Source organism: Rhineura floridana, chromosome 8 (genome assembly GCF_030035675.1).
Source record: "Rhineura floridana isolate rRhiFlo1 chromosome 8, rRhiFlo1.hap2, whole genome shotgun sequence".
In the NCBI taxonomy this organism is placed as follows: Eukaryota; Metazoa; Chordata; class Lepidosauria; order Squamata; family Rhineuridae; genus Rhineura; species Rhineura floridana.
Genome location: NC_084487.1, coordinates 22,896,865 through 23,372,520, shown reverse-complemented (window position 1 = coordinate 23,372,520; position 475,656 = coordinate 22,896,865). Strand labels below are relative to the sequence as shown.

General features: G+C 42.5%; 6 protein-coding genes and 1 long non-coding RNA gene across 34 annotated transcripts; 5 read left to right on the top strand and 2 right to left on the bottom strand.

Moving 5' to 3' along the window:
• Nucleotides 1–4,483: 4,483 nt before the first annotated feature.
• On the bottom strand, nt 4,484–277,598 carry MICAL3 (microtubule associated monooxygenase, calponin and LIM domain containing 3). Of its 23 annotated transcripts, none has more exons than XM_061638558.1 (43): nt 241,674–241,735; nt 237,521–237,636; nt 166,453–166,841; nt 156,459–156,666; nt 152,858–152,974; nt 152,515–152,616; nt 144,597–144,752; nt 142,807–142,907; nt 139,601–139,858; nt 131,999–132,114; nt 129,891–130,017; nt 129,254–129,347; nt 128,720–128,867; nt 128,320–128,516; nt 126,604–126,716; nt 125,772–125,834; nt 124,775–124,948; nt 123,180–123,272; nt 115,605–115,703; nt 113,928–113,984; nt 112,266–112,379; nt 110,350–110,457; nt 104,551–104,658; nt 103,627–103,813; nt 102,106–102,194; nt 100,796–100,883; nt 79,349–79,544; nt 74,122–74,333; nt 71,345–71,434; nt 69,050–69,187; nt 64,164–64,226; nt 61,786–61,878; nt 61,099–61,221; nt 59,372–59,463; nt 53,873–55,706; nt 51,837–51,931; nt 46,929–46,979; nt 43,964–44,071; nt 42,780–42,873; nt 20,882–20,947; nt 18,147–18,246; nt 11,340–11,413; nt 4,484–11,246 (listed from the first exon to the last, which is right to left on the bottom strand). In XM_061638558.1, exons 3-43 carry the CDS (start codon nt 166,714–166,716, stop codon nt 11,062–11,064), a joined length of 6,795 nt encoding a protein of 2,264 aa, XP_061494542.1. In that variant the 5' UTR covers nt 166,717–166,841; nt 237,521–237,636; nt 241,674–241,735; the 3' UTR covers nt 4,484–11,061. The 23 variants fall into 23 exon arrangements, with proteins under 23 accessions (XP_061494542.1, XP_061494543.1, XP_061494545.1 ...); XM_061638559.1 differs by having other exon boundaries at nt 237,544–237,636; XM_061638561.1 differs by lacking the exons at nt 237,521–237,636; nt 241,674–241,735 and adding an exon at nt 277,510–277,598.
• On the top strand, nt 150,780–157,107 carry LOC133390278 (uncharacterized). Its single transcript, XR_009764359.1, has 3 exons — nt 150,780–150,836; nt 155,121–155,191; nt 156,420–157,107. It is a non-coding gene; the product is annotated as an uncharacterized LOC133390278 (long non-coding RNA).
• Nucleotides 277,599–327,479: 49,881 nt separating the features above from the next.
• PEX26 (peroxisomal biogenesis factor 26) lies at nt 327,480–337,290 on the top strand. Of its 2 annotated transcripts, XM_061638553.1 has the most exons (5): nt 327,480–328,244; nt 328,770–328,910; nt 329,480–329,799; nt 331,721–331,867; nt 334,330–337,288. In XM_061638553.1, exons 1-5 carry the CDS (start codon nt 328,015–328,017, stop codon nt 334,431–334,433), a joined length of 942 nt encoding a protein of 313 aa, XP_061494537.1. In that variant the 5' UTR covers nt 327,480–328,014; the 3' UTR covers nt 334,434–337,288. The 2 variants fall into 2 exon arrangements, with proteins under 2 accessions (XP_061494537.1, XP_061494538.1); XM_061638554.1 differs by lacking the exon at nt 328,770–328,910 and having other exon boundaries at nt 334,330–337,290.
• Nucleotides 337,291–352,237: 14,947 nt separating this feature from the next.
• On the top strand, nt 352,238–363,214 carry LOC133390274 (tubulin alpha-4 chain-like). The gene is made up of 4 exons (XM_061638551.1): nt 352,238–352,319; nt 354,017–354,165; nt 355,880–356,560; nt 362,921–363,214. The coding sequence occupies exons 2-4, from the start codon at nt 354,139–354,141 to the stop codon at nt 363,212–363,214; spliced, it is 1,002 nt and encodes a 333-aa protein (XP_061494535.1). The 5' UTR covers nt 352,238–352,319; nt 354,017–354,138.
• A 16,528-nt stretch (nt 363,215–379,742) lies between these two features.
• LOC133390272 (tubulin alpha-8 chain) lies at nt 379,743–400,143 on the top strand. The gene is made up of 5 exons (XM_061638547.1): nt 379,743–379,841; nt 386,977–387,199; nt 390,174–390,322; nt 392,728–393,408; nt 399,674–400,143. Exons 1-5 carry the CDS (start codon nt 379,839–379,841, stop codon nt 399,965–399,967), a joined length of 1,350 nt encoding a protein of 449 aa, XP_061494531.1. The 5' UTR covers nt 379,743–379,838; the 3' UTR covers nt 399,968–400,143.
• Nucleotides 400,144–412,013: 11,870 nt separating this feature from the next.
• USP18 (ubiquitin specific peptidase 18) lies at nt 412,014–450,785 on the top strand. 3 transcript variants are annotated; one of them, XM_061638548.1, is made up of 11 exons: nt 412,022–412,245; nt 417,172–417,342; nt 428,621–428,717; nt 431,915–432,060; nt 432,397–432,476; nt 433,180–433,326; nt 434,542–434,637; nt 435,172–435,342; nt 439,924–440,055; nt 445,949–445,998; nt 448,850–450,785. In XM_061638548.1, the coding sequence occupies exons 2-11, from the start codon at nt 417,180–417,182 to the stop codon at nt 448,902–448,904; spliced, it is 1,137 nt and encodes a 378-aa protein (XP_061494532.1). In that variant the 5' UTR covers nt 412,022–412,245; nt 417,172–417,179; the 3' UTR covers nt 448,905–450,785. The 3 variants fall into 3 exon arrangements, with proteins under 3 accessions (XP_061494534.1, XP_061494532.1, XP_061494533.1); XM_061638549.1 differs by lacking the exon at nt 412,022–412,245 and adding an exon at nt 416,111–416,195; XM_061638550.1 differs by lacking the exon at nt 439,924–440,055 and having other exon boundaries at nt 412,014–412,245.
• Nucleotides 450,786–455,260: 4,475 nt separating this feature from the next.
• LOC133390271 (aldo-keto reductase family 1 member C1-like) lies at nt 455,261–466,801 on the bottom strand. 3 transcript variants are annotated; one of them, XM_061638544.1, is made up of 8 exons: nt 466,719–466,801; nt 465,243–465,359; nt 462,973–463,050; nt 462,719–462,841; nt 459,051–459,160; nt 457,896–458,061; nt 456,797–456,879; nt 455,261–455,380 (listed from the first exon to the last, which is right to left on the bottom strand). In XM_061638544.1, exons 2-8 carry the CDS (start codon nt 465,279–465,281, stop codon nt 455,287–455,289), a joined length of 693 nt encoding a protein of 230 aa, XP_061494528.1. In that variant the 5' UTR covers nt 465,282–465,359; nt 466,719–466,801; the 3' UTR covers nt 455,261–455,286. The 3 variants fall into 3 exon arrangements, with proteins under 3 accessions (XP_061494528.1, XP_061494529.1, XP_061494530.1); XM_061638546.1 differs by having other exon boundaries at nt 455,288–455,535; XM_061638545.1 differs by lacking the exons at nt 465,243–465,359; nt 466,719–466,801 and adding an exon at nt 465,423–465,513.
• Between the last annotated feature and the right edge of the window lie 8,855 nt (nt 466,802–475,656).

Below are 475,656 nucleotides of genomic sequence, written 5' to 3'. Positions count from 1 at the left end.
TTGGACCACGCTCATAAGAAAAATATTAACCAACGTTGCTTCCCTTCTCCTATGAAGTTACCAAAGGGGGAGGAGGGAGATTTTTCATCAAGTACTTTCAACCTGTTTCATCAGGCCAGCAAGTTACAAGCTGATATTTCTCCTGTAAAGGCCAAGTTTTTTATTCTTCATTTGCCTTCGCTTTGTGCATCCATTTCACTTGGATGAGAAGCAAGCCATCCATGCCCAGACTCACGTCAGAGTTGGGAGCTGTCAATTGCCCAATCCCTTCCAGCAGTTGCAAGGTTTCCATCCTGTTCTTCATCCAAGGGGGTCTGCAGCAAGCTACAGAGACTTGTCTGCAGAGCAGTTTGTCCTTGTCTTTGATTGCAACTTTTGGCTACTTGACAACAAAGCCAATCCCTGAGGCCAAGGACAAAGACCCTCAGGACCTGTGCATAAGAATGAAGGAGTTCTGCGTTCAGACAAAGATTTATCCACACCAACAAAGAAATAAGGGTCAGAATAAAACCCTAAAACACAAAGCTGGCTGTACGCCGAACACTGGCCAGTCCCTGGAGAGTACGAAAGCCCCTCAGGGTCTCAAATTTGTGTCACAATTTGTTGTTCTTTGAATCAACTGGAAAATTCAGAAGCAGTAGGAGGACTCTTCCTCAAGGGCCTAACAATCCTTCTGGTTTCCAATTGCGTGGAGCAGAGGGTAGCCTGGGAGAGGGAAAGTTTCAAGACTGCAAAGATTTGGACTCTGAAATATTGTAATCCTTTGAACTTCCAAGAGTAAGGTCTAGGTTGTTTGGTTTGGGTAAGGGTTAATGACCTGATGATCCAAATGGGCGAGGGTATATAACCTGAAGCTCTCACTAAGTATGTGAGTTTTGCTCTGAAGTTATAGGTATGCCCTATGTCAACTAATCTGGCCTTAATCTAATAAAAACTACTCTCATGGGAGGGGTGTTTGGGTTGTGCAAGGCAACGTCCCTTCCAACAAGCTGAGGGATGCGGGCCTGGTTGCAACACAAGGACTTCCGTTACTTCCCTTTTACTTCCCACTCACAGTTGTTTCTCTTCCCTAGTGTGATCCACAACAATTAATAAAGATGGAACAGCCTCTTGATCTGACTCAGACACTACCAGAGGGAATGAATGGCAGGGCTTCAATAGCCTCAGCCCTGGATCAGGCCTCCGAGAATTTGCACCTCTCGATGTCCTATGCCCTACAACCTCCCCTTCGATGTGACAAGACCACTCAGACAGAACCAGTGAAGATAATACCAAAAACCTCCCCCTCCAAAAGAAATTATAGTCAATTTACTCTGGTATGTACTGTTGAGGCTGTGGTCAACGATACCAAGAGTTTGTCCGTAGCCTCACAAGCTTTTGGGGTACCACAGTCCACCATATGGCAATATGCTCGTAAGTTCGAGAATGGAGGGAAATTTAAGACAGACAATCCACCTAAGAGATCCTGTAAATGCACTTCCAATAAAACGTACTAAATATGCTTGTGTTCCCTCGATGAGTTATAAATCCTCGGTTGAAACTTAATTTCAAAAGGGGGGTCTGAGGAATAATTTATAAACTCATCAGGTCAATAAGGCCTATCAGGCTTAGCCAAAGCCTCTGCTTATGTTTCTACTATAAATCAGAAGCCTGAAATATTAAGATGCAGCATAGCTCTGCCTAAAAGTGAAAGTAATCTGGAAATGCCGTGAAAGACGGGAACAGGGAAGTTGTGGTCAAGCAGAAAGATTTTACATCAGGAAAGTCAGTTTAGGTAAACAGGTTGACAGCTGTCTGTGGATAGCTGCTTTTGAACCGGTTCTTTCCTTACTGGCACGTGGATGGGCAGGGCAAAAATGTGAAAAGTGACCACCCAGAATGTGTAAGATAATGCTATACATGGTTGTAAAGTGTGCTTTTTGACTATGGCATATGTATGATGTGTAACCCATTTATAAAGCTCTGCTTGGCATGTTTTGGGTAGAGAAGGTCTTGATGGCCCCTCTCCCAATGATCATTGGTCTTTGTATTTCCAACAAACTCTGTCCTTTGGAGCACAAACAATTGATTGGAGAGATTCCTTCCACACAGGCACTCCTAGATGCAGATGGCACAGGCTTAAATAAGCCCACCTGCCCCACCTACCTTCTGTGTCACTGTATCAGCACACTGCATGCACATGCCTGCCATCACCTGAGATGGTGGCAGGGATGTCCTTAAGGGATTGACACCCTCATTGCCATCTTGGGTGATGGCAGGCATGTGTGCACAGCCTGCTAATGTGCTGATGCAGTGATGCGGAAGGTGGAGCAGGCGGGCCTATTTAAGTCTGCACCACTTACATTATGAGGGTGTGTTGGGGAGCATGACAACCCAGGCCCAGGGCAGTCTGGTGCCCAAGGGCCCAGTCATGTTTGGTGCAGTGGCCCAGTCTATATAATAGTGGGCTGTAGTCCATCAATACTTATGCCTGCAATAAATTTGTTAGTCTTTAAGGTCCCACAAGACTTGTCTCAACAAGTGTCGTCGTTTGGGGAGGGGGGAATCAGAGTATTGCAAGAGAGGCCTTCAACCTTCCCAAGGCCCAGTTCAATGTGTGAACCCCCTCCCATCTCTTTTGCAATGTGAAAAGATGAAGACACAGCCCCTTACTTCACGAGGCTCCTTGGATCAGGTATACAAAGGGGAGAAAGGGCTTTTGGAACACTGTGATGGAAAGGGAGAATGTTAAATGCACTCCATTGTTTCACATATTGCACTCCCTTCATTCCTTATGGATCGAAGGGGCTGAAGGGTCTTGCTCAAGGGGCCTATAAATTGTGGGACTGGTCCTAAAAGCTAACCTTGCAGAGGTGTCCATGCAGTTTGCAGCAACCCAACCACTAGGATATGTTAAGCAGACTCAGTTCTGAGAATGGGATGGCTATTGAGTAACTAACCAATTTGAGCACGCACACTTTGAGGAATGAATTTATGGGTGCATATACACATTTATTGTGTACTAGTTTAAATTATATTGTCTACAATATTGTATGTGTTTACTATACACATTTCTCAGTATCGACCATCTAGGATCCTATGAACAACAGGTAAGGATGATGTTGCCACCAAGTGCTGCCTGGTTGTCGTTGACCCATGACAGGGCCTTTGCAGTGGTGGCTCCACATTTGTGGAATGTCCTCCCCAGTGAGGTGCATCTGTCTCAATTACTGTTGACTTTCAGGATGAATTTGAAAACATTCCTGTTTACTCAGACATCTGATGAGTGATGAAAGAATGTTTTAAGCTGTTTTATCCAGTATTTTAAACTGTTTTAAAATATTTTAACAGTGTTTTACAATATTTTTAATTGTAATTGTATTTTGGAGTGTTGGTAATTTTCTTCCTTGTTAAATTTTGTTTTTGTTTGTTGCTCTGGGGTCCTTTGGGAGCAACAGCGGGATATAAAGTCAATAAACAAACAAACAAATAAATACCTTTCCTCTATTCTCAGAATTCTTTACATCATCTCTGCCTTAAAAATTAACAGAGTTCTATGCTGCAGTACCACCTACTGGCTGAGGAAAGAGCTGCAAGAGGCAGTATTCATATGCCACTCATTTGGGTGTGACCTAAATGACAGACTCCTAGCATCATTTGTCAAACATCAAAAACTGTTCAGTCATTAAAAAATGAACAATGTTTCACCATCCTCTTAAACATGTGTACTAGTACCTCTAGTTTCACTGGAGGAGAAATTGCACAGCTGTTTTCATCTGACACATAAATTACAGGCAGTATGAGTCAATGTTAAAGATTACTAATGTTTAGCCTTTAGGATTTCCCCACAATGTTATGATTCCCAGCTGGGCACTGACAATTTTCTGCAGAGTGTATAGGGCGTGTGAAGTCCAGTGACTCCACATCTGTAAAATCAACAGCATACTAAAGGTCAGCAGTGGTCAGTGTTTGTATATTCAAGTGCCGCTCTGTCATCCAGAGAGTGGTCTGGGGACTAGAGGTGTTATTTGCCACAGAGATGACCCTCCAGCAAGTCATCTGGCTTAATAATAAAGTCAGCGCCATTTCAAAAGCGGAAAGACTTCAAAATGATAATGCACACAACTTAGGGAGGCAATTCAAAGGTGAAAGTGTGATAATGCGTAATGTCAATTACCCTCTTACCGATTGGGTAAACACAAGCTTGTGTCAGGCAGAGGCAAAATTTCTAGGTTAACCAAAATGATGATGCCTTACTTTGTTAAAGACTGAAGCGGATTTTGAGGGGGGGTGTAGGGGAGAGGAGGAGAAGGGGACATTCCCTTGCACAAGTATAAGTCTTGCATGAACAGAATGGCAGCCTTGGATCCAACACCACTGTGTATAGATAGCTCTGTTCGCCACATCTCAAAAAGGATTGTGTAGAACTGGAAAAGGTGCAGAAAAGGGCCACTGACTCAATGCCATTGGGGTGAACTGTGAAGCAAATAAGAATCTAACAAAGTAAGAAAAAAATTAATGACTTTTATTTTTTTTTCCTTTTAGTTCTGCTGGCGGCCTGAAGTGCTAAACTCTCAACACCAACAAAACAAGTGTGCATAAGAACATACAGAAGGAAATGCAATCCAAAATGGGAAGTAAAATGGGGGAGGGAGAGGTTGGGCTGGAGACATGAAAACAGGTACGGTACACAATTTCCTGTTACGCTGCACACACGCCAACAATAAAACAGTCTGCGTATCAGAGTTCCCACCTGTCCCAAAGGGAAGATACCACAGTTCCTTGGGACTGGATTTCACATACGAACTTTTTTATATATAAAAATGAAATTACTGCAATGCCATCAAAACATGACATCCCCTCCCCCTATTGTTTTATTGACACTCATCTATCTATCTTGCTTATGAAATATCCTTACAAGTGCCGCAATGGCAGAAATTCTCGGGAAATGATCTGTCCTCTTATCGTGCCTCAAGAGAGAGATTCCCTCCCCTACCTCTTCATATCAAAACAGGCTGGTATTTTTTGTTTTATTGCAAACACAGCATTTCCTCTCTTTTTTTAACATGAGGTTGAAAACTAATACACCACTTTCCTTTCAGTGTTCAAACGTAAACATTCTGTTCTATATGTTTTCTTAAATTCAAACTAAGGGAGTGGGGTCATCAACTTTTTTTTGCCTTAAAAAGAATTTATGCTAGTAGATCAGGCAACTCTAGACATAATTGTGGATGCTCTAAAATGCTCTCAATCTGGTGCATATTTTTTTTTTAAGTTTAAAAACCCAGAGGGTGCAACAAGTGTGCTTCTTACTTCTGCATTAGCACCGTGTCATAAAAGGAGGGCCAGACACTGCATTTAAACACACAAACCTTTTGATTGACTGCAAGGCTAAGCACAATGAACACAAAATACTACAGGAAATGTTAAAAGTAGAAGAGCAAATACAATTAATGCTCCTGGTACCATCATGCAAGAACAGTAGACACCGAATTATAACAACTGAAAGAGTAGCCCCATCCTAGACAAAGGGAAGCTTAATTTTTATTCTCAGCTTTTTACCATATCCTTCCTGTTGGTCTTCAGGGATGTAGAACATGCTGCCTAAGCTTCCATCAAGACAACTGAAGTAACATGTTCCTTTTCCTTCCTAGATTAGGGCTGGCTAACCTGTGGCTCTTCAGATGCCTGTAGGACTCCAACTCCCCCCAGCCCGAACCAGCATGGTCTATACTCAGGAATGATGGGAAATGTAGTCCAGTAATAATAGAAAGGCCAGAGGTTAGCCGCCTGTCTGTCCTAGATGCTAAGAACAGGCAGCAGTTCTCCTAAAAGCCTCCAAAGTCTCATCCTAGAACCACCCATGAACATACAAATCCTGCTTGCTCTAGGATTATATGTGGTGTGAATTCTGCCAGTGTAACATCAATATCTTTCAATCTCTTAATATTCAACAAATGCCTTGCATGGTATCCTTTCGCCATCAAATCTTCTCAAACAACATTCCAGTTCATGCTTGTGCTGTTTTGATAGCTTTCTGTGCAGCTTTTTTAGTGCTGACATTTCAATAAGCTTGTGAAAGGAAGTGGATGAGGGTTTTAAAACTTATTACCACTTTCTACCTCTAGCCTTTCCTGTTTTGAAATGGCATTTTTCTAATGTGGGCATCAGCACTCAAATCCAAGATGCCATTTCACAACACTTCACCCAAAGAGATGCACACACTATGCATATTGCCACCAATATAGCTCCATTTCCTCAGTTCATAATCATGGTCAAAACAAAATAAAATTTTAGTGACTCTTCTGCATTCAGATATGAAGGGATATCATGTCACATTTCAATACCCTATTGCTGTAGATCAGTTTATTATTGGGATAGGGATGATGGGGCAGTTGTCAATTACTCGAGGAATGAAGGTGGCGGCTTTGGAAGATGTGCCCGGTTCTTGGGATCACAGCTCCCCTAAAAAAAAGGTCAGTTAAAAAAAAAGAATTAAGCCTGCACTTTCTGGGAGGAACAGAGTTTTTTTCCAGGAGTGCAACTGAGATGCATGTTTTGAAATCCCTAGTCCCTTGGAAGGAAACTATGGATAACAGCAGGATATATTTTATACTAAGAATTTAGGGCAACACCAGCACTATTCACACACAAATTAGGGGTAGGAGAGAAGGGTTAAACTCCATGCATAACCTATTGATTGACAGAGCTGCCATTCCACATCAATGTATACTTTGTGGTTCAAACTACCCTTCACATTTATGGTGCCCCATCCTGCAAAGCCTACTTTGAACCATGTTAAGTATGAACTGGCTACTGGAAGATGAAATAAATGAGATCAATAGGGCTCAAAAGATCTACCAGAAGGACAGAGAAACTACACAAATTTACATTTTTTTGTTTCATGAAATAGCTTAGAATTTGGATCTAACACTTTCTAGTAAGCAAACAAAGTCTGTCACCTCTTAATGAGCACAGAAAATACTGTTCACAGGTGACTTTCAGAATAGCAAGATGAAGAAATAACCAAAAACTTAAAAGACCTGGCATGGAACTTGAATATTTTAGTGGCCAGTCCTACAAAGCAGCTAGACTCAAAATGGATTAATTACAAAAGCCTGAAGGCAGGAAGCAGGAAGCCATGTAAGCCACTGCTTGTGAGACTAGGTCTTATGGTTGGACAGTAAAGCCAAAAAGCAAATGCTCCATTTCAAGATTAACCTCAAAATGGGCTGACGGGACTTTTATCATCTCCCTATCACATAACGTCAGAAGAACCTATGCAAATCCCTGAAGAAAAGGGATTTTGATTTTATGGCTGAATTAAAGTAAGAAAAACTATTATTCAAATATGGCTCATTTCTTGAATTTAGCAATATTGTCTACAGAACAGTAGCTAAGACAATACCTCAGAAGGTTTCTCTGTGCAAACCCCAGAGAAGTTAATGGGGATTATGTAACCGTGCTGTGGCACGGCTCCCATTTTCTGTAGTGGGTCTGGCACAGGAGAAGTTCCCAGGGAAGAATTGTGACTTCAGTATGAATACAAAGGTCACAGAGTTCACTGTATTAATTCCAGGAGTTGGCATGACAAGGTTATTTGAATATTATGAATGCTGGTCCAGATGTTTTTAGGAGAGTGGAGTAGCTGCCCTTTTCGTTCCTGAAGGCAACATTTTCATTGTTAAACAGTGGAGAGAAAAGAAATTAAAGAACAAGAACTGGAGGGAGTGCACCTTTGACTACCATTTATGACATTAAAAGCCATGTGTTTTTTGAAAAATAGGAAGTATCAGGTCCCCCTTTTGTCCTACCCTCTTCTAAAAGGAAGCTAAGTTTGGGGCAAAGTAATCTTTTAAATTACAGATAGGAAGAAATTAAAGTTCAAATTCTCAGCAGGTACTAGGGACATGGATTAATGTTCTTAACTGAATAGAGCAGGGAAATTATATTCCTGATATTTAGAAAAAGATTTTTTCAACATTTAGAAAGGAAGCACATCACAAATGAGAAGAAAAGGGTACATGTTTTTTTCCTCCCTTTCACGGCTCCTTCATCATCCCTGCTAAAATAGGCTACCTCAAAAAGGAGATGCCCTTTTCTTGCATCTACTTTTTCTGACCTAGATATATGAAAATGCTGCCAAGACCTAGCACTTGTAAATGGTTTGTAATGTTGTGAAAAACTCTCACCTAGATCCTTTTTTCTCTTTATTTTTTAAGCATCATTATGGGAAAAGTTTTTACTTTTTACTTTTCACATGCTAGGTTATGAAACCTTTGCCCAGGTATCTTAAGATGCAACTGGTAGGGACAACTTGAACAACAAGGTCACTTTTTCCAAGCGCAGCACTTAAATGGCAGGAGGCAGAGAGAGTTGTACCTGCTGAGCTCTCCTTGCCAAGCTGCTATGAAAGGCACAGGAGAACCAATCACAGACAGGTGTTTCCAATCTTCCAGGTGAGATAGAAGTGACCTAGATACACCTTTCCCAACCTCGTGGCCTCCAGATGTTTTGGACTACAACTCCTATCGGCCCCAGCCAACACAGTTGTAGCCCCAAACATTGAGGCCACGAGGCTGCGGAAGGCTACCCTAGAAGGAGAGGGGTTTGCCACTCTCCACTGCTTTGTTGAGACCTGGGGTGGGAGGGCACTGCTTGCAGAAATCCAGTCCATTGGTTCATGAGCAGAGCTAGGATGGTTGCAGATCCGTGCTAAATGAAAGTAAGAAAAAACATGCTCTGAAGCAACCCTTGCACAGCTTCCTGGCGAGTCTAATGTCCATTCCTCCTACAAGATAGCCAGCTGTGAAGCTCCTTTGCAGGCTAAATGCGTAACAGTGAAATCCATGGGAAGAAAGACCTATTGAGGAATCCTAAAAAGCAGCAGCCATATTAATTTCTACTTTCCTTGAAGTACAAAGAGTGGAAATTTAGGCTTCCTTCAAAACAGAAAGAAGTACAGGTCCTTACAGAGGAAGCAGCTGCCAAAAACAGGAAGGAAGACCTAAGCTCTGCTGAATCAGGATTTGCCTAGCAGTCTCTAAAGTGCTAGTACAGTTGCCAAACTGGTAGGGCTCCTGTGCCTTTAAGAACTGTACAGAAAGGGAAACCTTTTCCTGTCACATTACTGCAATGCTCTTAGGAGAAGCAGTCTGAGAAAACTCTTCCTTCAACACAATTAAGAGCATAGGAATGGTGCTCTGTATTCAATCTGGCAACCTAAGGTGCTGCAAAGGACTTGTTTTGGAGACAGGCACCCGCCCCTCCTTTGCCCAAGCCCAACTGGAACTAAAAAATTAAGGATGGAAAGTTTCGTAAGCTGCAGGTCGGCACCTTTGAGAAAGTTATTGTGAAGGATGTAGTGTGCTTATGGAACCTCTCTCAGCTGGTGATGGACAAGAGTCTATTCTGTTATGTCCTGTTTGCTACTGCATCAGGTGAGAGCCACCAGCTCCCTTCCTGAACCAACCAGAAGCAGGCCTGAGACAGAACCAGTTAGACTTGTGCTAATCCCTTCCCTTGGAGGCAGGTTTTTATGGTGCCAGTATGGTTTTTTTATTATGGGGAAAAGTGACAATGCCACAATTCTAATTACAAAACCTTACATAGCAGTAGTTACAACAAGAACAGGTTTGTCATCATTCAGGAACAGAAGATGTGCAGGAGATAGATCACCACTCTCAGTTTGTGAGTTCTTCCCATGAGGAGGCAGAAATTTGATCGAGAAGACATTCTACTTGGAAATCCTGCCTGCATATTTCCTGGGATTGTCCCTTCAACTTGGTGCAGGGACAAGTCCAAAGGAGAATTGATAGGCTGGGACTTAAAACCATCTCCACATCAAAAGTAGCGTGTAACAGTAACACCATTAATAAGACCTCTAATAAATAGGCACAGGGAAAACGAGACCAGCAAATTAAAAACAAGGACAGAAACACAGGACGGGGAATGCAGCAGGCACACAGATTTACCACTCACACATCTGCACACTTCTTAAAAAGGTACAAAACCAAATCTTCTTTCAAGTATTATTAAAAAAATAAGTTAATGGATATTAAAGGTTCAAAAGTGACTAAAGGGCCTGGGTAAGTCTTTTGCTTCATTTCCGACGTGCAAAAAAATAATAATAAAGAAAATTTAGATAGACATATATACCCTAAACGCAAAGAACAAAAACCCACTGAACAGTCTTCGAGGGTCCATTTGGGGAGGGGATTTTTGAAGCAAGGGGGTGTCATCCAAGAGTTCCCTTAAAATGCTTCATAATTAACCTGTTTTCATAGTCAGCACTTTCCAGTGTCAAAATGGTCACAAGGTTCACAACAGAACAGTCTTAACGTCAATGGAGAAGGGAAAATGGCGCCTTTCAGTTCAGAGCATTGTAGGACAAAGAGGGGATGGCTTACACACAGTTCTTAGAAAAAAAGCAATTTGTGGAGGCTGCAGCAAACACAGCGACTCCGGCTGGGCCTGTATCTGTTGTACAAACCACAAGGCGCAAGTATTTCAAGTCAGTCAGCCTTCCAACTGTCCTTTCCTCTCTGAATTCAGGGTTCCTCCATGCCCAAACAATAATGGCAGCTTCAGGCTTCTTTGGTGAGGAGGAACTTAACATAAACACAGTGTGCTCTGGGGGTACTGAGTGGTTTGCTCTCCGAAGGACTTCTTCTCGCCTTTGTATTTTTTTTAAAAAAACAAGAACAGGAACACAACAAGCAGAGTAAATGTGAAACAGACAAGCTACAACCCACCTGGATTGGTTAAAGTTTTTAAAAAATAAAATATTTTCATCTCATTTTTAGCCGCTCTCAAGAGATCACAAAAGATCAATGGGCTCTTTGCAGAGGTCCTTTAGGAAGGCACACAACCTCAGGTCACCACCTCAGGCTTCGTGTTTGTAGACCTCACACAGGCCTCAGCACTTTTAGACCCAACCTGTCTCAGGAAGAAGCACTCAGGTACTGCAAGAACCCTCAAAAGGCTTCTATGCCAAGATGTCTTCTCCATCCAGGCAGCTTCAGCTAACTTGGCACATGCCAACTAGACAACACACATCAGCAGATGAGTGTGGTGCTAAGCTCAGGACCAGTTTAAGTTGAATCCCTTGGACAGCATGACGGCCTCTAGGTCCTTGTCTTCTTCCTTCTCCCGGAGTCGCTGCTCTTCAAGGAGGGCCACAAGAGAATCTCTCTGCTCCACCACCTCTAGCATTTCATTCAGGATCCTTTTCTCTTCTGACAACTCTTCATCTGTCTTTAGGTGATCTATGGAGAAAAAAAAGGACACACTTGTGAAGACACCCCAAGGATGTAGCTGGGGCTTTCTATGGAGAAGCAGAGTACATCTACAAGAGTTACCTTCCACTGCCATTCTCTCCCGAAGTTCTTGCTGCAGCCGGCTTTGCCTGTCCTCCAGCTCCAACTCCCGAGCACTGCAAGGAGAACAGGCACATTTCTGGTTTCAGCAGGAGTCTAAGACACTGACTGAAAAATCTAACATGTCCAGGTAAGTGCAGTGTTCCACCTTTTTTTCTCCCTTTTCAGTTCTGATTGTCAAACAACCCTTTGTCTGTACTAAGAATATGTTGGTTTTCCACGCTCAACCCATTTTGTGGAATGGTCAAAAAGGCAGATGAGAGAGTAACAGGAATATGCCAAGTCATTCCATCTGTACCCCATTGCCTGCCCCATATCAGGGCTGAAATGTAAGTAACAAAATTCTCTTCCTTATAGTAGTCTTGTCTGGAGCCTTGAACAGAAAGGAAATTCCAAAAGAACCAAGTCTCAGCAGCAGACCACTGCTGCATTTTAAAAAAAATAGTTTATGGGCTCTACTCTTTATCACAGGGATGGGGAACACGTGGCCTTCCAGATATTGTTGGACTCCAGCTCCCATCATCCTTGACCACTGGCTATGTAGGCTAGGGCTGATGGAAGTGTAGTCCAACGACATCTGGAGGGCCACAGGTTCCCTGTTCCTGCTTTAGTATGATATTTTTAATTCCAGCTGTCTTTTGCCCTCCTCTTTGCTTTTTCAAGACCGGGGGGGGGGGTCCTCCAGGTGTTGTTTGACTCTAATTCCCATCAGCCCCAGCCAGCAGAGCCAATGATCAGGGATAATGGGAGCTGGAGTCTAGCAACATCTGGAGAGCCAGAGGTTCTCCACCCTAGCTCTAGACTCAACAAAACCAATAGCTTGTTTAGAACACACTGTGCTCTCCTTAACATAAAATACTATTTAGCATTTACCTAGCAACATTTCCAGGGTTTCAAGACCTTCAAGACCTTCATGAATACAAAATCTCAGTCTTTAAAAAAGAGCCTTGTAAAGATAGGCCAGTACAATTATTTCCATTTTACAGACGAGGAAGAGGCACTGAGGCAAGCTATGATACTTTTATCCCAAGGCCACTTTGTGAACTAATGGCTGACATTTGAATCAAGGCCTTTTCCACTCTTAGCCACTTCACCCCACCAATTCTCTTGCAGGCCTGGTCTATACATGCAGGAGAATGACATGACACTGAGAAGACAGACTGGACTGTACCACTTCAGACTGTAGGTGAGGAATTCCTGTTTTAAATGCTCTTTCATAAGAACATAAGAACATAAGAAGAGCCTGCTGGATCAGGCCAGTGGCCCATCTAGTCCAGCATCCTGTTCTCACAGTGGCCAACCAGGTGCCTGGGGGAAGCCCGCAAGCAGGACCCGAGTGCAAGAACACTCTCCCCTCCTGAGGCTTCCGGCAACTGGTTTTCAGAAGCATGCTGCCTCTGACTAGGGTGGCACAGCACAGCCATCATGGCTAGTAGCCATTGATAGCCCTGTCCTCCATGAATTTGTCTAATCTTCTTTTAAAGCCATCCAAGCTGGTGGCCATTACTGCATCTTGTGGGAGCAAATTCCATAGTTTAACTATGCGCTGAGTAAAGAAGTACTTCCTTTTGTCTGTCCTGAATCTTCCAACATTCAGCTTCTTTGAATGTCCACGAGTTCTAGTATTATGAGAGAGGGAGAAGAACTTTTCTCTATCCACTTTCTCAATGCCATGCATAATTTTATACACTTCTATCATGTCTCCTCTGACCCGCCTTTTCTCTAAACTAAAAAGCCCCAAATGCTGCAACCTTTCCTCGTAAGGGAGTCGCTCCATCCCCTTGATCATTCTGGTTGCCCTCTTCTGAACCTTTTCCAACTCTATAATATCCTTTTTGAGATGAGGCGACCAGAACTGTACACAGTATTCCAAATGCGGCCGCACCATAGATTTATAGAACGGCATGATGATATCGGCTGTTTTATTTTCAATACCTTTCCTAATTATTGCTAGCATGGAATTTGCCTTTTTCACAGCTGCCGCACACTGGGTCAACATTTTCATCGTGCTGTCCACTACAACCCCGAGGTCTCTCTCCTGGTCGGTCACCGCCAGTTCAGACCCCATGAGCGTATATGTGAAATTCAGATTTTTTGCTCCGATATGCATAATTTTACACTTGTTTATATTGAATTGCATTTGCCATTTTTCCGCCCATTCACTCAGTTTGGAGAGGTCTTTTTGGAGCTCTTCGCAATCCCTTTTTGTTTTAACAACCCTGAACAATTTAGTGTCGTCAGCAAACTTGGCCACTTCACTGCTCACTCCTAATTCTAGGTCATTAATGAACAAGTTGAAAAGTACAGGTCCCAATACTGATCCTTGAGGGACTCCACTTTCTACAGCCCTCCACTGGGAGAACTGTCCGTTTATTCCTACTCTCTGCTTTCTGCTTCTTAACCAATTCCTTATCCACAAGAGGACCTCTCCTCTTATTCCATGACTGCTAAGCTTCCTCAGAAGCCTTTGGTGAGGTACCTTGTCAAACGCTTTTTGAAAGTCTAAGTACACTATGTCCACTGGATCACCTCTATCTATATGCTTGTTGACACTCTCAAAGAATTCTAATAGGTTACTGAGACATGACTTTCCCTTGCAGAAGCCATGCTGGCTCTGCTTCAGCAAGGCTTGTTCTTCTATGTGCTTAGTTCATCTAGCTTTAATAATACTTTCTACCAGTTTTCCAGGGACAGAAGTTAAGCTAACTGGCCTGTAATTTCCGGGATCCCCTCTGGATCCCTTTTTGAAGATTGGTGTTACATTTGCCACTTTCCAGTCCTCAGGCACGGAGGAGGACCCAAGGGACAAGTTACATATTTTAGTTAGCAGATCAGCAATTTCACCTTTGAGTTCTTTGAGAACTCTCGGGTGGATGCCATCCGGGCCCGGTGATTTGTCAGTTTTTATATTGTCCATTAAGCTTAGAACTTCCTCTCTCGTTACCACTATTTGTCTCATTTCCTCAGAATCCCTTCCTGCAAATGTTAGTTCAGGTTCAGGGATCTGCCCTATATCTTCCACTGTGAAGACAGATGCAAAGAATTCATTTAGCTTCTCTGCAATCTCCTTATCGTTCTTTAGTACACCTTTGACTCCCTTATCATCCAAGGGTCCAATTGTCTCCCTAGATGGTCTCCTGCTTTGAATGTATTTATAGAATTTTTTGTTGTTGGTTTTTATGTTCTTAGCAATGTGCTCCTCAAATTCTTTTTTAGCATCCCTTATTGTCTTCTTGCATTTCTTTTGCCAGAGTTTGTGTTCTTTTTTATTTTCTTCATTCGGACAAGACTTCCATTTTCTGAAGGAAGACTTTTTGCCTCTAAGAGCTTCCTTGACTTTGCTCGTTAACCATGCTGGCATCTTCTTGGCCCTGGCGGTACCTTTTCTGATCTGCGGTATGCACTCCAGTTGAGCTTCTAATATAGTGTTTTTAAACAACTTCCAAGCATTTTCGAGTGATGTGACCCTCTGGACTTTGTTTTTCAGCTTTCTTTTTACCAATCCCCTCATTTTTGTGAAGTTTCCTCTTTTGAAGTCAAATGTGACCGTGTTGGATTTTCTTGGCAATTGGCCAGTTACATGTATGTTTAATTTAATAGCACTGTGGTCACTGCTCCCAATCGGTTCAACAACACTTACATCTCACACCAGGTCCCGGTCCCCACTGAGGATTAAGTCCAGGGTTGCCGTCCCTCTGGTCGGTTCCATGACCAACTGATCTAGGGAATAGTCATTTAGAATATCTAGAAACTTTGCTTCTTTGTCATGACTGGAACACATATGCAGCCAGTCTATGTCCGGGTAGTTGAAGTCACCCATTACTACCACCTTTCCTAGTTTGGATGCTTCCTCAATTTCATATCTCATCTCAAGGTCTCCCTGAGCATTTTGATCAGGGGGACGATAGATCGTTCCCAGTATTAAGTCCCTCCTGGGGCACGGTATCACCACCCACAACGATTCTGTGGAGGAGTCTGCCTCTTTTGGGGTTTCGAGCTTGCTGGATTCAATGCCTTCTTTCACGTATAGAGCGACTCCGCCACCAATACATCCTTCCCTGTCCTTCCAATATAGTTTATATCCAGGGATAACCGTATCCCACTGGTTTTCTCCATTCCACCAGGTCTCCGTTATGCTCACTATATCAATGCTCTCCTCTAAGACCAAGCACTCCAGTTCTCCCATCTTGGTTCGCAGGCTCCTAGCATTAGCGTACAGGCACTTGTAAGCAGTGTCTCTCTTCAAGTGTCTTTGGCACTTGTGGTTAGGCCTGTGGTAATTTTGCTCTTCTGAATTTATATCCTGTGCCCCTGCTCTCACAATGCCTACTTCTAGGCCTACCCCTTTTAAAATTTCATCATTTCTTTGGTTTTTATCCCGGGGGGAGGTTTATTCCGAACCAGACCTTTCTCAGCTCCTGTCGGGTTTCCCCCCTCAGTCAGTTTAAAAGCTGCTCTGCTACCTTTTTAATTTTAAGTGCCAGCAGTCTGGTTCCATTCTGGTTCAAGTGGAGCCCGTCCCTTTTGTACAGGCCCGGCTTGTCCCAAAATGTTCCCCAGTGCCTAACAAATCCGAACCCTTCCACCCGACACCATCGTCTCATCCACGCATTGAGACTGCGAAGCTGGGCCTGTCTGGCTGGTCCTGCTCGTGGAACTGGTAGCATTTCAGAGAAAGCCACCTTGGAGGTCCTGGCTTTCAGCATCCTACCTAGCAACCTAAATTTTGCTTCCAGGACCTCACGGCTGCATTTCCCCATGTTGTTGGTGCCAACGTGCACCATGACCACTGACTCCTTCCCAGCACTGTCTACCAAACTATCTAAACGACGGGCGATATCCGCAACCTTCGCACCAGGCAGGCAAAACACCTTGCGGTCTACACGCCCATCACAAACCCCACTGTCTATGTTCCTAATGATCGAATCACCCACTACAAGGATCCCTCCACCCCCTGGAGATATATCCTTGGCACGAGAGGATAGCTGCTCATCCCCCAAGGAATGGGTCCCTTCTAAGGAATTGTTTCCCTCTTCCTCAGCTGGATGCTCTCCTTCCCCGAGACCATCGTTGTCCATGATAGCAGGAGAGCTATCATCGTTGGAGTGGGACACAGCTATAACGTCCCTGAAGGCCTCCTCCACACACCTCTCTGCCTCTCTCAGCTCTTCCAGGTCCGCCACCTTGACCTCAAGGAAATAAGTCGTTCCCGGAGAGCCAGGAGCTCATTGCACCGAGAGCACACCCACGACTTCTGTCCAACAGGCAGTAAGAGGCTCATGTAAGAGACTCCCTGGAAATAGAAAATTATCACAGCAAACAGCAACAGGGCTAGGACAGAACCTTTTGACTGTACTATATTTCTATTTGCAGAGAGTTTTTAACATAAGGGAGGATCCAAAAACATGACCACCCCACCTACAGACTGAAGTGGTACGAGTCCATTCTACAAAATTAGTATTCTGCCATGTCATTGTGCAGAGGGATAGATCAGGTCAAAGTCTGGCATGATCAGAAGCTTGTAACAATGCATTATCAGACATCAGTGTTGAGGATTGCTGACCTGTGCTTCCAACATAGAAAGCCACCTTAAACTGAGTCAGGCTACTAGCCCATCTAGCCTGCTACTTGATTCCAAGCTGTCCATGGAGGCTCAGATTTCGGCTGTGAGCCGGGCAGCTTGGTACCAACTACACCATATACGTAGGCTGCAACCCTACCTTCCTGTTCATCAGCTCCCACTGGTAGTACATGCCCTGGTCACCTCTCGATTAGATTACTGTAATGCGCCCTACGTGGGGTTACCCTTGAAAACAGTCCGGAAACTACAACTTATTCAAAATGCGGCGGCTCGATTACTCACAAACAGTCGTCGCCGGGACCACATCACGCCAGTGTTGTTCGATCTACACTGGCTTCCAGTTGTTTTCCGGGCCCAATTCAAGGTGTTGGTTTTAACCTTTAAAGCCCTACACGGTCTCGGCCCAGTTTATCTAAAGGAGTGCCTACAACGCCACCAATCATGCCGCCTGACAAGATCGGCCACACAAGGCCTTCTCTCAGTCCCGCCAACCAAAGCAGCTAGGTTGGCGGGCACTAGAGAGAAGGCCTTTTCAGTGGCGGCCCCCACCCTCTGGAACTCCCTCCCACAAGATCTTCGGCACATCTCTTCCCTGAATATGTTCCGCAAGGCCTTAAAGACCTGGCTTTTTCAGCAGGCTTTCGGGCCTTCTGGGGAGGCTTAATATTCTTCTGTTTTAAATGCCTCCTATTATGTATTGTTTGCTCTTATAATTTATATATTTCACTGTATTTTTATATTGTATTCTGCCATATTTATTGTATGTACGTCCCCTAGAGTGGCCATTGGCCAGATAGGCGACACATAAATTAAATTTATTATTATTATTATACCTACTCCAGGGATAGCCAATAGGGTGCCCTCCAGATTTTGTTGGATGACAAACTTCCATAATATCTAAACAATGGCTATGCTGGCTGCAGATGATGGGAATTGTAATCCACCTTGGCTACCCCTGGTCTGACTGGCAAAGAGTTTACGACACAGGTCTTTCCATAACTTTCAAACTTTCCATTCACCTTTTCAAAAGTAGGCTTTCTTCTATAACATATGTGAAAACAATAGGATTCCCATTCCCATCATTGTCATAGCCAAGGCAAAGGTAGAGATTGGTTCCACAACAGTATGCCTGCCTGCAGGCAATTGCCTCCTCCTCTTCCCCCTTCTCGGCGTAAACCAAAGGTGCAGAAATTTCTCTCCTCACTTACAATATCATCAGCTCCGACTCATAGCGCACCAAGGCATTCTTCTCCTGCACCAGCTTGAACCACTCCTGCATCAGCTTGGGGTCGTCCTTCTTCCCCATGCCTGCCAAGAGAACAATTTGGGTCAGCTTTGAGAAAGATTCCCCATCACTTCCATAAGCCCAACAGGCAGGCAGGAACAAAACTGGATTGGGGAGAGGGGCAAAATGTGCAAAGAAAGCCAAGCTAGATTTGCCAGAGCACTCTCATCAAATCTGCTTGTTTAGTTTGTCTAAGGCACACAGGAAGAAGGGTCACCTCCAGTTAAAAAAAAAAATCCACTGGATCCATGCATCCTGTATCTCATTTTCCCACCACACCTCCCACCAGACCAGACAGACAGAATTAGTCTTTTACTCAATATTTTCTTCTGTTGTCCCTTGCACAATCTGAATACTTTCAATCATTCAAACACAGCTCTGAACTGGGTCCAACACAGCTGACCTATTTCAAGCCATGTTTTCTCAATCATCACCCAACTGTCGACCTGACATATAACTATGGAGCAATTAATGTACATGCCGCTGTATGAATTCAGCTCCAGCAGTTTCCTGCTGGGCTGTTTCAGAGCTGATTCTGGCCATCTGTATATTGATATGCTCCTACCAGTTTTGCAGTCTTATGTGCTGTGCTCTCTCCTTTTTAAGGCATCTCTATTATCTTAATTGACCGAAAGCAACCAGCCACTGCCACCAATACTTTCCTTTCCCCTTGGCCTGCCTCAATATGTCCCTCACTTTTAAAAAAAAACACCATGAAGTCTTGTGCGGCAAAAATACAGGTTCAGTCAGCTGCAGTTCACTCGCTCTAGCCTACTCCTCAATGGCAGAATGGCAGAAGAACAAAACTTGCTCACATAATCAAAGCTTAACTGAAAACCAAACCAGCTGACGAAATATCAAAACCTGACATGAAATAAACAGCATAGCTTTTTTTTTTAAGAAAGCCATATCCACAACCCATACCTAGTAATGAAATAGTGCAGTTCCTTACAGGCAACTGTAGGGGCTTGGATCCTGAAAATCAGTTCAAAAGCAATGTCTTGGCCCAACTACTGCAAGCCCAGGGGGTTCCGGTGATGCTCTAGAGAAGCAGTAATTCTAGCAAAACATTTCCTGTGCCAATAAGGCTTCATTATCCCTATTAGCAAAAGTGTCAACAGTTTAGGAAACTCATATATGGAGATCACTGTCAAATTGCAGACCATACTGGGAGATTAAGTCCTAGTTCTCATCCACATCATAGGTGAATTCCCATCTCATATAAAACCAATGTGAATTGGTATTCTAAGCAGAATGCAAAATCTGTGCCTGTGTAAATGGCAAAACACCTGTATTAGACATTGTTCAAAAATGTAGACTCTTGTGACGTTATGGAAGCCCAAGTAGGTCACTCTAGATAGGGACAATCAACTGGCAAGTCGAATCCAGCCCCCAAAGTATTATTATCTGATGCCAGTAGTGCTTATCTGTATAGGATGGCAATGACTAACATGTCATTTGTGACTGAGGGCGTCTTTATGCAGCAAGACACACTTCCAGTCACAGTCAAGAAAACAGAGTTGTCAAAAGTTGATCAGCCCTGCTCCAGAGGTTTTGTACCTAAGGCCTGCTCCAGAGGTTCTGAGTGGCCTTCTTTCAACCCCATATCTTTCAAAAACACAAACACAGCTCTGCAATGATAGAACTGTATGTAAACAAACACTATGAAAACTTCACTCTAGCCCATCATGGTTGTAGATAGCTGTACCTATGCATTATTCAGTCCCCATCATGCCTCTCTAAGCATCTCTGCACAAGGTGCCCTCATAGCCATGGTGGAAAGAAAAGAAGCTTATACATGCAGATGCCCAGTGCAGTGGAGCCATGAAAAGCACTGGAGAATCTCCCCACCCTTTCCACTGTGAGGATGATAAAGAGAAAAACTTCTATGTAAAATAGCCAAATACACGTTACTACTGATCTATGAAAGCTTTTGTTCCTTTGTGGGTTTTTAAAAAATTTAGACACCCAATGAGCAGAGGGAGACGGCAGGGGTGGGGAGGAAGGATGAACAATTGATGAAAGTGCACCATGGAAAGCAGACAGAGTGGTTAGCAGAAGTTACACACGGCGGTCACATCCCACCACTTTCCCCCATGCTTTGGGAAATGGAAACACTACAGTGGGAATCTGAGTCCACTTGGGATAAATTAAAGAATATAGCAAGATATGGAGGACAGGAGACCAGTCTGGATTATGGTAGATCAGGAGATTGGCTTTTCAAAGTCAAGAGAAGTTGGACAAACGAGTTGTTGCAAAAGACACAGTATTCCTTTAATCTATGTGTATTTTTTTTAAAGGAAGTAAATTCACCTCCTCACTCCCGCAAAGTTTCCTTTGGGAAATTCAACAAGCCAAGCAGGAGTTTTTAAGGTGTGAAACTGTCACCACTACAGTCATTTCAGATAAATGGCTCCCATGAACTTCAGGGCTATCCTTACCTCCACAACTCACAGCTGAAAAAAAGGATACTGTACCTTGAAGATATTGCCAGACACACTTCATAACAAGGTTGTTACAGAGGGTTCCACTGAGATTTGAAAGAAAGAAACGTTTGGAGGTGAACCTCCTGATATGTCATTGGCTGACTAGTGTCTCTACACCAATCCAACTGTGGTTTGGGAAGGGAATGGGAGGGAATGCAAGAAATTACATTACCTTCATGGGCACAGCAAGGGCAGAACGAGAGAGGTCTACGGCGTGGTGTCCCGGCATTGGGCTCAACTTCAATAGGACCAAAGATGGGAGAGGAAGAAAGGAAGGGGAGAGAGGAAGTTGGAAGTGGAGAGGAAGAAAGGAGGAGAAACAGGGTGAAAATAAACAGACAAGCAAAAAGGACAAAAAAGCACAAGAGTGAGAAAGAAAGGAAACAACAAGGAAAGTAGAAAATAGAAGAGAAATACAAGAAATGGAGAAGCAGGAACAAAGGGAACAATCTACAGATGGAACATCCCTTGTCAACATGAAAAATGGAGAAGTGCAGACCGTGGCACTGGCAGGGAAAACAGCGTGGGCCACAACAGTTACTGGGACAGAGGAAAACTGCCAAGATTCAACATTTCTTGTGCTGGTTGACTTTTTGCCCTCAATGCCACATTGCGAGGGTAACAGATCAAAGAGGAAAGTGGACAACATCAAGTTTCTAAGAGACCAGCGTAACAAATAGGTTTTGAGAGCCCATCTTTAAAATTTGCTTGGGTTTTCAGACTTGACACATTCCATGTGTTTTTTTGTGAGGGCACCTTGACGGTGGCAAGTATTACGTGATCACAAAACAAAGGCAGATCTCCAAGCAAAACAGGACTGACTACCTATGAAGGGCAAACAAACCTAGGTCTGAGTCAGGGAAGGGGAACCTGTGGCCCCAATCATTTTTGGACACCATCAGCCCCAGTCAGCATGGGCAACAGTCAGTGATGATGGGAGCTGTACTGTAGCAACATCAGGAAGTTCCCCACCCCTGGTCTAAGCAAAGCCTTGACTGGTATTTTACATACATAGTTTGTATTTATGCCAATGGGAAGGATAGGCAGAATGTTGAGGAATAGGCTCCATTAATACGTTCTATTAAAAATAAAGACATTTGGGTGTGTGCCACTTAGCTAGATATTACACAATAAACCAGCATTTCCCAAACTTCTGATAAGAGGTACTTAAAAAAAATTAAACTGGGAGGCACACTTCTCGTATTTATACACTCTAAACATTTTCAGGTGCAATTATTTACCCAACCTCAATGGAAGCCATCCACTAAGGTACTGTGTAAACCGCCTGATGCAGACGACCTCAGAAGAACCCCATCTTCTGTGGGTCAGCACTTTGAACTTGTCTTAACCATCAATTATTTAATTTATTCCTCACAGTTTGGGAATTACTGCAATAGATTACATGTAAAGAGATGAAGGATCCATATAGAACAGTAGTGGGGAACCGGATGGTGCTGTGTATGGAAGCCCCAACAATCAGCTGATCATTGGGGCTTGTGTAGTGCAGCCCTTGGTGTTTTGCAAGTGCTGATGATCCATATTATATAGAAAAGCCTGTGGCCTGTTGGCTAATCTGTAAATAGAACCGAAGTGAAAGGAAAGCGCCTCTGTGTAAATAAGGAGCAACTGAATTAATACAGATAAGGGGCATTCACAATCCACCGGAATCAGAGCTACATGCATACATAATCGAGAAGGAGGGCTCCCCCGTTCTTGTTTGTAAAGATAAACTCTGGGAAGGAAATGGCTTTTAGAAGGGACCATCACAGAACAAGAGCAGTAACACACAGGACAGACCAAAGTGAAAAGGAGGAAGGCACATCTGCTTGCAAATAGAGTGTGAATAGCAATGTGCATTTCTCAATAGGAAGAAACATTTACACTGGGTGTGGAAAGGGTTAAACATAAAAGTAAGTGCACGATCAATCACATATACACATTTCATGGCACCCATCTGTAGGTGAAAACTAAAATCAAGAGGTTCCATGGAGAACTTTTCTCTCTTTTTTAAAAAGTTTAATGCCTTTAATATGTGTTGCTTGGATGAGATCCACAAAAACCTATGTAGGCTAACCATGCATACAGGTTTTTCTTTAAATTGGTAAGTTTTATTTACTTCACAGGCCTCTTTTCAAGATCCAGCCTTGGATATGTATTTCATTCCCAGTATGTGTAAAAGAATACAAGACTCTAAGAATTAGGTAGTTTGGATTAAATGGTTCTAAAATGTAAAGTCAAGTTAGTACATTAAGAGCAATGCTCTCCGGACATTCTCGCCTTCTTTCATGAAGTTCTTCCTCAGTCATGATTAAGGGCCAGTTAAGATGACCACTGTGAGTTGCTTTAAACTTGGTGGATTCCTTGGTAACAAATTGGGAGCATCCTGGGCTGCAACTAGGCCATGCTCCTATGCAGATGCCGTGTATTTGCACATCTACATCAAGGCTATATATGCAGCCACTCCCATTTTGATGATCGCAGCAACCTTGCACTGTACCTGCATAGGCTGCCACACTCACAGATATGGGTGCTACCTCAGCAGTGGGGAACTTTTGACCCTCCATAACCCCTGATCATTGTCCATGCTGGCTAGGGCTGATGGGAGTTGTAATCCCACAAGATCTGGAAAGCCATAGGATCCCCATCCCTGTCCTACACGGAGGCACCAGTTCATACAGTAGTGCCTCCATGCAAGCACAGACCCTGTCTCAAGATGCTTGAGCAGTGGCCACCAGTATGAAGAAACATACCCTATGGTAAACTGCACAAGCACAGTTCTGTTATTCCTCAGTCATCATTGTCATCGTTAAAGTGAAACTTGCACTACAGTCATATGAATTGGGCCAGATGCACATGTTAACTAGTTATCACCTTTGCCACCACACCCAAGAAGACTTGTGACACAAAATGTGGAATAATGTTATATTTATTAAATATAACAAACTAAATCCAATTACATTCAGCCAATTGTTCAAATCCAAATTACTTCAGGCAGGTGAGGCTAAGCCTAACTATGAGGGAATACTCCCTCCCTTTCAAAAGGTAAATAATTCTCCTCCGACTGTAACTCCATATTCAAGGCTGTGGGAGAAATTCTCCCTCCTTGCTATTGGAGACAGGTGTGTGGTTCCAACCCCTGCACCATGGCCCTGCCATACAGGCATTCTCCATGATGCGCAAGCTGGTCCCCACGAGGACACTCCCCAGATCCCCACCAGACATTAAGCCCTGATGGTTCGCTAAGGAGTGCCCTTTACCAGAATGCCTTAACCACCTCAGTTTAACCCCACTATACCTCACCTGCCCGAATTCCATGCCAGCCAAGCAGACACCACAACCCAACCCCACAAGCCAATTGAATCAAACCTGAGCAGTATGGAGTAGGCAAAACCAAAGGGATTCTGAAATCAGAATCCCCCCCAAAAAATTCCTACTCAGCCCCATTGTGGCGACCAGCTTAGCCCATACTGACAAGGGAGGGAGGGAGGGTGCCGCAAGCCTTATATCTGCTGCTCAAACCCCTACCTGATTGGTAAATCAATCCCACGTGACACAGACTCAGGATTTCGAGAACCTTCCCGAGTCTCCTCTTAATATTAGGGTGGCGGCAAACACGCCCCTGAACAGGAACGCCATTGTTCTTGGCAGAAGCTCTGCCGGCTGTACTCAGCTAAGTTCTACTCAAGGAAGACTTGTTGAAATTGACAAGCCTTAGTCATGTTAATTAACTTCAATGGGTCAACTCTGACTAGTACAGCCTTTCCCAACTAGTGGGCCACCAGATGTTGTTGGACCACAACTCCCATCAGCCTCAGCCAGCACTGCCAATGGTCAGGAAAGATGGGAATTGTGGTCCAACAACATCTGGTGGCCCACTAGTTGGGAAAGGCTGGACTAGGACAAGCACTGCTTTTTGGGAACACAGCTACGTCGATTTTATCTCCTCCTGACGTCTTGCCCTCCCTTCCATCTTGGCCCGCAGTCACCAGTGCGGACACTGGTGAATTAATTTCGACCCTCCATCCAGGGAAGGCTCCTGGTGAGGATATGCTGCCCCCAGAGCTATTCCTTTCAGAAATTACTTGGTGGGGGCCCCTTTTAGCCATACTCTTCTCACATATCAACTCCACCAGCACTATTCCCATAGGTTGGCATACTAGTATTGTAGTGCCCATCCTCAAGAAAGGCGACCCCCGTAATTATAGACCCATCAGCCTACTAGATGTGACATCTAAGCTGTACGGGCGCTTTCTCTTAAACAAATTAATAGAGTGGGACTCCAAGAACTCTATCATTTACGAAGAACAGGCTGGATTCAGGAAAGGCAGGTGTACAGTAGACCAAGCTTTCGTACTCCATCACTTAATAAATAAGACTAACACGGGGCAAAGTAAGTCCTTATACGTGGCATTTGTCGATTTTACCTCTGCCTTTGACTAAATTGACAGAGATTTGTTGTGGCGTAAATTGGGGCAGTCCAGCATCGATAAAAGGCTATTGTGGTTAATTCAGTCCCTGCACCAGGCCAACTTTTTGCGGGTTCGCCTTGGTTTGAATGGAACTCTCTCCCAAGCCATTCCAGTCAAGAGAGGAGTCAAACAAGGGTGCATACTGGCCCCCTTCCTGTTCAATTTTTATTTAAACGACGTCATTCCCGCAATGGCTTCTCCCATTTTTTCCCCCCATCAGTTGGGAATAGGAAGATTTCCTCATTGCTATATGCAGATGTCCTGGCCCTATTTTCTTTAAATAAAATAGGGCTAAAAAGAATGTTGACCCGCCTGGAAGAATACTGTAAAGACCAACGGTTGCTCGTCAACTATTCTAAAACTAAAATAATGATCTGTGGGAAGCATAGGAAGTCCAAATTGAACTGGACCCTAAATGGACATTCACTTGAACAGGTACAGACCTTTGAATATCTAGGCTTATGTTTTAATGACAAGCTCTCGTGGAGTCACCATCTGGAGGCTACCAAATTATCAGGTGCTAGAGCCAGTGGCCAATTAAGAAGGTTCTTTTATACACATGGTGGACAATTAATCAACCCAATGCTAAAAATCTTTGTGACTAAAGTCCTGCCAAAAATTCTTTATGGGTCCGAGTTATGGGGCCGCCTAGTTAAATCTAAACTCGAGGTCCTACAAAATACATTTCTGAAACAGATCTTGGGGCTCCCATGTGGAGCTCCGTCAGCCCATATAAGAGCAGAACTTGGCCTCTCCTCTCTGGCAGCTAATATAGATCTGGCATATTTAAGATACTGGAGAAGGATTTTCATCATGGACGATAGCTCCCTTACAAAGCTCTGCTGGCACGACCAGCGGATGGGCCCAAGGGTATCAGGAAATACTTAAAATTTATAATCTTACTCAAAGGAAATTTTTAAGCCTTAACCCCTCTGAGCTCTGTAACTGGGTTTTTGCTTACAATGCGACCCAAGATAGGGCATCAATTGTTGCAGCCCCTTTTTCACCTTGGTTTCCTTTATTTAAACTCAACCACGCAAAATCAAGCTACTTCGATATTTTGACACATGCCCCCTTACGAAGAGCTTTTACAGAACTTAGATTCCATACGATGTCCACAGCCTACCTTGAAGGCAGATATTCGGGAACCCCGCCCGAAGAGCATCATTGCATTTGCGGCTGTAAGGAACCCGATGATATAGTCCATTACTTGCTTTTCTGCCCCTTGTATAAGAACCCTAGAATGAAACTCCTGGCCCCTCTTATTAATTCTAGAGGGGAGATTTTCTCTGGCGATTTGGTGGTGGAGCTCTTGGCTGACAAATACATCCAGGTTACAATCGCAGTGGCTAACTTTGCCTTGGCCGCAAAAAAACTGAGAGCAAATTACATAAAAGCCCAAATGACTACAAGTCCGACATGACTGTATGTTTTATGATTTTAAACGTGTATTCTCCAGCTGTGCGATGGCTTATGGCTAAATGCAAATAAACAATTTGACTTTGACAAGCACTGAATACAACCCTGAGCCTCTAACAGATGTAAGAAATTCAACAGATGCAGCTTTCCTCTATGGCTTCATCCCCAGCCCATGTCCCGCTACCATTACAAGACTGCTCTCCTCCTTATCCCAGTTTGTCCTTCCCAGTCAACTCATAAAAAGCTGAGCACATGAACCCACATTTCCTTCACCACCACGCACAAAAGTTGTATAAAGTCTACCAAACAATTACAGTTAGGCAGACCTTTTAAATTTGCATAATTTATTCCCACCCCAAAGGCTTTTGTAATGGAGTTTCCCATTCATTCCTTAAAATAATACCTTTTCGTACACTGTATACAAACACCTCATAGCTATTTAGGGTTTGGGTCTATAGCACAAAAGGCAAGAGAAATTTCATGAAATGGTTCTGATGTAATGCTGCACCATAGTTTGTTGTGAAGTTTGAACCAACAGCATCTAAGAAACGCTGGTTTGTGAGCAGCTACCAAACCAGGATCTGAAAATAGTTTGAAGTTGGTTTACAAACTGCAGTTTGGGCACAGTGTGGTTTGGCATTATGTATGAACTGACACTAGGGTTTGGGATACTGCTTCAATTTTGGTGGCTACTGTTTGGTACAGCATCTGGAGATTTCTCAGGGAAGGTGAGCGAAGAGTAAAACACAAATTAGAGTTTGGAGTCTAAACCACAGTTAGTACAAACCTATGGCTTGGCATCACGTTATAAGCATGTTTCCATGAAGCCCTCCAACAACCCTCAGTGACTATGGTGCAACCACAGGGTTCCCTTGCTGTCAGAATTGCACTTTAATACTGGACCAAGCAAGTACTGGTTTCAAGATATAAGGCAGACTGAATGATCAGAGGGGAAGGGTGGAATTTCTAGGACACATTCCATACCAATAGGCCTCTTCCTACTATTATAAATAAACCTATATCTAATAGCTATAATTTTTTCCCAGCAACAACACATGCAGCAGAACCATTAATAGAACATCTCAACCAAGCCCAGGGAAAATCCCTGCAGCATATTCACAGCATTAGTAAAGGCTGCATTAGTAAAGTGCACACTGATGTGAGGGTCTTTTCTTTGCATCTGGTCTCTCCCCCAGGCAGTTTCTGCTGGCCACAGCGGAGGAAGAAGCTTGGCAGGGCCCAGCCCATTAGCTCATTTGGCTCCTCACCACCCCAAGCTGTCATCTATTGGCTGCCACCCCACCTGACTGCAGCAGAGGGAGTGATAGGGCAGCAGGGCCATTCCATTGGCTCAGCTGAGAGACCTGCTCTGTTTTGCTCCCATCAACTATTAACTGTAGCAAAAACAGGGCTCTTGAGAAACACAAAGGAAGCATTAGCATGCTCAGGGGAATCCCAAGGCTTGCAGAGGTAGGGGGAAAAATCTTCAGGGGGAAAAAAAACTTAAGGGGGCAGAAAACCCCAGGATAGCACAATGAGGAATAAGCATACTTAGTGGCCACAGAATGTGGAATTACTGTCGAGGGATGAGAGGATAAATGGAATGGGCTGTTCTAGAAGGGCATGGCTGGCTGGCTTGAATCCTGGACAGAAGCACTGCACATGTTCTTGCAGGCCTCACTTACAAGCAGTTATATGTTTTCCCCAGAAAATTTTGAACTGGGAAATTTTCCTATGTGAATTTGGGAGAATTTGCATCAGGAAATGTTCAATTTGTGTTGGGAAATTTTCTGTTGCCCTCGAGCGAGGTCTAATTCACCGTGTTTATTTTACTAGTGTCCAGTAAACAAAGCCAAAAACCTTTTGACACTTGGCAGGCTTGCCCACTGAATGTATTTCCAGTTGGCATTCATTCTATGATGTTTCAATAATGTAACTGAATAAATCATTTTCCTGCATCTCTGAACTTAAAGCAATCTAATGTTGCAAAAAAGTCCACAAAGGCTGTTAGACCATAAGCATTTCTACTTGCTGGCTTTCACATAGCTATATGCATAATGTGCAGCACATTGACCACCTGGAAGTACACCCAGAACCAAATCGCTACCAGTATATAAAAGCTTCCTTCTGGTTGCCTAGCAACAAATCATTTACCACCACTGGTGACTGACTAGGCAAAGAGACTATTTATAAGCCTACAGGAAGCTATGAAGTACACACTCTATTTAAAAATTAGATTGATTCTGAAAAACTTTTTGACAGCTAGGCCACCTAGATCAAACTGCAGCCCAACTCACTTTTGAATTGGTCATGAAATGCCTCCATCAAGCACCACAGAACAAGGCAATGAATGTGACCACACTGTGCTTTTTGTTTTGCTTAGACCATTGTTCTTCAACCTTGGGTCCCCAGATGTTGTTGGACTACAACTCGTCATCCCCAGCAAGCATGGTTCATCACATCACAAAAACAAATATGATGATGATGGTATTTATTACCTGCCCGTCACCAGAAGGTCCCAGGTTGCAGCAATATAAACAACTGTTAATAAATTTTGAAGGAAATGAAAGGAAAGAGATAAAAGAAAACCACTCAGAGTAGTGAACAGAGCCTGGTAGATGCCAGGGCTTTTGGTCTCTGATTTTAAGTGTTCCACCTGTATACAATGATGCCTCCTCTTCAGCACTTGGGTCAGGAAGCTCCATATGACAATAATAATAGTAATGATAATGATAACAACAATAATGTCTTAACAGACAGAATGTTTTCTATACTTGGCAGATTAGGGCCTTCTGCAGATCCCATCTTATCAGGAGGTCCGTTCCACACAACACAGGAAGCAGACTTTTAGTGTAGTGGCACCTACCCTTTGGAATTCCCTCCCCTTAAATATTAGACAGGCACCAATATCTGTTATCTTTTCAGCACCTACTGAAGGCCTTCCTTTTTCAACAAGCCTTTTAAGTAGAGACCTTATCCCAGTCTGCGTCTGTGTTGGAACTGCTTTTTCATATGTTTTTAAAGCTTTTTTAAAAAGATGTTATTAAATATGTTTTCATATGTTTTTAAGGATGTTGTAATATATTTTTAGTCTCTTTTTATGATGTTTTAGAATGTTAATGGTCAGGGATGATGGGAGTTGTGGTCCATTAACATCTGGGGACCCAAGGTTGAAGAACACTGGCTTAGACCATCCAGCACTGAAAGAGATCCTATGTAGCTCAAACGCTTGCAAAGTTTCAACACCAAAAATGAGTCCAGCAAAATATCATTTTTCAGTTTGTATTTCCCCAGGTAGAAACAAATACTACCAACGCTATACAAATGCTTGACTCCAGTTCTATGCACGTTTGCTTGGAAGCGTAGATGTATACGTTTTGGTGCAGTATATAGCCATTTTGCATTAATCAAACTATTTCTGTTGGAAAGAAGTTGAAGGTAAATCAATCAGAGCTTGGAAAAGTTACTTTTTTGAACTACAACTCCCATCAGCCCCAGCCAGCATGGCCACTGGATTGGGTTGATGGGAGTTGTAGTTCAAAAAAGTAACTTTTCCAAGCTCTGAAATCAATGAAGGCACAATGAGAGTTTTGTCCAAATGGTGAATTAGGACTCATTCTGGAACTTGAGAATCTTGTGGATGGATTCTAGGGTACTAGTAGTGGATATAGGAAAAAGCAGCCCAAGGGGGATAATGAAGGATCGCCTTCTAGTTGCAAGGTAGGCTGAGACATGAGACCCAAAGATGTTATTTTATTACCACAGATGTCTCCCCTTTGTTTAAACGCTGGGTACAGCTTCAGCTTACATCGTGTTCTTGCAACAATAAAATAACTTTAAAACACATAAACCCATTGCACATATACACACACATATGTGTGTGCATGTGTGTACACAAGTGCTGGATGCTTACCCAAATCCGATGTATTTTGCTGGAGTTAGTCTTCTGCATATAGTACGGTATGTAATAAACATCTCCACCTTTCCTCCTGGGCATTAATTATCATGCTATACTCAAGTCACCATGTATAATTACATCATATGAATACTTAGGTTTGGCATCAGATGCTCCAAAACTCAAGAATTCACCCAAGGCTCTCTATTCTGACTAACAGGCACAAAAGTCAAATGAGGGAACTGAAGCAAGGGTGATTGGTGAACCACTGTGTGAGGGTGAATCCAGCAGTAGAGAAATGTGGCCTTCTATATGAGCCGAGTTCCTCTCTCTGCTCAATAGTCCAAACATCCCTCTTGTGAACATCTGTCAGACCTGCCCCTCCACCCTTGATAAGGCTATGCTGTATGATCAATTATTCCTCCCCTTTCTTCCATTGCTGGATTATTCAGCAATAAGCCTAGCATTGACATCACCTGTTGATAACAATGCTTTTTTTTTCTGGCATGATAACAATTTCAGATCCCTTGGAACTGACCCTTTACTCTCTAAGAAACCAGGACTGCTTCTACATTCCTGGATATTGTTGGCTAGACCACTGCATTCTTTTCTTTTGATTCTAGTTTGCTAGCGCTTACAGTAGTGATTCTGATAGCACTTACAGACGTCCAAAAGGATTCTGGCATTTTGCGGTTATAGAATAAAATTGTAAATGAATTTGATGGTACCAGCTAAGAATACAATCAACATGCCAACAACCCAGCATCATCCAATGAGGACGCAAATCTCATGTGAATAGATAAAGCCCCCACACATTCCGATGCCGGCACTGAGGTCCCTCGTATAACGGGAAGGATCTCTCCAGGCTGATCACCAGGGACGCCCTGAAAGGACCCTTGGGGTGGGTTCCTGACCCACTTCTGGCAGAGGAACCCCCAGGCAAATCAGAGGAGGATGTCAAGCATCCCCCCCCAGCCCTCAAGAGCATTGGCGCCAGAAGATCCACTTGAGGGTGTAATGTTGCTGTGTGGTTCTTGAACAAAGGAGTCCCTGTAACTAACAACACTCCTCAAAAGTAAAGGCTCTTACAGCAGACATAAACACCTGCAGCTGGTGTTGGCATCTAGCTCCTTGCTCCTGACTACGTTGTCTTGTCCTGCTATCTTCTAGATCTCCTCAGTTGCTAAGCATTGGACTCAAGTTAATCCACGCTGCCCCGGATTATGTTTGAATGTAGACCAAATCTTTTCTGCCTGTCCTATTTGTTGTCCTTGACCTTGCTTTCTGGATTCTCCTTGCTAAACTCTGGCACTGTGTGGGTTTCATTGCAGGACCCACTCGCACCTAGCTCACTGGCCCAGCTGGAACTTGGCACCCCTAAACAAGCAGAAAATGATCACTGGCATGTTCCTTTCAAGGATGAATATTGAGATACAAATTAATAAGCAGTCACTTTCATTCCAAGCACCCAATTATTTGCTGCTGGTGCTAAACACCTAATTTGGGGGGGAGTATGGTTGAGTGGCAAGTGAATGTGTAGAACTGAGCCCCAACTGAGTCCAGAATCATTTCCTCTCCCCTTCAGCACAACCGCCTGTTCCTACACTCAACAGGTAATCAAGCCTTGATTGTTAATCATTTGTTAGGCCATGCACATGTCATACAAGAACATTGGGCAGTCATCCCCCGGTGCGGCACAGGGATTTCTCTCCACCATATACAGCAACTTCTTCTGCAAGGGTCAGAAGAGCGCATCTGCAATCAGAATCTTCCACGTATCAGAGCAACAGCATTTAGTGGCAGGTTCGTAAGTTAACATATGCCTTAGGAACAGCAGGAACATGGTCAGAACACATTTCCTCTTTTAACCTGAGCGGAACTCAGTGTGAATGCAGCCGTTCATTTGGGTTGGGACCCAACAGCGACATTTGTTGAGAAGCTGACGAAGAGGGACTTTCTGCCACACATGATATTTTGCTTTTATACAATGCTCTGTGAAGCCCCCTGGATATTCAAACCTATTATCCTATTATGATTATAAACAGGCATAGTAACCTATTATACACAGCTGGTTAAGGTAGACGTTATTATGTTTATATTGGGGATGGGGAAGCCTTCCCTAAGACCATTTAATGAGCCTGGCAGACTTGTGATTTGAACCAGAAGCTCCCTTGGTTCACAGCTCAGTCAGTCTCTTAGCCACCAAGCTACTGTAGCTCTTGAGCATTCTGGCAGCCCTGTGGGGAAGTTGCACATACATCAGTCACAGAGGAGTACAAAAAGAACTAAAACTACAAAGCCACAAGTTGCTTTTTCTGCACATAACATTGCACTTTATTTAAAGGGATACTGACTGGTAGAGACGTTTTTGGTTGGGGGTTAAAAAAAATAATGAAAAAGAAAGACAGTTTAAATAATAATGCCCTTCCATTTGGAAATGTGGGTTGTCAGTGCTTATCTGGAGCTGTAGAAGTTGATTGGAAATATAAAATACTGGGTCATTCATAAACACATCATTGTTGAAATTAGTAAATAAATAAAATTTTAAAATAAACATTAAAATAAAACCCCCTAAAGTATAGGGAGGAAATAATGTTGACTAGTATTGCATACATTTATCCAAACAGTAAATGTAGGGAACAAAAGAATACAGTTATGAAAAGCAAATCAGATTTAAGTATTTATGTTTAGCTTAAGCAAGTTTTTTTATGACAGAAAGTGAGGTTAACATGAAAAATGACAGTGTCCCTTTAAATGACTCTGATTACTACTTTTTTAAAGCCACTGTTAGCAAAAATAACAAGATGGCTGCTTTCAAGGAAGAGAAGGAAGGAAAAGGAGAAGGAAATGTGGCAACTGCATCAGCCAGTGAGCAGGACCTGTTAGGTGTCACTTAGCATTAACCCTTTTACAGCTCTGTCTGTAGGCACACAATGCCCCCTAGTGGCATGCTCGAGAAGAGCTCAAGGACCTGAAACCCCACATAGGCAGAGTGCCAGCTTCCAGAGAGGATCCATCCTGTAGCCAGCAACTCATTTTCCCAGGGATGTGTCATTTTGCAGTGAGCAAGGACTAGAGGGAAAATAGCATCGGCCCCACCTACTTATTGACTCTCAGGTGAGCAGACACATGAAGAAATAAATCTTTCTGTTCTCTCCCACAACAGGGAAAAAGCAAGAGATATATTGGTGGCGGAGCCCTTGCCTTATTATGCACCTCAGCTGCTTAACTCTCCAAACCTGACTGTGTCTTGGCTGCTCACAGAGCCCAAGCCAACTGCTGAAGTATGTAACAAGAAAACCCAGCAGAGCCTTTTGCTGCTCACACTGGGAAGAAAAGGTTTAAAGAGCCTTTTGCCTATGTCTTGCTTGCCTGGAGGAAAGATGATGAGGTGCAAAATAAGGTAAGGGGTAACCTTTGAGATCTGGAGCTATGCTAGGGGGCAATTAGGAAGTCCTTGGGGGGCCGTGATCTCCTGGTCTGCCACTTATCTCTTCCTAACTATAGCACAGTGGGGAGGAGAGCCTGGCTGGGAGTCCAGAGTCTGAGTTCAAATCCCTGCTCCTGTCTCCTGGGTGTCAAGGGCCAGCTAAAGATCACCCCCACAGTGAGTGGCTTAGGGGTTCTGTGCACTGCCACCTGTGCAGCCGTGGGCAAGCTGCATAGTCCCAAGGAGCCCAGTTGCCCCCCAGCTGGCAGTTGCGGACAAGGAAGGGGCTGGCTTGTGCAGCTGTGGCAAGCTGAGCAGGCCCTAGCCAGCTGGGGAGGACTAGCATCAAGAGGGAGGCAATGGTAAACCCCCTCTGAATACAGCTTACCATGAACACCCTATTCATACGGTAGCCATAAGTTGGGATCGACTTGAAGGCAGTCCATTTCCATTTTTTTACCAACTATAAGGACAGATATCATAAAATGCTACTGATCTCCTTTATTTTGTAGCTTGCTTGATCTTTGCAGAAGAGGTACAGCCACAGTTCATAAACTTTAGTGATGTACGAAAATAACTTTAGTGAGACTTAGCAGTACATCCTTCCACAACTGACTCCCAAGAAGTAAAGACCAGAATATTAGATAACTGGGAAAACAGCTATGTTTTCAAAGATGTGCTAGACATGTTCTGCACAACTGGTAGTCTGCCATGCCAAATGGAGCCCATTAATCAATTTCTGATGTTTTGATTTTGGCCTGCCTCAGATTGCAAAAACAGGAGAATTATCACGTACCTGGAAGACCATCATACATGGCCAGTAGGTTTGATAGGACACAATTTATGCAGGCCTGTGTTTAGTTTTAATATTACTGCATGGGGGGGGGGTCATTCATAAGACACAAAGAAGAATAGGTTAGGAATTGTATCATCTTGAGGTGATCTTTGAGGGTGAACTTTACACAAGAGAAGGGAATTGTCTGTGAATACCATCTGAGGGCTTTTTTAAACTTCCTTTTTTTCCTTTTCTTTTGAGAAATGACAGTGCATGCATAACATCTGTATTCTCTCCTAGGCTCTAGGAACCCTGGCACTCACACTGCAGTTTGGTAGTGCTGGTTAAGTGTGATAATATGTATAACTCCCCCTAAAATAACAGGCAACATTATACATTTTAAAGGAACCCACAGCATTTAAAAAGAAAAGAGGCAGTCCTTATAAACTCTATCAAGTGTGCTGAAGGGGCCATTACCACTACTTTGAGGGTTTGGGATATTCTGCAGGATGCATAAAGTATAGAATAGGGAACTGCTATATATTAATGATATAAAGTTAAACTCAAGGAATAGGGCTTATGCTTTTGAAGTGTATTCCTTATAGCGATGGAAGGATCAGTGAATTTCGGCTCGATCAGTTTCTCATTTTTCCAATCTTAAATTCAGTTCTCCACATTTCTGCGGCAATTTGCAATTTTTTAAAAAAAATCTTCATGAAAGTTTCTCCAGCATTTTTGTGAGAATTTCTCTTACTAAACACATTTTTGTATGCAGTTTCGACTAATGTACACATTTTTGCAAGCAGTTTCTCCTAATATAATGCACTTTTTGTATGTTATTTTCAGTAACATATTCATTTTTATGCACATTTTCCCCTAATATAGGCATTTGCAAACATTGTTTAGTTGGGTTACACAAAATTTGGGTAATTGCGAATTTCGAAGGAAGGCCATGTTTCAGTTCTCATATTCTTTCAGAAAGTTCTGATTTGATCAATTCGTCTTTAAATGCAAACTGAACAGAATTTCTTGCCCATTCCTAATACCTTATAACCCTGGATATTCCTCAACGAAAAAACTCAGTAGTGACACATTAGGGGCCTAAAAAACAGATCGTTGCTGAGTTCTTCCCCTGAAACCTAGGGTGCATCTATCCAGAGTATGCTCTAAAATCTTCAGTAGTGAACAGGGATTCCTTGTCAGGCAAGCTGACGGGCAAAGGGACACCTGAAAGTAAAATATTTTAATTGCTCTGTGCTACAGAATCTTGCCAGAATCCCTTTTAATGGCACAAGAAAACTGAAAGGTTGCACGAAGTACTTCCTTAGTTTGCTATTTTCTTTAGATGAGATTTTAGTGGCATTTTCAAAAATGTTGGTTTTTTTATTATCTTGCTATCATTCTGTTTTTACAGGGTAAATGGAATGATTTTCTTAATGGGAAGTCACCAGACTGGCCTGTTCTTTTCCATGGAGAAACTAACATTTCACAGATTTTGTTCTGTATAGTTCAGCCTCTGCAACTCTAACAGGAAAAGAACTAAATTATCTTTGAGATAATCAACACCTTCCACATGTTGTTAGACTCCCAACTATCATCAGTCCCAGCCAGCATGGCCAATAATCAGAGATGATGGGAGTTGTAGTCCAACAACATCTGGAGAGCCAAAGATGTACCACTCTAGGTTAAACAATAAGGGTGGTATTCAACGCGAGTTCTACTCAGAGTAGACCAATTTAAGTTAATGGACACAACTAACTTAGGTTCATTAATTTCAACAGGTTTACTCTGAGTACGACTTAGTTCAATACAATCCTAAAGCTTGAGAAGACATGATCCAGAGAGGCCTTTAGGTAAGGTCTTGTATATGAACCCCAGAGGTCCCCCCTTTTTTTGTTACAACAGTACCACCTCAAGCCACCACTCCACATTTTACAGCTGACATGACTCTCTTTCTCCTCCTCCTGGCTCCTGCAATGCTTAGAAATGTGTAACATGCAACTTGACACCACCTTAGGTGATCAGGTTGCACTACCCATTTTTAAATTCCAGAGGGATTCCATGTTAGAACACAGTAGCAAAAACAGCATCTTGTGGCATCTTAAGCTTTCATGGCCTTAAATTCTTAAATGTTACCAATGGAGAAAAGAGGAGATGACTGAGTAGCTTCTGAATTACCATCATGTTTCAGGAATAATTTCCCCAGTATCACGGGGGGGGGTTGAGGAAGGAGAGAGAAGACACCTAGCTTGAGAGAGAATCCCGTGTCTGCACAGAACTCACCACATGACAATCTGGATCAGGCCTACAGTTAATAAAAACGAAAGGGACCTTGAAGGTGGTACAAAAGACAATTTGTTTCCCAACACATTATCCAGGTAGGTCTGAAAGAGACCCCTGTCTGAAACCCTGCAGAGCCACTGCCAGTCAGTGTAGACAATATGAGATGGACTAATAGCCTGACTCAGTATAAGGCAGCTTCCTATGCTCCTATGAGTATTAAAAGCTCCTCCAAATGAAAGGATATTTTGAGATGGTGTAGTTTATATCTTAGAAAAGAACTGAATCAGAATCACCTCAAGGGAAAGTTATAATACTCAAAACAGGCTGTGCAATAACTTGCCTTCTCTCTGCACCCTGGGATGCCTCTTCCCCTTTTGTTCCTGCTCTCTTCCTACAGGTAACTTCAACAAAAACCATTTCTGCTGCTATTGGGAAGTTCTACCAAATGGACAATGTAACAAAACACTGCTCGTTAAGGATTGCTAGACATAATGCAGCCTTCTCCTTTGAGCTGGAAAAGGGGTTGTGCCCTAGCCATCAAATTAGGTGCAAGACTGGTTTCATCTCATTGCTTGTGAGGAGCCAAGAATGGAAAGACGCAAGTGAAGGGAAAGGGTATCAGAAGCGAGTGTCAGCAGGGTTAGTGCCAGCAAAGAGGTTCTGCCATACATACCACCCAGGTGCAAGTCGATGAGGTCACTGTAATAAGACTCTCCCCAATAGTCTATAACAAGGAATCGGTGAAGAGACAGAGTTATTGAATCAAGTACCCACCCTTGCTAGCCCTCCCCACTCCCTGCCCAGGATTCAGAGCACCCTGTAAAAGAAATTGCATACATGAGAGGCAGACAGGGAAAGAGGGGGAGAGAGAAAGAAAAAGAAACAACAAGAAATCATGCAACTTTGCAATAAATATATACACATACATATATACAGTATATGCTATAAAGACAGGGTGATGATATAATAGTCCCTGGTAAATAGGCTGGGAGGACAGAGAGGCATGGATTTCCAGGCAGAGAGGGGGAGTCTTTCTACAAGGATTTGTTCACCTACAGTGGTTTGCACTAGTATGAAGCATCACACTGTTGTTTTGGGGGGCATTAAGGAAGGGTTCACAAACATTCTCCAGTAGGGGGAAGATGGGTCTTCATTCAAGGGAGCAGGAAAAGGGAGCTGGGATGGGCATTGTTCATTCTTCCAAGGAATTGTCTCCTCATGTCATCCTCTAATTACTCAGCTATATTGTCTTGTGTGGACTAAGCAGCCAGGAAAGCACTAGAGTCTTCACTCCTGCAACTTCTTTTTGGTAGGTTTTTTTTTTATCCTCTAGGGCTAAATCCACAAATAAGCACAATGGGATTTAGGATCTTGCATACGAGATTGACCTGGAGTAAGTGAAGTGTGAAACCAATTCCATACATTTGCATTCATGCAATCACTTTCCATAACAGGCAAATATTGTATCATCATTTGCCTGCTGTAGATGTGTTGTCAGAACCAGCAAGCATGTAATGGCCACATGGGCCAAGGGAGTTGGAGCAAAAAACTAAAGAGTTGCCATGTCTCTTCTGTAGAATGCAAGAGCCGTTTCCCCAAAAGAATAGCCACCAGGTTTTACGAAGAGCCTACATTGTAATCCAACGGAACTCTCCTGCAATTATGAATGGGACATCCAGTATCACATGCCTAATAACCATGCTAATGTTTCTTGGAGTATAGAACATATAGGAAATCTAGCTTACAAGTTTAAAAAAACCTTATTAATGCACTAATGATGTAGGTAAAAGGAAATTCATGTCAAGTATGCATCAAACTTTAGGGTCACTTACTTAGTTTCCTTGTGTTTCCAGCATAGATAGCCCTTATCAAAGCAATTCTAACTTTCACCCAGAGTTCCCACTCTTATGGTAATAAAGAGGGGAATGAGAAATAAAATGCCAGTTGTTATTTTACCTTCAAGCAGCACCAAAATAGGATCAAGAAAATGTGCATCAGATCTGGTTCAATGCACAAAACTTTCTCAAGACCAACACAGCACTGGACCGTCTATTATGCAGGCTGATTTGGTCTGCTTCAGGTGCCAGATTTTTTGGGAAAAATAAATTGCTGCCAAGTTGGAGGAAGCACTACTTGGATTTTCTGCCTGTACCAGAGTACCTTGAGCTGTCTCTGGAGTGCATAAGGTTTGCTCCCCATGACACGTCACACAATAACAAGCCCAACAGAGTTTTTGATATATATGGAGAAAGCAGTACAGGAAGCACAAAAATTTGCTTCAGGCAGAAGATCACTTCCCACACAAACACAATGCCTGGATAGGACAAGTGCATCTATTCTGTGTGTACACCACATGATGAACACGTGGTGTCTATTTCACCACACGTGGCAGGAGATAATATGTGCATTTGCCTCATTAGGGTGTGCATGCAATATTCCTAACAACGTAGAAAAAAAAACTTAGGTGAAATGGCTAGAAAATTCTAGTTCACTCAAACATGAGGAAGCTATTTTAACATGTAGTCAGCCAATGAAGAATGGCTAGTTTGGGGAGGGGCACTCCTATCCCCACCTGCATGACCAACACAGAGTCTCTATTTCCCCACAAACCTACTATTAGCCGTTAAGAGAATCAGGCTTTGCAGCTGAAGCCTGCAAGGCATATCCATTTAGCCAATACTCAGTAGACTGCATAAGACAGACAGACTGCTTGGAGGGCATATTGCAAAGGGATGGAAATATGTTACTGCCAATATTGAAGATGTGATACAAAGAGGTTTAAGGCACATAAAAATCTGGAAATGATGTCTCTCATTTCATGGAATGAGAGCCAGTCCCACTCCCAGACTATTTCTCACAGGGATACTGAATATGAATATTTTTCAGCAGTGCCAAATGATTATATATTATTAGGTCTGAGTTCAGAAGACAATTATTAATACTCACAGGCACACCTGACTGTGAGGCTCTGAGAAAAGCCAAGCTTTTGGTTTGTCCCTTCCTCTTCACTTTTCCATCTTCCCCATCACACTCTGTTTATCTAAAAGTCATCTCTAATAGTTTTCTAGGAACGTAGGAAAGCTGCCTTATACTGTACTGGCTGGACATTATATGGTCCAACAGCTTGGTGTTCTCTACGCAGACTGACCAGGGCTTCAGGCAGAAATCTCTCCCAGCCCTACTTGGAGATGCCGGGGACTGAACCTGGGAACTTCTGCATGCAAAGGAGGTGTGATACGACTGAGCTTCTTCTGCTTGCCAACACACCGCCTGCACAAAGTGTGTGGAAAATAATGCCCTCACTTGTTTGTAAAGCTCCTCAACCACTGATGATAGTGCCAAGGATAGGGTGACAAGGAAAGATGTGTGTCAGCTCACAAAAAAGTTAGTATTTATTGGTTGGCAAGTTTTAGGGAAATCCATATATGAATGCACAATGATACAGTACCTACTGGTGATCCGTTAATCCTATGACTACAGACAGATAGAGTACTTTCAGATATATCTTCCCATGACCTCTGTGGAGTGGAAGCCCTGCTTTTTTTTGCTAATTATTGTTTTAAATTTAGGAGTGATGCTAGCTCTAATGCTGGAGATTTTTTAAAATACGGAAATGAGCTTAAGATGTCAGAGCACTGTTGAGTATATTGCACAATTCTTACCCCTCCTTTAAAAGTATGTATCTGCATTCTTCTTATTAAAAGCTATTTTAAAAACACAAACCCCATCTTAAAATAGTTGCAAAAGTATTCCAGGGATTTAGTTGGATGGAGTTTATTAGCTAATAGATGCACTTTCAGCCCTACAAAAATACATTTTTAGTCAGGGTCTCTCCCTTCCAAATTGGAGAGAATCAGATTATCTCTGATGCAACAAGAATTGCTCTGAAAGCCTGCAAAAACAGTTTAAACTGGATAGAAAAAAAATGTTTGAACAGCAGATAGTGATGGCACTCAAGAACGTCAATATCTGTCTCCAGCTTTAGAAAGAAGATACAATGCTCAGCTTGCAACAAGGATGGGGTCTTCAACAATGCATTGCGGTGGTGCACCAAGTGTTGTGGGTTTTGACCCAAACAGACTGAGCCCCACACTGTTTCTTCCTTAGGCTCCATTATGGATTCCAAGATCACAGTAACTGTAAATGGTGAGGATACTCAAGACTTCCCAAGGGCTAGTACACAATTACGGAACTCCTAATCTTTTAAGATTCACCAAAGCCTGGACATCTACCAAAGGAAGGTAAAACCTCCTGTAACTGGGATGACATTCAGTGGCCAAGAAAAGCAAGCAGAGTTTAAACTTAAATTCATCCTGTGATATTGTTAAATTTGTGTCAAATGGGCTTTTATTTACCAAGAGATTTCAGAATATATACATTGAAAGAAATAAAATTCATTCTAACATTTAAGTGAAGCGCTGAGGTAATAATGTTTGCTCTTAGCACACTAATCAAGTGACAGCAATGAAAATGCCTTGTCTGGCCAATGATAATCCTGCCGCATTCCTATTGGAAATTTCAATGTGTCAAGCCAAGCTTCGAACAAAGGAGAAAAAATTATTCCAGGTTCTCTTGGGAAATCAATTTAGTTACATTTCCCTCCTAAAGTTTAGTGCAGTATAACAAACAGTTATTGTTTGTACTTCTCAAATTAAGGTGAATTAATTTTCACCAAGTAGGTAGCCTCTTACATCTCTGATACATGGAGCATATTATAAAATGACCTGGGTCAGCAAGAGAGTCACATACTGTGTTTGCCATCATTTGCTTCTCAAGGAAGGAATGGTAGGATGTGTCATGAGGAAAAGCATCATGTAACTATGCTCCCATAGGTGAAATCAGATTGTGGCAGACACGGGACAACAGGCAAAACAGGGTTCTCATGATTACTTCTCCCTCCCTCCCATATAAAGTCTAGTGAAACTCACCATGTGATGCAGAACAATCATGATGTGAGTTCTCTCACCTCTGCCAATGGTATCCAATGAAGATGGAAGGAGGCAGGGAAAGTCACAGACATGTTGCATGGCAAATTTCATTGGACATTAAAAAGGTGTGGAGAGGAGGACTAGACAGAGATATTGGTTTTCAGCAGCAGTCATGCGTCCGCAATAATGTCTAGTTTCACTCTTAATGTTCTTGTTGTTGTTATATGCCTTCAAGTACCATTCGTTAGACCAGGCCATGAAGAATACAGACTCATTCCACTGACAGCAGAAGACAATGACAACTGTTTCTCAAGTTGTATGAATTTCTGTTCTGTTCTACACAACCTGGAATTTGCGCAGGATTTTGCAGAGAGCATGTGGTACTTGCTGGGGATGTTCTGTGATGGTCCCTTGAGAGGGTGCTAATGTCAGTTCAAGGCACAGTGAATGAAAACCACAAACTCCTATCAATTACTCTCTTTTATTTTTCATCTTGCTGGGCAAAGTGGAGGCTTCCTTGCTATGACACAGTTGTATTTCCTAAATTAATGCCAACAGATGGGTAACTCATGTGCATTGCAACTTTTTGCAAGATGCAACCAATAACTAAGCAAAACTTTGCCCAGGACATATTTTCAGAGCAAATGCAGCCCAGCTAAGGGATCTTGCCGTGAAAATAGCTTCACAGGCAGAGGAGCCCAAAGGATGATTGAGAGGAAAAAGTGATTTTTTTTTCATTTGCTGAAGCACTGATAAATAACTTGCAGCTTAGGAGGGAAACCAATCTTTATATGTAGCAAGGAACTGTTATGAACCTTTGCACAAAAATTTAATAAGCAAAGAAAACACAATATTGAATACTGGAAGGTACCTGCTTCACCCCTAAGAGCCTTCTCAACAGCAACCCCCCTCTCCTCCAGTTGCCTTTGCTTCTCTTCTACTTGCTCCAGCTGCCGTTGGATAATCTATGGAAAAGAGAACATTCTCATTCTCCTAGGTGTCCAAATGGTAGGATGCTAATTTCAAGAAACTTCAAATGCTCCCAAAGCAGACCAATGCCACCTAACAGCTGTCCCAGAGACACCACAGTGTCTTAAGGCTTTGTAATCTGCAATCAGCTCCTGGGGAAATTAAAGCACTACTGTTTAAGGTGGTGGCCTGTTTTGTAAACAGTGGAACACCTGGGAGGGTGTCTTCCCATTTGGTAGCATACATGTGACCCTGCAATGGCAGGTGAAATATCCAGTGTATATACAACATGGTGGAGACTGGATGTGTGAAAAGTACTCTCTCCCTCCGCAAAACCCTCCCCAACCTTCAAAGAATTTTGTAATCTTTCTTCAGATCCTACCTCTTCGACATCTCTTAACCATCAGCCCCTATTACATTTGTGTAATGTTAATTTGTGCATTTTCTTCCTGCTGCCCTTGTGTCCACCTTCCTCTCCCCCTCTGTTGTCTCCTCTCTGTCAAAATCTAGACTGAAAGCTCCTCAGGGCAGGGGCCTGCTTTTCGCATAGGCTACTGTGTAAAATGTCTTGCAGACTTTGATAGTCCTACAATCTCTATCTCTTTGGATAACTGCAAGGCAGAAGGATACATATCTATGTCTCTTACAGCGGCAAGAAAGCCTTTCCATACAGACATCTTCAGTAAGTGACATTCCTGGCAACAACAAGAGAATAATATGTGCTCTTGTCAAGTAAACCTTAGATGTTGAAAAGACAGGCAATCCATCTTGTGAAAAGCCCAGTCCACCTACTCAGATTGCTCCCAGGAGGCAAATCCACAGGTTTTGGCCTCAGGTCTTGCAGGATTCCTACCTCAGCACAGATGACATATCATGATGCTCAATATAAAGCAGGCAGTGAGAAGTTAATTAAGAGGAAATGTCAGGACCACATCATAAGAAAGATCCAGGTAATCTGCTCTTCCTCCAGATAATGCTGCAAGGTTTTCTGACGCACACTGCAAAGATGTGGGCATGAAACGGTTCTCTTCTCACAGACTCATTAAAAGAATTTCCTGGAAAAGTGGACAAAATGTACAGCTCTACCTGTGCCCTGTGTAGCCTCTTCAACTCCTCCTGCTTGGCTTGACGGCGAGCAGCTTTCTGCACTCGCCTGGTCAGTTTGGCGTTGAGCTCATCCTCCGTGTATGCTTTCTGTAGTAACAAAAAAAGGAATGTGTTTCAGTGCCTTACAGCAAAGTTGCCAGTCCAATAAGTCGGAACAGAATGTACTACTGGCTGGGCTTTTTGCTCAGCAAGCAAGCTGCCCATCAGGGTGCTAACTGTGCAGGGGGTGGGCCTTGGTGGAAATTAAGGTGTGAAGGTAGAGGCGTGAACCAGGTGCAAAGCAGTGATCTCATATACAGCTTCAAGTTATGGCTGCATCCTTCTCAATGCTCCTTGTGGTTTGCCCTAAATATAGGAAGTGCCCCTGATTTCATCAGCTTTCTTACTAAGGACATAGGCTTCTTGGATTATTGGGTTATTTCTTGATCTAAACTAGGTAATACATAGATCCTCATAACCCAAGCTGTGTGCACACCATACATTTAACACACACTGCTTCCCCCAAAGAATACTTTTACCATCAGAGCTACAATTCCCAGCACCTTTAACAAACTACAGTTCCCAGGATTCTTGGGGGGGACATCATGTGCTTTAAATGTGCAGGGTACATAGCCCAAACCATGTTAAGAAATGGGCTGATTGCGCCTGTGCAGAGTGTAGCGCATGGTGTAGTGTCTGTTTGTGCTGTCATGAGTCCAGGTTGCAACTCCCACCACATTTGCATATAATCACTTAATCATGTACTAAGCAGGGCATTGATCCAATCAAAATTGCACTTTCAACATAAAGACAGAGAAAACTCATGATCTGCAGGGCCTATGTCATGTATCTGCTGCTGGACCATCACAGCAAATGGGAATAATGGCTGTTTGAATTCTCTGCTATACTAAAAAGTCTAGCATGTAAGTCTCAGTGCATATAAAATCTTGAACACTGGGGAGAAGGTTATACTAGAACTCTTCCGTCTGACATACAAACATTCCAGGAAAGCATACAATTGTGAGATCACTCTCACAACCGTCTTAAATAGTCCAGCAGCAGTTACATCACATAGGCTTGTCAGATCATATAGCTTGGCTGTAATTTTGTGGCATGAACTGGCCTTATGGGGTTACGAGCCCACCATACATCTTTATACATTCTAACTTTCTGGACAAAGGCCCGAGTGCTTTTTTAAACATCTTGTCAAAATGATTAATATACATAACTAGCTCCAAGACAGACGTGCAACTTACAGGGTTGTTTTTGGAGCTAAGGAATTCACATCTATGTTGAAATGAAATGTGTGGGTCATGTGCTTTCTTAACCTAACACATCTTCCTGTCTTTAAAATTCAGAGTAGCCTCCCATTAACACAAACATCCCAGCATCCATCATTACTTTCATAGCATTAAAAAAATCAATTTAGCTAGATCAGTGTGGCTGAAGCCCTGATTAGATTAGAGAAAGACACTGCAGTTATCACCAGAGTTTATTAGTGCTAAAAAAGATGCCGCATCACCAGAAAATCACTTTAGTGTTGCACCAAGCTTATATCTTAAAAGTTTCACTGGTAGTTTATATAAGTACTGAACTACAGAAGATGTACAGAAGATGTGTTTGTCATGAGAAAAGCAAATGAGTGCACTGCCTTTTTCATTTTTCTATTCTTCAAGATTCAAACCTGAAACCAAGTGCTACTTCTCATGTTACCCTTTTTATGTTAAAATCCACACTTCTGCAGGAAGACATGTATTTCCTAACATGAGAATGCTTGCACAATTGTTTTTCATTTGGCTCAAAGCATACGTCTGGAGCTGAAGCATATACTAGGCCAAAAGCATTTTCATCACATTGCAAAGTGCACACCTTCATACATGTGTAGGTTTCCACATACAAAATGGTAACATGAGAATATAACCTGTGATCAGAGTTGGAGGGCATCACCGCACAAAAATCCTATATTGGTTTTATAACGGTTTAACTGTCACGGCTTCCCCCAAAGACCCTTGGGAACTGTAGGCTGCTGAGAATTCTATTTGACATCTCTAGATACTCTTATGGGACTAGTACTCTCAGGATTCCCTAGGGAAGGGGAATCGTTATAAAACCAGTTAAAGCCTGTGGTATGAATGTGCTCAGAGTGAGAAGTGAGGTAATTGATATGATACTGTGATACTTCCAAAAACAGTATGTTCTCTTGGGCTGCAATTTGGGACTAGTTTTAAATCAAGAATTCGGAATTAAGTAAGTGATTTGAAGAGCTGCATGAATGAACACAAGTATTTACAGACTTTTTAAAATTATGTTTTGTGCACTACACATCTGTGTATGCTTATGTTTTCATACTAATAGATATACACTGATAAAAAACTATCTTTCCATCAACTATAATGGTCAAGGCTACTGTGGGCATGGGGTTTGGAATGGAGGACTAAGACCAGGGAGATCCAAGATCAAATCTCCATTCAGCTCACTGAATGACCTTGAGTTTGTCTCTTCTTCTCAGCCTAACCTACCTCTCAGGGTTGTTATGAGGATAAAATGGGGAAACCTTGTAAACCACCTTGAACTCTTTGGCAGATGAACAGAATAAAAAATGTAATAAATAATAAAATTCAATTTATATCATCTATTTTACAGCTGCAGATAGATATCCAATGTGTCCAGTGAAACACCCTGTATGGGTCTTTAAAACATTTTTTAAAAAATCAAAGAGCAGAAGATTCTCTGTTGGATCAATGATGTACATATTGCATGCATTTCAAGTGGGCATGAAGGTTTGGCATTTGACATTTCCTTGAAAATGATCTGCTGCCATATTTTTAACCATTCTGTTCATGCATAGTCAGGGATTACGTTAGTACAAATGAAGGCAGGGAGATGGGAGATGGACTACAGAGCTGGCAGGTTAGTAATGGGAATGCATGCAACTGTGCCCAGTCAATGAGAATGGAGACACTACCTTTGATGCGCATGATCTCTTGAACGCCAAGGCATGTGGTACGTAAATCAACTTTAAGAGGGGGAGGGGGAAAGGAATGGCAAAGGCAAAAAATAAAATAAAATAGAAGACACACATAAAATGGAGCAAAATCAGTTCAACATTAAAATGCTAAAAAAATGGTAATAAACACAAAGTCTGCTTGAAATGCAACATGACATTATGTGGCGGGCAGGGGAGGGGAGGGAATCCTTCGGAATGAGGAAACAAATAAATACTAGACCCGTGCTGCTTGTGACTCAAAAGTCAAATGCAACCTACAGGTCAGATATACAACCCTACCAACCCCCCACCCCATTTTGGCAATAACAAGCAGGTACAATTGGTACACTACTGTACACGGCTTGTGCGTGCTATTCAGCTTGGAAGCTGGGGGAGATCATAACTTGTGCAGGCCAAGGCCAGACCAATTTAGGTAGAATGCAGCATCAAAGCAGCTGCTTTTAAAATATGGGGCACATTCTTTACACAAGTTGTTCTACCTACTGATTCCTTGTCAAGCTTAGAAACAGGCAAAAGCTTCCTTAATCCTCCTTGTCTGAACAGTAAGAGCGGCTTATATAGAGCCCTCTCCTTATTACACACCTCTGCTGCTTGCATTCTTGCCTAGGCCATGACAGAAGGAAATGTAAATGTACAGCACCAGTGGATGGTAAGGAAAGGGCTCTGGAAAGCTTCTGTCCCTGTTCATGCTAAGGGGAAGGGGTTTAAAGAGAATGTTGGCTGTGAGTTCACATGCGAGAAAACACATAATATACACACGTTTGTGTGTCTCTTCCTCTTGGAATCGCCACAGAACTTGTCTGATAAAAAACGTGTTTGAAAGCTTTTCCTGACATTCACGTCTAATCTACTACTTGAATGAAATTTACTTTTACAGAATTTATGGCTTTATTTTGAGGTTTTTTTCCCTTTTCTTTTATCTTGGGTAGAGCTGGGCCAGCACAAAACAAAGCAACAGATGTCCAGCCACATCACCGTCTACCCTTCTTTTCCCAGAATGCTTCTGGGCCAAGAGACATTCCCCTCAACAAAATTAAGAAGGGTGAGGAAGCTGGAAGCTGGTGCTTGACCTCCCAAGTGACTGTTAAAACCTTTTATTTCTTTTTTTAAAAGAGGCTCTGCTGCTGCTTGGTAAGCTTGGGGAACTGGGGAGGCAACCCACGGGGTCTTTTGCTTATTTTTCTGGGGGCAGTGCAAAGCCTGTGCTTGTTATGTTTTGCTGTGTACACTTGACTGTTTCCTGTTTTTTGGAGCAGTGTTGCATGGCTTTTGCCTTTGGGGCAGTTGCCTGTTTCTTGGGGGGGGGTGAGACTGTGGAGTTTTTGGTAGGCAGGCTTTGCCTTGGGGGGGGTTACCCATTAGGGTGGGTGAGTAGATTTTGCCTGTTTGTGGCTTATATCAGTTTTTTTGTTGTTTTGGGGGTGGACGATCTGTCTTGCCTTGTTTTTCCTCTTTCTTGCTGGCTTTTCAGATGGGCAGGTGGATTTTCCCTGGGGGCATTTTGAGACTAGTCAGTGCCCCTCCCCCATAACAGCCATTTTATGGTGGTGTCCACAACAGTTTCTCAGTTTTCCAAATGTAGCTCCAGACCCCAAAAGGTTGGGGACCCCTGATATAGACAAAACCTTAGTCTTTAATCAGGATAACACAGAAGAAAACACATACAGACAAAAGCTCCTAGGAGCACACAACCCACAGGAAGCTATATCAGCATATATTTAGAAGCACCTTCTAGTGTTATACATCAGACAAAACTAAAAAGCTAATCGCAAATATTACAGTAAGCCACACCAAACCGGACAACCTTTGGGAAGGTTAAGGTGCTGCAACAAGAGTATTAGCTGCTGGGTTTCAGTCTATAAGCAGTTCAAGATCAGTCATGTAGCAGAGAGAAGAAAATAAAACGACTGGCTCAGGGGGTACACACAAGGTCGTGCTCTCCGATTCCAGATTAGTAATCAAATTGAAGTCATCCCACACCACCCTGCATTTCCATTCTCACAACTCACCAGCATGGAAAACATCACACTGGGATCATATAGAACAAAGGAAGCTCTCTCAGTTGCAACTAGGAGATCGGAAACAGACTGCAATTGTGTGCTTCTTCCTCCCCGCAGCCCCTCCCCTCTCTCCTTCACCACAGTCAAGCCTTGTATTGTCACAATCCTGCAGCCTGCTCCTCATTTCTCAACTGGGTTAAGGGAGCCCCTTTGTTATATGCACACCAGCTCAACAGCAGAACATCTGGAGAGGATTATTTAGTCCATTTGGATGTTCAATCATCCTTTCCTTCATGCAAGTTGGGGAGTTAAGAGTGGCAAAATGATCGATTACTTCCACTCTTTCAGTGCACATTAATTTTTGATGCAGCTCTGGATGCATATTAATAGCAGATCTTCTCTGAGGATTAAGAATGTTTGCAATACTCTAAATACAGAGCAGAACAACCAGTATGAACTCCAACTGCTCTTTAGCATGTAAGCCAACTGTGTGACTCAAATGGGGTTGAAGTGAACATTAAGGCAGCTTTAAGACTCTAAAGCCAGAGAATCGGAAGCTGTGGCCTTACAGATGTTGCTCAACTCCCATCCTCCCTGCCCATTGACTATGCTGGGTGAGGCTGGTGGGAATGAGAGCTGGAATCCAACAACATCTGGAGGGGAACAAGCTCCCCTCCCTTGCACTCAGCAGACATGAATAAGTAACTGCTTCATGACTTATCAGAACCCGCTACTCTCAATGCTGCCCCTTCCCATGATACTGTTTCCAGCATCTCCAGGTACCTCCTCTTTCCTTTGCATCCCAAATGCAATGTGGAACCTGCCATGAAAAGCCTGAAGGCAAGTGTGTGGGAAGGAGGGAAGGGGTAAAACCAAAAAAAGTACAGTTCAACAGGAGTGGCTATAAATACATTTAAGTGTGGGGAGAAACTCAACGATTGAGAATGCCAGTCACACCATTGTCTTCTTCAAGGACAGCTGTCTTAGCTGTGTTTTAACATCCCAGATAAAAGTGGCTAGGCAGGAGTTTACTCACAAGCAGAACTTGTAGCAGGAAGAGCTACAGACTTCTGCTTGACATGCTAATAAACTTACTGAAGACCTCCAGCTTGCCATTTCTAGCAGCACACTTGCAGGACATTCTTCTGCCTCATCAAACAAAAAACACAGCAGGGAACTTAGCACCTTTTTGATAAGGTAGTGACTTTCCCACAAAACCTGGAAATTGAGTCCTAACCAGGGACCTGACTTGTCATGAGGTTTAAACCACACAAGCTGTTCCCAGTATGTATCAAAGGAAAAATAGCTCGTATTACAGCTTTGCAACCTGTAATGCGCTCTATGTGGGGTTACCCTTGAAAACGGTCCGGAAATTACAACTTATACAAAATGCGGCGGCTTGACTACTTACGAATAGTCGCCGCCGAGATCACATCACACCAGTGTTGTTCGATCTACACTGGCTTCCAGTTGTTTTCCGGGCCCAATTCAAGGTGTTGGTATTAACCTTTAAAGCCCTATACGGTTCCGGCCCAGTTTATCTTACGGAGCACCTTCAACGCCACCAATTATGCTGCCCGACAAGATAGCCACACAAGGCCTTCTCTCAATCCCGCCGACAAAAACAGCTAGATTGGCAGGTACAAGAGAGAGGGCATTCTCAGTGGCGGCCCCCACCCTCTGGAACTCCCTCCCACAAGATCTTCGGCACGCCTCTTCCCTAAATGCATTCTGTAAAGCCTTAAAGACCTGGCTCTTTCAACAGGCCTTTGGGATCTCCGGGGAGGGTTAATTGCTAAGAATGAAATGCCTCCTACCCTGTTTAAATATTGATACTGTATTGTTCTTATATTGTTTTTATATTGTATTATTGTATTTTATCTTATTGTGTTTTAACTGTTTTGTACGTCGCCTAGAGTGGCCTCTGGCCAGATAGGCGACACAGAAATTAAATTTATTATTATTATTATTATTATTATTATTATTATTATTATTATTATTATTATTATTATTATTATTATTATTATTATCTCTTTCTCAACAGCAGCACTGTGAAATAAATTGCTACTACAGATTGCACAACTGAGGCTGAGACATGGCCAAAAGGACTATTTAGGAAATACATCAAACATTTCAGACCACATGTGACGATTCCTCATGACAACCTATAGTTCTGGATCAATTTGTTGGTTCTGTGTACCGAATGGGTCAATTAAGTGGGCCAGCGTGCTAGATATGCATGTCACAGATCCAGACACCTTTGCTAAAAAAGAGAGAGTGTACACAGACCATTTGACCTGTGTAGATAGCATTTATAGTTACTACGGGATGTGAGAAAATAATGCTCTTCACACACAGTGCTTTTTTGCAATTTAATCTGGGTTATATCCAAAAGTGGGCTCTTGTCTGCAGTTTTCTTCCAGCCCAGTTCACAACACTAAAGCAAAATCAGTAGGAAACATTAAACATGTGTATGTAAGAAATTGTTCTTTTAGTGCTGCAGCACCTACTTCTTGGAACTCCCTGCCTATTGTCATCAGGCAGACACCTTCACTGTATTTATTTTGGCGCCTGTTTAAACCTTTCCTGTTTAGGCAACCCTATCCAGTTACGCAGATGTTGATCTGCTTTAATTTTTTTTTAGTTAGTACCTGTTTTAAATAAGTCTTTAATTACTTTTAAAAACTGTTTTATTGATAATTTTATTTTTGTAAACCGCTTAGAGGTCTTTGCAGTCAAGGGGTATATAAATTTTATTAAATAAAAACAAAACAAAATAAACTTCAACCTTGCTAAGGTTTCAGGATCCAACTTGGCTTTGAATGAACAGAGCTGTGTTGACATTTTCCACCTAGTTTAATCTTACCTCTCGCTTGGATCTCTGTGAAGAGCGTTCTAAGACATCATCGTTGGAGAGGTCAGAGTCCTCAGAGAAGCTTAAATGTCGACGCAGTTGCAAATCTGAGATGGTAAAGAAACAAATCAGATGGCAAAGTCAGAGAAGTAGCTGGCATCATAACGAACTCTTGAAGTCTGAAACAGTACCTCATTATCTATTGCTGCAGCATTGACTAGAGCAGTTACCCCTTTCCCCCAGAGCTAAATACCCTGACAGCTCATTAAATTTTGAGTTTCATTTTAAATTATGTTCTTTGATAGCTATGTGTTCCATCTCTCCTGTGCTGCAGCATACATTTCTCCTTCCCACCCCCTGCTAAATTTCTTTCTAATCACATCAGTGAAAGCCACTATGAAGTGGTTACAGTGTTAGACCAGAACTGGGGAGACTCATGTTCAAATCCTCACTCAGCTATGAAGCTCATTTGGTGACACTGGGCTACTTACTTGGCCTCAGCCTATAATCTACCCCACAAGGTAATTGTGAAGATAAAAAGAGTGTATGTTTACAGAACCACATATGCTGCCTTGAGTTCCTTTGAAGAACAAGCATATCAATCTGTCCCTATTCTCCCCACAGTAAGACTACTGGTACTGATTCTAAGAAAATCATGCCTCACAAAACTGGGCCACAAAAGGGAGCTTTTGTAGCCCAGAAAATCAGGACCAAAGAGTGTGAACTTTTTGTACCTCCTCCAATACCCCCCTGGAAGCCTTGATTTATACTTCTAAGCAACTCTCATTCTAAAATCAGTGTACAGCTTTCTTGAACAGCAGCTGGGACTTATCCTTCCTACACCAAGCAATTCTGAAGATGTGGCACCAATTACAGCAATACTATTGCAAGTGGGAAGAATGTTTATAAATTGGGCAACTACATTTGGCCAACAACATTTTGCTGCAAATCCAGAGGAATGTTGGTTGGTTCTGATTTAGCCTGAGGCTCCTTTATTGCTCATTTCCCAGATCATCTAGCTGCTATTTTAAAAGTTCTAAACTGGGCCAGATGGTATATGAGAAACAAAAGCATCAGATGACTCAGGATACCACCCTTCAAATTAATTTGTCAAATCTGCCTGAAAAAGGAAGAGCAGGGCATGGAACCCAATTCACCTAATCCCAAATCCTCAAGTCTGGTTCATGATGAAGAAGACTGTACGAAAAAGATGACTTCATCAGGCTTGAAATGGGAACTGAAAGCCAAGGATGAGTAATCAGTCAGGCCTATCACTGCTGCTGATCCAAATCTCTCAGGGGTCTGGGTGTGGTAGCAAAATGGAAACTCCTGGATGTAACAGTCCATGACCAAGAATACCTTCATGCCTCACAAAACTGGGCCACAAATGGGAGCTTTTGTAGCCCATTTGGGGCACTTCGAACAACAGCTGCTCCTGATTAGGCAGTGATGTCACTGGGTAACTGTCTACACTCCCAAATGTGCATGCCTGTGAATCTGCCGCTTAGGAGCAGGAGGCTATTCTCAATCATCAACACAGCAATTTCCTCCAGCCCCAAATCAAGAAAGCTGCTTCAATAATTTCATTTTTAAAAGGGAAAGAGGTTGCAAGAACTGAAGAAGTCAAGCAGCCAGAGAAAATACACACGTGTCTTGCAGCCATCACTTCCCCATGGGGCTTGGGCTATGTCAGGGGTGGGAAGCCTGTGGCCCTTTAGATATCATCCCAGACTGTTGGGAGCTGGGATCTAACAGTATCTGGAGGGCCACAGGCTCCTATTCCTTGAGCTAAATCTACAACTCTCATGCTTTTGAAAGGGATTATTTTTCCCTGCCTTCCTTGTTCCTGTTTTCCCACTTTTTTTTCCTCCTTAGTCTTCCCGGAAACCACAGAGGGCTGCTGCTAGGTTACATTGGTCAACAATCTCTTGATTGGGGGAGCCAAGGAGCAAATCCGAATATGTGCTTGTATCCTGTGTATGAAAGACATCTGGAAAAGGTTTCTGGGTACAGTGGAATACTACAGGATGCAGTCAGTGGCACTATACCTGCTGCTCTAATGAGTGGAGAGGCCTTATGTTTCCCAGAATCCACTGTGGCCCCACTGGAAGGTGTGCTAGGGCAGGATTTGTCATCTGCCTTTTTCTTCTTGTCTTTCTTATAACCAGAGAACACAGACTTCCACAGTGATTTGGGCTTTGTGGCTTCCTCAGCTGCACTGCTGGATTTGTCAGAGAGCTTGCTGTCATTCTTGGACTTCTTCTCCTTTTTGTTCTTACGGGGGGAGAAGAGAGAAGTCCTTTTCTTACTCTTCCCTCCAGAGCCTTCCGAGGACGTGACCGATCCATCACGCCCACTGACGTCTGTAAAGGGTGAGAAGAACCTTTCACTACTGGCCTCGTGTTTCAGTGTGGGGCCTTCACCAGCTTTTGTAGCCAAATGTTTTGGTGATTCAAACAACAGCTCTTTGGTCTTTGAAGGCATGGCAGATGCCTTGCGCAATTTGGCAGCGCCAGCAGCATTAGCCGTCTCCAGATCTTTCATCTTGCATAGCTGCTTAGCCATGGCATCGCGCAAGGCCTGGCTCTTGACAGACTTCTCTCTGGCTCTCATTCTTTCCTCAGCTAGCTCCTTAGCTTCTGCAGAGACTTGAGGGAGGCCTCTCTTTTGCTGGCTTCCTCCTTCCATTGATGGCAGCCCACCATTCTTTTTAACTAAATGTAGGTGAAGAGGCTTCTCTGGCTTCGGCCTGCTGGGAGGGGTGTAGTATTTTTCATGAAGGCTCGTATCCTCAGTCCTCTCATCGTAAGTGTCCTCTACATCATCCGCAAATGGAATCTCATCCACACTCTCCACAAACGACTTCCGCACCTCCTCTCTGGAGGACTGGGATGACTCCCTGGCTGGCCGGATCCGTTCGCTCGCTGGTGGCGGGCGAGGTGTTTGCATAGAAGCTGGCTTAGACTCTTCCTCATTCTGCCAAGTTGCCTGGTGCCTTTTTCTTCGCAATGTTGCTGGCTCTTCATTTTGAGGTGGCGGTGGTGGAGGGCTGGATGGGGGAGTGAGCATGGTGGAATCAGAAGTGTTGAAACTCTGGCTGGCCAGTGTTCTCATGTTTGATGAACTGCCCTGAAGACCCAGTCCCGAACTGCTGGACAGCTCTCTCTTAACATCACTGGATGGCGATTTTGGCGTAAGCAAAGAAAACTGCTCGTTGTCTAGCTTTGGTGTGATTGGCTTCTTCAGGGCTGACTGGGGTTTTACAAGGTGGATCCCCTTTTCTTCTGAAATATGCTCAGGAGTGTATATTTTCAGGGGGGCAGACTCAGGTAGGGGAATGGTAAAGTTCGATTCTGGTCCCCTGCTTCTGTTCACAGGGGTGAGCCCCAAACTCCTCCGGATTTCAGCACTCTTCATCCAGAACTCTTCCACAAGGTTATTTCTTTTCAAAGCTTCTTCTGCTGTGGTAGGGCTCCCCAATTTTTCCATCTCTCCATCTTGGCTTTTTAGGGCAAGCTTGGCCAAAGGAGTGGAGGTTAAGGCTGGGACTGGTTGGAAACATACGGGTTCCCCTGGAGATGGAATGGATGCTTCGCTAGAGGGTAAAGGTTGTGAACAAATAGGCAAGGGGACAGCAGGTGGAGATGTAGGTACTGCAGGCGTTGCTGGTTGTGATTTCACGGGTGATGTTGGTGTGATAGCCTCAGGCAGTGCAACTGGCTGAGACCGTATTGGAGAAAGCGGTACAGGTGGGCTTTCAACTTTTTGGTCACTGGGGATCTTGTCCTGTCTCTCCTCTTCTGGGAGGAATGGTTCAGGGAAAAAATGTGCATCTGGGGATTTCTCTTTGCAGGGCACTGTTCCAAGAAGGTCCTTTGAGTCCTGGAGACACAGATATAAAACACAGAGTATCACCAATGAGACAAAACACCCTTTAAGACATTCTAGAGCAGCCTTTCCCAACTAGTGTGCCTCCAGATGTTGTTGGACCACAACTCCCATCTTTCCTGACCATTGGCAATGCTGGCTGAGGCTGATGGGAGTTGTGGTCCAACAACATCTGGAGGCACACTGGTTGGGAAAGGCTGTTCTAGAGCAATGGGTTTCAATCTACCTTCAGGGAGCCATTTCCACACTAGCTCAGAAGCTGCCCCATGTTTGCCCCAAAACCCCAGTCTGTCATGAGGATTCTGGGAAAAATTATTGGGTTCGCACTCATTTAATCTGAGTCACTGGCCAGGCTTCACTATTGCCCTGCTTGAACAAAGAGCATTACCTAAAATAATATATTCTCTAAATGCACATTGCTGTGGAAGATCAATAGTGGCTGGCCTCACATCTAACCCATTTGTACCTTTAAAAGGCGTAATGTCTCCTGCCATTTCCTCTATTCTTGACTTAAATACACAGGTGGGGGAAGTATTGTTGGAACCAGCTGTCATCAACAGTATTCTTCCCTGGAACCTGCACTCCTAGAAATGATCTCAGGAAGACCCATCCCCTCCCTCTACCAGTACTTTTTTCTTCTACAGCCAAAGAGCTCCTTGAAAGTGCGATGGGAAAGGAGATGAGCAGGTATGAGAGACTCTAAAGCCAAAGTCCTCATGCCCTAAGGTTGGGATATAGCCCATTGAACTACCTCAGACTTGTTGTGCTCAGGCCCCAAAGCAGATGCTTCAGGCAAGAAAAGAACAGAGTTGTATAACACCGGCTCCATTAGCAGACTGTATCAAGCCTTTGGATTGGCCAGGCCTGGAATTAATATTAGAAACCTGGACCTTCTGTCCTTGCCTGGTAAACAGAGGAGTAACTTTTGCCCTTCAGTTTCAAACAACCTATCTTGCCTATGGCTCCAGCAACTGAGCTCCTGATATGGATTTAGGTATGGCTGACCATCGACATAGCCTTAGTCTTTCAGTTTAATAGATGTGCAAAGTCCATATAGCTTTGTGCTGTTGTAAAAATCTAGAGGAAGCAAGTGCGCTAATTACTCTAGGTCAGAGAGAGAAATAAATGTCAATGGCTATTAATTAAGATATTCAGGGTGTAAAGTTTCTGGCAGTCACTCAAACTTAACTGACAAAGAAAGTAGAGATGACAGCTAGAACCCGGATTCTCCTTTAGTGCCTGATGTGTTAAGTACTAGATATTAAAGCAGCCACTCAATTAAAGATGGAGACAGAACCCAAGAAAGGTGAGATATAAGAAAGGTACAAGCTGCCCTTATTCTTATGTTTTATATTATTAATACTGAAATAGCACTAACCTCATGACCAAACCTCATGAACTAAATCTGTTAAGGCAAGGGTGGGGAACCTGTGACCCTTGATATGTTGTTGAACTACAATTCCCATCATTGCTGACACTTGGCCATACTTGTTGGGGCTGATGAGAGCAGTGATCCAGCAACATTTCAAGGGTCGCAGGTTCCCCATCCCAACCAAGAACTCAACACAATATGAGGGGGCTCATATAAGCAGACACAACCATAAAACTGCTATCTGCATCACCATGAAATGGAAAGGGACAGAGCAAGCCTTGTGTCACAAGACAAACGCTGCAGTGGAATATAATCCACAACCATAATTCTCCACAGATCCAGTAATGTAATACAGATGATAGGGTGTGACATACAGGACTTTTACTGTGGCAGCCCATTCTGTGGAATTGCCAAGGGGTCCACTATCTGCACTTTCCCCAAACAATTGAATACATTTTTATTCTGACAAGCTTTCTCAACTGGATGAATAGGTCTCTGCCATGGCTATCTACTCTGTATTGTTTTCAAATTTCTCTGCTGTTATTTTCTGTGTTGTTTTTATCCATTTTTATTTTATCTTGTATATCGCCTTGAAACATATAGGTGGAAGGCTAGTAATAGTAATAGTAGCAGAAGCAGGGGTACTGCAGACCAAATACTTACAGCTACAAAACCCACAAGATGCAGAGGGAGGTACCATCAATAAGGAACACTAGCCAGTCTGAGCTATGCTGTGTTCAGGCACTTTGGCAGCATCACTTCTATATCCATTTAAATGGATGCAGCAGTTTTGGAAGTTGCATCACTGATTATTGTCATTCTTGCTCTTTGTTTTTAATCTAATCATCTAATCTGTTTAAGAATTGTTACATCTGTGGTAACAAAAAACCAAGACACATAGATCATACTCTATAAAACTAGTTCAGGCTAGACATGCCAAATAATTATGTTCAAGTCACACAAAATGCTAGCAAAGATGATAGTTGGATGACTCTTGATTCCTTCTCAAGGAATGACTGACTCAGCTCTGAATTAGTTGGGGAATTGCCCCACAACTGACTGAAGTAAAGAAGATTCCAGAAAATGAGTCTTTCATCTATGAGTTTATGGGGAAAAATAAGGAAAGGCCTATTTTTTACCATTTGTCTCAGAATATAGTCAATTAAATTACTGCGTGATACAAGCAAGCAACTTCAAAAGTCAAAAGTAAATCAGTTTTTCCAAAAGTTAAGAAAATGCTAGACTACAAGTACAAAAGAAAACATGGCTATCACCTAAGGTATCAGTTGCTTCAAGTATTGTATTATGATGTCAGAAAGGGCCTTCTCTGTTGCCCTCCTCTCTGTAATAAGGCTGGTGTCAAACTTCCTTGCATAAACGGCATTGATTTACTCAGGTATTTAAATGGGGGGGTCATTCTGAAAGAGGAGTCTGCTATGTAGTTCTATAGCTATTTAATGTGCTTGTGCTCCTTGCTGATGTGACATGGAACTGAGGAATTTATCATCTTAAATGGATTATTTCACTGTGCTTGTAGCCCATCCTGAGATCAATTTCAATGAAGGATGGGATAGAAATATTTACTTGGGAACCAAATGCAGAGTACCATTGTCTAAATACATATGCATCGTGTAATTGCAGAACGATATACTGACACATACTTTGTGGGATTTGCTTGCAAAAACAACCACAAAGTGAGTACCACCAGGGATAAGATCACACCTTCTAAAGTAAGTTTGTGTTCATTGAATTGCAGGCGTGAAGGAAGGGCCTGTCTTAATTTTTACAGAATGCTTTACATTGCTGAGGGACTTTATAAATAATATTATTAAATACTGTGTCTTATACGTGATCACAAATGATGCCTCAGTTCTGTAGTCTGGAATTATTTCCAAGTACTAAATATAACTAAGAAGCACCCTCACAAATTTAGCGGCTTTAGCTGCCTCAAGTAATTTTGTAAAGTGCATTACCACTTAGATTTCAGTGAACGTTTTACTGATTTTTGTTCTAAGCATATTGATGGCAAAATATCTGAAACTGTTTTTTTACACAGACAGCCCAAACCAGTTATTTGCTGGTCCTGTTTCAATTACAGAAGCACTTTCATGTGCATCTACATGGCAAGCCAATTTACTAAAAGGACGACAAATAAAAAATTAACATCCACTTACAAATATTTTGTGTATGGCATGAACGATCTGGGATCAGGTTGCTCTTTTAACATTGACTCAATTGGGCACATAAGCATTAAGCATCTAAAGAACATCACAATCTATTCACTTACTTCTTTTTCTTCTTCCTTGTGGTTATCAGTTGGAGTAAGCAGAACAGTCTTCTCACATGGCGACTGGTCAGGCAGACAAGGTTTGCAAGGATCTGAAGGAAAACCAATGAGTACGGCTATAACCATCTTAAGGCTATGTAAGGTTCATTTAGTTTACTGCCTCCTTCTTACTTATTTGTAGGTAGTCAATTTGGTACTTAACTTGAAAAGTACCTTTCCTCCCAGGTATACAAGACAGTCATAATACTATGTTTTGTGCAGCCTGAGCCTATGCATATTACTTGGAAACAAGCACTATTAAGTTCAGTGGTGATTATTTAGAAATAAGTGTCCAAAGGATTGCAGCCTTAGATGTTAAAATATTACACAGCTTGTAGAGATGGTGGTGTGACTCATTACTGGTCTGAAAGAAATGTGTTCAGCAGCAAAGGGCAGAAGAACCACCTTGTTGGATCAGACCCTAGGTCAATCTAGTCTAGTTCACCATCCTACTTCCCATAGGGACAAATCAAAGGCCTCTGGCAAGCAAACAAGAAGGATCTGAGGCAATATTCTATTCAGCTATTGGGGCTAATAGCCATTGAAAAGGCCCGTCTTCCATGAACTTGCCTAATCCCTTTAGACACATATGTTAGTTGCTGCCACCATATTTTGTGCCAGCAAATTCCATACATTAATTATGCACGGCATAAAAAAGATACAAGACAAACTTGAAATTTATCATAAGCTACAGGGCTGCAGCAAACATGGTCCTCTTCACCTGTGAGAGTATCTCCTCCATCTGAAGCAAGGCAGATGTCAATTAGGGATATGGCTTCTTTCTGCTTTGTTGTCGAGGTTATGCAACATCCCTAGGGATGCTTGCTTGGCATCAAAGTTGGTATCTTTAAGGCACCAGGTGAAAAGCATTGAAGGCTTTTTAATGATGATGGATTGTGTCCAATGTTAATCTAAGTCGGAGTTGACTTACTGAAATTAAATGACATGACTAACTTAGGTCTACTCCTGAGTAAAACTTAGTTGGATACAACCCTATACAGTAATATCTCAGTTAACCAATCCTCCAGAAACTAAGCTCCTTTTAAGGAAGGCTTTTTTTTTAAGGTGAAACTGACCAGCTTTGCTTTGCTATGGAAAAACTTTCAAACCTGTGCCTTTGCTGTAAGGTGAAACTGACAAGCCTTTGTGTGCATTTTGCATTAAAGAGATGTCTTGCTTTCTCCCAGGGCTAGAGAGGGAAGGATCCAATACAATTCAGAGGAGGAAGGGGGCAGGGAATGGGAGAGTGCCAGGTAGGCACCCTTCAAAGCCCCTGTTGAAGCTGCCCCCACCTTCTATGAGCAGGTGTAGTAACCTATCCCTATTCTTTCCATGTGATTCCTATCTCTGGTAACAAAGTTTCTGTTAAAGACATAATGTCCAGGAATGCATCTACTTTGTTAACTGAGGTATTAATGTATACCTGTAAGCTTTTATCTACTGTTTTAAACTGTGCTTTATGTTTTTTTGGGAGGAGGGGGCTGTGTTTTCTAATAGTTGTATTATTGTGAATCATCCTAGAATCAATTTTCGATAAAGGTCGATATAAACAAATACACAAGCATGATTTGGCCACAGATTTCCTTAAATAATGATGAGAACGTATTGTGTCAAAAATTAACAGATGCCTGCAGTGTAGACTGCTCAGAACTGCTTGGGGCTGCAGACTTCGTGATGAATTTTGGTACCTTCTGCCTCAAGGGAAGGGGCAGCTGTCTCTGCTTCTTCCTTTTCTGAGATTTTCAGCTCTAGTTCTTCCACCTCTTCTTGATGCGGGTGGCACTCCGCTTCTGCATCAGATGGGATGTCATCTGATCCCCATTGATTTGTGCAAGGAAAGGAGAAAAACAAAAACAAAGAAGGATCTGAGGTGCAAGTCTCAAGAGTGACTTCCTGATAAGATTTCACCTTGCCAATCCAGAGGCAAAAGAGATGCATAAAGGGACTGTTGGCTCTGGCATAAGATCTGCTGGCAATCAATTGGAGGGAGGGAGGCCCACCACTCACATCCCACCCTCAAAGTGACCCTCCCTTAAAGCTATCCAGTGGCAAGGGACTTAGCATATTCCCTAGATAATGAATTTATCATGTTTGACTTTTGTACAGCTATATAGCATGTGGCTAGCTCTAAGTCAATATTAAATAGCAACAGGTTCTCTCTGCCCATCTCAGAGGCCTTTTTAGAATGTTTTCTTCAGCACTGTTACTCCTCCAAATGAATAAAACATGGCAATTATTATTACCTTGCAATTCTTTCCCCCTCTGCACTTATGCCACTAAAACAGCACATGCTATCTCCCCCACTCTTTTGAAGTATGACTTTGTACTTCTGCAATTATGATTGAAAACATAACAGGGAATTCATAGTCCCATACCATCATCTAACTCGGCACCTGTGTCCCCATCTTCAATGGCTTCTGCAGGCTCTGTGCCTGCCTCATCCTCGTAGTCATTCTCCTCACACAGTGCTAGAAGAAATTTGATACACAGATAAAAAAACAGAGGGAGAGAGAAAACAGATATATGTAAGCTCAAGCTCTGAGGTGAACTGCGATCTGTTTAGAAGTCCACTTTCTTGTGAGGCACATCTAAGCTCCAGAAACAGCAAAATCATATGATGCAGGCCTTGCTGGACTATACCACTAGTGAAAAGTGGGGTGTGTTATATGTCTGTACACTTCTCCCATAAAACCACATTCTGCACATTGAAACCCAGGATAACAGAGAGAAAACTACACTAGAACAAAGTTGTTTGTTTAAATGCGTGGGGGGCATTCAAGCACTGTAGTTTCCACCTACTTTCATCTGAAACGCATGAGCTGCACCATATTTTACTACTGATCATGCAGCTCGCCTCGCAGATGTTGTATAAATATACAAATCTCAGATCTCCAGAAAGAGTTAATTTGAAAGGGGAATAGTACCCAACACATGATACTTGTTTGCACTGAAATTGCCTGGATGATCTCTTAGATCGTATCTGAAAGTCTATTACACCATACCTGTCTTCTATTGGACCCATTTTGTCTTGCAAAGCAGTATAAATAATAGTTTCAAAGCACAGATATCTTTGAAATGGTTTGATCATCTTTGCAATAGTTACCAGGTTTTGGCTGGTCTATGCAACTATCCAAAGCAAGCCTAGATAGGCTAAGTTGGAATATAGCATCTCAGAGAATAAAATAATTGGCATTAAACGCTGAGTGATGCAACAGTTTGGAACATCCTCTAAAACCAGGAAATTATGTAACTGCCTAAGCTATCATGCAATTTCCCATAAATACCCTGTAAGCGTCATGAAGAGGTAAAGACCCCAGAATTCTTTACCCAGTGACATGTTTAATGGAGATACAGATTAGAAACACATTGGAGCAAACATAAGTTTGGGGGTGGGTGGGAAACCTGTACCTATTCACAGCTATTGTACAAGAATGCATTTATACACAGTATGCAGTGAAAGATGAAGTGCAAGGGGATAAAAGCTGTCACACAGAAACTTGTGAGCTATGCACTATTGTAGCCAGAAACAAACGGAGACAACATTTTGTCCAAGTTGGTCAGCAGCCACAACTGGAAAAGGCGGTATGCAGCCGTCCTGTAAGCTCTGCTGTCAGAAGCAAAAAGTTTTAGAAATGCACTAACTACATTCATGCAAAACTTAGATGCCACATCTCAAGTGATGATTTTTCTATTGTGTAAAATTAAGTTTCTGTTTTGTAAGAACCCTGTTCACCTCCCCAAGAATGCCCCCCAATGACAGGGGTCATTCTGAACAGTAAGAGCAGGGAGGGAGTAGGACAGAGTAGAGTTGCCTCCACAATGCAGATTTCTTATACAGAGTGGGGCTTCTCTCCTGATCTGCACATCACCTTAGAACAGATGTGGGGAACTGTTGGTCATCCAGATGTTGCTCAATTATAAATCTCATCAGTCCCAGCAAATATAGCCAATGATTATAAGAGTTGTAGTTCAGCAACATCTGGACAGCCAAAGGTTCCCCATGCTTGCTTTAGAAAAGAAGTATTTTTAAGAATAATTTGCCCCTTTAGGAGGGACTTGATCTAGATCAGGGGTAGCCAATGGGTTTGTCTTTCAGATGTTTTAGACTGCAATTCCCATCAGCTCCAGCTAGCATGATGATGGCCAGGATTGATGGAAACTGAAGTCCACACCATCTGGAAAGCATCATGTTGGCAACCCTATTTGGAAAATGGTCTGGCAAGAAGAGCCAACACATTTCATCTCTCTCTCTGACTTTAGGACTGCAATAAGCCTGTTTGTTATAGCAATTATTATTATTAATTATTATAGAAAATGGTGCATGAAGCAACTTTCAAAACATAAAGGCACCTGCATGGCTTATTTGCAGTGGCGCAATCAGGAAGTGTTAAAATCTAAATTGAACCTAATTGCCTAATGCACACAAATGCAAAGCCTACTTCCTCTTCACTGGCATCCGCATTTCCTTCACTATCTACAGGAATCTCTTTTCTGCTTGATCTTCCTTGGAGAAGGTTAAAATGGAAGCCTAATTCATGCAAGGTTGAACCATCTCAGTGAGACATGCAGCCCCCCTCCCTTCCCTTCCCTTCCCTCCCCAACTCAGCATGCGGTAGTAGCGCGCCAGAGGCATAGATAGCTCCATGGTTAAAGGGGCCAGAAGCTGGAGCTCTAAAACCTGGGCGGGTGGCAGCACCAGCAGTGGCGGACAGGGTTACTTGTGAGCTGTAAAACAGAACATCACCACAACTACCTCCTGGGACTGCATCCAGCCACGCCTGCACTGCCTCGTGGCGTATGGAGGGAAGGTCGGATGCTGAATTAAAATAAAATAAAATGATAATAAATTTCAAAGCAACAAGTCAAATACTTTGAAGGTGATACATGTGAAACTGAAACACCCCAGAGGGAAACATCAAGAAAAGAAGACAGACCAAGGAGACATCAAACAAGGGATTCAAAAGCCTCCTTCCTCCCCTGCCAAAAAGGGGGGAGGAGAGAAAGATGAATCTTTAATTCCTGGAGCCAGATACCTGCTGCAGCTGCTTTTGCTACCCACCTGCAGGCAAAAGTGGTGCACGGAAGTCCCTTTCTGCATTTAAAAGATAATGCTCAGGTCAAGCAAACGTCATCTGGACTACTGCTGGCCAGCAATTTCTTTTCAGTCAAATCGCAAAAGCCGTATGAAATGTATCCTTTTCCCCATGGCTATATGTCCCCCCTCCCCCCAGATGGTTGAATTGATTCCCCAATTCTCATTCTTCTATTTCATACAAGTGTGTGAAGTGCTATGTCAGCCATCCCCAAACCAGTGCCTCCAGATATTTTGGACTACAATTCCCATCAGCCCTACCTGGCAAGGCCAATGGATGCTCAGGGATTGTGCGAACTGTAGCTGAACACATTTGGAGGGTACCAGATTCAAGGAGGCATTGCTGCACAGAGTCCAAGGCTCAATGGCCTAAATCCAGCACAGAGTTAGTCATACTTAACACCATGGATTTCAATAGGCTTAAGTATGCCTAACTCACTGTCAGATTTAGGCCAGTGTCCTTACATCAAAGGCTCTTCAGCTCTTCTGCCAAATTCATCTATTACAGATGTCTTTTTTCCTACCACGTTCATGTCTGCATGACCCAGAGTACTGTTCCCCAATTTCCTAGTAACCCTTAAGAGCAATTAAGTTCTTTCCCTTCACATCAAACAAAGCCTTTCCTGTACTATAAACAATGGAAAGGAGGAATATTATACCCAGTTTATCATCCTGTACATGGTACTCCTTTATCAAGTCCTAGTCTCTCCTTTTACCATTCTCTGGCATCTGTTATCTTTATGACAAGTAGGGGTCCTTTTATGCTACATTAATTTGGAGACAAAAAAAGGTCAACCCACAGTTTACAAAATTCAAGGTGGTAGACAGGACAGGAGAAAGGGAAACTCAAACAATTCCTAGAAGCAAAGGGCACACAGACACAGAATCTAGATCACCAGCAAAAGCTTATGCAGAATACTCATGTGGAATAAGACAACAAATAAGCACACATCTACTCCTAATATGAAACTTCCCAGGTCTCATGATCAACTGGAGCTCCAAGCACCCTTTTTATTTTACTTTATTTTGAGAGATAAGATATTCCGGTGCATGGGACTGGGCCTTCTCAGTTTTGGCACGTCAACTTGAGAACTATGAAAGTGTTGGATGTTGTATCTGGCGCAAGCAGATGCCCAGGATGCAGAACAGTATAGTGACAGGCTAGATGCCAGTTGAAGCAATGAGCCGGACAAGCAATAAGTTTTAAGAGTCACTTTACTGACAATATATCACAAGCTCTCTCTGTACAAACTCCTCGACCCCTACACCAACTGGCCAGATCTGCCAAGTCTTATAGATAAGGCCAGCTGGTTGCCTTGGATACTTGTCCTTGAGATCTGCACGGACTCTGAGCGTCTTGGCCTTGTAACTCTGCCATGGAAAAAATACTCTCAGGAACCCTTTACTTGCCAACAGAAAGAACCGTTCCCTTGACTGAAACAGGCTTACTATGACAAAAGTTTGAGACTTCGTACAACAGAAGCCAGACAGGTAGAGTATGAATGAAAACAGACAAAAGACGAAGGGCATGACCAAAGCCTAACAGTGCCTATGTGGGGCTTCCAAAGAACAGGTAGATTCTGGCTGGGATCAGTATACAGCCAGAGGTTGGAGGCTTGGCATTTCCTGACATCTGAAAAGTGTAGAGCGATAAGGGTGAGTGAACAGAGAAACCCTTCTCTTGCAAAGAGCATTTGCATGACCTGTTCTGCTTATAATATATTTTATATATTAATCAAACACAGAACATCACTACAAGTTAGTTCTATATTAGTGGGAAATACATGGAAGACAAGACATTGCAAATTATTTGAAGATCAATGAACAACTAGATCAAAAGGGACTGGAGATCTTGATTGCTTTGTAGCAGCAACATACTGCTACTTGAATACTAGGAACACGATATATCTTTGCAGCTGAAGCATTACCCAGAGAGAAGAAGTCTGGAGTAACTAAGTGCATAGTTATTGTGCAAAGGAATTACTTTTTGAGAAGTCCTTTAGTAACAAAGGCCTGGGATGACATAACATTAGCTCCAGAGGACAGCAAAGTTGGGCATTTACTGGGAGCTCCAAGAAGAGGAAAGGGCCCATAATCCCAGCAGTAATAGGTTTAATTTGCACAGAGTACCCAGGAACGTCAGAAGGAATGCAAGAGAATGTTTAGCTTTGCATGCCCTGCTTCTTTTGGGTTAAGGAGGCCCACAGAGGACCCCTTGTTTGGAGGCCCCCCAAATCCTGCACAGAAAAAGTAACACTGAGCAACACCCCTTTGGCCACAGCCAAGACATCCAATTGCCTTTCAGCTTTAAAAAAAATCCTCCAAGGAAGAAAATTCTAGAACTGCTATAACCAAAATCTATCTTATACTTAGAACACTTCCATAACGTTTAAAAAAAACAACTTTCTTATAGATGTTGAGCCCCAGCTCTCCCAGGAGGATCATGAACGGGAATCGGTCAAGCCTCAGCTTCCCCAGTTAGAGCAGGAAGAGGAATCAGAGGTAGATGAGGCTTTCGAGGACAATGAGGGAGGGGGTGTAGTTGACAGTCTGCCAGCTCCCACGGACAGTTCTCCCGCCGAGGCAGACCTCGCTCCACCTACAGACGCCCCAACAGAGCCATTGGGGGATGACCTGGTGCATGCGCCAACTCCACCCCCCCAGGACTCCCCGCCTGGCACTTCAAACGCTTTCCCGCCTCCTGAAGCTGAGCCTATCGAGCCTGTACTGTCAGATGAGCCAGTGGAGGCTCACCCCCCTTTGCCCCGCGCAAGAGGCCGCGAGAAGTGAGTCAGCCAGAAGGTGGGACTTCAGAGGAGTCAGAGATTATGAGCAAAGACCTTCCCTACTTGAGGCAGAGCCCCACTGATTGGGGTGCTGAGTCAACTTTCTTCACACGCTGCAAAGTATGCCTAGGTAGCTTAGTTAGGGATAGTAGTGAGTTAGCATAATTAAGTCTATGAAGCGCACTGCTTTTGATGTAACCGTTACTCTAATAAAACAAGAATTCCAGTCTCGCCTCTGTTTTGTCTCTTGCACTCTGGGCATGACAATAATTTAAGTTAATTGTTTAGTGTTCTCTAATGCTCCTCATATATTCAAAGTCACCTTTCTCAGGGCCTTACAGGGAAAAGATAAAAATGTTTTAAATAAATACCCACAAAGAAAAATAGTTTGTTCTCTTTAGTCTGAATATACCCAACTCTTTCAGATTTTTCACCGATAATTTTGCTTCCATGCCATTCATCATTCTTGACACTCTCCTGAATCCTTCTAGATTATCAGTATGAATCCTGTACTGAGGATCCTCCTAGAAATGAACCAAATATTCCAGAATTCCAGCTGAGGTCTCCTCAGTATGGAGTAAAGATGCACTATTATTTCCAGGGTCTTTAATGCAATCCTTCTGTTAATCCAGTCTAAAAGCTTTCACTTGTATATAGCTAGTTCTGTTTGCTTTAGGAAGCTCAGAACACTTAAAGGCCTGCTCAGATCATTTTCTTCCACTATATCCCACATGCGCATACTCACGGACATCAGTAATTATGGACCTTAGGGGGGAGGGGAGAGAGAGAGAGAGATCTCCTGGTCCCGTACTTCTGCCTTATCCAATGACATATTTTCAAGTTCATTCACAGCCACTTCCTATGCCTGGCTGCCAAAAATGTCCTTGAACAAGCTCCTCAAGGACAGGATCATTCCTGGCCATGACGTCCTTGTGAAGCTCAGAGTACAGGGACAAGCAACACATAACCATAAGTGCCCTGACTTTCTCTTCTAATCATCTTCTGCATGAATGGAAGCACCTTATTGTCATTTTCCCTCTATTTTAAGCTTAGACAGTCTTGCTCATATTGAAGCTGACTGGAAGAAGAAACCAAGACAGTTCCTTCTCTCATGTCATCCTCTTCTGTACTTGAAGCCTAGCAGGGCACTGAAACATCATGGTAATAGATTGCGACAGTTGGACAAAATCACACTGCAGATTACTAACTGGCTATCCAAGATGATTAGGTTTCCTGAAATCACCTCCTTCCCACCTAATTTTAAACAGTGCACTACCAGATACTAACTGTACTGCAGAAAAGCAGCTGCCAAATTTAGTCAGGATAAAGTTGTGCAACCTTAAGAAAATTGACATTTCCTGCTTTTAGTCAAAACTGGAAGATCCATATGGCTGTTAAGTTGGAGATACAAAAAACAATAATTTATTGTAAGAGTTCAATAAAATTCCTCCAACACTGTACTGGTGAGCCACACCAAGGATTTATCAAGTCCTGTATTCTGATATTTCTCCCTCTGCAATTTCATTCTCATACATAGGTGGGCATCCAAGTACAAATGTAACCAGTGCCTGGAACCAAGCATGGAAGATGTCCTTCTACTGGCCTTTGTAAGCAACAACAAATGGAGATCAACCTGAAATCAACACTGCTAAAAACAACATGAAGACACTCTCAGGAAGAAGAATTGGCCTTTCTGGAGATGCCATAATAGGGAATAAATGCCCTTGTGATGTAAGGGGTCAGCATAGCAGACATGTTTACCTCTGGAGGTGGAGGACTTAGAAGAAAGGCCCAGTTTTTCCTCCTCCTCTTTCTGACGGATGTGTGTCCAATGCACATCTGCCAAGATCTCCAGGGGATCAATCGGATTTACTATCTGCTGCAGCCTCAGGTTTCCAGCTAGCAGACAAGAGGCCAATGGTGGTTCATGTTGATGGAGTGGCAAGGTAGAACAAGGAGGAAAAGGAGAGGGAAGGAGAGAGCACATACAAAAGGAAATAAGTGCAGGGAAAGGGAGGGAAAGGGCGGGAAAAATGAAAGAAGTTACTTGCTGAGATCAGCTGGCAAGAGAAGACAGGTAAAAATCAGCATCATGCATGCATATGCTCCCCTCCAGACACTCACTTACACTTACACACACACACAGAGAGAGAGAGAGAGAGAGAGACAGAGACACACAGAGACAGAGACACACACACACACACACACACACACACAGAGAGAGAGAGAGAGAGAGAGAGAGAGAGAGAGAGAGAGAGAGAGAGAGAGAGAGAGAGAGAGAGAGAGGTTTGCAGTTTGCATATTTCACTCCATGCCAAAAAGTCTTCCGTGATGCATACAATTCATCAAGGATCTGTCATAGCTAAGTTTTCCTTTTAAGTATTATTACAGAAAAAGATCACATTTTACTAGTGACTGCAGATCAATACGCACAGAAAAAGTACACAAACCTGTTCTTTTCAGCATTCCTTTCTTAATACTAACAGAAGAATGAGACATTGAGTTTACCCAGAATGGTTTATAATAAAGGTAACTTCTGTGTTCCCTGTCTTCTTTTCAGTACAAGGACACTTCAAAAAAGTAACAGCAAAATGACTGCCCATTATGTATGTCTCAATCAGTAAAAAAGGAAACAAAATACAGTTTTGTCCCACTCTTTATTAACTCTATTTCAGGAAATACCTTTCTAATTTGACACAAATTGTGTTATAAAACTGAACTGTGGAAGAGCAATTGATTCAGAAGTGAGTGATGGATCCTGGCTTCCTGGCGGACACATGGCACCTCGTGCTGCCAAGTTCCCTTGATGCAAGTCTTTGCGTAAGTAAAGTTAGTGTTTACACAACATCACACAGCATTAGGAGTTAGAAGGATGAGTTTTAAACAGCAAGAATTGATAGTGGAAGGGAAATTCATAGAAGCTTAGCAAGGCTCCCAAAGAGCAGGCCTCACCTGATCATCCCAAATTGTACTTCCTTATTCCACTCCAACCAAAGAGAGGGAGACCCTCAAGGTGCCGAACCAGCAAACAGCAGAGAGTGGGGAATGATATTTTTTTATTGCAGTCCCAGCTCTCTGCTGTTTGCTGGTTCGGCACCTTGAGGGTCTCCCTCTCTGTGGCTGGAGCATTTTTGGGTGCCTCCCTACTTGCTTTTTTGTTGCCTCCTTATTCTGGAAACCATTCCCAATTGCATCTGGCCAATTAAAACCTTGAACAAATATTTCTCCCACAAACATTTGGATGCAACTTCTCTTTGTTTTTAAAAGAGTGTCATACTGAAGTTTAACTGAGGACAGCTAATTGGCCTTGTTAGTGCAGTCATTAGTACTGTCTTGTTCCCCTTTTGCACAATAATAATGTCAACTGCATATACACACTGAGGTCTTATGTCTCAGAATGGCATGCATGCTGCAAAAAAAAGGGCAAAAAAGTAATATAGTTCAGGAGAATATGTGATATGATGGTGATGATGATGCACCAGAAAGAGCACTACAGTTTCTGGTCTTTTAGCAAGTCTGAAACATTTATTTTCACATTGTCTCCAATAATAATAATACTAATACTACTAATAATAGGAATGTTAACTTATGGTTCTTGTTGTGGTACAAATAACTGAAACAAAAATGACAGACCACGTACACACAAAAACATTTTTGCAGTGAGACACTCAGGGCTATAAAAACAAGCGTCTCAGCATTCCTGTTCTCTAGTTCTTTGCCAGTTTGACCTCTCTTCCCAGAGATTCAAAACAGGAACAACAGCACACACACCCTTCTACCACAGCAAGAATTTTAAAATGATTAAAATGCATATGCTCATAACAAGCTGTTAATCTGACACATTTCAATTTATGCATTTGATGCAAGGAAGCAAACAAGCAGAATTTGGGTTTTAACTTTACAAAGTTTGTTCCTGACCTGGAAGTTAACAGTAATTTTAAATTACCACTAATTTGGTGAATGCAAATTTTAAAAATATGCTGCTTTGTATGAAGCCTGCTCTTTGTAAAATGCCCCACCCCTTCTTTAGGGGAAGAGGCAATGGTGCAAGGGTACCTTTAAATGTACCCGTGTCCTCTTCATTTGAGAGATGCTGAAGCCAGAGGCCTTGCTGAAGTTCTCTCTCCCAAGGGTAATACTCTCCCTCTACAGCAGGGGGAGTCACACACCAACGAATAGCATTGATATGGAAATTAAAAATGCGACAAAGAAAAAAAGGACAGAGAATCAGAAAGAACACATTGATGGTTTGGGGAAACCCAGACAGGTCCAGGGCTGCTTCACCTATAAGAGGCCCTACACAGATTTCACTTACATGTAGGAAATTAAAATGAACTGTGTATGAACACCATCCAATGTGATAAACACAAGTCTACTCTGCGGTGTATACATGTTGCAAAAAACTTTCCATCAGTTGGTATTTCCCTCTGTTAACAGGAAAATTAATCACAGGTGTCTATAGGGTTACAAACCATTTCCTTGACCAAATGCAATATCTGTCTAAAACAGTTTTCATGGCTGGAGGTAGTCCTCTTTCTGACATGCAAATTTAAGTGGGCAGGTGACAAAGGAGTTCTGGGAACTTCAGATCTGTAAGTCTACTTTTAAGCAGAAGGGCCAGATTATCTGTCTCTGAGCTGCAGCTTTACAATATCCAGATAGAGAAATATTACCTAGGAACAGCCCAATGGCAAGGCTCTTGCTCTGTTTCATACAGCACCACAACTGCAGCTGTCATTAATCCAGGCCTGTATTATTAGATGCTTTGATCCCGGTTGTCTTTAACTTGTCAGCGGACTTTACTGTTGTGCCTAAGCAGATCTTGCAAGCAGAGCTTGGAAAAGTTACTTTTTTGAACTACATCTCCCATCAGCCCCAGCCAGCACCATGCTAGCTGGGGCTGATGGGAGTTGTAGTTCAAAAAAGTAACTTTTCCAAGCTCTCCTTGCAAGAGAGATGGATGTTCTCTGGCGAATGAGGCCTATTTTGAGAGCTAAACACCTCATTTGGAATATGCGCTCCAAAAGGTATGTCTGAAACAAATCTGGTGCAGTTACCAGCTGCTATAAAACAGCTGGTACAGCACAGTGGGGAGGAGAGCTTGGCTGGGAGTCCAGAGTCTGTGAATTCAAATACCCGCTCCTGTCTCCTGTCTGTCAAGGGCCAGCTAAAGATCACCCCACAGTGAGTGGCTCAGGGGTTATGTGCCCTGCCACCTGTGCAGCTGTGGGCAAGCTGCATAGTCCCAAGGGCCCAGTTGCCCCCTAGCTGGCAGTTGCGGACAAGGAAGGGGCTGGCTTGTGCAGCTGTGGCAAGCTGAGCAGGCCCTAGCCAGCTGGGGAGGACTAGCCTCAGAGAGAGGCAACGGTAAACCCCCTCTGAATACCGCTTACCATGAAAACCCTATTCGTAGGGTAGCCGTAAGTCGAGATCGACTTGAAGGCAGTCTATTTCATTTCCATGAAAAAGAAAAAGGACTTGTGTAGCAAGGAAGCGATTCTGTAGCTTTCTATAACCACAAACAACCCTCAAAAAAGTAACTTGAAATGCCAACACCCTATATCCCTCAAGGCTGAATATTCTGCAGATCTGTGGTTCTCAAACTTTTCAATAATTGAGAAAATGCCTGCCTGTTCTGATCTGTAATTTATACTCCCTTAAGCAGTTAATACTCTAGTGTCCCAACTGAATGTCCGCATAAATATGTACACATAACGTTGTTGTGACTCACTGGTGATTTCCCAACTACCTTAGGTGCTAATCTCTAGTTTAGACGTGTGGCTTTTTGCCCTCAGTTAATACCATGCCTGAAGCAGCCATAAAGGAACTGAAGAGGGAAAGCATAATTCTTGATCCATGTGCAGAGCCCTAGATAACTAAAAGGAGGGATCCTTCCAGTCTGGAGGCAAAGGCAGGAGACAAACACTGTCTAACTTTTTCTGCTATCTGCAGTTCTTTGTTGGCTCCTATCTCAGAACTGTGCTGGACTGTAAACCTATATAAACAGTTACCTCCAAATCAAATAAAATACCACCCCATAGCATTTCATCAGCAACCACCACAGAAACATGCCAAGATTTTTCTACCATCAGATGACCTATCTTCTGAGTCACAGTTCCAGTCCTGACTTGCCTCCTCATCCTACTGCTGAACCACCTTCTTGGGCTGCAAATCATTATTCCATCAGGCTTGCCTAACCCTGGCTTGATTTGACAATGAACCAGTTGATCCCACCCAGCTGCCAGCACACAGAACCATAAGGAATTGCCTACAGATGACTGGTCCATCTAGCTCAGTATTGTTTACAGTGGCTCTCCAGGATTTCAGGCAGGGGTAGCCCTACCTGGGAGTAGCTACGGATTGAACCTGAGATCATTTTGCATGCAAAACATGTGCTCTACCGCTAGGCTATGGCTTTTCTCGAAGCCTCTTGCTATGGAGAAGTATCTGTCTGTTGGCCTGGCTCCTCAAATTATAATTCTGTCTCGTGCAATGCAACATGTTTATTCCCAGACCTATGTTTGCAGACAGAAAAGTTCAAACCTAGCACTGTGTTCCATAGATTAAAACCAGAAAAAGAGCAAAAGATGCGTTAGAAAAAAATACAGTCTGAGGAACTGGCAAATTGAGGAAGACTACCACCTTTGACCCAAGTGCTTCTCCTAAAGGAGAAGTAGTCCATAAACAAGAGTCTGCACCAGGTTCACAGCCTTTGCAATGGCTTCCAGGTCTTACACAAAAAGAGAGAGATCCCTTATATTTATCAGAATATTTATTCTGGTGATCATCAGAATCCATACCCAGAAAAAAACAAAATAAAACTATCTACTAACCTTCACTAGAGACTTCTTCCTCTTCCTCTTCCTCCTCCTCCTCCTCATTGTCATGTTTTTTCTCTGCCTCCAGCTCTTCCTCACTCTTGCCCTTTAGCATGGCATGTATCCGCACAGCCTCTTTCCAAGGAACACCTCCCAGGTCAGAGGTGGGCTGTTGTGGCTGTTGGTCTTCTTCTTCTTCTTCTTCCTCCATCTCAGATTCTGAACTACTGCAGAGGAAAAATAAGCAAGTTGATGCATCGCAAAAGAATTTGTGTAGGTGCCCACACACACGTGTGCAACTGATGATGTATTTAAAATAAGCATAGCCAGCAAAGGCAAGGGAAACTGCCTCAACTACAGGTCAGAGTATTTGTCCATCTACCCTAGCACTGTTGCTGCACTGATTGGCAGTGATTCCATGAGGTCTCAGGCAGGTTTCCCCCCCCATCACCGGCTTCCTGATCCTTTTAAACAAGAGATACCAGGGACCTTCTGGGCTGTATTCAGCTAAGGTTTAGTCAGAGTAGACCAACTGAAATTAATAACCTTAACTTAGTTTTTTCCATTCAATGGGTCTACTCTGTGTAGAGCTAGCTTTGGATACAACCCACTGCATGAAAGCATACATTCTACCACTGAGATACGGCCCATGCTACTCTTTCCATTTCACTAAACTTAAGAACAAAAGAGCCTGCTGGATCAGGCCAAAGGCCTATCCCGATGCACATCTTGTTCTCACAGCAGCCAACCTTGTGCTATGGGATGCCCAAAAGCAGGACCTGAGTGCAAGAGCACTCTCCCCTCCTGCGGTTTCCAGTAACTGGCATTCAGAGGCATATTGCCTCCAGCACTGGAGGTAGAAGACAGCCATTGTGGCTAGTAGGCATTGATAGTCTTATTCTCCAGGAACTGGCTTTTCAAAAGGAAAGCATCCACAGCCAGCTGGAACTCTCTTTACTCTATAACCTCAAAATGTCACTTGTAAAAACACAGTAATATTTAAATGAATTAACAGATGCACTTAGTTAAACACAGAAACTCAGATAAACTAAAATCTACACACTAACACAGAGATCTAAATAATATATCAAAAAATATTGTGCAGCTATACAGAAATAGCCATCTGTATTACTTGAATACAAGACATCACACGTGACAGAATACATGGTTGTATTCCGAAAGTTAATAGATCCTTGGGAAAATACGTAAGACTTTTAACAAGCTGAACTCCAGATCTGTGTCCTGAGCTCTGTACTCCTAGTACAGGAACAGGAGCTAAATCTGCTTCCTTATGTTGGTTACTCAAGTGCAGCTTTTCACAACCTAGTGCCCCCCATATGTTTTAGTCTACAACTTCCATCAGCCCCAGCCAGCATAGCCAAAAGGCAGTAATTATGAGAGTGTCCACAGCATCTGGAGATTATCAGATTGAGGATGGCTGTCCTAATGTCTAAAGCAGGGAAAGAGTTTGCTCCCTCCTTCAGTATTTCTACTTCTTACCCATTTATTTTATCATGAAAAGCCGGAGCCACTGAGAGAATTGAGCAATTTCCCCAGTCCTGCCTCAGGCTTAGTTGCTTTGTTACTCTAGAGCAAAAAGTGGGGAACCTGCAGTCCTCCAGATTTTGCTGGACTTTAACTCCCATCAGCCCTAGTCAGAATACTCAGTGGTCATGGATGATGGGGGTTGTAGTCAAACAACATCTGGAGGGTCATGGGTTCCCCATCCCACTCTAGTCTGGACAAATAGGTTGAAGTCAGGAATTAGCTTAGATAAGCTGATCCACCTAGAGTGTGGGGGATATTCAAAACATAACAGAATTTAGCACTGAAATTTAACCTACATCAGTGGTTCCCAACCTTTATGAGCACGGGACCCCCTTTATAAGCTGAAATTTTTTTGTGACCCCCTCCCCCCAGGGAGGCAGGCTAGCTGCCAGGAAGGAAGGGGGAAAGCAGCCTTTCTTTGCAGGCTTGCTTCTTTTCGCTTCACAAAAAGCCCTCTCTTCTCATTCTAGGTAAGGGTGCTGCCAGTAGCGGCAGTGCAAGGAGACAGGAATCAGTGATAGTAATCCCCTCTTCTTCCTGGTAGCTCCACCCTCAGCCTCCTTTGGCATCTGCCATGTATTTTATAGGCAGATGCCTGCCCTTAGTGCTCCTGAAAGATGCTCTGGCGCTTCAGCAAAAGGCCTCCCCTCTTGTTTGGAGCAAGGGGGAGGTGCCATCTGCAGCGGCAGTGGGAAGCATACAGTGTCGAGGGAGTGAAGACTTCTTTAAAAAATTCATAAATAATTCATTTCTTTACTGTTCACGGCCCCCTCTGGATTACTTCGCAGCCCCCCTGGGGGTCCCGGCCCCCAGGTTGGGAACCACTGACCTACATGTTAATTGTAGCTTTAAAAAAAAACCAAAATTTCAGCCTAAAGCAGCTTGAAGCCATCTACATCTGAGCAGAATAAGAGTGCACAGAGAGAAGACCCCTCTGGTCCTTTTCCAGCTCAAAGTTACCTTCCTTGGTTTGTTTTTTTACCCCAGGGGGAAAATATATTGTGTCTCTGTAATCCCTTTTGAACTGAAGAATGACAGCCATCATCAATGGAACTCCTCATATTCATGGAGTTATGATCCCATTATTGAGGGGGGGGCTCTAATCTTTATAGACCTGTTGCATATTCCTCATAGATGAGCAAGGTCTTCATCTCCTGGAGGCTAAGGTTGCAATCCAATACACACTTACCTAAGAGTAAGCCCCACTGAACCCAATGGAGCTTACTTTTGAGCAGACATGTCTTGGATTGCGGCCTAAATTCCCAGGAAAGATGTGTATCTCCAGCTCATTTCAATTAGATTTGTAGCAGCAGTAGTTTACACTATTCCCCCTCCCCATTGTTTTTGCTTGGTTTGTTTCCTAGCAAGAATCCTTTTTACTCTTGTCGCAATTAAGAATAGCACTGGGATTCTGACTTTATTGACATAAACTGTGAAACCTTCCATTTGTTGCTTAGCCATTTATTTTCACAAAAGAAGTGTGGGAACAGATTTTTCATGACTTGTTCCTTTTTCTGTTTTTTTTTTTACAAGACTGTTAAGTGGAATTATGGGCAAACTTCACAAATGCATAATCAGTTTGGGAATTTTATCTAGACAAAAAAGATAATTGTGGTTTTCTCAACTCCCAAGAATGTGCTTTTCCAAACATTTGTGTTAAGAATTATTTTTAAAAAGCTTTTTATTTTTGTACACTGCTAGACAGATAGCGAGGCCCTCAAAGAGGAATGTTGGCTTTGCTTTGTTGGAAGAAGGAAAAAATGGTTTTATGCTTAATGTCACTTAAAAATAGCATGCAACTCCCTGTCAAAGTATAAAACTCAGGCTCTGATTACAAAACAAGTGGATCTCAGGTTCTTTCCTCTGCAGGATATATTTAACCCAAAGCAGACTTACACAGGCTGTGCCCAAGTGGAAGAAAGATGAGGTGAAGCTGCTTAACCCTTTCTCACCTTGAGAGGAATTGAGAAAATAAAGTTTCCCTTCCTGCCATTTGTCAGCTAAAAATCACCCTCCTTTCATCCTCCCAGGGGATGAAGGTTGAGAAAGTGAGTCCCAGCCAGTCCCATCTCTAAGGACCATGCACCTGCAAGCAAACTCATTTTTATGTAAGCTGATTTATGATGTCATTGTAACTGACGTAACTGTTTTCATTATTATTGTTTTACCAGTCATGTTTTTACTTTGCATTTCATTATTTTATTTTGTGATACTTTGTATTATTTCTGTTAACTGCTTTGAGTACTATTTGGTGGAAAGGTGGAATATAAATTTAGCAAACTACAGAGTCCCTATATCTATTCCACAAAGGTGAAAAAAAACAGCTTTGCAAGGAAGATTTTTGAACTGGAAAACCACCAGAAGGGAAAGGTTTAAACTCTCTTTTGGTGTACCCTCTTCCTTCTCAGAAACAACCTGACCCATGCTGCTTGGAGTTAAGAAAAGGTGAAAGTAAAGCCTCCTTCCACTCCATTTAACATGTAGCTTGAGCTCAGATTGATAAAATTCCAGTGCTGCAAAAGTCTGTCTCTGAAGGCGACAGATTATCTTATCTAAACCAGGTTCTGTCTTCAGCCTGTCCACAACCCTGAATGTTCAGGTACGATGGGATTGTAGTTCTGGAACAACTGAAGGGCCAGAAGTTTTCCACACCAGAGCGTCCAACAAACGTAAAGAAGAACTATATTGCCAGAAATGGACTCAGATCTCAGTGGCACCTATTGAGTTTTACAAAATGAAATAAATAGCAACCTGAAAGACTACTGGGGGAGAGAAGCAAAATTTGTCCCCTGGACACTGGAGTCACCAACAGCAGATTTAGTTCTTACTTCAGTATCAGTGAGTACATAGTTTTTTTAAAGGTTTTATTTATTTATTTATTTATTTATTCATAATATTTCTATCCTGCCCTTCTACACTATAGTAGGGCACTCAGGGTGGCTCATACCACCTTGTGATATTTTATATGAAAATTTTATATGAAAATGTGATTTATAAAGATTGATTGACTGATTTAAATGTGTCCCTTTATTTCTGCCCTTACAAGTTAACAAAAATCACTGCACTTAAAAGACGCATTTGTGATGGGGGAAGGAGGTGGGTTTTGCACCTAACATGGTCTGACCCTCCAGTGAGAGCATGACATCTTTGACAACAGGCATTTTGCTAGTCAATTTTAAGAAGCATTCTCTAGATTTCAAATTTCCCCCATGTAGATTTGGGTGCACATTATAGGAAACACACTGCAAGGTCTGTTAAAAAACAGGGGTTAGAAATCTATACAAAGCTTTTTGATAAGACATCAACACCCTATTAAGTTGAGGGAGACCCTCCTTGTGTGCTGACCTTCTCGGTGGCCACAAGGGAGAGGAGCTTTTTCTGTACTGGCCCCATGGCTTTGGAATGCCCTGCCAGTAGAACTGCAGTGGGCTGCCACATGACAAGATTTTCAGAAGGCTTTAGAGACATATCTTGTCCGACTTGCCTACTCCTGATTAATGTTTTCTAGCTTGGTCGCTAGAGCTGTGAAAAAATATTTTAACTGCCTGGCTGAGAATGTTTATTGGTTTTAAACGGTTGAAGGTTTTAGCCTTTTTGTGTTGTTGATATTTTGTAAACCTTTACTGCTGTAAACTGTCTTAGACAGGCACTGTCTGGACCTATTTTAAACACATTATTTTGAAAAAAATATAACCTGCTGGGTACATCTTCTTCGGTTCCTTTGTCTAGCACGCTGCTTAGGTTGTGCTCTGCCAAGGTTTCCTCAGGGACTTCTTCCAATTCTTCTTCCCGTTGTACAGAGAGACGGTAATTCTCCAGCTCAATCCGCTCCGGTGTGCCACGCAATCTCTTGGCGACGCTGGGTTCCTCTAGGCCATTTACACTGGGAGCTGGAGAACAAAAATTAACAGGCCAAAAAAAGGAAAAAAGTGCATTATGAACATTGATCCTGAATGTGAAAGCAAGTTCTGAAGAAGTAGAAACGAGACAATGCCTTTGCATTGTTTCCATCAAAGAGCTAAACTTGATTCTGGTTGACTCTGCTGAGAAGAGGTAAAACTACTATTGAAAAGCAGGGTTTGAAAAGGAAGTTACAAGAGGGAAATGCTGCTCTGAGGAAATAGGCTTTCAATGTCTGGAAAATGTCCTCAAGCAATGCAACAGAGGTGCAAGGCTTAATTTACACATGTAGCCCAAAGAGCAGGTTCTGTTAGGTACAGCAACTACCTCCAAGGAGAAAACTGAACTAGAACCAGTCTCTTTGCTGTGCTGTATTTCTTACTGCTAGAGCTTTTTTGTTCTATTTTTAAGCATAGGGGAGCATTCAAAAATGGTATTTCCCACCTAAAGTGATACAACTCTGCTCTACCCACCTCAGTCTGTTACATGCAAAGAACCAACCTCAGTGGACTAGCATCATATTAACACGGATTTGAATCCCCTTTTTACCCATAAAAAGAGCACCAAGTGAATCCACTGACTACTCTGATGATGAAAAAGGTGATTGATTAAAGCATATCCAGGGCTAACTACTCCACGATACACAATTGGTGATAGCGGCCCTAGGCTACATAAAAGGGGCAAGTATCAAGCTAAAAAATAAATAACTTGGATGTATCAAGCTAAAAAATAAATAACTAGCTCAACCAAAAGCTAATTTTGTCATCTGTGAAAATTCACAACAATGAGCATATAGAACCAGGCAACTTGGTCTGGAAAAGTGATCTATCAATCTTGGTTTACATAGCAAATACAGAATGAATGCTGGGTAACTGAAGAACACTGAGGTGATGCAAGAAAAAGATTTAAAAAAGACAGTGAACCTCCTTTTCCCACTTTTTCTGAGACTTAATATTAATGTGACATTTCAAAACAACTTGCAATGTAACTAAATTCATATTCCCACTAATATATACATTTCAACAATTGTTTCTGTTCTGCTCTTTGTTCTGACTCATTCCATATACCTAGCAATAGGACTATAAAATTCAGAGCAGGAAGGCAAGTTGGTGTGGGGCATGATAAAAGATTTTGTTAACTGTTATGGCCGTGGCAAATCCAACTGCACTGCAGTTGCCCAGCTGCAATTATGTTCCTTTGTTTCCAGAACACATAAAAACAGGACTGTTGACAGGATATATATTCACTGATAGGCAAACAACCCTTGCGATTCAAGAACGTACAAATAGCTAAGAATTATTTCTATCAAACATTAAAAAGCAGGGAAATTGGGAAGCTATAGTGAATGCACCAGGGGAGCACAAGATCAGACTTCCTCTCTGAGATATTGTACTACCCTACACATTTGAAAAAATGCAAACACAATTTGGGTTGATCTTTCACAGTCCAATCCACTTTCTGTGTAGCTTGGATATGTTTGGTAACATGTGCCTCTGAGAAGGGGGAGGCGAAGGGCAGGAGGGAGGGGATAGGAGGGAAGAGGAGGGGGAAGGCAGCTTTGATAATTTGCATGCTTATTGAGTTCAATGCAATTTATTCCTGTGCAACCATGCTTAGGATAGGTGAAACTGACTTGGAGGAGGGGGACGGGGAGGGAGGGGGGAAAGGAGGAGGAAGGGGTGGAGGAAAGGAAGGGGATTGGGTGGGTGGGCACAGGAGAAGGAAACCCCCTTTGCTTTCCAAAAGGAAAACATTGTTAACAGTACAGTAGGGCCGCGCTTACTGGCGTTCCGCTTTTGCGACATTCCGCTGATGCGGCAGCTTTCAATTCAGGGAAATTCCCCGTTTTAAAGCCGATTTTGCGATTTTACGGCATTTTGCGACATTTTCGTGCAATGCATCCCATTATAGTCAATGGGTTCCGCTTTACGGTAGGGGCCTGGTCCCTAACCCGCCGTATAAGCGGAGCCCTACTGTATCATTATCTTTTGTGGTTTCCCCCACCTTTTTATTCTACAGCAGACACATATAGTCTCCCACCCAAATTTAAACCAAAGCTGTCCCTGGCCACATCCACACCAGGCATTTATTCCACTTTAAACAGTCATGTGAAAGGTTCTGAGAGGAGATGCTTTATTCTCCCCACAGAGCTACAATAACAGAATTCTCTGGAAAGAGGGGCTGACTATTAAAGCACTCTGGCCACTGGAGTTCTGTCAGGGGAATAGGAGTTTCCTAACAACTCCCAGCACCCTTCCCAAACTATACTTCCCAGGATTCTTTGGAGGGAGCAGTGACTGTTTAAAGTGAATTAAATGTCTGGTGTAGGTGTGGCTCCCTGATTAGCCACGCCAAACAGCTGTTACTCTGGTTTTTAGAACAACGACAGTTGGTTCTTACTGAGTATGCATGTGCATCTGATTCCAATGTTAATCTACTTAAATTAATTAAAAATCAGCCATGTATTTTTTTTAACTTTCAAACTGCATAAGATGAAGGTCAGAGTATGGGGCAAGGCCAATAGGATTACAGGTACCCTGTGAACATGGCTGGTTTTTAATAGTCATGTTAAAGATCATGAGATAAAAGTTTTTCATCTGTTGATAAGTGGAGTTAAATACACAGATTAAGAAATAGATTTTAATAGTGTAGCAGCATGATCTCAAGATGGGTTAGTCTGAACATTGAGCCTTTTATATTACAATTTTGGCTAATGTTATGTGTGTATGTTAAGAAAAGATTCCTTGTAATATATGAATTGCATTTTTGATATCCTAATAAAATCAGCATTCGTATCTTACACAGCCTCTGTTACCACAACAAATACCCGCAGCAAATTACTTGGTTAGAATTTACATATCCGAAAGATATTTGTGGTTGGAAAAAATATGGAACACTCAAGGGGAGAGCATAGCTGATTGTCAGAGCACATGCTTTGCTTGTAGGAGGTCCCCTATTTAATCCACAACATCTCCTGTTAAAGGAATCGCTGGCAACAGATTTGGAAAGACTTCTCTCAAAACCTTGGATAAATGCTGCCAATCTGAGCACTGGGCAAGATGGACCCACACACATAAAGACCTCCCTCTACCAGTGACTAAGTTTTGCACCCATGACAATTTACTCTCTCAGCTCCAGTTTGTTATTTGTAACATGAGTACCTATCAGGGCTGTTGCAAAGGCGAATTGAGAAGATAGTATTTAGCAATTTTATATGAAAAAGTATTCATGAGATTATCGCTATCACTCCCTATACCCACAGAAGTTATACAATATATTGTCACATTTATCATTAAAATCAAGCAGATGCAGTACTGTACCAGTAGTGCACATGCTTCATCTAAAAATTCCATCATGCTGTAGCGGTAACTATTTTACTGGTAAAGATGCTAATATGGTGGTCAATCTGGTAGTATGATATAAACATCCTTAAATAGACAAGTATTTTAGTCCTCGACTAGACAGTTTTATGTTTTGGAAGCATTTGGTGATGACCAGTGTACAGGTCAACCAAAGGGAGCTGCTTTTCCTAAGTATGCAGCCTGATTAGGTGTTATGTGAAAGCTGACAGAGGATTTATTTCATTCCTTGACAGAGCCAACTTCTTGGTAGAAGGAACGCCAGGGACAGAGATAATATCACTTGTCTGACGTGCCCTTTGACTTTTCCCCTTGTATGGAATATTCCTAAAATAATATCCATTTTCTCTATGTGTGTGTTTTATTATTTGAGCAAATTGTTCAGCTATTTGTATGAACATCACCCACACCCTTATCCACAAAGTCAACCATCATTCTCCATTAGAACTTTCACAAAAGAAATCAGAGATTGACTTGATAACTGCTCCCTGTGCAATTGGTTCTGCAGGAAGGGTATCCAGCAACTATAGTTTCTGCGAGGTGTGTAGATTAGGATGGGCAAAAACTCTGTACATAGATAGTATTAATAAGCATATTATACAACACTTGATGCTGGCTAAAGCTGATAGGAGCTGTAGTCCAAAATAGCTGGACGGCACCCAGCTGTGGAAGCCTGTGTTAGAGCATCCTAAGTGCTTCATGTACTTTGTCCAGGATCTAAAGAACTGAGAAACTAATTCTGTCACCCCAAAGAGACTTAATGCTTGTTCTCAAATATCAGTAGGACATTCAGCATTGCTCTTGAAAATGAGGGGAGATTCAAAAGCAGTTTGCAATATCACAAGAGAATTAGCAATTATAAAAAAAATGAAGTCTGTGTGAGTAAGTCTAACTGAAGAGTAGGGAGAAGAATACTGGATAATTTGGTGTAGATCAGCAAGAGTTTCTGAGCCCCAGTTGTTCAATAACCACAACAAACACCTCTCCATAAACCAAATTAGGCTATTTGAATCCCTGTTCTGTACTCAGATGTATAGTTGTATCTGTACATGCAGATTATCCCAGTGTATGTGGTTTGTGGGTGGGTAGGTAATTGGCACTGCCATTTTCCTTCTAGCTCTAGCCCCCCAGCCACTATTTTGTACCTGGGTCTAATTGGCAGATCTCAGGGTTTTAGTTTTAGAAAAGCAGATCCCTCAAGTCTGAAGTCTGCCCATGCTTGGCCTAAGGTTTTTTTTTATTTAAGCTAACCGTTCTTTCAGCAATCCTTACAATAGACCTATAAGATATGTCAGTATTATCCAGAAGTGGCTGGTGGCTCCAAGTCAGTGGGACACTGGAATCCACTCCAGGTTTTAGTCAAACTTCAAGCTGTCCAAGCAGATTCCAGAGCGGATTCCACTGGCTCACTGACATGAAGCCACTAGCTGCCACTGGTATTATCTATCTATATATCTCTTTTTACAATAGTTGACCTTTATTTTTACTGTATTTGTAATGGTTTTTTACTCTGTAGGGTTTTTTAAAACCACTTTGGTTTTTTAAAAAAATGAAATAGCAGTATGCATAAACAAAATAAATAATATTTTTAAATAAATAATAAATATTGTAGATGTGGAGGTGGGCAAAGGCTAGATAGATCTGAGAAGGTAACAACTTGTTTCAGTCCCTCCCCTTTAGTTCATGGTGGTGACTGAGTTTTGAACCAGAGTCTCTCTGGTTCACGGATCAGTCTTTTTAGCCATTACATTTGGATTCTGGGAATCAGAAGTGCAAATCAGCATTCAGTATCTGAAATGAGCGCCATCGGGACAAGCCTTGGTAGAGGGAAAACAAGCCCTCAGGGAAACTAACCATAGAATTTCCAAGTCAACTGGTCAGATTCCATCTTTGCAGCTTCAGACTAGGCCACTGAGTTTGATGCAAGACCAATCACAGAGAAGCAAGCAAGGCTATGGGAGAATTCTTTATTTAATTTTTAAAGATCTTTTCTTGAGAGAGAAAGAACAACTAGAAAGAATCTTTCCGCCAGCATCAGGCCTGTGAGGGATTTTTTACAAGTATTGTTTTGTACCACGATAAGCAAAATTCTTCACCAACATAATTACGTGGGCTTTTGAATAATTTATTGTTTGTGCTGGTGATGGAAGGGTAAACGGATGCAAGGCCCTAGAGCCCCACAACCATGACCACACAGCATTCTGCTCAGAACCATCTCTAGCTTCTGATATTTTACAGGCACTGTCCAGTTTCCATATATTTTGACGTCTACATTGCTCGGTTTGAAGTAAATCCCAAAATTATTAGGATGTTCAGTTTTGTGCTAAACAACATGTGCATTTGCATGGTGGTATCACAGAATGCCCACACCCCACCCAGTTCAAGATTAAAAGGGTACAAATACATGGAGTTAGTGGGAACTTCACCTTTTTCCTGGGAGAGCCATTGCTTGGCTATAATCACAGGTTAACAGGACAATTCTTCCCCCGCTCCTTCCTCTCAAAGCATCTCCGTAACTGGCTAAGCATTTCTCAGTTTCCTACCATGGGGAGTTAGGTGACATAGGGTTAGTGGGTAAAAGGGAGAGGGATCTCATTGCTATGAGATCAAACCGTGGAGCTATTAAATCAGCATGAAATCAAGAAACAATAAGCCACAGCTCAGCTGACAGGGGTCATAGCTCAGTGGTAAACCACATGCTTCACATGCAGAAGGTTCCAGGTTCAACCGCTGGCATGTTCAGGTAGCAGGTGATGGGAAAGTCTTCTGGCCTGAGACCTTGAAGAGATGCTGCTAGTCAGAGTAGCCATTCCTGAGCAAGAATGATCAACGATCTGACTTTGTATAAAGCAGCTTCCTATATTCCCAAATTATAACCACATAAGTCTAGCCAAATTATGTACCTTCAAGTCACTGGCTTCAACAGGTGTCCAATCTAATTCCTTGAACCAGGGTGGCTGCCAAATAAAACTATGAATGGCTACATTTACATCAGTAGAGTCATAGAAGTTTCCAATCCCCTTGATTAATTAGAATACTTAAGACATTTAAAAAAAGTCAAGCAAAGCAAGTATCTGAGTGCACAATTCCACTTTGTATGATTGGCAGAGGCATCCAAAAATATTACTGGATTCCATGAAGATTAACAAAGCTTTACTGGAAAAGTCACCTTCATCATCTTGTGATTTCAAAAAAACGATCCACATCCAGGAAAAGCAAGTAAAGGAATCTAAGTGTGCACCAGGGATGGGAACCTCAGGCCAAGTGACTAAATGTGGCCCTCAGCCCTCTCTGGCTGGCTCTTGAGACTCTCCCCAGGCCACCTCTCCTCTCCAGCTACACACTGTCTCTGCCCAGTCCACACCCCTCACTGGTCTTACTTCACACTTCCTTTGAGTGCTTTTACCTGACCAGAACATGTCCTTGAACTCTTGATAATGAGTCTTGCTTGCCTGAATGGAGGAGAGAAAGGAGAGTACGGATGTGTGCAAATACTAGCCTACTGTATTAAGGTAAGATTACTCTGCTCACTTTTGCCTCTGATCCCACTTGCTACTGGCATGCAGCCCTCAGAAAGATGCCCAGAAAAAAATACAGCCCTTAGGCTGAAAAATGTTCTCCATCCCTTACGTACATGAACACCACTTTCATTTCAAGGCATGCAAATGATAATCCAGGAGCAGGATTGTCAGAAAGTATGAGGAACCATCTGAATTTCACATAAACCCTCTTCAGGTCTTCCTAAAACCTATCTGTGTAAGGCAGGGATGGGAAACCTGTGGCCTTCCCAAACTTGTTGGACTACAACTCCCATCAGCCCCAGCCAACGTAGCCAGTGGACAGGGATAATGGGACTTGTAGTCTAACATTAGCTTGGAAAACAACAAATTCCCCATCCCTGGTATATGGGCTAAGGGCATGAGCTGTGCCCCTCCGCTCCCTGTGACTGGGAACCCTGAATGCACAGGGTACTTGATCATAGGGCAGACTAAGCACATTCTGCTGAATGCACTTACAAGTTCCCCTGCAGATCTCCCACTGAATGAACGGTGTTGCAGGGAGGAGCCAGAACACATGGCACCACATGGATAAACATTAGGAACACCTGAAGAGGGCTGTATATTGTACCGGCATGGCGATGTCATCATCTCCTCTTCAGTGTCTTTATATGACCATGAAGCCTCCTATTTGCTAGGTGAGGGGTAGGCAGACTTCAGGCTTGCAAGATGTACTTTGTACTTGACGAGAATTCCAAATCCACCAAGCCTGGTGAAAAACACATACACTTAAAAAATGTTGAGCTCAGGAATTTGTTTTGAATACCAGAACAGGACTGAGTCATAGTCCTTCCACACAAAAATCCACACCTCCTCTTCCCAACACATTTCCTTTTATATTCAGTATATTGAACAAGGGGGAGTCATTTTGTTGTTGACATCTATTAGAAGTCAGATCTGTGCCGATCTAATTTAAATTACCCAGAGATCTATCAGCAGATCCTGATCTACCTTCTGCCCATCCCTATGCTAGGAGAGAGCAATTTTATTGCAGAACCTGACCACTGTGTGGCAATACACTACTCTACACCATGCAGACCAATCTTAGCAGAATAGAGAAGCCATGCTAAACAGAAGATGGCCATCCCTGGTTTACATGATCACTTACCCCAGGATGAGAAAGGTGCGTCAAAAGCTCTTGATGCTGACTCATCTTCAACCTCTGGTGCACCCAATCTCTGAACTTATAAACAAATTAGACTTGAAGAGGATTCAGCAATTGTAGTACTAACATCACAATCCTATCCATGTCTATTCAGAAGTTCTGAATTAAATCACACTTACTCCCTAGTAAGTGTCTATAGGATTGCAGCCTCAATTAGTCCTACTCAGAACAGACTATTGAAATTAATGAACCCAAGTTAGTCATGCCCATTAACTTCAACAGGTCTACTCTGGGTAGGACTAGCATTGAATACTACACACAGGGCTTGAATTCTAGCCTCTGTACCTTTAATCTTCAACTGGTGAGTTGTGACCCACAAATGGGCACCACCATTTTTATTTTGTTATTGAGTTGGAAAAAATAAAAGGAAATTATAAATTAAAAATAATTTTTTACTTTGCAGATTGAGTGCAAAGGTGAGTTCCAAGTTTAAAAATGCTGAAGACAACAGTAGCTGGATTATTATGCCTGAAAACCCAGATTCAAACATCTGCTCTGCTATGAAGTCACTAATGACAAATGATCCTGACAAATCATTCTCTGTCTAAATTCACAAGATTGATGAGAAGCTAAATCACCACTCTAAACACTTGGGAAGGATAAAAATATGGCAGATAAACACATGCTTTTACATGCAGCATTCACAGTATAGGGCTTAGCTGCAAATGTGAAAGGTTGCTGGCCTTATCTGGACAAGTAGATGCATTTGGCAAGACAGTTTCTGCACTGTACCTATTTTAGACTTCTGTGTGGATGCTTGCACAATCCCCCACAAAAGAACTTTTGAACACTAGCATGACAAAGACGACTAAATCTGCAATCATATGCACACTTACATGAGAATGTCTCACTGAATTCAACAAGACTTGCTTTTGAGTAAACTTGAACAGAATTGCACTATTACTCAAGAACCTCTCTCTTTCATAAGAAAATCCCTGCTGGATCAAGCCAAAGGCCCATCTAGTCTGGCATTTTGTTCTCACAGTGGCCAGCCAGATGCTTATGGGAAGTCCACAAGGAAGACCAGAGTGCTACAGCACTCTTCAATCTAGTTCTTTTGGTATAGGAAGTGGGGTTTTTTTTAACTATGGGGAAAATTCAATTATTTTTTCAACAGCAAGAGATACCAAAGGCTGATTAGCTGATGTTCTATATTTAGACCATGGAGAGTCAGGAGACTGTGCTGAGGCAACATGACAAAATGGCTTCTTGGTTCTCCTAGAGGCAAGTGGTGGTACTCCAGCCAGGATGTTGCGATTTTTGGCCACTTGGGGGAGCTTCTTTACACCACTAACTCCTTCCCCAAAGATTAAGCTAAGAACCAGGAAATCTAGGGTTGTTTGGGGTCTTGAAAAAAGGCAGCCATGAAAACACAGAAAAAATACTCAGTATTGCACAGTTCATGCCACCATTTTTTAAGGGGAAGAAATGTTACAAGCATACCCTGCTATATGGACCTGCACTTTACGGACACTCGCGAGTACAGACATATTTTCCATAAACCATTCCCGTTTACGTATGCTCACTTCGCAAGAATGGACACTTAACGGCATGACGCCACCGCCCGATCAATGCCACCGCCCAACTACAAACTTGCGTACTGTAGTGCTTCACTTTAAGTACATTTTCGGTTTACATACTCGCTCTGGACCCATTGAGTACATTAATGCGGGGTATGCGTGTACATCAGAATCCCACTAGGATTGAGGAAAGAGACAAATTTTATGCTGGAATTTAAGAACCTATCGTAACATTTTAGGTGTATAGAATTTTCTCTTGCAAACCTGGCACCCAACTTTGCTTTAACTAGAATTTTGACATAGTTCAGTGAATACTGGTCTGAGCATAAGAAAGTTGACAAAAACAAAAGCATTATCCCAGCTAAAGGTAATCTTCCATGGCAGGAATGATTCTGATTTTTAGAAACCAGCCCCATTAAATGCTCTAAATTTTATGCCAAGTTTCCAGGCAACGGATTTGTAGATATTCAGGTGTGTGGGGTTGTTGACATTCTGCCCCATCCAATTCTGTCCTCCCCTCCCTCCTGATAGCCAGGTCAACACAAGCCCTGTTTCTAAAGTGAAGGACTAAAGAATGAATGTGGCTGGTTGCCTAAGCAACTGTTGGCTGAGCTTCCACTCTGTGACCTAGTCCTAGATGCCAAGACCTTTAGTCTGAGAGTATGAGGAGGAAGTGGCAATCATTAGCACTGTTTTAACATTTGCATCCCTATTTTTATTATATTTTTATTGTTTTTATGTTGTATTTTTGTCTATTGCTTAGAAATGTTTAAATATTAAGAGTTTTAGAAATGCTTTTAAATAGATATACTGCACCACGGTGCATATCTTTTGTGTGTGTGTGTTTCTCTATTTACAATACACAGATGACTTTTTATACGGAACATGGAAACCTGAAGAATTTCCCATACTCTAGAACCATATGATATTTATCCACTGTTTCTTCATTGTATATCGATTCTCAGGATGTCTGTTTTGTACTGACACAGGCTATCAAAACAGCCTTGTCTATAGGAACAGTGCGGGCTTTGGATTTTATTAAAGCTACAGGGTTAGAGTGTATGCATGTCTCCTCTTTAATACAGTACTGCATTTAACTTCAAAACTGAGTCAACTGAACTGGCTCCATTGTTGCTTTTGGGCCCCATTCCAAGTGCTGATATGGCCATTTAAAACCCTAAATGGCCTGGGGAGCAGGATATCTTAAGAACTGCCTTTGCCCATATGAAACCTACTTTCTCACTTAGGTCTTCAGCTGGATCCCAGGCTCAGTGGTCCCTCTCCCTTTTGAGGGAACATAGCCTTAGCCATAGCTCTGCATGCAGAAGGTGACAAATTCAATCCCTAGTGTTTCTATGTAAGACTGGGAAAGACCCCCATGCACCATTAGCAGGCAGTTCTGAGCTAGTTGGACCAATGAATGGTAAGGCTCAGTGTGAGGCAGCTTCATATCCGTTCTTCTGAGGTTAGATGGATGTGCGTGTAGGACAGAGCAATTGAAATCAAGCTTTGGAATTCTCTTCCCTAAGATCTTCATTTGGCCCCCTTGACTCCTAACCTTCTACACGTTGTGTAAAATTTTTATTTCAGAGGGCTTTGGAAATGGGACAGAGTATTTGCAGTTGCTACATTCCTTGTCCATGCTGGTGGTTTTATTTCTCTCTGCTGTTTTACGTGTTTTATTATTGTTTTTAGGTTGTGCATTTTTTAAAAAGGGGTAGTAGATATTTCTGGTAAGGTGTTTTGAATATTGTTGAAACAGGAAAAGTATGTCATAAGCATAAAATATATAATACAATGTTCTCAAGATGGGATGCATTTTGTATTTAATTCACAGTGCTCCTTTCAAACTTTACTGTAGAAAAGGTGGAGTGAGAAAGTGGTGTTAGGATTTCAAATTTTATGGCAGCATCATGAGATGCAACCACAGGGAAGAGGTTCTGTGTCACTATAACAACATGTGAACGGTGTTCACCTATATAGTACATGATGTATCCATTCTGATAGATCGTCCCCCTTTGTGTTATGTATTTAAAAGGTTATCCCAGAGTTTTTGTTTCAGTCATCAAACTAGGCCTTTCGTAATGCTCAGGGAGAAAAATGGGAGGGAGAAAAGAAAAGACCATAGAAAAGGAGTTAATTTTTATTCATAGAAGTTTGTCTGTTCCTTATTCCCATTCTCAGAAACAAGCTATAAAAGGTGACAATACTAAGGTACAAGAGGTTTCCATAAATTTCTTATAATGCAGATTGATCATTATGAGATGAAACATATTTTATTTTGAAACTAGCTACTAAAACAGGCCTAAATACAGGCTTCTTTTCACATTGGCTCAAGTTGAATTGGGAGGCACCAATCCTCAGTGGCAGTGTGCATGCTTTGCATGTAGAAAGTCCCAAATTCAATCCCTGGTATCTCCACTTAAAAGCGTCAGGTAGCACATGATGGGCAAGACCTCCTTGCCTTAGGTCTTGGAGATCCACAGTCATATCAAGCATACAGTACTGAGCTAGATGGACAAATAGTCTTGACCTGGTATAAGGCAGATTCCTCTGGTTTTCAACTGGCCAGCAGTCAGAATTGGAAATCATGGTTTGGGTTGGGCTGGCAAACTATGGTTTGAGGTGAAGCTGGAAACAGTGGCTTGTGCTATGGTTTGGCACGATGTCTGAATTGGCAAACCATCGTTATGCCTAATGCCTACATCTCTACCTTTAGAAGCCCCTGTGCCATGGAGATGGAAGTGAGCTTAAGAAGCTGAGAGGGAAGGAAAGCAAAACTACTTGTACGTTTGGAATCTCAAATCATGGCTTAAACAGGGCCATAGCTCAGTGGCACATACTCTGAATGCAGAAAAATCCAGGGTCAATCCCTGGCATCTCCCAAGCAGGGCTAAGACCTATGTGTGGTGCTAGTCAGTGTAGACCAGGAATGAGGAGCCGTGGCCCTCCTGATTTACTGGATTTCAACACCCATCGTCCCTGACCATGTTGAGTGGGGCTGATGGAAGGGAGTCCAGGGTGACAGGTTTCCATCCCTGGTGTAAGCAATACAGCCAGATTATCCAAATTCAGTATAAGACTGCTTTCTATGGTTTAGTTGTATCTTTAAACAGCATGTTGAGCATCTTTAAACAATGTGATAATGGATGAAAGAGAGACAATATTCCACATCCTCGTGAGCACGGTGAGGTAGAGAATACATACAGCCCCTACTGTGAATGTTTCCAGTACAGCTCAGCTTCCAAAGTCTAGTGCTAAATGCACTGGACTTAATCAGCATAGATTGCTAGTTGAGTATTTAAATGAAACTTCCTGGTTTTATTGCTAGCTTTTGTAGCATTTGGCATAACAATGCTATTTATTTGATGGCTGTCATCCCTCATGTGCAAAGTATTTTGGCTTTCTCAATGTTAAGTATCATGGCTCAGTGACAGCAAAGTTCTCTCTAGGACATGAGGTGTTCCAGGAGTTCAGTGATCACATGCCATTTATTGCTATTATGGAAAGCAATTAGAGACGCTTGACAAAGGAAAAAGATTTCCCAAGTTTGTTTATTTAGTTTGCATATCTGCAAGGAAAAACTAGGTTTTCAAGGACTATGAATGTTTCGAATGTTAATTTGAACCAAAAATATTAATACAGCAATGCCTTCCAAAGTCGAACACTGCCAAGACCAGTTCATTGCTGCATCCTGGCAGCCTTGCCATATTTGAGAGAGAGAGAATGAACTGCCACTATGAGAAAAATATTATCGGTTTTGTGAAACAAAGGTGGGACAATACCTTCAGTACAGAAGCAACTTTAGAAATATACCACAAGCAAAAGAACTCCACAAAATTCTCATTGGTCAGATTATTAAAATGCAGTGGGTATATATTTATTTCTGTAGGGTATTCTTAATGTTAAAGCTGCAAATCAACCCCTGGAAAAAAATTAACTGATTAGCAATTGGGGTTCTCTTTCACTTGTCTTCATGTTCCAGTTCAATTTTAATCTACACATCTCTTCCTCGCTCTCAAAGAAATGCCTGGCATTATGACGCTTGGTATGACAGTATGAAGGAAGGGCTTGTGCACTGGAAGGACTGTGCATGTGCACACGCACATGCTCACATGTGAATGCACACATACAGCTGTGTACTTTGTGCACAGATCCACACTAAGTTGCATGGAACCCCAGTCAGAAAGGACCAGGCCATTAGGTATCAATAGTGGAGGACAGGTTTGGGCCGCGCTCCAGCTGGGTCCCCAAGGACAATGCTTTACTTTTCTCAAAAGCAGTGAATGGTACTTACACATACTTATTTAGAATGAAGGGGTGCTCTCAGGAGAACACTAGGGAGGAGGTTAAATCCGTTCCCTACCTTTGATTACTCTGCTTCAGGGGTAGCCAACATGGTGCTCTCTAGTTGTTGCTAGACTCCAATTCCTATCAGCTCCAGCCAGCATGGCCATTGGTTAGGAATAATGGGAGTTGTAGTGCAACAATATCTGGAGGGCACTACATTGGCTATCCTTGCTGTAGTCATTTAGAAAAGATTGCCCCTATCTGTATAGTTACATATTAGGTTCTCTTTCTCAGGCATGATAAAGCATTAGGGTTAGAGTGTAAGCAGCTCACTACCTCCTGCTCCTCCTCCTGAGCTGGTAAAGTAACACAATGTTCACAAGCATTCTAACTGTTCAGAGTAAAGTTAGCAGTTAACAGCAATATAGTTTTTAACAGGAATAGAGAGAGGTAATTAGGCTGGAAGAAAACTCCCAACCTTGGCACTTGGTGACAGGAAGAGATATGTGGTATTGACAGCAAGTGTGTCCATGTAAGGGACCTAAGGATATAGATATGATATTGGGAAGCAGGGTACAAGGAGCTGAACAGAACAGAGCCAGAGGCTGAATTTTATATATTGACTTGAAATCACTGAACAAATCTTTGGCTGCTGGTCTGTAGTTCCCGTGTTTTCTCTAGCAAGAGCCCATGGACTATATTGCTTTAAGGCATCTTATTGCCTTGGGACTCTATGCATACTATAGAACCACAAACTAGAAATGCAAGCTTTGAATTATGTTAAGCAAATCCTTGTCCTGCCAAATCTCACTCTAAAGTATATTTATCTTAGCACTAGCCAACACTTAATTTCAATTTAATGGGCCAACTGCAGAATCCCCATCTCCTGGAAGTCTTCATTCCCCATCCCCCGTAAGTCTCAATCCCATCAAGAAGAAAAATAAGGGAGTAGAAAAGAAAAACTCAGAAACATTTGAAGCCTCATAAAGATTGTTTGGAATTTATTCCCTTTTTTAACGTGAGAGGTAACATTTGCACAAAAATGTAGTTTTCACAGCAAGAAGACTTCCAGAGTTACAGAATTTAAACACGTGCACATACCCTCACCCTGCACCACAATAAGTACAAGAAACAAAAGCCCCAAAAGGTGCAACATCTTAAGTTGGAGATGTGAGGCTTTTCAGAGCATGTTTCCCGTTCTTCCCTGAGCCATAGCTTAAATCTCAAGGGGATTTATTTTTTCCTCAGATTCTGCATTTCAAAACAGGAAGTGTTTAAACACACCCCAGGTTAATTGCTGGGAGGGAAAAAGACAAACCCCCTTTTTGTAGAGATTTAAGGCATTTTACACCGACACACAAGTAATATTGCATACTGTTTAAGAACATGCTCAGAATAACTCACATCGTCCTTCAGGAAATGTGTGTACATACAAATAACAAAGCATGTCACTTTAACCTACAAGGTTTGAGAAAAGATGAAAGGGCAAGAGAACGGAATTTCATCTCTCTCAGGAAAAAAGTGTTCTCAAAAGGATTTTATGGTGGATCCCCAACCACTGTAGAGTTTTTATATCTCTTTTCTCATCTAGGGATTTCCTCCCTGTAGTTAGTAGCTATTTAAAAGTTATATTTTTGCTTTGAAAACACAGAAAATTGCATTTTCTGTTCTGCACCTGCTACTTCCCCTTGATGCATCATACTGAGACTCCTCATTTCTCTCTGTGTTCATGGATCCCATGACAGGACAAATTCTTCCCTCCATATCAATCCAACCATAAAAACCTAGTAAGAACACTGGAGGGGAATACAACAGGGTCTAGGAACAGTCTCTCAAGACAGCATCCAAGCTAAGCTCTGGAAGACTACTTTTCACAGGGTGGGGACACTATCCTTAGCCATTCAACATACTAGCTGAACAAGTACACCTGTTTACAGTAAACCAACAGAGGGCCTTTGATTTCATACTAAAAGTGTTTTCATATATCATGGCAGGTAAGCACAGAGCACCAAGAAATGCACCTGTACAGTGGTATTCCCCTTGTAATGTATGTAAGTCGCACTTCACCACATGGAATGGCTGTTCACATGAAGATTGTTTTTATGGCAGTGCCTTATGTGGGTAAGACTATGTACTCTTTGCAATACAGCTCATCCTCATATTACACTACTAACACAGGTTGGGCCTCTTGTGGAGCAGCTCTCAAAGCAGTCTACAGGTGGCTACTTTAATATATGAAGTAATTCTAAACCTCTTTGAAGAGACAGACCTGTTTGAGTCTTTCTGCACATAACCTGGCATAAATCCTAGAGTACAGCTGTCCTACTCACCTTCAGGTCCACAGTAATGCTAAGAAAAACATGTGCTGTGGATTCTGAACATGCTGGAGTGAAACTATTCACTCCAGCATGTTCAGAATGCATAGCACATGTTTTTGACTGGGCTACAGATTTTTATAAAATAGCTTGGCTTACAAGGGGAACACTTTAAGAACACTATCTAACATATCTCAAAACAGGGTCAAACTTCTCAAATGCTGCCTTGATTGTGCAAGGTAACCAAGACCAACTCTACACTTTTCAAAAGTATTCTTTCACAGGTGGAAGACAGCACCGCATCAGTTCAAATGTTTGCAACCTTATTATCAAATTCTTTAAATCACATATTTTGTTAAAACAGAAATTGATGCCACTTCAGTACTGGCAAAGTAAAGTTCATGTTGAAGTTTGAACAAGCAAATTTTACATGATCTGAGATCAACAGCAATGCAGGTGACAGTTGGGCCTATTTCCATGACATGGAAATATCTTAAATCTGGATTCAAGGCTGGCAACTGTATTTTAAACCACAGTAACAGCCAATCATCATTAAAGAACTAAATTAACTGAGACCAAGTTTAGCACATTTGTAGATAAGCTCAGTTTCAACAACATACCTATATATAAATTACCATGTCAAAGAACAAAGAACTACATTCATACCGTGAATTGTTGAGGCTAAGGAAGGCATACTAGTTTTTAAAATTTATGTCCAAAAGACATATAATTATAACATTATATTAAATTGCATATTTATGGGCATGCTTCACTGATTCTATATTGCAGGTATGCTGTTGTTACACTATCCTTATCACAATCTAACACAGAGCTTAACCATGCTTACCTCTTATGCTGAATTGTGGCCCATAAGCGCATGTGTTTAACTTCTCCCTATAAACCCTTCTACTTCTCTTTGGTTATACAGTGGATGAACCAATGAACATGCAGGACTCAACATTAGGATTGTTACAACCATCCAGATAATTTCTGTAATTTTTTTACATAAATATTCAGTGCTCTGTTGCTAGAAGAGACAAGTAAAACATACTGATCTGCCTTTTTATGTAGCAAAGAAGAGTCTGCCAAGATAGTATCAAAGTGAATAGGAAAGCATAGAGCTCCTCTAATCACTGACCAAAAAATGCACTCTCTCTGCCTCTTCCCATATTTTAAAAATTCACTCACAAGCAAATTCATCCTGGGTTCTGCAAAAACAGATATGTGCTACTAAAAACCCATCAAAAGCGCCTTCGAGTATATAGAAGAATCACTGAATTCCTACAACCCAACTCCATGTGAAATTTTGAACATTCCATGGTGGAGTGCCGGCCTCTATTTTAAAGGTGAGCTATGTATCCCAAGATTTGACTGTTAGTCTGCAAAAGGGACATTATTAATTTCCTAGCGATTCAGGATTACTTGCCACATCTCAGCCATCTCATTATTGTGGAATCAGCTTAACTTTGTTAGGGTATAATGTTAAGGAGAGGTATACCTCATAGGTATGCTATTTACTCTCTCTCTTTCAAAGGGATATTAGTACAAACTCTCTCAATTTCCCATGTTTTTTTGAAATTGGGATGCCTTCAACTATGTGTGCAACATTCCAGTGATCTAGCTCATGGTGAATTACCAAAATATCATCACCCTTATAAGTCAGTGAGAGCCAGCTGCTTTTAGATATATAATTTTAAGGGCAAAATGCAAAGAGACTGTTCCAAGCCCACTGGACCCATAGAAATACTAACATATTCAAAAACATTTTACAGACATTTAGAACAAAGAGCAGAAAGAACCACCCTTGTGTATTCAAAAACCACATGTATAAAAGCAACACTCACTGTAACACATTCCAAAATACAAGAGACATACAATTATTACAGAATACAACAGTTGAAAAGCAAGGAATTTTCCCACCCGCACCCCTAACCCTTTTATTGGCAACAGCAGCAATTGTGTCACATAGGCAAATGCAGAGAGTGCTTGACACAAAATCCTAGGAAGACAGTACATGGAAAAAAAGGCTTAATACAGAGTTTGGCAGAAGCATATCAGAGTTCAGCATGAGAAAACGCCTGCCACCGCTTTCACCACCCTTGCACCAGCAGAAAGTGTTGCACCCTTTGGAGACAGTTTGCAAGAAGCCTCTCCAGACACAGCAGCAACATCAAACACTACTCACTTAAAGCATCCTCATGTGCCACACACACACACTCCTTGACCATTCAGGAGACAGCCATCAAGAAAAGTGCGGCCTACTCTAGTGGCTAAATGCTGAGCTTTGAGATCTGTGAATTTCCCCTTTGTAACAGAATACATAGTTCTAGGGACAATCACAAAACACCTATGATGCAAGAGCTGCACATGCCAGAGAGTAATATTATCTCACAGGAAAAAGTGCTTATTGTTCCCTGACTATTACCTAATGCCTCAGTATAATAGAGTTGTCTTCTCTACCATTCAAGTTAGTTAACAAGCAGAGAAGGGAGGTGACACAATTCCATAGGAAGCAAGCAAATACTGGTTGCAGATTTGCTTGAAACATGCAAATAGAGTGCAAATAGAGTAAACACTGCACCACTAACATGCGTTTATCTATTGAACAGGAACCAAGAGCCAGCTTGGAATGGGCAGCTGACCATGAACACATTTATCAATGGAACATGCAAATTTCTACTCACTCCAAGACTGTACTTCTCTGCTTCCCCCAATACCATCCAATTACATTTTATTAAAATCAGTTTTTCTTTTGAAATCACCATCATGTTCCACATTATGAAATGCCAATTTCTACATGAATCCCAGTATCCTAAATATAGAAGCATATCTCTACCCGCAGGGGCAATTCAGTCTGCAAGAGGATTGGCAAACCTTTACAAGGCTGGCCTAAGTTTGAAGTCTCAGGTCTCTTGAATTGGAATCTAGGGACTGAAGCATTTTATCAGCTCTGAACACATTTGAACACATAAAATGCTGGCTTCCAATTATTTGAAATATTTTCCAGCATTGTCTTTAACTATCACCATAATTCATGGATCTTATATGCCACAAAGATCAGGATTAATTAATGCTTTGATTATCAATGGACTCTACTTTGTAGAGAGATTACAGTATCATTTTTATACAAATAAATAAGTATATGTAAACATACACACGTTGAGTCCTGATCTCAAGCTATATACGCATAGAGATGCCTCCAGTAGCATCCCACTGACCTACTTACATTAATTTCCCATACCCTTTCAGGGATTAGCAAACATGTACATTCAAGTTAGCTTTGAACTTAGCGGACAGCCATAAAACATGGTATGTCTGTGTCCTGCCCTGGCCAGCAGGGAACAGGAACTAAAAGGTAGATGGCTTATAGAGAATACAGGCCAGGTTTTAGTGCTACATTAGGCCAAGAATAATTCACACTAAACTGAAATTAACAAAGTAAAGAACAGATGAAATATGCTACTCTGGAGGCTACTTGGCTATCAAAAATAAAGTTTGCTATTCCACTTGCAAGCAACCTCGCTGATTGTCAGTCCCAAAACAAAAGAGGCAGAGGCTCAATTCGAGCAATATTTCATAATCTGCATTTTAAAAGTTACCTAAACAGCCACATCCCAACTTTGTTGAAGCTATTACTCCAAAATGCCACTTTAATTACAACAACTGATAGCAAACTAATATGCTAGATAAAGGGTAGCCTTCATATTTGGCTTCTATAGCCACACAAAAGTCTCTCGTCTTCCACAGCCAAATATCTCCTATCCAATAGTTATAAGAAGCTGTGTTTTCATATTTGAAAGGCTTGCTAGATATATGATGTTTTTCACAGAACAAGATATCTTACATTTTTTCATTTTGCTGCTGGGTGGAAGATGTCTTACAAATGCAGAAACTGTACAGCGCTATAGAGTGCACACAATTAAAAAACCCATGGGAAAAAACATATCTCCGATGATCCTTCAATTATAACTTCTCATACTATTTAGAAAGGTTTACATTATTTTAAAATATCCAATGGAAGGGCAACAATTTCGTTCCTTCACACAACTACAGTTATTAAATTCTATCCAAAAATTTAAAATCAAGCCAATGTGGCTTGGAAGATTCCGCAAAGTAAAACCCAGCCTGGGCCCCTATCAGGTTCTATTCAAATTTAATCAGTAGTAGGTCAAAGGAAAAGTCAGTCCAAACAAGAGTTTGTGGCACAAGTTGAGTCTCTCACACAGGAAAGAATCAAGTTTAAGATTAAGCAGGATGCCCTCAACAGCACACAGCTTGGTTTGTCAGCCCCATTCCAAAACAGCAAAGCGTGTAGTTTGGCAGAAAATACCACAACTTGCCAACACCAAGATCACCCAGGTTTAAAGGCTATGGCTTTCCTAGCTGTGAAAGAATCTATAGCAGGCACAGTTCACAAGATGTCAACAAGGTTTTGATGTTTTGCTATTTAAAGACCATGTCAAGTGAGTAGTAGAGGATACAATTTTCAGAGTTCACAGAGCACAGAAATCCAGTTAATGGACTCTTTCAAACAATGCTAGTACTATAATTAATTCACTTCCACAATGTAGGATCTACAGACTAGTTTTTAAATTATTTGGACCCAACTCCAGGGAAACCTTGAACTGGGTGTCTGTGTTTACTTGGACCATATTCAGAATAGTACCATTGTTAAAATCCATTTTATGGAGGAGCTTTGTCTCTCAAACCATAAGTTGCCCCCCCCCAAAAAAAACTCCAAACTCCCTCCTGCACACAAGTTACACAATGTTACAAACGTTGTTAATGCTGTGTTAATATCCTAGTGCTGATAAAAACTCTCCCAGTATCTGCACAAGAACCTCTGACTGGACATAGAGAAAGGGGACCCCAAAAGCCATCAGCTGGCACATGAAAAAGGAGTCCAAAGGATTCTGGGCTATGTGGTGCCCAACTGAGGAAACAGTGCCTTGCAGGAGCTGGTTTGCCACCCTAACTCGGTCAAAGAGGCGGAGTGAGTACTGCATCACCCTGCCAAACAAGGAAGCAGAGCTACCTGGGGTCCTCTCTGATAATGTTGAAATGGCGTTTGCACGTCCTGCGCCGTCAGCTGCCATGTTGTCCTGCTGGGTCCCTTTGTTGTCCTAGGGGGAAAACAGGTGAGGAATTGTCCAATTTTAAACTGTAGGTAATTTGAAAGTGAGCATATGCACATGAACAAAAAGTGGTTTTATTTATTTAGATCTAAGAGAGACAGTAGTCCTACTTTATTCTGGTGGATTCCAAATCTGAACACTCATTCTCAGTATATCTTTATTATCCAGCTACTACTTCTTCACATAAAGCTATATGGAGGACATGTCTGGAGCTAGCTCATTTTAACAGAAAATATAGTCTCATATGCACTGTTTTTTCATAGCGCTGCCTTGAAGGGCTTGTAAGGCCTAGGGAGTGGGTATTTTACACCATCATCCTGCCCCGCCCCCAAGCCTTTAGTTACCACTCCCTTTTTTAAAAAGTGTATTGTGTATTAATATTTGCTGATTGTCAACCACCATGGATGCCTATTGTCAAGCAAGGAGGCAGGCTATACATGTTTAAGAAAATAAAACATTTTGTTGTTGTTATGTGCCTTCAAGTCGATCACGACTTATGGTGACCCTATGAATCAGCGACCTCCAATAACATCTGTCGTGAACCACCCTGTTCAGATCTTTTAATACATAACATGAAATCAAGCAAGAGTTAAAATATAAACATCAAAAACACATCTGTAAAAACTTAAGACTTCCACTTGAAAACAAAGAATATTATATGCACGTAAAAGAAAATAATATAAAATCAGCTGGATATATAAAATAAATGCATGTTGCTTTTCGAAATTTAGTCCTTGTCCAGTTGATCAGATATTATATGTATTCATTCTCAAGTGGCAGAATCTACTTTAATGTATATGTCCATGTTTTAATTATTGAACCACTCTTTGGGTTTGAAATAATTTCAAATAGTTCCCTAATTTTAAAAAAGAGCCTGCTTTATTATCTTTCATCATAAATTGGATTTTGGAAGTAAAAACAAATGATTTAGTGGATTGGCACAATTTTCATCTTCTCTCTCTAATCATACTGCCCTCTTGGTTTTTGTGAGACTTAAAAGTTACTTCCACAAGAATATGTAACAGTTACCATTACGTGTTAGATCCAAAAGCCTATGAGCTAATAAAATCAACTAATAAATGAATATGCAATTCAGAAAGATTCTGCAGCCTTCTGCAACACCGCTCTCCCAAACAACCCAAAGCCACTTCCCAATATAAAATGGCAAAGAAATATCATCAGGGAAATGAAAGGAAAGGAAACAACCTACCTTTCCTGATAGATGACCCACTGCTGGTCTCTTCCTCTGTGCATAACCTGAAAGTCTGTAACAGTAGTGCGGCTTGCAGTAGAATTTTCCTGCAAACAGAACAAGGGGGAGGATGATAATGTGAAAGACGAAAGCTGGAATTTGGTAATGCTGGGCAACGCCACAGTTCCTCTCTACCTCCTCTACCCTGTCACATCCAATATACATGGAGACAATTGTACCTCAAAGTTTTAATTCAAGTTAATTTCCTCCTTTTCTGAAAATAAATGGATTTTCCATAGGGTGCCTGACAGCCATTTACCCAACACCCAATCAACTACCACAGCGTCCCAGGGGAACTTGTGTGGTATCTCACACAAAGCAGCACTGTGCAAGGAACAAAGGCTGCATCACATGAAAATCTGGCAGAAGTGCTGCTGGAAAAGGCAAGAATGAATGCAAAGAAGGAAGGGCTGGGCATTAACTGCAAACGGGCTATTGCTTACTAATGCACTGACCAAGCCAAAAAGAAATCCCTGAGCCATGGCAACCCAGGTGATGTCCATTTACAAATTTCAGAAGTTGTGAATATTCTCCTTTTCACAGCTACAAATGGCCAGAGGAACCGCTAAAGAAATGAAAGTATTCACTAAGTCCTAGTCAGAGTAAATCTGTTGAAATGAATGGACCTAAGTTAGTCATGAAGTGAAGTCACTTCAATGGGTCTACTCTGAGTAGGACTAGCACTGAATAGTACTCATGGAGTTGCAAGATCTTCCAATGTGATATTGAACCATCTGAACAGTCTTCAAGGAGAGCCCCATTTACAGGAAGTTACAGATGTCTAGCCATAAGATGCAAATGCATGAGCAATGGCTTCCCATTCTGAGTTTTCTATCATCTCTGGCCTCACACACACTGAGGAGGGGGAGGACAGTTCAACTCCCAGTTCAACCAGCTTCAGATTGCACTATTCATCAATGTTTTGAAAGCTTTTTTTTTTTTAAAAAAAACATTTTTAAAGATATTTTGTTTTAATGTATTTTAAAGTCTGTTTTTATGATGTTTTAAAGTGTTTTTAGTGCTTTTGTTTGCCACCCTGGGCTCCTGCTGGGAGGAAGGGCAGGATATAAATCAAATAATAAATAATAAATACATAAAATGTGAGTTTTAGGTGAAACAAATTCTCCTTGCAGAAGGACAGCTTTGGATTATGTATTTGAGTTGGGCTAAAAAGTGATGTAATAACAACCTGACTGTACTAAGGACTTATGGAATCCTGAAGTGTATTTCTCAGGCAAAGGGTTGAATCCAATGAAGTCTTTGTGCAAGTACAACGACTTCTGCTTGCACAACCGAACTTCCCGTGCATGACCCTGCATTCCTCCAAAAAAAAATCTGCTCCAGAAGATACAGGGGGAAGAGAAGGAGAGGAAATTGTTGCACAAGTGGAAGTCACTCGCACAATTATTTTGTTGGATACAACCCATAGGCTGAAGCTCTTTCCCAGTCCCTACAAGGCAAAAAATAAATTTCACTTACCATCTATCAGATCATAGGCATAAGACGACAAGCGCAGGGTTGTGGCACAGTATTCACATTTGAAGCAGCTGCGATGGAAGAACTTGCCTTCAGCACTCAGTCTTTCCATCACATAGACACGCTTGTGGCAGAAGTAACAGACATCACTGCCTCCCACGTTTGGGGGGAATTCTTTTTTCAATGAACCCTAAAGTAGGATGAAAAAGGATTGGTCTAGAGTTACTGGCTTGCTTTCACCTCCATGGTAATGTCTTCTGTTTTCATTAGATTGTTTTGAAGTCCTCGAAAAGGGAAACAGAGAATGCTTTAGCAAAAACACCGAGCTGCACCTATGGATAATTCAAAGGTTCCAACATGGGGAAGAAACTGTCAACCAGAGAACACACTCCGTAAGCCGTAGCATCAAACCACCTGAGAATAAAGAGTCTAACAGCATGTGGGGGACTAAAGGATCTGAAAATAGTTCTCTCAGCCTCAGCTTACCCTGGTCTCTGATTGCGGGAATAATGGTGACTTACCTCACAGGGCTGTTGTGAGATACAATGTGTACAGAATTTTGTCACTAAACAGCCATGGAAATGATTACACAATTATGACAGTACAAATCCTCCACCCATATCTAGGTGAGAGAATTACCATTGAAGGTAGGCTCTGAACAGTCATGGCCAAGTGACATCGCCACATGTTAACTCCAAAGACACTATCAAGCTCTGAGGGGCAAAGTTACCCCTCAAGTGATCTTCTGCGTACTATCCATTTTCCTTATGGCAAAACTCCAAGAACCCACAAGATCAGGTAGAGGAACAGGCAAGGAAGTACTAAGCGTTGAGGGAAAACTAGAGGCTGCATATTATAGAAGATCTAAGAGAGCTGTCTAACTTCTAATCACAAACATACATCACTTTCTGTACATCATTGTCTTACCAGTTCCTTCTTGTCTAGAAGGGTTTTGGGTTGGTCTTTTCTTTGGAGCTGATTGGCTATCTGCTCAGCCAATGAGCTCACGCCACCTGTATACATCTTTATATACTTCTACCAGATGAAGGCAATGGGTGTGGAGAAGGGGGAGGTAAGATGGATGGGGGTGGAATGAGGGAAAAGAGAAACAACAAAAACACATGATGAAAACTAGGAAAGACAAAAAGGTGCAAAAGGGAGAATCAAACCATGCCAAGACAGTGGACAATACAAGTGTGTGTGGTACCAGCAAAAACAAGTGATGTCAGCAACGACTGGCGTGGGCAGCACTAAATATAACCATTAACAGTTTGTAATCAGCCACATTAAGAACCTGGTAACAGACTTTTTTTCTTTTTTGCCAGCAAGTCACTTTGAGAAGTGGGTGAGAGATTAAAGGCGAAAGTGTTCCCAACTCCATCTCCCCAAAGGGTTTCCCTTCAAGTTCCTTAATATCCACCATACTCTTTCCATAGCCCACATCTGCCTCTAAATTGGCAACTGAACAAGACCCTGTCATAGGGTCAGATCTAGTCAATGAGCTGCCAGTTGCTGACCTTCCCCCCAAACAGAAATCCCTATAAACAGGAGGTTAAGAGGGCTATGGCTCAGTGTGGAAGTAACATGGAAGTCCTTTGTTCACAGGGATCACCTGACTGGGATATCTTGAGCTTTTATGATATACAAAATCAAACTGGGGAATTGCATAGTATGGGGAAAGGATTCCTCGGAGGAAATGATAAAGATGGGAAAGAGATATTTAATACATTTACTGGTATATGAACCATTCTCAGGCAGAAGTTCTCCCTTGCAGGGCCGCAAAAAAATTGCACAATCTTCAGCCCTTGTGTGCTTCATCATCCCAGGATCCCTAGATGTAACCTGAAAGCTGCATAGCCATATCTATTAAGTCTACTACCTCTTCCCAGACTCCATCTTATGTCAGAGGCCAATGCAGACTTTATGGTTTCAATATCAAGCCAGCTTTTTTCTCCCCTACACCCTGAGTGACAAAAAACGGTTTTCTATGCTTTTGTATTGAAATGTTATGTTATTAATTTGATAAGTTTTAATTGATTGGTAGCTTGTTCTATTAGGTTTTATGATGACTTTAAATGTGATCATGTTTAGGAAACCAACTGGAGTTATTGTTGGATTGTTATGTTTTGAAATAATTTGAAACTGTTGTTTTTGAATTGATTGCTATTGATGTAGTCATTTGCATTTCTGTAAGCCACTTGAGCATATTCGCATAGAAAAGTGGCATATAAATTCAAGTAATAAATAATAAATCTGCTTAACACACAGCCTATACAGAATTGTGGAGAACTTGAATCCTTGTTCGTTATTCTGTGACATTTGGGTTGGCCTAATAAATGTATTGCCCTACTTTTGGGGGGAGGGTATCTTATGGACCAACACAGCTGCCTTTGTTTTTTGTTTTATGCAATCAGTCACTGTTTCAGCTGCTGTTTAAGAAGCAAAATGTATGACACCAAGCAAGTCGTATAATTGCACCCATCCATCCCTAGTTAGGTAATGAGGAAGGGAAGATGGATAGGGGTTACATGGCCTCTCTGCAAGGAAACAGAATATCAAACAAATTGGGCTTAAGGCACTTCCACCAGTTTACCCATTTCAAAAACAATAGATGTTTCCCTTAATTTTTAAGTGAATCTGCTTTGTACTGAAGAACAGAGGATCAGATCAGCAAGCCCTTCTAGTCACCTAAGTAAGAACACAATAGACCTAGGAAAGGTCTAATATGTGTTGATAATGTAAGAATAACCCTGAGAGATCAGAACAATGCCCAGGTAGAGGGCATGAAGGCAACAAGCCTCCCATCTACCCTCCTGCACCCCATAAATAACATTCAGAGCTAAATGAAATAGAGCTTCCATTTGGCTGTTGCAGCTAATTGCTGCTGACAGATCTATCACGTTTTGACAGACCCATATCCCCCATGAATGTGTAAATTCTCATGAATGTGTGTCTTTTTTTAAAAAAAAGCCATCCAGGCCATCACCACATCTCGTGGCAGTGAATTCCATAAGCTTATTATATATTGTGTGAAGAAACGCTTTGCTTCATCTGTCCCACATCTACTGACAATTTCAGTGGGTGACTAACTTCTAGTTTTATGAAAGGAAGAAACATTTCCCCATTCTCTCCACATCGTGTATACCTGATGGCACAGGTGTTGTGGAATGTGCTCCCTCCTGAAACACCCCATTGCTATTGGTGTTGCACTGTCTTCTGAAGACAAGACCTGCTTACACAGGCATTCCCTTAATCTCTTGACCCATGTCTCCTGTTTTAATTGCTTTGATGTTTTAATGGGATAGTTTTAGTGCATATTTTAATCACAGATGCTTATATTGTAATAGAATTGTTTTATTGTGCATTTTAATTATGGTGTATTTTTAATTATTCTATATTTTAACAACGTTGTGCAATTGGTCTTTATGTTTTGTAAACCGCTTACATTAAGTGGCAAAGGTGGAGTGGTTTAGGGTCTCCGGGGGGGTCTTAGACCCTTTACTTTTTTGAGAGCAGGTTCCCAGAAGGGTACCTATGTCTCCAGCATCCCGTGAGTTAATCAGCACCAAAGAGGAGTGTGTTAGCCACTGAGAAGAGCCTTCTGCTTCCTTTTCTTTTTCCTGCTGATTGGAACCAGAGTGAAAGGAAGTCAGACAGCCACAGAGAAGACTCTTCTCAGTAGTTAACACTCTCCCCTTTCATGCTTTTTGATTCCCAGGAATGTTGTGGATGAAGGCATTAACAAGGATCTCATTCTCAACCCCACAGCAAAAAAAGGGGTGCTGGTGGCTGTGACTATCATGAAGGGACCCTGCACTACTTAATTTGCCACTACGCTACTGTTAAGTGGTATATAAATAAATAATTTTGTAATGCCCTACTATGTTCCCCTTAAAATTTCCCCCCTAAATTAAAAAGCCCCAAACATGCTAACCTTGATTGGAAAGTCCCCCAATTCACTGACTCTTATTTTGGTGCCTCTGACACCAATTTTCCATCTCTACAATACTGGGATTTCATAGCTGCTGCACAAAGTTTTGAGCTCTCCACCACAGTTCTTAATCAATGTTGGGATTTTTTGATCCAATATATATCACTTTACACTTATCAACCCTGTACTTCATTTGCCTTTCTTTCTTTTTTTCTTTTTCTTTTGTCCATTCAACTAACTTGTCCTTTTGGAGCTCTTCGCAATCTGCTCAGTTTTCAATATGAGCAATATTGGAAAGCCAATGAGACCAGGATCCACTGTTGTAAGTGAAATACCCAAACAAAAGAGAGGACGGCCAAGAAAGCAGCCCCAGGAGCCTGTTGGACCATTGCCACCAAAGAAACCTCATGGAAGGCCAAAAGGAAGCAAAAAGCTGAGTGCTGGGAGTGGACGGATGGTACCAGGGGAAGACCTCGAAAATGGCTTGCTGTCCAGGAGGAAGAATTACAGAATGCTGGCATTCAAGGGAGAAGCAACCCAAGCTCTAATACGTCATGCCGTGCCACAGAAGGTGTGTGGCTTTAGAATACTGCTTTTGCAAATAACATGAGTATCAGCGCTTAAATGAAACTGGGATAGAGGCATCTTAACACATTGCAGGAAGCAACTTAACACATTGCAGGACTGTATATTGTTTTTGTATATTGTATATTATGTATAGCTTTCAGCTAGTGTAAGTCGCCTAGAGTGTCCACTAACCTGGACAGATAGGCGACCAATAAATAAAATTATTATTATTATTATTATTATGCTCAATAAATAGGTGCCATCTGCAAATATGGCTCTTGCTGATCACCTCCAGATCATTTGAGGAGAAGTTAAATCTCATCTTATTGACTCCAAGACTGCCTCTTCTTTTCCCTTTTTGTGTGATTGCGTGCAAACCAACCTGCCTTCTAGACTGTCCCAATACAGATCTTTGGGAAACCCCACTGCTTATCTCCCACCTGTTGTGAGAATTTTCAACTTATTTCTGCTCTTTGCCTTGTTCACATACAAGTACAGGGGGCTTGTAACGGGCAGTGCAATTGCTCTGCCAGTAATAGGTCTCTAGGGTTGCCAGCAAGCTGTCTCTTGAAGAGCTTTTGTGAAGGGAAGGCTGTGGCTTATGACTGCTTCTCTTTCCTGTTCTACGGGCAGAGAGAGGAGACTGTGTGATCGATAGGATGATATTCGCTGCTTTCTAGCTCTTCTCCAGACTAGCTGGAATGGGAGGCAATGCAAAGGAGGCCTTACCAAAAGAAGCCAAAGTACTTCAGCTATGGCTCATGGGCTGTTTCACGCTGTGGGAAAGACAGGCAGAAATCTCACAGTGGGGAGCCCTGCTTCCTGTTCTCCAAGGACAGGACTAGTCTTGGAGGATGGGGACCATTCTCACAGCTAAAATTAGAAGATTATATGACCCCCATTTTCTGACAAGAAGTATCCCTTCAGCAGATGACCTGCCCTCTGGACACCTTGGACAGAGGCAAATTCAGTCATTAACACAGACATGACGTAAATTCGAATCCAATCTCCCATCCCCCCCACCCTCCAAAAATAACTCCCAAATGAAGACTACATTGTTTGAAAGAACTAAATACCTATACAAAAGACTGACATGCTCTCTGTTCCATCTTGCAGAATTAGGCAACATTTAGTGTCACAAGCACCAATATAACACTTCCTACAGACCAATCAGAAACTCCTTAAATCTTAGTCTGGATAAGGCAAGCATCAAACATTTCACTATTCACTACACTGCTCCAACAGCCAAGCGCAACTGCTCTGTTATGCTATAGGACACATAAAGCAATATGGTGGCTTGAATCGCATCCTCAAAGTGAAGCAGCAAACAAGCATTTACTCATTATGCAGACTGTTCTACGGCCACACATAACCCATTGCTAGAAACCACTGATAAGAGAAAGGCGACACAGTGAATCCCAGTAATGGGAACAAGGAAGCCTCATTGGTGGAACCACAGAAATGGATATTTGGAACTTTGCCCCACTTCACACACCACCATGGTCTGTTGGTCAGTAGCAGTCTGCATTCTTCCCCTTCCTTTCCCTGCTTAGCCACAGATATCCTGGGAAACCATGGCTAAACTAGCACATCTTAATTACCAACTACCCCAACTCTCTCCTCATTTGATCTTGGTTTTAATCTAACTTGAGAACAAACTGGTTAGAAGTAATTACAGTAGCACCAGTTCAACACATCACAATAAAACAAAGATACTGCTATGGAGAAAATGAAAGCAAAAAAGTAAATGAGCCAAAGAAAGATGCAGGAGAAAGGAGAGGGGGAATAGCTCAAGCCCACAGAGGATTCCTCATGATCAAACTATTGTTTGGAAATTTGGGCCCCATGATATCCAACCAGGTGAATGCACGGCAGGGGAATTCCTTTAATGATCTGAAGGTAGAATGAGGTAGTTCTGGATAAGAAACACAAGATACTTTGTGAAATGTTTGGAAGTTACTGTCCTCTCTCCTACCAGACTTAACAAGTAACTCTGAAGTGTATAGGATGTGCATTGTTTCCAAATTCTACAAGGCTTAGGAAAACCAGGATACAAGGGCAGCCTAAGCCTTCCCATTTGCAGGCATGTAGGCTAAGCTCAGCCACACCCAAGGCAAAGACAACTTATACACCTAGCTTTATCCAGTGTGACATTCTCAAGTGGCAGGTGATGGAGTTGGCCAAAGATGTGCAGCCAGCTGCAAGCTTCAAGCCCCACACCATGCTACCTGTCTGAAGGAGTCAGAAGAGGGAGAAGAAGGACGGCTGGAAGAGCGGAGGCTACACGAGAGCTCCCACTGCTCAACAACAGATCGACGAGCTCGCTCAATTTCTGGCTACAAAATAAAGATAAGAAAATCAGAAGATGGCATTTTTAGAAGCCACATAGATAGGAGCCTGGTGGGCAAGGGTGGGTGGAAGGAAGGTAGAGATCTCCTTGCTTGCAACTGAGGCAGGAGAACTGTGGCTATGATCTACTACTCCTAAACTCCTCAGCCAGAGTTCCGCACATTGGATATTTGAAGGAAATGGGGAAACACCAAATCCATGGGCTAATTTCGGCCATAAGGACTTTCCTGGTGCTTATTCTTTTCAAAATGAAGGGTTTGTATAAAGGCCTGTTGGCTAGATGTATCCTGGATTTAATATGAGGAATTCTACTGAAGGTTTACAAACAATGGAAAAAATATTCCAATCATGAACCAATAACTAGAGTTCCTAATCAAAAGGTAGAAAAGAAAGCATTTTCTAAAATTACTGCATGGTAAAAGAGACTGTAAGACTGCTGGGCAAGGCACATGTCAAAATGGTTATGCTTACATGCAACCGTCTCTTTTTACCCCATCAGTATTTGTATTTGACCAAATCAACAGAAGTAATTGGTATTTGAAGGTCCATAGTTTAAACAAAATGAAAGAAACTGTTCCACCATATATGGAACTAGAAAATATATTTTGATCAACAACTGATCATTCTTGGCACTGAGATTACCAGATTAAAAATCAGAGCACATATTTTTAAAAGTGTTGCAATATACACACAGAGAGTTTTCAAAGCCCATTTAGTGGTTTGGATTTACAAACTGTTGTAGGGTTAGGCTACCTCCTGGTTTAATTTGTTTTGGACTACTCTTCAGCAAGCTAATTTTATAAGTCCTTGGTTCCAAAGCCTAGTTACGTACCACCAGGACCGGCTCCAAAGGGCAGCCAGGTGGGGCCCTGGCTGAGGGCCACGCAGCCCACAGGGCCCCCTGAAGGGCCCTCCATTATGGTAGGGGAGTAGCACTCCCCTTCTGTGGCAGGGAGAGAGCCGCCCACTGCTCGCTCACTCAGCCTGCCACCCACCTCCGACCCGCCCACCCGCTCACTCACCCTTGCCCGCCCCCTGCCCACTCACTTGCTCTCTCCCCCTGCTCCCTCACCCTTCCCCCACCCACCTGCTCACTCGTTCACCCTCTCCCGCTGCTTGCTCGCTCCCCGCTCTCTCCCACTCGCTCACTCACCGTCCCCCCTGGCCCCCATTTGCTCACCCCCTCTTGCCCTCCCCCTCTCACTCGCTCACCCACCCACCCACTTCCTGCCCCCTCACCCACTCGTTCACTTGCCTTCCCGCCTGCCTGCCCACCCTCCCGCTCCTCCGCCTGCCTTGTAGGTAGGTAGGTAGATGTTGCGTGTGTGCTTGTGTGTGTGCAGGTGCCAGGGCAGGCTGGCACCACAGCCACTCTTCCTCTCCAGATTGGCAGAACAATGCTCCACCAACACTTTGAGAATCTAGCTGAATCTTCAACACAGACTCTATCTTACTCTATGGAAGTGCAAACTCTACTCTTGATCAAAAGCCCTTTTAAGTTTAGCGGCTTCTTCCTCGCACAATAAGCCACACATCTTGTATTAGTGCTAGGAGCATCTATCGAAGTAGTAAGTGTTGATTCCGCAAGTAGGAACAGTGTTAACAGGAAGCGTGGAACAATGAGAGGTTGCCCAGAGTGCTTGAAGGTGTTCTCTTACACTGTGACAGTGTACTAATCAGCCATTAAAACACGACATCTGATGCCAGCCATGTTACAGCTCAAGCAACCTTTCATTTCCCATTCTATGGAACTGTACGCAGACACAAAGCACCAGACAGACAGGAAGGCAGTCACCTGATGCCTGGTTGTTGGCCTTTGCTCCAGGAGGGCAGCCAGCTGGCTTGCCCTCTGCTCAATGGTAAGTGTGCGCTCTGGCACACGGTCATCTGAAAAGAACTGGTGAGATCTCTGCAGAACAACATGGGAGAAAAAATGAACAAAAGAGCACCAGAAAAAATATTCATGGGAAAAGCATGGCAGTATGAACAGGAACAAAGCTGAAAATAAGGTCAGTGGCAGTTAATTCAATGCCTGTATAATTAAAAACAAGAAGGTAGACCTCAAAAATCTTCTGGACAGAAGTTACTTCCCCCAACAGATGCAATACACATATATAACATAAGCCATTTACAATGCCCCAGTCCTATCCATGTCTATTCTAGAAGTCACCAATTTAAATAGGTTTACTCCTTAGTAAGCATGTGGAGGGCTGAGACCTTAAAAAGCTGTCATTCGTACCCCACAGCAGTGGGAGAAGGAAAAAAATGGTACTTTCATGCCTCCAAAGCAGCACCACAGTCTAGCTGATATGAAATGCAGCTGAGTCACAGGGCACTGGGGGAGGCCGCTTGCTCTCTTCCACACTGTTGCCTGTAGAGATGGACACTACTGAGGGGCAGGGGAAGAACAGATAACATGCGGCCAGTCAGATGCAATACCAGTGAAGGAACTGAAACAGCTGGGCTTCCTTCCTCACTTCCCCCATTCCAACATTTTAACCTGGTTGCTTCTGAAACTGGATACGATGCCAAGCAAGTGAGGGGAACCCAATAAGGTCATGGAAGGCAAAAATGGCAAAGTCATGATTTTCTGTGAGGGGCTAGTGACGTGTTCCAATACAATATTCTCAGTATCCTCAAAAAATGTATTGTGTAGGGTTCCTTTCCAAGATTGTTTCTCTTACTGTGATGACAAGGCTAGCTTTTCAGAGTTGCTTTTAAAAGTATCTTGAGCCAATAGACTTCAGCATCAATTCATGCCTTTATTGTGTGCATTTCATTCACTTTCCTCCAATGTTCCACTCCTGGTTCATGCTTATTTTTGTTAGTTTTGTGGTGTTTTTAAAAAATGCTTAGAAATGTCCTTTCCCCAATACTGTCTTGATTTTTTTGAGCCTTTCATCAGGCAACCCGAACGTTTTCCATCCCAGCAGGTCATCTAACAACTGGTGCCTGAATTTTCTTGTTTTCCTCATTCCTCTTCATTCCTTTTTCCTTTTGTGTCATGTCTTTTAGAGTGTAAGTCTGAGGACAGGGACTGTCTAGCCTTTTATTGATCGGGAAGCTTTTTGGGCTAAAGAATGGGGTAAACATGCTTTAAAAAAATAAATACATATACTTCCCACACAACAGAAGGCTCCTTCTGCTCCACTAGCATCTCCTATTAAACAGAAAAACAGGGGATGCCAACCCCAGAATGCTAATATGCGCCAAACTGAAAAAAACACTGCATAATGCTCAAAGTGGGCAAAAGCCTGTTAAGCAAATGCTTCCACAAAATGCCACACAGACACAAAATTACAGTTTTTTAGAAATGTTTTCAACAGAGTTGAGATATTAGTATTATGCTAGCATATTGATAGTTCTGCATCTTTCTCTTCCCCACCCCCAGTTTGCACAACATTCCCCCCAAGACCACACACCGCCTATTCATGCTGTTTTGCTCATGCTATTTTACCCGTTGCTGGCTGGGACTCTGTTCTCCAGCTGGGTCTCCATGAGGATCCCTGTTTGTCTGCAAGCAAAACAGTGACCTTAACAAACCCCACACACACTCACAAAAAGATATCATCATTCAGTTAAGAGTCACCTAGAAGAGAAATATTAAAACCACAGTTCTGGAAAAGCTATGGGAGTTTTGCAAAAACCATATCGCTACTGTGAAGAATATATTTATACAGTTTTGTGCACAGCAGTTAAAAATAATACTTTATACAAACTGTATTAGTAAATGGTGACACAGCAATACATATTCACAGTGATGCAAGAGGTGTCAGAAGAAGGGACAGTTTCCAAGAAATTGTAACATTAGTGCACTAAACATGTGCCTTGAAAAAGTCCTAGTTTTATAAATAATATGGGCAATTAACTTTAGAGACATAGCAAAGTAAGCCTGTTGAGCTGAGGTCATCAAATCTATTTTTCACTCACCAGTTATTTTGAAGAGCCCACGCTCCCCTCAGCGTGAACAAGAAACAAGGATTCTGGCCCAGCTAAATCCATAATGGTATCCTGTAGTAAAGATGGACCATAATGCACCCTGCCCTAAGAAAACAGACACCTGGGGCACCTCTGGTTATCCACCACACACAAAAGTGCCACTTCCAGGAACTCAAGAACCTGCCCATACTTCCGGGGGGGAACCGACATATCTATACTATAATTTCCAAGTGAATTCCATTATTCTGCCTTAAATTTACTCATTCTGATATCCTTGGTCATAAGGCAGAATAATAGAATGCTGTTTTGGCCCCAACAATATGGAGGGATCTCTTGTGGTAAATTGTATACCGTATTTATTATCTTATGAATCCATACCTAGCTTATTCATATCATGATTGGAACTTTATTTTTATTCTTCTACATGATTGGACCGATCAGATATGTAACTGATATTGATATGAAATGTACAGCTGTTCTTTATTATATTGCTATATTTCATACTGTTATTTAATGTTATCATAACAACTGGGGGGGGCGGTTGTATAAACTGACTCAAGGTCCCAGTATATGCAATGCAATAATATAACTAGCGCTTCTGATTTGAACAAATTATTCAACAAGAAATGATCTGGGAGGAATGTTTTAAGAACATCAATGAGGAACAGTGACCAAAAAAGGTGTGGAGGGGGCTTCCCAAGGCCCCAAAGCCAGATAACACGGCTGGATCCAGGCATTCAAGATGACTGCCATGCTGATCAGTGGTACTGTGGTCAGTTGGTGAAGATCAGTGGGAGTTAGCACAGCACACTAGAGAAAGGGAAACTACAGCAGGCTAGAATCAACAGAATCTGTAAGCCCTTTCAGCAGGGCTGTGGAGTCGGTACGCCAAACCTTCGACTCCAACTCCTCTATTTTTCTACTGTCCAACTCTGACTCCAACTCCACCCAAAATATTGTAAAAATAACAGAGCATTAGAAGTTCTACTTGCACTACATTAAATCAAAGGATGATAAAAAGAAATCTGGGTCTGGCTTGTGTTATTTGTTTTGGTGAGAGGAATATCAATAGGTCTGCTGTCTCTATTTAGTTTATGGAGAAAACTCAAAACAGAAAGGGCATGCGGCCTAGTCACTTGTGGAAGCAGGAAGGAATGAAGGAAGGGAAAGGACAGAGCATGCAGAACAAAATCACCTGCTGACTGGGGTACGATGGAGAAGAAGTGCAAATGGAGGAAGAAGAGAGCATGATCACTTTTTTGGGGCAGGTCCGAGAACGCTCCTTTTTCCTCATCTTTGTTTAAAAACAAGGGAGAAAAAGAGAATCATAATAATAGAACAAGAAGAAACATGGTCATTGATGGTGGTATTAGTTGTGGCAAGGCCACAGACTACGCTTACCCAAACAGCAAATGACATAGTAAAATTATTTCTGGATTGTACCAGTTCAGGCTACCTGGGGGTAGGTGAGTAAGGAAGAACCACAGATCTGAATGGCCCCCACTGCACACATAAAACTAAGTTCCATTGAGTAGCATAGCCTTCTCCTCAACAGAAAGCCAGCCTAGGTGCAAGGAATTTATCATTCAACCATACGATTGCCATTTTAAAGTTGTCCAAGAACAATTTTGCCACCACTTCTGCATTTGTGTGTGAGCTAGGCCTCTAGATGACACTGACCTTGCTCCCCTTTCTCCATTGACAAGGAGGAACCAACATTGCTGCAGATCTATATAGATGGATCGTTTCCTCATGTGGTTGGCAATGCCACTTGAAATTCCTCTGTCACTACCATTATATGGTGCCTCATTTATCTGAATGTGTCTGGATACCCCTAATGTGGAATAAACAAGACTTCTCTAGGCACACAGATTTTTATTAACATGGGGGACATAAATTTGGATAAACAAGGTTCAAATGTAAGTTCAATTTAGAATCACAAAAAACTGCTCACCTCTACACCTTGCAATATTTACAAAATTTCAAGCAGCTCCAGTTGATCAACAGACTATGCTACTTCCAATGCATTTATGTCAGACATAACATACACTAAAAGGTGCTGGACTTAATGTTTTAATGTTAATGTTTTGATGTTTACATGTTCTGCTTTGTACGTCGCTTAGAGTGGCTAACAATTCAGCCAGATAAGCGACTAATAAGTCAAATAAATAAATAAATAAAAATAAAAATAATAAAATACAGAAATCTTACCGAAGTTTTACTTATTGCCCACCAAATGCTAGGAGCTAAATGCTGACTACACAAAAAATGCAACTCTTCCCTCATTCCAGGTACTCAAATTTATGTGTACTGAGGGTAGGAATAGGTATTCTCTCTAGAACAGCCAATTGTGCCTTCAATTTTGTATCTTCCCTACTCTTGTGTGTGGGATGTAAGGTTGGTGAAAGCACTTCTTGATTCTCTTAGCTTGGTTTGTTGGTCCTTTGCTGTGATTCTGCTGTCTCATATTGCTTTGATGATTGATTTACACCATTTTATTGTACTTTACCATATATCTTATTGTATAAAATGCTGTTTACCTTTTGGGAGCCTTTGGACTGAAAAGCAGCATATCAACAAAACAACAACAACAATAATGTTGTTTATTTTAAAAATCTTGGTCCGGAGTTTCAGTTTGGGTTCTTTTTACTATGCAAATCCCAAAATCGTTCTGAAAAATGAGCCTTCCGCAGTTTTAACTCTAGGCACCAGAAGGAACAATTTTGTTTCTTTTCCCTGTAGGTGAACACTTCTGCACATCTGGCAGAATCCACAAGGAAAATTGGGAATGTTTTCCATCACTGTTCAAACTGAGGGGAGGGGAGAGAGAAGAAAGCTAGTGGGAACCCTTAATAAAACCCAGAAGCCCCACCCACTGATTCCCATGAAATTTAGCCAAATCATGTCCTGTTCATATAGCCTTCTGAAAGGAGTTTGATGTTGTTAAGTAGTTAAGATGACTGTCACACAACATGCAAACGGTGCTGGGGCACCCTTCTGGTTTCCCTATTAGAACTTTGTATTCCATCTTCAAGTATGATACATTTCTGAGTTCACATAACACCAGCAGTAAATGATGCTCACATTAATAAGTATAAACTGGAAGGCGATTCCACTTGACAGAAACCAATGTGGCCTATGTTCTGTCTTCCATTTCAGTGTCTGATTCAAGTCATTTTGAATCAAAGAGATCATTTCAGTGTTACAATTATCAACAAAGAGTGTTTATTGCATATCTATATCTCTCTCCAAGGAGAACCTCAGGCCAATACATTTCTTGCCAACACCAAACTTCAAACATGCACCTTTCAGTTTCACAGCCCCCCCCCACGGTGTAAGTATACAAATGAATGATGTAGTTATGAGATGAGGAATTACAGAGAAGATAGAATTATTCCTTCCATATGTAATAAGCTAGGATTTCCACCTCCCTTAGCAAGACAGCAGATTCAACTCTTTTTAATGAGATAGCAATCCAGATATCTTCAAAGCAGTAACCATCGGAGGCCAATTGCATTTTATAATCATGCACAGACCTCCTACAGGCAATTTATTCCCATCTCTTTGAGAGCTTAACTCATCATAGCACGGCCATGGGTATTTTCTGAGGTGTATCCACAAGGAGACACATAAAAAGGTGGACCAATTTTCTATGTGCTCATGGAACAGTAAAAAAACCCACTACATTTTCACATAGTTTCTTTCTTAATTCACATACCCATGACATGAACAATATAGCCACTCCTTTTTGTACTGTATAATCCCTTTGTGGTGCTAAAAAATTAACGCAACTAGTACTGAAGCAGCAAACACACTTAATGGGCAGAGCAATCCAATTTGCCAGAGGCAGGCGGGAGCAAAACTGGCGTGAGTGAAACTGGGGGAAGGGGCTGCCACTTGGAGGCCTTTTGGAGGGGAGGTCACTGGCTGTGCCAGCAGGGTGCAGCAGAAGGAAACAAAATACATTTCCTTCCACCACTCCTTTTCCTGGCATACCAGCTGCTGAAACAGAGGGCCATGAGAGGGAGCCAAACGGGACCCTGATATTAGGTAAGGCCTTCCCGGCCCCTCCTCCAGCCCCTTTTGCAAGCCTTCCACCAGCTTCCATTGACTCCCCTTACAGCAGGATGGGCTTCTCCGGCAGACCTCCAGGTTGGGATGAGGGGCTTATGGCAGCGTACCCCAGTGTAGCCCAGCTGAGCCAGGATCCAGCCTGCTCAGCTGGAGATCTGCCATATCCACCTCCCCTCAGCCCAGCATAAATGCAAGTTGGATTGTGCCCTAATTTCTTAAGACATTGTTTCTCAATCTTTAATCCATGCCCCCTTTCAACTAACATAAAAATCCCCCACACCCTTCAAATTTGGCTCCCATAATAATACTGAACTAATAGGCACCTGTGATGACATACAGATCACATAATAAGCTGAGCATGATGCTCTCTGTGATGTTCCTGTATTAATGTATATATGGTAAGTGCTGTTTGTATAGAAGATATGTGGTAAGTGGAATGAAAGAGGAGGGGGGAGTAAATGAGCAGTAGAATGCTGGATGATTGGCTGGGTGTTTGGATGGCTGAGAGTATAAATGGAAGGATGACAGTTGAATCTGGGTGGACGTGAGTGGGTTGTTTGAGAGGTGTTTGGTGGACATTAGTGTGTTGTTTCGGTGGAGTTTGGAGGTGGGTGTGAGTTGGTGTATGTCAGGAGAGTGTGGAGAAGGAGGGAGGTGGAGTTCGGATTAGTAATAAGTCAAATATCACAGTAATAGATGAAACCATAAGCTTGTAGATCATTATCAAAGTTATCTTGTTATTAATGTTATTTAATAAATACTGTTTTGGTTTACCGAAGGCCTGATCCTTGGCTGGGGTTTCACAGACCAGAAGGGAGGGTAAGGTAATAACCAAGGCTGAAGGGAAACAGTAACAAATGGTGGCAGCGGTGAAGAGGAGAAGATAACATTATAAGTATCCAAAGCAACCCCGAGTTATGAGTTATCTGCATTGATACAAGGGGGTTGGGAACAGCATAGGCACGCAGTCACGAATGTAACCGGATAGAGAGACTCAGGCAAGGTCTCTGGGAACATTGGTTGTAGAACGTGACTGGTGGTGCTGCCTAGCAGGGGGATCTATTGAGATCTGTGCTAGAGCGGGGAGAGAAACCATAAAAAAGGACAGTCTGGACTGGTGGAGTCCCTGGTGGTGCCTAGTGAAAGGCAGTAGCCACGAGCAGGTAGGAACCTGACAGGGAGAGCCAGGGAAGGGCATCACACTCTCATCTTCCAAAAATATGATTTCATACTTCTATATTTTAATAGTATTAATTTTTTACTTATATTGCGCATATTTTTGGGAAACACACACACACACACAAGATCTTCATTTCTTCCCCATCCCCTGCCAGTTGAGAAACACTGTCATAAACTAATAGAGGTAGTCGGCAATCTATATGATCACAAGCAAAATGAGGGACCAGTTCATCAGGTACAGAAATTAACGGGTCAGCAAGAGAGAACAGATTTTCCTGGCTACATCTTTCCCTGGAATACTTAAATTGGCACAGTGGGCAGGAGAATTATGACTTGACAAACAGCATGTAAAGAACAAATAGTTTATTGCCCCTGGATAACAGCCCTAAGACCGGGGCTACCTTTTTATGCAAGTGTTTCCTAGAATTTCTAAATACCAACTTCTGTCATGTTTTCTCAATAAAGAAACCAAAGGATAGCGTGTTTCCACGTGCTTGAGCCTGCTAGGCAAGAGAGACAGAGGATTTCTATCTGAATTGTGGGATTTAAGCATGAATACAGGGCGAACGGAACAAACGAGTTAAGCAGAAGGCACGTCAAACGACGACCATCTTCCATCTGGAAACCTATGTCCTCACTGTGGGAAGCTGTGTGGATCCAGAATTGGCCTCCATAGTCACTTATGGACCCACTGTTAAAGACCTTATCTTGGAAGACAATCTTACTCAGCCACGAGTGATCATCAATGAATGACTTTAGAAGAATATCCAGGTCTTAAGCAGCAGTTCTGAGAAACCACTCATTCCGCCTTTAGAAAAGTTCTAAAATGGCTCACAGAAAATACCAACAATATGTTGTTAACTGTACCTGAAAAGCTGGTAATATTGAAATTAATCAAGAACAAGCCCAGCCATAGCAGCTTTGCCTACCTCTAAAATTTCTGGCAAGGACAACAGTAACCTCTGGCCAAAACTCTCTGGGGATGACAAGATGCTAGTAAGAGTATTAAAGAGGCACTGACTCTAAGCCTGCCTAGGTAGAGAAGAAAATACATGTAAACAGTGTCACCCATGGACAATTACTCCATACCCAGTCTAAGGAAAATTAGGAAAGAAATGTGATAAGGACCTAAGATGTATCTTCAACTGATTTTAGGCACTGTCCCTGTTTGCCTATTCCTGTGGCCATGTCTCTATCAGTGTGCTACTTCAGAAAGTTCTCAACAGGCTGGAATCTTTCCTGATGATTCATCCTCTCCCAATGGTTCAGTTTGGCAATTTGTTCTTCACTGATCAAGATTGCAGCATTCTCTTCAGAGAGGACAGCGTTATGGAGATTGAGATAAAATGCCAAAGCACAGTTCAGCTTTGGCAAACTGAATCATACCAGTCACAGCTTTTAGATGTCTTCTTTCCCCATGGACACACCAGAATTTAGACCAAATAAAACTACCGGTCTGGACAAACAGAAAGTGGCAAGCCATATATGTACAAGAGTTGTGTGAATCTAGGGCTACAATCCTATGCACACTTACATGACAGTATGACTAGTTCAGTTTAACACATCCAATTAAACATGCAGAGGATTGTGTTGTAAGAGTCAGGGACAGTTATAGCATTGCTTCTGTCAGTCAGTGGATCCCAACCTGAAAAGCCAGAGCTTTAGGAAATGGCAAACACCCCAATTACCTTCCTAGGCATTATTTTTTTCAAACTTTGTGGTATTTGTAAGACAACTAAAAACATACCATGCAAAGAATCAATACAACAAATTAGTAAATGAACAATGTGTGTGGCACTAGATTGTTGTAACTGCATAGTAAACAGACATTCATACAGTATAATTGTCCTTTTGAAAATCTCTTTTCTTGCAGATAGGTTCCCATGACTCTTGGTACTGAACCCAGCACATGATTCCTAGTTGCTGGATAGCTTCAGCTGAATTATTGCATTCAAAAGTATCCAAATGGCTTGGATGATGTGCCTTCACCTCCATTCCCCATTATTTTCAAAAAGCATGCACAACTTTGGCCAGAAAAAGATGGAAGCATATGTCTTCTGGTCCAATGATTGCCATCCAAAGTAAAAGCATCTTTGTGAACACTTCATGGAATGGGATGGACTGTATGGTAGACTATTCTAGCTGACACAAGCAAAAAGAAAACTGTCATGGACTTACTAAGATCAAATTCACTTGATCAGCTAGGTTGCAGGCTGGAGACCTTAACACATTTTTACCCCCACTTCCATCTCTGTGCCAAGCAGATGCATGGTGAGGAAATAATATTAGAAACAGTATCACTATCACTCTGATCCCATTTTCCAATCCGTGTACTCCTGTATTATGTGAAACAGTTAAAAAAAAGAGTACTGATGCACAAGTAATTCTTACATTAACTTCCTAAACTGATCTTATTTGCTTATGTCAACACATCATGGCATAAGAAAACTTTCCTGCCATTACATTATTATGAAGAATTTATACACTGTACTAAAAATGTTTTAAGTAATACTAGTATAGCAACCACAAGCCAGAGCAGAAGATGAAAAAAAATCTGGATCCTAAATTATCTAGTCCAGTTAGACAAATTCGGGCTTTCTTTTTACTTGCACTACAATTAAAGTCCCTTTTTAAAAAAGAAAAGAAAATTATTATGTTGGGAGTGATGAAGAGGATCTTAGAGCTTCTAAAAAACCGTTTGCAGACAGTTTTCTGATACATAAATAGCAGTCAATATCTCATCTGTTCTGAATGGAATAGTTATTTCAAAGAAAGCAATGCCTGTGAAGCTGACAAATAATCCACTGCAAGAATAGCAAAAGCTTGTGCCAGTTCCAAGGGAAATGGACAGTTCACAGTTCTTACTGTCTATGCTAGAGCAATGACCTCCACCTGCTAATCACCAGTAGAGAAGGTACCTTCCAAGAACAAAATATGCTTCATTGTTAGCTTTTTTTCAGAAAAAGGGCTTATTCTCCAATTCTGTTTTCTAATTTTAGAATCTCCCCTCTGAGTGACCCTCATGGATATTAAAACATGTTATTAATTTGTCTAACTGCTTCCCCAACCCACTCCCGAAGCCTCCAGAAATCAAATCTGGATTTCACAAATTGGATAGGTAAGCATACCCAGATTGAGTTTCATAAGGAACATTCACAGAAGTGAACCCATAAATAGACAAGCTAATGTGAATAAGATGTATTTCTGAGAGTACAATTTATGCTCAAATATTCACCAATGACCAGATGCAGGAAGAAAGTGAAACCTGTTATAGCTCTTTGATGTGAGTCATATTTACTATCAAGCTACTTACAGGCTTCCAATTTTAAAACAGGGCCACAGGAATAATAGAGGTGATGTGGAATGGAAAAGCAGCAGCCAATGGGGTGATGGCTTATTTTATTACTTACTGTACTTATTTATTTATTAGATTTATATCCCACCCTTCCTCCCAGTAGGAGCCTAAGGCAGCTTAGATGGGGTGAGCATCATAGTCATTCATCCAGTTTTGTTTTACCTGTTTCCACTGAGGCATTGGGGCAAGGCGGGCCTGCTCTCGCTGTTGGTAGGCAGGCTGGCTGAGAGCACGGTCTTGATAAGGCTGGGCAGACTGTTGCACGCAGGTCATAGAATAAGCAGGATGGAGGCCACGGAGCACATTGACACAAAAGGCAAAACAAAACACAAAGAAACCCACAAGGGAAAGAGGTAAATGTTGGACAGGGTTGTTAGCAGACAGACATTTAGGAGAAAAAAATGGAGTAAGGAAAAATTAGTTGGCAAATAAAACTCTATGAAAGTGGAGAAAAGTAAAGAAAAAAGGAAGATGGGAGCTTAAAGAAAGATGGCCATCTTTCATTCCTATCTCTTACTGGTAGGAACAGTTATTTGTAGCTGAGACTGAAAGGAACTTAACTATTAGAGAAGTGAGAATTCCTAAAATTCTCTCCAGAACAATCATGGGAGTAAAGCAGTTCATTAGTTCTAAAATTGTGATAGGTATAGCACCAGAATTTTACATTTTTGCCAAGCTTATTGGCTTCAGGAAGGATTCTCTCTACCATAAGGTTTTTGTTGGCTTTCCACCCTTCTTCCTGAAGCACTGAGATGGACACAATTGGAGGACAGATAAAAGAGCAGTCACCTATACTAGTGGGCTAAGAACATTCTTTCTGAAAGCCCCTTTGCTTTGTTTTACTTTCACATTCAGAATCTGCCATATTAAAGGGACAGAAAAAAGGTTTTCCTTTGGCCTGTTTGGAGCTTTTGGTCTTTCCTTTGAATGTGTAGCATGGCATTCTTGCCTTAGCCATATGAATTTGTTTTAGTCCACATACACCTTGCCCTGAAGGCATTCCTAATTGCAAATGAAACTGTGATTCTGCTTGCAATAACTTATAAATGGATTGTCCGTGTTTATAAAAAAAAATTAAAAAACTTTTCTACCATGCTCAAGCAAGTTAAAATTACACATGGTGCCAAGGTGATGAGCACAATCCTCCAGCTACAAGGATCTGCTTTTCCAAACAGGAAATCTGGTTATGTATGAAGTGAATCACATGGCAAACTATGGGAAATCTTCCCCCATATGTTTAACAGATGGCAATATACCAAGGATTAGCTAACAGATGACTCACTTGAAGGACACACACAACATATGCAGTTTCATCTCCCAGGATGGGGCACAAAACAGGGCATATGGAACAATGGCAGTGGTGGAAGCCAACTATGTCATCAAGCAGCAGTTTGCATGAACTGGTAGCCTGATTAGACCTCCAAAACTAAAGCACCATTCTAAACCTTCGGCGAAGATGGAGCAACATGCAAGCAGCTCTTTGTGTCACAATGCTGCCTCTATCAAACTGGCACACACACTCAAAAAAACCCCATTAGAGCTGCAACAGTAGTGCCAGATGATGGATCTTCCCCTCTGTCCTGAAGACAATCTATGGAAGGCATATATGATTTATTTGGGAACAGGGAGGTACCCTGTTACTCTCCTGGTCTAAGTTAAAAGGCCTCCAGGTTATCTCTGCCAGAAAAAACCCATCCTGGGAGCTAAGCCATTATGTGAAGTTCAAAAGGTATCCTACATGAAAAATGTCTTCCTACCTGTCTCCGGATACCTGTGGACGGCACAGGGGCGTTCTCCTCAAATTTGGCCAGTAGCTGTGTTGCCATGGACTTCACTTTATTCTGATTCCCAATGGTGGCATCAATTCTTCTCTCTGTCAGGGCACTCACCAGGGTGGGCCTCTCCTCTCGGTAGCTTCGGGAAGTGTCCTCCTGGCAAATCAAAAGGCATTAAACAATAATCGATTCCTTTCAGATACACTTCGAAGACTTTCTACATATCTCCAATTTTGTGCATGTCTCTTGAGTTTTGAAACAAGTTTTCCGTCTTGCCAGTTTATCCTGCTACTTGCACATTCACATAGATCAATCAATTTGACAATAAACTGAAGATAAACAAAGTGAAGGGACCACAGCTCAGTGGTAGAGCACATGCTTTACATGCAGAAGGTGCCCAGGTTCATTCCCCATGTTCCAACTGGAAGGTTCAGGGAGTAGGTGATGGGAGAGACATTTACCTGAGACCCTGAAGAGTTTCATATATTCAATAAAGGTAACATGAACCTGGCAATCTGAGCTAATTGACTGCACCTCCCCTTCACACAAAGTATTAACAGGAATTCAAGGAGCAAAACTCCACTGCTCAAGATTACAAATTTCAAGGCACATCTCTCCCGTCAGGATGAACTGCATATTGTTTATACATTCTTGAAAGTTCATCTCCAAACATATCAAGGCAACATTGCTCAGGTTTAGCTGAGAACATCGCACAATACATTACACCATAAACTCAGAGCCTTTTATAGTCAACACAATTACACCTCTCTGCCAGTTTGGGTGGATTATTTGATTTCATAAATGTCAGATGAGGGAAGAGGGACCCATTTCTGAGCTGAAATAGGTGGGAGTTCACATGACTGAATCCCCTCCCCCAAAATCCCTGCACACAGAAAATTTGACAAAGCTGCTATCAGAAGCAACCTGGCATGAAGAGAAAGACGGGGGGAGGGAATTCCTAGGTGAATTTATCACTTACATCTTCTGACTGGCTTGTTTTCCTTCTCTTTCCTGCACCATCCAAGTCTTTCTCCTTTTTATCCTGAGCACAGAAGGGGAAAAAAACCCTACTGTCAGACTGAAAAGACACAGGGTGGCTCAGATACAGAATGGACTACTTTCTAGAGCTATAGCTACAGATAGATACAAGACTAATCATGTGGGCGATGCACATCCTTAGCATACGCAGACATTGGTAACAGTCTAGAATATGAGTTTAATTGCCTTTTGTTACTACAGTTAACTTGTTATAAAAAAAAAATGCTATTTTTCCTTGCTTTACGCCAATTTGTAACTGGCTATTTGATGCATATATTTACATTATTTCCAACTCCCCAAAACTAGCAAGTTACCAACCAACTTATGGGAACCTTCCCACAGAAGAAGCAAGGAAACAACTTTTAAAATCTGACAAAGGCCAGCACTTGGTTAGAGGGGTGGGAAGCTTTTACCGGGAGGCCCTCTCCATCCCAACTGATGGGCATTGTCAAAACTGACCTTGTCTTCAGAGCTGTACACATGGATCCCAACACAGCACTGCAAATGACATGTATATACTGTAGCTGTATATCAATATGCAGTCCTGGGAATTACTTTTGTGTGTCCTATCCCCAATCCATTAGGAGATACATGCATGGAAGCCTGTTCTCACATTCTTGGTACCCTCACAGGTCGGGGACAAGTATAAGCACATAATCCCACTTCCTACAAGCTTTCATTCCAAAGCAACTATAGCTACCTTTGCCACCCTGGGCTCCTTTGGGAGGAAGAGCAGGGTATAAATTGAATAAATAATATAATAAATAATATACCTTTGGTGTTCGTTTCCGAGAGATGCTCTGCCCCAATTTGCTAAAGAAGGAGATAGGAGATTTGGTGCTTGCAATTAATGAAGCTTTTTCTTCTGCATTCAGTTCCAGATTGTCTGTGAGCAGAAATAAGTATGATCAGTGGAGACATAGAAAAATTGTAGACTTAAGACCCTAAAAGTCCTATTCTTTCTAAAATCTGAGCATTATTATGATTTATCTCTTCCTTTTCCCCTGCCTTTACACTTTTCCTTTGCCTACACTTTCTGCCACAAAGCACCAAAATCAACCTTCCATTCAATATCTTTTCCATTCCAGAAAAGGATCAACCATTTAAGATCAATCAAGCCATGTTTGGCTGCCTTCCTTACCAAGTCAATCAATGGCAGTACAGCAAGGAGACGAAGAGAGAACTGGGAATATTCACCCTTCGTTTTAATGATTAGATACCATCACTCTGTGGTCAATTTAAAATGCTTTTTGTGGAATGAATTCAGCTTCCACAACAAGCACAACTGAACCTTCAAGGCATTGCTGCTACTATTATTAAATCTGTTTAGTGGCTCAAATGCTTAGTATGCCACACCTGCTTACCCCAGTGACAGCACCTTCTTCACTCAAATGGGTTGGAGTACACGGAGTTCTTTTAAGAAGAAGATCCCACCATTCCACCTGAAGCACTTGCCTGTTTTTCATATTAAGCCTTAGTTTTGTCTGGGCTATGACATCCAGCTATGGACAGGACAAGTCAGAAGAGTCTTGCATTGTCCAGCAATACAGCAAAGGTAGTATAGAGCTGAAAGGGCAGGACTTGATGGAACATTAATGGGACTGTGATAACAGGGGCAGGGTCACTCCTCTCACCCCAACAACTCAGAAATTCCCCTGACTGGTGTGCTTTGCAAAACAGGCTTCCATCTACCCTTGTGGGTCACTGAGTTGATACACTGCATGCACCTTTGCTGCAATGATCAGAACATAGGAAAAGTCTAAATATGGACTTCAAGGCTTGGTTTAAGCTTCAGGGATGATAAAAGCAGGAGTGGGGAACCTTCAACTTATGGGTCAGATAATCACACACACAAAGACAGACAGACAGACACACACACACATCGTATTTCCAGATAACTTCTTTCCAGAGAGCAGCCACTTTGGCACTATTCCTGGTAGGTGGCCCCAAGAGCATCCCAGCAGCTGTATGCGTACAACACTATCTGCCCCACCAATCTTTCCCAAAGGAAGAGCCACCATGAAGAGTGGCCAGTTCAGCACTATTGATGAAAGTTGCTCAGAGCACCCTCTTTCAGTAGCATCCAACCAGTCCCTGACTCCCTTTCCTGTTCCAGTGGAAATATTACCAGGAGGAGGAGTATGTGCATGCCTTCACCTCCATCCCTCTCCAGGGACAGTTATAGCATTGCTCCTGTCAGTCTGTGGATCCCAACCTAAAAAGCCAGAGCTTTAGGAAATGGCAAACACCCCAATTACCTTCCTAGGCATTTTTTTTAATTTGTGTTATTTATAAGACCACTAAAAACATACAATGCAAAGAACTGCTATAACAAATTAGTAAATGAACAACTGTGTGTGGCCCTAGATTGTTGTTGCTTTCTTCCATTGTAGATCAATAGCCCTTGAAAGAAAAAAGTTTCCTACCCTCACTTACAAAGTATTCGAGAACTGACACAGTTTCTAGCAAATATATCTTAGGCCTCTTACCACCAGAAGGGAGGGAGTCCTTGAACATTTCATAGAACTGGGTGAGATACATGACCATAGACAGCTTGTCTGGTTCACCAACCGATGCCATATCTTTGCCAGTCATGATGGGAGAGATTCCAAACTCTTTCTCAGCAATGTCAAATGCCAGCTGGTTATTCTTCTCCACATTGTGTTCATCTAGAGAATCAAAGTCTCTGGAGGGAAGGAAAGATGTTGTCCAAAGGTTATGACAGGGTTAAGTTCTCTCCATCTGCTAATCCTTGGGAAATGACAAAATCCACCCCTACCCACTAATGCTGCAGCCATCAATTCTTCTTATTATTCCCCCTTCCTCCACCCCCTAGTCGGACACTCTAGCGTGAGAATGTCCTCCTCTATTTAAAGTTCAGTTTCTTACATGAGGTCAGGGCGATATCGATGGATAATGGCACATAGCGCTAAGCCACTCTTCCAAGACATTGTAAGATCCATTACGTTTACACCAGCATATCCATCTGTCTGTCTCTGACACCAGCCCAGGAGTTTGCTAGAGCGAGCCACTGACTCTAAAAATGAAAACACACACATACAAAAACTGATATTCCAGATGCTCAGCATTGTTAAAAAAATAGTTTCTGACAAAACAAAAATTCAACATTACCTTCTATCCACCACCACACACACAACTTCAAATCAAGTTTTCCATTTTCATGTCTGCACATGAAAGTTAAATAATGCAGATTGTGTTTATCAAAGAATGGTAAGCGTCAAAGGGCCTTGAAGTCACCAATGGCCAAGTAGGCCGTTTAACTCTTCTAAAATGTAATGTGGCAACCTCACTACTGATGACCACTGACAGAGTCTGTTTTCAAAACTCAAAGAAAGAACTCAGAGGAAGAAGCCAGGAAAGAAGAAAGTGCCATTAAATAAATAGGAAAGAATGCGAGCTTACCATTACGTGACAACTTTGGTGTTCTGGAATTCACCAAACTTTCTATTTCCAGGTGAATGTCTTTCAAGTCTCCTGTATCATACAAATGACGTACCTGTACCAGTTTTAAAAGATGCATTATATCAAGCTTCAGAGAAGGATGCAAAAAGAAAGCATTTGTTTAATGACAAAGATATGACTGAACTATATGAATATATACAGAAGAGTCACTCCCACAACTGCAGGGGTGACTAACCTGTGGCCTTCCAAATGTTGCTGGATTCCACCTTCCTAGCCAGCATGGTCATTAGACAGGGATGATGAAAGTTATAGTACAACATCATCTAACAAGCCAGATATTCACCACCCTCAATTCAAAATGTTTCCAAGGGTATACAGAAATCAGCATCCTTGCTACGGTTTAAAGGGGGCTGTAAGCATTCTCTTTTGCAGCAAGCTTTTGGTTGCTTCTGTCCTGTATCTGTCCCCCTGCTACCCTGTGTTTCAGACTCCCAACTCCCCCAACCATTTCCCACGACTTGCTTGCTCTTCTTGCAAATCCTCTCACATCTGACCCACGATACAGTACACAGATAACAAGAGATAAAGGCAGTTACATCAAAGAGACATGGGATTTACAGTGCATTTAAATGGTTACCTGGTTTGGCCGCAGGAAGTTGACATTGATGTTTGGATACCGTGTGACAGGATCAATACTGTACTGGCTAAAGTTTTTGCTCACATTCTCAGGGGTGGTCTGAGGCAGCAACCTATAGATACTCTCTCTAGGAAAAAAAGAGACATTGGTGGTGCAAAGCAACGCCTTCAAAGACATAAAACAGTGCCCAGGCAATGCCTTTTACAGCAGATATCACTGGGCAAGTTTATTTTGCCCCTTTTGGATTGCCATCTAGGGCATCAGGTTATCATTTTTGTTGGATTGTAGAATAAATAACTGTCCTATGCATACATTAACAGCTAAAAGTGTGGCCCTCTGCAATTTTTAATTAAAATACAATGCCCTTTCTGTGAGTATTTCAAGTCATTCTATCATTTAACATTATATTTAGGTTTCAAACAACCCTTATGAGCTCGTTGGCTAGGTGCATGAAGACTCTTTTGTTTATTGTTCAATAAAAAAAGAAATATTTACCTCATGTTAAGTAGGAGAGATAATACAGAAACAGCCAACATTTCTGATTCACCTAATCTATCTTAGATTGAGCACTAGTATATGAAAAGCCTACAATTGCATATGAAAAGCCTGGTGGTTATATCCTTGCCATGCTATGACAAAAAACACAACTAACTGGTGAACTTTACTCTGCCATACAGCTGTTGTAAACACAGAAGCCATCTTTTAAACTAGTATAACACCTGAGTTGTTTTTGGAATGTTGGGAGGAGCTGATTGTTGAATAGCAGCAGCATTCGAAGTCAGTTAGAAAACTCAGGAGAGTGAGATTCAATTAAAGAGAGGGTGAGGAGTGAGTGAAGGCAGCTAATGAGTCTGTGAGAGATGGTTAGTCAGAGTAGGAAGGAATTTGTGATTAGTAAAACAGCATCTGAATAATTTGTTACAATTTCTTTAATAATCTCTCTCCTGTATGTATGAAGTAAATTTCTACCATAACCTCTGCCTGTGGCAAAGCATGACACCAGAAGTTAACAATGCTGTTATGCAATCGGATAAGGAACAAAATGTGACTCAGAAAAGAACAATTCTGAACTTAGAAGAACAGTTCTAAACTTAATTACATTGCTGTTTGACTCCAAAGTCTTTTAAGGCAGGTAGGTCCACAACAGCTCGTTTTTCAGGTGATCTGTCCCTTGAATAGTGTGGGAAGCAGGAAGAAGATGAGTCTGGACCTCATCTTATTCCTTTTTCCTGACTACACTGGAATTAGCCCCCATCTGCACTATATATTTAAAGCAGTATCATACCCCTTTAAACAGTCATGGTTTCTTCTAATCCTAGGAGCTATAGTTTGTAGAGGGTGCTCAGATTTGTTAGGAGACCCTTATTCCACACACAGAGCTACAATTCCAGAGTTCCCTGGGAAGAGGGATTGATTATTAAACCACTCCCTCTTGCTCCATCTAACCTCCCTCATAAGATGATTGCAAGGACAAAATTAAGTGATCCCACTTAAGCCACCCTGTGTTACTTGTAGAAAGAGAATACTATGCTACCTTGAGCTCCCAGGAGAAAGGTGGGATATAAATGCAATAATAAAATGAAAAAAGTTCCACATTGCTATTTATTAAGCTGATTTTGTGCATAGAGAAACTAGCTAGTGAGTCTGGGTGAAATTACACAAATTTAACAGAAAGCACACAAAAATAGCACAGTGACAAAGCAGGAAAAAACTGAACTATAATGCAACAAAACAGGTGCAAATTTAACACTGGCCCATATTTGCATATTAAGCATGATTTCTGCACATATATGAAGGAGCCACAGCTACTTCCATATAACGGCCCAGCGTTTCTCTGCAAACAAATCATGTGCAGTAAGCCAAGAACAAACCTTGGTTACTTGCTTATGGCTTGTTTTGGGGAAAAACAAACCACAAGCCCAGGTTCAGAGTACACAACAAACCAGACTGTGGCTTGTTTCATCTGCAGCATAGCAGCAACAGGGAACTACAGGTTTAATGTGATGTATGAACCAGGCCTCTCTCACCTCTGGAGAGAATTCACATTTGTTCTCTACCCCTTCCCCTTCCCCTTCCCCACCCCCACCTCCACATGGGCATTTCATTACCTTTCTGCAAGAACCTGCAAGGGACTGGTTCCCAGAGACCAGCTTCGTACCATCCAGGCAGAGTCCATGGCAGCAAGAAAGCCCCTGGCTATTCCAGTTCCCATTGGCCAGAACGGCTAGCAGCAATCATCAAGATGCAATTCAGGGTGGAGGGAGGGGGAGAGAGAAAAGAGAATAAGCTTCCTGAAAAAACTGGAGAAGCGGACATATTGCAAGGTTGTTTTGGAACCCACAGGCTCCCTCTGAGTCTCTGCAGGACCAGCATCTAATGGGATACCCAGGAGATTTTTTTTTTAAGAGTCGAAAGAATTTAATCTCCATTTTGGAAGACTGAAGCTTTCACAGCTCTTTTTTTTTTTATCAGGTTCAAGAAAAATACTCCAGCTTTGAGTGGATTAACAGTGCAGTCCTTGGGAGCTGCTTTAGAAGCGTTCATCCCTGAAAGGCATCCTGGGAAACAGGTTGCTGGGTGTTGCAATAGGGCTTCTTGTATGACTGGTTTTCATGCTGAGTTCATTGCAGAAATGGCCAAGCAAAGGATTTTCCCCATGTTGGATAAACTGTGATTGATTGATGGGTGACATACTGATGGGTGATACATCACCCTGGAAGCGTGCCTCTTCTCTCTCTGGCGCCATCATGGCTAGAAGATCTTGGAGTCTTAGGAAGCCCTTGGAGATTTCAATGAACCCTTATCCCCTGAGCTGCTAGAGTAGCTTCCCAAAGCCAGAGTTTAAGTGAATTACCCAATTACAGCATCTATAAGGAATGCTTCTTTACACAGTTATTGCGCAGCAATTAGGAAAAAATGATGGACCTTCTAATAGTTTCTAATCTAGCTTGCTTCCCATGTCATATGCTTCAAGTCACAAAAACACTCCTGCACTCACGTCTGGATATGCGTACATGTGCAAGAGTTACAACAACAGTCAGCTACCTCCATGTGAACCCACAACACGAGAACTGCAGAAGCAGCAATGTTGGCAGGCACCAAAATGGTCTGAAATGCAAGTATGCTCATGTAATGACCGCTACCAGGCTAGGGTGGACAGGCAGGGGTTAGACAGAGGATGAGGACACGGATTGGGACAAATCACTCGGGGAGGAGGCTAGCAGCAGAACAGATTTAGAGGGCGCCCCGACACCTGTCTTGGACCCCACAACCCTCGTAACTCCAGGCCCTGATGCGGGGGCTCAGCCAGGCCCATCAGACTCTTTCCAGCCGGGAACACCTCCACTTCCAATGTCTGAACTGACGGTTAGCAGCCCCCCTCCATCAGAAGGGGAAGATGAAAGACTGGCCAAAGCTCCACCTTCGCCTTGCTCTCGAAGATGCTTGAAGCAGAAAATTCAACAGATTCAGCTAAGAAGAAGTCTCCATTTGCACGTGCACTCCCAACTGACTTAAGCAGACTCAGGTGGAGAACTCAGTTGCTGAGTCAACGTCTGTAGTCGCGAAGTCATGCTTAGCTATTGCTAGAGAGAAGCTGAGTTCCTAGACAGAGTAGCTAGGTTCATGAGGTGCTCTGCACTGCAACTGTCTATTGCTGTTGTTGTTATGTGCCTTCAGGTCAATTACGACTTATGGTGACCCTATGAATCAGTGACCTCCAACTATAAACCACCTGGTTCAGATCTTGTAAGTTCAGGTCTATGGCTTCCTTTATGGAATCAATCCATCCCTTATTTGGTCTTCCTCTTTTTCTACTATTTATCTATTTTTTAGATATTCTAAATGACTATTCCCTAGACCAGTTGGTCATGGAACCGACCAGAGGGACGGCAACCCTGGACTTAATCCTCAGTGGGGACCGGGACCTGGTGCGAGATGTAAGTGTTGTTGAACCGATTGGGAGCAGTGACCACAGTGCTATTAAATTAAACATACATGTAACTGGCCAATTGCCAAGAAAATCCAACATGGTCACATTTGACTTCAAAAGAGGAAACTTCACAAAAATGAGGGGATTGGTAAAAAGAAAGCTGAAAAACAAAGTCCAGAGGGTCACATCACTCAAAAATGCTTGGAAGTTGTTTAAAAACACTATATTAGAAGCTCAACTGGAGTGCATACCGCAGATCAGAAAGGGTACCGCCAGGGCCAAGAAGATGCCAGCATGGTTAACGAGCAAAGTCAAGGAAGCTCTTAGAGGCAAAAAGTCTTCCTTCAGAAAATGGAAGTCTTGGGACTTCCGGGAAGGGTGACTTAGCCTGTGCCTGCTTTTGAGACGGGCTCCTGCCTCAAAAGAAGCTTATTCAGATATATCAGTCAGATTTTTTTTTTTTTTGACTGATTAAACTTCTCCCGGGTAGGGAGAAACGAAGAGATTAACCTCAAAGCCTATTTTTGTTGGGACGACCAGATCTCATTAATTTATGGGACGAGGTCCAGCCGACGAAGGTGGGACGGATTTTCAACAACAAGCTCTATCTGATAAAGCGAACGTTCATCTTATCTTCTAAGAGAGAACGCACTAACAGGCAAGCACCCTTCTTTCTATATTTTTCTTTTACTTGACTTAAATTGTTGCTGTTTAAAAGAGATTTGCCAGATTGATCGGTTTTTGACATCTCACTGGGGAGCCATAACTTCTCTCTGCTACTCACTAATTAATAGCTTATCTCTGTTTTTGTTGCAAAAAGCTGTCCTGGATTTGCATTCTAAAGATATACACAGAAGAGGGATTTCTATTCCAGATTTTTATTTTGAAGAATATTATATTGTCTGAGACTACTCTCTTTTTGGTCTATTTTATTTTGACGAATCTGTTTCCTGACGACCGCCATTAATTGTTTCGATCCTGGGAACTGCATTTTGTTTACTTAAGCATGGAGAGATAAGGCTGTCTGCTCTGTTTATACTGTGATGTCACCAAGTTTGGAGTATTAACCCAATTGTTGCTGAAATAAGAAGTGGTTTTCCTATATTTTTCTTTTAAAATGGCAATTAAGAAAGTGGCTGAGAAGCTGGAAATAACTATGTTTCAGAAAATAATGGATGAGATTGAGATAACGAAACAAAACCTGCGACAGGGTTGTAAGGAGCTGAAAATTGAATTGAGTAAAATGAAGCAGGAGATTAAAGATATAGGGGTCCCTGTGAGAGAGGTGACCCTGGAAGGGGTCCCTGTGAGAGAGGAGACCCCGGAGATTGGAACAAACGTGGAACAGGAAAAAGATTTGGAGTCTATGGACTTTAGAAACAAAATCTATTGTTTGGAGACACAGGAGATTAAAGACATAGGGGTCCTTGTGAGAGAGGAGACCCTGGAGACTGGAACAGGGGTCCCTGTGAGAGAGGAGACCCTGGAGACTGGAACAGGGGTCCCTGTGAGAGAGGAGATCCCGGAGATTGGAACAAACGTGGAACAGGAACAAGATTTGGAGTCTATGGACTTTAGAAATAAAATCAATTGTTTGGAACTCAATGTTATCTCTGAAGAAATTAATGAAGATTCTAGAGATAAAGTTATCAATGGCATGGATAATCTTCTGGACTGGAATGATGTGATGGAGCCCAATATAGAGAAAATCTATGGAATTAACTGCAGCCATGTGACAATGGAAAAACTTTCAAGAGATGACCCAGTGTATTTTGAAAAAAAGAACAGAGATATGATTTTACAGCAGTATTTCAGCAACCTATTCAGAATGGATGGCAAGAAAATATTTGGGATAGAGGTAATTCCCATCAGACTCTTACTATATGACTATGGCTTTGACAGCAAGATTATTATGGAATACTGATAATGGAAGATTGGATACTGAAATTACTGGACTTAACAAGACTACTGAAGATGGAAGATGGAAAATGGAACTAATAGGGATAATAGAACAATGGCTACTGAAATTACTGAACCTAACAGATTCTGATGTGATGGATTAATTGAAATGTTTATTTTGACTATGGTTATGACAATAAGATTATCATAATTAGTAATGAGATGGATTAATCGATATGCTTATCTGGAAAAAAAAATTGATAGATATATTTCTTAAAGAATTGAAACCTCTCTTTGACTTTTTGTGGAAAGAATAAAGTAATGTTTATGAGATTTGATGATTAAGTAAGATAACTACTGGAGGAAAGTGATTTTATAATATGACTTAAGAGACAGGATTGTTATATATTATAGACTTATAACTGATTTGATCTTTGACAAATGGGAAGTCAATATTTTACTCTTTATTTTTTATTTTTGTTTTTTTTTTCTTTTTTTCTTTTTGTTTAACTATTTTTGATTTTGTTTTTTGTCTTTGAATGTTTTATGATTTCGTCTTGTATGTTTTATGAAAATCTGAATAAAAATTATTGAAAAAAAAAAAAAAGAAAATGGAAGTCTTGTCCGAATGAAGAAAATAAAAAAGAACACAAACTCTGGCAAAAGAAATGCAAGAAGACAATAAGGGATGCTAAAAAAGAATTTGAGGAGCACATTGCTAAGAACATAAAAACCAACAACAAAAAATTCTATAAATACATTCAAAGCAGGAGACCATCTAGGGAGACAATTGGACCCTTGGATGATAAGGGAGTCAAAGGTGTACTAAAGAACGATAAGGAGATTGCAGAGAAGCTAAATAAATTCTTTGCATCTGTCTTCACAGTGGAAGATATAGGGCAGATCCCTGAACCTGAACTAACATTTGCAGGAAGGGATTCTGAGGAACTAAGACAAATAGTGGTAACGAGAGAGGAAGTTCTAAGCTTAATGGACAATATAAAAACTGACAAATCACCGGGCCCGGATGGCATCCACCCGAGAGTTCTCAAAGAACTCAAAGGTGAAATTGCTGATCTGCTAACTAAAATATGTAACTTGTCCCTCGGGTCCTCCTCCGTGCCTGAGGACTGGAAAGTGGCAAATGTAACGCCAATCTTCAAAAAGGGATCCAGAGGGGATCCCGGAAATTACAGGCCACTTAGCTTAACTTCTGTCCCTGGAAAACTGGTAGAAAGTATTATTAAAGCTAGATTAACTAAGCACATAGAAGAACAAGCCTTGCTGAAGCAGAGCCAGCATGGCTTCTGCAAGGGAAAGTCCTGTCTCAGTAACCTATTAGAATTCTTTGAGAGTGTCAACAAGCATATAGATAGAGGTGATCCAGTGGACATAGTGTACTTAGACTTTCAAAAAGCGTTTGACAAGGTACCTCACCAAAGGCTTCTGAGGAAGCTTAGCAGTCATGGAATAAGAGGAGAGGTCCTCTTGTGGATAAGAAATTGGTTAAGAAGCAGAAAGCAGAGAGTAGGAATAAACAGACAGTTCTCCCAATGGAGGGCTGTAGAAAGTGGAGTCCCTCAAGGATCAGTATTGGGACCTGTACTTTTCAACTTGTTCATTAATGACCTAGAATTAGGAGTGAGCAGTGAAGTGGCCAAGTTTGCTGATGACACTAAATTGTTCAGGGTTGTTAAAACAAAAAGGGATTGCGAAGAGCTCCAAAAAGACCTCTCCAAACTGAGTGAATGGGCGGAAAAATGGCAAATGCAATTCAATATAAACAAGTGTAAAATTATGCATATTGGAGCAAAAAATCTGAATTTCACATATACGCTCATGGGGTCTGAACTGGCGGTGACCGACCAGGAGAGAGACCTCGGGGTTGTAGTGGACAGCACGATGAAAATGTTGACCCAGTGTGCGGCAGCTGTGAAAAAGGCAAATTCCATGCTAGCAATAATTAGGAAAGGTATTGAAAATAAAACAGCCGATATCATAATGCCGTTATATAAATCTATGGTGCGGCCGCATTTGGAATACTGTGTACAGTTCTGGTCGCCTCATCTCAAAAAGGATATTATAGAGTTGGAAAAGGTTCAGAAGAGGGCAACCAGAATGATCAAGGGGATGGAGCGACTCCCTTACGAGGAAAGGTTGCAGCATTTGGGGCTTTTTAGTTTAGAGAAAAGGCGGGTCAGAGGAGACATGATAGAAGTGTATAAAATTATGCATGGCATTGAGAAAGTGGATAGAGAAAAGTTCTTCTCCCTCTCTCATAATACTAGAACTCGTGGACATTCAAAGAAGCTGAATGTTGGAAGATTCAGGACAGACAAAAGGAAGTACTTCTTTACTCAGCGCATAGTTAAACTATGGAATTTGCTCCCACAAGATGCAGTAATGGCCACCCGCTTGGACGGCTTTAAAAGAAGATTAGACAAATTCATGGAGGACAGGGCTATCAATGGCTACTAGCCATGATGGCTGTGCTCTGCCACCCTAGTCAGAGGCAGCATGCTTCTGAAAACCAGTTGCCGGAAGCCTCAGGAGGGGAGAGTGTTCTTGCACTCGGGTCCTGCTTGCGGGCTTCCCCCAGGCACCTGGTTGGCCACTGTGAGAACAGGATGCTGGACTAGATGGGCCACTGGCCTGATCCAGCAGGCTCTTCTTATGTTCTTACTCCCTTCTGTTTTCCCCAGCATTATTATCTTTTCTAGTGAATCAGGTCTTCTCATGATGTGTCCAAAGTATGATAACCTCAGTTTCATCATTTTAGCTTCTAACGGTAGTTCTGTTTTAATTTGTTCTAACACCCAATTATTTGTCTTTTTCACAGTCCATGGTATCTGCAAAGCTCTCCTCCAACACCACATTTCAAATGTGTTGATTTTTCTCTTATCTGCTTTTTTCACTGTCCAACTTTCACATCCATACACAGAGATTGGGAATACCATGGTCTGAATGATCCTGACTTTAGTGTTCAATGATACATTTTTGCATTTGAGGACCTTTTCTAGTTCTCTTATAGCTGCCCTCCCCAGTTCTAGCCTTCTTCTGTCTATTACTTTAATAAAAAGAGGAAACACCACTGTCAAGTCTGAGTCTCTCCACTTCAGGGAGGACAGCTCACCTTATTAGAGTATGCAATTTGTTTTAAAATTATTCACTCAAAAAGAAATTATACATTTGTTTCTTGGAGAAGGATTCAGAAGCAGTTTGTGGATAAATAGAGAGCAACTAATGTGCCATTCCTATTCAAAATGACTAGATGGTGATGAAAGCTACCTTTTACTACAGCCCTCCGCTCATTTGCAGAAAAAATGTATTTATTCTCTATGCACACTGGATTGTATCCAACAGAGTCTCTCAGCAGGATAATGCTTCTGTCAGTGGAACTGGGGGGGGATTTTCTGCGATTCCCCTCCCCATACCTGTATCCCCCCCAATCTGCTCTGGAGGGTGCCCCAACTCCCTATGGCAGACTTACAGAGTGTGTGGAAAGGGTACAGGCAGGAAGAGGAACCACAGAAAATTGCTTCCCTTGCCATTCCACTGACAGTAACCTTACCAACTGACCACCGTTTAATACAACCTATTATTTTCAAATATTGTTTTTCTTCACCCATTTTTCCCTCCAGATTAATTTTTCTGATCTACATCTATGGCAAACCCCTCAACCCACATGAAACCATTTCTATATTTGACTGCAGAGTCTTGCAAGGACCTTTCTTTCTGTTGCAAAGTGCCATGCACACCAACAACACTCCATTAATAATACAAAATGTTGCTCACTGCCCTGAGTACCTGTGATGTGAAAGGACATAAAAACAAAGCCATTTAAAAACAAGAAACAGTGAAACCATTTAAGGAAACAAACCTCTAACAGACTGTCCCCAACCAACGCCACAAGCAGCTGGTGGCCATTTACTTCTCGAACCATAGCTGCGTTCTCTGAGGCATACATGCATGTGAAGTCAAACATGGCAACGTCAGGCTGTCCGTAGTGATTGATGGCAAAGTCCAGCGATGGCAGCTGCTGATTAGTTGAGAAGTCGGCTGCCTCCCTGGCATAACTGAGCAAAGCCTCCTGGTCCACATTCTCCCGTGAAAGCAGCAGCTCTGTATCTGCATAGTCCTGCCAGGCAAGAAAAAAGGATCAGAGACCGTGGTACAGCCAGAAGGCACATGATGCATTCTTACTGCTTAAACCGAGTAGTCAGTTGCCTCAACAGAAGACCACCTAGGAGCCTTTTCTAAGCTGTTCTAACTTTCTTAGCAGTAGAGCCAAGTAAAACAGACTTTGCATAAGAACTGCGCAGGTGGACGAGCTTGCGATGCAGTGGGCCAACATCTGAGGTGAATTTTGGCATGTCAGTGAAATGGATTGTCATCAGCACTAACAGTTTCCATTACAGTTGCCCTGGGGCTACAGAACTGAAGTACAGCAAACCCTGGCCTCTACTATTAGCCAGAAGACTAAAGACAACTGGGAAGATGCTCCTTAGCTTCCCAAAAAGAACATCACGGAGAGGGGGGGACCAGCTTGGCCCCATCCATCAACCAAAGGAGGAGCAGCTGCAGGGGACTTCTTCCCCTCTCCCTGCTAGAAACAACACTTATAAGGACTTCATAGGTCAGAAGTAGTACCTAAGTGGCTTCCTTTGCTCCTCCTTCCCAATGCCTTTATCTGGCATCCCACTCCTTTTAGAATGTGAACCTGAGAACAGGGACCATCTTATTGATTGTTGTAAGCCACTCTGGGAGCCTTTCAGCTGAAGAGCAGGATAAAAATACTTCATATAAAATAACAAGAACAAATACTTATTTTGGCCTCAGTAGCATTCACACAACAATATGTACTAATATAACTGTTCAATCCACATATTGGTGGTTAAAAGACACAACCCTCTCCTGACGCACTTTTCATGGAACAGTATAGATGCTTTTTTTTCCTGGATAGAAGTTTACTCTGCACACAAAGCAGCAGCACCTATTTGCCTGTTTACTGAGTTCAGTGACACAGTGGTGAAACAGATATGGCAGCACATACAAAGCAAACTCTACCACCACTGAGAATTAAAGCTACTAACAGTGTCTTTCAGGACCACTGACAGTCATATTTACCAGGGCTGTGGAGTCGGTACGCCAGGCCTTCGACTCCGACGCCTCTATTTTTCTACTGTCCGACTCCGACTCCTTCAAAAATGGCAAATGTATATTAACTAGTAATAACTAATTTACTGTAGTAAAATGGTAGCACAAGGCATTTCATCACCACCATGTGAATCCAGAGCTTGGAAAAGTTACTTTTTTGAACTACAACTCCCACGAGCCCAATCCCTGGGGCTGATGGGAGTTGTAGTTTTAAAAAGTAACTTTTCCAAGCTCTGGATTCACATGGTGGTGATGAAATGCCTTGTGCTACCATTTTACTACAGTAAATTTGTTATTACTAGTTAATATACATTTGCCATTTATGAAGGAGTCGGAATCGGAGTTGGTACATTTCTACCGACTCCGACTCCACCCAAAATTGCTCCCAACTCCAACTCCGACTCCGACTCCACAGCCCTGATATTTACAGTAACTTATATACAGGTGCAATTAGCTCCTGATTTTTAATGAATGTTTCTGGGAGTATTTTGACAGCCACACTGCTTATGAACTTTCATTTGACAACCTAGTGACCTCTTTGCTTCACACTTAGGATAAACATTCATCTGATTCAAACATTGTCCTAGAAGAATGATGTAACAATCAATTACAAGTCAGCAGAACAGTAAGCAAGCATTATAGTGATAGAATGATGGTGCTAGAGCAGTCTCATGCCCATATTTATTTAAATATTTTGAAGTATTTATAGTTTTACCCTTTTTAATCAGAAAACCAGGGTAGTCAAACAATTGAAAACCAACAAGTAACATTAATGAAACCACAGCTTCAAACACAAAATAAACTTCAAACATAAATCATAGTTTATTAAATCCAAACCATGCATTATGCAGTGACTGTGCTAACACAAAGCCCAAGCACTTCAAACAAAACTATGCAACCAGACTAACTATACAGCAAGGACCCCATCAGTGGATACTCTACAACATCAAACAATTTTTTTAAGTTATCAAAGAAGGAGCAAAACGGAATACTTAGAGAACAAAATATTAAATTACTGCATTTCCAGGGACTATTATATTTTCCAAATAGCAATTTGGGACAGAATTCTGTTTTGGCATGCAAACCAATCCTTTAATGAGTGGTCTACAATAGATGCAACACCATCAAGCATATAGTGCAGGGATGGGGAACCTTTGGCCCTGCAGATGTTGCTGAACTACAACTCCCATCAACCCCAGAAAGCATAGCCAATGGGCAGGGATTATAGGAGTTCTAGTTCAGCATCATCTGCAGGGTCAAAGTTTCCCTATCCCTGAGTTAGTGTAACACAGGGAGAGTTTTGGGGCATATATCCTTAGGAGTATACGCCAAAATAAAGATTCAGTGTTATAGTTGGAATCTCTTCGTTGCATCTTTTAAAAATATTTCTTTCCTTACAAATGAAACCATCAACGAACCTGTTACCACACCTAAATGCTATCTTTGGAAAGGGTGCCAGATAAAATTCCTTCAGGACCCATAGCCTGTAAAACACCAGCTGGCCATACCTGATCAAGAGGGAGGTTGGGAGAACAAAGAGTCAAACACAGAAATGAGCCACAGCTAACTGAACATTTCAGGTAGCACCCCCAAAACAGTAGGACTTGGTGACCAAAAATTTCTGCTACCAAAAATTTCTACTACCAAAAATATTACACTGCCCAGAGCATTCGGGCATTGTTTTCTTAAAACATCTTCCTCCACCTCCCAAAAAAACAAACAACCAATCCCCACACAAAGCAATACTACAACCCCATGAGCTTTTCTAATAGGCCTGAGACAAAGTCTTCCATTCATCAAGACTTAAGTAACGTTTACATAAAATGTATGTAAGTTTATGTAAAATTTAGAAAACAGATAAACCATTTGCTCAAAAAAATTCTCCAAGCAGTATACAGAGGTTTCATAGAGGCTTAATACAGCACTCACATGTAATATTACTCCTTTATCCAGTAAGCTTTGCTTTTTGGCAGTCATGACAAAGTAGTGGGTGTCATCTTTGTAGTAGACAATGTTCTCTAGATCAATGCCTGTTAGAAGAAAGACAGAATCAAGCAGTGGCAGGGTAAATGAGCTAGAAAACATTATACCACCATTAACAGGATATATGTCAATTTAACAAGTTTGTTCACCTGATTCTAAAGACTATTCAAAATTTAGTTCATGAGCCACAGTTATCCAGGGAGTCCTCCCTACTCCAAACTGACATGTTTATTACAGCAGCAGAAACTATTTCAGATTGTTTAAGGAAGGAAATACAATTCACAGAGTACCAATTCACTAAGGATGTGCAGAATTCTGAATTTCAAATTTACATCCAGTAGCAAAATAGAGTACAGCAAGAGATAAAGGCAGATAAGTTATGGTCTTTTACTGGACCTGTATTTAACTGGACCAGCATAGTTACTCCAATCCTCACACTAATACATATATTTGCAACATACACAACCACTTCTTCTAAACAAGGACTGGGATTCTGAAAAGTAAAAAAAAAATGAAGTAAGCATTCAAGACAATATTTTTAAATCCATCAGTTGTAACACACCGCAATGGAAGAACACAATTCCAAGTAATTAGTACTGGCTTTAACACTGTTATTATTCATCTGCAGGACCACCAAATGTGCCAGGCATCCACAGGAAAAAGCAAAAGATTTATTTGGAGAGCAGTAATTGTATAACAATGCATTGGCTAGCTCCCTCTCCAAAGGACATCCTGTGCATGAAACTGCTCTGGGCAGTTTATCTTCTGAAATTCTCATTTCACTTTATTTTAAGCACCATTTTAAAAGTTAGATACTGCAGAATGTATTGCATGGGGCCCTCCCAATGACTTCATCTTATAGGTCCTTGCAAGATCACCTCAGGAGAGTACTCATAGGGGGAAAAACTGCCATAAAGATGCTCCCCACACTACTACAAGGTGCTGGTTAAGAAAAGGACTTACGTTTTCAAAATTGTAAATGCCCAGGATGCAAACTTCTGCCAACAGGAATACAAGGCATATAAAATTTTTGATCTCAACAGATGCCACCCAGAACTTCTATGTCCATAACTGAACAAGCAGTCCTGGAGGAATGTTCATTTCTCAAGGTTCTACAACACTGAGCCAAATAAAGGGGTGCCACAAGACAACACATAACACAGAACCTCTTTAGATGTGCATACAGTTCCTACAGCTGCTCCCAAAATCAACAGGATAATATCTGAAGTGTTCCATCAAGTGGGCTGCTAAGATGCCACGGTTAGGATCCATGTAGGGGACATAGTTCCCAAGTGTCCGGGCATCACCTGTGTGGTTACTAACCATGATGGTCACAGCATGATCATGAGATCTTAGACACTTACTTGCCAGAACTGGAGCAACTGCAGGACCAGCAGCACCACCACCACCATTAAGCGGACAGCTAAGTGGATGAGTGATTTATTAGCACAGAAAGGAGACTATCATGAGAATCAGTCACAGTGAAAACATACCACAGAAAGTCGTATCACCCTTTTCTTAGCTTATACTCTCTGCATGTGGACTGTGAGGCCACACTAACTGCTCCAGAAGTAGTGCAATCAAAACAACTCCAGATACTACTTCTGGCACCCAAACTCCCAACCACGATCGGCCAGCAGCCACCTCCAAGTAGTACAAAGAAGTCAGAAAAACCGAAGTGATCAAAGATGTGGGCAAAAGTGCCACATATTTATCTTAGGACCATTTCTACAAACCTGTGGCTTCTCGCAGATCCTGGAAGAATTTCTGATTAAATATGAAGGCTACACCGCTGATCTCTTCAACTTTGGCTTCTGCGGTAGTATTGCGGTTGATGAAGTTTGCCGTGATGGCAATTGCCAGCTTGCCACGGAACTCTTTTCGACGAAACCCTACAGAACAGAAAAGGGAACAATGAAACAGACCTCTGGTTCAAGGGTCTCAGTGTGACAACAGAAGGGCCAGCTGAGCAGACAAAGGAGGGCTCAATGACTATGGGAGTGCCTTGGAGAAGCCACTGTTTAAAAAAAGGTAGCAGGGGCAAGATGGAGCAGTAGAGACAACCGGATTAGAACACAAGACCCAGAATTTTACTAAGCTGCAAAAAACGGGGGGGAAACTAGCGCTGTTTCATCTACCAAAGTTCGCACATACAGCAATATACCTAATGTATACCCTATAAGGGACAGACCCTCTGATTTCACTAAGTGTGCAATAAAACATATATATTCGCCTTCCACAGTACATTCTGGATATTTACTTAATATGCAAGGCATGTAGCAGTCCTCAAAGTTGCTTCCAATGTTACTTTGCCCCTGACCTATGGCTGAATGCAGATAATGCACCAAGTAGTAACTCAGGACAGTGGGTTTACTAGTAGACAGCAAGAAGGTCAATCTGCCCATCTGGGGAGGGGAAGAACTTTTGCACTCTTCTTCCTGTGAAGAAGAAGTGCAATAAAATGGAAATTTGTCTTGCTGTGACTTTCTGTTTACTGGGGATCATGGATGACATTCTTGATAGGGATGACGCCTCCCACTAGAAGGAACAGGCAGGGTTCACTAAAGCCTTTTGCCTCCTCTCCAGGGGAAGTAGTCATCTCTCTCACCAGACTGACTGGCAGAGCAGACAACTCTTCGACCCCACGGCAACATTCCAACTTCAACACTGTTGATCACTGAAAGCTAACCTTTTGAGAAACTGTATGAAACAGAAAAAGAGAAACCAACAGGGAACAGAGCAAAATAGGGCTTAACCATACCAAAGTAGAACAGCCACCCCCAAAACCCAGTGGAGCACACACACGGAAAGGACAGAAAAATGCCTACCATATGTACAGCAGCGGTGGGAGCCATAAACCCCACCCCCTCAGGTTGCCACCATAGGAAGGAGAGGTGGGCGGAATGTGATCCATCATTCCCAGTAAACAGAAGGTACAGTTTGTACTTACCGTAAACGCTAGTTCTTCATGAATGACAAGAGGTCTCCACGTGGGTTCTACAGCTCCCCCTACAGCTCGAAGACAGGAACACTGCAGGAAACGTTTTTTGCTCCTCCCTCCTTGCTGAGGCTCAGTTTTCATTCTTGTAGAGCTCTGCCAACAGCCTCAGCTCATTATTTTGAGAAGAATATAGTAAAAAACACAACAGGTGTTAAGAACATGCAAACGTAACAGTAATGAAGGAAGTCAGAAATGTGCTCAGGTGTGGCACTGTAACTATAATCCCATATAGCCACTCATTTTAGGGAGGGCCGTGGAGACCTCTTGTCAGTCATGAAGAATTAGCGTTTACGGGAAGTACAAACTGTACCTTCTCTCATGAATGACAGAGGTCTCCACGTGGGACGTACTAAAGCTACGACCTAGGGTGGGTCAGCTGGAGGCAAAACCTGTTGGAGAACTCTGCAACCAAAGGAAGCTTCCGCTGATGCATAGAGGTCAATTTTATAATGCCGTGTAAAGGTAGAAGGGGAGGACCATGTAGCTGTCCTGCAGATCTCATCTGTGGAGGCATTGGTGGAAAAAGCTGCCATAGTAGCTGCTGACCTAGTGGAATGATCAGTAAGATGTAATGGAGAGGGCAGGTGTGAAGCCTCGTGTGCTAGAGAAATACACTCTGCGAGCTGATGTGATAGCAATCAGGAATATCAGTTTGAATAACAAGATCCTGAGAGGGACTGAACATAGCAGCTCGAAAGGAGGCTTCGGAAGAGCTGTGAGGATGGTGTGCAGACTCCAAGATGGAAATCTATGCTGTACTGGAGGACTTAGCGCGACAGCCCCTCGAAGGAACCGTTTGAGAAAAGGATGTGCTGCTAGTGAGGTATTGTTGTCGGGAAGCAGGATAGATGAGAGAGCCGATGTTTGTCGTTTTAGAGTATTTGGCCGCATGCCAGCCTGGAGGCCATCTTGTAGAAATTGCAGAACTTGAGCTACCGCAGCTGTCTCTGAGTGGATATTTTGTTTGGCGCACCATGAGGAAAAGGCTGTCCACATAGATTGGTAGCTTTTAATGGTAGAAGGGCGCCTTGCAGACAGGATGGTAGACACTACCTCAGGGGAGAATCCTGATGCTAGCAGCCAGTTGCGCTCAATCTCCATGTGGCTTATCTGAGCCATTGTGGGTTCGGGTGCAGGAGAGGACCCTGATGAAGCAGATCATGGCGTACCGGTAGGTGAAACGGCGGGTCTTGCGCCAGGCGCACTATGTCCAAGAACCACGGATGTCTCGGCCAGTATGGTGCCACTAGGACTACATGAGCCGTTTCTGACCTGATTTTCTTCAGTACTCTGGACAGTAATGGGGTCAGTGGAAATGCATAGAGTAGTCCTTCTGGCCAGGTTAGTGCTAAGGCGTCCAGTTCTTCTGCTGTTCGACTGCTGAATCGAGAGAAGAACCTCTCCGTCTGGTGATTGTCTTCTGACGCAAACAGGTCTACTTGGAAGTTTCTGAACTTCGTTTGGAGAGACTGAAATACCTCCGCATTCAGAGCCCACTCGCCTGGGAAGAGCTGTTGTCTGCTCAACCAATCTGCCGCTATGTTGAGACGGCCTTGGATGTATTCTGCTGAGACCGATGAGAGGTGTTTTCTGCCCATAGAAGCATTGAGGTGGCCTCGAGATTCAGAGCTCTGGAGCAGGTACCTCCCTGTTTGATCAGGTAAGCCCATGTCAATGTGTTGTCGGTACGTATGAGGACGTCTGGAAAGGGAAAAATTGGTGCAAAGTATCGGAGGGCCAGATGTGCTGCCCTCAATTCCAACCAGTTGATGCTCCTGGTTGCCTCTGTTGTCGACCAACGGTCTTGAACGTGTTGTCCCTGGCAGTGCGCTCCCCAACCCTGGAGACTGGTGTCGGTGGTGATGACTGTCCTGGGAGGGTCTTGCAGTAGAACCCCTCTGGATAGATTTCAAATAGCCGTCAACCATATGAGGGAGCGTTTGACTGGAGCTGGAAGGGAAATGTGACGATGGGTGCATAATGCAATGTCTGATTGAAACTGAAGTAGGAAGGTTTGGAGTGGGCGGGAGTGCAGGCGCGCCCAAGGAGTAATCCCTATCGCTGATGCCATCATGCCTAGTAGTTTGGCAAGCAACATCACATCTGGAGATCAAATCCATAAGAGGGTCGTTGCTAGTGCTGTAATGTTCTGAACCCTCTGTGGTGACAGGGAAATAAATTGCTGAGCTATGTCTATAATTGTCCCGAGATGAAGCAGTTGCTGAGAAGGTGTTAGGTGGCTCTTCCGATAATTTATAAGGAAGCCATGCTCGTGGAGGAATTTCAGTGCAAAGTGGACGTCCTGTTGGGCTTGACGAACGGAGTTGGACCAGATCAGGAGGTAGTCTAAATAAGGGTAGATGTGAAGTCCTCGCATGTGAAGACCCGCAACTAGCATCACCATGGCTTTGGTAAATAGGTGTGGGGCTGACGCCAGGCCAAATGGTAGGGCCTTGTACTGAAAATGGTGACCATTGTAGCAGAAGCGGAGCAGTCGCCTGTGGGACGGAAATATGGGGATGTGGAGGTAGGCCTCCTTTAGGTCTATTGACGCTAGAAAATCATGTGGTAGGAGGGCTTCTCTTATGGACATCAGTGTCTCCATCCGGAAGGATCTGGGGGTCACAAATTGGTTTAGGAATTTGAGGTCGAGTACCCCACACCAGGATCCGTCCTTTTTTCCGACCAAGAAGAAGATGGAATAAAGCCCTGAGAATAGCTCTTCTGAGGGAACTTCTTCTATGGCTGAGATATCCAACAGGTGAAGAATCTCGTCTGATATTGCTAGGTGCTTTTTTATGGACTTGGCTATGGGAGAAGGAAGGAATCTGGTGGGTGGATATTCTGTCAGTTCTATCCTGTATCCGTCTTTGACAATGGAGAACACCCACTTGTCTTGGGTCGTGTCTTGTCAGCGGGAGGCAAAATGGGCTAGACAGCATCCTACTTGCAGGGGCGGCAGTGAGTCAGAAACGTCTGTTCTGACGTCCCTGTCTGGTCTGGTTAGTGGAGGTTCTGGCGGAAGGGTTTTGAGGCTTCTGTGTAAACCTCTGCCTGGTCCAGCAGGAGCGTCCGCTTTTGAAGTTACGGGCTCTATTGCTGAATCTGGATCTCCGAAAGGACTGAAAAGAGTAGGAGGGGGTGGCAGTGCATTTAAATATGCGCTTGTCATCTCGCTTTTGGGATCGCATCACTTTCTTCTTATCTCTGGTCTCTACCAGAACTTCATTCAGTGCCTCTTCGCCAAAGAGCTTGGCACCTGAGAAGGGGACAGAAGCTAAGTTAGCCCAGGAAGCTGCATCCACATCCCAGTGGTTGAGCCAAATATGCCTTCTAGCAACTAGTGCTGCTGCCATTGCCCTGTGGGAGAATTGGGAATAATCCATGGTGGCATCCGCTATGAATGCCAGTGATCTAGAAACTTTGAGAAGGGTTTTTCTGACTCTAGCTGGATTTCTATTCACGTCATCCAGAAGGTCTTCAGTCCATAACAGTGCTGCTCTCGCAAATACAGAAGCTGAAGTGGATGCTCTAATTGATAGCGCATTAGCTTCGTGGGAGTGCTTCAGGGCCACGTCAGATTTACGTTCTATGGGGTCCTTTAACTGGGCATCCCCATCTCGCGACAAAAGGGCATGGGATAGTAGAGCAGAAACAGGCCCATCCACAGCCAGAATGCAGAGTTGGTTCATCACTTCAGCATCTAGAACATAAAACTTATTGGCATAGTTAATACACTTTCTGCACTGGAGGGGCAAGTCCCACTCTAACTTCATAATATTTTGGAAAGACGTGGGTAAAGGCATGGACCTAGTGGAAGGTTTAGGGACAGGCAGAACCATGGAGCTCTTAGATAGGGGCTCCTGTTGTTTCTGCGTGACCTTTAAATCCAGGGCTGCCACCACTTTACAGAAAAGGGGGGCGAAGTGAACCTCCACGAACAGTCTGGCAGAACCGATGTCATTTAATCTGAGCCTTCGCTCCATTCCCCTTCCTCCATATTAGGATCTCTGTCCTCATCAGAGTGGCCTGCGTCTAGGGAGAGGCCTTGCTGAGTGCTGTGGCCTCTGGCCACATCATAAGGGGAAGGACAGGGCACCCTATCAGGGTGAAGAGGCTCAGGAGCGGGTCTCTTGTTTGCTGGGGGGGGGGGGGAAGCATCAGCATTTTCCCGCATTAAAAGAGAAGGCTGCTTAGGGGGCCTGCCGCTAGCCAGCTCTGCAGCCAGTTCTCCAATCATGGCCTCTTTAAGTTGTTGCAGTATGGCAGGGGATAGCAGGTCCAATAAAGACAATTGCTGCTGTTGAGGCATTACATTTGAGGCATGTTGGGAGGGGGGAGTGTGCATGCCCTGACTAGGAGGAACATACCTTCTCTGCCCCTCATTTTTGGATGACAAACGCTCCAGTTCCCTAGGCCTGGCGGGGGGGCAGGAGTGGATCGCGGAGGCTGAATAGCAGATGTGGTCACAGCACTAATTTCAGGCAGAAGTAAGGGCATATCGGGTGAAGCACCCACTTTAGTAAGCGCCTTTTGCGATTTCTGTGCAGGAGCGGCCTGAAAAACGGAGGGCAAATGGCGATCCAAAATGGCGGCTGCAGTGTGATCCTCCGACAAAATGGTGGGCGCCATATCGCAAGTGGCCAAAGACGGGTCCGCAAGAGGCCTTTTTACTAAAGAGGTAATTTGGGGCGACTCACTGTCTCTGGAAAGCGTGCGGGGAGCCACAGAGTCCATCTGATGCAAAGTCCCTTCAAGAGGATCGTCCTCGCCAATAAGCAGCTGCTGCTGAGCATTGGCAGGAATCTTAGGCGCGAGGGAGCTGACTACAGCTGAGGCTGAGTACTGCCCTGCTTTTTTGGAGTATTTCTTCTTCTTTGAAGTGTGAGACGCTGCTCTTTCCATGTCTTGCAGGGAGCGGAGCAGGAAAATTAAAGTGAAAGCACAGAAAGGTGGTAGAAAGAGAACTACCAAGGTAAGTAAATAGGTTAGTATTATTTTTTTTATATAATAAAATGACAGATGATTGAAAGGACTAGAAAGTAGGTAGTCAAAAGTTTGAAAGATCTACTGAGGGAGGAGAAAGCTAGGGTATAAGGGAGACAGCCAAAAAAGGTGTGCTCCGAGCTGAGAGAGGAAAGAAAACTGAGCCTCAGCAAGGAGGGAGGAGCAAAAAACGTTTCCTGCAGTGTTCCTGTCTTCGAGCTGTAGGGGGAGCTATAGAACCCACGTGGAGACCTCTGTCATTCATGAGAGAAATTCACGGCAAGACAAATTTCCATTTAAATCTGAGGATGATGGCTGACATTCCTGACAGCGATGTAACAGTCTTCAAGACCTCGGTGAGCTTCCTCTGCTCCTCCCATTGCCTTACAGCTTCTAAAGGACATTTCTATCAAAGGTTATAGCTGATAACAAAAATACACCCAGTTTGTAGCATCTCAATGAAGTGTGGTGGGAAGCCCAAATTGCTGGTCTAGAAATTTCCAGCACAGGAAAGCTACCCTTCAACGTAGCTGAAGCCGCTGCGCCCCTACGGAAATGGATCATGATACCACTCGGCGGTTGACTGTGCAATGTCACACAGGCCTGAGCTATGCATCTCTGAACCACCTGAAGAAGAAGATGTGCAATAAAAGTCTCCTCTCAGGGCTTAATACAATGCACAAACTGCCTGGTTATATGCCCAACATGATTAAGTGGCAACTTAATAAGAACAGCCAAGGCATGTCTCTGCAGCAGAAGATAAAAACCACTGATGTATCTTACAAATTAACAAAACTGGGGGGCATCAGCACTGGTAGGCTAGAGCTTCCTTAGTCAAATCCCAAAAAAGCTAAGTAAACTACATCATATAAAGCAGGGGTGGGGAACCTATGGCCCTCCAGATACTGCTAACTACAACTACCATTATGCCTGCATTGGCCACTGCTATCTAGGGCTGATGGGTGTTGGAGTCCAACAACATCTGGAGGGCCACAGGTTCTCCATCCCTGATATAAAGGGTAGTAAAAGTATTTTTTGCAGCAATTAGACTGTTTAGGAGCTATTGAGTATAAAAATGCTGTAGTAGAGCATAAGTAATACAATCCAAACAATCCAGGTCTAGCAACTTAGCTTCCTTATAGTGAATCATACCACTGGTCCATTTAGCCAGGGTTGCTTACCTAGAATGGCAACAACTCTTAGAGATCTTAAGAGAAGATGCATGTCCCAGGCTTGCTTCCTAAATGCAATTTGGAATCTTCACCCCAGGGCCGCCCCTACCATTAGGCAAGGTGAGTCAACCACTTCAGGCAGATGATTTTTAGGGTGGCATGAAAGGGCAGCAAGTTAGTGGTTTAATTTATCATTATGGTATTTTTAGACCTGCCTCAGGTGCCAAATAACTTGACTAGCCTTGGACACTATGCACCTTGTCTTGGAGGGGCGCATCAGCTGCTCTGCCTCAGGCGGCAAAATGTTTCGGACTGACCCTTCTTCTGCATAAGGAATGTGCTCTGTCACTGAACCAAGGTAATGATATCCAGCAGAATTTATTTTAATTAAGTGTCTCCCGGGAGGACTTGCAAGAAAGACAGGAGGTGGGGTGCAAAGCTGAGCAGAGGCGAGAGGGACTAGCTCCACATGGCGATCAACACCACAGTCGTTACCTTCCAAAGTGTTCCGCCTTCCATCTCCTCCAATGATCACATCAAATTCGTACTCTGACACAGGATGTGTTTTCGGGTGGACTTGCGCACGCCAGCCTATCCCTATGGATAAATGCAAAAATTTAGATAACATTTCATTGAACCTAGCAATACCGGCGTGGAACATTAACTGTGGCACTTGCCTCCCTCAGGAGGTCTCCCCATTAAGGTATTACTATAGCAGCCATAACAGCACCCAGACTGCTAAGAACTATGAGAACCAGCTCTCAATTGCCACTAGCAGAGCAATACAAGCGTTCATCTTTACTCTTCTAAAACTGCTCTTAATCTCAACTCTACTTACTCTCATTCTCCTGGTCCTCAGGAGGGTAGAGGAGCCCCTGGAACTCCACATTGACATGGATCTCAACACCCAGGATTAAGGAGACCTTCAAAAGTATTAGCTGGAGCTGACGAATACCTGCAAAGCAGAAGGACAGACAACGATAATGACAAGATGTGTTTCTCACATTACACTTGCTTTGGCACTAGCGCATCACCAAGGCCTGACGCTAATATTACCATCAATCTCTTAAAAGGACTTTGAAACCTAAAAGCATAATCAAATAGTCAATGAAGTGACTGCAAGCGCTCCTAGATGCTTCCCAAATTTATCGACAGAACTGATGGATTTATCAGCAGTAGAACTTTAAAGATAAGCATCTGGGTTGTAACAGAGGAAAGCTGACAGGGAATCAGAGGGGAAGAATTATTTCAAATTCCATTATGTTTAGACAGGACAGTCACTAAGAGACAGCTATTCCCCATTATTTTTCTATGGTGAACTTATTTCCTGAATGTACCCCCATCTGGTGTGATCTGATATTTATCAGATTAGGGAGACTCATAAAAAAACTTCTGTCTCATCTGGCAACAGCATCTCTCCCCACATGAAGAGCAATCAAAAAAAGAGTTATGCAAAAACTCACCTTGTGGCAATTTTTATAATCATGCAAATAACTACCCACCTACTTTCCAGTGACTTATTATTACCTCTCAACAAACATACAATGCTCTTTAAGAGCAACAGCCTAAGTTTTTAAAAGTGCAGACTTGGTTTGCTTGCCTGTCATTCACTCTCTTGTGGATATTTTTTTTAAACAGCCTGCTTGCAATCCCCTCCTCCCCAGGGGTGGGTGCAACTACAGCATTTTGGCAGAAAAATTCTCCACTTCCAGTTGATTGACACAGACCTGGCTCACATGACATGCAGCTAAATCAAACCTTTGCTTAGCAAGACTGCACAAATATGCAGGCTTCTCCCCGGTCTTTTTTGCTGCTATGTCACACACAGAGCTAAGCCAAGGTTTGGTTTAGCATGTCCATCCAAACTGGGACTCACAACCACGAGCTGTAACCAGGAACATATCTTGGCCACAGCTTGTGGCTGGGGAGGAGAGAACTTAACAACGAACCCCCGTTTTGATGGACATGCTAAACCAAACATTAGCTTAGCTCAACACAGCACAGGAGCTAAAAGGACCAGGGGGCAGCAAAGCAGCTGCAAGCTCCTTTCTGGGAGCCTACATGATCTCGCTAAGCCAACGTTTTGGCTTAGCATGTTGTGTGAACCAGGCCAGAGACAGTGTAGCTACCATGCAGGAGCAAGAACAGCATTAAATAAAATGCACATGAAAGGGGGGCTTTAGTGCTGTTATTCTGCGGGTTGGTCCACATGTAAGGAGGCTAGACTCCTAGCAGGGGCACCCATGGCGGAATGGTCAAAAGCTGAGACACCAGACTAAGATGCATCCAGACTCAGAGGAAGGCAATGGTAAACTACCTCTGAGTGTCTCTTACCACGAAAGCCCTATGAACAGAGTATACAAAATGCAACATGCAATGTTACACCATAGTTAAAATAAACTGTGGTTTAAATTGTGGAATGGTCTCTACAGGGAAGCACGGCAGCCACCATTGTCTGTTTTTAAGAACCAAGTGAAACAATTTACCCAGACGTTTGGTTTTTGATTAGGAGGGTAGTTAGATGTGTCAGCCACCTGTGGCGCTCATCCTTTAATTGAGTTGGGTACGACTTGTTCCTTTTAAATTTATTTTTAATTAGTATTTCTGTTTTTGTTTATTATTGTGTTTATATCTGATTTTCAGGTCTTTGTTATTTCTATTTTTATTGTGTAAGTCACTTTGAGACACCTAAGTGCAAAAATGCAACACACACATATATATACTGTATATATATTTTTGGTAGGAGTGAAACAAACCACAAGCACTGGCCCACAAGTAATGCTTAGCCAGCACTGTTGTTTTTTCCCTCCATGTTCAGCATAGGCAGAAGCAGGGGAGGAGTGTGCACCAGCATGGTGCTTCTTCACATTAAGCCATAGTTTAACTTATGGTTTAATCTTATGTGTGAACTGGGCCAATGGGCCAATGGATAACTTAACAAGGTGCAATCTAGATTTTTGCAAATTAGCAAATTAAAACTTTGCAGTGTAATTGAAGGCACCCTCTCTGCAAAAAACAAAGGTCTCAGTTACAGACTTGTTTGTATTTCTGCTCTGTGTTCATTTTATCATTTGGGTCCCTGTTTGTTGTACCAAATGCAGATTAGTTGGTGCTTAACTAGAAATTGAATGAAGGAGGCAGGAAGAGGGGAGCACCTAGCCACAATCTAAAGGTAACATTTTTAGAACTAAATTTTGGAACTTCTCCCATTTATTTTTAATAGTTAGGCTTTTAAAATAGGTTGAAATCCATTATTTAACAATGGACAGAAAAGTATTAAATTTTTTAACAATAAATCCTGGAAACGAGATATTGAGATAGGATCCTATTAGTGGAGAAATATTTTGCAAATCAAAATGACTAAAACCAGAGGGCATTCTGCATATGTGGTTCCTATCCTAACAGAGCACTAGGAATCTGGTTTTATTCTGTTGTGTTTAGAAAAACAAAGAAGCCTGTTTGTTCTACATGTCTTCCCATGTTCTACAATGAGGCTCTTTACATAAATATTCTGATATATATCACAGAGTATTACTTTTGTTCTCCAGTTCCATCACCCTCAAGTGCCCAAAAGGCCTCCTGCTCCCTCAAACAACTCCCCACTTTCTCCTTTGCTGTCTCGTATGCCTGGGACTGTCTTCCACGATGACTGTATGATGGCCATCTCCATTTCTTCCTTTTAATCCCTTCTCAAAATCAGCCTTTTTTATGAAGCCTTACAACCACATTAGACTTCATCCTTTACTGATATGAAGCCCCTGCATTCATGAGGCCAACATGGTGCCCTCAATAAGTTGCTGGACTCCAATTCCATCAGCCCCCCCCCCCAGCCAATGGTCAGGGAAGATGATAGTTGAATCCAACATCTGGAGGGCAAAATGCTGACTACTCTGAATAGTTGAACTAAATGCATATTCTTCTCATTTACCCATGCCTCCATCTTCTCCTCCCTCCATCCCTTCCCTTGTAAGCAGCTGTAGGCTTCTTGGGGAAAGGACCTGACATTTTGTTATCTGTGTGTGCACACTGGTTGGTGCTATATAAATAAGTAAAAGATAGACATCTTATGCAAACTTTCTTGGAAGTAAGTCCCACTTAACTCAGTGGAACATCTGAGAATACATGTGCATGATAGGGTTTTAAGAGTTGTAGAATGAGTAGCCCCTTTCTGGTGAGAGGCTTGCTGCTTCCATGCCCACTAATCTCAATCCTCCCCCACCCACCCACACACTGCTTTCCTTCCTCCACCCCAAATCTAAATATGAGAAAGCTAATAAATATACTTGTGGGCTGGGAAGTATCTTTACCTTATTTGCAAAGCCAATTTGCTATGACAAAATTATCCAGACCACAGTCATCTCATACATCCCTTTTCTCTCTACCCTCCCCTCCTCTGTAAGGATGCATATACTGAGAAAACCAAGAGCAGTGTCACTTACTGATATGGTCGATGGCTCCTGCACAGAATTTGCCATAGAATTTTTTGGCGCCAAGGCCCCGCAAGTCATGTATGGTAAATGGCCACAGATGCAGAACATTGTTGCGGGAGAAGGCATCACGCTTTTCTATCACCACCACCTTTGCTCCCAGAAAGCATAGGTCAATGGCTGTTCGCAGGCCACAGGGTCCAGCCCCAATGATGAGACACTGCAAGAGAGGCAACAACTTTACAGATCTTGGTATAAAGAGGATTTTAAAATTTAAACTTTAAGAGAGGACATTAGCATGGCCCTAACATTCCTTGAAATGCACCAAAAGCCAGGATGACACTGAAAGACACCCATGTCATTGAGATGTGTTTTCTACAGTTCTGCCTGCAGGGATACCATCGTAATTTTGGTGGAAAGACACCAGAGTAACACGAAGCCAGTCTTTATTAGGATTCACCTCAGATTTGTGTCAGGTAACTTCAAGAATTTAGAACAGTCATATTATTTCCTATATGAGATGGGTTTGCTAAATTAAATCAGGTAGGCTTTATGACTGTATGTCTCACCTACATTAGAAAATAACCCAACACACATTTTGGCTTGCATTTTTCCAAAGCAGTTTTTGTTTACTGCTCCGCAAAAGCAGTGCTTAGATTCCCCAGATAAAGTACGCCCTGTCAATGACCGACATCAGAATATTGAGAAGGGTATGCATCAGGGTAGACCATGCACTCTGCACGCAGAAGGTCACAAACTTTAATCCCTGGCATCTCCAGCTAAAACTGCCTCATGTCCCAAGTAAGACCTGAGTAAGTTTCCTTTCTAATTCCCTTCTATGCCCAAATCAGATTTATTAATGCTCCGTTACATTTATTTCCCACTTTTTCTCCAAAGGGCTCAAGGTAGTATATGCAGTCCCCTCCCTATTTACCTTTACAACAACCGTACAAGTTAAGCTACACGGATTATCCCAAGGTCACCCATTGAGCTTAATGGATTTGAAACAGAGTTTCCCCAGTTCCAGATAAGCACCAAGCCTGTGCTATACTTCAAGGCACCACCAAGAAACAAAAACATCCCTGAACAGCGGCTGTAGAATCTATGTCCATATTTCGAGATGAGCTTGGGAAGAGGGCCATGTTGCTACCACTGCACATATTCTAAGCCACCTCATTCCCTGTTGTACTAGTTTCTAGTTGCAGATTATTTTTCATATAGCAGAATATTAAGAAATCTGAAGTGGTACAACTGTCTCAGAAGTCTATCCCCTCTTTCTGCTACATATGTAGACTCAATGGGTTGCCCACAGAAAGTCCCTTTTTCTTTCACCCTCACTTAACTCACAATGTTGCAAGCATAAAATAAAACTGAAAAAACAAACAAAACCAAAACACCCACACCTTCATCCCCAAGTCCTTTGGAGGAAGAGCAGAATACAAATAGGGCTTACAAATATTCACATTAGTGACAACTGGCTGTTGGCAACTGTTGTAATCCTGGCACTGGTGTGGCAAAAATGGAGAATCACTCAGTGACTACAACAGAAATTCTCGGTCCAGTCCAAGACTTATATTAGGAAGTGATATTACAAAGCCACCGAACAGCCAGGGTAGAAGGTCAACGCTGGGGAATCAAGAGATGAAACAGAGGCAGCGTTAACAAGAGATGGAGCTTGCAAAGCACACTTTGAACTGTGTTAATCTTTTGGAACAGGCTGTTTCTGAAGATAAAACAGCAGAACCAAAAACAGCTGCCAGCAGCTTCCTTGCCTCACAGAATATTGCAAAATACAAGTTTATGTTAATTATTTAGTGGTGATCTTTCTTTTTAAAAAAACACCAATCATTACCAGATGATCAGCTGACAAAATCAGGACTGTTACAACAAGAAGGTCAGCAATTTTAAGAAAATAACTGGGAATTTAAATAACTGAAGACCCAGGGCCTGCAGGAAGAGAACATCGCCGCCCAGGGAAGGAGAGTCTGCTGCTGCTGCTGCTGCGGGATCACCACCTCCACCACCCTTCCCAGTGGGACTTCTGCCTGGGAGACCTGCATCTTGCAGGACCAGGCCCCAGGTACCCAGCCAGCTGTGACTGATTGCTACCACCTGTCCCTCTTTGGAGGGATACATAAGCTGGCTGGCTGAGGTGGCCTGGGTGTTTTTTTGTGTGTTGGTTTTTTTTCCCCCCCTTTCTCTTTTGGGGGGGTTGTTTTAAGGTAGGGCGGTGAGAGGTAGGGGGGTTCTTGGGGTGGAGGCCCAGGAGTGGTGGGAGGTGAGAGGTAGGGGCAACGGCCTGCCTGACTAGTGAACAGGGAGGGAGATATGTGTAGACCGGGAGGGGATACTGTGAGAAGGGTGGGGAGCCATGATATTGAAAGGCTGGGCGGCAGATCCTGGAGAGGCGCCACTTCGCCAGCATAGGGGAACAAGGGATAGATGCATAATATCCATCCCTTGTTCCGGACCTGTCCACAACCAGAAGATAACTGGGGGATGCAGTACTCCATCCAATCTTCGACTGCTGTTGTGTAATGCCAGGTCTGTGGTACAAAAAACAGCACTCATCCATGACATGATCTTGGATGAGAACGCAGACCTGGTATGTATTACGGAGACCTGGCTGGATGAGGCCTCAGCTCCTATACTTGAGGCCATGTGTCCAGCCAGTTTCCGATACGCACAGCAGCGGAGAATTGGTAGGCAGGGAGGGGGAGTGGCAGTCATCTATCGGGGATCTCTGGTTTTCGCCAGACCCCCTCTCCATGAGACCAAGTTTGTTGATTGCATGTACTGGAGGTTGGGCCCAAAGGGCAGTTTAGGGATTCTACTTGTGTACCGCCCACCCCGCTGCACAGCAGACTCCCTGACTGAGGTGCTCGAGGTGATCTCGAGCGTGCAGTTGCTTTCTCCCAACCTAGTGGTTGTAGGGGATTTCAACGTACACGCCGAGACTGCCCTTACGGGAGCCCCTTGGGATTTCATTGAAACCATGACTTCTTGGGATCTGCACCTTAGTAATACGGGGCCCACCCATGTAGCTGGTCATGCTATTGACCTTGTGTTTGTCTCAGGAGGGGAGGGAAGTGTTCTGAAAATGGGGGCTGTTTCTTCTAACCCTGTGTCATGGTCAGATCACTCTCTGGTGAATATAGATCTCTCGATGCCACACACCCTCCGCAGGGGACAAGGACCTATTAGGATGGTCCGCCCCAGACGCCTGATGGAACCGCAGGGATTCCTGAATGCGCTGGGTGATTTGGAGCTGACTGAAGGACGCCAGGCTGAAGCCCTGGTGATGGAGTGGAACAGGGAGATCACTGGGGCTTTGGATAGGGTGGCTCCGAAACGTCCTCTCCCCCTGAATAGAACTCAGACAGCACCCTGGTATACACCACGGTTGCGGGGTCTGAGACAGGAGGTGAGACGACTTGAGCGCCGGTGGCGGAAATCTCACACTGAAGACGATCGGACACTGGTTAGAGCGGCAATAGCTGCCTACCAGGTGGCAACAAAGGCAACAAAGAGGGAATTCTTTGCTGCCTCTATTGCGTCAGCAGAGTGTTGCCCCAGGAGATTGTTCCAGGTGGTCCGAAGCCTGGTCGGTCCAGTTGCTCAGGAACCCATGGAGCAATCTAAAATCTCCTGTGACATTTTTGCTAAACAGTTTGCTGGTAAAATCGAGTGCCTGAAGAGCATGATTCCGTTCGCCGTGGATACAGGTAGTAGGCCAGGGTCGGCCAGTTGCATTCCGGTCCGGTGGGATCGGTTTCAGCCTCTTCCCTCTGAGGAAGTGGACAAGGTGCTCAGTACTGTGAAGCCAACCACCTGTCTGCTTAATCCTTGCCCTTCGTGGCTCGTCACGAGTTGCAAAGAGAGACTGAGCGAAGGGATCAAGGCAGTAGTAAATGCATCCTTGAAAGAGGGTGCAATGCCATCAGCCCTCAAGGAGGCGGTGATAAAGCCCATCTTAAAAAAACCCTCCTTGGATCCCCAAGAGCTGAATAACTTCTGCCCAGTTTCTAATTTACCATTCTTAGGCAAGGTAATTGAGCGAGTGGTGGCCAGACAGTTACAGACACACTTGGAGGAAACGGATTATTTAGATCCATTCCAATCGGGTTTCAGGACTGGACATGGAACTGAAACAGCCTTGGTCGCTCTGGTGGATGATATGAGGAGGGCACTGGATAGGGGAGAATATACCTTCCTCGTCCTCCTGGATCTCTCAGCGGCTTTCGATACCGTTGACCATGGTATCCTGTTGGATCGCCTAGGGGGATTAGGAATAGGGGGCACTGTTTTACAGTGGTTCCATTCCTATCTCTCAGATAGGCACCAACGGGTAGCTTTGGGAGATGAGGTATCAGACCCTTGGCCTCTTAATTGTGGGGTGCCACAGGGCTCTATCCTCTCTCCCATGCTGTTTAACATCTATGTGAAACCGCTTGGGGCCATCATCAGGAGTTTTGGGCTGAAGTGTCACCAATATGCGGATGACACTCAGCTCTATCTCTGAAAGTTGGCTGTGGATACCATGTCCAAGTGCCTGGAATCCGTAAGTGGATGGATGGGAGAGAACAGGCTGAAGCTGAATCCCGACAAGACCGAGGTGTTGCTTGTGGGAGACAGAGGAAGGCTGGGTATTACGGACCTGATGCTTAATGGGGTGAGATTACCCCTGAAGGACCAGGTCCGCAGCCTCGGGGTAATTCTTGACTCCAGGCTGTCCATGGAGGCTCAGGTCTTGGCGGTGAGTCGGGCAGCTTGGTATCAGTTACATCTGATACGGAGGCTGCGACCCTACCTTCCTGTTCATCTGCTCCCACGGGTGATACATGCCCTGGTCTCCTCTCGCTTAGACTACTGTAATGCGCTCTACGTGGGGTTACCCTTGAACATGGTCCAGAAGTTACAGCTGGTACAGAATGCGGTGGCACGCTTGATTAAGCACAGCCGTCGCCGTGACCATATCACGCCAGTGTTAATAGATCTTCACTGGTTACCAGTTGTTTACCGGGCCCAATTCAAGGTGTTGGTGCTGACCTTTAAAACCCTATACGGTTTCGGCCCAGTCTATCTGAAGGAGCGCCTACAGAATCACCAATTATGCCGCCTGACAAGATCAGCCTCACAAGACCTTCTCTCGGTCCCACCGGTTAAAACAGCTAGGCTGGTGCGGACCAGAGAGAGGGCATTTTCGATTGTGGCCCCCACCCTCTGGAATTCTCTTCCTTTTGATCTCAGACATGCTCCCTCCCTGATGGGTTTTCGCCAAGCCTTAAAAACCTGGCTATTCAGGCGGGCCTATGGGATCGGGGAGGATTAATTTTATAAGGTTTCAAATAGAAATTGGTTTTAAATTGATTATGATTGTGTTTGCTTGTATTTTATTTTGTATTATGTACTGCTCTCTATTATTGTAAGTCGCCTAGAGTGTCCACTAACCTGGACAGATAGGCGACCAACAAATAAAATTTATTATTATTATTTATTATTATTATGTGTCATTTAAAAAACTTTAAAAGACTTGCATTAAGATCAGAATGCAATTTAATTAGTTTGTATTGTAGGCACTGGAAAAAAATCAAAATCCTAACGTTAATTTGCCATAATGCTTACTGAAAACTGATCAACAATTCCCTCTTTCAAACAACCTCTTTCTTCATTTCAATCAACCAGTGCAGAATAGGGTACTGCTAGAGACCATGTTGTTGTTGTTGTTGTTGTTATGTGCCTCCAAGTCGACTACGACTTATGGCGACCCTATGAATCAGTGACCTCCAAGAGCATCTATCATGAACCACCCTGTTCAGATCTTGTAAATTCAGGTCTGTGGCTTCCTTTATGGAATCAATCCATCTCTGGTTTGGCCTTCCTCTTTTTCTACTTCCTTCTGTTTTTCCCAGCATTATTGTCTTTTCTAATGAATCATGTCTTCTCATTATGTGTCCAAAGTATGATAACCTCAGTTTCATCAATTTAGCTTCTAGTGATAGTTCTGGTTTAATTTGTTCTAACACCCAATTATTTGTCTTTTTCGCAGTCCATGGTATCCACAAAGCTCTTCTCCAACACCACATTTCAAATGAGTTGATTTTTCTCTTATCAGCTTTTTTCACTGTCCAACTTTCACATCCATACATAGAGATCGGAAACACCATGGTCTGAATGATCCTGACTTTAGTGTTCAGTGATACATCTTTACATTTGAGGACCTTTTCTAGTTCTCTCACAGCCGCCCTCCCTAGTCCTAGCCTCTTTCTGATTTCTTGACTATTGTCTCCATTTTGGTTAATAATTGTGCCAAGGTATTGATAATCCTTGACAAGTTCAATGTCCCCATTGTCAACTGTAAAGTTGCATAAATCTTCTGTTGTCATTACTTTAGTCTTTTTGACGTTCAGCTGTAGTCCTGCTTTTGTGCTTTCCTCTTTAACTTTCATCAGCATTCGTTTCAAATCATTACTGGTTTCTGCTAGCAGTATGGTATCGTCTGCATATCTTAAATTATTGATATTTCTCCCTCCAGTTTTCATACCTCCTTCATCTTGGTCCAATCCTGCTTTCCGTATGATATGTTCTGTGTACAGATTAAATAAACAGGGTGATAAAATACACCCCTGTCTCACACCCTTTCCGACTGGGAACCAATCGGTTTCTCTTTTTTTTATCATTAATTTTATTCAAATTTTCAAACACAAAACAAAACAAAACAAAAAAGAAACAGATTAAACAATAAAATAAAATGTTGACTTCCGATTTGTCACAGATCAGTTATAGGTCTATGATATATAACAAAGCTGTCTCTTAATATATTACAAAATCACTTTCCTCCAGTAGTTATCTTAATTAATCATCAAATCTCATTAACATCACTTTATTCTTTCCGCAAAAAGTCAAAGAGAGGTTTCCACTCCTTGAGAAATATATCCATCGATTTTTCTCCAAATAAACATGTCAATTAATCCATCTCATCAAGTCTGCTAGTAATTTCAATAGCCATTTTTCCATTATCAGTGTTAATTCCATCTTCCAACTTCCATCCTTGCACCCATAATAATCTTGCTGTCATAGTCATAGTCATATAGTAAGAGTCTGATGGGAATTTCCTTCATCACAAATATTTCTTTGCCGTCAATTCTGAATGTGTTGCTGAAATATTGTTGTAAAGTCATATCTCTGTTCCTCTTTTTTAAGAAATGCACTAGAACATCTCTTGAGAGTTTTTCCATTGTCACATATCTGGAATTAATTCTATAAATTTTCTCTTTTTCAAGTTCCATCAAATCATTCCAGTCCAGAAATTCCATCGAAGCATTGATAACTTTATCTCTGATATCTTCATCAATTTCTCCAGGGACAACGCCAAATTCCAAACAGTAATCTTTATCTCCAGGATCCACAAACTCCAAATATTTTTCCAGTTCCACACTTGATATATCTGTTCCAATCTCCAGGACTTGCATCCTCCCTTTAATTTTTGCCATAAAGTCCAAATCTTTTTCCAATTCCACATTTAATATATCTGATCCAATCTCCAGAATTTGCTCCTTCCCTTTAATTTCTTTTTCATCTTCATCTGCTCCTTTTCTATATATATAATCCTTTATTTCTTTCAACTCCTGTTTCACTTTACCAAATTCAGTTGCCATCTCTTGTCTACTCTGTCCCAGTTCTTGTTTCGTTATCTTAATCTCATCCATTATCTTCTGAAACATATCCAGAGGGGAAAACCCTTCCAGGGATACATCCAGGGTCTCTGCCACTTCTTTGATTGTCATTCTTAAAGCCGAAGAAAAAACCCTTCAAATTTCCAATATAGCCACAATTCCCAAGCAAAGAGTAATTTGCTTCTTTTTCCAGCAATAAGGGGGTTAATATTCCAGGCCTGTTGACATCATCTGGCCAGCACAGTTCTTATCTCCCACACATCCAAGAATGCAAAACAAATTTGGTTCACAACGCCGAACAATTAGTAACATACACAAACAGCAGATTCATCTAAAGAAAGTAGTCCAAGAAAAAGTAGTCCCAGACATATATCAATCAAATAATCATCTAGATCAGATTTTCTCTTCGGGTAAGTTGCCCCTCATCCGTTTTAATCTTTATAGTTTCCAAATTCAGGCCAGCTTTTTGCCATAAAAAATAAGATAAGCTTTTTAAATTTTCTTTCCTCCTCCTTAATTCCTTGTATAAAAGAGAGAAGTGTAACTCACCCAGGTATCTTGATTTCTGATTCTTAAACAAATCTCTTTTACTGTAGTAATTTAAGCCAAATGATAAGATTAGACAGAAGGAAGCTCGCCCGTTATGGATCGTTTAAAAGAAAAACGTCTCGCTTTTTTCAGCCCAGCTTGCTGGAAGTCCTAACTCCATCCTCGGCTGCCAGGTATGCCCTCCTTTCCCAGGGAATTCCTGATCGATTCCAGCCACCGACAGCCTAACGAAGTTTCTGTGGATAATCTTCGGTTCACCCTTGCCTGGGTGAACATTTACACCAGTCAAAGTTCCCTTTTGACTGATTTTAAACTGAAAAAAGCTTCCTCTGAGACAGAGCTCATCTCAGAGGCAGCCACAGGCGGAGCAATCCTTCCGGGAAGTCCGGAACCAATCGGTTTCTCCATATTCTGTCCTTACAGTAGCCTCTTGTGCAGAGTATAGGTTGCGCATCAGGACAATCAGATGCTGTGGCACCCCCATTTCTTTTAAAGCATTCCATAGTTTTTCATGATCTACACAGTCAAAGGCTTTGCTGTAATCTATAAAGCACAGGGTGATTTTCTTCTGAAATTCCTTGCTCCGTTAGAAAGACGAAATAGGGAACATGGAGCATATTTGGAATATCCCAAAATTGCAGGAAGGATAAATTAGTTCCTATTTTACAAGATGCATAGTGGATTACCCTGAAAGCTTCGAGAGAAGCGCATTACCAAAAATGCATAGGCTCCATCATTCTTAATCCTACTCATAACCATAAACTCCTATAAAATGAGCCCTTATCCTCCCCATCCCATTTATAGACAAAGTACTGAAAGTGTAATGCGCTGTTTGTCCTTAAGGCCACCTACTAGCAGATCTGGATTTAAAGCCAGGTTCATTATCAACCTGAAAGCACTGACTCTATGCAACTCAGATTTCCCAATCAGAGAGATGGGGGCACCTGCAGCTGAAATATTCATTTCTGGGCTTCCACCTAGTAAAGAAGTTCTGATAGGATTGATGTAAATTGCAAAGGATTATAACCAGCCATGTGTTGCTCAAAACCAAAACACTGAAATCCCTAGGACCAAAGCACTGAAATCCTCAATGTTGGGTTCCAAACATCTTCCTTAACAGAAGTGCTGCAATGGGTACAAACTACAAAAATATACAAAATCATTAAGGGCTGTATCAATGTATCACCCATTCCAATACATTAATTGATAACTAAAACTATCTCCAATAAAAATAAATTATATATGAGTTGGTATCCAATCATATGGACCTTCTGTGATAGTTCTGTCACACATATTGTTTCTTTCTGGACTGTAAAATTAAGTGATTTAATATGTATATGTTTGAATAAGCCCTCAATCGAAATATCTGTAGATCCAAAAATCTTGAGATGTTTCATAAAAGTAGACATTTTCTATCCTAGTATTTGAAAGTTCAGGTTTCTGAATTGCTAGTTAAAATTACCATAAACAAGAACCATAAGAAAAATAGTAAGTAGCTTTTTTCCTGTTTCAGGGGGCAATTCCTAACACTTTCAGGCAAATCTAGAAATAATCCTACTTAAAATGTAGTATAATCATGCCGGTTACGACAGTCTGTGTAGTCCAGATGTATATTGCATTGTGGTTATTGCTCAGATTTTTGTAGCAGGGATAAACACCAAGAGCCGTATGGGAAATACCAGTCAACATCTAAGGCTCATCAGCATGTAACTACACACAGTTGGAAGGCCCTTTTTGTAAATACAGGTAAATCTAATGCAAGTCTGTTTGTTAATGCTCACCTTCGTGTTGGTGCATACTTTCCCCTTCTTGTAGTCTTTGTGGCACCCTCTCTTATCCAATTTGGCCCAAAGGGCTTTGGCTTTCCAGTAATTAAGCTTGGACTTGAGCTTATGGTAGAAAGTACGATAGTCCTTGGGCTTCAGTTCTAGATAATCACAGAGCTCCTGGAAGGCTTTGAGAGTCCCTTTGCAGGTTGAGGCCTGGACAAATCGGTCAAAGAGGACATGGGCCTGGTTCATCTTCTCATTACTCCTTTCCTCCATGCTTCCAGCTGAGCCACTGGCTCTCCTTGGTGCATTGGCAGCTGTCCCCTTCCAGTCTGCCTGCCTTCTTGGCTGCTATTTTGCTCATCAACAGTCACTTGTTTTAATCCACATATATGATTAATCTAGAAAAGCAAAGTAAAGATATAGCTTTCCATAAAAAACTTCAAAGTAATTTCACAATAAAAAATTGGATTAGGACCATGCAGCCACCCCTCTGCCACCCCAAAACCATGAACAATTACTGTGTTGATAAGACAAAATCACCACATTCTCTAGTTACTATATAAACAGCAAATCTGGACTGAACGTAGCCTTTTCATTTACCATTATTCATTCCTGAGCTAATCTACTCCTATCAGTGGAAACCATACCAGGTGAAGCATTTACTTCTGAACAGATGTACAATCATGGATTGTACTATCAGATGTACTATCATGGATTGATTACAGTCCTTAGAGCATGACAAGGAGGATTACCTGAGCTCATTCCTTCCCGGGATTTTACAGAATTCTATGAAATAGAAACACTCAGCACATCAAACTATCTGAAGAATTCCCTGTCCATCACCACTCCCCCTAACCAGAGCATTCCAGCCAGCCTGAAACAGGACCCTTGTACTGATTATGCTTGGTGCTCGCAAAGGATACCTCCCCCCCCCCCACATCCCTCATGAAATCTTCCCCACTGTGCCATGCAGTACTACAGGAATCAGGATCAGGACTGGCTCACAGCCCTAAAACTGGGCAATTTTTTTGATTAACAGCATAGTGGGTTAATAGCATGGGGAAGATAATGTTTTAATTTCATAACACATGTCCCCACCACCACCACCACTTGCCTGCGGGATACTATAAACTGCTAAGGGCTCAAGCAGGCCAATTTTCTTTCTCTCTCTCTCTCCATTCCCCCCCCCCAGTATTGTTCAGCTGACCCACTCATCATCCCATGGCTCAAGTGTCCTCACTAAATTACTAGATTCTCACCTGCCCTCTTCAGACATTACAAACAGGAGACAATAAACATGCAAGGGGGACTTAGCAGGGACAAGTGCCCAAGCTCCATCACCCTTCATTGCAGTTTTCGACTTCCAGTTCGGAAAGAGACTGCCTGGAAGTGGGAAGACTTTTGTATCCATGGAGGCTCCCTGCAGATTTTAGTTCTGCAGCCCCAAAACGGAAAACCAATTTTTACATAAAGGGAAGGTACAGTTCACTGAGACTCCTCGTTTCCTCGCTCATGAGAAGAGAGAAGCAAAGCAGGAAGAAAAGAACTAAGTAAGGATGCACAAAGCTTGATCATATTCTTGCTTATGAAGCCAAGCTTTTATCATGTGAATACAGCCTCGTGGTGGAAATTGATCAGCACTTAAGTTTGTCCTGCAATGATCTTTAAATGAGTTCACACTTAATTTTCCTATCAAGAGATTATATCTATAGAAACAATAGCCACAAATTCTGGAGACAGAGCCTATGGTGTCGACTTTGTCCTATCCAGAGCCCAAAATGTCCCTGATGGGGCAAGTTTGCCAATGAATTCTACTCCCTAAAACTGTTTAGAAATACAACATTGTGGAATAATATTTGCAAGATAGCAGTCATACCATTAAAGCATTATTCCATGCCCACTCCAACCCCCCAAAAGTGTACAATTCTTTAAGATATATATAGGGTGTGGACATTCATTAATATCGAAAAAAGAGAGGGGATGTCCCCAGAATGTCAAGGAGGGAAGTTCCAAACTGTATAGATTTATTTGTTTATTTTCTTTAAAAGAGAAAAAAATTCTTCTTAAAATACCCAACGCGTTTCAGCCTTATAACTAGGCTTTCATCAGGGGCTACAAATCAAATACCAACCAGGAGCACCTTTGGTATCTCATTGCCTGCAATGTTCTGGATATATAAAAGTAGGTTTAAAATTTTGGGTTTTACAACGAATACAAGGATCATTTCCCAGTTCTCTTTTATATAAAAAAGAAATAGGATGGATCTTAAGACTCAAGACAGTGACACCTAATGGTCTAAATGAAGAATGTTCATTTCTTCCTTTGTTGTAAAGGTTTTCTCAAGTCCAAAAAAATTTTTTTACTCATAAGTATCCTACAGGTGTTTTCTATTATACTTCTAAAAGGTTAAGAAAATTATCCTTCTGGTCATATGGTAGTTCAATGAAAAAAAGATTTAAACAAGGGTTTTCATTGATTTGAAATAGTCATAAAGATATTGAAGCCATCCATAGTGAAAGTGAGAAGAAATACTCTATTGAATAAAGCATTTCAACAACATAAATGTAAGTGTTTCTGATAATATAAAATCTTTTAGATACTGTATAGAAAGATAAGGTATCTTATATGGATTTGTGCACCTAGATATATATAAAGTCTATAGGTAAACAAAATGATATTTTTAAGGAGTTGTTTATAACAACAAAAATTTATTTGTGCATATATAAAGATTATAAGTGTCTCAAATGAAGAATGTTTTTCAAGATATTTTAACGAAAATTTATACCTACATATGTCTGTCAAAATGATGTTCTTTATATTTGATTTGTAGCCCCTGATGAAAGCCTAGTTATAAGGCTGGAACGCGTTGGGTATTTTAAGAAGAATTTTTTTCTCTTTTAAAGAAAATAAACAAATAAATCTATACAGTTTGGAACTTCCCTCCTTGACATTCTGGGGACATCCCCTCTCTTTTTTCGATACAATTCTTTAAGGCCAAAAATATAAGAACAGGCTGTTTCTTTGCCAGCATCCTTACGATAAAGACAATTTTATTTCTCCCTCAGAATTATTTCTGAGTGGATAAGCCACCTTTAATTCACAATGTATCGCAAGACCTTTGCCTGGTCACCCACCCCATACCCTTTCAGCTTTCTATGGAACAGAGAAACATGAAGGTGTTAAAGGAAGGGTTTAAAAAACAAATCACACAATTGTATCATGAAACTTTAGCACAGTCTACAGCACCTGGAGAAGAACAAAGAATACATATAAGAGAACTACTGAACAGAGAAGTCCTCAAGTATGCTGCCAAAACCAATACACCATGACCCAGTGGCCCAAAGTACAAAGCCAGCTACTCCTGGGCTCCTGCTGGGAGGAATACAAATTAATTAATTAATATTAATTAATACTCACAATGGACAGGCCTATGGATACACCATGACCCAAGATATTTGTGTGGGTATGTTTTTTAAAAAAACTGAATTCCTAGCCTTTAAGGCTGCAAAGATTTGACTGAAAGTGAATGGAAGTCTCAAAAACAGTGAGTAAAATTGGCAGTGGTCAGGAGAGAGAGTTTTAATCTCTTATAGGTAGTACAAGGGTTATTTATTTATTTATTGGCATGTATAGCCGGCCCTTCACCATGCAGTCCCAGCGTGGGTTACATACTGCTCAATATAATTAAACCATTAAAACCTTGCACCCAAAAGGCCTGTGCAAAAAAAGGAAATCTTCACCCAATATTGAAAGCTTAACACTGACAAGCCAGATGCACCTCAGAAAGGAGGATATTCCAGTCTGAAGGCCAGCACAGAAAAGATCCTCTCCTGCACTGCCGTCCCATGACCTTCACATGGTGATGGAACTGCCAGCAGGGCCTCCCCTGCAGATTTCAACAGATATTTGGGGCCCAAGTCATTTAAGGATTTGTCTGTCAATATGAGCACCATGACCTAGGCTCAGAAACACACTGGCAACCAGTGCTAGTCTTTAAGAATGGGTGCAATCTGTGTCCCGCCAGCACTGCTCGCCAGCACCCTAGCTGTTGCCTTCTGCACCAACTGCAACTTCCAAACTGTCTTCAAGGCCAGTTCCACACAGAGTGCATTACAACAGTGCAGTCTTGAGGTTTCCAGAGCACCATTCACTATAGTCAAGCCATCGTGGAAAGGCCATAGTTGACAAACCGTACAGAACTGGAAAAAGGCACTCCTTGGCACTGAACTCACCTGGGTCTATATATTTTGGAAAGCTGTTTGTTCAATGTGCATTTGGACACCTCTTAAAACACCTTAACCAGACTCTTCATGAGGGTTTCTGAGATCAAAAAACAGTTTTTCATCTACATCTGGATACAATTGGACACCATTTTGAATCAAGATGGCAGGCTGAATCTTTCAAAATTGCACTGATTTTTTTGTTTCTTAGAACTCCCAAGCAATGCTGGGTACAAGGTGCTAGTATACAATAAAAATAAGCCAAATTTTAAAGTACAGTATAAACACTAAATTATCAACATTCATCATAACAACAGATGTTTTCCATGTGAAAGAGTACCTCCACCACTAATCAAGGGCAATCCAAAAAACCCATCTGGAAATAGACTGCCTTGGCCTGACAACTAAAAGCCAACAAGGAAAAGAATGAGGCCAGTGCCAGTAGAAATTGGGGGGGAGGGTGGCACACAAAGCAGGCCTCTGAAGATGAGTAGGTTCATGAGTAGGTTCTAAAGGAAACACTTTAGAGATCATAATAGCACATTAGGCTCATGCCAATTGTGTCTTTTATGGCTGAAACCAGCATTTTCAAATTGTGCCCAGAATACCATAGAAAGCACTAGGTTCTAGATATCAAAGGAAGGCCAAACCACGTGGAACTCATGGCCTACCCTTTGGTTTTACAAAAAGGATTTAAGTGTATCTGATATAAAGAGTCACAATATTTTTATCAGGAGGAATTGGCCTAAGAGCACCATCCGCTTTGAATGAGCAGTTTCCTACTTGAGTGTGTGGGTTTGCACTTAATGGCCTTTTAAAAATATGTAAAACACTGCAGCATAGAAATCACATTACACCCATTACACACTGCACCATTTCAATTCTTTTCATCGGCACCCATGTCTATCTACATCCATCAGCAGACCTTATCTTTCATACTATAAAGTAAGATTCCTATCCATGCCAAAGGATGAGAGCTCCATGTCCCATCTCTTGATTAAAAAAGGGTGAGGACAGATAGAAAGTACACTTCTACCAGAGCACAGAAGCCATAAGGCAGCACAGCATCTACAAGCCAATATTATTTTTTAAAAAATAAAAACTAACAGGTATTTCTTCTTTTTTCATTTCTTCTGGAAACGAGGGAGGGCTTTAATTCCGATGAACTTCTCCAAATTCTTGCTTGTTTTTCTATCTCCTGACAGGGTGTAAGCCAAGGCGAATCTTCACAGCTTATGCTTCTTGCCGTTCCAATGTGTCTGTGCTCTCTGGAGTGTTTTGCTTGCTATGCATTTGCCAACACTATGTCAAGTGACATTATTTAGGATTTGAAGCAGTGAGCAAGAGCTCCCTTGGTGCTTTGCTTACACAATAAGGGCACATTCACACAGGATGGTGGCCCCCATAAAATAAGTGTGGGGAACCTTTGGCCCTTCAGATGTTGCTGAACTACAAGTCCCATCATCCCTGCCCATTGGCCATGCCTGCTGTGACTGATGGGAGTTGTAGTTCAGCAACATCCGGAAGGCTGAAAGTTCCCCCACCCCTGCCATAAAACCTCCACCCTGCAACAGGGAGGAGAGAGGACAGCCAGGCTGACACAAGGAGGCCCCGTTTGTGTGAAGTACCACCATCATATACAAAGAGGATAATGCCAATGCTGCAAGTTACACAATGGGCATGAATTAAAAGGCTCATTACCATCACAGAAACCTGTTGCTGCATATGCACATTGTCTGCTTAGAGCAGGCTTTCCCAACCTGGTGCCCTCCCAATGTTTTGGATTACAGCTCCCATCAGCCCCAGCGGGCACAGCCAGAGGGCACCAGATTGAAGAAGGCTGGCACAGAGGAACAGTTGACCCAAACAGCACCTCCATGGAAGCATGTGTATGTCTAGCCGGAAGCCCAGCAGCAGTCCTGCAGCCTCCCCAAGGTTATTGTGTGGTGGCTGCTATTGTGTGAACTATTCCATAGATAAAAGAATTGAGACAGGTATGATGGACCACAATGAATCTCATCTCAAAAACAGATGGTAGTAAAAGTTGTGAACAAAGATTAACTCAAGTTTTTTCTATATTCATTGCTGTCTGAAGTGCCACTTTAGGCAGACATTAAGATTTTTTTTAAGCACTTGAGAAAAATATTGTGATAGCATGCTTTTAGAGAAGACTATTGGGGGGTATAGTAAGTAGACAACTATTTTTTGAAAAGTACTATGGATACAGAACATGAAATAATTCATTGTTTACAATGTTTGATTTGTTATGTGCCTTCAAATCGATTACAACTTATGACGACCCTATTAATCAGTGACCTCCAAGAGCATCTGTCATGAACCACTCTGTTCAGATCTAGTAAGTTCAGGTCTGTGGCTTCCTTTATGGAATCAATCCATCTCTTGTTTTGGCCTTCCTCTTTTTCTACTCCCTTCTGTTTTCCCCAGCATTACTGTCTTTTCTAGTGAATCATGTCTTCTCATTATAAGGCTGATTGGCACTGTGACAAATGCTATGTTCTAGTACAGCTCACTAGAACCACCTGGAGTTTCAGACCCCCACCATGAAATATGAATAAGCATATCCTGGCCTTTGTCTCTGAACAAACATCCAGGAGTTATGTTTTTTTTTCCCTCAGTGGCTCAACAGGTCTCAACAAGCCAGTCCTAATTTAAGTTCGGAGTCATTAGGGAGGTGGAACTAGCCTCTTTAATTTTCGGACTGGCCGAAAAGACTACTGACATCAGAGATGGGGCTTATTTTGCCCAGAACAATAATCCTTCTTTAAAAAGAGGTGGGCTTCAGCTGGTCTCAGATTCCCATAAATATGCTTTACCCTCAGCTTTTGTTTTCCTGGGAACATATGATCAAAGTCTAAAGATGCTCCCTCTCTCAGAACCCTTCTTCAGTAAGAAACTCCAGGCGATTCTTCTCAATAAAATTATTCTTCTCAATAAAACATTTTCACATATATAAGGCTGCTGGGACTAAGCTACATTTTTATAGCATTCAAGGTTCTACACAATTTGGTATTTGGGGCTTCAGGAAACTAAGAATAAAGAATCATAGGATAGTAGAGTTGGACTTGATGGCCTTATAGGCCCCTTGCAACTCTACTATTCTGTCATTCTGTATTCATGGTATCACCCCCATTGCTGAGATTATGTCAGAAAGGTATTGTTACTCCAGCATGATTTGTCTGTGAAAATATTATCATAGTTTTTTGTTGTTATATGCCTTCAAGCTGATTATGACTTATGGCTACCCTATGAATCAGCAACCTCCAATAGCATCTGTTATCAGATCTAGACCCATGTATTATCACTATCAGAGTGCCTCTAGACAACAATCAGTCTTTTTTGCTATGTTATTCTGCATAATTACCACCATCACATAATAAAATAAAAATAGTACTTATGAGCAACATTAGCCATCATCACAATTGAGAGGCTTGTTTCCCCTCACTCCTACAGGGATACTGTTTCAGGGTGTTTTTGGTTTTTTTAAGTATATAAGTAGCAACCAGTCATTATTCCTTGATCAACCACTCCAGAATAAAGGCTGTGTCCTCTCAAAGATCCTTCCTTATGTCCCCTCAGAGATACTCTCTGCACATATCCACAAATCACTTCAGTGTACCAAGTTACACTTGTGCCCCCCAGCTGATGACAAAATGCTTTTTATAGTAACAGGGAGCATAAACCAAAGAACACTCTGCAGTGTAGTGCCAACAGAGGTCTACAGAGCAAGGCTGAAGCTAAACTTAGCTCATCAATGTCCTCTTGTTTTTCCACTTTGCCAGACTCATGAACGCTGCAAGAAGATCTTTGTAGTGTCAGGGGAACTTAGAGGAAGAGGGTTTAAAACAGAGAAAATCCAAGAGCGGTCTCAAAGGGACCAAGGACATTGTATATGCACAGCCTTTGGAGCCCACTGTTTACGATCTTTTCCACTGAACTTGTGGATATGTACATATCTGCCAACCAAGGATAACACTTCAGGCATTTGTTGAAGTAGGCTCTATTCTATAAAAGTTTCTACCACAAATAAGCCTGTTAGCCTTCGAGGTGTCACAAGAAATACCTGTATTGTCACACATTCACTGATCTGTTATTCTGCACAGGCTCTCTCAATCTCCCCTTGCCTCTTAACAATGGGGTATGAAGCAGGGGTGTGGACACATTCGAATGGATGTGGGTGCTACCCTTTTACTAACGCGGAGGGGAAGAGAGGAAAGAACAGTAACATTACTAACATTCAGAACTTCCTTCTGCCTGTAAAAGCTTCGGTGATTTCCATCTATCAACTCCTGCTGGGAATAGTTGGACCCCTAAAGCCCTTGAAACCTGGAGACAGCAAGCCAGAGAGCACAGGAACAACAAGGGAAGACAGAGATGCCTGCCAGGTTTCTAAGGTATTCGTTTCCATGCCTGTGCCTTTCTTCAAGCCGGCAGGATCTTGCATGTTTTTGTCTTGAGGCAGCCAATGCTGACTCAGAACCCCTGCACATTTCTTGGTTAAAGCACTGTGTGTTGCTTGGGGGGGGGTTACAGGAAAGGGGGCGTATATTCTATGAAGAGGTATGCAGAAAAAGGGCTTGTGTTCCTGTGTACAACACTGGCAAGCCCTTGCCTTTTATGTCTATGTGTGCAGCTCAGCATCTTTTAACACATATCCAGAACAATAAAAGCTACTGAGAAAGAGACCTGAAAGTGGAAAAGCCCTTAAAAGATTACTGCTGGGTGCTGTTCTCCATGCCCCCCTCCATGAACTGCTGTTATTTTCAGCCTTACCTAGAGAAGTGGTTCCGCAACTCCCCCCCCCAACCACTTGAAAATTGCTGATGGTCTTAATGTACTACTTAATGATTTTCCTGTCTGCTGTAGCAACTGTAATGCACCATGCTAGTTGCAGTATGATTTTTATCATATTTTTATTGTTTATTTTATTTCTTTTATTGTACTACAATTTGCATTCCATAGAATTCAAACTGTAATACAATAAAGTACAATATAAGAAATAAAAGAAGCAATAAAAACCAAGATGCCTATTTAATGCAGACATGCCACGGACCACCTGAATGAAGCTTGCGGATCATTGGTTGTTCACAGACCACAGTTTGGGAACCCCTGACCTAAAGCACTGTAAGAAAAGTGCAGAGTGCTGACATGTTCCAAGCCCTGACTCAAGAGTAGAGGGGATCTTCACACATTACATTAAAAAAAATGTGAAGCATGAATGAATACAAAAAAGGTATGCCTGCAAACACACTCACACAGGTATGCTCATTAGGGAGCCAAGATTGATTATCGCTACCTGTTTAGAGTAGACTTAATAGCAGACTTATGACTGCTGCTGCATAATGTCTGAAACTTCACTGAAAAGCAACTAGATCAACACGTAGGTCTTAAAAGTATACAGGTCCACAGTGTTCCAGTGAGATCATTTATAACAAACTGGCAGGGATCAAAAGATGGGCACCATCCATTCACTTCACAATAAGGCAAAGACATCCACACCATCAACTTTCTACAGATCAACCCACATCATTCATCTTGTTTTAGATAGTTGTTGAAACAGCCTTTTAATCCAGCGGTGTGTGTTTAGGCACACACCCATCTATGCAAGATTTCCAGTTAGTATCTAATTGCACAGGGCAAGGACCCAGGTTTACAAAGAAGAGACCGACTAATTTTTTCCACATCCAACTACATCTCTATGACAACTTCTGTAGATTATAAATAGTAAATACAGAAGATGTACCACCTATAATTACCAGTGCAAAAAAAGGGACACTGTTTAAAAAACACCATAGTTATGGGTGGCAGAAAGTAGCAGCCTGGCACAAACACAGCTCATGAACTCTGCCAGCATACAGGGTCATATCTCTATGAAAATTTAAGGGTAAAAAAACCTCTCATCTCAAGGTCCATCCTTGTTTTCATAAATATCCTGGCTCTCAACTTCAGGGCCACAACCGAACTGAAGAAGGAGTGCTGATGATACCAGTCTTCTTTATCAGAACATGGCAAACAATGGGTCTGTTCAGATGGCTGCCTCCAGGGAGCTGACATACCATCTTTCTCTGCTCCCTACCATATGCAGACTGAGCCAAAAAGATTTTTAAAAAAGCATTTCCCATTCTCCACTTCTATTCTACCTGCCATGAGGGAACAGGGAACAATGCTAAGAGGAAAACAATGTCTGAGCAAGCCAAGCTGTTCAGGGAAAAACTGACCTACACCAATATTTTTCAGATCAAGTGGTTGTTAACCATTTGATACTTGGTCAATGCATTCAATCATTTGTATTATTTATTTATTAGATTTATATCTTGCCCTTCCTCCCAGTAGGAGCCCATAATACTAATCATTCCTCAGAAGGAGCCCATAGGAGCTGGCCTAAATTTAGTGTTCTACACTGAAAGGTTTGTGTTATTCTATACCTGTGGCCCTTAGCCAAGATCCTGTATTGTTTTCAACATGTGCTACTTTGGCAAGCTTTGCTAAAAAAAATCAAGAATCTGAGGAATGAACTGAAAAGGGAGGATCTTTCCTCAGCAACTCATTACCTCCACAGATGCACCCAAGATGCTAGTTTGCATTTTTCCTGATATCCTGGGTTGCAAAGATATGAGCAAGTTCCTGTAATAAAATGTCCAGCTGAAAACAGTTTGACAATGCAGGTGTGGCCTGCTTACCCTTGTTCCATTTATGTAGGAGGAGCGTCAAAATCTGGACTGTGTGTCAAATTTGCCTTCCAGTTCTGTATTGCAAAAGAGAACAGGTGAACTCTTCACCAACTCTCCTGTGGATTTTGTGCTTTAGGGCTCACTTTAACCAGCTTGCGCGAGTCACATATTAAGTAGTCATAACCACAGCATGTACAAAGACTATACTGATCCATCCAAGAAGAATGGAAAAAGCTGCCTGAGGTTAGGACATCTCTTGCTGCTGGACATTGCCTTATAAGAAGAGATGGAAATCAGTTAAGAAACCAAAACTAAACACAGGGGGAGAAAGCCAGCATCTACCAGTACACCAAATGACAGATTTAAAACTAATAGTGCAGTAGATAAGGCACTAAGCTGTAAAGAAGAGGCTTCTTAGTTGAATTTTCTCTCTGCCATTTGGGTGAATTATGCCGAGATAGGGAACCCATGATCCTTCAGATGCTGTTGGACCCGCAACTGTCATCAGACACAGACAGCCTGGATGTAATACCACACATATGAGTGAGCAGGCTGGTGAACGACAGATGGAACTCTCAGTCCTTCCTCTGAGCCCAGCATAGAAACCAAGCAGACTGCTAGAGGGGGGAAGTCCTTGCCTCTGCATACAGCACAGAAACGTAGCTCTCTGTCTCTCCTCTGCCAGCCCCCAGCAGGGTAGTAACTTTAAGAAGGCTAGTAAATGTTGAGGCTTATTTACTAGGCCACTGTAGCCACCTAGCAGAAAGAAAATACTGAAGAATCAACACAATGTAGACAGAAGAAAAGTAAGGTATGTCTGGCAGGCTGGCCCTATGAGACTTGGCTTGTTTCTACTTCAGCACAGCTTTGGTTTAGAGATAATATGTGACTGGAATCAGACGACCATATGTACCTTAAGCACAATAAGTATTCTAAAATTATAAAATTATAGCACTAGGCCAAGGCAGCAGGGCCAGCACCAGCCTGCCCTGGGCCCTGGCACCCACATGCACACCCCACCTACCTACCAGGTGGGCGGAGGAGCGGGAGGTCAGGCGGCAAGCGAGCGAGCAGGGAGGCGGGATGGCAGGCAAGCGAGCAGGGAGGCGGCAGGGGGTGGGACGGCAGGCGAGCAAGCAGGGGGGCAAGTAAACGGGGGGAGAGGGCGGGCAAGCAAGCGAGCAGGCGGAGAGGGGGGGAGAGGGCGGGCAAGCAAGCGAGCAGGCGGAGAGAGGGCGAGCGAGCAAGCGAACAGGCAGGGAGAGGGCGAGCGGGTGGGCAGCTCCCTCCCTGCAATCTGCAGCAAGGAGCCTGCTGCGGAAGAGGAGCGCTACTTCCCCACCATAACAAGGGGCCCTTCAGGGGCCCCTGTGGGCTGCGGGACCCTCAGCCAGGGCCCCACCTGGCCACCCTTTGGAGCTGGCCCTGCAAGGCAAAGTCAAGCCAGATATTGTTTCCTAGCTCTACCATGTCTCTCTCACACACCCATCTTGGCAGACTCCATTAACTGTATAGCATTATGTGGTCCAGACAAGGAGGAAATCATCTTCATCTGGATCAAGGGAGCTGCCTGAACACAACAGGTGCTATGGCTATAGATATTTAGAACTTCATACCCCTCCCCATTGTATTTTAGCACCCACTATTTAAAGATGGTTAAGTGTATGACATTCAAACCTTACTCTCTGCCATACAGTGCTGCATGCATGAGCCTGTTCAATAAATTCTCTTTGTGGAGATACATGGCTTCAATTCCTCTCCATCCCATTCTGAGTTTGAGCAGAGGGTGGAACGTACATACAGCCCTTCCAAATAAGTCCTCCTAAGTGACTACACAACTGGCTGTTTACAAACCTGAGAATATATACCAAAGGAAATAGCAACATTTGCATTTCAATGAAAACTTTAGAGTAGTGATGGGGAACTTGTGGCCCTCCAGATGTTGCTCCCACCATTCCTGACTAGGGGCCATGCTAGCTGGGGTTGATGGAGTTGGAGTCCAAGAACATCTGGAGGGCCAGAGCAGTAATGTGGGTATCTTGGAAATTTTTGAACTGGAAAATTTCCCTATGCAAATAAATTCAACTTTGAATTGAAAAACCTTCTGATGCCTTCAGAATTGCTCTAATTTAACATGTGTGCTTTACTTGCATTTAGTAAACAAAGTCAAAAATCTGAAACTGCCAACCCTTGCCTAACATTTTATTTGCAATTGGCATTCACTTATTGTTACTACTGATCTTATGAAATCAAAACAATTCCAGAAGTTCCCCATCTCTGGCTTGGAAGGTGCTTTAGGACATTTCAATTGTTGCCTAATTTTACTGTGTAAACTGTTTGAAAACTTCTTTTGAAATTGGTGGAAAATGTAAAACATTCTAAATAAAGGAACATTTTGCAGATCTAAAGCATGACAAGTCAGTTTCAGAAATCAAGAAAACCATTTCAAACCTGCAGCACACCTGAACCTATGATGATAGCCATCCATTTACACAGCCCAGTGACACTTGCACAGTTCATGATGAAAGCAAATGCTTTTGCATTAGAAGATCCCAGGTTCAATCCCCTGCATCTCCAGTTAAAAGCATCTTTGATAGCAGAGCTAGGAAAAAATTTGCCAGCAGGCAGTTTCATTTATTCAATTTCTGCACTAACCCAAAGAAAGATAAGCCCAAAGTCATCTGATATGTGAGTCTGGTTTACACCTTGATTACAATTTTAAATACGATGTTTCAAAGAGATTTTATTATCTCCTTATGATGAGCCAATGTAGTGAAAGATCAAGAAGACCCAACTAGCAGCAAAAAAATAAATAAATCCCAGACGTAAGAATGTAGACAGAAGATTGACACATCAGGCTCCATATTATTTACACTGACTGGCAGCAGTTCTCCAGGCTTTCATGCGGAAGTCATTCCCATCTCTACCTGGCCATGTTGGGAACTAAACCTAGGACTTTCTGTGAGCAAAATGGGTGCTGTACCACTGAGCTACAGCCCTTCCTCAAGAGCCACCTCTCTGCATTTTCAACATTAACTGTTTAATTTAGTTCTGCTGCATCTCAGCAATAGTAAGCAACATCAAGTGCACACATTACCAACTCTTATATCCAGCTTTCCAAAGTCATTCTTCAGACCTCTGTTCACAGCTTATCGACTAAGAAATGCAGAGCAAACTAAGTCTCACAATGGAACTTAAAAAAATAGCATGACAACAGCCAAGCTATGCAAGAATCAAGTTCTAATAGGGGTGAGCATGAAAAAACAAGTGTTTCATGTTCTTCTCCAAGAGCATTTATACCCTAACTACTAGAGAAGTAGAACCTCTTTTCTGCTGCCACCTTGGACTAATTCTGGCATTTTTCTATACTATGTATTACAGCCTTTGCACTTGCAGAAAGTTTTTCTACCACTCATTCTTGCCCTCTCCTCAAAAGCTAAATTATTCTGTCATAGCTCCTGGCCATTAATATTTAAATCAAAGCTGAAAGAAAGGCACCAAATGTTTTAATAGATCTAATTCCATCCAGTACAGAGCAGAAGTACATACATACACCTCCAGCATGTTATTGATTTTGCCAACAGAACTGCAACATGGGAACACATAGGCTGAGGACAGTCAAGCTGCATCCAGCACATTTTGAACTAGGCAAATGTGCTCAGCTTAACAGATCAGGAATCAGGATACACATTTTAATCTCCACATCTGCATCAAGGTTCTAAGGACAGTCAGATCCTGCATTGTCAAGGGATCTACAACTGCATAATTGCAAGGGGATGGTGGGTACCTTAACTGAAGATGACATATATAGAACATTTGAGAATATTAAATCCTAATGACAACACACACGTGCCGCTGGTCAGACTGGTCAGCATTAACCCAGTATTGCCACTGGTGGGGACCAAGGTCAACAGACACTGGCTTGCCTAAGACCAACTGATTTGTTTAATAATGGGCAGGTAAGATCTAAAGGGAAACAACTATATCTGCCAAAACATGCATCCCTAGCTGCACATGCAACACAAGATCACACTCTTGTATTCTGTGCTGATCAAGGAAACCATAACTTCTGATGGATTAGGATCCATATTACAACCTGCATTAAGTGACCTTGAAAAATGCATCCTGAAGACACTGTGGGTCTTTTTACTTGTTAATTCCCATATTTTGCAAAGAGATAACATCCTTTCACTCCAGTTTTGAATTCCTAAGGTACACCAAACCAAGCTTCAACCTATCTGAATTTTTATTATTCTTCAAAGCTAACATGCCACTACAATATAATTTAAACCAGAAGATCAAGCAATTCAAAACAAATTAGCTAACTTCCCACACAGTCCCATTAGAAGCTTCACACCCTACCCAGCCACACCTTACCACGTCTCCTTAGTGATGGGAGAAACCAAGAGCTCCAGAAAACAAAACTTGTTCCTCTTAGGTTGCTGCACCAACACTCCCCACTAAGGAGGAGAAGATTATAAAACTTTATAGCACAGCTAAACAAAAACAAATGGCTTTTCCATGAAGCTCTCAAAGAGGATGGCAGAGTATAGAGCAATTTCTGTTTCCTAGGCAAAGGGTCTCATGCAAGCAGTTCTCTACAGGAACAATGGCCTAAATTCTGCAGAGCAAACAGCTGATTAGGACCAGAGCTTCTGCCTTCAGGGGACAGCTTCCATCTTACAAGCTAACAGTGTTTGTGTACTGTTCAAGCACTTAAAAATAGCAACTGGGCAAAGTGTTCCCCTTCTGGCGGGACACCTGACTCCCACTTGAGGCTGGAACTAGCTTTTAGTAAAGGGATTTGCCTCAAGACATGAAGCATGTTGAAATGTCTCAAGCCAGAGAGGATGGATCAAGTAGGGTGCTGTTAAGAAATCAGTTTCATCAAGAGGCAGCAGCATTGGTAGTGTGGGGTACAATTTGCTCTTCCCCTCTGAGGCCATGGCAATGTCGCTTCTTAAGGAATGCATCATCCATAGCTTCCAGAGACACCAGCAGTCATGAATTCAAGATTCTGCCACACTCCAGAGGCTATGAAAAGGTTTGGTGGAAGTGATCTGAGTGCTGTGGATTAAGAGAGTTTTAAAGCAACATCTGCTTTCTAGCAAGAATTCAACAAAAAATATGGTAGATCTGCTTTGCAACCTCTCTCTAGTCTCTGCCCAATTCAGTTTCCAGATGCCCGATGAGCCTTGCCCCTATTTTCCTATTCCTTAAATCTTTCCGTTAGTGGAGTTTCAAACTGCCCTGTAAAGATCCACATGCTCTCACAATATAGAATTGAGCTCTGTACCAAAGAAAGAGATTTTATCAGTTTTAATTAACTGGCCTAAACCAGGGGCAGGCAGCCTGTGGCCCTGCAGGTATTGCTAGACTACAACTCCCATCATCCCTGACATGAGATATGGTGGGGGTGGGACTGATTGGAGCAACTTGGCAATCCAACATCTGGAGGGCAACAGGTTCCCCACCCTGCCTTAAAACTTATGTATTTTTTCTAGTTTATTTATTTATTTTATTTATTATTTGATTTATATCCCGCCCTTCCTCTCAGCAGGAGCCCAGGACGGCAAACAGAAGTGCTAAAAACACTTTAAAACATCATAAAATACATTAAAACAAAACAACGTTAAAAACATTAGTTGCAATATGTAGCACTTTTGCATACTATAGATTATGGAGAGAAACTGCATGGGCAGAGGAGAGAGGTAAGCAGTCCCTAAGAGCAGAGCAAGGATAATTTGGGAACCTTGGAGAGACAGAGAAAGAAGCACTTTAGGGCAAAGAACCCTTGCCCCAAAGTCTCCCTGTTTCATGTTCACTGCTAGAACATTTTAAACATTTCTTTATAACTATCACAGCTCTGAATTTGCTTTTTGTTTTAAAAATAAATGCAAAAAGTGTTTAGAAACAAGCTGCTGTACTAGATTGTTTTGCCCAAAGCAGATTTCCTATAAGAAAAGGTTGTTTCACTTTTATTTGATGGACACTGCAACTGGATTTTTTTAATTTTTGTTTTGGAAACGAAACGTTGTACTCATCTGTGGAGGTGGGGATGTTTATGTTGTGTTACTTGAAATTAAAAAAAATTTTTTTTTAAACTCTGTGTCAAACTATCTTCCAAAGCCAAAGTAAATAAGCTTCAGTGAATTTGCTTCAACAGCTGCATTATGCCACAAGTACCAACAGCTCCTCCAGACAAACAAATGGGTCTTTACCCACGAACTGACAACATGGGCCAACAACAAAACACACACAAAAAAACCCCACTCCTGTTAAATGCCTCACTGCAGATAGAATAGGGATCCCATTACAGAGATGTAAGCTAGCTTACATTTAGGTACCCCACCATCTTTAGTTCCCTCTTGGAAGTCAAAATCCCTTTTACATGAAAAAGTGAGTGCAGTACATCAACACCCACCAGTAGCCTGACTCCCAGGTGGCCCATAGCTCAGCAATATGAGCCAGTAGCAGCAGCAAAAGGCCGTCTTGAGCTGGCAGCATGCCATGCCACTATGTTTCGGTACAGTTAGTGCAAATAGGAAAATATGAGTACTGCTCTTAACTTTTTTGGATTAAATATTAGGAAGTCAAACACATTCTCAAAGGGTGACACGACATCAGAGGTAAATGAAGGTCATCACAAGGAACCAGGGTTTGTGCTCCCACGTAACCGTGCTTGAAACAACTGAATGATAACGGGCTCATATAGACAGCATGCAAAGTTGACATAAGAGATTGAATGTAGTGAATACATACACATATCAAGGGTCATAAATTCAAAAGATATGCTTAAAAAGCTATAAAGTGACATTTGTTTTAAAGGAAGTATGTGTAAATTCATGTGATATATTCCCATTTTATTTGCTGGTGGTGCAATCATTTTGTAGAGGATTAGCCTGTTGTCGAATCAGCACCCCATTTGGTTCACGATGTCCAGTGTTGAAGTGTGTCAACTTCTTTCAGCTTAGGATGGCAGTGAACAGTTCATGTTACGTGTTTTACTGATGGTACTGGAAAACCTGCCTGAAGTGTAGGATGCACATGTGAATTGTATCAATGAACTCTAAAAGGATTGAGTACACATGTTCTTGAGAAAGAGATTCATGGCTACAACAAACTGTTATGCTACATACCCCTCCTGGTTATCAAGGAATGAGAATCATCGGAGGGCGGGGGATCAGAACGCTGTCAGTCATTTAAAAAAGCGAAACATGCATGCAAATTTAAAATTAGTACCACTAACTGGGGAAGGATGTAATAATTCATAGAAGAAAGTGGAGTCGACAGAGGAAACTGTCTTTTCCCCTCTTTGAGACCCTCTTCCATGGAGAGGCCTTTAGTGGACGCCAACACTGCAAAAAACCCTGCTCAAACAGAGGCAAGCCCACAGCCCACTAATACATCACAAGTTTTGCATACAAGAAATTCCAGGTTCAATCCTGGAAATCCTAATTAAAGACTCTCAGATAGCTGGAGGAAGTCTTCCTGAGACTGCTGCCAATTGGAGCAGAAAATATTGGGCCAGAAGATCAATGGTCTGATTCAGTATAATACAAGTTCGCATAGTCATAAGATAGGAAATGCTGTCCTGCCCAGAGCCTGAGACACGAGACAAAGGCAAGGCTTGGTTTAATTCCCAGTTTATCAGGGTGATGGTTACATCCAAAGCAGTGCGCTTCATAAGCCTGTCTACTCTAGCTCACTACTTTCCCTAGCTAAGCTACCTAAACAGTCTCTGCAGCGTGTGGGGAGAGTTGACTCAGCACTAGTGTCTGGGTGGGCACCTGCTTAAGTAGGGAAGGTCTTCCCTCATAAATGATGGCTCCTCCAAAGTTCCACCCTCTGAAAGTCCCTCTTCTCGCGCCATCTCACATGGGTGAGGCGGGCAAGCCTCCGGCGGCCCATCCAACAGCGGGGTTCGCTAGGTGACAGCTCGGTTTTGGGAAGCAGGAAGCTGGTTGGCGGAGAAGCGTTTGAACTGCCAGGCGGGGATTCCTGTGGTGGGGGGGTTGGCGCATGCAAGGTGTCACTTCCCAACAGCTCAGGCAGGGAGCTTGCAGGCTGAGCAGAATCTGCCTCGATGGGGGGGGGCTAGTCTGCAGGCTGGCAGCGCTCCCCCCTTCCTTCAACGCTCCCAGGGACCTCGTCCTCAACTGACTCCTCTCCCTAAGCTAACTCCTCTTGTGCCTGGGTTTGAGCAGGGTTCTTTAAGCAAGGGCAGCACAATACCAAGGCAGGCAGAGGAACCAAGAGGACTCCCTACACTGCAAATTCGACTGCATCTGTGACACCTTCTCCGAGGCAGCCCAGCACCTAGAATGCATGTCCAGATGGCATGAGGCTAGTGAGTATGCTTCATGAACAAGAGGAGTCAATGGCCCTCCGCATTTTGTGACAAGTTTCATGGATTGCTACTGACTAAGACATGCAGAAGAATGCCTCCCTCCCACAAATGCAACACACACGCACACAGGAGCACAGGAAGCTGTCTTTTGTCTCAAGAAGTCTTTCCCATCATCAGCTACCCAATCCTACTCAAGGGTGGGGAACCTGTGGCCCTCCAGATGTTGAACTACAACTCCCAGCATCCCTGACCATTGGCCATGCTGGCTGGGGCTGATAACTCTTAGAATCCAATAACAGGGCTGCAGGTTCCCAAGCCCTGTTTTAACTAGTCATGGCAGAAACTGAAAACACACACAATCAGCAAATTATGGTCTCTGTTTATGATTTTTATGTAGGTTTATGACGTTTGTAATAATACTTAAAGCTTACAGAATGTGCTATGAAATGTTATTGTATTTGCTTTCACAAAAAAACCATGAGATGTCCCATTGCTCAGTTAACTTTACACAAGAGAAACCTAACCATGGAATCCATCTATGACAAAGATATGAATGAGAAACCAAAGCATGGAATGAGTCTATGACAGAGATGTAAACCTTTGAACTCAAGTAATCTTCTGCCATCATAAGGCTGAAGGGGTTGTTATGAGCCACAACAACTAAAAGACTTTCAAGAATCAAACAGCCATAAGAGGGAATTCATCCAGAGTTTAGGGAGCAGTTCCTGGTAGAAGAACTAGAGCAGATAGTAATTCAGCAATCAAGAAAACAAACTTGAATGCTTTAAAATAGTTCAAAATAACCTAAGCCAGTGATTATGTTCTAGTGTAATTCCCTACTTGTTAGTGCTAAACATACCCGAGAGCAAAGGTTTGTAATGATGTGTGCAATATAACACAGAAATGAAAAATGTCATCTGTACACTGAGTTCTTTGCATGCTGTACCACTGATGATTTATTACACGTAGGAGGCCCAAACAAGAAGGAAGACGGGATTCAACAAAATAGGCAGTTCTTGTCTGCACAAACATATGCTAGGCTCTAAGTAATTCATGGAACCACAGTCCAGTGTTAGTTCTTGGATTTTGAGAGCTCTTTGGCAATGCATTCTTAATGGGGCCCCTTGATCCAGAAAGAGTGGGGTGTGTAAATGAGGAATTCTGACACATTATTTCTGAACACCTTGGCTACTCCATGCAATGAGGTGGTGCTGTGGGGTCCTGGTAAATGCAGGGTACAGGACAGGAAGGGAAGCATTCATTTTCAAACTCAGACTCAAAGGGGCAAAACTGAAAGGTGGTAAACTTTTATTTATTTGCAGAAGCATCTCTAGTTTATTTTCATATCTAATACATGTGACTGTTTTAACAATAGGAGTTAGCAGTTTCACTGAGGAACATCACAAGATCTATCAAAGCTTGGTATATTTTATTCTATTGTTTCAAGCCCTTGCTTCCTTACAGTGATCTTTACAAGTAATCAAATAAGGAGTGGGTCATTCCCCTCCTTTTAAAAAAAGATAAGTAGAAGCAGTAATGCCTTTTGACAATGACAGTAACAAAGTTTATTACACAACAGAAGTGGAGCTGGAACACATTTATGGTTCTGATCTATATTCATAAGTCACTTGAAAGAATTAGGCATAATAAGAAACTGATTTTTTTCTTCAGAACTTTTTGCAGTTCCCCTTTGTTTTTTTAGGCCTAAGCAAATGTCCTCCTCTGGAATCTGATCTGCTGTATGTCACTTACAATGTAATGTTGTTGTTGTTGCTGTTATGTGCCTTCAAGTAGATTACAACTTATAGCGACCCTATGAATGAGCAACCTCCAACAGCATCTGTCATGAACCACCCTGTTCAGATCTTGTAAGTTAAGGTCTGTGGCTTCCTTTATGGGATCAATCCATCTCTTGTTTGGCCTTCCTCTTTTTCTACTCCCTTCTGTTTTTCCCAGTATTATCGTCTTTTCTAGTAAATCATGTCTCCTCATGATGTGTCCAAAGTATGATAACCTCAGTTTCATCATTTTAGCTTCTAGTGATAGTTCTGGTTTAATTTGTTCTGACACCGAAATATCTGTTTTTTCCGCAGTGTGTGGTATGCGCAAAGCTTTCCTCCAACACCACATTTCAAAGGAGCTGATTTTTCTCTTATCCACTTTTTTCACTGTCCAGCTTTCACATCCATACATAGAGATCGGGAATACCATGGTCTGAATGATCCTGACTTTAGTGTTCAGTGATACATCTTTGCATTTGAGGACATTTTCTAGTTCTCTCATAGCTGCCCTCACCAGTCCTAGCCTTCTTCTGATTTCTTGACTATTGTCTCCATTTTGGTTAATGACTGTGCCAAGGTATTGACAATCCTTGACAAGTCCAATGTTCTCATTGTCAATTTTAAAGTTACATAAATCTTCTACTGTCATTACTTTAGTCCTCTTGACGTTCAGCTGTAGTCCTGCTTTTGTGCTTTCCTCTTGAACTTTCATCAGCATTTGTTCCAAATCACTACTGCTTTCTGCTAGTAGTATGTTGCAATGAATCCTATGAGCAATGCCGTCAGGAGTCATGTACTCCCAGCAGGGTCACCCACGGCGGTGAGGTCAAGGGAGAGGAACCAGACAAAGAACAATCCAAGAGTGTTGTCAATGGCAGAACAGGCAGAGGATAATAATGTGTATGTTACAACGGCTGTGAAGACGGATGAAGGCTGCAGCACATAAAAGACGTCCAATCATCATGGTACCCATGCCATTGGATCAAAGTCTTTTTCTGACAAGATTGTGTGTTGATCGTTGTGCACCGATCTTCCCACATGAAACAAATTCACGCACAGGCGTTTTCCAACCAAATTTTCTTGGAAGACAATCTTACTCGGCCACAAGTGATCGCCAATGAATGAGTATGACATCGTCTTCATATCTTAAATTATTGATATTTCCCCCTCCAATTTTCACACCTTTGTTTGGAGTACGGTATTTAGGCACACTGAATGAACTATGCACTATCCCCTTAAGCACAATCCACACCTCCAGACTGCACCACTTTCTCTTCCCCAGGCACCCTGCTGCAAGCATGTATTAGGAGTCCTACCAGGGAGCTGTTGTTGTTATGTGCCTTCAAGTTGATTACGACTTATGGCGACCCTATGAATCAGCGACCTTCAAGAGCATCTGTCATGAACCACTCTGTTCAGATCTCGTAAGTTCAGGTCTGTGGCTTCCTTTATGGAATCAATCCATCTCTTGTTTGATCGTCTTCTTTTTCTACTCCCTTCTGTTTTTCCCAGCATTATTGTCTTTTCTAGTGAATCATGTCTTCTCATGATGTGTCCAAAGTATGATAACCTCAGTTTCATTATTTTAGCTTCTAGTGACAGTTCTGGTTTAATTTGTTCTAACACCCAATTATTTGTCTTTTTCGCAGTCCATGGTATGCATAAAGCTCTTCTCCAGCCCCACATTTCAAATGTGGTGTAAAGCACTCCTATTAATGAACTAGTTAAGCTACCATACCTGTATGGATTCTGTATTTGTAAAGTTTCAATACACACCACCATATCTGGAATAAGGGCATTTCTATCAACTCATTAAGATGGACCAATCAAGAAATGCTTGATGGACTTCAATACCAAAATAGTGACTTGGGGATGACTGCAAAGCAAAAAGTAATTGTGTGTTTTTAAACTTCTTTATTCAAGTTATTCATATGCCAATGAAACTCCCTTCAATGAGAATGGGAACTGTCGGTACTAACATGAAAATCCAAGGAAAAACAGACTAAAAAAGTCTAAAGCGCAGAAGAAGCAGACTAACAGCTACTCCTCTGGAGATTATGATAATCTGAGGTAAGGTTTGGTTGATAAACTGTAAGCAGGTATGAACAGTCCCCTTCCCCCCCTTAAACTGTAACAGATAATTCAATGGAAGAGCAAAGATTTCCTAAATTTACTGCACTTATTTTAAAATTGTAAATTCCTAACTACTACCCCACCACACAGCACTATCCACTGTGCATTTAGAAAACTGATACATATGGCAAATGGGAACACGTGAGCAGGTCAAGTTTCACTTGCCTCCATCACCAACACTGATGTTAGGTTACTGAATGAAGTATCTCTATCAGTCCCTAATCAGCTCCCCCATTTGCTTTAACAGGCCTGGCTCCAGCACCGCACATCCTCAGGGAGCTGCCAACCCATCAGCACAGCCTATGACTGACACTTGCCTGCTTGCCCTGAGCTCCCCTTTAAAAACCAAAACCAAAATAAGATGCTTTAATGCAATGAGTACCAAGCTAGGACTGGGGGAGGAGCCATTTTAATTCCAGCGACACCTAGGAATGATGCTATGTTGGGGGCATTTGGGGAATTAACAAAGCTGCTTCCCCATACACAGGAATTCATCTCGGCATCACTTGGTATTGCCATCACCCAGAACACCTGCCAGAGCATCCCTGCACGATACGCAAGTTGCTTGATTGTGTTTTTATCTGTGGCGTTATTTTCATTGCTGCTTGTGTCATTTTATTCTCCTAGCACTTTATATTCTTTCAATTTTTATTATTTTATTGTGTGGCATCCTGGGTTTTTTTTATTGAAGAGCAGCATTTCCATTTTCTAAACAAATAAATAAAACTTGCGCAGGGAGCACAGAGGGCACCTGCTAAATGTTCATGTGGAAATTCTTGGGGGTCAAACTACACCAATTTGTAATACAATTATAAATAGCTTCAGTTGTTCACGAAGGGAGATTTAAGCAGTATTTTGAGGCACATTTGATAACAAGGCTCAACTGAAGTCCTCGTAAGAATGAATGAAGATCACGGGGACCCACCTGAAGCACTTGTTAAGAAAAGGGGGGGGGAATCATACAAACACACAAAGTAGTAAATTACAAACAATACTACATGCTCAGAGAGCATTTCCTTTGTTGTGAGGAACAAAACAAAACAGTGTTATCCATACGGTCATGCTGATGCCTAATTCAACTGATGCAAAAGCTGAAGAACATAATTTAAAAAAGAACAGGATGGAGGGCAAGTTCCCACACAAAAACACTACATGGCAGTCATAAGTCATCCTCTGAGCAAACAATCAGAATCAGAAACAATTGTATAGGTCAGCAACTGAAAGCCTTGAAAGCTTTTTTTAAAAATGTTTTTAAAGATATTTTGTTTTAATGTATTTTAAAGTCTGTTTTTATGATGTTTAAAGTGTTTTTAGTGCTTTTGTTTGCCACCCTGGGCTCCTGCTGGGAGGAAGGGCCGGATATAATCAATCAATCAATCAATAAACAAACTGAAGGCCCCTGTACCAATTTCTGGCCCGTTGGGAAGTACTGCCTGGTTCTAGAGTTACCCGATTAGGGGTCAAAAATGTGGAGAAAGTGACATTTGTTACCACATAACTTGTCAGCAGGCCACTTTATAATCAAATCTCACTGCCTTTCTACAGTGGTCCTTCCCTAGAAAATTAAGTAACAAATTGTGTCCAACTGGACAGCATTCAGCAACATTGGCTCAACAATGTCTCCCTATTCATAGATTGGATATAGTCAGCACTGATAAGGCACTGACAAATAACTGTGCTTGATTAGAACCAAAGTACAACGTACTGTTCCAAGATTTTCTGCATCCAAAGGACTGCCAAGCTTCCATGTTGGCAGCAGCCTGGAGACTCTCCGTACAACAGGGGGTCTCAACAGGGAGAGTTGTTTTTGTGTACTCTCTCCCCTCATGCCAGCATGGAGTGCCTTCACATGGAACAGATTTCTAGCAGTTGTCATATAGGAACAATAATATTTTAATCAGCTCAGGAAAAGGGGAGTGGGGAGAACACAACAAAAGATTTTGTGAACGTGACCAAGTTTTGCAATTTGTTTAAAGCAGGCGTTATTTCCTCAATGCATAGATTTTAAATTTCACTTTGCAATTTACATGTAAACTGCTCTGAGTGTCTACAGCCAGCTCCTGTTTTCCTGTAACATACTACAAGGAGCTAGCAAGCTGTCTCGTCCAGAGCAACCAAGCATAATTTAAAGCTACTCAAAAAGATACATGATGTTAAATTACTAAATACAACAAAGGAAATATACAGGACATGCATCATTTCTTTTGCTTAAGGAAATCTTGAAGCTACAAGGGAGAGGGGAAAACCCTGGCACATATCCAGAGTTTGTGCCAATTTTGGAAGCTTTTTACTGAAATAGGAAAGGCAGGATGAGGATGGCTCACAATAAAGAATTGCAGTTCTTTAGTCCAACTTTTATCACTAGAAGCTAAAATGATGAAACAGATGTTATCATACTTTGGACACATAATGAGAAGACATAATTCACTAGAAAAGGCAATAATGCTGCAAAAAACAGAAGGGAACAGAAAAAGAGGAAGGCCGAACAAGAGATGGATTGATTCCATAAAGGAAGCCACATACTTGAACTTACAAGATCTGAACAGGGTGGTTTTTAACAAATGCAATTGGTGGTCGCTGATTCATAGGTCACCAGAAGTTGTAATCGACTTGAAGGCACATAACGAGAAGTCCACCTGCTGTAAATAGCACAAATTAACGGGAAGCAAGTCAGCTACCTATTTCATAAAGATTTAATGGTGCAACTAGACATGATGGGGGAGAACAGTGGACAGGATCTCCGGTGCTGTTGTTTTTCAAAGTGGTGTTGTTTTTTAAGAATTAATAGCACCTGCAGGGAGGGGGGGATTTAGATCAGGACCATGAAGGTACGGGGTTAACCATGTCATTTTCCCAATTAAAATGGCCCCCCATGCTGCTCTTTCCCCCACAGGGCAAAACATATAAGCACCCATGTGAGTATAGTCATAAGTACAAACAGTACTTGAAAAGGAACCCGATGTTGCTATTAAATATTGAGGGAGTTACTTCCCCACTAATAAAGTTGTGTCTTTTTAAAGGAACACACAGCACGCACTCATCTCTGAATTAGCTCAACTTGCCTTCAGTGATATTGTCACATAGCCAAATCTAAGAAGGCATGCCACTATTGCTTGGAAAAAGGAAGAACTGAAATGAAAAATGGCCATGAAGCAGCAGCCAATCAGGGAAGTGAAGCAGCACAAAAAGGTAAAGATTTTACAGGTTTTATGGGAAACACTTTGAGGCACCAAATCCTCATTTCATCCTGAATGTTAATTTGCGCTGACCTCCTCAACTTAACGACACTGATTATATTACAGGTTTACTAAAAAGAAACACCCAGTTTGTTACACTTGCCAAATGCTGGAAGATGCAAAAGCAGGCCTGGACAGGAATGCTCTGCCAACGTCTACTCTTAAAATAGAGACCGTCAAGAGGGATAGAAGGAACCACACACACCTTTTTCGACCCTTCGTCTAGATTTGGCTACATACCATCTACTGACAAAGGAGGAAAGCAGCACAATCCTTTCCAGTGCCAAACTACCTCTTCCAGATGATTAGCAAGGATAGCTTCTAGCTTCCTGGTAAAGAGGAGGCACAGGTCACCTTCCTTCCCACTGAAGTCTCCCCCTTTCCCAATCAAGAAATGCCACAAGTATACCAATACTTCATCTGGAAGAATATTAAAACTAATACTCGGAGCAGCTTTCCACCACCTCCAGGAAGGTTTGCTTTCCTCTATCAATCTAGGATACAGATTATTTCCAACATATATCATATTACAATTACAATGAGAGAAGAATTTTAGATATGCTTTGTTCAAAGGAAACTGCTGTGGTAAACCCACTAGCGAAAGTCAATGGTTCATCAAAATCCTCGGACAGATGAGGGAGAACAAAATCTAGAGAATTACCCCAAATAGAGAAGATACTTGCTATATTTAAAAAAAGCTGCCTGGTCAGGGCAGATAGTTCACAGCAAAATAGTAAATGAGAGTTTCAACAAGCATTAAGAATTTCATATATTACATTTATTTATTCTTGTAGCCCTTAAATAAATGAACATCCTAATTATTCTTCAGTAGGGATGGGTGAATCTGTCAATTTGGTTTTTCTCAGCTTCTTGTTTTTTTCCAGTCTTCAGTTCTCTACATCAGTTTGCAATTTACTGCCTTCATGAAAATTCATCAGCATTTTGGCGCAAATTCCTTCTAATATACACATTTCAATGCAATTAAATACATATTTTTGTAAGACATTTTCCCTAATGTATTTTTGTATGTTATATTCAGCAATATAGAGTAGGGCCCCACTCACACGGCGGGTTACGTTCTGGACCCCTGCCGAAAAGCAAAAACTGCCAAAAAGCAGAACTCATTGAATAGAATGGCGTGCGACACCCGAAAACCACCGTAAAAGCAGAACAAGTGCCGTATGAGTGGTGCTTTAGTCTAATTGCGTCTAATTGAGACTGCCACATTAGCGAAGCGCTGTAAAGCGGGGCCCTACTGTAAGCAAACCATGTGCACTGTTCCCTTAATGACCCTTGGCCAACAGCCATATAGGGCTGATAAGGGCACCAGTGACATCACCATTTTCAGTGAAGAGAGGAGAAATAAGCAGATGACAATACAGTAAAAAGGTCTGTTGCTGGGGCAGAGGAGAGGGAATAGGGCTGTATTTCCTGCTAAGAATCTCCCCATTTATAACCCACCTCCTACTATCCAAGATAAATATAGAAGTAGTAAGAAGTCTTTTCTATCAAGCCAACTGTAGTCCTGGCAAAGCAATGAAGAGTGAGAACTGATGTGCTTGCTTACTATGCCATTTGGCTTCTTAATGCATGTAATACAGTGCATGAGTGAGTGAGTGAGTGAGTGAGTGAGTGAGTGAGTGAGTGAGTGAGTGAGTGAGTGAGTGAGTGAGTGAGTGAGTGAAAATATGCTCTTAAGGAAGAAAACAGACTGAACTCTCTTATACAGGCATACCCCGCTTAACATTGCTTCACTTAACGTTGCCTCACTATAACGTACATGCTCTATACACCACCATACTCCGCTTAACATACACGTGCTTCGCAATTACAGACACTTAATAGCATGATGCCGCTGCCATCTAGTGGCGATTTCAGTGCAGTACATGCATAGATAATTGCTTCACTTTAAGTACATTTTCACTTTACATACACGCTTTGGTCCCATTGCGTATGTTAAAGCAGGGTATGCCTGTATATAGACACCAGAATTCAGACCATGTGGTTTTATTGCTGAAGACTGCTTCACAACCTACTGTGATGGAATGGAAATGGAAAGGGGTCAGCTTAGCGACCCAAAACAGCTGTTGGAAAGTCTGTTTTAGCTGTGTACTTCTGGCAAAATGCATTAACCACCATGCGGTACCATTAAGAGAAGAATACTAACAAAAGTTAAGGGTAAATATCCTAGCTACTATTTCTCTTTAAAAGATACGTTTCTGCTTCTCTCTCTTTATCTCTCTGTACCTTAAGTATGTATGGATGTGAAAGTTGGACAGTGAAAAAAGCGGATAAGAGAAAAATCAGCTCCTTTGAAATGTGGTGTTGGAGGAGAGCTTTGCGGATACCATGGACTGCGAAAAAGACAAATAATTGGGTGTTAGAACAAATTAAACCAGAACTGTCACTAGAAGCTAAAATGATGAAACTGAGGTTATCATACTTCGGACACATAATGAGAAAACATGATTCATTAGAAAAGACAATACTGCTTGGAAAAACAGAAGGAAGTAGAAAAAGAGGAATGCCAAACAAGAGATGGATTGATTCCATAAAGAAAGCCACAGACCTTAACTTACAAGATCTGAACAGGGTGGTTCATGACAGATGCTCTTGGAGGTCACTGATTCATAGGGTCGCCATAAGTCGTAGTCGACTTGGAGGCACATAACAACAACAATAACACCTTAAGTCAAGTACCTGCTCTGTATGCTCCCAGTGACACAACTGAAATTCAATAGATGGCTATTAGATCCGCCCCTCCCCCAGTTTTGGCACTGTTTGTTATCTGTATTTTATTATCATTAATTATCTTAATTTATGAATCGCCCTTTACATCAGTTTCAAAGTGATGTACAATAAATAGAACAAGTAAAAATAGTTTTAAAAACAGTACAAAAACATCTAATTATAGGTTTTTTTAAAAAAAATACAAAAACAAGCACATAGACCAAAGACATTTTCACCCAGCTTGAAAAGCTTGTAAAAACAAAAGTGTCTTCAATTGTTTCTGGGAAGTACAAATAGTGGGTGCCTGTCTTACCTCAACAGGGATGCTGTTCCACAAATCCATTTGCAGAATTTTCTTGCCCAAGGAGGCTTGCCTGGTCAGCTTGCTTTTGGGAAATAGTTAACCTCTTCCCATTAAGAGCCAGTGCGGTACAGCAGTTAGAGCATTGCACTAGGACCCAAGAAACCAGGGTTCAAATCCCCACTCAGCCACGAGGCTTGCTGGGCGAACTTGGGCCTGTCACAGACTCTCAGCCTGACCTACCTCATCGGGTTGTTGTGAGGATAAAATGGAGAGGGAGGAGAACCACATACACCACCTTGAGCACCTTGGAAGAAAGGTGGGATAGAAATGAATACAATAAATATTAAGAAAGGCATTTGTTGTGTTGTGAGATTGTTCCAAGCAGGTTTTAGGATGGAATCTGTAGACCAAGAGCGCACAGTCTTTTTTTCTGTCAAGGGCTGCATTCCCTCACGGGTAAGCTACTGGGAGCTGTATGCTGATGGTGGGAGGAGCCAGAGGCAATGATGGGCAGAAGCAGAGACAAACTGTTCAGGTTAACTAATCAGGAATAAAGATCAGCCTGTTCCAGTTTTCAGCATGTCTGCCTCAGATCAGAACTGCCAATCCTATGGAGTTTGACTCAGAAGTAATCTCCACTGTGCTTGATAGGGTTACTCTTAACCAAGTATACAGAGGATTTTTTTAAAAAAAACAACCCACAGCAGTTCAATACAGCTACTGTTTCAGAAAAGTGAAAATAATATCTTTCTGATTGTAGAGTGACACACACATGCACACACAAATATTTGGATGGTAGAAGCCTTATTTATTTGTTCTTTGACAGATTGGGGGGGGGGATATTTGCCTGCAAGCCATCAAAGAAAATGCTGTCGCTTGCAATTGTACTGAACCTAGACAAAAAGAGGAAAAAACTTTTAAAAACCAAGAAAAATAAAAGAGAAACGAGAAAAGAGGGAACTTTTATAGGATGGAAGAGATTTGGGGCCGCATGTGATCTCTGGGCCAGGCCATAGGTACGTAGGTAGGTAGGTAGGTAGGTAGGCAGGCAGGCAGGCAGGCTGCATTTGTATACCACCCCATAGCCGAAGCTCTCAGGGCGGTTTGCAATTAAAAACATTAAAAATATACACATTTAAAAACACATTTTAAAAAGCAATTTAAAAACACATGCTAAAATGCCTGGGAGAAGAGGAAAGTCTTGACCTGGCACAGAAAAGATAACAGGGTTGGCGCCAGGTACACCTCGTCAGGAAGATCATTCCATAATTTGGGGGCCACCACTGAAAAGGCCCTCTCCCTTGTTGCCACCCTCCCAGCTTCCCACAGTAGGCTCCTGCACGAGGGCCTTGGATGTTGAGTGTAGTGTACAGGTGGGTTTGCGTCGGGAGAAGCATTCCATCAGGTATTGTGGTCCTAAGCCATGTAAGGCTTTATAGGTTAAAACCAGCACCTTGAATTGAGCTCGAAAACATACAGGCAGCCAATGCAAGCAGGCCAGAATCAGTTTTATATGTTCAAACCATCTGGTCCCTGTTACCAATCAGGCCGCTGCATTTTGCACAAGCTGCAGTTTCCGAACCGTTTTCAAAGGCAGCCCCACGTAGAACGCATTGCAGTAATCTAACATGGAGGTTACCAGAGTATGGACAACTGAAGCCAGGTTATCCCTGTCCAGATAGGGGCATAGTTGGGCCACCAACCGAAGTTGGTAGAAGGCACTCTGTGCCACCGAGGCTACCTGAGCCTCAAGTGACAGAGATGGTTCTAGGAGAACCCCCAAGCTACGAACCTGCTCCTTCAGAGGGAGTGCAACCTCATCCAGAGCAGGTTGGACATCTACCATCTGGTCAGAAGAACCACCCACTAGCAACATCTCAGTCTTGTCTGGATTGAGCCTCAGTTTATTAGCCCTCATCCAGTTCATTGTCGCAGCCAGGCACCGGTTCAGCACATTGACAGCCTCACCTGAAGAAGATGAAAAGGAGAAATAGAGCTGTGTGTCATCAGCATACTGATGGCAACGCACTCCAAAGCTCCGGATGACTGCACCCAACGGTTTCATGTAGATGTTGAACATCATGGGGGACAGAACCCCATACTGGAGAGTCCAGGGTGCTGAGCAATGTTCCCCAAGCACCACCTTCTGGAGCCCACCTGCCAAGTAGGAGCAGAACCACCCCCATGCAGTCCCTCCCACTCCCCCTGGGCTGCAGACTCTTGCTGGTTGTCTTACTATTTCATTGTTTTACTTATTTCATATTTTAAGTTGCATTTTAATGGACTTAAAAGAACTATGAAAGATGAGCAAGTGACACATTTTAGAAACATCATACACATCAGCGGTTAACATCTAACCGCAGACACACTGAACTGATCCAAGTAAGACTCCAGAAAATATATCATAACATGTAGTAGTTGTATATTTAAATAAATCTGCTGCATGGACACCAATGTTGGCAGTGACTGAAGCAAACCAAAGCTATATTCCAGAAATGGGGTATTTTGCTACAAAATAAAATAGAAACAGGGACTTCAGGTTTGTTCAAAATTAAATCCTGAATTGGCAGGACTTCAGCTTCAGATCCCTACTTGCTGAGTTACAAATCAGATAAAACACTGCAAGTTCTTTTCCCCAAAGAGCTATAATTCAATACCATTCATCTTACAGTCAAGATGTATTTCAGAAGGTCATATGCAAGCAGATTGTCAGATTTTTGTCTCAAGAACAATTTAGAGATACGGATATGCAAAATTCAGAACTGCAGACCCATCAGCCTTTGGAATCTCTGTGTTTGTAATGGAACTATAACTGTGAACGAGTAACAGTGAAGGGTGAAGGGTTTGACTGGAATCGGCTAGGTAATTATGAGCTCTCTCCACAAGCGTTTTACACTCACCAAAAACAACCCAAAGAAGTTTGTTCAAAGGGTAGCTACTTTTGCCTTAGCACTTGTTAAAACTACCGTAAGCAAAAAGGTTGGGATTAAATAAATTCTAGATTGGCCCTTCTGGATTAACACAAGATGTTCTGTGGATAAAGATCTGATGTACTCTTTTTTTCTTTTCTTTTCTTGGCCAATTTCATTACTTTTTTAATGTCTTGATACATGTTATGTCTAATATCATACTTACTGCTGTAACGGCCAATGGCTACAACAATAAAATTTTATTATCTTATTACTACATGCAGTTGTTATAACTATTATGTTGATTGGCTGCATGCACAGTCCCAAGAAGAAGTAGAGTCAAGCACCATCAGTGTTACACCATCATTATAAGACCTTATTAATGTCAACTGCACACCTTATTAATGTCAATCAAATATTGATAGCATACATAAGAACACCCATGCTGAATCAGACCAAAGGCCTATCTAGTACCGCATTCTGTTTCCACATTTGCAAACTGTAAGCTCTGGGAAACCCTCAAGCATGATAGAAGGGCAACAGCATTTCCCCCCACTGTTGTTCGACAACTGCTGATACTCAGAGGCATATTGGAGTCAGCACATATCTGTCATTACTAGCAGTTATTGTACTTGTGTGCAGCATTTATTTGAATGAGACAACACTGCTCCAATTACATGGCAAGAGGGGATCCAGCCCACTTACTGTTTTGAGAAAGCTACTGTGGACCATGATGTGATTCCAATTGTAGAGAGTCAAGGTTGATTTCATTAAAGGCACCCCTACGTCCCCCACAAGAATTTGAGTACTGGGTTGCATACTAAAATACTTGGAGCACTTTACCAAGACAAATTGGAACTGCTTTTGCTTTTAAAAATGTACTGAAGTGTAGGGTGGGGGCTAAGATTTGTTTTTAAAGCACACAAGATTAGATGTGAATTCCAGTCTCATGTGTACAATGGAACCAAGTCATCCTTCCAACGCAAGGGGTGGGGGAAGCATTTGAACAACATTTTCTCAATATACATTGCAAGGGCATGCAAAAATCATAACTGCTTGAAGGAAGAAGGGATATGATGCTGCAAAAAGAAGGGAAGTCAACAAGAAAACTTGGATAGGAAATGAAACTTCTGTGGCTTAATTCAGCCCAACATCCATCTGGTCTACCGTTCAAGAGGTAAATTTTTAAAAAGCAAAGATCAGCCAACTGGACAATTTTGGGGGGTAGGAAGAAATCTATCCTAAGTGGTGGTGAATGAGACAGCTACTTTGTTAGCAAGAGTGTGTTCCACACAGGAAAATGTAAACCACTTGCAATATTCTATGTGTCCTGAGGTAAAGTTAAGCCACAAACTGACTAAAGATAGCCCAGTGATTGTATGTTTGCTGAAAAGCAAAGAATGAAGCATTGCCCTGGCAGCCAAAAGATCAACTAACTGCAAGTGCCTGAAATGCTTATTCAGACCATTCAAAAATCCAAAACATAGGGTCTTGGCTCTTTCACATTGTGCTCCATGCATGGTGAGTCTTCCCCAAAGTCCTCTTCTCCCAATTGCACATCAGATGGGCAGACTTCCACATGCTGCGATCTTGAGGGAGGTGCACAGCAAATTCCAGCAGAAAATTCTCCCTACCACATCTTGCCATAAAATTCTAAAATGCACACACCTTTAACAAGCTGTATTCACTAGCTCAGTCACTGCCATAACACTAAACAATGATGAAACAAAACCATGGTTCAGGGGGAAAAACCACTTAGACCCATGACATCTCTTTCGCAGTGGCAGCCAATCACAAATCAAGGCTTGCCAGTTCAGACATGATAGCCAATAATAGTTAGGCATCCTTAATTATAAACTCAGTATGCAGTCTGAATCTTCCCATACATCAAAGATGCTAAGGAATAAAGTAAGCAAAAACAGCACAAAGCAGGTATTTTCCCTTATATTTCTGTTCCTTGTGCAAAGATACTGAGACAATGCATCTCCTGGCTAAATTCCTGCTTTCCCTGCATATTTATTCTTCATACCTATGAAGCACATCACCTTTCCACGAAATACTCCAGGTGATTTGTACTATAAAAATATTAGAAGTCTTATAGGCTATCACAATAAAAAATTAAAATAATAAACTAATACAATATGGCACACATCAGCTCCAGTTTCATATTCTCCTGGGAAAACCGACTGCTCAAATATGGGCAGTTACCTCACTACCAACCAACGATGCAGAGGTACAAGTTTGCTTCATCTGTACAACTTGTAAAGCACTCACAATGCAAGGCAATACCCATTATGTAGCAACAACTGCCAAAGAACCAGAGTTTAGTTTTGAAAATGTGCACTCCTGGGCCAGACAAGCAAGAGCCAAGATCACCAGTTGATTTTTATTATTATTATTGCCATGCCCCACATGGACTGAAATAGAATCATAGAACAGTAAAGTTGGAAGGGGCCTATACGGCAATCGAGTCCAACCCCCTGCTCAATGAAGGAATCCAACTTAAAAGAATACCCAACGGGTAGCTGTCTAGCTGCCTCTTGAATGCCTCCAGTGTTGGAGAGTCCACCGTGTCCCTAGGTAATTGCTTCTATTGTCTAACAGTTAGGAAGTTTTTTCCTGAAGTTCAGCGAAATCTGGCTTCCTGTAACTTCAGCCCATTATTCTTTGTCCTGCATTCTGGATGATCAAGAAGAGATCCCGGCCCTCCTCTATGTGACAACCTTTCAAGTACTTGAAGAGTGCTATCATTATCTTTCCTCAGTCTTCTCCAGGCTGAACATGCCCAGTTCTTTCAGTCTCTCCTCATAGGCCTTTGTATCCAGTCCCGATCATCCTTGTTGCCCTCCTCTGAACCTGTTCCAGTTCGTTTGTATCCTTCTTAAAGTGCGGTGTCCATAACTAGATGTAGTACTCAAGATGAGGGCTAACCAATGCCAAATGGGGGAATTAGTACTTCACACGATTTGGACATGTGACATATGCCTGTAACGAGCAGTGGTATTTATTGCAGACAAATTAATGAAGAAACCAATGTATGAAGGTAGAAAATTGGAAACCCCTGCAATAAACCACTGATCCTACTGCAAGTTTTCAAAATGCCTCGTTTTTGCAAGTGGAATGGCAGATTCTCATGGGCAGCAGATCAAGAATGTTGAAGGCAAGCTAAGCCTCAAGGTATTGGCCTCCAGTTCTACCTCTACCCCATTTCTACCCTCAAAGCTCATTACTTCAGAAATCATTAACCTGCATTCCTTTTTTGCGACTGATGTGGAATGAATGGAGCCAACTTAACTAGATTCATGATACATTGGGGGCTGAGGAAAGCAAGGAGTGGTGAAGGGGGTGGCCCACAAAGGAAAATGACAGAGCAAATAGTAGGTTACAGACACTGAGCCAAGCTAATGCAACCTAATTTAATGTTATGCTTGAACAAATCCCAAACAATAAGGCAGAAATGAAGGCAGGATGGAGAATGGCATCACCTCATCCTCCATGCTTTTGCTAACTGGAGCTCAGGCCAGGATTTCAAGCTAAGCTTATGAGCACAGTAGCCAAAGCGATAGAAGCCTCAGAGCTTCTGCCTTGGCACAGCTGACTATTCCTGGGCAGCCAAATCACATGTGAAATTTATTGGCAGCACGAAGAGGAAAAGCAACTCACCAATTCCTTTTAGAATTCTGTTGCTGCACGCTCCTCTCATGGCCCCCAATCAGTATCTAATGGATTCTCTTGATGGGCCTCTAACAACCTTACATTCCAGGGCAAGAAATTAACCCAGTGTAAGTTGCTGCAGGATTCCACGCCTCCCCCACACCAATGGCTGCTCTCAATGCATAGGACCTCTACTGCCTAGCTTCCCTTGCCCCCAAGGCCAGTCCTGCAAGGTCAGGAAAATCAAGAGGGAAAACTAAAGGCACAGGATCTGCTCACATGAAGGTAACAAATTCAGACCCCTATTAGGTTTTGAGCCTCCTGGCCAGTACAGTTTATTTATGGCAATTTTGAGAGGAACCACTCTCCTTCCTGAACAGAAGGCAATCAGAACAGGCTAGATACAGGCATACCCCGCTTAACGTCGCTTCACTTAACGTCGCCTCGCTATAACGTACATGCTCCATACGCCACCATACCCCGCTTAACGTACATGTGCTTTGCAATTACGGACACTTAATGGCATGACGCCGCTGCCATCTAGTGGCGATTGCTGTGCAGTACATGCATAGATAATTGCTTCACTTTAAGTACATTTTCACTTTACATACACGCTCCGGTCCCATTGCATATGTTAAAGCGGGGTATGTCTGTATAGTCCTGAGGAGCTGCTGAGGATGGGGCCTGAAATGAAAAAACAAGCATTATACCTATTTTGTTTCAATATAATTTTGGGTCACATCCACACCATACATTTAAAGCACATTTGTTCCCCCAAAGAATCCAGCTTCCTATGATAACTTCACACATTATTGCTATCCTATACATGAAATCATACAGCTGGAGGAGGTCTTGTTAAAAAAAATAAATCTCTAGTTCATCTACTTGCTAGATACGCAAAATCTAGATATAATTTTTATACAGGAAAATACACGTTTATTTAATGTGCAAATAGTGGCATATTCTTGCCTCCAAGTACATACAAGTGGACAATACAAGCAACTCTTATTTTCCTACACAGACTTGCTATCTTTCTGTAGGAAAATACTTATCTAGTATGCATGCTGTATGGCCATGCTTCTCAAAGTGACCCACCTATAAACTAGCACCACTTTTCAGGCTCTGCTTCTCCCTCTACATCAGAATACACAAGAATTACATAAGTGATTAACACTGAACAATCCATTCTATTTTTTGCTTTTCATTATTAATGTTAGTAGTTGGAATACTGTATATGGGCAATATGTACTTTAACAGAATTTAAGTACTACATATAAGGATGGGAAAAAACCTGTCTCTTTAAAGGCCCAGACAACAGTAATGGTCTACTGTCAAGCATGATGAAGCAAAAAAGCCCATCATTGTGCAACACACAGAGGAACACATCAGGAGGACCAACAGTTCAGAAGACTGCTGTATGAGTATGATATGTACTCTGGCACTAACACTCATATACAAAAAGTAAATGGAAAGATTAGGCCTCTGTTGCAAAATTAACCATACTGAAGAAGGGCATTGGGGAAGCAATGTTATAATAGCATTTTAAGCTTGTCACAGATTACTCTGATGAAAGGTCCCTTGAAGAACAAACAAAACACTCATTTGCTTTCTGCAGAGCAGCCACATTACATATTTTGACAGAACAAAAGAGGCAGACTAACAGACCTCCAAGTTTTACTTGAAATACATTCAGGCTCTCAGACTGGGGTGGGGGACTTGAAATCAGTATGCTAAAATAGGCAAGCAGACAATCAATTGCTGTCAGCACACTAACATTATGTTTGATGAGAGAGAGAGAGAAGCTCTGGAATATATTTTTATCTAGAGATATGTCTGCACTGAGGTATCTTGGAGACATTCCTATGATACATCTGATGCCCACAGCCTACACGTAGTTCTTCAGCCACTTTGAAGAAGGCACAATTCACATGTAAAATAAACTTGTCTGATCCATGCAATTCTGTGCTAAATTCTAAAGATGCAGATTGTGCAAGTTTAGATTATCATATCTCAGGTTGAATGACTGAATAAATTTATTTTGGTCAAAGACCAGCACATACAAAATATAAAAATCAAAATAATAAAAAATACAGTACGATACTATAGTATAAAACACTCAGACCCCAATATAGAAACCTTTCTAAAATATTATTATTGTTTTATCAACAATCTACAGCAGGCAATGGCAGCTGCACAGAAACTGGCCGCTTCAGCTGTAACCTGGGAAATCTGATCAGACAAAAGATAAATAAAATTCATCAGATCTGCCAGGAATTTTCTGCAGAATTGGGGTGATAAAAATGAATCCAATGTCACAATAAAAGCATGCATCCATCCATTCATCCATGCATCCATGCATCCATCCATCCATCCATCCCCATTCCAGTAGGAGTCCAGGGCGGCAGTAATAAAACATGTCCAACTGTTTCTGCCACCTCACAAGGGAATAATCACTCTTAATCAAGAACCCTCCTAAATCTTCCTTCCAGAAGCACAAGTGGCAAACACTGGAACTGGCTAATGTAAAATGCTCTTCTGAATTTAGGAATAATCAGTTTTGCCAAGTAACTTGTGGGCACACATGCCCTTCCATTGTCCCTGAAATCAGGATGTATTGCAGCCATACTTGTTCTGTTATATCCCAAATTTGTTGTTGGATAGTAGTTTTAGCCTTGTTGTATCCAAGAACTAGTAGATTTCTAGGAGTGAATCCAAGGTTCCATAACTTCTCATTCAATGCCCTTTTCCATCTTGTCTGAAAGACATCTGTTAGAGTCAATGAGGACAATCCCACAGGAGGAAAAATTTACCTTCAACCAATATCTTATGAACCCACTAATGGGCTCCTACAGAAATTTGCCCCACCTCTAGCTGCAAAATTCAATTGGGCACACATCCTGGAGTTCCAAATATGGCTCTCAGAAATTTAGTTTGTGTACCTTCAAAAGGGGCATAATTGCCATAGGCAGATAGCTGAGCTTCAATCTTGGTTGTAAATACTTGCTTGCATAGCTGAAGGGATATACTGACCCTCTTTGGTGTTAAAAACAACAACAATGAAGCAGTGCCTTTGCACTCCTCTGAGCATTCTCTATGGCACTTTTAATTTGGGTTTTCCAGGAGTCCAATGAATGGAAAATTGCCCCCAAATATCTGTAGGTTGTAACCTGTTCAACAGAGTGCTCATTTATCTGCCATCTGTGCTTAATCCTCCTCCTACTGAAAACTTAGACCTTAGACTTAGCATAATTAATAATCAGCAGTTTATTTTTAAAAGAATCCAGGGTTCATGGAAGGTGCCTTAGATCAATACTCGTCAATGACAAGAGCACTGAATCATCAGCATACAGGAGGATTGACAGCAGTCTATTTACCAATTTGGGAGGATGGAAACTTATTTGCTAAACTTTTAACCAATGAATATAAAAATTAAACAAAGTGGGAGCTAGAATATACTCCTGTTTAACTGCATTAAAAGTTGGAAAAGGTCCAGACAAATGACCAACACGATTCCATCTTACCTGCAAGTGAGTGTTTTCGTATATGTGGGTAAGTGTTAGTAGTCATCTATTGATGGCCTCTATTTTTCCCCACAATCTATCCCTTGAAATAATTATTCAAATATTGATTTGAAATCAATAAAAGCTGCATGAACAACAACAACACCCCCATTTTTAAAGCACATTTTGCAACAAGATGTTGGAGGACAAGGCCCTGGGGTCAACAGTGGAACATCCCAACCTAAAACCAGCCTGTTCATCTTCCAAAGTATTTTCTTGCTCCAACCAATTCAATTTCTCATGGAGGTGTTGACATATAGTTTGCTAATAATACTTAACAGACTAATTGGTCCATAGTTGGCAGGATCAGATCTTTTTCCTTTTTTATAAATCAGGATAATGATAGCAAGTCTCCAATCCTCTGGAATACATGCTGAGTGATCAATACAAGTATCTCAGGTTAAGCCAAGGTATGAATTAGTATTTTGGCTGAGTGTGTAGCCCCTTCACTCCTCACTTTGCATGAATAGACAAACCAACCAGCAAGCCTTGCTTTAGCTAAAGTTTCCCCACCGCCCAAAACATGAAAACTATAGTTAACAGCTTCCAATCAAGTTAGGATATTAAAACCACAAACACAGCTGAAAGGCCTGGTCATCTCTCGGCTTATTAAAACAGTCGAAGTGTCACACTAGACTATGTGAACAGTACAGGTCACCCTGTGTTCCTTTCAGTCACTCCCCCACAGTATTTAGGGTGCTTTTGTAATGCATGAGACAGGAGGGAGGAGACAGGTGGTGAGAAGAGAATTTGGGTCCAAAGGTTGGTAACTACCAAGAGCAGACATACAGGTGACCAAGTAATTCAGCAGCATGAAGGGGATAAACTGTTGCCTATAACGAGCAAATGCAGCAGATGGGGAAACTTTTACAGCAGGCCATGGCACCAGATTAGCTCTCTGCAGTCACCCTATTACCAGCACCAGAAGGCTTCTAGGCTATGACGGAATCCTTCCTGACTCAAGCTGCCTGCAGGTCACTCACTTCAAGCTCAGCTGAACTTGATTAGCTCCTTTGGGCTGTGATCTCAAGAACCCCTTTAAGTACATAACAACAAAGCAGGGTATTATTGTTTTTTCAAACACAACCCATTTCTTTTCTTTGTCCCCCTCCCCAACTCCAAGAGCAGCACCCAGCACTGTAGGGGAGACCCAAGTTTGAATCCCCACTCAGCCACAAAGCTTACTGAGTGACCCTAGGAACTCTCTAGAACCAGCCTACCTCTCAGGTTTGTTGCAAGTATAAAATGGGGGGGGAGGGGAACAATTTATGCCTTGAATTTCTTGGAAGAAAGGCGAGGTAATAAACTCCTTACGTTCAACGGCCACTGGTCAAGCAGTATAGCAAACATAACAGTAAAGCCTTGGTGCATGCAGAAGCTAACCCATGCAGCTCCCTAGATCACAGCTTTAATATTAGCATCTTTAAAGCCAACATTCCTTAAGCAGCTTACATAGGCTGACATGTCTAAGATCTGTTACACATAAATGCACTTGCAGAAAGCAGCCAGAACTCACCAGACTTTCGAGGAAGGACTGCCATGTTCTTCCTTCTCCCACGGCTTGAGCAGCCTTCCTTCAACTTGGTGCTCTCCAGATGGCCATGCAGTCTGGGACTGATGGGAGTTGTAGTTCAAAAGATCTGGAGGACACCAGGCTTGGAAAGGTATGCTAGAGTGACAACCAGAGCAGACCAACACCAGTTGGAAATGCCACAAAAAGCACAGCAATACAGGCCAACTTTTCTGAATAAGGCAGAGATGCCAACAAATAGCTAAGACAAAGAACCTACAGCCCATTTGACCCTACAGAATGCAGAATATCCAAATATACGCATCTATGTGAACAAATGAGAAATAGGACATAAGATGCATCAGGAATTCAATCAGTTTGAGTCTCAGATATAAGAAGTTCTACTTCAGGCTACAAATACACAATTTAAAACACTGAAAGCACATTCCCACCCCACCCCCAAAGAATCCTGGAAACTGTAGTTTACCCCTCACAGATCTATAGTTCTAAACACCCTTAAACTATAGTTACCAGGATTCTTTGGGGGAGAAGGTGCTTTCAGTGTGCTTTAAATGCATGGTGCATATACAACCTAAGTGTTTCTCCAACAGCTGAGGAACACAGTTTGTGTAAGTCACTGTTCTGAGCGTGCCTCTTCTGCAGGCAGGCAGTTTAATTTAAGCGTTTATTAAGAACATTTATATTTTTAGATTTAAGATGAATTTAGAAGATTTATTTTGACTGAATGATCTCCAAGGAGACTTACAACGGAGTGTTAGTATATACACACAAACCCTAAACCCAGACAATCCTGAGGCCCTTAGTCTCCTGACTGACAGACGGGGCCTGAACTTGTGCTCCCCTTCAGTTCTGCAGTTCCAGGGCACTGTCTGTTGCATCACTAAAGAACCTGATCACACCCAATGCAGACACGCACCAGAATTACTCACTGCCAGGAAAAACTTACTAGAAACAAGCAAGACAAAAGCAGCCCCATCATGCGGAGAGACAGCATGCAGCCTCCCCTGCAACCAAGCGGACAAATAGGCTTGCAGGAAGCTTTTTTATTGTATTTCCCCAGGCACACTAGCAGTTCTCTCATGACACACAGCTTGGGAATTACTGTTCTACATTAATAGTGCCCACTTGAAATTTTCAGGATAAATGTGAACAAAGAATGGGAAACTACAGCTAATATAACATAACAAGACTTCCATTTTTGCTATGTTCTATGAAGCCTACCTTATTAAGCCTGATCCTACCCATTTTAGGCAAAACAAGAAACGTAACTGCATCAGGGATAACATGAAATAGCTTACTTAAGTTGGGCTGAATAACGGCTGTACAATTCTCTCTCTCCAAGGAATACTCTGCACTCTCATTCCAGTCTGCGTCAGGGCTCGCAAAGTGCTGCATTATCTTTAACTGTTTTGAGTACCAATCCCAAGTTGCTTCCAGGACCAAATGTTTATGTAAAAATCCACCCATCTCACTTTTGCATTACTCACCCTGCCAGCTTGGAAAGTTGGACACTGAAATATAGCGACATTTCCAACACAAACAGATTCTGCCAAGTCCCAATCTTTTTCTTTTCATCATATGCCATGGTGGGTTTTTTCCCTGAATTATGATACACTAAACCAGGTGAAAAGATGGTTTTTATCATTTTAAATATAGAAAGATAGTGGTTCCCTGGCTGGCTGAAGTGAAAGAATACAGTTTTAAATCAGTTTCTTTTTTTAAAACAGTACCTTACATCTACTTTACTTACCACTGAACAGGACAGGAGGCACATGGGACAGATTCATGGGACAGATTCATGGTTCACAGAATATGGCCCATTGTAACATTTAATGCTAGAGGGAGCAAAAAACTGGACAGCAATTGCAATCTACAATCCCCAACAAGTGACTGGTGATGATGGAGCATGTAAGAGTGTCAGGGACAGAGCATTCATCACCAGATCCAGGTCTGTGTAAGCTCCCCAATCTAGTTTTCCTAAGAGGATGAATGCAGCACTGAACAGGACAGGAGGCACATGGGACAGATTCATGGTTCGCAGAATATGGCCCATTGTAATATTGTTTCTTACAATGCAAGACAGGGTGGTTTAGCAGACACAACACTGATCTGGAATGGGGGAAGAGCCAAGTAGAAACCTCTGTTCAGCAATGAAGCTTACAGTGTGATCTCAGAGTGCTACTGTCTTTGGCCTACCAGACATCATGGGTGGTTACAAACAAAGCTAAAAAGAATCAAAGCATATTGCTAGCAGCAGAAACCAAGGTCTGCAACTAAGCAGCCACTAATCCTTCTTGGCACAAAGGTGGGCCAATGGAAATGCTACCCTTTGTTAGTGTATTATGCCACCACAAATGTGAAGGATGGACAAGAGATTCCACCCCTGTAACAGCTGTTTTGAGAGGATGGCCAGTTGGGAAAGCAAACTTGTACAGTAGAGTGTCAGTCATAGCGCTAACTCTTCAGTTGTACTGTCACCACCCTCCTCTTTACTAATGGGAAGGTCAGTTATTTCGACACCAAGCTGACACACCTCCTCTCCCAGGCATTTGAGGGAATATGATTAACATGCTTATTGTTGTTTCTACAGTATTTGGGGGGGGAGGGTAATCATTTTATTGTTAAACCTGATGGTTGTTTTTAAGCTATGTAATGATAATTGCCTAGAGAAGATTTGTATTAGTTAACTCGTAAATTGAATTATTGAATTTATTATTATTCGCAGCAGCAGCAGCTCTGAATGAGGGGTCATCCAGCTACCACCTCTGTCTCCACTAGGTTGCCAGGCTCAGGGCCTGAGAATGATTCTGTATCTTTAAGAGAAGAGAAAATTCAGGCAAGTGCAGGTGTTCTTGCAACAGTGTAATGGGAAAAACCACAAGGTGAAATTCTCCCTTCCCCCTGCATAACTTTTAAAGATACAGAAGACCTCTTGGTTGCCAAGCCCAGCCTCCAAGAGGTCTTCTGTATCTTTAAAAGTTGTGCAGGGGGAAGGGAGAATTTCACCTTGTGGTTTTTCCCATTAAAGTGTTGCAAGAACACCTGCACTTGGCTGAATTTTCTCTTCTCTTAAAGATACAGAATCATTCTCAGGCCCTGAGCCTGGCAACCTAGTGGAGACAGAGCTGCTTGCTTTCCTTGATTACCCCTGTGGGCACATGCGTGTAGCAAAAGACCAATTGGCCTAGACGTATAACAGGAACTTTGTACCTTGAGCCTGTCATACATCAACCCCAAAGTGATATTTAATAATGGTCTTCAACTTATTCTTAATAAAGCCTAAGGGAAAAGGCAGAATGGTACTGTAAGAGGAAAAAACAAAGACCTAGCTACCCTATAGACACCTATACTCAGACAGGAAGAGTCACCTCAAGTGTAGCATCTGTTGAGGTATCTCTTGATGGTCATAGATGAAGCAGAATGGAATAAAGGCACTACATTCTGACTTCCGGGAAGGGTGACTTAGCCTGTGCCTGCTTTTGAGACGGGCTCCTGCCTCAAAAGAAGCTTATTCAGATATACCAGTCAGATTTTTTTTTTTTTGACTGATTAAACTTCTCCCGGGTAGGGAGAAACGAAGAGATTAACCTCAAAGCCTATTTTTGTTGGGACGACCAGATCTCATTAATTTATGGGACGAGGTCCAGCCGACGAAGGTGGGACGGATTTTCAACAACAAGCTCTATCTGATAAAGCGAACGTTCATCTTATCTTCTAAGAGAGAACGCACTAACAGGCAAGCACCCTTCTTTCTATATTTTTCTTTTACTTGACTTAAATTGTTGCTGTTTAAAAGAGATTTGCCAGATTGATCGGTTTTTGACATCTCACTGGGGAGCCATAACTTCTCTCTGCTACTCACTAATTAATAGCTTATCTCTGTTTTTGTTGCAAAAAGCTGTCCTGGATTTGCATTCTAAAGATATACACAGAAGAGGGATTTCTATTCCAGATTTTTATTTTGAAGAATATTATATTGTCTGAGACTACTCTCTTTTTGGTCTATTTTATTTTGACGAATCTGTTTCCTGACGACCGCCATTAATTGTTTCGATCCTGGGAACTGCATTTTGTTTACTTAAGCATGGAGAGATAAGGCTGTCTGCTCTGTTTATACTGTGATGTCACCAAGTTTGGAGTATTAACCCAATTGTTGCTGAAATAAGAAGTGGTTTTCCTATATTTTTCTTTTAAAATGGCAATTAAGAAAGTGGCTGAGAAGCTGGAAATAACTATGTTTCAGAAAATAATGGATGAGATTGAGATAACGAAACAAAACCTGCGACAGGGTTGTAAGGAGCTGAAAATTGAATTGAGTAAAATGAAGCAGGAGATTAAAGATATAGGGGTCCCTGTGAGAGAGGTGACCCTGGAGATTGGAACAAACGTGGAACAGGAAAAAGATTTGGAGTCTATGGACTTTAGAAACAAAATCTATTGTTTGGAGACACAGGAGATTAAAGACATAGGGGTCCTTGTGAGAGAGGAGACCCTGGAGACTGGAACAGGGGTCCCTGTGAGAGAGGAGACCCTGGAGACTGGAACAGGGGTCCCTGTGAGAGAGGAGATCCCGGAGATTGGAACAATCGTGGAACAGGAACAAGATTTGGAGTCTATGGACTTTAGAAATAAAATCTATTGTTTGGAACTCAATGTTATCTCTGAAGAAATTAATGAAGATTCTAGAGATAAAGTTATCAATGGCATGGATAATCTTCTGGACTGGAATGATGTGATGGAGCCCAATATAGAGAAAATCTATGGAATTAACTGCAGCCATGTGACAATGGAAAAACTTTCAAGAGATGACCCAGTGTATTTTGAAAAAAAGAACAGAGATATGATTTTACAGCAGTATTTCAGCAACCTATTCAGAATGGATGGCAAGAAAATATTTGGGATAGAGGTAATTCCCATCAGACTCTTACTATATGACTATGGCTTTGACAGCAAGATTATTATGGAATACTGATAATGGAAGATTGGATACTGAAATTACTGGACTTAACAAGACTACTGAAGATGGAAGATGGAAAATGGAACTAATAGGGATAATAGAACAATGGCTACTGAAATTACTGAACCTAACAGATTCTGATGTGATGGATTAATTGAAATGTTTATTTTGACTATGGTTATGACAATAAGATTATCATAATTAGTAATGAGATGGATTAATCGATATGCTTATCTGGAAAAAAAAATTGATAGATATATTTCTTAAAGAATTGAAACCTCTCTTTGACTTTTTGTGGAAAGAATAAAGTAATGTTTATGAGATTTGATGATTAAGTAAGATAACTACTGGAGGAAAGTGATTTTATAATATGACTTAAGAGACAGGATTGTTATATATTATAGACTTATAACTGATTTGATCTTTGACAAATGGGAAGTCAATATTTTACTCTTTATTTTTTATTTTTGTTTTTTTTTTCTTTTTTTCTTTTTGTTTAACTATTTTTGATTTTGTTTTTTGTCTTTGAATGTTTTATGATTTCGTCTTGTATGTTTTATGAAAATCTGAATAAAAATTATTGAAAAAAAAAAAAAAAAGAATAAAGGCACTACATTCTATATTTAAGTTCCTTTCATCCACAAGACTTTGACCAGGAATTTGCTTGGTGCAGTCAATGGGCTCAACTACATGCATCCCTAGACTGAGTTGCAGGTACACAGAAAAGCACTCTAAGCATGTTTTGCAAAGATGGCCAATCAAAGTGTTGATGCAGAAGTTGCTCAGCTTTCCTGCTTAGAGAGCATCTCACAATAAGTTGCTCAGCTTGTTAATTCAAAATGGTGATGGGGAGATGTAACATCCCCACTTAGAAGAAATGGAATCTCAAGAGAAGTAGAGACATACCTCTGGCAGGGCAGATCTGCATCACAGGGCTGAAGAAATTTATTATGTTTCACCAGAAGTGTGTGTTTCGACAAAAGCAGATATAATATGTCTCCTACATATGTTTATCATGAGGAGGCTTAATTTGTTACTTGCCTTGAACAAACTATTTCTTCTCTTATTAAAAGGGAAAATGAGCTGAGAATTATATGACTCTGGACCATGAAAGTACATTAGAAATAATGAACATTTGGATTCCACATTCATTGCTCTATTTATTGCACACTGAAAGCCATTTTCACGGAGAACACTATCTGTTCCATTTATTATTCAAGCACTAGCACGCAACTAGGAGCCCCACCAACACAGCCTCAGCCCTCAGAGGTTATAGTCTCTCCATCTGGAGAATCTAAAAATCATAGAAAGGAAATACTTTGCTCACACCATATGCAAGTAGGCTATGGAGTACACTGCTACAGGATGTGGTAGAAGCCAAGAATTTAAGATTTAAGAAGGATTTTTTTTGAAGTTCCCTGTGGAAAGCAGGAGCATTACAGGAATGCAATGAATCAATGTGGCCCAAAAATATTTTATTTACAATTTGTACATCAAGGGCCACATCATTAGAAATATACCAGAAACTGCAAATAATTTACACATTTAAGCAAACTTGCCAGAATAATAAAAATGAAAACATGCCTACACTGCTGGAACTTGCCATTTGATAAGCACATGAAAAATATAAAGTGTTGGCTAAAATACACAAATTAGCAGCTGCAATCCCCTCCCCCAAGCTCATATGCTCCCATGCAGCTGCCTACCGACAAGTTAACTGTTACAGGATAACTGATATCAAGATGTTTCCTCAGGCAGGAAGGGTGCCCGTCCTGTATTATGAAGCCAATGCATATAGACACTCAGAGTAGTGACCTATATGGACAAGGTGTAACAAGAACAGGGTTGCTCACTAAGAAGCAGAGTTTGAGATCCTTGCAAGTTAAACTCTGGGGAAAGTTACAATTGCCTGGTCTGTTTAGAAAACAGGAGAGCAGATTTCAGAAAGAATTGGCACTCCCCCCTTCAGTTGTCAACATGTCACAAATAATTAAGAGAATATATGGGCACTCAGGCTAGTAAAAGTACCTATGGGCTGGTAACTTTCATACACTTATTTGCAAGGGGGAGAGGATAAGAGTGTTTCAAAAGCACAGATCTACCAATCTAGATTCTGAGGGGAAGCTCCATTGTTTAGCAATGGAAGTATGAACTAACAGTAACATTTCTTTTAATAGAATTTTATTTTATTGTATAATTTTTGCACATAAAACATCATAAACAACAAAAAGGTAAAAGAAACTAAGTTCAAACCCAACAGTTATTAGGTATGCTAGATTAGAAGTAATATCTTGCTACTCACAGTTACAATGACAATTTGTAAATCAAACACATTTCTATCTTTCAGGTAACACATTATCACAAAGTACGCCAAAACTGACAGGATTTTAACAAGCATAATTTTTTTAAAAAAAGAAAAGAACTATCATTGACAAACAGTTGTTATGAGGTCCATATTTTTAAAGCTGGGGATAATGAAGGCCAATATACAGCAACTCGATTTGTGAATGAAATAAAATTTCGCCAAATGGCATACAAAGCATCCAGTTTGCCTATGCCCCTTATTAGTCTCATTTGTTTAATTTTTTTCCACAATTGCTATTCGCCAAACTTTCTTACACCATAAAGCCACATCTAGTCCTCTAAAGATTTCCATTCTGGAACCATAATAGGTAAATGTGCTGCTAACAGCAAGATTTCTGTTTAACAAATACTCCTCTTCTGCTCTCTCTGTCTCTCTCCCTGGGAAGCTTTATCCCTTTGTCTCCTGCATCAGGGAAGAGGATACAACTGTTGGCAGCAATTCACAGGATATGTGGTCTCAACACAGAGGAAATGCCGTATTCCGGGATGAACAGATAGGGAAACTGCACAGAACAGAGCAGCTCAACCCAGAACACCAATTAAGTGCTTGAATAGAAATAAAACACCACTCTCAAATTTTCTTTCTAATTTATCGCTATCATTATTTTCATACTCTCACCAGGGAGACACCTTATTGCTAGAAGCAGAGACACTTTCTGTTCTCCTCAGATTGCCTCTGTCAATAATAATCTCTTTGCAAAACTGCCATGGCCACCTTGCCACAACCAAATCCTTGACAGAGGAGAATGTTTCACTATGTGAACAACTGGATGCTGCTACTTCAGTTGCAGATTTATTCATCAGATCTGCACTGTAGCCAGTTTGGACAAAGTACAAGACAAAATCCAAGGAGCAAACTTTACTGTGGTGCACCAAACTTGCCTTTATGGAGTTACTGCAAGGCCTACGGGAGTGTAGAGGCCTAGCATTCTTCATTTGTTCTTTAAACAAATACAGCTATCTAATCATATTGGGCTTGAAGCCAAGGGTGAGCATGCTCTGTATATATGTAACCCTATCATCAATTTCATAACTGGAACAGAATTTAGCAGCTCATATTTAATTTAAATCAAGTTTCTCATATAACTAGAGATACACCTGGCCTCCTTTACCAGGGATATATTAAACCTGTGGCTCTACAGATGTTGCTGGACTCCAGTTCCCATTACCATCAGCCATGCCAGCTGAGGACAATGGGAGTCCAACAAGACCTGGAGGTTCCCAATCCCTGCATTAAACCAGAGTTAAGCATTATGTGAACAGGCTAGCTGCATTAAAGCCTCAGGGCTTGCCTTCTTCTTCCTCCAACATTGCTATGAGGTGAATTTTGGGAACTGTCACGTCCACTTTAGTTAACCACCATTTCTCATTTTGTTCAAACCAACAAACTGTGGTTAATGCTGATGGCTTGTTTGAAACCAACCAACCTGAAACCATGATGAAACGTATGCTCAGCTATGATCTTCACAAACACATGATTCATATGGTCTAGTTGGACTAGACGGGAGAAAAAAACTGTTGGTCTGCAAATTAAAGATGCAATATTTTTGCACGCTTAGATGCTATACGAAAGAAACATCACAACTTTATATCCCAAACTGATCTTTAAAGTGACACTCAGCATATTTATTCACTCATTCATTTTTATCCTGCTTTTTCTGCCAAAGCTGCTTTTTCTGCCAAAGCTACCAAAACATACAAATATGTTAATATATTACAAAATAAAATTGAAAATAAAGGATGCAGCAAAAATGTCACTGCAACATTCAGAAAAGCCAACTAAACAATGAACTAAATACATGAGATGTCTGTCAAAACAAAAAAGGTTATAAAACCCATCGGAAGTAAAAAGAGAAGAAGCCTGAACAACTTCCCCAGAGGGGTAACTCCATGGCTCTTGCACCACCACAAAGAAGGCCCTGTCTCTGGTAACTGCCAATAAAAATTTCCAGTAAATATTAAAGTCCTGCTTCTGGCGTTTCCCAGAGGCATCTGGCCAACCCTGGGGACTAGCTACTATAAGCCTTTGCTCTGATCAAGCAGGGCTCTTCTTGTGCCTTTAAAGTCAGTCTTAGGGTGTGAACAGATTCACATGGGCAAAGGCGATTCTTAAGGTAAGCTGGTCCTAGGATAAAAATCCATGTTCCTGAAGCAATAGAATCAAACAAATAGTCTGAAGGACCTGACTTCCCACTCACTAATTTGCATTGCACTGCTTGATTTTAATAGTGTTTAAACTGTAAGTCACTTTGAGCCTGTTGGTGTCAAGGCAGAATTGAGCTGTAGCAAAACAAACAGATGGACAGATGAAACTAGCCTTTAGCAGGTGCAAAGTGAATTCCCTGCACCTGTGAGAAACTATGTTCATAAAGGATTGAGAAAGGGGGCTTCCAGATCAGAAGGGAATATTTCCAGATCAACACCAACATTTTTTTTCTTTTTAAGAAACTAAAGAAAGAGGGCAGTATTTGAAGGAAGAAGAAAAGAAAACCACATTTATGTCTGAAACCAAATGCACTAGATTTGAATAACTAATCTGAAGGACTCAGACCCTGATGGTTGAGCACTCAAGACCAACAATGCCTCCATCAGATCTGGTGATAGAAGACTGCTTACAATGACATGTTCCCCATAAACATAGGACACCCTCTTTACAATGTCATCAGTGCTTAGTCGGGCAACAGACATCTGTTACACAAAGAATGAGCTCCCCATATGCTTTATCAGTCCTGCAACAATCACCAGCCTAAAACAGGGCAGCAACTTCCAGCGACAGAACCCAACACTCTTCAGAAAACACCCAGCCCAGGAGTTATCTTTCTGATACAGAGACAGGCTTTGTGCCTCCTCCAAGTATGGTGACTGCCCAACTCACACACACACCACACTCAGTGAGTGAGATGCAAAGCAGCAGATGTTTGGGGTGTATGCCAGATTGCTGCTCTTTACCAGCATCAGCAAGCTAGATAGCCACCACACTTTGCCCAACAGCAATCTTCAAAAGAAAAGCAATTAAGAGGGTAAGCTGTTGCCGTTGCTATGGCTGGACAGAGACAAGATTTCTACAAGCGATTCAAACTGCCACAACCTGCAAGCTAGCTAGCTAAAAAAGCAATAAGCAAGAGCTTTTTTTCAGTTATTTGAAAAGAACATAAAAAGGAGACTACCCAAATTAACAGGGCACAGTCCAAATGAACATGGAGGTTAAGATTTGTTTTTATTAAATCCTGTTGCCTGTATGCTGAACTAGTCTGAATTCTATCCCAATTATACCACGCTTATAAGCACAGTCTATTAATGTGATATACTGGTATTTTCCAATACAGAAATACTTTATCAAGAAGGTCCGGGCTCACGACGTGAGAACATCGTGTGGAGCGGCGTGGGAGGCGGAGAGAGACTCGGCTGGGGCGCCGTGTGGAGCGGCGCGGAGGCCCGGGTGGACGCCCAGGGGCCTTGTGGCGGCCCGTCGGTGGTGAGAGCGCTGGCGAGGCTGGCTGGGCTCTGGGCGCGGTCCGGGACGGCTTGGCGTGGAGTGGCGACGACAAGAGGGCGTCGCACGGAACGGTTGAGTGTGGGGCTGTGTTGGGGACATCCTGGCCCGGCGGTGGTGAGAGCACCGCAGGAGGAGGCCAGGTTGTCGTCGTGGCCCGGCTGGCGGCAGAGGCGGCGGCAGGAGAACGCTGCGACGGATATTTCCAAAGTACTGTTGCTATATTCCCTGTAGATAAGGCTTGTTATGGAAAAGGGTTTTTAATTGCTGGCTGTCGTTGTTGTTGTCGGCTGTATTTTAAATTGTCTGTTTACTGTCTGTTTGCTGTGGTGTGAATGAGATTGAGTAGATGTGTATGTCTGTTTGTGTCTGTGTTGTTTTTAAGTGTTTTATTGTGCTAGATTTATTTTAGGATGTGCCTGGGAGAACATACCTTGGGTTTTGCAAGGGGTTTTTCGGGGGCCCCAATCAACGTAGTGACGGGTAATGGGAGGTATGGTGTTGGGAGGAGAACGTGCCAGGTAAGGGGAACTCATCCCAGACAAGTTGTGTCTGTGCCTTGTTCCGGTTCTCCTCATATCCGCAGGATTGCTGGTTGTACTATCAGTCAGCTCTCGGATCTCCAGGTGCTGCTTTTAAATGCCAGGTCAGCCCTTAATAAAAACCCCCTTATCCACGATTTGATTGTGGAGAAGGACGCTGATCTTGCGTGTATTACTGAGACCTGGATGGGTGAACAGGGAGGGGTTGCTCTTTCCCAACTTTGCCCACCTGGGTATTTGGTGCAGCACTGTGGTAGATCTGAGGACCGGGCAGGCGGGGTTGCTATGGTCTATCGGAGTTCTTTCTCTCTCACCAAGCACCCTGTCCAGGTGGCGACTGGTTTGGAGTGTCTTCATCTTGTGCTGGGCCAAGGAGACAGACTGGGAATACTGTTGGTGTACCGACCACCTTGCTGCTCAACGGCTTCCCTAGCTGAGCTGACGGAGATAGTCTCGGAGGTATTGTTGAGGTCCCCCAGACTTGTGGTACTGGGGGATGTCAACATTCATGCCGATGCTGTCTTGTCTGGGGCGGCTCAGGACTTCATGGCCGCCATGACAACCATGGGGCTGTCTCAAATTGTTTCTGGCCCGACGCATGTATCAGAACATACTCTTGATTTGATCTTCGCCACCGGTCATGGAGATGGTGGGGTATTTTTCATCTACTCCGTTGTCATGGACAGATCACCGCTTGCTGAGCTTTAGACTCATGGCAACCCTTTCCCTCTGCAGAGGTGGGGGACCTATTAAGTTGGTCCGCTCCCGGAGGCTTATGGATCCTGTTGTTTTCCAGAACGCTCTGGGAGTTTTTCCGGCTGATAGCACTGGCGCTCCTGTCGAGGCCATGGTCGATCTGTGGAATACGGAGATGACCCAGGCCATTGACATGATCACTCCCGCGCGCCCCCTTCGGTGCAGAGCTCATACAGCACCGTGGTATACCCCGGAGCTGAGAGTGATGAAGCAAGAGAGAAGGAGGCTAGAGTGCAGGTGGAGGCGAACTCCTGACGGATGTAATCATTCTTTGGTAAGTGCTTCCACTAAGTTGTATGTAAAAGCGGTTAGGGCGGCAAAAAAGTCTTATTTTGCTGCCACCATCAGATCATCCCTTTGCCGCCCAGCGGAGCTTTTTAGGGTGGTACGAGGGCTTTTACATTCTGGCCCTCGTGATACCAAGGAAACATCAGAAGCCAGCTGCAACGAATTTGCGGAGCACTTCCAGGATAAGATTGCAAGCATCCGTCGGGACTTAGACTCTGATGTTATGACAGTTGATTCCATTGAAGTGTCCAGAACACGGTCTTGTCCTTCATTGTTGGATGAATTTCAGTTGGTGCAGCTCGAGGAAGTGGACAAGGTGCTTGGAATGGTGCAGGCGACCACGTCTGCTCTGGACCCTTGCCCATCTTGGCTGGTGAAGGCCGGCAGGGCTGTGACCACCAGCTGGGCCAAAGAGGTGATAAACGCCTCCTTGAGGGAGGGAGTAGTCCCTGGCAGTCTCAAGGAGGCAGTAGTAAGACCGCTTTTAAAGAAACCTTCTTTAGACCCAGATGTTTTGAACAACTGTAGACCGGTGGCTAATGTCCCTTTTTTGGGCAAGGTTTTGGAGCGGGTGGTCGCCGGCCAGCTCCAGGCACTTTTGGATGAAACCGATTATCTGGATCCGTTTCAATCCGGTTTTAGGTCCGGTTTTGGCACTGAAACAGCCTTGGTCGCCCTGTATGATGACCTTTGTCGGGAGAGGGACAGGGGGAGTGTGACTCTGTTGATTCTCCTTGATCTCTCAGCGGCGTTTGATACCATCGACCATGGTATCCTTCAGGGGAGGCTCACGGAGTTGGGAGTTGGGGGCACTGCTTGGCAGTGGCTCTGCTCCTACTTGGCGGATCGTCGCCAGAAGGTAGTGCTTGGGGAACATTGCTCGACACCCTGGACTCTCCATTGTGGAGTCCCTCAGGGGTCGGTTCTGTCCCCCATGCTTTTCAACATCTACATGCAGCCTCTGGGTGCAGTCATCAGGAGTTTTGGAGTGCGTTGTCATCAGTACGCTGATGACACGCAGCTCTACTTCTCCTTTTCACCTTCTTCAGGTGAGGCTGTTGATGTGCTGAACCGTTGCTTGACCACGATAATGGACTGGATGAGAGCTAATAAACTGAAACTCAATCCAGACAAGACCGAGACACTGTTGGTGAGCCCTTTACCTGCCCAGATGGTGGATGTTCATCCTGTTCTAGATGGGGTTACACTCCCCTTGAAGGAACAGGTTCGTAGTTTGGGGGTCCTTTTTGACCCTTCCTTGTCGCTTGAGGCTCAAGTGGCCTCGGTGGCACGGAATGCGTTTTACCATCTTCGCCTAGTAGCCCAACTACGCCCCTATCTGGACAGTGACGATCTCGCCTCAGTTGTTCCCGCTCTGGTAACTTCTAGATTGGACTACTGTAATGCGCTCTACGTAGGGCTGCCCTTGAAGACTGTTCGGAAACTCCAGCTAGTGCAAAATGCGGCAGCCAGGTTGTTGACGAGGACCTATCGGTCTGCGCATATAACACCTGTCCTGGCCCGCTTGCACTGGCTACCCATCTGTTTCCGAGCTAGATTCAAGGTGCTGGTTTTGACCTATAAAGCCTTATACGGTGTGGGACCGCAATACCTTGTGGAACGCCTCTCCCGCTATGAACCTACCCGTTCACTTCGTTCAGTATCTAAGGCCCTCCTCCGGGTACCAACTCATCAGGAAGCCCGGAGGACTGTTGTTAGATCTAGGGCCTTTTCTGTGGTGGCCCCCGAACTCTGGAACAGCTTACCTGAGGAGATACGCCTGGCACCTACGGTACTTTCTTTTAGGCGCCAGGTTAAGACCTGGCTATACTCCCAGGCATTTTAATGTTTTTACGTTTAATTTTGTTAGTTAACTTGCTGCTATGTGTTATTGATTTTATTATATTATTGTATTTTAATCCAGTTTTGTACACCGCCCAGAGAGCTACTAGCTATGGGCGGTCTAGAAATGAAACGAAATAAATAAATAAATAAACTTTTTAGAACTGAATCGAGGTGGAGGGGAGAAAGAAGATAAGAGAGATGGGATTGAATTCAAGTCCTACTCAGAGTAGCTCCAATTAAATAAATGAACCTACATTACTCATGCCCATTAACTTAAATGGGTCTACTCTGAGTAGGAGTAAGAGTGAATACCTCCCATGGTGGCATTTGATATGCAATGGAGTACTACAGCGGCTAAAGCATGGGTGGCCAACTGGCAGAATGCCTCAAAAACCAGTCCAAGAGGCTGCATGAATGAATGGAAAGCATGCACTGCTAAGTGCAGGTATTTTGGATTTGTGGCACGTTGACCCAAAGCTTTGCCATCGGTGTGCTAAAGCACTTGGAATAGATCTAGACAACCTAAATTCATATCATTAAAATCAAGTTTCACTGAGAAACTTTTGGCCTTTGACCCTCATAACTAACCTACACAAAAAGGAGTCAATGGCAGACATCAGAATGGAAAAATAGCTTTTTGCCAAAGTAGAACAATAACCCACGAAGAGGGAGCTCTATGGAGCACAGAAGTGCCAGTGTCAACTCAAGTGGTTCATTATGGTCACAGACCAATACAATTCAGTACAGAAGCCCCAGTGTGTATCCTATGATGAGAGAAAGAAAAATACCAGGGGGTCAACCCTGTCTAGAAATCCAGCCTTTACCCATTTGAACCCTTCCTGCTACACCCCCCCAGGGTTGACCAATACAAAGGGAAACCCACTCTGCACATTCCCACTAGTACTTTCACCTCACCGGGGTTTATACCGGGGTTCAGCATTATAATTCATTTTCAATACAAAAGCCTAGACTCGGAATATGCACCTCTTGAGCAGCCTTTCTCAACCAGTGTGCCTCCAGATGTTGTTGGACTACAACTCCCATCTTCCTGACCATTGGCAATGCTAGCTGGGGCTGATGGGAGTTGTGGTCCAGCAACATCTGGAGGCACACTGGTTGGGAAAGACTGCTCTACAGCATGTGCGAAATCCCTTCTCTAATCACAAAGCAGTCATCCTGCCCTCACACACATATAGGCTTAAGAAGCAAAACATCAAGACAAATGGCACCATTTTTATGTTCACTGAACCCTCATTATCTTTATAAATGAATTAAAACAATGTGTCTCTCCAGGACTTCACATATCCCAAGGAACAAGTGCTAGGAATAAAAACAGGTCCTCTGAGCCAGGTGTGTTGGCTCAAATGCGGATCTGCTCTGCTCTGCTCTGCTTAAAAATTTCAGCCTACAAGCCACTTCTAATCTTAAACACGTTTTTATAGTTTCCTTATACAAATCAAGAATGACACCACTTGCTGCCGTTGCTTAATAGAGCCGTGATTTTTGTGGGGAACTAAATTCTCAGTGTCTTAACTGTGCTATGCGGGAAAGGAAGATCACAACTAGTATTAACAGCACATTTATGATGGGAACAAAGATGACAGTTTGGTTTACTCAGGTAAAAAAGAAAAGTACAGCTGTGTGCCCCTTTTCCAACAGCGACCACAAATATCCTTCAGCAAATCGTTTAACATTTCCATAAAATAAAAGAAAATTGCAAAAGCAGTACAGAGGGCAAAGCAAAGCAGCAGCACAAGGAAAGGTTCTTTTATCTCAGAGATGCCATGTGGAGAGTTCAAAAGGGCCCCTTTGATCAATGTGGTCTACCCTTTCCATGCAATTCTATCTTTCTTTAAAAGAATCTTTTTCTCCTAACCCTAACAATACAAAACCTATACTCATTTACTTAGAAACAAACCTCCTGCGCCCATTTCACTCTGTGTGAAGTATTATGGGAACTTTTCAGCAAGAAGAAAAAATACACAAGATTATATTAAGCTTGGAGACACATAAAATCAGCTGAATATTTCCTAAAATCATGTTTGTGCAATATTTCCCATCAGAAGCATTTTCTTTCACCCAACTATCTCCCTTTAAAGCCAGCAAACCAAATTAAGCCATTCCTTCCACATAGGAAACATGCAGGGCGATTAGACCTTCTTAACACATTCCATCCTGTGTAGAGAACTAAATAGCTTGCTCTAGCTCCTATTGCTTAAAACTACATATACAACTGTTCTATCTATATGAGGGATCATGGATTCACTTAAATATCGCCAACTTTTACAATGTTCTGTTTCATTGGCGGGATATAAATTTAATTAATAAACAAACAAACAAAGTATCGATCCCTTGTAACCAGAATGGCACCATCCACAGACAACAGGGAAATATAAGTAGGCTCAAGGGAACCCCAAGGTTTGCAGAAGTACAAAAAACATTAGGGGTGAGGAAAACCCCAAAAATAGTCCATTAAAGACTGTTTGCTCAGTGGCCACAGTATTATGACTGAGTGTTAGGAGAGAACAAACAGAAAACTTAGGATGAGGGAAACAGAATGGGCCATCCTAGTTGGCATGGTTGGCCAGCATCCTGAGCACTCTTACAATGCAATATTTTGTTGCAGTCCCACTTATCCCTACTGAAGGGCGGTCAAATATCTGAGCCCCACCCAGGCTGCACCCACTCTGCAGCTCTGGTAAAGCCCTCAGGTCAAGTCTTTGTTTATTAAGGTAATGAGCATGGCATCTACCTTCCCGTATTTAATAAGAGAGACAGACAATTGTGTTCCTTTAAGATACCACAGTCTAGCAGTAAAAGTTCAGAGTATGGTTACTTTGGAGAGTTCAAAATAAAATCTATCCACATCACAGCCAACAGAGCAGCTAAACCTATTTGCATCCAAGATATGACCAGATTGGCCAATTTTAAATTTAAACTTAGAATCCAAATGAAAGGGTAGTCTTGCTTATGTTTACTTGCTGGATGCATGCTGGCTTTGTACTTCAATTTTGTTCCAGCTGCCAGCAAGAGAGGCCAAAAAATAAGAAAACCCTGAACTGGGGTCATTGAACTGAACCGGGGCCCAGACATAGCTGGACTACCACTCCCGTCATGATGGGAGTTGGAATCAAACAACCTCTGGAGGACCAGACATTCCCCACCCTTGCTCTAAAGCATTGTGAAGATTAACCACAGTTTGTCTAGGTTCAGACAAAATAAACCATAGTTAACTAGATATGAAAATGAGGGGTCCTGTTTGGTCCCCACCTCTCATCCACTCCAGCAAATTAAGAACCTCATGTTAAAAAAAACCACAGAAGCACATGCATTATAAACCTCCTCCTCATAGTCGTGCCATGAAGCTCACCGAGTGACTGAATTTTTTCTTCTTCTTTTGCTGACCTTATCTGGAAAAAAAGGGGGGGGGAAATAGGCAAAACCACTTTTTTCCCTGCAAAGCTACATGTAATACTTATTCTGGCGCCTCATTTGACTTTCTTCTATGTTGACAGAAAGTACACTAAAAGACTGTCCAAATCTAGCTTTGATTTCAGAAACAGAAATACAAATACAAGAATAAAAATTGTCCACTCTAAAGAGGCATGTGCCTAAAGGAATAAACGAATCAAGTAACATATCCATGCAGTCTGCTGCATGCAATTCTCAAGGTTTGCAACTGCTGATTGATCCTTTAAATTAACTAGCTCCAGTGTTCCAGAGTACTTAATGTGCTCTAGTTCTCTGATATCCAACATATTTCAAATAGAACACTCAACAGATTCCATACTAAACATTAACAGATGGGGTTACATGGTGCGGGAGGGATGCATTCTACTATGAAATACTAGGGTGGCTGTGTCAGATTTAAGTTGCCATCTTTTAAAGTATGAATCAAGTAGCACTTTTACACTTATTTTTAAAATACAGAACAAGCTATACAGTCAGCTACACATTTCAGAAGAACAGCTACCAACCACTACATCCTAGGATAGCCCGAAGGAGGACTCACAATAGAGCAGTGATGCCTACTGAGCATAACAGCAGAGGCTTACATCCAGTTATTGGCCAGAGGGAAAGAAGGAAAATTAGCCTACAGTTTAACGTAAGAGAGGGATACAAGCAAAGTCGTATTTACTCGTGGCATTTCTATCACACCTTTATCCAGGTATCTTGAAAGTGATTTACAAAATTGCACACTAAAATACAATGAAAATCAACACCACCAAGAAAAAACACCAGAGGCAGTAATTAAGCACCCACATAAAGACAGCATAAAGTCAATTATTTATTTCATTTATTATATATTCTATTTAATATCCTGCTCTTCTTCCTAAAGGAGCCCAGGGAAGTAAGAGGAATTCCATACCATTAAAAGTGTGGATGAACAGAATGTAAAAATCACTCCTTCTGGAACATCCCATCTAAATTGAATTTTGCATTGCTTAAGTTTTTCTGTAAAGAAAGCATATTCTTTTCTCTTACGTAAAAGTCTAATAGGAATTTCTTTCATCACCAGTATTTCCTTACCATCAATTTTAAAGGTATTGTTAAAGTGTTGTAATACCATATCTCTGGTCGTCTTCTTTATAAAGTGAACAAGCACATCTCTTGGAATTTTTTTCATTGTTGCATATCTGGAATTAATTCTATAAACTTTGTCTATTTCAAATTTCATCCGATCTTCATTCAAATCCAGAAATTTTACTAAAGCATTAACAATTTTATCTCTGATGTCTTCACCTGTTTCCTCAGGGATTGCACGGAATCTCAAACAATGTTCTTTATTTTTCAATTCAGTCACAGCCATATAGTCTAAGTTTTTTTCTAATTCCAGATTTAATATATCTGTTCTATTCTCCAAGATTTGTACCTTTTCTTTAGTATTTTTTGCATCCTCCTTTATTTGCCCAATTGTCCCTTTAATCTCATCCACTTGTGTTTTAATATAGTCTTTTATATCTATCAATTCAGTTTTCATTTCCTGTTTTATATCACTAATCCCTTCCATTATTTTTTGAAACATATCTGGGGGTATAGCCCCTTCCTGTGGATCAATTGAACCTCTTAGCTCCTGGGCCTTAGCTGCTTTTTTAGTTGTCATTCTCGAAAGAAGCCTTTAATTTCTGATATTAACCACTGTTCCAAAACCTAGAGGCAGTCTATTTCTTTTTTTTTCCTCCACCAACAAAAGAGTTAATATTCCAGGCCTGTTATTATAGCCTGGCCAGCACAGCACAGTTCTTATCTACGTCCAGGAATGCAAAACAATTCTGGTTCACAACACCAAGCGATTAGTAACATATACGAACAGCAGATTCGTCCAAAAAAAAATAGTCCAAGGAGAAAAATAGTCCAAAATATATTTCCATCAAATAATAATTACCTCTCAATACCTACAATTTGGGTATTACCACCAAGGTGGCCCTCTCCCACGTCCAGCCTAACTCTTAACCTCCAAGGATAGGGACATCCAAGGAAGGGCCTCTTAAGATCTCAAACCTAAGGGGAGGTTCATATGGGAGAGTAATGTGGTATAAAATAATCTACTAGGAGGATATAAAAGCATATTTAGGAAAAAGAGTAAGAGATATGTTTCCCACCATTAAAAATGTGTTTGTAAGCCACTTTGTGCAACTGGTTTGACGAGGTGGAGAGCAAGGTATTCATTTTTAAAATAGATTCCAACTCGCATCAACCTAAATTACAGGCATTATTAAAGTGACATACACGTCCATATATTCACCAATGCAGAAAGTAAGAAAGCGAAAACTAAACTATGCAGAACACTGAAATCCTGCTCAGCTCCCCTATAGGGCTGAAGCTACACTAAGTGCCAACCAAAAAACTGACCACTGCAACCATAGGGATTAGAAAATTGATTTAGTTAACTTTTAGTTAAGTGTAGATTTCCCAAAGAATGTCCCCACGAGTGCCCCATTTCAGCTTTCACACTATGCAAATACTTAGAATGGAGGGGGGAAGGGAGAGATAGGAACGACACATTTTGTAAAGTCCAAAGGCCTACCCTTTGATACACTGAAAGTTAAATTGTGTAAAAGCAGTAGATTGACATAACTTCAGCAATGTTAACATCCCAGGACAAACATGCATTATCCTTTCAAAGCAAAAGATTTGCCCTTTTGCATGCCTACTTAGTACATAATTTATAATAGGTGTAAGATACTTGAATCAGCCAGATATGGGTAATCACAAAACAATCGTGTGCACTTTAAAGAACTGTGAACAGAATTCTTGGTTGATCGAAAGAATCTGCCTTTATTTATGTGCCACTTCTTCCAACATACACATGGCCCTCAAGGAAGCTTGCAGCCCACAAATATAAAGCAAAACTTCAATAAATGGAGAATTACAGTATAACCAGAATAACCAGAAACCTCTAAAAAAAACAGCAGCATACAGGAAATTGTGACAAATTAATAACTGTAATGTTTCCAATATCACGAGAATCTCAATTTCAGATTTTTTGTTGTTGTTCTATTTAGGAAATCTAGCATATACAGAAAAAAGAAAAAAGAAAAAACTACTCACTGTTAAAGAAAAGCCATCTTTAATGTAGTCCATACTACAGTTAAGTTTTATAAACAAAATAAACATTTCTGCCTTTAGTTTTAATTTGCAGCACCACAGATGAATATTTTCCCAGGAATCTTATCTCATTTAATTTTAGGAAAGCAAATTTCTAGTTCTTATTGACTCAGAAGATAGACTTGGAAATGCAATCTCAGAATGGAGATGATAGAGTAGGATTGCAAGTGCAAACCATGACTGGCCTTCCACATGTCCTTGCTAGCAGCAGCAGAATAGGTTGAGGAAAATAAGAAAATATATGGAAAACAGCTTACTTGAACAAACTATGCACAATTAATGCAGAATTCCAAATATCAAACAGAAAGATAAACAAATCATCTTGACAGTTTCGCTTACTAAAGTGTAGCCTGGCAGGCATTCACCTAATATTAAATACTTAGGGCGCAAACCAACTTGCATTTACACTGGGCTGAGGTGACTTGGATATGGTGGACCTCCAGCTGAGCTAGCTGGGTCCCAGCTCAGCAGGACTATGCCGGCATAACTCCCTCATCCCGACTCAGCCAGAGGTAGGCCGGAGAAGCCCAGCCCAGCATCTGGGAAGCCAGTGGAAGGCCTCCAAAAGGGGCATTTCAGAGGGATGTCTAAGAGGGACCAAGAGGGTGGACTTACACAATCTCCAGGTCCCATTTGGCTTTCCCCCCCCCGCAGCCCTCCATCATGGCAGCAGGTACACCAGCATCCTTCCTTCTAAGAGGTCTCTGAGCGGCAGCTGGATATGGTAGTGTCCTGTCCAGAGCCAGAAGGACGAGGATGAAACCTGGGAGCAAGTAAATCTCGTTTTATTAGAGTAATGGATACATCAAAGGCATTGCGCTTCATAGAAAACCCTGTGCTAACTCACTAGAATCCCTAACTATACTCTAGACATGCTCTGCAGCGTGTGAAAGAAGTTGACTCAACAACTCCCCACTGTGAGCGGCAAGCTTAAGTAGGGAACGTTTTCGAAAGTAATCTCTGACTCCTTCGTAATTCCTGTCTTTGCCCTGTCCGTTTCTCATGGCGGCAGGAGCGAGGGGACGGGGGCGTGTTTCTAACAGCTCATCAGAAGACACCTGCTCCTGAGCAACGGGCTCGAGGTCAGGTGCTGTGCCACACTGGTATCCTCCTGGGAACTGCTTGGCAAGGGAGGAGCTGGCACTGTCTCTGGAGCTTCCCCCAACAAGTCCTCTGCATCAGCTGGGGGCAGCGTGCTCTGTTCCTCGGAGAGTGCGCTACCCATGGGAACTGGCTGGAGTGCAGGCTGACCCCCTCCCGCAAGGTCCTGTGCAGTCTCAACAACTCCCAACTCTGCTTCTTCTGGCAGCGGAGGTGCCGAAACTCATGCCTCCCCCCTCCCTGTCCCTTCTGGGTTAGCTGAGGCTCAACAGGTAGCTCCTTCTGCAAGCTCCATCTTCACCAGTTTTGCTCCTGCCGGCCTCCAGCAAGTTGGATTGCTCTGTTAAACTACTAGTGGCTAAATTCTATAACTGGTTAAAAAAATAGAAGGGAGAAAAAACTATTTAATTTTTAGAAACCAATTACTCGGACTATAGTTAAAACTGCTTTTCTAAGAGACCAGTTTTCTTTCAAACCATCATTTAAATCCTTAAACATTTAACTTTTATTGCTTATGAAGGCTATGAACAGATTTTAGAACCAATTGCACACATCACAATGAAGCTGGCATTTTGAAAAGCTACCTTTCAACCACTTGCATTACAATCCACCCCGACAGCAACAGACGATAAAAAAAACCAAAATCCCTGATCACAGATAAACAGCAGTCTATTAATCATTTATCACTTAATTTCATCATCTCTATATGACTCCTATAAGGAAGAACATGATAGTACCCTTTTTACAGGTAGGAAACAATAGCTGAGAGCATGGAACTTGTTTAATGCCCAAGTAAGCTGGTTCTTCCACCTAGCCACACTGGCACTTTCTTTAAATGCTAGATTGCAATTCAACAGTGACAAGCCAGCACAATAGCCTCACAATAGCTGCAGCCCTACTAGTCAGAGGACATGATTTGGAGAGTCCCACAAATTTAATACACAAGATATTCTTGAGCTGGTGCATCAGTGGCTAAGAGACTGAGTTATGAGCCAGGCCAACCACAGTCCAAATCTTGCCTCAATTCACAAGGTGGCTTTAGACAAACAGCTATTCCCTAAGCCTCAGTCCTCATCAGAAATAGGAGGATACTACTACTCTTTGGAACTCCCTAACTACTGACATCAGGCAGGCACCTTTGCTGCATTCCTTTCAGTGCCTGCTTAAAACTATTTAGGCAAGCCTTTCCAGACACATAAGTGTTGGTCTGTTTTAATCTTTTACTTATTAGCTGTTTTAACTGTTTAAAGTATGTTTTTAATTACTTGTTTTCAACTGTTTAATTGATAATTTTAATGTTTTTATAGACCGCTTAGAGGTCTTTAGATTCAAGCGATATATAAATTTTGTTAAATAAAATAACCTTACAGGATTGCTGTAAGGATAACAAAGCGTATTATGTGTTTTTAACACTCAAGAACACTATACAAATGATAAGTGTAGTTCCACAACTATAGAGCCTATAGCTCTACAGACTACAAAGAGTAGATCCACAGAGCACAACAGGATAAGTCTCTGCTATGTTGTATAATGGGGAATGCTTACAGCTCACAGTTTGTCAGGTTTGCTATGTACCTCATCTAACTGCAGACAGTTTACTTTAATTTCATAAATGTAACAAACTGCTCAACACAGTGAGGGGTAGCTGAAGAACGGGCAATATTTTTGGCATGGTGTGGGTCATAAAGAAGGAAACCACAAACCTTGTACTTGCCAAATATTGGTAACCACTTCTCCACAGATGGCTGTGACTAAGACTCATATTACTCAGAATTAGCTCACATTAACATGCCTGGTGTAAATCCAGCCAATGTTATTCTGTGGACAGAGAGCTGGGCTTGGGTTCAAATCCCAACTTTGGCTATTAACTCAGTGGGTGGTTTTGGACAAGACATTCACTTGTGTCTGCAAAATGAGAACAATGGTCATCCCCAAAGGCCTCTCATGAAAATGCATAAAATGCTTGCAAACAGACTTGCAATACGTAAGTGATAAAAAACATCAATAATAATCCTCAGGATATATTACAGTAACCTGAGTTCTAGTTCTACAATGCATATATCATTAGTGTAGTACATCACTTGGACCCAAGCAACAGTGAAGTACAGCATTCCTAACATTGCTTTTCTTATCATGGCACTGTACACACAGTATTCAGAAAGCAAAAGAAAATAAAAAGGTAGGCAATGATGGTATCTATAAAAATAAGGAATGAATTCATGCTCAAGTAAAACCAGAGTTTAAAAAAACCTTTGGTCCTATGTTCTTGAAGTTGCAAAAATACTATTTCTCAATTCCTATTGGGATATGTTTTAGAAAGCCAGAGGTCAGATTTTTTTTAATAAAAAGACACTGTGCTTGTCAAGTAATAAACATAATAAGCTGTTGAATAACAGCTTGCTATTTATTTTTTTAAATGTTGATACTAAACACAGACCCATATAAGACAACACTCTCTTCAGCAGGTCCTGGCAATGGTATATTATCAGGTGACTTAAGGATGGTCAATTTGTGAAAAACAAGGCAATGCCACAAAAGGAATTTTGTTTGCTTGTTTCTAGGAGCGTTTTTGCAAACAATGGAAAAAAGCAAGATGAAGTAGGCAGCATTGACCCACAGCTGCCAAAAGAGCAAGGGAACCCTTTACACTCATTTTACTGTAGAAGAAAAAAATGATCTGATGTACAGACACCAAAGCTCCCTTCAATGCTATCTATTAGTTACCAACAAGCCACAACTGAAAATGCTTAGATATCCATCTTTGCATCCATCCTTGCACCCTTCAGGAGTTTAAGCTGGGCACCTACCAAAACCTAAAAGGTAACTACAACATATGTAAAGATACACAGAATGGGAAAGGATCATTGCCCAACGGTATAGCAGATGTCCCGACATCTCCAGGCAGGGCTGAGAAAGACCAGTCTGAAACCCTGAAGAGTTGCTATCACTGTAGACTACATGTGGGGAACCTTTGGTCCTCCAGATGTTGCTGAACTACAATTCCCATAAGCCCCAGCCAACATGTCCAATGGCCAGGGATGCTGGGAATGGTAGGTCAGCAACATTTGAAGGTCCAAAGGTTCCACACAACTGGTGTAGACAATACTGAGCTAGATGAACCAATGGTCTGATCTGATATAAGGCAATTTCCTGTTTTCTTGAAGGAAACCCTGAAGGAGAGCATCAGCAGAATCAGAAATAGTCCCAAGAGCTACACCACTTGTCATTTAACCCTTTTTGTGATGCGCTAAGAGGGTGAGGGGACAAGTGAGGAGAGATAAAAAGTGGCAGTTCTGCCACCACAAAAGGAAAGCAGAAGAAACTGATAGCAAGCCAAAGAGAGGTTAAGTGGGAATTGCTTACTGAAGGTCTATTAGAAGGTATGCAGCTGGGCTTTATTCCTGCCTTACCCCAGTGAAATATTGGTTGTGTTGTTTTGAGCAAAGAGGTTAACATCTGAAGCCATTCCACATACTACATAACAACAGATCTTAACTTTGTCACTCAGTGTACACACCCAAGAAGGACCTGAAGCCAATCCTGGCTCTCGCACGGACGCTTGCAGTTGATTTGCATGGTCCAATGGCAGCCCATCTTGCACAATTACCATATATACTGTACATGGGAATATGACCAGAACTTTCTTCCCCAAAAGCATACTGCAGGGATGTCAAACCAGATCAGCCTGGTTTCCCCTCATGTCAAAGTTATGTGTTTCATGCAACTGCATGTAATGATAACCTGATGGATCTTTTAGAAAAACTGCTTTCAGATGGGGCACTCAGCAATGGAGATGCAGTGGGACACTTAAACCACAATACTTCCTCAACTGGCTTCCCCACCCCACTACACAAAGGGTTTCAGATGCATGCTTGGAGGATATGCACATACTTTAAAGCAGTGTTCCTTTATCCTCGGCCCTCTTCCCATCACAGCCAATGAATCCATCCATGTTCCTTCCCTGCCACATACCCACTGTAAAGAAGGTGATATTACAATTACTCACCATAGTGTAAATATACCACTATTTATTTTAATGACTGCAAACACAAGAGTAACTTTAAAAAAAAATGGAGCAATTACCATATAAAACAGATTACTCAATGTTAGTCCAGCTACTGATAGTCCATTTAAATCTCTAACATGCTTCTTTGTGTACTCATTGTTAAAATCATGAGAAAATTGCACTCAACTACCTAAAGCTTAAATTTAAAATAGGAAGTTCTACCTGGAGTCTATGCAGACACTGAAGCAATCACTCAGCATAAATACTAGCTTACATTGTTTGGCCAGTCCAGATTATGTGTTGAATTTGAGCAATTCAAATTTATCTAATTCATTTCAATTATGAATTAAAATACAATTTAAAAGTATTTATATCTAAAATCATATTTAAAACAGTTTAGATCAATTATTCTGGAATGAAGATTATTTTAATGTAAAAAAACTATTTGGCAAAACTTGTTCACCCTGTTTCACTGCTTTTACTTCTGCTCTGGGAATATCAGCTTTTAAACTACACAGATTGCTGAACCCAAAGTTCCACCCATTGCCACATCAGTCCTCAACACCCCTAACAAATCTATATGCTACAAAACCATACGTTTTGCATCCAGGATAAAGTAGCAGACATGCAAGCACATCCACTTCATTCATACTACAAAACTAGAATGCTTTTATACTGCAGAAACTGAATTTCCTTCTTCCTTCTTTCCACACCCCAGAAAAATGAGCATTTATGTATTTAAAAGACTGATATCCTTCAACCCTATCAGATGATACTTGAGGCAACTTAGATAATAGATTTAAAAACTAATAATGGAATATAAAATGATTAAAATTATAAATGGTACACTGTAATTTCGTTCTGTGTGATATTTTATTTTCAAACTCTGAAACTCAAAATCAAGTATTGTAAGGTGACATTGGTTTTATGTTGAGAAATGTTTGTCTCATGGAAATGGCCTGCCTTCAAGTCGCTTCTGACTTATGGTGACCCTATGAATAGGATTTTCATGGTAAGTGGTATTCAGAGGTGGTTTACCATTGCCTTCCTCTGAGGCTGAGAGGCAGTGACTGGCTCAAGGTCATCCAGTGAGCTTCATGGTTGTGTGGGGATTCGAACCCTGGTCTCCCAGGTCGTAGTCCAACACTCTAACCACTACGCCACACTGGCTCTCAACTGAAACAGGTTGCTTGCATAAGTATTCAACCTCTGTGCTGTGGAAGCTCCCAGTTTACACAGATGAAAGAAATTGCCCTATCCAGGACAAAATTACCTTATCATTGGCCTCCACCTGTGAACCATTAAAGTTGCTGTCACATTGTCAGGGTAAAACCCCACTGTTGAAGGATTATTGGTCAGGCTGTGGATCTGAAGGAAAATGAAGACCAAAGAGCCTTCTACAGAAGAGATAACGTAATACAAATGCACAGATTAGGAAAAGGGTACAAAGTAATGTCTAAGTGTTTGGATATCCCAGTGAGTACAGTTGGATCAAAAATCAGAAAGTGGAAGCTGCATCACACCACCCAGGCACTGCCAAGAAAAGGCCGTCCCTCAAAACTCAGCGCTTGAACAAGAAGGAGACTTGTGAGCGAAGCCACAGAGAGGCCAACAATCACTTTGAAGGAGTTACAGAGTTCAGTGGCTAGGAGTGGAGTAATGGTACACCAGTCAACCATATCAAGAGCTCTGTATAACACAGGCCTGTATGGGAAGGTGGTAAGAAAGAAGCCGTTACTCAAAAAGTACCATCTGAAAGCACAGAAAGCATGAGAGTACCCCAGCTGTGATGTGGGGAAAAGTTTTGTGGTCAGATGAAACCAAGATAGAGCTTTCTGGCCAAAAGTCAAGCTATGTGTGGCGTAAACCTAACACTGCCACATACCTCAAGACACACCATCCCTACAGTGAAGTATGATAGTGGCAGCATCATGCTGTGGGGATGCTTCTCATCTGCAGGGACTGGGCATCTTGTTAAAATGGAAGGAAGAATGGATGGAGCAAAATACAGGGAAATACTGCAAGAGAACCTGCTTTAGTCCGCTAAAAACTGAAGCTTGGGAGGAAACCCACTTTTCAGCAGGACAAATGATCCCAAGCACAAGGCCAAAGCAACACTGGAGTGGCTCAAGAATAAAAAGATGAATGTCCTACAGTCACCCAATCAAAGCACTGATCTTAATCCTATTGAGAATCTGTGGCGCTCTTTGAAAATTGTGGTCAACAAGCAATGTCAAACCAACCAGAATGACCTGGAGTGAATCTGCCAAGAAGAATAGGCCAAGATCCCTCCGACACTGTGTGCAAAGCTGGTACATACCCACCCCAAAAGACCTAAAGCTGTTATTGCAGCAAAAGGTGGCTCTAGCAAGTATTAATATGCGGGGGTTGAATAATTAATGCAAGCAACATTTTTATATTTCTTACAAACATTTCCCAGCATAAAACCAATGTCAGCTTACAATAATTGATTTTGAGTTTCAGTGCTTCCAAATAAAATATCATACAGAAGAAATTTACAATGTACCATTTGTAATTCAGTAATATGAGAGCATTGGTGAGGGATCTGATTATTTTTGCAAGGCACCGTATATTGTTAAATTCTGCCAAAAGGATAAATAAAGCCTTATTTTAAAAGTTGGTGCCAGGAAGATGTGTTTGGAGACGGTGTTCCACAGTTCAGACACCACAATAGCCCATGGCTAACCATCTACCTAGCTGCCAAAGATTGGGGGAGGATCCAATTTAGAGCCACAATCTTAGTAATGGGCAGCATGTTCATACAGGAGAAAGCAGTCCTTCAGACAGAGAGCTGGAAATGGCCTGAGGTCAGGTAAAATAAAAATAGCACTTTGAACAGCCACAGAAAGAAACTAGTAAAGGTTTTTCAATCACGTAACTGGAGACCCTAGAGTACCTCACAAAATATTAAGGAGGGCATAATGAAGAGAGTCCATATTTATCCAAAACGTAAAGGACATTCATATGTTGTTTGAAGCTCAACAACAACAAAATCCCTCTTACTTTCTTTTCTTCCCTCCCATTCAATGGGCAGGCGAGTGAAATGAATTAAGTCTTTTCCCTTCCAGAGATTAACAGCCAGGTGAAACAAAACAGTCAAAACTGGCAGTTGTGTTCAGAAAGCTACAGCCCTGGTACCACTGCCACAACTTTTCTACCATATTGTTGCTGTGTGCTTTCACTTTTAACACACTGAAAGTGCACACAATGAAAGTTAATAGCCAAAAAATAAGTAACAAAGACTACTACCATAAATGAGGGAGCTATATAGAGCTAAAGCAGCGAAACTCAGAATGAGAAGCCCTTTTGAGAAGGCTGTCCTGCCAACGCACAGGACACCCTAAGGATAATAGGGGGATTCAATTTCCTAATAATTCCCTACCAAACACAATCCAAAGCAAAATCATCCCCTTCTAGGCTGAGCAGCTCCTGTGAGGTGACACATTTTGTGAGAATAATCCTCCCATAATGAACAAAGGCCCCAAATGACACTGTCCATGCAGATTATTATTATTACAGCTGAGATAACAGCACTTTAAAACTAACAGAAAGTGTGTCCTGTTGCTATCGTAGTCATATAGAACAACAGACTAGCTAATCTGGTTAATCCAGGTCAAATCCACTTCAGGATATACACTAGTGAATTCAATTAGAATTCATTCCATGCCATCCATTTGGGGAGAAAATATACATTTATTCCAAGGCAAAGAGCGATCCTATTTCTTATTCACATGAATGTTTCCCAAGAGTATATAAAGATGCCAAATCTGTATAGATTGTGCTAAACAAAATCAAAATAGGCTCCTAGACAGTGCTGGGAAAATATTTTGAATTCCTAGGTACCAACCTGTCAGACAAGTGTCTTCAGTTGCTAGCTACCAAGTTGCCTTTGAGATTTCAATTAGAATTGCCCACTTTCTACCACTGAAATCACAAGGCTCAGCAAACTGCTGTTTTTCCAATATGTATGTTCTCAGGATACTGAATTCTGGACTCACCTTCTGTGACATGAAATACATACCGATTACCTCTGGCTATCTGGGAACTAAGAGGCTTGACATCATGGGGAGCTTCCTGTACTTCTAGCTGGGAAGTTTCCTTGCATAAAGATTTCCTACGCAGACGTTCAAAAAACAGGGTGGCCCACAAATAAGTTGAAAGAGAATAGATTTTTTAAACATTGGTGTTTTTTGTTTTTAATGTTAACATATAAAACACATTATATAACAATATATGCTTTATATAACTAGTATAGAGAGACTGATGTTCAAGTCATTCCCTTCTCCATTTCCCACATTAACCATACAAATTCTGTAAGTTTGGACATCAAAACGACATACAATATTTTGTCAAACTCAAATTTTTCCAGTGGGCATTATCACTGTGCACCATTTTGGGGACAATTTAACATATTTGCTGTTTGTATTAATAGTCAATACAAATCACAACACATTTCAATAAATGCCTTAATCAGGGGCAACCATTTGAAGTTTATATAATAGAACTTTAAATGGCTGCTCTCATGAAGGCATTTATCGAAATGTGCAGTACAACTTAATTTTATTAAGACATGCTTCCTAAGAGGTTGAGTTCATGCAGAACATGCTTTCTCACCATTCAGCCCACCACAACTGCCATGACAGCATGTGCAAGATCAACTGTGCACAATGTCTGTGTGGATGGAGGGAAGGGGGCTTGGGTGCACTGAGCATGCCCCAAACTGCATATGGGCATGCTAAAAGAAATATAAAAAGCAATCGAGGATGTTCCTCCATCTAGTGCAGCACCATCTATTTCAATTGACAATGAAGAAAAAAGGTCTTTCCCAACACCTACTACCAGACCCTTGAGGCTTAACATGGCAGAAATTGAACCTGGGATCTTTGCATGCAAAGCTATACCACAACTCACAATTTCCCCTTTAAAAATGCCCAACCCATATACTACTAACAAACCCAAGGGCTTAATTTTCATTCTAATCAGGCACTTAGGTCTGACACTTCTTTTAACTTCCCTTGTTCCTCATTCAAAATTTCTAGTCGTGCTCTAATATCAACACCTGCACGTGGAAAATACTTTACAGTCTCTCTTATCCTTCCAGTTTCCCAACTGCCATTCAAAGCGATGCTCCTTTCTAAACTACACATGTTCAATCTATTCTTACTGGCTTCTCAACACAGAAGTCAAAGGTCCATCATTGCCCAATGGAACAACTTGTTATTTGAAAAAGGTCAACCTGAGGCAGCCATTTCATATTGGGTCTGTCAAGGGACAAAGGTTAATAAAAGAGCAATTGTTTCCAGTGTTTGTAACAAAAAAATAAAGTTACTTTTTTGTTGTTGCTTGCTCAGAACTGTAGCACTTTCCTTAGGCATTTTGTGTTGACACCTACAAACAGTCACTATATACCTCCAAAAAGATATTGTGATGCTGGACAAAGTGCAGCAAAGGGCAACCAACCAAGATGATCAGCAAGCTGGAGCAACTCCTCTATGAGGAAAGGTTACAGCATTTGGGGCTTAGTTTTTAGGGGGAAGAGAGTAAAGAGAGACATGATAGAGGCTGGTATAAAAGTATACATGGGTGAGGAAAGTGGATAGAGATGTTTTTCTCCCACTCTCATGATGCAAGAACCTGAAGTCATCCAGTGAAGATGAATGTTGGGAGATTCAGGACAAACATAAAATACTTCTTCACATGGGATATAGTTGTACTATGGAATTAGCTCCTACAAGATGCACTGATGGTCATCAAATTGGATAACTTTAAAATGGGATTAGACAAATTAATGGCTATGTTCCAGTATCAGAGGCAGTATATACCTCTATACCAGCTGCTAAGTATCAGAAATGAGAAAAGTGCTGTTGAACTCATGTGGGCTCCCCATAGCAATCTGGTTGGCTGCTGTGAGAACATGATGCTAGACTAGATGGTCCTTTGATTTGATCTTTTTATATTCTTAAGAGGTTTCTTTGTTTGCTGACCTGCAACTTATGCATGGATGAGGATAGCAAAATTGTTCTTAACTTGGCATACAACATGCAGCTTCAACATTGGAAAAACCATCTTCACGACTCCACTCAGAGAGGCAGGTAATGTGTGAAGCGGTCATAAATGGCTCATCTCTCTTCTAAAATATATTGTAAGTTTATCTTGCAAATGCAGAGCCTGAAAGAAGACACTTTAAGCTAGCTACATGCTTTGAATTGTGAATGGATTTTTATACAGTGTTGCCAAAATGGGGAAAATTGTGGGCAATTCCTAACTGCTAGATGTCATTTATTTTATTTATTTGTAAAATCTCTATTGTAACACAATCTCAGGGTGAGTTACAACACATAAAATCAAGCAATAAAAATATTCAAAATATACAAATATTTTCTTGGTTTTTTACTTGTATGTTCAGTTTTACATTAAAGAGTCTCCATTTAAACAAAAATATCAGCAACTTTATTTTCTTGAAGCTGTTCTTCTCAATGCAATTGCAGAAAAAGGGATGGACTTGTCCATTCCTCTTCTGCCAGTCCTCTTGTTATCCATGCTGGTTGTGGAGGGCGGGAAAGCCAACCCTCAGCTCTGTTCCTTCTCTGTCCTCCTATTTGGTACAAAGCAGGGGAGCTAATGAAGGTGTCTCATTCTCACAAGTACCTCCCCTTCAGGGGGCGTGGTTTGGCTAGCAACCAAGATGGACACATGAAGCTTTAGCTCTCCTGACTTTGGGGCCTAATTAGTTGTCAAACGCAGAGCTTGGAAAAGTTACTTTTTTAAACTACAACTCCCATCAGACCCAGCCAGCATGACCACTGGATTGGGCTGATGGGAGTTGTAGTTCAAAAAAGTAACTTTTCCAAGCTCTGGTAGATGAAACAGACACGCAATTTACAATATTTGGGTAATGAAGCATGGTGCTGATTTTCTTTGGATGCAACCCAGCACTAGTGCTTACTTCTCAGAGCACCTCAGTTCTGAGTCTTAGATAGCGAGGATGATATTCAGATGGGCAAGGGAGCAAGCCCCCAAAATCGACAAAAATGGTGCAGCTTGGAGAAGCCCCTAAAAAGCTGCCAGATTATCTCCAATAGTTTCAGAGGGAGCTAAACGCTGACTGGGCCATTAAGATGCAACCAACTAAGACTCAGCTGAGCAAATTTATTTCATAAGTGAAGGAAGTGGCAGTCACTGCGGACCCAGCCATGGAACTCAACCTGAAGCATCAGGAAAAAATGAGAAAATCTTGACCGTGATTCGCTGAAGAATGAGGATGAGCAGAATTGCAATAGTAAGCAGAACATTAGGATCCATGGGGTGAAAGATGGTCTGGAAGGGAGAAATACAGCTGCCTTCCTCATTCAGGTGCATAAATGGTGCTATAAAGAACCTCCGCTTCCTCTCCCCCACAACCTCTGCACTCCTCTAAATCTGCTCCAGAGGGTTGCAAGAGCCCCTAGAACAGATTTGAGGGGGGTATGTGGGGGAGGAGATGGAGGGGAAGTTCCCATGGCTTTTAACTAACCTATTAAGGCTTCCTCTTCTTGTGGCCAACCAAAAAAAACACAGGGTGCTAACCTCTTAGGCGAATCCCTGTGTGCTAGTAACCCTTGTGGGTAAATGTACAAGACTACAATAAAAGCTAACTCACCTGCTTCGACTGACTTTCAGCTAACTCTTTCTCTGTGCCACATGAAACCACCCTCAGACAAATTCTAGCACTCCTATTTAAAATCTTCTCAGCTTTTACCTTCTTTTTCTTCAACAGCCACCATTTTACCTCTCACTTTCCTATTAGTAGGCAGAACTCTGAGCCATAAACCACCTTTCACCTATCACTCATTTCAAGTACTATTTCCCCCTGGAGACCCCTCTATAGCTGATCAAGAAACTGACGTGTTGCTGTCCTCATCAGTTCCAAGATCTTTGGCACTGAAAGCCAGATGGGATCTCTTACTAGATGAGAGAAGACTGATATCTTCTCAGAAGTAAACACACTTCCTGTTCTAAAACTGAGGTTCTGAACTGCTGTAGTTAACCTTCATGCTTTTTTAACAGAAAAAGCTAAACTTATAATCATGATGCTACAAAAGGTCATATTAGCTCAAAACAGTATTTTCATCATGTTAGCTGAAAACAGTCAATCTAACCATTTTTACTTACAGAAATCTATATTGCTGGGGAAAAAACTTGCTCATGTTTTTACAGATGGCCCATGGCAACAACTGGAAAGGAAGGAGAAAATGGTTTCCATGTTATTCCTGAGCTCACTAGCAACACAGATCTTGCTGTGGAAGCAGAACACTCAGGTCTTTCCTCCTTATGCTTTCATGTTCAACCAGTTTTTTTACACACAATAGCAGAAAAAGGAGGAAGATGGCAGTGAAGCACACATTGACCTCTATTCCATCAGTCTTCTTGTTTTTGCAGCCCTGAATCTTAATGAGTATCTTTGTTGCTTATTTCTGCTGTCCAGATTCCAACATCAATATCAGCCTGTATTTAGATAGGTTCACTACTACCCACAAGCCAAAAAAGAGTCAACGTTCAACCTAATTGCAGGTTTCCTGCTTATCTTCTGCTGCTGGGCTTATCTCAGTACAGCACCACAGTCCTCAGTACAGCACTCCTTTTTTCTTTTTCTTTTTAAGGAAACAAGAAATCCATGCAGATGTTCAGTGTCCACCTGGCATAGCTCTGGTCAACAACTAACAGATTTTTCCCTACAGTTCACTATGGTTCCACTGTTCTATACTTGCCAAGAAAATCAGCTATTGTAGCCGATTGTCTGCCAAATGTGTGCAAAAATATAATTTCAAAGCCTAGCCTGAAGTATACCAAATCAAAATGTTTTTCAGACTTATGCATCAAATTTGAAAAGGATTAGAGTTCTGAATTCACTGAGGTGTGCCAAGATTTACATCACCTGCAATTACAGAACCACACTAAGAAAGTGGTAGGTAGTAGGTATTTACAAGCAGGTTTGAATACAAATCTGAATGCCAATTCAGAAATATACCCTGCGCTGTACAATGATCTCTCCTCTCTGACAATATTTTGCTTTTATATAGCAAATTATGTGTTCACAGAGCTTCAGATTTCTATTGTTCCAACAGCCCTATAGGTAAGTATTAAATTGGAAATGAAGAGCACTGGTGAAACTTAAAACAGGAGCTGCTTGCATAAGGCAACTGAGTGAATATGTGGCTGTGATAAGATTTCTTTTTAACCAAGGTCTTCCTAACTTTTACTCTTTGCCATTATGTTAAACAGACCTGATCTCTTCAAAATCAGAGACATTCCCATTGTCACTTAAACTTGCTTCACCTTCCCCCTCACAGAGATCCTTGGGGAAAGTGATAAAGGGTGGTATTCCATGCAAGTCCTATACAGAATAGATATGACTAACTTATGTTCATTGATTTCAGTGGGTCTCCTCTGAGTAGATCTTCACTGAATACAACTCAAAGAGTCTTTCCAAAGAAAATTCTCTCATGTTTTACAGACAACAACAAAAAAAGCAAACCACATTGTCACAGCACAACAGAGTAACAAAGCAAGGGTAGAGTTAAGGTCAAGGTTAGGAAAGCCTACAATAAAATTAAAATTAATATTTACTCCCCATAAACAAGTCCATAGCATAAATAGTCTAGCAAACCTAATTAATCCATATATTTAATTTAGCATTGGTTATTTTGCAGTGTTTACAAACACCAAGCCTTATGCAGGCAATTAAGAAGACGCTTTTCACAACAGTTTACCTTTGTTTCTATTGTATTTTTAATATTTTTAATTCTATGGTAGTTGTTTTTAACGTGTTGTAAACCACTTTGATTTTTTAACGAAATAGCGATATACAAATATGTTTACAAATAAATAGAATGACTGCTCATCCACCACATGAATTCCCCAACACAATGATTCAAGTATGTCATGAGAAACAAATCTTAGATAATGTGAATATTTCTTCTACTAATTAAGAGCCACGGATTAAGATAGATTTTTGCAAGCATCTGCTGACTCACTGCCTTCAACCTAACTTGGCCCAAAATATCCAAATAAGGTGATCTTATTGTACCTAGAATAGTAGTTATTATCGTAAGATAAATTTGTTTCAACATCTATGTATCTATGAAACCTACCCAGAAATATTAGCACAAGGATTGAATTTGCACTCCTGAAGCACAAGTATATACAAGTCAGTTTTCCACTATACAGAAGAACCTTTAGATCTATCACTGAAGCTAGTTTATTTTTCTACTGTTTTAAGGAGACTATGCCAACTCCTGTTTTGTTTTCAAAAGCTGAATGTGGAACAAGTGTCTTGATTATGTAAGAACCGACAGTATTGCTATTTTAACCTTACATTTTGAACCCTAAGGAAAATATTTGTTATGAACGTGCATCTACATTTTGCAACTCAAAAGCAATGTGAAAGTAGGTGAAAAGGGAAAATGAGCCAACAGCAAGACAATGCACTGATTTTCATGTTTAAAACTAACAGAACCAGCCCATATACAGCTAAATCTCCAGATGTTCACCATTTTCATGTTCCAATTAGTTTGGAACCTGAAAACAGTGATAGGTTAAGATTCAACAACCTTCTTTTAGTAAGTCGCATGGAGCCGGGCTGGAGCTGGGGCCTTTCGGCGGGTCTGGTGCCGCGGCCTGTCCCTGGGAACACCATGCTGTTGCGATGATCTTTCGGTGAATGCTGAGGGCGGGGGAGCGCCCCTGCAGCCGCCACTATCTTACCATCTGACCTCTGTCTGCTTGCCCTTAATATCGGCAGTATTTACATCTTAATGCCTTTGTTGTTGGCTTCTGAAGAGAACTTCCCTGTTAGTCCGACTTGAAGGGGTTTGTTTGCCGCGCCCCCCCCGAATGTACTGGATGTTGGATGCTGAGATCAAGAGGGGGTGTTGTTTTTCGGTCTTGCATATGGACTATCACTCACACCGGTCTTTGTGCAAGGGTGGGAAGACTCACATCACGAGTTTCCATCTGAAGGCGCACTTCTTGGACTAAACAGATGAGAAGCCTTATTGTAACTGAGTTAGTCTCTATGTTATTGTTTAGCTTTCTTGCTTAGTGTTTGGTGTTTTTGATGTTTTATATGTTTTTTGCTTTGTACGTCGCTCAGAGTGGCTGGGTAGCCAGCCAGATGAGCGACTAAGAAATCGAATAAATAAATAAATAAATAAATAAATAAGAATAACTGTGATAGCTGGTAATTAAGCCTATGCCAGATACTGTTTCTCACTTGCTTTTCCAATTGAGTAATCAGAACTTGTTCACAAATTTCATTCCAGATGAATGACATGTTAGATATGACATGTTACCTAAACCATAATCCGCTGCATTCTTGTGTTAGTGAACTCAGTGGCTTCTTTCCAATGAATAGTTCTGTAATCACCACCGCAGGGTTCCACGATGAACAACTTTTATCATACCTACAACAAAAGTGCATGTAGAGGACAAGAATTCTCAGATGATAAACATGATCTATAGAATCCAAAGAGGATTCTATAGTGGTAGCACAAAGCTTCTGACTCAGCTGCCCTATTGTCACAGGCGATGGGCACATGGAGTCTCTTGGCTGCCACTGGCTAAGCTGTTTAAGTTCTAGAGATAGGGAACATATGGCCCTTTAAAAGCTGCTGGACTACAACTCCCATCACCCCTGACCAGTGGCCATGACAGCTGGGACTGATGGGAGATGAAGTCCAACATCAGGACCACAACTTCCCCCCATGCCTGTTCTAAAAAGAGGCACAGCAGGAGTCAGAAGGGTGTAGGAAAGGAGAGGGAAGCAACAACATTAGCCTATAAAGACCAGAGGCAGGAGGCAGAGAGAGTAGCAGGCCATGGCAAGCAGGGGGATTATAAAACTGGGAGGAGGAATGAGAGGAACAACTAGGAGAGCAAACAATCTTTAAATAGAGAGCTGTACATAGGTAGAGGGAGAAAAGAGAAATTATAGGAAAGGTCCTTCTCTCTCTGGCCATGGCCAGATTATAGAACATCTTACCATATTTATTTCAGGGAACAACTTGCCTCGTGGCATCCGTCTGCCCCACTCTCTCACTTCCCCCCTCCCCCCCAATCTGGTATTTATTTATTTTTATTCCAACAGACATTTGACCTGGCAGATTGATTGTTTTTTCATGACAAGCCCTCATTTTTGGATGTCTTTTTGTTATTTTTGTTTGCTTGTTTGATTTTTTTTTCTATTATACGAGACTCTGAGTGATGCAAATACATAGGAAGAGTGAGTGGGGTATACATTTTCTGAATAGTAAATGAATCACTTATTGATTGGCAATAACCTGCCAAATTACTGGCTACAGGCCTCTAATACATTTTATCAATAAGCCCTCAAGGAAGATGAGATAAGAGTTTACCATCCTCAGATTAGAAAAATTCATTTTGTATTCTCTTCAGGCAGAGAAACTGAAGAAAATTGTAAGAGGGTTGCTCCTTGTTCATGGTAAGATGCTTTCAATTAACTGAATGAGCTAAGAGTTCCAACCTTCATAATAAAAAACAACAGAATGCACGAGAGAGGCATCACGTTTAAACTTGCCCAGAAGCTATGTTCAGATACCTTGTGCACAAGTTAATACTAAACACTTTGCCTGCAAAATTCAAATCCTGAGGAACAGATTGAGAGAATTAATATAATCAACACACAGGCATACGTATGCTTACGTAAAAGGAAATATTTATAAATGACATCTTTAGCCTCCAGCAATTCTATACTCAGAGTTTACAATGGAAAGCCTGAAATTACTTTTATGAAGTCAGCATCATCAGGTACTACTATTAAAAACCTTCTTGCTGCAACTTGCAACCACTACGTGTAACATGGGTTTTTAAAGAAGCAGAGCATGGCAACAAAGGAAGCACGGGCTCCAATTCTATAGAAGGTACGTGAATGAGACTTTTTGTCTGCATGTTAAGCAGGTTTAACCTGCCATTTTTAAAAACCCTTTATATGTGGTGACCAGGAACAGACTGTTAAGACCAATGTACCTACAGATAGGTACTGCGCTGCAAAAACAACTCCCCCTCCAATCTATTAGTAGGAACTTTCCAAGTGTTTTTGCAAGGCATATCTCAAGTGGAAAGGAAATCACTAGGCTGCAACCTGCTAGACCTAACAGCTGTTCTTTTACAAAGGGTACTGTTCTGGCTACCTGAGACTGTCTCTCATGCCTAGTTCTTATAATCAGAGAGCGGTAAACCTATTGCTGGATTTTCTCTTCACACCACAAATTGCTCTCAAAGTACTGTGTCAAGGAGAAGATAGTCCTTTCCCAAAAGAACTACTTTTATATATTTATATATATAAGGATTTTTTCTGTAAAGAGAAGCATTCAATCATCCAAGCCCTCCACCTGCAATCTGGAACAACATAGCCCAAAGGTTTACTGTGTGATACTGCAGCTGGGTGGACTTAAGACATGAGAATCTTGGATTCAAATCCCTGCTCAGTTGTAAAGCTCACTGGGTACCTCTGGATAAATAACAGTATCTCATCCTAAACTACCTTACAGGGTTTTTGCAAGCCAAGAACATCACTGAAGAAAGGGAAGGATGCAAAAGTAACCAATACATTAAGTCCACCACCACGCCGCTCAGTAATCAAAGCTACAGATGGCAGTAATAGGTCCATGGAGGAGGACTGGAGTGGGGATGTCTCCGATCAGTAACAGATGTATTGGCAGAGAGGATAAAATGTGGGACCTTCCAGGGCTGGGGTATCCAAGGAGTTAAGTCTGATTTATACAAACGTGAGGTGAACTTCCCCCTCCCACAGATGAACCATAATCCCAATTTTCTTTTTCTTTTTTTTATAATAATTTTTATTCAAATTTTTCCAAAAACAAACAAAAGTCAAAAAAACATAACAATACATCAACAAAAAATGAAAATAAAATAGTTGACTTCCGATTTGTCGCAGATCAGCTATAAGTATATAATATACATCAAACCTGTCCCTTAATGTATACATACAGAGTCCCTTTTCTCCGTAGGCTGTCTTAATTAATCGTCAAATCCCAGTATCATCATTTTATTTTGATCTTTCAACAAAAAGTCTAAAAGAGGCTTCCATTCCTTAAGAAATGTATCTGTCGATTTTTCTCTAAGTAAACATGTCAATTTGTCCATTTCTACTAAATCCATTAATTTCAATAGCCATTCTTCCATTGTTGGTGTTGATTCCATTTTCCACTTTTGTGCATATAATAATCTTGCTGCCGTAATCATATATAATATTATTCTTCCATATTTCTTTTCTATTTGTTTATCCATAAAACCCAATAAAAAAAAATTCTGGTTTTGACTGAATATTTATCTTTAGAATTTTTTGCATCTTCCTACCTATCTGTGCCCAAAATGATTTTGCCTTTTTACATAACCACCACATATGATAAAATGATCCTTCTTGTTGTTTACATTTCCAACAAACATTAGAAACATTACTATACATTTTTGACAACTTTTCTGGAGTCATGTACCAACGGTACATCATTTTATAAAAATTTTAAGATTATAGCATAGTGTAAATTTCAAACCTTTTTTCCACATATTTTCCCATTGATCCATTTGTATGTTATGACCAAAATTTTTTGCCCACTTTACCATACACTCTTTTACTTGTTCTTCCTCCATATCCATTTTCAATAAGAGTTTATACATTTTCGCAATTATATTTTCATCATTTGTACACAATCCTATTTCAAAATCAGATTTACTTATTTCAAACCCATACATTTTCTTGTCCATTTTATATCTTTCTAACAATTGTAAATAGGCAAACCATTGAAAACTATATCCTTCCTTTGTCAGTTGTTCTCTCTCTTTCATTGTATATTCTCCATGTACATTTTCTAATAGTTCTTGATAAGTTAACCATTTCTCTTTTCCAGCCATTTCTCTTCTATAAAACGCTTCTTGACTTGAGACATATAATGGTATTTTCGAATAAAACCTTGGTTTATATCTATTCCATATTTTCAACAGAGGACGTCTTATAAAATGATTGTTAAAGTCTACATTTACTTTTACTTTGTCGTACCATAAATATCCATGCCATCCCCACTTCAAATTATGGCCCTCCAAATCCAATAGTCTTTTATTCCTCAATAAAATCCATTCCTTTATCCAGACTAAACAGCAGGCAGCAAAATAAAGTCTCAGATTTGGTAATCCCAGTCCTCCTCTTTCTTTGGCATCTTGTAGTAGTTTAAATTTAACTCTTGGTTTTTTTCCTTGCCATACAAATTTAGAGATATCTTTTTGCCATTGTTTAAAAGGTAAATCAGAGGATATTACAGGTATTGTTTGAAACAAAAACATCATTCTCGGTAATACATTCATTTTTATCACAGATATTCTACCCATTAATGACAGTTGTAGTTTATCCCATCTTAGCAAGTCTTTCTTAATCTCTGTCCATAATTTTTCATAATTATTATGAAACAACTTTGAATTTTTATTTGTCATAATGATACCTAAATATTTCAACTTTTTCTCTATTGTAAAATCTGTCTTGTCCATTAACTCTTTCTGTTCCCTTAAAGTTAAATTTTTCACCAACATCTTTGTTTTTTGATTGTTGATCTTAAATCCTGCTAATGGTCCAAATTCTTTTAATTTGTCCATCAATACATTAATTCCTTCCAAAGGATTTTCTAGTACAATTATCAAATCATCAGCAAATGCTCTCAATTTATATTCTTCTTTTTTTATCTTTAATCCCGAAATACTTTTATCTTGCCTTATATCTCTAAGCAGCACTTCTAAGACCAGAATAAATAAAAGGGGAGATAAAGGACATCCCTGTCTTGTACCCTTTTGTATTTCACATGAATCCGTTAAATCTCCATTAACAATTATCTGAGCCTTCTGAGATGTATAGATCGATCTAATCCATTTTATAAAATTGTCTCCAAAATCCATTTGCTCCAAAACCTGGAACATAAATTTCCAATTCAAATTATCAAATGCTTTTTCAGCATCTAAAAAAATCAAAGCTGCTTGTTTATCATTTCGTTGTTCTAAATATTCCAAGACATTCAAGACATTCCTGACGTTGTCACGTAATTGTCTTTTAGGTAAAAACCCTGATTGATCTTCCTGAATAAATTGTTGCAATATTATTTTCAATCTTTCTGCCAAGATCATTGTAAAAATTTTATAGTCATTATTCAATAGAGATACTGGTCGATAATTTTTTGTTTTAGTTAAATCTTGCTCCTCTTTAGGTATTAATGTTATATTAGCATTTTTCCAACTATCCGGTATCTTTCCCTCTTGCAGAATAAGATTCATTGTAGACTGTAAAGGTAGTAAGAGTTCTTCCTCCAAACATTTATAATACATTGCAGATAACCCATCTGGTCCTGGTGCCTTTCCTAATTTAATTTTATTTATAGCTTCAGATATCTCTCTTGACGTAATAGGACCATTAATAGCTTGTCTCTGAAAGTCTGTAATTTTAGGCAAATTCTGTTTAGATATATACTCTTCTATTCTTTCAGATGGAATTTCCTGACATTTGTACAATGTTGAATAATATTGATGAAAAATCTTTTTAATTTTTACATTATCTGTCAACGTCTCATCTCCTTCTTGTATCTTTAAAATGATATTTTTTTGACGTTCTTTTCTTAATTTATATGCTAACCATTTCCCAGGTTTATTTGCAAATTCAAAAGTCCTTTGTTTAGCAAAATTTAGTTTTCTTTCAATTTCTCTAACTGTCAGCATTGATACTTGCTTCTGTAACATTTTGATTTGATTTACAATAGAAACTTTAGTTGGATTCTTTTTCAATTCTTCCTCTTTTTGTTTTATTTCTTCCAAAATTAATTGCATTTTCTGTTGTTTCTTTTTTTTTAATTCAGAGTTACATTTAATAAGATATCCCCTCATAAATGCCTTACTTGTATCCCAAACGATATTTTCACTTGTTCCTTTATGTAAATTATGTTCAAAAAACTCTTTTAATTTCTTCTTACATTCTTGTACTACTTTGTCATTCTGTAATAAAGATTCATTTAGTCTCCATCTAAATCCAAGATTTTTCTTTTTTAAAGTTAATATCACAGGGTTATGATCCGAAAAAGTTTTTGGTAATATATCCATTTTAAAAGTGTCCTTCACTAAAATTTTAGACATCCAAATCATATCAATCCTCGAGAATGTTTTGTGTCTTTCTGAAAAATAAGTAAATTCCTTTGCATTATCATTTATATATCTCCAGGTATCCACCAATTCTAAATGTTCCATCAGTTCAAAGCAAATCTTCGGTAATTTACCCTGTGTCTCTTTGATATTTTTTTCAGAAAGCCTATCAATTTTTGGTGAGATTACCCCATTCCAATCACCCATAACGCACCAATGGTCATATGAAAACTCTGACAATTTTTCCATAAGTCCTGTGTAAAACCTTGTTTTATCTTCATTGGGGGCATAAATACCCACTATCAAAATGTTTGTACCCTGTAGAGTAATTTCGACCCCCACAAATCTACCACTATCATCCAATAATACCAATTTAGGAAGCAATTGTGGGTTAATGTAGAGAACAACTCCATTTTTTTTTTGGTCCAGCCGAAATAAATTCTTCACCCAAATTTTTACAAATCAAATATTTGGAATCTTTCTTCTTAATATGAGTTTCTTGTAAACAAATTATATCCAATTTTAATTTTTTCAAATAATGAAACACTTTCTTTCTCTTCTGCGCCGTATTGGCTCCATTTATATTCCAAGTTAGATATTTGTAATCCATCTTTAAGCGTGTATTTTAAAATGTGCCTGATGCTCCTTTTAATCCCTCATCTTCCTTCCCTTCCTCCGCATATCTTGTTGACTTTGTTCCCCAGGAATTATATCCATATCTTTGAGTTTATCTTCATCCATATCTTTTGAAGCTTTTCTCAAGAAGTCCCTTGCTTTTTGAACAGTATTCAATCTACATTTCTGTTGTCTGAATGTAAAGTTCACTCCTTCTGGAACATCCCATCTAAATTGAATTTTGCGTTGCTTAAGTTTCTCTGTAAAGAAAGCATATTCTTTTCTCTTACGTAAAAGTCTAATAGGAATTTCTTTCATCACCAGTATTTCCTTACCATCAATTTTAAAGGTATTTTTAAAGTGTTGCTGTAATACCATATCTCTGGTCGTCTTCTTTATAAAATGAACAAGCACATCTCTTGGAATTTTATTCATTGTTGCATATCTGGAATTAATTCTATACACTTTGTCTATTTCAAATTCCATCCGATCTTCATTCAAATCCAGAAATTTTGCTAGAGCATTAACAATTTTATCTCTGATGTCTTCACCTGTTTCCTCAGGAATTGCACGGAATCTCAAACAATGTTCTTTATTTCTCATTTCAATCACAGCCATATAATCCAAAAAATTTTCTAATTCCAGATTTAATTTATCTGTTCTATTCTCCAAGATTTGTACCTTTTCTTTAGTGTTTTTTGCATCCTCCTTTATTTGCCCAATTGTCCCTTTAATCTCATCCACTTGTGTTTTAATATATTTTTTTATATCTGTCAATTCAGTTTTCATATCCTGTTTTATATCATTAATCCCTTCCATTATTATTTGAAACATATCTGGGGGTATAGCCCCTTCCTGTGGATCAGTAGAACCTCTTCGCTCCCGGGCCTTAGTTGCTTTTTTAGTTGTCATTTTCAAGAGAAGCCTTTAATTTCTGATATTAATCACTGTTCCAAAACCTAGAGGCAGTCTATTTCTTTTTTTTTCCTCCACCAACAAAAAAGTTAATATTCCAGGCCTGTTATTGAAATCCAGCCAGCACAGCACAGTTTTTATCTACATCCAAGAATGCAAAACAATTCTGGTTCCCAACACCAAGCAATTAGTAACATATACGAGCAGCAGATTCGTCCAAAAAGAAATAGTCCAAAGAGAAAAATAGTCCAAAATATAATAATTACCTCTCATCCGTTTTTAAACTTTAAAGCTCCAAATTCAGGCCAGCTTTTTGTCGTAAAAAAAGTATACAAGTTGTTTACATTTTCTTTCTTCCTTAATTGTATTTAAAAGAGAAAAAGTATGACTCACCCAGGTTTCTCAGTTGCTGGTTCGTAAACAAATCTCTTTTATTGTAGTAATTTAAGCCAAATGATAAGATTTAGACAGAAGTAGGCTCGCTGGTTAAGAACGTTTTTTTTTAAGAAGAAAAAAAAGAATGCTTCGCTTTTTTTTTTTTTTTCAGTACAGCTTGCGTGGAAATCCTGACTCCGTCTTCAGCCGATCGGCATGCCTTCTTATCTCAGGGATTTCCTGATCAATTCCAGCCGCCGACAGCTCAACGAAGTCTTGTGGAAAATCTGATCGGTTCTCCTATACCTTGGAGAACATTTAAGCCAGTCCAAGATTCCTCTTGGCTGGCTTTTAACCTGAAAAAAGCTTCCTCTGAGGCAGAGCTCCCTCAGAGACAACCACCAGCCAGCACTCCTTCCGGGAAGTCACCATAATCCCAATTTTCATGTTTTTTAAAAAAGTAAGTTTCTAGCATTTGTAGAACCTGAGATAGTAGATAATATATAATATATACAGATACAACTCTCATTTTTTTTAGAAATTAGCCTGCTCCCTCATTTCAGTGTTTTACTTTGCTCCCCCCAACTTCCAGAAAGACTTATTTCCTGAATGTAAGCCAAGGTGAAAGCCCTTACCTATGGTTACCACCCAGGTAGCACCCAGTTACCACACACACACATACACTTATCACACACAGCCGTCCACTAACATGTTAATGTTAGCATGCCAGCTAGAAATAGGCCAGGTGGGGGCACCACTAGCATGCTGATATTACATTTTTCATCTTGCCCTCAATGCAGCATACATGATTCTGCTACAGTCAATATATCTTCACAACAACCCTGTGAGGTTAAGACCAAGAGCTAGCGATTACAATGACTTCCAAGTTCTGTGGGGATCTGCACCAGTCTCAAACAGTGCTCCACATTCCCTTCCAGTGGTGCTTCTTTCTACTGCCAAGAAAAGGAGTCTTTTCGTCCAGATGGAGAGCACTTTGGGATGTCTTTCACAGAGTACAGACTTGCTTGTGAGGAAAATACTGTGTACACAAAGAACCATTCTTCTATCAGGCATTGCCTTCTGAATATCCCCTCAGGTTGTTCCATGTCATTTATGAGAGTGCAGCAGGAACCTAATGTCAAGCTTGAGCTTAGAGTACCTAGTAAATCTAGCTATACATTATCGGATAAGAATATCCATCTCTGTAAAACTGCATGTTTTGCACCCATAACCAAATCACCTCTAGAAACAGTCATGCCAGCTAGAACACACTGAGAACCCTCACACTGTAGAGATTTCAAAATCCTAGTTTCAAATTTTGGAGAGGTGTAAGAAAAAACTCTAGCCCTCCCAATCTGAACTTCAGCCATAATTCCCCTAGAATATGCAGCAGTCCAAAACAAGATGGTGCTTAAAGACTCATTTGCACACTCCAGGATTTAAACAGCTATTTGGCATAATTCACTGACTTCAGTACTAATTTCTCTAAATAGTTTGCCACACAATAGAACTGGCAAACCCTAACCCTTCCCTCTCTCACAGGATTAATGTATTGATCACATTAGGATTAATCACATTAGGATCCGTAAAAAGATAATCAATCTTAACTGGTTGCATCTCTCCCTGCTCAGAGTGAAAGGCATAGTGAGACACCTCCTGTAGACTCATCTAGACAAGGTATCTTCCACCCATTAACTGTATGAAATAGAGAGTGTGAGCACATGCGCCACAAATTTCTCAGAAAAAATATTTTTCTGTGTAGTATAAAAGTGTTTGGAATAACCGTGGGAAAAAATATACTCAACAATTGGGGGGGGATGTTGCAGATAAAAGAAGTTTTACTATTTGCAAGTTCCAAAAGTGTCATTCCCTAAAAATCCTGACTGCATTTGAAGAAATACAACTCCATCAAGGAGCCATGCAAAAATAAATCCATCAGTAAGTTACAAAACCAGCTTGCCTGCTGCCCCTTTCCAATTCCAAAAACACTCCTGATGCAATTATTTTCTCGCCATTCTAATACACTTTGGCTTTAGCCACACTAATAACACACAATGGTTTCTGCTGCCTTTGGGGCTTTGGGCATGTTCATACATTTTCCACATACCAGAATCCAAACAGTTGCTATTGCAGCAGATCAAACTCTTGGAAACAGATCAAGCTCTTCCCCAATTACATGTGGGCCTAATCCACTATTCTTCACCTCTCTCAAGTCTGTAAAACAAAGAGCACACTTGGACAGGATATCTGTCAAAACCATAATCGGCCTTTGAGCCACCCTAATGGGCTACTCTAGTCTCTGTCCAAGCCTGGATTGCCAAATACTAGGGTTTGGTTTCAGGCAGAGTTCATGAGCCCAGGAACCTCTTGCTGCACCCAACCTCAGGTCTCATTCACAGGACATGGATGGTAACAGAGATGGAAATTGCAGACAGAGTTCCTTTCCTTAACACCATAATTACCCTCCACACAACCTGGATTTAGGGCTCCCATAGTCAGAGCATGGAAGTAATTAGTTACAAGTAACAAATTACTTGTAATTCATTACTTTTTTGAGTAACGAGTGGGTAATTCCTTTACATTTTGATTGTAATACAACTAGGAGTAATTTTATTACTTTTGTGGAGTAATTGTAATGTTTACAGCATTACTTTTGGGCATTACTTGGGGGGGGTAAAGCAGAGGAAATCTGCTCCTCTGATTTGTGGATGAAAATCATGTGCCTCAAACTGGGCTTCTGTGCAGCATCGCTCTTCCCTCATGCTCTGTGGATGGGTAGGAGGCAACAAGGGAGGAGGTGGAGAGTGAGACGGAGTGGAGTGGAGAAAACAATTGTTTAAAAAAAAGGATGGTGGTGGTGAAGAATGGAGTGGAGGGAAAAAGGAGCCAGAGGGCAAGAACATGGATAAAGGAGAAGGAGGCAGCAGCAGAATGGAAATAAATAACTGTGGAGGTGAAAGATATGTGACAGAGAGAGAGAGAGAGAGAGAGAGAGAGAGAGAGAGAGAGAGAGAGAGAGAGAGAGAGAGAGAGAGAGAGAGAGAGAGAGAGCGTGCACGTGTGAATACTGTGTTTGCACTTGGCACATAAAGTGGCCTCCACCACCCTCTCTGGCTACTGTGCTGCATTTGCAGTATTTTAACTTTTTTGCATCTCAGGGAAAAATGTTTACTTGGGTGAGTGTCTCTTAGTTGGTGGCACGGCAGGGTCTGGGAAGGTGGTTAAGTGAGAGAGATTATGCTTGCTGGCTGAGTGGGGGGGTTGCACTTGGTTTGACGTGCAAAGATCTGAGTAGTGGCCTCTGCCTCCCTCCCCACCTCACCAGCAGAGAGACCACCATTGCTATCTTATGGATAAAAAGAATTATTCTATTACCTCTGTATGTGGCGTTTATTTTTAATGTTGTTTTAGGCTACTTAGATGTGCAGCAGCCAAGGGTAGCACCTTATAAGCATTTTTAAAAGTAACTGAAATGTAATTGTAGTGATTACTTTTGAGGAAAAAGTGAAGTAATCAGTTACTTTCAGAGCAATTGTAATTGTAATGGCAATTACTACTTTTGGGGGCCATGTAATTGTAACTGTAATTTATTACTTTTTAAAAGTAATCTTCCAAGCTCTGCCCACAGTAGATGAGCAACAACCTGGCAAGCTTAAGCCTGGCTCATTTTAGAAGTCTAACACTGCCTGCTAAGTACACCAAAGCTCTCTCACTCCCACCCCCAATGCCGGTGAATGCCAGTATATGGAAAGCAGTAAGGGGAGGGAACAGCACAAAAGGCTGAGCATTTCTGTATTTGCATCTTATCCCACACAATCCTTTAAACATAGGACACTCTTGGCTGCTTGCCTAGGTCAGGGTTTCGACTTCACTGCAGCGATTCAGGCAGAACAGTCACACACGTTTTTGTTGGGGGCACCTAATGCGGATCAGTTGCCCCTTATCTTCCAGCTACCGATCACAGGTAATAGGAAAGAAAAGGGTGGGCTTCTCTTATGCTATCATATGTGAAACGGAGGTTTCCCAGGCCACTTTTATTGATCACATACATAGGAAATGCCAAAAGATTGTGGGGGTTTTCTCGATTAATTAATGCGGAGACCAGAGGTACGTTTCCACATTATGGAGTACACACGGACGCCCTAAATCCAGTCTTTTTCTTCCCTCCTTCACCCGCAGCAAAACGCATCACATCACAGCCGGGTAAGAGTTCTCCTCTGAGCAGCTCCGGGGGAGGGTGCTCCTCCTGCTATTATCTAAGGGGGTGGGAGAGAACAGGGCTTCCTGCTCCCATTGAAAAAAGGAGCCCCAATACACCACTTCCCTCCATTTTAAAAAAGAAGGGGAAGGGAACGCAACCACCGTTTTCCGCAGCCAGTAGAACCCAAAACCTTCATGCAGAAGACACCTACCGGTATCACCTTCCCCCAACAATGAAGAGTGAGGCCACCCCAACAGAGCCCTCAATTCCCGGGACGTGGGCAGAGTAAGCGATGCGCGCCTCCTCAGGCTCCCCACCTCCTCTACCAACCCCACAGTCTAATCCCTGGAGCTGGAATCCAGCCACGGGAAAATGAACTCTCCCCTCCCTCCCTCGGGCCGGTGCATTGCAGCCTCCCGTACTTGCCCTCCGTTCATGACTGCTGCTTGCTGCTGGCGCTCCGTTCCAGTGAAAGTCCGCGCAGCGCGCGTTAAGCCATGGACAAGCCCTACTCCACAGCGGCGGGTCAGCTGCCGCGCGATCGCCCTGCTCACTCCAGCTTTCTGCTCTCTGCAGGGCGCGCTCAGTGTCCTCGGCGTTGCACGCACCGCTCCAGGCTCTCCTTGCCGGGCGAGAGAGTGATAGAGTAGCACCAGCCCCGCCGCGAGTGGTTTGCATACACCTTGGCAGCAGTTACCCGCTGCTGCTGGGCACGAGGGACGGAGACGGGGCCAGTTTGTCCTCTCTGCTTCTTAAAGAAACACGCGCGCTGCCACGCTCCGAGGTTAAGGGAGTGAGAAGGGCAACGGGGACAGGGAGCGGCGTCCAAATATTGGTAGCCTCCGGTCGCACTCCTCTCTTGGGAGAGGCGATGGTACGTTCCGAATTATGATACAAACTCAAGTGAAATGGTTGGTTGCAGCGCGGAGATGCGAAGCCAGGCGACCAATGGGAGGCGCGCAAAGGGCTGCTCAAAAGGCTGTAGCAGGGCCAAGGCGCAATGCATTTAAAGCGATAGCGAGTAATGGTGAAGGGCAGTTCAGGTGTCTGGAGAAGTCCCAAGGAAATAAGGAGAGAAAAGGGAGAGAAAGCAACACACGCCCTGTTAAACGTCACAGCCTCTTACGTGGGAAGACAGCAACCTTGACCTCCAGCTATCCAATAATTTGCAATGCTGTTTCAATACAGCAGCTGCAGCCGCCAAAAAAGCACAAGAGGGAGCAGGAGAGGCGGCTGTTCTAGAACGCGATCTTGGGATTACCGCACGGGTAACGGCTCTGTTTTGCGAGAGCCGTTGGGCGTTTTGTATCGGGAACAGTTAAATTTTATGAAAGGATTTCCGAATATATGCTGTGCCTTTGAGAAAACCACCATGCTTCATGGGGAAAGGTCAAAATATTCTGAGCATAGCATTCTCCGAGATACATACATATATATAGGATTGCACTGTAAATTGTGTGTGTGTGTGTGTATGAGAGAGAGAGAGAGAGAGAGAATCTTCTGGAACCTTAAAGGCTAAAGGGTTCTAGTGCAATTCTACACCCATCTTACTCAAGCAAGTCCACGAGTTTATTGGGACTTGCACCTAGATGAAGTGTACATGGGAGTGTACCTTTAACCTGCCATAAACTTTCGTGGACTACTTAATCAGATGCCTGACTCAAATCCACAAAAGCCTACATTACAATAAATATGTCGGTCTTTAAACTGCTGTAAGAGTCCTGTTGAGTGCTGCGAGAGACTAATATGGCTTTGGAAGAGTTATCAATATATAAACAGGTGAAGAATCACACACTCTCTACATTGATAGATTAATTCCTCTCAAAGCCCGATCCTATGCACACATTCAAAAGTAAATACCAACGAAGCTTACTCTTCAACAAGCGTAGGACTGCAGCCTTACTGCTATAATCAGCAAGCCGGGCGAGTAGTCCGTTTCCATAGAGGTGTTGGTTACAGGAAAAACAAACCTAGAAGTCAGAATTCTTTCTTCAAGGGACTATGGGAACTGTAGTTTGTGGGGGGTTGATAATTCTTTGTTAGAAACCTCTCCCACAGGAACTACAAATCTTAGGATTCCTTTGCTAAAAATCCAAATGCAGTAGACCAATTAAAATATTGGTTGCATGCATACTTATTAGATAGACAGTTTATCAATTAACACTTGTAAACAACATGGGTTTTTTTTACTATAGGTAAACTGCCAAACTATCCAAGAGGCCCATATACAAGCCATAGGAATGCTTTGGACAAAAAGACAGTGTAAGAGTGATTGTAGTGACAGTCAAATTTCAAACAGCTTGTATATCTTTTTCAAATTGCTTACTGTGTCTTCACCTAAAACCACGTGGAGAAAATAGTTTTAAAAATTATTCCTTTCTGGGTTCCACTTTTATCTCATGGGGATGCCACAGCATCTGATTGTCCTGATGTGCAACCTATACTCTGGACAAGAGGCTACTGTAAGGACAGAATATGGAGAAACCGATTGGTTCCCCATCGGAAAGCGTGTGAGACGGGTGTATTTTATCACCCCATTTGTTTAATCTATACGCAGAACAAAGCAGGATTGGACCAAGATGATGGTGTGAAAATTGGAGGGAGAAATATCAATAATTTAAGATATGCAGACAATACCATACTACTAGCAGAAACCAGTAATAATTTGAAATGAATGCTGATGAAAGTTAAAGAGGAAAGCACAAAAGCAGGAATACAGCTGAACGTCAAAAAGACTAAAGTAATTACAACAGAAGATTTATGTAACTTTAAAGTTGACAATGAGGACGTTGAACTGGTCAAGGATTATCAATACCTCGGCACAGTCATTAACCAAAATGGAGACAATCGTCAAGAAATCAGAAGAAGGCTACCATTGGGGAGGGCCGCTATGAGAGAACTAGAAAAGGTCCTCAAATGCAAAGATGTATCACTGAACACCAAAGTCAGGATCATTCAGACCATGGTATTCCCAATATGTATGTATGGATGTGAAAGTTGGACAGTGAAAAAAGTGGGTAAGTGAAAAATCATCTTATTCGAAATGTGGTGTTGGAAGAGAGCTTTGCGCATACCATGGACTGCGAAAAAGAAAAATAATTGGATGTTAGAACAAATTAAACCAGAACTGTCACTATAAGCCAAAATGATGAAACTGAGGTTATCATACTTTGGACACATAATGAGAAAACATGATTCACTAGAAAAGACAGTAATGCTGGGAAAAACAGAGGGGAGTAGAAAAAAAGGAAGGCCAAATAAGAGATGGATTGATTCTATAAAGGAAGCCGCAGACCTGAACTTGCAAGATCTGAACAGGGTGGTTCATGACAGATGCTTTTGGAGGTCACCGATTCATAGGGTCACCATAAGTCATGATCGACTTGAAGGCACATAACAACAACAATAATCCCGTAAAACCTGCCAATATATGTGTTTGACTCAGCTAAAGCATTAAAATAATAGTGTTATGAACTGATTACTATAATGACTACTAGATATTTTTTAAAGTAGAGTAATGTGCCTTGATAGCTGGGAAGCCCTCTTCAGCCTTTGATATGCAATACCAAGTTTGGGAAATTAATGTCCCCAAACTAGTTAGAGTAGGCAAGGAAACAACTTGGAACCTGTTTTGTCATTTTAATTCAAAGGTGGGGAGATACAAGAGAGAGGGCAAAAAGCTTTAAGCTGAACTTAGCTAAAACAAAGGTGCAGCCTTGGGAGCTGTAGCAATGACTTTGGGAATCTGATGCTGTTAATATTCTTAATTAAAAATGAGCATGTTCCTTAAGGTTAAGAATTTCTGGATAATAAACTTATTTCTTAGCCATTCAGAAAAATAGAAGTCTACTGAACTAAGAACATTAAATTGAACCTTTCAATTGGTTGGGGGAAGGGGAGATAAAAAGGAAAACCTGGAACACATCTTCCAGCGCTGGAAGTTGTCCAATATTGGTTGATTTTCAGCAGCAATTAAAACTTTATCTCTTTAGGCAGGCTTTTAATGATGTGGGTTCTTGGCATGTAAGGCAACTGACTTTTGTATTAAAGTAGCTGTTATGCCAATTGAGTTTATACTAATTGATTTTAATGTTTATTGGAATTGTTGTATTGTTAGTTGGATTTTATATTTGATGTATCCCACGCTAGAATCACTTGTTTGATGAAGGGCAGTTTAAAAATGAAATCAATCAATCAATAAAATCTTATTTCTCTAGAGTGGGACAGAATATGGCTGTCTTGTTTCTTTTTCCTCACCTTTTATGGTGTCTATACATTAGAATTGCCACATGGAGGCTGCTGGCAAAAAAAACAACCTACATGTGATCATGTCTCCCCATGTTACATTATGGCCATTATAGGTAGAGTGCCTTGCCATATGAATTATTCACGTTACATTGAGAATTTCCATAACGCCACCAGATGTTCTTATTGGCCACAGGGTTACAGATACTCTTCATACAGTCATGGCAAGTTATTCTGCACATTATACCCATTTCATTATATTGAGTGGCTGTTCTCAATTCTCTCACAAGTGTACCGGGATAAATAGTTATGGTAGGTTTTGTTGGTGGGCTCTTGTTGTGTCCATATCATGTGTTTGGGAGGAGTCTTGGTAAGAAGGGACATGGGTGATGCCACCCCAGTTTTAGTGATCATGGGTGGAGGTATAACCATGGGGAGGTGATGAGCTACCATAGAAGTCGGAGGGCAAGTCTTCCTCATTCCCACTCCTCCCATGGACAGGTTCCTGGTTCCTCATCTGCTGTGCCCACTGGCCTGTGTGTGCTATTGTTTAATGCCAGATCATTACACAATAATTTGTTAATGGATGAGGATGCCCATTTGGGGGAGGGGTTGCTGTGGTCTACAGAACTTCCATCTCTGTTACCAGGAAACTACTCTTTCTTGGAGCTGGCTGTGAAGGCCTGCGCCTGGTGTTGGGCCAAGGAGACAGGAAACTAGGGTTGCAGCTGGTGTACCATCCACCCTACTGCCCAGCAGCTTCTCTGACCAAGCTGGCGGAGTATTGGAGTGGGATTGGAGGAGCTCAGAACGATAGTCCTGGGTGATTTCAATGTCCATGCTGAGGCTGCCTCTAGTGTTCTGATTAGGACCTCATGGCCTCCATGACGACCATGGGGCTGTCTCAAGTTATCACCAGTCTGACACATAGGGCAGGGCACAACCTCGTCTTGGGTTTTGTTCCAGATGGAGGAAGGGGTGTTCTGGAGATGGGGGGGTGGATGTCACCCCATTGTCAGGTCAGACTGCTTCCTGGTGAATTTTCAACTTATGGCTCCAATCCCCCCCTGTAGGGCTGGTGAACAGATTAAAATGGTCCGCCTCCAGAGACTAATGGAATCTATTAGATTCCTGAATGCCCTGGGGGAGTTCCCAGTAGATAGAGCAGGTGACCCTGTTGAAGCCCTTGCCATGCTGTGGAACAATGAGACATGTCGGGCTCTTAACATGGTTGCCCCCGAGCACCCTCTCCGGCATTGTGGAGCCCGGTTTGTACCTTGGTACAAACCAGTGAACTAAGGGCAATGAAACAGGCTGGATGATGGCTAGGGCACGTGGTGAAATGCTATGAGGCTGATTGGGCTCTAGTAAAACATCATAACCATGCCTATTATATGGGGGTGAGGGCAGTGAAGAAGGCCCAGTTCTCTGCCTCCATTGCATCCTTTAGTAGCTGTCCAGTGGAGCTTTTCTGTATTGTCAGGGGTCTGTATTGTCAGGGGTCTGTTGACATCAACTCCAGGAAATGGAGTTTTAGACCCTTCAGAGGCCCACTGTGAATTGTTTGCTATGGAGGTGAGCAAATTTCCCCTCAACATGCCTTGCAGTCTTGATGCCCCACCCACATCTACTGCAGTCCCCAATGAGGTTTCCAGTGCAACATCCGCTGCAACTTCTTGGGATCGGTTTCAGTTGATGCAGCCTGATGAAGTGGACAAGGTGCTTGCAACAATGCGGCCAGCAATGTGTCCTCTCAACCCTTGCCCTTCTTGGCTTATTAAAGCTTGCCAAGGAGTATGACCAAGTGGATCCAGGATGTGGTCAATGCTTCAAGGGAGGGAGTGGTCGCAGCTGCCCTGAAAGAGGTAGTGATCTGACCGCTCCAGAAAAATCCCACCCTAGACCCATTGGTTTGTGACCTGGTCACAAATACCCCCTTTTTAGGGAAGGTGAATGAGAAGGTTGTGGTGCAGCAATTGCAAGTACTCTTGGATGAAACAGATTATCTTGACCCATTCCAATCTGGGTTCAGGCCTAGTTATGGGACTGAATCAATCTTGGTTGCCCTGATGGATGACCTTTATCAGGAGGAGGACAGGGGGAACACAACCCTGTTATTCTTACTTGATCTCTAAGCAGCTTTTGAGACTATTGATCATGGTATCCTTCTGGGCCAGGTTGGTGAGATGGGTATCAGAGGTACTGTTTTATAGTGTTTCTGATCCTATCTCCAGGATCATTTTCTGAGAATAGCATTGGGTGACTGTCTTTCGTCCCCCTGGCTGTTGTGCTGTGGAGTGTCATCTTGTCCCCCGTGCTGTTTAATATCTATATGAAGCCATTGGGAGCTGTGTTTTTAAGATGTTTTGCTTTAATATATTTTAAAGTCTGTTTAAGATGTTATAGAATGTTTTTAGTGTTTTTCTTTGCTGCCCTGGGCTCCTACTGGGAGGAAGGGTGGAATATAAATTTAATTAATAAATGATAAATACATGGAGCAATCACCCAGAATGTTGCCAGCAGCATTTAAGCACAATTGTGATTTATAGACCAGTGCTTCAATTCTGTCTCAAAGTGGATATAAATTAGCTTAACTCCTACTATACTCCAGTTTAAATCATTTGTGACCAGACAGCTGCATAATTGTGTAATTAATCCCAAGATTAAGGTGTGGTGTGTGTGGTGTGTGTGGTGTGTGTGGTGTGTGTGGTGTGTGTGGTGTGTGTGGTGTGTGTGGTGTGTGTGGTGTGTGTGGTGTGTGTGGTGTGTGTGGTGTGTGTGGTGTGTGTGGTGTGTGTGTGAGGACTCTGGGTCCTGCTGCAGCTGTTCCCACTTACCTACCCTGCCTTCATTTTGTGTCTTCTGCTCCACATATATGAAGGGGAAGAGCTGCCTGAGGCAGTGCCTCAGTGCCACGCCAAGTGCAACTCTAAGCACTTAGCGTCGCACTTGGCGTTGTCTTGGGGTTGTTTTGGAGAAAGAAGACAATGGAAGAAATGTTTATAGTCTATTTGTTATGGAAGATGGGGTTAGGTGGGGAGAAGCACAATGGGACATTGGAGAATATGTTGTAGATATTGTTATAATTGCTATGTTTGGTTTGTTTTATTTATTCTGTTATTATGTTATATATATTGTTGAGATTTATTGTTTACTTATGTTTATATAAAATGTGATGTATTGTTTTTTCTTTTAATTGTATCAAATATGAATTGTATATTATATTGCATATTGATTTTTATGTTGTAAACCGCCCAGAGAGCTTCGGCTATGGGGCGGTATAGAAATTTAATAAATAAATAATAAATAAGATTAGGGTTAGCATTCAAGTGTTTGACCCCCTGCTGTGAAATGCCAGATTGTCTGAAAGCTAGAGAACAAGATAGAGATTACATATAGGGGAAGACCAAATAAAAAATTAATAATGCTTTCAAAAACAGATGCAAGTACTACTGATTGAGAGATGCAGGCGTTGTTCTACCACAGCTATGGAAGCAGGGCTTTGTCCTAACACGCACACACACAAAAATACACGCACCTATCAGCAATCACAATAAAGTGCTAAGAAAGAGCAAAGCATTTCCCATCAGAGGAATGACAGCCTGAAGCTGACAATTAAAGTCAAGAGGAACCTTACACTGCAGCCAAGGTCTTTAAAGAGTGCTTTATTCTCTGGTTTTAATCCTACGGCAGGATTGTTTCTATCAATCTTCTCTTTGAATTTCCATAGATATTTTCACACTCCATTGTAGTGAAGGGGAGGCCTTGATTAACACTGCAATCAAATATGGCTTTTATCTGTCTCCTGCATTCATTTTTCACAAAACAAAGCCAGACACATTTAACCCAATTTGTCAGTGAGACCCAGGAAATATTGTAGCTCAGTAAGAATTGTCTAAGGCAGTGGTTCCAACCTTTATGAGTACAGGACCCCCTTTAAAAGCTCAAAAAATTTCATCCCCCCCCCCAATCTAATTGTAATTTTAGCCTCTGTTAATTGTGCGTGGCAAAATCACATCTCCAAATATCCCTTTCCATAAAAAGCTCCCTGCAGACAGGGAGGTGTTGCTTTCTTTTCTTAATGCAAAAGTTCATCAGATTGGTATCTCCCTCACACACATACAATGTGAAGTTGTACAGTCCTGGCTCCCAACACCAGTGGGTTACAGTGTTGGACTAAGATCCAGGTTCAAATCCCCACCCAACCATCAGTTTAAATGTAATAAAACATCTTCTCATATATGTAATCACCCTTTGACTCAGCTTCAGATTCTTAGTACCTGTTGGAAGGGAAACAATCTAAAACGACTACAATAAAATGATATAAAGGCAACCCCTGCTACCTAGTATAATTAACCTTCTTAAGGGAAAGTTAAACTCCTTTTGCACTTTTAATTGATCCACACAAGCTACCACTTTCAGGGTGGGGGGACTCACCTGTGGTTTAGAAAGACTCCACCCCTTTTAAGAAATGAACCAATAAACATTATCCAGCCTCTAGGGGGTGGATAAGGTTACTGTATTAAAGAAACATGTTTCCAGTTCTGAAAATTAGAAGTCATACAAAATAAGTACTTTCCTATAACCTTTCCCACTTCACAGAGAGCAAAAAGCACACATATATGCTTGTAACACGTCCAATAAGCACCCAACACCAATTCACATTGCTAAAGATATTGTACACCAGTGGTTCCCAACGTTTATGAGTACGGGACCCACTTTATAAGCTCAAAAAAAATTGTGACACCCCCCCACGCTAATTGTAATTTTAGCTTCTGTTAATTGAAAAATGGTGCATGGCAAAATCACATATCCAAATATCCCTTTCCATAAAAAGCTCCCTGCAGACAGGGAGGTGTTGCTGTCTTTTCTTAATGCAAAGGTCCAGTCAAATTGGGATCCCCACCCCCCCAACAGTCTGAAGATGTACAGTCCTGTCTCCCAACACTAGAGGGTTACAGTGTTGAGCCAAGATCCAAGTTCAAATCCCCACCCAGTCATGAAGCCCACTGGGTGACCTTAGGCCAGACACAGTCTCTAAGCCTGACCTATCTCATAGGGTTGGTGTAAGGATAAAATGGAAAGGGGGGGCTATGTGCACCACCTGGAGCAACTTGGAGGAAAGGTGGGGTATAAATGCAATAATAAATAAATAAATTTCAGCTGCAGTATGTGCACCCCAGCCTCAGCCAACCTGCTGAGCTTTTTTAAAAATATATTGATGATGATGATGATAGAAGCAGCAGTGTGGTAGTGGTGGGGATTCTAGATTGTGAACACAAAAGGGTGGATAGATTGAGTGAGGGTGAATGCTTTTAGGCTTTGGGGTGATCATCGGAACTGATGACTTGGTTAGCGTGCACTTGGAGAATGAGAGTGAAGCAGAAGACAGATTAGCGCATGCACACACACAAACACACCTGCCCCTCCTGGAAGCACCTGCAGGTGTGCATGCATTTGGGCATGCGGGAGGGGGGACACCCTGGAGTGCAGCAGCATCTTGGAGAGAGAGATTGGGGGCTGGAGTGCAGGTAGAGAAAAGGGGGAATGCTGGCACACACACTTAGCCTCAGAGATGGGGGGCTAGCAAATCCTGAGCTTCCTCACTGCTCCTTGGTTCTGTCAAGATCTGGGTGGCCTCACAAATAAAAATAATTTTTAAAAGGAGATGGCAGTGAATCAGGAGCCAAGAAAGGCAGTCAGAATGGCTGCCAGGAAGGAAGAGGGAAAGCAGCCTTTTCTTGCAGCCTTGCTTCTTTTTGCTTCATGAAAAGCCCTCTCCTCTCGTTCTGAGTAAGGGTGTCATCAACAGTGTGAGGAGACAGGAGTCTGTGACAGTAATCACAACTTCTTCTTGGTAGTTCCACCCTCTGCCTCCTTCGGCATCTGCCATGTGTTTTATAGGCAGATGCCTGCCCTCAGTACACCTGAAAGATGCTTTGGCTCTTCAGCAAAAGTCCTCTCCTCTCATTTAGAGTAAGGGGGAGGTGTTATCTGCAGCAGCAGTGGGGAGCAGACAGTGTCAAGGGAGTGAAGACTTTAAAAAATAAATAAATAAATAATTTGTTTCTTTACTGTTTGCAGTCCTCTCTGGATTACTTCATGCCCCAGGTTGGGAATCATTGGTCTAAGGCAATGTTTCTCAAATAGAGCATTCTTTAGGACCCACTAGTGGGCCCTGGGCCACTTTCAATTTCCTCACTTTCCTGCCCCCTAGCCTACCGTAGCCTTTTGGTTGAACCAACGCCCTCACCAGCAACTCCTTGCATGAGTAAAATAATAATAATAATAATAATAATAATAATATTTAATTTGTTTGTCGCCTATCTGGCAATTAGCCACTCTAGGCGACGTACATTAAAAGAGATAAAATACAATAATAACAGATGTAATCACATTAATAACAATAGGTAAAATACTGGACAGTCATCAATACATATAAAAGCAATTATAATAACAACGTACGATAAAAGTGGGTGGGAGACAGAGTGTTTGTAGGTGGACGTAGGAAGGTCTCAGGGAAAATGCCCAGAGGATGTGTTGAAAGAAATGTTCCTATGTTCCATCTCGATCACTGAGATATTCTGATGGGGCACTCTTAACAGTTCTTCACCCTCCTGAGGTTCGGTTGGCCTCCACCACAGACTAAGCTTTTTGTGTGGCAGGCACTGTCCTGTGGAACCCACTGCCAACAGAGGTTCAGCAACCATCTCTTTTTTCTTTCAGGCATCTCCTGAAAACTGAACTTTTTAAACAGGCCTTTTAATATGAATTTTCTTTTCCAACCAATGCAGTACCTATGGATGCTTTTAATATTGTTTTTAATTGTTTTCATTTTATTTTTAATTCTATGATATTTTTATATGCTGTAATGCTACCATGATATATTTTTAAGAAAGTGTGGCTGATAAATATTTTAATAAATAAATAGATTAGAATGTGAGCTAAAAGCATTAATATAATTAATTACCTGGGAATAGAAAAGGGGATAAGGGAAGAAAACTTTTATAGACATGAAGGACTAGAGAAGAAAGAAACTGGCAGTTGCGGGGATAAGGTACAAGCTGTGTATAAAAGGAGAATGGAGAAGAAATTACAGGAGATGGGTAAAATATTTTGATATGCATACGGGGAAGAGGAAATATGAAAGAAAACTTCTTCACTTAGAGCCTCTAGATCAGGAAATTCTGCCCGAAATGGGGAGTCTGTCACAAATAACCCTAGAACAAATGCCTGTACTTAGATGGAGAAAACTGACCTTGGACCTCCATGCCACAAGGAAAGCACCGTGGCAAATAATTTAGCAACTTCCAAAGATTAATTAGATATCATTTCCAGACGATTATGCCAAACTGCCTCCATCTGCCACCATTCTGTGACTGGCTCTGCCCCCATACCACTATTTTGGTGGGTCTCTGTAATTTTCAGCCATCTTGAGTAGGCTCTGGAGGCAAAGTTTGAGAACCCCTGGTCCAAGGTTCAATGTGGGACAGTGGTAAGAGTGTCAGACTACGCCTGTGCAAACCTAGCTTCAAATTCCCAACTCAGCAATGAAGCTCATTGGTTTACCTTAGGCCTGTAACTATCCTAGCCTAACCAGCCTCACAGGGTTCTTGTAAGGATAAAATGGAGGGGGAAACCATTTTATGCTCCTTGAGGAAAGGCAGAATAAAAGTGTTACAAGTCAATAAAATAATTTTATAGGGAGGCCATTTTGAGAATGTGATGTAGGCTTCCCACCAGCACTATTCTCCAGAGCAGCCTGTCAGCCAAATCCCATCCCCACACAACCACTAGGCCCTCCACATATCTTAAGTACACTGATGTCCCTTAAAAGGCCAGATTTGGCCTAGGGGCATCCAGTTGATGAGCAATAGGAGCATTAGAGGAGAAAGAGTATTTGTATACGTATAACGCTTAAGGTGTTGGACTACAACCTGGGAAACCAGGGTTCAAATCCCCACACAGGCATGAAGCTCACTGGGTGACCTTGGGCCAGTCACTGCCTCTCAGCATCAGAGGAAGGCAATGGTAAACTCCCTCTAAATACCGCTTACCATGAAAACCCTATTCATAGGGTCGCCATAAGTCAGAATCGACTTGAAGGCAGTCCATTTCATTTTCATGTGATAAGGGACTGAGTGCTACCATGATTTTTATTTTTATTACTCTCTACACAGCTTATGATTTATTGCAGCATGAGCTGCTACAACCTAACTAAACTACTCTTCTGGAATTTGTCAGAAACCACAAAGTGATTAATGCAATCAACTGCATGCTTTTTGCCTTCCTGCTGAACTAGTAATTCCAATGAAAAAAGCACAGACCAGCAACCCACTGCCCTCATTTCTGGCTCCCTATTGCTACCACCACAAAATCTTTTGCACTAACTATGTTCTCAAAGCCAACACTGTTAGCGGCCACATCCACACAACCTATGCCAAGTTCAACAGGATGGGCAACATGGTGTCCTCATTCAGCTCCCTAGCCTTGTCTCACTGCAGTAAACAACATACAGCAACAGATACACGGAACTGGGAGAACAACAGCCAAGTTCAGAAGAGATGCAAACATAATACAGGGGGGAAAGTACCGCTGTCAAATTCTAAACACCCAGCACAATGAATCACTGTGGTAGCAGTAACAAGGGATCCTTTGATGGTGAATACTTATGCAGTTACTTGGAAAAGTCCTCTCTTGTCATCTGCTATCATAAACTTCCCTTTGAAGCCTGTGGCACTGTTCACATTCGACAGAATATATCCTATGAATTCTGCAGCACAAGTGTCCAGATTTTGTTTATTTTTTTCAACTGAGTTACCAGGATTGTCAGCTTCTGAAGTCCAAGGAACTATTTATATTAATTACTATAGGATACTTTGTTAGACGAATAGGAAAGTTAATCTATAGCAGGAAAGAAACAACAAAAATCCGGTGTGGCACCTTTGATGATAACTACTATGCCACATTTCTGGAGGGAATATGGAAGGTTGTCAAAACAATAAATCCCATTATTTCTAACTATAAACTTCATATTAAAGTTTCCTTGTTTGTAATTAAAAATCAAGCAAGGACACATATCATGTTTCTGGGTCCATTAATAACAAAGCAACAGGAATGAGGAAAAACACAACTATAATCTGCAAAGCCTCCTCATAGTGATTTTGAATCTCCTCCTCCAACAGCCCCATGTGATATAGTTAGGGCTTGCCTCTATTCATTACAATTATTAACAAATACTGTATATAAGGGGACATCTATAAATTATCACTACAAGAAGTGCACCTTAATATTTGAAATCAGGAAAGGAAGTAAGTTGCTATCACCCAGGTGTTATCATTTCTCCTGAAGAACAACCAGCTGTAGGCCCAAATATATAAGGCCTATGTTGGTTGCCCTTGGTTACATACCAGAAGGAAGGAGTTGCAGCAGTAAATAATTGGGACTCTGTGCTTAACAACTCTTGAAACACCAATATAGATTTGACCATGTCAAAAAGTAAATATTATAAACAAACACATTATGAATAAAATCTACAGTTCTAGTTCGCCAGTACCAAATTTGTCATTGCTTTGTTTTATATACGTTATCCAAAGTTAATCCAACAAAGTATGAACGAGAAAATATACAGTACACAATACAAAAATCCCATTAGAATCTAGATATTTTTATTTTCTTGGTTCTATGTGAAGTGCCAGCCTCAACTTTACTATTCCCAATACACCTTTTATTTTATGCCATCACATCACCTTAACAGATTCAAGCAGTGTTTTTTTGTGAAGGTACTTACCAGTTCGGAGTACCGTCACCTCTTCTTTTGCTGCCCATGACAACCATTTTGTGCTGGCACCCATGTCACTTTTACCAAGGTATCAGTACTGACACTTAATATTTAACCAAAAAAGCACTGATATAAGTACCTGCTTTTCTCACTTTGGACTTCAGGATGGTTGTACACTGAGAACATACCAGTTACTGAGGATTTACCTTGCTGGCTAACCCAGGACAGTTATACTTGTCTGGGGCTTTGATCTCACACATTTCTATTTATTAGTCATCTCTCTCCCCAAAGGTGCCCACACCAACGTATAATCTTAAAAACCAATTCAGTTCAAATAATACAACCAACAACACTCAGGTTTGTTTACTTGTATGTATTAGTTTTTAAACTCTTAAATATTTTGAATGTTGACAAATCTACATTTTAAAAGTAAAAATATACTTTGATGCCTGTAGGGAATGGCATATCTTGAAGTCAGTTCTTTTTAATTAACAGGCAAACTGCCAGGGCCTATAGAATATTTAGTTTTGCTTGCTTATTCACTTAAGATACAATGAATCTCTTCTCTGCATCACCTAAAGCAAGTAAACTTTTTACCTCCCAACATTTCAAAGGAAATTATTATTTTACAATATCCAAGCAGTAATGTATTTTCTTACTCCTTTGCTGCCACTTACTTCTGGAATTTCCTCCCACATCACCTGTGCATGATGGTACCTTTATTACCTCCTTCAAACCCTTCCTCAAAATCTGCCTTTTATTTATTTACAACATTTTCACTCTGTTTGTCCAGCCAGAAAAAGACTCCCAGAGTAGCTTACAATTATAATAAGCCAGTTCCTGCTCTCAGGCTTACAATCTAAAAGACACAATGCAAAAGAAAAAGGTATTGGGAGAGTGGAGAAAAAAAAGCAAACTCAGGCATAATCCTTAGTCATAAAATTCTTATGTGTTTTTTCTAGCAGGGAGGAGCAAAGCATAAAGCCTTTTGTCACAACCCCTCCTTCCCATGTCCTACTGCACTAAGCCTGCAACCAAACATGAGTATATGTAATTAGAACAATTGCATATTTTGTCCTCGTTTACTCTTACTTCCCCTTCCTCTATTTTCCTTGTGTCAAATTTTAGATTGTAAACTCCACAGATCAGGGACCAGTCCTCATGTCCACTGTAAATTGCCACACACACTGATGGCTCTATTTCTCTAAAAGAACTATACATTTGAACCAAACAAGTATGTATTTCAAGTTACTTAATTTAGTACCTATCTAAATTCAGACTTTAAGGCTGTAATCCAATACACACTTATCAGGGAGTAAATTCAATTGAACCCAATGGAGCCTTCTTCTGAGTAGACATGAACTGGATTATAGCCTTAATCAGTTTTATGCACATTCACACACAGGACAGGTATCTTCAATTACTTCTTGCTGGATTTATTCACAACATTAGGTGATCTGGCACAAACTCTTTTACTGTAATCATTTTGTCTCCTTGGAATAAGACTCCTACAACTGGCAGACACATTTTTCTTTCTTTTTAGTAGAGCAAGGTTTTCAAATAGCTTTCTGGGATAAATTCTTTTTTGTTACAAATGCAATGACTCATCACATCCTAATTCATGTTCAATAACAGGAAGATACTGAATGATTAAATCATAGGATGCGTGCTCCAGACTACAATAAGGAATTCCTACTGACTAAGGCTGCAATACAAAGCATGCCTACTCAGATGTAAGCTCCATTGGGTTCAATGGGGCTAACTCCCAGGTAAGTGTGTATTGGATTGCAGCGAAAGGTTATTTTTCTATGTTCAAAGCAAAAAGAGAGTTTGATACAAAGAAATCTGAATACCTCTGTACAGGAGCCCCCTTTGTTGTTGTTATGTGCCTTCAAGTCAATTACGACTTATGGCAACCCTATGAATCAGCGACCTCCAATAGCATATGTCATGGACCACCCTGTTCAGATCTTGTAAGTTCAGGTCTGTGGCTTCCTTTATGGAATCAATCCATCTCTGGTTTGGCCTTCCTCTTTTTCTACTCCCTTCTGCTTTTCCCAGCATTATTGTCTTTTCTAGTGAATCATGTCTTCTCATGATATGTCCAAAGTATGATAACCTCAGTTTCATCATTTTAGCTTCTAGTGATAGTTCTGGTTTAATTTGTTCTAACATCCAATTATTTGTCTTTTTCGCAGTCCATGGTATCCGCAAAGCTCTCCTCTGACACCACATTTCAAAGGAGTTGATTTTTCTCCTTATCCACTTTTTTCACTGTCCAACTTTCACATACACAGAGATCGGGAATAACATGGTCTGAATGATCCTGACTTTGGTGTTCAGTGATACATCTTTGCATTTGAGGACCTTTTCTAGTTCTCTCATAGCGGCCCTCCCCAATGGTAGCCTTCTTCTGATTTCTTGACTATTGTCTCCGTTTTGGTTAATGACTGTGCCGAGGTATTGATAATCCTTGACCAACGTCCTCATTGTCAACTTTAAAGTTACATAAATCTTCTGTTATTACTTTAGTCTTTTTGACCTTTAGCTGTAGTCCTGCTTTTGCACTTTCCTCTTTAATTTTATTTTAAACATCCACATAACTGCAGCAGAAAAAACTCTGTTCTGAATTCAGTTTTGCTCTTAAAAATGTTTTTACTTGGTCAGCATTTTATTGGCTTTAATATTTTTATTTATTATAGATTTTGAAAGTTAAATATCAGTTCTGTGTTAGATATCAACTCACACAGAATATAATTTTACCCATCACTCCTTTCTGCAAACAGTCAGTCTCGTTTATCCACACCCTCCAATCTTAAAACATCACTCTTAAAATCTACCACGATGGAAAATAATTCTTCTTTGGTATATCAATTAAAGTTCTATATAGAATACTTTTTGTAACCCTACAGTTTTGATCCAACTGCTCTTGGGTAACAAGCACAACAATACTTCGTGTGTGACAACCAGGACATATTATTCCTAGTTTAACTGTCTAATTGGGAGAGGGAACAAATCTTTACTAGTCTCAAGATTTGCATGGGTGCTGCCTATTTTGAAAGAGCACAATATTATTACCAGTAAGTAATAAAAATAAGGAGTCATATTAGTAATATTCAAGAGCACAATGTTTGCACCAGACAGAAAGGGTATACATACAATGCTACGCTAAAGGTTATCAAACATACCTAAATCTGATAAACAAGCTAACAATACATGGTTCATCACAGATCTGACCAAAACAGGAGTAAACCTGAAAGTTAAAGCTCCAGGTTTTGGAGGATCCTGGATAAGATAACCTTCCTTCAGTGAGTCTACCTCCTTGTTGTGGCAGATCCAGCAGACCCCTTGTTGGGGTGTAGGCTCACTGCAAAATGCCCAACCATACCAACCCTTAGCACCTGAGTTAAAGATACGAAGCTAAGGTAGCTAATATATGATACTGAGCCAAAACATTTTTTCAGTATCTAATAAGACAATCAACAGCCACAGAATAAATGTTTTGTTTTAAAAATAATTTTACCTTTTTTTAAAGCAAAGAACAAACTACTTTTGAAACAAATTCTTCTGGATTAAACAGAAGTTTAAATGTAATAAAATGTCTTCTCATCTATGTAATCACCCTTTGACTCAGCTTCAGATTCTTAGTACCTGTTGGAAGGGAAACAATCTAAAACTACTACAATAAAAAGATATAAAGGCAACCACTGCTACCTTAGTCATCAACACTAGTGTAATTAACCTTTTTAAGGGAAAGTTAAACTCCTTTTGCACTTTTAATTGATCCACACAAGCTACCACTTTCAGGGTGGGGGGACTCACCTGTGGTTTAGAAAGACTCCACCCCTTTTAAGAAACAAACCAATGAACAGTATCCAGCCTCTAGGGGATGGATAAGATTACTGTATTAAAGAAACATGTTTCCTGTTCTGAAAATTAGAAGTCATACAAAATAAGTACTATAACCTTTCCCACTTCACAGAGGGCAAAAAGCACACATATATGCTTGTAACACGTCCAATAAGCACCCAACACCAATTCACATTGCTAAAGATATTGTACACCAGTGGTTCCCAACGTTTATGAGTACAGGACCCACTTTATAAGCTCAAAAAAAATGGTGACACCCCCCCACGCTAATTGTAATTTTAGCCTCAGTTAATTGAAAAATGGTGCATGGCAAAATCACATCTCCAAATATCCCTTTCCATAAAAAGCTCCCTGCAGACAGGGAGGTGTTGCTGTCTTTTCTTAATGCAAAGGTCCAGTCAAATTGGGATCCCCACCCCCTGACAGTCTGAAGATGTACAGTCCTGTCTCCCAACACTAGAAGGTTACAGTGTTGGGCCAAGATCCAAGTTCAATTCCCTCCCAGCCATGAAGCCCACTGGGTGACCTTAGGCCAGACACAGTCTCTAAGCCTGCCCTATGTCACAGGGTTCTTGTAAGGATAAAATGGAAGGGCTATGTGCACCACCTGGAGCAACTTGGAGGAAAGGTAGGATATATAAATGCAATAATAAATAAATAAATAAATTTCAGCTGCAGTATGTGCACCCCAGCCTCAGCCAACCTGCTAAGCTTTTTAAAAATATATATTAATGATGATGATGATGGAAGCAGCAGTGTGGTAGTGGTGGTGATTCTAGATTGTGAACACAAAAGGGTGGATAGATTGAGTAGAGGGTGAATGCTTTTAGGCTTTGGGGTCATAATTAGAACTGATGACTTGGTTGGCGTGCTCTTGGGGAATGAGAGTGAAGCAGAAGACAGATCAGCGCATGCACACACACAAACACACCTGCCCCTCCTGTAATCATCTGCAGGTGTGCATGCATTTGGGCATGCGGGAGGGGGGACGCCCTGAACTGCCTCAGCATCTTGGAGAGAGAGATTGGTGGGTGGGGTGAAGTGGAAGAACAGGGAGATGCTGGCATACACAGCCTCAGAGACGGGGGGGGGGGCGAGCAAATCCTGAGCTTCCTCACTGCTCCTTGGTTCTGTCTGGGCCGAAGATGAGATCTGGGTGGCCTCACAAATAAGAATAATTTTTAAAAGGAGATGGCAGTGAATCAGGAGCCAAGAAAGGCAGTCAGAATGGCTGCCAGGAAGGAAGGGGGAAAGCAGCCTTTTCTTGCAGCCTTGCTTCTTTTTGCTTCATGAAAAGCCCTCTCCTCTGATTCTCAGTAAGGGTGTTTTCAACAGTGCAAGGAGATGAGAGTCTGTGACAATAATCCCCTCTTTTTTCTGGTAGTTCCATTGGCATCCGCCATGTGGTTTTATAGGCGGATGCTTGCCCTCAGCACACCTGAAAGATGTTCTGGTGCTTCAGCAAAAGTCCCCCCCTCTTGTCTGGAGCAAGGGGGAGGTGTTGTTTGCAGCAGCAGTGGGGAGCAGACAGTGTCCAGGGAGTGATGACTTTTTTAACAAATTAATAATTTGTTTTTTTTACTGTTTGTGGCCACCTTTGGATTACCACGGCTCCCAGGTTGGGAACCGCTGTTGTATTAATTGTGGTCTGCAATAACCTGTACAGCCCTGGCTTCTGAAGCAGGGAGTGTTGGTAAACTGACCATAACAGTTTCCTCCTGTTTAGAATGAAATAATGTTTAACAGAATGCTCAATCCCACAATGTTTCTGATTGTAGTTATTATAGAATAGCTGTGACTCAAAACACATTCAGCAATAACAAAGAAGAGTCTTGTGGTATCATAAAGACCAACACATTCAGCATAAGCTTTTGTGGAGTACAGTCCCCTTCATCAGGGCATGAAGTGTTATCCAAAGTTGGCAGGTATAAATTGGGGCCAAATGGCAATGAAATGCAAAAAAACACCCTGTTCTTTTTTATTTTCTTTTTTTGCATTTCAATTACTACTGTTTCAAGTATTCACTTTACTTATCTTAAGCTTTACATTGAATTGCCCCCAGCTGTTTTGGTTCCATTTCATTACCATTTGGCTCCATTTTACCCCCACCCCATGTGCACATCTGATAAAGGGGAATCTAGGTCCCCAAAGTTTATGCTACAATAACAATGCAATCTTTTACATGTCAGAAGTAAGCTCCACTGAGTTCAATGGCAATTGTTTATAAGTAAATGTGTATAGAATTGCAGTATAATTTAGGGCAAAGCCACACCATACATTTAAACCACATCCAATGCACATTTAAAAGACATACCTTCCCACAAACATTCCTGGGAATGGTTGTTTTCCCCTCACAGAGCTACAACTTCCCAAACCTCTTACCAAACTACAGTTCATCTCCACATATGTGCATTTATATGCATGAGGGCTTTAGTTAAGATGCCATTGTCAGAATATCAAGAGATTTACAGAGCAATCCTTTGGATGTCTGTTCAGAAATGTTCAAATGAGTTCAATGAGACTTACTTCTGATTAAATGTGTATGGGATTGCAGCCTTAGCTTCTGGAGACTAGGAGGATGGAAGCTGAAACCTGAAAAACCGTAGCTGAAACACAGGTGTGCACTAATAAACATTTTATAAAGCATCACCAACATTGCTGGAAAAGGCAAAATAGGGACAGGAATTCAGAAACATACTTTCCATTTTAGTTTGGATGAGTTATTTTTTCTATAGCTCTATGTTAACCTTAGTACTTTCTACCCAATAGACTTTGTAGCAATTTCATGGCTAGTCACATACAGGAATAATACCTTTATCCTTGACAGAAGCGCTATGCCTTTGATAGCTACATGACAGACAGAAATGCAGCAGGCTAGATTTCCTTATCATTGCACCTGCATATGAAGAAAAGCAGAATCAGGTGCATTTGTGGTTGTTATGCAGTTCATAAAGGTATACTAACTAATTTGTCAAGAAAAGAAGGTGGCACCCACAGAACCATATGCTATAGTTGAGGGATGGTGAACTTGTGACCCTCCAGATGTTGTTAGGACTCCAACTCCCATCGTCTTTGAGATGACACAGTTTGCAGCATGGAGTTCCCCCAACTGTTTCTGAATATGAAAAACTGATCAGGAGAGGATGCATTGGGCATGCCTTCCCCTCTGTAAGGATGGTGTAATCTAGAGTGGTGTACACTCTATACTTTTAAAACCTATTCAAAGCAAAACATTTCCTTCAAAGAATTCTGGGCACTATAGTTTACCCTCACAGAGTTACAATTCCCAGAAATTCTTAACAAACTACAGTCTCCAGAATTCTTTGGGAGGGAAAATACGCTTTGGATGTGCTTTAAAGGTAATATAAACTGCATATCTGTGTCAGGGAGTAAGATATAGTGAGAAAGACATAGTAGCCTGGTTCATACAACACACTAAACCAGAAACCATGTGAATGTGCAGGCTCCTGAGAACAGCTTCCAGCTACTTTGCTCCTCCCCAGTCCTTTTTCCTGCCGTACCACGCAAAGCTAAGCCATGTTTTGGCTTAATTTGCTGTCCAAACCAGGACTCATTATTAAGCTCTCTCCTCACTAACCACACACTGTAACCAACCTTGATTTAACCAAATTATAAACCATAATTAACCTAAACTAGGCTATTAAGAGAGAGCTGAGATGTAAGTTCTAGAAGGGTTTGGGGGATTCTGGCTGCCTCTTTCTGGAGATCAGATGTGACTCGGAGCAGAAGATAATGTTTTGGAGTATTTACATCAGAATGGAGAAACCTATGGCCCTCCATATGTTCTTTGACTACAACTCCCATCATCCTTGATCACTGGTCTTGCTGGCTGGGATCTGCAAGGCTATATGTTCCCCATCCCTGGTTTACATTGTTTTCCCCAACCTTTGCTCAACCTGAATATTTATAAATAAACTGTAACATTAAAAAAGGCCATAAGCTTCTAGTGACCTCCGTCCAAAGGAAATCAAAAGGGTAATTGCTGCATCCCCAAATCTTATCCCTGGAAAAGTGGGGGTATTCTATACTTATACTATACTAAAAGGCCCATCTTCTTACCACATGAAACTGCCCGTTCTTTCAGATCTTCTATGGAGGTCTCTCTTCTTCATCCCATGGACATCTGGTTTACATTTGGCTCGGACTCAAGAGGGACTTCTCTTTGGGCATGGAGGCCTGTCATGTCATCTCTCTAACAGCTTTCTGCCACCATGCCAATAATAATAATAATAAAATTTTATTTCTAGGCCGCCTATCTGGCCGCGTGAGCGGCCACTCTAGGAGGCGTACAAAATCAAGTAAAAATACAACATATAAAATACACATGTAAACCAAGAACTTTGATATAAAATTAAACTAAAACCACCCACAGCTATAGCCGATAAAGTCAGGCTACCCCAGGGATCTTGTAGGCCTGCCTGAATAGCCAGGTTTTCAAGGCTTGGCGAAAACTTGGCAGGGAGAGGGCATGGCGAAGATCATAAGGGAGAGAGTTCCAGAGGGTGGGGGCCACAATTGAAAATGCCCTCTCTCTGGTCCGCACCAGCCTAGCTGTTTTAACTGGTGGGACCGAGAGAAGGTCTTGAGTGGCTGATCTTGTCAGGCGGCATATTTGTTGATGCTGGAGGCGCTCCTTCAGATAAACTGGGCCGAGACCGCATAGGGCTTTAAAGGTTAATACCAACACCTTGAATTGGGCCCGGTAGACAACTGGTAACCAGTGTAGGTCTTCTAACACTGGAGTGATGTGATCACGGCGACGGCTGTTCTTAATCAACTGTGCCGCCGCGTTCTGTACCAGCTGTAATTTCCGGACCGTTTTCAAGGGTAGCCCAATGTAGAGCGCATTACAGTAGTCTAAGCGAGAGGAGTCCAGGGCATGCACCACCCGTGGTAGAAGATGGATAGGAAGGTAGGGTCGCAGCCTCTGTATTAGATGTAATTGATACCAAGCTGCCCGGCTCACTGCCAAAACCTGAGCCTCCATGGACAGCTGGGAGTCAAGGATGACCCCGAGGCTGCGAACCTGGTCCTTCAGGGGCAATTTTACCCCACTGAGCACCAGGTCTATATCTCCCAACCTTCTCCTGTCTCCCACGAGCAGCACCTTGGTCTTGTCAGGGTTTAGTTTCAGCCTATTTCCTCCCATCCATTCACTTACTGACTTCAGGCACTTGGAAATGGTCTCCACAGCCAACTCTGGTGAGGACTTGAACGAGAGATAGAGCTGAGTGTCATCCGCATATTGGTGGCACCGCAGCCCAAATCTCCTGATGATGGCTCCCAGCGCCTTTACATAGATGTTGAATAGCATGGGGGAGAGGATAGAGCCCTGTGGCACACCACAATTGAGAGGCCAAGGGTCTGAAACCTCATCCCCCAATGCCACCCGTTGATGTCTGTCTGAGAGATAGGAACGGAACCACCGTAAAACAGTGCCCCCTATTCCCATTCCCTTCAGGCAATCTAAAAGGATACCGTGGTCAACGGTATCGAAAGCCGCTGAGAGATCCAGGAGGACGAGGAATGCATGTTCTCCCTTATCCAACGCCCTCCTTAAATCATCTACCAGAGCGACCAAGGCTGTTTCAGTTCCATGTCCAGTCCTGAAGCCCGACTGGAATGGATCCAAATAATCTGCTTCATCCAAGTGTGTCTGTAACTGTTCGGCCACCACTCGCTCGATCACCTTGCCCAAGAATGGTAAATTAGAGACTGGGCGAAAGTTGTTCAGCTCTCGGGGATCCAAGGAGGGCTTTTTCAGAATGGGCTTTATTACCGCCTCCTTGAGGGCTGATGGCACTGCACCTTCTTCTAAGGAAGCATTCACCACTGCCTTGATCCCTTCACTCAGTCTCTCTTTACAACCCAAGATGAGCCATGTAGGGCAAGGATCAAGCAAACAAGTGGTTGGCCTCACAGTAGAGAGCACCTTGTCCACTTCCTCAGAGGGAAGAGGCTGGAACCGATCCCACTCTGGCACACTTCCTGTATCCGTGGTATACGGAATCGTGCTCTTCAGGCGCTCAATTTTATCAGCAAAGTGTTTGGCAAATATGTCACAGGAGGCTTTAGAATGTTCCATGGGTTCCTGCACAGCTGGACTAACCAGGCTTCGGACCACTTGGAACAACCTCCTGGAACAACACTCTGCAGACGCAATAGAGGCAGCAAAGAAATCCCTCTTTGTTGCCTTTGTTGCCACCTGGTAGGCAGCTATTGCCGCTCTAACCAGTGTCCGATCGTCTTCAGTGTGAGATTTCCGCCACCGGCGCTCTAGTCGTCTCACCTCCCGTCTCAGACCCCGTAACCGTGGTGTATACCTGGGTGCAGTCTGAGTTCTATTCAGGGGGAGAGGACGTTTTGGAGCCACCCGGTCTATTGCCCCGGTGATCTCCCTATTCCACTCCATCACCAGGGTTTCGACCGGGCGACCTTCAGACAACTCCAAATCTCCCAGTGCATTCAGGAATCCCTTAGGCTCCATCAGGCACCTGGGACGGACTATTCTAATAGGTCCCTGTCCCCTGCGGAGGGTGTGCGGCATTGAGAGATCTATGTTTACCAGATAGTGATCTGACCATGACACGGGGTTAGCAGCAGCAGCTCCCATTTTCAGAGCACTTCCTCCCCCTCCCGAGACAAACACAAGGTCAAGAGCATGACCGGCTGCATGGGTGGGCCCCGTATTACTAAGGTGCAGTTCCCAGGAAGTCATGGTTTCCATGAAATCCCGAGGAGCTCCTGTGAGAGCTGCCTTGGCGTGCAGGTTAAAATCCCCCAAAACCAGTAGGTTGGGGGAAAGGACCCGCACACCAGCGACAACCTCAAGCACCTTTTACCGTGGCTTTTGACACCTGAGATATATATTGTATAGGTGTAATCTGCCCTGTGACTTTATGATGAAGAGCCAACAAGAAATCAATTACAGAAATAAATAATTTCTTTTCCAGCAGGTATTTGGACTCCCAAATTGTTAATTTTAATCTCCCCGGCATGTTAGCTGAAGTGTTTTATCTGCTGCTGCTTCTTTCTTTTAATGTTATTATTTTGTGTTTTGCTGTTACAATATGCTGATGAGATTGTAACCTGCACTGAACTCTTATGTAAATAATATGATGAAATAAAAGAGGGTGTGGGCGTGTACACAAGTTCAGATACCAACTGTGTGCTGAAATTCTAGCAGGGATGTTGCGAGGATCAAATGGGACAACCCCATATACACTGTGCTAAGCTCCTGGGTAGAACAGCAGGATACAAAACGTGATGAATAAAAAAAAATAGGGCTGCAGAACAAGGCAGGAAGAAGAGACTTGGATTCAATCATAATTGGCTTGCAAGAGTATCTATTGCCTTGGGAAAGTTCAGTTTTGTATGTGTGTTTGTTTAAATACTGAGTGGGCAGAATTCACCAAAACAGAAAGCAGAGAATAATTCTGGAGTGATTTCTATGGGGATGGGCAAGATGAACAAATAATTCATGTCCATTTCTGATGTGTTATTCTTCCACATTAGGCCCTCAACCGTGCCAATACACACACACAGACACATCTTTATGCTGCTTCCACATTGAGGGGGCGGCTTTGCCTCTCAGTGCTTAGGGAATTTCATCTCGTGACTCCCATTAGCATCTACAGGAGTTATGTGCATGCATTCTCCTTTTGTCCGTGGACTGGGTTGAGCTAGCCAACTCATTCTTTCTTTGCTGATTTGAAGTCTGTTCTGTTCCAAACACGGTGAGGTTTTCATCTCTCACAGCCTCAAACTTAGTTCATCCATGACCTCTTTTTTGTTAACTAATGTATTTTTATCATTTGGCTGCACATTTGGGATACAGTCCTAAACACATCTACCAGGGAGAAAGACCCATTTAAGACAATGGAGCTTATTTCCAAGTAAACTCATTTAGGATTTCACTGCATATTTTGTAAACAACTCTGGAACCCATTTTTGGCACTGAGAATTCTTAGGAGACCCCTATTCTCCTCACAGACGTACAATTCCCAGAGTTTCCTGGGAAGGATTTATTGTTAAACCAATTTGCGAACTGTAGTTCTGTGAGGGGAATAGGGGTCTCCCAACAACTCTCAGTACCCTTCCCAAACTACAATTCCCAGGATTTTATTTTTAGAAGACATGACTGTTTAAAGTGGTATAAAACTGCTTTAAATGTACACTGCAGACGGGGCCTGTCTATACTTGCATTTGTTCACAGTCAACCTTTGTCTCTCCCTTCTCTTTGTTATCTCCCTACCTTCCAAAATTTAGATTGTAATTTCTTTGGAGCAGGGTCCTATATTTTTTTTTCTGGGCTACTCTGGAACTATATAGGAGGTGGGGAGTCTAGTTAGTATGATTGCCAGCCTACCAGAAAACAACCAGCTGGCTTGCTCTTGTGCCTTGATGTGCTTTTCAAGGCATAGAAATTAGAAATCATCACCTTCTAACATTTCTACCTTAAGTAGCTCATTGGTAGAGCACCTGCTTTGCACACAGAAGGTCTCAAGTTCAATCCCTGGTGTCTTCAGTTAAAAAGATCACTAGAAAGTGATGGGAAAGAAAACTGCCTCAGACCCTGGAGAGCTATTGTCAGAGTACAACATTGTCACATTTCTCAATGCTATCCCTCCTCCACACAGAATCTTTTAGTTTAGGCTTGAGTATTTCTCAGATTGGTTTAAAAGCTCTGACTATGGTTTGCTGATCACGTACCTGCAGCTTAAGGTGTGAGCAAGTTTCACGTCAAAACATTCATCTGCATGTCTGACTGTTTCCCAGTGAAACATGCCCAACAGAGAAGGTGTAAAACTCCTGTCTTTCAGATCTCACATTACGGAACACAATGAGTTTCACTGAAAGACTCATAACCACTGTGGATAGGAAATTAACATATTCTGCCTTAGATCATCACAGGGTTTTTCCTTTGCTTCCCAGTAACCATCCTTCGCACATGCAGCTGTTAGAGACAAAGGGGCTCTCCAGATTGTGGCAGGGCAACACCACCTGACCTAATCAAGTGATGATAAGAGCAGATGGATCAGATCAGTGGCCCATCTCTAGCTAACCCAGCATCTCGTTTCCCACTGTGGCCACGCAAATGCTTTCAGGCAGAGCTTGGAAAAGTTACTTTTTAAAACTACAACTCCCATCAGCCCCAGCCAGCATGGCCACTGGATTGGGCTGATGGGAGTTGTAGTTCAAAAAAGTAACTTTTCCAAGCTCTGCTTTCAGGGAACCCACAGACATGTCATTAAGGCAACAAGCCCTTCTCAACAATTAGCATTCAGTGGCAACTTATCTCTGCTTGTGCCTCTGTGTCCAATAGCCATAAACAGACCTGTCCTCCAGCAATATGTCAAATTGCTTTTCAAAAACATTTAATTAGCCAGTGGTCATCATGGCATCTTTGGAAGCAAATTCCCTACAGTAACTATACATTTTGTGAAGAAAATGACTGCAGCATAATGGACCAGAGGGGTGTGTGTGTAAAGAAACTTTTACTCCCTTCCTTCTGCCACTGCCAGTCTAGGTAGGCCACTTGTGCCAAAGGATATTAAGTAGGCTGCCACAATACCCCTTATGCTCCTTCTAACTTTGGACAGGAATGCCTTCCAAGAAACCAAGGCAAATACTTACAAGGGGAACCAGAGATAGTATCCAGCTTACCTGTCCCTCCCCAGAGGTGAAGACCAAAGTTGCTTGCTTTTCTCTGTCAAATCCCACATAGCATGAACTTAGGCACACGAGAGGTTGGAATAACCCTGCATTTTGGCACCAATGCACCCAAGGCCCCAATAGCCAAATTATATGAAGTTTATTTAAAAAGAAGAAGAAGAGGAAGAAGCAGAATGTCGCTTCAAGAAAATAATGTAAACAACCCTTTAGTTCAAGTCTGTCTGTCCTAATAAGCTACTTACAAACAGGCGTCTGGTCTTGAGTGTGGCAAGTTAGATGGTCAGTTGAAGGACTTTCAAGGACCAAGGACTGTCTGGCAACAGTCAACACTTTTGAAGAGTTTCTGACTCAGGTGGGTCTTGATTGACAGATGGCTGGGTCCAGCCAATCACAAGTTAGTCATGTCTGTCAGGGATACAGTCTGACACCTTTCGAAAGTTGGGAGATGGGCTGTCACGGTATGAACAGAACCTGTTCTGAACTTTGTTTATTCAAGAAAAGACATGACCTCTTTGCTGAGGCAGAATGAAGAACTGGGCCCCCCACTACATGGGGTGTTAATAGGGGGTTAATAGGGGGTGGTTCAGAGAACCAGAACCCTGAATCTCCTGCTCCTTCACTCTTTTAATTTTTTTTAACTTTGCTTTCAGGATGGCTGGGCACCCTGAGCCAAACCACCCACCATCTTAATTTGCCCAGAGACAAATGAAGCCCTGACTGCAAGAGACAGAGGTGCAAGCTGTTGTTTTTTTCACAATTTGAAAGTCACCCTAAAGTTGCATATTTAAATATAAATTGGGATACATTTACATATTAATTAATGTGGGCACATTTGTGGCATGGGCCAATGCCCCTGTCTTTCAAGTACCTAGCAACGCTCCTGAAAACAAAACCTCTCTACAAAAGCACAATGTCCCTCCCCAGAGATGTTCCTCTCCAGAGTGTGTACAAAAGAACCCACATACCCAGGATTAATATACCTTGATACAATGCCTAATGCAGAGGTGGGGAACCTGTGGCCCTGGGTCTAAACACAGACCTTGGCCTAATTCCATGCAGGTGGGGAGAGCCCAGAGGGAGAGAAGGAGGGAAAGAAAGAACCCCAAGACAGACAAGAGCAATGAAAGTGCGGGGAAGTCCTCTGTGAGTTCTCACTTTGCAGAACTATAGCAAAAGCAATACAGTAGGGCTCCACTGATATGGCAGGTTATGTTCCAGACCCCCGCCTAAAAGCGAAACCCGCCAAAAAGTGGAACTCCATCAAGAAAATTGCACCCGACGCCCGAAAAATGCCCTAAAAGCAGAACAAATGCCATACGAGTGGGGCCTTACTCTAATTGAAAGCCACCATACTAGTGGAATCCCGAAAAGAGGACCGCTGAAAAGCGGGGCCCTACTGTATGTCCCTCCCCCAAAGCCTGCTGGACAGGGAGGAAGAGGCGGAAAGAAAGCGGGAGTCAGAAAAAGAGAGAGAAAAGGGGTGTGGCAGAAAGAGAGAGAGAGAGAGAGAGAGGGATGCCCTGTCAACTTTGGACTGTGGCCCCAACACTTTTGGCTCTGGCCCTGCCCACCACCAGCATGTGGCCCCCAACTTACTACCCAGAGGGGAATGTGGCTTTCAACAGAAAAAAGGTTCCTCACCCCTGGCCTAAAGCCTGGATGACCAGCTTGCAGCACAAGCGTCACAAGGAAGTGCGATTTGTGGCACAATTGCCTATGTGTAGTAGGGGCAACACCCCAGACCCAGCCATAGCACAGGGTTAGGCCTACCCCACTGTCTCAGGGTCTGTCTCTCCCATTTCGTACTGACCCTTGATATTACAATCCTCAGCAGGTACATCATCCATCTGAAGCTTTTGCATGTGTACGAATCCATACCTCTCTGTATATGTGTGTGTGTGTGTGTATGAGAAGAACAGTGTGTGCTGCTCCTAAGAACAGTTGGCATGGATCAACTCTAGCATTGCTGTGTTTGTAAGGTACAAGTAAGGTACAACCTGAGGCTCACTGTAACCTTCTCGGGCGGACATGAAGGCAACTTCAACCCTTTGTGCGTCTGTTCCAATGAGCTGCTTTATGTACTGTTACATTAACTCTTTGATCTCACAGAACAGGAAACAAATAAAATGTGTACAATTGAGGCTGAATGTGTGAATGCCAGTATACTATGTACTTTGATCTTTGGAGCCTGACATACTTCCTGTTATGCTGGGACATGCAAATCCTATAGTGCTGAGGTCCTACAGCTGAGTGAGTACCACAATGATTCTGCTTTCATAAGGACCCCAGAATGGAGCTTCATGGTACTTAGTCCTGACAACATATAGAAAACTAAGCCTAACAATGCAATTGTTTACATGCTAACTTGGAAATAAGTTCCACTGTGTCCAAAAGGACTTACACATAATAAGTTTATTTGTTTAGGATTGCAGCCTTTACCTAAACACACTTACTATGCAGTAAGCCCCGTTAAACACAATGGAATTTCCTTCTGAGTAAGCATACATATGATTGTACTGGCTTGTAAGTGCACTGTAACAGCATTTGTGCATATATTTTAACTCTTATAGTTGCTGCTGTCTCCCCCTTCCTCTGCTGTCTATTTGAAATTTAGATTGCAAGCTTCTTGGGGCAGGGATTTGTCTTTTGGCTTAAATTACTGTTTAAGGCACCACACATACTGATGTATATAAACACATGCATACATACATGCTACTAATGAATGTCCTTGCAAGACTTCCTCCCTTTTGTATGCTGTTTCATGCACTGCTGTAATGTGAATTGTATGTAAGCTCCTCAAAATATATATTTGCTTATTAAACTCTGCAAAGCACAATTGATAAGAAGAAGATGAGGAGGAGGAGGAGGAGGAGTCTATCAATTATCCTTATCAAGCAACCAACTCCAGCACAGACCTCTAGCTTCTGTTGGCAACACTGATTGTATGCCTGCCCCCACCCAGCCCTTACAATGTATTTGCAGAGTTGCTCTGACAAAAGGCATTTCCCCCCGATTATTTTTCTCCTAAAGTCACCAACAAGAGAAATCTTTTTCAGCTTCAAAATACACATGACAAGGTCAATACTCACAGAACTGTGATGAAATCTATTTTTTTTCTTCTCATAGGCTAAAATCCTTGTCAATAAGCAGAGCACTGACCATTTTAATAGCCCCTTGAATTGGTGAATCTCCAAAATCATAAATTCTCTTGTTGCATGCTTTTGTCCTCAGGCTCCAGCCCTGTGGAGGTTCCCCTTTGGAAAACCTACAGGTACCATTTCCTTCCCTCGCCCCTATTTGTGGATGTGGAGGATGTTGAAAATCAGGGAAAGGGAAAGCGAATTTTGGATTCACATCTCCTTCCGTAAGCTTTTCCCAAAGCATCTCATGAGAGCATCTTGTGGAGACGGTGCAATGATGCAGCAGGCTGCCTGTTCGTCACTGTTGTCATGACAACCAAGATGTGGTCCCCTGTGGTAGAATAATGCAGATGCAAAGGTAGAACAGAAATTATGTGCTGAGCATCCTTTTGGAGACCACCAGAGGCTTTTCCATTTCCATTTATTCTTTTTTTTTAATGCATCCCTAGAAAACAATTTTTTATCCCTTGCCAGTTGTCCTATTTTTGAGGCTCTGGAACATCTAGTATAATTCTCTATGATATGATACACAGAAATCCAGGCTGCATCCTAAGTGAATTCACCATTTCCTTTGTGAGTATGTTGCAGGCATCTGGGGACATATGTCTAAATATCTCAGGAAGGAGGGTGAGAGATCCCCATCAGATTAGAAGAACAATTATGAACACACTAATAACATCGGCACTGGTTGCTAATTTGCTACCGGGCCAAGTATATAGAGCCCTTAACAGCTTGCAGTCAGTTTACTTGCAGGCTTGCCAGACCCCATATATGCCCACTCGACCAGTTTGATTAGCAGAACTGGCACTGTTGCAGGTGCCACAAAATACTCATTCTGCAGTTGTAAGAAATCAATATTTTCGTGTGGCAGCACCTACACTTTGGAACTCCCTGCCTACTGACATCAGGCAGGCCCCTTCGCTGTGCTTTTTCTGGTACCTGCTTAAAAAATTCTGTTCACGCAAGTCTATCCAAACATGTAGATGTTACATATGTTTTAATTTGTTTTTAGTTTATTGTTGATTTTAATTAGCTTGTGAATGTTTTAAAACCTGTTTTAACTGTCTTTTATTGATTATTTTATTTTGTAAACTGTTCTAAGGTTTTATTACAATCAAGCAGTGTATTATTTTTGCTAAATAAATAGGTAATAGCATATGAACATAAGAACAGTCTGCTGGATCAGGCCAATGGCCCATCTACTACAGCATCCTGTGCTCACAGTGGCCAATCAGTTGCCCATGGGAGGCCTGCAAGCAGGATCTAAGTGCAAGAGCAGTCTCCCCTCCAGTGGTTTCCACTGCAATTGGCATCTAAAAGCATACCGCCTCTGACAGTGCAGGCAGAGTATAGCCATCATGGCTAGTAGCCATTGATAGTTTTATCCTCCATTAATTAATATGACTGCAACCGTTGCTTGGATGTAAGCCACAGAAATATGTGAAGCTTACTTCTGAGTAAACATTCAAAGTATCAGTCTGTAACACTGCAATTAGCCCACTTTTTTAATAAGTAGTACTCCTATGCATAGATACCTGGAAGGAAATCCCACTGAAATCTATACAAATACTTCTAAATAAAAATGGTTAGGATCAGGAGGGAAGTGCAAGAGGAAACTTTGAGATTAAAATAAATCTGACCAAGGCAAGAGCTGATGACATCATGTGTTTGTACCTCTGCCAGAAAACTACCAGAGAAAGTCTCTAGAGAAAATAAGAGGGTGGTTAGAAGAAGGCTAGGACTGGGGAGGGCAGCTATGAGAGAACTAGAAAAGGTCCTCAAATGCAAAGATGTGTTACTGAACACTAAAGTCAGGATCATTCAGACCATGGTATTCCTGATCTTTATGTATGGATGTTGGTTTTCCCAAAGAAGGTTATGCTCCTCTTTAAATCTCTTGTAGGATGGACACTTATGCATCTCCAAAAATGTGGACACAGATTTGCATAATTTAATTTATATACATAGATGCAAAATCAGAAATATTTACTATAATTTAAAATGAAATAAAATACATCCCACTATAGTGGGGAAGAGTATGTCCAGGTGCCTTGTGTGCTGCTCCATTTACTGTCCCAAGCATTAATGGGCAACTTCAAGGCCCCGATCCTGTTCCTTCTTTTGGCTGCTTATCTTTAAACTTGGTCAGGACAGCCCCTCAAACTGAGGATGCCCTCAAGTAGAGGACCATCCTCAGTAAGGTAGGACACATGGTCAACATAGTTTAGTTTGTGTTAGCTGGCATCTCTGCAGTAGAGTTATTTGCTTCGGAAGCACAGTATTAGGATTACCAACTTCTTTATCATCCCCCATTCCAGCTCTTTTAACAGCAACTTGATCTGCAGACATTAACAGGTGACAATACTTATTAACATGTTTAAATGAAAGTTCAGATTTCAAAGGCACACAGGGCAGTGTGACCTCAGTGACTGCCCGCAACTGCAGAACATCCTTTTTCTGAAGGCAAAAGTGCTTTAACAAGATTTCCAGTTTAGTGAAATGGCTAAAAGTATGAGCTCACTAGGTAACTTTAGAAAAGCCACTATTTTCTTAGCCTCAGTCTCCACATCTGTATTATGGGGTTAAGTACACTGATCTATCTTACAGAATTGCTGCAAGGATTGTGAGATATGCAGAGCTTGGAAAAGTTACTTTTTTGAACTACAACTCCCAACTCCCAGCCAGCATGGCCACTGGATTGGGCTGATGGGAGTTGTAGTTCAAAAAAGTAACTTTTCCAAGCTCTAAGTGAGGTGCACTGAACACTCTAGCACGGTGTAATCCTATACATGTCTACACAGAAGTACTTAACATCCAGCTTGATGAAGAGTTCTGAAGAACTCAAAAGTTTGTTCATCATTTACTGGCTTTTAGTTGGCTCTCATTAAGGTCTTGCGTGACTATGGATTTTTGAAGTCCTTTGTTTGTTTGTTTAAAGCATTTTAGCCCACTCTTCAGCCAAAAAAGGCTCCCATAACAGCTTACAAAATCAGTACTAACACAGTCCCTGCCTGCACACTTTTAATCTAAAAGATATGACACAAAAAGAAAAATGATTGGGAGGGAGGAGGAAAAAAAGCAAACTCAGGTAATAGTTCTTAATTACAAATTTCTTAATCAGCTGGAAGAAAAACAATAAATGAAAGAAGGCGCAAAAAGTATGGTAAATATTATCTGTATTTTAATCCTATAGACCACCCTGATCTAGTAATGGGAAACTTTCATAGAAAGTACAGTCCATGAAGGACATTGAGAATGAGTGCTATTAGAAAGCAATGTTTTAAAGAGTGAATCAATATTTTTCAGTTCCAAGTCTACATAGCTGAAATATCTTAAGGTCCTGTTACAATATCTCACAGACTTGCCTTAACAGGTTTGGATTAACTGAAGTACAATTAATTAATCTATAAATTGCTTTCAGATTCTTACAATGCATCTTAAATTGTGCTGTGAGCCACTTTGTGTGTCCTGGTGACAGGTCAGAAAAGCAGATATACATCTTTAAAATTAAATAAATAATGCATAAAATATATGTTAAATGCATAAAATATATGTTTCCCATGAGGAAAAAAAGTAACAGAGAGCTGGTGTGTTTCCAAATGTTCATTCATGCATATGTATGCAAATTTAAAATTGTGAATCACAATGAGCTAAAAATAAAAACAGGTAAATATACAAATATAAAACCCTCTTCGGTAAAGACAGATATAGTATGGTTTTACAGTTGTAATTGAACAGATAGAAGGCAAAGTGTTTGACTGTTTAATAACATGTATTGCAAACACCAATGTCCAGCTGCTGGGAATCACCAGTTGGAATGAGGACTGTTGAGCAGGTCCTATTTGCAGGTTTCCCTTGGGCATCTGGTTGGCTACTGTGACTACAGGATGCTGGATTAGATGGGCCTTTGGGCTGATCCAGCAAGGCTCTTCTTATGTTCTTACCTCTTTGTCATATTCACACATTACTTCTTAGGTATACACTAATAGTTTTTTTAATGCATGCCTAAGAAAGTAATGCATTGACATAACAAACAGGTGTTTGAAAAAGCCCATGATCATATACACATGCACTAATCAGAGATTGTTTGTGGCTCCCTGTTAAGCATATATGTAATGGTGGCAATTATGGGGCTTGTTGCTGTGCAATAACCCACTTTTGGCCCTGGGAAATGTTCAGAGTTCTTCAGCGGGTGGCTGGTGCCTGTAGCTCCCACCTGCAGCACTCTGTGGATGTTTTCTTGGCAGCGACTGCTCCTTAGCAGGCCCAAGGACCTTGCGGAGGTGGTTAATGGGATCAGGAGGCCTCATCTGCTCCATCACTCACAAAGGAGAGCATAAAAGTGACAGCAGCTAATGGCCAGCAGCATTCTCATCAACTGCCTCATCAGCACGATTTCCCAAGCAAAAGGTTGTGATGGCTGAAGGAGTGACAGCGTCATTGACATGGCTGGCTCTGTGCCAGCATACAGAAAGTGCACTGCCCTGAATACATACATGCAGACGTGTTTGCAGCCACAGAATAGAAAAGCAGGAATGCTTCAAAAACTATTTTCCTTCCTTTCCAAATTCTCTGTCACCTCCTCAGCTTCTGCCCACATGATGGAAACTAAGTGTTGGGGCTGAATCTGAACCAGGCCAAAAGCTCAGCACAGCTCAGCTTACTTCATGCAGGATGGCCCATCGTTCAGTGGGAGAGAGCACAGACTTAACATGCACAAGGCCCCAAGTCCAATCCCTGGCAAAGCCAGTTAAAAGATTTTAGCTGGCTAGACTGAAAGTGATCTAGCTCTCTGTACACACCAGACATTTAAAGCACATTTTAACCATGTTTAAAGCACGTGACTTCCCCCAAAGAATCCTGCTCCAGCACTGCCCTGGGGAGCGAAAACATCCACACCATAAAGCACATTAAAGCACATGGCTTCCCCCAAAGAATCCTGGGAATGGTAGTTTGTTCAGGTTGCTGGAAATTGTAGCTCTCTGAGGAGTAAGCTAATTATTTGGGGGAAGTCATGTGGTTTAAATTGAGTTTTGCTGCCACTCAGGACTTGGGGCACACACTGCTGAGGTACATTGGACCACTGAACTGACTCAGCACGAGCAGTTTCATGCATAATCTCAGTAGCAGGCCTTATTTCAGATGTGAATTCCAGACATGAGGCATGAAACCCTAACCCTTTCCCAACCTTTGAGTCCCCAGATGTTACTGGACAACAATTCCTACCATTCCTGACAATTGGCCCTGCTAGATGGGGCTGATGGGAGTTGTAGTCCAATAATGTCCAGAGACCCAAAGGTTGTGAAAGGCTGAGGGCAAAACTGCACTACCCATAAAAAAGAGAGAAGTATCAGCAGACTCAGGGGAATCCCAACTTTTGCAGAAGTTATTCAGGCTGGGAAACAGGGAGGTAGTTTCTGAAGGCAGCAGGCACCTTAAGCACTCATGAGCCTTTTCCAAATGCTCACCAAATGCCGACCCTTTTTGGAGCTGAACGTCAGGATGCTCATGAATCTCTGCTTTCACAATCGCTTCTTCTCCTGAACCAGGCTGCATAATTTCTCAGGCTGCCCCCCTTGCATCCATCACTGGGTCCCATCTGGCATGAGTCAGGAAGTCTGGAAAGGGAAGATGATTCTTCTGTACTATTAATGATGGAACTAGCTTGGTGATAACCATTTCAAGATGTGTGATAGTTTGTTCTGCTAGAAGGATGAGTGAATGTGTTAAACAATTGGGCCAAGGATGCTTTGGACTGCACAGAGAGACTGAGTGCAACTGAGCTCTGCTTATGGCTTGTAGCTCTAAATAATAGGAGACAAGCTCCTCTATCCTATGCCTGTCTCTAGCGTCATACAGCTGTACAAATATTTTATCATGTGATTCTTGAAGCACAACACAAAAAGTCTCTGAGCTGTGCAAGAGGAAAAATGCCCTGAGAGAAAACCCCTGGATGAGACCCAGCTGCCAAGATCCTCCATCCCCAGCAGAGCTTGGCTAGGGGTGAGGGTTGGAACAGCACTGCACGTTTTCCTTGCTCTTACTGCAAGGGCTGTCCCCGATGAGGGAGGGAATGAGCTCTCACCCACTCTCATAAGAAGAGTTGTGGCAGGCAAGGCAATAAGACAGGACAACCAGCTCTTTGTTATGCTGCTGTGTTATCCAGGAAAGTTGGCACCGTCTGTACCACCATCTGCATGTATTGGTACTGCTTAGAAGGTCTTATTCCTGGAAGGCAAACTGAAGGGCCAGTTCTAAAGGGATGCTGAATCAGCAACAATCTTGGGAGCCTCAGATTTTCCCAGAATATGGAAAAAGCACTCCTGCTAAGTTGGCCTGGTCTGGCTTTCTAGAGTGATACATATAATATCCTCTAAGGTATCATACATAAAAATAGGGACACACTGAAATACAATACGTCTATTTTCACACTCAGAATCACTCAGAGCCAAACCGGACGCTGCGCAGGTGGTCCTGTGTAATGTTCTCTTGACGCATTTTGAAATGGAAATGGACTGCCTTCAAGTCGATCCAGACTTATGGCTACCCTAAGATTAGGGATTTCGTGGTAAGCGGTATTCAGAGGGGCTTTACCGCTAATCAGATGCCTATGGGAAGCCCATAAGCAGGACATGAACTCAAGAGCCCAACTCCCAATGGTAAGCTTTTCATTTCAGTAAATAAATACACAAATTAGGAGAACGTCGCACATGCCTGCATAACGAACGTAGTTTGGCTCTCTCCTTGAAGAGCCTGCAGCTCTTATATGTTGTATTTGTTAGCTTTGCAATAGCCAAATCTAATTTGAGAGCAAACAAGGTATTTGTCTTTTTGGTTAAAGATTTACTAGAAAAATATAATTGTCTTATAATATATAGGTTATCAATAGTTCACAATGAATCTCAACAGCTGTAGTGTCTGAAATGGCAGACTGTGTACTGACATGACATGGGAGGTTGCAATCTTTTGTACATTTACCTGTGAAATAAAGTAAGGCGTATCAAATGTAGTGGGACTTCTGGGTAAATGCTGCACTCTTAAGAGTTCATGTGTGTGTATCACATTTACATGCATGCCCTATAAAGAAAATAATAACCTATCCAGCAGTAAAATATTCTACTTCTAGAGATTTGGTGACTGCAGACAGACAGGTATAGCAACTAATTCGATCAACATTTAAACAAAATGCTTCCTAAGATGCCAGGAAATTTGGTCAGAGTATTAAAAAGTTTGCTAAGCTCTCAGCAAGTCTCATTGTTATTTATCAATCTCCAGAATTACATGATGTGCAAGTGCAAAAGATAAATAAATAGGATGAGCTCTCTTGACCTGCTCACAAAGAAAGGGAGAAACAATGGAATTCAACAGGGCAATCATATCTACTTAGAAGTAAGCCCTATTGAGTTAAGTGAAGCCTACTCCCAGATACGTATGAATAGGACTGCAGCCTAAGATACTAATGCCCAGACATTTATTTTCACTAAATAACTGGAAGGGATCCTATGAGTTAGTTGGTGGATGACGGTTTCAAGGCTTCATCCTCTGTTGATATTGCAAAGTATATTTTCAAAGCACTTGAAAGCTCTAAATGAAAAGGCCTCTTGCCCAGTACTACTGATTAACAATATTTCCATCCTGCTGCCAAGCTCAGGTTCCAGTTTTAGAGAAGGTATCTGTTTTCAGAATCTGCACTTTGGTGACCAACAACAGGTGGAGAACGTCCCTACCTAACTGCAATGACAAAAAGTAGGAGTAGCTGAACTCTTTCAGCATAAGATAGTCCTAGCAGCCATTCAGGCTCTAAAATGAAGTCTAAACAAAGCATTTATTACCTATATTGGGGATCTACCAGGGCTAGCAGAAACCAACTTATACTGATGTTTTCCACTTTGTATATACAATAGGACTCAAAATTATTTTCGCCTATATCTCAGAATGGGCATGGAGGCTTTCACAGAATGCTCACAACATTCTCAGTGGGAAGGACCAGCCATTAGAAAGGGAAAGGTGCAGGCAGTGGAATTCAGTTTTCCTAGGAGGAAAACTTTGGGAGCGGGGAGAGGCTAGTGACAGAAAGGACTGTGTAGGAAAAAAAGTAGGAAAGGTGCAAAAAAAGGGGGTGGAAGTTGACATATGGATTCAAAACTGGCAAGCAAATATTGCATTGCAGTCTCGAAGCTATTTCAATTAAAATTACTTACAACTTTTGCTCAATTATCTCCACTCAGTTGAGGAAAGAACAACGAAGCTGTTATCTCCTTTTCTAAGGTCAAGCATTATAAATATGGCACATTAATATTGCAAGTCTTAACCCTGCTTACCTGGGAGTAACCCCACTGAATTCAATACTTCTGAGCAGACATGGATAGGATGACACTGTAAGTCATGCACTATATCAGTGTGAGCTTGATGTTGGGGGCCAGAGAAAGGAAAGCCGTAAGTGTAAGAATACTTCTGGACCCAGGAGATGGCAGCTTGCATCTCATTAATATATTTAATTGGAGCCTTAACTGCACTTTGCATTTAAAACAGTATTATACCACTTTAAACAGTTATGGCTTCCTGCACATAATCCTGGGGACTGTAGTTTGTTAAGGGTGATGAGAACTGTTAAGAGACCCAATTCCCCTCACAGAGTTACAATTCCTAGAGTAGTTGATAAATCCTTTTCAGGGAACTGTGGGAATTGTTGTTCTGTGAGGGGAATGGAGTCTTGGAGGTCACTGATTCATAGGGTTGCCATAAGTCATAATCGACTGGAAGGCACACAACAACAACAACAACAACAACAACAACAGTTCTCAGTGCCCTTAACACACTACAGTTTCAGGATTCTTTGGGAGAAGCCATGACTGAAGTGGTATAATACTGCTTTAAATTTATGGTGCAGATGAGACCTGGTGCTCTACTAAAAATGGAAGAGAGACCAAGTGTTGACCAGAGACTTGTGGCCCCTGATCAAAATTTTACCTCATAGAAGTAACTCCATAGAAAAAAATGTACTTGTTGTAGTACTGTAAAGATATCCCACGGCCCCTGTCACAGCATACTTGAAGGATTAAATTTGCAAAATGAAAGGAGTGATCCAACTTATATTAATCCTTTCTGGGAGAGTCTGAAAGGGTCCTGGTGGGAGTCTCTCAAAGGCGCTGAAGCATTGAATGGCAGTTCCAGACAGGATGAAACCTCTTAAAGCTGCTTTCCTCCTTGTCTGGCTCACTGCCGCTAACCCAAGATTAGTTCTGAGTTGAGGAGTCAAATTGAAAAGAAATGAGCCAGAGCTGTCATTTCTCACTCTTTCAGAAGGGAGAGTTACCGCAGGATATGCAGCACACAATTCCTGAGCTGGCATAGCACACAGAAAAGGGTTGAGGCCACAACAGCCTAGGAGGTTGCAAGAAAAGGTTTGTTCTAATAATATCCTCTTCCAATAACACTATAGCTTTGGTCACACATAAACTGTACGCTTGTATGAGCTGTCTCTATTCATGTACAGGTGTTTGTATAAAAGAATGTACACTTGCTTTGTAAAGTTCAACTATTATTTATTTATTTATTTTATTTTATTTTATTTGTATCCCGCCCTTCCTCCCAGCAGGAGCCCACAGGTCCACAGACTGGACACTCATTGAATATTATATGTGAATAGCTGTATAAGTGTACAGTGTATACAGGTACACAGACTGTACACTAATTGACTGTAACATATGAACATAGCTACTATCTATCTCCCTTCAAGGCACAAGTACTGTAAAGCACAATTTATTTCACTCCATCACAGTGCCTGAGGATGGTATTTCGCTTGTTTCGGTTCTCGCAGTTTCTCATTTTTCCAATCTTAAATTTGCTTGTCCACTTTTCTGCTGCAGTTTGTGAAAAAAACTTATAATGCATTTGTATCTTATTTGCACTCGTACATTCATTTTTATGTGCCCTTTCTCCTAATATAGGCATTCTTGCAAACATTGCTTAGTTGGAGAACTGCTTCACAAAATTTGGGTAAGTGTAAATTTTGAAGGATGGCCATGTTTCGGTTCTCATGTTGTCTTGGAAAGTGCGGATTTGATCAATTTGGCTTTAAATGGAAACTGAATCGAATTTCTCTCCTATTCCTACTGATCACACAAAAAGAGCAGGCCTGATTTGAGGGCTGAACAAAGACCATGGACCTTTCTCCTCATACACATAACAGCCTCACAGTCAATGTTCACACACATGGTGAACTGTACTTTAAACTGACCCTTTGTACATTTTAGATCTGTAATTCTCACTAAATAGGATGGGTGGGTGGGTAACATCATCATCATAAAAGCAGAGACTCAGAGAGGCTACATAACTCTAGTACCGAAGGGAGCATTATCAGAGTAGAACCTAATCTAATGCGTGTGCTAGGATGCCCCTGTTCCCCATAGAGAGCGCTACATAATTCTGGACTAGGGTTGCCAGGTCCATGGCCTGAGACTGATCCTGTATCTTTAGGAGAAGAGAAAGTCAGCCAAGTGCAGGTGTTCTTGCAACATTGTAATGGGAAAAACCACAAGGTGGAATTCTCCCTTCCCCTTGCACAACTTTTAAAGATACAGAGGTCTTTTGTATCTTTAAAAGTTGCGCAGGGGAAAGGGAGAATTCCACCTTGTGGTTTTCCCATTACAGAGTTACAAGAACATCTGCACTTGGGTGACTTTCTCTTCTCCTAAAGATACAGGATCAGTCTCAGGCCATGGACCTGGCAACCCTATTCTGGACTATCTTTCCAATGACTTAATTAGACACAGACTTCATTATAGCTGGGAATATACAGAAAACATAGAACAGGGGAACCTGCCTTATACTGAGTCAGACCATTGGTTTATCCAGTTCAGTATTATCTTCACTGATTGGCAGTGGCCCTCCACAGTTTGAGGCAGGGGACATTCCCAGTTCTATCTGGAGATGCCAGGGATTGAACCTGGGACCTTCTGTATGCAAGGGCAATGCTCTACCACTGAGCTATGGCACTTAGAATCATAGAATAGTCGAGTTGGAAAGGGCCTATAAGCATATTGAGTCCAACCCCCCTGTTCAATGCAGGAATCCAAGTTAAAGCATACGTCATATTATGTGCAGAAACTGAATGAGGTTCTGTAGCATTCTGCCAAGGGTGTGTGTTGTAAGCAATATCAAAATCCCAGGCAGTCAAGAAAACCAGGCGTTCTTAGCCAACTGTGTTCAACCAATCCAGGGGCTTCTTCCTCCTTAGTCTCACAGTCTTGCCCTTGTAGATCTGAGCAGAAAGGAGGATGTGGACAAAACTAGAATTAGTTGGCTCTGCCTGCCATTGGCTCTGGCGCCACCTTCAGTTGAGCCTTCCTGCGTTCTTCTCTACCAGCCCTAATAGACTCAAGCCACTATTGGTTCAAGGGTAAGCACCCACATTTCAGCATGCTGTAAGCAACTGCCTTGCAGGGATATCTGTTATGGTGTTTCCTGATAAAGGGAACTAGTGCACACAAGAATGTTAAGTGCCACTTGACTGTTGGAGTGAAGCAGACATTGAGCGTGAGCTCTATGGAGTATTCTAAAACAGAGCCAACACCTTTAGGCTATTCCGAACACTGTTTGAGGACTTAGTGGTATGCCCAAACTGCATCCACCAAATGACCTGTTAACCTTCCTCTCCTATTTAATTCAAGGTGCAAAAGAGCTAAAGCGTTTGGGCTGCATAAGGAACATAAGAAGCTGTCTTATGGTGAGTCAGACCATTGTTCCATCTAGCTCAGTAGTGCCTACTCCGATTAGCAGCAGCTCTCCAAGATTTCCGGCAGGGTGTCTCTCCCACCCCTATCTAGAGATGCTGGGGATTGAGCCTGGGACCTTCTGAATGCAAGGAAAAGCTATGGCCCTTTGACCACTGAGCTACAGCTATTTCCAGTTCCTTCACCAGACTATTGCAAGCACAAAAATTGTCACTAAGCGCATCCTGAGAATCACAGACTTCATTTTTATTAAAAACAACTCAGAAAGTTTCCAGCCCTTAAGACTGCAAATATAAATTTGGAACTGTTTGGATAATAGCTGATGAGATTTCAGAAGAGGGCAGAGAGGATTGAGCAGGATTTTAGTGGACAAGGGTAGGGATTGCAGGCTGTATGTAGTATAGGGATGGGATCTGCATTTTGGTGCTGGTTCGATTTTTGCTGTCAAACTTCCTTCCGGTACCACTTTGTCAGGGTTCAACGTTTGCTATTTGCTATAAAAACTGATTCTTTTTAAACTGTTTCTATATCAATGTTTTCATAGATTAAAAAAATCAATATTTTAAATTAAATATCAATATTGATATTGATATTTTGAGGAGGGAAACTATTTTTGAGGTGAAATTAAAAAAAATATCAGCTTCAGCCATGGAAAACCACTACAAAAAAATCCCAATCCATGAGGACAAAAAAAACCCTGAATAAATAGGAAATCCAGTGTCAAATTCAAATTTTGCAAAATTCGAGCACATCCCTAATGTAGTAGCATTTGGCTCTTCCTGTGCCTAGCAGAAGCAGTATACATTATGCAAAACCAGCACTGTTATGCAAATATGCTTCATTTGTATAATTTAGATGAGTCATAGAATTTGGCTTCTCTTCAGAGGTTAGGATATTCTGCACATAATTTATTCTGTTTTAGTACAAAGTACATAGAGAAACCTGCCTAAAGGTATGTAGAAACTATTAGAGCTCAGGTTCTCTTACAGTTGAAAGGTAGAGGAATAAGGTCGGAGTCAGATTCCTTGTCACTACAACCCCCCCCCCCCCCGAGAAGCAACTCTGCCTATATACAGTTAACTAATTAGCAATCTAATCCCAATTTCATCTGTATCCAATTTTGCTCTACCATCTCTTAAGAAAGAAGACTTGGGTAGTAAGGAGAAAGAAATAATGGTTTTATATGCCTAACAATGCAATCCTTTAAACGTCTACTCAAAAGCAGAGATTGGAAGTACTGTAATTTGTTACAAAAAACAAATTACTTGTAATGTATTACTTTTTTGAGGAACGAGTGGGTAATTTCTTTGCATTTTGATTGTAGCAGAATGAGGAGAACTTTTATTACTTTTGAGAAGTAATCATAATGTTTCCAGCATTACTTTTGGGCATTACTTGTGGGGGGGAGCAGGGGAAGTCTTCATAGATTAAATTCATATGCCTCAAACTGGATTTCTGTACAGTGTCACTCTTCCCTCATGCTCTGTGGGTGTTTAGGAGGCGATGAGGGAGGAGGTGTAGCGGAGAAAACAATTGTTTTAAAAAATGGACGGTGGTGAAGAATGGAGGGAGAAAGGAGCCGGAGGGCAAGGATGTGGATGAAGGACGAGAAAGAGGAAGCAGCGAAATGGAGATAACTGTAGAGGTGAGAGATGGCCGTGTGTGTGTGTTAATACTGTGTTTGCACTGGCGTGCAAAGCCGACTCTGACACGCTCCCTGGTTAATTTGCTGCATTTGCAGTGTTTTAACTTTTTTTGCACCCCAGGGGAAAATGTTTGCTTTGGTGGGTGTGCCTTAGTTAGTGGCAGGATCTGGGAGATGGTTGAGTGAGAGAGATGGCACTTGATGGCTGAGAGAGAGTGGGGGGGTTGCACTTTGCTTGATGTGCAAAGATCTGAGCAGTGGCCTCTGCCTCCCTCACCAGCAGAGAAACCACCACTGCTATCTTATGAATAAAAATGATTATTCTACTACCTTTCTCTCTGTGTGTTTATTTTTAATGTTTTAGGCTAAAGGTGTGCAGCAGCCAAGGCCAGTACCCTGTAGGCAATCTAGATTTTTAAAAAGTAATTTAACTGTAATTGTAGTGATTACTTTTGAGTAACGGTGAAGTAATCGATTCCTTTCAGAACAATTGTAACTAATGGTAATTTATTTCTTTTTGGGGCCATGTAACAGTAATTGTAATTTATTCATTTTAAAAGTAATCTCCCAAGCTCTGCTCAAAAATAAATCCCATTAAGTTCAGTGGGTTTTACTTGCAAATAAATCAATATAGTATTGCAGCCTAAAACAGAAAAGTCCTGTGTAAAATATTTTACTTTCAAATAAATATGCATAAGGGCTAGAAACCTGTTTTGTTTTATATATATATATATATAATTAAAATGACAGCCCTGAGATTTTCAAGATGTACTTAGCAGAGTTCTGTGCTTGCAATAGCCTTTATAGGGTCAAATGCAAATCGTGACTTTAAAAAAATTGTAGCATAAAATACTTAAGCATCTATTGTGTCCATTGGTAGAACACTACAAATTTTCAACCTGTAATCTATTCCTTTAAGGCTGAAATCCTAAATTAGCTTTCTTGAAACCCAGTGGGGCTTGCTTCCAAATAGCCAGGTTTATTAGGACTGGGATATAGGGACCAAAGAATTAGCAACACAGAGCAGACACATCTGGCTAATTCCAGAATTCCACCCAGATACAGTATTCCCCAACTAGAAACTGAAGTGACAGTACCATTGACCAATGGAGCACAGAGATAGAAAAATTTCATCATCAGAGCAGCCTTTAATTAGTTGATCCTTCCTTGAGAGCCGGGCAAGGTATCCTAGCAACCACAGATAACTGCCAGCTTTTGCAAAACAGCATTTCATTAACTGTCTCGTGGGTGGCAGACAGCAACAGAAACTAGAAATGAAGGCAATAGTGGTTCCTGGGTCCTTCTGTTTCTGGGTTCTTTTTAGCTGTTCTGACCTTCGGTCTGTACAAAGTAAATGAAGTCAGAGTGCTAATTCACGCAGCCTGCTGAAAGATCTGAGTTTAAAAAAGGACATAGGAAGCTAGCTGCCTTATACCGAGTCAAACCATTGGCCCATCTAGCTCAATATTATCTACACTGACTGGCAGCGGCTCTCCAGGGTTTCAGACAAGTAGTCTTTCCCAGCCCTACACCTGGAGATGCCAGGGGCTGAACCTGGGAACTCTGCATGCAAAGCAAATGCTGTACTACTGAACCACAGTCCCATCCCCAAAGGACCAGTGATGAATTTAAAGGAAATAGCAAAGAAGTGCAGAATTGTATATTCAAGATAGGATTTAAATAACGATGGCCATTGGAGGTTAGAAAGTGTTCTCCTTAACAACCAGGCAGAAACTGGAGTAGAACTGTGGCCAATAAACAAAATGGAATTCTATTTCCACCACATCAAATGGACTAGAAATTCTAGAGGTTTTTTAACAGACATATATCTTGGTTCTGTCACTCAAGCTAACTGGAGCTATTTGCTCTGTGGTTATCTTTCTATGATGCACCCACTCTCTGCTTGTTGCAGACTGCATTCTGGATTGTATAGACATGCTGGTAAGTGCACAATTTTTCCTTTGAAGAAGGAAACTGGATTAGATTACCTTTACAGTGCAATGCTATGGAAGGAAGCCCCACTCTGTTCAAGATCCACACTTAGGCTGCAATTCAGTACACACATACCTGGGAGTAAGTCCCATTGAACTCAGTGGAGCTTATTTCTGAGTAGAGCTGTATTGGATTGCAGATTCAATCTGGAAGTAAATGCCATTGAATTCACTTCTGTTTAGACATGTTGTGGCTTGGCCCTGACAAGGATCCCACAGAGGAGAACACTACATCTCTATGTGCAGAGAGAGATGTTGCACAGGGGTCCTTCACATGCACCTTGCTCTATACAACTTGGGGCATATTGCTAGTACAATAATAAGAGCTGGAAGAGACTAACAGCACAGTCCTGTTACCAGGGCCAGATTATCCATTAGGCTTAGTAGGCTGAAGCCTAGGGGCCTGGAGCTCTTGGGGGCCCGCGATCCGCGGAAGCAGGACAGGAGCCGCAGATCGCAGGACAAGAGCTTCCAAACCGCCTGCCATCCCCCCATTTCACTTACCTTGCTACACACGCACATTGCTGCCATCAACCAAGATGGCAGCAGAGGCTTCAGCCCCTTAGGGAAACCTCGGCCGCCATCTTGATTGATGGCAAGCTTGTGCGCATAGTGCGCGCAGCTGCAAAAAAAGCGGAAAGGTAGGTGAAGTGGGGGGGATGGGATGGGATGGGACAGCAGGCGACTCAGAATCAGCCTAGGGGCCCTCCTCAGATTAATCCGGCCCTGCCTGTTACAGTTAGAAATTTGCCCTTATTGTAACGCTGTTCCCATTGCAGTTCTCCACACCCACCTCCCATAGGAGTAAATGTCAATCAGTTAGGGTTGCCAGGCTCAGGGCCTGAGACTGATCCTGTATCTTTAGGAGAAGAGAAAGTCAGCCAAGTGCAGGTGTTATTGCAACACTGTAATGGGAAAAACCACAAGGTGGAATTCTCCCTTCCCCCTTGCACAACTTTTAAAGATACAGAAGACCTCTTGGTTGCCAGGCCTGGCCTCCAAGAGGTCTTCTGTATCTTTAAAAGTTGTGCAGGGGTAAGGCACCATTGCCACCACTCACCATATGCTCAGAGGCACATGTTACTAAATTCTTCCAAGCTACACAGCAAGCGGATTGGACTGTGAAAGACCAACCCAAATTGTGTTTGCATTTTGACAAATTTATAGGGCAGTCCGAGACTTCCGGGAAGGGTGACTTAGCCTGTGCCTGCTTTTGAGACGGGCTCCTGCCTCAAAAGAAGCTTATTCAGATATATCAGTCAGTTTTTTTTTTTTTTTTGACTGATTAAACTTCTCCCGGGTAGGGAGAAACGAAGAGATTAACCTCAAAGCCTATTTTTGTTGGGACGACCAGATCTCATTAATTTATGGGACGAGGTCCAGCCGACGAAGGTGGGACGGATTTTCAACAACAAGCTCTATCTGATAAAGCGAACGTTCATCTTATCTTCTAAGAGAGAACGCACTAACAGGCAAGCACCCTTCTTTCTATATTTTTCTTTTACTTGACTTAAATTGTTGCTGTTTAAAAGAGATTTGCCAGATTGATCGGTTTTTGACATCTCACTGGGGAGCCATAACTTCTCTCTGCTACTCACTAATTAATAGCTTATCTCTGTTTTTGTTGCAAAAAGCTGTCCTGGATTTGCATTCTAAAGATATACACAGAAGAGGGATTTCTATTCCAGATTTTTATTTTGAAGAATATTATATTGTCTGAGACTACTCTCTTTTTGGTCTATTTTATTTTGACGAATCTGTTTCCTGACGACCGCCATTAATTGTTTCGATCCTGGGAACTGCATTTTGTTTACTTAAGCATGGAGAGATAAGGCTGTCTGCTCTGTTTATACTGTGATGTCACCAAGTTTGGAGTATTAACCCAATTGTTGCTGAAATAAGAAGTGGTTTTCCTATATTTTTCTTTTAAAATGGCAATTAAGAAAGTGGCTGAGAATCTGGAAATAACTATGTTTCAGAAAATAATGGATGAGATTGAGATAACGAAACAAAACCTGCGACAGGGTTGTAAGGAGCTGAAAATTGAATTGAGTAAAATGAAGCAGGAGATTAAAGATATAGGGGTCCCTGTGAGAGAGGTGACCCTGGAAGGGGTCCCTGTGAGAGAGGAGACCCCGGAGATTGGAACAAACGTGGAACAGGAAAAAGATTTGGAGTCTATGGACTTTAGAAACAAAATCTATTGTTTGGAGACACAGGAGATTAAAGACATAGGGGTCCTTGTGAGAGAGGAGACCCTGGAGACTGGAACAGGGGTCCCTGTGAGAGAGGAGACCCTGGAGACTGGAACAGGGGTCCCTGTGAGAGAGGAGATCCCGGAGATTGGAACAAACGTGGAACAGGAACAAGATTTGGAGTCTATGGACTTTAGAAATAAAATCTATTGTTTGGAACTTAATGTTATCTCTGAAGAAATTAATGAAGATTCTAGAGATAAAGTTATCAATGGCATGGATAATCTTCTGGACTGGAATGATGTGATGGAGCCCAATATAGAGAAAATCTATGGAATTAACTGCAGCCATGTGACAATGGAAAAACTTTCAAGAGATGACCCAGTGTATTTTGAAAAAAAGAACAGAGATATGATTTTACAGCAGTATTTCAGCAACCTATTCAGAATGGATGGCAAGAAAATATTTGGGATAGAGGTAATTCCCATCAGACTCTTACTATATGACTATGGCTTTGACAGCAAGATTATTATGGAATACTGATAATGGAAGATTGGATACTGAAATTACTGGACTTAACAAGACTACTGAAGATGGAAGATGGAAAATGGAACTAATAGGGATAATAGAACAATGGCTACTGAAATTACTGAACCTAACAGATTCTGATGTGATGGATTAATTGAAATGTTTATTTTGACTATGGTTATGACAATAAGATTATCATAATTAGTAATGAGATGGATTAATCGATATGCTTATCTGGAAAAAAAAATTGATAGATATATTTCTTAAAGAATTGAAACCTCTCTTTGACTTTTTGTGGAAAGAATAAAGTAATGTTTATGAGATTTGATGATTAAGTAAGATAACTACTGGAGGAAAGTGATTTTATAATATGACTTAAGAGACAGGATTGTTATATATTATAGACTTATAACTGATTTGATCTTTGACAAATGGGAAGTCAATATTTTACTCTTTATTTTTTATTTTTTTTTTCTTTTTTTCTTTTTGTTTAACTATTTTTGATTTTGTTTTTTGTCTTTGAATGTTTTATGATTTCGTCTTGTATGTTTTATGAAAATCTGAATAAAAATTATTGAAAAAAAAAAAAAAACAAATTTATAGGGCAGTCCAATATCTCAGAGAGGAGGTCAGGTCTGCTGCTCCCCTGGTGCATTCACTATAGCTGCCCAATTTCCCTGCTTTTTAAAGTTTGACAGAAATATCTGTGGGCTATAGGTACGTTCTTAAACCACAAGGTTTTTTGCTTATTAGTGAATCATATTTTGGCTTAATAAGATGAATATGAACAAGCCTTTTGTCCAAATACAGAGCCCCTCTGCATAAGCCAGTAAACAAATCAAGAAATGTTCCATCAACTGTAGTTTTATCTGACCCAGAAAACTATAGTTAACAGCTTCTGAACAAGCAAGGATATTAACCAAGTTCAAACCATAATTTATTATTCTGGGTTGTTCCAGATCCATTAATGATAGTTTATTGGTTCAAAATAAAATGCAAAATTATAGTTAACGGAAGAATTTCTGGTTTGTTTTGGCTCACACAAAGGGAGAAATGAAAAGGCTGCGGTCGGGGTGGGACAGGGGAAGGCGTGTTCCTGCCTTGGCTTATTAAACCAATATATGATAATCTGAACAAGGTCAATGCCCTGTTAATTAGAAGGAAGTATAATATACTGTATAATATACTAACTGTTTTGTTATTTTGCTGATGTAGTTAAATTTTGGTGCTTCTTCCTAAAATGTCGTATTGTTCAGAAGCACAGAAAAAGACTTCTTTGAGGTACTCCATGACTACTCTGCTGCTGGGGGTCTGGGTAGCTTTTGTGGTGAAGAGTGCTTATGCCCAGCTATCATTTGCTTGCTAGCTATAAATGCTCTAGAGCAGAATAACAGTGATCCATGCTCTGATAACCCCGTTTGGATTACTGCAACACAAGTTACATAAGACTTCCCTTTAAGACAGTCTAGAAGCTGCAGATAGTGCAGAATGCTGTTGTAGGGTTATTAGATGGGACAGCAAAGCAGGATAATTTGTCTCCTGTTCTTGAAGCACTGCACCAGCTGCCAGCGAGCTGCTGAGAACAATTTAAAGTGCTGTTACTAGTGTACAGAGTGCTGAATGGCTTGGGACCCAGGTTTTTTAAAGAATGCCTTCTCAAATGCCTACCAGCTCAGCCTCTAAGATGAGCAGGAGGAGTGCACTCATGGTCTCATGATAGGAATAGCCTGTGTGGTGGTGATGCATGGCAGGGCCTTCTTGGTAGCAGCTCCCTGGTTGTGGAACTCCCAGTTGAGATCTGGTTGACCCACATGTTGTTTTCCTTTAGGTGGTAGCTTAAGAACTGTTTGTCAAGGCCTCTGGTACATAACTCAGGCGGAGTTTGAATGTCCAATTGTTCACTGTCTGCTGTTATTATTACATGTGATGGATTCCCAATTCCCATTATCCCTGACCATTGGCCATGTTGGCTGGGGTTGGAATCTAGCAACAACTGGAGGTCTATCACTTCCCCATTCCTGGTGTAGACTGACTGTCTTCCTGTGCACATGTAATATTTGTCACTAGTTCATATACTAAAGAAAATTTTCCCAAATATTTTTATTACGTTTTCAGACCATAACAACAAAGAAAATGTAAACATTACAATCAATATACCTGGTGACTACAAAATGCACTTGTGAGCAGTACAGTTTAAGCATATAATTTCCATTAACCAACCGACAGATACCAAGTAGAAACTAGAGTTCCTGCACAGCCTTTTGCTAAGCATCCAACTATTGTTATTTATTAACACAGTTACTAAATGGAGACCAACAGCTCTGTTGCTCCAGGCTCTTGACAGGCTTCTAAACACAAAGTTAAAGGAGAGGGAGATTTACAGCCTTTCCAGATGTGCTTTTTAGTTTGCATTCATGATTATTTATGCTCATGATAATATCAGGCCAGTAATATGCAATCCTGCTTTCAGTACTATTTCTGCCTGAAAAAGTTTTGGGGTGGTCATACTGCTTTGCTCCCAATCAGTGCATGTTTCATAACTTCATGCTGAAATCCTATAACTTTATACCACAAATGGCCTGGTTTATTTTTTGTCCTGCTTTTGTTACACTATGGTGCAAGAATGCCTCTCCAGATTGCAATAATGCAATAACACGGGAAGCATAGCTGAACAACTCATAAAGCAGAATTGTGTGCAGACGGTACAGTATAAATCTACCACTGATGCAGTATTGTTGCTTTAATTATATATTGCAGAATACACCTGCAGAAACAACAAAACCACCCCAGTCTGGAGGCCCCCATACATAGAGTGGAAAATGCAATTCCAAACGCTGCAATCATTGGCTGCATTATTAGCACACAACGCTAAACTATGGTTTAGCGCTTCATGGGAAAGCCTTATCAACCTCGAGTGAAGTATGAGGCTTGCATACTCCCCTTCCCCTCTCCTCGTCCCATATGCCTGGGAGAACCTCTACAAATTTGTTTCACTTCTAGAGAATCTCAGTGCACCATTACAGTCAAACCAGGGATCCTAGTTTAAAAACAAATCCTAGCCAGTTTAATAATAAGCCAACAGTGTTGATTTTAACTGTTTTTAATTATGCATTTCAAAACGTAACCCGCCCTGGAACCTTTGGGTGAAGGGCAAGTAATACATCATCATCATAAATTTAAACCATCAAATGTGAATTTGACTAATGAAATCAGCTAGGAGGAGGGGAGCAGTAGCATGTAAGCCCATTTTGTTCAGGCTCATTGAGTTCAACTACATAATGTTAAAGTTTAGTAGTTAAACCATGGTTTAGTGTTATTTGCAAACCAGGCCACTATCATAGCAAAGAAGGGAAGACAATCCAGGCCTATTAAATAACTGATTCTAGCCTGCTGGTCCATTACAAGCTGAAAAACACAGTTGTACACTAAATGTAAGCATACACTAATCACAGTATTCCCTTGTAATATCTACCAATTAATAACAATTATGTTGTCCAATATGCAACTTCATTTTAAAGAGCCAGAACTTTCCAATAAATCAAAGGGGAACATTGCATTCAGGGAGATTTACATAGGAGAATGCCTACAACTACCCAATTCTATGATCCCTACCTGTCCTGCATGCTGCTGTCACTTCTGGTGTGTACTATCCCATCTGAGGATGCTGATATTGCCTCCTCTTCTTTTCAACTCGAGAAGCTGTGACTACTTTCTCTTAGCTACATAGGCTTGCTGCTTCCAGTTCAGAGTCTTATGCTGCTAATCTCTAATTAACAGCCCACAAACACAGAAGAGGCCAGGACCTAGAAAAACTGTTCACCCACAGCTCTGTGAGCCTATGATCAGGTACTGTTCCAATCTGGATTAATGTGTGAGACTATGTGCCCTGGAGGCCTTGCTGTAGGTGCCTGTCTAACTGTCTTTGAGCTGCACTGGGTGACAGGGGCACTGGAAAAAACCCAAATGATTACTTAAAACCATATGCAACAATTGCAGAGCAAAGGGTTCAGCTTTTTTCCCCTGCTCACTGGTTTCCTCTGTTACTACACCTAATAACTACTCCAGTTCAAAAGGTATTTAGCAAAGATACAGAGATGCTCAACAAAATGTAAGCTCACAAAATGTGCTGGGAGCAAGGAATGCCTTCCATACATGGCAAGATGAATGACTCTTTTCTGCTTTAAAAAAAGAAATAGCTAAGTGGAAATATGATAGAGGAATATGAAACCAATAAAAACAATAAGGAAAGACGTATTTGCTGCCCCAGACAAACCCAGAGGACAACCAATGAAATGAATGTATAATATATTTTAAAGCTTCTCCCACAAAGCCCTGCTCATTGGAACTCACCATCACAGTATTTGGAAATAGTAAACACTATAACTGGGTGGGGGGGAAATGATCAGAAGAGAAAAATACTAGCAGCTATTGTGAACATAAGAGAAGACCTCCTGGACCAGGCCAAAGGCCCATGTAGTCCACTATTCTGTTCTCATGGTTGCCTATTAACTAAGGCCTATTCTCACTGAGGTGTGTCTAGACCAGTGTTTCTCAACCGGTGTGCCTCCAGATGTTATTGGACCACAACTCCCATCAGCCTCAGCCAGCATTGCCAATGGTCAGGAAAGATGGGCATTGTGGTCCAACAACATCTGGAGGCACGCTGGTTGGGAAACACTGGTCTAGACTGTACCACATCAGACTGCAGGTAGGGGCTCACGCAACCTATTAAGGATAACTTATTAAGTCCTCTGATACAAAGGTTTCCTTCCCCTGTCAAAAGAAACAAGAAGGGTTCTAGACTATCCATCTCAACATGCTGGTTTTCTATATTGAAGGGGAGTGTAGAAGGAATCGTCAAATTTATGAGCTCCTGCCTGCAGCCTGAAGTGGTATAGCCCAGACACAGGATTTTAGTTTTTCTTGTAGTACAGACACAGGTTTGCCACGTCAGTGAAAACTAGGTCATCCACATATATGTCTTTTTGCTGAGGAATGGATCTCTTGAGGTAAACTGGGAGTGACTGAAATAAAGTGTTAAATTAGTTCCTTTCACTATGTATTAGATTTCTGCTTTGGACTGGAATCTCACCTACTCTTAATTTTTATGGATTGTTCAGTTTTCAGGGGACCATAATTCAGAATGTGCAGAGTTTGCCCTTATTTTTTGTGAAGGCGGAAATAGGGTGTCCAAACAAATTTCCTTCTGCCTTCAGTTTCAAAAATATGTGTTGGGGTGGGGCGAAGGAGGAGGGAATCTGGATGCAGTAAAAAGCAATAGGTTGTAAGCTCTCAAAGCGTAATAAATAAATGTTGCTTTTAAAAATAAAAATATAGTGCATAATTATATTTTGCTTTTCATACCCTGTATGAAAAGTTGGGATTGCAGGATATGTGAAAACTGCCTTAAGCTGAACAAGACCACTCTTCCATCTAGACCAGAGATAGGGAACCTCAGGCCCTTCAGATATTGTTGGACTTCAGTGTCCATTGGCCATGCCAACTGGGGTTGATGGGAGTTGAAGTCCAGGAACATTTGGTGGGCCATAGGTTCCCCATCTCTGAACTATACTAATCCTGTCTGCTCCAACCTTTCCCAAGCTAGTGCCTTCCAGATGTTTTGGACTCAAACTCCCATCAGCCCCAACCAGCATGGTGAGTGTTCAGGAGTTCCCAAACTGTGGTCTGCGGACCATCAGTGGTCCAGGAGCTTCATTCAGGGGGTCTGTGGCATTTCTATAAATTTGTGGTTGAAGACAGGAGACAGCACGTCCATCACATTCAATAATCATATTGATTTTTATTTGTATTTTAATTATTTATTTTATTTCTATGGAAGACAGTAAAATACAATATATAAGAAACAAAAGAAGCGATAAAAATACAATTAAGACTCCTATAGCATCTAACACAGCACATTACAATTGCTACAACAGGCAAAATAAACCATTAAGTGGCCTGCCAAGACCCTGAGCAATTTTCAAGTGGTCCATGGGGGAAAAGCTTGGGAACCAGTGGCCAGGAGTTGATAGGAGTTGTAGTCCCAAACATCTGGAAGGCACCAGGTTGGGGAAGCCTGCTCTACTCCAACAGACAACAGATCTGTAGGCCCTCCAGCAGAGCTTTTCTCCCAGCCCTTAGCACCAGAAATCCACAGCTGGTATAGCACAGTGGGGAGGAGAGCCTGGCTGGGAGTCTAGAGTCTGTGAGTTCAAATCCCCGCTCGTGTCTCCTGGGTGTCAAGGGCCAGCTAAAGATCACCCCCACAGTGAGTGGCTCAGGGGTTACATCCCCTGCCACCTGTGCAGCCGTGGGCAAGCTGCATAGTCCCAAGGAGACCAGTTGCCCCCTCAGCTGGCAGTTGTGGACAAGGAAGGAGCTGGCTTGTGCAGCTGTGGCAAGCTGAGCAGGCTCTAGCCAGCTGGGGAGGACTAGCCTCAGAGGGAGGCAACAGAAAAACCCCTCTGAATACCACTTACCATGAGATCCCTATTCATAGGGTTGCCATAAGTCGGGTCCCACCAGAAATCCTATTAGTTGGAGGCAATCAGGGAACTGGACCTGGGACACTCTGCAAGCAAATCATATATACTACTAATTGGGTTTAGAACAAATTAAACCAGAACTATTGTAAGAAGCTAAAATGATGAAACTGAGGTTATCATACTTTGGACACATAATGAGAAGACATGATTCACTAGAAAATACAATGATGCTGGGGAAAACAGAAGGGAGTAGAAAAAGAGGAAGGCCGAACAAGAGATGGATTGATTCCATAAAGGAAGCCAGAAACCTGAGCTTACAAGATCTGAGCAGGGTGGTTCATGACAGATGCTATTTGAGGTTGCAGAGTCATAGGGTCGCCATAAGTCATAATTGACTTGAAGGCACATAACAACAAAACGAGTTATGGATTCAACACCTTGTCTGGATAGCCATTTCAGCAAGTCAGGATGTGTTTGCAGTGCCTATGGCGAGCTTTGAATTCACATGAGGTAGCCATCTCATCAGTACTGGTTAGGTCTCATCTTTAGTATTGCATCCAGTTCTGGATACCGCACTTTAAGAAGGATGCAGACAAACAGGAACAGGTTCAGAGGAGGACAAAAAGGATGATCAGGGGACTGGAAACAAAGCCCTATGAGGACAGACTGAAAGAATTGGGCATGTTCAGCCTGGAGAAGACTGAGGGAAGATATGATAGCACTCTTCAAGTACTTGAAGGGTTGTCACACAGAGGAGGGCCAGGATCTCTTCTCGATTTTCCCAGAGAGCAGGACATGGGCTAATGGGCTCAAGTTACAGGAAGACAGATTTCAGCTGAACATCAGGAAAAACTTCCTAACTGTTAGAGCAGTATGGCAATGGAAACAATTACCTAGGGAGGTGGTGGGCTCTACAACACTGGAGGTATTAAGGAGGCAGCTGGACAGCCACCTGTCAGGTATGCTTTGGGTTGGATTCCTGCACTGAGCAGGAGGTTGGACTCAATGGCCTTATAGGCCCCGTCCAACTCTACTGTTCTACGATTCTGTGATTCACTGCTTCATTCATTGTGGGTTGTTTCTCACATAACTTTTCCCTCAACACATTTTGAAAGTGTATACGGGGAAGTGGTAAGAAAATGGCTAAATGAGCATTTTTGTTATGTGAGAATGGTATGACTGAGGTCTGCGAGCTGAATCTGCAAAGCTAGCAGTGATGAAGGTTGGTTATTGTAGACTGTAGGCTCAATGGTCTTGGGGGGAGGCTTTAGAAAGCCATGTGTATTACTTCAGTTGTGAAGCACACAATCAGCATTTCTCTTCTCTCCCCTCTCTGCCATTCCATGCTTTACAGCTACTTCTAAAATCATGCTATGTTAGAGTGGTGGGTGTGTGGGGACTTTTTAAGCCCAAGGGCCACATTCTCTTCTGAATAACCTTCCAGGGGCCACATTACAGTACTGAGCATAGCCAGAAGTAAAAGTGAATGCAAATTTTACCTTTGTGTGCACAGTTTCTACACACACCAACCAGGTAGTATGCCCCACTAAACACAGTAGGCTGTATTTTGAGTAAATATGCATAGGATTGCACTGCAAAAGGCATTATTGTTGCATTATTGATGGTTACCTGTTCAAATTCAAATGAGCCTCTAATATCAAATTACTGCTCCAGGTGACAAAATAAGGAAATTGAAGGCAAAAGGTTGGTCTTGCACAGTTCCACACTGCACCCTACAGACTGGAAGAGGAAAGTATAAAAACATGCTACTATTTCAACAACATTTTAAGTTTTCTAAACAAGAAATAAAAATATTATTTTATTGAATAAACTGGTTCAAATTATTGAAAGCCAGCTTGTAAATTACAGAGCTCTGTACCTGCTTTTCTTCATTAAATGTTTGAGGGATGTTGCTATACCTAGGCTGAAATCCTATAACTACTTACCTGAGGATAAGTCCAATTGAACTCAGTGGGACTTACTTTTGAGTGGACACATTTAGAATTGTGCTGTTAACATGCAGACACAGGTCATAATCTGTTTCAGTCGAACTTGCAGTGCAATCCTATGAGGGTTTACTCAGAAAAAAAAAACAATCCAAACATTGGAAGCCAACATAATGTACAGTGGCCTAAATTAAACCAGAGTAAGTTACTCCTGTTCCAAACTCCTGTCAGGAACAGGGCAACTGCTGAGCTGACACTGAGCTTGGCAGAGGGAAAACAAGCCTTTAAAACAGAGTTTGATTTACACCACCCTTTTTGCCAGGTATCTTCCTTTGGGTTGCTAGGCCATGTGACCGAGCTGAAAGGAGTCTGGCATAGAGGTAAGTCTCCCCTGCCACACCACCAGAGTATTCCTTTTTCTGGACTTACCAAGACCTCAGCTTTGCTACCTTTGGCTAAGCCTCAGCTGAGCCAGGATAGAGGGCTTACATGGGTCCTGGGGGGGCTTAGACCCCTTGCTTTTTTGGGAGCAGGGCCCCTATGTCTCCAGCATCGTATGAACCAATAAGCATGAAAGGGGAGTGTGTTAGCCACTGTGAAGAGTCCCAGTAAGTGTCAATTGCAAGCAAGCCTTTAATAGTTCCTACTTCTAAAAGCCAAGACGAGTTCTGGAGAGTGAGAATTCTGCATCTGCAGAAGAGATAGCGAATCCTGATGATAGCATCCCATCTACATAATCAAGCAGTTTGGTAACAGCAGGAGATAAATGTGTAGACAGTGAATTCAGTAATTCAAGCAACATCTCTGACAGTGAGAAAGAACAGTCAGATGGGGACAGTGACAGAGAAGCAGAAGGCAGTATTCAAGCCTGGCCAGATTATTCTATAATTTTAGAAAGTTGTATGATCTTAGACGGGGGCATGGCTGTAACTATCATGAAGGGATCCTGCACTTCTGAATTTGCCACTACACTACTGGGTCTATCTCTGGATGAGCTGGCATGGGTGTCTTCAACCAGCTAGTCCCAGCTGAGCCCAGAGTCAGCCAGCTCAGCTGGTGCTCTGCTTATTCCAACCCTCCTCTTCCCATGGGATCTTGGGTTTGGATTGCTCCCTAAATCCCTCTGTATTAAATAAGACTTATTCCCAAGTACCCATATTCATAAGATTGAACTACCTTGAACGCTCTTCCTGGTCTCTCATTGAAATCCATGGACTAATGCGTGCAGGGTTCCCCCCCCCTTTGCTGAGTTTAGCAACAGCTGAAATACATGTCCAATTATTATTTTGTGCCCTTGTTCTTTACTGAAAGCTGTTTGGCTGAAAACAGAGATGTGATTAATTTTAGGGCTTCTTCTGCTTCCTGTGGTTGTATTTCTTCCACCTGGAAAAAACAGCAGCCTTTCAAAATCGAGACCAGTTTCTAGATCAACCAGTCCTCCATGCAATCGTGCTTTCTTCGGCTGCTAAACAATCGGCCCTGGCGATCTTCCAAGCAGAAACACACTTGTGTCCAACGCTTGCAGGCTCTAAGCTTATTTCATCTTCAGCTCCTCCTCGCCCTCTTTCTCTTCTTCATTCACAACAGAGGAAGATCAGTTCAATAGTTAACAACTTCCAAAACTGAATCTTTCTCTATGGGAATTTGCATCAGGGCACAGGCTGGTATAACTAAGGCTTCATACGAAGAGTGCGTACTGGGAATTGTAGTTCTCAAGACAGAACCCCTGGCTCTTTTTAAGCGATGTTTAGTGGCTGTACTCTAGTGTTGAAGCTTACCTCCTCCTCCTCCTCCTCTCCCTTTTGCATATATTAAACAATACAAAGACGGTGGGCCCTGAAACATCTTAAAATTCTTAAGCTGGCTGATACGCCTCTCTGTTACTGGTTCTGATCCCGCAAACGTGATCTTGGAGGGGTCCGTTTTCCTCTGGGGTTGGGACTGGTACCAACTCCTTTTGGATAAACTTGGTGCATTTATTTTACTAATCGTCCAGATCTAATTGATTGCCATGTTTGGGGTCCGAAGGTAATTCTGGTCCAATCGGTTCATAACCCGGCTGCAGAGAAGGAGACGTTGCCTTCCATATAGGGTGTGGTTTGACTTGACAGCGGTTCCTTGGCCGACTCAACCCCGCCCACACACTTCCCACTTCGCGTCCCTGAAATACAACCTGAAACACACTACTCCTTTTTATTTTCCCAGGCTTTTGTTTAAACTATTTCTGGCTTTACTGATTATTATTGCTGGTTTTAATATTTTCTGGTTTAATTTTTTACACGTATTGCAGATTGTTTTCAGTTGCTGCTTTTTTTTTTGCTACGTGCAACAAAAGTGGGGTATGAATATGAAAAAAGTTGGTCCAGCAAATATGCATTGCATGAGCGACACCTTGTGGCTCAATGGAAGAAATGCATCTCCTAATGATGCTGTCTCACTCCAATTTTCGGGAACTTTTCGGGAAAGGCAGACCGGCAGGTGGTTTGCCAAAGCAGATTCTGTTCCAGAAAAGGGATGCATCTGACATCACTGTACCCTGTCCTGTATTACTACCCATGGACCTTCTATCTTCTTTAGGTTATGGGCCACAGGAGGAATTTCTATATCCATCTATTACAGTATTTCCTAAACTTGTGAAAGCTGCAGTTTATGATTCCCACTCTCCCAATTCACACACACACAGGCTCACACACAGATACAGACACATTCATTAAAATTGCTTTTTGCTGTTACAGTGGATCTCACAAATCAATAAAGGTTCATAAATACTGTAAGGAACAAGCAGCTAGCCTAGAAAAAGCAGTGCTCTCATAACCTACAAATGGTTAGAAATGAATACTTGTCCCCTAACACAACATTTCGAGTTCAGCACATGTGAGCAGAGAGTGGCGTCTTAGCTGTCAGAAATGGCAAGCTCACATCTCCTACTTGTACAGCTTCTTGTTCTGCGCTTCAGTGCTGGGGAAACTAGATAAGGTTAACTTTTGCTTTTCTGTTTATGGCTAAACAACACATTATGTACTGTGGAAACTGGGCCAGTTTATTGTTTGCATGTGACTTTCCAATGTGGGGAATGTGGACTTTTGGACACAAGCATGAGCCAGTGTGGTGTAGTGGTTAAGGTGACGGACTACAAGCTGGGAGACCAGGGTTCGAATCCCCACACAGCCATGAAGCTCACTGGGTGACCTTGGGCCAGTCACTGCCTCTCAGCCTCAGAGGAAGGCAATGGTAACCCACCTCTGAATACCACTTACCATGAAAAACCTAGAATCATAGAATCATAGAGTTGGAAGGGGCCCTGTAGGCCATCGAGTCCAACCCCCTGCTCACAGCAGGAAATCCACAGCTAGAGCATCTTCCGCAGATAGCTGTCCAGCCTCTGCTTGAAGACATCCAGCGAAGGGGATCCCACCACCTCCCTAGGCAGTCGGTTCCATTGCTGAACTGCCCTTACTGTCAAGAAGTTCCTTCTAATGTCCAATCTGAATCTACGCTCCTGCAACTTAAAACCATTAGACCTAGTCCTACCCTCTGGGGCAGCAGAGAACAAATCTGTACCCTCCTCTATGTGACAGCCCTTCAGGTACTTAAAGAGTGTAATCATGTCGCCCCTCAGCCTTCTCTTCACCAGACTGAACATGCCAAGTTCCTTCAACCTTTCCTCATAAGACTTGTTCTCCATACCGGCTATCACCCTCGTCGCCCTCTTCTGAACCTGCTCTAACTTGTCTATATCTTTCTTAAAATGAGGCGCCCAGAACTGAACGCAGTATTCCAGATGAGGCCTGACTAATGCAGACTATAGTGGGACTATTACTTCCCTCGACCTGGAAACTATAGCTCTGTTTATGCAGCCCAAAACCGCGTTTGCCTTTTTTGCCACAGCATCACACTGCTGGGTCATGTTCATCTTGCGATCCACTACAATTCCAAAGTCCTTCTCACACGCACTACTGCTAAGCTGGGTATTTCCCATTCTGTACCCGTGCATTTTGTTTTTGTGGCCTAAATGCAGAATCTTGCATTTGTCTTTATTGAATGTCATTTTATTAATTTCAGCCCAATTTTCTAGTCTATCCAGGTCCCTTTGGATTTTATTCCTGTCTTCCATTGTGTTAGCTATCCCTCCCAGTTTTGTATCATCCGCAAACTTCATAAGGCTTCCCTCCACCCCATCATCTAAGTCATTGATAAAAATGTTGAAGAGTATCGGCCCCAGGACAGAACCCTGTGGCACTTCACTCGAAACCTCCTTCCAGTCCGAAGCAGAGCCACCAACGACCACTCTTTGAGTAAGGTTTTCCAACCGGTTGTGAATCTACCTGACAGTATTTCCACCTAGTCCGCATTTGACCAGTTTGCTAATCAAAAGGTCATGGGGGACTTTGTCAAACGCTTTGCTGAAATCTAGATAGATGACATCTACAGCATTTCCACCATCTACTAAGCTAGTGACCCGATCAAAAAAGAGATGAAATTAGTTTGACAGGATTTTTTCTTGACAAACCCATGCTGGCTCCTACTAATCACAGCATTGTCATCTAGATAGTTGCCAATGGACTCTTTTATTATCTGTTCTAATATCTTTCCCGGTATTGAAGTCAGACTGACCGGCCTGTAATTCCCCAGATCTTCTTTTTTACCCTTTTTAAACAGTGGGACGACGTTTGCCCGTCTCCAATCCTCTGGCACCTCTTCCGTTCTCCAGGATTTCTCAAAGATGGTGGCACGAGGTTCCGAGAGTACATCAGCAAGTTCCTTCAATACTCTGGGATGCAGTTCATCAGGCCCTGGAGATTTGAACTCATTTAGGTTAACTAGGTATTTCCTGACTATCTCCTTATCAATCTTGAACTGCAATCCCGACCTCTTACTGAGATTGCTTCCGATGCAAGGTTGCACACTGTTCCGTTTTTGGGAGAAAACGGAGGCAAAATAGGTGTTGAGCAGTTCTGCCTTTTCCTTGTTATCTGTCAACATTTTGCCATCCTCATTGAGCAGCAGTCCCACCGTTTCCTTGGTCTTTCTCTTGCTTCGAACATATCTGAAAACCCCCTTTTTGTTGTTCCTCGCTTCCCTCACCAGCCTCAGCTCATTCTGGGTTTTAGCTTTCCTTATGCTATTCCTGCAAGCCCGAGCCGCTCGTCGGTACTCTTCCTTGGTGATGCGTCCTTCCTTCCATTCTTTATACATGCTCTTTTTTATTTTTACCTTCTCCACCAGTCTTCCGTGTAGCCACATTGGCTTTTTCCGATGTCTTCCGTTTTTCTTCCTCTTCGGAATTGTTTGCGATTGCGCTTTTTGTAATACATTCTTCATGAACTCTCACGCTTCTTGGGCTCCTTTTTTCTTTAGTCTATTTAGCCACGGGATCCTACCCATCATTTCCCTGAGCTTGCTATTAATAGGGTTGCCATAAGTCGGAATCTACTTGAAGGCAGTCCATGATGTGTCCAAAGTATGATAACCTCAGTTTCATCATTGTAGCTTCTAGTGATAGTTCTGGTTTAATTTGTTTGAACACCCAATTATTTGTCTTTTTCACAGTCCATGGTATGCGCAAAGCACTCCTGCAACACCACATTTCAAATGAGGTGATTTTTCTCTTATCCACTGTTTTCACTGTCCAACTTTCACATCCATACACAGGATTGGGAATACCATGGTCTGAATGATCCTGACTTTAGTGTTCAGTGATGCATCTTTGCATTTGAGGACCTTTTCTAGTTCTCTCACAGCTGCCCTCCCCAGTCTTAGCCTTCTTCTGATTTCCTGACGATTGTCTCCATTTGGGTTAATGACTGTGTTGAGGTATTGATAATCCTTGACAAGTTCAATGTCCTCATTGTCAACTGTAAAGTTACATAAATCTTCTGTTGTCATTACTTTAATCTTTTTGACATTCAGCTGTAGTCCTGCTTTTGTGCTTTCTTCTTTCATCAGCATTCGTTTCAAATCATTACTGGTTTCTGCTAGTAGTATGGTATCGTCTGCATATCTTAAATTATTGATATTTTGTTGGCAGAACCAGAGCCAGCGGTTTGCTTCACAAGGAAAGGAAAGAAAAAAAACCAGTAAGGAAAGAGTTAAACCAAGCAGAAATAGAGCCAGGGAGCTAACAAGGCTTGTTTTGTGGGGGGGGAATGGCTTGGAGTTGTTTTGTGTATGAATCGCTGTCGGAATGTATATTGCCTAAATAACGAAGTAAACATATTTAGAGCATTAGAGCTCTATCTCCTGTGTTCACTACGTATCCTACCAGATGCGTTCAACAGAGGGTTCTGGGCCCAGACGAACAGTAGGGCTACAGTGCACCCAGATGGTGAGGATGCGGTAAGAGGCAATGATGTCGTCGTATCCAGCATTGTTGCCCCTAGAGCGGCTCCATGACTCCCAACTATGCCAGCTGGAAAGTCCGGATGGAAATGTATTTACGCCGAGAGGGACTTTAGTGTGTCATTGAAAGGAATCCCCCCACAGACCCACCCTCAGAGGAATGGCTACGTCTGGACGAGAAGGCTAAAGCCTGTGTGATTTTGGGACTGCAGGATAGCCAGCTTCTTTACGTACGAAACCAGCACACTGCTAAAACAGTATGGCAAGCCCTTCGAGACGTACATGTGCGGAAAACAGCAGGAAGCAAGGTACGGATTGCGAGGAAGCTGTTCCAGACACGTCTCAAGGAAGGCGGCTCCATGCATGAACACTTGCAAACGTTAAGCAGCCTGTTTGCAGAATTGCAGGAGAGGGATGTTACTTATTCACCTCAGCAACAGGTGTACTTGATCCTCTCTACGTTACATGACTCCTGGGATGCGTTGGTATGTGCTTTAGAAACTATGGATGATAATAATCTTACTGTGGAATACGTGTTGGGGAAACTCATCCAGGAATGGGAAAGAAGGCGAGAGAGAGGACAGAAGCAAGTCACCGGCAGCGCAGCGCAGATAGACGAAAGAACAAAAGTATATGCTGTAAGAAAATGTTTCAAATGTGGTTCGGATAAACATCTATGTAAACGCTGTCCAGCGACAAAAGATAATTATAAGAAAGGACAATACTCAGTGCGTGTTGTGCAGGCAAATGTGAACAAAGCTGGACTTCAGGACGAAACGCTGTGGGTTATTGATTCAGGCGCAACCCACTTTCTTGCAAAAGAAAAGACAAAGTTTCGAACACTTTCCCCTGTATGTGAACATGTAACCTTTGCAGACGGCACGAAAAGAGAGGTAAAGGGACGGGGAACATTGTATATGACCTGTATCAGTACTCTGTTAACAAATGTATTATACGTGCCGCAACTTGAGAATAACATAATGTCTGTTATAAAATTGAACAAGATGGGATACGATGTAACATTCTCAAAAGGTACATGTGAAATAAGTAAACAGGGCAAGATGACCGCCAAGGGAACCCTAGAAAACTCCCTATACGTGATAAGGCAGAACCCTGAGAGCATAGTAAACGTTATGATGAACAGGCCATCTCACAATGGATGTATCCATATGTATCATAGACGATTAGGGCATGCTAGTTCTGCAACTCTGCAAGAAATGCCCAAACACAGCATTGATGTAAGCTTTCAACGCTGTACTACATATGTGGACTGTGATATCTGCAAAGAACATAAATCAATAATGGCACCTATACAAAAAAGATGTGACATTAAGGTTTCTAGAGAATTTGAACTACTCCACATGGATTTAGCCGGTCCATTCCGGAAGTCAAAGGGCGGCGCCAGGTTTTATTTAATACTCGTAGACGCATTCACTAGGTTTGGTTTTGTGTATCTGCTCACGCATAAAGCGGAAGCAGAATCACACATTAAACATTTCATCAAATGGGTTGAAAATAAATTCGATAGCAAAGTGACGCAACTGTACTCCGACCATGGAGGTGAATTTTTGTCAAAAGGGCTGCAAGTTTTCTTAACAGAAAAAGGGATAAAACATACCCTGACAGCTCCTTTTTCACCTTTTCAAAATGGTTTGGCTGAACGCCGAAACAGATATCTTCAAGACATGTCACGTGCCATGTTATATGACTCCTCTTTGCCGTCGGGTTTTTGGAGAGAAAGTCTTATTTACGCCAACTATGTGCAAAATAGGTTATATGCGAGCGCAGTGCAGTGCACACTCTATGAAAAGCTCTATGGCTATAAGCCAAAATTGAATCATATATGAGCTTTTGGTACGCCCTGCTGGACACACATTCCCAAAGCCCAAAGGAAAGGTAAATTAGCCCCAAGGGCACTAAAAGAGTACATTATAGGATATCAAAGTGCAGCATATAGAGTGTGGGTACCAAGTAAGCAACGGGTTGTATTAAGCAGAAATGTATATGCAAATGACAAAACATGGGAGACTATTGAAAGAAAAGATGTGGTTGATTTGGAATGTGTAGCTCCTCAGGAAGACATAAAAACACCGCAGCAACACCTCGAGGTAGGAGAATTATGTCAACCTGCACTAATTAAGCAGGAAGATACTGGAGTAGACTCAGCTATTCGCAGCGGAGAAAAGAGCACCTCAGAAATTAGTATAGAAGAACAGCAGGTAGACCAACAAATAGAGCCCCGAAGATCACAAAGGACTAATCTAGGTAAACCACCGGACAGATTCACAGTGTCCGTGGTAACCTCAAAAGACCAAAGGGCAGAGCCCGTCACTTATGAAGAGATGAAAGAGCTACCTAGTACAGAAATTGAGAAATGGACTTTGGCCATGCAAGAAGAAATGAATGCCATGATAAAAAATAACACATGGGTAATGGAGGAACTCCCACCTGATAAAAAGGCTATAGGATGCAAATGGGTATATAAAATAAAAAGAACCAGTACAAGTGAAGTACTCAGATATAGAGCGTGATTGGTGGCAAAAGGATTTCTACAGAAATATGGTGAAGATTATGATACTGTCTTCGCACCGGTAATACAGCATGAGACAGTCAGACTGATCTTAAAAGTAGCTGCCATAAATCAGCAATTGGTGTTCCACTATGACATTAACACGGCATTCCTGTATGGAGAACTAGCTGATGTCATTTATATGGAACAACCTAAAGGGTTTAATGATGACACAGGGCGAGTATATAGACTGCATAGATCATTGTATGGTTTAAAACAAAGCGCTAAATGTTGGAACACAAAACTTAACGACGTGCTACAAGACATGGGTTACAAACGAGGTACAGCTGACTCATGCCTATATGTAAAAGATGAAGGTGATTCATTTAACTATTGTTTAGTCTTCGTAGACGATATTTTATATGTGTGTGCGAATGAAACACAGGAAGCAACGTTCGGCAACCAATTGGAATGCCACGTTGACATAAAACGCCTAGGACCGGTAACACAATACCTAGGCATGGAAATCTATAGACATGCTGATGGCAGTTTCTATCTACACCAAGAAAACAAAATAAGCAACTGCTTAGCGAACATGGCATGGCAGGCTGTAAGCCTGCAAAAACACCAATGGCTGTGGAGTTCCAGAAGGAACATAGTACTGTTCCTAGTGACCCACACAAATATAGACGCATTATTGGCCAACTACTGTACCTTGCCAAAACAACACGGCCAGATATATGTAACGCCGTGAGCATCCTCAGTAGGAAAGTAGAATGTCCAACCCAAAGGGAATGGACAGGAATGAAAAGAGTGTTACGATACTTACAAGGTTCAATAAGAAAACGGTTAACCCTGTCATCTGAAAAGGATGTGGCAGGACACACTCTGGACCTGATTTTTGCTATGGGACATGATGATAGTGATCTGTATATAGGGAGCCTTACATCAGCTCCTTTGTCATGGACAGATCACTGCTTGTTGAGGTTTAGACTCGCGACAACCTTCCCCCTCTGCAAGGGTGGGGGACCTATTAAGATGGTCCGCCCCCGGAGGCTGCTGGATCCTGATGGTTTTCAAAAAGTTCTGGGGAGTTTTCCGGCTGATAAGGCTGGTGCTCATGTCGATACCCTGGTCGATCTGTGGAATGCGGAAATGACCCGGGCAGCTGACATGATCGCTCCTGTGCGCCCTCTCCTTTGTAGAGCTCATACAGCTCCATGGTATACTCCGGAGCTGAGGGCGATGAAACAATATAGGAGACGGCTTGAGTGCAGATGGAGGCGGACTCCTGACGAATGCAACTCTGCACTGGTGAGTGCCTATAACAAGACGTATTTTGGGGCAGTGCAGGCAGCAAAGAAACAACACATCACTGCCTCTATTCAATTTTCTATCTCCCGTCTGGCGGAGCTTTTTCAAACTGTCAAGGGGCTTTTACACTCTGCCCCTAAGGACGTGATTGAACCTTCTAAAGCACGCTGTGACGAATTTGCCAAGCACTTCCAGAATAAAATCTCTTGCATCCGTCAGGACTTAGACTCTAATGTTACAGCAATTGAACCAAATGAGGTCTCTGGAGCACAGTCTGGTCATGTTTTGTTGGATGAGTTTCAATCGGTGCAGCTTGAGGACGTGGACAAGGTGCTTGGACAGGTGCGTGCAACCACCTCTGTATTAGATCCTTGCCCCTCTTGGCTAATAAAAGCTAGCAGGGATGGCACTGCCGGCTGGGCCAGGGAAGTGATTAATGCCTCTCTATGTGAGGGGGTGGTCCCGAACTGCCTTAAGGCGGCAGTGGTGAGACCACTTTTGAAGAAATCTTCCCTGGACCTTGAAAATTTGAATAACTACAGGCCGGTAGCAAATGTGCCATTCCTGGGCAAGGTTCTGGAAAGGGTGGTTGCATCCCAGCTCCAGGCTCTCTTGGATGAGACCGATTATCTGGATCCATTTCAATCGGGTTTCCAGCCCGGTTTTGGCACAGAGACGGCCTTGGTCGCCCTGTATGATGACCTTTGTCAGGAGAAAGACAGAGGGAGTGTAACCCTGTTGATGCTCCTTGATCTCTCAGCGGCTTTTGATACCATCGACCATGGTATCCTTCTGGAGAGGCTTGTGGATTTGGGAGTTGGAGGTACTGCTTGGCAGTGGTTCCGCTCCTATCTAGCAGGTCGTCTCCAGAAAGTAGTGCTTGGGGAGCACTACTCGACGCCCTGGGCGCTCCAATATGGAGTTCCGCAGGGATCAGTTCTGTCCCCCATGCTCTTTAACATCTATATGAAGCCGCTGGGTGCTGTCATCAGGAGTTTTGGAGTGCGTTCGCATCAATACGCTGATGATACGCAGCTCTACTTCTCCTTTTCATCTTCTTCAGGTGAGGCCGTCAAGGTGCTAAACCGATGCTTGGCCGCGATAATGGACTGGATGAGAGCGAACAAATTGAAGCTCAATCCAGACAAGACTGAGATGCTGTTAGTGAATGGATCCCCTGACCAGATGATGGATGTTCGACCTGTTCTGGATGAGGTTACACTCTCCCTGAAGGAGCAGGTGCGCAGCTTGGGAGTCCTTTTGGACCCGTCCTTGTCGCTTGAGGCGCAGGTGGCCTCGGTGGCACGGAGTGCTTTTTACCAACTTAGGCTGGTGGCCCAGCTACGCCCATATCTGGACAGGGTGGTGGCCCCTGAACTTTGGAACACCCTTCCTGACGAGGTTCGCCTGGCGCCTACACTACTATCCTTTCGGCGCCAGGTGAAAACCTTCCTCTTTGCCCAGGCATTTTAACATTTTTTAACATCTTACTTCAGTTGTTCATGCTCTGGTAACCTCGAAATTGGACTATTGCAATGCACTATACGTGGGGCTGCCCTTGAAGATGGTTCGGAAACTGCAGCTCGTGCAGAATGCAGCAGCCAGATTAATAACTGGGACCAAGTGGTCGGAGCACATAACACCGATTCTGGCCCGCTTGCACTGGCTGCCTATATGTTTCCGGGCCCGATTCAAAGTGCTGGTTTTAACCTATAAAGCCTTACACGGCACGGGCCCGCAATACCTGATGAAACGTCTCTCCCGATATGAACCTACCCGTACACTGCGCTCAACAGCGAATGCCCTCCGGGTGCCTACTCATAGAGACGCCCGGAAGGCGATTACAAGAAAGAGGGCCTTCTCGGTGGTGGCCCCCAAACTTTGGAACACCCTTCCTGACGAGGTTCGCCTGGCGCCTACACTACTATCCTTTCGGCGCCAGGTGAAAACCTTCCTCTTTGCCCAGGCATTTTAACATTTTTTAACATTTTTTAATATTTTAGTATTTTGTACTTAATGTTCTAACAGACAGTTAAATTGTAATCTGATGACCAGGTCGTTTTTTTAAATTGTATTTGCTGTGTTTTTACTTGATGTGCACCACCCAGAGAGCTTGCTATGGCCGTATAGAAATTGAATTAAATAAATAAATAAATAAATAAAAATGGAGGTCTAGTCTGTTACACAGATGCAGACCACGCATCAGATCCAACCACTCGAAAGTCCACCTCAGGTATAGTCATAATGTATAACGGTTCCACTGTGACATGGCACAGTATGAAACAAAGCATAGTAGCATTATCGAGTACAGAAGCGGAATATACAAGCCTATCGCTGGCGTGTTCTGAACTAGATTGGTTTGACCAGCTGTGCAAAGATGCGCAACTGCCTGTAAATAAACCACATACTGTCTTCGAAGACAATCAGGAATGTATACAGCTTGCGCTGTCAGAAGCACATACAAAACGGACAAAGCATATTAGTGTACGTTTTCATCATGTGCGTGACAGCGTTAAACAAGGACTAATCCACTTGGCCTATTGTGAAACCAACAAAATGGTGGCAGACGTTTTTACTAAACCACTGCCTGAGGAAAGATTCCAGCTACTCATAAGTGAACTAGGAATGATTTAAACGAGAACAGAGTGTTCTGAACGATGTACTGTAATGTATATATATATGTATATGTTTGTTATATATGCTTGTGAATCAAAGTGGGGAGCTGTTGGCAGAACCAGAGCCAGCGGTTTGCTTCACAAGGAAAGAAAAAAAACCGGTAAGGAAAGAGTTAAACCAAGCAGAAATAGAGCCAGGGAGATAACAAGCCTCGTATTACAACACGCACACAGCTGCAGCCGCTAATCCCCAGAGGAAAAAAAAAACCCACAGGGCTATAAATCGGAACGAACGTTAAGTCGGTTTTGTGGGGGGGAATGGCTTGGAGTTGTTTTGTGTATGAATCGCTGTCGGAATGTATAATGCCTAAAGAACGAAGTAAACATATTTAGAGCATTAGACCTCTGTCTCCTGTGTTCACTACGTATCCTACCAGACGCGTTCAACATATTTCTCCCTCCAATTTTCACACCTCCTTCATCTTGGTCCAATCCTGCTTTCCGTATTACATGATCTGAGTATACATTGAACAAATAGGGTGATAAAATACACCCGTCTCACACCCTTTCCAAATGGGAACCAATCGGTTTCTCCATATTTTGTCCACATTACTTCCTGTAACGAACTGCTTTCTGGGTGTTGTAGTGCGGACTTACACAGTCACCGTGTCCTGTGTTGACTTCTCTTCCCTCTGGCGCACACAAAACTACAGTTCCCATTATGCTTTATTGCAAGAGTGATTGCGCGCGCCAAGGAATACGTCTGTTTTGCAGCTAGCCAGATAAGACAGTAGTTGGGGGGCTATCGCGTTTTTGTCGTTTATGTGCAGGGTGTATAGGAAGATGGTCTTTGCTTCCTAGCTGGTTCTGCACTGTGTTAGTTTTATAGTCTACAAAGCCCATGCTGCGCCGGATATGCACCCTCGTTACGAGCGTGAGAACCGTAACGTGATAGATTTGTACGGTGTCTGACTGCAAAGGGAAATCTCCTATCTCTGAAGGGGGAAGGACAGTTAGTGGGCTAACAAATAATACACAAACAACAACCCACAGCGAATGAGGATAACATTGTGTCCTGTGCAGCTGTTCTCGGGCAAGGCGCTAATTTGTTCACAGGCCTATAGGACAACTGAGCTGGAGTAGCTAGTCTTGGGACTGCCCTCTAAGGATGATGAGGAATGATTTGTCCGTGGCGTTTGCTGGAATCGGCGAGGCAGGGAGCCTTTTAAGAAGCAGCGAGCCCCCGTCTGTGTCTCCAGTGGCGTCCCAAGCAGCTGTTTTCGTGGAGGAAGCTACAGATCTGCTGGTGATGCACAGGGACTTTGCTGCTGCCCTGGACAGGTGTGAGAGGGGCTGCCAGAGCCTCACTGGAGAGCCTGAGAGTGAAGACACGGACAAGTATGTGTTGAATTTAATTGGGGTGGGGGTAGGAGGAGAACTGGGAAGAGAGAGGAATTGATGTTGCTCTGCTATAGGGGATTTTAAACATATAGCTTTATTTCCTGTGCACTTCAGTACTTGTTAAGTGCACATGGCAGAGGAGAGCAGTTTCTCTCTCACCCCCCCACACAAAGGTTATAATTTTACCAAGATACAGCAGAGGGAGGGAAAAGAGCCGGCCACTCCCATTGGCTTTGCTGAGACCAGAAAATTTTGGCTCCCTCACTCCTTGAACTGCTCTCATTCAGGCTGGCTGTTATTTAAAAAATGTAACTAAGAACTGGAGCCCATGTCTGCTTTTTGTCCCCTTCTCCCTCCCAAATCCTTTTCCTTTTGTGTTGTGTTTTAGAGAGTCCCTGGCCTCAGGCTTACAGTCTTATTACTGATCTTTGTGTGGCACTCTGGATGCATTTTTTGGCAACAGAGTGAGGCAAAGAAATACTTAAAAAAATAAAAAATTGGTGCATCTCTTTGCTGAACCAGCTCTGAAGAACTGAAATGTTCCTTATGCGTTGTGGGTATCCAGGCCTTGGCTGAGATGAACCGATGGAGAGAAGCCCTCCCTTGGATCCTTCAGTATTACCATGATCCTGAACGTTGGCCTTCCAAAATTCTGGAGCTGTGGTGGGTTCCCCTCTTCTATATATGCTGTTGTGATGGGGTGGTAAACCTGTACCACTTCAGCCTGCAGGCAGGGGCTCACATAGCTGAATGCTCTTCCATACAAAACATTTCCCTCCACGCAGAAAGATAGATATTGGGGAGAAGGAAAAATTGTAGCCTAGCCTTTCCCCAGACATGCTAGCTTTCTATGTGTATGGATTTTTTTTTTTGTATGGTGATGTATTCAGTCCTGTGACACCTCCTGTGTCTGGGGAGGAGGTGCGGTCTGGACAGAGTCCTGGGACAAGGCTGTGCTCAAGGGCAGATCATCTGCTTTGCACGCAGGAGGTCCCAGGTTCAGTCTCTGGCATCTCCCAGTAGGATTGGGAGAGATATCTGCCGGAAAGCCTTGAGAGCTGCTGCCAGTCAGTGTAGGTGATACTGAACCAGATAAAAAGAGCTGCATTTGGCCCTGGGCCTGAGGTTCCCCACCTTTGCACTCGCTTTGAGAACGCATAAGAAAAATACTATGCAAATGTGTCCTCCTGTCATAACATTAAAGTGGTGGTATTGTTATGTTTCCCTCTTAGCATCCTCCTACATGGTAAAGTGGAAGAACCTCGTGTGATGCTAGAAGTCAGCAGGGACTGGTTATGTTGCTCAGCCAATCAGCACCTGCCTAGCTATGGCCTCTTGGTTCAACTGCACCTGTTGCATGTGCTGCTGCCACTTGGACACTTTGCAGAGGCGGAGGAGCTAATCCGAGGCTGTAAGGCATTGAGCAAGGAGCAACAGGTGGAGGCACATGAGAGCATTAAGGAGAAGAAGCTTCAGTGGCTGCAGAACGAGGAGGAGGAGGAGGGCCGAATTCCTGAGGAGCACTCAGAAATGGGGTGGAAGCAACAGCTGGGTAGGCTTACTTTTTAGCAATCTTATGTATTCTGCAGCCAAAACTGTGGATGCCTTGAGTATACCTATATGCTGCAATGAAGTATTTTGTGCACATGCACGCCTTGCAAAGTAGCTCCCTCAGCAACATCTGTTAGAATATCTCTGACAGGCGGGTGGGCGCAACCACCCGTCAATCACCTGATGCTATTAGGACCACCGGTGACAACTGCAGAGGAGCTCGCTCTCAGTGATTATCAGCTGATCGGTGCTGTGTGAGCTCCTTAGAAAGTGTGCTGTCAGTGCCAATCAAAACGCACCTGCAAACAGACTTTGAAAGCAAGTGCCGACAATCAGTTGATTGTTGGTGCTTGCAGAAGCCTGTTGTGTCTTTGTAAGCAATACTGACAATCAGCTTATGCTTGCAAAGGCACAGCTAATCAACAGTGCCTACAAACCCCACTATGATGCATCTTTACATGCCTCATACCTGATACCATATATGATATCAGGTGTAGGATATGTGGGCATGGCTTAGCAAAAATGACCTTGGGCCAAATGGGGAGGCCTGCTGAACCTAATTAGGCCTGTGGGCTGAAGGTTCTCACCACTGTATTAGAGCTTGGTTGGCTTGTTCTCTTAGGGCACATTCACACCGTGAATATAAAGCACTATGATGCCACTTTAAACAGTCATGGCTTCCCCAAAGAATCCTGGGAACTGAAGTTTGTTAAGGGTGCTGAGAGTTGCTAGGAGACCCCTATTCCCCTCACAGACTTCCAGTTCCCAGTGTGGCTTAAAAATCAATCCCTCTTTCTGGGAAACAGAATTGTAACTGCTTAAGCAGGAGATATTCTGGCAGGCTGCAAAATTCTGGAGATGGATCAAATGTTATTTTTCCTACTGGAGCATTTGTAGACACTGTGGTTATTTTATGGGGACTCAGAGCTGGTATAGTACAGTGGGGAGGAGAGCCAGGCTGGGAGTCCAGAGTCTGTGAGTTCAAATCCCCGCTTGTGTCTCCAGGGTGTAAAGGGACAGCTAAAGTTCACCCTCACAGTGAGTGGCTCAGGGGTTACATCCCCTGCCACCTGTGCAGCCGTGGGCAAGCTGCATAGTCCCAAGGAGCCCAGTTGCCCCCCAGCTGGCAGTTGCGGACAAGGAAGGGGCTGGTTTGTGCCGCTGTGGCAAGCTGAGCAGGCCCTAGCCATCTGAGGAGGACTAGCCTCAGAGGGAGGCAATGGTAAACCCCCTCTGAATACCACTTACCATAAAATCCCTATTCATAGGGTAGCCATAAGTTAGGATTGACTTGAAGGTAGTCCCTATGGGGACTGCATAACTAACTTTATTCTTGTGCACAATCCAGGCAATGGAGACAATGTGTGTGATGGTAAGAGTATTGGACTATGGTCCAGGAGACCAGGGTTCAAATGCTCACTCAGCTATAAGGATTACTGAGTGACCTTGGGCCACTCACCATCTTTCAGGCTAATTACCTCGCAGGGTTGTTGTGAGGATAAAATGGAGGTGGAGGAGAATCATGAATGTCCCTTTGAGCTCCTTGGAAAAAAGGCAGGCTATAAATATCATGAAAAATCAAATAAATAATTATCCTGCCACCCAGTAAGACCATTGCCATTTCCCAGGATTCAAACAGCATAGTGAAACTGTTTGGCGAAGGGGACATACAAATGGACAACTTCACTGGGCTTTATAGTTAGCACAAATAAAGTACTTGCTGGGGGCAAGAGCATTTTCTGGATCAACCACAAGACATCAGTGATGGCTGTGCAGTCTTAACAACCCCTGTGTCTGGAAAGGTTCTAAGAAAAACAAAGTTATTTTCACAGGAACTTGTCTGGAAATGACTTTAAAAGCTTATTTTGAGTAGTATCTCTTCACCACTTCCTCTGGTGTAACTTCGTCCCCTTGTTTTGCAGATTCGGTGTCCCAAAAGGTGTTGACCATATTGACACAGCTGGGTAGAGTGCTGGGAACCCTGGCAGGAATCCCCTGTTCCATCCCCTACAAGAAGGTCCTCTTGGCTGCTTTCATGTTGTGTCTCATTGTAGTGAGACTTGATCCAGGTATGAGAGACGGGGCGGGGGAAGAGAAGCATGCAGATATTACTGCCTGTCCCCTCTTGCCTATTGGTGGGGAATTGGGGGTTGTCCGGGACACAGTACTGCTTGGCCAGGATTGGGATTTAGGGAATCGCTTGTAGAGTTCTGTCCAAGCAGCACAGGCTGTTGGTACCAGAGTCAAGTAGGGCCCTGCTTGTTGGTGCTCTGCTTTCCACTAATACAGCGGCACCAGTGGGGTGATCAGCTGCAGTGCGGGGAGCTCCAGCCACCATGCTCCAGCTGGAGCGCGAGCTCCCCGCGCTCCAGCTGATCAGCTGGAGTGTGGGGAACTCCTGCGCTCCAGCTGGTCGCTGTCAGCTGGAGTGCAGCGGCTGGAGCTCCCTGCGCTCCAGCTGATCACATGATCAGCTACAGCTGAGTAGGGCCCCACTTTCCGGTGGTTTGCGCTTTGCAGCGGGGACCTGGAACGGAACCTGCCATATGAGTGGGGCCCTACTGTAGTATCTGAAGTGGGGCAGCACAAGGGCACCAAATGGAACTGAGGTCCAGGAGCAAAGAGGGAGAAGGCCTGGGCCGGGGGAGAAAATCTAGAATCGGAGCCCAAGATGTAAGCTGTCTCAGGGAAGGGCCCTAGCTTAGTGTCACAGCATCTGCTTTACATGCAGAGAAGGTTCCAGGTTCAATCCGCATCATCTCCAGGTAGGGTTGGGAGAGAATCTGACATGCAACCCTGGAGTGCTGCTGCCAGACCGTGTGGATAATACTGAGCTATATGGATCAGTGGTCTGACTCAGCGTAAGGCCAGCTTCCTATGTTCCTAAAATGTCTCAGAGAGGTTGGATGCAGGGTATTCTTTTGGGTCACCCCAGAAGGACTGCGTGCATGCCTTGTTTTCCATTTGCATCTAGGGTGATTCACACCTGCTTGTGTATCGCTTTTTACAGCTGCATAGAGATTGAGACATGCTTAACCACTCCTCTGTTCTCCTAGCATGCTGAGGCAACTGACCAAATGCTAAGTTTGTGGCTAAGAGACCTCCCCAAACAAAACCATGGCCCACCTCTCAGGCTGACTGTCCCCTAATGCATTTCAAAACCTGAGCCCCGATTACACGATCAGCAGAATCATACGTGGAGCTCTTAATGGATTGTACCACTTTTAACTACAAGTGGAAGAGTTACATGGTTTAGATGTTGTCCTAATTTATTTATTTAATTTCTGTCTTGCCACATGTTTCAAAATAGCCTTGAGCTGTCTAACCACAATTAAAAACCATAAAATCCAATCATGCAATTCAGTGGTTTCCTGCACTAAGAAAACACTGGGGAGATGAAGGCAATCTCTTCTCCATGAAATGCCAGTTTCTACATTGGCAGTTTTGTTTCAATGGGGGGTGAACGTTCAGTCATGTGGTGTCCCCCCCCCACTTTCAAGTGGTAGGGTCTCCCAAGAGCTGCATCACATGATTTGGCTGATCATATAGTTCATGTCCATGAATGATAGGGTTTTTTTAAAAAATGCAAAATGTCTGTCTGTTCCCCGCTCTTCTTTATTACTAAGTCTTTAAAGTGTGTCCTCACTGTTTTAACCTTACCCTGCCTGAACCAGCCCACTTTAGTTGATAGGTACAGCTCCAGAATATTTGTTCCAATGATACCCAACACAGAAAATTTGAGTGTTACTGCATTGGATTACTGCAGTGCACTCTTATGAGGTGCCTCCCTTGCACTTGGTCCAGAAACTAGTTAGTACAGCATGCTGTAGCATGACTGCTGACAGGAGCGAGACCCTGTCAGCATATTATACCTCTGCTCAGAGGTCTGCATTGGCTGCCACGTTGTTACTGGGCCATATTCAAGGTGCTACTGTTAGTATCTAAAGCCCTTAACATCTTGGAACTAGTTTGCTTGAAGGATCACCTTACCCCATATATGCCCATTTGACTCCAATGTGCGGAACTGGCACTTTTACAAGTGCCACATAATGTTTGCTCTGCACTTATAAGGAATTGATCTTTCAGCATTGTGGCACTTACACTCTGGACGTTCCTGCCCATTGATATAGCTGCAGATGGGCAAATTTAGGGTGGGGAAGTTGAAGATGGGGCTGGCATTAGAAATACCTTTTAATATCAGGCATTCCAACTGTGTCAGGTCATATCCAAACCATACATTTAAAGCACTCTTATACCACTTTAATAGTCATGACTTACCCAAAAGAATCCTGGGAACTGTAGTTCTGTGAGGGGTCTGCTAACAACTCTCAGCATCCTTAATAAACTACAGTTCCCAGGATTCTTTGGGGGGTAAGCCATAACTATTAAAATGGTATAAGAGTGCTTTGAATGTATGGTGTGGATTTGACCTCAGTGGTTCATTTTAGTTGTGTGAGAACTCTTGAGACTAATATTTGGTTATTGTTGGGGAAATAAATGAAAGTAAACATCTTCCTGTTCTCTTTTCCAGCATCTCCTGCTTCTCTACCCTTCCTCAACAGGCTAATCCGGCTTTTCCATCAAGCCCAGTTGGCTGCATTTTCTCCACACTACAGGCCTCCAATTCAAGACTAACTGGCTCTGTTGTCTTCTGTATGATGGTGAAACAGTGGTTGTTGGAGGTCTATTGAGAAGCCACTCATGAGCCAATAAAGTCGCCCTGCACCTGCTGGGAGAGCACCCACAGTGCAGTGGGAGCCTTCTTCAAGAATTAAGAATTTGTTCTGTTGATGACTGCTGCTTCTGCTGATTTTTCTACAAGCCAAGTTGTTATGGGATCATTCTCCTCCTATTGGAATCTGAAAACACCCTCAAGAGTACATTCTATTACTATTTATTATTATTGTTATTATTATTAATACTTATATCTTGCTGAATTTGGAAAAGAAACTCAAGGCGGCTAACTAATCCAAACATTACAGTCTTAAAATACATATATAACAAACCCCTCCCCAGTCAGATGCATGGAACTTACTTCCAAATAAATATTTGGATCAGGGTGTCAAAGGACTGCTCTTCAAGTCATTTTGCTTTTGATGCAACCCTGCCTCCTAACAGTGACACTGAATGTTTTCTCCCTGGGAGTGGCTGTTGGCTGCAGCCCTCCAGGTGTTGGTGAACACCATTTCCCATCAGCCCCAGTGAGCATGGCCACTGATCAAGGATGATGGATTCTTCTGGTGTACGACTGCCGCCAGGCTGTTCTGAGCTGAGATTGTCTCTCTAAATAATCGTGGGTGCTTTTGCTCATGGGGGAAAAAAGAGGTTGTGGGTAGGATACTTCTCTCTTTGCTTTGGTAATGTAGCTCTTCCTGCACAGCATGGTGCTCCTAATCACCATTTTGAGTTCTGCTGCTTTTAGGGATATCACACACACACACACACACACCCTTGTGCCTGTCTGTAACACCTCTGTGTGAGGAACAGAAGTTGGATCTTTTCTTGGCATGGAGATGAAGCGGTGGGTAAAGTGCTTAATTTGCTGTGTTACACGTAGCTGTTAAAGGGCATAGGATTCTCACTAGGAATTAAAGGGGGAAACCTTTGTGGCCCTTCCCAAATGAATGGCATCTAAGCCACCTTGAGAATGTGCAGGCCTTTATCTGAAGAACTGCTGCAAGACTTATAGCAGCATGTTTGCTGGTTGTTTTCTTTAAAATGCCTTGATAAAGGTGACCCATTTTCAGTTCTGAAGGAGCTTGCAAGAGATGCTATGGATTTTTAGACAGATATTTTAAAGCAGTCATTGCTCACCCCTGTTTAACATATATTAACATAAATGTTTTTAAAGGTGAAGATGACAAGACTATTTATGGCTTATTTATATCAGGGGTGGCTAACCTCTGGCCCTTCAGATATTGTAGGGCTGCAGTTCCCATCAGTCCCAGTCGGCATAGCCAAGGATCAGGGATGATGGGAGTAGTAGTCCAGTAACATCTAGAGGGCCACAGATTCCCCACACAGGCTTATATCATCCAGTAGAATGCACCTATTGTTCCTGCCAAGGGAAGGTTAGCTGAAAATGTAGTAAGGCATATCTGGGCAGGTCATTTGCTGTGTCCTGACTACACCGATGGGATTGCTCAGCCGCTTGTACAATAGATGGAAAGCTGGAATTTTGTGGCTTTGTAATCCAAAGCATCCTATCACTTAGAAAGGACTGACAGCTAGATACCTTGATAACTGCATTTTTGGAGCCCCTGCTGAAGGCTGATTGTGTTTATTTTTAATTGTGTTACATTGATTTATGTATTAAATAGATTTGTTTACCCCTTACAGAGCTACAATTCCCAGCACCCTTAACAAACTACAGTTCCCAAGATTCTTAGTGGGAAGCCATGTGTGCATATGGTGTGGCTGTGACCTAAACAAGCAAACAAACACATTTGAGAATGGGAGCAAAACAAAATCAGGACATCCAAGGCAGGGAGTTACATAATCTAGGCACTGCAGCCCAGGTGACTTTGTTCCACGTCCCAAAGATTCAGGGTACAGTTAGGCCTCTAATAAAAATCACAGTGTGGGTGGATAGCCTCCCTGGGATCACAGTAATTCTTTACCTATCTTGATCCCAAATTGTTAAGAGGTTTAAAGGCAATAACAAACACTTGGAATTGTATCTGGAAACAAACTGGTAGGCAGAGAAGACTGAACATAACCAGAGTTACATGCTTTAAAAAGCAGCATATAGTGTGTGTTGCAGTAATCTAATCTGAATGTGACCAAGGTATACGTGACAGTGGCTTTGTCCACGAAAGGGTGGACTGGCAGAAGCTGGTGCAAAGGTGCTCCTGATCAATCATCCACCACTACTAGGAACAAGTCTGGGGCCAGGAGCATCCCAGACTACAAGCCTGTTTTTCCCTGCTGACCAGAAGTGTCACTGTCTTGTCCGGCTTAAAGACTCCACTTGTTAGCCCACATCCAACCCTCACTGCACTTAGGTTGCAGTTCAGAACCTCCATACCTCCCTGGATTCAGAAGGAAATGAGATGTAGAGATAGAGTGTCCACAGCAAATTGGTGACAGGCTGTTCCAAATCCCCGGACAACCTTTCCTAGCAGTTTCATGCAGATGTTAAATAACATGGGACAACATGGAGTCTTTTGTGACATAAGTCAGAGTCCTAGGAATCAAACAGTTACCCCTTAACACCATGTTCTAGGACTTATTTCCAAAATGAGATGAGCCACTGCAAAATGGTGCCTCCTAGCACCACCCCAAAAGGATGGTCAATTGTATTAAAAGCTGCTGTAAGGTCCGACTTCCGGGAAGGGTGACTTAGCCTGTGCCTGCTTTTGAGACGGGCTCCTGCCTCAAAAGAAGCTTATTCAGATATATCAGTCAGATTTTTTCTTTTTTTGACTGATTAAACTTCTCCCGGGTAGGGAGAAACGAAGAGATTAACCTCAAAGCCTATTTTTGTTGGGACGACCAGATCTCATTAATTTATGGGACGAGGTCCAGCCGACGAAGGTGGGACGGATTTTTAACAACAAGCTCTATCTGGAAAAGCGAACGTTCATCTTATCTTCTAAGAGAGAACGCACTAACAGGCAAGCACCCTTCTTTCTATATTTTTCTTTTACTTGACTTAAATTGTTGCTGTTTAAAAGAGATTTGCCAGATTGATCGGTTTTTGACATCTCACTGGGGAGCCATAACTTCTCTCTGCTACTCACTAATTAATAGCTTATCTCTGTTTTTGTTGCAAAAAGCTGTCCTGGATTTGCATTCTAAAGATATACACAGAAGAGGGATTTCTATTCCAGATTTTTATTTTGAAGAATATTATATTGTCTGAGACTACTCTCTTTTTGGTCTATTTTATTTTGACGAATCTGTTTTCTGACGACCGCCATTAATTGTTTCGATCCTGGGAACTGCATTTTGTTTACTTAAACATGGAGAGATAAGGCTGTCTGCTCTGTTTATACTGTGATGTCACCAAGTTTGGAGTATTAACCCAATTGTTGCTGAAATAAGAAGTGGTTTTCCTATATTTTTCTTTTAAAATGGCAATTAAGAAAGTGGCTGAGAAGCTGGAAATAACTATGTTTCAGAAAATAATGGATGAGATTGAGATAACGAAACAAAACCTGCGACAGGGTTGTAAGGAGCTGAAAATTGAATTGAGTAAAATGAAGCAGGAGATTAAAGATATAGGGGTCCCTGTGAGAGAGGTGACCCTGGAAGGGGTCCCTGTGAGAGAGGAGACCCCGGAGATTGGAACAAACGTGGAACAGGAAAAAGATTTGGAGTCTATGGACTTTAGAAATAAAATTTATTGTTTGGAGACACAGGAGATTAAAGACATAGGGGTCCTTGTGAGAGAGGAGACCCTGGAGACTGGAACAGGGGTCCCTGTGAGAGAGGAGACCCTGGAGACTGGAACAGGGGTCCCTGTGAGAGAGGAGATCCCGGAGATTGGAACAAACGTGGAACAGGAACAAGATTTGGAGTCTATGGACTTTAGAAATAAAATCTATTGTTTGGAACTCAATGTTATCTCTGAAGAAATTAATGAAGATTCTAGAGATAAAGTTATCAATGGCATGGATAATCTTCTGGACTGGAATGATGTGATGGAGCCCAATATAGAGAAAATCTATGGAATTAACTGCAGCCATGTGACAATGGAAAAACTTTCAAGAGATGACCCAGTGTATTTTGAAAAAAAGAACAGAGATATGATTTTACAGCAGTATTTCAGCAACCTATTCAGAATGGATGGCAAGAAAATATTTGGGATAGAGGTAATTCCTATCAGACTCTTACTATATGACTATGGCTTTGACAGCAAGATTATTATGGAATACTGATAATGGAAGATTGGATACTGAAATTACTGGACTTAACAAGACTACTGAAGATGGAAGATGGAAAATGGAACTAATAGGGATAATAGAACAATGGCTACTGAAATTACTGAACCTAACAGATTCTGATGTGATGGATTAATTGAAATGTTTATTTTGACTATGGTTATGACAACAAGATTATCATAATTAGTAATGAGATGGATTAATCGATATGCTTATCTGGAAAAAAAAATTGATAGATATATTTCTTAAAGAATTGAAACCTCTCTTTGACTTTTTGTGGAAAGAATAAAGTAATGTTTATGAGATTTGATGATTAAGTAAGATAACTACTGGAGGAAAGTGATTTTATAATATGACTTAAGAGACAGGATTGTTATATATTATAGACTTATAACTGATTTGATCTTTGACAAATGGGAAGTCAATATTTTACTCTTTATTTTTTATTTTTGTTTTTTTTTTTCTTTTTTTTCTTTTTGTTTAACTATTTTTGATTTTGTTTTTTGTCTTTGAATGTTTTATGATTTTGTCTTGTATGTTTTATGAAAATCTGAATAAAAATTATTGAAAAAAAAAAAAAAAGCTGCTGTAAGGTCCAACAGAGGCAGCAGGGCTTCACTCCTCTCATTCAGCTTCCAGTGCAAATAATTCACTAGTGCAGGGGTTCCCAAACTGGTTCATGGACCACTGGTGGTCCATGAACTTCATTCAGGTGGTCTGTGGTGTGGATGCAAAAATACAATTAAAAATCATACAGCATCTAGTATAGTGCATTACAGTTGCTACAACAATGCTGAAACTGAGGTTATCATACTTTAGACACATAACGAGAAGCCATAACTCACTAGAAAAGGCAATAATGCTGGGAAAAACAGAAGCGAGTAGAAAAAGAGGAAGGCTGAACAAGAGATGGATTGATTCCATAAAGGAAGCCACAGACCTGAACTTACAAGATCTGAACAGGGTGGTTTATAACAGATGCTGTTGGAGGTTGCTGATTCAGAGGGTCGCCATAAGTCGTAATTGACTTGAAGGCACATAACAACCACAACAACCTAGACCTTCAGCAATGTTTAAGTGGTCCATGGTGTGTGTGTGTGTGGAGTTCAGGAACCACTGCACTAGCATAACAAGGATGTTTCAGCCCCCAAACTAGACTGCAAAGGATGAAGGTACAGCAGGGCCCCACTCATACAGCTGCTTACGTCCCAGACCCCCGCCAAAAAGCAAAATCCGCTGAAAAGCAGAACCCTGTCAATAAAATGGTGCCTGATGCCCCAAAACCACCATAAAAGCGGAACAAGCGCTATGTGAGTGGGGCCTAACTCTAATTGAAAGCCATCATATTAGCGGAACTCCAAAAAGTGGGGCCCTGCTGTAATACGTTTCCTCCAAGAAAGCTTGCAATTGGACTACCAGCATCCATTTGAGCACTTTGTTCAAGAATTATACATTTGAACCTGGCTGATAATAACTTAGGATGGCGAAGTCCAATGAAGGCTGCTTTAATAATGCCTTCCCAGTGCTTCCTTCAATCCAGATGGTACTTCATGGTCCTTTACAACCTTCATTGCCCAACAGGTCAGATCCCCCCTCCCCCAGTCTGCTTTAAACAGCCAGAAGGGCAAAAGTCAAGAGGTTGTACGATTAGCCTCAAACCTTCAAGCACTTATCCACACCCACAGGCTGAACAAGCTGAAACATATCCATTAAAACAGGACAAGCAGGTAAGAACAGCAGAAGAGCCCTGCTGGATCAGACCAAAGGCCCTTCGAGCCCACCCTCCCGTTCTCACAGTAGCCGACCAGATGCTTGTGCAAAGCCTGCAAGCAGGATATGAACGCAACAGCAGTACAATGGCTGTATTGATATTCACATTGACAGCCGGATCTACATTGAAATGGATGTGAGCAACTTTACCAGCAAGGTGCCGTGTGAACTCACTGGTCAAGTGGTCAGAAAGGTGTCCTTTCTCCTTGGAATGCTTTACTGCTTGGAAACACTTTGCTGCACGGATTGACAATGGTGGCAGGGAAGTATTATTTCTTTACTGCTATCTACCATGGAGTAGGCACTAGCCCAAGGATGGGGAGTCTGTGGCCTCCAGATGTTGCAGGACTCCAGCTTCTATTACCTCTGATCATGCTGGCTGGGGCTGATGGGAACTGAAGTGTAATAACATCTGAAAGGCCAAAGGTTCCCTACCTTCGCTCCAGGCCATGTTTGGTTGTATTTGTCATGTGTCTTCTTCCATTGTCACTCTTCTTGTCTACCCAGCTGCTTCATTATCCCAAACTCAGAAAAAACAAGGAGCATTCAGTATAATCAAATGGTAACATGCTTCTGTGGATTCTACCACTTCAGGATGCAGGTGGGAATATGAATTATTTAACATTCTCCGCAAACAGTGGCGAGGGAAGGCAACTCATTGTACATAGGAAACTAACATGTTAGGGAAGGATTCAGCCCAGTTTTCTTGACATGTATTTCCCTGCATGCAGGGAACTTTCCCCCCAACCTTTCCATGGGGAAAGCATTCTAACAAACCACCCCTACCTTCACCCTGAAGTGGTAGAGTCCGGGAAAAGCTTTACCACTAAATTCTGCTCATAGAATTAAACAGACTCAAGCAGGAGAAGATTTCATCATTGGGAGGGGGGCTTGTACAGATGGATCCAGCTGAGCCATCCCCCTGAGTGTGGGTGAATGTTCAGTGATGTAAATGGCAGTAGGAGGGAAGGGGAGGTTGCCAAGGGTGATTATGACCTTCCTCCCCTGCACTGTGATGCCCAAGGGCACTCCCTAAGGATGGTATGCATGGCTTGGGCTCCTTGGCACCAAGCTGCTTAGAGCGAGACAGCAGTGGGAGCATCAACATCCGCAGCTGCTGTTGCTAATCAGGAGGGGGAGTGAGCACCACTGAGGCACCATGGTAAGGAGAGAAGGGGAGGTTCTCCCCCACCAGGAAAGTGCCCAGGTTCCAGGGAAGCAGTGCCATGTGGAGAGAAGGTTTCCTTTGCCAACTGCTCTGCTTCAGCCTAGCCAAAGGGGAGAGGACTGAGGCAGTTTTGAGAATCTAGAATTGATGGACAGAATCTTCAGGTGTAGATCAGGATTAGAGAACCTGTGGTCTTCCGGATCTGGCTGGACTGCAAGTCTAGTCATCCCTGCCCATTGGCCGTGCCAGCTGGGGCTCATGGATGTTGGAATTCAACAACATCTGGAGGGCCACAGGTTCCCCATCCCTATTGTGGAGATGGCAACACTACTGTAGCTGCCAACTGTTCAAGGCCAGCAGCTGCATGACCGGCCACCAAATGAACCAAATGGTCAAATATTTAGCCCCCAAAGGGCTGTTGACATGATCACTGGATATGGAGCTGTGGAGAGAGAAAAGCATTTGGAAGTACCTGTATTATCTCACTCTGGACCTGAAGACAGAGGTTGAGGTAGGGTAAAATTATGCCAGGATTGCTGTGTTGCTTCAATGCAAAATAACATAAATGCCAACTCTCTTAAAATGCTTAGATTAAGGTTGTTGGACTGTTTTAATGCAATGTAATTTTATTTTAATAACTTGGGGTGGGAGGAAACCAGTGCCATCAGCTTATGCCTGAGCCGGGGTCGGCGGTGGGTATGGAGGAAGTGCAGCCAAGAACAGTTGTGACTGACAAGAAAGTGTAGCAGTTCTGCTCCTTTCTCTTTCATTGGTCAGTATAACAGATAGAGGGGAGTGAAGCCAGACACAGCTGTTTGATAAGCAAAGGGGTTGGGTCCCTATGTTGCTACAGCACTGAGTTGCTCCCAGTCTACAGGGAGTCAGCTTTGCACATCCAGGCCCATCATGTGGAGGGTTTAAGCTTTTGAGATGCAACCAAGAATACTTGAAACACAACATCGTGGATGGTGTGACAAAAATGAAAACTTAAACACGGGCTCCTTTAGAAGGAAGGGTGGGATATCAAACAACTTAATTAGCAGTAGATTCACTTAACTGGCTTACCACCTGCAAGAAGTCAACACAGCCGGTATAGAAAAGCCCTCCTGGGTCAGGTCAGTGGCCCATCTAGTCCAGCATCGTGTTCTCACAGTAGCCAACCAGATGCCTACGAGAAGCCCGCAAGCAGGACCCGAGTACAATCACCTTTCCCCAATTTGTGATCCCAGAAACCAGTATACCACCACAGTGGAGATACAACATAGCCATCATGGCTAGTACCCATTATCTTCCATGAATTTGTCTGATCTTGTAAAGTCATCCAAGTTGATAGACATCACTAAATTTTGTGGTAGCAAGTGCCATAGTTTAACCATGTACTGTGTGAAGATGCTATACACCTGGGCTGCGATTCATGGTTTAATAAGAAAAATAGTGCAGCTATGTTTTAATACAGCAATAATGAGAGAGAGAGATGTCAATGGTTTGTTGATGCACATTGGAGCAATCCCCCCACACCTTCATTTATTTATTTATTTATTTGATTTATTAGTCGCTCATCTGGCTGGTACCCAACCACTCTGAGCGACATACAAAGCAAAAACATATAGAACATCAAGAACATCAAAAACTCAGCAATAAAACTAAACAATAACATAGAAACAACTCAGTTACAATAAGGCTTCTCGTCTGTATAGTCCAAAAAGTGCGCCTTCAGATGGAAACTCCTGATGTAAGTCTTCCTACCCCAGCACAAGACAGGTATGGGTGATAGTCCATTTGCAAATGACCCCCCTCTTATAAACACTGATGGGATCTGAATTGGTCATGAATGACCAGAAAAGAGATTTTCGGATCATGGTGAATAGGTCAACATTTATTTATTTATTTTGCTTGGTTTGAATATTTTTTGAAGGGCTCAATAAAAATTACCTAAAAGTGGTGGATTGCTCAATGACAATGTTGACCCAATATACCACAGCTGTGAAAAAGGAGAATTCCATGTTAGGGGTCATTAGGAAACTGCCTGGAAATAAATCTGCCAGTTCATTAATTCATTCATGGAATACCGTGTATGGTTCTGGTCACCACACCTCAAGATTATTGTAATGCTGGAAAAGGTTCAAGAAATGCAGCCAAAATGATCAATGGGCTGAGGCAACAATAGGAGGAAAGGCTACAATGTTTGCGGCTTTTTACTTTAAGAAAAAGAAACAAGTGAATAAGAGTGGACATGAGATGCATATACAGAGATGTATAACATTATGCATAATGTGGAGAAAGTGAATTTGGAGCTCACAACTCAGTGCAGCCTTCTCTGCTTTTGCTGTCTGTTCCCCAAAATGGGAAGTTCTCTTTATTCCTTTTCAGACACTTAGGCTTTCCTTGCCCCATCCCTCCCATCTGGAACATACACATGAGTCATCTTCTCAACTTACCTCCTTATTTCTGGGTCATTTTGCTGCAATTTCCCTCCTGTCACTCTGGCCCTGTTAACTCTTTTCTGTCTGGCCCTACTTACCTCCAATATTCCACAGGATTGGGCATTAAGACTGCTGTCGCTAATCTGACAACTTCAAGCTCTTCAATTGTAAGAGATTAGCCAATCAGAAAACATAGAAATATCCAGATATATCTGGAATGAATGAAAGACTCTTGATCTTGTCTGGCATCAGCAGCTGGCATCCTTGGGCAGTCCCTGGGGCCCTAGAACCCTAGCAGGTCCCTCTGCTGAAGTCTGCCCTGTGCCTCTCTTTATTTCTTAAAAAAAAAAGCCCCAACAGTCCAAGCAGTGCCAAACAACTGGGTCTAGCTGCCATTTTAATTTCCCACAATGCTTCAGAGTGATGCTGCATCAGGGGCATTGTGGGAAATTAAATTTTAAAATTTCCTTCCATGCATATACAGTACATACTGCTATTTAGAGGGTACGAAAATGCAGGCACCTTGCCTTTTGTTCCCGTCAGCATGGATGTCATGTCTTCTGACTTTATTCTATTCTCCATTCTATAGCGTGAGTGCATCTCCGTCCATGTTGGCCAGGCTGGAGTTCAGATTGGTAATGCATGCTGGGAACTCTTCTGCCTGGAGCATGGAATTCAGCCAGATGGCACCTTCACTGAAAATAACAAAGAAAATAATGACGACTCCTTTGCTACGTTCTTCAGGGAGACAGGCACTGGGAAGCACGTGCCACGGGCTATCATGGTGGATTTGGAGCAAACTGTAGTTGGTGAGTTTATAATGAAGACAGGAACAAGGGAAAGCCCTTGCTCTTCTGCTTCATAGAGTTGGGAAAGTGCAAATTAGATAGATTTGCATTTAAATGCAAACTGAACTGAATTTTTCTCCCATCCATACTTACGCTTCAGATGTACATCTTTGATTGATTCACTGAGATCAAATGTAACTCTATACCAAAAATACTGATGTGCAATCTTTCTAAAGGCCCAGTTCTACGTGCTGGTTGGTTATCACCTTTAAAGCCCTGTACAGTTTACTACGAGGGTGGGGAACCTGTGGCCTTGCAGATGTTATAGGGCTGCAGATCCTATCCGCCCCAGCCAGCATAGCCAATGGTCAGGCATGATGGGAGCTGGATACTGTACTGTTGGATCAAGTACTGCCTCCTTCCACATTAAATTGTCCATTCATCCAAATCATTTGGAGAGGCCTTTCTCCATTTCTTACCAATGTCAGAGGCCCAGCCGGTTATGATGCTTTCCCTATGGCATCTCTCAGGTTCACTCCCTGCCTTAGGAGATCCGCCACGCTTCCAACCTGCTGGTATTTTGACCCCACCTGACTTTTTTAAATATATGGCTTGACTGGAATCATTTGACCCTTGATTTCTCTCTTCACTTTTTTTTTAATTTGTAAATTATTGTACTGTTTTTAATGTTTTATGTAAGTCACTTTAAGCAGCTCAGATGTGCAGCACCTGCAAGATATGAATGTTTAGGGGGCCCTGTGGTACCTCTTCTGCTAACACTCTGCCTTGAGCAGGTAGATATATTCCCCCACATATATACACACTAAGGGTTAACCAAACACAAACCAGTAACCGCTTCTCTCTTTTAGGCATTTTGCTGCCACCGTTAATATTTGCCTCTTATTTATCCCTCTTATTTACCCTTTGCCAACCTGCTTGCTCTCTGAGAGAGCTAGGCCAATAATCAGGTATGTGTTAAAACAAATTAATTTATTTATGAACAGATGGAACAAATATAAAACAAGATTACTTACTTCTGAAAGCATATGGTTACAGTACAATGTTCACTAGTCTCTTGTATGTTACACTTGGTAAATTCTCCTGAGAATATCACTATAATCCTGCCTAACCCTAACCCTTCTAACCACCCTTAAAATCCACCCTCTCCCCATCAAGAACTCAGCCCTAGCTAACTCAAGAACTATTCCCAATCTCTCTTCTCTCTCAACAACTCTGCCCTGTCATCTGTCATGCACCAACAGATATCCCCCCTTCATTCAGCCAATCAACAAACACACTCCTCCACATTCTGTTTTCAATACTGTTTGCACCTGGACTTTGTGTTTTGTTTCCAATCAGTGCATGTCCAGTACACTGTTGGCCTAGGTATGCACCTGAGCATAGTCTCACATGCTGATGCGTCCAGTGCGCAATACTGTGCTCACCTATCCAGAAATTTTTTGGCTCAAAGAGCAAATTAAACATGAGAAATATTGTGTTGTATCTATAACCGATATAACCTTTAAACACCTTGGATCACCAGTGCTCTATAGCCTTTATATGTTGGTCCCAGTATCCCTATTTGGCTGCTGATGTTGCAGCCACTATCCTGAAAGAGTGAGTCACATGCTCACCAGGGGGTAGACCTAGTTTGGCAAGGCACAACCTCAGGACACCTGCAAACTGGTATCTGGTTAACAGCGAGGAATCCTGGTGAATGAAAAATTGCCCTGCCACAGTCTGTTGTACATTCAAATAAGCCCAAATGTCCCTCTAGGAGCAGGAGCCATTTGACGGATAAGCCTCCAGGAAAAGGATGGCATTATTATTTATTATTTGATTTCTATTCCACCCTTCCTCCCAGCAGGAGCCCAGGGCGGCAAACAAAGCTCTAAAAACACTTTAAAACATCATAAAAACAGACCTTAAGATACATTAAAACAAAACAACTTTAAAAACATTTTTTAAAAAGCTTTGAAGACATCTTAAAAAAAAAAGTTAGAAAATATTGTTTAAAAAAAGGCCTTCTGATCTGTCTCAGAGTGGCAGATATTAATGCCATCCTTGCTGATGGCTACATCTTGCCAACATAGGGCCTGCCTGACTTGTCACCCTTTGTTGCTGCTGTGAATTCACCCACCAGCAAGGCACCCAAAAAGGAAAAGGGAAGAAGGCAGCTCTAAAGAGGGCAGCTTCAAATTCTGACCAACACACCGAGGTGGCCTGGTTAACTAAGTGGGAGAGGAGAGAATAAGTGATTGGGCTTCTAAAGTCCTGCTGGAGCAGATCTTGCTGCCTCCAGCCCTGCAATGCTCGGTGGGCATGGAAGGAATAGCAGGGGTCAGTGAACCCCTGGGCCTGACTGAAAAATGGAATTGCTGCTAAATGAATGGCCATAATCTCGGGCACCATGCCCCTGTTCCTCAAGTGTGATAGGTAGCAGAGAACCATTGTTTCCAAAGTAGTCCAAGCTCCAGGGAAACCCTGGGCTCTGGAAAATGCAAGGAATTATTCTCCTGCAGCAATGTAAGAGTAGTAGGTGGAGGGTGCAACTGAATTTAATATTCCCTACAGGATGACTTCGTTCCAAGGTCCCACAGGTGCTCCGGGAATGGTTCTACGTTGCTGGAAATCCTCAGTGCTAGGGCTCGAAACCTCCATTCCTGAAAGCAAGGTAGTACATCAGCAATATTGCTGTGCATCCCTGGAACATGACTGGCTGAAAAGAGATACCAGCACAAATTCTCTCATCTGGTACAGAACTCGCTCAAACAAGACTGCTTGTTAATGACCCTAACATCTGTCACACCAAAACCACACTTTACTGTTTCTGAAATCCTCCCTCCACATGAGGAGCCACCAAGATAGGAAAGAAGGCCAGGATCCTGAGGTCCTGGGTGACCCTGATTGTTCCAGGATTTCGGAGCCAGCACCTGGTGCCCTTTGACATATACCCCTAAACCCATGCTGCCAGAGGCATCCAACTGAACTCTTCACTCATCTTCAGCCTGTTCTGCCAGAAGGAAACCCTCATAAGTAGAAAGGAAGGTCAGACAGACTTCCTGGCCCTGTTTGATGGTGTTAGTTACACAGATGGATGATGTAGAGAAGGCATCCCAGGGATGGCATGTGCCAACCTTGCACAGAATGCTCTGCCTGGTGTGACTTATCTTTCAAGCAAAATTGAAAGAATTTTGAAGAAAATTGAAGAAACCTAAGAGAACCTGCACTTCTGTCTGCCCAGCATCTGATGGATTAAATCTTGGAGGACTGACGGATTGTCCCATAAGCAGCCAGGAAGTGGCCTATACAGAGTCCAACTGGATCCCATTATAAATTATGTTGTTAGTTGACCCTTCTGTTTTTTCCATGAGTCAAGGGAATCCCAGAGTGGCATGACACGGTCTGTAAAGCATACAGAAAATCCTGACAATTCCCAGTGTCAACAGGGCCTGTAAGAAAACATCAAGATAGTGTGTGGCTTGAGGTGGCCCATGCACGGCCCATTTGAGGAAGGAGCTGAATGCCTCAAAGGCAGCACATGAGATAGGCATGGCTTTATCCACATATCAATTTCCTTCAAACTTGCATCCCAATAGATTAAAGTCACGGGCATGGAACAGAACGGTGTGGAAGGCTGACTGAATATCACACTTTGCAAGCATCCGGACCAGTCCTGCACCATCTCCACAGCCAACAGAGGTATAGCGCACGGAGCAAAACTCCAGAGGTATTGAGTCATTGACTGAGGCACCTCTGGGGCTGAAGTAGTTGTGAATGAGTGTGAACTCATCTGCTATCATCTTGGGAACAATACCAAGTGGAGAAACTCACAGATCAGGCAAGGGAAGCTGTTGGAAGGGGCCAGCTATTCTGCCAGCCTTATGTTCCTTGGCTATTTTACCATCTGCCACTTTGGGCATGGCAATTAGACTTTTGATTAGGAGCGTTGGACACCCAGTGCTGGCCAGCAACTGGAATTCTAAAAATTGGGTGAAGCCTGCCACGGATAAGCCGCTGCCCTTTGATTTGGGAAATGTTCCAAGAATGTATCGAGGGGAGCGGATAGGAGTGACTGCGATGGCAAGGGTGTCCACACCTAGGTGAACGTACCTATGTTCTGGCTGGAGGGCCTGAGGAGGTGGAGGCAGGTTCCTTCTTCACACTCAGGGGTGGAGGCTGGGTGTAGTCATGAGAGGAACCATTCTTGGAGCGTCCCCTTTGCAGGAGACTCTGTGGGCCAAAACAAGTGCCAGTCATGTGTGAACTTGCACCTAGGGCAGTTGCACGTGCCTTGGTTGTACTCTCAACACAGCCTCTTTGAGAGATTACACCGGGCAATCTTAGGCCCACGTGAGGTTTTCCCTTTCTCAAAGGCATTTGGGCTAACCAGCTTGAGCCATAGCTTATCAACAAGGTCCCAGTGAGTCTTGCTGCAGTACAAAGCTTTACAACAGAACACCTCATCGCACACAATGGCAGCCTTGTCTCCAGCAAGAGCCCAGACCCTAAGGACTACGCTCATATGATTGGAAAGGTGCCACCCACTGCCATAAACACCGGGTAGTCCTGTAACCAGTCATCAAAAGACCTCTCGACAGGTTTGGCGCACTCACTCTTGCTGCCTCCAGGGCTTTTTTGCCTCTCCCTGGCCCTTCGCCTGCTCTGACTTCAGCAATGTGAAGTTGTCAATGTAAGATATCCGCTCCAGAATCTTGTGTGGAAGGTGGATGCCCGGTTTGTCCTCCTCATTGGGGAACATTGCATCATGAGCATCCAATTCTCTCCCCTTCTGGCCAACCCTCCTGACTTTGCCCGGTGTCATGCCAGAGGTGGCATACTCACGCCTCTGGCACCAAGCCCATCTTGGCAGGCAAAGAACAAAGGCGAGTATGAAGTTGCCAAGGATGGCAATTAATCATTGGAAGAGGATGACTCACCTGAGGATCCAGCAGTGACACATGCAGTGAGAGGCTGGCCTAAAGGATCGCTCTTTGCTACTAGTTGAAGACCTCTCTGAATCAGACGATCTCGTGATGTTCAGTGCCTTGCTGGGTGTGGACTTACTGGTCCTCTTCCGCCTAGCTACCTCCTTGGATTTTGAGGTGGCACACAGGTAGCCCACTCTCATTGAGCTGTGAAAGTTGCTGTGATATCCTGCATAGCATGCCCTCCAGTTTTCTCCCCATTTGGGGGCTCTGCACGTTGTTGGAGGTGGGCTGGACTCTTCTACCCACCCCCTCTTCCTAAGGTGAGAGAGGGGTGGTTTCCTCTTAGCAGCTGCTCTTGTCATTGGTGCCATGTTCTGCTAAAAGAAACAGAGGGAAAGTAGAGTAAGGAACCAAGTCCAGGTAACCTTGGATAGATAAGGGCACAATGCATCATGGCCAAGGAACACAGGAAGCCACCCCACATGGAATCAGTCCCTTGGATCATCTGGCTCAGAATTGTCTGCCTAGGTCAGAAACGGCTCTGCTGGGAGCTAAGCTTGCTCTGCAGCTGAGCCATAACTCACTGACCTATTACTACTATTATTATAATTGACCATGCTGCAGCCTAGCATAGCCAGGCAGAGACTCCTCCTGAGTATGATGAGTGGGCGATAGCAAACTGCCTGAAGCAAGACAGGCTGCAAACACTGGGGAGAAGCTTGTCTTACACTGAATCAGACCACTGGTCCTTCTAGCCAAGAACCACACTAACTAGTGACAGCTCTCTAGGGTTTCAGACAGGATTCTCAGTCAGCCCCAGCTAGAGATGCCAGGGATTATCCCCAGGACTTTTAACATACAAGGCAGATGCTTTTCCATGAGTTACAGGCCTGCTCCATATCCAGTTCATCTAGCCCAGGGGTTCCCAACCTGTGGTCCGCAAGCTTAATTCAAGCGGTCTGCTTGCATGTCTATGGATTTGTGGTTGAAGACAGGAAATGGCACACCCATTGTATTAAATATTCATATTGATTTTTAATGGTATTTCAATTGCTCATTTTGTTTCTTATGTTGCATTTTGTTGTATTACAATTTGAGCTCTATGGAACACGATAATACATTATAAAAGCAGAATCAACAATTAAAAAACATCTAGCACAGTGCATTACAATTGCTACAACAGGCAGAAAAATCATTCAGTGGTCCAACCAAAACCATCAACAATTTTCATGTCGTTTGTGGGGGAAAATGTTTGGGAACTGCTGCCCTAGTCCATGACAGGCTGGCAGCAGCCGTCCTCTCAAACCAGTAGGGCATCAGGAAGGCCTTGCTGCCTAAGGGAAAGGAGGGAGGTGTGTGTGTGGGGCTTCCAGACAGAGCCGCCCCCAAACAAAAGCCAATCAACGTAAGATCACTGCCTGGAGATGCCGGGAGGCCCTTTGCATGGAATTGCGCCACAGACCGTCTTGCCTTCCCCCGTTTTAAGGGCCAGCCTGGGGGCTGCTGCAGAATGGCGGCATTCCCCAGACAACACCCCCCCCTCCCAAACCAACCCTAACCCAACCGCAACAGCCGGCTTGCCTCAGCACGGGAACTAGAGAGGGGCAGGGTGGAGGCTCCCGTGAGCAGCTCAGGGAGATCACTGAGGAAAGGCAAGAGAAGAGGCAGCGGCAGCAGGCGGGACTTTAACCTCCGTGGTGGCGGCCTGCTCATTTCCCGCGCCTACTGCCCGCCTAAACCGAGGCCAGCGGTCCAGCGCGGAGCAGGCCGCCTTCCCGCGCCTCGTGGTGTCGGTGCTCATACCGACCTCCAAGCTCCTCCAAAGCTCAACGAAGGAAAAGAGGCAGGTCTGGCGCGCGGCAGGCCCCCTTTTGAAAAGGCCGCTGCTCTGTCCCCTTCCCGAGAACCCGCGAAGGCCGTTCCCTGCCGGCGGAACCGGAACTTCTGCGGCAATGCAATACACACTTACCTGGGAGCAAGTCCTATTTGAGCCCAAAGGAGCTTACTTCTGAGTAGACACGTCTTGGATTGCAGCCTTAGTGCACCAGTGATGTGTTGCAAAATATTACTACTGAACCACACCCAAACAAAAAGCAACCACACCAGTCTAGAAGAATCCTAAAATACCACTTCTACGGCTCCTGCTCTACTACTGCCAGTACTACTAACGATAGTTATGACATGAGTCTCAGATTTCACTACTAGATAGAAAGACGGGAAACTTGCCTTATCCTGAATCAGACCACCAGTCCATCTAGCTCAGTACTGTCCACACTGACTGGCAGCAGCACTCCAGGGTTTCTCCTAGCCCTACCTGGAGATACCAGCGATTGAATCTGGGACCTTCTGCGGGTAAGGCAGATGCTCTGCCACTCAGCTCTGGTTCTTTGTGACTTCCTGTGTGAAAGGAAATTACTAATGGAAGGTGAAAACACTGGCGTTGGAACAGCTTGGGTATTCAGTCGGAGGTTTACAAGCCTTGCGGTGTATCTTTGTCTTCAGATAACTGAAGGTGGCTTGAAAGAGGGACTGCTGCTTCTCCCAGCTTTGCTGAAGGTATTTAACCAGAGGATGGGCAGCCACTTGTCCAGGGCTGCTGTAGTTGCATCCTGAGTAGTGGGTACATGAGTAGAACCTACATGTTGCTGAGTCAGACCATTGGTCCCTCTTGCTTGGCGCTATCTGCACTGACTGGTAGCAGCTCTCCAGGGTTTTAGGCAGATGTCTTTCCTAGATCTACCTGGAGATGCCAGGGGGTGAACTTGGGAGCTACAACTTGCAAAACCATTGCTCTCCCACTGAGCTGTGCTATGCCTCTTTCCCAGAAGGTCTCCTCCAACTCTAAGATTCTGGTTTCATCTAGCCCAACATTGTGTTTCCAGCAGCAGACAACCAGGTGCTTCTGGGTATTCACATGTGGCCACAAAGGCAATAGAGATTTCTGTTATCCATCCCCATCACCTGCTGACAGCATGGTGGAGCAGTTCAGTTAAGAACCTAAGAGCCTGCTGGATCAGGCCAATGGCCCGTCTAGTCCAGCATCCTGTTCTCACAGTGACCAATCAGATGCCCATGGGAAACCCGCAAGCAGGACCTGAGTGCAAAGCGCACACTCCCCTCCTGCAGATTCCAGCAACTGGTATTCAGAGCATACTGTCTCCGCTTATGGAGGCACAGCCTAGCCATCATGGCTAGTAGCCGTTGATAGCCTTTTCCTCCATGAAAAGTTGAACCCTGTGGGTGCCTAGCCATTTTTGTGCAGCAGTATCAAAGGGATCAGGATGAGCACTTCCCAGGTCTCCTCATGGTATACGTGATAGCAGCTTATGAAATCACAGAAGTATACTCCAGTCCGTCTCAAATTTGGGCATGAGCTAAGCTAAGGACCTCCACCAGTCTCCTTTATGGCACTCCAGATGGTAAACAAAGGAATATGGACCTGTTGGATTAAATTGAGGAATTATAATCTAAAATAGAGAAGGCATGCAAACTTGCAAGATAAGAGCTAAAGACTGTCTCAGGTAGAACAAAATGGCGTATGATGTGGGATTGTCGGAAGGGTGATCTGGTGTGGTTTTGCCATGTAAGGGAAAAGGGCAGGAGTCCTTTATCAGAGGTCATTATCAGAGGTCAAGGTCACATTCTGGCTAGGGAAAAACAGGGTGTGTAGAAATGCCAGTGAGGGATGTGACCTTGGGAGGGCCAGACAGAGAGGCTCAGAGGGCCACATTTGGCCCCTGAGTCAGAGGATCCCCACCTTGGGATATGCCTTAGGAGGGATCCATGTGTCTAGTCTGGCCCTACTAAATTTTCACAAAGCTTAGATGTGAATTTTGCCTACAGCTTCACTTGTAAAAAAAAATGTTTTCAGAGGGTATGAGGAATTAAGCTATTCAGCACTTTAAAGTTTCTATTTTCTAAGGTTTTATATGCCATGCCCTAACAGATAGATACTTGGGAACTTAATTATATGGCAGAGATGAGGAACTTGTGGCTCTCCAGGTGTTGTTGGACTACAAGTCTCATCGTCCCTGACCATTTGCCGTGCCTACTGGGGCTGATGGGAGATGGAGTCCAATAACACATTGAGGACTCCTCAGCTGTCCCCACCACTGTTATAGCGCTTGGTGGCTTGAAATATCAGGCCATAGTTGTCTAGATGGGCTCCCCAAAGACACAGTTTGGCCATCTTTTTTTTTGAGTTTGCACTTTTCGTAGAGCCTCCAAGGCTTACTTTTCCTTTCTTTTCACAGATGAAGTGCGGGCGGGCACTTACCGCCAGCTTTTCCATCCAGAGCAGTTGATCACTGGCAAGGAAGATGCAGCTAATAACTATGCCCGTGGTCACTACACCATTGGGAAAGACAGAATTGAGATGGCATTGGATCGCATTAGAAAACTGGTAAGGCACAATTAACTGAAAACATTACCAGGTAACACCCAGCTCTTGTGTCACAGGCAAAAGTGGCAGTTGCAATTTCCTATGTGTGCCTTGCAGATGGGAATAGAGCATGGAAGGGACGTGTGAGAGGACTTTGTACTGGACAGAAAAACAGTGGTTGGGTCCCTGGCAGGCCCAAGGACCAGAGGGAAGAAGTTCTTCCTCTGGTTCACTTGAGTCAAACTCCTTTGTCATCTGTGTAAATTAAGAGATTGTCCTATTTATTATAACTGTAATTTACTTATTTATTCTAATTATGATATTTATGTTAGCCAACAAAGATACCATCTTATTTATGATATTTTTGCCAATCAAGAGATTTATGTGTGTTAAATTATTTAGGGGTCATGTTTGATATTTGTATCTAAACATTGTATCTGCTGTGTTTGTGTATTGTGTGTTTTAATTGGAATAGAGTTTAATACGGTAGTTATGACATAATATTTATTTAAGATGTAGGATCAATCTGTTGGTTTATGTTTGGCGTTAATATGGGTAAACAAGTGTGCAGCTAGTATTTGAGGCAAATTTGTCTAGTGTTTTTAGAAATGACAGATAATTTGAGTCTATGCAGGATGGAATGAATTTTAATGATAGTTCTTTCTTGATCTGGCAACCACACCATTTCCCCTAGGCCACGCCTTCTCCCCAGGCCACACCCCTCACTGGTCATGCTCCTTCTCCAGTTTTTCACCTGCCTGGAGTGTGTCCTTGAACTGTAATAATACCTCTTGCTTGTCTGAAGAATTTCTTGACTTATGTGTGGCTGGACTATGTTCTACTGTACAAAGAAAAGCCACATTTGTTGCTCTACTCAACACTGGCATGTGGCCCCTGGAAGGTTGTCCATAAGGGAATGTGGGTCTTGGGCTGAAAAAGGTTCCCCTATCCTATTTCATCATCTAATACTTAGTTTTGATTTTTAGTGAAGTTGGGCATGCATACAATTCATGTATTGTTACACATTACTAGCATTTCATTACCAATGTTATACATATTTTTAAAAACCCTCCATTCCTTCCTCTCGGCCACTTTCTGGTTGGCTGAGAAGAGTGCAGAGAGGCCAGTTCGTACCACACCAGGCAGATCACTGGTAGTTTCTTTAATTCAGGGTTAGCCAATGTGGTGCCCTCCAGATGTTGTTGGACTCTAGCTCTCATGAGAGCTAGTGGGTTGGACTCAATGGCCTTATAGGCCCCTTCCAACTCTACTAGTCTTTGCATCTATGAGCCCCAGCCAGCATGGCCAATGGCCAGGGATGTTGGGAGCCATAGTCCAGCAGCATCTGGAGGGCACCGCATTGGCTACCCTTGCTTAAATTCATACCAGTGAGCAATTGGAATAAAGGGCGACTTAGATAGAAGGAACAGCAGGGCTCTATTCCTTTAATACAGGGATGGGGAACCTGTGTTGAAGAACATTGAGGTAGTGCCTGGATCCTAATATCACATTTGGAAAGAGAAAGGATTCCCTCCCCCATGCTTCTGTCCCCAAATCTCCACCCTTCCCCCGACCTATTTAAACAGACCAAAATGCTGTTTGCATGGTACAGTCCTTCCTGAACTCTACAACTTCAGGATACAAGTGGGGAATCTTATTTATGCAGGTGATTCCAATGCACAAAAACCTCCCTGCACGTGTAAGGCAAGCATCAAAATTATGGTTTTCTTTACAGGCTGACACGTGTTCAGGGCTACAGGGATTCCTGATTTTCCACAGCTTTGGCGGAGGCACAGGCTCTGGCTTTACCTCCCTGCTGATGGAGCGCCTGTCAGTGGACTATGGCAAGAAGTCCAAACTGGAGTTTGCCATCTATCCGGCACCCCAGGTTTCGACTGCAGTGGTGGAGCCCTACAATTCTATCCTGACCACCCACACCACTTTGGAGCATTCCGACTGCGCCTTCATGGTGGACAACGAGGCCATCTATGACATCTGCCGTCGTAATTTGGACATCGAGCGCCCCACTTACACCAACCTGAACCGCCTCATTAGCCAGATTGTCTCCTCCATCACCGCTTCCCTGCGTTTCGATGGCGCCCTCAATGTGGACTTGACCGAGTTCCAGACCAACCTGGTGCCATACCCTCGCATCCACTTCCCGCTGGTGACCTACGCACCCATCATCTCCTCCGAGAGGGCCTACCACGAGCAGCTCTCTGTGGCTGAAATCACCAGCTCCTGCTTTGAGCCCAACAACCAGATGGTAAAATGTGACCCCCGCCATGGGAAGTACATGGCCTGCTGCATGCTCTACCGTGGTGATGTGGTGCCCAAAGATGTCAACGTAGCGATCGCTGCTATCAAGACCAAGAGAGCAATCCAATTTGTTGACTGGTGTCCAACTGGCTTCAAGGTGAGAAGGGCAAGTGTGTGCTCCCTTTTATAGGACTAAAGCCTTAATGCACACAATGCAACAAAAGTTCATGATAACTAAGGTTTGCATAGACCACAGCCATATCAAAGCCCAACTGGCTTCAAGGTGAAGAGGGATTAATATGTATTTTCCTTACATCCTAAAGGGACATTAAAGTTTATCATTGGCGGGGAACCTGTGAACCTCCAGATGTTGCTCTACACCAACTCCCATCAGTCCCAGGCAGCATGGCCAATGGTCAGGGATGATAGGAGCTGTAGTCCAGCAACATCTGGTGGGCCACAGGTTCATCTCTGGATAATGTCAGTTTATTAGATGTTTGAATGCATTCATCTATGTTCGATTAGAGGTTAGCCCTTCACAAATTAGAGAGACTTTTCCTGCTAGCTACCAAGTATTGTTATAATTTTTATTGGGTTGTATCTAATGAGTGTTGCTCAACTGACAATAAGGCTTCCATCAGGAGAATGGGTAGGGAAACCCTTTTCAGAGTCTCCCCCTCCCTGCTGCAGTCCACCAAAATCTGCTGTGAATGGGGCCACAGCAAAGGAGAGGGTACTGCTGAAAATTGCTAACCTACTTTCTACTGATGAAAGCTTTTGCATCAGCTGAGCAATACCACTGGATACAGCCCTTTGCCTCTGCTTTATTTCCAGACCTCCAGGTTGGGCACCTCATTGTAAGAAGGATATAGACAAATTGGGGTGGGTTCAGAGGAGAAAGGTTGAAGGAGGTGAGTATGTTTAGCTCAGTGAAGATAAGACTGAGAGATTTGAAAGCATTCATCAATTACCTGGAGGATTGTCACAAAGAAAATGCAAAGTCTTGTTCTCAGCTCCCCCAGAGGGTAGGACTAGATCTAAACGGCTTATGTTATAGGAGGGTAGGTTTTGGCTGAAAGTGAAGCCAGTGGTGGATGGTGCCCATTGGGACAGGTAGGGTGGAAGGCAGGGGGACCAACAGTAAGTGGAGCCAGAGCCAATCACAGGTGGAACCAACCAATTCTAAGTTTGTCCCTATCCTCCTTCCTGCTGAGTTCTACAAGGGCAACACTGAGACTGAGGAAGAGGAGGAAGATGACAGGCAGTTCCATCCCCTGGACTGGTTGCGAGTAGGAAGGCAGGCAGGTGAGGGCTGACTGAGGTGGTGGGGCAGTGCCCTACTTGCCCTAATGGACCAGCTTCCAGTGGGAGAAACTTGATGGTCATAAGAGCAGTTCAACAGTGGAATCAATTGTCTAAAGGAGTGGGGAGCTGTTCCTTGCTGGAGGTCTTCAAGCAGAGGCTGGGCAGCCATCTGTTGGGGATTGCTGTTGCTGTGAATTTAGTGCATCAGGCAATGGTTTGGACTAGATCAGCCTTCCCCAACTAGTGGGCCACCAGATGTTGTTGGACCACAACTCCCATCAGCCTCAGCCAGCATTGCCAATGGTCAGGAAAGATGGGAATTGTGGTCCAACAACATCTAGTTGGGAAAGGCTGGACTAGATGGTCTGCAAAGGTCCCTCCTATGATTCTACAAATTCATGTGTCTACTTAAAAATCCCTCAGGCAGCAGTAGTTTTCATTCAGTCTTAGGTGCAATGGTTGCATGCTGCCATTGGCTAAATTTGGCTTTTTCTGTGTTGGGTCAAAAAATCCAACCTGACTTCAGCCTGTGGTTGTGGCCTTGCATCAACTCAGCAATGGGTTGAATTAGCTGAAGTCAACACAGAGAGACAGGCTGAAAACCTCAGCAGGTGAGGGCTGAAATCATCATGATGATTGGCCCCATGTGTCATTTTGAAAAGACCAAAAGCCGTGTCAAAGTTATTTTTTCTTAGCAATATTCATATATTGGAGGAAGAGTGCACCTTGAAACTGTGCTATTCCTGTTTTTGGCTTCCCCACAAGGTTACAGGGGAACTCTGAATAGAAAGCAGAATTCTTGGGGCTTTCTATCCCAGCCAGCTTAAGCAAGTGCAGAAGCACCTTCGCTTTCGCTTCTGACCTTGTAGTGTCATCTGCTCCAAGCGTTAAAGATGACATAATGAGTCACTGTGGTGTAGACAGCAATCACCCAACAATTCTGAGCCTCCAGGAAGCCCTGCACACAGGGACTTGAATCCACTTAGGGGCTGAACAAGCCACAGCTCAAAACAGTGCTCATGCTTTGTTTAAGAAGGTTCCAGGTTCAATCCCTGTCATCTCCAGTTTTTTTTAAAAAAGGATCAGGTAGCAGGTGACGGGCCCTTTACTTATGACCCTGGAAAGGCAGTGCTAGCCAGAACATGCAATGCTGGGGTAACAGTCAGTCTGACTTGGTATAAGGCAGCTTCCTGTGTTTCTATGATGGTTGGCGTGCGTTTGTGGGGAGCTGTCCCAGAAATCAGAATGTATGTACTGTAGTCAGTAACTGGAGCTGGGGGCTCCAGAAGAGGAGAACAAAAAGGAACACAAATTTTGGCAAAAGAAATGCAAGCTGACAATAAGGGAAGCAAAAGAAGAGGAAGAATTCAAGCAGCGTACTGCTAAACACATTGGGTGCTATCAGAGGAGTTCCACTGAAATTAATGGGCTTAAGTAACTCTGAGTATAACTTAGCCGGATATCACCCATTTAGACGAACTATATAAAAAAAGATTTAATTACATTAGGAGGGCCTTTGGGTGGCAAGGGAGTCCTCCTGAGAGTTGTTAAAGAACTCAGATGTGAAATTGCTGATGTTCTAATAAAAATATTTAACTTGTCCCTAAGATCAGCTTCCATACCCAAGGACAAGAAACTGGCCCATGTAACAATCAGTTTTTAAAATGGGATCTACAAGACCAGTTAGGTTAACATCTGTTCCAGGAAAACTGATAGAAAGCATTATTAGAATTATGAAGCATATAGCAGAGCAAATCTTGCTGGAAAACTAGCATGGCTTCTGCAAGGATGTCCTCTCTCATTAACCTTCTAGCGGTCTTTGAGAGGGTCCTTAAGCATATGGATAGGGGTGCTCCAGTAGGCACTGTGTACTTAAACCCTAAAAAAGCTTTTGCTAGAGTCCCTCGACTCCTGAGTAAATGTAGCAGTCATAAGAGGACAGGGCCTCTTATGGATCACTAACTGGTTAAAGAACAGGAAGCAAAGAGTTCTCATAATGGAGGGATTTAAGAAGTGGGTCCCCCAAGGATAAGTCTTGGAAGCTGTGCTTTCTAACTTATTCATAAATGACCTGGAATTTGAGGTGGCCAAGTTTGCTGATGACATCAAAGTGCTCAAGAACAAAAAGGGATTGCAAGGAGTTCCAAAAGGATCTCTCCAAACTGGGTAAATGGGCATTAAAATGGCAAAAGTGATTCATTGTAACCGAGTGTCAGGTGATGTACATTGGAGCAAAAAAACCTAACTTCACATATATACTTATGGGGTCTGAACTGGCGGTGACTGAGCAGGAAAGAAATTTTGGAGTTGTGATGAATAGCTCAATATAAATGTGGTCCCAATGTGCTGCAGCTGTGAATAAAAGCAGATTCCATCTTAGGTATCATAAGGAAAGGCTTTGAAAATAGAACTGCTAATATAAAAATGGAATTATACAAATCTGTATAATCTGGAAGCCTCAGGAGGGGAGAGTGTTCTTGCACTCAGGTCCTGCTTGCGGGCTTCCCCCAGGCACCTGGTTGGCCACTTTGAGAACAGGATGCTGGACTAGATGGGCCACTGGCCTGATCCAGCAGGCTCTTCTTATGTTCTTATGTTTAACTGCACTTGGAATACTGTGTGTAGTTCTAGTACAACAACTTCTGGAGGTCCAAATAGCCTCAAAAAGGGTATTGTAGAGCTGGAAAAGATTCAGAAAAGGGAATCAACCAAAATGATCAAAGGGTTGGAGCAACTCTCTATGAGGAAAGGTTATAACATTTGGGGCTTTTTGATTTAGAAAAAAAGGCAACTAAGGGGGGATAAGATTGAGATGTATAAAATTATACATAGTGTAAAGAAAGTGGCTAGAAAGACATTTTTCTCATAATACTAGAACTCAGGGTTCATCCAATGAAGCTGACTGTGGAAAGATTTAGGGCAGATAAAAGATAGTACATCTTCATGCAGTGCATAGATAAAACATGGGAATCACTTCCACAAAATGCAGTAATGGCCACCAACTTGGATGCCTTTAGAAGGTCTGTAGACAAACTGTTGGAGAATAAAGCTATCGATGGCTACTAGCCACTATGGCTATGCTCTCCCTCCCATGTTGGAGGCAATATGCCGCTGAATACCAGTTGCTGGGGAGCACAGTGGGGAGAGTGCTCTTGCGCTCATGTCCTCCTTGTGGGCTTCCTATAAGCATCTGGCTGGCCACTATGAGAACAGGATGCTGGACTAAATTACCTCCAGGCTGGATTACTGTAATGCGCTCTATGTGGGGCTGCCCTTGAGGTTGGTCTGGAAGCTGCAGCTGGTGCAAAATGCGGCGGCAAGACTGCTCACTGGGGCAGGGTATCACCAACATGTCACCTCGCTGCTGAAAGAATTGCACTGGCTGACCATTTGCTACCGGGCCAAGTTCAAGGTTCTAGTTTTGGTGTACAAAGCCCTATACAGCTTGGGACCAGGATACCTGACAGATCGTCTTACCCCAGCCGATCACTGCGCTCTGCAGGTGAGGGCCTCCTGCAGAAACCACCTTATCAGGAGGTTCGTTCTGCACAATATAGGAAACGGACCTTTAGTGTGGCGGCACCTACCCTGTGGAATTCCCTCCCCTTGAATATTAGGCAGGCGCCACCTCTGCAATCTTTTGAAGACTTTCTTCTTTCAACAAGCCTTTTAAGTTGAGACCTATCCCAGTCTGCGTCTGTGTTAGAATTGCTTGTTAATATGTTTTTCTAATAATGTTTTTAACCCTTTTTTAAAAGATGTTTTTAAAGCTTTAAAAAAGAATGTTTTTAACATTTTTATTTTAATGTATTTTAAGGTCTGTTTTTATGATGTTTTAAAGTGTTTTTAGCCCTTCTGTTTGCCGCCCTGGGCTCCTGCTGGGAGGAAGGGCAGGATATAAATCAAATAATAAATAAATAAATACATAAATAAATGGGCCTGTGGTCTGATCCAGCAAGGCTCTTGTCATGTTCTTATTGTCATACTGTTGTTACTTTCTATAAGGGGAACTGTATTAGTCTAATGAAGCGGGCTCTAGTCCATGAAACTTTAAACCACAACAAAACTGCAATCCTTTATACCGGGGCAGAGAACCTGGGGCCCTCCTGATGGACTCCAATTCCATCAGCCCCAGCCAGTATGGCCAATGGTCAGGGATGATGCGAGTTGTAATCCAACAACATCTGGACGTAAGCTGAGAGCGAGGCCAGTTGATCTCTATGAGACCGTCTTCAAAGGACTGTGCTGTAAATCAGTTAATTTTTCATTGTTTACCCTTCTTAGTTGTAAGAGGAGAAGGACACTCTGCATGTTTATGAATACTGCTGGCTTTCAATTTTATTACAAAAGGATTGCCAACCCATTTGGAATTTGGAGAAAGTGCCATGGGTGCCGGTCACAAAATGGTTGCCTTGGGTTGTATGGCATAACATGAAATGGCTGTCCTGGGTGTAGCATAATACAAAATGGCTCCCACATCTAAAAGAGCATGAAAAAAACCCACAGGGACACAAAAGGGTGCAGGGATGCACCCCCCCCATTAGTCACCCAGTGGGAGAAAAGTACCTACATCAGCCACCACCACGTTCACTCACAGAGAGAAGTACTTTGGACTTCTATTCTATTCAGAACAGATGGGAGGGTGGATATCCAATCCTGGCATCCAGTGAAATGTGGGAATATTTAAGGGGGATCAGCCAGTAGAAACAGGAACTGAGCAGGAAAAATAAACAATCTCTCATGCATTGTGGTTTTTTGAGGGGATATTCACTGAGACCTTTTGTGGGCACCATAGTCACTGTGTATTTAACTATTTTGTTATTGCTTTCTTAATTTGATGCATTTTGTATTCAGTGGCCGGAATGTTTTTTTTATTAACACAGAATATACCATCATGAATGGGATGGAATATTTATAGAAACAGATAAAGGCACACCCCATCACATTGGTACTTCCCATCTAAAACTGTACTGCTTTTCCACTCTAACATCCAATGCAAACTATGTAGGCTCTTCACCTTAAAGATGCCAATGGATTGAGAGACATTACTCTGTGCCCATATGGCTGATGGCAGCTTTCTGTCTTTACCAGAAGTTCAGGCAGTGTGTCACATCAGTCTTTTTCTGTCTCTAAGGGTCAGATTTAAACCTGCTGCATTTAAATGACTCTAATTTTTTGTGTGCATTTTTTCTTTTGTCTTCCTTCCAATCAGGTTGGCATCAATTACCAGCCCCCTACTGTAACCCCTGGAGGAGATCTGGCCCAAGTCCAGCGTGCGGTCTGCATGCTTAGCAATACCACAGCCATTGCTGAAGCCTGGGCAAGGCTCAACCACAAGTTTGACCTTATGTTCGCCAAGAGAGCGTTTGTGCATTGGTATGTTGGTGAAGGCATGGAAGAAGGGGAGTTTGTAGAAGCTCGAGAGGACCTGTCTGCACTGGAGAAGGACTATGAGGAAGTGGCAACTGACTCCTTTGAGTCGGTAGTTGACAACGAGGAAGTCTAACACTTTGCTCCTCTCTGTGCACCGTCTCTGTTTCTTTCCTTTTTTGTGTGCATTTGTAGACTTTTAAGACAAGTGTGTCTTATTTGGGCAACCAGGGTCATCATACAAGCCTGCAATGGGTCTTGAACTAGTAATGTGAAGAAAATTGGTCAGGGATTTAGCCTGTGTGACATCAGCCAGCTCTGATCTTACGAGGACAGCACTGATATAGTAGATATAACAAAATTCTGGCGAATGGAGAGAACCAGTAGGACATGGTTATCTCTAGATAAAAACTCTGTAAGGAGGTGGCATCACTCTGTGCATCAAAAAGATATAGATTCCAAAAAGCTAGAAATTCCAATAGTGGCAGACTCCTCCACAGAATCATTGTGGGTAGTGATTCTGGGCTCCAAGAGTAATTTAGTACTGGGGATATGTAATGCTCAGAGTGATTTTGAGATGGAGAATGAAATCAAGGAGGCATCCCAAAGAGGAAATTCTGTAGTAATAGGTGATTTCAATTACCCTCACGTAGACTGGGTATATGTGTGTTCCAGTCAGAACATAGTGACAACATTTCTAGATATCCTAAATGACTGTGCCCTAGAACAGTTGGTTATGGAATTGAGCAAAAGGATGGTGACCCTGGACTTAATCTTTTGTGGCAACTAGAATCTGATGTGAAATGCAAGTGTTGAACCAATTGGGAACAATGACCATACTGCTTTCAAATTCAATATATATATGTAAATGGACTACTAAAAAAAAAAAGCCACATTAGAGTTCAGAAGAGTCCCCAAATGGCTGCTAAAAAGGAAGTTGAAAGCAAAAGTCAAGAGGGTCAAATGTCTCCAAAATCTTGGGAGTTGTTTGAAACCACAGTAGTAGAAATTCAACTACAATGTATACAATGTATACTGCAGATCAAGAAAGGTACCACTAGGATCAAGAGGATCCTGTGTGGTTAACAAACAGCATCAAGGGAACAATTTGAAGCAAGAAGGCTTCCTTTCGAAATGGAAGTCTTCTCCAAATTAGAACAAAAAAGAACACAAATTTGGTCAGACGAAATGCAAGCAGACTATAAGGGATGCTAAAAAAAAAATTTGTGAAGCACACTGCTAAAACCATAAAGACCACCAACAACTAAAATCTTTAAATACATTCGTAGCAGGTGAACAGCTAGCAAGGCAGTTGGACCTTTAGATGACAAGGGAGTAAAAAATGTGCTAAAGAAGGATAAGGAAACTGCAAAGTAGCTAAATGAATTATTTGCATCTCTCTTCACAGCAGATGATATAGCCAGAGCTTGGAAAAGTTACTTTTTTGAACTACAACTCCCATCAGCCCAATCCAGTGGCCATGCTGGCTGGGGCTGATGGGAGTTATAGTTCAAAAAAGTAACTTTTCCAAGCTCTGGATATAGCGTAGATCCTTGTGCCTGAATTAACTTTCACAGACAGGGAATCTGAGGAACTGAGGCAAATAATGGTGACCCCAAAGTTCTAGGCCATATTGACAAAATTAAAAACTGACAAATCGCGAGGTCCAGATGGCACAAATGGATTTGAAACTGTTGATCTTCTAACAGAAATATGTAATTTCTCCCTAAGATCAGACTCTATACATAAGGATTGGAAAGTGGCCATGTAACACTAAATTTTAAAAAGGGATCTGGGGGCATCCTGGAAATTACAGGCCAGTGTGTTCCAGGAAAACTGGTAGAAAGTGTTGTTATAGACAAAATTGCCAAGCATATAGAAGAACAAGTCTTGCTGAAGCAAGAACCAGCATGCCTCAACCTATTAGAGTTCTTTAGAGTGTCAAAAGGATATTGATAGAGCTGATCCAGTTGATATTGTGTACTTGGACTTTCATAAAGCGTTCAACAAAATACCTCACCAAAGACTGAGTAAGCTTAGCAGTCATGGAATAAAAAGAGAGGTCCTCTTGTGGAACAAGAAGCAATTAAGAAACACAGCACAGAGTAGGAATAAATGAACAGTTCTCCCAGTGGACGGATGTAGAAAGTGGAGTCCCCCAAGGACTGATATTGGGACCTGTGCTTTTAAAATTTGTTTATAAATAATCATGGTTCATGACAGATGCTATTGGAGGTCACTGATTCATAGGGTTGCCATAAGTCATGATCAACTTGAAGGCACATAATAACAATAAATAATCTAGAGTTAGGGGTGAGCAGTGAGGTAGCCAAGTTTGCTGATTACACTAAATTGTCCAGGGTGGTTAAAACAAAACACAATTGTAAAAAGCTCCAAAAGAATCTGTCTCAACTAAGTATAAAGTGATGCACACTGGAGCAAAAAAAATCTTAACTTCACGTATACGCTCATGGGGTCTGAACTGGTGGTGACTAACCAGGAATGAGACTTTGGGCTTGTAGTGGATAGCTCTACGAAGATGTCGACTCAGTTTGTTGCAGACATGAAAAAGGCAAATTCCATGTAAGGGATCAGTAGGAAAGGGATGAAAAATAAGACTGCCAATATCATAATGTCATTATACAAATCTATGGTAGGACTGAACTTGGAATACTGTGTACAGTTCTAGCCTTGCCTCAAAAAGAGTATTGTAGCACTTGAAAAGGTTCAGAAAAGGGCAACCAAAATGATCAAGGGCAATTTCCCCATGATGAAAGCTGACACCATTTGGGGATTTTTAATTTACAGAAAAGGTAAGAGGAGACATTATAGAGGTGTATACAATTATATATAGTGTGGAGAAAGTGGATAGAGAAGAGTTTTCACCCTCTCTTAACACTAGAACTCGGGGACATCCAGTGAAGCTGAATGTTGGAAGATGCAGGACAAATAAAAGAAAGTACCTCTTCACACAGTGCATAGTTAAACTGTGGAATTTGCTCTCACAAGAGGTAGTGATGGCCTTGAACTTGGATAGCTTTAAAAGAGGATTGGCCAAATTCAGAGAGGAAAAGGCTAACAATGGCTACTAGACCCAACAGCGGTGTTCCACCTCCAGTGTCAGAGGCGGTATGCCTCTCTGATTATCAGTTGCTAGGAATCACAAGTGGGGAGATTGCTGTTGCACTCAGGTCCTACTTGTGGGTTTCCCATAAGCATCTAGTTTGCCACTGTGGGAACAGGATGATGGACTAGATGGGCCACTGACCTAATCTACCAGGATTCTTCTTATGTTCTTATCTACGCACACCTCAATGTATATCTCCTCCATGAAAAAGGGGATTCCTGGTCCATCAGTGTGCACATAAAACCCCTTCTCACACTTGTGAATGTTCAGGGTGTGTGCTCCCTGAGATGCATTGGCAGGAGACAGATCTACACAGCCTCCCCCCCCCAACTCAGACACATTCTTTGAAAGCATGAGAGTGATCATCTAAATTCCTTAGTTTAAGGCAGCTTCGTTTAAGAGTCTAGATATGAGATAGGTATTGTTGAGTTAAAAATGAAACATTAGTTAAAATAAAATTGATTTTGGTTTATTTGCCCCTCACCTAAACCTTCCCAGGTAATTTTACAAATGTAATGTGATTCACAATATACCAGTGGAATCCACACCTCCATGTTTATTGAGCCTTAACAGAGACATGTCAAAGGATGAAAGCCTTTGCCCCACAAGAATGTACTCTGTACGAGCTTGAGATCTCTGCCTTTTATCTGTTTGTTTTGATGTTCCCTGTTAGTTGTTTTTAAGCATCCTGGCACCAGCCCCCTTATCTCAAGGCTGTATAATACGCAAGGCTGATCTTTCTCTGAAATGCTACCAGTTCCACGCGCAGGACCAGCCAGACAGGCCCAGCTTCGCAGTCTCAATGTGTGGATGAGACGATGGTGTCGGGTGGAAGGGTTCGGATTTGTTAGGCACTGGGGAACATTTTGGGACAAGCCGGGCCTGTACAAAAGGGACGGGCTCCACTTGAACCAGAATGGAACCAGACTGCTGGCACTTAAAATTAAAAAGGTAGCAGAGCAGCTTTTAAACTGACTGAGGGGGGAAACCCGACAGGAGCTGAGAAAGGTCCGGTTCGGAATAAACCTCCCCCCTGGGATAAAAACCAAAGAAATGATGAAATTTTAAAAGGGGTAGGCCTAGAAGTAGGCATTGTGAGAGCAGGGGCACAGGATATAAATTCAGAAGAGCAAAATTACCACAGGCCTAACCACAAGTGCCAAAGACACTTGAAGAGAGACACTGCTTACAAGTGCCTGTACGCTAATGCTAGGAGCCTCTGAACCAAGATGGGAGAACTGGAGTGCTTGGTCTTAGAGAAGAGCATTGATATAGTGAGCATAACGGAGACCTGGTGGAATGGAGAAAACCAGTGGGATACGGTTATCCCTGGATATAAACTATATCGGAAGGACAGGGAAGGACGTATTGGTGGCGGAGTCGCTCTATACGTGAAAGAAGGCATTGAATCCAGCAAGCTCGAAACCCCAAAAGAGGCAGACTCCTCCACAGAATCGTTGTGGGTGGTGATACCGTGCCCCAGGAGGGACTTAATACTGGGAACGATCTATCGTCCCCCTGATCAAAATGCTCAGGGAGACCTTGAGATGAGATATGAAATTGAGGAAGCATCCAAACTAGGAAATGTGGTAGTAATGGGTGACTTCAACTACCCGGACATAGACTGGCTGCATATGTGTTCCAGTCATGACAAAGAAGCAAAGTTTCTAGATATTCTAAATGACTATTCCCTAGATCAGTTGGTCATGGAACCGACCAGAGGGACGGCAACCCTGGACTTAATCCTCAGTGGGGACCGGGACCTGGTGCGAGATGTAAGTGTTGTTGAACCGATTGGGAGCAGTGACCACAGTGCTATTAAATTAAACATACATGTAAATGGCCAATTGCCAAGAAAATCCAACACGGTCACATTTGACTTCAAAAGAGGAAACTTCACAAAAATGAGGGGATTGGTAAAAAGAAAGCTGAAAAACAAAGTCCAGAGGGTCACATCACTCGAAAATGCTTGGAAGTTGTTTAAAAACACTATATTAGAAGCTCAACTGGAGTGCATACCGCAGATCAGAAAAGGTACTGCCAGGGCCAAGAAGATGCCAGCATGGTTAACGAGCAAAGTCAAGGAAGCTCTTAGAGGCAAAAAGTCTTCCTTCAGAAAATGGAAGTCTTGTCCGAATGAAGAAAATAAAAAAGAACACAAACTCTGGCAAAAGAAATGCAAGAAGACAATAAGGGATGCTAAAAAAGAATTTGAGGAGCACATTGCTAAGAACATAAAAACCAACAACAAAAAATTCTATAAATACATTCAAAGCAGGAGACCATCTAGGGAGACAATTGGACCCTTGGATGATAAGGGAGTCAAAGGTGTACTAAAGAACGATAAGGAGATTGCAGAGAAGCTAAATGAATTCTTTGCATCTGTCTTCACAGTGGAAGATATAGGGCAGATCCCTGAACCTGAACTAACATTTGCAGGAAGGGATTCTGAGGAACTAAGACAAATAGTGGTAACGAGAGAGGAAGTTCTAAGCTTAATGGACAATATAAAAACTGACAAATCACCGGGCCCGGATGGCATCCACCCGAGAGTTCTCAAAGAACTCAAAGGTGAAATTGCTGATCTGCTAACTAAAATATGTAACTTGTCCCTCGGGTCCTCCTCCATGCCTGAGGACTGGAAAGTGGCAAATGTAACGCCAATCTTCAAAAAGGGATCCAGAGGGGATCTCGGAAATTACAGGCCACTTAGCTTAACTTCTGTCCCTGGAAAACTGGTAGAAAGTATTATTAAAGCTAGATTAACTAAGCACATAGAAGAACAAGCCTTGCTGAAGCAGAGCCACCATGGCTTCTGCAAGGGAAAGTCCTGTCTCAGTAACCTATTAGAATTCTTTGAGAGTGTCAACAAGCATATAGATAGAGGTGATCCAGTGGACATAGTGTACTTAGACTTTCAAAAAGCGTTTGACAAGGTACCTCACCAAAGGCTTCTGAGAAAGCTTAGCAGTCATGGAATAAGAGGAGAGGTCCTCTTGTGGATAAGGAATTGGTTAAGAAGCAGAAAGCAGAGAGTAGGAATAAATGGACAGTTCTCCCAATGGAGGGCTGTAGAAAGTGGAGTCCCTCAAGGATCGGTATTGGGACCTGTACTTTTCAACTTGTTCATTAATGACCTAGAATTAGGAGTGAGCAGTGAAGTGGCCAAGTTTGCTGACGACACTAAACTGTTCAGGGTTGTTAAAACAAAAAGGGATTGCAAAGAGCTTCAAAAAGATCTCTCCAAACTGAGTGAATGGGCGGAAAAATGGCAAATGCAATTCAATATAAACAAGTGTAAAATTATGCATATTGGAGCAAAAAATCTGAATTTCACATATACGCTCATGGGGTCTGAACTGGCGGTGACCGACCAGGAGAGAGACCTCGGGGTTGTGGTGGACAGCACGATGAAAATGTCGACCCAGTGTGCGGCAGCTGTGAAAAAGGCAAATTCCATGCCAGCAATAATTAGGAAAGGTATTGAAAATAAAACAGCTGATATCATCATGCCGTTGTATAAATCTATGGTGCGGCCGCATTTGGAATACTGTGTACAGTTCTGGTCGCCTCATCTCAAAAAGGATATTATAGAGTTGGAAAAGGTTCAGAAGAGGGCAACCAGAATGATCAAGGGGATGGAGCGACTCCCTTACGAGGAAAGGTTGCAGCATTTGGGGCTTTTTAGTTTAGAGAAAAGGCGGGTCAGAGGAGGCATGATAGAAGTGTATAAAATTATGCATGGCATTGAGAAAGTGGATAGAGAAAAGTTCTTCTCCCTCTCTCATAATACTAGAACTCGTGGACATTCAAAGAAGCTGAATGTTGGAAGATTCAGGACAGACAAAAGGAAGTACTTCTTTACTCAGCGCATAGTTAAACTATGGAATTTGCTCCCACAAGATGCAGTAATGGCCACCAGCTTGGATGGCTTTAAAAGAAGATTAGACAAATTCATGGAGGACAGGGCTATCAATGGCTACTAGCCATGATGGCTGTGCTCTGCCACCCTAGTCAGAGGCAGCATGCTTCTGAAAACCAGTTGCCGGAAGCCTCAGGAGGAGAGAGTGTTCTTGCACTCGGGTCCTGCTTGCGGGCTTCCCCCAGGCACCTGGTTGGCCACTGTGAGAACAGGATGCTGGACTAGATGGGCCACTGGCCTGATCCAGCAGGCTCTTCTTATGTTCTTATGTACTTATGATCTCCAAAGGGGGCAACCTGCCCCTGGCAGATCTGTCACCTCCCCTTCCTTACTCTTTCCCCTCCTTTGCATTCTGTACTGACATGTATTTTTTCTTTGTTTTATGACGTTTTATTCCCCTAATCTGACCTCTGTGAGGGTATATAATCTGCACTCCTTTCAATAAACGGGGTTCCCATCTCTGGAAAGCATCTTGCTGGAAGGATTGGGACCCCTTTGCAAAGGTACTTGTTGCCGTGTAAATTTCTGGCCTCTGGCTGTGGGGGGAAATTATTCAATTCCGCACTCTTCCCAGGGTGAACGAGAGGTGAGTAAAGTTGTGGACGGCTCGTGGTTGGGTTTGGACCTAACAGTATCAAGAAGATCATCAACCTTTAGCAACAGGGGAAGGAGCAAACCCCAGCCTTCCATTTTTGTTTGCTGCTGCTGCTGCTGCTGCTACAGAACACCAGATGTCAGCAGTAGAGGGACAAAATTCCTCATTCCATTTTCCATTATTCCTGGTCCCATTGAAATACCTTTGACAGTAGCCAAGGAAGTGACTGGATTTAGCTCTCTGAAGTTTCCATCAAGAACCATCTTTCATATTACCATTCTTATGTTTACGCTGGAAAGGCACAATATAAATCCAACAAACAAAATAATTACTGACGTTTACAGCCACTCCTTGGCAAATTGAAGGCCATTTTCACACAAAACCATTTGGAATTCCATGCCTGGAAAAAATCTGCAGGACAGAATGAATAATAGTCTAAGAACAACAAATAATCTTTGCCATTCTGCGTTAATATGCCTGTACTTGCTGTATACCATTCCTCCAGCTTGTCATTGCTGATGCACATAATTTTTAAAGTGTTTTCTTTATATATAGATTTATCTGAGACCAATGGGTGGTATTCAATGCTAGTATTCGATGTAGACACATTGAAGTTAATAGACATGACTAACTTAGGTTCATTCATTTCAGTGGGTCTACCTTCAGTAGCACTTTGTTGAATACATCCCAATATATTTATTTATTTTAAATGTATAACCATTATATTCCACCTTTCATCCAAGTAGCTCAAGGTGGCTTACGCGGTTCGAACAACCTGCCCAACAGTTCCCTGATCTTTCTTGGCTGTTCCCCAAAGGTCCCAGCCATTCTGCTCCATTCTTTGAGGTCCCATTCTAGCCAACTTTTTAGCTCAACCACCTCCGTGCGCTGAATGCCACCCTGGCCATCCACGTACGGTTGATCGCGCACCATCAAAGGGAACTCGGAGATCTCCGCTGCTTTCCTGTCTCTTTCCTTTTTTTGCTTGCGCGTGTCCATACCCCCTGAGGCCCCTTCCTCTTCTCCCTTTTCATCTGTTTCATCATCTGATCCAGATGAAAGGGCCCTAGCCTCCGGATTGGGATTTCCGCCCCTGGGAGCAGGGCGTGGATCCGGAGCCAAGGGGATTATAGAACGGCTCAAAACCGCTTTTTTCTGATTCTTGATCAGTAAAATAACTGGGAGGGGGTTCCTCAATGGACAAAGTTCTTACAGCCATTAAAGTGAGGCTGTCCCACTTTTGTGACCCTATTTTCCACAGGAGCCAAAATTCCATTTGATCTGGGTGGGTATCCCCAATCCGCCTCCGCACTCCCAACAACGGAGCAGTTTCAAAAGATCCACCCTTCGGCCACCGTTCACCCGGCGCCGAAACTGCAGTCATCCGTGGCCACTCCTCCTCACAGAGCTCTATCATTCTTTTCTTTTTTAAGCCTCTTTTGCGCAATGGCAACTCTTCCTCTTCCCACAACATACACATTATTCCCAAAGGGCTGTCCTTTACCGGTACACTCCCTTTGTTTCCCATGATGTCTGATAGAGGGTTCCTCAACTGTGCTTTATCCCCGTACTGCCAACCAACCCGCTTTGTTTGACAACCGAGAAAACTCTCTCGTGGCGCCTGTTGTCAAAATAAAGGGGCGCAATGGCAATACAGGGGTCCGCACAAGGGATCCCAGACAGGCCCCCAAATTGTTAGGTCCAAACTTAACATGCGAGGCGTCTCTGTCTCCTCAACTCGCGTTCACCCGGGAGGGGTGCGGAGAAGTGAGCAATTTACCCCACTATCAGAGATCAAGCACACAAGATACAATTCCTTTGCAAAGGGGAACCCAATACTTACTAGCCCAAAAGGCAGGTCAGCGTGGGAACCCGTTTATTTGATAGGTCAGAGAATATATAGATTTTACCCTGAAAGTTACAATATGGGGAGAAGCGTCATGAACTACAAAGAAACATTTGATTGTCATCATAACTGAAAAACATGTACCCGAGTTGAAGGGTTGCAGAGGGAGAACATAAGTAGAAACATCAAAACATCTTTCAGAATATGGGTGTGCGTATTTCACATGTCCTTGAGATAAGCGTTCTATGAAAGAAAAAAGAAATGCTGAGCTGGAGTCCTTAGCGGTTAACCGGGCGCTTCTTGAATGACGACAAATTAATATTGCTAAACTTGCATGTAGGAGATTGTGGGGTGACAGGAGAACTTTAACAGTTTTGTACATGTTATGTTTTGCAACTATAAGCGAAGCAATAAGCTTCAATGTGAAACAAGAGTAAACGGGAAGAGTGGGGAGGGGAAGTTTCCAGCTTAAACTGGCTTTATTCTTTGAGCCACTGGAATGCCAAAAGGGTTGTGTCATAGGGAAATAAACCGACATCTTAGGCTCAAGTCAAGTTAAGGCCACCTTGGTGCTGCTCCTTAATATCTCCCGTGTCATTCAAAACGAGATGCAAGGCATAGCTATGATGTTAAATGCACATTTGAATTTATAACCTAACAAGGGCAACAAGGATGATCAGGTGACTGGAAACAAAGCCCCATAAGGGGAGACCGAAAGAACTTGGCATGTTTAGCCTTGAGAAAGTAAGACTGAGGAGAGATATGATAGTGCTGTTGAAGTAATTGAAAGGTGGCCATACAGAGGAGGGCCAGGATTTCATCTCGACCATCCCAGAGTGCAGGATACAGAATAATGGGTTCACAGGAGAGCAACGAGGATGATCAGGTGACTGGAAACAAAGCCCCATGAGGAAAGACTGAAAGAACTTGGCATGTTTAGCCTTGAGAAGAGAAGACTGAGGGGAGATATGATAGCACTCTTCAAGTACTTGAAAGGTTGCCACACAGAGGGTCAGGATCTCTTCTTGATCATCCCAGAGTGCAGGATATGGACATGGGCTCAAGTTATAGGAAGCCAGATTTCAGCTGAACATCAGGAAAAACTTCTTAACTGTTAGAGCGGAACGACAATGGAACCAGTGATCTAGGGATGTGGTGGGCTCTCCAACACTGGAGGCATTCAAGAGGCAGTTGGACAGCCCAGGACCTCCCAGGCAAGACATGAACCCCAGATACAGGTGGCACAGGCTTCAGTGAACCAGCCCACCCCACCTACCTCGCACGCTGCTGTGTCAGCATGCTAGCGCAGTGTGTGCACGTGCCTGCCATCACCCAAGATGGAGGTGGAAGCATCCCTAAGGGGTTGACACCACCGCCACCTTGGGTGATGGTAGGCATGTGCGCACAGTGCGTTAGTGTGATGACACAGTAGGTAGGTGGAGCTGGTGGGTGTGACGTCCTTCCCCAGCACCATCTGTGAAGCTCTCACTTGTGGCTACCAGCATACAGGAACGTCAGGTTTTCTTCTTACCCTTTACAGCTCTAGCACAGATTTCAACAAATCCCCCTGCTAGGCCTTACTACCCCACATTATGTATCTCTTATAACCTTTAGACTGTGTCTTAGTCCCTGCCAGGCTATCTCGATACCTTGTGTCTATGGGTATAGGTAATTTCCAACCCCCCCTGCAGCCTCTTGCACTGAAGCGTACAGCCTGGGTTTCTCTGTGGGACTGGATACACTTTCCTCCGATCTGCCGCTGCCACCATTTGATACAAACTGTTCAGCCTTGGTTACTTTACTATTCCCCCTGGTATGTGTTTCCCAGCTGAAGGAATCAGGCTTATGTTTAACCAAGAAATATTTATTTAGTATAAGAAATAACAAGATTACTTTTAGAATGTTTCACAAGCGTATGGTTTCATCTATATTCTGTTATGTACTTGACTTCTTACTAATTGCTTCTGAACTCCGACTCACTGTCAACAACACCCAACACCAAACACCATCCACCTCCTCAATTCACCTCCCAATTCACCTCTCAAACACCATCTAAACACCACCCAGATTCAACTGTCATTCTTCCTTTATACTCCCAGCCATTCAAACGCTCAGCCAATCATCCAGCATTCTACTGCTCATGTACTCCCCCCTCCTCTTTTACTCCACTTACCATATGTCTTCTATATAACCAGCACTTACCATATTTACAATATAAGCAGGAACATCACAGTGGGCCTATTTAAGCCCACGCTGCCTGCATCAGGAAGAGGTGTTGGGGAGTATGACACCACTGGCCCAGGATAGGTTGGTGCCCAAGGGCCCAGTCATGCCTGTTGCTGGCCCTGACTCTCATGGCCAGGGACAGTGGGAGTTGTAGTCTGAAAACATTGGGAGGGGCTGTTAAATGTTATTCATTACTGCTTTAAATAATAGATCCAGCTGGCTGTTGCAGTTCTTCCCTGCTCAAATTGTATTTTGGTAAATAAACAGCTAATATAAAAAATGTCAGAAGTTTCCAGTACTTTAATCACAAGGAAACTGTAAAAATCTCTCTTTTGAACTCCCTGCCACTCCAGCAAGTGGGAAGTGTGAAACAATGGTTTAGCATCTCTAAGAAATGCTTTGGGAGGAGATCTGCTCAATAGGCTCAAGGATAAATCACAGCAGGAGAGAATTGTTCACAGGTGGGGCAGTTTTACATGCCATCAGCCTAACTGGAAAAGGAAAGGCTGAGAATATAGGAATCAGCACTAATTTTCAACTCAGGGCCAAAGTAGATATTTGCTTAGAATGTGGCATACAGCTACATATTTTTTGCTTAGTTACATGCATGTGTGCGTGAATTTTATTGGGAAGGCAGCACATGGAGAGTGGAGGATTGGCTCTCTACTGCCTCACCACAAATGGAATTGAGGTGTCCAAACACCACTGAACACCACCCACTGCAAGAAACCTTGTGGTGGTGGGGAATCCCCATTGACATCAATAGGGACTTTTTTTCTAAAGCTCATAGAGATGCATGAGGAAGCGATCTCCATTCCAATCAGTGGCAGAGTGAAGAGATAAGCCTCCATTCTCTGCACACTGCCTTTCTATTAAGACTCCTCTCCCTTGCCTATAACTAATTAATTAAGGAAAAACAAATTATGTAGCTACATGCTAAGTATTAAATAAAAATCTAGTTTGGCCCATATGCCTAGTTCTTAGAAACAGTAAATGGGGTGGTAAACCTGTGTCTGAACTAGGGATGGGGGAGAAATTTGATTCAGTTTGCATTTAAAGCCAAATCTATCACATCCACACTTTCCAAAACAATGTGGGAACTGAAACATAGCCATCCTTTGAAATTTGCACTTACCCAAATTTTGCAAAGCAGTTCTCAAATAATGTTTACAAAAATGCATATATTAGGGGAAATTATGCATAAAATGTTATTAAAAATAACATTCACAAATGCATTATATTAGGAAAAATTGCTTGCAAAATGTGTACATTAGTCAAAGCTGCAAACAAATGTGTTTATTCCGAGAAATTTTCACTAAAATGGTGAAGAATTTTCAGGAGGTTTAAATAAAATGCAAATTGCTGCAGAAATGTGGAAAACTGAATTTAAGATCGGAAAAAAGAAATGGGGAGAACTGTAATTGACAGATCTTTCCATCTCTAGTCTGGACTGGTCTGTATTTGGCAAGGGCTGTAGCTTAGTGGTAAGGTTTCAGCTTTGCATGCAATATGTCCCAAGTTTAATCCCCAGCAACCTCCAGGTAGGGCTGGAAGAGACTCTCATTTAAAATCCTGGAGAGTCGCTGCCCATAAATATAGCCGATATTGAACTTGATGGACCAATGGTCCAACTCAGTATAAGGCAGCTTCCCTTGTTCCTATGTAACTACTTCAGATTGCAGTTAAGGGTTTACATGTCTGAATGCTTCTCCACATAAAAATAGTATGTCCCTATAGGAAGTGGCTATGTTAAGAAAAGGGTTCTAGCCTATCCGCTAGAAATTGGTGGGGGTGTTCCATAAGGGTATAGTTCACCATGTGAGTGCCGCCTGCAGTCTGAAGTGCTACATGAATAAGTTTATGTGTCTGTACCATAGGTTGTGTGCAGTAGTGCACAAATATAGCACATGCAGCACATATGGAATATACAATATGATTATAATTATTTACCACATGCCCAGTTCTTGTTGTTGCCAGAAAAGCAATAAGAAGCAACAAAATGGATTTTTTTAAAACATGGTGATCAATAGTCAATACCAAATAGTGCAACAGACAATAAAACAAAGAGTTGGTCCAGATATCAGTGTCTAATCTTATATATAGAACATTACAGGAAACAATGAGAAATATCCTCCACAACATTCTGAGACTGAAATAGGTATTGTTGAAACGCCAATCCAAAACCACAGAAACTACATGCTGGAACTAAAGTCATGTTTTCAAACTGGATACTTACCAGGTTCTGACAAGTAAAATTTTCATCACCATGACTTAATTTTATCATTAAATGCCTTAGAGCTGATTTCACATTTACACAAATGAAAATAACGAATTTATATATTTAGAGTATTTATAAAACGCTTGATCAAAAGACATTCTCCAAATGGTGTATGGACAGAATGATAAACAAACATGGCTAAAATACATATACCAATTAAAAACAAATATACATAAAATCACCATAATTAAAATAAAAGATAAGGTCAGTAAGACTTTAAACAAATATAAGTAACTAAAGCATGTGTTTGGATAAGCTTGCTGGTATTGTTTATAAGATACGATAAAACATCTTGCCTGAAACATTATTCACTCACCTTATTAATGAAGATGAAAGCAGAAGCATTTAACTAAAACACTTCAACATCAGAGACTCTGATTGTAAAGAGTCTGTAAAGATTTGATTGGCAGGTACCAAGGACAGGGCCTTCCTGGGAGGACACCACAGTTGTGAAGTTCTCTTCCCAGGAAGGTCTCCCAAGCTTTTACTGTTTCTGTTTCTTGAAATCTTTGGTCCACCAGGCATTTTGTGACTGATTGCTACTACTTTCTGCTTTGGTTTTAATGCTGTTGGCCTGTGTTTTGTATTATGTTTTATTTAGTTAAGTTTTAATCTGTATTTTATTAGCACCCACTCTTTAGTACTCCCAGCCCATTAGGCATGAATCTTCACTTGGCACCTGCTAAAAGGTTTTTTGTTTCAGCAAGCCTACCTAGACATATTATTTTAGCATGCAATTTTAACATGCGATTTTTAGTAAGTATAATTATTTTAAAATCAGTGGTTTCATTTTACATTTTAAATGTAACTTGTTTTTAATGTTTGCTTTTATTGGCATTGTTAATTAATGTTTTAGGTTGTCTTTTGTAAACAAAAAATTTAAGATGTCTTTTGTCTGAGTAATCAGTATATACATTTTGTTAAATAAAAAGAAGAAATAAATATATATTTGCAGATTTCCCCCTTGTAATCTGCATGGGAAATATGTATCATTGTAAGCAAGGTATGTATGTATGTATAAATAAATAAATAACCAACCTTTATCATGTTTCATGAAAATCTTTGCTTTGTTAATCCCCTTAGCTCCTTTGGCAGGAAGGGCGGGATATAAATGTAAACAATAATACTAGTAACTGGCATGCATCTCTCTGTTTACTTTAAAAAAAAATACAAGTTGAGCAGGGAAAATCTGCAACAGACGCTCAGCCAGATTATTTAAAACAGGGCTTGGTAACCTGTGGCTCTCCCCTGTCTGTTGTTGGACTAGAACTCTCATTATTCCCAATTATTTACTATGCTGCCTGGGGTTAATGGGAGCTGGAGTACAACATCTGGAGAATCACAAGAAACCCACTCCTCATTTAAACCATCACTGATCCCCAAAGCAAGCATATATTCAAACTATTTCCTTCCTGTCCCATTCCCTCACCCACATAAACTTTAGCCTCTAAACAGCCAGGATAATGTGTCCGATAGCAGCCACTAATAGAGGTGAGTGAATCTGTCAGTTTTGGTTTCTTTCAGTTTTTACTTTTCCATTCTTACATTTCCATTCTCTCCACATTAGTTTATGGTTTAAAAAAAAAATCACAAAAATTCACCAGCATTTTAGTGTGAATTTCTCCTAATTGTATACTTATTTTGTACGCAATTTTACCTAATATACACATGTTAATAAAACATACTTCCCCTAATATTTAAAGCTTCCCTAAAGGAAGCCACAGACCTGAACTTACAAGATCTGAACAGGGTGGTTCATGACGGATGCTCTTGGAGGTCGCTGATTCATAGGGTTGCCATAAGTCGTAGTCGACTTGAAGGCACATAACAACAACAATATAATGCATTTTTGTATAGTATTTTAACTACTATATGCATTTGTGCACACTTACTATAATAATTTTTATTCACACTACTCAGTTGGGCCACTGCATTGCCGGACCACTGCAAATTTGAGGGATGGCTATGTTTTGGTTCCCATATTTTTTGGAAAGTGCAAATTAGGTAGGTTTTCACCTTTTAATGCAAACTGAATTGGATTTCCCCCCCATCGCTAGCCACTGAAGGCTATTAAATAAGCAGTGGAGCTAGACAAAAGCCTGGAAGTCAGAATCTTAATAAGTCTGATCTGACCTGTTGGAACACACACACAGGCCACATTCAAACCATTCATTTATTCTACTATCATTCCACTTTAAACAGTAATTGCTTCCCCCAAAGAATCCTGGGAAGTTTGTAAATACTGAGAGTTGTTAGGAGACCCCCTATTCCCCTCACAAAACTACAATTGTTAGAGTAGTTTAACAGTCAGTCCCTCTTTCCAGAAAATTCTGATGATTATAGCTCAATGCTATAAGGGTCTCCCAACAGCTCTCAGCACCCTCCATGAACTATACTTCCCAGGATTCTTTGGGGGAAGCAATGACTGTTTAAAGTGGAATAACAGTGGGATTAACATATGGTGTGAATCTGGTTTGCACAGGGATTGGGAGAACAGTAAATTTCAGTTGCATTTGACAGTTCATATGACTGTATGTAAGAGGCCGATGATGTAACCTGGCAAGGGATATGTGTGATGGGAATTGTGACCTCTTTCCTCATCTGCTCTATGACACTGAAGGGCAAAAGCAGGTGTTTGGTGCTGGTCCCTCCTCTCCTCCTGCAGCACAACTCAAAGTGACGCAGCAGGAGTTGGAGAGAGACAGAATAGAAACGAAGCCTTCTAACTGCTGACCAAGAAGGGAAGCGAGAATCAGTCAGAACATTATGGTAAGAGGGGATATGGGAAACGCACAGATTGAGAGGAAATGATAATCTCTCTCTCTACCACTTGCCCTGCTCTGAAGTCCTGGTTATCAAGAGGCTAAGTTCAAGGTCCTTGTATTAATTTAAGAAAGCCCTGAACAACTTAGGCCCAGGGCATCTTAGGGACTGCATGAACCCTTATATCTCAGCTCAATCACTAAGATCATCTGCAGGTGCAGCATTGGTCGTTCCTCGAGTTGGTGAGGCTCATTTAACATCGACACAAAATTGAGCCTTCAGTGTCATCGGCCCAGTTCTCTGGAATGTTCTGCCAACAGAGATTCAGCACCTTCCATTTTAACTTTTAAGCACCTGCTGAAAACCTTTCTGTTCTGTCAGGCTTATGCAGGCACTTAAGAAGATGCTTTTTTCACAACAGTTGACCTTTGTTTTTACTGCATTTTTAATGTTTTTATTCTTTGTTTTTTTAAAAAAAAACATGTTGTAAACTGCTTTGATGTTTTTAACAAAATAGCAATATACAAATATTTTTATAAATAAAGACATTTTAGACAGGGCAGTTTCTTTGATGGCCCTTGGCTACATTTTAACTTTTCTGGCATTAAGCAAACTGGAAGAAGGGACCGAGAGTGCATTCCTATGCATCCTTACAGGGGAGTAAGTCCCACTCAAATCCAAAGGCATTACTTCTGACTAAACATGTCTAGGATTGCGCTCTGAGTAGCTACATTTTCACCATAAAGGAAACTGAAACACTAAATCCTGGAGAACTTGCCCAGTTATTGATATATTGAGATTAATCACACTTCCTCACCCATTCAGTGGGTAGCAACATTTAAAAATTAGATCATATATTGCATATTAACTCCATTTTACAGATGGGGTGAGAGGAAGTGGCTTGCTGAGTCACAGTTCATGGCTGCTGGGGGATTGCATTCTTTGGACGCCCTGGTCAAAGGTTCATATCTTACCTATTGAACCAACCACTGAAGCTTCATCTAATTTATTTGGCAAAGCCAAAAGTTGAACTAGGGCATGCCTACACTATACATTTAAACCAGTCTCATACCAGGTTTTAATGGTCATAGCTTGCAACCAAAGAACGTAAACTGGGAATTATAATTCTCTGAAAGGGCACAGCAGAATTATCAAGGCCCTTAGAAATTAAAAATGCCTTTCCTAAGGTCTTTTGGGGGAAGACATGTTAATTAAATTGGTTTCAAACCAGTTTGAAATTGTAGTGCAGAAGTGCTCTTAGTGGTTTTGTGAACAATGGCCTCGAGAGCTTAGATAAAGTACTATAGGAAAGGGCTATAGCACGGTGGTAGAGCACACACTTGGTATGCAAAAGGTTCCAGTTTCAGTCCTTGGTAACTCCAGGTACAGCTAGAAAGACCTCTCTCTGAAGCCCTGGAGAGGGCCTGCAAGTCAGTACAGTATAGACAGTACTGGTCTACATGGATCAATAGACTGACTTGGTACAAGACTGCTTTTTACATTGCTATATAGCTATGTTATTTTGTTTATGATTATTGCTCTTGGTAAGGCTAATTTTTAATCCATTCCAAATATATACAAATTTAGATTATGCAAGGGGGGAGTGTTACATGACATCTGAGCAATGCTTAATTTTAAAAAATGTTGCTGGCTGGGGTCTATTTTTTCTGAGTGATGAGCAAAAGGCACTTTACACATGCTCATCTTATAATAATTTTCTTCTTTATTGTTGTCCGGAACTTAAGTCCTGAATCTGTAACAGTATAGGGCTGAATTCCTGTTCTGTATTTCTGACAAAATGCTGGTCTTTCCTCAAATCACTGATTCTGCTCCACAGAGCTAACAAATGCAGATCAAATATATGCATTTTTTAGTCATGAGGAAATTAGCAGTCATATTTTTAATTGATACAAATTTGGAAAGGGCCATAACTCAGTGGAAGAGTTCAAAAGGTTGAAGGCTCAACCCCTGGCATTGCCAGGTAGGGCTGGGAAAAGACCCATCTGCCTGTCAGTGTAGATAATACTGACCTCAATGTACTAATGGTTCAATTCAATATAAGGCAGCGTCCTATGTTCTGACATCACAGAAAGCATAACAATTATACCTCCCCACTGTGACATTTTCTAGTCACATAGCATAGCCAATAATCATATACATCCTTAGTCTTACTATGCTTCAACCTGTGGTCAGGTGAGAGAAGCTTTTGACAGCCAAAACGGCATATCTAAACCTATCTTGGGAAAGGAAATCGGTTTAGCATTTCTAAAATAATTCACTTAGGAAGGGTAAAGCCAAGGGCATTTTGCTTCTGTCCAGGACATCCACATTGATTCTCACCCTTGACTTGGAAGCAGAAGCACATGCTCCCTGTGAGCAGCCAGTTTGCCACACACACATACAAATGCCTCATTATCCATCATTTGAGAACCCAAGAGAGCTGTGTTTGGTCTTTTACAAACAACGCGTATCTCCCTTCATCACAAGCCTATATAGGCCAGCCTTTCCCAACCTTTCAGACCCCAGATGTTGCTGGACTACAATTCCCATCATCCCTGATCATTGGCCATGCTGGCTGGGGCTGATGGGAGTTGTAGTCCAATAACATCTGGGAAACCAAAGGTTGAGAAAGGCTGCATAGGAGCTTGATGGTCACCCTCTCATCCATTTATGACATCAGACAACTGACAGCTTGTAGCTTCTGTCATCATAAGCACTTAACTGAAAGGTTGCCCAGGGAAGAGGTGGATCTTGTGAGTTACAAACACACAGGCCCCATCTGCATTATACTTTTAAAGCAGTATCATATCACTTTAAACAGTCATAGCTTCCCCCAAAGAATCCTGGGAACTATAGTTTGGTAAGGGTGCTGAGAGTTGTTAGGAGATTGGTATTTCCCTCATAGAGCTATAGTTATCTGGGAAGAGGGATTGATTGTTAATCCACTCTAGAAATTGTAGCTCTAGAAGGGGAATAGGGGCTTTTCACAGTTCTCAGCACCCTTCACAAACTACAGTTCCCACGATTCTTTATGGCGAATGGGAACCATGACTGTGAAAGTGGCATAGTAGTGCTTTAAATGCATGGTGCAAATGGGGACACACAAACACATGCATGTTCTATATCTATCCCAAGATATTGTTTTACCCTTCACATATCCAGTTGGTCACTGTGTCTTGCATGAGTATATTTCCTTGAAAGTCCTAAAACAACGGACGCCCACTCCATAACAACTCAGAGCTGGGCTTTCAGTGGTGCTGCCCATTTTGTGGAATAGCATCTCTGTTGAGAAATGACTATTTGTAGTTTCCAAAAACAACTGAAGATATATGTTTTGTTTAGTTTAGTTTTGTTTCAACAGGGTTCTCCAGGAGGATGAAAATAATTTAGGTCTCTACCTTTATTTGTATTTTAAAATTTATTTTTAGTTGTTTTGTTGTATGGTTGTAAATTGTTTTGAAATTAAAATGAAAAGCAATTCATTAAAATATACATGTATATATATATCTGGCCAACTCATTGGCCCTCCACACTGAGTGACTATTGTTGTTATAAGCAGATTTACCAAAGACAACATGTTTCCTTTAAAAAAAGGCACATGTGAAAGTTTGACCTGTGACTATAGCATTTCCATAATTTATAATGTAAAGGTAACTTTATTGCAGTACTTGTTACAACAGAGTGTTCTTTTTTAGTCTACCCTCAAATATATCCAGCAACGGGACCAGCAATGTTGTTGTCACTAAAATACTGGCAACCCTAAGCTACGGTCCCATAATCATCTGCATGCTTGAGAACTAGGAAGTAACAACCCAATTATTTTCAGCGAAGTAAACATGTTTACTCAGAAGTATGCCCCACTGAGTTTTATCAGGCTTACTCCCAAACAGGGCCTATTTTAGAACCTGGCCCCTGTAGATTTCCCTTTAACAGCAATTTGGTGTCCAGCAGTTAGCAAGTGACCATGTTTAGGTCTAGACCTTGATAACCTTCACCTGCTAATTTCTGATTTCTCAATCCTTTCTTAAAGACATAAGAAATGCGCAGGTTGATGTATTTTTTCCTGGCCCGTTGGCAGTTCTACAAGTACAGCCATAATCAGGGTTGAGGTGCACATTTATCATTGTGGGTGCTTCCAGACTGTCACTATTTTAGGGTGGGATTCAATCACTACCGGCAAAACAAGGTTGCACAATGATAGTTGAGTGAAAGTGCAGTGCAACGAACCTGCTTTCCCAAAAGACCAGCCTTTTTGCAATAACGAAATTGCCAGGAAAATGCACTGGAAAGTGTGGGAATAACATTTGCTTTGACACAACAGCATCTAGCCTCCCTGCAAACAAATCAGGATGAATGTTCATTAACAGGTCATCTGGAAGCTGCCTTGGAGAATAGCACATTATTCTTTGAGGCAATTATTTATTAAATAGCTCTTTCTCTTTTCCTTTCAAGAGTACTGTCATGGGGGTGACTCTAGAACAGCTCATTTAGGACAGCAGAAGAGTAGCAAAGATAATTAAGGTGGCTTAAAATTAAATACAAGATTAGGGTGGCCTAATAATTATACAGAAGAGGGAATTTCAGCAGGTATAGACTTGACCTGCAAGCTACACCTGCTGAAATCCTTATTCTGCACAACTATCAAAGGTGCAAGAGCCTTGTCTCCATTTTCACTCCACCACCCTAAAGATAATTTTTAGGGGAGCAAGGGTTTTCAATGCTGTTTCTGTCCTTGGCTAGATCATTACATGAACTGGCAGTGGTCTTGCTTCAGGCTAGGAAACTGTGTCTCTCTCATCTAGTTTTCTAGTTTGTGCTTGCTGGGTTTGAAGTTTTGCAGGAGAGAGGCAGAGAAACATTTCTGAAGTATAAACCACTTGAAAGCTTTTAACATTTTAACTCCAAACCTGGCTGTGGATCTGTTAATGTTTGTTAGCTAATTTGCTCCGATTTGTGAATCTATGCTATTTTTGGGGATCCAAAAATATTTCTGAAGGGGCATTGGCTGCCATTCCTGCCCACCACAAAAGAGTTAAGAAATCAGAAGGCGCTGCACCCTTCTTAAGTTACACTCAGTGAAGTAATACCATCAAGCTGTGCCAGCTCCCAGTTAGGAATAAAAATAAACCAACTTGGCACACGGTATCCTTTTTGAGATCTATCACAATTCATATGGGATCAAGGATGCTCTTTATACAACTCTATACAGTTTTGTACATGGATGCACCCAAAGGATGCACAGCCCATCTTGCATTTGAAGCAAACTCTGCCCTTGTTCTATATTGCCTACCTGCATACTGCTTAGCTGGCATTTGTTCAATGAGAATGGATACAGATTTTGTTCTACAGTATATTATTGAAATAATAGGCGTTATAGTGCAGATTCAAATACTAAAAATATGCAGATTTGCAATATAACAAATGCAGAAACTTATTTTTTATCTGCCAATATATTGTATATATGTATATATATATACCAATCAATTACAAATTAGTTAAATAGCAACAACTGTACACATAGTAAAAAATAGCAATTATAGGTCATTCACATATAAAACAGCTACAGCAGCCTTCCTCAAGCTGGTGCCCTCCATATTTTTGAAGTACAACTCTCATCAGTCCCAGCTACTATAGCCATGCTGCCTTGGACTAATGTAGTCCAAAACATTCAGAGGGCACCAGGTTGGGGAAGGCTCAGCTTGTGGATATGCAGCCATTAGCAGTTCATGAGTAGTTTTCAAACTGTTTTCTTAGAAGCAAGTCAGGGCTTCCTTAGCAAGAAGCTCAGTAATGGTGAACAAGCTTTCCTGAAAGACAGTTTGACCTCCACAACTAATCAATCTCCATTTGCAATGTTGAGTCACAGGGGAATAGTTGTGATTGACAGAAAGGGAGAGGAGTTCAGTTGGGATCTTCTGGGTAAGTTGGCAAGAGTTTGTGACTCCCAATGGTTTTTTATTTCTCTTCTAAATTAGGCTGATGAAATGAAGAAAGTTGGGAGGGGGAGGGGGAGGGGGAGGGGGAGGGTGGAACCAGGACTAGAATTTTGTGTGAAAAGACTGTGAGCTCGGTTCTGGTACTGAAAACAAATTCTTGGAAGTACTCCATTCCTGACTGCTAAGTGTAGGACTACCCCCACCCTTGAATGTAACTCAGTGGTAGATCATCTGCTTTGCATGCAGAAGGTCCCGAGTTCAATCCCTGGCGTCTCCAGGCAGGACTGGGAGAGAATCCTCTCTGAAACCCTAGAGAGCCACTGCCAATCAGTGTAGACAATACTGAGCTAAATGTTTGACTCAGTGTAAAGCAACTTCCTAGGGAACCACTATTTGTTATCTAGTCAAGTTGTTTATAAGGCAGCCAGGTGAAAAAGAGGACAGGGCACCTGCCCCTTTAATAGGTGTATAGCTGAGGGAATTTCAAAGGCTAGGAAGGCTGGTATGACAAACAACATCTGCTGAAATTCCCTCTGCTACACAACTGTTAAAAGTGCAGGACCCTGTCCTCTTTCTCACATGATCACCAGAGATAGTGTTCTAACAACCAAACTCTAAGTAGATTCCTCAGGTCTGTTATCTACCTACCCATAATCATTCTAGGATATGCTCTGATAAAGAGTGGCAGGCTTGTCAGGCCAGATGTGAGTGCTGAGCTGGTCCTATTGTTAGGCAGAGTCCGGCATCTGCCTCAGGTAGTAGATGTTAGGGAGTGATAGAGGAAGCAGTGGCAACAGGATGGAGGGCAGAGCTGTGTCTGCCTGTTGCCAGTGTTGAAGTAAGATTCAGCTGCCAGTTTGGTTGGCTTCTGTACATGGAATGGGGTGAAGGGCCCCCCAGTACTGTCTTGTCCCTCATCTCAGGCAGCTAAAGGCCTGAGCCAGACCTGATTAACTTTAGATTGTGTCCCAGAATCCTCTGTGATATTCTTCAGCAAGAGGAAAGAGTTCTCTGTAGGTAGAAAGCCATACTCTCTCCGTTTTTGTAATGTGGCATTGAAAAATACCATCCAAATCAACATTTCCAATATCTTGATAGTAATACCCCAAGTTTTTTTTTTTTTTTAGGAAGAACGGGGAACGGACAGACATAATGTATGCTCTTGTACTTCTGACCTTTTCTGTGCTGTTGTTCTTACTCCACAGCGTGAGTGCATCTCTGTTCATGTTGGGCAAGCTGGAGTTCAGATTGGTAATGCGTGCTGGGAGCTTTTCTGCTTAGAACATGGCATCCACCCCGATGGTACTTTCCAGAATCAACCCAACAGAGTTAACGATGATGACTCGTTTACCACATTCTTCAGTGAAACACGCACAGGAAAACACGTGCCACGGGCTGTCATGGTGGACCTAGAACCCACTGTAGTAGGTCAGTGGAATAATGAGCAAGGGCCAATACAAAGAAGACTACTTAATGTATACCCGTGCTGGGGACTGGTATAGAAATGACCTGATGCAAAGGCAAACAGGGTTGCTGTTCTTTTAACAGTTGGACAGCAGAAGAAATCATGATGCCATGTGAGAGCGGGGGGGGGAGTTATATTTGCTAGAATTCCTCCTCCACTTCTCCAGCAAAACATTCCTGTATTGAGACTCTTGGACATCCAAGGTTAAGAGTCCCTTGTGCCTCATTAGTCATAATATCAGTATTTTAATGAACAAAAGCCAATGGTGCATTTGGAACATTACTTTGCATAATTGCCACAGGGAGCTTATCTTGCTTGTTGCTGAGTGTATAACACACTGGAGCACCTAGATCTGTTTTCAAGAGTTTGTGAGTTTTCTCATAAATGTTGAAAGCTGTATGACCTTGTTTCTGGCAGTATATCCCTCTTAGCTTTTTTTGTAGGAGAACATTTCTTCCCAACTGTTCTAAGAAACTGATAGAAAGGGTAGGAAGGCACTGGCCTCTGTTGGAAATAGGATGCTGGATTATGTCAAGGAGAATATTTTGCTTGTTCTAACAAGGCATGTGTTGGGTGCCTGTGAGACTTCTGCATATAGTAGACAGTTGCAAGGTGTGGTAAAAGCCATGGGTTACTAGTAAAATGATGACAGAGGCATGTCCAGGTATGGCAGCATCCCTTCATACAAAACATGGAACAGCTCTGTCACTGAAACCGCATAGGAGAATCAATGTATGAGATGAGATGTCCTTATCTCCAGAAGTGCTGCTCATGCAATTTGTCTGCCTCAAAAGTATGTGTGTGAAATTATATAAATGGGCTCTTGCAAAGATCAGGCATCCCTATGGACACACCCTGGCCTCATACACTGTGCTGCTGTTTCGATCATTATTCTATGTGATCCCTGATTGGCTAGATCATACATGATGGGGTTGCTCCAAGTGGGGAATTTGTAAAGGTATTAATGGGACACAGTGTAAAATTTCCTATTTGCCTGTGGGTTCCAGGAGTGGAGTACTCCCTGACACATGTAGGTTCATAAACAGCTTTATTTTTATTAGGAATAATGCAACTGTCTCGCAACAAGGGAGAGCAACTCATACAGTGTTCTATTTGCTCCCACATGCACACACACAGAAAGAACAAACAAGAGCTACACCCAGTGGGACAAAACTGCCCCAAACTAGTATCGCAAGGAAAACCATATTGTTCTACTATAGGCTCCTTAAACATACATTTTCATTCAGTATACCACACACTTTAGCACAGCATGTGTATATGTGTATAATGTATTGAAAGAAAGAAGCATAATTAGTTCAGAGGTTTCTCTTGGTATAGCAATGGCTCTCTTGGACTATGCCACCAACATTAATCCCACTATTCCCTGGCCTACAGGATAGACTAGCAGGGAACAGCTCAGGCATTGGCACAGCCAGGGGTGTAGTCATCCAGGGTCTCAGGGGTCTTAGACCCTTTATTTTTTTGGGAGCAGGGTCCCAGCAGGGTTCCTATGTCTACGAGCCAATTGGCATGAAAGGAGAATGTGTTAGCCACTGAGAAGAGTCTTCTAGCATGCTTCCTTGTCCTTTCCTGCTGATTCGAGCCAATCAGAGTGAAAAGAAGTGTCAGCCAGTAAGAAGCCACTCTTCTCAGTAGTTAACATACTCCCCTTTCATGCTGATTGGCTCCTAGGGAGGGACGTCTGTTGTGAGAGAAAGCAGTAACAGATAGAGAAGCAGAAAGCAGTATTCTATTCAAACTTGGCCAGTTTATTCTATATTAGGCTGTATAATCTTAGAAGGGGTGTGGCCATGAGGGGGTGTAGCTGTGACTATCAGGAAGGGACCCTGCACTTCTGAATTTGCCACTACACTACTGGGCACAACCCCTGTTTGGGTTGTATCAGGCATGACTATGCCTGTGTGGAGAAAAGCTAGATATATATCTGCTGGTTTATGAAAAAGATTTGTAACCCCTGTTGATGTCAGAGTGTCCCTGTTAGGGTTTGAGGCCTTGTGGTCCTGCTATGTTTTAAGCTAGGAGAGGCTGGCTGGGAATCCAAAGTCTGTGAGTTCAAATCCCCGCTTGTGTCTCCTGGGTGTCAAGGGCCAGCTAAAGTTCACCCTCACAGTGAGTGGCTCAGGGGTTACGTGCCCTGCCACTTGTGCAGCCGTGGGCAAGCTGCATAGTCCCAAGGAGCCCAGTTGCCCCCCAGCTGGCAGTTGCGGACAAGGAAGGGGCTGGCTTGTGCCGCTGTGGCAAACTGAGCAGGCCCCAGCCAGCTGGGGAGGACTAGCCTCAGAGGGAGGCAATGGTAAACCCCCTCTGAATACTGCTTACCATGAGAACCCTATTCATAGGGTCGCCATAAATCGGGATCAAATGGAAGGCGGTCCATTTTTCAGCTGCAGCTGCTCAGTGACAGGTTTTGGTGGGGTCTGGATCAGGTAAATTAATTTTTATTGGTCTAGTTAACTGCCCATTCTTCCCTGACAAAAACCTCTAGCCTATCAGGGTTTGTTGTTCCCCAGACCAATCAAAATGAATCTACCTGATCCAGACTTTGTCTATACATACTGTATTAAAAGCCATTCTCTCTCTCTCTCTCTCTCTCAACCTATCACCAAGCAGCTACTGCTAAACAGGCCTGCAACATAGGCCTCGAACCCTGACAGTTACACTGTGACATCAACATAGGCCACAAATATTTTTCAAAGCACGAAAAATAAACAGACGTGTACCCAGTATTTCTCCACAGAACCCTGTGTTTAGAATCAGCCTAAGTTGAGATAAAGCCAGAATAATTTCATACATAAAGGAAATGTGCTTTAGCACAAAGAGATGGCATCAGATATAAGGTCTTCAGTTGTGCACATCAGTATGAGTGAAGCATATCCATAACAATTTTTATCAAGGTATGTTTACTTTTGTTAACAGATGAAGTGCGGGCGGGCACTTACCGCCAGCTTTTCCATCCAGAGCAGCTGATTGCTGGCAAGGAAGATGCAGCTAACAACTATGCCCGTGGTCACTACACCATTGGCAAGGAGAGCATTGACATGGTATTAGATCGTATTCGCAAGCTGGTAAGTACAAGGTTGCCAGTTAAAAGTGATACAGTTTGGGAGCACAATGAGGCAGAAATCTGGAGTGCTAGAAATTTTCATTCCATTATCACATTAGGTCCATAGTGGACTGTGGTTGGATGTTTAATTATTTAGAGCCCAGGGATTTTCAAAAATTGCTTCCTTTTCCACATGACTTTTGCTAGCTAAGAAACCTCTTCATGTCTGCCACATACCTCTTGTGCTGTACGGAATTCTGGAACATGTTCTAGGGAACACATGAAGGTATTGCCCAATCCCGTTGGTCCTATAGCAGAGTTAAAACGAGCAATTTGCATACATCTGTGTACCTGTAAAAAGTGCTAGAGCTAGTATAGCATAGTGGGGAGGACAGTCTGGCTGGGAGTCGAGAGTCTGCGAGTTCAAATCCCTGCTTGTGTCTACTGGATGTCAAGGGCCAGCCAAAGATCACCCCCACAGTGAGTGGTGCAGGGGTTATGTGCCCTGCCACCTGTGCAGCCATGGGCAAGCTGCATAGTCCCAAGGAGCCCAGTTGCCCCCAGTTGGCAGTTGCAGACAAGGAAGGGTCTGGCTTGTGCAGCTGTGGCAAGCAGAGCAGGCCCTAGCCAGCTGGGGAGGACTAGTCTGAGAAGGAGGCAATGGTAAACTCCCTCTGAATACCGTTTACCATTAAAACCCTATTCATAGGGTAGCCATAATTTGGGATCGACTTGAAGGCAGTCCAAAAAGTGTTTTTGTTTTGGTGATTAGTGGGAGCTGTGAACAGGGGTGAAAGTGTTCACAGAACTTCCTTTCTCCCAGGCACTTGCTCAGAGGAATTACTTTGCTTTGAATTTCAATTGGCTTTGTCCTTCATTTGAACTGACTTTGTGATGTCATCTATACGGAATGTTTTGAAACCATCATGCTGGCTATGTGGTCCCTGGTTAACTGCATCAGATGGTGAAGAAAAAGCTGAAGGTGGCAAAGAAGTCTAAAAGAAAACTTAGCATTGGGCAGCATCTGAGTACGGCTGTAAATGTAATCAGAAGACATGAAAAATATTATTTCTGTTTCCTTGCATTAATTAAAGGAGAACCCTGCAGGATAAGATTATTAGTAGTCTAGTTTTCTTCCAGAAAAGTTTGTCCACCATGACTTACCTTCCCATTACATCTGTGTCACATTCACTTTGTACATTTAAAGCACATAGGTTCCCCCAAAGAATCCTGGGAACTGTAGTTTACCCCTCACAGAGCTACAATTTCCAGCACCTTAGCAAATTACAGTTTGCAGGAATCTTGGGGAGAAGCTATGTGCTTTCTATGTGCACATTTAAACACTCTTCTGTTTGCTGCAACAGACTAACATGGAAATTCTTCATTCAGGATTCCCTGATAAGGTTCTGAGGAATCCTCATTTTTCCTAGAACACAATTTAAAAACCACTATTCAGACTATTCAGGCCCCCAAAATGCAAACTCAAGGAGAAATACCCTAGAAATTTGAGTCTTGTTTAAATTTGAAGCATTAGGCTCTTCAACAGAAAGAACTATGTTATAATTAAACTTGGATGAGGAACACAATATGAGCAGCATAAATTCTTCAGTAGAAAAAGAAGAAGACAAAACGATAGATGGATTGATTCCTTAAATGAAGCCACAGACAACTTATAAGATCTGAACAGGGTGGTTCATGACAGATGCTATTGGAGGTTGCTGATTCACAGGGTTGCCATAAGTCATAATCAACTTGAAGACACATAACAACAACAAAACAGGTTTAACTGTGGCTTCCTTTCAGTAATCCCAGAAATAACAGGGCTGGTCAACACAAACGGATCACATGGTAAAATATTATGGACTGAATGGCTTCAGAATGTAGACAGGAAATCATACATTTGAACAGATCACCATGAAAAAACAAACCACATTCCATACACATAGAAAATTAGCATGTTGGGATGGAAAGCTATGAGTGAACAATTCCTCTTGACCTACAGTATTGTACATTTAGTAATTTATATCTGTCTGTCTGCCTATCTGGGGGAGCATTTGTCAGTCATGAGAATTCCCATCTGTTCTCCACACATCATAGCTTTAAAGAACATTCAAAGCATACGATGTCCCCCAAAGAATTTTAGTATAAAACGTTCCCCCAAAGTTTTTAGTGTACGCCAAAAGCATAAAAGTGTTAGCAAATGGCTTATTTCCAAGGCGAGGGTATTCCACATGGTAGATGCCACTGCACTAAAGCTCCTGCTCTGGGTAGTCACAAGATGGTTTTGGCATGCAGATGGCTGGCTAATAGCACCCAAGGAGAAGACATAATTGTCCCTGCTGTAGAATAAGTGGGAACATTTCATTTCTCCTGCACTCCATCACTGGTTCACTCCATAATTATGATTAATTATGGCTCTCTTTTCAGACTGATGCCTGTTGTGGGCTACAGGGATTCCTGATTTTCCACAGCTTTGGCGGAGGCACAGGCTCTGGCTTTACCTCCCTGCTGATGGAGCGCCTGTCAGTGGACTATGGCAAGAAGTCCAAACTGGAGTTTGCCATCTATCCGGCACCCCAGGTTTCAACTGCAGTGGTGGAGCCCTACAATTCTATCCTGACCACCCACACCACCTTGGAGCATTCCGACTGCGCCTTCATGGTGGACAACGAGGCCATCTATGACATCTGCCGTCGTAATTTGGACATCGAGCGCCCCACTTACACCAACCTGAACCGCCTCATCAGCCAGATTGTCTCCTCCATCACCGCTTCCCTGCGTTTCGATGGGGCCCTCAATGTGGACTTGACCGAGTTCCAGACCAACCTGGTGCCATACCCTCGCATCCACTTCCCGCTGGTGACCTACGCACCCATCATCTCTTCCGAGAGGGCCTACCACGAGCAGCTCTCTGTGGCTGAAATCACCAGCTCCTGCTTTGAGCCCAACAATCAGATGGTGAAATGTGACCCCCGCCATGGGAAGTACATGGCCTGCTGCATGCTCTACCGTGGTGATGTGGTGCCCAAAGATGTCAACGTAGCGATCGCTGCTATCAAGACCAAGAGAACAATCCAGTTTGTTGACTGGTGTCCAACTGGCTTCAAGGTGAGAAGGGCAAGTGTGTGCTCCCTTTTATAGGACTAAAGCCTTAATGCACACAATGCAACAGAAGTTCATGATAACTAAGGTTTGCATAGACCACAGCCATATCAAAGCCACTGTCATGTGAGTAGGCCCCATGTGTCATGGGGCTGCACTTAAATGATGCAACCCAGTGTAGTGCTGATTCTGTTGGAAAGCTCTGCATGATCAGCCTCACACACTAGGGCTGTCCAAAGACTTTTGGATGACTGAGGCAAGGGACAATATTGTGCCTCCTCCTATTCCATGTACAAAAGCTGACTAAACTGGCAATTGGATCTTACTTCTTCACTGGCAACAGAGCAGCAGGCTAGTTTAGGAGGTGTGGGGCAGGCTAGGTGGCACATACAGCTCTGCCCACCGACACCTTGCCACTATAACTCGCCCTTCAGTATCTACCAGTTGAGGCAGCTGCTTCAGACTGGTTAATGGTAGAGTCGGCCCTGCCACTCACATAACTTTATCATTTAGACACAACTGCCTGGGGCTGATTGGAGTTGTAGTTCAGTTACAGGTTAGCCACTGCTAAAGCACCTAATTGTAATTAACGGGACAGGACAGATGACAAAAGGTCACATTTTGTTGCTTTTACATAGAATTTAGTTTTGTCTAGGCCTAGGGGTAGAAAGATCTATCCATTTTGGTTCTCTCATTTTTCTAACTTAACATTCGGTTTTCCACATTTCTGCAGCAATTTGCAATTAAAAAAAATCTTCAGCATTTTAGCGTAGATTTACTCCTAACACATTTTTGTATGCAGATTTGACTAATGTACACATTTTTGCAAGCAATTTCTCATAACATAATGCATTTTAATGTTATTTCCACCAATATATTCATTTTTATGCACATTTCCCCCTAGCATATGCATTTTTGAAAACATCGTTTGCAAGGAGAACTGCTCTGCAGAATTTGTATACATGCACATTTTGAAGGATGGCCGTTTCGGCTTTCATATTGTTGTAGAAAGTGTGGATTTGATAAATTTGGCTTTAAATGTGAATCTAATCTAATCCCCCCCCATCCCTAGTTGGGTCTGAATTTTTCGAGATTATGCCTTTATTTATTTATTTTCGCAAGGTATTAGGAACATACTACAAACTTCTAGAAATACACTTGGAGCAGATTTGTGTGTTTGTTTGTTTATTAAATTTATATCCTGCCTTTCTTCTCAAAAGGAGTCCAAGAAGTGATAAAACAATGGAAACATCTTAAAAATATATTTAAAACAACTCCAATACAGATGCAGACCATTTTATGGGTTTTAACTCAGATGAAAGTCTAGAAGATGCCAACTGTAAGCTTTGTAAAAAGTCTTTTGAAGCTAATGGGATATTTTGAACTATCAATATTTTAGAAATCAAAATATTTCTGAAATGAAACAAGAACGTTATTGCTCTGTCAGTAAGCAGTAAGATGAACTTCATTTTATTATCAGTGCAAGCACACTGAAAGTCCATTCCCTCAGTTTCCCAAAACTTATGCATGCCAGGAAATGGTTAGGAGATGTGTATCTTTGTATGATGTTAAATATTTGATACATGTTCAGTGTCCAGCTGCTGAATTAACCGAAACAAATATTCACGGGATGTAATAATAGGTCCACTATGTTCTGTGCTGATTGGGCTGCATCTGGAGTACTGTCTGTGTCCAGTTGTGGGCGCCACCTTTTAATTGGAGCAAACCGGAGTGACCAGAATGGTGAAGAGGTCTGGAAACCAAGTCCTATCAGGAATGATGGGAACAGCTGAGTATGTTTAGCATGGAGAAGACTGGGAGACACAATAGCAGTCTTCAAATATTTGGATTTGCTCTCTTGCTCCAGAAGGTGGGACTAGAACCAATGGATGGAAATGGCAGGGCAACTGATCTCAGAAAAACATGAGACTGATTGGACAGTGGAACAGATTGCTTTATAAGGTGGCAGGGCTTCCTTTGTTGGAGATATTTAATTAGAGGTTGAATGACTATCTGTCAGGGATGCTGTAGTTCAGGAGTGGCTAATCTGTGAGCCCCTCCAGATGTTGTTGTATCACAACTCCTATTATCCTAACTATTAGCCATGCTGGCTGGGGCTGATGGGAGTTATAGTTCAGCAGCATTTGAAGGGCCTCACAGGTTAGTCATCTCTGCTGTAGTTGCATCCTGCCTTGATGACCCTGGACTTGATGACCTTTAAGGTCCCGTCCAACTCTATGATTCCATGACTGTGTTTGCAGGTAGTAGAACTAAATAGGCCACCGCCTGCAAGCCTCAAGTGACAATGTACAAAAGCCATGGATCTTTCAACTGCTTCACAGTAGGAGAATGCACACCAGGGAAATGGGAAAAACATTATAGTTTGCAGAGAGTGGTAATCTGAAGCAGAATCACAATCCATAAAATGTACAACAGAGCAGTTTTTATATCAAATATATACAATAAAGGCTATTTCTATTTTTTCAAAGTAATTGATCACTGATAACCATTATTCTTAAATTCAGAAAATAATGTTTAAAGCTTTTTACAGCTAGACTGTTCCATTGTTATTGTAATGTCCCACCCTTCTTATAAACATTCAACTTTCAATCTTTTTTTTACAACTTAACAGTATTAAGTGAAGTATAGGTATCCAAATGGCATGGAAGCCCCTATGCTTTTCCTTTGTAGCCTTGTTTCAATGTAACTAAACCCGTTTGTCCAACGGCCATAGTACACTTGACACCATTTATGCAACTAGCAATTGCATGAATGGCAGGTGCAGACTACTGATCTGGATTGGGGCTCTGGTTGCAGGAGTGGGCTGGGGCTGGAACTTAGTTCCCTGTTGCACCTCAATTTGCAGTGAAAGGTAGCTTCTCTTGGTGCAAACAGGAGCTTTCCTTCCAATGTAAACTGTAGGCACAGGCAGCCTAATCCAGATTGGGGCCAAAGTGGAGACAAAGGGTTAAAGACCTCCCTACTGAGATCGTGTCCCCCCCTTCATACCTGCTATTTATTTTACTACACATTTAATGCAATTGCTAATTGCGTGAACCATGTCATGCCTAGTTTGGTCCTAAGAATCTTATCATCTGAATAATTACCTTCAAATCATTTGGATAAAAGAAATGTGTATAGAAGAGATAAAAAATAATCTGCATGTTAAGTGATTTCTAAAGTTTAGACAGCATCTAAAGTTTTATACAACATTTCTATCATTTAGACATACTGGAGCAAAAGGTATCTGTTCCCCCCACTTCTGCAGTGTGTCTGTACCAGGGATGTTGTCCTGTTGGGTCTTGGGAGGTCTTAGACCCCTTACTTTTTTGGAGCAGGGTCCCTATGTCTCCAGCATCCTGTGACCCAATCAGCATGAAAGGGGAGTGTGTTAGCCACTGAGAAGAGTCTTCTAACATGCTTCCTTGTCCTTCCTGCTTATTGGAGCCAATCTGAGTAAAAGGAGGCGAGTCAGTCACTGAGAAGACTTTTCTCAGTAAGTTACATTCTTATTGGCTCCTAGGGTTGCCTGTTGTCGTGGGAGAAGGCATTAACAAGGATCTCATTCTCAACCCAGTAGCAAAAAAAGGGTGTGTGTGAGAGGGCGTGGTTGTGATTATCATGAAGTGATCCTGCACTTCTGCATTTGTCACTACACTACTGGTCTGTACTGTACCATGGAAGAAATGTAGGGGCAGGAAAAATGTGGATGTGTTGTCTGTTACACCTTGATTACTTATTCTGGCTCCGCATGTGTTGACAGTGTAAGAGGTTTATTAACAGGCTGCTCTCAGGCAAGGAGAGCTAGACTTTGGCCTGCCACATGTTACTGGACTCTCATCAGCCCTGACCTTGGCTACACTGGCTAGGGCTGATGGGAGTTGGGTCTAACAACATCTAGAGGGCCACAGGTTCCCCACATCGGGTCTAAATACAGGCCTGCAGCAGGGTTTCTCCTAGGTATTGGGAAAGAGAGAGGGGGAAGTTTGGGCTGTGCTTAAGGGGAGGGTGCAGTTAATTTGCTACACCTGAAGCAACACTGTTGGGGGCCTGCCAGTGACTCAGCAATGCATTCTAGCAACTGCAGGTGTTTCCATACCTAAGTTTATTCTGGGTTTGTTCCTCCTCATAAAATACAATTTTTTGTGGCATTCACATGACCTCATGCTCATCAAAATGTCATCCCACATCCCCCACCCCTGAATCTGGGTGGAAAATGCAGTAAGTAATCAAACAAAACCAAGCAATGGAAATTCCAGATTCAATGCAGAGGGGGGCTATATGGGATGGCATTTTGACAAGGGCAACATTGTGCAGATTCTGTGAAAAACATTTAGGCAGATCCACACCATATATTTAAAGCACATGACTTCCCCAAAAGAATCCTGGGAACTGTGGTTTTCCCCTTACAAAGCTACAAATTCCCAGCACCCTTAAACTACAATTCTCATGATTCTCTTTAAATGTGCACTGGATGTCCTTCAGATGTTTTGATGTGGGCACCCATGACCAGCATTGAACCCACAATAATCCCTTATTTTTGGAAACACCCTGAAAGGCATCTGGGCCAGCATTATCTGATGCTGCCTCTGGTAAAGGTAAGGCTGGCCAGAAAGTGTGGCGAGGAGGTTGGGGGGAAAAAAGGGAGACAGTTCTGCTCCTTTGCTGGAGATTGGATGCCATGACAACTGTGGCAGAACAACTGTTGCTACAGCTGTGTACACACCATACATTCAAAGCACATTTCCAGCACATATTCCCCCCCACAAGAATCCTGGGAACTGTAGTTTATCCCTCATAGACCTACAGTTCCCAGCTCCCTTACCATACTACCATTCACAGGATTCTTGGGGGTGGGGATGTGCTTTAAATGCATGGTGCGTATGCAGCCAAAACAGTGCAACAGGATTGGAGATAGGGTGGCCAGATGCAAAAAGAGAGAGCCAGGCTCCTGCACCTTTAATAGTTGTTGAGAGAGGATTTCAAGCTACACCTCCTGAAATTCCCTCTTCTGCACAATTGGAATCTGTCCTCCTCTTTGCCTGGCCATCCTAAGTGGTATGCCAGGGTAAGAAGGGAAAGCAGTGGTGGTCAGTGTGGTTTTTTTTTATTGCCCTCTGGCAGGGGTCCTACTGAAGTGGGGACCACTGTGCCATGGGAAATTGGGTGAGAGATGATCACTTCCCACTCCAGTGGTGGCTGGTGCCCATTCGGACTTGAAGGGCAGAAAGCAGGGAGACGAACAGTTGGTGGAGCCAGAAACAGTGACAGGCAGAGCCATATTCCTCCCAAATCAGTTCTGCAAGAGCAACTCTGAGGCTACTCTGGGAACTGTAGCTCTGTGAGGGACTAAGGGTCTCCTAGCAACTCTCAGCAACCTTAACAAACTACAGTCCCCAGGATTCTTTTGGGGGAAGCTGTTACTGTTTAAAGTCTAATGATACTACTTTTAATGCAGAGCTTGGAAAAGTTACTTTTTTTGAACTAGAACTCCCATCAGCCCAATCCAGTGGCCATGCTGGCTGGGGCTGATGGGAGTTGTAGTTCAAAAAAGTAACTTTCCCAAGCTCTGTTAATTTATAGTGCAGATGTGGCCTTAGAAGGGAGCTGGCAGGCAGAGCCATCCCCTGGACCAGCTTTAAATAAGAACACAGGGAGGTGGTGCCTGGTTGAGGGCAGATTGAGGTGGGTGCTCCATTTGCCCTAATGGACTGCCCTCCACTGCCCCACCCTCATTGTGTAGGGGTTTGAGTGGGAGCATGTGCAAGCCTCAGATGGGGAAGGGCCACAGTTCAATGGCAGAACATCTGCTTTGTATGCAGAAGGTCCCAGATTCAATTTCCAGCATCTCCAGGCAGGGCTGGGAGAGACTCCCTGTCTGAAACCCTGAAGAGACGCTGGTAGTCAATGTAGACAATACTGACCTATTTAGACCAGTGGTCTGACTCAGTCTATGGCAGTTTCCTGTTTCTATCGGCAGTGAAGGACTCATATGTACAGTCCTCATCAACAATTTTTGGGGGGTACGTGTGCGATAGGGCTAATTTTAAATACAATGTTCTTTGGCATACCTCAGGTATGATGAAATCTGTTTGTAGGTGGCCATGTTTTGCTTCCAAAACTATTGGCACGGAGACACTTGAGTTTGCTGCTAGAAGGAATGATGACAATGGGCAAAGTATCTGTCAGTGATACCAGCTGATGAATTCCCCTTCCCATTCTTAAATTCTCTTTGCTTAGTTGTCTTTTCTTTTCTCGTCTTCATTTTCAGGTTGGCATCAATTACCAGCCTCCCACCATAGTTCCTGGGGGTGACCTTGCTCAAGTGCAGCGTGCTGTTTGCATGCTCAGTAACACAACAGCCATTGCCGAGGCCTGGGCAAGACTGGACCACAAGTTTGATCTGATGTATGCCAAGCGAGCTTTTGTGCACTGGTATGTCGGTGAAGGCATGGAGGAAGGAGAGTTTGCTGAGGCCCGGGAAGATTTAGCTGCGCTGGAGAAAGACTATGAGGAAGTTGGAACAGACTCCGTTGAAGAAGAAAATGATGGGGAAGAATATTAACAATACTGGTCCTGGCAGCTCTTCATTTTATGGGGGATACAGTTCATCAAACTCATTGCTGCACAGCTTCTGATCAATACACAGAATGGAAGATGCACAACAGAAGTTTGGTGGATTGCACCCTGTGCCTACTCCTGCAGCATATGTAAAAAATAGACCATCAATCTGAGAAGCAATTTCCAGTGGCTTCCTTTCTTATGCCATACATCACAAGGAAAAAAATTGTCTGGCTCCTTCCTTACGCTCAGCAACAGTCTAAGGAAAAGCACCACAAGTGTTAGTGGCAGTATCTTCTAGAGCATGGGCAGCATAGGAGGTTGCAGGGGCTGTTGTAGCATCCCTTCATAGGCCTTATGCTTCAATTGTCCTGTGTTCCAGGCTCATAGCAATAACTTTTGAAGTAAGGTGGGGGGGGTGAAGGGAATAGGGAATCATTGCAAAACATAAACACACGTAGCCTAATACACCTGAAATAATTTTGTTGTGTTACACCTTAGTGAGCAATTGGCTATACACTTTCCCTTATATCTCAACAAATAAAAGGACTGCAAAGTTGCATTTTTTTTAAAAGCTAAACGTTCAGGAAGGGGAGTCTGGAATATTCCTGAGGGGGCCAGACTCCCACAGACCTGCCTCATAGCTACAGCATTGGACTGTCTTATTTTCTAATACCTGTTCCAGGTAAAACAATTCCCCCACTTTGCCTTTTAGAGAGATGTTGGGGGTGCCTTTAAGAAGTGCTGTTATTATTATTGTGTACTCACACGTGTTAAGATTTCGGCACATTTCACCCCCCTCTGCCTTGCTTTTTTAGAAGTCAGAAACCTTCCAGACAACCTGTTTATTGAACATTCATCCTGATTTCTTTGCACCAAGTTTGTGGAGAGTTAGATGACATTGACTATTTCTTGAGCATTAATTCTGATTTATTTGCGGGGAGGTTAGATGATGTTGCATCAAATAAGTATTGCTCCACATCTTCCAGTACATTTCCCCATCACTTATCATAAAAAAAAAATGGGGGAGAGAAATGGATTTGTTGTGGAAGAACACCAAATCAACTTTAATTGCACAACGTGAATTTGCCGGTATGTGGTTGAATCCCACCCCAAAATGATGACAGTCTGGAAGCAATCCCAAATCTTTGAGTAGGGGGTGTGGAATTGCATTTTGACTGCAGTATACTTACATTTCTGTAAGTACATGCACATATGGACACAACATGCCACTGCACTGTGTTACTTCCCTTCAAATCCCGTCCTGGCACCCTATTCTGAGAGGCAATGTTGCTAAATGAGTTTGAGTTGCAGCTGTAATGGTAGGGTAACCCCTGCTCCAGCACCAACCCTGCAGGGTAGCCTAGTAGCCCTGGGCAACCCATCCTCTTCCTTTCTTGATTGCCACCACCCACTTAGATGTTACCTAGGGCAAGGGCACAGGATTCCCACTGCCTTACAGTGGGTGGTCTCCTCAGGAGTAGGGGAACAGCCGGCTGAATCCCAAGTCTCCTGCTTGGCAACTTCAGCTGTCTCCCCTCCTGTTCTCCCAGGCACTTTAACAACTAGTAGTATAGCCCAGGCAGCCTAAGCCACGTGGGAGGATAAACCAGCACTTCTGTTCAGAAACCAGTGCAGCCCAGAATCCTATTCAGCAGTTTATTAGAAAGAGTGTATGTTGTAAGGGAGAAATAGCAAGTATGCACCTCAAAATTGAAACAAAGCACTACGACAGAATATTGGTCTAACTAATCTTATACTAATCCAAACTACCATTGCAAAGCTGATTCAACAACAAATTTTATTTGCGGTCATAGACCCGACAGAGCAGCAGCAGACATAAAACAGGTAGAACATACAATAAGTAAAACAATAGTTAAAACCTTAAAAGTCTAAAAGACCGGGATATGGTGCAGTAGAGGAAGAGGAGTTTGAGCACCTAATCTGGACAAAGTTAAGGAACTTGGAAACAGATTCAGTCATGAACTTATCAGAATCAGACAGCACCAATTGCACATACCAGTCCAAAGACCTGCCAGGGAAACGATTAATTATAGGATAAATTAATCTATCACATTCAGAACAATAGAATTTACAAACAAAAAATACATGGGGCAAAGATTCAACTTCATTAAGGGGGCATGGGCATAGACGATTTGCTAAGGGGATTCCTTGAAAACGGCCCTCTAAAATTTTTGGCGGAAAACAGTTAAATCTTGCTCTAGTGAATAGTAAACGGAATTTCGGAGTTGTCAGATTTGTCAGGTAAGCCGCATGAGCAGGAAATGAAAATTTCAAACTAAGGGACAAAGGAGAGCAAGCAGAGTTTGCTTTGGAGTTGGAGTATTGTAGATCCATGTCTTTAATGCATTGCTCAATAGCCAGTTTAGCTGAATCCAGTCCCAAAGAGGCCAGGAGATCTAGAGAGAGGCCAAGAAGTTTTAATTTTTCCTGGAAAGTCTTTGACCAAGAACTCATAAACGAGTCTTTCCAGATTAAATGCAAATATCCCATAGATGGGTCGGCAAAGGCCACCTTAATCCAAAACCTAAAGGCCAATAGCCAGGCCGTGCATTCAATAGAAGGAAGGCCTGCCTCCAGACGAAGGCCAGCGGCCAAGACACATCTGGGCATACCAAAAATAGTTCTTAAAAAACAGGATAAAACCAATTCAACCTTGGCGTTAAAACCTGTAACCCAAACTGGAGCACCATAGAGAAGTTGGGTGAGAATCTTGGCCTGAAAAACCTGGATTGCCGGAGGGATAAGCCGCCCTCCCTTTGTAAAGAAAAAGAGTAGTATGGCCTTAGAAGTGTTTAACACAGATAATACTGCAGAGCGGATATGGGCAGACCAAGAGAGAGATGAGTGAAATAATACCCCCAAATATTTGAATTGTCTAACTTGCTCTAAGGGGTGGCCCATAACCCTCCAAGGATGAATTGATGTTCGTCAGGAAAAAAACATTATCTTAGATTTAGTAAAATTGATAGTCAAATGATTTTCCTTGCAATAGATCATAAATACGCATATGAGGCGTCTCAGGCCTATGTTGGATACGGACATTAAGACAGCATCATTGGCGTATAAGAGGAGGGAGCATGTAGTGCCGGCTAACTTAGGGGAATTGAGATTTTTTGACTTACAACATTCACTTAAATCATTTAAAAATAGATTAAATAGAGTTGGAGCTAAAATACATCCTTGTCGGACCCTGCTAAAGGCCGGAATAGGTTTTGTCAGGGTACCATCGAGGCCACATCGGACCCTAAGCAGCGTGGTTTGATATAAACGGGTAATGAGGAAAAGCAGCCATTTATCAATTGATGTTTGGTATAGCTTGGACCAGAGTTTACTGCGTGAGACTGAGTCAAAAGCCGCCTTAAGATCTATGAAAGCAGCCGATAAGCCGTTGCCATGGGGGCCAGAATATTTCTCGGCCAGGTGATGTAGTATAAGGCAGTGATGAATCGAGGATTTCCCCTTTCTAAAGCCAGCTTGCTCGGGTCCTAGAATATTCTCGTCTTCGATCCATGACAGCAATCTGACATTGAGAAAGCTGGCATATAATTTGCCCACAACAGACAAAAGGCTGATAGGCCTATAGTTAAAAGGATCACTCCTATCTCCTTTTTTGTAAATAGGGATAATTACCGCCTCCAGCCACGAGTGTGGTAATTGGCCAGAATGATTTATATACGTAAATAAGTTTGCAAGAAGGGGGCCCCACCACTCTATATGTAATTTTAAAACTTCTGAGGGGATGGCATCAATGCCCGGTGACTTGCCAGACTTGAGATTTCTAATATGGGATACGATTTCCAAAGAGGAAACCGGGGGCCAGGGGGGAAGAGAAGAAAAGTCTAAATTGGTCACCGGGTCTATAGGGCGACTATCAGCATCTGAGTATAACACTGAAAAGTGTCGTTCCCAGATTGATGGTGCAATATGACAATGAGAAGGAGTAGAAGAGCCAAGAGCACCGGACACCATAGACCAAAAGAGTTGGGAGTTGTTGTTTAAAGAGGCATTGAGAAAAACCTTCCAATCATTGCGTAGGGCTAATCTCTTTTTTATCGTAATTAGTTGCTTATATTTCCTTTTCGTGGTAAAATATTCCGGGGGGAGTGTGAGAGAGTTTGTTTTCCTATAAAATTTATAAATTGATCTTAGTTCCTTCTTCAGCTCGAGGCAATGTTTATCGAACCACCTCGGGGAGGGGCATTTAGAAGGAGGAGTGACAGGAAGAGGCTTAGATTTTAGAGCCTCAGATACAGCAGAAGAAAGCAACTGATAGTCATCAAGAATGATGGAGGGATCGAGAGTAGAATCCAAGCAAGCACCGATAATTCGAGATCTGAGGTTTATACCCCGGGTAGAGGAGAATAGGCATGAGATCTCCTTGGAAGTTGTCATCATCCAACGGGGCCTTATATAATTTAAACCAGATTCACTATCAACATATTGAGTGTATGCGGCCATATGTACAGAATCACTAAGGGACAAACTGAAGCTTAAAGGGAAATGGTCACTATCAAATCTAACACTTAAACCAAAGTTTGAAACCTAGGGAAACAAGGGAGATGAAATTAAAACATAATCAATCACGCTACTACCTAAAGTGGAAGCATAGGTAAATTCTGCACGGTCCTTCAGGGCCAAGTTTCCGTTTAAGATCGTCAGATTAAAGCGAGCGACCAGCTGAGAAAGACATATTCCACCAAAATTTACCTTGGGATCTTTAGAGGCTCTTTCATAGCTAGGAAAATAATTGGTGGAGTCAATAGTGTCCCATAAGGGTGAAGAAAAGAGCACATCATTATTGGGGCCAAGTCTGGCATTTAGATCCCCCGAGATAATGAGATATGCCTTTGGATAATGGTTAATGAGGTCCATTATGAATCTCTCCAATTTGTCCCAGATTTTTTCTATGTCGCTCCTATTTACTGTGGGGGGAATACAAGCATTGATCAACAGGAGAGATATGGACGGGAGTTTTACTAGAACTGCAAGGGCAATATTGTCACAAGGACTTAACTCTGTAAAGTTTATCCGAAGGGAAGTAGAGATCAAAATCGCCAGCCCAGCCTTAGGTCTGCTTTTCCCAGTATCGGACCTGGCTGGAAGCTCCACTGTGGAGAAACCATTTAGGTAAATGCTTTTAGTAGCCCAGGTTTCCTGAAGGCAGATCACCTCGTAGCTTCTCAGAAAATCAGCAGAGTCAGAGGATGTTAATTTTGAAAACCAGCCAGCGATGTTCCAGGAGAGGACTTTAAGTAAGTCACACGGGGAATATACATTACTAGAAGTGTTCCAGTAGGGGATATCCATATGAGGGGATCCCAAAGTCCGGGGTGTATTACTGGAAAATTGTCAATCAGAGGTCAAGGGGTTTGTCATCTTTTTAAGGGTATTAGGTGTATTAATAGCATTATGATCTGACCCTCGGGATTGAGAGAGGATAGTGGTCCCATCTCTGCCCGAGTTCAGAAGTGGCAGGGAAGAAGTCTTATTCAAAGAGAGCATTTGAATAAGAGAATTTCTGAGGGAGGTTAACCTGCTAATAATCTCCTGCTGCTGGAGAAAAGGTAAGCACTGAAAGGACTTAAATAGCTCTGTTTCTTCAGGCACAAGGTCAGCAGGGGACAAAAAGTGGTTATAAAGGAAACTATGGTGTTGAAGTTCATGTGTACCGGCAAACAGGGGTTTCTGAGTCGCATAGTTGAATAAGGGAATTGCACGTAATCACTGGTTTAGGACAGCGAAGTACCTTAGAAAAAAGAGGGAAGGGGGTTTGATTAACAAATAATCTAGATAACGGAACATCAGCATTGAAAAATAGATCTTTCAGGTGAAGAAAAGAAAGGGCTGCATCAGGTGTTTTGAACGTGACCACAGCACGTGCATTTATAGAATCATAATATAAGTAATATCAATAATATCATCGGGGTGACAACACTGAGGGACTATATTAGTTATTAAATTTAGAAAATGGGCTTTTCATTGATAAAGGGAAAGCCGCCCATAAGGTTTAGGGAAATTTAAAAAAACTAATTTCCGGTTACTCAAGGACAAATGCCATTTTTGGCTAGATAAGGGAAGCGGCGAGAAAGACGGTCTCTTGTGTGAGGCAGGTCGTCGAGAAAATATCCCAAGGGTCTTGTACACCATCGGGAAAGGGACCTGTCACCATGGCAACGTTGGGTGGAGACAAATGATGGAGGTGGGTCTCCAGAAGCCGATCAGCAGATCCAAAGGTACCAGGTGCAGAATTTCGAATTTCAGTAGGCGGCAAAGAGGGCAAAGGCATATGAGGCTGGGGAGTGACATTCTTCTTCACCCTTTTTAAAGGACCAGATTTCTGGGGGGCGTCAAGTAAGTTGAAGAGCTTTTTAAAATTCATTTTATTGAATTGTTTGGCACTCTTGGGCTTAGCCGTCCACGATTTGATGTTCTTAGGTTTGGGTTGAAGGGGGGGTTTATGCTTGACTCTGCGGGAAATACGCTTGGAAGGGTTCTTAATAGGTCTGGGTAAACGAGCCGCCAAGTCACCAGAGTTGTTTGATTCAATAATTGCCTTAAGCCCCTTCAGATGATCCACGTGTTTTGGTTCCAATAAAAATTTATGGGAGTCTGCTATCACGACGAGTAAGTCATAGCATTTCGATAGAAAAGTCTTAACTGAAGCAAGCTCATTGTTTAGGTGGAGTAAGGAAGCCTCCACAATGGCAGCGTCAAAAGTAACAGGTCTTGACTCCACTTCAGATTTTGTCAAGACAGTGTCAGATGCAGGAGACATTGCGAGAGGGGAAGGAGAGGAGGTTTTTGATGGCATTTCTACGGATCTCAACTGGCAAGCCCCTGTATACGACATTGCCGCGATTTCTTCAGCCAGGGAAGGTCCCCCGGAGGGCTTTTCTGCAAGGAAGGACGTCCCTTTAAGGAAGTCCACCGACCAATCCAGGGTAAAGATGCTATTGTCTCTCACTGACTGGGGAGAGCCATCCTCACCCTCAAGCACTCCCAATTGCTGACACACTCCCAAAGGTATCTCTTTAGATGGAAAATATGAGGAGATTTTAGCTTGCTTCTTATTACTCTTTATCAGTTTCTTCGGGGAGGCAAGGGGAGGGAATAAGGGTTCCCCAGTTGTCCTGCAAGCTTGGCGTGTGAGAACCATAATAAAAGCCTTGTGAGCCTTGTAAGGCTTAATAAAAAGGGAGCAGGCTCTCTCAAAGCAACCGAGGATAGTAGAGATTAATATCCAAGGAGAGGAGAGGAAAGTATGCTCAGACTTGAAAGATAGTTTCACAAAATAGCGAAAACATATATTGAGTGTCTTAGTCCTCTTAATCCTCTAATTTTGGCTCCAATACTTAAAATAGTAAAACAATAGTTAAACACCACACTCCGAGGCTGCAAGCCAAAAACAGAGCAGCTCCCTCAGAATGTTCCAAGGACACGGCAGGCAGACTAAAAACGCCAAAAAGAAAATATAGATAAAACAAGCCCGAGAGGCATCCAAAAGTGAGGAAGAGTTTATCCTGACCTTGACTGCAAACCACACCGTAGAGAATTGCAAACTTCAATGGAATAGTAAAAAAGGCTGCACACAGGAGACAACAGCAAACACACCCGGCTCGAGAGACGCCATCTTTTCCCCCCCCTGCAAAGCTGATTCTCAATAGTCACCTCTGGTGGTGAGAGCTGTGGTGTAGTGATGCGGTGCGGCCCAGATGTTACCCCAGTTGCCTGGTTGTACCCAAGCGTAGATAGTCCAGCCGAAAGATAGCCACGGAGACACAGGTAGTTAAAGTTAAGAGTCTTTACTGACAATAGGTAAACAGACATGAATTGCTCTCCTTCGCTTCTCCTAACAAACTCCTTACTTCACAAAATACTTCCCCCACACTATGCTTTTGGTTTCAAGGTTTATATCTCTGTTCGCTGCCCTTGCCAACCACAGCTGCTTTGAGACGGCCTTGGCAGCCGTTAACATAGTTTAACCCTTAGGTGTCATTTCTCTACTTCTGTCTTTCTGGAAAAACACCAGACAGTGAGACTCAGCAGCCTACAAGAGCTCCAAGTATCAGCTGCAGGTGGGAGGGGTCAAGAGGGACAAAGGACTTTTTTGCAGTGGCCCCCTTTTAAGCTTTTTGGGGAACCCGGGTGAGGATTGATTGAGAATTGGCAGTTCCCTGCCGAACACAAGTCATGTCATGTCTGTCAGATAGAGGCTTGATACCTTTTGGGAAGTTGACACCTTTTGGGAGCTGGGGGTAAGATGCTGGTGTTAAATTATCACCTGGAATTTCTCTTATCTTTCTGTTACACAGACTTAATCATGATAACTTGGGAATATGACTTCTTTGCGAATGTAGAATGAGGAACAAGAGATCAGATTTTTTTTTCAAAGCTGATACACTGTAAGAATAATCAGTTTCATTTTATGATTAAACATACAGTACAAAAAAAGAGAAATTTTATTAACACAGCTTGCTTCAGAAGCTAATGTCAGGATAAGCTATTGCTGCAGAGTATGCACATTCAACCATATATCAAGTAAAGATGAGATTTTGACAGTGTGTTTGAGAGGGAGTGTATTTGTATGTCCTCAGGCAGTGATCTTTGATGTAAAAAAGGGTAGGAACAGGGATGTAGCCCAGGGTCTCAGGAGGTCTTAGACCCTTCACTTTTTTGGGAGCAGGGTCTCTATGTTTCCAGCACCCTATGAGACAATCAGCATTAAAGGGAAGTGTCTTAGCCACTGAGAAGAGTCTTCTAATATGCTTCCTTGACCTGTCCTGCTGATTGCAGCCAATCAGAGTGAAAGGAGGTCAGTCAGCCACTGAGAAGTCTCTTCTTGGTAGTTAACACTCTCCCCTTTCATACTTGTTGGCTCCTAGGGATGACTGTTGTGGGAGAAGGCATTGACAAGGATTTCATTCTCAACTCAATAGCAAGAAAGGGGGAGGGTGTGTGGCTCTAACAAGAAGGAACCCTGCACTTCTGAATTTGCAACTACAGAACTGGATAGGAGTGCTACTCAGTGAGAGTGTCCATATATTCAACTGAAGGATATGCCAGGAACAGGATCAATGGCTCTTACCATGACATACAGCACAGCTGGCTGGGGGCTAAAGGGAATTCTAGTCCAAAACAGGAGCCCTGTTTTCTTCTTCAACACCGTAAAGGCTTCTTTCCTTAAAAATGAGTCTCCCCCATCTTGGCTGTTACACTTATTTTTTTTAAAAGTGTGTATTGAATATACATAATTAATTTCAAGTAACGTCTTCTATTATTTCAATGCCTTGGAACATAAAAAGTTATTGTCTAAGGTGATGTTGTTAATCATTATATATATATTAATTTCATATTAATTTCATATTAATTTACCAATTACAATTGTTCAGGATGTATGGCAGGGATGGAGAACCTGTGGCCCTCCTGATGTTTTCTGCTGGATAAAGAAAAGTTTACATGGGCCATTGGCCTGATCCAGCAGGGCTGTTCTTATGTTAGTGGACTACAAATATCACCTCTGACCATTGGACGTACTGGCTGAGACTCATGAGAACTGGAGTCCAACAATATGGCCAATGGTCAGGGATGATGGGAGTTGGAGTCCAACAGTATCAGGAGAGCCACAGATTCCCGGTCCCTCTCCTAGACGAAATGGCAAACTCTGCCTTATTCTAAGAATATAGAAACTTATGACCACCATCTCACATGAATGCTAAAGGGCAGTGCTAGGGAAATGAGATGTTGTGTATAACTTGGATGCAATCTGAGGTGAACAAACTGGTTAGGCCATTTTTTGTTTTGTTTTGTTTTTAATATCCCTGACCTGGAAACCTATGACTGCGGTCCTGTGGGAGTAAGTCCCAATGAGTTCAGTAAGACTTACTTCAGAGTAGATGTGCACTGTTAATTAGACAGGAACACAGGCAGCTGCCTTATACCAAATCAAACCATTAGCCCAACTAGTTCACCAGTGGTTTTCAAACTCCCCCCCCCACAGAACATGTGAAATTTGCTGAGGGACTTCATGATTTTTCCTGCCTGTTGTAGCATTGCAGTGCACTCTCCTAGATGCTGCTTGATGTTCAATTGTATTTTTGTTGCTCCTTTTGTTTCTTATATATTGAATTACAATTTGAATTCAAACTGTAATACAATAAAACATAGTATTTAAGAAATAAAAGCAGCAATAAAATACAATTAAAAACAATATATGTAATGCAATGGACGTGCCATCTCCCACCTTCAACCGCAGTTCCACAGGCATATGAATAAGGCTCATGGACCACTAGTAGCCCGTGGACCACAGTTTGGGAATCCCTGCTCTATGCTGTCTGGTTGGGTCTCTCCTAGTTGTACCAGAAGATGCAGGGGATTGCAGCTTGGACCTTTTGCAGGCATGCGGCTTCCCACTAAACCTATCAGATTAAATGCAAAACAGATCTGAGGTTACACTAGCAGATGCGGAGGCAAGGAAACAATAGTGGATGTTCCCCTACTGTTGACAGAGGCAGCAGCAAAGAAATGAAACTTAAAATATGGATATGATGGGTGTGGTCACCTCAGGTCAAGGGTGTCATGTCACTCAGTTACACAACCCAGTAGTAGGTCAACAAGGCCCAAAAAGTGAAGGCCTGTGGATTAGGCCAGCAGAGATCATATATTTGTTCTTACGCTGCATCAGTAGCAAGTAACAGCAGAATCGGTTGCCCTAACTGGGGTTGGGATGAATCTGTAAACATCCAATCTGCAACACAGCATAGTGCTATGCACCACAACGTGGCAGCCCAATTTACTTCAGTGAGATTTACAATGCAAACCCAAGCATGTTTATTCAGAAGTTAAATCTCACTGATCTCAATGGGGCTTATTTTCTAGGAAGCGTGCACAGGATTGGCAGGTGTGTTGTATATTGTTGTTGTTATGTGGCTTCAAGTCAATTTCAACTTAGGGCGATCCTATGAATCAGCGACCTCCAATAGCATCTGTCCTGAACCACCCTGTTCAGATCTTGTAAGTTTAGGTCTGTGGCTTCCTTTATGGAATCAATCCATCTGTTATTTGGCCTTCTTTTTATACTCCTGTTTTCCCCAGCATTATTGTATTTTCTAGTGAATCATGTCTTCTCATTATGTGTCCAAAGCATGTTATATATACAGGAGGCTTAGTTTGGGCCCGATCCTATGTGCGCTTATCCAAAGACAAGTCTGTGCCCACTGACTTCAGAGGGGATTAGGCTGCAGCCCTTTATACACCCTTACCTTATACACACCTCCTCCGTGGCGAAGAGTGGTAAGCGGCGGTAACCGAAGCTCTGCTCACAGCCGGAGTTTGATTCCAACGAAAGGAGGAAGTCGAATCTCCGGTAAAAGGGGTCGAGGTCCACTCAGCCTTCCATCCATCTGTACCCGGCATATGCTGGGGAGTAAAGAAAGGCCGGGGACGGAACTGGCAATCCCACCCCATATATATGGTCTGCCTAGTAAACATCGCAAGACATCACCCTAAGAGTTGGAAACGACTCCCACTACAAGTGCGGGGACACCTTTACCTTTTTACCTGGCTTAAATGAATATTGACGTGTACAGGATTGTGCTGACATTCCCAAACTACACGTCCAGCGACCTCAGTAGCAAAGCCAGGCAACACACGTGCCAGTCATCAACAATATATCAACACTGTTATGTTGCTACTGTTATTTCTCATTGCACTGCAGTCTAATTATTGTTTTTATTGTTTTTATTATGATTCCCGTCTCCCGTGGGATCTCAGGGCGATATACATTCTACAGCAGCATAAAATTAAATTATGCACATATATGTCCGTCCGCCGTTCCCTCAGGCAGCGGCGTTTAAATGGAGAAAAGTGCAGGGGGGGAGAGGAGCAAATCTGCCCCCCTCCCGAGTCCCGCCGCCGATGGGATTCGGACTTCCCCGATGCTTCCTTAAAATAAGTGCAAAAACATTGGACATACACTCATGGATCTCCTGCATAACGTGTGGACAGGCCTCTTGCCGGCGGGGTTATACACACCAGGTAAACGAGGGGGCGGGGAGGGAGCGTTTCCTCCTGGATCTTAAGTTTCACTTTCTGTAGCGGCTGCCTCAACCGCGGGAAATCAAAACTCAGGCCGGCTGTTCAGCAACGCCCTCTAGCAGAGACGCTCAGCTGTGAGAAGGGAAGCGTGCAGGTGCTGCGCGAAGGAGGCTTTGCCCAACCAACCTCGTGTAAAGCGAAGCGAAGGTGGGGAGAGAGAGCGCAGTAAGTCCCAATACTTTTCTGTTCGAATTTGGCGTTTTCTCTTCATTTTGTTTTTAAATGTTTGGAATATTTAAGTCGTTCAGCTGGGATCCGCGTCGTACCTCTCCCCTCCGATCCCTGAAACGAAGCATCGCAGCTTGACTTCTGTTGGGGAAAGTGTGCTTTTACACTCCGAAGAACTGATCTCTACCGATTCTGTGGTTGAGATGGCTCCTTGCGATCAGGAGAGCCCGACCAGAGTTATTAGCAGCTTTGCAAAGCCATTTGTGATGAGACAAACGTTGAAAACTTCCTATGCAGAGTTTTAATCTCCCGCGGCGCTCAGTGGGGAACATTCCCAAATTAAAAAATGTGAACCGAATTGCAGACTTAACCTATGAGTAAGGAGGGGGGCTATCCTGCCTCCCTTTGTACCTCGAAAACTTGCATGTTCCTATAGTAGAAAAAAAATCGATTGGTCTTATTTAAAAAGGAGAGCATCTCCAAGTATGGCTGGGGGACCCTGGAGGGTCAGGTTGCCCATCAGTGTAGACCAGCCTTCATCAACTTGCTTCCCCCCCCCTTTTTTTTTCTTGACTACAGCTGTTACCAGCCCCAGTTAGTAAGGGTGCAGCTCGGTAATTTTAAAGATTGGCAAGAGTGCTGCAGAAATATTTTTAGAGGTGGGGGAGCAAGGGCTGTGAATTGTTACTACAGGACCTTTGGCAACCCACTCCATTACATTTAGAATGGGGGGGGGAGCAAGCGGCCCCCTTGCCGCCGCTCCCGCAGGCACACTTGGACATTGGACTTAAGGGTCGTATGCTCCCTCCTACCTCTTTAGACTGCAATGTGTATAACGTCAGTCAGCACGCAATTACCTTCTTTCTCCATCCCGCTCTTCCACGCTTGCAGCCCTTTTTACAATCTTGATACGTTAGAGCAAAAACAACAGAAAGGTTTGACAACCGTGAAGGAGCCCCGAAGAAATACTTCTGAGCATGTGCAGTGTGGCATTTTAAACTCAAATCATAACACCATTGTGACGCCAGGAATGAAATGGGAGTTTGCTTCTGTTGCTCTCATGCTACAGTTACATGTGCTCAAACATCATTTTGGCATAGAAAAGGGTTAGATATTTTTACATTAAAATGAGCCTCGGTAATCATGTACATGCTTAGCTAGCCGCATGCAGAATATAAAATGTTGTTTTTCCAATAAGAAAGGGTGCTGCTGTGAGCAACGTCGGCTCCAGTGCACCCTGGCAAGCCCATGTCAGCCCAGGTGCTGACGCAGAGCCTATTGATGTCTGCCTCATCATCTGCTACTCTTCGGGTAGTCATTTGGGGACCTCCTGGGCTGCGATGTCCTGACCTTCAGCCCCAAAGTCTGGCCTGAGGTGCACCACTGAGTTCAACTGAACACTGATTATGATCTATGTTGGTCACCCCAGCAAGAACACCTGCGTAGACCACTACTATGCATATTTACTCCCAAATAAGGCATACTGGTTTCAATGATACCTGTAAATGTTACTCAGTGGTATGTAATGGCCATTATCTGATCCAGTATAAGGCTGCTTCCTCGTGCATAGGATTGCAACCTAAATCTGTAACAAGAATTGAGTCCTTTTCTGACTATTGGAAAATAAATTATGACATAGAAATGAATTTATGTTCATGTTTTATTGTTATATGCATCACAATATAATATCTTTTGATATTTTGTATAATTTCAAAACAGATGGTTTATGATGTCTACATATTTTTATTTGTTTATTTATTATTTTATTTATATCCTGCCCTTTCTCCCAGCAGGAGCCCAGGGCAGCAAACAAAAGCACTAAAAACACTTTAAAACATCATAAAAACAGACATTAAAATACATTAAAACAAAACAACTCTAAAAACATTTTTTTAAAAAGCTTTGAAGACACTATTTTTTTTAAAAAAAAGGTTTAAAAACATTGTTTTTTAAAAAGCATATGCTTTTAAAGCATATTAAAAAGCAGTTCCAACAAAGTGGCAGACTGGGATAAGGTCTCAACTTAAAAGACATGTTGAAAGAGGAAGGTCTTCAATACGTGCCAAAAAGATAACAGAGATGGCGCCTGTCTAATATTTAAGGGTAGGGAGTTCCACAGGGTAGGTGCTGCCACACTAAAGGTTCATTTTCTATGTTGTGCAGACATATATATTGGCTGCATTTAAAAACATGGTTTATGTTAACCATTGGGTGCTTAACAAACCGCAAGATGAGCAAATATGTTGTAGTTTGTAGCTCCAAAGCATAGCTGTTTTCCAGCTGCTTTTGTCTCCTGCTTCTGTAGCTTGGCTTTCTGGGCTCCCCCATTAGCCATCTATTTAACAGGCGAGCAAACAGAATCTGCATGTATGCAGCCCATTGCTGTGTGTATGGGGGTGGGTGGGGCTCATCTACATGGTGGTTTACTATGTGTTTGGTGCTACTCGCATCTCCTTTTAATTTGCATGGTTCACATTATGTTACTGGCAAACAGAAGCTATCATACAGTTTCCCCCCTATAAACCTGTTATTGTCCAATCTGCTGATAATATGAAACGGGAAGAAAAAAAATCTTCACTTCATTTCTCTAGTGCTTGCAGATGCTTTGTTTCAATGCTTTTAGGTGGGTATGTCAATCATTGCCCTCACCACACCCATTCCCTCCTCCCTTCATTTTATTTCCTGTAGGCTGACAAGCAACATCTGGCTGCTCTCCTCTGTACTGCTGGCCTTTTTTATGTTGCTGCAAATTGTGCTTTTATTTTCTCTTCCCCCCCCCTTATGTGCAAAAGCATAACACTGCTCAAACAAAGATTTGTATTTCAGCTGTATCCTACCAGGGAAAGCACAGATATTCACACTTCTGGGTTTTTATAAAGGAACCTACTGCAGCATGCTATGTTGCCAAGCAACCAGAGGGTGTGGAAATGTTAAATTAGAGGCCATGGTCATTAGGAAACTGCATGATTAATCCTTCCCCTCAGTGTGAATAGAAAACACCGTGTTTGCAGCTGACATTGAGCCCTTACTGTGGACGGTGCAAATAGAAAACGGAGGTAAAAACTTTAGTATGAAGTAATGCTCCCGTATGGATAAGACCTGTGTTAGAATCTATAGATTGGGCATGTCAGCCCACACCTGCATTAGAACAGGGCATCTCATAGATAAACTTAAGTGTGTTGCTGCTGGAGATGTGCAGAATCCCCTGACACTTTTAGTTTCTTTAGCAAAATGCAGCTGTAAGAGGCTGCAGATCTGATCATAGCAGTGGCAGAGAATGCTTGATCCTTTCCACCACCGGCAGTCAGAGCTTGGAAAAGTTAATTTTTGGAACTATAACTCCCATCAGCCCAATCCAGTGGCCATGCTGGCTGGGGCTGATGAGAGTTGTAGTTCAAAAAAGTAACTTTTCCAAGCTGTGCGGGCAATTTATCCAATCAAAATTACCCCAGCTGTTTTTCTTTCTGGAAAGCTGCTTCTCTTTCCACTCTCTGCAGTGGGAAAGCAGCTGGGGAAAGCAGCAGAAGAGATTTTGATCTGAAATATGGCTTGTGGGAGAAAATGTTAAGCATCCATCCCACCTGCCTCTTACCACATTTGCATCCTCTTGCAGCTGCATTTAAGTTAAAAAAATGGGGACATCTCATTTGGCTCATGTCTCATTTGGGTCTTGAACTTCTTGCTAAAACTAGCCAGTCGGGAAAGGCGGCAGGAGGTAGAAGAGCTGCCTTCCTTGCAGCAACCATGGCAAGAGCAATAGTTTGATGACTACAGTGCTAAACCTCTGCTGTGGGGAGGATAGCGCTTGCTGCAGGATCTTCTCCTTACCTACAACTTCATGATCTCATCTCCAGATATCTTGCACATGCTCAGTATCTGCCTCGGGGCTCCCTCAGATGACCTGTTTATGGAGCATCATCATTTGTTTGCCTAAAGCTTATGTGGAGGTTAGATTATATCCAGTCTTCATTGACCATTCATTCTGAGTTGTTTGCAGGGAGGTTATATGTGGTTAAAGTGTTGGACTACGACCTAGGAGACCAGGGTTCGAATCCCCACACAGCCATGAAGCTCACTGGGCGACCTTGGGCCAGTCACTGCCTCTCAGCCTCAGAGGAAGGCAATGGTAAACCCCCTCTGAATACCGATTACCGTGAAAACCCTATTTGTAGGGTCACCATAAGTCGGGATTGACTTGAAGGCAGTCCATTTCCATTTTTTATATGACTATGAGTGTTCATCCTGCATTATCATGATTTGCTTGCGGTGCATTTGTATGTCTTCCAGTCAATCATGCATTAATCCCACACTTTTCCAATGGATTTCCCCATCAGTCCCCTAACTGCAAAAAGTCTGTTTCTTTTTTAAAGTGGGTTTTGTTATGTTAGGGCTACAGAGCGCTTTAATTGCACAAACCTAAATTTCCCAGTATGCGGTTGAATCCCTCCCACAATACAGTTTGGAGACAGTCTGAAAACTCTTGTTGCAGATGCGACTTGCACCTTGCTTCTTTGGTTAGAATTGGGCTGTTGGTGGCTCCCTCAACCACAAGGAACAAACTGAATTCAATAGCGTTGATCTACTGCTAGAATCTAGGCTGGGAGGAAACTGCCGTTGCTGCTGGTGAGCTGCAGAAGCATTAAAATCCTCCTCCTCCTACCTTACAGAACAAATGTTGTCATTCTTTCACTTCAAAGGAGGTAAAGTGAACAGGGCACCAGCACATGGTTTAGATGATTATTGGCTGACTTTTATGGCTATGTGGGAAAATTATTGTGAGGACCAAAAACAAGACAAAACAAAACCCTGTTATCAAGATAAAATTAATTCAAGCATCTTCCCCCCAAAGCCACAGGAGATAAAAAATGACATGCTTGTTTTGGGGGTAAAGTAACTGGCATGTTGTCTACCTGTGCTGCATAGGACGTTTGATGGGTCAGAGAGCTGGGCGCCCGAAGTCAAGCAGGACATTCAAGCTGGAGGGATATCAGACAATGACAGCCGAGGCAGATGAAGAGAACGGTACAGAGGATGCTTTGGAGAAGCGCAAAAAGATGCTGCAAGCGATCTGCGGAATGGCAGACTTAAGAAATGGTACTTAAAGAAAAATGCCTACCTTTTTCATTTCTCTTTTTAACTACTCTTCTACCTTAGGAGTGGGGAACCTCAGACCTGGGGCTGAATGTGGCCCTCCAGGCCTCTATATCTGGCCCTTGAGACTCTCCCCAGCCCGTGCCCTCACCGGAGGCTGGAATGTGTCCCTAAATTCTGATAATGCCTCTTGTTTGTCTGGATGGAGGATAGAGAGGGGCGTGGGAGTGTGTGTAGAAACTAGCCTATTGTACAAAGATGACATTTACATTCATTGCTTTGTCTGCTCTTGCCTCTGGGCCTGCCCACCACTGGCACATGGCCCTCAGAAGGTTGCCTGGAAGGGCAAGTGGCCCTCAGGCTGACAGAGATTTCCCATCCCTGTTCTGTCTCTTGACAGTTTTTCCTCTTTCTACGTCTTCAGTGGGCAAAACTATAAGGTACACTCAAACTCATGCATTAAACGTCTGATGGCTGCTTCTAGCAAAAAAGCGTTTGGAGGTGGGAATTGGGGTGTGCGTGTGTGAACAGGTACTTCAACCCTCCCCCTCCCCCCCGCTGCTGCTGTTGTTGCAGACCCCGACTCGGCATTCTCCACTGCTAGTTCCTGACATGTTTATATTGCAGTGGGAGAGTTAAGCATCCCTTCCCCTGCTGGCACTTCTCTGCTCCAAATTGCATCCTCTCTCCAGCTGCTTTTCCCTAAAAAAAACCACAGGGTTCAATGCCTGCATTTGTGACATGCAATTTGGTCTTCAGTGTCCACACCATAGTAACAAAGGAAGTTTCTGTTAAATGTAACACATGTAAATGTTAAATAGTAAAAATGCACGTAATAACAATGAAGCAGGCTGGGCCACCCTTTAAAACAGGAGTGGCTGACCTGTGGCTCATGGGTTGTATCTCGCCCTCCATGGAGTTTCTGGTGTGTGTCCCCCCCCAAACATTTCTTCTTCTTTTTTTAAAATTAAGCCCAGCAAGTGGGGCTGTTGAGCCCCGTCATCCGGATCTTATAAACGGGGCACCAGGGCAGTGTCACTCTTTTGAATCCTTGCAAAGGGCTCCTTCTCCTTCTGTTAGGAATAGGGTTGCCAGGTTCAGGGCCTGAGACTGATCCTGTATCTTTAGGAGAAAAGAGTCAGCCAAGTGCAGGTGTTCTTGCAACATTGTAATGGGAAAAACCACAAGGTGGAATTCTCCCTTCCCCTTGCACAACTTTTAAAGATACAGAAGACCTCTTGGAGGCTGGGCCTGGCAACCAAGAGGTCTTCTGTATCTTTAAAAGTTGTGCAGGGGGAAGGGAGAATGCCGCTTCGTGTTTTTTCCATTACAGGGTTGCAAGAACGCCTGCACTTGGCTGACTTTCTCTTCTCCTAAAGATACAGGATCAGTCTCAGGCCCTGAACCTGGCAACCCTAGTTAGGAAGTATCAGAGGGGTTTAGAGAACAGGAGCAAACATTTGGTCTTGTTTCCTCTGTAAGGCCTTCCAGTAATGGTGCTGTGCCAGATGGGGAGAAAAGGGCCTTTTCGTCAAGGAAAGAAGAGGGTTTACATCCACATTACACATTTAAAGCATATGGCTTCCCCTTGAAGAATCCTGGGAACCGTAGTTTAAGCCTCATAGAGCTACAATTCCCAGCACCCTTAACAAACTACAGTTCCCAGGATTTTGGGGGAGCAATAATGTGATTGAAATCTATAGTGTGGATCCGTTCACTCCCCAGGACAGCTCTGGGGCAGGAGAAGACCTTCCTACATCAGTGCTACCCTAGGGAGCAAAAAGGCTGTTGAGTGACTGAGTGTATCTTTGAAAGTCCAGACTAAAACCTGGAATGAATTCACTATCTCATTGACATCAGAGCCACCAGCTGCACTGATGTACCCTTTGGAGGGGTGGCAAACCCTCAGTGTGGCCTTTGAGTCAAAAAAAGCCACTCCTGCTTCAAAATAACTAGGTGGGCTTCACCTGCTCTCCATGCTTGCTGAATTCCACCCATGTCTGTGCCAAAGTACTCAAGTGTAGAAAAGCAATATGCTGCAAACAGCTGTAATGGGCCAGCCCAGATGACATAAAATGTGCTGAAATCATTAGCATTTGCTTATATTTGCTTAGTTTATAGTTTTTTTAGATGCATAGAGGAAAAATGTTCTCTCTTAAAAATGGGCTTTTTCCTGCCCTCCCTTCTGAACAAAGCAATGTGAAATATGAAACAGAGTACAAACAGAAAAGGAAGTCTAGGAAGTTAGCCAACACTTCGGCTATAGGGGTGAAGTTAAGCAAACTAGTTGAGGTTAGAAGACCACTAGGAGTATCTGGTTAATTACTTGAAGAAGAACTTGAAAAGTTGAATAAAGAGAGACAGTGAATGGACTGTAGTAGATGCCATGAGAATATGCCTTCCCTTTGATAAGAAAGTTTATAAAAGGCCAGCTTTATTGCACTTAAGAACATAAGAAGAGCCTGCTGGATCAGGCCAGTGGCCCATCTAGTCCAGCATCCTGTTCTCACAGTGGCCAACCAGGTGCCTGGGGGAAGCCTGCAAGCAGGACCCGAGTGCAAGAACACTCTCCCCTCCTGAGGCTTCCGGCAACTGGTTTTCAGAAGCATGCTGCCTCTGACTAGGGTGGCAGAGCACAGCCATCATGGCTAGTAGCCATTGATAGCCCTGTCCTCCATGAATTTGTCTAATCTTCTTTTAAAGCCGTCCAAGCTGGTGGCCATTACTGCATCTTGTGGGAGCAAATTCCATAGTTTAACTATGCTCTGAGTAAAGAAGTACTTCCTTTTGTCTGTCCTGAATCTTCCAACATTCAGCTTCTTTGAATGTCCACGAGTTCTAGTATTATGAGAGAGGGAGAAGAACTTTTCTCTATCCACTTTCTCAATGCCATGCATAATTTTATACACTTCTATCATGTCTCCTCTGACCCGCCTTTTCTCTAAACTAAAAAGCCCCAAATGCTGCAACCTTTCCTCGTAAGGGAGTCGCTCCATCCCCTTAATCATTCTGGTTGCCCTCTTCTGAACCTTTTCCAACTCTATAATATCCTTTCTGAGATGAGGCGACCAGAACTACACAGTATTCCAAATGCGGCCGCACCATAGATTTATACAACGGCATGATGATATCGGCTGTTTTATTTTCAATACCTTTCCTAATTATCGCTAGCATGGAATTTGCCTTTTTCACAGCTGCCGCACACTGGGTCGACATTTTCATCGTGCTGTCCACTACAACCCCGAGGTCTCTCTCCTGGTCGGTCACCGCCAGTTCAGACCCCATGAGCGTATATGTGAAATTCAGATTTTTTGCTCCAATATGCATAATTTTACACTTGTTTATATTGAATTGCATTTGCCATTTTTCCGCCCATTCACTCAGTTTGGAGAGGTCTTTTTGGAGCTCTTTGCAATCCCTTTTTGTTTTAACAACCCTGAACAATTTAGTGTCGTCAGCAAACTTGGCCATTTCACTGCTCACTCCTAATTCTAGGTCATTAATGAACAAGTTGAAAAGTACAGGTCCCAATACCGATCCTTGAGGGACTCCACTTTCTACAGCCCTCCATTGGGAGAACTGTCCGTTTATTCCTGCTCTCTGCTTTCTGCTTCTTAACCAATTCCTTATCCACAAGAGGACCTCTCCTCTTATTCCATGACTGCTAAGCTTCCTCAGAAGCCTTTGGTGAGGTACCTTGTCAAACGCTTTTTGAAAGTCTAAGTACACTATGTCCACTGGATCACCTCTATCTATATGCTTGTTGACACTCTCAAAGAATTCTAATAGGTTACTGAGACAGGACTTTCCCTTGCAGAAGCCATGCTGGCTCTGCTTCAGCAAGGCTTGTTCTTCTATGTGCTTAGTTAATCTAGCTTTAATAATACTTTCTACCAGTTTTCCAGGGACAGAAGTTAAGCTAACTGGCCTGTAATTTCCGGGATCCCCTCTGGATCCCTTTTTGAAGATTGGCGTTACATTTGCCACTTTCCAGTCCTCAGGCACGGAGGAGGACCCGAGGGACAAGTTACATATTTTAGTTAGCAGATCAGCAATTTCACCTTTGAGTTCTTTGAGAACTCTCGGGTGGATGCCATCCGGGCCCGGTGATTTGTCAGTTTTTATATTGTCCATTAAGCTTAGAACTTCCTCTCTCGTTACCACTATTTGTCTCAGTTCCTCAGAATCCCTTCCTGCAAATGTTAGTTCAGGTTCAGGGATCTGCCCTATATCTTCCACTGTGAAGACAGATGCAAAGAATTCATTTAGCTTCTCTGCAATCTCCTTATCGTTCTTTAGTACACCTTTGACTCCCTTATCATCCAAGGGTCCAATTGTCTCCCTAGATGGTCTCCTGCTTTGAATGTATTTATAGAATTTTTTGTTGTTGGTTTTTATGTTCTTAGCAATGTGCTCCTCAAATTCTTTTTTAGCATCCCTTATTGTCTTCTTGCATTTCTTTTGCCAGAGTTTGTGTTCTTTTTTATTTTCTTCATTCGGACAAGACTTCCATTTTCTGAAGGAAGACTTTTTGCCTCTAAGAGCTTCCTTGACTTTGCTCGTTAACCATGCTGGCATCTTCTTGGTCCTGGCGGTACCTTTTCTGATCTGCGGTATGCACTCCAGTTGAGCTTCTAATATAGTGTTTTTAAACAACTTCCAAGCATTTTCGAGTGATGTGGCCCTCTGGACTTTGTTTTTTAGCTTTCTTTTTACCAATCCCCTCATTTTTGTGAAGTTTCCTCTTTTGAAGTCAAATGTGACCGTGTTGGATTTTCTTGGCAATTGGCCATTTACATGTATGTTTAATTTAATAGCACTATGGTCACTGCTCCCAATCGGTTCAACAACACTTACATCTCGCACCAGGTCCCAGTCCCCACTGAGGATTAAGTCCAGGGTTGCCGTCCCTCTGGTCGGTTCCATGACCAACTGGTCTAGGGAATAGTCATTTAGAATATCTAGAAACTTTGCTTCTTTGTCATGACTGGAACACATATGTGGCCAGTCTATGTCCGGGTAGTTGAAGTCACCCATTACTACCACATTTCCTAGTTTGGATGCTTCCTCAATTTCATATCTCATCTCAAGGTCTCCCTGAGCATTTTGATCAGGGGGACAATAGATCGTTCCCAGTATTAAGTCCCTCCTGGGGCATGGTATCACCACCCACAACAATTCTGTGGAGGAGTCCGCCTCTTTTGGGGCTTCGAGCTTGCTGGATTCAATGCCTTCTTTCACGTATAGAGCGACTCCGCCACCAATACATCCTTCCCTGTCCTTCCGATATAGTTTATATCCAGGGATAACCATATCCCACTGGTTTTCTCCATTCCACCAGGTCTCCGTTATGCTCACTATATCAATGCTCTCCTCTAAGACCAAGCACTCCAGTTCTCCCATCTTGGTTTGGAGGCTCCTAGCATTAGCGTACAGGCACTTGTAAGCAGTGTCTCTCTTCAAGTGTCTTTGGCACTTGTGGTTAGGCCTGTGGTAATTTTGCTCTTCTGAATTTATATGCTGTGGCCCTGCTCTCACAATGCCTACTTCTAGGCCTACCCCTTTTAAAATTTCATCATTTCTTTGGTTTTTATCCCAGGGGGGAGGTTTATTCCGAACCGGACCTTTCTCAGCTCCTGTCGGGTTTCCCCCCTCAGTCAGTTTAAAAGCTGCTCTGCTACCTTTTTAATTTTGAGTGCCAGCAGTCTGGTTCCATTCTGGTTCAAGTGGAGCCCGTCCCTTTTGTACAGGCCCGGCTTGTCCCAAAATGTTCCCGAGTGCCTAACAAATCCAAACCCTTCCACCCGACACCATCGTCTCATCCACGCATTGAGACTGCGAAGCTGGGCCTGTCTGGCTGGTCCTGCGCGTGGAACCCGTAGCATTTCAGAGAAAGCCACCTTGGAGGTCCTGGCTTTCAGCATCCTACCTAGCAACCTAAATTTTGCTTCCAGGACCTCACGGCTGCATTTCCCCATGTCGTTGGTGCCAACGTGCACCACGACCACTGACTCCTTCCCAGCACTGTCTACCAAACTATCTAAACGACGGGCGATATCCACAACCTTCGCACCAGGCAGGCAAAACACCTTGCGGTCTACACGCCCATCACACACCCCACTGTCTATGTTCCTAATGATCGAATCACCCACTACAAGGATCCCTCCAGCCCCTGGAGATATATCCTCGGCACGAGAGGACAGCTGCTCATCCCCCAAGGAATGGGTCCCTTCTAAGGGATCGTTTCCCTCTTCCTCAGCTGGATGCTCTCCTTCCCCGAGACCATCGTTCTCCATGATAGCAGGAGAGCTATCATCGTTGGAGTGGGACACAGCTATAACGTCCCGGAAGGCCTCCTCCACACACCTCTCTGCCTCTCTCAGCTTTTCCAGGTCCGCCACCTTGGCCTCAAGGAAATGAAGTCGTTCCCGGAGAGCCAGGAGCTCATTGCACCGAGAGCACACCCACGACTTCTGTCCAACAGGCAGATAGTCGTACATGCTGCAGGCGGTGCAAAACACTGGAAAGCCCCCACACCCCTGCTGTGGCTTCTTACGTGCATAGTTTTGTTTAAGGTTTATTACGTCAATGGGTTGGAGACTGCGGTTTAGTTGAGGTCAGGGAACAGACGGGCAGAGTAGGGGGCCCTGGCCTCCTCGCCCTGCTGCCGAACTCGCTCTGCTGCTTATCAGCTCTGCTGGAGTGGGAGGGTCGACGAAAGCAGGAGAACCATCCATCTATTCCATCCATGACATCTGATGGGTGATTTATCTTGACATGTATTTCCATGTACTTTGTAACTTTGGCTCTGTAATGTGACTTAGCGTTTAACGCAGTCCGTCATCTATTGTAACTTGTTTTAACTAAGATGTGCCTTTGAAGTCTTAAATGGATATCCAACAACTTATTTCATGCTGATATGTATTTCTGTTTCTGCAGTGATGGCTAAGGCCACCTAGAATATATTTTATTAGTTGTAGTGTACAAGATATGAATAAACAGCATATATTATAAAGATTATTCTGCTGTCTGACTCCCAAATAGAAAATTTCTGGTACCTCCCTAGACTCAAGAAAACTTGAGTGGGACCTCCTTCTTTACAAAGTATGGAAGGACCCTGCCCCAAGGAGCTTGCACTCTTAAAAATAGACTGGGAGGGAAACAGTGGCATGAGAGTGGCGAGAATGTGTGATTATTTCAGTTACATATAATTTAGCCTTGATTATCATTTCATTGGCGATCACTCATGGCCAAGTAAGATTGTCGTCCAAGATAAGGTCTTTAACAGTAGGTCCGTAAGTGACTGTGGAGGCCAATTCTGGATCAACACAGCCTCCCACAGTGAGGACATAGGTTTCCAGATGGAAGATGGTCACGATGAGGATTTGCTTGACGTGCCTTCCGCTTAGCTCGTTTGTCCCTTTTGCCCTGTACTCATGCTTCTTCAAAGTCCATAGCACCTTTGATAATGGCCGACCTCCAATTGGGACACTCATGGGCCAAGGCTTCCCTGTTCTCAATGCTTATGTTACATTTTTTTAGATTAGCTTTGAGAACATCTTTAAACCTCTTTTGCTGTCCACTGATATTCCGTTTTCCATCCTTAAGTTGGGAGTAAAGTAGCTGCTTTGGAAGACAGTGATCAGGCATTTGGACAACATGGCCGGTCCAGTGTAGTTGATGTTGAAGGATCATTGTTTCAACACTGGTGGTCTTTGCTTCTTCCAATACGCTAACATTAGTCCGCCTATCTTCTCAAGTAATTTGCAGAATTTTCTGGAGGCAGCGTTGGTGGAATCTTTCAAGAAGTTGGGAGTGGTGTTTATAGATGGTCCATGTTTCACAGGCATACAGTAAGGTCGGTAGTATGTATGACTGGCACAATGGCTTTGTAAACAAGCATTTTGGTCTCCCTGCGAACATCCCGATCCCCGACCACTGTACGCTTCATTCGGGAGAATGTGGCACTTGCAGAGCTCAGACAATGCTGAATTTCAGCGTCGATGTCAGCTTTTACAGAGAGATGACTGCCAAGATAAGAAAAGTGATGGACATTCTTCAGCATCGCACCATTAAGCTGGATTGATGGTGCTACAGAGGGGTTGGTTCGCACTTGCTGGTAAAGCACTTTGGTTTTTTTGATGTTAAGCAAGAGGCCAAGCTTTTCATATGCGTCTGCAAAGATATTTAGGATAGTTTGAAGATCTTCCTCTGAATGTGCAGAGACTACATTATTATCAGCATATTGAAGTTCTATGACAGAGGTTGTAATTACCTTACTTCTTGCTTTCGGTCTACTGAGATTAAAAAGCTTTCCATCTGTTCGATATGTGATTTCCATGCCAGTGGGAAGTTTCCCCTCAACAAGGTGTAGAATCATGGCGATGAAGATAGCAAACAAGGTCAGAGCAATGACGCATCCCTGTTTGATGCCTGATCCCACTTTGAATGGATCACTTTGAGAGCCATTGTTATCCAAAGTTGTTGCCCTTATGTTGTCATGGAGGACTCGCAAAACATTCACAAATGTATCAGGGCATCCAATTTTCAGAAGGATGGTCCAGAGAGCAGTTCGATTTACAGTATCAAAGGCCTTAGTCAGATCAATAAACGGCATATACAGAGGTTGGTTTTGCTCCTTGCATTTTCCTTGAAGCTGTCGCGCAGTGAAGATCATGTCCACTGTCCCCCGGGAAGGGCGGAAACCATTTTGGGATTCAGGGAGGATGTCTTCTGAGATAGGTAGGAGGCGATTTGCGAGGATCCTTGCAAGGATTTTACCTGCGGTAGCAAGAAGAGAGATGCCTCGGTAGTTCCCACAATCTGTTCTATCACCCTTCTTGAACAGAGTGATAATTATGGCATCCCTAAAGTCTTCCGGGATCTCCTCCCTCATCCAGATTTTTTCAATGAGCTTATGAAGTTGTTGTGTAAATTCAAGCCTACCTTCTTTAAGGACTTCAGCAGGAATCCCATCAGGTCTACTAGCTTTGTTATTCTTCATTTGATTAATGGCTTTACTGACTTCATCCAAATTGGGGGATACTGCAAGATCATCTCTAATTTGTTGTTGTGGGGTTTACGAGAAGACCTCATCAGCCACAATAGAGTTATGATTAAGGAGGTCGTGGTAATGCTCTTTCCAACGCAGTGCAATAGACTCTTTGTCCTTTAGAAGTTTGGTACCATCTATTGAACGTAAGGGATTTGTACCATGGTTTGTTGGTCCGTAGATGGCCTTTGTGGCATTAAAAAAGCCCCGTGCAACATGAGCATCTGCAAAATGCTGGATTTCTTGAGCTTTCTTTATCCACCAGGCGTTCTTAAGTTCTCTAGTTCTTCTTTGGACCTCAGCCTTTGCACTGGCATAGATTTTTTTTCTTAGCAGCACAGTTAATGTCTTTCTGTCATATCTGGAAGGCTTTCCTTTTGTTAATGATATGTTCAATCTCACTATCATTCTCATCAAACCAGTCCTGATGTTTCTTAGTTTGGTATCCAATAGTTTGTTCACATGCTGCAATAATGGAAGTCTTCAGTTTAATCCAGTGTTCCTTAACGTTTTCAGGGAGTTCCATAGGTAGATGTTTCTTGAGAGTTGTTTGAAAGCAAACTCACTTAATAAGATCTTGAAGGGCGTGGATGTTCACTTTATGCCTTGGTTTTCTTCTTTGGAGCCTAAGTTGAGGAACAATGTTAATGGCCATAGTGGATCGAATTAATCGGTGATCTGTCCAGCAGTCATCAGCACTCGTCATGGCCCTGGTGAGGAGTACATCACAACGATCTCTGGTATGGACAATCACGTAATCCAGGAGATGCCAGTGCTTTGACCAAGGGTGCTTCCATGATGTTTTAAATTTATATTTCTAGCGAAAGAGTGTGTTTGTGATAACAAGATTATGCTCTGCACATTTAGTCAGAAGTAGAATTCCATTCATTCAGGTTGCTATTGCCAACTCCTTCTTTCCTAATGGTTTCTGGCCATAAATCAAAATCATGCCCAACTCTGATAAGGTGGTGTCCAGCTGGGCACAAAAAATTTCCTTGATGTCTTCGTCAGCATCTAATGTTGGTGCATAAGCACTTAGAATAGTTGCCTGCTGGTTTTTGGTGAGTTCTAATCGGAGAGTTGAGAGTCGATCATTAATGCCAGTAGGAACTTCTGACAAGAGCTTCACAAGATCATTTTTAATAGCAAAGCCTACTCCATTTATTCATTATTCTTGTTCAGGCAGTCCTTTCCAGAAGAAGGTGTAATCTCCTTTTTCTTCCTTCAATTGTCCCTCTCCTGCTCTTTGAGTTTCTTGGAGTGCTGCTATGTCAATATCAAAATGTCTCAACTCCCTCGCGATGATGGCAGTCCTGCGTTCAGGACATTCACTATCTGTATTGTCCAGCAATGTCCATATATTCCACGTTCCAAAGTTCATTTGTCTTTTGCGACTGCTAAGTGGTGACCCCACTGGACGCGATGATCCAGTCAGGGAGAGAGATGAGGCAGACTATGTTTAGGGCACCTTTTCTAGCCCCCTCCCCATATGGGATGAGCAGAGTGGATCCTGAATAGGACTGGTCAGTCGTGGATACAGCTGCCGAACTACTCAACTGCCTCAGTCCTTGAGCCAGGACGACTGAGTCTGTATCCACCGCCCATGTGCCAGTCCATGACTAGGAGCTTCCGGATTTCACAGTCCTGCCTCCGTTGCCATTTGCCGATCGCTATGGAACGTTTGGTTTGGTTGGAAGATGCCTGTGCGTGAATTTGTTTTATGTGGGGAGATCGGTGCATGACGATCAACACACAATCTTGACAGAAAAAGGCTTTGATCCAATGGCATGGATACCACGATGATTGGAAGCCTTTTGTCTGCTGCAGCCTTCATCCTCCTTCACAGCCGTTGTAACATACACATTATTATCCTCCGCCTGTTCTGCCGTTGAGTACTTTCTTGGGTCGTTCTTTGTCTGGTTCCTCTCCCTTGATCTTACCGCCATGGGTGACCCTGCTGGGAGTACATGACTCCCGACAGCATCGCTCACAGGCTTCATTGGAACATGCAAGCCCACTCACCACTGCAAGGTGATGATCCAGCGAGGGGAGCCTTCATTATACCATTGTGCAGTCTGATCCTATGCCTGTTTACACCAAGGTAAGTATCGCTCCCTGCCCCTAACACAACTTAATCCAAAGTAAGTTTGCAACTGTAAGTTAAAAGGGATATATTTCTCCTTGCTGTTCACCAAAGCTGTGTGTTTTCATTTCACCTCTTACTTTCAGGAGCTGTTGGCTTGTACAATATTGGACTAAGCTGCTGCCTCAATTCCTTGCTTCAGGTGTTCTTCATGAACAGACACTTCACTATGATCCTCCGGAGGTGAGTGATGATTTCCCACCATCAATTGTGGTAGCCAGAGCTGGTGCCAGGCATGACTGGGCCCTTGGGCACTAGCTTGCCCCAGGCCTGTGGCGCTGTAGCTCAACACCCCCTCGTACATGCGGCACTTACCTCTCATGTCGTGTGAATGAAATGCACGCACAACATGCATGCCTGCCATTAATCGAGATGGTGGCAGGGGTGGCAGCCTCTTAGGAAAGCCCCCCTGCCATCTTTAATGATGGCAGGCATGCGTGCACAGCATTCACACTGACCAGAGAGGTAGATGGGGCATTCAGGCAGGCTTACTGAAACCCGAGCTGTCTGCATTGGGGGAGGGTGCCTGGGAGTTCCCTCACAGCGATCCTTGGAAGAGTTGAGTTGCAGGACCCAATGCTGCTGCAGATCACAGAACAGGAGCACCATCCTAACCAGGGCCCCTTCAGGGTCCCCTCTGGGCTGCATGGGCCCTTGGCCAGAGCAAAACCTGGCCACCCTCTGGCTCTGGCCCTGGTGGCAGCATTCACTTTCCAAGATGAAATGCTGCAAAGTGGTTAAAACACTGAGCAACTAATGAGGAAGACCCCAATTAGAATCTTGCTTCTGCTATAAATTCATTAGGTGGCCGTGGGCAATCCACTCTGTCAGCCTCAATCCTTCCATCTGTAACTTGTAGGTAGTAAAACTGTTATCATATAGCAGAGGTAGGGAACTAGATTCAGTCAGTGGACTGGATTCCTTAATCCCCCATTCTCTGCAGGTCAATTTTGACAGGTGGGCGGTCAAGTATTACCTGACAAAGTTGAAAGGAGGTCGCTGTAACCACCAACCAGCAAGTTCTTTTGCTGATTGGCGCTGGAAGTGTCTCTTCAAAAGAGGCTTGCTATAACTGCTGATCACCTGCAGCGGGAAAAAGTCCTCTGTTTAAAATGGAGCATTCCCCTGTGCAGAGAAAGCACTTTGGATTCATTTTAAATCCAAGTATCTTTTTCTGGAGAAGAAAAAAAAAAGCATCATTTTTAACCAGAGCATTTTCTTCTCTCTCCAAGGGCAGTGGTTGGGATTCACAGCACTGTACTTTGAATCCAAACTGCTTCCTCTGCAGAGCAGAAAATACTTCATTTTAAATGGAACATTTCCCTCTCTGTAGAGGAGGCAGTTTTGGATTCAAAACACTTGCTTGAGGGCATTGAATTCAATGTGCTTCCTCCATACTCTAGTTCCAGACTGGGAACTCCCTAGTGTGGCTGATCCCAGTGGGCCTCCTGCTTGCAAAGGAACAATTTGGACCTTCCTTTAAGTTCGCGATTGTTCCTTTCTAGCTGCGTCTGTACCTGCCCCACGTCTGATGCCACATATGGTTTACACAGGAAAAGAGAAAAATATCTTTTTTACAGTTACCTGGTGATCTGTATTTCTGATTGTTTTTATATGGTTATTGTGTGTGTGTGTATTTGTTTTGTACTCTGCTTTGATTTTTTTAAAATAAAATTGCAGTATTTAAGTATTTTGATAAATAACTAAATATGACATCAGGTGTGGGGCAGATGGGCATGGTTTGTGGTAAATGGCTCTACAGGGCAAACTGGGACCCTTGGCAGGCCCAATTAGGCCTGTGATGAAAGTTCCCTATCCCTGTTGTATAGGACGACAGTAAGGAGGACAAGTGGGCCCTGCAATGAAATGTTACAGTACGGTGTGCTCCTGTTCAGGGTTCAAGCTGCTCCATTCCATGTTCCCTCTTCTAAGAGTTGGTCAGCATCCCATCCGCACTGAATATACCCAGTTCTCACTGGCTGTTTTCTTGGGGTGTGAGGTGGAACTTGCCCCTTATTTTTTTCTCTAAATATTTGTTGTACTTCTGCAAACCTTGGGGTTTCCCTGAGCATGCTGATGCCTCTCTCTTGTGTATGTTTGTCATGTGGTTTGGGTGGATACATTAGGACCAGCACCCGGAGAGTTGTAATTGCTATTTATTTAATAGAGTTATATTCCAATATTAATTGGATATTAATTGGATGGTTAAATTATTATTATTATTATTAACAACAACAATAGCATACTGTACACTTGAAAATGTTATGCAGGCTTAGAAAATAAGAGCCCTGCTCGATCTAACCAGAGGCCCATTTATTCCAGATCCTTGTTCTCACACAGTGTCCAGCCAGATTTTTTTAAATTTTATTTTATTATTACATTTATATCATATCTTTCCCTCCCAAGGAGCTCAAGGTAGTGTACAAATGGGGAGGGTTCTTCCCTCCCCATTTTATCCTCACAACAACCCTGTGAGATAGGCTAGGCTGTGAGGCAGTGACTGGCCCAAGGTCACCTAGTGAGCTCCATGGCCAAGCTGGTACTTCAACCATGGTCTGACACTCTAACCACTATATCACACTTCCCGTACACAGGTATGGGAAGCCCACAAACAGGACAGGAGTGCAACAGTAATCTCCCCACTTGCAATCCCAGCAGCTGGTATTCAGTGAGGTCACTTGTGACAAAAAATGGTACATAAACACATTAAATTAAAATGGACTGCCTTCAAGTCGATTCCAACTTATGGTGACCCTACAAATAGGGTTTTCATGGTAAGCAGTATTCAGAGGTGGTTTGCCATTGCCGGCCTCTGAGGCTAGGAGGCAGTGACTGGCCCAAGGTCACCCAGTGAGCTTCATGGCTATGTGAGGATTGAAACCCTGGTCTCCCAGGTCGTAGTCCAACACTCTAGCCACTATACCACACTGGCTCTCACATTAAATAAAATAAAATAAATATACCATCTCCAGTACTGGAGCCATTGTGGTTAGTACACAGCCATCATGGCTTGTAGCCATTGATAGCCTTTTCCTCCATGAAGTTGTCTAATCCTCTTTTAAAACTATCCACGTTAGTGGCCATCACTGCCTCCTGTGAGAGCGAATTCCATAGTATGAGCTGTGTAAAGAAGACTATAGCTAACAATGAATATTAATTAAAACTAGGTCCATGCTTTCCCAAGGCTTCTGAGCATAAACAATAAACTTCAGTTTAACTAGTGCACTTTTAAGTCATTAATTGCGTTTAGATTTATTTATTTATTTTACCCGTCCATCGTGCCTCTAGGGAAGTATGGTTAGGATTGCAGCCTTAAAGTATGAGGCCCAATATTTTCTGATGGTAAGGTATGGTCATAGTTTCTGTTCTTTGTGTTGCAGGATCAAAGTGCCATTTGACCCTACTGAGCAGAAAGCCAGCATCCCTTACCAAATGCTCTTGCTTTTGGAGCAGATGCAACAGAGCAAAAGAAAATCTGTGCATCCAGTGGATCTTGCTCGCTGCCTCTCAATACACAATGTGAAATGTAAGGAGCAAGTGAAGGACTTTTGTTCCAACTGGGAGATGTAATTTGGAGGGAGTGGGTAGCTTATAGTTGTAACCAACCTCTCCTTGTATGATTTTAGAATGGGAATACAGGTGCTCTGATGAATGATTGCAAAACACTACAGCTATGCTGTGTTTATTTGCTGACAGGGCGGGAATAGAATGTTGCCTGTCAAAAATGTATACAGAGTTTGAAGCTGGAGAGAATATAGTGGAGAAAGTGGGTGAGAATATCAGAATTTGGGAAAGTAACAAAAGACCCAAATAAACAAGCTGATGTGCTACATTTTGCTTGTGACTTCTCCTTTTTGTCTAGTTCTTGTTCTGTATGATGCTTCTCATCTCTTCTTGATCCTCTGGAACCTAATTAAGGACCAAATCACAAATGTGGATCTGGTAAGTGTCCTAGTTTTGCAAAGAAAAACATATTATCACTATATTGTGTGCAAACACATTGAGTAAGCTGCACAGGCCCTTTAACTATACCCCAGAGACCCTCTGTTCCTTGCTGAAGTAGCAGAAATCCTGCTGCAGATCTGTGTTAGGAGCTCTGCCAGAGAGTTGCATATAAATTTGTATATAAATCACCCACAAGGCCATTGGACAGGTGTGGATACACCCCACATTGCTGGGACCGCCCACATCTCTTTTCAAATGGACGCAGGATCAATCTGCAATAAGCTTTTATTTTCAGAATGAAGCCATTTTGTCAAGAAATGCTTTTCAGGGGCAAAAAAATATGCAATAGACTGTGTGCAGACTAGGCAGAATATGAGAACTCAGTCTCCATTGATTCAAGTATATAATGTCTTGTGTATACTGCCACCAGTGTTAAAACCAATTGAAGCATCTAAAAATAATTCCAGTACAGATGCAGGCTGTTAATAGTTCAACTACCCAAGGCGCACTGACAGAGGGATGTCTGGGTTAAATCCGTTGGATAGAGGATTCTTTAGGGAGGCAGACAGTTGATTGTGATGATGGCTTTCTGTTTGCTTTCACTATAATGGGAACCAGCTTGGGGTCACATAAAGAGCACCATCTGTTGACAATGTTGAGCACATTATTTTATCCATTTTCTTTTCCTCTTCTCTTTAAGGCTGAAAGGTTGACTGTTCTGTACACAATCCGGCTTCAGGAGCACCTCGTGTGTCAAAAGTGTTCGACTGAAACAAAGAATGCTAGTAACATGTTGATGCTGCCGCTTCCATTGTTTGATTCTGATTTTCGCCTGGTCAGGACATTGGTATGCTTATCAGGACTGCCTCACAGTGTGGTTTATCCTAGTGGTTCTCAAACTCCCCCCCCCCGACCACTTGAAAATGGCTAATGGTCTTGGTGGGCCACTCAGTGACTTTTCTGCCTCTTGTAACAGTTGTAATGTGCTGTGCTAAACGATTTTTAACTGTATTTTATTATTTATTTATTACTTTATTTATTAAATTTATATCCCCCCTTCCTCCCAGTAGTTAAAATGTATTTATAAATAAAGTGTATTTATTTTATTGTATTGCATTTTAATTCCATAGAATTCAAATTGTAATAGAAAAAAGTGCAATATAAAAAATAAAAAAGCAATAAAAATACAATTAAAAATAGGAATATTTAAGGTGATGGATATGCCATCTCCTGCCTTCAACCACAAATCTACAGACATGCCATGGACCACTGGTGGTCCACAGACCATAGTTTGGAAACTACTGGCTTTTTGTTAAAAAAGCCAGTAGTTCCCGAACTAAACAAGGATCACAACAGATGTGGTGCTCTCTCTTGTCCTGTAGGGGGCATGCTCACATTCAAAGCACAATATCAAACCACAGTCCTGCTGAGCAGGGACCCCTGAGAGCTGAGGGACAGAGGAGAAGGCAGAGAAGGCTACAAAAACATCCATTAAGATTGGTTAGTGGAGGAGACGACTCTTGTAGTCAAGACTAATTGATAAAGAAAAAGGGAGGGGTTCAGCCCATCTTTTGAGACCGCGAAACCAACTGTACCGTCTTGCTGTGCCTTCGGAGCAAAGCTTTTCTGTAGAGGGAGGAGCTGAGCACTGATGTGTAGATTGAGTGGAGAGGCTGATCCCCAAGCTTCTATTTATTTATTTAAAAGGATTTACAAACTACTTAATATTTTTTAAATGTCTAAGCAGTGCATAATATTGGGTTGAAAGTAAATCTAGCAAAAACCTGTGTTTTCCAGATGTGCAGTGGTAGGTGGTGGCTGAAGGCAGGATTTTGTACAGATGCCTCATCACCTCAAGGCAGCTGTCAAGGCATGCTGATCCCTATGGCAGGGATGGGGAACCTGTGGCCTTCCAGATTTTGTTGGGCTCAGCCCCAGCCAGGATGGCCAATGGTCGGGGATGATAGGAGCTGTAGTCCAGCAGCTTCTGGAGGGCTGCAAGTTCCCCACCTCTGGGTTTGAGGGACTAACCTCTGCTCTTTGCCTTATGTAACCCTTCTAGGAAGATTCATTGTGTTGTTTCTTTGCACCGGAACAACTGACGGATGAAAATGCATGCCACTGTGAAGAGTGTGAAATGAAAATGCCATGTCTACGGGTAATGCTGCCTTTTTGGGGGGATAGGGTTGCAATATTCCTTGGAAATCCACTGTTTGGAATTTCATGTTGTTTCTGTATTGGAATGAGGTTGAAGAATAACAGGGAAGGGCTGTAGTTTAATGACAGAACACTTGCTTTGCGTACAGAAGGCCGCTATCTGCTGGTAGGTCTGGGAGAGACCCCAGTCTGAAATCCTGGAGAGCCATGGCCAGTCAGTGTAGATGATACTGAGCTAGATGGACCAATGGTCTGACTCAGTATGAGGCAGCTTCCTTTGTTCCTAACATATTTATACCCTGATTCCTTATTATTGAAAAACTCAAGGGGGTGACTCCCTGGTTGTTACGAAATGTACACCCTGGTTAAGGCCACTAGTACTAGCTTGCTGAATGTAAGATTTGGATCCAGGTTTTCTGAAGGGAAAGGGCACACAGGTTATTCCCTAGGATCATTAGTCCCTTCTTACTTTGAAGCTTTTTTTATGCTTGCCTCTGTATTTGCCTTTCAATACTGATGTGTGTTGATTTTGCAGAGCATGAAAGTAATGCATCTTCCCCAGACGTTGATGCTGCACCTGAAGCGTTTCTGCTGCAAAGAAGGCAGCCATACTCGGAAGATCAGACATTCCTTAGCCTTTCCACAGAGTCTAGATTTCAGCCAGATCTTGACGTCAGAACAGTATTATCCAGATGCCCAGGAGGAGGTGGGACACTTATCTACATCATTGTTGACGTTGATCTTAGGAGACATCATGAAATGGGCTAAAGCCAGTGTGGGGAACCTTTGGTTGTCCAGGTGTTGCTGAACTACCACTCCCATCAGCCCTAGCAAGCATGACCAATGGCCAAGGATAATGGGAATGGTAGTTCAGCAACATCTGGAGGGCTGGAGATTCACCACCTGGGCTAGTGATGGGCTCCGTTTCTGCAATAATTGGATTTGCCATTGGATTAATTATTATTTCTGATATTCTCTATCTTTGTGGGGAGAATTTTGAAGTAGCAACTCTCCATGCCTAGTTTCAGATTCATTCTTCTTTTATTTATTTATTTATTTATTTATTTATTTTTAAAACTTAGATACCGCCCGACTAGCAATAGCTCTCTGGGCGGTGAACATAAATACAATAAAATACAGGAAAATACAAAAGCATCACAATCTAAAATCAAATTTCACAATCTAAAAACTGCATAACTAAGATCAAATTACAAACATTACCATCATTAAACAAAAAATTAAAATGCCTCGGAGAAGAGAAAGGTTTTAACTTGGCGCCGAAAGGATGATAGGGTCGGCGCCAAGCACACCTCCTCGGGGAGACTATTCCATAGTTCGGGGGCCACCACTGAGAAGGCCCTTGATCTTGTCACCACCCTCCGGGCCTCCCTATGGGTCGGGACCCGGAGGAGGACCTTCGTAGCAGACCGTAATGTACGAGCCGGTTCATAATGGGAGAGGCGTTCCGACAGATATCGTGGTCCCGCGCCGTATAAGGCTATGTAGGTTAATACCAACACTTTGAATCTGGCCCGGAAGCATATTGGAAGCCAGTGCAAGCGGGCCAGAACAGGTGTTATCCGATTCTTTTTTTTAATTGCTTTGAAACTGTTGATAGTGTGATTGATACTTTTGCTGATCTACTTTCTGTGTATATTCCCTTTCACTGATGTCAATGAAGTGTTGATTGTAACTCACAGACAGAAAGCAGCAGAGGGGAATGGGGTGTTGATTGTAAGCAGCAAGGGGGAGACACTGACTTGATTATCCCTACTCTGGGCTAAACGTTTAGCAAGAGAATACCTTGCCTGGGCTGAATTTTCCTGTTGTCTAAGACTGCATCCATGTCTGGCATGGCCAGTCAAGTCCTTCCGTTGCATGCTGGGATAGCATATTCAAACGCTGCAGATAAATGTTTGTCCTTGGAGTGCAAGTTTGCATTTTGTCCATCTTTGTATCTATGGAAACTGTTCTGAATCCCCTCAAAATTATGAAGCAGGAATTACCAACCCCAGAAAGGGATGCCATTTCAGCTTCAAGGTTGCCATACTGCTGCTCTTTGACAGTGTTCGAGGAAGAGGTAATTGCCTCTTCCCCCACCCACTGATGAAATTCTCCTCCTTAGAGCTGCATCCCAGGAAAACATAAGGATGAAACTATGGTCAGTGGGGAGTCTCAGAAGCACAATGGTCTATTGTATCAAAAAGGGATGTGTGGCTTGCCAGATGTTGCTGGACTCCAGCTCCCATAATGACACTAGGACACTGAATTCCTGTATATTGGAAGTGAAGAATGTGCGGCCCTACAGATGTTGTTTGGCCTATAACTCTCATCCTCCCTGCCCTCTGGCCATGCTTGCTGGGTCTTATGGGAGTTGGAGGGCCACAGGTTCCCCATTTATGCTATATATAAAAGGCTTTGACTAGAAAATAACATTGAAAAGTTATATGGGGCTGCCCTTGAGGTTAGTTTGGAAGCTGCAGCTGGTGCAAAATGTGGCAGTGTGATTGGTCATTGGAGCAGGGTATCACCAACATTTTACCCCGCTGCTGAAAGCATTGCATTGGCTGCCCATTAGCTACTGGGCCAAGTTCAAGGTTGTGGATTTGGTGTATAAAGCCCTATGCAGCTTGGGACCAGGACACCTGACAGATTGTCTTACCCCTTATATAGTGCCTTGCAAAAGTGTTCAGACCCCTGACCAATGCTCTCATATTACTGAATTACAAATGGTACATTGTAATTTTGTTCTGTGTGATATTTTATTTTGAAACACTGAAACTCAAAATCAGTTATTGTAAGGTGACATTGGTTTTATGTTGGAAAATGTTTGTAAGAAACAAAAAAAACCTGAAACATGTTGCTTGCATAAGTATTCAATCCACACACATTAATATTTGGTAGAGCCACCTTTTGCTGCAATAACAGTTTTAAGTCTTTTGGGGTAGGTATGTACCAGCTTTCCACACAGTGTCAGAGGGATTTTGGCCCATTCTTCTTGGCCTATTCGCTCCACGTCATTCAGGTTGGTTGGACGTCACTTGTGGACCACAACTTTCAAAGAGCGCCACAGATTCTCAATGGGATTGAGATCAGGACTTTGACTGGGCCACTGGAGGACATTCACCTTTTTGTTCTTGAGCCACTCCAATGTTGCTTTGTTTGGCCTTGTGCTTGGGAACATTGTCCTGCTGAAAAGTGAATTTCCCCCCAAGCTTCAATTTTTAGTTGACTGAAGCAAGTTCTCTTGCAGTATTTCCCTGTATTTTGCTCCATCCATTCTTCTTCAGTTTTAAGAAGATGCCCTGTCCCTACTGATGAGAAGCATCCCCACAGCATGATGCTGCCACCACCATACTTCACCATACTTCACTGGAGGGATGGTGTGTCTTGAGGCATGGGCAGTGTTAGGTTTACACCACTGATGGCGCTTTGAGTTTTGGCCACAAAGCTCTGTCTTGGTCTCAGATCTGACCACAAAACCTTTTCCCACATTGCAGCTGGGGCACTCATGCTTTCTGGCAAACTCCAGATGTGCTTTCAGATAGTACTTTTGAGTAATGGCTTCTTTCTTGCCACCCTCCCATACAGGTCAGTGTTAGGCAGAGCTCTTGATATAGTTGACTGGTGCACCATTACTCTACTCCCAGCTACTGAACTCTGTAGTTCCTTCAAAGTGATGGCTGGCCTCTCTGTGGCTTTGCTCACAAGTCTCCTCCTTGTTTGAGCGCTGAGTTTTGAGGGATGGCCTTTTCTTGGCAGTGCCTGGGTGGTGTGATGCAGCTTCCACTTCCTGATTATTGATCCAACTGTGCTCATTAGGATATCCAAACATTTGGATATTATTTTGTACCCTTTTCCTAATCTACATTTGTATTACATTATCTCTCACTTCTGTAGAAGGCTCTTTGGTCTTCATTTTCCTTCAGATCCACAGCCTGACCAATGATCCTTCAACAGTGGGGTTTTACCCTGACAGTGTGACAGCAATTTTAATGGTTCACAGGGCAATTTCTTTAATCTTTGTAAACTGGGAGCTTCCACAGCATAGGGGTTGAATACTTATGCAAGCAAATGAATACTTTTGCAAGGCACTGTATATCCAGTTGATCACTGTGCTCTGCAGGTGAGGGGCTCTTGCAGATGCCATCTCATCAGGAGGTCCTTTCAACACAACATAGGAAGTGGACCTTTGGTGTAGTGGCACTGACACTTTGGTGTAGTGGCACTGACACTTTGGAATTCCCTCCCCTTAAATATTAGGCACCATCTCTATTGTCTTTTTAGTGCCTGCTGGAGGCCTTCCTCTTTCAACAAGCTGTTTAAATAAAGCCCTTGTCCCAGTTTCTGTCTGTGTTGGAATTGCTTTTCAAAATACTTTGAAAGCTGTTTTTTTGTTTAAAAAGCTGTTTTTAAGATGTTTTGTTTTAATGTTTTTAAAGATGTTTGTAAGATGTTTTAAAATCTTTCATATTTAAGGTGTTTTAGAATGCTTTTAGTGTTTTTGTTTGCTGCCCTGGCCTCCTTCTGGGAGGAAGGGCAGGATGTAAATTTAATAAATAAATAAAAGTTATCTGGTCCATACAGTTTTCTAAGGAGGCCATTGTCAGTCCATAAAACTGTAGTGCTTAGTCATAACAAATGATCCATCTTCATCTGCATTTTGTCACCTGTTAGTGGACAATTAAAAAGTTTATGAAGCAGGCGAGCCATGGACTGCTAGTCAATTTTACTCCATAGCAGAAGAAGGGTTATCTTCTCACTCTTCCCTTCACCCACTTAGGAATAAAGCTGGCTAAGCTATATAATTGCCAGGAAGGAGTTCATCCTCCGGCCAGCTGATCTTCCCTTGCACAAACATCCCATCTGCTGCTGAAACCGGCAGGCCATGGCACCCAGCCTCTAGTATGACTGCTGCTCTTTGCTGCATAGAAAGCAAACCTGCGAAGAGGAATCACTTGCCAGGGAAAATAGCAAGGCATGGTTGTGGTGCAAAGAAGAGCTGGTGTGGTACAGCAGGCATGGGGAGGATGTGGCCCTCCAGTCAGATGTTGTTGGACTACAACTCCCATCATCCCTGACCATTGACCATGCTGGCTTGGGCTGATAGGAGTTCAAGTCCAACAACACGTGGAGGGCTCCCTACAGTAAAGCATCATCCTTAGATGTTATGGGAGCAGTCAAAGAGAGGGTATGATATTCACAGTAATTCCCTTTGAGCATCTAGCAAGTTGCAGGTTTTGTGCCTGTGCTTCCATTGAAAGTATATCTCCATGACTCTTTCCAGGATGATGGGTTGTATGATCTGTTTGCGGTTGTTGCACACTCAGGATCAGCAAACGTTGGCCATTACTGCGCATACATTTGGAGTCTCACGGAACACAAGTGGTATTGCTTCAACGACTCCAGTGTCTGCCAGGTGAGGAAGCCAGACCTGTATGTAGAGTTGCACTTGCTTTCTTTTTCATTCACTTATCCCTGCAAAATCAGGGTCTTGGATCCAACTACAAAGTGTGTCGATGCCTGAAAAAGGTTGGAACCCATGCTAAACAGTGGCCCAAATCTAATTGTGCACAAGCAAGATAATAATTCAAGGGAATGGAATGAGCTGTCTTCTTGACTTAGTGGATCTGATTTGACCAAGTCAGCTAAAGATAAACAGTCTGTAAGTGAACATCTCACATATTATGTCAGTAAAATCAGTTCACTGGGTTAATAGCTGTGCTCTGAGTGCACTTGAAACTCAAGTTCATTCAGTAATATTTTATATTCAGTAATGAGTAAAACTGTTGGAACACACAACTAAAAGGTAACAAAGTCCAACCGCAGCAAAAAATACATCTTCTGGCAATATTCAGAGCAAAGTGCGCTATCTCTACTATCTTTTTGGCACCTTTTGAAGACCTTCCTCTTTCAACAAGCCTTTTAGGTTGAGACCTATCCCAGTCTGTGTCTGTGTTAGAATTGCGTAATATGTTTTTTTAATAATGTTTTTAACCCTTTTTTAAAGTTGTTTTTTAAAAAATGTTTTCAAAGCTGTTTGGTTTTAATGTATTTTAAGATCTGTTTTTATGATGTTTTAAAGTGTTTTTAGCACTTTGTTTGCTGCCCTGGGCTCCTGCTGGGAGGAAGGGCGGGATACAAATTAAATAATAAATAAATAAATAAAAAGCTCTTATACCACAGCAGAGTGGTCTGCTAAAAGAGCAGACCTTTCATTTAAAATTTGACTTATGCACATCTTAAAATGAGTTAACAGTCGACCACGGTATCCTGTTAGATCGCCTGGAAGGATTGGGAATAGGAGGCACTGTTTTACAGTGGTTCCGTTCCTTTCTCTCTTACAGGCATCAACAGGTAGCATTGGGGGATGAGGTTTCAGACCCTTGGCCCCTCACTTGTGGAGTGCCACAGGGTTCTATCCTCTCTCCCATGCTATTTAACATCTATATAAAACCGCTGGGAGCTATCATCAGGAGTTTTGGGCTGCGGTGTCACCAATATGCTGATGACACGCAGCTCTACCTCTCTTTTAAATCCTCACCGGAGTTGGCTGTGGAGACCTTGTCCAAGTGCCTGGAATCCGTGAGTGGGTGGATGTCGGAAGGCAGAGCTGGGGTCCCAATCCCGGGGAGCTGGATCCCGGAGAGTTGGGAGAAGAGTATTCGGATGGATGGCAGAGGGAAGGGGGAGGAACTTCCCCCCTTTGGAGCGAAGACGAAACAGAGGAACTGCCAGTGATAAGGTCGCTTAGCAACGGGGAGCCTGAGCCCTCCCTGCGCATTCTCACGCCTCCCCCTCTTTCAGGCTCAGAGCAAGAGGGGGAAGAGGGAGGGCTGCTCACAGCCGAAAAGCGGGGAGGCAGTTTACCATCAGCCCCTCCCCTATCCCCCATCCTGGAATCAGAAACTTCAGAAGAGGAGGGGGTGATGCTTCCCCCCTCACCGCGCACACGCAGACAGCTGAAAAGACAGGAGAGAAGGGGGGGAAGGCGGGCAGTACCTGAGGGGCAGTTAAGGAGGAGCGAAAGATTGCGCGCCCGTTTGGCCCCTTCTTAAAGAACAGGCGGGAAGAAGTCCCTTGCTCTGTCAACTTTCTCCCAATGCCGCAGGACCTGTATCCCTGTATTGATTCATGAGAAAACGCAGTCTTTGTTTGGACATTACCCTAATAAAACACGAATTAACTACAATCGTTGGTCTGGTTCCTGAGTCACATCCTGGGCCTGACAGTGGATGGGAAGGAACAGGCTGAAGCTTAATCCTGATAAGACCGAGGTGCTGCTTGTGGGTGACAGGGGAAGGTTGGGTGTTGTTGACCTGAGGCTTAATGGGGTGAGTTTACCCCTGAAGGATCAGGTCCGCAGCCTCGGGGTTGTTCTTGATTCCAAGCTGTCCATGGAGGCGCAGATGTCGGCAGTGAGCCGGGCAGCTTGGTATCAACTACACCTCATACGGAGGCTGCAACCCTACCTCCCTATTCATCAGCTCCCACTGGTAGTACATGCCCTGGTCACCTCTCGATTAGACTACTGCAATGCGCTCTACGTGGGGTTACCCTTGAAAACGGTCCGGAAACTACAACTGGTGCAGAATGCGGCGGCTCGGTTGCTTACAAACAGCTGCCGCCGCGATCACATCACACCAGTGTTATTTCATCTACATTGGTTTCCAGTTGTTTTCCAGGCCCAATTCAAGGTGTTGGTGTTAACCTTTAAATCCCTATACGGTCTCAGCCCAGTTTACCTGAAGGAGCACCTCCAGTACCACCAATTAAGCCGCCCGACTAGATCAGCCACGCAGGGCCTTCTCTCAGTCCCACCAACGAAAACAGCTAGGTTGGTGGGGACTAGAGAGAGAGCATTCTCAGTGGCGGCCCCCACTCTCTGGAACTCCCTCCCGTTCGATCTTCGCCATGCCCCTTCCCTGGATACATTTCGCCGAGCCTTAAAAACTTGGCTCTTTGGACAGGCCTTCGGGATCTCCGGGGTGGGCTAATTTTTCTGTGATTGTTTATTGTTTCTGATTGCCCTACATAGTTTTACGCCTGCATTAGTGTTGACTGCATTGTATTTTATTCTGTAATTATATTGTATTTTATTGAATTTTAATGTGTACGTCGCCTAGAGTGGCTTCGGCCAGATAGGCGACACAAAAATTAAATTTATTATTATTTTTTTATTATTATTAACCCAAGATATTTCCAATACAAAAAAACCCCCGACTCACAACAAAATTATATCTGCTTGCGAATGTTGCACTATAAAGCACATGACTCAGCAATGTGTAAGAATCCTTTCATATATTAAAAGAAAAAAAGTTTAACATTAGATCTATATTCACTAATAGGCAAAAAACCTTGTGGTTTAAGAACGTACCTGTAGCCAACAGATGTTTCTATCAAACTTTTAAAAGCAGGGAAACTGGCAGCTGTAGTAAATACACCAGGGGAGCAGGAGACCTGACCTCTCTGAGATATTGTACTGCCCTACAAATTTGTAAAAATGCAAAACATGTGCTATGGTGATCTTGTTTCAGCAGGGAGGAAGCAACAATATGAAAACAGTTGATAGAGTTCAGAGTCACTTTAATATGTTTGATTTACTTTGCAATTTTAGTGAAGTTTCCTATAGTAAATCATTCTCTTTTGCTTCTGTTTCTGTGAATATGTGAGGTACGGCAATACTTTGCAACACTAAAAAAAGCTCCACAAACAATTGTGGACTAATGGCACTGATTGTGCTGCAGAATAGTTTCCAATGGACATGAGAAGTGTCTCCATTTGCACAAGATAAAACAGTGGGAGCTGCAATATATTCTAGCAAAATTCTAGGTGTGCTCTGTTTTTAATTGACCATGCCCACCTTTTCTTAAGTGGAGTAGTTTAAGCATAGCAGGCTGAAACATGCATCTTGGGCAAGCCAAGTTTGTTTTTTCTAACAGCTAGAGTCATTGCTTAAGTAGCAACATATTGTAATCAGACTGATTTTCCATCAAACTGCAGTTTCAGATTCAACTGTCAATGGACCCAAAATAGAAATAGAGCATAACCTCCAGTTTGAAATACAAAAGGCTGTCTTCATCATCATATGACATTGACCAATAAAAAGGCTTTGAAATTAATAAATTTCTAGGATGAATAATGAGAGAAATATAATTTTCTAGATTAGATTTTCTGTAGAAACAGTAGTAACACAGAAAGAAAGCAAATTAAGAAGAATGCCAACAAACATACAAAAATGTAATTCTCCGTCTTTAGAGATGGCAGGTGTTGCCACCACTCACCATATTCTCAGAGGCACATGTTACCAAATCTTGCAAGCTACACAGGAAGTGGATTGGACTGTGAAAGACCAACCCAAATTGTGTTTGCATTTTGACAAATTTGTAGGACAATACAATATCTCAGAGAGGAGGTTATTCGCTGGTACATTTACTATAGCTGCCCAATTTCCCTGCTTTTTAAAGTTTGATAGAAATAGCTGTGGGCTATGGGTACATTCTTAAACCGCAAGGTTTTTTGCCTATTAGTGAATATGTTATATATAATTCTGAGATTCCATGCAGTCATTTCAGGTCATCCTTTAACGTGGTGTAATGTTTTTTGCCTGTTTCTCTGCTCTTTAACCCAGGAGGTAAGAAATGGGACCCTGTGCAAGCCTGCTGAGAATGGATTGATCATTTGCATGCTTATTGAATTCAGTGGGATTTACTCCCCTGCAATCATACTTAGGATAGGTGAAACTGACCACGGAATGAGGAGGGGAGGAGAGGGAGGAGAGCAGGCAGGAGGGGGAGGGCAGGTTTGATCATTTGCATGTTTATTCAGTAGAATTTACTCCTGTGCAATCACACTTAGGATAGGTAAAACTGAACATGGGGAGGGAAACCTGGAGTGGGCAAGGGAGGAGGAAAAAGGAAGAGGGGAGGAGGAAGGGAGAGGAGAGGGGAAGGAGGGGAAAGGCAGGTCTGATCATTTGCATGCTTATTGAGTTCAGTGGGATTTACTACTGTGCAGTCATGGCTAGGATAGGTAAAACTCACCATGAGGGGGGAGGAGGGGGAGAGGAGAGTAGAGGGAAGGAAGGGGAGGGAAGGGGCAAGAGGGAGGGGATAGGCAGGAGGAGAAGGTGTGGGCAGGTTTGATCATTTGCATACTTTTTTACTTCAGTGGGATTTACTCCTGTGCAATCATGCTTAGGATAGGTGAAACTGACCTGGGGAATGGGTGGGGAGGGGAGGAGGAGGGCAGGAAAGGGAGGGGGAGGGGAGAGATTGGGTGGGTGGACAGAGGGGAAAGCCCCTTTCCTTTCCAAAATGAAAACTTTGGGAACAGTATCATTCTTTTTCATGGTTTCCTCCACCTTTTTATTCTACAGCAGGCACATGTAGCCTCCCACCCAGATTTGAACCAATGCTGTCCCTGGCCACATCCACACCAGACCTTTATTTCACTTTAGACAGTCATGGCTTCTCCCAAAGAATCCTGGGAAGTCTAGTTAGTGAAGGGTGCTGAGAGTTGCTAGGAGATGCCCTGTTCCCCTCACAGAGCTTCAATCAGAGCAGCTGACTGTTAAACCACTCTGGTCACTGGCGCTCTGTCAGGGGAATAGGAGTCTCCTCTCAGCACCCTTCACAGCTACACTTCCCAGGATTCTTTGGGGGAAGCCATGACTGTCTCACATGAAATCAAAGTCTGGTGTGGCCCCCTGATTAGGCAAGCCCAGCAGCGGTGAGTCTGGCTATTAGAACACTGACAGTTGGTTCTTACTGAGCATGCCTGACATTATCATTGAGTTCAATGCAAAATTTCTTAAATTAATTAAAAATCAGCCAGGCATTTTCTTAATTTTTAAACTGCAGAAGATGAAGGTCAGAGTATGAGGCAAGGTCAGTAATAGGATTACAGGTACTCTGTGAACATGGGTGATCTTTAACTAATTTCAACAGATTATGAGAATTTTAACAGAAAAAAGCCCCAAAGGGGTCTCATTTTTCTCTCTCTCTTTACACTGTGAACTCTCGATTCTCTCTGATGGTTTTGTGTATTGCCATGAAAATTTAGAGGGTTGTTAAGGAAGCATTTCTGAGTTCAGGACGATTAGTTTTGTAAGGTTTTGTTTTGAAATGAGCTTATAGGAAGCATCAGAATGGCATAGGGTTTTTTTTCAATTTAGCATTGCAGAATGTGAAAAATCCATGCTGACTATAGTATACAGCCACTCTTGTGGCTGTATAATTCTGTGGGCTTTCACAATGATTGTGATTGGGGCTTTGAATCATTCTTTTGAGCTTGTACTGTGTATTCTGCAGGTATCCTGGGATGATGTCAAGTGTACCTATGGAAGAGCATCTCTCCGTTGGTAAGGAGGGTCACCTACTTTTTTTCCTAATCCTATTGGAAGAGTCAGGGTGGAGGTGGTGGTGGTGTGTGATTGAGGAGGAGGAGGAGGCATTATGATTATGGCTGGCTGTGTAGAAAATAAGATCCAGTCATTCCATTTTGTTTTTGAATGGGCTGGTTCCTAAATAGATACAGAAGCTGGTTCCACACTGGGCATTATTGTGGAAATGTCACACTCTGCATGATGCCATGAACAAAACATTCCCCTCTTGAGTTTTTCCTTTTCAGCTTCTGTTTTTTTCCCAGAGCTCAGAAAAGCTGACCTTTTAAAAAAAACCCACCAGATGACTTCAGTGGGATAGCTGTCCAAATCCTCCAGGTGTAGATAGTCTATTAGTGTGCTGCTACTCTAGCTCGTTAGATTGGTAGCCATTTCCTAGATTGCTCTGAACCTTTCCTTGTCTCTCTATGAATTTAACCTTTTCCAAATAGCATTGCCATGCCCGTTCAAAAAGCCAGGTGGGGATTGACTGAGCGGGTAAAGGGAGCAGTTTATGCCTCTATACAGCAAGGCAGGGTCCCAACATGCCTAAAGGAGGCAGTTGTAAGACCCTTATTGGAAAAGCCTTCCCTGAATCCCGCCATATTGGATAATTATCAGCCGGTCTCCAGTATTCAATTTCTGGGCAAGGTACTGGAGCATGTGGTGGCTGCTTAGCTCCAGCGGTTTCTGCATGAGACGGATTATGTAGATCCATTTCAATCTGGCTTCAGGCTGGGTTAGAGGATGGAAACGGGTTTAGTTGCCTTGGTGGATGGCCTACCCGGTATCCCTGTTGGTTCTGCTAGACCTCTCAGCGGCTTTCAGTACCATCAACCATGGTATCTTTCTGGACCACCTCAATGGGATGGGACTTGGGGGCACTTTTTACAGTAGCCCTTTATAGAGGGGTGAGCCCAGAAGGTGATGCTGGGGGATTTCTGGTTGACTCCTTGGCCATTGGGCTGTGGAGTCCCTCAGCATTCTGTTCTGTCCCCCATGCTATTAAACATATACATGAAACCACAGGGAGAAGTTGTCCGGGGCCACCCTTATGCTGATGAACACCCAGTTCTATTTATCCTTTCCACCTAAATCCAAGGAAGCTGTTTCTGTTCTAAACCAATGTCTGTTATCCGTAATGACTGGATGGCAAATAAATTGAAGCTTAATTCAGACAAGAGAGGTGCTCCCGGTCAGTCAGAAGGAAGATCAGGGAATGCGGATTCAAACTGTTTTGGATGGGGTTACATTCCCCCTGAAGACAGGTTCACAGTTTGGATTCAGCCCTGAGCCTGGCTGCTTGGCGATGGCCAGGAGTGTATTTGCACAATTAAAACTAGTGCGCCAATTGCACCCATTCCTGGATTTGTCTGATCTGGCCATGGTGACACATGCCTTAGTGACATCCCATTTGGATTACTGTAATATGCTATATGTGGGGCTACCTTTGAACAATGTTCAGAAACTTCAGCAAGTCCAAAGAGCTGCAGCGAGATTGTTAACTGGGGCTGGTTACAGGGAGGACAAAACTCTCTTGTTACAGCAGTTCCACTGGCTACCGGTCTGTTTCCGAGCACAATTCAAAGCACTGGTTATGACCTTTAAAGCCCTATATGGCTCAGATCCAGGCTATCTGAAGGACCAATTCTTCCCATATGAGCCTCTCCAAATCCTGAGATCAGCGGGGGAGGTCCTTCTCTTGGTCCTGCCACCCTCACAAGTATGTCTGGTAGGAACACAGGAAAGAGCCTTCTCAGTGGCTGCCCCCATGCTCTGGAACTCCCTTCCTAGAAATATTAGACTGGCTCCCTCTCTGCTGTCCTTCCGTCAGCAGGTGAAGACTCTTCTGTTCTGGCAGGCTTTGGGGAACTGACCACAAGGGCTATTAAATAGGTTGCTGTTTTTACTGGTTTATATTTTGTGGGTTTTTTTAATCGCTTTGTTTTAAATGGTTTTGATTTTATAGTTAGTTTAATTACATTTTAATTATAACTTCTTTATGTTTTATTTATATGCTTTTAACTGAATTTATTTTAATTTTTGTGAGCCGCTTTGAATCCCAGTTCTGGGAAAAAGGTGGGATATAAATGAAAATAATATGTTTTCCCTCCCTCCCCCTCAAATTATAGTAGGGGGGCAAACATGACTGGGAGTGCAGTGAGAGGGAGAGAATATTTAATATTTTCCCTTGCACAGTAATTTCAATGACATTTCTAACATTGAATTTTTTTTAAAAAAGCTTATCTTCACAGTTACTGATTTCAAGTTGCCATGGCCAGTGTCTGTCTGCCATCAACTGTCTGGGTAAACAGGAATGCCTTTACATTTCTCCTGAAAGTCAACAGTGAGGGAGACAAAGCAGGGCAGGCATTCCACAAATGAGGAACCACCACCAAGAAGACCCTGTTATTGGTCAGTGTCAACTAGGCAGCAGCAAGAGGCAGCACCGCCAACAGGGCCTCTCCTGCTGATTGTAGGGCTCCCTAAGGGAGATGGCCTTTCTCGGCTTCTCACTTTTTCTTAGTCTGTTCCTTAAGCTGCTTTCTCCAGGTGCTTAGAAAGGCTCTGAGTGGTTAGAGCAGAAGGTCCCAGCTTCAGTCTCTGCTTTCTCCAGGTATGGCTGGGAAAATGCTTCTGCCTGAAACCCTGGAGAGCTATTACCAGCCATTGTAGACAGTATTAAGCTACATGGTTCAACGATCTGACTAGGCATAAGGCATCAAGTTCCTGTGCACTTTGCAGGATAGAGATATGAGGACTTACTGCAGCCTGACCAGTGTACTATTGCTTTTTTACTTGGTTTCCTCCCCTTTTCTCCTTCCTGTAGGGGTGAAACAGCCTATATCCTGGTTTACATGAAAAAGAATGGTGGGAAGCTCTGAGCTGATCTTCAGGGCAACTGGAGCGAGGCTGCAACATATATATGTGTGTCCAGAGGACTCGTTATAGACTCTGCATATGAGATGACGGATTGCCCATCAATATTCATGTAGGAGAATGCGAGTGAACCAGGAAGTGAGACCTTTTGGAAAGAAGTATATCTATATCCGTATCATCTCTGTCTATATATTTTATGCATACAGTTGCATCCTGCATCACTCCCCCTCCCCCCGAAGAAGATACGAAGAGCACATTTATCTGCAAATAGTCCTGGAATGCTGCACAGTCCTACAGCCAAGAGGGCCCCATGTGTAGATCCACGGCAACCACCTAGTGCAGGAGACAAAACTAGAATTTCAGCACAGGAAGCAATGTGTAGTTTGCAAACAGTCTCCCGGTCAGCATCTCTCTCTCTCTCAGGGGAATGCAAAAACCATGGGCGTTGAGGCTACTCTGCCTCCAGTTGCACTCTCTGTCCTCCAGAGGCATGAGAAAGAGATGCTGACCACCCATGGAGGCTAGAGGGGAGAGAGATCAGGGGCAAACTGGCAGGCTTATGAGGGCATGGATGGATGTGCTATGGATATGTGGATGCCTGTCTGTGCATGGATGTTACGCTTTGCTCTTGCCATGCCCACTTGCTTGGGAATGTAGACTCTAAGACTCTGCCGCCCTGGGCTCCTACTGGGAGGAAGGGCGGGATATAAATCAAATAAATAATGATAATAAGTTCCAACCAACGTAATGTGGACTTCAACAGGCAAATGATTCCTCACCCAAGCTTTAGTGGTTATAGTTCATCCCTTAGCATTTTAACTGTCATAGCACTCCTAGACTTAGGAATTATACCCCAAGACTTGGAAACTGTATTTTCATGAGGATGCTGAGGATTCTTTTAATAGATCCTACTGTTCCCTCCCCCCATCCCCACACTTTTCACAAAACTAGTTCCAAGAATTTCCTGGATAGAAACAATGACAGTTAATTCAGTTTGTCTGTGGCACAGAATTGTCCTTAATCTCTCCATCTCAACCCTTCCATGTTCTTCCTGACTTTTCTTGGCTGTTCCTTTATAAAGCAGAACCTAGAAGAGGGTAGGGTGCATGGCAAAGCAGATCCCTATATACCCTATACAATGGGCATATGGACCTAAGAGATGAACTATGGATTCAAAGGGCACAGAAGTTGCAGAGTGCAATGCTTATGAAAACCAGCTGTATTATTAAGTCTCTAGCTCATATACTGTGATGAAAACATTTATTTATGGTAGATGAGGCAATTTTATTATAGCCACCCACGTGCTGTTAGATGTTTCTTTGTATGGGCATTAGTGGTAGATGGTGCACCCATTTTAGTTTGATTTCAGTGGAATTAAACACAAGCAATGGAACATAACAGAGTGTGATACAACCCAGTTCCATCTTGCACTCAAGTTGCTGCTCTCGGCTCCTTTGGGGAGGAAGATGGGATATAAAATTTAAAAATAAATAAAATAATAGATATCTGTTTGGGTAATTACCAAGTTCTTATTTTACCAGTATAGATAAGATTTGCATAGGACCTCTGTTAGCATCATATTTATTGTTTTCTTGTATATCAATGTAAGTGTGCAAGATAAGATATTTGGCATCTGTGCCTTATTATATAAGTAAACTGACATGGTTAATTACTACATATTCTATTTTATATAAGTTTGTTGTCTGAAAGTAAAGCAATTTTAAGTTATTGTGAAGTAGCCATGCTACTGGCAGATTAACTAATTTTCTTTGAAATTGTCATTTTGGGAAAATGTGCATTTCTTACTATACCGCAAGAATATTTGGTTTTAATTTAATATTTAGTTGTGTTTTGCTGCATTTCATTTTACCTTGTAAGGCAGCCTAAAAAAAGATGTTGAATAAAAATAGATTCCAATTACTCCAGGCTCAGAATAAATTTTTCAAGCTATCAGTTAAAGTTTTATATTTGTGCTCCCTGTATTATATTCAAAATAGACAATATTACAGGGGATGTGCTTTAATTCTGCTTTATATATATGCTGTGTATGCAGCCTAAGTCCAGAGCTTGGAAAAGTTACTTTTTTGAACTACGTCAGCCCAATCCAGTGGCCATGCTGGCTGGGGCTGATGGGAGTTGTAGTTCAAAAAAGTAACTTTTCCAAGCTCTGCCTAAGTCTAATGCAGAATGAAGGTGATAGCAGTTCTTAAAACCCTAAGCAGAGCTTTGCAAGTTGGATAAAGTTTGCTATACTCCTAGTTTTAGGGAGCATCAGCTACAACTGATTTTAAAAATGTAAATGTACTGCCTTCAAGTCGATTCCGACTTATGGCGACCCTACGAATAGGGTTTTCATGAGACTGAGAGGCAGTGACTGGCCCAAGGTCATCCAGTGAGCTTCATGGCTATGTGGGGATTTGAACCCTGGTCTCCCAAGTCATAGTCCAATACCTTAACCACTACACCACACTGGCTCTCCACAACTGATTTTACACATAGTTAAAAACAGAACATTTCTCTTTTCTAAAAAAAGCTCTCATTCATTCCTTAAGGAGAAGGTGTGGCAAGCAAAATTATTGTGAACTGTACAGGAAGTGAAGGAAAAAATAGCACACTGCTTTTGGCGATACTATTGCAGGGAAGGTAAAACAGATTACCACCACCGCCGTAATTGAGTAGTCCAGTTAGTTTTTCATGAAAGTTTTTGTGGGGGGTGAGGGTGAGTAGACCTGTCTCACAAGATTCAAGTCCCCTCTCCATCCCACCCATCATAATGGCTAGGGTTGCCATACTCAGGGCCTGAGAATGATTCTATATCTTTAAGAGAAGAGAAAATTCAGCCAAGTGCAGGTTTTCTTGCAACATTGTAATGCGAAAAACCACAGAAAACCTGCACTTGGCTGAATGTTCTCTTCTCTTACAGATACAGAATCATTCTCAGGTCCTGAGCCTGGCAACCCTATAATGACAGGCATTTTGCTGGTTAAAAGCATAAGTCGCCACAACTGTGAGAATCAAATGTTTTACTTACAGCTTCTGGAGAATAGGTGCCAAATCCCAGTATGGGAATTTTGTTCCCATCGTTCACTGTAAATCCATGGTCTTTGCTAAGTACCATCTTCTCTTTCTGTGCTTATTCAGCATTTGACTCAGAAAAACAAAGTGTGTGTGTTTTAATATAGTATCTTCAGTAAGCATAATGAGAGAGGAGTGGCTAAGCTGATCTTCTGAAGAAACTAGAGAGAAGGGTAAAAAGAAACCTCCTATCTTGTGCCAGACATTTTATCAGTATGAGTCCAACAAATAGCTGGCACATATTAACTTCACGGGACTTACATAATTATCGACAGAGGATCCTTTGATTCACCAATAGCTTTGGCTGTTGACTTAGCATTGCTTTCACTGGGTAAATGATAAGACGACCAAGCAAAAAAGATTTAAACTTTATATTATTATTATTATTATTATTCCAATGAAGCAATTCAGATGCCTATCATAATTTCTGATAAAGAAACTTTGCCTCTTTATTAGTAAACAACATTAGTAAATGTTAAATATGGAAGAAAAAGTAAAGGTGTCCCCGCACTTATAGTGCGAGTCGTTTCCGACTCTTAAGGTGACGTCTTGCGACGTTTACTAGGCAGACCGTATATATGGGGTGGGATTGCCAGTTCCTTCCCCGGCCTTTCTTTACCCCCCAGCATAGGCCGGGTACTCATTTTACCAACCACGGATGGATGGAAGGCTGAGTGGACCTCAACCCCTTTTACCGGAGATTCGACTTCCTCCTTTCGTTGGAATTGAACTCCGGCCGTGAGCAGAGCTTCGACTGTGTTACCACCGCTTACCACTCTGCACCACGGAGGAAGAAGCAAGCCTAAAAGTTATACAGACCTCTTCTTCAGGCAGAGGGATTGAAATGAAACACATACACCAGGAAACAAAATAATAATATATATGTGTATGTGTGTGTGTTTTAGCCGTTTGTTAACCCAATAAAGCTGAGCGTTCTGAACACCAAAGGAGGAAAAAAGGGTGTAAACAAAGCAAAGACCAAATTAATTAGATCTCAAACTGGCTCAGGCTTTGCTGGAGAGTTAAAGTTGCACAAAACTGTGGCTGGGTGGTGTGGAGGTGGGTGTAAGCTAGCATGGACGTTTTGAATTTGGTTACAGATTCCACAATATAAAATGCATATACGTACCACGTCATTGTGAAGGTACTTAGAAGTCAATTCAGGTCAAACTGGTAGACCATCGAAATTGTGAAAGTCTTTATTCCTAACAGCTAGCAGAGGACATCAAAGTCAAGCATGATTAGCCCTGCAAATCCCCTTCTGAGAAACAGAAGCAGGTGTTTCAACTTTGAATGCTTTGAACTATTTAGAGGGCAAAACTAGAGCAGATGACTTGAGATCGAATCTTCTGTTTCTTTAGATGTTGGCAAAAAGTAGCTGTAGGGATGCAGTGCAGGGGGAAGAGGGCCATTTAGATCAGGACCACAATGGTTGGGGAGGGTGGTTTAATTTCACATACAATAAAGGATCAAAAACAGCTGTGAGCAGATGAGGGGAATACCATAGCATGGCTATGTTAGCTTCAGCATGAAATATTTGTTTGAATAGACATTACTAAGAATAAATGTAAGAGTACTTCCTTTGAAAAGATATTTTAAAACATGCTGGAAATAAATCCCAGGCTATCCAGCGGTTTCTTTTTAACCCTTCCCCCTTGTGCTATTTTCATGATTAAAATCACTGCTCTGAAGCTGCTATTTGGCACATGAGGGAGACCTCGGGATGGAGGCAAAATTGATTTTGTTTGCCTTATAATGAGAAATTACGTAATTCTCACTTCTCGAAACAAAAAGCCAGTTGAAACCCAGCTATCCTAAGAAAGTTGTGCTTCAATGCATTTTGAGATGCAGTTCTCCAAGCAAATTATATATAAAAATACATATATTAGGGAAACATGTATTAAAGTAAACACAGGAAGAGAAACCTGGGCTTGCATCAGACCGAAACTTGAGGCAATCAGAAATCACCTGGGCTTGCAAGCTAAGAGACCATTATGTGTAAGAACCAACAGCTTTGTATGTGTTCTGTGTGTATGTGGGGTCATTGTAGCTTAATAAACCTTTAAAGGTATCTTGAACTTGTCTGCTTAGTTCAGATGATACGAAGGTGCCAGCGGCCTCCAGCTTTGCCCCTTAAAGCAATATCCCTGTTGGAGAATCTTGGCACTGTATTGTATTATACAATATTTCACAAAAAGGATGTGTTCTCCGGCTCTCCACCATGTGTAGGGGAGCGTCTAGAGAAAGCATCCTCTGATCTTGTTCTCTGTGTTACCTTTATAGTGGCATACCCTTTTTTCTTTTTAAAGCACATACACTACTCTTTTTTCCCCTGTTCCTTGTGAACGCTCAAATGAATATTAGGAATGGGGGAGAAATTAGATTCAGGTCACATTTAAAGAACCAACATACAGCCATGCTTCCAAAGTTGAGCTTTCCCTAATTTTGTGATGCAGTTCTCCAGCCAAAGTTTACAAAAATGTATATATTTGGGATAGGTATGGAAAGAACTGTTGATTTTGATTCTCTCAGTTTCTAATTTATCCAATTTTAAATTAATTTTTCTACATTTCTGCAACAATTTGCAATTTCTTTTTTAAAAAATCCTCATAAAATTTCCCCGGCGTTTTAGTACAAATTTCTTCCAATAAACACATTTTAGGCAGTTTTGACTAATGAACACATTTTTGCAAGGAATTTATTATCATATAATGCATTTTTGTATGTTATTTTTGCTCATATATTCATTTTAATGCACACTTTCCCCTAACATTTGCATTTTTGTAAACATTGTTCAGTCAGCGAACTGCATTGCAAAATTTGAATAAGTGTGAATTTCGAAGGATAGCTGTGTTTCAGTCCTCATAATGTCTCAGTAAGTGAATTTGACAGATTTGAGTGTGAACTGAATCAAATTTCTCACCCATTCCTAATTTGGGGAAAATGTGCATAAAACTGAATATATTTATGAAAATAAATTCAAAAATGCATTAAATTAGGAGAAATTGGTTGCAAAAATATGTAGCTTAGAAAAATGCATATTAGGAAAAAGTTGCACTAAAATACTGAAGAATTTTCAGGAAGATTTTATTTTTTAAAAATTTGGAAACGTTCATAGAAATGTGGAGAACTGAGTTTAAGAGTAGAAAAATAAGAAATGGAGAGACGTGAAATTGACAGATCCTTCCATCCCTGGTCAACCTGTTTTGGTTGGTTCAGGAAATGAAAAGAAAGAAATGAGTTTTTTAAATGAGTTTTCTTTATTATATCCCAGCACAGCTGCTGGTCTCCCATCCCAGAGACTGATTAGATTCACACCAGCACAGCTACAGCATCCTGTATTTCCCAGGTTTTCCATCCAGTTGACCCTGCAAATACTTCTTCCAGTGAAAAGGTCTTTGTCATCCTGGTTGTGATTTAGAAAATTATTTCAGTGCTAAGATCTTCTGGAACAGTGATGATGACAGATTCATTTGTTGATGGGAGAAAACAGTATCAAGGATGGAGTCAATCAAAGGACTTTATTCGGCTCTGAATGGATAGTTAGGATGGGAAGCAAATCTGGGGGGGAAATTAAAGATGCTTCTAAATTACAACAAGGAAGGGAGGGTGAAATTCAAGTTTCAGAAGGAATATCCAACACATTTAAAGCACAACTTCCCCCAGAGAATCCTGGGAACTGTTGTTTACCCCTCACAGAGCTATAATTCCCAGCACTCTTAACAAACTACAGTTCCCAGGATTCTGTAGGGAAAGTCATGTGCTTTAAATGTATGGTGCATACACAGCCACAATGTTTGCTGGTGGGGTTGTTACCTGCAGGGCAAGCCCAAGACATTTTGCTGCCTGAGGCAAAGGACAAGCTGGCACCCATTCCACATACAGAAGCCAACTGGATTGGCTGTTGAATCTTACATCCCATCAATACTGGCAATAGTATAGCGTCCATCACACATGAGGGCAGCAGGCTAGTTATGTGGGTGCAGGACAGGACATGTGGCACACACAGCTGTGTCCTCCAACAGAAGGGGGTGGCCAGGGGGCTCAGAAACATCAGCTGGCAGGGGGACTGTCCTGGATGGTGCTTCCACGCTAGGGGCTTTAATGTGGAATTCACACTATCTGCTTTAGAGAAAGTGAAAAGTGAAAATTGACATGACAAAATATAGGGGAAAGTGTGGAAAGTTATGTAGCTCACCATGGAAGAAAAATGAGAGGGCAATGCTAAAAACTCTGTCTGGAAGCACCCTGGTATTTGCTAGCATTTGCCACTTGAAGTGGTCGCCTCACTCTGCCTGATGGTAGGGCAGGCTCTGGTTCTTGATTGTGTAAATGAGACATAATTAGGTCCTTAGTTTGTAGTATCAATGTGGTATTAGGGAGATAGTATTCGTTGATTAAGTTGTTTCAACTGGCATACCAGAGTAAGATACATAAAGATTGTTTGGTCTGGAGGACAAACATTCTTGATAGGTGTTGGATGATCTTCTGATAAACAGGGATAAATTGCTCTTTTCAAGCACTAGTCTGAGGTCTTGCCACTCCCTGTGTGTCTGTGTCACCCCTCCTACCAACATACTTGGAAGCACTCATTATGTGGATCAGGGCCATGATACTGTCTCCATGCCCTCCCTCCAGGGTCCCAAGGAATGAGGTGTCCTCTTGCTGTTAACGGCAAACAGCTATATCACATTAGGATCTGCCTCCACAGGTTGGCTTCTCAAATGGCGACCCATGGCACTGTATGACAATATGAACCAGGCTGAACTCTAACAATGTAAGTGGTCCAGATTCCCTCCCTTCTCTCCCCACTTGAACTCACTCTTTCAATTTCATGTAGCGAACATTTCTTCTGAGGTCATTGAGGGTTTTCATGTCCACTTCAGGCAGCTGGAAATCAAACACCTAGCAGAGGAGACAGAACTGCATGTCGTCAGTGGGGTTTCTAGATCCTCTGAGGCTCAGACCCTGAGACAAAGGAGGTGGAGCTAAAGCATAGCACCCGGAAGAACAGGAGTGGAACTTGGTGGGATGTGGATGGAGCCATAGCTCCTGGCTAGTCTAGGGTGGCCATCTGTCCTACTTTACCCAGTGTGGTCCTCCTTTTGAAGGTCTCCTGTATTTGAGGGTTGCCCAAGTCTGGTGTAAAGATAACGTACGAGTAGCAGGGATGGATGGCATCCAAAGAGGCAGAGGTGAGAAAAGGAGGGAGGAACCCCGGGATGCCAAAAGGAGAAAACGTAGATGATGAAATTCCAACTGGATTTAATAAATTTTTTTAAAACAAATGTGCCCCATGCGTTTCGGCTAGTCAAATCTCAGCCTTCATCAGGGGCGAATGAGGAATCTGCAAAGTCATTCAATAGTCAAAAAATACAACTAGAGCAAATAGGCTGTGACTCTACACATAAAAGTAAATCTAGTGACTCTCCTTTTCTCACCTCTGTAAAGATAAAGTACCCTAAGAAGGGATAGCAGCAGGGGCCTTGAAGTTGCCCATCAGCAGTTAGCCGACTGAGCAGGTCACCTGGTCTTGTACTGTATTTCTATTGAAAAGATAGCAGTTATTTCTAGAGCTTGGAGAAGTTACTTTTTTGAACTACAACTCCCATCAGCCAAATCCAGTGGCCATGCTGGCTGGGGCTGATGGGAGTTGTAGTTCAAAAAAGTAACTTTTCCAAGCTGTGCCCATACTAACTTAAGCCATTGATTTCAATGGGTGTACTCTGTGTATGGTGTCTTTGGGTACAGCCTGAGTAAGTATTTACAGAGAAGTGAAGTACTTTACTGCTGAAAATTAACACAGCAGTGGACTACCCCTATTCAAAGTGCAGGTGCTGACAAACAATCGGCTCCAATGTCTCATCTAAACCGGTACGCATTAGATGTTGGTTCTCTGCTTCTGCAGACTGCTGGTTTACCTGGAGGTTTTCTTTAATATGTTTTGTGGTGAAACTCTTGGCCAGGACCACAATGCCACGCTGCAACTGGTAGCGCAAGGCAATGAGGGCAGTGCTTCGCCTGTGTTTCTTGGCAATGTCGGCCAGTACTGGATCGTCACGCAGAACTGGGGTGCTTGTGTCCATCCTGCATGGGGAACCCCCAGATAAAACAATTCATCTCAGATGCCATTTGTAGCAATATATTTGTGATATATTCAAGACAATATTTGAGCATATCTGGACAATATACAAAGCTGTTTTAGATCAGATCATTTGGTATGGAGGCACCCAACCAAAGAACCCTGCAAACGAGTGCTCTGTACAAAAGCTATGGATATCTGACTAAAACCATAATCCTATGCATATTTGTTGTCAGTCTCGCTGGTGCATTCAGAGTTTCAGACATCATGGTTTATTGTGTTGGGACTGAGCCTAGCTTCCCTCTGGACTCACAAACATCCCCTCTTCTTCCATTGTAGCTGTGAGGAGGAGGATGGAAGATTTTGCTTCCATTTTTAATTAATTTACCGCCAACGACTCATCTGAACCTGAGAAATGTGACGCTAATCTTAACTATGGTTTGTTTGAAACAAGACAACTTTCAACTGTGGCTTATGAAGCTGGCTTGTTTCAAAAAATTTTTGTTAAGATTAACCATAGTTTATAGTCTGGACATGACATAAACTGGTTAATTGAATTCAGAAGCAAAAGCTTCCAATCTCCTTGCAGCCATTCCAGAGAAGTAGAGGAGTATGTGAACAGCCCAGAACAGTGAGAAGGAGGGAGTGTGCCAAGTATCTTATAATAAATAAGCATTAATATATTTAACAAAGAATTATATTTAATATCTGCCTGGCTTTGTACCAACTCCTATATCCCACAGTTATCAGGGTTATTGGTAAATTAAGGATTCAAAGGTTATAAGTGATATTAAATGATGGCAGTGGTATCGGTTTAGGAAAACCATTAGAATGGAAGTTGGGTTTTTTTTAAAAGAACTGAAAAATACACCCCCCCTTTCCTCACTACAGACAGATAACCTGTTCCTATGGGCTAACTGGAATAATTGTTCTACATCTTATACTTGACCACTTTTGAAATACTGAATTATCAAAGTTCAGTGTCTTCTCTTACCAGGCCTTGTCCCTCTGTGATCCCAGAGCAGAGAAAGCTTCAAGGACAATATCCTTTGATTTGCAGAAAGACAACAGCTTGGCTTGCTTGAGATAAGGGTGACATTCAACCTGGTAGAGAATTTATCCACAAGCCAAGAGTGAGGAACACAGTGTAGAGGAACAGCTTTTATAGTCAGATTACAAAGAAATGAAAAGAAATTGCTTCATGAAGACCTGATCATTATGAATAGACCTGATCAGTAAACATCTGGAGTGGGGTGGGTGGGATTTTGCCTGTTGGTTTCATCCTCATCCTCCCCGTGTTCAGCATGATTTGTGAACAGAGCTTTATGTGGATACAATTGCAACAAGGATCCCTGCATGATCAAGGTCCTCAATGATTGTGCATTCAGAACCCATATGCAGAGAGCTTTACTCGCACCTTCCGTTGATGCAATCCCACTTTCAGCTCCACATATTCAATGTATGTTTTGTTTTGTTTTTGAATGTCTCTTTCCCTTTTCAGAAGAACAACTCATGCATTCTGGAAGGGAGCAGAGCCATGCTGGCTTGCTCTGTCTGCTGGTGTCTGCACAGAGAGCACAATGGCTTCCATGCAGTCTGGAAGGCTGCTCACGCAGGTTTCCAGATGTCATGGAAGCCTTCATGCATATGGATGCATGTGCAAGCACTCTCTCCAGGCACATTCGTGTTACATGAACAAATGCCAGGGTGTGTGGCTAGTTAGAGCCCATGATGTCAGGCATGACATTAATCCACACAGTCCTGCTCCCCCCTCACTCATTGATAAAATGTATGATCCATTCCTCTGAATATGGTTCCCGCTGTCAGACAATCTCCTTCAAATGTAATTAGGTCAGGGAGAAAAAGCAAAGTGTAATTCTCATGCACGCACTCCACTCTCTGAGCATTGAGAGAGTTCAGGGGTTCCATTGTGTGCCTGGAGCTATATGGTGTTTCTGTGACAGTTTTATTTACACTTATATACAGGCTGAGCATAAGACGGAAAGTTCACAGAATTAACATTCCAACAGATCCTCTTTCACACACACAGACACCTTGATGACATTACGCCCAATCAGGGAAGGAGGAAGAAAAGACATGCTCTCTACTCCTCATCTTCCAGAAGCATCTGTAGCTATTTCAATTCTGTGGCAACACCTTGACCCTAACTTACATTACAAAAGGGAATACTTAACAAAGAAACTGGTTTGACTCATTCTAGCAGTCTCTTTTTACAAAGACATTCACAGAGTTCAAGGATTCCCCCATACCCCATTTAGTTTAGCAAATACCCCCTTCCTAGGGAAGGTGAATGAGAAGGTTGTGGTGCAGCAATTGCAAGTACTCTTGGATGAAACAGATTATCTTGACCCATTCCAATCTGGGTTCAGGCCTGTTATGGGACTGAATGGGCCTTGGTCGTCCTGATGGATGACCTTTATCAGGAGAAGGACAGGGGAGTGCGACCCTGTTACTCTTACTTGATCTCTCAGCGGCTTTTGATAACATTAACCATGGTATTCTTCTGGGCTGGCTTGGTGAGATGGGTATTGGAGGCACTGTTTTACAGTGGTTCTGATCCTATCTCCAGGGTCATTTTCAGAGAACAGCATTGGGCAGGTGTCTTTCGGCCCCCTGGCAGTTGTGCTGTGGGGTGCCGCAGGGTACCATTTTGTCCCCTATGCTGTTTAACATCTATATGAAGCCCTTGGGAGCAGTCATCAGGAGATTTGGGGCAAGGTGTCAACAGTGTGCTGATGATACCCAGCTCTATTTCTCTGTAACATCTGAATTGGGAGAGGCCGTGCAAGCCCTGAACTGGTGCCTGGTCCAAGAGTGGTGGGCTGGTTGAGGGCCAGTAAACACTCAACCCTAGCAAGACGGAGACGCTGTGGGTTGGTGGTTCCCAAGTTCAGATAATTGGTCAGTTGCCTGCTTTGGATGGGGTCGTACTCCCTCTGAAAGGGCAGGTCCGTAGTCTGGGGATGCTCCTGGATCCATCTTTGTCACTAGAGGTCCAGGTGACCTCAGTGGCTAGGAGTGCCTTTTACCAGCTTCAGATGATAAGATAGCTGCTGACCACTGTTAGCCTGACCACTATTGTCCATGCACTGGTAACCTCCTGATTGGATTACTGTAATGCACTCTATGTGGGGCTGCCCTTGAGGTTGGTCCAAAAGCTGCAGCTGGTGCAAAATGCAGCCACAAGACTGCTCACTGGGGCAGGGTATCACCAATATGACACTTCACTACTGAAAGAATTGCACTGGCTACCTATTAGCTACTGGGCTAAGTTCAAAGTTATAGTTTTGGTGTATAAAACCTTATATATCTTGGGACCAGGAGGATACCTGAAAAGCCATCTTATCCCTTATATACCCAGTTGATCACTGTACTCTGCAGGTGAGGGCCTCCTCTGCACCGCATAGGAAACAGACCTTTAGTATAGTGGCGCCTACCCTTTGGAATTCCCTCCCCTTAAATATTAGACAGGCACCATCTCTGTTATCTTTTTGGCACCTACTCAAAACTTTCTTCTTTCAACAAACCGTTTAAGTAGAGACCTTATCCCAGTCTGCCTCTATGTTGGAATTGCTTTTTAATATATTTTTAAATCTTCTTTTAAAAAAATGTTTTTAAAGCTTTTTAAAAAATGTTTTTAAAGATGTTCTGTTTTAATATGTTTTTAATGGTTGTTGTGTTTTAATATATTTTGAAGTCTGTTTTTATGATGTTTTAAAGTGTTTTTAATGCTTTTGTTTGCTGCCCTGGGCTCCTACTGGGAGAAAGGGCAGGATATAAAATAAATAAATAAATAATAGTTCAGGCCCAATCTCATAATACACACCTTGAGCACAAAAGCAATGGAGGTGAATGAAGATATTTCTTTGGGTATGTCATGGACTACATTCTTCATGAAAGCCAGTGTGGAATAGTGGCAAAGCAAAGAATATCAGAGTTGAATTGGGAAAACCTGGCTTAAAATCTTTGTTTGGCCAAAAAACTCACTGAGCCAGCTACTATGGGCAGGTCTACACCATACATTTAAAGCACATCCAGGGCACGTTTAAAGTCGATGACTTCCCACAAAGAATCATGGGGACTGTAGCTTGTTAAGGATCTTGGGAATTTGTAGCTCTGTGAAGGGAAAACCACAGTTCTGAGAATTCTTTGGGGGAAGCCATGTGTTTTTAAATGTCTGGTATGGATCTGCCCTACCTCTCAGTCGAACCTACTTCACTGGGTTGTTGCAAGTCTAAAACTGAGACACACCTGGGTATATTGCTCTTCAGTTTACGGAGGACGGTGGAATACAAATGTGACAGATGGAAAGATAGATCAGTACTCAGAAGTTGCCTCCAGACTCACTATTTTGTTGGAGGGATTTAACTGCACCCCAAAAATTTAACTTTGGGTAATTCAAGTGTTTGGGCACAACAAATCCATTAATAAAAAATGTGGGGGGTTTTGCAGTTAAGAAAGTGATGGGGAAATGCACTTAGCCGTGTGGAACAACAATCGATTGACGCGAAGACATATAACCAGCATGCAAGAAAATCAGGGAGAATTCTCGTTGTCATATAATCTCTTTGCAAGCTTTATGAAAGCAAATCAGAATGAATACTCAATAAACAGTTCATCTGGAGGAGCCCAGAGTTATACCTGGTTGATAACAGGTTTGTACTTGAGGCCAGGTTTGTTCAGGATCTTTTCCAGCAGTCTCTGGTTGAAGTTGGAGACGCCAATGGACTTCACCAAACCTGCATCTTTACATGATTCCATGGCCTGCAGAACAAGGTAAAAATATATAATTAATTCAGCGGGCTGCATAAACGACACCACTGAAATATGTGAATGATTTTATAATTTGGAGAGCTGTCCTACTGTTGCTCTACTATTGTGATGATGACACACACCTCCCAGGTTTGACACAAGTCAACATCATCGAAGATCAGCTTTCCATTTTCATCTCTTGGTAGTGCATCTGATCCCGGCTTTTTTTTTAAAAAAGGAAAAAATATATACATTTCAATCCTGGCTCTCAACATAGAAACAACAGCACTCAAAAGGTATTTAAAAGATTTTACATCCTGCTTTTTCCCTATAAAAGCATTTGAGATGGTGTAAAGTTTGAGATTAAGATCTTAACAATAAATAATATTAGGGATGGATCCAGATTTAGCCATGCTTAGAGGCTGAAACCAATGGGACTTTGTTTGTCATGATCTATCTTGTCCCACTGATTCCTGTTGTCTGTTCTAAGTAATCTTACAATGATAACAATCGTACCTGAGAATAAGTTCCATTGAACTCAGTGATGCTTATTTCTCAGTATACATGCATAGGCTTGCAATGGCGTCTGGTGGCTCCATGTCAGTGGGGCAGTGGAATCTGCTCCAGGTTTAGCCCCAGCTTTCAAGGACCTGTCCAAGATGCTTCTTGGACAGCTCCTTGAACATTCGAACTAAAACCTGGAGTGCATTCCAGCACCCCACTGACATAGAGCCACCAGCTGCCACTTGTTTTGCTCTGAGTCTGGAGCCAACCCATTAACAATAAACATTTGTAAAAGCAGATTAAACAAAATGCAAATGTTACCCTAGTCCCCCCCTTACTTCTAATTAATTTAGAAATATCAGAAAGTTACTTTCTTACATTAGCAAACCATGTCTTCAGTTGTAGATATCTTATACACCTTTCCCCCTTGAAATCCAAATGGGGCTTAGTCTGGCTACAATTACTAATTGGTGATGGAAAGCAACTCTGCACATGTTTAAGAACACTCCTCTATTATTAACATAACACTTCAGTGTACTTACTAGACCTCATCAAGCAGAATAAGTCAGAAAACCAAACTAGCCATCCATCTAAATGCTTGGGAGAGACATATCTAATGTGTCCTATCATCAGTGCAAAGATTTCCATTTGCATAATGAAACTTCCCCCTCGTCCCCTGCACGTGCCCTGTACCCTCCCCAAACCTTCTCTAGAGGGATCAGGAAACCCCTAGAACAGATTTAGGGGGGCATGGGGCAAGGAGAAGAGGCGAATCCTGTTGCATAAGCAGAAATCCTTGCATTGTCAGGATACTTTAGTTGGATACTGCCTTTGGAGTAGCACTGCAGTTGCTTTTCACAGTTGCCAGCTGTACCTGGAGTACTGTATGGGTGATCTTTTCCTCCCCTACTGCAATCTCAATGAAAATCCTCCCCCACGTTGCTATTAGCCAGGGCGGAGTTGCTCCCATTGACACCTTGGGAGTTCCCCTCCCACAAGTTCATTTTCTGGTATCTCTAGCTAAAAACATTTTTTGGTAACAGGACTTTTAAAAAGCCTCTCTGAGATTTTGGAGAACTCCTGCCAGTCAGAGGATGCAGTGCTGATACTTGATAGACCAGTTGTCAAACTGGGATAAGACAAATTCATATGTAAACTAATTTTTTGCTTTTAATGTCAGCAGTCATGGGTAGATAATATCCATCTAGCAACCCAGCCTGAAATTTCTTTGATTTCTGGAACACCTTCAATACGAAGGAAAGTTGTGTATGATTGAAACATTTGCTGCCAGCATTTGAAACAGTATTTGGAACTAATATAGGCATAATTTCACTCGCTCTGTGGTTATCTTCGAGGAGAAATTTGATTCATTTCACATTTAAAGGAGAACTTGCCTAATTCTCAGTCTCTAAAAAAGATGTGAACCAAAACATAGATGCCCTTATCCAGATTTTGGAATGCAGCTCTCCAGCCAAATAATATGTACAAAAATGTGTATACTGTAAATACATATATTGGTGAAAAATAACATACAAAAATATTATATGTTTGAGGAAATAGCTTTGCAAAAAATACGTATATTAGGGGAAATGCGTACAAATATGTGTATATTAGGAGAAATTCATGCTAAAATGCTGAAAAGTTTTCACAAGGACCTTTTTTTAAAAAGCAAACTGATGTGAAAATGTGGAGAATTGAATTTAAGACTGGGAAAATGAGAAACGGAGAGAAACCAAAATGGACAGATTTGGTCATCCCTCCTCTGAGGCTAACGTGGGAATGAGTGTGATCAAAACACACTCTTATATGCACTCTTAACAGTTCAACCATTTTAATATATAATGTTTTTAAGATCAGATTTTATAAGAAAGGCTTGCTTTTTGGCCCATCAACTGGAGGAGGGAATTACCTTGAGAGGAAATGGAGTGTGAATCAGAAAGAGATCCATATAATCAAGTTTAAGTGTCTTTAGAGATTCTTCTAGATTTGACTGAACAAGTTCTGGGTGGTGAAAGGTGTTCCAAAGCTGTAAAAGTTTTTGAACAGAAGAGCACGGATACAGGTCACTTTTGCAACGAATGGGACTTACCCAAGCATAATGACACATTCCAATTAACTTCAGTGGAGGTTGTGTAAGATAAGAACATAAGAAAAGCCTGCCGGATCAGGCCAGACTGTCAGTATTTTGCAGGAGGGAAGTAAGCACATGGTGGAACTTCGGTTTTGCACAGTTAAAGTGGAATAAAGTACTCTGGCATCCTGGCGCAACAACTGCACTTTTTTTTTTTTTAACGGAGCTACAGTTCTCAGAGTTTTCTGGGAAGAGGGACTAACTGTTAAACCATTCAGGGAATTGTCACTGTGTGAGGAGAATAGGAGTCAGCCAGTTCCTTTTCCCAGAGAACTTTGAGAATTGTCACTCTGTGAAGGGAACAGGGGTCTCCTAAAAACTCTCAGCACCCTTCACAAACTACACTGCCCAGGATTCTTTGGGGGGAAACTATGACTGTTTAAAGTAGAATAATAGAGGAATAAATGTATGGTGTGAATATGGCCAAACAAATCAGAATGAATGCTCAGTAAATACCAGCTATAGGCTGTTTGCACACTAGTTGCTTCAAAAGCAGCGAGAATGGTTTTTCTGACTGCATTTGAAGTGACTCTGACCTCTGCTGGCTTCAGACTTTTCAGGACTGCCCACAGCAAAGTGTTGGGCCAGTCACTGTCTCTGCCTGAACCCACAGCAAAGCATTTCCATTAGCCACACCTGGAAGACAAATGGGTTCATCTACTAATCAGCTGCGAAATCTGCCTAGAGCTGAATGTTAAAAACAACAACACGCACTCAGGCTAATCCAGACAGGGTATTAAAGGGGCAGGGTTTGACTAGAGTTGTGTGCCCGTTTTCAAAAAAGGGAGGTGGAGACGCACTGGAACCAGCACAACAGTAAATGTGTCTCTACCTGTAGTCTAAGCTCCACTTAAACTTTATGCAAGCAAATCAGGATGAATGCTTAGCAAACAGGTCATCTGGAGGAGCCCTGGGAGTTTCTTAATAAGAGGCTAACCAGTCACAGACAACTTTCCTTAACAGATAGCTTGCCCATCGTGAAGAAGATTCTCCTGTAATTGGAAGATGCAGGAAAATGTTGGGTGTGTCTCTATGGGCACTTGCAGACCTTTGCTATTTTGCAGATGGGATTCAATTGCATACCAAAATTCAGATTGCACAATTAAAGTGGATTTGATGCCCTTGCAAAATATATCTGCTCCCACACACATACACTTTTTGCAGTAAAGATATGGGTAAATGCCCTGGAAGTATTAACAACTGCTTGACATGACATTTGAAAAGGGCTCAATAAACAAGTCATTTCAAAGTGACCTGAGTTGTGTTGTCAGAGAAACATATGGTAGCCAGGTGAAAAGAGGACAGGATTCATGCAGTCATAGTCCTACAGAGACAGGAGATTTCAGCAGCTGTTGCTTGTATGACAAGTTACACATTCTGAGAATCTGCTGTGTCTGATTCCCTTGGTTATGCAACTGTTAAAGATGCAGAAGTAGTCCTGCCCCCTTTTTTCGTCTGGCCACTCTAGACCAATAGTGAGGCCTAACAGGCCAGGCTAGCTCTCCACTTGAACAGACTATGTACCTGAATACGCCCCAGAAATGTCTACAACACATGGGTTTTTTTCAGGAGTCTATTTGGAAAGGAAGTAAGGAAGTTTGAAAACCAGTGATTTGAACAAATTAACTTCCGCATCCTCTCCATAAGCTATTAGCAATGGATGTTGGAACCAAAACCTAATCATCACCAAATAATCACAGTAATTCGTATCTACTTACCTTTCCAGTGTAAAACAATTCCTCCCTTTTCACAGTTCCATCTGCAATCTTCGCCTGGATAGCTCGTCCAATTTCCTCTTCATTCCCATATATGTAGGCTCCATCAATAAGGCGGAAGCCGAGTTCAATGGCCACCTTGACAGATTCCTCACACTTACTTTTTTGAATCTGTTGGTTACAAACAACAACAACAAAGACATTCAGCAGTTTTCAGCAGCTTTGTTCTGGAGGGTCACCTTGATTATGTTTCCTCACATGTACTGGAGCTATAATTCTGAAAGAGAAACTTGCAAGCTGAACAACATGGTCGTTGAAAGACACTGTTGGCCTAAATATATATTAGAGAATGCATTGGAGAAAAGCTGGATCCCAGGGGGCCATGACATAGCACCCTTGCTGAAGCTAAACAAGTCCAGGTCTATTCAGTGCCTGGATGGGAAAATACCTGAGAAATACAGGTGTGCCACATTGAGTTCCATGATGGGGGGAAAAAAGAGAGAAATGTTGGAAATCATAAAAGAGGAGCATTAAAAACATTATTTTGGAATTCACACAATGTCTCTTTTCTTGGTTAAATTAGGACTATGGTCCCTATAAATCAACAGTTCACCAACAATAGGTAAATTCACTAATAGTCAAACAGCCCTTGCAGTTTAAGAACCAACAGATATTTCTATCAAACTTTAAAAAGCAGGGAAATTGGGCAGCTATAGTGAATGCACCAGGGGAGGAGACCTGACCTCTTCTCTGAGATATTGTACTGCCCTACACATTTGTAAAAATGGAAACACAATTTGGGTTGGTCTTTCACAGTCCAATCCACTTCCTGTGTAGCTTGGAAGAATTTGCTAACATGTGCCTCTGAGCATATGGTGAGTGCTGGCAACATCTGCAATCAGGACTGCATATCCAAAGATGGAGAATTACATTTTTAACATATTTTTGGTGCTCTTCCTACTTTGCTGGAGTGGGGAGGGAAAGAAGAGGAGAGGGGAGGAGAAAGGGTGGAGGAAGGGAGGGGAGGGGAGGGGAGGGGAGATGGTAGAAGAGAGGAGGAGTGTGAGGGAGTGGAGGAAGTTAGGTTTGATCATTTGCATGTTTATTGAGTTCAACGCGATTTGCACGCAATCATGCTTAGGGATAGGTGAAACTGAACATGGGAAAAGATAAGAGGGGAGGGGGGAAGAACAGGGGAAGGAAGAAGGGAGGAGGAGGAGGAGGGAGGAGGGAGGAGGGGGGGAGGAGGGGGGGAGGAGGAGGGAGGAGGGGGGGAGGAGGGGGGGAGGAGGAGGGAGGAGGGGGGGAGGAGGAGGGAGGAGGAGGGAGGAGGGGGGGAGGAGGGGGGGAGGAGGAGGGAGGAGGGGGGGAGGAGGAGGGAGGAGGGGGGGAGGAGGAGGGAGGAGGGAGGAGGGGGGGAGGAGGAGGGAGGAGGGGGGGAGGAGGAGGGGGAGGAGGAGGGAGGGGGGGAGGAGGAGGAGGAGGAGGAGGGGAGGGGGAGAAGAAAGAGGGAGAGGAGGGCCAGGAAGGAGAGGATAAGAGGAGGTTTGATCATTTACATGCTTATTGAGTTCAATGGGACTTACTCCTGTGCAGTCATGCTTAGGACAGGTGAAACTGAACATGTAGGAGAAGGAGGGAGGGAGAAAGAAAGGGGAGGGGGAAAGAAAGGGGAGGGGAGGTGCAGAAGGGAGGGGATAGGAGGAAGAAAAAGGGGAGGGCAGGTTTGATCGTTTGCATGCTTATTGAGTCCAATGGTATTTAATCCTGTGCACTCTTGCTTAGGATACATAAAACTGATGTGGGGGAGAGGGAAGAGGAGGGGAGGAAGGGTACAGGTAGGGAGAAGGTGGGAGAAGGTGGGGGTAGGGGGGTAGGGTAGGGGGGTAGGGGGGTAGGGTAGGGGGGTAGGGGGGTAGGGTAGGGGGGGAAGGGGGGTAGGGTAGGGGGGGAAGGGGGGTAGGGTAGGGGGGGAAGGAGATTGAGTGGGTGGGCACTAGGGATGTAAAGATCTGCCTGTTTTGGTTCTCTTAGTTCCTCATTTTTCCAGTGTTAAACTCAGTTCCCTACATTTCTGCAGCAATCTGTGATTTTTTTTTTAATTCTCATGAAAATTCTCCACCATTTTAGTGCTAATTTCTCTAAATGAACACATTTTTGTAGGCAGTTTTGACAAAGGTACACAGTTTTGCAGGCCATTTCTCATCATGTCATGCCTTTTCGTATGTTATTTTCACTCATGTATTCATTTTTATGTACACTTTTCCCTAATATATGCATTTTTATAAATGTTGTTTAGTTGGCGAACTACATCCCAAAATTTTAATAAATGTGAATTTCAAAGGATGGCTGTTTTTCGGTTCTCATATTGTTTTGGAAATTGCAAATTTGATAAATTGTGCTTGAAATGAGAACTGAGTGGAAATGCTCACCCATCCCTAGTGGGCACTGGGCAGAGGGAAAGCCTTTTCATTTCAAAAAGGAAAACATTGTTAACAGTATCATTATTTTTGGGGTTTCCCCCCATCTTTTTATTCTACAGCAAACACATGTAGTCTCCCACCCAAATTTAAACCACAGCTGTCCCTGGCCATATCCACACTAGACATTTATTCAATTTTAAGCAGTCATGGCTTCCCCCAAAGAATCCTGGGAAGTGTAGTTTGAGAAGGGTGCTGATAGTTGTTAGGAGACCGTTATTCCCCTCACAGAGCTCCAGAGGTGCTGACTGTTAAAACCCCTCTGGCCACTGGAGCTCTGTCAGGGGAATAGGAGTACATGGCAAACTTTGGGAGACTCCCAGAGGATTTGGAAAATCCTGTCCTGCAGAGGTGATATGTAGAAAAACTGAAGAGATAATAGAGCTCATTCCAGAGAAAGTTAAGCCCTGTTGTGGCCCATTGAAATCAATTAAGCACCACCCAGTTTACAGCTCCCCTCTAGCAACTGGCAAAGCTTTTGTAAGTCAAGCTGTACTCATGATTGATAGGAAACATTTGCCTTTGCCGGGGGGGGGGGAGGTCCTGGTCTTGCAAACAAAGTCCTTACATGCTCTTCCAATATAATTCTATAATTTACTTTTTTGCTGCTGTGTATGGCAAACTTTTGAAAAATCCTGTCCTGAAGATGTGACAAGCAGGCAGAAAAAATGAAGTGGTAATAGAACTCATTCCAGAGATAGTTAAGCGCTATTGAGACCCTTTGAAATCAATTAGGCTTAATGTGTAAAAATCTTACAGTTTTATCTTACAGTAAGCTCAAACTTTTTAGCATAGCTCTCATATTTGACATGGGAAAACAGGAATTGTATGACTGTGCTTACAGATTTTTCTGTTGAGGTTATGCCCATGATTATATAATGCACTACTAGGGGTTTATTCATTCCGCACTTCTCAAACACTTGAAATGCTATTTAGTGACAATTTAAGGTATCAAGAACACCATGTGCTATGTGTAGCAAGAAAAAAACCACTTTATGCTTCAAGGGGCTGGTTAGGATTAAATGGTATATATATAATCATTATATCCCTAATGATTTTTTCAAAGTGTTGTATCCACCACAGCCTGTGTACAAATTATACTTTCAAAGACTGACAGAGCCAGTTTATACAATCAGCAGAATCAAATAGAATGCTTTTCCAGGACATTACCATTCCAGGCAACAGACTGGGTATACTCTCTGACAACATCTCCCTGCATATTAAAATGTACGTGAAAAGCTAGCTTTCCTTCTAACATGGCATTTTCCTATATGCAAGGAGGTTTGTTTGTTTTGTTCTAGAGGAGCACTTAGGCATGCAACCTCCATCTGTAGCTTGATGGGGCACAATCCAAGTTTCCAACTATTTCACTGAATATAGGGCGAAACAACACATTGGGTTAAATAAACACATCATTGCATTTAATGTAACTGATTTTTCAAACACAGATAGCTGCAGACCAGGACTGTGGTGGGCGGGCAATGGAAGTTCAACACCCACCACCACCAAAGTCCTTGCAAAAATCACTCCCACACATCAAGAGGGATGCAAATAGCAACTTAGGATGGATGGGCTATCAGGACTGTGGCTTAGGGGAAAATGTTCAACTCTTCATCTTCACCCACAATGGTCCTCATCCTCATCAGGCTCTCTCCCAAGGCAGCTATTTGTGTTTGCAAAAATCAAGCATTTTGATGCAATGACATGTCGTTTGGCCCTTAGCAGAAGCCTTGCAAAACCATCATAAAGGGTGGGCTAATTAGACTCCAGTTGGCTTTCAGTGTGTGAAGGCATATTTTCTAAGTACAGAACATAGATGTATAAAAAAGTCTTAAGACAACTGACTTACTTCATCAGAGCAATAGGTACCAAGGCCAATCACAGGAATTTTGTTTCCATCACTCATCTTAGTGCAGGAATTTTTATCCAGGGCCATCTTTCTACAGCTTTAGTTTGATGTGCAGACAAATGTACTCTACCACAGTTCTGGAGAGAAGTAGAGTTATAGGAAGAGAATGCAAACTTTCTCTCTCTTATAGAGTTACTTCCTCAGGGGCAAAGAAAAGTGTTGCTGATGTAAGATGGGTGCAAAACAACCCTCAGAACTTCAACATAATAGATCCCTGAGGTGTTTAATACTTGGCATTATCACACTATCAGCTCAAAGATCACACACTGTTTTAATCAGTCTCCATCAGTTCAATGGGCTACCAGTTAGAAGACAACGAAAAACCCTGTTCTGTCGATTAGTAGTAAAAACAGCAGACTCTTGTAGCACCCTAAAGACTACCAAATCTCATCCACAAAATCTTATGTCATAAGGAGCCAAATAGGGTTGGAGGAGAAAGTCAATTCAGTTTACATTTCAAGCTGAATCAATCAAATTCGCACTTTCCAAAACAATATGAGAACCGAAACGCAGCCATCCTTAGAAATTCACACATCCAAATTTTGTGGAGCAGGTCTCCAACCACACAAAGTTTGCAAAAATGCATGTTTTGGGGAAAGTGTGCATAAGATCAATATATTAGTAAAAATAACATAAAATGCATTCTATTTGGAGAAATTGCTTGCTAAAATATGCAGTCAAAACGGCGTACAAAAATCTGTTTATTAGGAGAAATTCCCACTGAAATGGTGGAGGGTTTTTTAAAAAAATGACAAATAGATGAAGAAACGTAGAGAACTGAATTTAAGATTGGAAAAATGAGAAACGGAGAAAATTAAAACTGACAGATCCTTTCATCTATACATCCTTTGTTGTTTTTGCTGCAACACAGACTAACGTGGCTACCCCTCTGGAAACTGTCAAGTGCCAATGGCATTTTTTCAAGGGTGAGCAGCTCCACACTTTTCATGGCAAACACAAGTTTCTTAAAGACATTGTAATGAACACGGGAGAGGAAGTGGGATTGCAGCAGAATCTGCCCCTACCCAATTTACACATTTTTAAGACTACTGAGCTCTGTCCGAACATTATATGAACATCTGGAGTGGAGAGTGGGTTAGCATACATTCCACTGGAGGTCTGAAAGAGCCCTAACACATGGAATTTGGTCATACAGAGGACTCTTTCCATGCTGCTGGGGACTCTGTAAAGAAAAGGTTCCCCATTGTGTAGAGACAGGAATGTGTATGTGCAGCTTATTCTCTTTAAATGTTCTTATGCACTGTTCTTCAACCTTAGGTCCCCATATGTTGTTGGACTACAACTCCCATCATCCTTGGCCATTGGCTAAACTGGCTGAGATTGATAGGAGTTGTAGTCTGATAATATCTGGGAACCCAAGGTTGAAGAATAGTGTTCTAATGAATGTCTAAGTTGAGGGTGCAACACTGATCCACAGTCTGGAGTCTGGAGCTGTCTTGTTTCACAGGAAGGGCAGTGTCTCAGCATTATGCATATGTAAGGTCCCAGGTTCAGTCTCTGATATCACCAGGTAAGGCAGGGACATGGGTCCTGTCTGTAACCCTGGAGAGCTGCTGACAGTCAGTGTAGACAATACTGAGCTATATGACTTATTATAAAACGGGTTCTTATGTTCCTATATTTCTTCTGTAGGCGAATTAAAAGGCAGTCTTGTCACACTTCTAAAATGTTATATTCATATAAAGGGCTAATATTACTTGTTTTATTTTATTTACTCTTTGTATTATTTCCCTCTTTCTTCATTTTACCTTCCTTGTTTTATATTCCTTTCCTTTGCTGAATTTTAATACATGTTGTATTTCCTGTCTATATTATTAAAAACCTCTTTTTATTTTATTTTTCACTTTTCAAATATACAAAGGCAAACATAACTCAACTACACCAAACAAAAACACAAGCTACACATGCGCATCCCTGCCATCAACCAAGATGGCAGCAGGGGCATCAGCCCCTTAGGGAAACCTCGGCTGCCGTCTTGGTTGATGGCACGCTTGCGCCTGCAGTGCCACCAGCATTTATGTCAAGGGAGAGGTAGGTGGGGCATGCATATGGCCGTTGCAGGCCTGCACGGCAGTAGGGGGAGTGCCTGGGAGCTTCCTCTCTCAATCCATGGCAGGGTCGGGAGCCAATGCTGCCACGGATTGCAGAAGGGAGGGGGCCCTTCAGGGGCCCTTGGCCAGGGCCTCACCTGGGCCGGCCCTGTCTCTCTCTCTGTCTTGATTTTTCTATGCAATCTGATGTTTCATTGAAAATCTCACAAATTCGTGGGAAGGAGGTCATCATCTAAAAACACAAAACATTCAATAATTCTTGCCTCCCTCTCCTCCCTGTGTCAAAGATTCTATAAACAAAAGACAAGTAAGATTTTATTTTTAACTCATCTGAAGAATCCTGCTGAGCAAAGATTCTGTCTGAGGGCCAGGCTGGGCTGTTGAAATGTTAAACTCCAGTTCAACTCCCACTGAAAAATGCAGAGGCTGCTCTAATGATCGCTGAGACCAATTAGAACTGCCCCTGTATGTTCCAATGGAGAGCCAAAGAGGCAACTCTTGCTTAAGGCTCCATACGGCAGGTAAGAGTCACAGCAAGGTCAAGGCAGACAGCAGAGTCTGTATCTAGGTGAGGGCAGAGTCACGTTAAGTTCCTGCAATACCACACTGCTCCTGCTTAAAAACAACTTTTCCTCCTGTTGTGTTAACCTTTCCACTCTGGCACAGCAGTTTGTAAAATTGCCAATGCAGATTTCCCTATAATAGCTCAGTGATTCTGCATACCGCCCAAAGCTTCAGAGATGAAAATAGGTCCCAGAACTGTAGCTGTGTGAGTCTGTTCATTTATTTACAATATTTGTACCCTGCACTTTAACCAAAAAGATTCTTAGAGTAGCTTAAAAAAATCCAGTTATTAGACGGTCCCTGCCCTCAGGCTCACAGTCTAAAAAGACATGACACATCAGGCAAACAGAATGAGAGGGAGAAGGGAAAAGCAAGCTCAAACACAAGTTCTTAAAGCTATAATTCTTAATGTAACTGCCAGTGTCAGTGGCGGTTCTGACTGTCTTACCCTCAATCAGATCGAGGAGCACAGATGGTGACAACACAGGCAAGGAGGAGAAGGCAGCTCCTCCCATACAGTTCTTCCCTCCAACAGCCGACTTCGAAACCAATAGTTCCTTGTTGCTGGAACCTACAGCCGTTGTTATTGTAGCAAAAACAATAGTGTTTTGTAGCACATTAAAGATTTGACATTTATTACAGCATACCTAAGCATTGATGGATCACAGTCCATTTCATCACATGCATGCTCTGACTTCAAAGTTCTGATATTCTCAAATCACTCTTTTGATTACACGGCACAGTCAATTGTAGATATTCTCTGGATTGCAAGACCAACTTGGAAAGTTTTAGGGACTGGAAGATCCTTGCACCATCTTTCAGACCCCCATCGAATGCAAGGCCTTTTCTGGCTCCGTCACTCAAAAGTCATAATCTCTGGCCTTATCATGGTACCTTGGGGGTCTGGGCAACAGCTTCTTCTGGAACATGCAGTTTAATCTCACAACGACTGGTGTTTTCCTTTAATCTGATATTTAGCTTAAAACGAAGTCCTGTTTATAGCCATCACCCACCAGAACATGCTTTTTCTGACCCTGGTGACCTTGCAGAGCCACTTTTCCAAAGAGTCATTCATCCTTCTCTTAAAAGCCCAAACTTGTGAAATACAATAAATATTTGGGGATTGTTGAAAGCTACGGATGGAAAGCTCAGTTTTTTCCCAATCTTAAATTCAGTTCTGCAGCAATTTGCAATTTCTTTTTTTTACAAAAATCATGAAATTTATTCAGCGTTTTAGTGGAAATTTCTACTTATAAACACCTTTTTGTATGCAGTTTTCACTAATGTACATATTTTTGCAAGCAATTTCTTCAGTATATAATGCATTTTTGTGTGTTATTTTCACCAATATATTCATTTTTACACACACTTTCCTGTAATATATGTATTTTTGTAAACACTGATGGTTGGAGAACTGCATCACAAAATTCAGAAAAGTGCAAATTTGGAAGG

Bases quoted from the DNA above. Each gene is read 5' to 3' on its own strand.
- MICAL3 (XM_061638561.1), bottom strand. From the start codon at position 166,716: ATGGAGGAAAGGAGTAATGAGAAGATGAACCAGGCCCATGTCCTCTTT. The intron at 126,717-128,319 runs GTAAGAGGCCTA...TTCTGCTCACAG, and splicing joins GGACTCCCTCCCTTCTGGTG to ACAATCTGGAACTGAATGCA. The intron at 51,932-53,872 runs GTATAGTGCCAC...TTACCATCTCAG, and splicing joins TCCACTCATTAGAGCAGCAG to ATTTGCAACTGCGTCGACAT.
- PEX26 (XM_061638553.1), top strand. From the start codon at position 328,015: ATGATGAGGAATGATTTGTCCGTGGCGTTTGCTGGAATCGGCGAGGCA. The intron at 328,911-329,479 runs GTGGGTTCCCCT...TTTCCCTCTTAG, and splicing joins TCCAAAATTCTGGAGCTGTG to CATCCTCCTACATGGTAAAG. The intron at 329,800-331,720 runs GTAGGCTTACTT...CTTGTTTTGCAG, and splicing joins GGGGTGGAAGCAACAGCTGG to ATTCGGTGTCCCAAAAGGTG.
- LOC133390274 (XM_061638551.1), top strand. From the start codon at position 354,139: ATGGCATTGGATCGCATTAGAAAACTG. The intron at 354,166-355,879 runs GTAAGGCACAAT...TTTTCTTTACAG, and splicing joins TGGATCGCATTAGAAAACTG to GCTGACACGTGTTCAGGGCT. The intron at 356,561-362,920 runs GTGAGAAGGGCA...CCTTCCAATCAG, and splicing joins GGTGTCCAACTGGCTTCAAG to GTTGGCATCAATTACCAGCC.
- LOC133390272 (XM_061638547.1), top strand. The intron at 387,200-390,173 runs GTCAGTGGAATA...TTTTGTTAACAG, and splicing joins CCTAGAACCCACTGTAGTAG to ATGAAGTGCGGGCGGGCACT. The intron at 393,409-399,673 runs GTGAGAAGGGCA...CTTCATTTTCAG, and splicing joins GGTGTCCAACTGGCTTCAAG to GTTGGCATCAATTACCAGCC.
- USP18 (XM_061638548.1), top strand. From the start codon at position 417,180: ATGGGTCAGAGAGCTGGGCGCCCGAAGTCAAGCAGGACATTCAAGCTG. The intron at 432,477-433,179 runs GTAAGTGTCCTA...CTTCTCTTTAAG, and splicing joins AAATCACAAATGTGGATCTG to GCTGAAAGGTTGACTGTTCT. The intron at 433,327-434,541 runs GTATGCTTATCA...TAACCCTTCTAG, and splicing joins TTCGCCTGGTCAGGACATTG to GAAGATTCATTGTGTTGTTT.
- LOC133390271 (XM_061638544.1), bottom strand. From the start codon at position 465,281: ATGGATCTCTTTCTGATTCACACTCCATTTCCTCTCAAG. The intron at 458,062-459,050 runs GTAAGAGAAGAC...TTCCCCATGCAG, and splicing joins TCACAGAGGGACAAGGCCTG to GATGGACACAAGCACCCCAG. The intron at 456,880-457,895 runs GTAAACCAGCAG...CTCCTCTGCTAG, and splicing joins ATATTAAAGAAAACCTCCAG to GTGTTTGATTTCCAGCTGCC.